This window comes from Apteryx mantelli, chromosome 8 (genome assembly GCF_036417845.1).
Source record: "Apteryx mantelli isolate bAptMan1 chromosome 8, bAptMan1.hap1, whole genome shotgun sequence".
In the NCBI taxonomy this organism is placed as follows: Eukaryota; Metazoa; Chordata; class Aves; order Apterygiformes; family Apterygidae; genus Apteryx; species Apteryx mantelli.
The window spans coordinates 11,360,297-11,931,332 of record NC_089985.1 but is presented as its reverse complement, the minus strand read 5'-3'; the positions used below and the strand labels follow the sequence as shown (position 1 = coordinate 11,931,332).

General features: G+C 50.3%; 9 protein-coding genes and 1 long non-coding RNA gene across 19 annotated transcripts in view; 3 read left to right on the top strand and 7 right to left on the bottom strand.

The window, feature by feature from the left end:
* Positions 1-25,646: 25,646 nt before the first annotated feature.
* On the bottom strand, positions 25,647-30,744 carry LOC106493978 (uncharacterized). Its single transcript, XR_010884828.1, has 5 exons — positions 30,536-30,744; positions 28,893-29,083; positions 28,481-28,749; positions 26,110-26,228; positions 25,647-25,760 (listed from the first exon to the last, which is right to left on the bottom strand). It is a non-coding gene; the product is annotated as an uncharacterized lncRNA (long non-coding RNA).
* Positions 26,510-28,082, top strand: ZNF648 (zinc finger protein 648). Its single transcript, XM_067300415.1, has one exon. The coding sequence runs from the start codon at positions 26,510-26,512 to the stop codon at positions 28,034-28,036; it is 1,527 nt and encodes a 508-aa protein (XP_067156516.1). The 3' UTR covers positions 28,037-28,082.
* Positions 30,745-33,156: 2,412 nt separating the features above from the next.
* On the bottom strand, positions 33,157-45,235 carry LOC106494101 (zinc finger protein 665-like). The gene is made up of 4 exons (XM_067300636.1): positions 45,079-45,235; positions 41,378-42,641; positions 40,150-40,153; positions 33,157-36,772 (listed from the first exon to the last, which is right to left on the bottom strand). Exons 2-4 carry the CDS (start codon positions 42,541-42,543, stop codon positions 35,588-35,590), a joined length of 2,355 nt encoding a protein of 784 aa, XP_067156737.1. The 5' UTR covers positions 42,544-42,641; positions 45,079-45,235; the 3' UTR covers positions 33,157-35,587.
* Positions 45,236-87,833: 42,598 nt separating this feature from the next.
* CACNA1E (calcium voltage-gated channel subunit alpha1 E) lies at positions 87,834-193,836 on the bottom strand. Its single transcript, XM_067300616.1, has 46 exons — positions 193,736-193,836; positions 193,098-193,237; positions 177,149-177,252; positions 175,015-175,167; positions 174,476-174,657; positions 157,259-157,362; positions 141,314-141,429; positions 140,039-140,092; positions 139,537-139,626; positions 138,986-139,195; positions 137,425-137,537; positions 137,020-137,132; positions 136,763-136,894; positions 136,342-136,414; positions 135,826-135,943; positions 135,388-135,455; positions 133,777-133,874; positions 130,228-130,284; positions 128,420-129,022; positions 127,108-127,391; positions 125,442-125,601; positions 124,755-124,884; positions 124,258-124,317; positions 123,763-123,869; positions 116,593-116,689; positions 115,238-115,398; positions 114,662-114,799; positions 113,870-114,071; positions 113,509-113,673; positions 112,533-112,643; positions 110,824-110,907; positions 110,580-110,705; positions 110,314-110,379; positions 107,662-107,753; positions 106,861-107,026; positions 106,021-106,148; positions 98,635-98,731; positions 96,694-96,799; positions 95,370-95,477; positions 94,746-94,846; positions 94,156-94,262; positions 93,308-93,416; positions 91,723-91,851; positions 89,819-89,999; positions 89,424-89,617; positions 87,834-88,952 (listed from the first exon to the last, which is right to left on the bottom strand). Exons 1-46 carry the CDS (start codon positions 193,826-193,828, stop codon positions 88,413-88,415), a joined length of 6,570 nt encoding a protein of 2,189 aa, XP_067156717.1. The 5' UTR covers positions 193,829-193,836; the 3' UTR covers positions 87,834-88,412.
* Positions 193,837-295,528: 101,692 nt separating this feature from the next.
* Positions 295,529-308,441, bottom strand: IER5 (immediate early response 5). 2 transcript variants are annotated; one of them, XM_067300426.1, is made up of 2 exons: positions 308,313-308,391; positions 295,529-297,817 (listed from the first exon to the last, which is right to left on the bottom strand). In XM_067300426.1, exon 2 carries the CDS (start codon positions 296,811-296,813, stop codon positions 296,085-296,087), a length of 729 nt encoding a protein of 242 aa, XP_067156527.1. In that variant the 5' UTR covers positions 296,814-297,817; positions 308,313-308,391; the 3' UTR covers positions 295,529-296,084. The 2 variants fall into 2 exon arrangements, 1 of the variants encoding a protein (XP_067156527.1); XR_010884782.1 differs by lacking the exon at positions 295,529-297,817 and adding an exon at positions 298,588-299,342 and having other exon boundaries at positions 308,313-308,441.
* Positions 308,442-309,166: 725 nt separating this feature from the next.
* On the top strand, positions 309,167-325,280 carry STX6 (syntaxin 6). Of its 5 annotated transcripts, none has more exons than XR_010884826.1 (9): positions 309,167-309,237; positions 310,820-310,989; positions 311,596-311,690; positions 313,632-313,694; positions 316,041-316,163; positions 317,491-317,597; positions 319,346-319,440; positions 321,542-322,614; positions 322,878-323,947. XR_010884826.1 is itself a non-coding variant. In XM_067300612.1 (8 exons), the coding sequence occupies exons 1-8, from the start codon at positions 309,203-309,205 to the stop codon at positions 324,113-324,115; spliced, it is 945 nt and encodes a 314-aa protein (XP_067156713.1). In that variant the 5' UTR covers positions 309,167-309,202; the 3' UTR covers positions 324,116-325,280. The 5 variants fall into 5 exon arrangements, 3 of the variants coding, with proteins under 3 accessions (XP_067156713.1, XP_067156716.1, XP_067156714.1); XR_010884827.1 differs by having other exon boundaries at positions 323,859-323,939; XM_067300612.1 differs by lacking the exon at positions 321,542-322,614 and having other exon boundaries at positions 323,859-325,280.
* A 2,262-nt stretch (positions 325,281-327,542) lies between these two features.
* Positions 327,543-333,103, bottom strand: KIAA1614 (KIAA1614 ortholog). 4 transcript variants are annotated; one of them, XM_067300424.1, is made up of 8 exons: positions 333,050-333,103; positions 332,111-332,578; positions 331,818-331,881; positions 330,845-330,988; positions 329,044-330,387; positions 328,639-328,908; positions 328,369-328,553; positions 327,543-328,218 (listed from the first exon to the last, which is right to left on the bottom strand). In XM_067300424.1, exons 2-8 carry the CDS (start codon positions 332,565-332,567, stop codon positions 328,025-328,027), a joined length of 2,658 nt encoding a protein of 885 aa, XP_067156525.1. In that variant the 5' UTR covers positions 332,568-332,578; positions 333,050-333,103; the 3' UTR covers positions 327,543-328,024. The 4 variants fall into 4 exon arrangements, with proteins under 4 accessions (XP_067156525.1, XP_067156523.1, XP_067156526.1 ...); XM_067300422.1 differs by lacking the exon at positions 333,050-333,103 and adding an exon at positions 332,938-333,030; XM_067300425.1 differs by lacking the exon at positions 333,050-333,103 and adding an exon at positions 332,938-333,030 and having other exon boundaries at positions 328,369-328,550; positions 328,688-328,908.
* A 3,054-nt stretch (positions 333,104-336,157) lies between these two features.
* On the bottom strand, positions 336,158-456,784 carry XPR1 (xenotropic and polytropic retrovirus receptor 1). The gene is made up of 15 exons (XM_067300611.1): positions 456,579-456,784; positions 449,515-449,566; positions 381,590-381,691; positions 375,140-375,363; positions 370,766-370,915; positions 370,368-370,451; positions 369,780-369,861; positions 365,355-365,542; positions 364,936-365,115; positions 360,483-360,648; positions 358,532-358,726; positions 346,349-346,515; positions 345,468-345,607; positions 344,398-344,619; positions 336,158-342,719 (listed from the first exon to the last, which is right to left on the bottom strand). Exons 1-15 carry the CDS (start codon positions 456,645-456,647, stop codon positions 342,659-342,661), a joined length of 2,082 nt encoding a protein of 693 aa, XP_067156712.1. The 5' UTR covers positions 456,648-456,784; the 3' UTR covers positions 336,158-342,658.
* Positions 456,785-472,495: 15,711 nt separating this feature from the next.
* Positions 472,496-563,057, top strand: ACBD6 (acyl-CoA binding domain containing 6). 2 transcript variants are annotated; one of them, XM_067300609.1, is made up of 8 exons: positions 472,496-472,690; positions 479,643-479,707; positions 480,349-480,445; positions 499,270-499,352; positions 509,455-509,560; positions 516,833-516,922; positions 558,328-558,358; positions 562,398-563,057. In XM_067300609.1, exons 1-8 carry the CDS (start codon positions 472,502-472,504, stop codon positions 562,550-562,552), a joined length of 816 nt encoding a protein of 271 aa, XP_067156710.1. In that variant the 5' UTR covers positions 472,496-472,501; the 3' UTR covers positions 562,553-563,057. The 2 variants fall into 2 exon arrangements, with proteins under 2 accessions (XP_067156710.1, XP_067156711.1); XM_067300610.1 differs by lacking the exons at positions 558,328-558,358; positions 562,398-563,057 and adding an exon at positions 552,889-553,173.
* Positions 563,058-566,816: 3,759 nt separating this feature from the next.
* Positions 566,817-571,036, bottom strand: part of LHX4 (LIM homeobox 4) — a 12,616-nt gene continuing 8,396 nt past the window's right edge. The window contains 8 exon segments of the mRNA XM_067300635.1: positions 566,817-566,963; positions 567,453-567,642; positions 567,644-567,681; positions 567,683-567,852; positions 567,974-568,049; positions 568,051-568,152; positions 569,100-569,254; positions 569,330-569,531. Of these exon segments, the coding sequence (XP_067156736.1) occupies positions 566,817-566,963; positions 567,453-567,642; positions 567,644-567,681; positions 567,683-567,852; positions 567,974-568,049; positions 568,051-568,152; positions 569,100-569,254; positions 569,330-569,531 (1,080 nt within the window).

Genomic DNA, 571,036 nt, shown 5'->3' with positions numbered 1-571,036 from the left:
AGATCCCCACAGGTGCAGAAACCTCTTGAATGGTGACTGTTCTTCTCCCTGCGACCTACTGCAGGCTTACAGGCCAAACTGCAAAAGCGATTCTGTCCCACCTTTCAGACAGCTCCTAGTGGAATATTGGAGATCTACTCTATTTCATAGCTGAGTTTTATTAGTAATGAAATGTTGCTGACTGATCAGTCTGGAGAATTAAACTGTGCCTGGAGTAGGTTCTCTGCAGTACAAGAACTCCAGAAGAAATCTCCCCTTTGGCCTTGCAGCACCGGCCATGATCACCTGCTCTGCAATCTGTCCTGGACATTACAGTTCCTCTGCCAGGCCCCAGCCTATTCAGTTGCATGAGTAACTTCCCCCAGAACATCCTACCAAATGCTCCACTGACATCCAAAACAGATGAAAGCTACCACAGTTCCCATCAGATGACCAGGAGATACCAAATAGTTTAGTGCGATTTGCCTTTAGCAAACCAGACCAACCTTTGTTGCATGTTCCAGCCACCTCCAGATCATTATTTCTTTCTTCAGAATCCATTCTAGAATTTGCAGGCAACAATGCTCCCCTAAAGGGAAAAATTTGGCTCTTCCAGCACTGTCCAACCATCCACAGCAAGGATGGGCATCGCCTGCGTAGGAGGAGACTTTCATGGGGGTGGTTATGAGATGAAAGGAAACTTTCCAGCTATGACATTTCTCTCTCTCTGAAAACAAACTGAGACAAACACATGATAAAGGTTAGCCGTGTTGGTTAAGATGATACCTGGATCCCACAGCAAGGATCCATGCACAGAAAACCCACACCACACTCCACCGGAAAGAGCGTAACATCGTTCACCATAACAGCCCACCTGGGTCAGGTGCTGCTCTGCTGCCAAACCCATCATCTCCAGAGCCCAGTCCCTCAAACCGTCCTCTCCATTACACTGATTATAATTACCTCCCAACCTAATTGCACCATTTCCTCAGGGAAAAGTAAGTTCAGAGATGCTGCTAATATAGAACGGTTAGAAATTTAGCAGTAGCCTGAGAAGCTACTGGTAATTAGAGAGATATTTTTATAACCTATAGAAATTGTCTTAACCAAGAGAGTGGATCTAAGCATGCAAAAAGAGTTGGCACGTAGCCAAACCGTGCTGCTCATACCCCTTGCAGATAATGAATGCCATTAGCACAATTCACTCGCAGGCACAGGAAAATCCAGGCGGCTGCCTTCCTCCTCTGGAAGGCCCATAGTTTAAAATGTGATGCAATTTCACTTGTGTCATGAGTTGGTTGGTTGGGCTGCTTATTCAGAGTTCAAATCTGGCTTTGCCTACAAGTTGTAGCACAGAAAAGCAGCGCATTCTTTAGTTACATCAAAAAATTCACCTTCAAGATTAAAAGACAGGCTATTTCCATCCTCCTCTCCATTTTGTAAACATGACATATGCTTCAAGAAGCTTTATCTCAGTCTTTTTTACCCTAAAATCATTGCCAGCTTTCCCTTGAAAACGATACTAGCTTATCGTAATTGAAGGATGTTGACGGGAGGATGAAAACAAGCCAGTAAGAAAACAGTTTTCACTTTCAAACGCTATGGCTTTGCTGTTTGGAAACTTTCATGTTCCCATTTCCAGCCAATTCACATTTTTGTTTCAATCTTTACGGCATCAGCCAGGCACTTCTATGCGGATTTGTTGTTAGTGTGTCGTGGAGAGCAATGCATACCTAAGGGGAGTAGTCAACGGCTGCTGGAAACGGGCCTGGCTGAACTCCCTTTTCCCCCCCAATCCAAATGTCCCCCAGCTCTGGAAAAGTTTGCCTCCAGCTCTGAACTCGGTTGGCCCCACTGCTATAAATAGATGGAACAAGACCTCCCGGGCCAAGCGCCCCGAGTGTTTAGAAAGCTTTGATCCTCTCCTGCTTTCGAGCTCAGGCCCTTCCTGCTAACGCCGCTGGCGAGGGCGGCCGCGCTCCCCGCAGGGCACCCCGCAGCGGCCCCGGGGCTGAAGCCTCCCCTCGGCTGCCACCGCCTCGCTCTCCTCGGGACAGGGCCTTGGAGCCCGGGCGGGACGGCCCGCGGAGACGACACGGGGCAGCCCGGCCCTCCCCGTCGCCCCCGGCCGCGGCGGTTGCTTTCTTTCCCCTCCTTTCTGCGGGCCGAGGGAGCTTTGCCCCCCTCCGCATGGGTGTTCCCGGCTCCTGTGCCTTGGCACCATGCGCGCTGGCCAGAGGCGGAAGTGGAAAGACACAAACATCAGGGGGGGAAAAAAAAAAAAAAAAAAAAAACAGAAAAAGGGCTGCTCTTGCAGTATTTCCAGCCTGTCAAGCCCAGAGTGGGAAACCTATGAGAAAGCCGGCGCTCGCAAAACCCCAGGCCAAGAAGTTTGGATAAGCAGCCCACGCGCTTGGCTTTCCCCTTGCCCTCGGTCCCGCGCGGGCAGAGGAGTGCAGCTCAGCACTGCCTCCCCCCGCACACGCATCCCCGGCCCTCGTACAGCTCCGCCGGAGACTTGTCTCCAGCCACCAACTTGTTCCCTCTGTTTCGGGACCCCGAAGGCCACCCTGGCCTGGCTTAGTGCCACAGTGGGCAACGCCTGCCCTTCGTAGCTCTGCATTTCCACTGGGTTTTCACGTGCACAGCTCACAGCCCCCCCAAATCCCTGCCAGCAAAACAGCTTCTTTCCATCTGGAAGGCTTTTCCCCTGCAAAAGTTCTTTCTTTTGGAAGGAGAAGTCAGCGATGCCATCTCACTCAGTGGCACGCAGCCAGGGTAGTGCATCTGCTGGGGGGCTCAGGATAACACGCGCCTGCAAAGCAGCATCTTCCTGCTTCTTTAGTGGCAATAACATTTCCAGGGAGGGTTGCTGCAGCCTAGCACTTGGCCAATGCTTTTTCCCAACCAAATGACTTCATGGTAGGGTTGCAGGAAACATGGAGCTACCATGGGCTCCAGAGCAAACCCTGCATGAAAAGAAACCCACAGAAGTGTTTTAAACTGCAGCAGCAAGCAGCGTTTGCTCTGCCTCCTCCTCACCTCACCCTGTGCAAAGTATGGTGGTGAAATCACAAGTCTGTGGAAATGCAGGGGAGCTGGCACTGGCTCATCCTGCTGCTGGGCTAGGGGGGACCGGCCCATAGCTACGTCCCTGGAGAGGGGGATTAGCTAATACTGCATTGGGAAAGAACCAAGGTCAGCACCTTTGCCCTCTGCCACTGACAGGCATCCAGCACCGGGGCAAGACAGGGTCGAAATTACTCCGTAAGGGAGGTTAAAAATAAAGAGCCCAGATTTCAGGGAGCAGCGAAAAACTGTGCAGGGAACCCATGGCTGAGGGAGGACGGACGTCCAGCTCCCTCCCTTGCCCTCTGCTTCCCATGGTGTAGCGCCCAGCTGCGACTGCATTGTGGGGCAGCGAGGACACGGGGCATGGCCCCCCCCATGCCAAGGGGACACCCCATAGAGCCAGCTTTTGCATGGGGCCTCGGGCTCCTCTGGACTGGGGTCACTCCTCGCCCATCCTCAGCTGAGACCACGGTGCGGGCATTGCAGCGGGCTGCAAATTGCTCGGTACACGGCTTACAGGCCCCGAAGGCACCGCTTGGCACCCGAACCTCATGAGCCGCTTGCTGGGGAGCTTTGGCCCTTTCTTCCTGCTCGCTCCTCCCCGCCGCCAAGACGCAGCCCTCGGTCCGGCCGCGAGCACAGCACCAACGCCCGGAAAAACCCCAGCTGGGCTAACCGCGGCCCCGGGGGATCCCATCGACGCTCTGCTCCCCAGGCTGGGGCACCCAAAACAGCGCGAATGCCGCCCCCCGGGGCCCCCCGCTGCCTCCCCCCCTCCCCGGGGAGCGCGCGGAGGACGGGCGCCCGGGGGGGGGGGGTTGGCAGCGTGGCACCTCGGAGGCGAGCGCTGCCTCGGGGCTTTGTTTTATGTTCTGTTTATCCTGCCGAGAGAAACAGAGGAGTTCAGTGTGCAGGAATCTCGCACCCTCACCCTGCTCCCCCGCCACACGAAAGCTGCTGAGCAAACAAGAGAAATCCAAGACGACTGCGCCCCGCTGCAAGCCCGCTGTGCTTCCGCACGGCTGGCCCCGCTGCCAGCTCTTACATAAGCAGCAGGCTCAGCTCGGCGCTGGGCTCACGGCTTTTCTTCTTCCTTTCTTGTAAAGCAAGCAGCTGCCCGAGCGGAGCCCGCAGCTGCTCTGCCCCTCTGCTCGCCGGGAGAGACCCCCTCTCCAGGCCCAGGCAGCTCCCGAGTGACTCCTGCCTCTCCGCAAGCCTGGTTTTTCTTTTTTTCCAAAGGGGATGCAAAGGTTGGGGAGCCCCATCCCTCAATATGCAATGCTGCCTCCCTTCCCGTGCCAGATGCAGCTAGTCAGGCTGGCCAGTGGTGCTTGGCATGGCAGGGCTTGGGCAGAGGGAGACACTGGAGCATGGCTGTCCCCAAGGCATCTGCAGTCCCCAGACAACACTGTGAGCCGCCACCACCACCCCTTGCCACAGGTCACTCCAGCCCACCCTCTGCCAAGACCCATCGCCGCAGCACATTACCTTCTTCTGCCAGAAAAAGGAGACGCTTCGGCCCAGGTTTGAGCTCAGTAAACCAGATCTTGCTTCTTCTCCCTGCCTCATACCCAGAGCATTACAGGACTGGTCACAAGAGGTTCAGCATCCATGGCAGGGACACGCACCCTTTCCACCAAGCACAGCCCGAAGCACCATGGCAAACTGCCCTGCTATTGCACCAGAGGAGACCAGCTTCAGTATCAGTGAGGAGGCATCTAAGTGGCTCAGAGTTAGGATGGGAGAAGTATTTAGCATCACTCACATTTCTTGAATGCTGGATTCAGGCACCTGAGCTGAGCAGGAGCATAGCCTCCTGCAAGTCCCTGCAGCCCAGCACAGGAGCCTCTTTGCAAGGGCACCTCAGTCCTGTCACCTTCCACTTTCAAACCCTGGGCCCAGGTGTGCTCAGGGCACCGCAGCACACACACATGGTTATCTGCTCTTCCCCTGTGCCCTCCATAGGGTGAGGAGCACCTTAGGCCCCTCTCTCCATCTCCCTGGGATCCATTTTAAGCATACACAAAGCAGTTTCCAAAAGAACACTGGTGGTACAGGTTAAGAGACTCATTCTCCCAGCTCTCTCTTGCATGACTCTTCAGCAGAAGAAGAATGAAAATCCCGAGGATACAGAAAAGCCCAGAAGAGAATATTAAATCTTATATGTACAGCCCCATCTCACCTTCAGGCAAGGCCTCACCTTACCCTCCAACAGAAGGTCATTCTCTGATTTTGGCAAGCTGCTGAAGAAGGACAAGCAAGAGTCATGTTCTCTCTGCCATTTCTTTTTACCCCTATCCCCTTTTTTTTTCCCCCTTTCTTTGCAAGCCTTCCACTGTGGGAAAAGGAAGAGAGCAGAGTTTCTTCCCTGAAGAGGTCTGCTCTCCATGCTGCTGGGAACCAGCTCCTAAACAGAGGACACTCTCAAGGGCCCCATGCTCTCCCCCAGGAACCCCGCTTGGCTTCATCAAGCTGTCGCCTTGCAGAGACAAGCAATAATTGCAATACTGTTCTCCAACAAAACCGCTGCAAGTATCTTAAGTGGTTAAATGAGGAAATATCTGTTTGGTAGAGCTAAACATCACCTCCTACTATTAATTCCAATTCTCCCAGGCTCTTCCACAGAGTGGGTCTTGCACTTGCCCAGCAACACAGGTCCCCAGACCACAGCATCAGCAGCTTCAGTAAAGACTGCTTAGAACTGCGATCCGTTACTCTTTGGCAGCACACTCTACCCTCCTCTACCCTACGAAAGGATTCTTACTTCTCTAAAGATTTTTACTCTATTTATTTCTGATTAAAAGCAATAAAAAAAAAAAGAGACCAAAATGCCAATTTCCTAGGTTTTATCATCTTTCAGGCCTTTGTGCTAATAGCATGGCAGCCCTGTTTACTTATACACTCCTGAGGAACTCTGAACCATACAGCATGCACAGCACAGGGACTGTATCAAAGTAATTCATACTTGGAGCTGTGGCAGGATCAGGCAAATCTTGGCTTAGCTATCTCTCCTTAGACTACATCTTGCAACCAGAAGGGCTGGAAACAATTTTGCTTTAATTGCTTTTTAAAATGCAGCCAGCAGATGGTTTGGTAACCCGAATTCATGACTCTTTCCACAGCTCTAGGCTGTTGGCCTGGAAACCAAACCCAAGCTTGACCTAGGTAGCAAGGGACACATCCTGCCTGGTTTACAAAGGTACAGTCCACAACATCCCAGGTAGGACTGCCTCGGCTCTCCAAGAGGAACACTGCATAGCTGCAGGCCTTCAGCTCCTTTTCCTTCATAGACTACCTGAAATCCTCACCCACCAATGCTAGCAGAAAGAAGTCTTCACTTCTGGTTCTTGGGTCCCAGTGCAAAAAACAGCAAAACGGCACTGGTGCAACCCAGGGCTGGCAGAGACATGAAAGCATGCTGGTCTCCCGTCCCAAGTGTTATTCTTGGTTGAAGGAGCTCTTGTCAAAATGGTGGTCACTGTTGAAACAAGCTGAAAACACAACAAGATCTTATTGCCCTGCACATACTCCACATGGGAAAGACAGAAATAAGGAACACCTTGCAAGGGCAGCACAGCATCAGGTATCAATGCCACCATGCTCAGAAACATCCAGGTAAACCTGGGGAGCCCATCAGCACAAAATATAGCTTGCACAGCTTCTCTGGAGAGTATATCATGGTCTCTCCAGAGCACAAGGGATGATTTGCCCTGTGGACACATCCCTTCATAGACTCGATGTCCTACAGCAAAGTTTTAACAAATCCTGGCTAACTCTTCTGACCTGTCTGGTTTATTCTTTAGGGGTATTCCCTACCCTACTACGAACACCTAGGTGTCCAGTGTCCCGCGGTAAGCAGCCACTGAGTTCTGCCCCAAAACTGGCCACATCACAGTGCAGATGAATTAATACTGCCCCAAGAACCTCACAAACATCTTACGAAGCAGGCTTGTTTTTCTGTTACAAAGCAATTTGAAATTCTTGGAAGGCAATCAGGAAAGTACAAAGTATTCCAGCTCAGGACAGCCTGGGACTCATTCCTTAGAGGCACAATGGTTGTTTACTCAATCCTTCATACATTAATATCTAAAAATTCATGAGTTCAATTGTAAACAAGAAGTCCTGGCTTTAGTGGGTTGTCTACTTAACAATAGTGGTTCCAGCCTGAATGCTGATTTTGTTGTTATCTTTCTTTTAATCTTGCTATCAGAGAGTCAAGATCTTGCAAAATTATGGGAAATATTTCAAGCCCATTTATTTCTGGTTTTGAAATGCATCCCTCTGAAACCCAAGGCCAAAGAAAGACTATTTCAAATCAACATTGAAGAGTACAGGCAGGGAGAAGAGCTGTTTGTGCCAGCACTGTCCTCTGGCTCAAGAACAAATGAGTAAAAAGCCGGCCACAGATACATTTGTGCTGGAAATTAACAGAAGATTCCTAACTACTGAGAAGGAAGGTCCCTGAGGCAGTCTCCTAAGGGGACCAAATGACACAAAATAGCCCAAACCCAACCTGTTTCCAAGAAAAAGCACAATTAGTTTATGAAAGCACTTGTACCATGGTGTTGCCTGTGGTGAGCAGAAGTCTCATCTGCATGCATCAGCCCAGGGACTCTGCAATCCCTCCAAGCCCAACAGCCAAGGACTCTTCCCAATAACATATCTGAAGAAACCCTCTGAAACAAACATCTGCCTCCCACCAGCAAGCCAGGCTCCCCAACCCAGAAGGAGCCCTGGAGGACAAAGGTAGAAAGTCCGAAGGATGGACACGGTCCAAAGTCCATCAGAGCTTACCTCCCCTCTCATCTGTGCTGGCTGGCACTGCCACAGGCCCTTCTTATCTCAGGTCCATGCTGCCTCTCGCTCCCCACCTGGCCCTGCTGAAGGACCTCTCTGCCTTTGGGTCTGACACTTGCCAGGAAGCATCTGGCTGAGCTGCAGGTTCTGGCTCAGGAGGTTCACCAGGCCATTCACAGCCAGGCTGGTGGCGTTTCCTGGCTTCTTCATAGTCCTGCATAAACATGCTGCTGTTCCAGGCATTATTTTGTCAGGGAACATGGATTTAGCTCAGCTTTCTCATCTCTCCTCCTGAGGAACAGCTAGTTGTTTAGGTAGCCCATTATCCGGCATGGGTGAGATAGATAAACTCTTGCTCGTGGTGTCAGCGCAGTTCACCTTGTCCTACGCAGACGCTTTCTTGCATCTGTGCAGAGCTCAGACACCTCCACACAAGCCCTTTTTTCTACTGCAGGTGCCACTCCAGGAACTGTCGGGAATGGATTATGCCCTCTCCATCCCTTACAGCAGAGGGGATGCAAGTCCACAGACTATACGGGAATATGAAGAATGTGGGTATATTTCATCAAGCCTATGTGATGCAGCAGGCACCCAGGCCTATGGGGTACCAGGCTGTGATGGCAGCTCCTCGTACACTACAAACACCAGGATACTCCAGTCCTGTGCAGGCTCTGCCTCATGAGGACTCAGCTCTTTCTGCTGGGGCTGGACTCACACAACAGACCAACAGTCACATTGCATGCTGCTCTGAGAAAGCCATGGCTGGAAACTTCCCGGCAACCACTGAGGAGCAGGGTTTTCTTAGGTAGGTTGTTCATTCTTGTAGATCTGGGCGGTCAAAGCGAAGAGTGAAGAAATAGCACTGGAAGGAAAATAGACATTGCTTGGAAGAAGAGCTGAAGCGAGTGAGGAGCAATGAGTCAGAGGATGTTCATGAGTGAGTAGGACCGTGTGTGAAACCCCAGCTCCTTCTTCTGGGGACAGAGATTCATGTCACGAAACAGCAGGCTGTATGCTAACCTTGTGGAACTTGTGCAAGAGGAGGAGAGTTTCCTTGAGCAGGAGGTTCAGGTATCTTATCTTTGCTGCTCTCAAAGGGCAACAGCAGAAATTGCCACGTGTTGGAAAGCCTCCATGCAGGTTATCTCCCACAGATATCAACAAGACTAGAAAGTTACCTTCACTCTCTTGATAAAGGTTTCAGTGAACAAATGAACTCCAAGGCCCAGATAGGCTCCTAGGGAGCGACCATTGCTACTAGCTAGAAAAATATTGGCTTACATTTGTGCGAAGCCTTTAGCTTGCTCAAGCCACGGGTACAGCCTGGAGACACACGAGCCTGCTCTTCCATTCAGGGTTCATCGCTGTCAGCTCTAACCTCCTGCCCTACCCTGCAGAAACCAGCCAGAAGACTGGGTTTATGAGGTGGTCATCCAAGTCCTGCTAAACCACTATTCAAGGCAAGAACTCTTGGATAAGCTCAGATTTCAACCAGAAGAGGAACTGGAGAGGAAATGCTCCACAACTCAATCATTCTCACTTCCCATCCTGTGAAAACCAGCAGGACATGCCATCCCAGAGTCCATGAGTCTTTGATCTTTACTGCTCCCTCTTTAACCAAAGAGACCTCCACTGAGGACAAGTCACTCTCCCAAAGCCTGGGGTGCTCCAGCAGTGCAGGAGGTAGCATCCATCTCCCTGCTCACTCTGGTCCCCTTTGGGACATTTGGCTGTATGCTTGTGCACAAATACTCTCCTTGAAAGAGCCTGTCTCCAAAGGCAGGGTCCTAGCCCACATCACCAAGGAGGGCACAGTCTGCACTTAACCTGGCTAGGGCCCCAGCACATAGTGTAATGCAAAGGCGTATCAATTTCCAAACATTTGCTCATGCTGGGTCAGCCTTCAATTGCATGGGAAGCAGCACCAAATCCACTCACGTCTTGGAGCATTTACAGAGCCTCCTACAGTACTGCAGGATCTGAGCCCAGGAGCAGCCACTAACAAACAAGGGGCCTGTATTGGACTCTAGTAGCAGTATGCTGATGCCACTCAGGCCGACAAACGTCTCACTCTGAGCAAAACAGTTAAATCCAGCAGACTGCCTCAGGCTGTGGTGAGAAAGGCTCCTTCCCCTCCCTGCATGGCCAGGAGCATGGTCCTGCGCACTGCTGGCAGGTTGGCAGTTCCTCCCCACCACCTGTGGGGACCACAGTGAAACACAAAGCCAAACTGCTTTTGCAGCGTCACCCTCCCAGACCCCAGGCTCTTGCCTGTCCTGTTGGTTGGCCAGTCTGCCCCGTAATGAGGCTTCGTGTTTCTCTTGGATGACCTCCTGTTGGACTGGTGCTTTCCACAGCGTGGCTCTTCTGCGCAGCCAGAGAGTGGATTTCCTGCCGTTTGATCCGAGTTTGCCATTCATTTCCCTGAGGGCTTCCTGACTGCCTTTATCAGCCCCAATCTTTCCATCACAGAGGCTGTCCTGCAGCCTGGGGCTCTTTGGCAAGGAGTTGGGGGAGAGGCCTGGTAGCCAGGGGGCAGTTGCTTACCATGTCCCTTCTGCCCTGGAGCTGGGCAACTGAAGGGCGGTGGGATGGAGGGAACCTTTCCTCCCTCCCAGGTGGATCAAGCATGGACATGCAGCGCCCTCTGCTGATTCAGTCACCGATGGAGACACGGAAAGGAGTGGGATGCAGGGCTTGGCGGCTTTGCAAGCCTCTGAACGGGCAGCCAAGCCTCTGGCTCCAGCCTCTGTGCTCTCTGCCAGTTCTTTGCAGGCAAGGCAGGGAAAAGACCTTCCTCTCTGCTAACAAGCTGCTATTAATCACAGCTCTTTGAGCAGCTGTTTGAAAAGCAGGGCTGGTGGAACAGGCCCAGCAGTCCCATCAGCCTACTCCACACCTGCAGGTGATGATTACCTGAAGAAACCAGGACATCTTCACACTCCTCCACAGTCCCCCAGCTCTCGGCGCCAAGCACACCCTGCCAGGCCTGAGCAATGCTCTCCTTCCCCATGTGGTATGGAGGATGGCAGCCCAGCAAGAAGGGCAAAGCAGCCTGACAGGGCAACTGGGAAGGCAGAGAGAGCATTAAGGGACAAAGAACCAGAACGGGAGATATGCTAATGCTCCCTCTCCCCCTTCCTGGAGGCGCCCTTTCCCAGGCAGATAAGGAATGGTCTTCACTTTATCCTGAAATAGCAGAGGGAAGCAGGCGTATGGGAAGGACAGGCTGGTGATCCAAACTGTCCCAGAGAGCAGAGGAGCCTTACCTGGAACAGCACAGACTGGATGTGAAACAGAGATGCTGTCCTTGTCAGGATATCAGAATTACTGCTCATGCTGCAGAAGCTGCTCACAAGCTGTCCTGGGAACACAAAGATTAACACGAATTAATCAAAGGCCCAGAAAGGTCCCTTGTGATGTTCTGCAGGCCAAGATGCAACTACTGCTTGCAGAACTGTATGTGAGGTTAGCTTTAGCCCAAGAGCATTAGCTGCAAGTCCATTCCTGGTGGACCAGCAGCTGCAAGGTGTGCTAAGCATGCAAGTGCCTCTGCATAGCTCTTCTAAACCAGCCAGGGGAACTGCAGAGTGAGGGCAGCTTTCTGTTTCAAAGCCTGATAGAAAGAGCATTCCCTCCTATAACAGGTGTCAGCAGAGCTCTGCTGAGCAGAGAGGGGGCTTGGCCCTGCAGGTGCTCACAGGCCAGGGTAGCTGAGGACACAAGAAAGCTCAGCACAGCCCCAAGCCACCTGGTTCCCCACCATCCTGGACCACTAGAGGCACCTGGAGCTGCTCCTGGAACAGCACCCAGCTGTGGTCCTAGCAGGACACCCACAGTCCAGAGCTGCTCATATTGGAAGAAAATACCTTGTTTTTCCTTTCTTCCATCCTGTCAAGCCCTCTCCAGTTCATCTGGGTGCAAAGAACCTAAAGGGATGTTTAAAGAACATGATACAGGCAGCAAAGTCCAGTTAACAAGATTCACTTTAAGAGATAAGGCCTATTGGCTTCCACAGACTCATAGAGGTTTATAATGTTGGCAGCAATGTGACTGGCAGCAGGTTTATGGGATGCAGGGAGCCTCCAGAGAGAAAGTTATCTCTTGAAACTGCAGTGAAATTGGCTCCTTTCCCTGACTGCAAAGACTGCACATTCCTTATCTCCACTGGAGGGAAAGGTTACCACTAAAATGCGATGCATTCAGTTTTTGGTTGATAATTTTTCCTCCGCATCATTAGCCATGGCTTCTCTAGCACTGGCATCCCCCCTCTCTAGGTACAGCCTTTGACCCCAGGCTGCTATGTATCACCTTACCATCCTCTTGGGCAGAGATTGCTTTTGTGCATTCGCACCATGCCCCAGCCTCCTTGGTGCTGCTCCAGCCAAGATAAACATCTTGGCTATGGGCTAAAGGGAAAAGCGAGACCTCTCCCACTGCCTGCCCTGTAATGCCGAAGGACACTTTCAGTGGGGAGGAGCACATGAAATCGCACATGGCATCAACTCAGAGCCTGGCTCAAAAACTCAGCACCTATCTCGGGACCTTTTCATTCATATTTCTCTGTCATGAGCGCTGTTTGCAAAGTTTCATGACTGTATCAGCCTGGGACACAGCACAGCAGTAAGTCAGGGTGTATTCACAGTCTCCCCAAGCAACAATCACTTACATGCTTGGGACTCTCACCCTCTGCCTCATTTTCTGCATGTCCCATATACAAAGACCCCTTTGATTCCCCACCCAAATTTCCCCTTTCAGAGGTGTCCCTTTCTCCCTGCCCATGCGAGAAAAGGGGAGTCCCAGCTGTGAAGTCTTGTCTGCTATGACATTTCATCCCTTGGTGCCAAGCAATGGTTTGGGGATAGGGCTGTTCTGCAGGTGCTGACCCAGCTCTGGGATGGCCCCGGGACTGCAAGAAGAGGCACTGATCTCGCAGCACCAGTTTGGGGGCTTCAGCCCCAGAAGCTCTCTCTGCTAGGACAACGCTGTGGGCTCCCTCCTCCCTCACATGGGGCCAGCACAGTGAAACGGTGCAAGTGCAATAAGGTCAGCAGCTTCTTAGTGCGCCCACACTCCAGACCTGAACTCACCTCCAACAAAATGACCAGGAATAAACCCACAGATCAGAGGTTCACACCTTTTTTGGTTACATCTTCCCTTCCCATTTGCCAGCAGGGGCTATGGAGCTCTTCCTACCTCCAAAATCCAGCCACCTCTGAAGTGGAGCCTGGCAGGTTTTTAACACATGACAGTAATGTCATGCTTCAGGTAAATGCATCGTGTGGGGGATGCAGCTCAGGGCTGTGACACAGAGACTCTAGACTTGTGCCCGTTTCCATGATCCACATACCCTTTCGTTAACCACCATGTCTGACCCCAGCATGCTGAGAGTGCACAGCCTGTATTGTTGTATTGTGCCTAATTAGGAGATACGAGGTTGGGATCACTGGCACCCTGTGCACCCACAGGGTCTTCTTGTTATCTCACACTCACTATAAAGCTGGCAGCAGAAATGCTGAATCAGGAGTGCTTGCCTGGAAGGAATAACGTGCTTTTAGCACGAGCCCATGCTGATTTTGCAGCACTCTCGCCTTGGGGAGCAGAGGACAGCCCAGGTAACTGGGTTCAGTGCCCTCTCCCCAGGCCAATGCAGAAGTGGAAGGAAACCCCAAGGAAGAGTTTCACTCCCAACTGGGACTACAGCCAGCAACTGCAGGTACCCGTAGAGGTGAAAAGGGGAGGCAGAGGCAACTCAGGGTATAGCTTCAGGCAATGCAAAGCCTCCCACAGATTATTTTTTAGCATCTTCTGGCCTCTCCCACAGGCCCATGCTGGGGGATGTCACCTGCAGTGGAGAATGGCAGCAATGACCCTGGAAGCTGCTGCTGCACCGGGCAGGGCTGATGCCAGCCCCATTTCTGTGCTGCAGATGTGGCCCTGGGCACAGGAGCGGAGAGTGAGTGAACCCTGCCAGGGAGCAGGCCAACAGCTCCCATTTCCCTGAGCTCAGCAGCCCAGCCTGATAAAAGATGCGGCAGAGCTGCTCCAAGAAAAGGGGAAGAAAACACTCAGCATTGGCTCCCCTCCCATCAGATAGAGGATGAGTGGCCGCACAAAGTCCCCGAGGCACAGCTCCCAGACAGCCCCGGGACACAGCCAGTCCATGCCACGCTGGCTGTGGGGAAGGGACCCGTTCTCCATCACCCCATGCTCTGCCGGGAAGAGGTGGCCATCCCCAGCACACGGAGGGGGAGGCCCGGCCCACCAAGCCCCCAGCCCCTTATACCCACCAATGCCTGTTGGCACCGCTGTGTCAGTCTGGGAGGAGGCATGGCACCCTGCAGCTCTTGTCTGGGCCAAGGTGGGCCTTCACTAGGTCCAGCTGTGGCAGCAGCTTCTCTCTGCTGCTGGAAAGGAAAACAGACCAGCTCCATGGTGTTTCCACTACCAGTTCACAGGCCCTTTCCCTGCCTCAGTTTCCCCACCTGTCAAAATCCACCTTGCAGGGCTGGCAAGAGGCTCCTGGGCTATTTACCTCCTGGGACTACTTAAACTATGATCAGACTGGTGCGGGCAGCCCTGGTCAGGCTGACAGCAGCCTCTGTGCCAGGCAGGGAGGGAGGAGAGCAGGTAGAAAGGGGGTGCCCTCGCCTGCCCCCCTTGCTCGCCTCTCCTGCCCGGGTGGCTGCACTGAGCAATGAGGAGAGCAAGCCGGGTGCCAAGGAGCACCTCTACCAGACACCCTGTGGCTTTGGGGCCTCTGCAGAAGAAGTTGGACCCACTGCAAAGAGGGGCCTGCACCCATGCCCCCAGCACAGAGCGCAGCAAGCACCCACTGCCCCCCAGACCTCCCCGCGGGGCCCAGCCGGCTGCTCCTGGCCGGGCGCTTGCTTGCCAGCAGGGCAACATTGCCATCTGCTGCCTGCTGCTTGGCAGGACACGCCAGCCGCGCTCTGCATCCAGCTCCGGCCGTGCCTACCCCTGGGTGCTGGGTGCTGTCCCCAGCAGCGCCCTCGGGTGCCCTCCAGCCCTGAGCACTGCCGGGACACGGGGCAGCACCCACACCACCACCTCCGTGCAAAGCCACGTTTTGCAGACATCTCAGATGTAACATGTCTGGTGTTTAGCCAGGAGAAGCTCTCCGGTCTCACCTGCGATACTTGGTAGAGCACACGGTGGGGCCCTGTTTGCTTTGCCAGCAGGCAGAAGGGGCTGTCATGGGATAAGGCTTGGCATTGCCAAGGAAGGCAGGGAGCAAAACTCCTCTCTGTCCTGAAGGAAGCAGAAAGGGAGGACAATCAGACACAGTCTACGCTAGTCACAGGCTGGAGCAAAGCCCATCCTGCGGGCCAACCATGCGTCCCAGCCCCAAACGCTCCTGCTTTACCCAGGGGAGCTCATCACGCGCAAGCCCCGGAGGCTCGCTCTTCCAAACGAGAAGCAGACACTTCACGGCGGAGTCAGGGGATCGTGCCTGTGTCTGAGGGGAAAGACAGAGGAGCCGAGCTGTGAAAGTCAGTCACTCCCTGGGATAAGAGGTGTGCCAGGGTCAAGGAAGCGCATCTCTGGCGTTGGCCTAGGTGGGTTCAGACTGTCGCAAGCGCCCAGGAACGGCCACGGCATGCCAGCCAGCGGCAATCCCTGTGCCTCGCTCTGGCCTGGCTGAAGTTATTCCTCTGGGTACCAACCCCTGTTGTGCATGCAGATCTACTTGTTTAGCAATGCCTCTCCTCCCATGTATTTATGTATTTTTTTTTAAAACAGGAATTCTCTTCAGGCTGTTTTAAACATAAAACATCTTTCAGAAAACCACAAGGCCAAAAATCTCACTTGGAGGATTCATCAACAGTCTGCCAGCACTTTTTAGGAGAAGGATAAATTACTATCTCATACTTCCTGGCATATTCAGAACTGGTAACTAAATTTTTGCACTTAAAATCAAAAAGTAACATCCTCAGTCAAGTGAATACGCTATCGCCATTCCTGATTTCCTGTGGTGTAATGTATCTGCAGGCAGCTTACATTCGACATAGCTGCATGACCAGCCAGGATGAAATGATCCTTACTGTAGAGCTTGTTTTATGAACAAACAACTTGCCAAATACTTAGCAATTGATCTGAACAAAAACCACCGCTTTTGGGTCAAATCACTGCTCCAAACTGCCCCAGAGCAAGACCCTGGCAGCGAGTGCTGCCCTCAGCTCTGCTCATGACTCACCAGCTGAACGTGAACAAACACCTCCAGCTCTCTCTGCCTTGGTTTAATCATCTGGAAACACAAAGATGTTATTTTTTAACTCACAACCTTACCGAAAGACACTCATTTATTTTAAACTTTAAAGCACCTACATATTGTCTCTACAGCTTAAGATAAAAGATGCCATAAAAGGGAAGAGAAAAATGGTAATTATCTGCAGTTCAGAAGTTTAACCTTTAGAAAGAAAGAACTGGGCTTCAAGCTGTACTTATTAAATGCCTTTAACCTTTTCTTTTCCAATAGGCTATGCAGTTTGTAAGTGAGCTTACCCACCTGAGATAGGAGGTTTCCACAAGTGGGCTTGGGTTTAAAGGCCACCCACGCAGACCAAGGTTGATGGCGCCCTGACCTTCAAGAACAGAAGCACAGAAGATGGCAAGGCAACAAGCTGCTGGAGAGAAGCACCCAAGGAGAAATGTGGATTCCCCTTCCCAGAGGCTTTACCTGATGGTGAGGATCATCCCTGAAGCCTGGTCAACAGGAGTCATCATGTGATGGGACCTTTGCAGGGATCTAGATGACTTCTTATATGAACATATAAATACAGCAGTGCTTCTGTAGGAAATAGCGTAGCAACATTATTCCCTAAACTAATTGGTGGAGAATGCTAGGGGGAGCAAGTACAAGCATTAATGCAAGAGGGGGAAGGTGTACAGCAGGCTTAATCTGCTCATTGTTTCAGGAGGTAGAATTCTAGGGATTGCTAGCCATTATGTGGAGAAGCAGTGCGGGCTGAGAATGGCTCTAATTCGAACGGACAGGATCTTCATTATCAGTTCCCACTTTAAGCCTGAAGAACAGTTCGATCTACTTAAGTGGGGACTGCCAAAATATGGAGTAGCTGGGAAGCAGTCAAGCCTAGCAGGTCCTGACAGGCTGAGGACTGCGTATGGAAATTTACTGATAGGATCCCAAACAATCAATTCCTGAGAAATACATTCAAAAAGACAAGTAATCCAGGATATGGGACCCAGTCCTTGGTCAGAGGGGCTTTCTTTGTAGGGCAGTTGCCGCAGCTGAAGTTAGAAACAAGAAAGGAACTGGAAAAGAGCAGGAGTGTCAATACCACAAGAATAATAAGGAAAAAAAATCTGATTCTAAGCTGTTTCTCCATCTCCAAACATGAGAAACTGTTCTTGTCAGTGGGGATGGACATGTCTTCTATTATCAAAAGTGAGCACAAAAAAGACCATGTCTGCCTCCCCCATCTTTAGGATTGTGGGAAGTTATTGCTAGGTATCAGTAATGTTCACACATCAAGGTGCCGAGAGTAACACTGTGTCACTGCCTGCAGTTTCTGAGCTCACATCACCACCAGATGCTAAAGGGTATAAAAAGCCACAACCAAAACCAGCACATGGTCACCAGCCTAAGAGCAGCCCAGGAGAACTTGCCACCAGTGTCCCTTATCCTACCCATCATCACAAGGTTTCCTGGACAGATCATCTGGCTACATGTCTCAGTGTCCGACTGCTGGATAGGCCACTTGGTCAAACACGCCTTGGTGCTGGCAAGTACCTGGGTATGAGCGAGTGTGAACGAGTGAAACCAATTTTGTTTGAAAGTGAAGTCACCTTCCCCTCCTACCAGGTCTGGCACTGAGATTTGCTGCACTGCCACAACATCATTTCCTATGTTTTCTCTTTCCAAACAGCAGAGCAGTCACACAAGTCATGATGCTGTTCAGAGAAGCAGGCATTTCTGGAGGGTCAGACCTGGAGACATGTGGAGGTGGGGGACTAAACTCCTCCAGAAAAGAGCTGGATTAAAACCCAGCCATCACAAACCCCGTCTCAGCCACACACCCCGTATTTACTAAATCCTCTGTTTAGTAAATCCCAGGGCTCCCGCACTTGGGGCAATATCAAATGCCACGGCAGCGGTATGGTCCTTCTGCTCCCTCTAAGCACACATCCCTCATGCTTTTCCTGAGGACAGGGTGCAGTTTGGAGGGACCATGCAAACACCACCAGCCATCTCCGCACAGCCCAGGTTGCCTAGGAGCCCCCTGACACACACATTTCTTATCTAGGGGAGCAGGCAGGCCCCAAGAGTCTGTAAGTCAGCCTTAAATAGCCGGGGGCAAATGCTGTAAAGGTCCCCCTGCTTGCTCTGGGCTGTTTGCACCCAAAGCCTGCCTGCACCTTCTGCCTTTCCACCTCCAAAGGGCAAGGGCAGCCCAGGACTGCTTGCAACTCCAAGGATGTAGGTCCAGACTTCACCTCTCCAGGAAAATGCACTGGATTTAGAAGATGCTGAGTCTTTCTGGGGTGCCTGGGACCTGTCCCACTGTCACCTCCTCAGGTCTCTGCAGGGTACATGCTGTTAGGAGGGTACTGATGCTCTTGAGAACCCCCTCAGCACCCAGACAGTGTAACACAAATAGGCAATGCATCCACATTTGAGGGACTCACCAAGAGCAGTGATTGTTGGGATTATTCCTGATGAGAGGAAGGAGGCACCATGTCCACCCTGCTCCAGCAGCCGGTTATCTGTCCTAGCTAAGGGCAAACATAGTTGGAGAAAGGTGCAATTGGTGCAGGCTGAAATTGGGGCTGGTAAGCAGCGTAAGGAAGGGGTGGATCTCGGATCACTCCAGGGATGACCAGGAAAAAGGCAGGACTCAATGAAGCAAAAAACCACTTGCCTGCGTGCTGTAAAATGAGGAATTCATCTCACACACATTTCCCTTTGGTTCCTGAGGTTCAGGAAGGCTTGGAGTGAGCAGCCAGCAGTGGCATGGCTTTTCCTCCACAGTGTTCAACCCAGCCAAGGTGAGGAGGAGGAATGGAGAACCCCAGCAGCACCAGTGGTCAGGTGGTGACAGAGTATCCTGGTCACCAGCAAGAGGGTGGATTGCCCTCCTGGACACAGGCTGGCTGGGACAGGGCTGGGGCCAGCTTCATGCCTGCAGGCACGGGTGAGCTGCTGCCGGTGCCATGGGGCCACAAGCCCAGGGACACCTCCTCCACAGCTGCCATGACAGCACTGCTCTGCAGGGACTGGGGCAAGGGCATTCAGTAGAGCAAACTTCAACATGTACCAGCACGTCCTTGCAGGCGAGGAGTCCCATGAGCGCTCATTTTGCAGCAAGCACTTCTGCCAGGCCTTGGCCCAGTTTCTCAGCTTGGCATGAGGGGCATGGGGCTGCCAGGTCCAGCAGGAGATGTCAAATTGGAGTCCTACCTGCTTGTGGTCCTCAGAGACCCCCCAGGCGCTGTGTGTCCTGGCTCAGCCTCTATGCAGGAGGTCTGCGCTTCTAGTGTCCCTCCTGCATCCCTTCACTGCCATCATCTTCACCGATACGCTTCACCTCATACCCTACATTGCAGCGAAGAATCACGCCGATTCATTCGGTAGATAGGCAAAGAGGTGTTTATCTGCTATTTGCAAAGCATGTCAGATTCTTCCTGCACGGGAAGCAGCAACATGAAGTCATCACTTGGTACTTATCCTGTCTTGACATTGATCCAAATTCTTCCTTGCCCTCACACAGGGCTGTTATGACTCCACTTTGTATCACAACCCCCTGAACTGGTGAATACTGGCAGGGGGCTGGGGGGAGGGTGGAAATCATCTGATGGCTGTGCTGATTCTGGCTGCGACCCATTTTGAGTTAATTTCAGAAGTTATTGTAGTAAAATCAGTTAGCTGTCAGGACTATTTGCAAGGACAGCATATTTAAAGTGAGTGTTGCTGACCAGCCATGCAAAATAAATTTTAGATACATCCCTAGACACATACCATGAGCTAGGTTCCCCCAGGGAGAGAACAGGAAAACACTGCAAGGCCACATGTCCCCTTCGTTACTCTGCAGGTCATGAGTCAGGGAAAGAAATCTGGTCCACGATTCTAAAAGATTATTTCGAGAAAGCTACGATTTACCAAGAAAAAGGAAGAGGCAAACAATTAAAAAAAAATAGAGATGTTGGACTAACAGAACAACAACAAAGAAAAGCTACTGAAGTTTCTCCCTTCCCTCCCATGCACACATGCCAGTGTCTCACTGGCAGCAAGAATTAGACTTTCAGAAAGTTGCAGCCATGGGCTGCTTATCCTATTTGCAGGCTAGTCTGGCTTGCTAGTCACTAGCCATCACTCCCTGCCACACGTGACCACACAGCCTGCATGCACACAGGTCTCTCCAGTGGCTGGAGAAGGGCTGGGACGCATGGCCCCACCACCCCACGGTCCCCACTCTTGCTGCTGGTGCCAAGACCCATGCTTGATCCTGTCTCTCTGGTCACTGGCACCGATGGCACAGGCCCTGCGATCCACGGTCCGACTCCAGCTACTGGCACTTTGCTCTCCATACATGCAGAGTAAAGAGCCCCCTGCTCCAGGAAAATAGCCAGAAATAGCATTTAATAAAAAGACAGGGCAGACTGCGCTGATGAGGCCCAGGGTATGGCCAGATAAGCAGCAGCTGTCCAGTCACCTGTTGGCTGTCCCTTTTATCCCCTTATTCCTCTATTTCCATGGGCATCCGTGTTCCTCACCAAAGCACCATTTGCTCTCCCAGCCATGCCCTCCCAGCCCAGTAGGGCTATCTGCAGGGATTAGGTTTTAAACAGATACCCTGACAGCTCAGCTCGTTGCTTGCTTCCCCCCCCCCCCCCCCCCAAGATAGTTGCAGTCCTCAGGACAGGCTCCCTTGCTGATATTTCACAGAACAGACATTAAATATTTTTTGCTGCAAGACCGCAAAAAAGAGTGATTTACAGTTCAGGGATTTTGTAACATCTTTTAAATCACCACTTCCTCACCCAGGGTGTCGGGCTTCACACTTTTTTTTAGTATATGGCATCTTACAAGGCTTTTTGCTCGGTTGCATCTTCAGCACAGATCACTGTTGCAGTTAGAAATTAACTCAGGAGAACTCACTACGTGAGAAGGAGGGGAGCTTGTTGTATTTTCCCCTGACAACATGCTTGCCTCCCCTCCAAGCAGCATGGGGTGCAGTCAGGGTCATCAAAATTACCTTTTTCTTTTACATTTCCCTTCTGTTTGGCTGCAGCTGCCCAGGGCAGGGACAGAGGAGGGCGTGGGGAAGGGATCCATGGGCAAATCTCACCCTTCCAGGAAGCTCCCAGAGAGCCAAAGCAAAGCTTCACAGTCTTCAGCACCTCTTTCAGCAATTGGGCTTACAAAGGGAGCCCTACCTCTGGCCCGGTTCCCTTTCTAGCTCCCAGATGGGCCTCAGCTGGCCCCAGTGATGCTCATCTGGATGCTGTAACGAGCTGAGCCTGTGTCCAGTCCCTGCAGCCTCTTCCAGCGACTTTCTCTTGCCCTCTGTTTTTTAAACTACCCCTTGCTTGTGGTCAGTGCCAGCACCTTAGTGCTTCGAGTCCTAATGCTGCTTCCCAGCCCACACTAAATCCCAGTCCCACCAGACCCCAAAACCTAAAACAAAACCCCAGCCCCTTTCAACTTCTCAGATTCGGTCTTCTAAAAAGTGCTAATTCTTCCTGGAGCGGGGCGGGGGACAGGATGGAGAGGACTTGGGTCCTCTGCCATCCCTGCCCGCTGGGCTGTGTGCCTGGTGCTGCCGGGGCACGCTGGCCAGGGCAGCTCCCAGCTCGGCACCCGCGCCCCTGCGCCAGCGCGGCCCAGGGAGACCTTCCCCAGGCCCCTGCCTCAGTGACACCTCGACCGGGGGGTGGTGAAGGAGACAGGCAGCTCCAGCCTTGCTCTCCTGCACGTTTTTTTTTGTGGGGGGAAAAAAGCCTTGCACATGATAAAAGGCTTTTCAGACCAAAAAAAAAAAAAAAAAAAAGCACCTATCTTTTGCCTTTCTGTCCCAATTCCTAGCAACCTTTAACACAAAGAATAATAATAAAGCTGTATTTTTTTCCTGGGGAAGGTTTTCTACTCTGCAGATCACCTAGGGAGCACCCGTGGAGCAAACTGACTCCTGTGGTGACACAGTAGTTAAGGGGGACTTCTAAAAGCCACCATCCCAGAGGCGTTTTATCAGGCCAGCTGGAACATTTGGAGAGCTTCCTTTCGATCCACTCACTCATTGCTTTCCAGGATTTGTTTGATATTAATTTGCTGCAGGTAACTGTGGAGAGATCAGCATGATGGCTGGAAAAATATTTCTGGTATTTGCTCGCTGAAAAAAAAAAAAAAAAAAGAAAATCCCAGAGAAGCGCAGCTGATAACATGGTGGAGTCATCTGCGCAGTGCTGGGAGCAAGAGCAGTCATGTCTCTCCATGCAGTGATACCACCAGTACTGCTATAATTTGTACAGAATACAGGATGCAGAAACCAAAGGCATTAGAGTAGGCTGAAAATTTTGGGGTGGACTGCGTGTTTGCCACCTCGGCTGGGGTCTGAGCTGAGCTGGGATGTTTGATGCTGGGTATTGTGGGCTGGTGCTATGAAAATGGTGGGCTAGTTCTTCACCCCGTGCAGGGCCCCATGTAGATTTTTTTAATAAGCTATTTATCTAGTCGATCACAGGGTAAAAAACACAGCTTAGTGCTGGGATTACCAGAGAGTCAAAGTGATCCCACATCCAACATCTGAATCCCCAGGACCTTTGTAACTCTCCTAGACCCCTTTACAAAACTCCTGGCTGTCAAAGGCTTACGCACGCCCGGACTGCAGGCTCCTCGGTGGCTAGATGCCAGGTCCTTGCGAGGGGTGCTCACAAGATGTACAGGCGTGCCCATGGGGTGGCTGGCTTCCCATCAACCGTCCTGCCCTTGCTGCAGGATCCGCTGTTTGGGAAGCCAGCTCATTTATATTGGATCTCTGCAATAAATAATGATTTAAGTCTCTAGGAGAGCAACCCAGTCCTGCTGAAACAGCCCGTGCACTGGGGCTTACCTACACCATCGCTCAGCAGCAGACCCCATAGTCCCCCTGGCATCGACTCCAGAGAGAAACACGTTTTTGTGTCTCTGGTTTCCTGTGCGTTCCTGAAACATTAATTCCTTTGAGTTACCGGATCTAGAGCATCTCTGAGACATGCGTTCTCATTTACCACCTGTAAGGTGTCCAAGAGAGGAAAATCACAGGAAATGAGCACACAGAGAGGAGGAAGCGTGATGGCAACTGCTTTGTCGTGCATCTGCGTGGTCAGCGGTATTTTGCTTCAAACCATCTTCACAGCAGTCAGTGAAGATGCTCCGAGCGCGGCGCGGGATAAGCCACCCTTCCCATGTGCTCCCTGTGTTCCTGAAAGCAGGCTCATCTTCCCCTGTTGGCAGGGATTATTTGCACTTGTTGCAAAGCCCTAATCAGCAGTGTGGGACTGGAGACTGCTCCGTACTGTTGTGCTGAAATACTGCCTGCTGTCAGGACTTTGGGGGTTTCTTTTCTTTTCCTCCTTGCCAAGACTGTCTTGTTTTTGCAGCTGGCTTTGGGATTCAAGAAAATGATCCATTAAGATCCTTTATATATCCAAAAAAAAAAATCAGCTGCAAACGGTATGGCAGCTGGGATACACAACACGGGCCTTGGGGCAGGTTGTGGCCTCACAACACAAGACAGGGACACAGGCTCAAGCTAGTCTCATCTTCCCACCACCCATCCCTTCCCTACTCCTCAGTTTGCTATCCTGGGCCAACACTGGGGCTCAGCATGCTCACAGGTCACGGGGTGGCCAGTAGCATCCCTAATCCAGTCTCCAAGTCCCATGCAACCCACTGTGTCTGTAAAGAAAAATACCAGTGAGCAGCAGGTGGGAGGATGGACTTGTCAAGGCCACTACGGGCTGGACAGAAACATGGACTGTTTATTTTCCAGATGCAAGGCAGCAAAGCAAGTCTGCTTCTGCTAATCCCAAATAAAACAACTATATCCAGAGAGTCCTCAGTGCTGAGATGGTCTACGAAGTGAGTCAGCTCAGAGCAAGAAGAGTTTTGGAAGTTGATTCTGATCCCAGAGAGGAGAGAGAAATCCCCGCTATGAGGGATGGAAAGTTAAGCAGTGACACAAGCAGTAAGAGAAGGAGGGAGGGAATATCGCTGCGGGAAAGCTCCCATGCTGAAGAGAGACAAAAACACACAGGTTGAACTTGAGGGGAGGAGAAACTGCTCACGCGATGGCCAAGAAACAACCGGATGGGGACAAAACATGTCTTGAAAGGGGAGAAAAGCAGTGATTTAGCGCAATGCGCCAGAGTCAAACTGAAGGTCACAGCGCGATGTCCTGGGAGGAACGGGGGGAAAAGCAGGCAGACAATGAGCACGATTAGCCCTGGGCACTCTCTCCCAGCAGAAGTGGAAATAGCACCTCAGAGGCAGGAGTGGACAAAAGCACGCTGGTAGGTGCTCCGGGAGGCACAAGCGCGCGTGGACAGAGGGGAGGGAGCCCTGGGCGCTCGGCACCCTCCGTCGCAAGGGGAGGAGGAGAGGCAAGCAGCTCAGGCAGTGAGGCAGGGCAGCCCTGCCGCATTTCCCAGGCTGCTCTCTGCGATGCGGGCAGCAAGGTTGGGGAGAGGAAAGAGGCCCCACCTCCGGCGGCTCCGCAGCTGTTCTGCTGGACACAAAAGGGTGAGACAGACACAGGCACGCTCGCATGGGCTGCTCCGCACCAGGCCCCTCGTCCCCCATGCAGGGGCCCGAGCGGCTGTTCCTGCCGGGGACGGCTGCCCACCAGCCCCGCTCACCCATGCTCGCCCAGCAAGGTAAGGCTCTGCCAGCTCAACCTGGGCGCAGTGGGGGACCAGTGGGGGAGGCAGGCCCCAAAGCGATGGGCAGTGCAGGTGGGAGACTCTAGGGAGAGCACAGCCCAGGGGCAGCTGGGGTCTGTCCCCTTCTGCAAGGGCGCCTCCAAAAGCCCCGGGTGTCACATTGCTGACCAAACCTAGATTATTGTCTCTGGAAGGCTGCTAGGGCTTTGGAGAACAGGTTCACCCTCGCGCTGTATGTGAGGAGCTTTAAGTTTTATGCAGGTCCTCCTCCATCCCTTTGCACCACGTAGCTGTGGACTGCGGCACACTGGACAGCCTGTATGCCACTGTCCATAGCCTTCTCCCTGAAGCAAATAAACAGCTAACAGCAGTCTTGGCATTTCCCAACCCTTGCAAGTGCTGGCTTTATTAGCAGGCTTGCTAAGGCTGAGCCGGCTGGCTTGAAATTATCTAGTAGTCTCTGAACAAGGGAGCTGGGGAATACTAGTAAATCAGCATCCAAAGAGGAATTGACTGCACCTCCTGTTAGTGAGAGTAATGTTGCTTTTCCCTTTCCCTGCTGGGGTTTGCAAATATTTTTGCCTTCCTCAGAACTGATTGCTCAAATTCCCTAACCTAACTCTCACCTCCTTGGCCTTGCAGCAGTGTGGGGGGCAGGATGCACTTTGCTCTCTGGACCCCTCATGCAGCATGACCTTCACAGACTATTTTACACAGTGTTCATGAGAGCAGGGCAGAGCCCACTGACCTGCCCATAAAATTGCAAAGAGCACTGGTGAAAATAAAACAGACGTTTTTTCCAGCACATCAGTCCATTTGACCAGTGCGCTGAGTCCTTGCTGACCCAACAGCGCCAGGCTTGCAGCATGGTGATGGGGACTGTGATGGGCCCAACCTCCATTCCTGGGCTCTGCACATCTCACAACATCAGGGCAGTGAGCAAACCCCCACTGAGTGCTGTCTGCATCAGGCTTGTGGTCAGGGTGTGATTTTTCTTCTCTTTAGATGTTCTGCAATAAACCAGGGGAGCAGAAATGTGATTGTGCTGCTGCTTCTGTGCCTAGGAGCAGGAGGCGGCTTGGCATGCCCACATCCACTGTGGGCAGCATGCAGGGCACCTGCTCTGCATGACCCAGCCTGGGGGGCCTAGCGGGCAGCCTTCCCACCTCCTTCGTCACAGCTCCAGATTCCTCACCCTCTCGCTACTTGTATTTCTCTAGAAACACTCCGAGTGGCCTGTGACCTTTATTAAGATCATACTATTTACACTACATTATTCTCCATTAACATCAGGGAGTTGATCCCCAGCTCTTTCCTCTGTTGGGCCTCCCAAAAACGGGAGAGGCTGCTACAACTTACCTGGCATTGTAACACATTCAGTCCTTAGCCATCAAGAGAAACAGCTGTTGGATTTGTAACCTGGCAGATCGTCAGGGCTTCTGTAATTAACCATGACTGCATTTTGCTTCCTGGTGGTTCTGTATTTAAGAAAGCAGAAAAATAGTTGTGAAAGTGCAGGAAAAAACATCCATGCTTTCAAACAGGCATTGTAGCCATTAGAAGAAGGAAAAGGCAGATGAGATCCAAGTGTAAATCCGTGTGACCAAAGACAAACGGGGTTACCCTGAAAAATACTTGCCTGCTTGCTTTCCACTCCTCACGTCTGTCCTCTCCTGTTCCAAAACCCAGGTCATTTGCATCAAGGGCCCCGGTGGCAGAAGGGCCTTAGAGAAGGCCGTGCCTGATGCAGATGTGGAGCATGGCAAGCCCAGCGTGCCCTGACCGGCCAGACCAGGAATACCCCTACGGCAGCTTGGAGGAGAGGACGGGGAGCCTGCACACACCGCGCGGGAGGGAGGCTGACAGCAACACTGATGAGGAGGAGGAAGCCGAGGAGCGCAACCACAGCGGTTTGGAGAACGGCTCGCCAAAGAACGGTGAGAGACTTGACCTGGTGCCCAGGGGCACCAGCCCGAGGGAGAACGTGCCCGGGGAGCTGCCACGCCGGGAAGGCGAGGTCTTCTATGAGACCTTCACCCTCATCAATGCCAACGGTGTGGCCAGGAAGCTGAACTTGCTGGTGAGCCTCCGTGCCCCGGGCGGTGAGCCCAGCTGTGGAGAGCCGCCATGCCCACGGCGCCTGCCCCGGGTGGCAAGCAGGGGCGCCAGGCCCTGTGCCCGGGGGCTGCCCGGCCCCGAACCCTTTGTGGACACCACGGTGACCTTGGAGAGTGACTTCGAGGAGGCGTCCGGAGACGGCCTCTCCGGCCACGCGGCCTTCTTGAGCATGGAGGCCAGCCAGCCCGCAGAGGGGCCCCCGGCACTCGGGGAAGCCCGAGGGGTGGCTGGCGTCACCCGGGGCAGGCCGGGGCCCGCGGCGGAAGAGCGGCCCTACAAGTGCCTGCAGTGCGGGCGGGCCTTCAAGAAATCCAGCAACCTGCTGAGCCACGTGGAGACGCACAGCGGGGCCAAGCCCTACGCCTGCGAGCTGTGCGGCAAGGCCTACTCGCACCAGGGCACGCTGCAGCAGCACCGCCGGCTGCACACGGGCGAGCGGCCCTACAAGTGCCCCTTCTGCGTCAAGGCCTACACCTGGTCCTCGGACTACCGCAAGCACATCCGGACCCACACGGGCGAGAAGCCCTACCGGTGCGCCGAGTGCGGGAAGGCCTTCGTGCGCTCCTCCGACCTCCGCAAGCACCAGCGCAACATGCACCGCAACGACAAGCCCTTCCCCTGCCCCGAGTGCGGGCGCACCTTCAACAAGCCCCTCTCCCTGCTCCGCCACCAGCGGAGCCACTTAGGGGCCACGCCGTTCCCCTGCCCCGACTGCGGGAAGGCCTTCGCCGTGGCCAGCCGCATGGTGGAGCACCAGCGGGTCCACACCGGCGAGCGGCCCTTCGCCTGCGCCGTCTGCGGCAAGGCCTTCGCCAAGTCCTCCAACCTCTTCGAGCACCAGACGCTGCACACGGGCGAGCGGCCCTACAAGTGCCCCAAGTGCGGCACGGCCTTCGCCCAGTCCTCCCGCCTCGCCCGCCACCGCCGCACCCACACCGGTGAGCGCCCCTTCGCCTGCGCCCGCTGCGGACGGGCCTTCGCCCGGGCAGCCACCCTCAAGCGGCACCAGCAGGTCCACGGCGGGGAGAGGGCGAAAACCCAGCTGGGGGGCTGGCAAGCGGCCACGCTCCCCAGCGGCATCTGCAGCGGGCAAGGAGGAGGCAGGAAAACATTTACACCCTCCGCTGTCTTCCCAGGAGAGCCCCTTTCCAGAGCAGAACTGCACTAAGTGTTTTTACAGCAATAAGCTGCTTTCTGAGATCAAGAACAGGGACTAGACAGCTGGTAAAAACGGCTTTTCCCAAGCACCTGATATCTGAGGCAATTAAAAAAAAATTAAACTCACATTTCTAACTTGCCACTTGAGAGAAATGTGCAATGGTGAAACAATTAAAAGTTAGTGCTGAGAACATGCTGTTCTTACCAGTTTGTTGCAAAGAACAAAAGGGCAAAAAGTATCTTGGGCCTTCTTTTTTCTTTTTTTGGTAATTAATCAATAGTTATTGCTGCCTCCCCAAATGTTGGAACCCAAAGGTCTTCCAAATGAGGGCAGAGATATTTAGTGGTCAGTGCCCAGCTTATCAAGCCTCACTGGTGACAAATAGCATTTTGCCACTGCTCAGTTATTCACACAAAGTGCTCAGAGCTTCCCGTTTTGGTTTACAAAACTTACCCGAAGGGTGTTTTCAGGGCTTGCCAGGAGTGGCCCCATGACGCAGCTGCAGTCCCATCCCATGCTGCCTCTCGCAGTTGGCATCCCTCGGCTCCCCCATCGCACTGATGGGCTACGGCAGCTGGAGCCAAGGCTCTTGCGGGCCGTGGAGGCAGTCGGCCGAGCGGGAACCAGTTCAGGAGCACCCCTGTGCTGCTGGGACTCATGTTAGTGTCTCTCATGCTGAGCGAAGCCGAGGATGCCCTGGGCTGGTGTTCAGCACCGTCCTTCTGGAAGGGAGCAGAGCATATTTTAGGATGAGCATCCCCTTTCCACACAGCATGAGCGGGTGAGGGACAAAGCCCAAAACAGTAGTGGGTTTATGTTGCTCCAGCCTCTGTATTGCTCTGCTTCAGCCTGACTCATCTCCTACCTGTAAGCTCTCCTAGGAAGGGTTTTGGGGCCAGCCTGGAAAAGTAAGGCAAGAGCGTGCTAAGCTGACTCCAGTCATTTCCACTGCTAGGGGTGGGTGTCATGTTTCACAGGTATGTGCACAGTCTACCAGCAAAATCTTTACAACACAAGACAGATAAGTTGCTTAAAACTCTTCCTCAAGGGAGTTTCCTGATGAGAGAAGCAAAAAAACCCAATTAGAGCCAACTGTGAATTAAAAAAGAAAAGGTCAAAAGACAGGAGAGTTCACAACACACTCAGCATCCCTCAGTCACTCAGTAAGGCTCTGCACTGGAAATTGCTAAAATCCCCCCAGGTTTGATTCCCCCTTTTGAGAGTATTGATAAAACAGATCAAGTCAGGTTTTTTCTTGCTCAGAGCTGGCTGTCTTCCAGAGCAGAGGTCTTGGACCTTCTCTCCTTAGTGGGTCAGACCTTTGCAATAATATTGCTGCCAACATTCTACCCCTCATCTTTGGGAGGATGTCCTGCATAGCTTGGATGTTGCTTGTGGATTTTTCATTCTGTCCTTCACAGTGGTGAAAACCTGCTGTAGACCTGAGCCCTGATCCCAGACTACCAGACTGTGCTGTTATTGAAAGCATGTAAACAGACCTGTAAATGATATATAAATGTGCTTGTATTGAATAGTATTGCAGCTGCCAAGGACTGACCAGGCTGGCAAGAGCCTAGCTTTATTTTTCACTCTTGCAATGTTTACTGTTTGTGATCATTACAAACTGGATGCTGTATAATACTATGTGAACGGAGAAGGAAATAATGTATTTAAAATTGGGGATATTGCTTTGTGTTCACATAAACTCCTCGATTCTGGAGCTATTTTAAAGCTGCTGTTATGTCTTAAGTGAATACACTGGAAATAAATACTCTACATCTGCTCGTGTGTGCCATGAGCCATCTAAAATTAACAATCTCTGGTGCTTTCAGTTCACATGCGCTGCTTTGTGTTTCTTGAGTAAATACAGGTATCTGTACAGATGCAGTATATTTTACTATTACTGTATGGGTGTGCATTTGCAAATGTCCAGAAGAGAAGCAGGACATGAGGTCCTGCAACTCAGAGATGTCTTTGTGTTCAGAGGCCAAAAACCTCATCCCAAGCCTACAAGTATTGCTAGAGTTGAGGTTTGGTATGCAGGATGCACAGGTCTGAGGGGAAGCTTTGCAATGAACCTGCAGGCAGTCTTGCCTCAACATGGGTTTCACTTGTGGGAACAGCACCATCACCACAGATAAACACGGTCCTCAGCCTTTGCCCACGTTCTGCACTGCTATCCTGCTTGCAAGCTGCTGAGTTGCAACCACAAGCTGACCTGCTGGTGAAGATGAGGCCTGCTGGCCATCTCTCTGCACTCAGGAAACACAGTCCCCCAACCCCCCAGCTCTCTGAGAGGGAAACATCCCCAAAGTGCACGGCAGGAGGGGAAAAACACCCCCAGTCTGCTGGGCTTGGCTCCATCAGCTAAGGCAGTGTGGTGTAAGTGCCCAGCTTTTCCCACAGTGCTCCAAAACAGCTGTGTTTTCTGAGAAGGTCAGCTCTCCTAGCGGATGTAACATTGTGCCAGGGAAAGTACTGCCATGGGGTTGCACTGAGCTATATTACCTGTATTTTTCTCAATGCAAAAGTCAAGGTCTTCCTTTTTTCAGGCTCCTGAGGCAAAGCATTCTGCACAGTCAGCAGACAGATTCCTACAAGCAGGCAAGTCCATCTTCATTTTAAAGAAGTAAGGTAGAAATATGAAATCTAGCTAACAATGAGTCCAATAGCTTTTAAAATGAAAGTACCAGGGCATAAATATTAGCAATCTTCCTAAGAGGTTCTGCAAGGAAGGCCAGTTAGATTACACTTTAAATTTTGGGGCAGGGGGATTGAATGTCATACCTTCCGATTCCCTTTTCCAATCAATGAAAACAGGTCATGCATCATCACAACACTTACCAAACAAAAGGCTTCAGACCAAGTTCTTTAGCTCTGTAGTAACTCCTGACAGTCCATGTTTTGTAACCCCTCTTTCCAAATCACTGTCAATCCACTGGGGAAATCAAGTGAACCCACTAAAAAGTCAATAAAGAATCCCTGCAGTGCTGCCAATACCAGCGGTATTTTCAGGATAACAACAACAGCCAAGATCTGAGGAAAAAGAGAATTGGCACAAGCTCTTTCAAACAGGAAAACGGGCTGGACTCCATCTCAGCAACCAGGTCAGTAAACCATGCTGACTCTTTTGGAATAAAGCTTATCATACTTAACAAAGAACATCTGTGCATTGAGGAAGATGTTTCTTTTAAAAAGGTGCCAGGTAATTATCAGGAATAGCTGCTAAATGGCAAGTTGATGACCAAATTACCTTGCTGTTACCTGTGCGTGGCTCTGAGCCCAGGAACCTATTTCTTAGTGTCCCTTGCAGCCAACAAGACCTGTGTTGTTAGCTTGTACAGAAACAGATCTGCACACAGCAAATTACTACACCTGCTTTCAGATTTAAAGACTCTAGATAACAATTAAGATACAAACCTTAATGAGAAAAGGAGCTGATAGCTGTGTTGTTTTCTTCGACTAGATAAACAAGAGGAAAGACATTATATCTGAATTGCACATGCACATTCACTTGAGCACACTCTCCCCCAGAAAAAAAACGTTCCCAAATGGTTAAGGGGCAGTTTGGAAGCATGATCACCCTACAGCAAATTTATAAGCGAGCTGCACTCTTGCAGAGACCTGTGCTTTTTGTTTCACAAGCTAGTTCCCATTCAGTGATTGTTCTTTTAAGGTGACTCTAACCTTACACAAGCCCACAAATTCTTAACTTCTCCAAGTATCTGACACAGCCGGAATCATCACATTAAAAAAAACATTTTCCTTTCTGCTTCCAATACGTTACCCTAGTGAAATGTTATTGATCTGCTGTTCTGTTGGTGAGATCTCAGCCCCTGTTTGTTTTCAGTCTGCAAGTGGGAAAACTATAGTGGGGGCTCCTTATGCCAACAGAAACTTTATTTTACAAGATCAGAGGTAGATCATCACATGATGAAGCCTCACTTTAAATAAAAGGTGCCTGCTCCAGAGATTTCAATCCCCTTTGCTGAGATTAGTTTAAAGCTGATGGATTGCTTTGTGCTCCCTGGTTATATCAAAGGCTCCTGCTTCAGACTCCTCCACACCATGAAAGGGCAAACACTGTAAAAGGAAAAAGATGGTATGCGTAGGAGCGGAAAGACTGTACAGAACTGGCCTTTCCTTTGTGCAAGGTGCTACACCCACCCACAGCCACAGCTGCTCCTGGTGCTTAGTACACTTCAACAGATGGCAAAGGTGTAAGGCCACTTTCGGATTTCACTCCAAAAGCATGGGAGTATTTACCATGCAACACATTTGTTAACAAAGTGAGAAAACAGTTTTGTAGCTGCCAAGGGCTGGCCGGTGACTCCAGGCAAGTGAGTGCCAGGACTCCCCAGTGCTGGAGCTATTTTAACTTACCAGTCTTGCGATAATTTTCCTATGATAGAATGAGCTGGGTAGAGAGGGGACAGGAGAATTAACAAAGGATACTTTTACATTCCACCGTTCATAAGCACTAGCTAAAGACCAAGAGCACTTGCATGATCAGGATCCCCTGCTGATCTCGGAGCTCCAGCCCTGAGCCTGCGTCCATGGTGCTTCCATGAATGCCCCGAAGATGAAGACTGGCGAATGAGTCCTCCTCACAGCACAATATTAGCAAAAGGAACTGCTTCTTCCATGGCTTTTATGCACAAGTGAGCTAAGAGATACTGTGGCTAGTCTGCACAAAGAAAAATGACTTCTGTTGAAACCACATGTGTCAAAACCTCTCTAAGAAAGCAAGGCTGCAGAGAAATTACATTTGCTCATTAGCTCTCTTCCCATTTTAGCCAGCTGTCATTGTGACTGGCTATGTCTGTTGTGGTCCACCAGCAACTCAGGCTGCCACTAGGACACACTCAGGGCCTGGGAGGGTTTTCCAAGCCTTCTCAATTTACATTAAAAACATAAGGGGTACTGCAGAAGGGACGATCTCTGGTTGCAAGGGATTTCATGTAGCTTGTGCAGGAGTTAGTGGAAGTTTCTTTGAACAGGGTTCAACAGCCTTTTCCCAGAAACCATCACACATTTTAATTACTCCCTTCACACATTCAAGCACTTTACATCCAAGTCAACCTTCCAGGCAAGTATCTTTTTAATAACCTTTTAGTTAAGCCTAGTAGTTTTCATTTCACCAACCATTTAATTTTCCCATTAAATAAGCCTTTGTTCAAAACACTTTCAACATTATGCTCTTACAGGTATGAATTCCACCAACTGCTAATCCCAAACAGCAGAATAACTAGATGTCCCCAATTAGTGCAACTGTCTAATCAGAACAGTCACACAACATAAAGGCGTGCATACCAGTGCAATTTAATTGAGTACTAAAACCCCCTACAGCAAGAACACTGAATACCCAAGGGAGAAGGGAAGGGGGCTGCTGGAAAGGGTATACTGTAGCTGACGACTTCAAAATGGGTTTAGAGGACGAGGGTGAGAACTGAGTGCATGGTAGCTTTTGGGGTAGCTTTGTCACTGTGCTATTCACCCTCTCTCCGGGTTGTTAAAGATTATGTTGAAAAGCACGGCCCCTGCAGAACACCACTGATGACCCCCCTCTGCAGATCATTTCTTTTTGGCCAGTAATTTTTCCATGTTTAGACCTTCCCTCTTAGAAAGACTAAGCATCCCTCAGTTAAGAGCCTTTGGTGAGGGACTCAGTCAAAAGCCTTTTGGAAATCTAAAATCGTACTGAAACTATGAGAATGGTCCCTCACAGTTGTAATAAATGCACATGACACGCAAGGGCCAGAGCCACTCAGGTAGAGGTACCAGTGTTGCAACAGCACATCATTTCAGAGACAACATAACATTTCCCTAAGAACCGGCATACAGATCAGTTCCCTAATCCAGACACTCTGTTGTGGAATGAAATTAAAATGATGCATTAGTGAGGCTGGGAGAGCTGGCCTCCCATCCATGACAAGCTAACCTACTGCTGAGGACAGTCATTCAGCTTGATTTGAGCCAAGGTCCTCACACCAAATACTACAGTGACCACACTTGTAAAACGCTTGCTCCGCTGTTGCACAGATGGAGGGTGCTGAGCAGACAGCACCCCACAAACAGCAACACCACTGATCCAAGTTCTGAGACACGGCGCTTGGATTTCATCGCTGCACGGGAATCCAGGGGAATGCAACAGTTATTTTTTACTCTATTAAATACGCAAACACAATCAGTACTTTACATTAAATAGCCCAGTACTAAATGTAAAGGTACATTACCCCAAAGTTTAACATTCAGTGTGCTGCAGAACTTTATGCTGAAAATGCACAACTCATTAGAAAGAAATTAGTGAAATTATGGTAGCTGGCAGTGGGAAGAAACAAAGTTTTCTGACACTGAAAGGAAACTAAAGCTGTGATGTAAGGACGAACTGGTTGATTCTACCACAGTGATTAATTGTAGACTATTTTAAGTGTCATAATTAAGTTTCAAATGTAAAAACCCCAGTGCCATAACTGAGGCAACATATTCCCCTTCGGAAGCTACAGTCTTTGGGTATTTGGCAACATCTGCCCAAATCTGGAGAGCTAGATTCTAAGAGAATTTTTCTTCACTAACCGTTTGAGTCCAAATTAAAGCAGAGTCCAGCAGACACTTTGGGTAGTACACAGACACCTGTGTACACATCACAGAACACCTGAATCAAACACAGTCCTCCTATGAGACGTTTCCTTACCTCTGAGAAAATCAAAAAAATCTTTTTTAAATCAAAAAGATTCCTATGCAATGATTAGCAAAAGGTGACTTAAATTTGGTCTTTTTCCCGCTCTTTGTATTTTATGTTTTCAAAAATTTGCTACTGTAATACTCAGCTGGACAGAGTAAGAGCACAAAGTTCCATTAGAAACACAAATCTGTTCAAATCCCCCACCTGAACAACATGCACCATCATAGCCAAAATAAAGCTCTCTTTCCATCATTAACAGTCATTCAACTAATCACATGAAGGTGTGTAAGGGATGAGTACACCCTTAGATAAAAAATTTATGAAATACAGTTGATAATGGTTCCATTTATTATGGAACTTTTTTTTTTTTTTTTAAATAACCAACAGGATACTTCCCCTTCAAATAAAAATACCTAATAAAAAGAAAAAACTCAACAGAACGCACAGACAGAAGGGGGCATCTCTGGACTGTTCTGTCTTAGCAAAGACCTGCAACAACAGATATCCAAATTCAGTGCTGAAGAACAATCTTGCTCCAGAGAGCAGGGACAGTGTGTTCGGTGACCAAGACTGCAGAGGAAAGCTCCATGGCCCACACATGCTTGCAGAAAGCTCAACCTGATGCACCTCCAATTCAGCTAATAAACACAGCAGTAATGAAGTTATTTCTTCATACAACGCCAGTTTAAAGCCAGGCAGCAACTTCTGTCAGTACAAGTTGCAGAGCTCCCTACGATGTAGTGTTCCCCACCGTCAGGAAGTGGGATCCAGAGTGGCTGTTGCGCATGCGATGGAGTGCTCTCTTCAGCCCAGTTGGACAGGCCTCATTCAGGTAAGAAGCAACCAAGGCGACCACAGTCACAATGAACAAAGTATTAAGATTTGTCCAATTTGTGTGTACGCTCATGCCTCCGTAGGGTTCCAGACTCAGTGAAGGAATGACCACAGTAAGCACAAGAGTAGGGCTTCTCTCCAGTGTGGATCCGCTGATGGCGCTGGAGCGATGCCAGCCGGGTGAACGTCCCTCCACACTCCTCGCAATAGAAGGGACGCTCCCCAGAGTGAGTCTGCTGGTGTCTTTTCAGCCTGAGCAGCTGGACAAATGCCATGCCACATTCTTGACATTTATAAGGCTTGTCCTGTCGGTGGATCACCTTGTGTTTGGAAAGCAGGTTAGGCTTATCGAAACCCTTGCCACATGTCGGACAGGCGTAAGGTTTATAGTCTTCTTCCTCAGCTTTTCGGTTTTCTGCACAAGGCTGATCAGTGTACTCAACACTGTGTTGGTTACGGTGCACTATTGACCAGGGGTTCCTAGCCATGCCATTTCCTAAGATCACCATGGAACGCTCTATCTTGTGTACGTTGCGTAGGTGCCTCCAGACATCAGCCGTGCGGATGAAACCCTTGTCACATTCTGGACACTTATGTGGCCTGTCACTAGAATGAATGAGCTTGTGCATTCGCAAATTTGCAGCACGGAAGAACTCTTTGCCACAGACAGGACATCGGTATGAGTTTTCCACGAGATGGATTTGCTTGTGTTCCTGCAGCTCATTCATACCCTGGAAAGAGGCACCACACTTCTTGCACCGATAAGGCAAAGGTTCCCCAGAGATGGGCTCCAACTCCTCCTCACCAAAAACATCAGTAAGAACAGTGTTTTCATCATCATTACAGAGCCTTCTCTGTGGTTTCTTGGAGCACTTAGAGGAACTGTGTTCTAAATCCTCATCTTCACACTGCAAGTCAAAGTTGGTACTGGAGGTGACAAATATCCCAGCTGTAGTCTCACCTCGTTTTTGGTAGTAGGTCTCATAGGTCTCTTCATCTTCACACTGCAACTCTACAGGAAGCTCCTGTTTACCTGAAGGTCCAGCAGGGTTACAACGAGGAGTGGATCTCTGTGAGTAATTCATGTCTACCTCCTTCTGGAGGCTAGATTTGTGGCCCACCCATTTATTGGTCTGTCTGGAATAATTTGAATGCTTCTCACCTGTGTCACACGTGTTACTCTCAGAGTCCCAGTCCGCCTTCACATCCATCTTCTGACGTGTATGCTGTGTTTATCTGTGTATACCAAGATCTTCAGGTCTTTCATGGTAAGTACATCTCATTCTCAGATCTGTTCAGTCCTCCCTAGAAAGCAACAAAAAAATTTATCATGTGATTCTCTGATATTAACACAAAATAAACATATATCATCACAGTAAAGACTGTGTTATGATTAAAAGAATGGAACAGATTATTAGTTATGCAGTGGGAGAAACAGAATCATCATCTATCATATATGTAGAACATATACATTCAGCATATAGAATACACACAGAATACATTTTAATAAAGTTAAATCCTCTATTATAATCCAGTCTTTGTTAAGAATGTAAATTGTTAAACAATTTCCATTTAAATTCACCTAAAGACTAGAAATCTTAAGAACTTTGGGGTCAAAACACTTTAGGCTAAGTCCTACGCTTATCTCCCTAGCTGCCTCACAGCAGGTCTTCTTCCCAATGATTCACTTCTAATCCTTTTTTTTAAATTGCTATATATAAACTAAGGGTAGCAGTCACAAGGTGTTTTTCTTGCAGAAGCTGGTTAGGTAATGCAATGACACCCAGTGACTGTGTTAACCAAACAGCCAAACCCAGAGCAATCAAAGGCTCTGTACGGAAGGGGGGGTCTGATTCTCATGTGTGGCTCACTGGGAACGGGGGCACTGTGAATGCCTTTAGCCTCTCATCCCAACCGCATTATCATAAAGTTTGCAGGGATCATTCAGGTTCCCATGCAACCATCAGCTGGCACCATACAGTGAAGAGAGACGTGCTGGAGCCATATGTAAGCAAAGGCATAAAAGGGCAGTCTAGGAAGCTCGCTAGTCAACCTTTCAGACTTCAAAGCACAGCTAATAATCTGCCACAGCTGACCCACCAGAATAGCTTCAAATTCTCTGGGTAAATTCCCTTTGCAAACTGGCTTTGCTAGCAGAAAATACGAGCAGCAGTAATTGCTCAGGAAAACCTCTCTGAGTCACAAACTTTCTTGTGAGGAGCATGCTTTCGCTTATGCATACCAAAGAGTGGGTCTGAAAGAGGTTCCCGAGATTTGTCCCAGCAGCCTCTGTTGACAGCAGATCCACATGGAGCTTTCAGTCACCCAGTTTTAAACCTGAATTTGGCTTGAATAGCTAGTCTAACCTTAGAAAGTGCATTTTACTCATCCTGCACGGTTAACTCGGCTGCTCTTCCGACCTCCACCATCTCCTTCACACCCACTTTTTTTATATTCCCTTTACTCATACTCTTTCTCCATTTCCTCTTGGCTGCTTTTGTCTGGGTTAAGACTTCTCTGAATACAAGCATATATATACGTATATATAATGTGTGTGTGTGTATAAATATGTAGGTATGCATATATTTCTGCATTTACATGTGTATGTAAATATAAAGATTGCCTATTTATTTTCAGTAGGTTTAACCAGTAACAAGGGCATTACAGCAATGCACTTTAAGTGAAAGGTCTTATTCACATCTCAGAAAGGCCAGTTTCATTCAAGATACAAACTGAGCTTTCTTCTACTGTGATACTGAAAACAAGTCTGAATTAATTTTCTTCATTAGTCACTGTCTGGAAAACAATGGGTCAAGTCATCCATCAGCTTCAACTATTAGTTAATTTAGTAGCACCTGCATGAAAATAGGAACTATTTTTCCCCTCCAGTATGGGGCTGAGTATCGCCAGGAGAACGCCTTCAGCTTCCTGGTAAAGTAATGGGTTGCTTTGCTATTTCTGTTGCTGAAGATAAACTTTTCACGGACGGCTTGGCTTAACAAAACTCCCTGAGAAAGGCCATTCTTACCAGCCCAACGCAAGAGGACTTGTAAGCGGGAGCGCATTTAAATGATGATGCAAGCTTAAAGAAACCGCGATTTTTCAGGTGCAGACAGACAGACAGACAGACGGGTAAGGCAAACCCCCGGCCCAAGAGCCCGCCCGCCCCGCGGCCCCCGCACGCCATCTCACCCGTCGCGCCGCCGCGGAGCCAGGCGCCCGGCGGGGAGGCTGCCGCAGCGCCGGGGCAGCCGCCGCCGCCGCCGCCCCGCGGGGGACGGGACGCGCCGCGCCGCCGCCGCTCGGGCCGGGGCCGGGGCCAGGGCTGGGCCGCCCCCTGCGCCGGCGCGCCCGGCCCGGCCCCGGCCTCCGGCGCGGCGCAGCCGCAGCGCGCCGAGGCCGCAGCGCCGCCGGCAGCGGGGCGGCGCCGCTGTCGCCGCCGCTCTCCGCTCCGCTTTGCCCTGCGCCCCTCCTCAGCCCGGCCCCGCGCTGCGCGCCGCCGGGCTGCTGCAAAGCCAGGCGGGCCTGGGCTGCCGACCTCGAGAGAGGAGGAGGAGGAGGAGGAACCCGAGCAACGCAGGGCAGCGAGGCCGACAGCTGCACGGAAACGTCCAGATGTACCAAGCTGTTGCTTAAAATGAGCTGGTGCCCTCCCCGCTCACACTCCCCCTGCAAGGCTCTTCCCAAACCTCGGTGCTCCCGGGGCTAGAAGCCTTCCTCCAAACTCCAGTGTACAGTAATTCACTGATCCCCCCCCCCCCCCCCGGCAGTAACTGTTCTTCCCATGGACGTTTAGGCAGACACTGGATTCCCTCTGAAGCTGTGCTTGGTCAAAAGACATAGGCTCAGCTCTTGTCAGGCTGCCTTTCCACACCCCTGACTTGTTTGCTTCACTTCCACTTGGAATGATATTTTCTTCAACTTGAGTGTCCACAACTGCACTCAGCATTTCTAGTAGAGTCCCACCAGGACCTTTCACCAATGGCACTATTTCTTCATTCCTACCGGAAATCCTTTGCCCGATACATTCTAGGATCCCCTTTGCCCTTTTCAAGGCCACAGCACAACAGCAGTCCATAGGCATTCTCAGGCTCCTTTCCTCCATCATTTACAGCTGATAAGCCACTGGTTTGGAGCACAAATTTCTATCTTTTCTATGTCACTGCTTCTGGAGGACCTCTCACTCGTCTTCTATGGTTCTCCAGTCCTGCCTTCTGTTCACTCTCCATCTTAGCACATTTCATTCCCACATATCCATTTTTACAGTAGCATCACTAACATAATCATTCAACAGGAGGGGTCCAAAGTCCAATCCTCTGGGAACTCTGTCAAGAGCCTCCCAACAGCTTCTGTTGCACAACAGTTAGTGGTCCCAGTCCCCTTTATGCTCTGCACTTGCCTCTAGTCCTTGCACTGACCAATGTTGTACTTGCTGCAGTTATAATTATTCTCCAGGATTACTGTGTAACTTGAAGAGCAGAGATTGCTCCCACTTTTAACACCACATTTATTTTGCACATTGGACAGCTATGTTGTTGCTATATTCTGCTAACAAAATTCTCAAGGGTTTTGAAAATGAGCATCTACCAGTAACAGCAAATACAGAACTGAGATTAAAAATGAATGGAAGAGTGTACATTATAGCATTTAAATATGGTATATGAGAAGGCTCAAAGTTACGCTTTTATGTGATCTAACAGATCTTTCTAAAAATAAACACGAAACCAGGAACTACTCTTCTGGGAGCTGAGAGTAGGGAAAAGAAACATAACTACTCCTTGTCCCTAACTGAAAAGCAAATTACTTTTGAAAGCACAGTAAGTGGCAGTTGACTTTCTTCCAATTAGCCAGTTAAAAAATAAATTGGTAACATCTCTTTAAAAATAGGCCTTGAATCCAATCAGAAATCCACATACATGTTGCTTAGTATGATGAATTTTGCAGAGAAAGAACCATAATTCCAACTCTCACAAACTGGAAAAAAACTCAGAAGATTTTCATCATTTTTATTATCATTTTTTTCCTGAATTTAAAATTCTTAGACATCTCTTACAGTAATGCAGTAGATGGCCAGGCTAAAGGCTTTCTTCTGCCTCGACTCAAGATGCACAGAACCACATACTCCTTCCACATACATTACTGGAAGCCAAGCACGCAACCCTCTCTTCATTCATCAATATTCATAAGGAAAACTCTAGTAATATATAAGCACATGAGGGACCAACACCTCCACAGGCAAGCACATTTGCATGGGGTGCAGATGACAAATGGCCATTTTTAAAAAATCCAAATTATGGATTATTACAACTAATACAGTAAAAGAAGACAGCATGTATGGATGGAAGGGATGGATGAATTGTTCTGATCACGTGGGCTGGGCAGCCTATCGGGACAGTTCTGCAAAACCAGCATCAGAGGGTGGTGATAACCCAGACAGTAATATCATAACTTAGAGATCACATGTGCACAAGAGCTCTAATTCAACATGTGAGCCTTACATGCTTAGATGCCCCAGATGAGTCCAACTAGTCCTGATAATACCCAACAACTGTGCATCTCTTGACTTCAACCTGATACAATGGCAGTGGAAGCATTTCCTCTTGCAGCTGCCAGGGAATGGTGTACCACCAGCAAACACTGGTCTTCCCTGTAAGGATCAGAGTTCCTTAGAATCATGTCATCTAGCCAGAGTTATACTGGCTGTCTTGCAGACAGTGACTGGGGATAGGCCCTTTTGCACCTCTATTTATGAGCAGAATTTTTCAAAGCAGAGTGTACAAATTAGGTCAAAAGGAAACAACATAGCCACCAGCGCGCAGAGTTCTGGAAACTACGGAGTTTTCATTTTGTGTGTGCGCTCATGTCTCCTCAAGGAACCTGACTCAGTGAAATCCTGAGCACAGTAAGCACAAGAGTAGGGCTTCTCTCCAGTGTGGATCCGCTGATGGCGCTGGAGCGATGCCAGCCGGGTGAACGTCCCTCCACACTCCTCGCAATAGAAGGGACGCTCCCCAGAGTGAGTTTTCTGGTGTCTTTTCAACCTGAGCAGTTGCACAAAGGACTTCCCGCATTCGTGACATTTATAAGGCTTGTCTTGCCGGTGGATCACCTTATGTTTGGAAAGCAGGTTGGGCTTATGGAAACCTTTGCCACATGTTGAACAGATGTATGGTTTACACTCTTCCTCTCCAGGCATCTGGTCACCAGAACAGTGCTGATAAACATCTCCCACACCATTCTGGTTCCTGTGTACTGGAGACCACAGGTTCCTAGCCATACCATTTCCTAAAATCTTTGAACGCTCTATCTTGTGTACATTGCGTAAGTGCCTCCAGACATCAGCTGTGCGGATGAAACCCTTATCACATTCTGGACATTTGTATGGCCTGTCACTGGAATGAATGAGCATGTGCATTCGCAAGTTTGCGGCACGGAAGAACTCTTTGCCACAGATAGGGCACTGACATGAGTTTTCCACAAGATGAATTTGCTTGTGTTCTTGCAACTCACTCACATCCTGGAAAGAGGCATCACATTCCTTGCTCCTGTAAGTCAAAGTACTTCCAGAGATGGGCTCCAAGTCCTCCTCCTCCTCCTCAAAAGAATCAATAAGAATGATGCTTTCATCATCCTCGCTTATCCCTCCTTGAGGTTCCTCCGAGTGTTCAGAGGAACTGCGCTCTAAATCCTCATCTTCACACTGCAGGTCAAAGTTGGTACTGGAGGTGACAAAAACCCCAGGGGTGGTTGAGTTACGTTTCTGGTAGTAAGTTTCAAAGGTCTCCTCTTCTTCACACTGCAGTTCTACAAGGATTTCTTGTCGTACAGAAGGACCAGCAGGGATGCACCCAGGACTAGAAGGTGGTGAGTAATCTTCCTCCACCTCCAGCTGGAGGCTGGCTTTGCGGCCCACCCTCTCAGAGGTTTGCCTGGAATTACCTGAGTGTTCCTCACCTGTGTGACAAGTGTCATTAACAGAAACCAAGTCCACCTCCATCCTATGGTATCATATACTGCTTACTTGTTAGTATTTGTGGAGACAGGGAGTACAAATTCCTGTGACCTTTCATGATTAGCTTCTTTCATCGCAGCTTCCTTAGAAAAGAAACAAGAATTTCATTAACTGCCAGGCAAAGGTAGTGTTTGAGATGTTACTTTAATTGAAAAGACTTAAGTAGTAATACATAATGCAAAACACTCCAAATAGTAATTCATGGGTTAGATTGAGAATCTAGACCAACTCTATTCAGTACACCATGTTTTCTGTTGTTGGTCTGAAGACACAGAAAAGGGTTTCTGTGTCAGGGGAGTAAGACCAACATGCACACACCCCAACACTCAACCCCACAAGTTTTCAACACACTCATATGATCCACGAGTGTGGTCCCAAAACTAGCCTCTTGCTCTCAGTAATGAAAAGTGGGCTACCCTACTAATATTTCCTTCTTAACCCTAAAATAAAAGAAAATAAAAAACACAATTCAGAGAGGTCTTATCTCACACACACTGGTCTTCCAGACTCATATACTTGGCTCTATCATGTTCTGCCATGTTAATACTTCCTCCTAATACTGAGGTACTTAAAATGTAGTCTGCCTTCTATTTCATTCTTATATATGTTGTATTTATGAGTACCTGATCTCATTAAATTCTAACCCTTTTCCATCCAGCACACAAAACAAGCTGTAATTCTCAAGGGAAAAGAGGCAGAAAGGTAAGTGAAACACATATCTCTTTACAACATATGGTACCCATTAAAACTACATTATTGATGCCGTGCACCCATCCCACATTTATATTTCCAATACACATATACTTATAATTTTGCAAGAAAACCATAGAGGACCAAGCCACAGAAAGATTTAATGACTTGCTAAATCTCAGAAAGAAAGTCTGCATGAAACAAGACTTGATCCCAAATCCTTCTCCTTTACACTACCTCATTTTTACACATTTTATATGTGAAGGATCTGTCAGGACAGATGAGTAGCTGTAATGTGCTATTTGTCAGTTAGATCTGCTTTGAATTTATCTTTTTTTTTTGGGGGGGGGGGGAGGTGTTTGTTTGTTTTAAGGATTAGACTCTACACTGTCATGTTTCTGCTCAAGTTCCCTAAAAGAGACTATCTTGCTTGCTGTCACAATGGGGACTTATGTATTTATGAAAGCTTTTAGATCACATTCAATCAAACTTGCATTTTCATTGGCCATATAGGTTTTTCCCCCAAGTCTTGGCTACTTTCTGTTAGGACTGCTATAAACACTTCAAACATCTGAGAGCTCCAGATTCTTTGCCGGAGGGGGGGAGGGGAGAGGTTCTCTTTTAAGTAGGAGCTGAGTCAAGGCAGACTAATTGATATTTGACTGATATGAACCTTTAGCTCCCCAGGGAAAGATAGGCTCCCTTTAATGCACAGAGCTTAGCTGCAAGACTAGCAATAGCAATTTACTCTTAAGAGAAGCTGAATTTTGCAAGAACATCATCAAGGTATCCAAAACCAGGTGCTCTCCTACCAAAGCTGATTATATACCACATGCTGCATGCTACAGCCACAGTAAGGGAGAGAGCAGTCAACCCTACAGCAATACGCAGCTGAGAGCGCAATGCAAGAGGGTTCAGGCTCTCATGATACCCTCTCTCCTGTCACCAGGAGCAAGGAGCCCCTATCTCTAGCCAGCTCCAGCCTGGTGTCATAACACGCTCTCCCATGAAGCTCTCCAGGAACTTCTAGGTCTCTGGACCCCAGACAACTGGCATCTCCAAAACGAGACATTCAAGAGAGGAACATGGTGAGAAAACAAGTCCTAACCGCAGCCAAAGTCAGATACAGTCACAAAATCTAGAGACAAGCCATAAAGAACATGGGACAATCAACTAGGGGAAAGCTGGTAAGGACCACAAAAGGCATGTTAGTCAATGGCCATTCTGGTACACTCTCGTTTCTCAAACTTACATTTTCCTTTGCAGATACTGATCTGGATGGTCACCAACTCTCTATGTGAAACCCTCATCTGATTTTGCCAATATCCCCAGCCCATCTCTGCCCACCCCACTGAAGTGCTGGATGCAAGAGCGTAACAGGGTCGGCAGAGCAACCAGCCCAGCTCCCCAACCCTTACGGCATGGGGAAGGGGTGCCTGCGCAAGAGCACCCGCACCCTACAGCTTCCCATGGCCAGGGGCTGCACTTTCAGGGGGACGTTTCTCTTATCCATATGCCCCATGAGCCTTAGGCATATTTAACCTTGAAAACCCGTACAAAACGCATACACAAAGAGAGCTAAATGAGAAACCTGCGCCGACTGAACAGTTATCGCAATACCCTTGACCCATACTTATTTATTTTCACTGCAGCTGCCGGATGAATTGGCTGACTCAAATAACCACTTGATAACCTAGTCAAACAACCACTCAGCCAAAAGGATTTTTCTGAAGCGCCCGACTAAGCGCAAGCGGGATGTTTTGGATGGTGTCCCAAGGAACCATCCACTCTTTGCAAGGGTATTTTTCTTTAACGCTCAGCCGCACTCACAGCAGACGCGATGAAACCGGAGGAGCAGACCTCACTTGACACCGCGCCTCCCTCCAGCCGCGCCGGGACCAAAGTTTCCGCGCCCTCTCCCGGCGCTGCTGCCCGCGCCCGCCTCTCCCCGCCGCGCCGCACCGCCCAGGCCGCGGGCGGCCGCTGGCCCTGCCGGGGCCGCAGCCCCCGCCGGCTCTCAGGGCGCTCCGCGGCCGGCGGCGGCCATGTTGTGCCGGGACCACCTGCAGGAAGGAGGAAAACAAACCGCGCCGCCGGCGGCCCCGCCCCGCCCCGCCCCCGCCGGCCGCGCCGCCGACCGCCAACGGCCGGCCGCGGCGCCGCGCCACCGGCAGCGCCCGCCACCAACCGCCGCTGGCGGCGCCCGGCCCGGCCCCGCACCCGGCCGAGCGGCCCGGCCGGAGAGCGGCCCTCGGCCCCCGCGTGCCTCACACGGCCGGGGACCGGCCCCTGTCACACCTCCGGCGTGACTGACACGGCCAGGGACCGGCCCTCTCACACACACCCCGTGAGACTGACGCAGCCAGGGAACAGCCTCTGCCACACCTCCTGTGTGACTGACACAGCCGGGGACCAGCCCCCTCACGCCCCCCCGTGTGACTGACACACCTAGAGACCGCCCCCGTCACACCCCCAGCGTGACTGACACGGCCAGGGACCAGCCCCCTGTCACACGCCTCAGTGTGACTGACACACCTAGAGACCGCCCCCATCACACCCCCAACGTGACTGACACAGCCAGGGACCGGCCCCCATCACACCCCCAGCGTGACTGACACAGCCAGGGACCAGCCCCCTGTCACACACCTCAGTGTGATTGACACAGCCAGGGACTGGCTCCTCTCACGCCCCCAGTGCAACTGACACAGCCAGGGACCAGCCTCTGTCACATCCCCTGTGTGACTGACACAGCCAGGGACTGGCCACCATCACATCCCCAGTGGAATGGGGACGCCTGGAGACTAGCTGCAATTACACACCCCCAGTGTGACTGACACAGCCAGGGACCAGCCCCCATCCCATCCCCAGTGGGATGACACAATCCCACGTGACTGACAGAGCCAGAGACCAGCACCCATCACACCCCTAGTGTGACCGACACAGCCAGAGACCAGCCCTATCACATCCCCAGAGTGACTGACACAGCCAGGGACCAGCCCCGTCACACACCCCCAGTGTGACTGACACAGCTAGAGACCCGCCCCTGTCACACCCCTAGTGTGACTGATACAGCCAGAGACCCACCCCATCACTCCCCTCTGTTTGACTGGCACAACCAGAGACCAGCCCCCATCACACCCCCTTTGTGACTGACACAGCCAGAGACCGGCCCCTGCTCCAACCCCCAATGTGACTGACACACTGAGATCAGCCCCCCCCACACCCTGCCTCCAGTGTGATTGACACACTCGGAAACTCGCCCTGCCACACCCCCAAGGAGACTGACACAGCCAAGGACCATCCCCATCCCACCCCCAATGGGACTGACACCCTGAGACCAGCCCTTGTCACTCCCCCAATAGGACCGGCACAGCCAGAGACCAGCCCTTGCTACAACCCTCCAGTGTGACTGACACACCTCCATCAACCCCAGTCCTACCCCCAATAAGACTGACAGTCCAAGACCAGCCCTCATCCCACTCTCAGTGACTGACACCTGAAGACTGACACCTTCCCACAGCTATAGCACGACTGACACCCAGGGCAACCACCCCTTAGCACCCCTCTGCGCAGGCCTGGAGAACCTGAAGGCAAAAGACACCTGCACACCCACCACTCCTTCCTCTTACCGGTACACCTGATGGGGACGAGCCGCTTCCCGCAGCCCTGCACGGCCACTGTGGCCTGTTGTCCCCCTCCTCCTGGCACAGCCAGTGCGCGGCCGACCCTGCCAGCCCAGGCCACGTCCCTGCCGCCTGGGCTGAGGAAGCCAGAGAGCAGCCTCGGCTCACGAGGGCCTCATTGGACGTCCAAAAACACAACAGGAGACAGCGCCACCGATCCACAGGAGGAGCAGGCTGTTCTGTAGGCCCTTAGTCATGGGTAACGCCCCCTCAATAACACCACAGTGCAGAAAAGTCCTTAAAATGAACAAAAACATTTGCCCTACTTCTATTTTGTGCTCAAGCCCACCAGCTCATTCCTGCTCTGAAACATGCACTCGTCAGATGGGAAGGGTATTTGCTGGAGCTCTTTTATTAAACATCTGACTTTGCTGTACACTGGTACAAAGCTGCATCAATGGAAAGCCACTTAAATGACCACTAATTCCTTAGCTGCTGGGTGCAAATCATCAGCATGCAAATGTAAGGGGGTTAGAGACACTGAGGCGTGGTGTGACAGCCCATTTCCCTACATCTCGTTTCCATTTCATGCTGAAAACCTAAGCCCAGCTTTTCAAGATTTTTTTTTTCAGGAGTCTTACATTGACTTAGTAATTCTAGGAACAATTTGTCTATAGTTCATGAACGAGAGTCATGGCATTTGGAAGATGAGCTATTAAACCCACTTTGGTGGACATCTGTTCCACCAGTTTGTCACTACAGTCTTCACCACTTCATTGCTGTTACATCTGGCAATGCAAAGTTTTTCACACAAAATTTGCATGGCTGTGCATTAACACACATATTTAACAACGCAGGCAGCAGGGTGTTTGGATACACCGTGGAGCTCCAGCACCAGTGCTGAGCTGCGGTGAATAATCCCCCAGCTGCACTGAGCTGGGCTCCCTGCAGAGCCCCCCCCGAGCCAGCGATCCCAGTGCCCACCTCCCTGGCCAGGGGGATGCAGACCAGCTTCACTCCGTCCCCGCAAGCGCAGTGGAAACCGCTCTGACCCTCAAGACAATGTCCCAAGCTGGGGTTCAGCAAGCCTGTTCAGCTCCTCCTGCTTGTACTCTGTGATTTATTCACAGACCACCTGAACTGCCCACAGATAACGGAGAATTGACGGCGCGAGAGAGTGTGAGCACATACTGTGTGTGTGTATATGAGCAATCCCCTAAATATATGGGCTACATGGGAGAAGCCTGCAGATCCAGGACTCTCTGCTAAATCAAGGCAGCGGTATGATGCCTGTGCTATGCAGATGAGCTGTCATATTGTCTCCCACACAAGAGCGTCTCCAAAGGAACCTACACCTACTACAAATATCCTGCAACATATGGACATTTATAGGTCAACCTGGAAAAAGTGAGAATAATGATTGTCCCAAAAAAGCAGGAACCCAAATAATTTTCAAATGTTATTTCGAAAAATGCAGGCATGGAACTGGTTGTATCAAACATACCTGAGAGCCATTAGAAAATGTCAGTTTGCCTTTAAAATGCATTAGAAGAAAAAATGCCTAGCGGTTACTTGTGCAGTAAGAGAAGGCAGTAGGTAAATAAGATTCACTAATAAAATCAGTGCTGGAATGACTTAGCAAACATACTCTAACCCTCTGTTTTTACAGAGGCAGAGTCTGGGGCCTAATCCTAACAGCCAAAAACATCATCAGGCCGAAACTCTGACAGAAGATCTGCATCTTCACTGTGGGAGCCACCGTGGTGTATAATAGAGGAACTCCTCCGGTAACAATTTCAGAGCAAAACCAGAATGTTTGTTACCCTTCTCTAGATTGAGCTGAAAAAAAAATAACTTCTGCTGCCAACTCTATGAAAACAACACATGTGTCTTGACAGCATAGCATCAGATGATTTAAAAATTAAGACCGAACAACAACACGATATTTTAGGTGCTGGGGTGGGATTGGGTGGCAGACCCTAAAGTCATTTACATATCCAGACTCTCAGTGATCACCTCCGGCACATACCTGCCACATCTGTCGGTTGTATACACTGTCCTCAGGAGAATTTCCAAAACTTCTGTCTCTGAAAAGAGCCAAATCCTCTGTTGACTGACACTTCAGCTGGAAAGCTGAGATTTCTATAATTAGCATCATAGGAAATTTGGGGAGAGAGTTGGTTTTTTTTTTTTATTTTGGTAAATTTGGATGTTGCACGTTAAAAATAAATTTTATTTACACATCAGAACATCAGTCTGTAATTGCAGAGCTGGGGAAGGAGAGCATGTCAGCAGAAAAAACATTAGATTTGCAGGGATGTGACTGAAGCAATTGCACAGAAGGGGGCAAATGGAGATAAGACAGGCAGTCTTCTGCCTGCATCCAGCTGTCGGTAAATTCAGACAGAAAAGATTTTTTAAAGGGGTTGGGGTGGGGGAAGGAAAACTACAGAAATGCCAGCCTTCCCTTATCTCGTATCTGTGTGAACTCTCATTAGATGAATTTTTGCACCACAGCGAGGCTGATCAACGGAGGCGGTTCCTTACCACCAGAACGACCCCCTTTCACATCTCTGGTGGGAGCTGCACACCCAGTACAGTCTGCAGGACTATACTGGGAACGGTGTTGGCAAGGAGCACATCTTTGTAAGGCGGGTCCCAATGCCTGAAACACTTTGGTCACTGCTGGGGTGACCAGGGTTTCCATCTCTGCACATTTGTGTGAACACCCTTTCATTTCTCTCCCTTTGGGCTTTCCTTGTGGTAATCCCCAAGAAGAGTAAAGACATAAAAACCCCTTGCCAGTAGGCAGCTATCGAGTCCAGACTAGCCATTTTTTAGCTGTTTCAGTCTGTCGTCTCCCACAGAAGAGAGGCTTGCAGCGAAGACAGTCGCACGGGGCCGGGCACCTCAGGAAGTGCCACAGAGGCATGCGGGGTGTGGGAGAAGCCGGGCTCACCGTGGGGCCTTGGCTGAGCGGCAGAAACACCGAGGGGCTCCCCAGTGACCTGCTGCCGTCCGCAGAGCCACGGGGCACCGCATGGCCCCGCGCGCCCGCCCGCCCCACAGAGCACAAAGCTGCTTCTTTCCCTCTGCAGCGCTGGTGCCATCCAGACCTTGCGCTGGAGAGGTTACTCACATCTGCCTTGGGGCGCTGCGCTCTGCTATTTTATAAGTTGTTTCCCCCAGGGTTTTGTTAAAGGTTTCCTTCGCAAAGACCCTTCATCTTAGCACTCTGTCTTCAGCTGTGCAAACCCTCCACAAATGCCCTTCTTTGACAGGGAGCCGCGGCTCTATTGTCCCACTGGTGCAAGGCAGCCACGGCAGTGCTGGCAAGGTTCATGCCGGCATCATAGCTTTTCAGGCTGGAGTGCCCAGCAAAATCCCTTCGCATTCCCCACAGCATGCTTCTGACTGGAAAAGAAAGACACCCATATATATTTAACACACGAGCATGCCAGCAAAACCCCTCTAACCTATGAGGCACTAAGGGTCTGCTCTGATTTGCATTTGGCAGAACTCCCGCCTCGGAGATAACAAATGCAGTATCATCCGCTTACACCGGGGAGATGTCACAAAACGCTTACCTGCAATAGAGGCGTCTATTCTCCATATGGTAGGAAAACAAGCCTAACATTTAAAACTGTCTGCAAATGATGTCTTGAATGAGTGCATAAGGGAACAGAAAATAACAAAAACTAGATGGATAACCACTGACAGATTATCTGGAGACACGGGCTAATGCAAAACGAACCAGAAGAGATAGCTTAAAAATAAATGATAGCTGACGCATTGCTCCAGTGCAGAGTGTAGTAACAGGCAATCTCATTCTTCACATCTGCTTATTTGCCTTTTTGAAACTCTGCAATTATTCAAATTTAAAAAATCACTTGCATGAATCCAGCTAACATTATTCATACCATTTTACACATATATGCTGTACAGATGCTGCTGTGACTTTGCATTGAAAGTAAACCTTACTTTATATAAAACAATGAACTTGCCAAGTAACATTTAAGTTATATATTATACATATTTTATGGATTTTTTTTCTTCCTAGAGAATTGAAACTTGGGCTAAAGAATCAGAAAAAGTAAAATGATAGAAAACAGCTGAAAAAAAAAGTTAAAATAGCTCTTCTTATTCAGCTGAAGCATCTATTGGTTATCTGGCCTAGATTTAATTAGAGAAAATCACAAGATTGTCTAGCTCAGCACAAAGCTTCTGACTTGAGCCAGTTTCACATTTGACAGGATAAAATACTGCTACTTATAAGAGGTAGCTATATAACACCTACTAAGTGTGCATGCTGATGAATTTTCAAAGGGGAAATGGCTTTACGAATCCAGCCCTATTTTGATGAAAACTATATTTGAGAGATTCATCATATGTGAGAAGTAAACAGTGAGCAGCCTTAAAATTAAAATGGCTGGTTGCCTTTAAGTACCCAGGATTTCCTAAGTTCTGGCTGTTGTACCCTTGTGGGTGACTTTTAAACCAAAGGATCATGGGCAACACAGAGCAGCTAACACAATCAAAGCCACTGCAATATGTAATAACTTCAAGCCTTTTACAAGTACATGGCAACCACATAAAAATTAATGACCCGATCGATTGCAACCAGCAAAGTGCAAGGCAAAACCAGGTTTGTTGATGTGTCTATTTGCCATTCTCTGCCTGTCCTCATGCTAAAAATGCTTCTGGTAATGGTTACTGTTAATTACTGTTTATCTTACAGCGGAGCAAAGAGGTTTCAGCTGAGGCAGGGGCCTCATTGTGTTAGGCAACTACAAAACCACCAAAAGCGTAGAAAATCCCTGCTCTGTAATCTAAAGAAGTCAGAACATGTAGAGTTCCCTCAGGCCCAAAGAGAGGTTTCTGATTTGGAAAAAAAAGTCTGAGTGCCCAAGGAACCATCAGGGAAGGTGAAAAAGTGAATCACTGCCTCCTTGTGCTTCATCTGTTACAGCCCACAGATTAAAACTACAGCTATGGTTGCCTGAATTTTAACCCACCAACAGGAACACACAGAAGCATCATATTTCCAAATACACCACCTCTTCTGAAGACACTCCTCCTGAGGAGGGCTTTGTGCGCAGTGTCATTATCTCTGACAGATTTGCTTTGGAAATTTCCTCCCGGGGCTCCTCCAAGTTGACAAGTGAATTCTTTGCATTGGAAATATTTGTTCAGAGGCTGTCAGGCTCATCAGTCACTTCCCCAGGAAGAAAGGGGTCCGGGTGGGATTTTGCTCTCCCTCCCCACAGCCCTGTAGAAACATTATTGAGGGGACACTCACCATGGAGATACACCTGGAGCCACTTGTCTCTCTGTGACACAGCTCATTTCTCCATCTGCATCCTTGGTCCTCACAGTCAAATAACACACCAAAGGCAAGACAGTAACTAGGACTGGCCTGAGCAGACCTCCATCTGCTAGGGACCCCCTTGATCTGGGAGCCACAAAAGATAAGATGGCCCTGCTGACTGCCATCCACTGGCACAAGGCAAATTATTTTAGACCTATGCAGCCAGAAGTAGAAAACATACATCCACCTCTGCATGGGAATGTTTAACACATACCTTTGGTGTGATAGTATTTCCCCGTAGACTATCCCTGAGTAGCATCATGGATGGACCAGGAGAGGATGACTGGATCTCAGAAAGCATCTAGACTGGTGGGTCACCAAAGGATGCTGATGGCTTCTGATCTACTTAGCAGAGAGCTGTTTCCTGCAATTCTGACTGCTGCTTCATCATTCATTGTTAACAAAGCACTTATGTGTCTTATCTCTGAACAGTGAGATTTCTTGTGTACACATAAATCAGCTTCTCTCTAGCAAGAAATCTCAGCTTTCACTTAGCCAGCTCTTTTGAAAGTGAAGGCTTTGCCACAAGAAGGAAAATACCTTCACATTTTCATTCTCAAACAGCTATGCTACATTCTTTTCCCTTTCAAGTATTATTCACTATATTTCATTCCATGTTCGCCAATTATTAAAATGATTTTGCTTAGACAGAGACAAGCAAAGCACAGTTTAGCTTTTTCATCTTATTTTTATCTTCAGTGTTTTTGTCACACAACTGTAGATTTGATTTGGTCTCTTCGAAAGAGAGTTAAGGACTCATTTGTCATAATTATTCCACTTTTAAGCTGGTGTTACTCTGCTACGCATCTGAAACTGGAGAAACCCAGTGGTGAACATGTCAAGTTTTGAAAGGTGCCACAGGAGAAAAATTCTTATTACTTCATTCTGCTAACAAAGGTATCGTGCTGGATTTTCAGCCTCACCATTACTGCTGCATCTATTGCTTCTGAAGACAAAAGAAGAAAATTGATTAATTAACAAAAGAAGCTGAGAGATAATCTTGTGATTAAGGCATTGGAGTGGGACCTGGGAGAACTGGGTTGATCTCCCAGTCCTGGACTGGTTGCTGTGTGGTCTTATTCGAATCACTGCATGGAGATAGACACAAAACACTGGTAGGTGCCAGTTCCCCACAGACTGCAAGCACTGTGGCCAGGTGCTGTTTCACTTTTTTTTTCATTATTACCAACCGGAGTCTCTCAGTTTTGCTGCAAGACAAATGGGAATAACCCCCAAACTCTAAATGCATTTCATGTTCTACAACTGGCCTTTTCTCAAGCTTGCCATTTCTCCAGAATCTCCTCTGATTGACGACATCACTCCTTGTAATTTTTTTAATTCCTTTCTTCTATTTCCTAGTGAATCTTTTTACCTTCTGTCTGTTGCAAATGTGAACAGTTTTAATTAGGTGCTGTTGAAATGTCTTTTGCAGTTTGGCATCCTGTGTGGTTTCGCTCCTCTCGTTCTCTTTGCAGTTCTGTTCCTTCCCACATTGCTTATGTTTTGTTGTTTGTGGAAGCTCTTCTTTATATGCATAATTTAATCATGCTGCACTCCAATTTCATCTCTAATAAGTATAAATAGGGAAAAGGGCATCTGAATCTCAGCACTCCAACTGCTCCCTAAATAGCCCTCCTTTCCTATAGCATGTCCCTCAAATGTTATAGGGTTTCTATCTGAATTCAAGGACAAAGCACCTCAGCCACTCAGTTCAATGGATTTGTCATGCTTTCAATAATTTTCTTAAATGCCTCTATTTCTTTTACTCCTTTATAGATTGTACTGAGCCTACACTTTTAACTGAGCAGGAAACTGTTCAACAAAGTCAACAAAAAATCACCCCCCCCCCCGAGTGGTGCCTTTGAAGCTGTTCCCTTGTCCTCTCCTTTTACTGTTCCAGGGTGGAACTACTGGATTTCATTTCTGCTCAAGTTATTGTTGTTGTTTCAGCAGTAAATCTGCATCCTGCACACAGACAGGCTATCGTCCTCTCATCACGCCATCCTCAAGGCTCTGGTCTGTGAGCACTGGCTATCACAAATCATTTTTCTGTTCTAGTCAGATCCCTGTTGATCTAGTTACGTCTGGCTTATCTAGGGAAGCCAGTAATTTCAGTGAGGCTGCATTATGCATTTGCTTCTGGGTTTTGTAAGAGAAGACAGAGTTCCACTTGCATACTTGCTGATCCCCAACCAACAAGTATCAAAGGAAACACCCTAGAAAATAAGGCTGAAGTGAACTGGCGAGGTCAGGCAGTTCACCTCTCTAACACTCAGGCATGGTCAACTACACCTAAATCCACTCTTGACAGAGATTTTTAGGAACAGGCTGTGCAAACATGAACCTTTTTGAAGCAGCATCTGTAACCTCTCAAATAATCTATTCCAGCATTTACCCTCTACCTGTCACGATTAGGTTTTCTTCTCCTCCTCTGTCATGTCCAAACTGCATCTGCCTTGTGATGATTTAAGCCTACTACTTCTTCTAGCCAGAGAGAATGTGACTTTTACAAATGTGAAGCCTGTTATCAGATTTCCCGCCCCCCCCCCCCGACCCCTTACATTGTCTTCCCTTAATTGCTAAGCTAGGACAGTCCCCTGTAGTGAAGTGGCAGAGGGCAGGTAATGTGCCCTCTGAACAGCATAGATTTGGGCTGTCAAACTCCCCCAAAGGTATTTGAGAAGCAAGGATTAGCACACTGCAGGCTGCGAGAAATGGCATGGATGTTTGGAGAAGAAAAGATGACTTTTATGAGAAGTGGATAAATTAGTAGTGACACTTTAAAATTCATTTCTGTAAGGTTTGGCATAAGCTACTTAGACAATCACCTCCTATCATATTATCAGGGACAACTGCCTTGCTGTGATGAAATCATTTAGTCATGCGTGGAAAAACAGAGGATTAGACAGAAGAAGACCCGGTGTGTGATGAATGGGATTTACAAGCGAGCACACAGCACTGAACAGTCCTTGTCCTACCTCCATCCATGGGTGGGTGATGAATACGACGCTGATCCCTGGGGTGTTTTGTCCCGGTGTTGATTCTGATCAAAAGGCGAATGATACTGCCAGCTTCTCCTTTGTGCTTTGGGGTACCAACAAAACCCTTTGAAGATGTTCTGGGGTGGGATACTTGGCTTTATCCTGTCCTTTGGGAAAACACAGACTCGACTCTTCTCCCATTCCTTCTTCATGGGAAAACATTAGCAGGCTGTTCACAACTAACCGAATGCATTGATTCCATCTCCACATTTAGCAATTCTGTTTTAAATCTTTCAAGCACAGGTGAAGAAACAATTTTTTATTCTTGTATAGTCAAATAAGCTGAATCAGGATGCAGAAAATTAGTATCCTGTAGCTATTTTCCTAGCCTTTACTTCAATGAACTCCCTATTCATCAAGTGTTCCTGATTTAATCCTGAGGGGATACTTGTTGAATTCAATACGATTCTGCTTTTAACAAGCTATTGGAAAAGTAGCTGCAATGCACTATAAGCTTAGTGATCTGTTCTTGGCCCACTACAAAAAACTACACCATTAACAAGTAAACTTTCAGTTAGAGCAGACGCAAATAGTGCCCTAAAATCAATTTCTTCAGCTGCATTTTTTTTTAAGCTCCTTTTGGCCACGTTGGAGGATTCAAAGCCTTGCTCTGATCTGTGGCTTGAGTTCTGCTTCCCAAATTCTGCACATGATCTTTTCATTTCTGGTCTCAGCCACAGACAAGTGAGGACAAAACAGCAGGAACTGCTCTAGGAATGAGATATCTCAGGCAGAAGCAAAACACTTCAAGGAACCCTTCTCAGCACAGCTTCCTGCCCAAGTTCTCAGAGCAAGCATTGAAGAGACTTCTGAAAACTACATAAATGTTGTTTATCTAACACTCGCTTTGACACATTATAGGTTTGCTCATGCGTAATTGAAGCGAGAGAAGCCCTGAGTAAGTTAGAGCTCTGACTAGCACTATGACATTTTCCTTCTACTAGGGAAAACCTCAAAGACGTTCATGCCTGATAAGGTCTGACTGTATCCATGGCTCATGTTTATGAAGGAAATAAGTAAAAACATCTATAGCTACTGGAGAAGAAAAGAAAGTCTTTTTCTGTGTGGAGTGGAAACCCCAGCTTCAAAATTAAGGCAGCTAAAATCACTAGTTAGTTTTCAAAATCCTGGCCAAACAGCTGCTGTTTGACGTTAGTGTGTGCAAAGTTACCGTACAAAAAGGAGGAAGGAGAGATGTGTTTGGAAGCACAGCGGTAGCAGTATGCAGAAGAAAACATGTGGCTCCTTCTGGCCTGGACCGTGTCATTTAGTACACATCTGGATGGGGGATTTGAAGGAATCGCATCAGACATGCTCTCTGGCACTTGAAAAAACACCAGGACTAAAACAGGGCAGTAGCCTTAATGCTAACAGTGGGTTTTGCTGAACTACACCACCTTTTAGTCATTTCACACACCTCCAGTCGGTAGAGGAAAGCTCAAGAGAAGGTCAGTGTAGTATGGACAAGCCTTACAGCCTTCTGGTCCTGGGTCAAAGCCAGGGCTCCTCCAGGCTGTTTGGTGGATCTGACCAGCACCATCACATCTTCAGGACTGGGTTCATCTGTGGCAGCATTTGTGCAAAGTGTAGACTCCAGTCTGATGGAGGTCATGAAATATTGTGCCATAAGGAAATCCAAGGCAAGGGTGGAAAGGAGAAGGATGCTAGCAGTGTTAATATAATGGCCAGAAAATCCTTATAGGTGAAGGTGACATGGTTAGATAAATTCAGGGTGGTACTGCAGATGAAGTGTGTGCCATGAAGCTAATGAAAGTGCAGCCGGCGTTTAAGAGAGCCTTTCTGCCAAGTCAGCAATCAGTTCATTTTCTGCTGGCCAAGATAATGATGGGGCAGCTGAAAATAAGATGCCAGCGAGCAAGAAATGCTTTGAGAAATGATGATAGATGATTTCAGGAGAGCCTTAAAATAATGCTAAGATACTAGAGCGGGAAGGGATTTAGATTAAGCCATAAAACTGACCTGTTGGATCAAGCCCATTCTCCATCATTGCAGCACATCCTACAGTCACTGAGATGTTCAGCCACAATGAGATAAATGTGATAAGAGCTTAATTAGAGTGAAAGATGGGGGAAAATAACACATGAAACCTTTTAAATGAATGGACAGCAGACCCCAGCAAACAGGACCTCTAAACCTATGTAGGAGAGATAGTGGGCCCTGCTGACCTGGCAGTGGAAGAAAAGCAGAGGAAAGGCAGGGAGGGCAGAGCTCTAGGTACGCTATAAATACACTACCTTGTGTCAGGCTTTTGCTGCTGCTTGCCCCAGGATATTGCATACATCCACCATCAGCTCCAAGACCGGGGCTCGTCTTGGCAATGGGAACGGCGTGACATGACACTCCAGCCAACTGGGCTGCCTGCTTCTCCCTTCCCTTAAAAGTTATCCCCATCCTGCCAACTAGAAACCAGACACTGCAAACTCCTTAGCTTATTTGCCTTCATCAATATTTTAATAGATATTGGTTTTTACTGTAAGAGACATCACTTCTTGTTAATTTGAGTGCTGGAATGGCACTGGCAGGCAGAATACCTTGGCTCCAAACAAACCCTGAGGGAAAAAGGGAAATATATTCCTAAGAACAACAATTGGAAAGAATCTAATTCAATAATAGATTTTATTTGGTATCATTCTGGCACCAGCAGTCTTCTGCCTGTTATTTTTAGGTTCTGATGACGCTAACAGGGTTTTTTGTGGGGTTTTTGTTGTTGCTGTTATGAAAAAATCCCAAGGACAAATTTTCCATAGTTTAATTACAGTGAATGAAAACAGTATTATTTCTACAATTTAAAAGTTTACACCTCTGGATCCTCTGCAAAATATGCAGAGTTTTGCTTGAGTCCAGAGAGGAGGACAAGGACCTCTTAGTTGGTATCTGGGGAAGGATGGAGGGATGAGACAAGGACAGGAAGCAAACACACCTTTTCCTAACAGGATACTAACAGGGTTTTAGATGAAGCATATTACACAGCCCAGGAGGCAGAATGTAGGTTTATAAATACAAAACAAACATCAAAATCACCTAGTTTCATGTGACAGTTTCATTCTTCGGGCTTTTCTTTTCAAGGGATTAGCCACAGCAGTATTTATTTGGCAATATTAGTTCCAGTAGTTATAAAAACTAGACACCAAATATTACAAATGCCTGGTCCACTATTGTTTGTGATTTCCACCAGGTCTGGAAATTCTTGATCTGTAAATGTGTGTGGTTTGAAGAGCCTTTTCCTGCAACTCCCTTTGTTTTGTGCATCAGGAAGACTCACTTTTTGCATGCTAAGTGACTTGAGCGCAGGGCACTGACTGACTGTAAAGTTAGATTAATTCAGGAGTGGCTGCCGAGGAAAGACAGGGCGAAGGTGAGCGTACCAACATCAGCTGGGTGCTGTGGTAGGGAAGAGGCATGCCTGTTGCACCTTTCCCAGCCCCCTTACCGTTATTGCCTGAAGAGCTCCCAGCTCCAAATTCAGGAGCTGTTGCTGCCTCCTGCAATTGGACACAGCTGATTGACCACGACAGGGCCATGACACTCTGGCAGTGTATTGCCTGACGCACAAGCCCCTTCACTGGGGTGCAAAGGGACGCTAACCTAGCTGTGAGTACACATGCAGCAAAGTTGAGGGTCGTAGTCCAGCTGAGGTATCTCTGTCCTTTTTCCAATAGCTGTACATTTCTTATTCTTGGATGGAAATGCCGTTCCTTGTGTTTCATTATTTCCCACTGTGGTTTTGGGGAAGGAACCAGCACAAACCTGTTAAATTGTTATCAGACTTGCTGGTAAACATGAAAGGGAGCATCTACCAACAGCGGGAAGGCCCTTTAATGCCAAAAGGCATGAGGCAAGGAGCAAATGGCAGGGGGAGGTTCACTGAACATCTCCATCTTCCCAGAAAAGGAAAGCAAGAGGGAAGCAAAGACCATCCCAATTCACTTGGGAGCTGGATGTCCCTTTTCAACAATGACTACTTCCAGACCAAGAACGAATATTTTTGTTCCAGGGGAGGCCAAAATGCTAATGAAGCCACAGCTATTCCAAGGAAAACAGCCAAGACTTTAATTTGGTACCTCAGGGTCACAGGGAGATGGGAAGTGAGGGGACCTCTATTCCTCACCGTGACCAAGTCACATTTCCTTTGTGCTCTCATTCAGTGCCTGGAGAAGCAAGGCACAGCTCCACCACAGTCTTGGCAAGGGAATGAGCCTTCTTGTGTTGCTCAAACTGCTCCATAAAACAGCCGGTATTACAGCAGCTCCAAAGGCCCAGCACCTGCAGGTGTCCATGGTGGTACTGATAGGGGATTACACCACGGAGAGCTGAACACAGCTCACAGTAGGCTGTGGCCTCTGCCACCCTTTTTACTGCCCGATGACGGGAGACGGTCTTGGTGGAAGAGACGGGCCATCCCTCCAATGAAGGATCCCGCCCACGCACTAGCCAGGAACAATATTACCCTCAAACAATTGCTTTGGAAAAACGAGTATATGACATCAAGCAAAATCTTTTGTAATAGCAAGAGTGTGAAGCCAAAGCCTGGCTGGTAGGTGTTTTTAAGTGCACATCCTTTTTTAAAGAGTACAGCCCCCTGCCTTCCCATCCCCACCCCAAATAATTTCCTTGTGGTCCCTCTAAACCTGATTTTCCCATTCACCCTCCAGGGCTTCTTAGTTTTCTGTAAGTTCTGAGAGTCCTGCACTCCTGGAGACGACTGATATGGGGGAAGCCAGAAAAGGTTACTCATTTGGCTTTCTCTGGACTACACGCAAGACTGCATACGCTTGGCATTAGCCACATTGTGATCAGAGCTGTGTCACTGAGAAGCCACACTAACACTGCCTTAACACCAGACCAGCTCTGAAAACAGAATATTTTCCACAGAAACACTGTCCCCTGGCAGCTATGCTTCCATCTCTGAGCATTTTGGAAGTCGTATTTCACAATACAAGGCGAGGGAGACCTTCAGTAGCAGGGAAGAGGTCTGCTTAGGAGCATCTGCTATCCGAAATTGCTGGGTTCCTGCCCACACCTCCTCCTGGTTGCTGTGTGCCCCCTGCCCAGCCTTTGGCTGTGGCCATCATCCCTCTGCAAAAGCCCTTGGATACGACAAAGATGACTCCACACCAAGCCCTTACAAAGGAGAGAATTTGTACTTACAGACAGTAAGGTCCATAGCCCCTTGTCACATTGACTCCTGGGCCTGGGGCGTTTTCTGTTCTCACTTGAGCGCTTGGGTTGAAGAGACACTGGCTATAAAAGTGCTTGGTTATGAGGAATAAGATGCAAGTTATAAATTCATATTTTCTAGAGTTTGTTTAGCTTACATTTCACTTTTCTGAGTTATACAAGATGCCTTATTTTTCAAAGGTTAAAAAGAGCTAACTGGTAAAGTCTCCTGGGTTTTTTTTTCTTTTTCTTTTTTTTAGTTTTTACAATTACAAAAGGTATTTGCAAAACTTTTTTTTTTTCTGGATAGCTTCTGGCCGCTTTCAAGCTGAAATTTGGCAGTCAGCATGCATTTCTTATTGAATTACATACACAGATTCTGTACTTTAAAACTTGCAGTGAGTACAGACCCAAGAGATTTTTTTTTTTGTTGTTCAAATCTGCATTAAAATCACACATGACTTTTTTTCCTTTTTGAAAGCAAAAGCTACAAGTGAAAACCCTAGGAAGTATATTCACAACATTCAAGTTGCCACACATTGCTGGGGCAGCTCCTGTGGAAAGGGCTTTATCAACAACAAAGTCCTGGAAGGTGATGAATTTTACAGTGGGATGATTTTATATTGGGGAACTGAATTGCCTCAGATGCAAAACAGAAGTAAGGATACAAGGTTTTGGTCGCCTCTTGGGCACTTGTCCAAAGACAGTCCACGTCAGCTCTGCCTGGCGGCTTTGCTGTTTACCAGCTGACTGGGGTTTGATGACTGGTCTTCATAGGCAAAGGGTTTGGGAGAGGCACTCTTCACTAGCACTGCCAGAGGGGACCCCTTCTCTGATCTGCTTGGAGGAGAGCTGCCTGGGGGCTAACACATTCATCACCTTTTTCCCAGCAGGAGTTACATCAGAGAAGAGGGAAATGTGCACATCTAATTTTAACTTTGAAGTGGGGGAAATAAGGTGGCAGGTTTTTCCCTGGAGCGCCTGCTGCTCCCCCCCTCCCAATATCTTCGCAGACTTTTTTAAACCTACTCCCATCAGTAGCTGGTTTGAATATGCACAGGCTTTTTAGTGTTTGCTCGGACCAGTGCCTTTGGGTAGCTTTTTGAAAAATATGAGAAATTAGCATTTGAAAAGGTATTCCCACACACTCTTTGAGCAGGAAATGTGGCTTCCTTCTCCACCCACTTTAGCACTAAGCAGCACTGAGATATATTATGAAGGCTTTCATGGCCATTGTGGTTAAAACCATCACCCAGGCTAAGATAATCTCTCAAACGTGTCTTTGCTGAGCAGAGCAATTGGACAGGGAGCACCTAGACAGCTACATATTGTCTCTCAGTTATTGCAAAGGGTCTTCTGTAGGCCTCTGGTTGGAAGAGGGTGAAATGGAGGACAAAGTCAAGAAAGCTAGATCCAGAAACACTCACCTTTCAGCCAGTGCCAGCCCTGCCAGGTCTTGTCACTGGACACTGCAAAGCCATAAGCACTTGGGAAGGCTGGAGAACATTTTTTAGTTCCTAGCAACCTTTCCTTCTTAAGTGCATTTTTGGGTTAAGACTCATAACCAAGTTATGGCAGCTTTCAACTTCCTCCTGGCACCTGTATAGGCAAGTCTCATCTGCTCCAGGCAGGGCAGCTTATTTTCAACCACCGTCCCTTAGGACAGGGTCACATGAACATGCCTAGCATGGGTCTATGACCCAGGTTAGTCCCCCTATTCAGCCTGTACGTCCCATGCCGACAAACCAACTTGCACGGAGCTAACCTAGGATAGTAGGGGGAAGGGACTAACAAGGCATAGTAGGAGTGACATGCCTTGAGACACAAGTTCAGAAAAAGGTCATTAGAAAGTCTTATGGGCAAAAGGCTAGCAAATGTTTGCCGCACCAAACGTGAAAATGAAACTTAAACTGTGAGAGTGCAAAAACTAGGAGCCAAATCCCTCCTGAAGGGCACATTTCATTGCAGCAGTAACCAGGTAGCTGAGAGCAGCACCTTTATAGAAAACGAAGAAAAAACAGACCCAATTTGCCATCCAGGCCTCAGTGTTTTCTTGCCCATTTTTGCATGTGCACCAATCTGCCAAGCCAGATGTACAAATGCTTTGTGTGGGCAAACAGGCACTTGTATGGGCAAACATTGCCTTGACGCGTGCATTCTTGTGGGCATGAAATCAGGCGGTGCACAAAGGCAGCGAGGAGAAATGGGGCTGGCTGAAGACCGACCCCTCTGCCTGGGCACAAAAACCCTTCCTCTATTCCCTGCCACAGACGCTAGCCAAAAGGGCTAGACCTGATTAGCCAAGCGCCACAGGGCCATGCTTTGAAAGGTGGGCAGTATTACAGGCGGTCCTTCTGACCAGTTTCCCCAGTGGGCTGAGCCATCCCAACTCACTCCATGACAGCATTACCATGGGTTTAACAGACTCCCACGGCTCCCACAAGAGCTGGGCTTCACTCAATCACATCCATGCAGGTTGGCAAAGAAAAAGGAGTTAATGTATGAATTCCTGTTCTCCCCACTCTAAAAAAGGATGCCCAAGGTAGCAGGAAAGTGAGATACGCAAACCACCTAATATCACATGCACAATGGTTTATCTTCTACTGTCTATGAATAACTTGTACAAGCCATTAAAAACAGGTGTGAAGCAATGCATTTGTTACGCTTTCACAAGCTAATTGGGAGCATTACAAAAAACGACTAGGTAATTAACCAGCATTTCAACCTCAGTAATCATTTATTGTAATTCTAACAGAGCTACAAAGACTCTATAATATTGACTCCTTTTGGAAGAAAGTGCCATTAATGTTATGTCTGGATCCTTGTTCTTATCACAAATATCATTCTCCCAGAAACAAAAATGAGACACAAGCACTTTCCATGCTCAATGCCCTTGAAGTGACTTGGATCTGGAGATCTCCAAACATCAGCCTTGACAACTCCAGCTGAGCAGCCCCTGGGCTTTGCCTTTTGGTGGAGCATTCAGGGAAACATGCTCGAAAGGGAATTCATTTGAAGGAAGCCCATAGCTTCAGAGCAGCTACACATGGCTTGTTTGATCTGAACACAAAGAATTACTCAGAAAAAAAGTGGGGAGAGAGAGGGACCTCTTACAGTACTCCCTTCCATCCTCCACAGGCCAAGGAGCCCCTGGCCAGCATGATGGGCTGGGGACAGCTCTGGATGAGGAGAGGTCCCCATCCCCTGATCAGAGTGGGAAGATCTTCCCAGACCAAGAGGGACAGGTGCCAGTGTGGGCTCCTCTTTGCATCAAAGGCAATTTACAGCCACTTTAAGGCCCTGTTCACTCTGTCTGGGCAGAAAAGAGAATAACAGCTTAAAGTGTCCTAAAAACCCCAACATCCAAGTATTAACCAATTGCAAGTTCCTCTGGATTTCAGAGCCACCCCAGACACCAGCCCTTGGCCAATGTGCCCCCTGAAGGGCCCAGAGATGCTGAATATCAAGGGTGATTTGCAGCTGTAGGCACTGATAAATACAGCTCCTTCCCCCTGCAGCTCTGAGCACACTTTGATGTGCTGCTCTGTGTGATACAAGAAGATGCCAATCTGGCACCGAATTCCTCCTTTTAAACATTCCTCTCTCAGCTCCTTAAACAACCCTCTCCCTCCCAAAAATAAACAAACAAGTTAAAAACCCCATGAGCCTGGGAACGGGCTGCAAGCCGGAAGCTCTTTGCGATGACAGAGAACCTTCATCCCACGACGACGGGGGCTTGTGCATCCTCTTGCCCGGCGGCAGTTTCTGGCTCCTTCACATCACCACCTGCAGCTCCTGCTATCCCAGCACTGGAGCTGGTGCTGTGGGCACACCACACGAGCTGCTTTCCCGGGACACGTGGCACCTGAGGCCGTGTTGCCTCCGCCACGAGGCACACATGGGCCCTGTCGCTATCTCTCCGTGGGTGCTGCTGGTACACAGAGATGGGACTAGTCCCCGTGCTTGCGTTGGTGACCTTCTCAGCAGCCAGGGTGCTACAGGGACAGCGGCTGGCTGGAGAAACAGTAAAGCTATGTTACTAATTCTGGGCAAGAATGTTTTTTTTCTCCCCATTTAACACCACAATGTTCCCCACATATTGCTGGGACAGAGTCAAGGGCTGCGAGAGCCAGGCAGTGAGTCCTCCCCAAAATCAGGGGAGCCGAGGAAATGCCTGGTTGAAAGCAGCCGCCGTCTCCCACCAGCAAGGGCAGGCCTGAGGGAGGCTATGGCAGCTCCTGCCTTGGCCAAGGGCCGCAGCAGGGAGGAGCTGGAAGCTGAAACGTCTCTCCTCTCCTGCCTAAGTCTCAGCTACCCTTTACAGGTCTCTGCCCTCCCCCTTTCTCAAGGGCAGCAGAGCAAAGCAAAAAAACAGAAGCTTTATTGCAAATAGTACCTGTTTCCATAGAGATTTACTTCGAAAATGCAAGAGACAAAGATGGAGGTTAACGAGGAAAGCACAAGGGTTTGTCCCTGTGCTTAAAAGGAGATGCTGTGTCAGCCTGACTCATTCAACAGCTGCAAGCATGGCTGAGCACGGATGCGTAGCAAGACCCCCACCCCATCCTCTCTGGCCCCTGAGAGAGCATCCTTGCATCCTTCCCTGTCACGGTGCGTCTGCCGGCAGGTCCTGGCACCCACGTCCAGGGATGTCCCAGCCAGCCATCTCCAGACTGCAGGGGTAAACAAGAGGAGCTCAGGTATGAAACAGCAAGAGCAGAAAAGGTATCACTGGGTCTTCCCGAGGGAGGGAATGAAAGCAAAAGGGTAGGAGGCAGCTGCCTTTCCACCACCCCACGAGGGGTGCAGGGCAGAGTGAGGCCTGCCAGTCTGGCACACGCAGCATCCCACCCCACCGCTGCTGCATTGCCCTGTGACACATCAACTGCTGAGAGAAACCTTCTTCCACCCTTATCCAGGCAACATCGCCAGCTGAGCAATACTCATCCGGTGATTCACTGAGCCACGCTTGCTATTCTGCGTGGGACGGGACTGCACAGCGCCGGTGTTGGCGGTTGTCTCTGCTGAGCTGTCCCTTCATGGAGCGTCTGCTGATGAAAGCTTGTGGATGTCTTCTCACATGCTTGGTACAAACCAGGCCAAATTCAGCCCTGTTGCAACTCTACTAGAGCCAACCGAGTTAATCAGCACAACGAATGCGGTCTCTTCTGTTTAATGAGGGAGATTAGACAAGTTTCCTTGACCCCACAGAATCCAGGATTTTCTTGTTCCTCCTGGCAAATCATGATGCCTCAGGAGGAGATAAAAGCATGGATGCAATTAGATTCACCCCTATTTGCCTTTAAGCAGCTCTCTGAGGAAACAGAGGCTCCCTAGAAAGTTGTTACAAACTCTTGATTGTTTCCACAGCTTTCCAAATTAAGAAAAGGGTTGCAAGGTGGGCAGACAGGGCAGGTGACCCCTTCTGAGCTGGCACACAGATATTTGCATCCCATGCATTAGAGGAATCACGAGGAAAGAACTGGAAAGGGGCAGGCTTGCAGGATCCTACACCAGTTCCCACCACCAGTATACGATATTGGCTCAAACTGCTAAGAAGTGGCTATTCCCCTCATAAGGTAGAGTGGTGGAGAGATACGCTGGTCCCACACATTCAATAAGGTACATAAAGCATGCAAGAAAGACAAAATAGATCAAGAGACTTTGTTAGACTGCAAGATGCCATCTTGAGGAGAGACAAGCAAATCCTTAGAGCACTGCCAGGGCTCTGGCTGCTGGGTCAGGCTTGGGAAGGCTGGTGTCAAGCTAGCAAGGCTGTGAGGGGTTGGCTGGGCCATAACACTTTACATGCATGGGAGATTGGATTTCGGAGACACCAGCCTGGGACAAGGGAGAGGGGCATTTTTACAAGCACGGGGTCATAACTACACTGCTTTTCATCTCCACACCTATCTTTCTTAAGATCAGAGCACAGATAGCTCCCCTGTGCATTCACTGAAAGTTTGGAGGCCCATGAGATGATGTAAAGGCCTTGAAGAGTCCCTGCTACTCTGATGGAGAACTAAAGGCCTGGTGTCATGATCATACTCAGCTGCTCAGCTGTAAAAGCATGAGTGGAGTCACACGCAAGCACACACACATTGGGCTGATCCATGAAAGAAGGTGTAACATTGCCTTGCAATGGTAAATCCCTACGGAGAAGCAGCCATTTTTACTAAACAAGGATATATGAATAGTAAATATGAATGTCTTGGTTTAAAGAAACCCACAGATTTACAACAGCAAAAATACAGCAACCTTAAGAGGGGGAAAGACCGTCTGAGGGCTAACGAACCTTCTCCTTGAAGAACAGCAATGACTCAGCTCCATCAGCCAAGAAAAGCAACTACACAAAAAAACCCGAGCATTTTGTCCACACAGGAAAGCCTCAGCATGGAGGGTGCAGGAGGCGGCCGTGACTCATCTCCAGCCTCTGCAAGGAACATGAGAAAGAGAAGCCAAGTGGACAGCTGTGTCTTCCAGCCATAGAGCAGAGGGTCAGCCTTCACTGCCACAACAACAGCCCTCTCCCAGCCATCCTGGAGCCATCCCTGGAGCCCTCTGCACTCCTTGGATCACCAATCCCAGCAGACAGAGAGGCCCCAGGTTAAGCCAAACCACTGCTAGCACAACCCTCTGCCAAGCATGTTCCCAGCCACACACCACCCACGGAGCTGGGGAAAACAGTGGTGTATCAGCTTTCCCCATCACGGCTGGGCAATTAAAATGCAAACAAGATTATTTGGTATTATCTTAGCTGGGCATAAAGCACATTGAGAAATCATCTGGCTTTTACAGTCCTGCAAAGCAGGACCTGCGTGCCACTAGCAGGGACTATTGACTGCCTCTGCATAGCTTCTGTTTAGAAAGAAAGAAAGAAAGTCATCCCCCTTAGCTCCATCTGCAACATCAGTGTCCAAATAGACATGTAATGACAGATACCCACAGAGTGATTAAGCATCACTGGGGAACAGGTAAGGACAAGCCACTCTGCACATCCCCGCAGTCTTTGGGGGCACTTGGTCCCCCCCAAGAGCGCCTGACATTCCTGAGGCATAAGAGCCATGGGGCTGTGTTGCAGCAGTTCTCCCCATATGGAGTCCTGGCACTTAAACAGACATGTGAGGACAGCTGGAAATGCTGAAGAAACACTACTGAAGAGCCATTAGGGATCCCACAGGAGAGGCTGATGTCAGACAGCCATGGCCTTGGCTGCTGCATGGAGAGTTTAGTAAACGCTGGAAGCCCCTTCTGCAGAGATGCAAGCTGCATCTCAGCCTATGGCAAAGACAGCAGATCCTTGTGCCGCTCCGAGAAGCCACTGTTTGATATGCTCATGTGGCCAGCCACAGCCCTGCTCCAGCAGCTCAGGTGTCCTCTTTTTCAGCTGAGAGACACGTGTGCTGCAAAGCCACTGCAAGGTGGAGATGAAAGACATCTGCTTCCCCTGTCAGTCCCTCGCAGCCCTGGTGCGAAGCACAGCTGCAGAGCAGAGCTCTACAGCTGCATCCCTGCTCTCGCTGCTTTCCTAGCAAGGACCTGCCTCTTTGACTCCCTAAACAACATATATGTGCCCTCTCTGCCTCTGGTCTCTTCATATCTTTGATGCCTGGAGAACCTGCAGAGCATGGCTTGGTGAGCAAGCGCTCAGCAGGTCTCGCAGGGAGACAAAAACCACCTGAGAGGCCTCGAGGAGCAGTTAGGAAGCTGGGCCGGAGCAGGCAGTGTGGGATAGCTAGCGCATGCCCAGGTCCCGGGGCGGTGCGCGAGGCAGAGCAGAAGGCTGGCCATGGCAACCGGCAGATGTCAGCGATGCTCTGCTGAACTGGAGCAGCCCCTAAAGTGGGGTGCTGGCCTCTCCCCAGCATTGCTGCTGCCCGCCTCTGGCTTTAGACTTTGGGCATAGCCTTATCCCCCCACTGAACCCTGCTGGCTGCTGAGCCCTTGCTGATGCTGGCTGGGATCAGAGCAGCCAGGACACAACTGAGCGGTCCTTGCTCGGTCCCAGCATGGCTTTTTGGCCCCAGCTACGCGGCATCTCCCTGCCTGCCACCTCTGCCAAAAGGAGCCAGGAGCTCCTGTTCCCCTGGGCGAAGGGAACAAGGGCTCAATCCTGCACCCACATGGCCCCAGTGGGTGCCAACGCCAGCTTGCACCCAGTGACTGACCATGAGCAGAGATGAGAGGGGAAATGCCAGAGCCAGTGGCAACAAGTTTCTAGGCCAGGTGAGACTTGGCTGCTCTAGCAAAGTGGGGATGTCTGGGGGTGTCCAGTACAGGAGGTGGAGATTATGCCATGCGTCTCCAAGGGCTGGTCTCCATGCACCAGGAATTTCTCTGTGATACTTCCTTGGCACCCTGATTCCCTGTGGCGAGCCAGAGGCCAGGATCTGCTCTGAAATTTGGGCTGGAATGTGCCACATGCAATCGTCCTGAGATGCTGACCTCCATGACAGCCCGGATTTGATGAAATCATGCAGTGTGGGCGGTTTGATTATCTGTGGAAGGATTTTTAGACTTCATCAAAATCTCTGCAGACATCCTCTCCCCAGGGAGCATCGCACTAGTGAACACAAGGCACAAGCAGCCAACCACACATGCAAACAACTCCAGTCTGCGGGATGCCAGCTATGTGCCAAACGCTGTCAGGAAAACTAAATCTGCAACAGGCAAGCAACACAGTGAACCACCACCTGTACGATGAGCGAGCAAGCTGCCCATGGGCATCTGCCATCTCCACTGAAGGCGCAGTCTTCCCTCTCCACTGCCAAGACCTCACATCACCGGGTAACTCATGCTCAGAGTCTGGATGTCCAGGACTCAATATCTATCTCTAGCAAAGCCTCCTTGTTCCAACTTCGGTGCAGCTATAAAAGCCCCCATAAAATAGGATTTGTCTCTCCCACCCCGAGCTGACATGTTTCAGGGAGCAAGGACTGTCTCCTCCTGCATGCCCAGATGGTACCACCCCCCAGGAGCCCATCTCTGCTGAGAGGCAGGCTGTTACTGTAATGCATGGCAGTGGCAAGCCGATGGCTTGGTTGACATTATCAGAGGAGCAGTGAGGGAGCTTTCGGTGCAAAAGTTACAGCACCTTGCAGACACCTGTCAGGACAGCCATGGGAGCCCTACACATGGGCCTTGTGGGTGCTATGAAGGAGCATGAAGGGGTCGCAGCTCCCTCCTTTTATTTTCTCCACGAGCAGCTCATCCTCTCTCCCCTGTGGATTCTGTATTTATTAGGACAGAGTCTGCACAGGTCACCTCTAGCCCTACTGCCCTCTCCTCCCCATTCTGCATCCGACCTCCCTGTGTCCATCACACATCCGATCACACAGTGACGTTAACTCTGCATTGCAGCCTCTTCAACAAGCAGCACCGAAGAAGTCAAGCCAAGCTGAGCTTTAGAGAAATGGACTGAAACCAGTTAAAAAAATTCCACCCGCTGGTGTATCCCACTGCTTCCTGAGCCCCTGCTTGAACCCAGCACTGCTGTGTTAACCCCAGGACAGCTACCAGGCCTGCCAACTGCCCAGATTGCCCCAGCAGGTCAGCAATGCAAAAACGTGAGGCCATTTAGTGCATCCACTGCTGGGTGCTCCACAGGACCCAGGTTTCTGCCAGAGCCCTAGAAATGCAAATTAAAACATGGCAATTCAAGGGAGATTTTGCTATTCCCAGGCTCTAAATGGGACCACATTTCACATCTGTCCACAGTACCCACATACTGCAGTGTAAGGCACAAAGCGCGGTGATAAGCACAGGATAAAATTCAAGATACATCTTGAAGTAACACCCTCTCCATTTTTACCACTTGTTGCTCACTTGTTCCCTCGACCCTGCTGTGGACCGTCCCACTTCTCCTGCTGCCAGGAATGAGGCCAGATGATGGAAACTGCCAGGGAACAAGAACCAACCCTGTTCAGAAGTAAATCCAGTTCTGAAGGGTGCCAACGGGGCTGCTGGAGCAAACAGTGAGGAAAAGGGGAAAGAGGCTGGCTGAGGAAAAGGGACTCCGGGGACTGAGCTGAGCTGGGGGAGGAAACCCAGGCTGGCCTGCTCGGCCCCGCAGCACAGCCTGGACGGGTGCCCGGCACCAGCACCCAGCTGAGCGATGGCCCATCACAGCGGGGGGAGTGGAGCAAGCCCACGCTGAAGCATACCAGACAGCTCAGCGGGGTCCCAAAAGCACAAAGGGTTGGGGGCAAAGCAACCGCCTCCCTTCCAGAGGGTCTCCGCCAACACACGCGCACTGGCGAGAGCTCCCTGCTCCGGCCCCTCTGCTGTGGCCTCTGCCCCCTGGCATTTCTCGAGGTGATGCAGAGGCAGAGCATCCAGCAAACGTTTTAGGTAACAGCCTCAGTGGCTCAGAGGCAGCACCACCCCAGGAGCCCGGCCCAGGTGCCGAGGCTGGTTTCTAGGCCAGGCCAAGGCAGCCCAGCCAGCAGGACTGCAAATTTTGCAGTCAGGCTCTTGCTGAGGTTCAGGCAAGAAGGAGACAGAGGCCTTGCTATTCCTCCGCAGCTGTGGGAAATACCTGCGAAACTCAGGGGCAATCAAAGCACCGTCACCAGCAGAGAAGAGGGAGGTTGTGCTGCAATGGGACCTGCCAAGGGGTTGCGCCAGTGGGACCAGCTGCAGAGAACAGGTGGATCACAGCACTGCTTTGGACAACCCTGGGAGCAGCCCATGCTGACCCTTCGTCCCCCCTCCTCCTCCTCCTCCGTCCTTGCTCCGGCCAGGCCCCCTCCCCGTGACAGTGTGCCTCGGCCGGGCACGGGGGCTGCCGCGGGTCAGCTCTGCCCACGCGGAGGCCTCCCGCTCAGCCGCGCAGAGCCAGCCGCAACCCACAGATCTCTGCCGCGGTTTCCATGGAGCTGCCAGGGAAGGACAGCAGGAACCCGGCTCTCCTGGCACGCGAGAGGGACCAGATGAGAGCAGCAGAGCTAATCCCCTTCGGCAGGCGGCCGGGGCTGCAAATAGCGGCTCTTTCTGCCCCCATCCCCAGGCAGCAGCTGGCGACCACTTTGGGGTAACACCTCACAGGCTGCAAATGGCATTCGCAGCCCCCCAGAGCCTCCGGGCTGGCAGCTTCTCCCCTAAACCTGAGGGTACGGTTCCTCCTCACCAAATCCAATGTGCTCAGTGTTGGACACCCATGGGGCACTTTCAAGTGCTCTTCCGAAAGCTGTAGCACTGCAAAGCACAGTCAGACAGGGAACTGCAAATTCAAGCAGGAGGAAGGACAAGGGCTGGGCTCTGAGCTGTGTCCAGGACCAGGCAACCCTTGACCCTCCCAGCCCACATGCTCTGCAGAAAAATCACCACCATCCTCTCTGCCCAGCCGCCCACCCACCCTCCCGTGGCTGCATGGCAGGGATGCTACCCCAACATCGCTCCATCTCCTCCGCTGCCCTACCAGCTCCTTTGGTGAAAGGACTTGCTCTCATATTTCTGCCACACGCACAGAAGCCCTGGCTTTGCTTGGGTTTCTGGAGGTTACTCTGATCTGTAGAGGAAGACATAGAGAGAAACTCAAATTTATGGAAAAACACAAACACTAAAAGTACATCTCCCCCTCCCCCCCCCCTCCGTCTAAGCCCCTGATTTATATTCAAACTATTTTGACAGGCATTTGTCAGGAACAGAGGATACAGTGTTCCCTCTTCTGCAACATGGCAGTTCCTTATGGCAGTTCTAGTAAAATCAGCCTCTTGTTCTACTCACAGCTGTGAAACTTTCCACCACCCTGGGAGGTCTGTCTAGCCCTCCCGACCTCTGACTTCCCAGCTAAAACAGTTCTCGCTGTTGGAAAAAGCACCGTCCCCCTCCCCAGCGTGCATCAGATGAGAACCTGGTTCGAGGGGCTCCTCTGTCCTCGCTTGTTTGCAGCAGCAGCAGCAGCAGCCGCAGCAGCCGCAGCAGCCGCAGCAGCAGCCGCAGCAGCCGCCGCCTCACCTGCTTGCAGCACGTGCTGCAGCACTGCATGGGGAGGGGGCTATTCAAGGCTATCACAGCTATTCTAAGAGGAGGCTGATAAAACACACCCGGTGACAGCAGCACCTTTTCCCTGCAGGGTGCAGAGCCCTGGTCCTGGGAATGGGCATTTGAGCTCGGAGACGGTACCAAGGCCCCTGCGGAGCGTCTCACGCGCAGCCCTCAGGCCCGCTAGGCACCAGCAGCTCTGCTTCGAAGCTGCACACCCTGCAGACGGCACGAGCCTCGCAGCCGGATTCGGTTTGCAAAGTCTCCTTCTCCTCTGCGTGGTCCTACTTGCTTTGGCTGAATATTTTAAAGGAGTCCGTCTAGCCACCAGGGTGGCGATGTGGTGGAGATAGAAATCCAAAGGGCAGCAACAGCTTTACAAGCAGAGGAGATAAATAAACATAGAACAACTCCACGCCAACATTAACTGACGTGCAGCAACCAGAGTTAGCTGCTAAGGGCCAGCGATCCCCCTGACCCCTCTGATCCTCTCCTCCTAAGCGTCCCCCTCTTATTCAGCTGCGAAGAAAGAGCTTGGGGAAAGAAAAGAAAAAAATAAAGTTGGCAGAAAAAGAGAGAAAAGGTTGGCAAATACCCAGTAGCTCGGAGATCAGAGATTCCCTTCAGCTCAGCAGAGAGGAAAGGCAGCGCGGAAGCTCCTGCTGAGAGGCAGCTCTTCGACAGCACGGAGGCTCCCGGCCTCGGTGCCTGGCACGGACCCGCTGACAGGGATGAAGGGCTCGGAGCTGCCTCGGTACGAAGAGGGCAGGCTCCGAGAAAGCCTGGCTCTGCAGGCACCCTGGCACTTCGCAGCACTCTCGATGGAGACGGGTGACACAGCTCCGTGTTGCTCTCCCAGGACTGCATCTGTGCAATAGCAAAAGCACGTTTTATTATTAAAGCTAGGAGCGGGTACTGCTCCAGCATACTCACTCCCCGGAGTAAACCTCCCTCTAAGGACACGGGAGGCAGGGCTGGATGGCTAAATCCTCAGCTTTGCCTCCCTTGCCAAGGGCACTGCCTTAAAGGCAAGCAGCTTACCCAGCCTACAGGACGTTGCTGTCATTGCTGTCCCCAGGCTCCCTCAGCCAGCTGGGATGGGAGCACTTGCCCTCTAGGACCCAGACGAGGCATCACTAGCCCTTTCACCCCTGCAGCCAAGCCCCAGCTGGAGTGAAAAGCCACCACCCTGGACCAGGGTTTTCCAACCCTGCTGGTAGAGACCACCAGGTCCTTCCAGTATTCGTGTCCTCATATCACCCAGAGAGGAAGGACCATGGAGCTGACAAAGCTTTCTGGTGCCCTCGAGGGTGGGAATTTGGAGGAGATCCATCCACTTGATCCATCACCTTGCGACCGCCCCGCTGTGCTCCCTGCATCTCTAATGCTGCACGGCCATTGCCTTCCTGCTGCCAACAGAGACCTGAGCCAATGAGCAAGGCAGCTTCTTGCAGCAGGGTGAAGCATGGGCCAGGCACCACCGTTATCCGAGCACTTCCCTCCTAAAGGTCCTGCAGGTCTGAAGCTGAGCTGAGAAAAAAGACAATTTGCAGATGTTAGCCAGAGAGGAATTATTTTAGAACAAAAAAAAAACAAACAGATTTGCTTAACAATTCTTTAAACAGCCACTCAGGACAGTGAACAGCAGTTCAGCACAGTCAGTAGCAGGGGACAGTGTGCTCCTTGCCGAGCCCCAAAAGCTCTGCTTTCCCTTTCATTTTCCTGTGGGATATTAAGCAAAGGGACAGACTAAATACCTGGCTCAGGCAGGCAAGCGGTCAGGGACTGTATTTCCTGACTTTGATACTCATGCACGGCTGGGGAACATGAGGACAACGTGCTATGGCCATGCTCGAGTGGCAGCAGCGCGAGCTCAGTGCCCCACCAGCCCCGAAGCTTGTGGCCAGTGCCAGGCACCACTGAACATGGGGTATCAGAGCCTGTCCGTCACCAACAGCTTCTTCCTCCCCAGGCTCCCTACCATCGCTTAGCCTGCACGTAGCAACTGGCAGCAATTCCCCCCACAGGAATGAGTTCCCATCAGTCAGCTGCTCCGTAGGAAGAGCCTGTAAGTTTGTCTGAGGTTACTTATGCCTGGGTGAAAGAGGGACCGACAACCTACTTCCCATGTGGTACAGTGTCCCACATTGATACTCATTGTGGAGCACTGACCGAATAACATGAGGAGTGAGGCGACACTGGAAAAAACAGACCCTCAGAGTCCCTCCAGCCTGTTGCTTCAGCCTCCCGTGTGTACACCTGGCTTTGATTATTTCCTGGAGGTTTGTCCTGGCTTTGTACTCCTTCCTCCAGGCAATGGAGCACAGGCCGAAAGAGGCTTGCTCTGGGGCAAGCTGCGCGCAGGCAGGGGGCTCGCGGGCTGCGGCGGGCTGCGAACAGCAGCTCCCCGGCCGCCGCGCTCAGTTTTGCAGCACAGTGCGGATGGCGAGGCAGCGCCGTGCCGCCTAGCGCAGCGCTTTGCCAGCAGCTGAGCTCCTGCGGCAGAGTGCAGGAGCCGGTGAATCAGCGCACTGGGGCGGGGAGCAGGGCTGTAATGCCGCCGCACAGCACGTTTCGGGAGCTCCGACCAGCTCCCCTGGGCTGGCGCAGGGGCTGCGCAGGTCTGGATGCAGGCAGACCTTGTCCATCACCGTTTCCTCTGGCAGGCTCTCTTACAGTCACTCAGGGAGACCACGGGAGGGAGACAAGAAGGGAGTCTGGCAAAAGATGCCTGTTGTGGCCAGCCATTAGCTGCTGCTATCAGAGCATCTCTCTAAAGCTCTTCCTAGGGATGGGATTGCTAAATACTGTAGTAAACAGAGCAATGAAGACAAAGGGAAAATTAGCAAAGGAAACCAGACAGGCTGGATTCCTCTTGTCATGTAACTGATGGGCTGCATGTGACAGGCAGTGTACACCCAGGTCAGAGGAGAACAAGGGCTCGTCCCTCTGCTCCCCACAACCCACTGGTCTCTTCAGGGAGGGGGGAGGCTCTTCTTTGCCAGCCCTCCTGGGGTGTGATGGCAGCTGCCCTTTTGGAGGAAGGCTGATCTCACTCAGAAGCCTCCCATATGGGTATATTTAAATGCATTCACTCACCAGAACCTGAGTATCAGCCAGCATGAGAAACTGCTTGTGTCAAGCATCAAATCGGTGCTGCTAGCGCAGGCTGAAAAGCCACTCAAGGAGAGTTAATGTGGAGAAAAAGATGGATAAAACAAGAAGAGAATGGCAGCACATGTGACTGATAAGCCCATCTGCCTATTTCACTGTCACGCGTAGGTCTTTATCCCCGCTAGCACTGCCGAAGCGTCACACCCGCGGAAGAACAAGGTGGTCCTCGCCAGTCTGGCGTTATCGTTCTCAAGTTTTCTGAACACACCGTGAAAGACGAGGCCCACAAGGCGCGTGCCTTCCTCTGCCCACGCGGATGCTCTCAGCTCGGGGCAGCCATGCACAGGCACCTGCGAGCCCTGAGCAGGCTGGGACCAGAAACCATCTGGGACACAGCTCACTACTCCCTCCCGGCACCCCGTGGGCGTCTGCCAGGCGAGCGCGGGGCAGAGGAGCTCCTGCGGCTCCATCCAACCCCCCCGGCCAGGCGTTCCTCGCCATCCCCTGTCACAAGTGTGAGGAAGAGGACACCCCATACCCAGGCCTGGGGAGAGATTGTCACTTGTGCGCTGAGCCAATGTGTGTCACAACAGCTCTGTGTCACATTTTAGGCTATTCAGGTCCACCCGAGGACCACGGGAAGGTGCTCCTGGCTCCTGTAGGTGGATCTGCTGCAGTCCATCTGGTCAGGACAGCTATCAAAATCATCGGCAAGTTGTGAACTGGTCGCTGCAACCACTTCTTACACGCTTGCAGTGTGGGGGGGGTCAGCTGGTGTTTGCACTGGGGAAGGAGCCCTCCGAGCCTGGTTTTGCAATCTGATCTCCACAGCTTGCGCTAGCTCCTCACTTTGAACAGCAGGGGAATGGAAACAGGCATCTTTTCTTACTGGAATCAATCCACATAGCTACAGGTGAGATAGTCCACAGGGTGCAGAAGAAACACCTCACGCCTCTTCCCTACTGCTACATCTCTTTACACCAAAGCTCTTCTCACATCCACCAGGTCTGCCTGAGGAAACTCAGTGGACAACCAGCAGCAAACCTCTACCACCTTGAAGTGCTGGCATCACCATCCTGTCCCCCATTCCTTATCCTGCCCACAGCTGGAAGTGCACACCTGGCTTTTTATCCGAGTTCGCTGAGCTTTGCCTTCTGCTCACTGGATAGCATCTTGCCTTTGCCTGTCTGGCTAGAGAGCCATGGCCTTGCAGCCAGCCAGCCTGCCTGCCCCTGATCCTGGGACAGCCGCCCTGGGGACACAGAGACCAGCATGGGGACAGCTCTGCCCAAGTAAGAGCCAGCCCTGCCTCCCCACCTGCACAGCTGCTCTCCTGGCAGAGTCCAAAAATAGAGGGCTTTGGTCTCCAGGGCTGCAGAGAGGGCACATTTCACTAAAAATATCTTCTCTCCATCCCTTTAGAACAGGGTGCCTTCAAAGGACTGTCTCCTGGCAGGGACCTGCAGAAGAGCAGCCCTGCAAAGAAGAACCCTGCGGAGAAACAGCAGCCTCTCTTCCCCCACTTTCTTTGAAAAGCCTATTCTTAGCTCTGACTTGTCTTTCCCCTTGTCTTTCTGCAGGGCACGTGCGTGGCTTTGCACCCAGGCTCTCCACTGCTACCTTCTGCTGGCCACTGTCTCCTCTGGTTTGGGGTACCACAAGGTCTCCCCCCCACATTTCTCTCTTTCACTGCCCAGCTACCAGACTTAGAAGGGCATCTTCCATCCATAAGTGTCTGTACAGCCCTGGGGGCAGCTCATCCCCACAGTTCACTCACACAGTGCTGCTGATGGCATTTGTCCTTGCAGAGGGTGGTATCTCCACAAGCTGGGATGTGCATGGCATCAGCGCCTCTGAACAAGTTGGGATCGTGGGGCCTCACACCCAGCCACAGCAATGCCCTGGTCCCAGGAGCAGTGTCAAGAGCCAGGGCTGTCGATAGCAGCTTGGCTGCGACCTGAGGTTTTTTTCCTTGAGAGGATGCAAGGATTCACAGCTTGCCTGGGCCTAGCCTGTCCCATCGTACCCCTCAGTCTCACACTCAGCTGAGTGACTACTCACTCCTTACCTGGGCTTTCAGTATTCCTGGAGCTCTTCTCTGTGCTGAGGTAGGCAGGAGAGCAGCTAGCTTTTTAGTGGAAAATCTTAGGGTTTCAGCCAGCATCATGCAGAAATGCCTTCTACCTGCACCCGTCTGCTCTCACTTCCGCTGCAAAAAGCAGCTGTATCTATTCCTGCTGCGAGGTGTAAGACAAGGCTTTGCCAAGGGGCAGGGGGGAAGATTTGCTAATTCACAGCTCCTTTACATAGCTCACACTGATTTCTTAATGCGCTCCTAGCTGCTAAAGGAGGTGAGACTTGCTGACGCATCGTAATATCACATGCTGAAGGAATAGGAACCCGAGCTGGGACAGGTCTTCAGAAAATTATGCCTGTGTAAATGAAGCCCACACTTTGACCAGTCTTAATCTGGTGAGAAAAACCCTAAAAAAGCTTGGTTGTACTTTTTTTTCTTCTTATTTTAGCCCTAAAATCAATTAGGAATGAAATGATAAGGCCATCTGCAAGCCCATGTCAACATTTCAGAGGCCAGGTGAACCACATGCAAGCTAATCATCTCAGGTTCCTTCAGAGTCAACAGAGGGCAAACAGCAGCTGTTTTTATCTAAAAGCAGGAGCTGATTTGTCAGCCATTTCCTAAAGCAGCTGTCTGCAGCACAGGCCAACCCCTCGCTTCCTAAAAGTGCCCGTTTCTCCCCAGAATGAATGACGTCAGTAGAGGTGTTTCAGGCTGGTGAGGTGAACTCACACACGATAGGGGCTTTGGCCAGCAATTTTGGGCTGGAAACCTTATGCTGCCACCTAACCCAAAGGCTGGTACCTGTTAGTGTGCAATTGCTCCCCAAGAAGAAAACACAGGAGAGGGCTAAAGCCCTTCTTGTGCTATTTGCGGAGTTTAGCATAGAACTAAACTGCACCAGCAGGCATCACCCTTGGACTTATTTCCTCCCTCTGCTCCTCCCCTTTTGGAAAGAGGAACACAGCCTTCATGATGCTCATGATGCAGATCTGCGAAAATCGATCTGTAAATCACATCATCTACGGCAGATTGCTCCATAAACTGACTGACTGGGTCCCAGGGGGAGGGAGCTTGGGAGGGAGCGCTCACACGGATAGTCTTGCTTAGGCCCAGCTTTAGCAAATAATGGTGCATCCTTAACCCTTCTCCCTTTCCTTCCCCTCTCCCTAGAGCCCGAAGCCACAAATTGCCCCTGCTGGGTTCCCACCTGCTGACCCAGCCATCCCTACACCAACATGGCCTGTTATGAGAGGAGACCTGGCACCCAGAGGGCTTGAAAGCCCCAGTTTGGCTGGCTCTGGGCTGGTTGGTAAGCTAGGGGAAAGATAGAGGGTCCTCTCCACCGCACATCCTGAGAGGAGGATGCTAGCTGGGGAAGGCGAGCAATTAATGCATTTTGCATGAATTTACAAGGCAGATTTGTGTTGGTTTTTGGGTCATCTCCACAGAAATAGCAAAGGCAAAAGCACAGTGGGCTCTTCCCTGTTCTGTGATATTTAACCGGGAGACAGGGAGGCGGGTGCCAAGACAAGACGAGCCCACGGGAGAGGCAGGGGTGAGACCAGCTCTGCCCTTCCTTTCTCTCCCTGCCGCCTCTAGGAGCTATAAACCCAAAGGTGACACTATCAGCTCCAGTAGAGTTCCTGGAAGACAGTTTTACCCGGCCTGAACTTCAATGTGCTGAGAGAGGCCAATTTCCTGGCAGCCCACAGTATTTCGCCAGTTCATGTGATGCAAATGCAGCCGGCTCTGGGGCAGAAGGCAGCTGCGCAGAGCTGCATCGCAGAACAAGCGGTGGCAGGAAAGCAACTGCCAAGAGAAACAAATAGAAGAAAAGAACAAAAAATAAAGGCGCTGAACCAGGCCAGGCCGTGCGAGTCCTTTGGGGAGGACAACCCTTGCGAGCATGTCACGCTGCCCTGGAGGAGCCACCTCGGCACTCTCGGCCCCAGAGAGGAGCAGCGATTGTGCACGCGCTCGCCCGTGGGAGGGACGCTCGCCCCCGCCGCCTGGCCCGGGAACCGGTGGTGCTGCGAGCCCGCAAGCCAGCAAAGCCACACAGCTCCTGCCGTGAATAAGCAGCAGCCCTACTTGAAAGCCCACACGCATCCTTGGCACTGGGAGACCGCGTCTGTACATACGATCGGGGGAATAAAAGGGAAGGGGGGAACGAGAACCACCCACGGCTTCTCCCCTCCCAGCCACTTGGAAAAAACTCTCGTCTGCTTGGGAACTGCCACAAAGCCTTGCTGATGAGCCAGAGAGATGGCCCAGGCAGCCTGGGATGCTCGCAGCCGCCTCTCTCCTGATGGCACGTGGCAAAGAGCCTCTGCCTTGCAGCTGCAGAGCCCTGTGCCTCCCCCGCGGCAGTGCTGGCTGCACTGCTTGACCCCCCCCCCCAACCCCGATTTAAGCCCCCTCTGCAAGGTATGCGCTGCTCAGATGTGTCCCCATAGAGAACAGCCCCCTGCCTACTCACCCCTCTACGTATAGATTTGAACGCCTTGCTGGGATAGGAAAAAAAAGAGAACAAAAGGTTTCATTTTTTTACAGTTTCCATCCCAATCCCCCTCTCTGCCCCTCTCCCCTCCTTGGGTGCTTGGTTTTAACTCCAGCATCCTCACATCCAACTCGCCCTTGTTTTCCTGGAGGCTTCAGAGGGCAATGCCTTTTTTGGCTTAAAGGCATGAGACCATTGAATCAATATTGAACTGCCCTCCCGCAGGTGATCTCCAGCTGTTCGACTGACAAGGCGTTGGAGCGCCCCGGAAACAGAGCCCCGTGTCTCCCTCACATCCCCGTTTCCCTCCCCAGCCTCCAAGTCTGGCTGGTGCCTCTGGCACCGGGGTCGCATAACCAGTGGTCACCGGCATCCTGCCTTAAAAGTCATTTGGGAGCCCAAGGGAGAAGAGCCAGCTCTCTGTGGAGTTACAGGGGCACCCGCCTCCCCAGGCCTTCGTTTGTCCGGCTTTGCAGAGGAGGAAACACGGGGGGGGAAAGGACTGCTCCTGTCTGCCCAGTACCTGCAGGCAGCGACGGGCTCTGCACAGCACCACCGTGCTGCTGGCACCGCGGGCAGAGGTGGCTCCCGCGTCCCGGGGCCCGGAGGCAGCCCCAGCCAGGGCTCGGGGCATGCACTGCAGAGCAGGACGGTCCCTGGTCCTCGTCCCGGGGCTGAGACAGGCCCCGGAGCACTCGCAGCCCCCCTCCGGCTCAACTGCTGCGGGGGCTCCTGACCGCGTGCGGGGGGCATGTCCCGGCCAGGCCTTCAGTGCCACAGCGGTGGCCACCTTTAATGCCATCAAAAAAAACCCCACACAGATCACTGCAAGGAGATGAGGGGAAAAAAAAAAATCCCACATTTTGGCAAATCAGGAATGGTGCCCCACCCATTTTGTCTTCCAAAGGCATTTTTGCAATGGGGTAACCAGGAATCTGGGGGAATAATTGGAGAAGGGCGGTCGGGCCGGGCTGCGTTCCCAAGGCTTTGCTCCCCGGGCGGCGCCGGCCGTGCGGCAGCAAGCTGGGGCAGCCCCCGGTGCGGCCGGGCGAGATGCCTCCTGCCACCCCGCTTAGGGGCACCGTGCGCCCTCGGAAAACTCCAGTGGAGAGGCCTTCTCCTGCTCCACCGCCGAGCGGGAGAGGAGGGCGTCGGGAAAGGGGAGAGGAACGTTGCGTGGGCTGTGTTTCGGCTCTTCTGGGGCCTCTCCTCTCCTCTCCCGCAGCTGTGCAGCCCTCTAAATCGGGAAGAGCCCCCAGCCCTTCCCCTTTCTGGCAGGAGCTGTTTCTGGGGTACTTCAGTTCCCGATTCGTACCCTGTCTCCCGGAGCTATTATAAGCAGGTACAATCTGCATTGCCATTGTTATTCAGATGATGTACAGATAATTTTAACCTTTCTCTTCCATTTGTCAAGGGTTTTTTTTAGCCTCCGCGCCTGGCAGGCAGAGCGCTAGCTCTCAAACAAGAGAGGCTCCCCGTTTCGCAGCTCGGGTTCCCTTGCTGGCGCGAGGCGTCGGTGGGGATATCGTCCCCACGGGCCTGGCCGTGCTGGAGGACGCGGGGGAAGGCAGGAGAGGCTCTTCAGCACCCTGTAGGTGCTGCCCAGCCGGAGAGGGCCTGGCTTCCCTCCGGCCCGACTCCCGCTGCGCCCATCGCAGGGCACGTGGCCTCCGAAGCTTGGCCAGCTCCTCGGCTAGGTCCTTGCAGACCCCTCGGGGCTCCGCTCGCCTCCGCGACAGGCAAAGCAGGGCTGAACATCTCCCACAAACAAACGTGTCTTCTAGCGCTTTATGACCAGATTGGGGGGGGGGGGGGGAAAAACCCTGCTAGCGACTTAGAAGTCATAAAAGAATATTTCGGATTGGTCTGCGGCAGCCGTCGGGCGGGAGAGACACCAAGCAGCGCGGGGCAGCAGCCGAGCGGGAGAAACGCGGCGAGGGCGGCCCGCGGCGCCTGCTGCTACCGACAAGGCTGAGCAATCCCTGCCCTTTTCCGAACCCTTTTCCTATGCCCTTCCCATATTTGCAAACATTTAGCATATCCCCCTTAGGCTTTCGTTCTCTTCCCTCTTAGCGTAAGCTCAATCCAAAGTGGATCAGATGAGCAGAGCAATTTCCTCGATCCTTTCCTGGGCTCTTTTTGGCACAGCTGCCTCCCCCCACTTCACTGGTAAAAAGGAGTCCCTTCAAAAAGCCATAAAACACATTTATCACCCACACTCAGCCTGCAAACTGCTGCAGGCTGCTGACTTGCAGCCACCGCCTGCCTGAAAACTCTTTGCTTTTTAAATAGCTCTGCAAAAGGGAAAAGACCTGACTTCAGCATCTTTGCACGACAACTTACCTGCAAGCTTCAGGCCCAGGCACAGCTTCCAAATATTCTCGGCATCCACATCTTCTGGGTGCAGAAGTGGAGGGATGGCCCAGCCCAAGCTGTTCAAATCCCTCAAATCACCCGGCTCCCAGCACATTTTCTGCACCTTTGGTTAACAGATTGGTGGTTGTTTGCATTTCTCCAGCAGTGCAACACCATCGTGATGTTCTCAGCTTCCCGTTTGCTGCGTGCTGCTATTCTCAGCTCCTCGCGCTCCTGCTCCAGTGCCCAGCCACCCTCTCTGTGCCCCGCAACACGCACGGCATTAGCAAAACCCCTCCGCGAGGCAAAGCGGGCCGCACGCGTTCCCCTGCAAAACCTTGCACGGCTGCCCCAAAAGCCGTGTCTGCCACGGGCTCCGCAGGCATCGCACCCGTCCTGGGCGGTCCCCTCCCCTCGGAGGCACTGGTACCTCCAGGCCCTGTTCCCGGGGGCCACAGGGTGGGGAGAGCCAATGAGACAGCGCCCGCGGCCGTTCTTTACAACAAGGTTTTATTTTTCTTTCCTTTTGACAAAAAACATTGAAGTTGTACATCGCCGTCAGTCAGTTTGTTTCCCCGGTTGGGTCGGAACGAGCATGTTATGTTACAATAATCTCCACCGGCCGGCGGGCAGCGTGGAGCCCGCGTCCAGGGCCGGCGTCCGACGCACCACCGGGCTGAGCCAAAGGCAGAGCATCTCCTCCCTGCTCGGCTCCGGGTGCCCGGGAGCGTCGCCAGAGCCACCAGGCTCCTCACCCCAGGAGCTGGCCTGGCTTTCCAGGGCTCCGGTGCAGCGGAAACGGCACGAGAGCGGCGGCTCTTCGGCTCCCAACCTCCCTCCAGCCTCCTGCCTGCCTGGCCACCAGCTTGAGTCCAGTCCCCAGCATCAAACTGGGAACCAGTTGCACAGGACTGGCGAATTTGTGCCAGGGCAGCGATTTGTCGCAGAGCACCGGGCCCCTAAGCAGAGGTTGAAACACGTCCCCGTTTCCTCCTCCCACCGCGGCCAACCGCAGCCAACCACCTCTGCAAAATCCCTGCTTACGCCTTCCCAAGCCCCATGTCCAGCAGAGCTATCTCCCGGCATGGGTACATGTCATCACCCGCCACGCCGGAGCAGCCGGAAAATCAGCACCCAGGGCCCCCAGGGTGCCAGGGAGCTGAAGTCCCCTCGGGGTGGACGTGCCTTCTCCATCAGCAGCAGCCTGACCGCAGGCGGAGGTCTTAGCAGCAGGATCCCCTTGGTGTCTCCGAGGCGAAGGAAAGGTCTCTAGGGCCAAAAAACCTCTTAGGCCATGGAAGAGATATTGTACAGCAGCAAAATGAGTCCAGAGACTTAAAAAGAGAGATGCAGGCTGCAACAGCGCCTCGGAGCCAGGTTTTCTCCCCTCTTTTCCTCGGTCCTCCTGGGGGCTGTTTTTGGTTTTACAGGCTTGCTTTGGAGGTGCCACCGTGTCCCCAGGGGTCGCTGGCCTGCCCTCCCGCCTCCAGGCGTGGGAGCAGGACCACCAGGGACTGCACGGTAGACAGAATCAGGCCATTTTCACGGGACCAGGAAAAAAAGGGGTCCCAACCCCAGGGTTTTGTTTTGCTTCATATACACAGTGTCCATATGTTAGTAAAACACGGCTCTTACAGGAAGAAAAGCTCAGGTCCAGCTCAGCCTCCACGCTATCGCGTTTGACTCACGGCCCTCAGCTGGTTTTCAGGGAGATGCAAGCAAGGAGGGCGCTCCGCGGCGAGCAGCCTGCCGGGGAGCAGCTCCGGAGCGCGGGCAGCTGCCTTTCCGCCAGCGCTGCCGACACAAGGCCCAGGCAGCTCGCGCCCCGGGCAGCGCCCGGCCCCTTGCCCCAACGGCGCTCCACCAAGTCACCCGGCACGCGTGGGGCTGCGGCGCTGCAGCCACGCAGAGATCTTCCAGCACGGGCGCAGGTGCCAACGCTTTGCTAGCTCCCTCGTACCCAACACCAACCCCCAAACTTGGCCAGGCTTCGAATCTGCTCCAGCGATGGGACCCCCCGCCCCCACCTCAGCTTCACCCGAAGAGCCAGCACATCGCTGCCCACTGCCGTGAGCCAGTCCCTCCCAGTACATCCCAATGCACCGGGAACCCAGCCCTGCACCACCGCTGCGCCCAACCAGGCCCACAAAAAGCCCGGAAACCTGCTAAGTAATCCCATATCCCTTCCGATCCCCCGTACAGGCAGACAGTGACCTCAGTGCTGAAAGAAGCCAGCTTTCTTTTACAAGATTTGCTAAGAAATACTGCAAAGCATCACTGCACGCTACTTGCTGGCCCTGTTCTGGGTCAGAGGAAAGCAAATGCCCAAAGCTTTAAATCCACACGAAATCCCAGCCCACCCCCCCGCCGCCTTCTCCCTGCCTTTGAGAGCCTGCCTCCCACCCAGCAAGCACAGACACAAAAAGCCGCCTCCTCGCCTACCCTCAGGTTGTTACTCAGAGCACGGCTCGTTATCAGGCACCTTTCTGCATTTAGAAGTAGACGATGCAGCCTTTTTTTTTTTTTTTTTTTTTTTAGCACGTACGGCATCTCCTCCCCCAGCTGCAACGCCGCTCCCCGCTCCGTCTCAGGGCCTCCACGCGGTCCCACGCTGCCCCTTGGGCCTGTCTGCACCAGACTCGCCCCAAGCACCCGCGGGAGCCTGGCTCCAAGCAGCCTGGGGTTGAAAGCATAGACCACATCCCGAAGGCTGGAAGGGGACGGGCACTGTCCGTGCCACCAGCCAGCACCAGGGATCTTCCCCACAGCTGCATGGAGCATGACTTGCCCTGAAACACGGGATGGGGAGCACAGAGGCTGGGTGAGGAGAGGGTTTCCCAGGGACTTTTGTATCATTTGGCAGATAAAAGTGTCTGTCCAGAAAGAAAGTGAAGGGCTCGTGTGGGGGTTGCAGCAATGCGGGTCCATCAGCCAGCAGGAGAGCAGAGGCACCACCAGCCAGGAGGGACATTTTCAAGACAGCAAGAGGTTTTGGCCCATATGAAAAGCCTGTTTTTTGGCTGAGAAGAGGACAATTTGGCAATTAGAAAAAAGACGTTTGGTTCATGACTAAACCCAAGAACTGGGCAGCTTTTAGAGATGGCAGGATTCGTTTCTCGCAAAGCAGAGCTGCTTTTGAGGAGCTCCGTAAGTGACTGGGGGGCAGCGGCTGAGCTGCACATGCAGGATCAGGGCAGGAGAAACTGGTTATCGGGGGGCCGGATGGACTAAAGCATTGCTTGGCCAGAGCTCCATTCGGCTCGCCAGAGGGCTTGGAGACAGCCAGGAGGAAAGGGACCACGATAACCCTTAGCAGAGCAAAGCAGCCGGAGGGAGAAGGGCAGGCACAAGGGCTGCATTGCCCTCCTCCACCTGGCTCAGCCGGCTCACGGTGCAAGCAGGCTGAAGGCCATCTCCCACCTCTGCATGTGGACACGCACAGTCCAACTACACTGACCAAACCCACCACCGCCCCGACCTCCAGCTCCCAGAGCGAGTCCTTCCCCAAGGCACCAAAGAGCCCAACGCTCTCCAGCTCCACAGGACCACCCTCAGGCTCACAACGTGCAAAACTCACTGCACGCCCAGCAGAAACATAGCTGATCTCTACGGTGAGAGGCCAACAGCCACAAGTCCACTAACGTCTCCCCATCCTGGCAGGCGAAGTACCGCACCCACAGCCGAGTGTGTGTGCAGAGGGGAGGATTAGAGCTGACAGCGTGTAATTACCAGATTAATTAATGACTGGAGCTGGAAGCTGGCCCCGCACTGCATTTTCAATATTTGCACATCGTTCAGTGTTACTAGCCAGCTTAGCCTCAGCTCTTACAGCGCTGCGCTCTGCAAGCGGGCACAGCTGCCTCTGCCCCGAGCCGGCGCCCCGAGTCCCTGCCGGCAGCACGCTGGCCCCGGGGTGCCTCGCAGCCCATCCTGCCCCAGCGCAGGGGGATGCCGTGCTCCTCACGCCGGCGTGCCCGTGGGGCACGGATTCACCCGGGGGCAGGGAGCCGGGTGCTCCTTGGCCCGCGCGGAAGAGGCGTACCCACAGCACAGGGCACAGACCATCCACAGCAACCCCAACCACCTTGGAGGCTCGAGCTGAGCCGCTGGCGCGTCTGCCCCCCCGAAGCGGGGCACAGCAGGACAGCCCCTCTCCCGGCAGCCCCTGCAGCAGCCCCTCCATCCCCGTAGCCACCGGAGCGCCTGCTCTCTGCCCGCGGACTGCGCTCCCCTCCGAAAGCCACCGCCGGCTCTCAAACACCCACCAGCCCGCAGAGGGCCCTGCGCTGGGACCAAAGGTTTGCAGATGGCAGCAAAACCCTCAGCCCCTTGCCCACCCCCGCAGGGGCACCAGCCCAAGGGAGAGGGCAGCAAAGGCTGCAGGGGAAACTGAGGCAGGGGAGCTGCCAAAGCTGGGCTCCGCTGCCAGCAAGCAGGGATCTTACCGCAACATCATGTGCGCACAAAACCTCACCGGAAGCTGTGCTCTTCTGTCCGTAGTGCCCGGCCTGACTCGGACAGGACCGGGGTGCTGGGAGGGCGCGCAGACCTTTCTGCCATCTGCCTGCCCCAGCGGGCACCTCCGTGCAGCAGCCGAGCGCTGCCGACGTGCGAGGTGCAGACAGAGCCGACGCAAAGCCCTGTCGGAGCTGGCGGACACCTCCTGCGCTGGCTGCCGTTTTGCCGTCGCAGCACAGCGGGGAGAGAGGGGCTTGCGCTAAGCGAGCCATACCCACGAGGGACTGGGAAACAGCCCTGCCCTCGTCCCTTGGGCTCCCCACTCGCTGCCCGGCGGCACGGCACGGCCAGGAGAAGACGGGCCTGAAGGCAACACAGTGACGTCCTCGCACCTTGCTCCAGCCAGCTCTAACCCTGCAAACACAATTACTGCTGCTGCAAACATCTGAGATGGGGGCAAGAGGGCAAGGGGAAATTTCTACCTCTCTTTCGTATTGACTGATTTCCAGCAATCCCCCAGAGAGCACGAGAGACTCGGTCCTGCCCCCACCAAATGGGGTACAGGCAGTAAAAACTCCCACAGGCCACTGTAACCCCTGGCCGGGGGCTTCCCAGGGCAAAGGCAGCCCTGGGCGGCTTCATGTGTTGGATGACTAAAACAGTTCCATGTATGTGTATATCTTTATATATACAGCATATAAATATATATACACACACATACTGTATATATACACACACACACACCTAGAGTTCTCAGTATATAAATAAACACACGTTGGTGCGAGATGGGATACATTCAGCAGCACCGAGCCCCCCTCCCTGCTCCCATCTCTCCTCCCTGCATCCCATGCCCCAGTACAAACCAGTCGGTTTCGGTTTTTCCCCTCCTGGCAGGCAGAGCTGCTCCTACCCGCTCACTGAACCTCGACCTGTTGGCCCTCCGCAGCCCACCTTAACAGCTCACCCCTTTTCCAGGCCAGCGTGAGACCCTCTGGGAAGGAAACTCAGAGCCGCAGGCAGCACGAACCCGAGTGACAGAGCAAAGGATGCCCCCGATAGCCCCTCGCGAAGACTCCCGAGGAGCAGAAAGCCATCATTACAACCATTCCTGGGGGTCCTGCGTCGGCCTGCACAGGGTGCCCCGAGGGGCAGCGAGCGAGGAGAGGGGCTGCGGCCATGGGGCTGTCGCTCACCCCGCCAGCACGTGCGCCCGGCTGGGCCGCCGGCCGCTCCGCCTTCAATCAAATGCTTCTCTGTGCAGAAAAAAAAAGTGATAGTAATAAATGAAAGTCGACAGATTTTAATTTTTTTTTTTTGCACAAAGACTTTTTTTTTTCCGTTCCGTTTGGTTTGTTTTTTTCGTTTCCCCTGCATTTGATTTTGGTTCTGTTTCATTCCCAGGCGTGGCGAAGAGCATGCATTGGAGAGGGCAGGGCGGAGGGGGCTAAGGAGAGGGCAGCTTCTAGCACTTATCGTCTTCCTCGGTGTCGCTGAGCACGTCGATGCTGGCCCCGCACATCATGCCCTGCCCTGCCCCTCGCCTCCTCCGCCGGTAGTGCCCGTTGGGCATCTGCCAGCTGTGCCGCAGCGGCGGCGCCGAGCCGATGGTGTTGGAGCGGCCGAGGCTGGTGGCGACGGCCGCCTCGAAGGTGAGCGTCTCCTCCTCCCCGCAGTCCGAGGCGTGCGAGTCGTCGTGCAGGGCCAGGTAGGGCTCCGAGATGTAGCGCTGCGGGGTGGATTGCCGGCTCTGCTTCCCCTGGGGGGAGCTGGAAGACTCGGTCAGGCAGGCAGCGTTGGGCTCCAGGGCCTTGGAGAGCAGCGGGGACCCCCCCTCGCTCTCCTCGGGGGGCGGCGAGGCGTCTCCAGCGTGCCGCAGCATGGAGGCATAGGAGAGGAGGGGACGTGGCTTGGGGGGCACCGGCGGGAGCTGGCGGCGGCCTCGCCGGGGGGTGCTGGTGTCCGAGATGGAGGGGATGGAGCTTTCGCTCAAGGAGCCCGTTCCCTGCAACGGCACCGAGACAGAGGCCACAAACTCAATGTAGGAAGAGTTGCTAACTGCTCTTTAGCTGCTGGTCGCTCTACAGGCAGCTTTCTAAGGACAGATCATCTTCGTGGGCTTGAAGCACGCTCAAGCACTTGCATGTCCGGGTTTTTGTAGCTGTGATGCCTTGACCTTGGCTCAGAGCAGGCACCGCAGTGGTGGGACCAGCCTGAAGCTGCAGAATCCGCTAGAGACCTGCTCATCTCCTGAAATGCACTGCGGGCTGCCTCAAGCAGCCCTAGCCCTTGCAAGGCACCAGCGCTACGCTCAGCCCCACAGGGGACATGGACGGGGAATGCCGTAGCAAGGAGAGGCAGTGGAAGCTCCCAGGGTTTGGGTTTATCTCCCTGGCTTTGGCAGGGAGCTTTTTCTAAGCCTCCTTTTGCACTCAGACAGGGGTTTGTCACCCAGACAGGCTCCCACAGTACCTACCTGCCTGTTGGGTGTCTGCGACCTGCCCTCGCTGGGTGACCGGGACTCACGCCGCCTCTCTGGAGATTCGTCGTGCGCCTGGGGACTCCTCTCCTCCGAGTTGCAGCGGGAGATGTCCGGGGACAGCAAGTGCTTGCGCTCTTTGGATCGCCCCCGCTCCCTGCCGCCTGAGCGATGGCCATCAGACCTGTGGCCTGCAGAAAACCGAGTCAGGCCCTGTACCCCCCTGCCCAGAAACAGGGGCGAGGGGGAGACAAGGCTTTGCTCCTTCTCTGCACTGGCGTGGGACCGCCAGCAGAGCACCACAGGCCCATGCAATGTGTGGCCTCCAGGCAGCTTGGAGCCGGGTGCCAAAACAGCCTCTCGCCTGACTGCCCCGTCCTTGCCCCACTCACCCGAGTCGGCGTTGAGGCGTCGGGCGGAGAGCTGGAGCGAGGAGTGATAGCTGCGCCGGCGGGACTTGTAGGTGTTCTCGCTGCTCCGCTCCATGGAGAACTCGTCCAGCCAGGAGCTGTTGGTGCGCTTGTCGCGGATGGTGGAAAACGATCGCCGCATGGAACTAGTGTCCGTGACCACCTGCAAGCAGGCCCCGGGGCCGGCCGGGGCAGGGGCATTAGCGACAGGGCAAGGGGGCTCGGAGGAGCTGCTCTGCAGGAGAGTGGTCAAGCAGTTACCAATTCACCCGTGATCGCTGTCACACCGGCCACTGGGTTAGCTCTTTAGTACGACGGGGAGATTTGGGGGGCATGGGGGCCTGGCACAGCCCCCCCCAAAGAATCTCAGCACAAACGAGTGGCAGGAGACTGTGACAGGAGGAAAGGAGGCGCCATGATGTGTTTTAGCTTTTGTGCTTACAGGTTTCCCTGCCCCAGTCGGCTGCTAACTGTGCTCTGAAAGCAAAGTGAACAACCTCACCTCAAGCCAAGGCGCTGAGTCTTAGAGCAAGACCAGCAGCAGACCCACCAGGCAGGGAGACAGTGGGGATATAAGACCATTGCCCCCAGAGCTATCTCAGCACCACCGCCTACTTTGAAAACTGGGGACTGAGCAGTGCAAACAGAGATGTCCAAGAAGAAATCATTAAGAGAGGGGGGAGAGGGCCTTGGGTCTTCAAGAAAGTGACTTCAGGCGCTGGGTGTTTATTTTCCCAGTCACTACCACTTTTTCAGACTCCTCCCTGGCCCTCCTCTATGCCTGAGCTGCCTTCATCCCCCCTTGCTCTATGACCCCTTTCCCTTGCCTTTCCCCTGTATGCATTCCCTCTTTCCTTGCTCTTGCTGTTGTTTTATTGTCCCATCAATCCTTCCCTCTCCTTTTTTTATCTCCTCCATTCTTCTCCCTCCTACCTTCTCCCCTTCCCTAACCTCCCTTGTGTCCTCAGATGTTTTGCGCACAACATCACCTCCTTATATATTTTATTTTGTTTTATTTTAGCAACTTTTTCCCTCTCCAACCTTGGGATCATTCTCTCCTTCCTGTCTCTCCCTTCCTGCCTCCTCATGCTATACCCCTTCTGCTCTCATCCCCTTTTTCTGATAATCACCCCCATTGCTGAATGGTCAAAGTAGTCCAAACAGAAAACCTTCCCTTCCTCTTCATATTCCTCCAAAGTGCCACTACAGACAGGCAATGTAATGTTGTATGAGCACAGATGCAAGAGCCTGGTGCTTGTACCACCACCGTTATGAGAAAAGAGACCCTGAGACCTCACAGCGAAAGGCTGCAAAACTGAACCCCATGAAAGCTTTTGTGTCTTGGTCAGAGCTGAATACAGACAGAACGACAGAGAAACCAGGCAGACAAACAAGGAGGTGAAATGTAGCCTGGGTTCGCCTGGACAGACTGTCCAGGGGCACAGGCAGAGATGTGTGTGTTGGGACAATGCGAAAGGAAATAAAAGGCTTCATCATCTGGGAGATCATCTTAGAGCTGCAGGGACTCTTCAAACCTGTGTCTGCAGCACGGACTGATGAACCCAGCCAGCGCCCAGGGCTGTAGGAAAGGAGGGGTGTCCCACAGTGTGGGGACCACACAGCAACATCCCGGCAGGGCCCTGCTCCACCATGGACCTTCTGCGTGAGCCTTCCCTTAGCTGCTCTCTGCTGCTGTCCCCACCGTAGAGGGGAACAGCAGCTCTCTCCTCCTTGTGAAGCAACCCGAAGATGGAGAGATGCTCTGATAGCAGGTCAGTGGGGATCCAGGGGGCTTGGAGGACATTCTCAGCGCAGGGAGAAGCACCAGTGTTACCTGGTAGGCTTTGCTTGGACTCGGCATCCATGGGGGTTTTCCTTGGTTTTACCTGGGGATCCACAGTGAGACGAGGCATGGAGGAGGCCCTCCCAGATACAGCGTGGTCCTGAGTGTCCACGGGAAGGTAGTTGCCACGGTTAGAGGGCTGCACTCTTTGAAACTCCCTAACCTCTGGCTCCTGGAAACAAAGACACAGCCAAACTCTTGGGATTCGGTTGGAGCAGGACAGCACACTTCTGCCGGTGTCTGTAGGGGACAGCCCAGGTCTCTCACAGCTTGGCAACCAGGGGCAGATTTTAAGTTGGCCAAAAAGTAACTCTAAGAAATATTATTAGTCATGTTGTAACTGAAAAGTAATTTCCATTTCACAGTCCACTGCAGGCAAGCCCAGAAATTGAGTTTGAGGCTCTTGCCCACCTGATGTTCAATTCATCTTACACTGTATTCTTTCAACAATGATACTGAAAACCCTGCCTGGATTTTGGTAACCCCCCGAAGGCCTAGACTCTAACTCCTTCTCTTTTTTCAGGATAGGATCACATGGGATTTTATCTGAACCTGCTTTAAAGGCTTTCTGGCCACATCCCAATTAAAAGAAAGAATTCCAATTGCGGCATCTCTGTGTTTTGGTTAATTCCCAATTTGAAGGACTCTCTTGATCTGGTACAGGAAGCAATGCCAAAGAACTATAGAAATTAGCAGGGCGTGACATCAGAAATGTGCAACTTTGCTGGAAGGCGACACTATGAGGGGGGATCTCAGCGTCACTCCTCCCGGCCAGCGTGCACTATGCCAGTGGGCTGCAGTCACCGTCTTGGCCAGAGGGCGGGCGAGCGGTTGGGGCAGATGGGGTGTGGAGACAGCATGTGTGTGTGGTACACAACTCACAGAGAGTACTACAGACTCCGGGGGACACAGATCGGGCCGGAGATGTACAGTGATACAATACTGCAGTCCAACAAGTGTCGGGGTGGTGCATGAATGCACACACACAGACATGGAAATATATATATATAGAGATATGTATATATATACACACACACACGCACAGAGACACTACTGCTGCCGACCAGCAGGTGTGTGGGGCCGGAGGGCTGTGTTCCCGTTGGTGACACAGTTTCACAGCTCAGTTTGGATCAGGGACATCAGCACTGACAACAAAATGAACATGAATCCGAAAACATCAGATACCATCACTCAGCATGGGATAACCCACTGAAATGAGCACTCAGTGAAAAAAAGAGCAGCCTGTGAAGAGAAGGATATTTTACTGCAGGACATCAAACCGCGGTCACAGGTCTCAAGAGGTTGCAAAAGCACTTGCTACTGTTTGGTGCCAGTGGCACAGAGCCAAGGCCGACCCAGGGCTTGCTGCATTCCCGTTGCTCAGGCAGAGGTGACGGGCAGGAGCCACAGGTGGGGAAACCAGTGAATGTTCATCCCCTGTTTGGATCTGTGCGTGACCCAAAGGCTGTCATTGCCCCTGCTGTGCTCACTGCGCCTCACCCTGTCCATGCCACAGCCATAGGAAGCAGCATTTCACCTCAGTGGTGATAGACCTAGACCTCCCCCTGCCCGCCAGCATCCTTGTGGGCACCACAGGAAAGCACTCGTGAGGCGGTGTGTGACTTTACCAGGGACTGGTGCTCCTGGAACTGCCCATGCGTCGAATCCATGCATGCCAGCTGGAAAATCTCCTGCGGCGAGAGTGGGCTCAGCGAGGGAAACCCACTACGGCTGCTCCTGCAAAGAGAGTCCAGCTTCAGGGAGACCACGAGCCCGGTGCTGCGATCACTGGGTAACGCTTCTCCTGCGACTCCCCTTGCCAACCCCCCCGCACTGTCGAGGTCAAGAGCCCCAGGACAAATATCACGCTCCTTGGAGAGCTGAACGGAGCTGAGTGGTGGTGTCCAGCCAGGAGAGGGCACCAGCCCCCCAGAGCCCACGGCAAAAGAGGCCCAATCACCTGTGCAGCCAAGGTGACATCCCAAGGTGACTGCCAGCAGCTCGTGCTGGCTCCCCTGCCCACCCTGCACCACTGTGGGACCTCCTGCTGAGCTGCTCCAAAGCTGTCTGTGGTTCAAGAGCTACAGTTTGGCCATCCCAGCTTGTTAAGGAGGACCCTATTTACTTAGTGCAGTAGCTCATGTGAAAAGTGTCCACCTCACGGGAGGATGGGAGGAAGAAAAGTCTTGGTGTTGTCCTGTCAGCCAGCATTCAAATGGGAAGGACAGGGGAATTCAGAGACAGACCCAGAACCACGTGCCATGTGCTTTGCACACTCATCTCAACCAAGGAGACACTCCTGGGCAAACAAGAGCTTTGTGCTGGGAGATTTCTGCCCAAGGACTGGATTTTCTCTGCTCTAGGTAGCTCTACTACCCCTCACACATCTCCAATGCCAGCTCCATAAAACAAAATGAAAGCTGCAGGTACAGAAAAGCTACAGGAATACCTGTCCTATTCTCAAGACAGTACTCACAGGCCCGAGAGGGTGTCCTGCTGGAGATAAGGCAGAGCCTTAGCATTTGAGATGATTTCTTGCGGCAAAGAGGAAGGCTCCATGCGCTGGAACATTGGAGCATTTTTCTGTATTGAAGAAAGGAAGAACCTGAGCCTGTATAAAATGTAGAAGAACGTCCAGTGCATCACCAAATAAGCCCCCTTTGCTTGGAAAGGTGACTGTGTTCTTGTTCTCTGTTGGTGACTGAGGATATTCTGCACACATCTGTAGTCACCTATATGCCCCAACCTGTACTGACATCCTTGTCCCTCAAAGTAGCTACCCAAGCCCACTCAGCCAGCAGCCCTGTGCTTTGCACTGTTCCCCAGGAGTCTGGGAGAACCTGATGGGAGGTGACACCACATTAAAGTGCCTGAGACCTTGGCATGGTCCAGAGCTGGAGGGCATCACCTTTCCAGTTGTCTCCAGCACAGCACCAGCCAGCTAGGTGCTGAGCATCCTTTTAGCAGGGATGTGGTATGAAGCAGCAAACTCCCCGCAGCACCGTCCCTGTGAGGATGCTTTGAACTCACCCATTCTGCCCATCTTGTGCTGCTGTTGAACCTCACCTGTTCCTCCAGCTGCTGCCTCTGCTTTTTCGCTTTGCTCTGCTTGTAGTAATCCATGATCATCATGGCTGCATATATTTTGCCAACAGTCAGGTCAGAGGCTGAGTGCATAAAAGGGGAAGAAGGAGGGATACTTGTGTTTTAAGAGAAACAGCAGGTCTGAAGGCATATAGTGCTGACTCAGGAAGAGACCTGATGCCAGACATCTTGGTGACCCTCAAGCTTTGCTCTCTGCTCTGAGGGAGAGAGAGCTAAACACTCAGACACTCTGGAGGGAGCTGAAATGGATGAAGACGGCTTTAAAGCATCATAATAAAGCACCAAAATGCATATCCTTGTTACATCATCAAATGTAATGGAGCAAGCGCTTCTCAGCCTCCTGCTTCTATATGCTCCAGAGATGACTTATAGGAGACTGGATTTGGCAAGAGGGGAGCACCGCATTTTTCAAGAGGGTTAACAAGCAGCCAGGCAGAGCAGGGCAGAACTAAGCTTGTATTAGCATAATCCTTTCCCCTCTTCTCCCCCAGCTGGGGATTGGTCTGCTCCCTACCCGGTTTGGGAAGATGCTGATTCAGGTATGACAGGAACTTGACAGTGATGACATGCCATGGGAAGACTCACTTTTTGGCATGGGTACCAACAGGTCAAGCACTTTCTGGGACAGATGAGGCCAAATGGTCAGGATCTCCTTTTGAAGCTCAGAGTCCAGCTGCTGCCAGTCGGCACCACCTGGAACAGCAAGGGACAAAAAGCCCACGTACATTAACACCCAGCACCAGAGCCCAGCTAAACATATTCCTTTCCAATCCTGAAGCTAAGCTCGCTTGCATCAACAAGCTGCAACCAATTCTTCGGGCTGGGAGGGCCATCTCGCATCAGTGAGCCCAGTCTCCCGCTCTTGCAGGCACACTTTCCTATCATCCCTTCCATATGTGCCTCCATCTCCAGTCCCCTGCCCTCCCACTCAAAGCTGCCATCTTCAAGCTCTCCTTGGGTCCGTCTCTGCAGCTCCAAACCCACTCCAGCCCACACACACCTGCTGCTGCCCCACTTTCTTTTTTCTGGTAAGTGGATCATGTGCTGGTGAAAGAGCAGCTCTGCTTGGTTGAAATCCTTAAATTCTCATAGATACTGTGTAGGGAGGAGAACGCAGCTCTCTGGCCAGCAGTGAAGGGATTCACCGAGCTGTGGGAAATCCAGGCTCAAAGGGAGAGACCCAAGCCCAGAGCAAGGGAACTTGGCTAAGCTAAGAGACCCAGGTTCAAATCCCTGCTTTATCTAGATAGGGCTTGAACTTGGTTTTTTGTTTGTTTGTTTGTTTTAAAGATGCAGGGAGGTCTCTGAGCACTGGGATTTTGATGATCTTGCCCTAGATTGGATTTTCTTCCAACAGTTGAGCTTTTACCAGGGGAGACTTTTTGAAAATTGGATGTTTCCACAGAAAGCTTTTGTTTTGATGAATCAGTTTTGCCAGCAACAACAAACCAGGTCTTCTTGCTCTGAACATTTTATCTTCCTTGCAAGATGAATTTCTGTTCCTCAGCCAGAGGAGGCCAAACATACGTGATCTTTCCCCTCCTTGGTTTACTTCTGTAGATCTGCAGGAAGGGAAATTCTCCATCTCCCCTTTTTCACATTTTATGCAGTGGATGTTAAGTTCTGTTTCTGCTTTCCAGGCATAGTAGCTTCTAATAGAAAGCTGGTCAGCTCTTCCACAGAGAAATGGATTTTGACTTGTGACAGCAGATGGCAGAAATTCACCTTTCTGGGTCAATCACTTCCAACCACACTCCTGGTTCTGGGCAGCCAGACCCAATTTGACTGTGCATATCCTCAGCCTGTCCGAAGGGACCAAAGTACGACAGAATGAGCTGGCTCCCTTTAGCCAACGCTGGCAACTCTGAAATCCTCCTGCTCTGTCCCCTCTCTATGCCACCAACATTACCTTTGGCGATTTTGATGTCCAGGGCTGTGCGTATCAGCGCCATCAGGGTGGAGGTGAAGTGGACTGTCATGTCCTCAGCCACTGGCATGTTCATCAGCACCAGTCTCTGCGCAAGAGAGAGAAGAAAACAGCGGACGGAAAACAATATCGAAAAACACATCGACCAGGCTGGAGGAAAAGAAATTAAACATCAAAAAAAAAAAAAAAAGGAAAAAAATTAAAAAATAAAAAGCAACAAAGAGTGTCAAAACAGCACAGCCAAAAAAGAAGGGCAAGGATCACCCCGCCCTCCCCTCCCCTCCGGCTCCTTCCACCCCAGGACACCGGCTCACTGCCTTCCAGGGCTCCTCCTGCAGCCCCCCAGGAACGGCCCCTGAGCCCCTCTCCCCGAGAAAGCACCTGGCATAGGGCTGTCATGGAAACTCACAGCACTTTTGGAAAGACGCTCCTGATCCATCAGGGATGCAGGCATCGGACAGGCTCAAGACGGGGAGATGAGGCTCAGTTTACCGTTCCCAGGTGGTTTGGCTTTCTGGCTCTCAACCCTTCCCATCTGGGGCAGGGGAGAGGAGGGTCCCTAACCTTCAGGGACTTCAGATCAGCTTGATTCCTCTAGCATGCTACATCCTGGCGCCCCCTTTTTGCGTCTTTCAGAGATGAAGTTTGCCAGCACATGCACAAGGTCCAAATTATCCGAGGGTGGGGAAGGGAAAGGGGGGTAGGAGAAGTGCAGATGGAAAAAGAGAAGGGCAACCAAGGCAGGTTAGACACGCCATGCTCCTTCCCCACCCTGGGCAGGTGGGGTGCAAACTGAAGTGACCAGATCCACTTTCCAGAGAGTATATTTTGCTTTGTGATTACCTTGGATCATCCCTTCCCCACCCATTCCTTCTCTCCTGGCTTCTCATGTCCTTTCCCTGCCTTCAACCCTGCATGTATGAGTGTGTCACCGAACATGTGAGAGCCGGAGAGGATGGCAGTGCATTTGCAAGTGTGCAGAAACCACCCCTCAGCTAGCACCTTTGCCCACACTGCTAAAAGGTCCATGGGCTGCGAAGGCTGGCAGCCCACTGCCAGGAAAGGCTTCAGTTTGCTCCAGAACTGGGCTGCGACCCTGGAAGCACATTGCTCCACATCTCTGGGTCTTTTCCTAGTGGCTGCTGCCCTCGGCAGAAGTGTGGGCCAGTGGCAAACCACACACAGCTCCCACCCAATGTCCTTTAGGGCTTCCTGCTGCTCCTGATCTGCAGCTACACAGCCAAAAGAAAGCTCTGCAAGCACATGCTCCACGAGTGAGCTGCAGGCACCTCCTGCAAAGGAGCAAAGGGGTAAAACCCAGAGCCTCCTTTGGAAGGCACCTCGTTTTGCCTTGGCGTCCACCTTGGGATCCCTGGGATAGCCTGTGGCAGTGTGCCACTCCAAAACTGGCTCCTCACATACTGCAGAGCTGTTCCTACAGAATATGCCCTCAGTAGCCCACCTCTTTCCCATCTCCATGAGCTTTAGCCAAGTTTCTGCACTGGCTGGGACAAGCATGGTTCCAGGATGAGTGACCCCAAAGCCAATTGGGCCAGTAAGCTCATGAGAGATGTCGCAGCCTCCTGAAAGTGCTATGGGGTAACTCATCACCTTATCTTCTCCAGCCCTTCCACTTTCACTTCCCCACTCTCTCTTTTGCTGATCCCATCCCTCCTCTTCCACAGTGGTCATCTACCCCAGAGCTCCCAGGGCTTGCGAGTGACAACAGGAGTGTCACACGCACAGACAGCAAGTGTGGCCAAGACTCTTCTGTACACACCATGCTATTCCCAGGAGTGAGCTAAAAACTTGTGGAGAGCCCCCCAATCCCCCCATCCGCCCCCCAAACCCCACCTCCCGCAACTCCCTTGAGCCCCGGCTCCTGCTCAGCTCTAGCCCACATAGAAGGAAGGGTTCATCTACCTTATAGGCCACCTTGGAAGGACATCTCTTGCCGAGGCCTAGCGGTGGTGACATAAGAGTCAGCATTTCATACATCTCAGTGTAATGGATTCGGCCACTGCTCATGAAGGGGGAAGGGGAGGGAGGGAGATGCAGAGAGAGAGGAGGCATTCCCAGAGAGCAGAAAAACATACAAACAAAATAGTACAGGAAACAGGAGAGAAAAAACAAACGGACAAACAGGAAAAGAACAGGAAACCCGTTAATCAAGGCAAATCATACATGAGAGACTGTCCTGATGTGGATTTATAGCACTACTCACACAGACCCAGGAATGCTGGCATAAAACAACTCACCCCTCTCCTCTCTGCTGCTGGCCTCAAGCGCCTGTCTCGCTAGCAGTCTGGGAATTCTGGTCTTGTCTCAGCCCCTTTCCTAAAGCCCTCCAGAAGCCCCCAACTTGTCCCACAGGTTCCAGGGCTGTGTGCGAGTGGTATAAATCAGATACACGGCACTCGAGCCATGGGTTATTTGAGATACGGTGGTTTGTACCACAGCGACTCAAAGTGTTCTGTGGCCTCTGTAGCGTCTTCCCTCCCGGGGGCCTGGGTATTGCTTTACGTCGCCACCTAACCCATAGCCGGAAGGCTGTGTATCCCCATCTCATAATGTCTATGCAATTGGGAGGCAGCATCTTGCATAGAAGGCAGTGGGCCAGGGTCACTTGTCAAAGGAAGATGCCCAGTTGCTTCCGTCTGGCTCTGCGGATGGACCACTTTCCCACCATGCACCAGTGCAAAAGGCATGCTGAATTGGCTGAAAAAACAAAACCAGGAGGAAAAGTTGTACATGCCATGCTCCCGCCCTGGCTCTCTCCCACATGCGGCTGCAAGTTCCACCAGGATGGAGTTTAAAGAGTCTCAGCAGAGGCAGCTGTTTGGGCCTTCCAACATTGGGGTTCGTTTGGGTTTCCCAAGTGAGACAGCTAGGACGGACCCCCACCTCGTGCTCCTCTTCTTTGTAAGAACCTGCCTAGGATTGCTGCAGTGAAGAACACTACCAAAAACAGGCCACTCGATGATGCCCTGAGCTCTTCACCAGGCTGAAATATTTGGACTGTGACTCCCTCTCTCCGCACATCCTGGAAACTGTTCAAATATATCTCCCAGGGATCCTGGGCTTGGCCACCTCTTCTTCCCCTCGTACCAGGCTTCCAATCTGCACTGCAACATTCAGGATGGTTAATGAACAAGGGCAATCTTGCAACAGCAAAGGCATCAACCATTACAGATGGGCTGGGGAAGTGGCTGCTGGAGAGGAACCTGTCTCAGCTGAAGCTGCCTGGGAGAGAGGGAATTGCCAAAAAATAAAGCACTCTCTGCAGGATCCTGACCTCTTCCCTAGCCATTTGCTGAGAGCAGTGTGGAAAGGGGAGAAGAAGATACTTTCTCTTCTCAGGGGTACCAACTAGTTTGAAAGAGCTCCCTGACCAAAGAGGCCCCCACCAAGATTAGTCCTGAAGTTTCCGGTGTGAAATAGAGATGTTGATGAATAGTCAGCAGCCACTGTGCAACAGGAGCTGTTTGGGGTGCAGGCACAGAACAGATTGGGCAAGCTTCATTCCCTTTGCAACCCGACAGAACTAAATGAGTTGAAAAGAGGACTGATAACAACACTGGTGACTATCAGGCAGGATGATCAGGAGAAAATATCCAGAGCGGCAGGTCCACCACTCCATAAACACATCTGTGTTCATTTCTGCAAGTCACGATTCTTGCAGTGCCTGGCAGGATTCGGCTGTGGGCTCCTTTCTTACATCATTTTGGAAATTATGGCTCTTCCTGCTGCTAGGAAGGTGAAGCTGTACACTGTAGAGCATGAGACAGGCTCACCAAACTGAAAGGTGAGCGAGTGCCTTGGGTTTCCATTTTGGGTTCTGGTCCATAGTGGCAAGATGTGACCATCATGTGGATTTTTTCTTCTTCAGATGCTTTTCAGAAATTGTTCCAGGCCTACAGTAGGTATCTCTGAAAATCTCTTATGTCCTTGAAATGCCCCCTGCTCAGGGAGGCAGAAGACCAAAGTACAGAAGGGATTGATGGCTGAAAGTGTATGGCCTCCTTCACATGACAGTAGAAGCTAGTCTCAGTCTGTCTCTGTTTCCCCCTTGAGTTCATTCATCTTCACTGCTCTGTCCATCCCACAAAGGCACAAGAGATCCTGCAGAGTTCTCTCTTATCAGTAAGCATTACAGGTACCTTTCTGAGCACGTCTCCTCATGATAGACATAAGTCATACTTTTGTCAGCTCTAGTGAGGGCAAAAATCTCCTTCAGGGTGTGCTGATGTTTCTTAGCGCATCCTGAGACTGGGGAAGGACTGGGGAAAATATACCAAGAAAAAACAAAGCTCCAGAATATTCATGCTGTGACTTCTTCCGAATCAGAGTCCTTATGCATGGGAAGCATGGGACTTACAGACAAATCTGTCCTGCTGCAGACTTGACTGCTGCCACAGTGAACAGCATTTGCCTAGTATCTCTCCCTTCAGATCCAGAGAAGTCTATGCCAAGTAGGTCACTGCACCAGATGATACGGTTTAGGAGAGCAGCCTTTGCCAGTGAAGCCCTGATGGCAACTGAAAGACTAGAAATTCCTCTTGAAGGAGTATTCTCTCTGCAGGGATCTGAGCAAGTGCCCTCAATAAAACCCCTTGTCCTTTACCAGGGATGCAACAGATATGAGTGGAAAGACTGCAAGGACCCTTTCCTTGAATGAAAGAGTGATTTGAGATTCTTGCAAGAATTCCCACCTTTATGTAAAGGCCTCTTCATAAAAGAGATGATGGAGCATCCAGGCCTTGTCTCGCTTCCTCTGGTTTGCTTCTGTTGTTAGCCTGCCCCACAAGATTTCAAATATGCATAGGGTAAATTTTTAATCCTCAAATATGCTGGAAAGCAAAAAGAGCTCCCATGATGTGAGGGAGGAGATGAAGCTGGCAGGGACAGGGGGAACCTTCTGGTTCCTCTCATGACTTTTCTTCTGTGTTTCTTGCAGTGACACACGGACATGAGCACAGGTTCTTAGGCAGACCTTAGCTCTCTTGCTCATGGAAATGCACTGGGAGGATACTGGTGAGAAGCGCCAGAGCATATTTGCCCCAAAAGGAGTCAACTGCAAAGTGAGGCAGATTCTTGCCCTGCGAATTGGTGTACTCTTATGAAGCCACAGGAAGGCAGGGGCCAGCTTCTCTCCCAGAGCAGACTTTGGGATTCATCCTCAAGATCAGCTGTGGAGGGTGACAGACCCACTTCAGTGATGCTGTCCTGAAGAAGCACTTCTGATGCAGCAAGGAAGATCTGGTGGCTACATCACACCATGAAGAGGAACCATCTTCCCTTCCAGAACAACAATCTGCAGATTAGGAATGCCTGAGTTTCCCTCCTATATCTTCTTAGAGGCTGGGAGAGAATAAGAGTGAAGGAAGAGCTCAGTGGTCTTGTGCCATGGACAGCGACATGGCCACTGTGACACTTTGGAGAAGGTGGCAGGTGCAGGATTTTGCTCAGCCGTCACTCCAAAATAGAATTTAAAAGAATGTGCAAGCTAAATATACATAAGGAGGCCAAACTGCTGCCTCAGACTCATGTCTAGAAGCCAAAAATTTGGCCCAAGAAGAGGAATAGAAGTGGCTGAGCTCTGGAGAGTTGGGACAAGTTTGAATGGCTGCTGGAATCTGTAGCGAGAGGCACAGCCCAGGCATTGCAGATGAAGATGGCCAGCACAGAGCCAGTGAGCCTGCTGGCTCAGCTCTTTGAAGTCCCATGCTCCATCTCTTCACAGCGGGTCTGGCAAACCAAGTGCAAGATTAGGAAGAGTCTTGTTCCCCAGAGAAATGACTGTGTAGCATCCCAGTGCCATACTTAGAGGGGGTGCTGTCCCACTGTCTGGCATGGCACAGAGTCCCTTGGATCTCCTACAGGGAAAGGGGTCACCTTGGCCTCTTCTTCCTCCCCCCACTTCACTCTCCAAATCAATGACAAAGCGCCCAACATCCTCCTGCCTTTACTTTTCCCTTCCTTTCTAGGAGTAAACCAAATCTGCGCCCCATTCACCAGCCGGGGAAAAAACCTGCTCCCACTGAGGCCACTTTTAGAAGCAAAAAGGGAACAGAGCCATCGGGCCCGGCAGCCCCACAACTCCATTCCAGGCAGTGCTCGCTCCCTGCCAGGCACAGGGGCGCTGGGCAGCGCAAGGGCTTCCCGCACCGACAGAGCCAGGTAGGGGGCTGGCAGGGGACAAAATTTGTCGAAACCCACCCCGGGAGGCTCCAGGCCCCCCTGGACCCCATTCACGCCTCCCCTGCGGGGACAGCTGCTGGCTCTGGGAAGGCGTGGACCTCTTTAAACTCGAAGGAAAGCAACATAAGGGTTCCCTCGGGAGGCGCAGTGGTGGTGGAGCAGGGGGGGAGGGAGGGGTGGATGGTGCGTCCCGTGGCCAGGTTGTGGCGGAGGACTGGGAGGCAAACCTTGCACGCCACCCTGTAGGGGCAGTTCTCTCCTAGGCCCAGAGGAGGCGAGATCACCCGTACTAATTTGTACATATCCTTATACGAGATCCTGCCGCTGCAAAGGAAGCACAGGTGGGTTAATAGGACACTGAGAGGGTGGAGGAGAGGATGGAGAGCTTAACTGGGGGGCAGGGACTGTCTCTGGGCCAAGACCCCCAGGGGTCCAGGTCTCTTCTCCTTCTGGCTCTGTCAGACCCAGAGAGGAAAAAGTGTGAGCTTAAGCATCAGCTACTGCCTCTCCATTACAAATCAGTTCATACCTCCTCATACGGACCCACACTGGAGTGGACAGTGCCCCTGGAGAAACATGGCTTTGGTGGTGAACACTGCCCCCATCTCCCTTCCTCCTAGTACCCCTGGCCACCTGCAGCTAGTGGGAGAGGGCTGGGATTTTAGACAGAGTGAGGTTGCAACTTATTCTAGAAACAATGAGCCCTTTCGATGGAGTTGTGTCCCATCACACCACAAGAGAGCCTGGCCTTGCACGGCCAACTCTCTGGTCCTCAAAAGGTCTCAAGGAGGTTGGTAGCTGAGTCAATTGTATCTCCAAAATCTGGGGAACCTGAGACAGGGAGAGATAATGTGACCAGCTGGTGACTGGTGGGTCTGGCACTAGCACCTAGGTCTCTTGAGGTCCGGTCCTGTGCTCTGACCACCAGACCATGCTCTGCCAAGGGTACACATTATTAGAAGCAATCCCTCCCATACACACACCCCTTCTCACCCACAGAAGCACATATTCCCAGACCCGATTGCAGTAATCATGGAATACAGCCCATATCCCTCCTTTATCAGCAGAAATAGTTAAATAGTTGAGGCCGAGAGCAGACCTATAGTGCAGATGCTGTCAGATGCTGAGCTCCCAACACCAGCTCCAGATCAGAGTCCTTCAGAAAGTGGGACTGTATTGGGTGGAAGTACTGAGGTGCAGAGTACTGCAGGCCTCCTGGGCATCCTTAGACAAGCTTGGAGGGAAACCGCACGAGGAAGCAAAGCACAGCATTACCATTCTGCCTGGCATCTTTGCCTCTGGTTTCTCCTCGCCCTTCTCCCATCCCCGCTCCATTGCTGGCCAGAGATAACCCAACCATCTGGTGAAAAACAATCATTGAGCATTCCCAGTGTCAGACTCCACACAGTCTCCTTGCGACATCTTTCATGTGACGTTCTTCGTTTTGGTGTCAGGATGCAGAACTGCTGCCCCATTCAGGTAGCAGGACCCATTCAGATCTACTCACCCATTCCTCGGCCAGCGGTGGGGGCTAGGGCTGCCCCCACAGCCCCAAAGACACTGGCTTCTGTGCATGTTCCCTAACTGACTACACATCATGACAAAAGAGCACAGTTCTCTCCGACAAATCAGAGGAGGCCATGGCATCGAGTCATACTCTCAGTGACTGTCCTGGAGACCCAGGCACCAATGTGGGGGACAAGAGAATGAAATCTTCGGAGTGAAGAAGTCCTTCCCAAAAGTCACATGTGAGAAACCCCACATTCAGCAGCTGGATGCCTTATGGCTCTCACTTCTCACATCTGCTCTCCCTACTCTAGTGTTGATGGATATCTGCTTACATATGCTGAACTCTTCCTCTTTTACAAGGCATACTCACCTGCTAATAAGCAGAACAGCCTGCCTAGCAGGGCCTTTCATGGACAGCAAGACTACTGGTGGACTGCAACACTGGATGGAATACAGCCAGCACTAAACTGAACTGGGTTGTACAGAAATGGTGAAAGAAACTACACCAGGAACTGACGGTATTGGCATAAAGAAAAATCTTAGCTTGAGTTGGTCTCTCAAGATGCAGGAAATTAGCAGTGGAGGCAAAGGGTCTCCAAAGGAAGAGCATGCGGCTGCCAAGGGTTCCAGAGTTAAGATCACCTGCGCTCTCTGGCATGGTGATGGGTGGGACATGGCTGTCCCTAGGCTGGAGGAGGAAGGGGCCACACGAGTCACCCTCATGGTGCTGGAACTGAGTGGAGGGCAAACCTGCTCCCAAAAGTGCTGAGGGCTTCATAACTGCCCTAGGGATGCTCCAGACCACTCCGGGAGGAGCAGCTGAGAGCAGCTCCTCTGCAGCCATGTTGGGAGTGGAGCCAAAGCCCTGCAAGCCAGGGTACATACAGCTGCTGTGAGCCCAGCCCATTGCCAGGAACACACTGCTGTCTGCAAATGGGAGCCCTATTCACTAAGGCCCTCATCAGTGAAGGAATGAGTGCAGGAAACAAAGTCCCCCCCATCTCTAGAGGGGTGACTGGGCCGGCCAGAATAACAACAAACCAGTCCTCCAGCCTACGCAGTTCCCAAAACACATAAAACATGCTCCAAACAAGGCCCTACATGGATGACCATCTCCCCACAGCTAGGAATAAGCCATGCTCACCCCTGCTCTGACAGGGAGCTACAAGGGCTCAGGGATCAGATGATGGAGAGCTGCTGTGTGCCTGCCTCAGGGCAGAGGCTGGCAGATGAAGACAGGGAAGGAAGCTGAGAGGGTTCTGCCCTCCACCGGGCTGTATGGTGGGATGGCAGGGCAGTCCACACGGCTGGAGAGGAGAGGGAGCACAGGAACCTCCAGCTCTCAGGATAAACACCATGGCAAACCATTAACATCTCTGGAGTCTCACCCACTGCTTGGCACTCAAGATGCCTCTGCCACCAGGCATTGTAGGAACCAGCTGCTATCCTTGTAATGACCATGAGCAAAAGCAGCTCCGATTCCCTTCCCTGACTGTCCCAGGTACCACAGTCAAATGGTTTCCAATAACAGAACACAGAAATACATATTTAAAACCAATTTTGAGAGGTTACTTGGGAGAGAAGGAGCTGACTACATACCACGCTGCTCTGTCATACTCTGCCCAGATCCGGACAAACTCATCTAGATGGTGAGGTCCCAGGATGGAGGAATCCCGAGTCAGGTATTCAAAATTGTCCATGATGACTGCCACAAACAGATTGAGCATCTAGGTGAAAGGGAAAAAGGCAGAGAGGAAGGCAGAGGGGAGAGAGGGAGTGGAGAATGAAAGAGAGAGCAAGAGAAAGAAGGGTAATTGTAGGAAGACAGAATTAAATACGGAATCGACATAGAAAGAGCCTAGGTTTTCAGGGAGCTCCCCCATTCATACAGCTCCTACTAGACCCATGGGAGAAACTATGCCAAGCTCCCACCGAGTCCCACATCACATCAGTAGGCATCTCTCAGTAGAAGGCGCCCAGCTCTGCAGCCTCACTGCTCGTTGGGATGGCACTGCTCACCAAGTGTGGAGAGGTTAGCGCCAGGGGATGTCACAGCAAAGGTGGAGGGACCCCTTCGGAGGAACAGCATGAGCTTGGCTGAGACGGTTGGAGCCGCTCTCCTCCCACGGCTGTAGCAGGGCTGCAGGGCATCGCAGGTGCTACAAGCTAACACCAAAGTGGCTTCCCCAGACACTGAGCATTTACTGAGACCTGTCAAACCCACTCAACGAGTTGCTGAGCTCCACGCTGCTGCTCTTGGGGTCTCTGTGGGCCAAGTCCCTGCCAGACTGGGTCACCAGAGGAGCTACCCTGAACATCCCAGCCCCAGGAAAGATGCAGCCAAGGCATTCATGACAACCCTAGGGCTGGGGCATGGGTTAGAAGATCTGATGAGAGGGGGTCCTGCAAATTGATTGCTCGCAGAAAGAGAGAACTCACCAGGAAAGAGCAAAAGAAGATGAAGGAGACGAAGTAAACGTAGGCCAGGTCAGTGCCACAGCGCTCGTTCTCGTTCTGTCCAGATGTTGCCGTGGTGTCTGGCTCACAGCCTTTGCCCTCCAGGCAGGACAGCATGATCTCCTGCCATGCCTCTCCCGTGGCACTCCTGCACCGAGCACAGCCCCGCTCAGCAGCACGCAGCAGCACAGGAGCAAGCCAGGGGAAGGATGCCCCCAGGAAAAGCCAGCTGCCTTAGAAGAGGCCATGCAACCCCCTAGCTGACCTAGGTACATCTCCAGCATGCAGTGGAACGGGGCACTGGGTCGGCAGAGACTGAATTGGACCCACACACATGGAGCCATGCCAGGGTGGTGCCGAGCCCCTTTGGAGGGGCAGGATTTCCAGCACAAGGAGAGCACCCCAGTTGCACAGGTGGACTGGTACCAGCCTCCTCCGCCCCATCCCGCACGGGTCCACGCAGCAGAGCTGCCATGCCATGCACGTCTCTTGTTCTCTGCCCTGACATTGCCTTGCAACTCCACCCCAGCTACTCGGTCTGTTTTGCACAGAGAGATGGTCATCTAGTTTTTTTCAAATGGTTTCCTCAGCTCCTGCGGCTGCGTGTTGCTCAGATACTTTTTAGCGACTCCAAAACCTGATTCCGCTGATCTCCACTGAACAGCCTGCAGGAGCACGGGGCTCAGAGAGAGGTGGGCAGCCTGCCTAGCTTTGGTCCTAGCATGCCTGGCCCCACAGATGGTGCCAAAAGAGTCTTCTGTGGGTCAAACACTGTTTGCTTACCTGAAAAGGAGCATCAGGGAGCCCAAGAAACTGCGGAAGTTGTTGTGACGGTTAATGTGGCTTTCCTCATCGAGTTTGATATTACCAAAAACCTATCGAGGGAGAAAAAGGGATGAAAAACATAAATCTGGCACAAGAGCTGCTGAGCCAGGACATATACTGGCCCCCTCTGCCAGAGCACCAACAGGGATAGGAAATGGTTACGTCCCCCTGCACCAGACCAAGCCGACAGCCTCCTGCAGCGCCCCGGGCAGCGGGCAAAGTGGTGCTTTCACCTGGCGGAGCCCATTCGTCAGGCGACAGCTCTGCTCCCGGCGAAGCAGCTGCACGTTCACCTTCGCCCACGGGTACCCGTGTGCATGCTGTGCTGCAGGGACCGCTCCCAGCGGGCGTACCATCCTCAGCGCAGTGGGCCCCAAAAGTGACCGAGAGCTCACTCGCTCTCTCCAGTGACCCCCAGCAAACCCCCTCCCTGTAAAGGCCCACCGGTGCAAACCTAGAGCGCCAGCGAGGGGAACTGGCGCTAAGCGGCAATCAGGGAAGAGAGACTCTTCTTTCCTCAACAGAGATTTCTGGTACGTGGTAAAGGCTGTGAGAGGCCAAGCTGCCATGGAAACAGGAGCACAGAGGACCTGGGATCAACCAAGTCCAGCCACTGCACGTTTCACCAGGCTCCACGCACATTCGCCTCCTGCATTAACAGGAGGCATCCAAACACCGCACAGCAGTCAGGAGGTCCCCTGGTTTCTTGGAGCCACAGGGACAAGCAACATGGTCACTCAGTGCTGGCTTTCAGTCCTGGAGCATTGGTGGGGTGGATGGAAACCCCCAGGCATGTGCCAGTGTGGTTGGGCACAGCAGCACAGACAGGGGTGACAGGTCTGGTCTGGAGTCGGGGTGACTCCCGCAAATGCTTGGAGGCAAAGCTTGCAAATGACTGAAAAACTTGTCAGATCCATCCAGATCCTCTTCAGCAGGACGGGATAGACCCACCAAGCTCAAATGGCATAGCCTGTTCTCTGCTTCAGGAGCCCTTTTCCTCCACTTTATAACAGCCCCATGCTGGCTCACTGGTGCAGACCCAGAGAGGAGCCCAGCAGAGACCATCACGGCGGATTGCACGAGAGACAGACTGACCACTAACCCACCAAGGACAGCCAGACAACTGTGTGCCCAGGCCCTACCCAGGAGGTCCTCGGGGCCAAAAGAGGCAATGAAGCCCCAAACTTGGAGAATATCGTAATAATGACCCACAGCCACAGCCATGGAAGGACATAACAAATGTTCGTAAAGTGCCTTAAATAGGAAAAATGAGCTGTTATTACTGTTAAATATTTATTCTACTTTCCGTGAATCTAAAAATATACTAACTACAGAGTATTTTTTTCCTGTACAGGTTTTTTGGAATGTGTAATTGTAGAATATTTTCTGCCTCCAGCTATTTTGCTCAAATAACACCCACAGACTTTACTGCTTGGGGATTTGTTCACAATGGTGTTAAAAAAAATAAATCAAATACTATCACACCGCAGAGAGGGGGGCTGAGTCAGATGGCAGTTGTTTAGAGCAGAGAACACCTGGAGCCGGTGCCGAGATGTGTAGGACAGAGTGGCCAAAAACAGCCACTCGATTTTCAGGGAGGGAGAGAGGGGGTGGAAGAGACTAAACACCAGCATTGCCAACCAACAGAGGGAAGCCAGATTCTCTCTGTGTCTGAGCAGGTGGCAACTATGATATCCACTGCCTCCCCAAAATCTACTTCCCCCACCCAGCCCTTCCCAACTGTGAGCATCAGGCAATCACATTAGTTATTGTGATGGCTCACCCATCAAGCAACTCAAAATCCTGAGTATTAATAGTCAAAGATGCTTTGTCAGATACTCAGCGTGGGTCTTAGTCATCACACTACAAAGCCAACCCTGCGAGGCATTTCAGCACATGTTTAAGTGCTTTAACTCACATGCTTATTTTTTACTGGACTGAAGTCTAAAGCTCACGTTTTCCAGTGCTTTGAGGACCACTACCCCCCTGGTAAGGTCATTGCAGGTCCCTAAGCTCAAGATCCCAAGCAGGTTGTCAACAGTGTGGCTATCAAATAAACCCTTCATAGAGGGACAGGCAGATACTAGGTTGTAGGGAACAACACGATTAACCATCCGTTCAGATGGAGAACACAGAAGGCTGCTCACCAGGTCTCTCAGACATAAAATCAATCTCTGGAGGCTGGTAGGGACAGGGAGTTGGAGATAACATATAATTTCTAACACTGAAATGGGTTGTGATTTGAAAGCATCTGTCCACATAGGCTTCCCAGCTGAGTCCACAAGGACACGTCTCCCAGAGTCCAAATCACCCTGAGGATTGCCTCTCTGCACACCTATCCTTTTGGTGACGTGGGGAAGGCCAGTTGGGGGACTTGACCAAACAAGCAGGCGGCAACCCCACGAGAGTATTCACTTCTGCTGCTCAGGAACAAACTGTCCCACCCTCAGACAGGGTGGGTGTTCCACCAGATGTTCCACCTGGATACTGTGACCTAGTAAAGCAATGACAGGCAGGCACCAGGCTGGCTCTTGCTCAGTGTAATGCAGAGGACAAGTTCGTTCAGCCTGTCCACTCCAGAGAGATGCAGTCCTAGCTGTCTATACTCACCTGCATCCCAATGATCGCATAGATGAAAAAAAGCATCGCAATCAAGAGGCAGACATACGGGAGGGCCTGCAAGAGAAACACGTGAGTCATCTCATTTAGCACAGTCCAACTTCAGAGGAGTGCAGAGAGCACAGTGAGAAGGTAAACTGCGGCAACCCACTCCTCCTGCAAGTCAACAGGTCAGAAGGGCCTTGGGAACAGCCTGCGTTTGGGAGCTTCGCCCCAAGCCTGCAGCTCAAGAGGAGACCAGGGCATGTGGGGTTTACCTTGAAGGACTGTACAAAAGTCCAGAGCAGGATCCGGATAGTGTAACCCTGGCGGAGCAGCTTGATGAGCCGAGCAGCCCGGAACAGCTTCAGAAAGCTCATGTTGAAGCTGCTGGTGTTCACCAGCTGGGAAGAGATTAGAGCGTCAGAAGAAGGCAGAAACCCCCACCCCTTATCGGTATGCCCTGCCACCCCCAGCCCTGGTGCAGAGGCAGACACAGCACATGATCCCGCATGTTTTCACCTTGGTGTCTGTCAGGATGATCTCTGTAATGCTACCGATGACAGTGATGAAGTCAAAGATGTTCCAGGTGTCCCGGAAATAATTCTGCAAGAGAGAGGACAGAAGGAAGATGGATTTGAATACGGTGACAGCAGGTCTGAACGGCGCTGGGACATGGGCCAAGTCTGCTCACAGGCAATGATGACAGCGGCAAGACCTGGCCACCCATTTGTATGCGGCCAGAGTCTGGAGCACTGTCCTGTCTCTGCGACAGTGACACACCAGAACGTGTTTACAGGGAGCAGCTCTTCCTAGGAGATGACTCAGGCGTCGAACAGGCCACTGGTGAAAGGGAGTGCCAAAGCAGCGCAGCCTTCTCTCACCTGCTCCGTAGGACCCTGAGGGGCAGGATCTCCGGGCTCAGTGCTGCTTATCCGAAAGCGAGAGGGGGACGGGGTTAAGTGCTCGGTAAATCAGGCCGGAGCCAAGGACAGCACGCAGGTCCCCGATTCCTGTCCCCCTGTTTGATCGGCAGGCTCTGCAGCCTCCTACACAGACCCACGCTTCGCTGCAGCAGCAGGTCCCTGCTACGCTCTGCCTCACGAGCCCACAAGCTGCTCCAACCCTCCATCTGCTGGCACCGCGTTCTGGCCTCATGCTCCCGGGAGGCACTTGCAGATCACTTCTCAAGCACCAGAGGTGAACAGACCCATCCAGAACCAGGAAACCCAGCTTTTTAGAGGTCACAGTCAACCCTAGTCAGGCTGCAAAGGTGCTGAGGCCCACAGCTCGTCACACTGACCATTACAGCCGTGTGGCTGCTTTGTCCTCTTCCTTCTGGGTATGTGGATCCATCTCAGCCCTTGCTGTGCGAAAGGGGCTCTTTGCGCAGCACCTGGTGGGTGCAAGACAGGACTTGACCACAACTGGGGCTGTTGGGAGCAGTGAAGGGGGCTAGAAACCCTCCTGCTATTGGATCTCATCTACTGGGTCAGAAACAGAAAAGAAACTAAAAAAGAGCAAATCCAACAGTTGCTCATAAGCTACAAACGCTGGCTAAAGAAAAGGAAGTCTGCGGCTGCAAATCTTAAACAAGCAGCTGGGGATTTGAGGAATGGGAATTAAACAGGAAGGCCTCACCACTGGTCAAATCTGGTTCAACTGATCTAGCCCAAAGACAGCAACAGACTGGCATCTCATGGCCTTAGTCCAGCTCCTGGAGACAAGCGGTCACACAACTGCCACCGCCAACACAACAGGCAGCAGCAGTCATTTAGCAGAATGACTGCACACCATACGGTCCAGACAAAGTACCACAGAAATGAGGCAAAAAGCAACGGTGTGGTTTCCCCCAGCATGACATTCACATGCAGTAATGGAAATCTGCTTAAAGTCACAGCAGTGCTGAACTTCGACTGTGGCAGGGACCCCGATACCACAGATTACACTGATCTCTTTAGGACAGTGACTCCACAACCCGTGGCAGCTCTCTCTAGTGGTCTGACAACCTAGAAAGGTTTGTGCTGACCAAGAAATCCAGCAGTGGGAAGTTTAATGAGAACCAAAGGAGTGATTCCAACACCCAGCCTAAAAGCAGCCCTCAGTCTGACACCCAAAATAAATAGCAGCTACCTCTCATTACTAACACTTCCTTCCATGAACCAAGGAGTTGAACTGTGCTGCCAAGGCCCAAATTAACTGCAAACTTGTCAAGAACTGGAGTCACTTACCAGGAAGCCAAAAGCAATGATCTTGAGGACACACTCCAAGGAGAACACCATGGTGAACGCGATGTTCAGGTACTTCAGGGCCAGCTCATAGGTATATGGAGCAGAATAGTACTGACAGAAAGAGAGAGACATTACTAGCTAGCATGGGGCCTGCCATCATGTCGGTTGCTGACTTTCCTGGGGAGAAATCTTCAGTGGCCCATGCTTCTTGCCCTTGGTGCCTTGAGACTGTCTCCTCCTTCCCCTTTCTACCCCTCTCACAGGACTGTTGCCATTGCTTCTAATAAGGAATCACAGAATAAGTCCTGATCTTTCTGCAATAGTTAAGAGGTCTGAAACATCCTCTGGTTTGGGGAGGGTCTCACCTCCAGTTAGGGGAGAGTGTCATCTCCATTTCTGAGGTATGTGGTGTTTCGAGTGACTATGCCAAGGGAATACGTGCTGGGACAAGTGTTAGCAGGCAGTAAGCACTCTTGAGTGATCTTGTCACTATTCCCCACAGGCAGCAGAGATAGCCCTTTATAGGAAATAGGAGTTTTCTTGCATCCTCTCAGTACAAGTTTTGAGGAGAGAGATGCAGTTGGAGGGTGGATTAGAGCAAGTTTCCATGTGGGGGAGGTACAAAAATCCCAAACCCAGACTTGGGAGAGAAGAACTGTGTTCAGACAAGCAAATTACTTTGCCAAATACTTCATCTGGATGTGAAAACTTGCAGGGACCTTTCTCAGACCTCTTGAAAAGCTGCCCTGGTGCAATATTGGATTGATTACCATTCACAGCCACTGAGCACTGTATGCTAAAGACACCACTGCAGGAGCTCAGCTTGTGAACCCCATCAAGCAACAACAAGATGATGCTCAAACTCTGTCTCAAAGCATCTCCTAGAAACAAGCAAAATACCCTCTGATGCTGCCCTGCCTAATCCTCCTTCCCTCCCACCATCCTAACCAAGGCAGGCTCACCCTGACCAGCTTACCTTCATCATCAGAACCACAGTGTTCAATGCTATCATGGCCATGATGGTGTACTCAAAGGATGGGGAGACCACAAAGTGCCAGACCCGGTACTGGAAGGTATGCCGGTTCTGTGGCATGTAGCGCGTGAGGGGCTTGGCACTGATGGCAAAGTCAATGCAGGCTCTCTGGAATAAAATAATGTGCATCAGACCCCAAACGATGGCAACACGGGGGACAGTGGCTGCCACGCTCCCTCCTCCATGGGCTGGACAGGCAGGTCGCTCATGGGTTTCTCACACAACTGGCCAGCTCCAGGCTCTCAAACTGTCTGCTACAACAGCAAACACAAAAACATCCTCTTTTCCCCTCCCCAGACTGTACCTCGTTCTTCTCCAGACTGCACTCCTCCATCATTTTGTCTCCTTGCTCTTGGAACGTGATGATGATGAGAGCCACAAAAATGTTGACGAAGAAGAAAGGGAAGACCACAAAATAGACAACATAAAAAATGGACATCTCCATGCGGTTACTGCGGCTGGGCCCGCGGTCCTCCTCCGTCACATCCACCGAATGTTGCAGCACCCTGTGGGCAGACAGGCGAAGAGAAGCAACCAGAGATATGTCCACCATGACTGCCACCACGCGGCACTCTTCACAGGACAAGCATCACCCACACTTTACAGCCACCTCAATCTGCCCACACTTGTAACAATGACAAGATAAACTTCAGTCTTAATCCACTTTGCAAGTATGACCCTTCAGAGTGGCTATAGGCTCATTTTATGGTGCTCTGGCTACGACCCTGACGGAAAATGGATTTTCCAGTGCTCTGCACACAGAGACAAAGATTGCCTAAGCTCTCTTTAGAGTGGAGAGAGGGCTAGTCCTATAGTTATCTCTAAAACAGACCTGAAATATACTTCAGGGCCACACAGGAGAAAGGATTATCTTTCATTCACTTCCTAAGGAAGGAGCTAATTGCAGCCCTGGTCCCAGCCTCATAAGGGGGCTAATGCTCTTTTGTCCTGAAATTATTTCTCATCCTTCCTCTCCTTTCCTGCTCAGCAGTTTCTCTCTCAGCTCTGCATGGATGCAGCCAGTTATTAACCCTACCACATGAACGGGGCTGTGCCCAGCTCTATTCAAGGAAAGAAGACAGAGCAAGATACTCACTGGGGCCAGCCTTCACCAGTGGAGACTGTGAACAGAGTAAGCAAAGCCCAGATTATATTGTCATAGTGAAATTCATGGCGTTTCCATTCCCGGCACTTCACTTCCATCTTGTTCTTCTCGTGGTCCACATAGTTCCCTCTGTAAGGTTGGGAGAGAATAATAATCTTGCTTACATTGTCAGTCTGTGAGATGGTGGTTTTAAACCATGGGGCAGTGTGCGTGTGCGGTGGGGTGGGATGCCTCTCCTCCTGCAGGGCTGGAGAGAGAAATGTGGGGAGGCTGGATAACAAAACTGAGGGAAACAGAGAAAAGGAGACCAAAGGAGACAGAAGGCAGGAAAGCCAACAGGAGCAGAATATAAGGCTCCCTGTCCTGCGCCCCGCAGAAAATGCACAGCTGCTGACACAGATAGCAGCGGGGACAGGGCTCAGCCCTTGCTGTCTGCCCCAAGAAACTACAGCCAGGAGCGAGTCACAACCGAGGACTTAACTGGGAACCCCAAGATGACATTACACCCAGCACCCTGCCTTTGCCAGAGGTGTCAGCAGCATCAGACCTACTGAACAGGGCACCTACATGCAGTCTTTCTCCGTGTCCTTAGAGCTGTCAGTACAGTAGAAAAATTTCCCCTTGAAGAGCTGGACAGCAATGACAGCAAAGATGAACATGAAGAGCTTGTAGACAATAAGGATATTGAAGACGTTCTTCAGCGAAGTCACAACGCAGTCAAAGACAGCCTGCAGGAGAGGGCATAGCTCACCTTGGGGAACCAACAGACTCAGCAAAGGGCAGGACCAAAACCTTCCTCAAAACTGCCATGTGAAGAGACATTTCCCACTCCTGGTAGGAAAAGGAGGCAAGAGCCAGGCCTTGTCCCAGGCTATTTTGCAGATGAGTAATGTTCAGAGAACCCCCCCATGCACACACGCGTGCGTGCACACACACACACACACACTTAGCAGCTCCTTAGGGAAACAGCAATAATGCATATTTATATCCTCCAAAGGTCTCTGCAAACAGGGCAGCAGACAGGAGACTGTGATGCAATTAGCAGCACTCAAGACCAATTAGTAAATACTTCTTTGTTTAGCGTCACCTCGAATAACAAGGCAGACTGAATACCTCTGCTTGCAACTCCCCAGGCCTCAGAGGCTGCTTTTTCAGCCCTAGTTCTCAAAGCATTTTAGGAAAGAGAGGAATATCATCATGCCTGCTTTATGGCAAAGACAGACATGCCCAGAAATGAACTGACTTGGGCTGAAGTCCATCCACTGATTGGGAGGAAAAGTTAGGATGAAAAGCCACTTCTCCAGGGTGCCACCCTAGGCCTCATTCATCAGCTCATAAGCCCTTGTGAGGAAAATTCAGAGCTTCCTGGGTCTCTTACTCCCTGCTGGCTCTATATTCTTGATGGCTACAGTAGGGCAATCCATAATCCTACCCGCGTTGCACATATAATTCTACTTCTCAGATAGGAGATTCCCCTCTGGTGTAACATGATGACAGCACAGCACCAAAAAAAAAGAGGTTTGGCTCTGGTAGGAAAGATAATGGTCTTCAGAAAGAGATCTGAGCTCTCCCAAAGCTGGGGCAGCCTATCATCAGCAGAGCATCTGGGCTTTGCTGCCTTGTTTTTACTCCATCTCCAATTTCCCTGACAGAGGAACTAATTCTGATCTGTTGCAGATATCCAATTTGAGGGCAAGCTTGCTTTAAATGGCTCATTGGATAGCCAGATGTGAGACGGTTTGAAAGGCATTGTGTTTGAAAACAGGGCTCATAAACACTTCAAGTGCTTTGAGAATTGCTTGTCTGTCGCTCATGAGCACATCAGCCCGTATGGTGCATGCATGGGGCCTGAGGGCATCATTCTGCTACCAACCAATTAATGCTGGAAGAGACTGAAATAGGCACAAAACGGGAAGCATTACCTTAAGTTTGGGCAGTCGCTTGATGGTTTTCAGAGGCCTCAAGACTCGCAGCACACGGAGAGACTTGATGGTCTTGATATCCCGGCCTTTGTTGGTCCTACCATGTTGGAGAGAGGCGCATGCACCCAAAAATGAAACGGAGAGACAATAACCTTCCAGACACCAGGCTCGACTCTGGGGTTTTGCAACAGCACACAGCTTCCTTCCCAGTACACACACACAGACGGACATGGGAGGGCCACACTCAGCAACGGGGGGGCAGCAACCACAAACGCGTTGCTAACAACGCTCAGCCCACCTAAATGAGTCTTCTTAACACACACTGACAACTATCATAGCTGAAAAGTAAAGCAATCCTCTCCGCGTTGGGATTAGCACCTTTTCCCTTCGCTGGGGATCAGCTACCTTCGCAAACCCCCTTATTGTGAGAAGCAGTGTGATAACCAGGTTAAGGCAGGCAATGTAACGCTCTCTCAGAGTAAGGCCGTCTGCTTGAAAGGCGTTGTGTGACACCACACTCCTCTCTGTCCCCAAGCCACACAGCTTGCCAGAACCAATAGGTTTGCTTCCCTAGTGCAGGCGTGTGCCATTTGTAAATGGGGTTTTGCAAACAACATTGCAAATTGTTTTCTTCTGTTGCTAGTGGCCAGAAGAAATTTGCAATAAAATAAGGAAGATGCATGTTCTCAATGGGGGTCTACTTACAGGTTGCTCGGAAGGGTTGTCCATCACTGTTTAATCTGAGCATTCATGCTCCTTACATTCACCTAGGTCAGCGTTTGCTCTGTGCTTGGTTTGTTTGCACAAACAACAAACTTCTGCTCACTTTGTCTTACAGCTGCCTGCTGAACTGTAGAAGGGTCTCCTGCTGGAGGCAAGGGCTGATAGAAGGACGGCAAGGGAAAGGAGCATTGCTGAAGTGGGGCTGTTGCCCCCTTCTCCCATTAGCGCTGCCCAACACGGCCTGGTCTTTCATCTCACGCACATGCAATGGCTCAGTCCTCTCTTACCCATTCGGATCAGGACAGCGCTTGCCTCTACTCCAAGCCAGCTGAGGGAGGCAGAGTTTAGTAGCAGGGCTATTTAGAAAAGAAGTATAAGACCCCTCATAATCCTCACTTCTTGAATGTGATGATTAATCCCAACCACAACGTCAGTTTTTTTCTTGTCTTTTAGCTAAAGCCCAGGGGCTGCCTGTGGAAACATGATCTCAGGGTGGTCAAAATCATCATTTGCACTGATGGAGCAGAGAGGTCCTGGCAAATGCAGTATGGTTTGTATCCACTGGGCATCTTCAAAAAATGTCAAGGAAATGACTTACAGCAACAGACACTCCAGGCAGCACAGCTCCTTTACAAGGGTTAACGAACAACAGGCTCACCCATTAAGAGATGTGACCAAAACCACTAATCCTGACTCCTTCACAGGAGCGCAGCCCCACAAATGCACAGGAAACAACTCTACAAACGGCCCCACAGCCCCAGTTCTCACCTCCCTTGCCTCCTGCTTCTGCTCAGTAACATAGCCTGGGTAACTGTCTGACCCGGGTCCCTGGGTGAGGATTTCAGGCCAACGTTCACCTTGCATAAACCTGCCGCTAAGGGCAACCGAACTGCGAGGATTTACATCTGCTGAGTATAAGACCTCTTCAGACCTAGTAGCAGGAGTGTCAGGAAACCTGCTGGCACGGATGTGCTTGAGATTCAACAAGGATACAGATAAAGGACTGGATTACACTCAGAGGAAAGCCTGGCCTTGCTATATCTAGGGGAGAGGATCGGTGCTCCCCAGAGCCCTGAGCTTGGCACAAAACACTTTCCTCGCCCTTGGGAGGATGTCAGGACCAAAGTCTCTGCGGTGTTTCAGCACAGGCAAACTCAGACACCGCCAGGATCTCATCGAGCAGAGCTGAGGAAGACCATCCTGCCTTCAACTCTCTAGAGGCACCGTTTTCCCCATCATCTGCTCCCCTGGGTGTGCTCCCCACCCCGTACACACACAGGGTACTTCACGGACACTGTGATCAGCAGTTACAGCATCCTGGGGGAGCGCAGGATAGTGCTCTCCTCTGAAGGAAAGGAATTACATTGCTTTCAAAGAAGATCTTGTCCACTTTTTCATTTGGGGACTAGAAATTAAATGTGTTGATTCATCCAGGGTCTGCAATTCATAATCTTCCTCCTGTCCACAGTGTAGCATCCTTGAGCAGCAGAATGAGTCTCAAGATGCTTGTTTGGCCAACTCAGCTAAGGACACATACCCCTATTAGTGCTTTCTGAGCAGAACAACAAAAACAACCAGGACTTCTTCCTGCACCGAGGGGTGCATTCCCTGATCTCCAGGGACTCACAAATGTTGCATGCTCTGCTCTCTAATTCAGAATAAAGTTCCCTTCCTTTCTGCTCAAGGTAGTTGCCCTTCAGAGACCATCAGTTGGGGTCTGGTGTGGAGCAGACCACCTTTAACACATCCCAGGGCGATGCACAGGATGCAGACTAGCACACTCCGACCTCCGCAAACACAGGTGGAAAGGGGGGGGGGGGAAACTCAGCTAAGACACAGCACAGTCACCAGACAGATGCACGGCCACACAAACCAACTCCCCCAGCAGCCCGCACTCCCCCAGAGCCAGCACCCTGAGAAGAAGCAAACAGCATAGTTACCCCAAAGCATTCCTGTCGGCGATCCGGTCAGGCAGCCACAAACCAGCAAAACCAAAAACACAGAGAGAGAGAAAAAAAGAAGAGGGAAAGAAGATAAGAAAACTGACAGGAGAGAGGAGTCACCAGGACAGGACCTATCTCCAGGGATATCTCCTCATCTCTGGCATAAGTCGGGAGCCCCCGGCCCTGCTTCCTGGAGGACTTGGGAGAGAAGGATGTACAGAAACCTGTTTCAAGAGGAACCTGCGGACAGAGGGACAGCGGGTGACACTGTGGGCATGAGCACAGCCCTCCACTGCCCAGAGTTACAGGGGAGACCTTGAGGCTTGCTGCAACCAGCCAGAGGAAGGTACCTGAGAGGGAACCTACCTGCAAGGCCACAATTCCCATTCAAACACTGCTTAGCTTTGGGAAGTCACCTGCCCTGCGAAATCCACTGAAAACCCAGGAACAGCCGAACTCCCCTGACCTGCAGTGCTGGTTGGACTGGATCTCCTGCCAAGCAGCAAACCAACAGGACTCAGATGAGACAAGCAGCAAGGGAAATCCAGGAGGTCCCTAAACGTGACCAAAGCTCCATTGCAACTTGAGCTGAGTCTCTGCCATGTATATGCTGAGTGCTCAGCACTACAGGGAAGTGGGTCAAAGTCCTACAAAGCAATACGCTTCTTAAAAATCATCTATATTAAAATAACCCCAGGCTCTACTCATTGACTACATGTTGATGAAACAGGTGAAGATACACTTAACAAGCAATAGGTAGCTCTGTAGCACTTCCCTGATGGAATAAAAGGCCTTGGTCCTGCTCAGTCTCAGACCAGGTCTATTAGCTTTTTTTCTGATACGTAGGGTGCTCTCTTGCTTCCAGACAAAACTGAAAGGTTTGTGGCAGTGGGTTCAAGGAAACGCTGCTTGGCAAAGAGAAAGAGGTAGGTCTGCTGGGTACCTCTGGATGGAGAGACTCCCACCCTGGCTGATCAGATCATGCTAAGGAGGGATATGCACTGACCACCCCACTCTGCAGAAATGGGACATGGTCAACCCTTCGTGCTACTGGAAATCCACAGAAACAGGTATTACCACCTCTTGGCAGCTCTGTAAAGCTGCAAGAGAGTGCTGCTTCTTTGTGTAATGCCTCATCAGAGGGTGCCATGGGAGGCAAAAGCTAGCAGCATCTTTAGTTATGGTTCTGGTTATTTCAGCTAATTTAATTTGAACTCTTTGGAGATTTACGGTTTTATATTGGGCTTTTTATTTAGGCTGCATTTGGACTGACGTATTAGCTTTCCACGCTGAGAGCTACGGACGATTGGAGAGAAGCGTTGGCCTCTCAGTCATGACGTACAGACTCCGAAGGGACAGCGGGCAAGCCACAAGGTCATTGGGAGACAGGGCTTTACAGATGGAAACTTTCTCATTTTTTATTTTAGCCACAAGCTGACAGAGGCTATTTCTGCGCCGCCCCTGGGGCTCCCAAGGACTGCTGACCTGCTTAGGGCAATACTGTGCCATCACACAGCAGGCCAAACCATGGGGGCTGGCAGGCTGTAAACCCAACGTGTGGCCCAGTATTCACTATTGGTGGATGACATGGGCAGCCACTGGATCGCCTCAGAGATCTTCTGCTGACCAAGGCTTTAGAGGAGCACCGCAGGAAAATCTAAATGCAGAGGGGAGCAGAAAATTCAAATGCCACAACATGTCCCAGCCTTCCTTCTTCTTGGAAGTGCAGGATCCCTTTCACAAGTCCCTCTTCACGTCCAGCTAGCAATGTATTCCCTCCTGCTGCTCTGCAGGCTGGTTTTTGGGCACCGCTCAAGGGAGGCTGATGAACACTGCCACTGTCAGAGGTCCCTCTTCAGCCCAGTGCTCTTAGTCACCCTGAGGAAACATCCCCTGAAGCCCCTGCCTTGCAGAGAGCAGGTCAGAGCACTGGTTAGATGGGCATATAAGCCGGAAAGGCCAAGGCAGCGTGCCATCGCTTTGCCCACCCAGCAAAGTGGAGCCAAGGTGTGTGATGCCTGGGAAGCAGCAGTGGAGAGGAGGACACATTCACTCCTGCCCCTCTGCCCGCCTGTATCAAAGAGCTCATCAAGGGAGAAGAAAAAGAACAAAACATCAGCCGCAAGGGTTTTCCTCTTGAAACCGCAATGGAGGAAGGGCGGCAGTTTCGGACATTTATAGATGGGGAACATTCTGCATCTCCGCGGGAGCCGGGGGCGGCAGCTCGCAGCCGAGCACCGCGTTGCTCCCGGGCTGTGCTGGTGACGGGCTGCCAACAGGAGAGACAGGTGTTCTTATAAATGCTTTATAATGTAAAAGCCCATCGGAAACTGCTGTGGTTTCTTTGTTCCCCTCACCCCCGAAGTTATGAGATCATCTCCTCCAACAGGAGCCACAGTCGGACACGGGGGGCAAAGGGAAAATTTCGCAGGTTCACATTATAAAGAGCCCTCGTCCACGACACAAGCAATTAGATATCTACCCAACTATAGCCACAACAGAGGGCAGGCAACATGTATGTTTGCTGCAAACATACATGAAGACACAAGGGCCTTCTCTGTGTGAGGGGTTGCCAGTGCTGCAGTCGACTGAGAATTCAGCTGCCCCATGCCAAGAGGGCCCTTGTCTTTCCTTGCGAGGGGAGTGGTGTGGAAGAGGCGGGCAGGTTGGCTGGGGCAATGCCATGACGCTGGACATGCCAGGGCTGCTGCCCACGCGGCAGTGTCGGAGCGACACCAGCCCATTCCTCCTCGGGACACCTGCGGAGCTGGAGAGGGCAAGGCGGGCTCCTCGCACCACTCAGTGCTAGCGCCCAGGGACCCCACCATCTCCAGAGACCACCCCAGGAATCAGGTGCTGTTTTCATCCTTTTGGGGTGGGAACAGGGGGCCAGCAAGTGCCAATTATAGCAGTTAGGGGTGGTGTGGACACCCATCCGCTGGGGACCAGGCTGAGTCATTGACCTGCGCTTCTTCAGCCGCCAAGAGCTCCCCACCAAAAAGCCCTGATGAAAGACACATTGGAAGCCAAAGCCTCCGCTATTCTTCTGCAAACCCTTGAACCACCCAGCGGGTCTCCAGGTGCTGATACCTCCAGAGCTGCCCAGGATGGCAGAGCCCGAGTGGAGCTGCCTCGGCCGAGGGGACACCCGTGCAGCCTCGGAGGGCTCAGCCTCTCGAAGTGGTGGCGAGACCACAGTCTCAGCAGCCTCTACACATCTCTGGGTGGCTCCCAGGGGCCCAGGGCAACATCCCTGAGCACGGGGGTCTGCGATGAGTCCTCCCCCTGCGGTCCAGCCCATCCCAGAGCTGAGCAAGCTGAATTCTCCTGCGCTCCTTGCAAGGGAGAGTGTTGACCAAACACACCAGTGAGCCAGTGGGAAAGGGGCCGGGGGGGAGAGGAAGGGGAAAGGCAAAGCGCATGATTGAGCCGGGGAGGGTGCAAGGGAGCGGGAGCGGGGGGAAGGAGCTGCCATCCGGGAGTGAAATGGGAGGGATGGATTATGGGCTGTAATCCATCGAGCGCCCTTGGGGCTTGGGACCCCAGCGACCCCGAGACCCTCACACAGTACCTGAGCTGTGGACAAAGACAGGGCTTCAGTCTCTGCAGCTGCCAGGCCCTCCCCTTTCACCAGCACTAATGCCACCATCGCGAGTGTCCAAGGCACAAAGAGAGAACAACAACACGACAAACCCACGGCACAGGGGAATACGAGCCTCTCGTCTCCCCTCCTCAGGTGCCGTCGACGCACCGCAGCTCTGGGAACCATGGGGACTGCTCTTGTCATGCCACAGACCTCCGGCTGATACCAGTGCCCTGCCACACGGCAAAGCCCGGAGGTGATGCAGAGCGTGCATCGCTGTGGTGCAAAGTGCCTGGCTCTCAGTGGGAAGCTGCAGACAACACAAGGCCGACGGGCTCTTTGGACGAGGCAAATGCTGCCAGCCATCTGCCAGGCCCTGCAGGGCTCCAGGGAAGCACTTCCCTGGGAGCAGAGGGGATGCCACTGGCTGGAGGCACCATCTCCACGGTGAGCGCATGTTTGGAGGGCAGCTCCACCTTGCAGGCAGCTGCTTTTGCTGTCTGTGTGATCCAGGATGCATAACAGCTGCATAACTCCAGCCTGACCACCCTTTAGTCTTTTCCTCTCTCTTAACAGCCCTTTCTGCTCTCTTCAAAGTCCACTTTCACCACCAGTCTCTTCCTAGCATCTACAGGGCTTTCTTCTCCTTACCCTCTGCCTCCTTGCTCGCCAGCTAGACATTTGACAAACAGGGAGAAACAAATCTCTGTGGCTATACTTGTTTCGGGGTGCCAGCGACACAACCGGGCTTTGCAGGCAGCCCCGAGGTGCCGTGAGGAGGAGCTGTTTCAGGAGCAGAGCACAGGGGAGCAGGGAAAGCCAGAGAAAATCAGAATTCTTGTAGTCATAGTGCACAGACACATCGTCCTCCCACCCCGGCCAAGGAAAGGTCAAGAGCTGAAAGGGAAGACAGCCACTTACGCCAAGGCAAAAGCCACCAGTGCTCCCACCACCACAATGAAATCCAGAATATTCCAGAGGTCTCGGAAGTAGGAGCCATCCTGCAGGATCAAGCCCTGATCGATCATCTAGAGGAAAGCGGTGAGAAAAAGAGGCAGGAAATCAGCAGCTCAGCAGAGCCAAGTGAAAGCGGCCGCAGGTAGGGCATGCTGAGGAACCGGGGACATCGCTGGAGAACAGCAAACCCATCCTTGGGCCCAGCCACACTAGCACATATATAAACGAGCATCGCATTTCCTGGACTAATGCAGGAACCCTGAAGCTAGAGACCTACAGAAGCAGTACTGGGCACTCTCCGCTCCCATTGCTGAGAACCGCACCTACAAGTTTCTATCATCCACATTTTGGGACCAGAACTTAAAGACTGAGCTATTTCCCACGCGAGACACCCCACTCACAGCAAGCATGCTGCCAGACTTGTCACCACCTTACAGCCAGCCTGCAAGGGCCTCTCACCTTGATGACCATCTCGAAGGTGAAGACACCAGTGAAAACGTAGTCAAAATACCTCAGGACCTGCAGAGAGAGGGCGCAGGTGGGATGTCGGTCCAGAGCAGCTGCAGCCGCCCAGCAGACGGGCCCACCCAGATGTTGTTTCCACCTCACATGCCAGCACTTGCCCAGCCCAAGCACAAATGGAGGGCCTGTTTGCTTGTCCTGAGGCCCAACCTGTCACCTAAGTAGGCAGGGCAACCATGAACCTAGTCTATGTAGGTGGAAGATAAATATTTCCTGTGCATGGTGCAAGCTGCTCTGAAACCTCGCCGTGAGCCTGAATCATGCTCTGTCATACCAGTCCCTGCATGCATCGGTATCTCCCCACTTTAAGCTACTTTACTGTCACTCCAGTGCCCTGGTTCTGCTCTCCAGGCTCTAAACCCTACATGTGGGAGGCCGAGAGTGATTTCTGAGGGCCAGGTGGGGTGGGGGAAGCAAGGGAGATTTGCAATCACTTTGTTGCGGTCGGAGTTGGTCAGTACGGGATCCTCTGCTGCCAGGGCGATGCTGCTGGCCGCGATCACCAGGAGGATGCACATCTCGAAGTAGCGCAGGTTCACGATGTAGTGGCAGGCCCTCCGCACCCTGCCGGGAGACAGAGCACACCCGGCCGGTCAGCCAGCAGCCTGCGTCACGGCCCGCACGCAAAACCCACCTCGCGCCGCCAGCCGCCAGAGCAGAAAGATGGGCAGCAACGATCGAGGAGCAAAGAGAGGAAGCCCCAGGCTGGCTTGGGCTTGCCCACCCCTTTGCTTTGCCATCCTATCCCCAGACACCCTGCACCCAGCTGGAGCAAGGCGATGATAAGTCAGTGTACTTATTCTTCCAGCCTCCTGGAGCTGGCCAAGTGCTAAGAGGGGGTGCTCAAAAAAATGCAGAAATGTGCAACAAGCATTGAATAAAAATCACAGCTTGCAATTAACAACAGAGAGAGGACAACGAGCATGGCTAGAACAGCAGGAGAGCTCTCTCGGGGTTTGGGGAAGGACACTGGTGTTAATCAGGTTGTCTGGGAGTGTTTTATCTCCCTTCCCAAAGGGATCTCCTTTTTTCAAAGGTGATGTGTAGAGGCTTTGCCCCACCCAGCCCTCCCCAGCCCCAGGGCTGGGGTCCTCTGGTACCAAGGCCAAAAAATGTCTCACGGGTTCGTCGTGCTGAAGATGAACATGGAACTGTGAGGCACCATTGCTTTGCCCGTCTCACTTTTCTCCTTCTTCCGTTTCTTCTTCTCCATCTCCTCCTCATCCTCTTTGGTCTCTGCCTCCTTTAAGGGGCTGGCTTCTCCGTCTGTCTTGTTGCTAACTGCAAAAAAAAAAACAAAAACAAAAACCAAGAGCCTTTGCCTGGCCTTGCATTGCACAGGGCATGCGCACAGGCAACGGGAACGTGGTGCCAGGCACCATCAACAGCTGCTCTGCCGCGGGCACAGACGGCAGCCTGCCCTGCCTCCAATCATACCCCGCCGTGCTCCCCCAAGGGCCCCCGAAAGAAAGTCTTGCAGCTACGACAGCTCCGGGCTCCTCAGCATTGCTACGGCTGCTGCAATGCGAATGCAACAAAAATGAATTATGCACCTCCCGAGCAGCCTGCGAATGTCACTTCCACGCAGGGGGAGGGCGCGCACATGCAATCCGTGAGCTTTCTGCTTTACATCCCCACATCTAAGTTGTGCTGTTACAGAGAGAAAGATCAGAAGGAAGGAAAAGACACAGGCTGCCAGGATGAGACAGACTAAAGGGGTTTTAACAAGGCCAGCTTTTGCAGTGCTGTTTAATTAATAACAGTTTAAAGCGGCTCACCTTGACAGCAAGGATGCCTTTAGAGGGTTTGAGTGGCAGCAAGCTGGGCGGAGGCTGCTGATGTGTTAGGAAAAACAGGGGATTCAAATGTTTTGCCCAGGCATTGGCAAGGGGAAGTGGGGGGGAGGGATGGAAGGAAGGTGGAGGGATGCATTAAACGAAGAAGGAGACAGGAAGGAGGTGAGAAAGGGAGAAGGCAGAAGTGCTCTAGGGGAAGGGGAGAGGAGGTGAGAAAACAGCAGAGACAGTAGGAGGAAGAAACAAAAAGACGGGGATATAAGGCCCAGCACGAGGGCGAGAGAGGGCGGCTGCAGCAGCTTGCCGTGCCCTGCTGCAGCAGCCAGGCCTGGCTTTCCAGCACAGCATCCCCTCGGACAGGCTTCCCGGGGAGGCTCAAAGCAAAGCCATGACCACCTCTGGCTCAGAAAACTCCCGTTCAAGGACGTACCCTGCAGTGGAGCTGCTATCGCAAGGCATGGCAAGACCAGAAGAGAGGCCACGGTACACACCGTGCACCTCAGCTTACTCCAAGCCCAAGTGAGCTGAATCAAACTGGAGGTCACTGTCTCCACCAACGCCAGCACCGACGTACTGGAAACAAGCTAGCAATGCCCTGGGCCAACAAGGGCTGGCTCAGACACGTGAAGAAGGAAGGATCAGAGCCAGAAGACCCGAGTGGAACTACACTAGCCTTTGACCTGCGGTTTCCCGTTGGTGCCTCAGCTCTAGCTGGCTGCAAGCTGTCCCCTCTTGCGTGAGCCCAGCCATGCTCGTGGCACGTCAGCATGGCATTCAGGCTCAGCTGGGAGACTAAGGGCACCGCTTGTCTCAGCGGGGAGCAAGGAGCAACACGAAGAAGGCTGTCCCACATCATGCTACAGGTATGGATGGGAAATGAGCCACACGAATGACTTTCCAACCCCCCAGGGAACCGTTAGGGCACCCCAGCCCCACAGGCCAGGAGAGGAGCTGAGATGAGTGGGCTCAGGAAAGAGAGACAGGTCCTCACTCTGTACCACAGTGGAGTCTTGGACATCGATCATGATGGTGGTGCTCTCCGTGGCCTTCTCGGTGTTGGTGGTGATGGAGGAGAGGTCAGGCTCGCTCCTGCTCACGGCGCGACTTGCCTCCAGCTGCACGCTGCCCAGCAGGGCTTGTTCGCTGGTGTCCAGGCTGCTGCAGTCCTGCTCGGTGAGGCTGTCATTCTTCCCCTGCCCCAGCTCGGGCACAGTTTGCCGGGGGCTTCCCTCTTTGGTGGTCCCAACCAGCTCAGCGGCAGGGACCCCATTTGTCCTGCAGGAGGGAGGCGAGGAAAGGGAGGGAGAAAAAGAGAGGGAAGAAGATAAGGGGACAGCAACAGGAAGGAGCAGTGGGAGAAAATGGGGTGAGAGAAGAGATGAAGTTAGGAGAAGAAAGATAAAAAGCACAGGGAGCGATCAACTCCTTTGGACTTGTTCTTGCAGCACATCAGTCAAACACCAAGTCACTGCCCAAAAACCAGCTCCCACCCTGAGAAGCATGGCAGAGTCCCTCTCCAAGGTTTCCTGTGCTTTTCTTTCTGCCTCAGTCAGTTTTTCTCCAGTCTCTCATGTGGCAGACTGGGACAAGCTCACCTACAAGTAGCCACAAGACTACAAGATCCCTTCCTCTGGCTACAAACACCAAGGGCAGAAATAACAGCATCACCCCATGATCCGGCAGCTCATCACTTCCCTGAGGCCTCTCAACTCCTCCAAGACACAACACACGTGTGTCCCTCAAAACCCTCTCCTGGCTGAGAAGCTTGGAGGAGATGGGTTGCAACCCAGGAGCAGAGGTCAAGGGAGGTCCCTCCTGCTTTGATGCTCTCCAGCGGCCAAGGACATGCAACGTGCTCCCAAGCTGCGGAAGCCTTGAAAGCAGTAACCTCCAGAGCACGAAGAGGGAGGCGTCATGCCCATTTCGCTCACGCGGGGTCAGACGGGGATACATGCTGGACAGCCTGCGGGGAGGAGGGAGTCACTAAGGCCCCAACTTGGGAAACGAGGGAATTCAAAGAAATGGCTTCGACCCCGACTCTCGTTGCATGACGCAGGAGACCAGCAGAGATGGGGACACGGGCTGAAGGGACCCCGGGACAGGCTGGGGGTGGGGGCAGGAATGTGCTAAAAAGGAAAAATAGCTCCACAAAAGTAGATGTAGAAGAAAGAGAGAAAGAACAAAAGAGAAAGAAGAGGAAGTGCTGAGAGGCAGATCTCTCCCCCAAGACCGATTCCACGCAACCCCTCCACCTCCCGCTCCGCCACTCAGGGGACAGGGTGTCTGCAGGAAGCAGTCGGTACCTCGCAGTCTCCTGGCTCGCCTCCGGCTCCCCCTCCATCAGGTCCTCCGCTGCGGCAGTGGCCCCGTGCCGGTCCCCATCCTGCGTCCCCTCCGCGGGGCCGGCTTCCTCCAGACCCGTTTCCTGGCTGGCCGAGCAGCTCTCCAGGGCCCCGGCGGGCTCCTTCCCCTCGGTCCTCACTTTCCGGTGCCGGCTACGCCGCTGGCTCTGTCTCAGCCGGGCTCTGTCCTCGATCCCCCCTCCGCCCCCGTCCTGCTCGCCCGGCTCGCAGTTCCCGTGGCACGACTTCTGGTGCCACGGCTCCTTGTCCCGCTTGGCGCGGGGCGACGGGCTCCTCCTGTCCTCCCCGGGGTTGGCCCCCGGGGCCGGCTGCTCAGGCCCTTCGGCTGGCGGCCGCTCGCCCTTGCTGCCCTGCTCCTCCTCGCACTTCTCCAGCGCGACGCCTTCCCCGGGCTTCTTCCTGCGGAAGATGCTGGCGTGCGGGTTGATGAGCGGCGGCTCGTCCTTGTTGATGCCCTCCTGGCTGGACATCTGCATGTGCCGCCGGAGCTGGCTGGTGCGCTGCTCCCACACCGACATGTGGTGCCGCCGGCGCCGCTCCCGTCTGCAACGGCGACAGCAAGGGGGTTGGCGTCCCGGCCGCCAGCACGCGGCCCCCCGGCCCGGCCCGGCCCCCCCCGCGCCCCAGAGACGAGACAGACCCACGGGCTGGAGACATCAGGGATGCGCTCGAGCCCCCGGACACGCAGAAGACAGACGTGACCACGCCACGGACGTGCAACAGCTCAGCTACGGGGGGGATGGCCGCCAGCGCCAGCACCGTCCCCACCCTGGCCATGCTGAGGCTGGGCTACACTCGCTGCACCAAGGCCCGGCTTCGCCTCCAGCTCAGGGTGCGGAGAGAAGACCAGGGTGAGGACGGTGCCGAGGCGTCTGGCCCCAAACCCAGGGGAGGGCGCAGGGCCAAAACAGATTTATTGTGTGGGGAGGAATGAAACGCAGTCACTGGGGCTACGGGCTCGGCTTCTGCTTGGTTACCAGCCCTTCGGCATCCCTCCTGTGCCGGAAGTTGGGCAGGAACTGTACTTCCGCCCCTTGGGAAGATCTCAAGGTGAAGGAGGACACCCTTTCCGAAGATCCACGGCAGCGCCTCCAGCCCACGAGGAGCAGGACGGGGGCCCGGCCTGCCCCATCCTAGGCGGGCGGTGGCGGCCTTCCTCGCCCCTCGCTGGCACGCGTCGACGTGCCCCAGGGCCCCGGCGGAGCAGAGGCCCGGCATCGCCCTCCTGGGGCCGGCCGGCCGGGGCAGGGGCAGGGGTGGCAGCGCAGGCCGGCTTTGGGCCGCCTCCCCGGGAAGCCCGTGCTCAGAGGGAGGGCCGAGCTGCGCGTTTTAAGACCTTAAAGGAAACCTTTAAGCGTCGCAAACGCAAGCGCCCTGGAGAAGACAGACATATCCTTCCCCGACACACCTAGGGACACAGAAACACGCGGACAGGCGCACGCGTGCGCACACGCACACCCTGCTCACGCGTTCACAGGGAGCTCCGCACAGCTGCACGCGCCGGCGGCACAAGCACCCGCGCGGGCGCCCAGAGGCTGGGCACGCACACAGTCACAAACGCACACGCACGCACCAACAGGGGCACAAGGGAGGGCGCTGAACACGGGCACGCACGCCAAAACACCCACGCGTGCAAGGGCGCGCAGACGGGAGCGCCGCGGGCGCCGGCACCCGCTCCGCGCAGACACGCACGCGCACACAGGAAGCGCACGAGCCACACACAACACGCAACCCCGTGGCCCACATACAGGTGGCTGCTGCGTGGCTCCCACATCGACATGTGGTGTCTCCTTCGCCTGTCTCTTCTGGGGAGGAAAAACAAACCAGTTCAAGGCCCCTCACCCTCCGTCCCCGGACGGCCAGGCGTGGGCGCAGCGGCACAGGGCCGGAGGCCGCGCGCTCGGACGCCGCCCTCCCGTCGCACCCGCGCCCCGGGGCGGCAGCGCCTGCCCGTGGGCAGCCCGGGGCTCCTGGCGCGTGAGCCGCTGGCTGCTGGGATGCCAGAGCACGCGAGCCGGCAGCAACCCCCCTGCACGCACGCCCGCCCGCACGGCCGATCCGATCCGTGCAGGGACGCCTGCGCTCGCGCACACACGCACCCTGCACCCGTCGCCGCATTTGCGCACCCCACCGGGGCACGCTGCCGCTCCCGCCCAGGGGGATGCACACGCCGACGCCGGCGCCAGGGCTGCGGATCCTTTTTGCTGAGCGTCGCTGCCATGCAAGGGAGACGCGGCAAAGGAAGCTGCCCCGCCAGCTTTACTTGGGCTTGCCGGGTGAGCAACCGCAGGGCAGAGACAGCAGCGCAGGCTCCAGCCACGCACAAGCCCTGGCTACCTCCCCGGGTAGTTAACAGCTCTTCTAAATTGCTCTGATTGCAGAAAGAGCTGTTTGATTCACTCCTCGTGAGCCACACGCTAATTTTACAGAGGAAGCAATGTGTCAGGCCAGCCAAGAGCTGCTCAGAGCCATCACCACAGGGTGATGCAGCAGCGTCTGCTCTCCTGAGACAGCAGAGAACGGAGAGGAACACGAATCTCCCCAGGAAAGCAAGGTGCAAGCACAGGGCTGAGATCTTGGCAGAGCCTGTTTCATCCGAGTAGCCCTGACACGGAGAGATGCCTAACGTGGCCGTCAGTGTCATTTACCCCAGCCTTCAGGCAGCTCATGAGATTCAAGACTTTATCCTCAGTCCCAGCTCACAGAAGATTCAGATATGTGCAGCTCCAAGTAAACAGCCACAAAGTATATGCAAATGCACATGCAGGGATTTACGTCTTTTGCTGACCCATATGTAAACAGCATATGTGTGCAAGACATGCAAGCAAATATGCTCCACACACGTGAACAAGAGCGTGTGTGCACACAGAGCTCGCGCCTGCAGGACAGCGCATAGCTAGCTGCTTTCATGCAACTGCAACGCCACCCTTAGCAGCCGGGTCAGTCATGCTGGCTATTGCCTCCATACGGCCACGTTACAGCTACACGCGCAGGAACAGCCCAGCGCCACGCTCGAGGCACGGCAGTTAGCGACTGAGATTGCACCTGCACGCCCCTGTCCGTGCAGACATGATTCACGAGCAGGCACCCTCCGCCTGGCACACGCCGCTATTCCTACAGCGAGTGGCCAAGCCTTCAGTGGCGTCCACGCGCCACAATAGGCATCAACACATTACTGCGTCCACATGCGTCCATCTGGACACCCACTCATCAAACAGCCCAAGCCATCTGCACCAACGGCGCCCATGTACAAATACAATACTCCAATCTGCACCACAGCCACCCACGCCAACCTGGCCACGTGGGAGCACTCGCACTGAACGCAACCAGGCCTCTCCGCACACGGAAACCCATCTACCAAACCTGCCTGCCTCGGGTACCCACATACAAACAAAACCATCTGTGTCTGCACACACCCAACCATGGAGACCAAATCTGCTTCGTGATTGGAGTTTCCAACAGCCCTTCAGTACCTCCTCTGCTCTTGCTTCCACCCGCTGTGATTCCCCACCATCCCTGCCCTGGCTGCTAACGAGTGGTGGTAGCACCGAAGGGACATGAGAACTGGAGGTGAAAAATGTCACCCTCGCAGCACTGCACACCCTTCTCTGCCCTGGAAATTACTGAGCCTGATGAAGGGGAGGAACTGGAAAACAGATCTGCAGATATCAATACCTCCCATTTCAATGCCACTAGAACAAAAAAAATTAAGGCTAAAAAATCCATTTTCTTAACTAGCTGTATTGACAAGGGCTATAAAACTCTAGCAAGGATGTACAGCGTGGTCAAATCCTTTATGTGCCCTAATATATTCCATCTTCCCCCTCTTCTCTCATATGTGTCTATTCTCAAGCCTTTACTGCAACCTAAACCCCTTTATTCCCTCCCTTTATCCAACACGTTCACAATGGCAGCCAGAGCCAGCCACAACACACAGACTCCAAGATTTCAAACCTCCCCCCAGCATCTTCCCATCAGCCTGTGAGGAAGAGCCAGTGGCCAGGCACAGATTTATGTGTTGTTATGAAAATCGCTTCACCCCCCGCGACCAGGGCTGTGTCTGTGGCTGCTTGGAGACTAGGCAGGTCTTAGAGATCTCTCTGGCCCATGCTGCCATTCAAAACGCCAGGCACGCCTGCAAGTTCCTGGCCTTGGACCATCGCAGCCCACTGCTGCAGAGCCAAGGAGTTTGGGGAGCTCGGGCAGTTCCTAGCAGACGAGAGGAACTTCAACGCTTTTTCTGATCCTGCTGATCAGAGCTCATCTGAAGACACCAGTTTCTCTCGGCAAATTTGCAAGAGATTCTGCAGTGTACAAACTTGGCTTGGTTTCAAAGCATAATGAAACCCAAAATTCCCTGGGAAGGGATTCTATATTAAAAAAAAAAAAAAAAAAGTCCTTTCAGCCGTACTGAAATGTACTGTTTTGGAAAAACAAATCAAAACGCCTCGTTCCAATGTTGACTTTGAAAGTTTTATGTGATTTAGACCATATGACACTGCAAAATAAAGGAAAAAAAAGCATCTAGAAAGGAAAAAACAAAACTTTCTTCTGCTGAAATGCAGAGATAGGCTTTTTAACACTGTGTCGGGGATTTTATGTGATTTTGTTTTTTTCTTCCCCAAATCAAATTTCTGTAAAATCAAATGTGGTTTTGCAAACCCGCTCCATTTCTCATAACTGCATTTGCTATCAAAGAAGGCGCCTGGGGGAGATTTCCAACACTGCTGCTCCCAAGACTCCTTTCTTTCCCCCACATCCCTGGCTGCTCTCCTGCACCTCTGCCCCAAAAAAATGCTAGATGGGAGCAAATGTCACCAGTGTTTCTTCTTCATCCTCAAGAAATGACCAATTTTCCCTTCTCCGGCCTCCTTCCCTATCCCTAGCAGCAGCCCTGAGTATCTGAGCTTTATATTTGGAGCAGAAAACCTCTTTTAGCAGACTTCTTCCATACACCAGCATTGAGGCTCCTGCTTGAGGCAGCAATTGGCAGCCCCAAGTCCTTCCTGGTGGCCTGGTCTCGCTCACTGCTCTGACACCTCTCTGAAAGGCACTGCTGTCTGGGGGGAGCCCACTCACGTAGATACCCATCCATCCTTAGAAAAACACCCTGAGAGGGAGTCAGCCCTTGCAGGACCTCCTTTCTCACCCAGGGACCAGGCAGCCCTGCAGCCAGCTGAGGCTGGCCCAGCTTTAGGGGCTCGGATTGCATCTCTGTCCTTAGGGCAGCAAAACTAACTTGCCCACACTGGGCTCAGGGGGCACTGGGGTAGCGGTGATGGCGGAGGGTCACTCACTCGATAGCAGGCATGTTTGGGGCAGACATTGGGCTGACTTCTTTGGCTTTCTGAAGGGCGTGCTTCTGGTTAAAGGCCTCCTCTTCCTCCTGCTCATCCTATGGAGAAAACAGAGGAGTCGCTTAGTGGGACGTTGGCATTTCAAGGAAACATGCACCCCTCAGAGGCAGCAAGGGGCGTGTGGGGTTACCTTTGACACCAACAGAAGACCCCAGTCTAGACTCAGGGGAGAAGGGGGGAGCAGGCACCAGTATTTCCAGAAGACAGCTTTTATTCTCCTCATGCTACAGGAGCACAACTTCCTCACTACAACAAATCTTTATGAAGGCGTTGACGCTACTTAAATAAGTGAACCCAGCCTACTCCAGGCAAGAACTGGGCTGTGTAAGCTGGAACCACCCCAGACGGTATAGATCAGCACAGCCCTCTCCTTCATAGACACAGGGGCGAGACAGGCATCACCCTGATGGAGTGGGATGCAAAGGCTCCATGAATGACCCCAGCAGACACCATATTACTTTAATGAGCACAGCTGTGTCATTGGGTGAAAAAAATTCATTAGGTGCTATTAGTGCTCATTCAGCCTTTTCAAAAACTCAGTGTTCTCTTAATTGATGCTTCAGAGCCACCAGGCGAGGTACGGCACATGAGGGACAGGGAAACCTCGCAATCAGCATGCCCCAGGGCTCTCCTACCCTTCTCATCCGATCGGCAGCCAGCAGCCCTTGGAAGCACCGCCTGCACTAGCCACAGGAGGCAAAGCGCTCCCCCATGTGCAGCCCCAAAGACAAATTAGCACCACAAACTCTTCCACTCCATTTCCTCTGCTGCTAACGGGTCAGATTTACACCAGCGTAGAGGCCTCTTGGGGAGCCCAGAGGACGTGCATAATAGGCACGGGCTCTGCAAAAAATGGGCAGTGTGGGATCTCTGAGCCTATTCAAAGAGCAGCAACGATGCTTGCAGCTTTCGCCTACTCACCATTATCCAAATGGTGGCCCAATATTTCAGCATTCCCCAAATATTTCCCAGCATGGCCTTAAAAGCAACCAAATCCAATAACCTTTTCAAGCACCATCCTAAATTGCATCCTAAATCATGTCCACTGCCCCACAGGCAGATGGGGAATAACTATTGACACCACTGAAAAGCGCTTCACACTTTGCATCTCCAGAGTGCTTGACAAATAGTCATCCCTGCATCAGACTCCAGCAGATAGATGAGAGTTATCTCAATCTGGCCTGAGGCAAGTGAAGCCGGCAAGTTTAAATGGAGAAACAGTTTAGCCACACTTGATGTGAAGTGTGGGTGTTCCTGGAGAGACATGAGACAAGCAGGTTTAAGTACTTTCCTGAATCAAGGTCTAACTGGCTTTGAGCAACAATACAGGCTTGTGTTTCAGGAGAGCTCCCTGTGTACCCTCCTGGAGGAAGAGTCCTCACTTCCAGTTTGACCTGACCCCTTTCAAGGCAGTCTGAGCTTAGGAAGAAAATGGCCTTAGCTCTAAAGTGACCATGGTCACAAGTGCTGCTCTTGGTGCCTTTCCTGCTCGCCCCATCCTTCGCAATCTTCACACCAGCAAGAGAACAAAACTGAGCAACTAGGACGTACCTTGGTGAGCTCCTGAGCATTGGCCAGGTTGTCCACAGCAATGGCCAAGAAAACGTTCAGCAGAGTATCTGTGAGCAGCTAAGGACGCACAAGCCATATGCTAAGGGCACAGTGTCCACAAACACCCAGGGAGAAGGAGCCCAAACCCAGCTCTGGAGGCTCCTGACCAGCTCGGTGAGGAGCGGCTGAAGGAACAAACTCCTCACCCATCCCATACACATAGTCCTCGGTGCGTGGGGGGCACAGGCACTTCCTGACAGCCTCCTTCTGTACATTTGGAAGGTCTGGGGCTGCCCCACATGTGATAGGACTCCCTTAGTTAGGAGAGAGCTACATCTCTGAGGAGAAATAAGGAGTGGGTGGGCAGGGTGAATGCCCTCAGAGAGGGAGACGAGATGGAGTTGTCTCTTACTAACAGCACAACAGCCAGGTGGATACAGTTTCCAAACAAGGTGAGGACGATGAAATAGATGGAGGACCACATGCCTGAGCGAACGCCTCCCTGGGAGCGGATGCCATTGTACATCACCTCATTCCAGTCCTCACCCGTCAGGATCTGCACAAAAACAAGCCAGCAGCTCTATCACCAGTGCTTTCTTGTGACCTAGACAGCCCACTGGATCCATCCCACTCATGTGCACAGGGCAGAGACCCCACACAGAGAATAACCCAGCTCTACAGCTGCAGTACTTGAAGGAGAAGAGATCAGACTCTCTGATGAGGATTTAGGTCTCCTCAGAAGAGTTTTGAAACTCTTCCACCTTGCATAATGGAGAAGAGAGCCATATCTTTTGTTATATGGGAGGAGATATAGGAAGTGAGTTATATTGTAAGAAGGGAGCTCCCTTGCTTTAAAAAGCCCCATCCAGACGGAGTCAGGATATGACATCTGGGGGGAGCAAGCAGATGGTTCCAACCCATTTGCTTGGTGTTCCTGTGCCACTCAGCTCCTACCTGGAACACTGTCATGATGGCTGCAGGGAAAGTGTCAAAGTTGGCTGAAGGTGTCCCATCAATGAAATTAAACCTGGAAGTGGAACCAAAAGGATGCAAGTAAGCTGGAGTAAAGAAGTCATCAAGCTAGAGACTGCCATCCTCTCAGCTCTCTTGTGCTTAGGATGACTTTTCCCCACTTTAAGGAAGGTCTCCTGAGAATTTGGTGCCAGAACTCAAAATGCATCCTGTCCAGAAGGGCCCATGCAGCCCAGAGGGACTCCCCTGCACTGGAGCAAGGGCTCTTATATGGGAGAGGTACTACTGCTAGCAACATGCTGAGGTGCAGGCTGCAATCTTCCTAGGCACCCAAGAAGGCATCATCATTTGGCTTTGAAAACACCCAGCGAGGCTCCTTTTCCCCAGAACTGCAACAACCTACCTGCCTCCAAACAGCTGCATTCCCAACAGGGCAAAGACTACAATGAAGAGGAAGAGGAGGAAGAGCAGACTGATAATAGATTTCATGGAGCTCATCAGTGAGACCACCAAATTCCTCAGGGATGCCCAATATCTGGAAAACACAGGCATTGCTGGAGCACGAACAGTGAGGCTGCCATGAGAGCAGGACTGATCGGATCTGGGCCATAAGCCAAGCTCCAAGCGGGAAGGTGACAGGCACGGATATTTGGTACATACTTGGTTATTTTAAATATTCGCAGGAGCCGGAGGGCTCGTAGGACACTGATCCCAAAAGAAGTCCCTGGTCTGAAGATAGCCCAAACCACTTCGAAGATGCTTCCCACTGTAACCTGAGAAGCAGACATGGCCATGAGAATCAGCGCATGTGCACTTTGAAGATGAGCACAGACAGCTCAGGACAGGCTGTCACAGGAAATCTGTTTCCCATGCCTGAGGATGAGGCACTCAGCAACCTTGCCCCAAAACCTGGGGTCTCAGCCTGGCAAGAGCAGGCTGTCCCAGGAGAAAGGGCTCCCCTGGGCTCTAAGAGGGCTGTCCCGCTCCTCTCCCCCTTGGGTGCCTTATGCTCTCAGCAGCCTGTCAAACATCCCCCTGACCTGCAGCATTTTTGGGGCTGCTTACCCCACAGTCGAAACAGTTGAACGAAGAATGGAAGTAAAGGCGTGGCCCCATCCCATACATCTTTAAGGACATCTCCAGGAGGAAGAGACCGAGGAACAGGAACTCTGCATAGTCTGAAACAGAGAAAACCCAGACGCATGATCCTCAGGGGTGCAGAGCTGTGCAGAGTGCTCCATTTGCACCCATCAGTAGCCCACATCGCACACCAAGAGGTGAGACAAGTTGAGGAGTAGGCTGCTTCTCCCAGTTTGCTCAGGCCAGGGTATGAGCTGGAGGAAGCCTGTCTGTGAGGAGCTAATTTGCGAATAACAGAGCACCGACCTCATGAGTTAATGTTTCAGGGCGGGTGCACTGTTGTCCCAGGGGCTTCTGAGAAGACCAGAGATGGCTGGCATGGAACAGAGCAGCTGTTCAACAGTATACAACAGTGGTTGGGGCATCAGCAAAGACGTTAACCACACTACACTGTAGGGGAATATTAGCAATCTGGATGTAAATCATTGCACAGCTGGAATTTGGCCAGTGTAACTGAGCCAAACAGCCAAGAGCCAGTGAAAAGCTCCTCAAGCTATTTCATGAACATTAGCAGGCAAGAATCTGGCTTTTCACCTTCTCCAAAAGATGCTTCTCACCATGACCAGCTGCCATACCACACTGTGTCATGCTGGGATCGCGGCAGGCCTGAGTGTGCAAATGCAGATTTGGGCAGGCCTGGTGCTTGACGGGAACATTTTCAAGGTGAAGTAATAACACGGCTGAGAAACCAACACTCTCCCTACTGCAGCAGCTCAGGAGTAATGCATGACTGCCACGGGGTTGGACTGTGCTGCTCTGCAATTAGCACCACACTAGAATGAACATGGATATACTGCCTCCAAGACCTGACCTTGTATCTTGGCCCACAGAGGGCTAGGGGAACATTTCAGTAACCAGCATCAGCCTCGGGGATCTCCATATCATGCTCTACCAGCTGCTACTACACCAAAATTTTAACCAGGAGGTTTTCCCACGACCATTGCCCAGACCCCACTGGCAACTTGCACCTTTCCAGCTTGGCCCCCACAATTGTTTGTGAGCGTTTAGAGATGGATTTTTCAGCAAACTTTTCGTAATCACTGTTGCAATTTTAAGATAAATCCAACTGAGACTCAGTCTGCTCCTCTTTCTCAACAAACATGACATCTGAAGGGCATGGGGCCTGTAAAACTCCTCCATGTTTGCCCACTGGGCTGAGAGAGACATCAACAGCCACAGGGCCAAGGGCAATAGCAGGTGGCTGTACACAGCCCTTCATTACCAACAATGAACGTAATTCAGGTTATTCCCCTGATCCCCACCCTAGCTTCAAACCAGCACAACTCTGGTGGGATTCATTCCCATGCCTCCCAGGGCAAGAAGCCAGCCAGCCCAAGAGCATGCTGCAGCCTCCAGGTGCTGGAGCTCCCGCACAGTCACGCAGCTTGCCGGAGACAAAAGGTTGGCCCCAGGCCCAGGACGCTTTGCCTTCCCTTTTGCGCCCATGCAATGCTCTAACACACCTACACAAAGACCTGGGACTCACAGAGGAAGTGGGTGAGCCAGGCTGGCTGGTTGTGGTGGACGATGGCCACGCAAGCAGTGTTGAGAGCCACCAGGCTCAAGACAATCCAGTAGAAGACCTGGGATTTCACCATGTGGCGGACGGAGATGCGCAGGAGTCGCTCTTTGTGCCGGAAATAGGAGGCGCCATTCAATTTGGCACCTTTGATGCTGGAGCGACTCAAGGGGTTACCTGAGGGGAAACAGGGGGGATGCCAAGGTGAGTGAACTTGTCAAGTGCTTCCAACTGCTTCATGACAAGGAAAGAGGATGGATGGCTCACAGAGCCTGCTCTTATGGGACAGGACTTAACCAGACAGTTCCTAAATGGCACAAGGTGCAGTGGACGGTTTGCCCCCATTCGCTACCGCACTAGCAGAGACAGAGGATCTGTGACAACCTCCACATGCTGGATGCAACCCTCACAACTTGACATGGTGTGCTGGTGTAGCAGAGGCTTTGGGGAAGGAAGCTTCAAATTGCACTGACCCAAGTTTGGATGAAGAGGTCTTCTCTGAGCCAGCCTCCGCTCACCCACTGAGGCGATATCAACACAGTGCTCGTCACTGGAGTCACGATTCATGGCATCTGTCCGGTTCCTTTTGATGGTTGCTCGCCTGAGCACTGGAAAGGAAAGAGGAGTGGGAATAGGAGCTGTGGCTGCCGAGCTCTGCCAGCAATCTGCTCATCAGACTGGGACCTGCAAGTCAGTACATGGCTAGCTCAGGTCTGGTAACAGGATGGAGCCATGACCTGCTTCCCAGCTAGTCCTGTGGGCAGGACCAGACATCCCCTGGGCTCCATGCTCTCCATGGGCTTGTGCTATCCCCAGTCCCACTAGGCTGCTCTCAATCCACCTCCCTGCAGCCCTCTCTGGGGCCACAGACCCGCTAGCCAGGAGGAACCCTGAGGCCATTCCCAGACCTCCCTCCTCACGTCATAGCTGGTTCCTGGCCTCTAGAGATTTCAATCTCCAGCTGCAGGCAAGCACAAGGACCAACCAGCAGATACTTAGGCAGGGCATTACTCATCTTACCTTCTAAGGCTGAAGTCCCAGCGTTTTTGTTCTCTTCAGCCAGCATGACTTCCTCTACACAAAACACACAGTTTAGCATCAGCATCAGGAGACAAGACACTGTCAATTGAGGGATGTCGTTAAAGTGCCAAATTTTACTGCCTTGTACCTAAGCATTTTGCCCAGCCCAAAAGTAGGCTGCAGACCCTTGTCAAGTACTGGGTAAGCATCCAAAATCAAATTGTCGGGGGTGGCAAGGGTTACAGCACGTTACATTGGGAAAAAAATAATTCTAATCAACCGTTCTTCCTCCGCCATAACCTCACCAAATAGTTTGAATATTGTGGAGAGAAAAGCCAGTTTCTGAGTTATGCCTTTGGAGGAGAGTCCTTCGCATATCCCCCTAACGTCTCTGAAGGACTCCTCACCCTCTCCTAACTCCTCAAAGAGGCACAAAGTCTTTCTCCCCACACATTTGCAAGCTAACTTTAATTATGGATTCACAGTTTCTAAAAGCTGGTAGATTTGTCTCTCTGTTGTAGATCTCACAAAAGCTGGGTCATAGGGCTAGCCAGTCTAGGCAGAAAAGGATCTAACTAATGCACACCAAGCCAGATCTGCACGTAGATAGTGCTACACTCATTTTAAGACACTAAGATGAGAGCCTGCAAATTGTCAGCTTTCTGGAAAAGAAAAAAGTGCTGAACTTGGAACAGCCTGAAAGTGTGGTTGGGACAAGCAAGACAGTCTTGGATGCACTGACTCATCAAAACTATTCCACCCTGCAGGGATCAACCTGAACTAAACTTCCAAATCCAAACTGCCCTGAGCAGCGGAAACATCTGAATCCAAGACCAAAGCCGAGATCTGTGGCTCAGGCCTTGTTTCAAGTTAACAGTACTTTAAGTCTGTATTTTAGATGGAGGTGTAAGTCTTCCCCTGCCAGAGCGGGATGACTGAACTGACCCCCACAACCTAGCAGAAACCTTAGGGTAGCTCTTTCAGTAAGAAGCAAGGAGGCAAGCTGCATGCTCATGACAGGTTGGAGGCCAGCACTTGCACGTGGAGCTTGCCCCATCAGAAGTCAGCAGAAAGCCAAAAAACGCCTCTACCGCCACCTGTGTTCTTCCAGGTGGGGGCAGAAGCCCTGACCTGAGCACCAAAATGCCACAGGGACAGATTTAACTGGAAAACCACTGATACCACACGAGGGCAGAGGCAGACAGGGCTCTGGGCCCCGCCACTTTTCCAGCACCCAGCAGCAGTGGCCCCGGCCAGCAGTCGTCCAGCCTTTACCTGCTTTGTCTATCCAGGCACGATAGCCGTTCAGCTCCCGCTCGATCTGCTGCTGGCGCCGCAGCTTCATGAAGGCTCGGCGATTCTCCACTCTCTCTCGCTCTTTGGCGAACTCCCTGGAAAAGGGCGGAGAGGGGATTTGGGGAGTGCGGCTGAGGAGCGGTGAGGTGCACAGGGGCCCGGTGTGCGGCGTGGGAGGACAACGGGCTCTGCCAGCCAGGAGTCCTGGGCGAGAGGCAGTAACCGAGGGCGAGAGCAAGCCCCAAGAGCAGGGGAGGGAAGACGGGTGAGACAAATGGTCACCTCCAGGCAAAGCGCAGCTAGAGAACAGATGGATGAGATGAATGAACGAATGAACAGAGGGGCAAAGAGAGGTGGGAGGGGGCTTCTTTGGGGGAGAAAAGATGCTGATGCACGTGAGCTAATACACCACTGCTCTGCCGTTCAGCCCGACATGACCCTAGCTAGAAGCTGCTGCTGTTCAAGGAGGACGTTCCCATAACCCCACGCAACTCCAGCACCATCTTGGTTTCTCTGTACCACTGCTTTAGGGCACAAAGGCAGGATTTCTTCTTCTGCAGCCCTGCTTGGGGGCCCAAGCAGGAGGGGCAGAGGTGAACAGAGGGGAGCACAAGATGAGGAGGAGCATGGCTTGGCCCTCAGGCTTTCCTCTCCTCTCTTTTCCCTTCCCTGGGGCCCTTCCCATACAGCAAGACCTCAGGTGCCCCAAACATATCAGAAGAGACAGTGTCCAAATGGAGGAATTTACACTCAAGAGAGACAGGACAAACACAGAGGGAGAGAAGTGATGCAAAGCCCTTCTTGTAAAGGGGAGGATAAGGTGCATGGGGAAAAACGAAGGCAATGCCCCCGTCCAAGGCTCACACGGTCCATTTGCTTCTCTGACAACAGCTACCAAATGTTTGCCCAGCTTAAAACCCCACCATGGGCTGGTAACCCAGCATTTACCCTGGATAGCTTTCTGATCTCCAGTAAGGCACCATGCCTGGAGGCTTGATGCCCCTTCCAAAATCTGGCTCCCCATTAAACCTACGAGAGTAAGTTTAATAGTCATGCAACAGTCACACAGCTTTTTGCTTCTGACTGCCTTGGCCACACCATGAGGCTGTGGGTTTCACGGCTGTGCATTATTGAGTTATTGTGCAGTTGTGGTTTGCTGTCTTTGCAGTTCATCAGGCCTTTTTCTCTTCTCACGTTGCAAGACAAGGAAGTCGGAAACTCTTAGTGATCCTTTGCAAGGTCATTCACTAGGGTCCACAGTTTTGGGCTCAGATTTATGATCTTCCTTTCCTTCTCCCTCTTTGGAGGGTTTTCCTGGAGCTTCAAACATCCCTGTTGTCCTTTTTTGCACCTCGTTGTGTCCCACACCTCCTGTCAAGGAGCAATGACCAGTCCCACGCCAGCTTCCAGCTGAGATCCCACCACCAACTTACACACAGACCTTCCAGCATTTTCCCCAATTACTCACCACATATCTCCTTCCACAACCTGACATTTTGCATACTGCTGCAGAGGAATAATTAACGCACAGGGATCCCGGGAAGAATGGCTGGAAAAATCTGCTAGCCAGGGTGGGTCAGGGTGATCACAGCTCAGCAGTCCTGACTCCTGATCCAGCGTCCACCCTTGCAGGTTTGCTGGACAGAGACCCACCAGGAGAGGGCTGAAAGCCTGGGAGATGGGGAGGTGACAGCAATTGAACTTGCTGAGGCTCAGGTGCTTCCAAGGCAGTAGGACAGGCTGTGGGTCTGGTACGTGGTTTGCAAATCCCAAATGCATGATTCAGGCAGGAACCAGTCCCCTCTTCCCTTACCCACCCTCGCTCCCATCCTACGTTCATGCTGCATCCCAAGCCCGAGCCGAGCCACCGGTCCCTGTAAAGGGAGGGCCGCATTGCCATGGGAACTCCCCAGACCCGGCCAGAACCCAGTGGGCGCAGTGCTCAGCCACCCAGAGCAAGGTCACGCGCCTGCACAGACTGAGCACCGAGTAACACCAGCCAGGACTAACACTGTGCCCGCTGCACATGCAGATCCACGCGGCCTCACGCACATGATGCACGGATGTACTAACATCTCCGTGCTGACACACACTCCTAGGTATATATGACGTGAGATTTCACCTATATCCCAGCCAAAGCCGTGTGAAGATGCCAATATGCAGCTAAGACTATGTACACATTCACACATTTGGTTAAAATACAAGACCCTGCTGACAAGCGTGGTCTGCTTTCTCATATGCACACATCCGTGGCCATGCGCAGAAGGCCCGTTCAGGCTACTCCACCAACAGTGGAGATTTTCACCCCCCCCATCTGAAGAAACACACAAAACCCTAAGCATTTATGCAAAGGCCATCATGAACAAACAGAAAAGGAAATATTTAGCAGGAAATACAGGGGTAAAAATGTAGGCAACCTCACACACACATGCTGTCCTCACACCAATGCTGCGTGTTGTACACAAGACAACACATTTGGACTTGCATCTAGAAGGTCCCGCACCCAGCGTTCACACACACCAAGTACCTGGAACATCTCAACCCATGTGTTATACCTCTATTGGCAGCCACATTCACGCACAGTGATGGTGTCCCACACCAGACATCCCCTCAGCACATCCCTTCTTTCTTGCAAATATATTATTTGAATGGAATTTGCTGGCTGCAGCTCCCCATCCAACACAAATGCCTAGAGATCCCAGCAGCAACAGCCACACTCCAGTCCATCAACGCACTTGGAAGTGGATGGGTGAAGGCCCCATCCTGGCCCCTGCTCGCACCCTGAGCTCCCCACACATGTGGGGCCAGCCTCCGTTCCAGTCACAAACTTCCAGCAGGACCAAAGCCCAAGTTGCACAGAGGAAAAAAGCCAATGAAAAATTGAGTTCATGGCCTGAGCCCCCTCCTGGTCCCACAGAGCTCTAATTACGCTCTGAAAGAAGCGTGATTATGAAGAACAAATGGCACTGTGCTTTTTACAAGACGAATGTCTCCCTCCCCGGAGACTAGCAGCATTCTCCATCCTCAAAATATTCAAAGCAACCGAAAGAATTGGTCTGTCTGCTGTGAAGAGAGTTCAAGTGCATTACCCCAGCTGAGCTATTACATCCTTAATGCTGTGTGGGCTTGTGCATGTGTGTTTGTGTGCGCATGTGTGTCTGTTTGTGTGAAAAGCCCTAAATGTTCCCTGCATCTCTTGTTTAAGATCCCCAGACAATTCAAGCATTTTCAATTCCACCCTAGGGAGGTTAAGTTTCCTGCCGTTCTGGCATTAAGCATCAAATGACTCTCCCCCTCTATCTCTGGATTTCAGACCGAAATGAGACTTTTTCTCTTCCTAGGGCAGGGGAGGGGGAGAGAACAAAAGGAAAGGAAGAGAAAAACAACCTAAATGGAAGGAAGAAGGGCAGGAGGAAAGCAAAATGACAGGGAAGAAGAAAGAATCCCCTATAACCAATGGGCAAATACACTTCCCATTTTGAGCACCTCATGTGAAAAAAACATCCTTGCGCTACACGGAGAGAAGGCAGGACAACTGCAGCTGTGCCTTCATCCCTCAAATCCCTCACCAGCCTCTGTTCATTAGCAAATTTGGGGCATCAAGAAATGACAAGGTGCCATTTACAGCCAGAGTCTACAGACAAGTTGCCTTTCTCCCCCTGGATTTGCTCAGCTGGTGAAAGCCATCTCCTCCTGCGCTTGGAAAGTTAGTCCCACGCAGGCATGACCTCACGCTGGAAAGTTTCTTAGCAGAAAATTTGCACCAGCAGATATATTCTGCAAACAGGGGTGACTGGAAACCTTCCCACTAAGGAAGCAGTGAGTTCTGGACCCACTCACCTGCAGGTAAAGAGCCCAGAGGGCAGGAGCACAGGTCTCTACAAGTCATCTGGGACTAGGCAGCTCTCCTCCATTTACAGTTCCCTGAGTGTCACCCTCCACAGCTCAGGAGACACCCCTTGCAGGCCAGATCCTCAGCTGGGATATGTCAGCATGGTTCCAGTGAAGCCAGTACAACCACGCTGATTTACACCAGCTGGGAATGTGGCCTCTCTCTCTCGCCTCCTGCTTGCCTGTCCTTCCTGCTTTCCAGACCGCTTGGTAGCTCCTGCTGTGCTGAGGCTGGTGCCTTTGCCTCCTTTCACAGCATGGGCTGCTCAGCGAGTGAAGCTGTCGTGATGCGTCCAGAATGAAACCCTGCCAGAAGGACCAGCTAAGCCTAAAAACATCCTTTCTATAGGAAAGGATGGGAACATCTTTTTCAGTGATCTCCTTACGAAGCCCCAAGTTTGCTGGGCACAGTTCACTTAGGAAAGTGCCCGGCCCATTGCCACTGAGGGAACTGCCAGAAGCAGCTGGGCTGTTAGGGGGAGGGACATTTCCCACTACCCAGCCATTTGCTCAAGGAGCTCTAATTTGCAAGCAGCAGGTGCTCAACACATTGAGGGACGAGGTCCATTTAGCTGCTGCAGCATCTCCAAGGGTGACACTTTCCAGACTCCCAGTGCCTAATAGAGTCTAATTGCTTTTGTCCATTAGAAGGAGGAAGGGGGGGCAGAGATGGAGGAAAAAAAAAAGTTAAACTCAACTTAATGAATTATTACATTTCAGAGAGACACGTTACTGAGTAGGGCAGCAGCGGGGGCTGGTGACATCTGAAAGTGGGTAGGCGATGCTGACAGATCAAGGATTGCTCAGAGCCAATTTACAGCAGCGGGTAGAGATAATACTGTATGTGAGTGAGAACAGGGCCAGCAACGCTGACTGACAGCCATTTGGGAATGCTCCAAATCAGAAGGAGGGTGGCATCGCCGAGAGAGCAAGGCGCCTAACTCCCATTGAAGGATTCTGCTCCCTGGTGTATTTAGGTTACATTGCTGGGGACGTCCCATTTTTGCCTTGCAAAGAGCCCCGGCTGGATGGGCCTGGCCAAGGACAGCAGGGCACTGCTCCTCTGATCAGGGCTGATGTTCTGCGGCTTTGGGCATCCAAACTCTATAAAGCCAGGCTGCAAAGCACTTGGTTACAGCCAGAGCTGTGCCGCCTGCTGGGATCCCCGCAAGGAGGCTTAAAGAACCCCCAGCAGAAAGCACAGTCCCCACCTGCAACATCTCTCCTGCCCACCTGGGTCTCCTGGTCAGACAGATTCATTTCTAGCACGGAAGAGATCCATTACAGGAGCCTCAGCACTCAGTAGAGCACAGCCAGACTTAGCCGGGCCTTTGGCATGGAAACATCCACCCATGACAGCCGCGCTCCACCTGTGCCAAGCCTGGGCCACATTTGACCCCTCTGTGTCAGTGCAGCCCCTTCCTGCTGGGCCTTGTAAAGCCACAGGCACACACGAGCAACGGAGGAGAGCATTAAAGGTTGTGATGGCAAGCAGGAGAGCTTGGTGAGCTGGAGCCGGGGAGAAGCCAGCCATCTGTCCTCCTACACGCAAGGGCACCATTCAAACAACATGCCCAGCCCATCTGGGCAGCGGGAGTATGAATGATTTGTTCCTCCTCTCACTGCAAATCCTCCTGGCTCCTCGCTGCTCTCCTGTCCAACCTTGACATTCCTCTCTCACCGCATGAGTGTATCTGCTACCACCAGGCAGACCTCAGGGGACACCACCATGCTCTGACTTCTTCTTCCCAGAGCCCCATGCACTCTCGCTCACACCAGGGCAGCAACGCTTTCCCTTGATCAGTGTACTCCACTCAAAGGACTGTAGGGTCCAGGTCAAGCTTTAACGGGAGAACCCACCACATGAAAGCATCCTATCTGAAAATGGGCTTTCTTTTTGAAAAAAATAACCAAGAGAACAAAAATATCACGGATGCTGCAACCCACTTGTATCCTTTCAGGAGCTTCTTTGAGTCCAGAGTGGGTATACAGTTGCTGGGGGGTGACAACAGCATTGCTGCTTCTGTTCTTTGAAACAAAAAGCCATCCATCTTCAAACACCTTAATCCACTGCTTTTTGCCACCATTAAACATGCTTGCCACAAACCAGTTACCAAACAGGTCTCAGAACGATAAGAGTAGGCAGCAGAAAGGATAGGGTAGGTAGAGGAGAAATATTGGATTATGTGCCAAAGATGAGGCAGCAGTACCACACTGCTGTGAAAAAGCCAATTATAATGGGATGTATAACAAGAAATACCATCTGTAAGACATCAGGTAATGCTTCTGCTCTCCTCAGCACTAGCAAGGGCTCAGCTCATGGATCATATTCAGTTCTGAGCACCACAATTTGAGGAAAAACACCTTCCTTCTAAGAGGGTGTCAGAAAAGGTTATGGGACAGAACTGACAACAGAAGGTTTGGAAAACATGGATCAAACAGTAGCAAATCAGTGGGATCAGATGGTATTTACCCAAGAGGTGTAATGGAACTAAAAGAAGAGTGTTGAACTAGCTTTGCAGTGTGTAACCTGGTGCTTAAACAGAAATTGGCAAACAGACAGTAGAAATGATGTAGGGAATTGCAGACCAGAAAGTCTGACTACTGCACTGCAATGACAATAAAGACTAGAACAGGGAGTCCAAAAGGTACAGAAAGCTTCTGTAGAGGGAAGCTGTGCTTCACAAATCCACTTTGAACGAACCAACAGTTATGTGAACAAGAGCAATCACTTGATTTAAGTTCACCTGAATTTCCCAAAAAGGTTTGAGAAGATTTCTTAAGCAGAACGGTCGTGAGAAAGTCTTCTGATGAAGTAATAACTGGTGAAAAGAAAGAAAAAAAGAAAAAAGGAAACATCCTACTTCTCATATTCCCTTCTAGCAGCAGCTGTTGGCCTTTGGTTGTTCCTGTGCTCTTAAACAAGAGTCGTGTGCTCACCTTATTGTGAGAAAGCTGTAGCAAGAAACAGAGTATAAAGCTGACTATGCTGAAGAAAGAGAGCACATTTATGGAGTGCCAGCAGACATATGAGTTGGGGAATGAAAAGCTGACAAGCTGTTGGTGACATAGAATGATAAATGGGGAAAAACTATGAGATACTGAGCCTGAGATTACCCATTACATCACTGTCCCATTTAAAAAGGGGCAGGTACTGATGGTACCTTTGAGAAAGCTTGTGATTTAAATCAGATTTTCTTATAGATACTACCTGAAGTCTCTCACTTTTACTAGGTCCTAAAGCCCTAAAGGGGCTTGTATTAGACAGGATTAATATGAAGCTTTATGAACAATTCAAAAGACCTTGTCATGCTAGTTTGCACTGACACCCCACGCTAATAGGAGAAGACTTTGCTGTGAACAAAAATAGAGGCAGAAAGGAAAGGGAATGACAACATGAAAACACAGAGAAAAGGCAGCCCAAACGGGAAATCATCTCCACAGATGGGGAGAAGACAAGAGGGGACTCCAGATGAGGAACCAGCACTGAAGTCAGGACTCTTAGCATGAAAGAGCTCCTTTTATAAGCCAGTCCCTTGAGGAGATAAAGGCCATTCTGGCTCCACATGGGGCCCAAGGCAGTGGGTCATGGCCACCCTCACCTGGCAGAGTTATGGGACATCACACTCTTTCCGAGGAACGACACTGGTACAGGTGCTGATGACAACGGGCAATAGGAGGAGAGATCAAACAATCTGAAGATCCCTTGGGTCCAGCCTTGGACAGCTTTGAAGATGAAGCTCAGAGATTCAGATAATTGGTATTTGATGGAGAGCCAGAGCAGCAATAGAGACACCAAAATGACATGTTCATGTTGAACCACTCAGGCCAGTGGGCAAATGGCCACACATTCAGAGCCAGCTGGAGTTTTCCAAGCCTCATGTTTCTTTTTGAGGTACAGTATATTGCAGTCATCAGGTCAAGAAGTCAAAAATCCCTAGATTCTCATAGCTAAATCAGAATAAAGCAGATGAGTTGCTAATCTCCCAAATATTTGGAAGTGGCAGGGAGTCAGTTCGGCCTCTGCTGTTTTACTGGTGCTCAAATCAGTGAGAAACATATGAGAACTTTGCATCTGCTGATGGGGAACGCAGTCCACTGAACAGGCAAAGACTTTTAATACCTCCCCTCTTCTCTCCAGTAGTCTCTATTTCTTGTCTAAAACTAGCTTCAGTCAACAGGCTCTCATTCATCCAACAGCAGGTTCATCCATTGCTTGGGAATATGGTTGGGCTCAGCTGCATATTGCTGCAAAGCTTGTCCCTCACTGATGGATCCAGGCAGAGATGCAGGTGTCCAGCCCAGCCTCTGCATTTTGGGGCAGGATCAGCTGCAGGCAGCTTGTTGTCTCTCTGAGCACTTCAAGCATGCTCTCCAAGAATAAGAAGCACTTTGTGATCAAAGGGAGGAAAGCACGCATGGATGCTTGCTTTGTGTTCAATTCAACCCTGCTGCCTCTGGCACTGCTACCTTTTAGAAACAGGTAGGTTTCCCAGGACACATGGGCTCTGAACAACCAAGGGTTTGAAGAGCTTACTGTTTTGAAGTAGAGAAAAATAAATGACAAACAGGATAAATATCACCTGGGAAAGGGAGCCACCGACATTCCAGCTGCGGAGTTCCAGTTTCAACATTTTTCAGAAGGTAACAATGCTGCGACTTGCACCTCTGGCCCCACTGTGCCACTATGTCCGCTGGTCGTGGTGTTGCGTTGGAGGCAGCATAGCACAGTCGATCTGTGCTGTCCAAAAGCTACGGAAAGGTGACAGAGGGTCTTGCAACGGCAGCAGTAAGAACTGGAGATGGAAGCTCTGAATTTTATTTTGTGCCTTTCAGGTCAGTGCTGGTATAAGCAGTGCAGCTTTACTGCTTCAAGAGCCCCGGGCTTTGTTCACAATCACTCCCACTGTCTCATGCAATGCTGGGAAAATGTCACTCCTCCCTTTCCCTCCCATGTTCTATACAAATGGAGAATAATTTTAGTCCCCCTTTGCAATAGTGATCTGCAGATGAAAGGTGTGGGGCCAGTCTGCAGGTGAGTTACTGAACGAAAAACTGATGATTTCCAACATTTCAGCACGTTAACTTCCCAGGAACTTTCAAGCACTCTAATTGAATCCTTCAATAGACAAATACAATGAATTCAGAACTAATCGTCAAGTGTGAAATCCACAATGCAACCGCTAGATATGTCACTGTCACTGCAAAACAAACAAACAGCCGCCCACAATTTACAAAGAACTGGTAACATTATGTGATCCATTTTGGGGATCCTGTTTAATTCACCCAACAGAAGAGTCAAACACCCCCTTGTAAGATGGAGTAGGCCACTTAAGAATTGGACATTTTCAAAGCCATCAGTCAAGTCAAAGAGTTATGGCCACGGCCACATGACTGATAGAGCTAACCAGAACGACACAAATTATGAAGATCAGGAACAAACAACTCCAAAAGCAATCTGTAGGCAAGAACTATCTGCTGAATGCTTTTGTGAAGAGGATCGAAAACATGCCTTTCACCCACAGTCTGCAGACTATAGGAGGTCCACAGAACAGATTTGCAAGGAGACGTGAATAACGGCAAAACTGAAGCAGCTGAGACCTGCTGGAAAGTAATTTGCACAGAGGAATCAAAGGGGAAAGCCATTGAATCATCTCTGTCATAGGTTTTTTATCCTGTCCAGTTGTCCATAAGAGGAATCGTTATTTCCCATATCAGTGGGGGATACGGCACACCAAACACACATCTCCCATCAAGCAGATTGTCTGTAAAGGGCTTGGAGGCCCTCAGCAGAGAGGTGGTAGAGTAGTGAAAGGCAGAGAGGCCCTATTGAATATGGATGCCCACCTGGCTGCTGCATAAAGCTGAATATCTCAAAGGCTCCTTTGGAAGGTGTTCAAATACTATGTCAATGACGCAAGAGCTTCCCCAGCACAGAACAAGCATGCCCATTTCTTGCTACACACAACTCAAGAGAAGGGGTCAGCTTCACAGGTCACCCAAATCACCGTGCAATCCCATGATGCTGCCAGGGGACCTAGCTGGGGGCATTGGGACAGCGTCGATTCTCCCCCTTCTGCAGCTCCCCTTCAAAAGGGGGTTAAACTGCTCCAACTACCACCTTCACCAAGCACAGAGCAGACACAGCCATCATAAGCCTCAGAGCCACTCATAGATACTATATCCATTAAAGAAAACACAATGCTTCCAAGATTTACTACACCCAATACAATATTTCTTGGGTTATTTTTGTCAGCATTGTGCTATCACTCAATTTCCTCACAAGCCTTCCTGTATTGTGGCGACATGTCTCCCCACTTTCCCCTCCACAAACTGCCTACCTCCAAGACATTAATCCTCTTCCCACCGTTCAGTTGCAAACCACCTGATCCAGCTCAAACACAGGGCCCAGGTCTTGCATAGAGCTAGAAGAAACCCCTGCCTCCATTGAAAACATACACTTGTTCCTTTAACGCCTTTATTATTAATTGCTAAAACTTAATCTTATTCATCATTTGTTATGCCTCAAAAGTGGATAGGAAAAAAATTCAAATTAAGTGAAGTGAAAAGATTTCAGAGATGGTACAGAAGGCTCCTGAAGGAGCTGAAGAATACTCTCCGGAGACTACGAATGCTGCGCTAACCCAACCTGAAAGAAAGAAGATCTTAAGACAAAGAAATCTTGCCAAATTGATACTTTAATTATAACATTAGTCGTTTCTTTCAAAGGCTTAGTGCATGAGCTGGGGGTGGGGGGCAGAAAAGACTTAAAGGGAGAAAAGACTTAACATCACCAGGATGAGTAGAAGCAATTAGGAGGATTTAAATTACTCTCTTGTTTGGTACAAGGCAGATGGATTTCACTTTTCTTGCCATCATGCTCAACTTCTTGCTCTACCATCAGCTTCAAGAGGACTTCTCTTCAGCACTACATCAGATCCAAAGACCTGGCCTTTTAAGTTGGTCAGCCCTGCGGGCAGCATCACCTTCCACTCTGGAAACACACAGCTACTGATCTAGACTGTGAATATTGGTGATTATAGCAGCTTTTCATCCTTAAAAGGGGCAGAAACTACAATACTGTATAGAGGGGAAAGGAGTCTGCCAGGGCAACCCTCAACAGGAAGACAGACGCTGCAATACACAGAGGAGGGCTTTACTGCAAACCTGATTTTCTTTGCAGAGGTTGGAGAAGGGAAGATGGAAGAGAATCAAAACACAGCCTGTCTACTCTCAGAAACTCTGCATCAGTCCCGAACATTATATCTTTAAGTACAGCTTATTTTTTCTCTCTTCTCTTTAATCTGTTTTAGGACAAGCTAGACATAAGCCATCTTCTTACCAGGATGGACAAAGCAAACAGCACCTCTGCAGTGTTTGGCTTGAATGGGGCCAGCCATGAGTTACGGTCCTCACCCAGTCAAGGTGCTGGAGAGAGCATTACTGCTGCTTCTTCACCATGCAGGCCACAAGCCAAGGGGGAATGGGCAGCACGATGCTCAGCCAGATCTATGCTGCTAGGGAACACTGCTGCTTTGGAGATGTAGGACGAACAAACAGATCCAAATTGTTTCGCATGAGAAAAAGCTGCACAAGAGAAAAAATCCTGCTGCACAAAGAAGGGAGAGCAGACCTTTACAAATTTCCAGCATGGGGGACATACAACTTTTGCATTCCTCTGATTCAGAGCCCATAGCCTGACCTAACTCAGGGCACTGCCCGCAAAGGATCAACAGCAGCAGGGTGGAAGGATGTCCCATCCACACCTCTTATCCCTCCAGCAGCAAAGAGAAGGCTGTGGCATAAGATTATCTCTCTGCACAACAGCAGTTCACCCTGGGAAGAGGTGCTCAGCCGTAGGTGTATCCTGCCCTCACTGCAGGAGGATGCTGGATTACACTAACCTTAGGACACACAACAGTAGCAAGCAACACCCGATGAGAGTGCTACAATCCTTCCTAACTCCCAAATCCACAGAGTGCTACATGGCAGAAAACATGCCGTTCTAGCTGATGCTACATCCTCGCTTGCTTTGACCAACTCTCTTTTGCCAAGGTTACTTCAGCAGCTTTTGTAGCTTTAAAAGCTGAGCAGTCACATCTCCTTGAGCTTTATACCTGCAAAATGTTCTCCAAGTGGAACAGGGCCAATTTTTTTCTTCCTGTTTTCAATTAGAATTAATTGATCTGTAATTGCACCCATAGAGGGGAAGAGTTAATAGACACAGTAATAAATGCCAAATCCCCAGAAGAACTGGCTCTCCAGGCCCCTGCCTGGAGCGACTCCATCTCCTCTTAATTGCGTTACAATACAATTCCAATGCATGTGTGTGTTAGTATTTAGAGAGAAAACCGAGGAGCCTTGGTATGATGGAATTCATTTCTCTTTCTCTCCCACATACTTTGTGCTTAGGAGCAGATGGATTCAGGCTGTTTACATCACGGAGGTCATGCCACAGTTTAGCAGTTGGGGAACTGACTGTTGAGAGAGATGCGCATCGCAACCAGAAGATTGCTAAATCTGGGCTCTGGCAAACTTCTGATGGTGGCAAATTAAACATGCAAATGTCCTTGTCACAGCCTCTTTGCATGCAGGACTTACCTCAGATGTTTGATTGTTTCCCTAATGAAAACAGCTGCCAGGATAAAGTAAGGGCAGAGAAGCAGCTCTGCAGCAACTTGTATGTGTGAGCTTACAGAAGAAGGACGGAGATCCCAAATGGATCTCATTCTTAGTCAGTGCAGATGGTGCAATTTGCAAGCAGCATGTCCAGGTTTACATTCTTCATTGCGGATGAGCTGTGTCTGTGTCATACAGATGACCTTTGGGTTAGGCCAATGTATAGTAAAACCTCTGTAAACCTGTCAGCTGAAGTTTCAGTAAGCGATGCTGTGCTGGAGGGCACAGGACATGGTCTCCTTAGCCAGCAGTGAAAGAGAGACTTCTATCCCTAGAGGTACCACCATGTTCTGCATCTTCTTCAGACATCCTCCCCTCTTCCCATAAAATAGCAGGACGGACTGACACCTGAGCAAGAAGGCTACCAGGAGTTGGTGCTCACCACAATGCTCTGGGTTAAAAGAGCCACCACGTCTTAGGCTGGCCAGGCATGACTTTCTTGTGCATGGGAGGGGAGTCTAGAGAGCAGTTGACAAGGTTGCTCATACCAAATTATGGTTTCATACACAGAGACCAGGCCAGTAGCTGCTTCGGAGTGGTTACAAGCATCTTAAGAGTACTGTGTTACTGTTTTAGTAACACCATGTCAGACTCCATCAGCCATGGGGACAGCAGCCAAACCCCCAACGCTTTTGGGATCTCTGCTTCTGCCACTGCTGGGGAGGAGAGCTGATGAAGCTCCTCTCCTGCGGGCCTGAGTCTGCTCCCTTCCAGGCAGTGACAGTCCTCTGCCTTGCTGTTGTTCAGGCTAAGACTCACCACGTTGTCAAAGGAACCTTCCCCCAAGTAGTGCCGTAATCCGAAGGAAACGTTTCCTCTACATGAAAGCGTTTCCATGGAGCTCATCACCAAAGTGACCTTCGCCTCCAAGCTCATTTAAGCTGAGAGGAGTGAAAAGGGAGTACAGACGATCCAGCCAGTTCCCTGGGTTGCTCATCTAACTAAGAGACACGGGAATGGAAAGGTCATGCTTTGGCTCCTGGAAGAGAGCCAAGTACTTTCTTCTAGCACAAAAGGAACGCGAGAAGTGTTAAAAACAATAAAAGCTAAACAAGCAAAGCAAGGAAAAAAGTCATTCTTACTGAGACCTAATCTTCATGCATTTTCATTCAAGGACCCGTGCTGTTTGTGTGCAGAAGCACCTTCTGCCTCCTCGCCTCACTCTCTTCCACCGGCACGCGCCACGGCTCCGCCAGCCACACCATCAAGAGGATGCCCAGCTTTCCCCCTGCAGCCGGGGTCTCTGAGGGTGGCACATCGACGGACACAGGTACAGACGATCCCGCTGAAGCTTTGCGATCGCGGCCAGGTAGGAGGCCCGTGTGGTCGGCCGCTCTAGTGCTGCCCATCCAGCCACCCCAGGGCAGCGGGGTGCACAGTGGACTTGCACCCAGGGTCGCAGAGTGCAGCTCGCCTCCTCCGCTCACCTCGCTCAGCCCTCTGGGGAGCTGAGCAGTCGTGCTTTTCCCTAGGTATCTGGCACGCCACTAGAGCATCTCCACTGCCAATTAGGCCACCCACCCACTTGCATCCTTCCCCAATACAAACCCTATTAGCAATAAACAAACAGTCGAAATGCCAGCCGGTGCCTGCGAAGAGCCCTAGACAACTGCATCCAACTGAGCAAGAGCAGGGAAGAGCTGCCTCGCGCAGACCCAGGATGGGCAAGCACCAAGTCCAAGGCATCTGCTGATCAGGGCAAGGGCTGGGCAGCCCATGGTCCTCCTGCCGGTGCATTGCTCAGTTCGGCCCATACCCGGCTGATTTGCAGGCCAGCGTGGTCTTATCTTGCTGTGCTTCACATCCCCAGGTTATTCTCAGTATCACACAGGCACCAAAAGCCTCACAGTGTGTCCACAGACACATTATCTTGGCAGCCTTCAACACCGCAGTAAAGGGTTATTCCAGCTGCCTAGCCCCATGCTTCCTAACTTTCCTTCTTTGGATGTTTGCAGGAAAGGTCCAGTGTGATGCTGACGGCCAGCTGGACTTTGCTCAAATCCCCAAGTTGGACACAGCCTAAGAAACGCAAAAGCCGCCCAACACCGCTCAGACATCTTCATAATCCATAATACCTTCCTCCCTGCAAGACAGCCTGAAACCCTTACTGCAGCCTGTCCCCCAAAGCCCCTGGATTTAGTCAGATGTCAGAATGAGACCTGGGGAAATTCAGTCACCAAGAGACCCTGAAGCCCTGCTGCCGCTCCGGAGCCGCTCCTGAAACCACCAGCACCACACCAGGACTCCCGGGGCATTTAGGAGGGTGACAGAGGCCAGTGTCCACATTGATCCCTGCATCCTGAAATATTCACAAGCATTTCCCCAGCTAGCCAAAACGGTGTTACACCAGCATTTTTGTGCTGGTTTCCCTGAGGGGCAATTAGGAAAAAAATCACCTGGCTTAGCAAGCCAGCCTTCGGCTACAGCCCGCGGCCCCACCGCTCGCCCTCCGCGAGGGAGCAGGAGGGGCCACCCGCACGGAGGAGGGCTTGTCCCCTCCATGCTCTCCCCTTGCGCTAAGCCCCTGCCAGCGGTTCAGGATGTGCTGATGCAACTGCAGTTCATCGTCATGGAGACGAGAAGCCTTTTTCTCTCCAAACTCAGTCTAATGGCTTGGATTAAAATCTCATCTTTGCTCTGGGAAGAGCAGAACAGGGACAGCTGTGCTGTCTCCACGTTCCCCATGTCTCCATGTGCATCCCAGGCATGCTGGAATCTCCCCGCTCAGAGCAGCACATCCACCCCGACGCCGGGCACAGCCACAGAGGTGTGCGTCTCACATCCCTCCCCAACATCCACCGTCAGCCAAACGCACCCCTTTTTATACGCGCCCCAACTCAAACGCATTTCCGTAACACTCCCCCCATCTCTCTCCCCTCCACCAGGTCACAAACAGCCAGAAGGTTTACACTGACAATTTCCCGCCGGTGACCAAAAACATGAACTTTCCAGCAAGGTGGGTAAGCAAAAAGCATCTTCAACAAGGGGGATAAAATAAGGGACCCTTCTTACGCTAGCCTCGCTCAGAGGCGCAGAGACAACAGCCGCCTGGACGGCGTGCAGGGAGGGGGGACACTCCAGCTGCAGCCCTAGCACCCCTTCCCATTTCCACATTTAATCACACCAGCTCCTGCCGCTTCCCAAGCTCCCCAAGGAGCTGCACTGACCAGAGCAGGGCAAAGGAGGCTCCTGCAGTGGGGCAGGTGGCCACGGAGGGAGGAGACAGGGCCCTCGCTGCTCCCCAAAGACCCGCGGGGCCCGAGGGGGACGGCTGCTTTGCCGTCCTGCGGGCCAAGCCGCAGGGCGCAGAGGCACCCAACGGGCACAGCGAGGAAAGGAAAGTCTGTGGCTTACCCTGACAGCACCCCCAGGACGAGGTTGAGGACAAAGAAGGATCCAATGATGATGAGGGGGATGAAGTACAGCCAGTTCCAGGTGGCTCCTAAGGCATCATTGGTCTGGAAGGGAAAAGAAAATTAAGAGCGTGCATTACATTCAGCACTGGCACGGCCGTGGGGAACCAGGGTTGATGTGCCTCAAGCCAGCACGAGGCTCACAGGTGCAGAAAGGATGCTCCTTCCCCCTTCACACCGGCTATTTATTATTGCTTTTACGCAGGGGATGGAGGCTCGGCCCCCCTCGCTCCCCCAGGACGGGATAGGGAGCAGGCTCCGCTTTGCACAGACAGCGCAGAGCGCAGCCCTCAGCAGGCTTCCTGCGGAGCGGCGGCACCCTCCGTACCCCCCCACGGCGCCCGGCAGCACCCTCCCTGCCCCGCTGCTCGGGCAGAGGCCCCCGCGCCCCGGCCCGGCCAGCGCCTCTCAAGCACCCGCATGGGTGGCCGGGTGAGGACACAGGGTGCCTCGTCCCCACGGCCAGGGAGCGCAGCACCTGGGCTCCCTCCCAGCACACCCCAGGCAGCTCGACGCAGAGCTCCTCCGCGCATCCCGCCGAGATGGGAAAAAGCGGGCCCGCAGCATCCGCGTCTGCCGAGCAGGGAACAGGTTCAGAGAGAAAGGTTTACACGCTGCCTCGCGGCCAGGGAAGCCGGCGTCCGAGCAAGAGGTTGCCAACGCGCAGGGGAAGGGGCTGCCTTCGGCATCCCCCCTCCCGCACCTCCGGGTGGGTATTTCGCTAATAGCTCCTTGACGCCCTCCCGCCCCGGGGACGTTGCCTGGCCCTGGCCAAGGCTGCGAGGAGCTGGGAGCCAGCGCGGCGAGAGTGCTAACCGCAGGGCAAAGCCTGGCAGCTCAAAAGGCTCCTGGCGAGCCCTGCTCGATAGCTCCGGCCAATTACTCATGGAGGCTTTTAATAAAGCGGTGCCCCTCCGCACCCCCCAGCCGCTTCGCAGGCCCCGTCCGTCCTCCCGCGGCAGGCGGCGCGCGCACGCTGCCGGGCCGGGCGGCGATGCGGCAGAACGTGACTGTCTGGGGGAGGCGGCATCAATCTTGTTGCAATGAAAGACTCTTTCTCTCTTTTTCTCCCCCCCCTCGCGTGCTAATTAAGCCCTCATCTTCGTCTGAGTCACTGGCACCACGTCTCCCTGTTGGCCAGCGCGGGAGCCAACTCGAGGCGTTGCAAGAGGAGAAGCGCATCTCCGAGGAGGGTTGAGGTCTCCCTCGGATGACCGAGGCGTCAGCAGAAATCCCAGCTGGGTGCCTCTCTCCATGTCCTGACGGTCCATGGCCACGGCAGCCCGCGGGACCCAGCGCCTCTCGAGATGGGGTGGCCAGGGCAGAGACGCCAGGCGCTGCGTGCCGGCCCTCTCCGCTGGGCACCGCCGGCTGGTGCCCTCCCTTCGCCCGGGCACCGCAGGCTGCCCTCGCTCGCCCCGGCTCACCTGCAGGCTCTTGCTGCAGAGCGCGGCCGCGAGGTGGGGACCGGGACAGGCGGCAGCGGTGGCACACCGGTGCCGGGAAGGCACTCGCGCTTCCCAGCCTTCTCACCCGTGCCGCGGCAGCAACGCTTCCCCTGCGAGAACCTGCCCGGCCGGGGGTGGCACCACCCCCTCCGTCAGCAAACATTCATACACAGCAATTAGCGCATTAGTCCTCGGAGGGAGGCCGAGGGGGCCGGGGGGAGGCGGCAGAGCGGGGATTCGAACCCGCGTCTCGCCAGGCCTCCCCGGAGACGGCAGCGCTAGCAGCGGAGGCTGCTGTGCCGTCGACCCCTGGGCTCGGCGCTACCCAGGGCTCCTCGGCTTCCCACCACCCCGACGCGGCAGCCTGAAGCGAGTCCGGAGAGACGGGAACAATGCGCGGGAACACCAACAGCAGGGCCGATGCTCGTCACCGCCCTCCGGAGGCGCTGGGCACCGCACGAACCCTGGCTGGGGCCACTGCACTCTTCTCCAACAGCACCATTTTTGGTGGCAACAGTCTTCAAGGTGCTTCTGACTCCCCAGCCAGTGCTGAGCGTTTCCAGCAGCGGGTGGTCCAAAGGGAGCAGAGCGCAGCGTGTCAGCTCTTGCTCCGAGCCCGCTCCGGGTAAGTCACGCCGTGCTTGCATTTTCCCCGCACGTTTGTCCACGGGGAGCTCTCTCCCCACCCGGGTTAACGCCACGCAAAGGGGCTCTGGTCTGAGACAGTGCCTCAAGCAAAGCAGTCACAGTTATCAGCCCCCCATCCCAGAGAGGAGCAAAGGGGGCAAGGACCCCCTGCACGGCCCTCTGCTCCACCGCACAAGCGGCGAGCCTCTCCCCGAGCGCAGGGCGGCCCTCTGGCCAGGCGAGAGCCCGTGCCCCCCTTGGACCCAGTGCAAGCCGGGCTCCAGACCCCACCAAGACACAGTCAGGTACCTGCCACCCGCTCTGGGACCCCTCTCCTGCAAAGCCGGCCCCATCCAAAAGCCACAAGCTTCCCCCAAGGTCCTGGGCAACGGGGACGCAAGATAGATGAGTTCCTTCCCAACAGGTGAGCAAGACAACTTTCCCCAGCGCTTGGACCACCTCCCCCGCTTTTTTGGCCTTCTCCCCTCCAGCCGTGAGGTATCTCAGCTGGAGACAGGGTGGAAAAAGGGGAAGAGATGTAGGAGGGGCAGGAGCAATGGTGAGACATAGAGGAAAGAACTGGGAAGCGGGAGCTGGGAAGCCGGTTGCACTTGCGCAGGAAATACATTTGAATAAAGAGCACGGAGCTAATCCCTGGGTGGAAGGGAGGAGAAATAACAAAGCCAGAGAAAGAAGAGAGAGAAGGAGAAGGTGGTCTGCTGAGGCAGACAGCCCGTGCTGCTCCCAGACAGGCTGGGAGAATTGCCATCGCTGGAAAGAGCCATCAAATCACATCGCGAGCGTTCTCGCTGCGAACACGCCGTTCGCAAGACGCTGGGAACAAAATCCAGGCGCTGCTGGAAAAAGGGAGTGAGCATGTGTACGGGAGCAGTCAAATCACTCTAACGAGATTTAAAGAGAGCTTCTGAAGAAATTAGCACCCTGCAATTTCTTTCTCTCGGCCCACCAGCCAAAAGAGAGGTGACCACTTAGCGGTGGATTACAAGCAGTTTCCCTGGGGTTATCGGCTAATGACACCAGCAGCAGCTCCCAGACTGCCTCTTCCCGGCTGCACTCACCACCACACTTTACAGGCACGGCCAAAGCTTGCACCACCCAGAGCCCGCAGTTGGGGAAACTGAGGCAGGGGCTCAGCTAGGGCGGCTGATCCTGCGCCCAGATCTGGACACCGCGCACACGAAACTGGGGAACAGCCCTGGCCATCGCCCCTGCTCCGAGCAGCCATATGGGTCCCCCAGGTGACACCAGCTTTGCTGGCATCCCCCAACCACAGGATGAAGGTTCCCACAGCATGTCCCAGGGCTCCCTACAAAGCCGCGCGCTGGAGTTGCCCAACAAGGTGGCCCGGCCGCAGCCAGATAGCCGGGAGCTGCTCAGCCGTGACAACCACCCAGCTTTGCCCTTTTATTCCCCAGCGAGCCGGAGACCTGCTCCAGCCCCTTTGCAGCGCCCCTGCGGCATGCAGGCCACCATGGGGGGTCATGCACTCGGCTAAGCAGGCTGGGGAGGGTCCCCACCGGGGAAACGAGGGGCTATTTGGGGGCTCTGGGAAATGCAAGGGCTGAGGGCCACGGTGTTTCACAGGCCCTGCATTTTCAGCAGCTGCTCTAGCCCTGCGCAGACTGTGAACACAAAGGATCCAGCACAACAGGACATCAGCATGCAGAACAGCATATGTGCGTGTGTGTGCATATATGTATATTTATATGTATTTATATATGCACATGTATATGTATGTATTCCCATCTTTCCACACTCAAAGCTAAAGCACATCTCCTATTAATCACAACACGTTGACATGTGCTACATTCCCTAGCTGAAGTCCAACGGATTTGCCTTTGGGGGAGGATGTGTTCTGCCAGGGTCTTGCAGAGCTGTTGAGTCCAGACCACTGCCATCTCACATCATGCAATCTCCCCCAGACTCTGTGAGCCCTACCTTAAAAATCCACTATTCCCAGTGGAAGGCTTATCCTCAAGCAGACACTCTAATGGTTGCTCTAATTTTCATCCTAAATTTATTTGTGGCCAGTTTATACCCATTTGTTCTTTTGCCAGCATCAGTCTTTGGCTTAAATAGCCCTTCTCCTTCCTGTTTCCCATCCTTATATATTTATAGATAGCAATCATGGCCATTCCCAGCCTTTACTTTGCTAGCCGAAGTATGCCAGGTTCCTCTAGTTTTTTCTTGCATGACAGGTTCTTCCTCCCTAATTCATCTAGCAGCCCTTCCCTGTTCCAGCCCAGGCCCAGTTCATCTTCCCTGGACATAGGAGACCAAAGCGAGTGACCCAGATGGGGTCTCACTACCCCAGTACAGCACCACTAGGCTGCCTTGTGCCACCTGCACATCTCTGCTCCTGCGCCTGCAGCCCACTGCATGGTACTGAGGGCATACAGTCACCTTGTGGCCACTAGCTTATTCCCATCCTTCTCCACACTGGTACTTTCCAATCAGAAGGACTTGGGATCCTAGAAGATTTCTTTGTTATTCTTCCCTAAGTCCATGGCTTTGCATTTTTAACTGCAAGCCATGCCTCTTCCTCCCGGCTGTGATTCCTCCACCCGGGGTGATAACTCCGTGCCCCAGCTCAGGAAAACTGGCCAACATTGTAAGCTTAGAGAAGCAATGTCTGCGACCACCCCTGAGGAGCTCCACTGGCCGCCAGCAGCCACTGCCGCCACTCAGCACCATCCAGCGCCATCTCCATGCTGCTCACTTCCTTGCCAGCCTCACAGCTCCTCTTCCACTTCCCATCTTCTCTTGTTCATTAACAGTTTCCCATACCAAATGCTTTACTACAGAGAGGAGCTCTGTGCTTTTCCTGTGCTTAGAAACCAGTTTTCCGATGCCAGGTTAGCCTGGCATGACCTACCTTTGGCAAACCCATGATTCATTTTCCTCTTTTGCCTTCAAAATCTGTTCTGAAATGGCATACGATTGAGGTCAGGCTTACAGTCCTATTCTTGCCTGGCTTGCTTTTTTCCTACTCCCCCCGCTTTTAAATATAGGCATTACATTCGTTATTCTTCAGTCAGATGGTGCCTCCCCCAACTTGATGGAGTTGTTAAAAATACTTGTTACCAGACCTGCCATTTCATGTGCCAGCTCTCTCCGAAGGCTGGGGTGGAGCTAAGCCGATCGCCAGTGGATGGGCACGATGGTCTTGGCACTTTACTGCCAGCTCGGCTGTGGTCATGTCCACTCCCTCCTTCCCACTATCCAGCCTTCCCCTGCCTCCATCTTTGTACATACCAAAAGCCAAGGTAAAGCATCCATCCAGTGCTGGCTCCATACCCAAATCTCCCTACCCTTCACTTCACCTTGCCCTGCTCTTATTTGAAGGGGTGAGGAGCCGTTGGCTACTCCTTGAGCACCCTTTGCAAGGTCCATGCCAGCTTGACTTCTGACAGCTCCCACATCACCTCTCTACTTCTTCAGAGCTGAGACGTAGTTCTCGTTACTGAGCAGCCCCCTTTTCCATCCCTTGTTGGCAACATTTATTCTTAATATCCCTCCTTAGGCAGTTATTCATTGCCTCGGTCCATAGCGCCTTCCCGCAGGCTCTTTCCCCTTGCTTAAGACAGCAGTAGGTTGCCATGCAGAGAGGTCAAGGTAGACAGAGACCACAGCTAATTTAATCCCTAAACTAAATGAATGCTATAACTCCTTTAATGAAAAAATTCCTCATTCGTGTTCCTGGACTCCTTGCAATGCTTGGCTCCGTGTGCTAGAGACCAGGCCCCTTTGCTAATCCAAGCCCTTTGGGAAATTCAGGACCCGCCTGACAGGCTGATCTTAGTTTACTCTTCCCTTCAATTTAAGGCAATTACCTTCCTGTTATGCACCGCACAAGTCTAAAACGCCGCTACCCATGCTCTTCCATGGCCACCGGAACAAAAGATATGTTGCCTATTGCATGCAGAAATAGCTGAGCTCCCAGTACAAGCAACCTGAGCTTGTTGGTGAAGATGAGGGAGTTACAGTTTCCCCGAGGGACAAAGCACCCAGTGGTATTTCTCCTGCTCAGCCCACCGTAGAGATCCCAAGCCATACCCAGCGGGAGCCGAATCACTGCACAGCACTGACCTACGCACAGCAACACGGCTTGTGCCCGCTGCCCTCACACATGGCATGCCCGGGGGCTGAGCACTGCGGGCAAAGGCTGATGGCCTAAAAACGACGCAATTCACCTCCCTCCTTGTGCCATGCTGCGGAGACCCGCAAAGGAGCGGGAGCAGGACCTCACACGGTAACAGAGCCGGGAGGGCACATGCCGCCGCAGGTCTCCAGCCGGTGAAAGAGCTCCTTCCAGCTCGCGGCAAGCACATGCTTCTCAATAGTGCGCTCGGAGGAGGAAATTGCCGGTGCCAGGGAGAGTCGGTGGCCGCGGGGACCCGGAGCGCGTCTATTCTTTCTGCAGCTCTTGTGTTTTCCAAGGGCGGGAAACGCACAGAGAGCTGCAAAAGAAGGTCTCACTCGGGGGGCTAGAAATCTAAAGAAGTCTAAATATATACGTAAGTGGAATGCAAAGCACAAGCTTGCAGCCCACACGTATCCTCCCTCGGGCTGCACTTGCATGGGAAACTTTAGGATTTCTTTGCCATAGGGAAGGGGGGGGAAAACTCACAAACTCAGTCTCCTACCTAAAAATAAACATAAAGCATGTTCTGCCTTTGCAGCATGCCTTTAAGTACCACCCATTTCCTGGTGGCTCGGTGAGAGGAATTAGGATCCTGCCGACCAAGGCAGCATGCGCCTGACTTGTCCTGAGAGCAACAAGATTTAGGAAGCTGCTGGCCTTCATTCACACATCTATTCTCTCACTTGGTGATTCTCCAGTGTCTAGTAATAGGGCTGAGCTCCCACTTCAGGTTTTACCTGGAGGGTAGGTGCAGGGGAGGGACTTTTCTCCCCTTTACCCAGCTGCCTGTAGGAACTGTATCCTGGAGATCACCACAGCCAGCTTGGTTTGAGTTTGGTCAACAGGCCCCAAAATTGCAGAGGAAAGATGAGAAGGAAGAAGGATGGATAGACGGACAATCACCTAGACTGTGCACTTACAAAAGTCTTCCCTACTGGGAAGACCAGGCGCAAAGAAAGATGGTCCCTGCTGCAAAGCATTAAGGCCAAACTGCTCCGAGCAGAGACAACAGATCCCTCTGCCCCCTCCGAGCTCCGGCAAACGCCTCCCTGCACATGCTAATGTCCTGCATTCAATTGAGCCCCCTGTCAAAATTCATCTGCATTAGGATAGAGCCCCTGTGATTTCTGTTTGAATCCAGACCAAACAGCACATAATTAGATTGGTGTAATATACAATCATTACTGTAACCAACTGTCCGTGACTTGCTCGGGGAATAGATAGCATTGCACTAAGAGGGAAAAATCCAAACACACACTTAACCTGCCGTTGCGGGCATCCGCCAATCGCGGGGAAGGAGAAAACAGCCTCCTCTCCTGGGACGAGGGCTGCGGGGAGGACCCCGATCCTGCTTTAATTGCTGTCCTTCTGCTACATCCCTGTGCATCTCCCATGCTGTGGCAGCACCACCCCATAGGGACCCACCACCAGAGCTGGGCTCGTGTCGCCCAGGGCTGCAGACACTGCCATGCCGCTCTGCACGTCTTGGGCAGTATTTGGGCTGCAGACGGGCTTTACCAGGCTGAGACATGGTGTGCAGACCTCCGCAACTGCCACAGCAGGGCAGGAGAGGTCTGTTTGCCCTTCCCTTCTGTGAATCCTAACAAGAAGGTTTGGGGACGAAGAGGACGGTTGTTATCTCAGGAGGCTTTCCTCTGGCCCCGCACACTGTGATTTTCCTCTCCAATGCTGGCCCGAGGCTTTCTACCCGGCTTAGGGGGAGACCAGACCTGATGGGACAGTGGATGCAAAATCCATCAGTGCTTCCAGGATTTGCAGCCAGACCCCCAACTTGGCAACTCCTGCTGCTCCTACCTCAGCAGCAACACGCACCATGCTCCAGCCCAGGGCAGAGCCATCGCTCACTGCGCTGCCTCCGACCGCTTCTCCCTGCAGGGCACGGCTGCAGCCGGGTTACAAACATGCACACGGACCAGCAGCAACAGCATCAAAATCTCACTATACCAGGAAAAAAAACCCCACCACCCTACAGCAGATTCCCCGGCCTAGCTGGCCCCTCAACACCCGCTGCTGCTCTCCCCAGCACAGTAACAGATCTCTTTCTTCCCTTTAATAGCTGTAATTTGATCTCCTGCATGCAGGGCCATGCTTCGCTCCCCGCCAGCGGTGCCTGGTATCCATCAGCGACCCCGGGACTGTACAAGAGCTGAATGAAAATGCTTTTCTTTCCCAAATTAGGTTAATGAGGAAATGGGTACATTTCCTTCGCAGGAGGAGGGCTGGCCCTCGGCGGGCCTGATCCTGCTGGGCAGGCCGCGGGCCACAGCGCGGGACGGCGGCGCCTCGAAGCCAGGGTACGCTTTGCTGCTGGCCGGAGTCGACGGGAGACTGGGCTCGAATCCGAGGCCGCCGGGGACCTGCCCAAAGCACGCTCAGCAAGTACCTGATGCTCTCAGGGAGAGTCCCCGAACGCCGGCCACAGGCATCCACCGCCAACGTCCCCTCCGGACACCATGGCCACAGCCCGCTCGTCGGGCAGAGGGTGGTTGGTGGCGTGCAAAGCCCTGGTGGCACTGCAAACAGGCAGCGAGAAGCCAGGAATCTCCAAAAAGGGATGCTCAAAGCTCAGGGAGGCCCCGAGTGTGTGGGCATCTGTGTGTAGGTAAGACGAGGGAAGGAGGAGACAGGGAAAAAAACAATATATTTCATTTTTCTATTTTCCATATGAAACGTTTCCACTTTTGACTCAAAAAAATGCATTGCTAAAAGCATTATGAAAATTAAGTGTTTCAAAACTGTTCAAAATGGGTGCGGAAACTGATTTTCATTTTGCTGCACTCGGATCCCTGGAGCACGCAGGAGCACGGATGCGAGCAGCCCTTTCCCCATGCACGCGCGCGCCCACACTTTCGGGGGCCAGCCAGCAGGCTGCAAACCCCACAGCGCTCCTCCAGCCGGATTCCTCCCGGGCTGTCGCCCGCCCAGCCAGAATACCCCCCCCCGGGACGCTCACGCCCGCTTAGCCGCCTCCCAGGAGGGGCGAAGTTTTCATTAGGTAATGTTTGTAAAGTCCCGCGGAGTGCTCAGCCTTCGCTAAAGCCGGCGCTTGGCCACGGCGGTGCCCGCGTTTCCACCGCAGGTGCTTACCTGGACGCGGGGGTTCGGACAAGCCACCGCCGCTGCTCCTCTCGCAGGACCCAACGCCCGCGTGCAGCAGGGGTTAGGAAGCATCGCGGAGTAAATTAAGCGCGTGTGGATGGGCCTTCGCTGCTGGCGGTAAGAGGGGGAGGAAAGGCAGCTCTGCCCCCGGTCCCCGCACGCGCACCTCTCCCAGAAAGCGGCCCCACGCTTTCCACTCGCCTCGCTGCTCGGCGGGCAGCGGCCGGGTGAATCGGGTGCCCTCGTTACACCCGGCTACTCGGGCAAGGAGCTGCCGTTCCTGGCCGGCGGCGCGGACGCTCGTCCGGCCAAGCCCGCCGCCGCGCGCAGGCGCCCTCATCACGGGCAGCGCAGGCGCCCGCGGCCCAGCGGAGAGAGGCTGGCGCGCGCGAGGCCGGCGGCCCAGGCTCGAGCGGCTCAAGAGAAGAGGCTGCGACGGGAGCTGCTGCAGCGCTGGGGGCGCGCAGCCGGAGCGCCGAGACCCCGGGCGGACAGGACCGACGCGGGGCGAAAGGGCTGTTTGCTACAGGCCAGGAAAGTTTTAAACCTCCGGGTTTGGAACTTCCCGAAGTCCTTGCAAACTTGAGTTGCATTTAAACCCAGCCCCAGCCCTCGCTCGGGACCTTCCCGGTGACGGGCTGTTCCCGCTGCGGTTCCCAGAGGGAGGCACGGGCTCCATCCTGGGGTGCAGCAATGCCGGGGGGATTTTTGCCTGCCCTCCCGCCCTCCAGCACACGCCGCTTCGCTCGCGTGGCCCCGGCGCTGCTGGAGCGGCTGGGATCCGCCAGAAATAGCTGCGGAGGTAATAAGATCTGTGCTTGCTAGCAAGCTGCTAAGAGCGCTGGGTGTTGATTAAATTTTCATACCACCCTGACAGGATTTTTTTTTTTGTTTTGTTTTAATTTAAAACACACAAGAAGGGACTTCTTTTCCCTGGGCAAGCGTTCCAGCTCGAGAGCCTGGCAACGTCCCAGGGCACGGAGGATTAAAAAGCAAAGCAGTCCCCCGCTTCCACGCGTCTCTCCCAACTCCTTCAGTCACCTGCCTCCCTCGCTCCTCCTTCCCTCTCCAAAGACACCCCTGTATTTTCTGCGTTAGGAGCGGCTGTGCTAGCCAAGCACATCTCATCTCCTTGCTGGGAATCACAGCTACCCGCTGCTCCCTCCTCTTTGCGCTGCCAGTTCCCAGCCTTCAGCCTCTGCACTGCCTCGAGGAGCAGCAGAGCGGCCTCGGATACCCCCGAGCCGCCCCAGCCCTGCTGTACCGAGCATCTCCAGAGCTTTGTCCGTTAGCGTGCGCGTGCACGCCCAAAGGAGCGACCATAGCAGAGGAGCTGCGACAGTGTTGTCTGAGAAACAGCTACGAGCAAGCGGGAAGGGACACAACGGAGTCAAGAGAAAGCAAGGGAGCAAGGAGCAGCAATGATCCAAAGCATCCCACCTTCCAGCTCCCGAAAGCACTGGCTCTGCGGGAGAATGTAGCCAAGTGGAAGCTGTGCCAGATGCTCTGCTCCAGCTCTGAGCACACCCGGGCAGAAGCAAACTCCTCTCTGCCATTGCCGCCCGGCCTCAGCTTGGTCGGGTCATTTAGTTTCTCTGCTCTTAGCTTGCCCCACATTAAACCAGGAGCAGCATTGCCCTCTCTCAGAGCAGGAGGAAAAACGCACTCAGACCCGTGAGATGCTCGGGTCCTGCTTAGAAACGTGGCAGGGAGAGATGTCACTCGATGGAGGTGCTTCAGGGACAGCAGCTGAGTGCTGAGCATCTCAGGCAGTGACTGTGAAACCCCAGGGATTTATGCCAATAAGCGATCGGCAGCCTTGTACATACACACACACGAAAAAAAACTGCTCTGCCTTTAAAACAGATTTCTCCTCCGAGTCCCTCCAAGGCCACCAGACTATTGCAACTTGAGAAGGAGCAGGGAGTGGGAGAGCCGAGCCTTGCGCGCATCTCTCATCTTTGTGCTCCGGCGTGACCAGTGATTTAACACACCTCCTCCTTCCGCTGCCCCAGTCACAGCTGCCTAAACACACCCACTTTTAAAAGAGCGGATTTAAAAAACATTTTAAAGTCAGGCTCCAACAAAAGATCTCACGTTTAGTGCTTTATGCTTAAAACCACCCAAGTCACTCGAAAATCCTATCCTCTGCTCAGTAGCATGAAACCCAGACTTGCGCCTAGACGTATCTTGGTAAAAGGGTGGATTCGGTGGCTCTGTGCTCCTTTTGTACCCCGCACTTATCGCAGATCCCACGCGGATGCCTTGTCTTTGACGGGAGCTCTCCCGCCCGGGGCAGAGCTGCTTCCCCAGCCCTGACGTCATTAGCGGGGAATCGCATCTCGCCTCGCTGAGCCCGCACCGCGCCGTGCCGGTCGTCCCCGCGGCCGACGGCGGAGGTGTGAGCCGGCGGCTCCCGGGCCGCAGGGAGGGCTCCCCGGCCGCCTGCCCAGCTGGAGCCAGGTGCCGGCGCGCGTGCAAGGTAGCCTCCGCGCCGCAGCCTGCCTCTGCCTGCGCGCGCCGGGAGCACGTGGCCGTTGAGTCATACTTACTGCAAGTCCCCAGCCCCGCAGCAGCTCGATTCCCTGCTTTTTGCAGGCACGCGGCAGAGTTTCTGCCGCGAGACTCCCCGTACGTGGCTCGCGCTTCACATCCGGCAGGTCTGTTCGCAATTGCCTGGCCCGCTGCAAGCTGCGGGGCAGCTCAGCCCTGGCAGGGACCGCCGCAGCCGCTGCTCCGCACAGAAGCTCCCAGCGTTTGGTCCTGGCATTTCCAAGTGCTCAGTGCCGAGAGGGACTGTGTTTTGAAACCCCCGTACCTCACTGCCCTCCAGCTTCCCAGGCCCATTCCTCACGCCATGAGAGTGCTTTTGCGTTTATAGCAAGCGACCGTGGCCTGCTACCTCCCTTTACGCTTTGGCATGCATTTTTAATTATCAGCACGCACGCTTTTCCAGTGCTGCTTTAATGCTTGTGTGCTTAAGAGGCAAACGTTTTTACACATCGCTGCTAATATCCATCACAAAGTCAGCTCCTTGCCCCGGCCTGGCCGCACCTTGGTTATCACCGCTGCGCAAACAGCCCTGGCTCTCATTAGCCTGTCTGCGGATTGCTTTAGCTCACGTGGCTTTACCGGGTCTACAACGCTACGATCAATAGTTTACCTGGCAGCTAGACCCGTGCAAAGAAACGGGCTCTCCGCAGACCGCGGGTGCTGGCGGTCTCTGCCAACGGCGCGTCTGCGCGGCGCCCGAGCCTCTCCGGCGTGGGGCCCCCTCGGCGCCCAGCCCTGCTCCCTTCCCCACTCAGGCAGCACCGGAGGCTCCAGCCGCTGCGAAAGGCAGCTTTGTCCACACAGCGACGTTTTTATTTGTCGTGGGCTAACCTTAAACTAATGCCCGACTCCAAGGCACCGGGGGAACAAGAGACCGACGGTTCCCTAAAAACCGGGATGCTCCTTGCTACCTGCAAGCGCAGCAGCTGCACGCTTCCAAACCGGGAGGCGAACAAACAGCCTCTGGGAATGAACGCAGCCCTCGCAGCCGGGACCTCGCGATCTCAACCTCCCCTGTCTTTCTGTGGGGCTCGCGGACCCCGGCTGAGCGCCCGCAGCCGACGGCGTCGCCCGTCACCGCGCCGCCGGGGTGCGCGGCTCCTCGACGGCCCCAGGGCAGCCGCCCCGACTGCAGCTCTGCTGTTTAATTAAGAAACTGGAACCTGGACGCTGTCCCGCACCGGCAAGCCCACGTAAGCAGAGAAGTAGGGCAGCAATCCTCTTTGCCAGCGTTATTTCTCCCTGTGGTCTCTACAGAAATCAGGTTTAGTCTAAATCCAGCCCAGGAAAGAGGTATCTGCTCCAACAGGAGGGGAAAAAAGCAAGTATTTCCTAGCCTTCGTCTTGCACTGCGGCAGGCGGGCAGAGACAGCTAGAGGAACCATGAACCTCAGATTCCCTCTAAAAGGAATTAAAGTTTCTCAGGTTCCTCGGGATGGGAGCTGGAAAAGACATGACATGCCTCGGCTTGAGGGCTTCATTTTATTATTATTTTTTTTAATCATATGGCAATTTCTACGTAGCAAGACAGCATTTCATGCGGGCAAGACTAGTGAAAACAATGGGAAAGCAAAGCACATCCGTAAAACAACACACGTGGAAAATACCACGGGGCTGATTATCCTCTCATGATGCTCCCTACAAATTCCGAGAGCTGCATTTCTAGACCTGGTAAATAGGGGAAAAACGGATCTGAAAATCACGATACAGCTACACAGGGGAATACTATAGTAAGCAGTTTATTTGAGAGATGGCTGAAACATTTTTCCTGCGCTCTGCCTCTCTTCTGCAAGGCCCGCATTGCCAGCCTGAAAGGAGCCGGTCTCTGCTCCTTGTACCCCGGCGAGACAGCAGAGCCCCCAGCTAGCCCCCAAAACGGGCAGGCAGCGGGCGCACACGCGCCCCACGCAAGGACGGTCCTCCAGCCGGCGGGACGGCTCAGCACGCCGCCGTCGCAGCCCGCTGCGGGGAACGGGAGAAGGGCCAGGTCCCGAACCGCTGGCTCTGCCGGCGCCGGGAGCCTGAGCTCGGCGCACCGTGCACGCACGGCTCCCTCTCTTCCTTGGCACACGTCTGGGCATCACGGCTGCGAGCGCGCTTGGCCGGACAGGCCTGCTGGCCCCGAGACCACACCAGCAGCCAAGGAGATCCAGGAAACCCGTGCCTGCCGCCGGCCTCAGCACGCCACATCATTCAGGTTGCTTTCCGATGTGGCAACCCCTGCGCGCACCACCACATCCACCACCACCGGCCTGAACCATCTCCTTCGCCCCGGCAGGCTCTGGCCACCCCCAGCTCCCCGACACCACTTTACCACTCTCTCTCCTTCCCCATCTTTTCTGCAAAAGAGAAGCCACCAGCACAGCGTCTAGTCCCCTGCCAGCCCTAGAAGTCCCCGGAGGAGCCAGACTCATCAGGAGCACATCCGCGCCCAGGGAAGGGAGGGGAGGCACCACCAGACAGCCTGAGCAAGAAGTGTCTAAGGGACAGTGCAGGGAAAAGTGGGAGACGGAGAGGGATGAACAGCAAAGTGAATCAGCAGCATTTTACTACCAAGGCCCAAATCCTCATTCAATTAAAAGCAAAGAAATGTCCCTAATACTCTCCATTATAGGTAAGTAATAGCTGCTACTTTGCAGAGAGGGACGGGAAAGGGAGGTACCTTACAGTCCCAGCCATTGGGGACACCATGACAGAGAGCATTTGGCCAGTGCTGCAATAGATGCTGGGAAAATCGTTTGGATATCCAGGTGGTCAACTGATTTAATAGCTACAGGGTGAAACAGGGAAAAAAAAACCTGCTGAGGCCTGCTAAGTCCTGCAGAATAGTGGTTTTTGTAGCATTTCAGGTCTGGCTAGATCTTGGGAGGTGCTGGAAACCTCAATGGTTTAGCTGTCCAGCCTGATTTTTAACCTGATGCAGTCCGAGAGAGCAAGGTAATATTTGGGTTTTCTCCAGCTAAAGGTCCAGGCCTTGGGAGACCCAGCCATGCCCTGCTGCAGCTGGGAGACCAGGAGCAGTTGCAGCCTGCAAGCACACACATCCACCGCCCCCTGAGCAGCCTCCAACAGCCTCCAGGCTGGAAAGTCTTCAGCTCCCAGCTCCGTGCCGTTGCATAGCGGCACGTCACCCAGCGCACGTGCCGCAAGGAGAGCGGGAGGTAGCATTAAATCCCACGCAGGAGACCCCAAACCCAGCACGTCGCAGGCGCTTGCAGCTCACCGCCACCTCTCCCACCAGCACTAAGCCCTTGCCAGGCTGGCTGTCCCAGCTGTGGGGACGGTGCCAGTGCCAGGAGAGCTTGGAAGGGATCGTGGCACGGGTAAGAAAGGATCAGCTCCAGCCTTCTCAGCAAGAACATCCTAAATGGCAAGAGGTCGGACTTTCCCAAGAGCCACCAGTGCAAACCCACGAGACTAGCAAGATCCTAAATTGCCCGTCGGTGTAGCTCACTGGCCCCCTCGCACACCGCAGGGTGGACTCCCTTGTCGAGAGCCCGGTGCATGCAGCCAGGGGAAGGCTGGATGCGCTGCCTTCGTTAGGCCAGCGAGGATAATCACAGGGCAGGGAGCCAGGGGCGCACGGTCCTGGGAACGGCGGACGCAGCACCCCTAATTGCTGCGGATGCCGAAGAAGAGCAGCCGGCAAAAAGCGGAGGAGGCGACACCGGGGAGCGGGGCGGCGCGCGGAGCCGGCTGCGGACGCGCCCCATCCCAGCGCTGAGCGAGCGATGGGTTTGGGGGCAGGAAGGCGCAGAGCTGGGCTGCGTGGGAGGGCCGAGCGCAGCCCAGCGCCACCTTAGCTCCTCTCAGGTGTTCGTGGGGAGGAAGGGCTAAGAGCTGACTGGGAGCCAGGGCCATGCAGCGCTTCCCATACCAGTGCTGGGCATTTACAGGCCACGATTCAGCAATAGGAACAGGCACCAGCTGCCCGGACACTTCAAAAGCAGGGGAAACATGCAGCAGGCAGATCTGCAGGGAAAATCACCTTTCATGGTATATTCAATTATGCCTGGGCAATACACACTGTAGTTAAGTCTCTAATCTCATTGATACACCAGAAGCGGCCAAGAAATGTTCTTTTTTGGTCTTAACTCCCAAGTGGTTCAATTCTGCCTAATTCCCCTGCCGAAGCAGCGAGCTCCAGACGCCGACCGTCTGCTTTAGGATGAGAAAGGACAAATTCTCACGGCGCGGTTAACCCATTGCCATGAACGCTCCCCTTTTTAGCCTGATCTAGGTTTCTGCGGTCCTTTCCCTCCCTGCACGCTAGGCTGTCTGTCCCCTCCAGAAGGACCCTGGGATCTACAGAGAGGAACTGGGCCCCAAGGCTGGAAGGGCAGCACCTTCGGTCTGGAGGCCTAGAGTTAAAATCAGCCTTTCTGCTCACAACAGACAAAGTAAATACCCAAGAATGTTTCCCCACCACAAACCATCCAATTTGCCTCCCGCAGAGCAATGCCACTCTGCAAGTCTCTGGGCATTATGGGAACCAGGGTATAAAAACATTCCCGGTGCAGTGACGCCGAAATTGATGCTGAAATTAGGCTGGGAACAGGACTGGTGTGGTTGTTTCTAGCCCATAAACTAAAACCTACTTATATGGCCAATCACCCACAAAGATATTGCACCGTGTGATAGCCTGTATCTTTTTCCTGGTTCCAGCTTGCTCCCGAAGTGGCTCCCAGCTCGGCCCGCGGGCTCTGGCATTAGAAACGTCATGCAACAGCTCCCTCGCGAGCAAACCACAGAGACACAGCATAGCTGCTCCCCCGCCTCATCAGTGCAGACCGGCATTTGCAGCGTGAACCCCAAAGGCCCCAGATCCCAGCAGGACACCAAAAAGCCTGTCCCTGCCCAGGCGCGGACACCGCGCGCCCCGCTCTGCCCGCAGAGGTGGTCGGGGCTGAGCTCCGAGGCTGGCACATGCCGCTGCCATCGCAGACCTGCAGCCAGGACAGTCGGTGACATGGGCACAGGCACGCGGGCACATCTGCTCTCTGCAACAGGTTGCAAAACCAGCCTAGAGAGGGGGCCAAGCCCTTTGCCCAGGGAACCCAAGGAGACGTGTAACACATGCCTCTGCGCTCCCCTGACATCTCCTGCCCAAATGGGAAGGACTGGCTCCATCTCCACCACTAAGGAAACTCAGGATTTCAAAGGTCTTCAGGACCTGGAAATACTGTCTCCAGCTCCCCACCCTGCTGTCCAGCTGCTCAGAGAGACCCGAAGCCGCGTTACTCACATTGTACAGGACTGTGGTCCACCCTTCCATGGTAATGCACTGGAAGACGGTCAACACAGCAAAGAGGATGTTGTCGAACTGCGTGATCCCGTCATTGGGACCGATCCACTCCCGGCACTCGTAACCTGGGGGGCAACCCTGCACCCCGCACGGATGAGGGGGGTCCAGCTCCTCTAGTTCACCTGCGAGCAGACAGCAGAGAGTCAAAGGACACAGAGGTAAGGGAGAAGCAGAGGACAGGAGAGGGGAAAAGCCCAAATGCAGACGGGCTTGAGACAGAGCAGGGGGCCTCCATGGGGACTAGCCCTGGCTGCACACCAATGCCCCCGTAAAGGAAGGGAAGAAATTGCTACATCCTTAACACAACTGAGTGATGCCCAGTGTGCACGAAGCAAAATGCAGGCTCTTCTCAGCCCTGGGCTTCCCAGGATCGCAGCTGCACTGGTGTTTGAATTGTCAGGGCAACGCACAGATACAGCTCACCCTGGCTGTTCTCCACCTGCGGGGTGCAGAGCAGGGAGCGGGGACCGTGTCCTCACCTGAATTGTTTGTGTAGCAGGCCCGGTGCAGCTTCCCACTGTAAAACTCCAGGCCGATGATGGCAAACATCAGAATAGCGAAAAAGAGCAGCAAGCCGATCTGGAGAAGAGGCACCATGGCCTTCATGATGGATTTCAGCACGATCTGTAGACCTGGAAGGGAAAAGAGACAGCACAGCTCAGCAAGGTGCTGCAGCCCCCCTGCTTGGGGCATGTCTATCCCACATGTGGCAAGAAAGACAGTAACCATGGAGGAAGAGGAAGGGCAGTCAGATAAATATGACAGGCCCAAGCACAGACTGGAGGATGTCTGTTTGGACAGCTGAGGACCATGGAGGAAAACGCTGTCTTGAGAGAAGCAGAAGGGCCAGGGTGCAGAGCCTGGCTCCAGGGAGGGCTGTTTTTGGGATCTGCCTCTGACTCACTGAGAGACACTAATCAAGTCCTCCCTCCTGTATTCTGCTTTCCCTCTGTGCTTTGCCTCTTTTGAATAAAAGCTCTTCAAGGCAGGAGCCATCATTTGCAATGCATTATACAGAACTCAGCACCATGGCACCCTGATTCCCACGGGATCGCCGAGGTGCTCCCATGGTGCGCTAACCACCACGTCCTCCCAGCCTGCTGCCTGACCACCTGGGACTGACCGTCTAGGTGGCACCTCCAAGGGACACAGAGAGAGCCATAATCCCTCTGCCGTCCCCCAGCAGCAGTAAGCAAAGGCACATGCTTAGCAAGGAGACCCACACCGACCCAGCAACCTGCTTCTTAGGGCAGGTTTTTTCTTCCAAAGAACCTTAACTCTGACTAATGCTTCTAACACAGAGCACTTTCCAACGGGAGGCACACCAAACTGGGCCTGATAAGCGCCTCCTGAGCAGCAACTGGTGAAAGGGGCCAGGCTGAGACAACTCTGGCTAGCAAGGAAAGGGACACCTTTCCCTCAGGATTTCTCTGTTGCTTGCTTTCAGGACTGTACTGTGCACTCTGAGCACTAGAAGCAAGGACTGCACAGCCCCACTGAAGAGCTGGCAGGTGGTCAGTGACTTGCTGCCACCAGCTGTCTGGAGAGGGAAGGTTTCATATGCCACAACCCAGCCCTAGTAGCCACTGAAATTAAGGGATGTTTTCCTCCTAGAGGAGCTTTTGCTGGGGCTGCCTTCCAGCTTTCCTGCTGGTCCTGCTTGCTGGGGACGAGCTGCTGTTGCCAGCAGCACAAAGCCACCAAGCTCTCAGCATCCCTTAGCTGCACCCTGCCCAGGACACTGGGTTAAACCCCTCACAGCACCCACGTGCAGGGGAATTTCCTAGGGTCTATAAGGCAGGTTTGCTTGCCTACTTCTGCAGTAGGTCACAATTAGTTTCCTAGAACCATTTAGGAGTCTTCTGGAATAAATCTCACAACATTTCCAGAACCTAATAAAGCTGGTGCTGCCCTTGATCTCTCCTACTTACAATTATGGCCCTCTCTGCAGGGCTGCAGCTTGGTACAGGGCTCCATGAAGATCGTGAGAAAGCTTTGAGCATCCAGCAGAGCATTTTTTACATGGCAACAGCAAGTGGCTGGACTCAGCGACCCGCATGACCCATGTTCCTCTCTCTCCTCCTTTCTGCCTCCAAGTTATGGATCCAGCATACTGCATGTTCAGTGCCCAAGGAGGGAAGGAAGGGAGGATCAGAGATACCAGCAGCCTAGTTTCTTTATTTATCCCCATTCCTGCAGATGAAATCTTGCAAAAACTAGATCTCCCCTGAATAAACTTCAGTCCCTAAAGGATCCACCCACTGCCTTCTGGCCAGGGAGCCGAACCAGTCTGCAGGTCCTGCCGATCTGCAGATCCCTACCTTGTTCTAGCAGAGAGCGCTAAGCCTCAAACTGGCTGGTAAGGAGGAAATGCCACCCAGGGACACCAAATGTTTCCACACTGTGTAGTTACCTCTTTTAGTTTACTGAAGGGACTGCTGGGAAGATCACGTGTAAGATCTGCCCTGATCCATTTGTGATCAGGGTTTACTCTCTCCCACTTCCCTGATTTTCATTCTCTGTCCAAGGTGGCACAAGGACTATTCTAAATCTGAAGGGTGTTGGAAAGAGATGCGAACACCCTGGGAGGAGGACCAAGAGCATCCAACTTACTGGGAATGCCTGAGACGAGCTTCAGAGGTCTGAGCACGCGCACGGCCCGCAGGGTCCGCAGGTCCACGTGTGTGTTGAAGTGCGTCCCAGCAGTGGCGAGGATGCTGCAGCCAGACACGGAGAAAGCAGAGTTACTGCATGCAGAGCCCTCGACCACCCCACAGCCCCGTGAGTGTGAGGCACCCCAGCTGGGTGCCTGGCAGCTGGAGCCAGTGAGTCTGCCCTCCCTGAGTCCACAGCCATCTTCTCCCAGCTGAATGTAGCAGCCCCAGGCGAGCAGACGTGAGAAAAGTCACACCGAGCGTGCCACTGCCAAGAGTCACATTCCCAAGCCAGGCTGGGGGAGCCACAAGGAAGAACGTGCCCTGCTTGGTGCAGAGCCTGGGATTCACCTGCCAGCAGGTGCAGAGAGGACAACTTTATGCTGACTTGATGCCTCCCAAAGCCCATAACCACCAAGAGCCGTTGAATGCAGACACAAAAGCTTAAAAGCCAAGCTGTTTGGCCAGCCAAAGTTACCAGTGAACACTCAGCCCTGTAGTCCCCCACCTATAACCCATGCGTCAGGTGTCAGGACGGACAGCTTGGGGGAGAGCCCCATGCCGCAGCACTAAACTTCAACCCATGCCACCTCAATGCGCTCTGGGACCTGAACACCATCGACATGTCATTCTTCACAAACGCGACTTGTCTTGTGGGATTGGTTTGACCTCCCTTCTGGACAGGAGCAACCTGGACCAGAGATGGCACTCCAGAGATGTGGGTCATCCCTCTGATAACCACTGGTGCTCCTAAAGCCCAAGGGAACCTGCTCCTTCAAGTTGCCAGCCTTACCGCCCAAGAGAACACCACCACAAAGGGTTCAACTACTGCAGGCAGAAACACAACACGCGGGGTGAGAGTTTGCAAGGAAATTATATTTCCCTCTGCCCCAGGCAGCAAACAGGGCACGTACTCCCAGCCTCACGCTGAGGTAGTCAGGGCAACCACATTTAAGTTGTTCAGGACAGGTAGCATGGGAGAAGGTCCAAATGGCCACAACCGTGCCTACAGATAAGATGAGATCCCAGGCATCTGTGCCTGAGGGGTGCCAAAGGGACATTAGCAGAAGTGTCCAACTGGCAGGCCACTGGCTCATGCAACGAGCCCTGTGATGACAACTCATAGCACCGCTCAGTGCCTATCTGCTGCTTTGTGACTTCTACAACACATGGAGCTTCTTTAGAGCCCCACCTCCGGGATTTTTGAGAATAAGCCAAGAATCTCATATGCATTAAAAAATATATAGTAATAAAAGTTTGATGACCTTGGAAGGCAACCAACAGGCAAAAGAAGGACTCCAGAGGTTTTCTTTTAAAACACAAAGATTTTTAAGCCAATCTCTGGAAAACAAATTGGGGGAGAGGGGAGCCAGTACACACTGAGTCCTGCAGAGGAGATACTAGAGGCCACAGCACACACAAGGGGGACACTGCCTCTGGATGTTGGGAGCAGCATGGCTCAGATGCTGGGCAGAGCTGCGGCAGCATGGCCGGGCAGTGCAGATCCTCCTCCTCCTCCGTGTGCTCAGCTTGCCTGGACTTTGCTTGCTCTTCCTCCAAAGCTCCTGGCTCCACCAAACGCCCCCCCTTCCTGCCACTCACCCCTCAGGAACTGCACCTGGCTGCCCAGCCAGGGGGGCCTTTCAGGGGGATGAACTGGAGGAGTGGGGCCACGTGCTCCCAAGCAGCCCTGAATCAACCTGCTGCAACCGCTCACCCCTTTCTGGCTGCAGCAAGCTCCCGAAAACAACTTAGGAGAGCTGGTGACAGCTCTGTCCCCAGGGTGCTGCACTGCCAGGAGGAAGGAGAGAAGCAGAAGGGTTGCAATGAGGGAAGAAAGCAAGGGAGCAGGAGGAGGAAGAGCAGACGGGGAGGAGAGCGGGACAGGGGGAGGCAGCAACCTCAGGGCTGTTTGCGGCAATCCAAAAACTGAAGGAAATTGGGTCATTGTTCCACTAATTCATCTAATTACAGACCAGAACAGCTCTCAGGCAGCTCTCAGGCGTGCTGAGCAATTAGCACTCTTTCTCTCCTCCTCTCCCCGAGGTACAGCAGGTAGGAACCTGCCCCTTCAGAAACACGAGTTCGGTTTCCTAGGATACCCCGACAGCAGAAACTATCTCCCATCAGCAAACCAGGTTGTTACAACTCATTTTCATATTCCCCCTCTTTCCGCCTCCCCCAGTTTACAGCGCTGTTTGTGAAAGGGGGCAGACAAAAAGCACCCAGCGCGGTGCAGCGGGATGTGGAGAGGACGGTACCCACCACCCTCCTGCCACTGCTGCGCTGCTGGGCAGCCCCAGTGGCACCGGAGCCGGGAGCGGGTCCGGAGCCAGCTGCGGTGCTCACTCTGCAAAGCTAAAGCTGGCTGAAGGGCCAAGGGCGGCGAGAGGTGTCCTAGGAGCGTTATTTAACTTTGGAAAAAAAAGCAAGGTGCGTCGTGTGGAAGGGGCTGCTCCCCCGCGCAGCTCTGCAGCCAGGGAGATCAGTGGGGGAGAGGACTCCTGCCTGCGCCGCGTCCCCCCCTCCAACGCATTCCCGCCGCCCCGGGGATGCCCCAGGCCACCGCTGCCCCCAGCACCGCCATACAGTCCCTGCTTTCCCGCTGTCACCTACGTCCAACGCTCTGCACAATCCCCGCGCGGGACCCAGGGCTTCACCTCTCCTCCCTTCTCAAAACACCCTGGAAAAGGCCGGGGCAGCATCCAGGGACCAGGCACACTCAAAGGGGCAAAGAAAGGATGAAGGCAGTCCGTAAAGGATAAGTGATAAAGTTGGGGAGTCCAGGGTGCAGCCACGAGTTTGAGGGAGGCCAGGAGCAAGGGGTGCGGTGGACAAAGACTTGACAATGGAAATGTGGAACGAGGGAGGAAAAAACAGGAGTGGAAAAGGGGGACAAGACCTGCCATGGAGCAAGGACAGGAACAGAGCAGGGCTCAGAAATGCAGGCGGTCAAGGGACTGCAAGGTGAGCAGAGAGGGGAGGGGACAGAGGGGCGGAGGGACATGCTCCAGGGCCAGCGAGATACCACGGCAATATCTCCTCCCTCCATCCCCAGCTTCTCCCACTTCTCAGCCCCCCACCAGGTCGCCTCATCCTGCCACCCCTGCAGGCTCTGGGCACTGCTGGGGCTACTCAGGGCCCTCTCGAGAGGATTTCTAATAGGACAATCCCCACAACACCTTGCAAACAAACAGAGAGGGGGTCAAGACAGCCGAGACCACCTGGCAGAGGGACACCACACAGCACCAGGGAGGTAGCAAACCCTCCTACAGCTTCTCATGAGAATTTCAACCTGTTTTTAACATGAACGACCACACTGGCAGAGGGACGCACAGAGATCTGGCTCTGGCAGCACCAGGGCCACCTAGGACATATCATCCTCCAGATCTTCCCATCATGCTGGGCGCCCTTCGCCAGTTTGAGAAGGACGGGATGTGGCAAAGGAAACCTCTTAGGCAAGGGCTGATACCACCCAAACTCCCTCCCATATGAGGCTGCTTATCCTGTGGCGTGAGCACACGGGGCACGCGGTCTTTCACCCTTTATGCCACTCTTCCTTCCCCCCCCTTCAGCAGGGTCCTTCTGCTGGCACTTCAGCCCATGAACAGCCTCAAACCACCACGCTGATTGGAGAGCAGAGAAGGACTTAATTAAGTCAGGAGCACCTAGGGGCTCAGGAGAGCTGCTTTGTTAAATTGGTTGTAAGATCAAAATCAATAAGTATGATAAAGCACGACCACTCGGCAGCACGTGGGAGAGAGAAGAGCACAGACACTTTCATCTCTTTCATGCCTTGTGCCAGCGAGAGCCATGATAACCCAGCGCTCCCCAAAACACTGGCATAGAGGACACCCTGCTCCCAGTCACGCCAGCGCCACGTGGGAGGCCCCCAGCCCCCGTTCAGCTTTCATTCCTCACATCCCCACCTTCTGGTGTCCAACCAGCTTCCCAAAGGGAAGCAGAAAACACACTTTGCACTTTCTGAGCCACCTTTAACTCAGACTGAGCGTTGCAAAGTGTCTCCAGGAGAACGACCGTCCTTGGTTGGATACCAGCTTGGGCGCTTCTCCCACAGGATCCATGATTCAACACCAGGATGGTGAAAAGCAAAGGCAGAAAGCTCCTGGAGGGAGATCGGGATCGACAGTTTGGTCCTCCGGGACCCGGGCCATGCAGGGGGAGCAGGTCGGAGGGGGAGCTATCACATCCATCCCAGCCTCCCTCGCGAGGGCCGGTCCAGCCGGCTTCTGCTGGCCCACGTGCAGAGCCACCAGGGCTGGTACCGGCCTCCAGACTGACGCACCCCGGTTGGACACGGCAGAGAGGAGCAGAGCCAAAGAGCAGAGTGCCTGGGCTACAGAGTCCTACGTTAACCCAGATTTGTTTGAAGGGCTTGCGAGCCTTCGCGCTGAGCCTCCAGGCAAGGTTCACGCAATTTCAGGGCAATGCTTCACGGCGCTCTAAATTAGCTGCTAAGAATGGGACTCCTCTGTGGCAAGGTGACATGCTCCCTGTCCTCGCTCGGGGACAGGGGACATCATGAGCTGCCTCAGAAGGGGGTGCGGACAGATCGCCAAAGCGGGAATGGTTGCACTGCAGACATTTCTCCCGACCATCAGAAGGATGACCAGCTGCTACGAGGAAGGTGACCGCACACCCTTTTATAGCCACAGTCTCCGTTTCCTAAGAGAAACGATGTGCTGGGCACAGCATGGCAGCACCGGGAAGGCAACAGCTCTGCCGAAGGAAGGTGCAAACTCGTCAACCCCAGAGCCCTGAAGGCCCAAGAGCCTCAGAGCAGGGGCTGAACTGCCCCAAACTAGTATAGACAAATTGAGGTGGCTGGGGAAAAAACAAGCAAGCTTTCAGGCACGCAAGCCTGGCTTCTGCCCGCTTTTTCCAGCCCCTTCGGTTGCTCTAATAAAAGATATCGCCTCTCCAGCCTTCGCTTGTACGCACAGACACCACCACCACAACACTACTGCTAATAATAAGTTGAATGCTCAAAACAAACCCTCCTGCTCTGGACTTCAGCATTTCACCCAACACCTATTAACTGCGTATTAACCCTATAATTGTGACTCTTTTGCACAGTGCGACCCATATTGCACAGTGCGACCCATTTCTGATCTTCTGAAAAGAAGCTAATTTGTTTAACGCTTCACTCTTTGTTTCCTGCAAGTCAAATTGCTCAGGGAAAGACCTGATTCTGAAATCACACGGGAAAGATCTTCTCTAGATTGTTTTCTAGCCCTTCTTTTTCCCTTAAAATTAAATGTTTGCCATGTGGGGGTGAGGCATTTTTAAAAGCTTAGTCAACTATAACAAATAAACCAAAGTGGAATTGGAAACAAGCATTAGAATCAGAAATGTGAAAAGCAGTTTGAGGCAATGGAGAAAGCACACCAGGACTAAACTCCATTTCAAACGTTAACTCCTTTGTGTCGGGATGCAAGTCTGCGGTTAGGTAAGAACATCTCCTCTTCACTAATCCTGTACTCACGTTTGCGAATATTTTTACACATTAAGGTTTCTTATTGCTCCTCGTGAAGCACTGGTTAGAGTTGGGATTCAGGGTCCGACAGCCCTTCCTTCTGACACCAGACAGCAACTCCTGTACCCGTAGAACAATTTAAATCCTATCGAACACTTACAATATCCACGTCTGATGTACTAATAATTATTCTCTATTTTTAGGCAAAGACCCAAACTAAAATTACATCTCACTATCCAAGTTATCTAAAAAAGCTGGCGGATTGGGCTATAAAAATCCCAATGATCTCATGCTTTTCATCATATGTACTGGAGGAAAAAAAAGAGTGAAGGCGTTTTTATAGGTCACACAGGCAAAGGGGTTAGTTCTACTTCTTGAGAGGAAAGGCGGAAGAGATTTCAGGTGGAGAGGAGCAGAGAGGATCTATTGGAAGAATGCAAATGAGAGAGGAGACAGGACGGGAAATGTATGCTAATCCACAAAGTATAATTGAATAGTGAGCAATCACCAGCAGACAAAAACATGCTTTGGAAAAATCTGATGCTTTGTGTTTGCAGCCAGGATGATTATTTTATTTTATTTATTTACAGCGAGTGGTGAGCTCCCACGGCACCTGCACGCTTTTGGGGCCGGATCCTGACTGTGCCGGGAGCGAGGCGAAGCCCTGGGGCTCTGCTCCAGCCGGCAGCCAGGAAAGCGCTCCCTTTCGCCTTCAGCTCGAGACCTGCACCTGTGGATTTCTCTCTCCAGTGTTCATGGGGGAAAGAAAAAACCATGTCTAAACTGGCCAGTGAACAACCCTCTGCTCGCAGGGCAGCATCGGTAGAGGGAAAGCAGGCCATAAGGAGCGATGTGCACCGAACAAACTAAGAGTGATCCCCCCGGCCCTGTCCCACGCAGAGCCGTTTTAGCAGCACAGAGCATCCTGAGCCCTTCCCTTCAGAGACCTTTGCTTTTCGGGGTGCGGAGACGCGCACGCCAGCAAGCTGTCCCAGCGAAAGGCAGCTCAGTGCTCTGGGAGGAGAGCAGATCGGCCGAGACAGACTAATCTCAGCTCTAAATCTGGGGCGGGGGGGGGGGGGGGACGCTGGCTGGATGACGAGCAAATTAATATTTATAATTAAGTGGAAAGGCCCCTCAAGGCCTGCACTGCCACCTGACTCTGCGAGGGAGACTACTTCATAATTAATAGACTGGTCAAACAACTCACAAAGTAAGTTACCTGATGAACGTACCCCATTCTTCCCCCTTTTCTGCTGGTGAATCACACCCCCCCTCTGCAGACACCTTCACGACCGGCAATATTTGCCTGGACAAACGCATCGCAGCCCGCTGGGCCTTCGCGCAGCTTTGCCCCGCGGGCATCCCGCCGGGCTCGCCGCCGGCACCCGCTGTCGCTCCGGCAGCCCTGCCCCAGCCCCGCAGCAGAGCTGCGCCCCCGGGCGCGCTGCAGACAAACACCCCGCTCACCCCGGGCTCACAAGCAACGCAGAAGCCGGTGAATAAACACGGTCGAAGCAAACACCCGCTCCGTGGGCAGAAAGACACGTGCAAGTTTTACCATTAAATGAGAGGGGACCGTGACAAGACCTGCAGGATGTCTCTACTTTTGGTTCAGCAGGCTCCAGCACGGACCAGAGCTCAGAGAATCGCAGGATACGGGAGGGACGGGGCATCCTGGGTCTCGGGTGCAAGCCCCACTCAAAGCATTCAGGGTCTCGGCCGCGCCGAGGATGCCCCAGGGCAGTGGGACGGTTCTGCTTTGAAGGAGAACGCTGGAGGACAGGGACACAAAGCAGGCCCGAGTCCTGCCCTCGGCACAGTTTAGAGCAACCTCAAAGCTGTCGTCATTTTTTCTTGTGCTTTCTAGGTTTCGGGGCCGTGACACAAGTGAATTGCAGTGCCCACATGCTACGCAGCGAGGTAACACCGAGCTTGGGGACCTGCCCTCAGACACCCTGCCAGCAGGGCTGAACCCCCCCAAGCCACAGCACATCCATCCTCCACCCTTGGGACACCCTGCCAGGCCCATCGGGTCCATTTCCTCCTATCCCACAGCAGCGCAAAGAACATGGATATTCTCATTTCCTTATGTGCTTTTCCCTTCTTTGCAGAAGAGTTGAACTAGAGTGGCACAAAAACGCCCTGGAATTGGAGCGGGGGGATTGGGTTTGCTACCTGCATCACGGAAGGGCTGCGCAGGAGGTGGGGGCTTTGCTCCAAGGGCCCTCAGGGCTCCCGGGCGCCCCACGAGCATCCCTAAGAGTCGAGTGTCTCCACACCGGGAGCTTTGGGATCCTCTTCCCAAAGTGCTGCAAATCTGCTGATCCCACCGTTCTCCATAGCTTCGAAAGTGCCGAACAGGGTACCGCCAGTTCCCTGCGAGGCTGCGAGCAAGCGCGTTAGCTCCCGACTCTCCTCCCGACCTGCCGTTTCACACCTCCGAGCAGGGCTTTTCACTTGCTGCTTCCTCTCCCGGCTGTTAGGAGGCAGCGAAACACCACGGCCGTCGAGGCTCTGGCTTGGTTTCTGCATGGTCGAAGGCCCCCACGGGCTCCACTCCCCCATGCCCGACCCTTGCTTTCAGAGGTAGGGAGCTGCAAAGAGCGGTTTGGGATACGCTGGCAGAGCGGCACGGACTCCCAGGGTCCTGTACACGGGCCGCACGGATGCAGGAGCACGCGAACGACAGACCCTGCCCTTGACCTTCGAGCTGGGAGAGCAGACGAGCCCCCAGAGCTCCCTCCATCCAGGGAAGGCCCCAGGTAACGGAGCTGCAAGCTCCGGCAGCGCCCCGCGAGCCAGCCGCCCCTCCGCGCCTCCCCCTCATCCTCCGCACGGCCGCCGGGCTCCCGCTGCCGTCGCACCCCTGCGACGCCGCTCGCCCAGCCCAAGGAGGGGTTTGGCAGGGGGGAGACGCTTTCGAAATTGCATTTGCGCAAAAGGGACCTTGTGGAAACGTAAAGTAATTGCCAGGGAGGCCGGAGGCAGCCCCATCACCGGCAGGCGCGGACGGCCGGAGGCACCGGCTCCCGCCGCGAGGATGCGGTTCAGAAGAGCCCCTTTCCCCCTCCCTCGAGCCGCCTTCGTGCCGCAGCCCCTCTCCAGAAGCGAGGGGGCATCAGGGCACGGAAACGGCTCGCGGGGACCCCGCGGCTTGGCCCTAGGCCTGCGCCCCTCGCTCAGGACCTTGCGCCCAGCAACGCGGACCGGGCCTTCCCCAGCGGGCTCCAGGCAAGCGGCCGCAGGATTCAGGGCGATTTTCGGGGAGAGGCTCTGGAGGAAGCATGGGGCGGAGGGGGGGCCCGCCAAGGAGCGGCGATGAGCCCGGCGCCGAGCGGCTGCGTGGGAGAGCCTGACTCACTCCTCGGCACGGCGGCATCTGGAAAGCGCCGAAAGAGGAGCTGGGAAGGACGGGGCGAAGCGCGTGAGCGGCACGCGGGCCGCATCCTGCGCCGGGCGCAGCGGCGGGTCTTCCCCTCGCCGCAGCGCGGCTCCCTCTGCGTGCGCCACTGAGCGTCCGTCCTGAAATATCAGGAACCCGAGGAGTCCAGCTCCCACTGGATTTAAAAATAAGAAGCTTTCTACAAAAGGGCGCTGCCGGCATCCACGTAGGAGTCGATCCCCACAGCGATGAGCACGACTCACGGCGCTGAGGACACGCAAGCATCCCGGGCATCAGGGACAGCCCGGCCGCGTTAACATGCTGCTCCATCCACCCAAACTAGACTGGGGGGCAGCACAGGCTAAAGGATTACACAGGCACCAGGGGCCGCCGAGCAAATGCACGGAAAAGAAACACAACGCTCCTTCGGACCGCATCAGCACTGCACCTCCCCGGGCCCTGCCCTTTGGACGAGGTGCCGATGTCGGGCACATCCTGTTGCCACGGCATATGGCACATGAATCATTCACAAAGCTCGGGAATTAATTATTCATCCAAACGAAAGACCAAACACTTTACTAATTGTCCTGGAAGGAAAGAGCCAGGAAGGGGGGAGGGAGATGGGGAAGACATCATGTCGGAAGACTGGCTCCGTTCATGAAAGAAAAAGGGAAGAAAGGAAGAGGGGAAAAAAATCACGTCTGGTGCGATCAAATTACTGTCTTCAGGCTCCAGGGTGTGTCTTTGCCGGACTACCTTGCAGGACAATCCTCCTCACCTTGCAACGACATGGGCTCTACCATAATGAACCTGTCGGGTGCTGCCATTTGCGTTCTGATTTAATGCTTGTTCTCCAGCCCTTTTAGCCACATCCTCAAACTTTCTTGCCAGGAGATGCCCTTGGCCACATCAAGCCATTCATAATTTGCTGCATAAATACTTGAGGTTCAAAATACCCTTCTCTGCCCCTCTGGTTCCTCCCTGCTCACCCTGGGCAGTGGACAAATATGTCCACTGCCACTGGCAGGTGTGATGGAGACCTACTGCTGGCCAGGATGGTTTGCCAGTCAGGGATGAGTGCAGCCCACGGTGGTGGGATCACACCAGGAAAACCCTGCTGTCCCTCCACTGGGTCCCACGTGCCCTGCCCCAAAGGGGCGCAGAGCACGTGGCCCAGGCTGACGTGCCAAGAAAAAGCCAGCACTTGGGGACATGGTGTCAGCCCAAGGAGGGATTGGCTCTGCATCAATTTGGATGAACAAGAGACCAGAGAGGCAGACTCCTAATGCTTGTTTAGCCATGGAGAAAAGGGTAGAAAAGCATGCCCCTGGACACACGTGTGCACACACGCACCCATAAGCACCGCACGCAGATAGCGGGTCTTGCACCTTTGACAGGAAGGGGAGCGACTCCCAGCGCTGCCTTCCCCACTCCCCTCGCCTGCCGGGCAGCTCCGCAAACACATGAAACTTTAATGGGCTCATTTCTCAGCAGCGCACAGGCTGAACACAGAGAGCAGGAGACAAGGCTCAGATACTTCCTTCCCACCCGAGACAAGCAAGAAAGCCAGGCTAGCCGGTCGCACAGTGCAGGAGGCTGGAGCTGTGCAGAGCACAGGTATAATCCCCAGAGGAATGCCTGAGCTGGTTTCACACATCTCCTAACCCCTGGATTGACCCATCTGTCCTCCTTGGCCTCATTTGCTAGATCTCTGACCATTGCTGTAACTGCTTTCAGGAAGGGCAACATCCTTAAATCTGGCCAGGGCGAACAGGGACTGCACCTTGCTTAGGTGTTCAGAGAGCTGCAGATTTCCCTGGAAGGAAGAGGCTGGGCCAGACCAGCTCAGCACTTTGCAGTTTGGAACAGTCCCCAGACAGTTGGAAAACACTGCTTTCAGTTAGGAAAATGCAGTTGTCAGCTCTGGGGAAAGAGCCTGTTCCCAGTCCCTGGTGCACGCATGCGCATATCTATACGCGCGCTCTCACACATGCATGGATCCTCGGGCACACAGCTGGCAGCAAGTCTCCCCCCACCCAGCACGGCACACACAAGCAAGCACCAGGTACCCAAACCATGAGGGGATGCAGAGTATGCATATCCCTGCACAGAGCTACTTTCAGCACAGCCCTAGAGCTCCCCTTCGATCTCTGGACCTCTGAGACCAAAAGACCTTCCAAGCCGTGCAGAACTTGGGTTGCGAGAGGTCCACTAAATACCACAGGCCAGAGACTCCTCTCCCCCCTCGCCCTGCCCTCTGCAATGAGGAAGCCTAGGGGAGCTGCAAAAAGGGCACCGCATGCTTTCCAGGGTGCTCTTCCCAAAGCTCATGCCCATTTCCAAGCAGCACCATCGACGGCAAGCAATGAACCGACTTGTCTTCCTCTTTCCCGTGCTCACGCTGTGGCTCTGCAGCAAGGGAAGAACCAGCCTCCTGGAAAGCGGTCGCTCCTGAGTCACCCCAGCCACGGCAGAAAGCCGGGGCACTGAGCAGGATTTCACCGGGACGGTGGAGGGAGAGGTCATACCAATGCTTGCTGCCTGCCTTTGCAGGGGGAGGACCTTGGTTTCCAGGCCAGCCGTCAGGGATCGGAAAAGCAGGGCTTTTCTCCTGCAGGCACAGGTTGGAGCCCATCCAATCGGCTCCAAGTTTGCTAACGGCAGGGCAGGCGCTCAAAGACAACCTGCGAGGCAGGAGGCTCTCGGCCGCAACGCATGGCCTCCCGCCAGGCACCACCGGCGATCATCCATCCCCTCGGCCCCCCTCCCCTTGACCACGTTCCACCCGCCAAAATACCTTAATGAAAACCACAGAGCCCAAGGGGTTCGCAAAAGGCTCTCAGGTGTAGCGGTTGTTATTAAAGCCTCTGAAAAGCCCTGACGCTAGCGCTTCTTTTTATTGACCCCAGTGTATTCAGCCTGGTTTTACACGGTCAGTAACTCGGCGCTGCTTCCCGCTGCTCCCGCGCTAGTGCCGCCAGCGAGGCAGTGGGTGCAGAGGATGGGGAGACCTCGGTGGCTTGCTCTCACCCAGCCCCACCTCCGCACGCTCTCCCAGGCAAATCTGTTCCCTGCATTTGACGGGGGTAAATGTCAAGAGATTGGGTCTGGCACGGCCATCTAAAAAGCAGAAGCTTTTCCTAACCTCTGCAATACAAATGGAAGAGCAGGAAGGCAAAACACATGCTGGAAAACACAGAGAAACCCACCGAGTAACAGCAGGCAAAAGAAAAAAACCCTTTTGTAACAGCACTGGCAGGAAGCAGCTAGCCTGGTCCTCGCACAACTTCACAAGGGTCTTTTGATTTTGGTCTTTTTTTTTTTTTTCCCATTTTTAAAAGGCCCCCCCCCCAATCTCTCATGTAACGTGTTATTGTATTACTGCTGTAATTGCTATTAAAAAAGCCAGCACAGCGCTATAATACTCAGGCATTCGAGTGTGTGCAGCACACACCCACCTGGATATTTTCAGAGGGAGTTTAACCCCTCTTTTTCTCCATTGCCTTCCGATACGGTGCAGGCCGAGGAGGGAGGTTTTGGGGCTGGCGTTCTCTCCAGGCCGGTGAAACAGGCCTGTCACGGTCAGAGCAGGAGGAGCCCGGCCACGGCGGCTTCGCGCGCTGGCAGCAGAGCGTACCCGAGCCCCAGGGGAAACACGCGTTTTCCCGCTCTCACGGTTCTTCCTCAGAACGAGCGAAGGTATTTTATTCACATTTTCCGAGAAAAATATTTTTAGCTGGGGGAGAATAGGCTGTTTTTTCAGGCAGCGACAATGATTTGGAAACCACAGGTTATAAACAGAGCTGGTTTACCTCTGTAACTATTAGTACCCAGCAGAAGCTTTAACGTTAGGGAGTTTTCAGTGGGCGTTGATTTCCACCAAGGTGAAAAATCTGGATTTATTGACATAAGAAGCAAACACCAATTGAATCAAAGTCTGTGTCATCCCTTCCCGCACAGGATCCCAGGCAAAGGCTCACATTGGCACCCCCCCCCCCCTTAGGGGAATTTATGCCGAGGAGACCGTGTCCAGGAAATCCTGCTGCTCACGGAAACCCCAAGTCGGCATCCAAGCCGCTGAGCACACATCGACCATCTCCACTACTCTAGAGCAGGTCCCTGATGCTCGCGACATCCTACCACAGCAAGCTCCTTGCAGCCACCAGCTCTAAGCCCTGATGAGATCCCAAAGACCATTAATTCTCCCAGGCTTAAAGGCTTCTGTCCAGACACATATATTAATCAAGAGCAAAGTTTTAGTCTGCAAATACAGTCGCAAGACCCAGACCTGTCAAGGGCCAGCCACACATACGTCACCCGCAGAGAGGACAGGCTTTGCCACCTGACTTATGCAACCAACCCAGCCTGAACTGCAAAGTGCAAATCTCTTCCACAGGCTGTTTGCAAGCGATTCGCCATCCAGCGATATTTGCTGAAGAAATTTGCCAATAATTTAGAGGCTTGAACGCATGCTAGAGTTTCCTAGTAGGGAGATGCAACCGTTACACTGAAGAACAGCTTTTTCACAAGCTCTCCACCACTGCATGGCAAAACCGAGCTGAATGTGGTGCCGAGCGCCACAAAGAGTCCATGACCTGGTCCAGCTGAGCCCCCAGTTACCTCATCGTTCTTAGCCCAGACCCCTAAAAGCAGCCTAGGACAAAAAAACCCACACAGGTTGTCTGCTCCATCCATCAAACAACAGAACTAGCCTGGAGAGCGTGGTCTCTCCTGCCAGCGGTGCCAGCCTGCCACGCTCCAGCGCATGACGGGTGGGAAGCCACCGGCTAGCCTGGTATGTCTTGGAAAGGCATTTGTCCTGCTGAAGCAAAAATCGGGACACAAGGAAGGAGACAGCAGCTAAACTGACCCCCAGAGGACACACGCCGCCACCTCCGCGCCCAGCCGCTGGGGGAGACCGGGGTGCCGCTCCGCGCGCCGGCTCGCGTGGCGCTAACAGCCCTTCACGGACACCCGATTCCCTGGCAGCGGGCCCAGCGCGCGGAGCAGCGCCGAGGAGCTGGCGAGGGAGTAACTGCCGAGCGCTGACTCGGCACCGGATCGGTACGGCCGGCTCGCCCGGACCCGCGGGGAGGGCAGGGAGAGGCCTGCGGCGAGTCTCCCCTTCCAGCCCCGTGCTTCCCCTTGGCCCAGGCCCCCAAGGATGCCTGCGCCGGGAGACGGCGGATGGCGTTTCTCCGCAGCCTGGCCCCTTGCAGGCTTCCCGCAGAGCCAGCCCAGAGCTGCTGTTAATGCCCCGGCCCCGGGGAGGGCCTTTGCCACCCACAGCGCGGTGCTGGGCCAACCGTGCCCCGAAGCGTCCCCGAAGCAGCCGCGCCATCGGACCAAGGTGACCCTCCTCAGCTGACAAGGCTGCTGCGAGGAGCAGCGTGTCTCACAGTGTCCCCAGAGACGTGACCCAGGGAAGACCTGCCCCCGGCCTGGTCCGCCCCCTTCCCCACAGCCACACCAGGACACCTTCACCCACCACGGAGGCTCTGCCGGGCTGCTCTCCTCGCTGCGCCAGGCCTCTGCCTCAAAACGCCTACCCCAAGAGCCCCAGCCCTTGCAGAAGCAGAAGAGCCAGCAGCCACCCTAGGCGAAGGCTGGACCTCCACTGCCAGTCCACCCGCAGACAGACGTCAGCCTGTTTGCTGCCCACTGAGAAGTGACACCCTGCAGCTGGCAGACCAAGACACCCCACCCGCACAGGCAAAGGTGGCCCCGCTCCCCAGCGGGGCCGTGAAGCCCACATCAGACCAAGGGAGCCACGCGTTCCTGGCCACGTTCTCTCAGCCATTCTCACAAGCAGAAGCCCTCCCCACCGCTAAAAAGAAATGACCCTCGCCACATCCTCGGCAGCACCAGGCTCAGCATCAACCTTCCTCTGCCAAACACCCAAACAGGCACCATCTCCCACCCGGTGCCACCACGCAGGGGAAGGATTCAAACCAGGAGACAGGACTGTGTGGCAAGCTGTAGTTCTGACTCAGGAGAGACCCGGCAGAGCTCGCCTGGCTCCCGCACCTCAGTTTCCCAGTCTGCCCTGAAGTTGGCTAGTCTTCATTAAGCAAAGCTCATGAAGTGCTCGGAGATTCACAGATGACAAGCACCATCTGTTTGCACACATCGAATCAGCTGCCCTGAACATGGTATTTCCATCAGCACACAAAAAGCAATGACTGTAATCTGGGTGCTCCTTCCCCAGGGCTCCTCAGTGGCTGTGGACACCCACCTGCCCTTCCACACAACAGCAAGGGGCTCTTGCCCATGGTGGGTCACCCTGGAGTACTTCTCCTCAAGCCAATTACCAGTGTTCACTAGCACAATCCAGCAAATTTACCCACTCATTTGTTTTTATGTCGGCAGCACACCTCATCACACCCTAGACAGGACTCAAATCTGGGTCACATCCCTGGCAGGAGACAGAGGCAACACCTGCAAAACTTTGTGTGCTGCCACCTCAAATATCGCTCTTGCGCGCTGGGATGCTGAGCAAGCATCACCTGGGAACACGTCCCCACCAAGACCTCATTTCCCAGTTCCTGGCACAAGGCTAGGAAAGCACCTGGGGAGGTGACAGGAGCAGAGCTTTTCCCCATCCCCTTGTGGTGTTCGGCCAATACGTGCCTCAGACTAACTTACTCACCAGGCCATGCTCTCTCATCTGCCTCCCTCTGTCTCCATCCCACTCATCTCCCCCCATCTCTGATGGGCGAGGGACACCAGGCCACCAGCTCAGGAAAGCTGGACGTGATGTCTTCAGACCAGTCCTCCTTGACTGATGCAGAAATGTGTCCCACTGCAGGCTGCCTGCTCTGCCGGCAGGGCAAGCAGCCAGGAGCAAAGCCAACCCACGACTCTCCAGTGTGGGGAACCATCCTCCCTCCCCTCACTGCGACACAGAAACAACACCGACAATCACAAAATGGGGCCTTGCCCCACGTCCTGGAGCTCGTGTCCTCACAGGGACGAGCCCTGTGCCCGACTGTCCAACGCCCCAGTGCCCTGCGCCACCAGACTCACCCGCTGAGGACCACGATGAAGTCCATGACGTTCCAGCCATTGCGCAGGTACGAGCCCTTGTGGAAAACGAATCCAAGAGCAACAATCTTAATCCCAGCTTCGAAGCAAAAAATCCCGATGAAGTACGGCTCTGTCTTCTCCTACCGAAAGGGAACCAGCAACACGGTGAGCAGGGGGAACGGGGCCAGGGCAAATACCACACCTGCCATTTTGCGTGGGGTGGCTTTGCCTCATGTCACACCCAACTTGTGTCCACCCCACCTCACACCAGCCCTGTCCTCCCCTTTCTGAGCTTTCCCCAGCCCTTTCTCAGCCAGCCTCAACCTTGGAAACAAAAAGGCAGGGCTTTATCCACACTCAGGATGTCCAGTCCCCTTCCCTGCCCCACTTTCACAGATGAGGAGTGACAGCAAGCCCCAGGCACCCCACAAGGCTGGAGGGGGAAAGTGCCAGAGCACGCCTCCTGCACCTCCTGCCCTACCCAAGCCTACCTGGGATCAACAGAAATCAGCCCGTTAGGAAGGGGTCACTCCCCTCAGCTAGTCCTGGGCTCACCCCCAAGCACCCTGACACTGGGACATGCCATGCAGCCCGCAGCCCCTCCAGGGGCAGAGAGGAGAAGACAGAAGGGTACTCACTAATCTCCGCGACATGGGCGTCTTGTCGTCCTCCGGAAGGTGTTGCTCGAGGGCCAGCACGATGCAGTTGGCAATGATGGTTGCCAGGATCATGTACTCAAAGGGAGTGGAGGGGAGTTAAGGAATAGACAAGAGGTGGAGCACATCTCCAATCCGCCAGCTGCCTCCCTTCCCCACCCCTTGTTTTGTCTGTTCGTTAGCCACAGCTGCTTCCCTGCACAAGGGCACGCACACAGCTCCCATCTCCTGGGCAGGGGTGGGAAGCAGACCCTCACACTGGTTGGAAACAAGAGAGATCCAAGAGCACCAAAACCATCAGGGCCTTCCTCTCCGGAAATCGGTTGAGCTTCATCACCTCCTTTCCAAGGTGAGGCCAGGGCTGGTTCCGGCCCACAGGAGGCCATGGGGAGGAGATATTTAATCCATTGCCCTGGCTGGACTTTGAATAGAGATCGCGGGCTTAGGACTGAGAGCCAGTGCTTGCAATGGGAGCCTGGAAGATGGATACAAGTACAAGGGTGGACGATGGGACTTTGACCAGGCTGAGCTTTGCCTGGAGAAGGCAAAGGTTTGGTGTTGCCAGCTTGCACAAAAACCCTTGCAATGCCAGGGAGGCTCCCCGGTGAGTTGTCAGCTGGCTAAACGCCAAGGCCAGCTAGCACTGGGCACCTGGAGAAAACCTCTGCTCTCCAAATGTCCTCAAAGACTCAGACATCCCTCATCACACTTCCAAGCCCAGTCCTACCAGCTGGGCACAATGCACCTCCTCCAGCCATCTCCTCAGCAATCAGGCCAGGCTAACATCAGACCCAGGGCAAATTTCCACTGACCGGCTGTCTGTGTAAAATCCTCTTAGGCTCCCCCTGGGCTGAGGGAAGAGTGACATTCCTTACCCTCTGCTGTGGTTGGCAGCGGCACTTTAGAAAGCACCAGGAAGGGGTAGAAAACCCCAGGGTGCCACGGGGGTGATGGATGTCACTGTGGTGAGCAGAGGGAAGGTCTCCTCTAAGAATTAGGAATCTCCTGCTCCAATGCTGCCTTTTCCAGCTCACCCGCAGGATCTGGGACGGTTTGGCTCTCTGCCCTGCTGGTGGCAGTGCTGCCTGCCTGGACTAAACCTATTGCTACCATCCCACTGTCAGCTCCGCAAGCCTCTCCGCTTGCCCAGGCTCCCACGAAGGTCTTGGCAACAGACAATGAACACTTTAGCACTTCCCTCTCTGCAGTGTTTTGGGGAATAAAGATGAAGGCAGTCAAGGTCGTCCCCCCCCCCCAGCCCAGCCTGGGCTCACTGGTTGAACACACAGCCCCACAGGGCCCTGGCCAGGCATGTCGACTGTCCTTCGGCAGGGAGCTCTGCGGGTGGCCAGGTGAGCCCAGGCGCTGTGCCAGGTGCTGCCGCCCTCCTCCTCCATCAGGGCTCCTGACAGCCTCCTGGTGTGCCAGGCAGAGCATTTGCAACTCAAGACATTGATGGCATCTGGTCCTGAATCTCAATTAAAGCAGGGTGGAGATGTTCAGTTTGGCCATGCTTCAAAGAGACCTCAATGGGGTAGCAGGGCCTAAATGAACAGGGTTTTGTTGGACACTTAGGGGCATCCCAAATCCTACAGGCTCTGTCTAGAGCTTACAGACCCTTCCCTGGAGCAAACCAACACCAGGACAAGTTACAATGGATATTAGCACCCTAGGAACAGAGGGAAGGGGAAAGCACCCCAAAGCCAGCTCCCTCGTGCCTTTTGATTCCTAGCGGCTGCAGAGGAAAAGTTGGACATGCAGAACTCCCTGCTCTCATCTGGCCTGCTTCCAAATGGCAAAAACAAAGCATTTACAAGTTAAAAGACACCTACATCTTTTTGGGTTCCCATCTATCTTTACCATGTCTTTGCAATAAAAGCCCTGTTGTCCTCAGTAAAGACAAGGCGAGAGTCATCGCCAGGCAGTACCCTTTCCCTTCCACTCCCTCCCTGCCAGAAAATCACAAATACATTACTACCATCACTGGCATTAGCAGCAGCCATGGGAGGGGACTGGAGCCTTCCCAAGCATCATTCCCTTAGCAAGGCAATGGGATCCCGCCAGAGACGGATTCGACTGTAAAGAAATCACGCCAGCTCCAAGCTTTTACTGCTTCAAGCTGGTCTCTGCATCACGCCACAAGCCATCACGGAAAGCAGTATAGTGGCTAAGGACCCACTGCGGCTGAGCTAACAGGCTGCTCTTCCCTACCAGACTGGGCTTCCTCAGATCCTGTGGTCTCAGCCCTGGACACGCCGGTTTGCACTGCTCAGGCCGGGAGGTGTTGAACACTCAGGCCTGGGGCATCACCCCCGGGAATAGGGACGATCTTCTCTCTTACTACTTCACCTTCTGGCATCTGCCAGCCAGGCAAAGCTGCTGACCAAAGCTAGATGCATTAAAACCGGTGGCCCCAAGCCCACGAGACGAGACATCCCAGCGCTGGCTGCGAGCACGGGAAACTGGAAACCGCAAAGCAGGGTGACGGCGGAGGCCAGCCCTGGCAGCTCAGCGCTGCCGTCTGCAGCAGGCAAGGTAGGAGCAGAGACGGGCTTCAAACTAGGTCTCTGGAGAGTGGGCCAGGAGGTGAAGCCAAAGCAAGCCTACAGGAGCTAGGATTTATTTAGCCTGGTAGGGAGAGGAGCCAGAGAGGATTCAGCCAAGGCATTTAAAAGGCCACTCAGTGAAATTAACGGTTGATAAATTAAAAACAAATCAAAAGGAAAGACCTTTGCAGCGCACAGGTCCCTCATGGAGCTCGCTGCTGCTGCGGGTTCAGGCCTCGGTACCGGCCGGTTGCAGGGGCTAAAAACGCAAAGCCGCGCGCTGCAGGCTGGCGGCACGGAGCGGGCAGATCTGCCTGTCAGCGCCCATGCTCACGGCCAACAGCTCTGGCGCGACGACGGGGACAGCAATGAAACATCCTGTCCGAGGCAGGGTGAAGCACCAGGCCAAATAACGAGCTCTGCTGTGCTCAAGAGGCCGGAGGAGTCCAGTTCACAGATGTTTTCTTCCAAGGCTCCATACAAATGGGGTTTTTATTTCACGGCTCCTGTGAAAGCCACACACTTTCTCCGCTTCCCACCAACAGCCACAAACTTCAGCTAATATGCAGAGTATAACATTTGGCCACAAGCCACCGGCCTATTTGGGGTCTTTTGTTTCATTTTCCTGAAAGTCTGCAAGCAATTAGCACAGGCTTAAAAGAAAACAGTGCTTTAGCCGGGCGGCTGCTGGGAGGAAGGCAGGTCCCCAGGCGCTAGGCACATTTGCCTAGATGAGAAGGGTGGGAACAGCGCGTGGCGAGGCTGGCTGTCAGCCCCTTCGCGTTTCACCCTGCTGAGCACCCCTCGCTCCCCGCCACTCCAGCCCTCCCCTACGCGCCAGGCGTTTACTACCTCCTCCTCCTCCCTCCTGCAGTCTCCAAAACACAACTATCCCACGGTGGGAACATCCAGGTGGGAAAATCCAAACTCCCCAAACACAGGACAGACCTAGCCCGTGGCATTAACGTGGGAGTCCTGCGTGGTAGTGGGCTGGGGGTCTCAAAACCATGTATAATGGCTCGACTCATCCCTAGGCTTCCTTCTTGGCTCAAACAGCTGGATCAAACATCTGGCTCCAGGTGCAGCACGAGGCCAAAGCTCATCTGTTACAGCCACACTGCCCCACCGCCTGGCTACGTCCCCGCTGCACCTCCTGCGAGCGTGTGCCACCCAGGCCGGCAGCGGGGATGGCGTCCGTGGGCCCTGCCATCACCGAGGGCTCAGTGTCTGCTCCCACCTACATGACCCCAGCATGGTCCTGAGGCCAACAGGCACCGCACTGCCCCAAAAGGGCCAGGCTGTGTGTTCCTGCTGCCATCGAATCACAGGGAAACAGGGGCAAAAGGGACCGTGAGGAGGGGTCTGCCCCATCCCCCTGTATCACTCCCACCCCACAGCAGCATCTCTGACCTTCTCCAGGAGGGTCTGACCAGGGCTTTGCGACTCTGCCCACCAAGCAGGGTTTGCACCGCTGGCCTCAAACTGCTTCGCAGCAGTTTAACAGGGATAAGGAGAACACTCATTTCCAAGGCACTCAGACATCATTCCCTGCCCCAGCTTTTTCTCCTGAGACCAAAGCACCCCAGTTCTTTCCGTCTGCGGCCCTAGGACGCTTCTGGCAACCCCAGGGCCCTCTGCTCAGCCCCTCCATGTGACCATGTCGAGTCCCCAAGCAAACTCCCACACAAGGAGGCAACACGGAGCCGGGCAGCATCCCACAAGCCCGCCACCTCACATCCCGGCACAGTTCCCTTCCCAGGGCAGCTAGACACCACTGAAGACTTGGCTTGCAATGCCCGGGAACGCCCTGCTCCACAGTGGGCTCCACGACACCCGCTGTCGTATGGATGCCCACATCCCCAGGGCAGACAGCTCCCAGCGCCCACAAGGTCACCTGGGTCAAAAGTGACTTTCCAAATCCCACTGGCCCAGTTTTCCAAGGACCTGAGCCTGGATCATTATATGTCTGAAGCTATGTGAGGGCTCCAAGCCATCAGCACCACAAAAACAAGGACCCCCGTTTTCTCTATAACTCCAGATGTCCCAGGTCCCAATTTTGACAGTCCAAGCATAAAGAAATCCCTTCAAGGGAGAGCTGAACTGGGTAAAACTAGCTAAACACAGGGGGAAATCCTATCTGCAGGGAAGTCGCACACTCCACCTCTCTGCCAAGTCAGCAAGCATCCTCCCAACTCAGACCTCGAGACCACTGGAAGATGCTCCATTACTTTGTTTCCTCTCTCATTAGGTGTCTAATTACATGAACTTCCAGCCACCCAAAATGCAGAGTAGCATTTGCATCCCTCTGAGTCCGGTAATGAAAGCCTGTCTCTCTCTAGCCTTCTCCTCCTCCTTCGTCTAGCTTCTCATGTAGGATCATTAGGGAGCCGATAAAAATAGGTTTTCTTATTGATTTATCTCCTTTATCCAATGCTCTCTCCCCTGAACAGTTGACTTGTTTCCTTAGCAACTCAGCTAATCCCAGCAATAGAGCGCACCTGCAGGATCCTCGTTTCCTTCCCAGTGCACTCAAGGAGGGGAAGGTACCCCGGCCCATCGTCCCCTGCCCTCCGAGCCAGCCCAGGGCAGGACATTGCTAGCTAACCCCACGTGTCGCGCTCCACCATGGGTCTTGCAAGAGCCCAAAGTGAGCACCGCAGCAATCAGCCCATCTCCCCTCCTGCCACCGCTTTCAACAGCAGTGCAAAAGCAGCAGGCGTCGTGTCATGCAACAGTGACGGCCAAGAACGCCAAACTCGCTGCATCCTACCCCAAGAGGAGCAGCAAGCCGAAGAGATGTGGCTTTGGGGGAGATGTCCATGCACTGATGGATCCCTGCTTCTAGCTGCAAGATCTTAATCTGACCCCCTTCTTCACCTCCCTCTACCAGTCCCTTCCTCCCTCCTCACAGGGAAAAGGCTTTGGAGCTAAAAACAGATCCACCCAGAACATATTGCTAATGCAGAGAGTGTGCCCAGCTCCAAGCCCTGAAGATGGATTTATGATGCTAATGGTACATTGATGCAACCTCCCCAAGTGGCTGGATGTGAAATAAATCACTTCCTGGATCTGGATGAGGGCTGGGAGCTGTAGAGAGCCTCCTCCACCTCACCTCCCCACCTGAAGCTTTCTGCCCAGAAAGCCAGAGGACTGCTTCAGCATGTGCGCCTCCTCCCCACTTTTTAAACAGCGGGCAGGTGTGGAAGGAGCAGCAGAGACAGAGAAGGAGGCCACATGGGCATCTTCAAAGGGGTCCAACCTCTTGGAAAGTGTACCTTAAAGTGCCAGCGAGAACAGCAGGAATGATTCAACTCCTAGCCCTGTCTGCACCAGCCAGCCCTCAAAAGCTCAACACCTCCTTAGGTCTCTATTTTCCTTGAACCCTCGCTTTTACTCCAGGAGATGCTTCACTAAAAGACTTTAGCTACTCACCAGATGTGATCAAGAGGGAAGTTCCTACATCTGCTCCTACATCTGCTGACTTCATCTTTCAGGCCCCAAACCCACCACAGCTGCCTGCCCAGCACAGAGCTTCCACACTCCTCCATCCAGGGCATGAGCATGAACAAAGACCATCTCTGCTACAACCCCTTCCCCAAGGACACCCCTACCCCATCCCCTCGGCTCCATACCCCATCAGGAAACCAGCCTCCTCCTCTACAAGGCTGTTTTGCAAGAAAAATCCAAAATGCCAAGTAGAGCAAAGAAGGTGAGCGGCCCTAATTCATCTCAGAGTTTCCCCAGACTCTCTGTCATCTGCCCTGCCTGTCCCCAGGGCTCTTCCCCCGGCAGATAAAGCTGTTCAGCATCCCGCAAACTGGAATTCACGCAACCCCTCTCCTAAAACAGCCATGGAGCTGCGGCCCCGCTAGCTGGCTACCTGGCTTGGTGGTGGGAAGACAACTGGCTTCATTTCCAGAATTAGCGCTGCCAAGCCCTCGCCATCCCACACACGCCAATTGTCTTTGGGGAACCAAGCCGGCAAATAGCACGCCATTATCCCCAGCGCTGACAGTGCTCAGCGGACCCCCTACCCAAATGCATTATCCAGGCGTACGCTTCGAGCAAATCAGCCTCCACGCGCAGCAGCGGGATAGATTCGTATACCCAGATGACAGGCCTGATCCCACTCATCTGCGCCACGGAAGGAACCGCGAAGGTGCCCAGTTCAGACGCTTGCTCGAGGGGCGCCTGAGGGTGTAAGGTCCCCATCTCCCTGCAGAGACCCCTCTCTGAAGAGCACTCGCTGCAGGTGTAAATCCAGGAGCCTGGATGCTGCTTTCAGCCAGGCAGCAAGCCGCAGCACCCCGAAAATACCCGGAGGGCTGCAGGGAAACACAACGGCCGCTGCTAGGGGGGCAGCTCTGCCCACCGCATACCTGCCCCGCGTCAACAGTGCCGGGGGTTCCTCCTTCTCCCCCACCTAGCCCTGCACTGAAAACTGGAAATCAAACCTCTCTCCTCTCATCCTTTTTGTCCTTTTTTTAATTATTTTTTTTAAACAAAAAAGAACTGCATCATGTGATTTTCCTGCCTTAACATCAGTTTTTTAACTTTGGTTGCCACAGCAACAGGATGCAACTTGGTGTCACCATGGCAACAGCTGCCTCTGTTTAAATTCACCATCTGACAGGCAGCCTCTCCCTCTTCGGCTGTCAAAAAGATGGACCTGCCATTACACCTACTCGCCCCTCCCCAAAAAACATTTTAAAATCTGATGAATGAAGGGCACAGAAAGCAGCCTTGAAGGAAGAAAAAGGCGAGGAGTGATTTCCTTGGGTAGCGCAAGGAGGAAGCTGCCCAAGGGCAGCACGATATGGTGCGGCTCTTCCCACAGGCAAGTGAGACCTCCAGAAATCTTGACTGGGCAAAAGCAAAGGGGCCAGAGAGGCTTCCCCAGGCACAGCACGATGCTCCGCTGCGGGCCTTCCCCCTGCTGGCGCAGCCAGCCCGGCGCTGGGGACACAGCCTGGCGCACGGAGCTAGGGCAGGGCACATCGCTGCCACCGTCCTTGGCGGCGGTGCCAAAGCAGCGTCAGAGATGTGTGGGGTGTGATTCACCGCGGGGGTTGCCACTCGCACCCAGAGAGCTGGCACGTGGGGTGTACGAGGTGCAGAAGCACAAATCACTCCCAGGACACGGCAGGGATGAGTCACCCTTCCCTCAGGATCGCGGTGGGTGCTGCTGTGACACAGCCACAACCACATACCCACCTAAGAAAAACTCTGGGTGCTGAGAGGTCACGTTAGAAAGAGCAGCGCAAGCACAGAGAAAAGCTTCGGGGCAGCCAGCGACAACTCAGACAGACAACTCTACCCTGGGGCAAGAGGAGTGTTCAGTGGTCACTGCCTGCAGCTCGGCCACCTTCCCTTGGGCAAACACCACCTCCTGACACCTCCAGGCCACGCAGGCTCCCCTCCACAGCCACGCTTGTCCCGGCCAGGCCACGCATTGCAGTTAGACCTCTTCCCGGCTTCTGCTTGCTCTTAGAACAAATGCAAATGTGTCCTCTGTATGCGCATGGCCATGAAGAAGTGGAAGCCATCACAAGCAAAACAATTCAGACACACGTGGCTGCGCTTCCCACCAAGTGAATGCATGAATCCCACCCTGGCCACAAAGAATGGATGTGAGGCTGAAACACCCTCCAGCTTTGCCAGGACATTCTGCCTTGCCTGGATATCCCGAACTGGTGGAAGAGGAACTGGAGATAAGCAGGCACTGCTCCCATATACGTGGCACTTTGCAGACACCCCTGCTGCTCTCAGCCGGGCCAGCTTTCAACTTACTACTCAAAGCAGCTGAGATAGGACAAAATCCTCGCTGTAGAGAAGGGAAAGGTTCCCAGAAGGCTGATGGATATCCATTCTCCCTTCCAAACTAGGTGGACAGGTATGAGTGGCACGTATGTGTCTGCAACAGAAGGCTGTCCTTGGGGACAAAGCCAGAACCACACAAGGTCATCTAGCCTTCCTGGAGCAGGAGAGGGATCTTATCCAGGTCAAATGTGATTAAGCAGATGAAGAACTAAGCAGATCTAGATGAGCTGCAGCCCATCTCATGTGCTAACTGAATTGTAGCTTTCCAGGCAGCCAAACAAATGAAATCAGGGCTGGAAGCCTGGCCATCAGCTGCTGATCCCTCAGCAGAGTAAGAGCAGGCAGGAACAAGGCTTTGTTTCGGAGAAGAGAAGGAGAAGAGAAGGAGAAGAGAAGGAGAAGAGAAGGAGAAGAGAAGGAGAAGAGAAGGAGAAGAGAAGGAGAAGAGAAGGAGAAGAGAAGGAGAAGAGAAGGAGAAGAGAAGGAGAAGAGAAGGAGAAGAGAAGGAGAAGAGAAGGAGAAGAGAAGGAGAAGAGAAGGAGAGAAGAGCTGCCGTTCCTACAGCCAAAATAACAGCTGTCTCCTGCCTCATATTTTGAGCATGAACAGTAAAAAGAGCAGCTCCACCAAAGGTAACAAAGCAGGTTTTCCAGTGTGAAATTCTGCAAAGACTAGATCTCTACAGGAAGATGAATTCCAATCCCATCTTCTCGTATTTCTCCTCCCTCCCCTACATACATCATCCCTATTTACACTGAGAAGCCAAACTGCAGAGGCTGCTCGTTATAATTATACATTTACCCAGCAGATATACAGGCCTGAATCACCAGTTATTTTTAGCCCTATTACCTAGTCAACTGGAGCTGGATGAAGAAGAGCCTCCACTCCTCCCCTAGTTCCATCCCAGCTCCCAGCTATGTTGGCTTCCCTCAGTGTCATGCCTACTCCAACCAGCAGCACTGACATCGGCAGGCCTCCCTTCTAAGGCCAGCGACTCTTGTTGACTGTGGCCGAGATCCAAAACTCACCTCCACAAACCACTCTCATCACAGCCCAGAAACAATGCTAGGCTTCACACTGTGGGCTCTGGTCCAGACGGCTGAGATGCTCACAAAATTCCCTGGCCCTGCCGAAAGGCACTCACAGCTTGTGCCAGGCTACAATTACAAGGAACAGAACAACTTGCCTGGCCAACTTTACCAGTAACAGCCTACAATGACAGCGCTCCCTCTTTAGGGGACCTTGCTATGAGGCTAGTATTGCCTGAAGTTACGCCGCTTTGAGCTCATCAGTCTCTGAAGCAACAGAATAACTAGCCTGGCATTTCAGACATCTTGTAGCGCAAGATGAGGTTGCACTGAGGTCTCCTCCACCAGAAGACTCGCCCAGCCTTACACAAAGAAAGATTACTCTGCCTTTCCCCGGCAGAAATGATCGGCTTCTAAAGGTCTTTCAATTCCTTTTTTCAACACTTCATCCAATCAGTACAGACTCATCACCAAATAGCCTTGTCCATATGCAAGACCTTGAGAGCTCAAGGTGAAGGGCTGCTGTACAGAAGAGCTACTCAAAAGCTCCAGGGCAGATGAGTTTCTTGGAAAGAGAAGGCACTCACGCGTGGGAGTGGACACAGAGCCTCAGCTCCTGTTCCTGGAGCAGACCCGGGTATAACATTTGCACAGGAATATGTCACTTCTTTTGGAAAGAATGAGCCAATCTTTCTCATGCATTGCAAATTACAGGAAAGAATAATGCTGTGGGATTTTTACAGCGTGGTAGCGAAGCACTAGTCTCTAGGAGACAGAGGCTGTTTTAGATGATATATCATGCAGTACTACACCAGCACGGGACCCTGGCCCACACTGGAAAAGCTGGGCCATCAGCAACACACCAACTAGTTATTGTTTTAAATAAAAGCTGAACAGCGAGGGCCCACCCACACCTCACTGAAAAAGCACATGAATAATTTGGCATATTCTGGAAAACAAGACATGCTGGTCTTGCGAATGCCCTGCAGTGCTCTGAGCAGAGCTGCCTGTGCGTTTCTGAGGCTAGCTACCCACGTTGCTGCACTGACACTCCTGCAGGCTGCACACCAAGCAGGAGCACAAGCGCTGTCGGGGGGGGGGGAAGATTTAAGCATGCCACGAGGGATTTAGCAAACCAGCTCCCCCCAAACTGTTCCCTCCCCCAGGCACACAGTCAGCTCCCTGAGGGTCCTCTGTGGTGCCCTAGGCAAGACCAGCCCCTGCTTAGCAAAGGCTTGACCCCGATGTGCCAGAGCTACAGGGGGGCCTCAGCATCGGCAGGATGACATTCCCGATGATGTTTAACACCAGAAATGACCAATCCCATGAGCCCCTACCTGTTGCACCAGACAAGTGCATTTCTGCTTTGAACGGGGGCAAGTTCTCCTGTGCCCAGCGCAGGAGCCAACAAGTTCACCAACAAGTTGCAGGGAGAGAAAACAACAGCAAGAGCTGCATGTAATCACCACTGCAGAACACCGTTTGGAAACGGCCCTAAAGCCAAAGCATGGCCACACTGAAGTTTTCAGGCTTGTGTCTTTACAGGGCCAAAGCCCAGGAGGGTCTTGGGGGCCAGCCTGAACCCAGGCTGACGGGAGGACATGAGCTGCCAGCAGCGAGTAGCATGCTGCAGTGCTGGGCACCAAGACCTGGATGCAGTGACAGCTCTGCTGCCTGGGGGCACCTGCAGGGTAGGGGGGAAAAGAATTGGAGTTTGGGGGAGTGGTTTGAAAGGATGGAGGAGTGGGGTGGGGAGAAATCTGGTGATCTGGTCTTTCCACCCAGCCCTAGGCGGGGGTTCCCCCTTTACGACTCTGTAGGATAAAACATGGTCCCTTGAGTTAGACCCCCCCAAAGGGCTACGGGGGAAAGTCAGATTTTCAACATCTTTCCCTCTGCCATATAGAGTGGGAAGCTGGTCCCCAAGGCTGCTGGCGGAGGGGACAGAGGCTGGAGGTGAGGATGGCTGTGCCCCTGCCAGGAGTGATCAGGAGCCGGCAGGGCAAAGGGGACACACAGGCACCTGCAGGAGGGGAGGAAAGCCACCGTAGCAGCGTCCAGAGACTTGCAGGCTCCCAAGGGCTCCGTCGCCATCAGGGTGGTGGGCTCTACAGAGGGGGAGAGTGGCGGGGGGAACTCCAGCAAGACATCGAGACACCAAGAAAAGGCCACAGCCCCCAGCCACATGGACATGGGGTCAGAGAAGGGTACCCTAAAGCATACAGGACCAGCCCAGGATCAGAGACCTGCTCAGCATCTCCCTCCTTCCCTGGCCACCGGGGAGGGGGCTTCCAAATCCAAGTCTCAGGAGGAGCTCGGGTCCCCCAGGTGGGCTCCCTGCAGGGGCAGCGGGCTCAGCTCCCCGCCACGCTCCGAGCAGGGGAAGGAAGGAGGAGAGCAAGCACCAGAGAGAGGCGAGGGGCAGGGGAGGAGGAGAGCATCCCTGGAGGGGATGGGATGCCAGGGCACCCTTCTCCGCACGCTGGAAGGAGAACAGAAGGCAGGCGCTTACCTGCCAGCTAGTGCCACACGCGCACGTCCAGGAAGGCCACCGAGGCAAATCCGGGTGCGGGGAGCAAGGGGGGATAGCGAGGGGCGCAGAAAGGATATGGCCAGTCGATGAGCTTCTTGGCGTATTTCCTGACTATGTTCTCTTCCCCAAAGAGGAACAACGATCTGTTGACAGTGAAGCAGTTCTGCCGGACAGGGATGGGGTTGTACAGAGCCATAGTCCGGGCTCTCTGCGCTTTGGTTTGCTTGAAGGCTCCCGGGGTGCCTCCCGCAGGGGCAGGAGGTCCTTGCCGGCTCCTGTTCTGGTCGGAGCCTCCATCTCCGGAGCCCAGCCTGCCAGCCACCGCCTCCCCAAAGCGAGCCATCCTGGAAGAAAACACACAGGTGAGCCGAAGCAGCAGCACCGAGGCGGCGAGGGAGACGAGGGAGGGGGGCTACGGGGCGCAGTCCCAACCACAGCCCCCTCCTCCTCTCCCGCTGATGCTCAGCTCCGTCTCTCCTCCATCCCTCCGGGGGAGTGCGGGCGCCCAGGCGGAGCGCGCAGCAGAGGTGGCAGCGCACCGCACCGGCTCAGCGTCTCCGGCGTGGCACGCGCCGCCTGCCCGCCCGGCGAGCGGGCGCCGGGAGAGGGCAGGGAGCCGTCCCGGCAGGTCCCAGCGCGCTGAGCGAGGCCACGCCGGCTCAGTCCCTAAGCAGCCCGGGCACCTTCCACCGCGAAGCAAGGGGTTAAAATCAGCCACATCCTTCCCACCGCTCTGCCTGGAAGCCCAAACCAGCCTCCTTTTAACCCCCCCGAGCAAGGCGAGCCCAAGGATCGTCTGCCGGCAAAGCTCAGGCAGGGAAAGGGCTGCGATCCAAGTCCTTCCATCTGCCCCTTGCAAAGGAAAAGGCAATTTGGTACAGCACCCAGCGGAGCCGAGGGGCGGCCGGGGGAACAGGTTGCAGCGCGGTCCAGCCTAGTTGGAGCGAAGTGTCCAACTTCCTCCTCGCGCCTCCATCTTCGGCAGCCCGCGGGAGGGCGGCCCGCGCGCTCCCGGGCCAGCGGCGCCGAGGCACGCACCTGCCGCGGCGGGCACGCTCAGCGCCCGGCCGCCAGCGCGGGCGCGCAGGCAGCGCCGGCTTCCCGCAGGAGCCGCCCGCGGAACTAGAGGCTGCCGCGCCTCTGCAGCTCGGGCAGCGCTCGCTTTAACGAAGCCGGCCGCAACACACGCGCGCACACACGCGCACGCACACACACACACACACACACAGAGAGAGGCGCGCGCGCACGCTCGGCGAGCACGGGAGCGGCTGCAAGGGAAAGTCAAAGGCAAGGGGAGGGTCCGAAGGGAACAAAGGCAGTGGGGGAGCCCCCGCAAGCAGCCCCTTCCCCGGCTCTCGAGGGCTGTCCAGCCGACCGGCGCTCCTAGGTGAGTGGCTACCGCTGGAAAGCGGGGCGGGGAGGCAAAGCGGGGGCACTGCCTCCCCCCCCCCGGCTTGCAGGGAAGGGGAGATGCTCGCCCCCACGCCGGGCCTTTCTCCGGCCACATGCACGGTCCCCTCCCCGCCTCCGCGCTCTGGGGAACTTCGGGGCTCCCTGCCGGAGCCGCCCTGATGCCGGGCGCTGCCTGGGGAGAGCCCTCCTGCTCGCTTGCATACAGATAAGCCTCCTTCAGCCCCGGCTTGCTACTTTCTTTTTGATGCCTGATTTTGGCCAGAAGGAAAAACAGCTCATCGGAGGCAACAGGCCGGGCTGGATTTGTCCCCACCGCGGCCCTGAACCCCTGACAAAGGCCAGGACACGCTGCCACGGCCACCAGCCCCAGGGACAGGCTCCCCCGAGCCACCCCTCTGCAAAGCTGGGGCAGAGGACCGTGACTTTGCTAGCGCTGCGCCCTTCCCTCCGGGTGCACGCGGGTGCTGAGGTGGCTCAGGGACACGCTAGGGTCCCCCAGGCTGTGCCGAGCCCCCAGCGCTCGGTGCCTTTCCCTGCGCCCTTTGGGAGAACCTGTCCCCTCCCGGACACGCGCAGGGGACGGAGGGACATGCCGGAGGGCTCGCAGCTCCCAAGGGAGGTAGCCTAGGTCCCCAGTACCCAAAAGGCAGGGGCTGGCCCCCTCTCGGCACACCCATGCGCCCCCCAGGCTGCGCCCGCAGGAGCTCCCGGCCCATCCGTTCGACCCAGCCTCTGGTGAGCTCTCCAGGCCCTATGGCCCTTGCTGCTTGCCCTTTCCACAGGGCAGCACCACCTGCAGCTCCAGCTGGCCGCAAAAGACCCCCCACGGGCCCTGCGGTGTCAGGCCGCAGGCGATGAAGGGCAACGCTCTTCCCTGGCCCACCCTGACAGCAGCAACCTGTCTGCAAGCACAGCACAGCCCAGCCCCAGGCCCCACAGCTGCTGGGCAGTGGCCTCCAACACTTGACGTTACTCAAAAAACCAAGCCCTTAACCATGTAAACAGTAACTCATTTGGGCAACGGCTGTTCCCCCCACGCAGTCTGACAGCACCCAGCAGCCTTCCCCACTCCCTGGCAAGCCCTGGCTTGCTTCTTGGACATTGCTTGGAGCCCTCAGACCAGCTGGGTGAGGAGCACAAAGGATCAGGCTCCTTCCAGTGGGACAACAGAGGAATATTTGTAAAAAGGTTGCGGGATGATTCTCTCCAAGCTCAGCCAGACACCAAGAGCCCACCAGCTCCAAGACACCCAGCTGCAGGGTCTCTCATCGCCTTTGCTGCTCTGAAAAGCCTCAAAGCAGATAAGGGTATAACTGGGGGTTTCAGTAAACCCCACCAGCTAGGCCACCACGGTGCTGCAGCGAGTTGCGGAGCAGATCCCCGCATGGCAGAGGTCAGGGAGACCCAGGGACTTTGGTCTCAAAAACACCAAACTTTGAACTTCAATCTGGTCTACGAGGTTTCTCAGCGAGCACAGCCCTGAGCTCCAAGCACCCACACAGCAGACAGACTGCCACCGAGGTGGGCAGCGACAGGCTCGGGATGGGGCCCGCAGCGTGCTCCACCCTCGGCACGAGCAGAGACGTTTTGGGTTTTCTTCCTGCTAACGATGGGCGGTGGAGAGGACATGCTGGCCACCGACTAATTACAGCGCCATCGAGTCATTCCAGGCAGGATGCTGCCCTAAACGAATCAATTACAAGTTGCGGGGCCTTCCCTTTGCCTCCTCTTCCCCACCAGCCCCACATTCCTACCTTTCCCACCCGTTAAGCCTCCGTTAATTAAGCCTGGAGCCTGGCGTGTCACCAGGTAAAAATCCTCAGCCCAGCAAAGCTCCCAGCTCAGCTCAGCCCCGGCTCTGGAAATTGCTGCAGCCCTCCAAGCCTTTTCCAAGTCGCACCAGGGCTGCACCGTTCACCCGAACCTACAGCCAAGTATCTCCCCAGGCATCGCTGCCTGGGCTCTGGCCATCGTCCTCCCCACCCTGCTACGGCCCTGCCCGGCTCAGGGGCACCACAGCAGGCTCCTGCCGCGGGAGAGGCGCGAGGGGTCGAGGCCGGGCAAGGAGGACGCGGCATTTCTCCTCCCTCCTCGAAACAAGGACGCGTGTCTTACCTGGACGCCTTCGCTTCTGGGGCAGCGGGGTTTGCTCTCTTCTCTGGTTTGTATTCGCTGCTGCAAGCACAGCACAGGCTGACCCGGCTGCGAGCCTCTCCCCTGCTCAGCCAGTGTTAAAGGATGGGATATTTATGAGAGAAGATTGAAAGCAAAAAAGTCCCAGCTATGCCAAGAGATGCAGGCTCTGTTTCCCAGGATGTTTATTGCCATTCTCATCCTGACCCTCACCCCAGCACGCCGGGATCCGTGAGTCAGGGAGAAGCGTGCCTGATGCGTACATGATTCAACATGGCAAAGAAATTCAGAGCCAGCTATGTTTTCTTGTGAACAAAGGAAATCCAAGACGATGGGACAGTTGGGACAGGAAGGTGCTTGGGTGGATCTGCCTTTTACAGGGGAGGGCTAATTCCCCTCCTTGTGCCGGGCTGGAGCAGCGCAGTACGGGAACACAGGTCCGCTCCTTGCTTTCTCTCCCCAGCCAGGCCAATACCCCGTTCAGCGAGGCCAGTCCCACACCACTGGTGGCAATGGAAACGGGCTACCGCTTCTCGGAGCGGGGCCTGGAGCCAGAGTTGTCACCAGCGGCTGCAATGCCGGGGCGCTTCACGCACCACTGCAGCCTTTCTAGCAACGCAGCCAGAGAAACCGGAGTCGGGGAGATGTGATTTGCTCCAAGCCTCACCAGGCTGCAAAGCCACGTGCATCCCACCACATTAAACCCTCCGCACTCTCCACCGCCCCAGGGCTTTCCAGCATCCTCACAGTTGCACAAGGCAAGAGGTGGTCCTTGCCACCTCTCCATAAATCCAGACAGGCTGGCATGCCTCTGAAAACGTTTCTCACCGTGCCAGGATTGCCATCTAGCGGTTATTTGCGTTTCACTGCAGTCCAAACGGCTGTATGCAATCAGTGCAATGCACGAATATCTCCCCTCCACATGGGCCCCACATCAGTGCATGTAGCTAGGGCCAAAAGCATGCAGTGCTTCCCTGCTGCTGCAAACAAGCAATCCTCAGTCACAGAAATTCGCTTTCCCCAGCTGGAATCAGGGTATTTTAATCCAACCCCCCTGCCTGCCCTTCCCATAGGCTTCAAGGTGTTTTGAATGAGGCTTGATGGACCAGAGTCACACAAAGCCACCATGTATCTACAGCAATCCTTTGTGCATCTACTGCAATCCTTTGCCTGCCTTTCCCTTGCACGCAGGAAGCCCATCACACAAGGCAGCCACCCTGGTGCTGCACCCAGCTCACAGGGACCCTAAACCACCCAAACCCTCCCACCTGCTTGCTAGGTACAAGCTCAGGGGGGACCAAAGGGAAGAGCGAGCCTGAGAAGCTCCCCAAAGGATTGGCAATATCATTAAGCACATCCTCTGCCCAGCCCCAGTTTGCTCAGCAGGTTTAAGCTGAAGGCTGCCTCATCTCAGAGTCTCATGCAGGGGAGAGATTGCTAATACAGCCCAGACAGACACGCTTTGCAGCCCAGAGGGCCTGGGGAACAGGGGCAGGCTCTGCTTTGGTGATTGATGATATTCCCAGCCTCTCTGATGGGCTGCACTCATTAGAAAGTGGCTTTTGGCATCCTGCCTTTTTTTTTTTTTTTTTTTTAATAATGCTTTAGCCATACTGAAAAAAATAGGATCAAATGAGAACAGTCTACAGTGCTCCAGCCATATTTCAAGTGGGGACTGGGTAACTCTGACTCAGAAGCATGTTTATAACTATACAGAAATAGAAGTTTTTTCCAGGAACAAATTTATTACCTGCAGGATTAGGAAAAAGAACGTGTTTCCCACTTGCAAAGGGGAAGCCGAGCCTGCCAGGCAGACTGCCTCCGCAGCGGGGAGGCCCAGGGCCCCTGGTGCAGCATGGCTCGCGGGAGGCCAGGAAAGCTGGGATGCTGGTGGAGCAGGTCCGAGCAGCCCAAGGATGGTATCTCCAGAGGAGGGTACCGCTCTCGGCGGCGGGGACCGGACCCTCCTCCCCCTGGCACTGCCCTGGGCGGTTTTGCCAGCATGGTCGCAGCCAAGCGGAGGCAGCGGCTTCTTCTGCACCCAAAGCTGACGCACAGCTATTGGGACAAGCCTGCAGAAGGGACAAGCCAAAGCAGCCTTTTCTGGCCAGATCCTCAGCTGAAGCGAACCCAAAAGCACTCCTGGACCGTGGGCGCAGGGCTCTGCTCCCCGTCTCTGCTCTGACGAGGCACGACACTCCCCACCGCAGAAAACGTGCCAACGCCATCTCCTCCCTGGAGGATTAACGCTCGCCCAATCCAGCCCAGGCCAGGTATTTCCTTTCCGCTGTCGGCTCACTAGCGCTCTTTTTTTGGTAACGGTACTTCCCACACCCCGCTCACCCCCAGGACCGCCTGCCTCGTTAGGAGACTTGCCTTTCTCAGTGCTAACGACTGAGACGCAGCAGCGTCTTGGATAAGTTCCTGGACACGTCACCCAGGCAAGCCTGAGGAGCTGCCTTCTCCGGGCCAGCAGCATGGTGCACGCACGGAGAAATCAGGCAGCTGAAAGACTGGAGAAAGCCAGGAAATTTCACACCACACTATAAATTATGCATCCAAATTTAAGTAAGTGCCACTACTCCACCAAACTCCTTTAGGTCATTCACATTAAACAGCCGTGCCAGGTGTCACAAAGCAGCAGCAGGAGAAAAGCTTTAAACTGCTTTAAGTTAAAAGTATAATTTGCTGCATAATGGCATAAAACACACCAATAGTCATGAACACTGCTGCTTTTAATCAGAAACCCAGGAGCCCAACATCTGATCTCAACATCTTCAAAATCAATGGGCTAAAAATCCTGTAAAGACATCTTTCCCAGGGTGGAAGAATAACCCTTGGAAAGCAGGTTTCGATTGCCTGCTCTTCCCCCCCAAGCTCTTGCAAGCAGGACAGGGGATGAGGAAGGGGCAGCACCTCTGCAGCCCTTGCCCGCAGCAGCCTGCCCCCAGCGCTGCTGTTTGGGGTGGACAGCACAGCCTTCATATCTAAAAGATGCACTCTGCAAGCGTTTGGTTGAGAGAATCAGAATTTTTTTTTAATGTTTGCCAGTTCTCAGCTGTCAAGCAAGATTCTTGCATGGCAACACAAGCGTGACGCAAAAAGGTTGGTCTCCGCTGGTCTCACGTGATGACCCTGAACCCAGGCTGTTCCCCAGCACCCCGCAGACACGCCAGTCCCCAGCACTTACAGAGGTGACATGTCAGAGCTGACTGTGCTTTTCAGCTATGTTTTTTCAGGCCGCTCCAGGAGAGCCCGCAGGCAAACCTGTGTGCCTCCATCTCTTCCTCCACCCCCCCGCCACGGCACTTGCTTGCACACAGGCTTCCCGGTGGCTGATCTGTTGTGACAGCCATCCTCACGAGCAAAGGAGAGACATGCTAAGGTGTCTCCACAAGTCAGGCAAAACATCAGAACAGGGATCAGGCGCTATATATAACCTGCTTTTTGTGCTCACCCCTACATGCTCTTCAGTGCAGTGCACTGGCTTGGAAGGGATATATATATATATATATATTTTTTTTTTTAACTCCTCCCAGACCTCTTGAAGACACCAACAGGGTCCAAATACAGCACAAAGCCCCGAAGTAGGGTGGTCCCCCACACTGCGTTGCTGTGCGACTGGAGCATCTCATCCATCAGAGCCTCCAATAAAACAGGTGGATGCTGCATCTTCAATCAAAGGGTGATTCAGCAACCAAATGATCATGAGCTGAAAGAATGGGAAGAGGTTTATGGGGCAGCCAAAAAACCTACAGTTCTAGACATTTATGGGAACACGGTTGGGCCACGCTTCCCACCCAGAAATGGTCAAGGGAGTCGCTTTTAGTGTTTAGCCTCACTCTGCTACAAGCAACCTCTGTTTCCAGCATCAGGCTGTGCTCACCAACCTCCCCGCAGACTTTTCAGTCCTTTGGGCTCTCCTGAAAGCCCAAACCAAACCCAACAGCACTAGAAGTGAGCGGGGCCTTACTTATGCTGAGCACGAAGCCAGCTCGAGCAGGGCCTGTACGGGATTTTAATAGAAGCTTCTCTCATGTTATGCTCTTACCCTTCCAGCATATAAAATATAGATAGCAGGGGGAAATAGGAAATTCAAAGCTCTGCTCATCTCGGGGCCGAGGGGGCTGTTTATAGCTTTCCTGCTCAGCACGCCGCCCCGTAGCTGTATCCGCTGCCGCACAAGGTTTGCTGACAGCTCAGGCAATACTGCGTCTGCCCTGACCCATCGCAGCCAGGGACCGGGGCAGCAAAGGGGGCATCACTTCACACCGCTCATGCCTGCGCTGCGGGATGCCCGTCACGCATTCGGAGAAAGGAGAGCGCCCTCCTCGCGTGCCGGCCCCGGTACGCTGGCGGGGAGCATGCAGGAGGCCCCCAAATTGCCACCGCTTTGCATTCTGCTGGGACCATCCGCTGCCCGGCTCCTCGGCAGCGCCCTCCCCTCTCCATCTGGGTCACCCTCGGTCCCGGGAATCGCTGCCAGCCTGGGGCGCGCGGGCAGCTCCCGAGCTCGCCGCTCTCGCCCCGTCCTGCCTGCAGCGACCCACGCGAGGAGGAAAGCTCCCTGCCCCTTCCCAACAAAACCCTCCACGCCAAACGCCGACTGTCGCTCCTCGGGCTGCTTCTCTCGCCTTAGGCTAGGAGGCTTCGCAGCTCAGCTGAAGAGGCCCAGAATAATCACCCATTAATAAAGTGCCTGGAGTGCCCTGCTGCTTTATTTAGCCTGGCAAGGCAGTCGCTAATTGGCATTCGCAGCCACATCCCCGCTGCTCCCGGTGGCGCACAGCAGTCCCACCTCCCGGAGAAAGCTCTCCCCGCCAGCCCCTGCGTCTCCGCTGCGTTAGGGAAGTCCCATCCCTGTGTCCCGTCCTCCGAGGCGCTGCTTGACGGGCCTGCGAAGGGCCGGGGCCACCACCTCCTGCCCGCAGCCCCACGCGGGCAGGCAGCCTGCGCCTGCAGCCGCCACGCCAGCGTCCCTTGCGCCCCACCTGCTCTCAGCTGGGTCCGGTGCTGGGCATCACACTTCCAGAAAGACAGGCCGACTAGAGAGGGTCCAAAGGCAAAAATTAGGGAGATTGGATATCTCAAAGCCACCTGCCACTGAAAGGAGCAGGGTTGGGCAGCCTAGAGAGAGGCAGCCAAGGAAAATTAATTTGCAACAGGGAGAGATGCCTGGTCCCACTGAGGAAGGTGCCCCAGGTGTGTGGGGCCACCCAGCACCACATGTGAGTGGGGACAAGGAAACGGCTCAGAGCAGACAGCTCCACGGCCAGCCTTAGATGCTCAGTGGGAGAAAGTCTATTTCTAGACCAAAGGGCTGGACAGGGATTGAAAAATGCACCGTTTCAGCCTCTGTGCTACCCAGAACAGGAAACCCCATACTTTCTCCATCAACATCCTCATGCCCCACTTTGCCAAGCAATGTTATCTTCTGCCAAAGCCAGCAAGAGATTTTCTTCTTCTCAGATCTCCTCTTTCTCCTCCCAAAAGGCAGGCGAGCTTTTGGCTCCCCATGCCCGAGAATCGCACCGCAGTCTCTTTGATCCTCCATCTGCCTCACACAGAAACACAGCAACCGAGATACCAGCAAGTGGGAAGACTGAGGTGTCTCCTGCCTTTGGGCTGTAAATAACCTCAGCAATAAAACAAAAGCACACATTTAGACCAGAAAACCACAAATCCCATCCTCAATGTAATGAAACCAAACTCACAGGCTTAGCTTTCCCAGAAGCAACCGTGCTTGTCTGCTAGCAAACAGGGCGGCTACAGTAAAAATTACATTGTCAGGACAAAAGCCAGGAAGAGATGGAGCTGTTGAAGTTTTCCTGCAAGTCTGAACTTCCATTGAGCAGCTGATGCTCAGAGAGCCACAGTGGCACCACGCCTGGACTTCCGCCAGGGAGGAGATGCTGCTTGTATGCTCCAAACCTGCGAAAGGGAAGAGGCCAAAGAGCAAAACCTCCCCTTGCAAGCTACTCAGTGATGGGAGGTGTGAAAAATGTCCCTCTTTCAGTTCCAACAGACAGTCATCAGCTAGAGATCCTTTGCAAAGGCAAACACCCGCACAAATCCCTGGGTGAGCATGGCTGAGCACGTCTTGTCATTTTTTGTGCAATTCTTCAATGGGAAGAAGTTCACTGAAAATTTGCTACGCTTATTTCCACTTGAGCAAACACGCAGAGAAGACAGTTACAGCATGTTAGCCCCTGTTTTACCAGCTCATGAGCTGCAGTGGAAAAAAGGTCACCTCCGTGGAACTCCAACTAGGGAAAAAAAATGGACTTGAGATTTGTATAAGAGCTCGTAAAGCCGATGCGTGTTTTACTACCGCAACATCCATCACCGTGGTATGCTCCAAGCTACCAGGAAAGCTGTTTCCTGTCAAGCAAACCCTCCTGCAGCTGGTTAGCTTCAGCCGTGAAAGATCAGCCTTGTAACGCCGTCTCTCTCAAGTATTTTTTTCAGCAAGACGATGCCAGCCATGCTGATCTCCTCCTGCACTGTAATCCCACGCGGCTGAGGGCAAGCACTGACATGTTCCCCCCCCCCCCCTTAAAGAGCGAGGAGCCTTGCTGGGGTGTGTAATCAGCTCAAAACTAACAGAGCAATGGAGGCTGTGTGGTTTCGGTGACCTGCACGCCCGCAACGCTGCACTGAAAGGCTCGGAGAAGACGACGCATGAGCTTTCTGATCAAGTGGGCCCAGAGGTAAGTAAAGACAAGCAGCGCATCTCTTCTCTCTCCTTTCCCAAGGAAGGCTCCCTTGATGTTTCAAAGGCTGCTTTTGGAAAAACAGAGTGCCACATTTGAAGGCTGCTTTGGTACAACTTCAGGGATCTAACTTCTCAGACTGACTTTTCCAGCTATCAGGCAGAGCAAGTGGTCAGTCAGGCATTAATGTTTGTCATGCACAAATGCAGCAAACTCCTTTCCAACCAGAAAGGGCTGACAGACAAGTACAGAAGAAAAGGTCTCAGTCTTTCAGAAGGAGTTGAATTGAGATCATTTTCCACACATACATAAACTAGAAATTTCATCATCTATTGTGTTTGGTTCTACACTTATGTAGAATTGCAATTTCCACGATAAAAAAATAAGCCTGCAAGGGAGAAGTTTCTCTCAGGACAGATTGTGCACTAATCCTCACAGCTGTTTTTTTCCAAATTTTTCAAAAATTTTTCCCAAGTTTTACTAATAACTAATTTGAAATTAAGAAAATCAAATAAATGCAATTTTAGGAGCATTCAGCAAAATCATTTTAAAATGAAAAGCATTGCACTTACTGAAAAATAAGTTACAGTCTTGTTGGACTAGATGACCTCCTAAGGTCCCTTCCACCCTGAATTATCCTATGACCTTATAATTTCTTAAGTATAAGTAGGTTTTTTGGATTTTTTTTTTTTTTTGGTACTACACCTTAGAAATCGAGTATTAAATAGCCTGAACCATATGCACTTCAGAGGCCAGAAAGGAATTACCTGGGGCTAGCTAGAGCCTGCCTGGGACAGGTGAACAGATTAGATTATTCCAGGGGAGGGAAAGGGAGAAGGTGCGAATAAGGGCATTAAATACCAGAAGTTTCTTTGCATGCATGTGTACCAGGAGCTCTCTTCCAGACCCTGTCCCTTCAGGCCAAGGGAGAAGCTTTCACTGAAGGCTGATCCATGGGAAGCATAGAGAAAACAGCCAGAATAAGCAGCCCACATGCCTCAGCACAGGACATGGCTTCAGAACAGACCCAAGATGTGCTAACGAAGCTTTCTGACACCACTACCAGCAGCTGAGATGCCAGTAAGGGAAGCAATAACGAGGCGTGCCAGGAAACGGTGACAAAAAGCTAAGCAGCAGTTCCTGAGCTGAGGCATCCACTGGGAGCTGACTTGCCGTCCACATTCAGCAACCAGTTACTAATGAGCCGAGCTCCCTGAAAGGCCTCAGCAGCGCAGGAAGGCAGGGGGTGACTAACTGCCCATGCAGCTGGCGGATCTCTGAGCACTCCAGGGTCAATGCCCACCTCCTGGAGATCCCTGTTCCTCACAGCCCTTGTGAGGTTTACAGAGTCACTTGAATTAACTTGGAAAGAAAATTCCTCCAGGGTGTGCCAGAAACCCAGACTGAGGCAATTCAGGAGATGATACTGCTATTTCCATGCTATTCTCAGGACAAATGGAACTAAAGTTGATTCGGCTCAGAAAACAGAACCTCCTCCCTGTGCATCAAAACCTCGATCTTCATTGAAAGGAGCAAGGGGAAGGAAAGAAAGAACATGGAGGTTCAGGATAGTTACCTCACAGAAATACATCACTCAACCGTTGTCCAATGTCAAAGGCCAGGTTACCATAGTCAAAACTGTATTTCATTGCCTCCAACGCAAGCAACAAATTTAGCACATCCATGGCCCTTTCCACCACCTGCATTGCTACTCTTGCTGGGTGAAACATGAGCAGGGAGAGTCATCCCAACCAAGACACCCCCCACCAGGCTCTGAGAGGTTAAACGCTTTGCCCTGGGGCGCACAGGACTTGCATGCAAGACATGTATACATCTCCCCGAAGGATGCTCTGAGGTACCCAAGCCCCAGCTTTGCCTGTTACGGACATCTCAGGACCTTCATCTGCAGAGCCCCTGGTAGCTCCTGCCAGCTGCTGGTGTTGGCCCAATCTTTTCGCTCAGCACCTGAAGGTTTTACTGGGCAGCCCAGCTGAGATGTCAGAGCAGCAGAGATGCCTGAGCAGGAGCACGCAGTGGAGGAGGACATGGCTAAGCTACCTCAGACAATGACAGACACTGTAGAGGTGCTAGAAGAGAGTCCTCTGCTTCCCAGGGCAGTCTCGGAAAGTGGAATCAGGAGGGAGGGTGACAGGCACTGACAGAGAGGACAGAGCATAACATGCTGGAGAACCGGAGAGAGCACAGAGAAGGCACCAGCAAGTGAGCACAGACAAAGAGCAGAAGATGACAATGCAAGTCATTTAGTTCCCAGGTGGGCTGGGGTCTATCATGCTAATGTCACAGCTGTATTTCCTCTAGGAACATCATACAGTGGTGAAAAAATTCATATATGAAAGAAAGAGGAGACAAAGCCCTGGGACTTCAACTACGGAGAGCCCATAGCTTACAGAGCAAAGCTCTGTAATTGAGAGGAGCCACGGCTTGCTCCCCAGAGTTGTTTGCTGTCTTTCTCACTTTACTGCAGCAAGGGGGACTGGCCACAGCAGGCCTGGACCAAGCTCCAACCCACCCAGCAAGGTATGAGGCCTCACAGAGCCAGCCCCAAGTCTCCTGCTCAGCATCACCAGGCTGAAACAAACTCTGCACTCCAGAAAGGCCCCAAGACAACAGCTGCAGCCTCTCCAACTCAGACACAACACCTCCAAGAGACCACCTCCACCCTCTCGGTTGCTGAGGGTCTACTTCTGTCCAGGAGCGAGGCCACAGGAAAGTCTCAGGCACATGGGAGAAGAGACCTGCATAATCCCAGGAGCTGGGGCTTTAAACCCCGGGAAACAACTCAAAATCCAGTTATGATCAATTCCGAGTTAATCAAAGGACAAGGCATCAGTGCGCAGTGGTCAGCTCTCACCCCTCCCCGCCAGTCTCAGGAAATGACTGAGCACAGACAGGGCTGGCTAGGTGACAGACGTACACAAAGAGCTGCACTCACTGACTTCTTGCAACTACCAAGACATCAAAAGAATTAAAGAACTATACCAGGAATCCGGTGGATCACGGTCAGGCTGAAGTTTGCCAGTGTGCAGCTCTGAGCCAGAGAGGAGTGACAAGAGAGAAAAGAAAATATACCATATATTGTAAAATACATATATAGAAAAACTCAACAGGTAAGCTAGTAAAAGTCCCACAGCCTCAAGCCTGCATGCAGCAGGCCAGAGACACTAAAGGACCATTTTAATGTAGGCCAGGTCATACCCCTCTAGCTGTATATTAATATGAACCAAAAGAGGGGTTCTAAAATTTGGGGATTTTCCAACACTCCCCCTCCAAGAGCTCACAACTTAGGGAAGGTGATGAGAAGCCAAGGCAGAGCATGCACAGACGTGAAGGCAGTTTCTTGTGTCCTTTAGCGAGACAAGAGCTCTGCAGCCATCGTACTGAGCAGCTACAAAAAGAGAGTCCTGCAAGGAGGCCCCTCACTGCCTCCCCCTTCCAGCAGTTGGATGTCCAGGTCCGACTCCTCGGAGGCAGCTGATGCCCGTCTGTTCCTGCACCAGCACTGCTGTCACATAAATAGCTCTTCTCGGAGGCACAGCGTCCATCCCCCCAGGGAACTCGGAGAGGTGTCCCCTCTCAAAACAGAGAGGGAATCTCTCCTAGTCACCTCCTCCCCAGCCCCTCGGTCCCATCCCCGCGCTGCCTCTCCTGCAGGACAGCACAAGCACCACGCAGCCTCCTGCTGAACCACATGTGGGAACCAATCCAGACGAGAACGAGCTGCTGAGAGGAGGAGGAAGCAGGGCTGCTTCTTGCAGCAAGGAGGCAGTGTCCACCAGCTCTGCCACCTCCCAGAGCTGTGCCAGAAAGCCACCAGCATCTGTGACACCGACTCAGGAGCGATGTTTTACAGGAACCATCCTGGGACTTGTCCACTTCCTAGCAGCAACAGGCCAAAGAAGGGCCAGAGCGATGAACACCAGACCAGCCTGGGTCAGGCTGCAGCAAAACCAGGCCCAGCCAGGGAGCGGTTCACGGGCAATGCACAAAGGAGCAAGGTGTAGGCATGATGTCCACGTGTGCTCACGCCCTCTCCCAAATGCTGCGATGCACTGACCTGGGGAACACGCTGCAGGAAGCGGTCCTAGACTTGCCTTGGGGGCACAGCTAATGACTTGCCAGGTCTAGCGCCATGATTTACACAACAGACCCCCAGACACGAGTTCGCCAAGCAGCAATTCTTGTTACTGACCAAGGTCAAAATGGTGCCTGTTTCCAAGAAAATGATAGAAGAATTAGAAACTGGGATGAAGCTGGCAGCCCAGTGCGCACCAAGAGGCCTTTTTGTCTCATTCATCTCCAAGGGGGGGCAAAAACAATCAGCTTCATTTGTAGCCTGGGATGCAGAGCGTGCACGTAACCAGGCAGAGACTACCAAGTCATAAAGAGCCACCGAGATCTGTTAGCTACATGCTGTGTGTTTTCACAATTTCTTCTGTTCTCTTACTTTTTCCAGTATAAGTGCATGAAACCAGATGATACAGTAACATTAAGCTTCCATCCTAACAGACTCCAGGTGGTCTATATTCCAGGTACAGATCTGGAGCGAGCAGCAGAAAGCTCTCCTGTCCAGCTTCTCCATGGACCACAGACACAAACATGCCACTGAGATCTCATCGCAGATTATATCACACAATCTAGCAAGTTTCAATTAACTTTAAGATGCTACAGGCATTGCAGTACCTATTGCAGGTGCAGCCAGAACAAGCCAGTTGCCATTCCCCAGCATGCTGCTCTGCTTACATATGACTTTTGCAGCTTTGGGGAAATCCAACATCACTTTAAGGCAATATGCTGGCGATTTCATTAAGCCTTGGAAGGCACAGGTAGTGGAGTGCACCGTGAATACCAGACGAGAGAGGATATGGCTCCAATAACTTTTGCTGCATGAGCCAAGGAGAACGCAGTCCAAAGACTGCAACAGCAGTCTGCTGTATTAATTAGATCACTTATAACAGCCCTATCCATTAGGACTACTGTACTGCAACGTGAGCAGCATACACTTTCCACTGGAGTCTGAAATCTGTCATTCCTCACCGCCGAGCATCAGACGCTCCCAGGACCAAAGTACAGCACCTACCTCCGCACTACCACCACCACACGGTGCCCTCCAGCACCGAGACCCAGCTGCCTCCCCTCCGGTCTCCTCTGCTCCTGCACTCCCTGCCTGTCTTCTGGGAGTCAGGCTCTTTGCCATGTCCCCACTGCAGCTATCATTCCAAAACAAGGACCTTTTTGAGCCCAAATTACACATGCTAAACCCAACAAATATACATGTATAACATGGCTTTAAGTCATGCAAGGCTGGTTTGTCCACCAGAAACTGCTTGAGGCTTTTTTCAGGCCAGGGACATTTTTAAGGTGGGTCTGCCTTTCTTGTTAGATAAAAAGCAGCAGGAACTCTGTTTGGAAAAAACATAAGAGATTTCCCATTTACATATTTTGACAAAGGAAAGAGCTTGTCCTTTAGGCTCTCTCTCAGCCAGGCGTAGTCCCAACGACACTGCCAGGCATACGGGGCAAAGACACCAATTCCCCCACGACCACATCACCCCAAGCCCCTGCTAAGCCACAGCACATACCCCTGTGCACCTCCATCCCTGATCCCATTGAGTGAGCAGCAGGATGGTGGTTAGGGCTTCGGGCTGGGACTCCGGAAAACCTGGTTTAGCTCCTGCCTTGGGCTCAGGCTCCATTATGTGCCTAAATGGGAACAAGGTGGAGCGATACACATGCCCTTCACTGAGTTCAGCCTCCCACAGAGCCACTGTCCTGCTTGTATTCAAGTAGCAGACAGTCTATGGGCTTTCTCAGGGCGGGGGGGGCTTTCTACTCTGCCTCAGTTTCCCCATAAAAATTGGGGACAAGAGCATTTCCCCCCTCCCATTCTTAGTTCCTCTTAAGGGGAAAAAGACACCTTTCACTGTTTTCCACTGCCAAAAGGCAAAAGAGCTGAAGACTTGGTACAGATCAGGCTTGCCAATGCTAACACGCTAGTAAGAAAAAGGCTTCTCTTCCCTTATCTTCTCTCATTGCAACCCAAAACAGAAGAGCAGCTCTACATAAACATCTGGCAACAGGCCAGAAATGCTGCATCCGCAAAGACGAAGGTACTTCAGGAGAGAAGTTGTGCAAAGGAAAAGCACACACGGTGTTTGCTCTCCGTGCTCACCCCACTGCAGGCAACCGAACCAGAGGCTGCAGACAGGAGTCACACCGGGCCTCCAACAGCTCCTGAGTCACTCCTGGAGCCCTGACAAAGGCGACACGTTCGCAGCCCAGCCATCAGCAGTGTCAAAAACGGATGTCAGCTTCAACTCGTGCAAGACAGGTATTGCTTGTAGCAGATGTTTAACCAAAAGCTCCCTAGAACTGCATTGCCCCTACGAACAAGGTGCAGACCTCTCAGAACCGCCCTGAACACGCTGGTTTAACTCATCATTTTGGCAAAGCAGTAGGCGGAGGGAAAAAAAAAAGTCATTCTGGGAGCGCAAGGCTTGAATTTTGCAGCCTCTCTGAAGGTCCCGCTCGCTTGCCAGGAGACAGACAGCAGAGCACCAGCTGGACAACATCACCAAACCGCCCTGCCAGGCTGTCCCAACTGCAAAGGAGAAGGCATCGTGGGCAAGCTGGTCATCCTGCTTGCACCCACATCACATGAGGTCTGCCACAGACGGCTGAGCAATCTGCTCTGCTTCGAGCCGTGAAAACCCATTTTCCAGGCTCTAGGTGATCTGTCTAACATTGCTTTTTTGCAGATTCAAGGTACAGAAAAAGCCCTGGTGACCCTTAAACATCACTGCCCACCCCAGCAGAAGACAGACAATTGTTTTTCCAATTTTCTGATCATACCCTCTCCTGCACAGGTATCCAGTGCTTCATTCCAAGTCAGAGAACCTTCTCTCCTCATTTTGTAGTGTCCCAGAAGGACACCTGGTATCCTTCTACCCCAACCACTTGTTGATTCCCCCCTCCTGAAAGCCCACCAGCACTGCAGCCATGCAGGAAGACACAGCTGCAGGAAAGCACAGCCCCACACTGATAACTGAGCTCCACGCTCAGCAGCTCTCACCAGGAGATTTAGAGCCAGACCTTTCAGACGAAAACCCCCAGGGCAATTCATTGCATGCCCGCCTATGAGATGGGCCCTTTCGAAAATTAAATCACAGGGAAATCACATTATTACAAATAAAATTATAGATAAGGAAATTAATTTGATTCTTCTCCCTCACATGCTATCCATCTAGTTCCAGAGCGAGTCCGCAGCCACAAGGTTACTGGCTCAGCACAGCATAAAGGCCGTCGGCAAAGTTTCTGGGTGAGCACCACTGTTTTACAGCCCTGGTGTTAAAGCAGGAGCCCCTGGTATGCATTTTTTGCTGGCTGCATGCTCAGCCCCTCCAGCACACAGGGCTGCACGGGTCCCAGAGCCCGGCATCCGACACCGAGGGTTCCTGCAAAGCTCCAGCATCCCCATGCAGTCAGGCAGCTGCTGCAACATGGCTACGGAGCTGTGGATGGAGGGATCTGCAAGGAAAGATCCTCTTGGCCAGACCCTGAAGAGCAACGAGCCTGGGCTGGTAAAGGGAGAACGGCCCGAGACAGCATTGGGAAGAGGCTCATCCCGTATCTCCCATCACGCTGCCTCCGCTTCCCGGAACGCAGGGGAGCAGCAGAAGAGGGGAGATCTCTGACACAAATAAAAACACATTTCTCCACCAGAAAGGCTGCCAGACTGGAGGAAAGGAGACGAACACCAGGACATTCCTGCCTGGATCCAAGGCCACAGGGAGAACTGCCCAGACCTCCCACTTGCTCCCAGCCAAGGCAGACATGCAGGACCTCCTGGTTCACACGTAATTCCCCAAGCACGCCCATAAAACTGCTTTAAAAGCACCCTGAAGTGACAAAATCCAGCATCTGAGAGTTCAGAAATACAAAGATGGCTAAAAGTCCACCTGTCGGTATCAGCACGATACAGACCTTTCAGCCTCTTTCCCTGACCTCGTCCCGAAGCCCCCATCCCCTCCTCAGCATGCGTTCCCACCACCAGCACCACGGTACTCAGACCCTGCCAGCCTGGGGAAACACCCAATTCACAGGCACACATCAGGATGGCAGAGGCCGGGCACAGGCTTCTGCATATTTCCATCGCATTAAACGAAGGCGGAAATATTAGACTTTGTGCTCGAGTTATCGCTAGATGGAGAAGCCGACAGCGGTGAAAGGGGCATATCCTGCACAGCGCGAGCAGGAAGGACTCCGGATTCACATCCCTGCAATGAAATAGAGCCGTAGTCATCAAGGCAGCTAATTAGCGAGCAGCCGTTATAGGAACTCGCTACACCAACCGGCAATTAACGAGGCCAGCCCTCCGCTTCCTGCCTGTCCATGATTTATTCATCTGGCATCCCTAGTGGGTCGCAAAAGATAACAAGGCACTAAGCACTTGCAAAGCCCATATGCCAATTTATTTCCCCTGCACAGGGTTTCGTGAGTCACTCTCCCAGCGCTTCCCCAGGTTCAAACACAAGCTTGAAGTGGAGAAGGGCTGGAGAAGACCTGCCAAAGAAAAACACAGCTGGCCAGCAGCAGCACAAGTTTTATTGGGGGCAAAGCCTCCCGCTGGGGCTTTATCATGCAAAGCCCCTCAAAACAATCCTAAGCGCTCCAAATTAGCAGTGTACTGACCTGGATCTCTCTGATGCAGCAAGCCATGTCTAAGAGGGGCTCGCAGCTCCTTCATCACCCAGGTATTTTACAAGTGATGCACAGGGATTATTCCCAATAAAGTGCCTAATGCAGCAAGCTGTTCTAGACTGACAATACTGAAACAGTGTATTCTGCAGCAGCTTATCCCAGGCAATTTTGCTGAGGAGACACAGAGGGAGAAAAAAGTCTCAGTAATTTAAATGCAAGATTGAAGCATGTAGCTGCAGCTTCGTGTGTGGTGAGCGCTGGGCAAGGGAGAATAACCCACGACTTGGAGCTGGGGTTTCCCTGCAACACCAAGGCAAGCTATGGAAAGAAGTTAGTTACAAGAAAATAATAAATAAAATGAGTGGGCTCTAGCTCTGCCACACACTTGTGTTCTTTTCTCCTAGGTTCATTAAAGCCTCCAGCTTGCTCTGATTTAGGAGATGACCACCTCCTTAGGATTAAATACAAATCCCCTCACAGCAAGGCTCAAGCCATGATAAAAGCAGAGGCAAAGATGCCAAATGCATCCAAAAGCCCAGCTGCAAGCAAAGCAAAGTCCCTCCTAGCTGAACATCAGCGAGCAGAGGTGAACAGTGCTCTGTGGTGGCCCTTGTCTCCTGCAAGGGAGAGCCGCTCACCAGGCAGCAGCAGCAGGTGGGGACAGGATGGAGACGCCCCAGCTCAACATCTGCAGCACCCAACACGGCTCTGTCCCAACGCACACCAGCAGCTCCTCACATGTAAAGGCAAGACAAAACCACCCTGGTCTCTTCTACAAGGAGCTGGAAACAGAGGAGACCCTTTCTTGTCCATAATCCCACAAGTGACACTATTAATCGCAGTTTCAACACCAAGGTGCAATCTCTGCCTCCATAGGTATGATCCACCAGCTGCTGTCGGGGTTACAGTCCACCGCTGCCCACAAGAGCTGACGTGCATCAGCTTTTACAACAGTCCACCACTCACAAACAGGATCAGCTAGAAACTATTAGCCAGAAGTTAGTCTCCCCTTTCCTACACCATTGCTTTCTAATTCCTAGCTCAGGCAGCTGCCACTTAAGTTGTTCAATTGTGTCTCAAGTCTTCAGTGCCAGACCTTGGAGATGAAAAACTTTGTAATTTTCTTTCTCAAAGCTATCCACATCACTAACAACCCTCTTGTTGGGGATTTAGGGATCTCCCCCCCTCGTCTGCAGAGGCCTTTTTGCACCGTTCCCATCAGATGCTGTCCTCCAGCTCCAAGCTGAGACACCTGACTGCTCTGGCTGAGGAACACTCGCCTCCTGTACGCAGCACAAAGTTATCTCCCTCTGTCTCTCACACGCGCTCCGCAAACTTGCCCCCCTCAGGAAAACAGCATAATCCAGATGGCCGAGGAGCCCCGGCACCGCGGGAGCCTGCCCAGGCGCGCCGAGCCCCAGGGCAAGGGCAGGAAGAGCGCTGGCCGGCGGCAGCGGGAGCGGAGGGAGCCTGGCGGGCAGAGCTGCAGGAGGCAGGGCAGGCCAGCCCCGGCTGAGGGGATCGCGCTTACGGCATGTTTTGAGAGAGCAAAGAAAAAAGGACCTGGAAGAGGTTGGGGAAAGAGTGGCAACAAGGAGAAAGAAAAAAAAATCCCATCCCCCTTGCTGCAGAAGGTTCCCTGCCTTCCCACATCAGCCATGGCAGCAGGGGGGGAAACCAGCCCGGCTCAGGCACAGCAGGAGACTTAACGCAGCTGGTGCTGGCTGCTCCGTGGCACGACGCCTATCGCCGCAAGCCGAGCCGGCTGCCCCACGCACCCCCCAGCTCCGCGAGCCCGCAAGGCCACCGTCACAGCGCAGGACCCGGAGCAGGGACTGCTCCCGCCGGCTGCCCACCTGGGCTGGGGGCTCTCCGGTACTTACTCCCACTCCTTCCTCCGCGCCTGCGGCGTGCTCTGCATCTTGTGAGCCTCGTGCGCCTTGATGATGTCCCTCTGCTCGATCAGGCCGCCGCGCCGGCGCTTGATAACGTCCGGGCTCACGGGGACGTACGGGCCGAGGCCCAGGTCAAAGGCGCTGCCGGCCTCGGCATCCCGGGAGCGCGGCTCGTAGAGGGCGTCGAAGCTGGCCGCGCGCGACACCAGCGCGTCCGCCAGGCTCTCGGGCTCCAGCAGGTTGCAGGACTGGGTGGTTTGCATGAGGCCGAGCCGGTGCTTGCGCCACGTCTCCTCCTCGGGCAGGGCCAGGACGTAGCGCGGGGAGCCGGCGTGCAGCTCAGCCGCCCTGCCCGGCGCCAGGGCGCTGGCCTCGGGGAGCGTGTGAGCGCTGAGGGAGCACGTGCCGAATCCGAGCATCTCTGGCGCTGCTGCAGCTCATCACTCTAGGGGAGCACAAGACAGACAGGCGAGGCTCAGGGTTTTACTCGGGAATCACGCGCCCCTGCCCTTTTCCTCCGCTCCCTCCCGGGGCCTGCTCACGCCAACCAAAAGTCCCTTTGCCTGGTGGGGGGGGGAACGAGGAAGAGGAAGGACAGCAGAAAGGCAGAGGAGTGCACTCGGCCACGCTGGGAGTACAAGCCCATAACCCAGCCTACCCCCAGCACGGCTTTCGCCTGCCAGCCCTGCAGCAAGGCCAGCTGTAACAGCTTCGGTTGCACTTTCTCCCAAAGGCAGGACGCTGAAATCCACCCTCGCTTGCGTGCTGGTTGGAGGTAGCAGCTGGTGCAGCCCGAGAAGGCGGCAGAGCAAGAAGCCGAGGGATGCAAGCGCTGTGCGTGCCGGCAGATGGTGCAGTGCCCTCGCACGGTGCCCAGCTGGTGCTGCCACCCAGGCAGGATGTGCCAGCACCCATGGCGGCCACGTGCAGGGCTGGCCAAGGCCCCACGGGCCGCGCGGGCACCTGCTGCAGTGACATGCGGGGCTGCCCAAGGCCCCACGCACTGTGCCAGCACCCGCATGGGCACCCACCACCAGCCACCACCACGCACGGGCCAAGCAGGAGCATCTCCAGGCTTCGCAGTCCCCCATACAGCATCCCGATTGCTCCCTGCTCAGCAGCCCCTGCGAAATGGGGCCTTGACAGCAAACAGGCAAGGGTGTTTGTGAAGGGGGCAAGCAGGGCTTTTTAAAGACACCCTGTGCCTGAAGGGGCTGGACGTGCTCACAGGAGCCACCCCTCAGTCCCCTCTGTGCTTTTAGAGGAGGCAGAGCTGAGCAGGAACCAGCCCGACAGCCATGGCACACAGACCATGATGGTGAGCTTCCCCAAGGCATTGCTTTCTGCCCAAGAGGTGTCTGTTCCCACCGAAAACCAGCCGTCCCCCCAGAGCCTCGCACAACCCCAAACAGAAGAGCTGGGATAACAAAGTGGGTTCAGATAGTGCATAGCCAGCTGGTGAGATGAAGCCACTGCTCGGTGCCATCTCTCCACCTGACCCAAGGACTGTGGCCAAGAGCTGTGAAGCAGCCCAGGAAGCAGCCTGGCACTGGAAGCAAAAACCACTGCAAAAAGGGGGTGCTATTTCTACAGCTCCACCAGGATGCTCCACAGCACAGGCTGGAAACATCTGTGCGATTTGAGCACCAGCCTGTCTGCAAAGCAGGCAAAACAAGACCTGGCAGTGTCCCACGCTCCATCTCACACCAGGTGACAACACAGGAGTGTCCCTTGCCAGAGGATCTGCGCCATCCTCTGGCCCCACATTCAAGCGGTGGCCGTCAGACAGGCTAGCAGAGGCAGACAGCCACCTCTCGGCTGCAGCAGACACTTAGGAGACTGTTTATGACAGTCATCCCCTCCTCAACACAAAACCGGCACACTGGGTGTCGGCAGGACCAAAATATCAGCGCAGTTTTGATTTGGGAGCCATACAACAGAGAAAAGGCACAGGAGGATTGCCAGAGATGCTGCTCCTCGGCTAATCAAAATAGCACAGCAAGATGCTGTTGTCTGACAACGTTCCCCATAAAGTCTCATCATGGTGAGATGCTATATTCTTGCTTGGGAGAAAGAGGAAATTCTTCATTCGGGATGCCATTGCTACAGGAGATGCTCAGCTCCTGCAGGCCATGAGAAATGAGACAACCCCGGGCATCACATACGCGCTTGCACGAGACTAGAGAAAGGAAAGAGGGGCCGAGGGAAGAGCAAGACAACACGTTCTCACCATGGCTCTTAACAGCTATACCACCAGAGAAGAGCCTCGGGGGGGAACAGCAGCTGAAAGAGTTAAAGGAGGAATTAAACCCCCAAACCTGGCATTAACACAGCAAGTTAAGCACATCCAGTCATCTTACCACCTTTTCAGTGCGTTGTCTGGAGACGTGCAGAGATGCACCTGAACACCTTGCTCGCAGCGAAGCAGGCAGGAGCACGCAGGAAGCCAAGAGCAGGGACAGAGACCATCGCCAGAGCACCCAGCAGCGAGGGGGGGGGAGGAAACGGCTGGGCAAAGGGGGGCACCAGGGCGTGCTCCTCCCATCATCCAAAATGATTTTGCTTCATATGTTAGACAACAGATGCACGAGAAATGAAACCGAGGGAGCCTCGTGCGCAAGCATGACAGCAGGCTCCACGCCAGAGGGAGAGGGGGAACGTCATTAGAGCAAACGAAACCTCCCCCTCCCCATCGTCCTAACGGGATGGGGCTCATCTGTGACAGTACACCACAAATATAAAGTATCTGAACTTCCCAGACAGCCCCCCAAATTCAACCTGCCTGGCCCAAAGGATACTCTCCCTTTGGCAAGCTTTCCAGAGGGGGGAGAAAAAAAAGCAACCACATCCAGAGCCTCAGCAAACCAGTTAGCACACTGATGAGAAGAGTTTGGCTGCTCCTAGTGCAAGCTATAAACAGAGATTCTTCACTGCATTACTTTGCTTACCCATTTTTTTTTTAAAAGACATTTTTTCAATTCAGTGCTGGGTACCTTTGCAGTTTTTCATTTTCCCACCATAGCTTTTTCTTTCTACGTTGCTTTGCTCATTTTCTCCCTCTCCCTGCTCAAGTCAAGCTCCTCGTCCAGCTGCTCTGGTTTATTATAGCTGTTGTGCAGCCCTTTCCAGAGCATTCACTCGGGCAGGGGGGAAACAAGAATAAGAGGCTCCCGTGCACACGCCCGAGTGCTCCAGGTTTCCGCAACAAAGCGCCTGCAGCCGAGCAGCGGGAGGAGAAGCAGGGCACCGCGCCGGCAGCAACCAACGTACAGGCAAGGGAAGAATTGCCTCCAGGCTCCCCCTTAAAGCTGCGAGCACCAAAACCAACTTTCACAGCAGAAACCAGCAGCACATTGGCTGCTGGCCCCCAATGAAAAAGGATGCAAAAGAGCAGACTGCAACAATTAATCCTTGCACAAAATAACCCTGCCAGCAAAGGGAACAACGTCCCCCCTAGGGTGCCGGAGAACGCTTTGTAGTTCGATTTTTGTGGCACGGTTAACTAAGACCAAAGGAGGAGACGTCCCTACGGCCAGTTCAACGTCTCTGTGGACACGGGTTTTCCTTACGCCTCCCTAAGCGTCTCCCATCAGGCTCGAGTAGCTCGAGGAACACGTTTCACAAAGCTGCATAGTGGCTACTCCCAGGCTCGGAGTGAAAGGATCAAGCAGAACTATCAAATTAAGTGCTGAGAAAGTTTGAGGAAATAAATAGAAGTAATTAGCTCTGCCTTCGCCTAGCAAACAGGGCTCACGCTGCCAGTAGAACAAGCCGCATTCCCTTCAAAGAAGTGACAAGCAGAGACGGGAGGATGCCAGAACATTTTGTTAAGGAAAACTGATGAGGCTACGTGCTAACGAGGGTGCTTGCAGGATGCCACACAACGCATGAAAGCATCTGACACAAGTGCATCTGCAGGAAGGTAGCCTGCCTTCTAGCCTTTGCTTCCCCCCTTGCACTGAACACAAACAGACTTTCTTTTTATGTATAAAATCTGAGTTAGCGGGAAAAACACATTTGTCCGTGCAACTCGGCTTCTGCTGTTTAAATGCAAGCCTTTCCTCCCACAAAAGGAAACCTGTGTCAAGCCAACATGTGGCCAATTTTGAAAACACAGAGCTATTTTATGATCTGCCGGTGGAACCTACAACTTTATATCCACTAGAAACCAGCCAAAGCAGATGGGGAAGGAAACATTTTCTTACCTGTTGCATACATAAACCACTGGAGCAGCAGCCACAGTGGGAACCAGGATTGCACCGTGGTTTGACTGCATTGGGCTTTGCTTAACAACATACAATTCAGGTGTATACCCATGCTTCCAAATCCTTGCGACCGCAAAACAGCTTTTGTGTGTTGATAAACCTGGTTTTGTTGCACAACTCCCTATCAATAGTCAGGCAGAAGATGGTTTTGCAGCTCAGTGTTTTTCAGTTCACACAATTATGCTCCTCAGATGGGTTTGCAGGTTCAGTTAAAATCAGACACGATCACCTAGAAACCAGAGAGACACTAGCTGCCTCTAACATCTGACAAAAGCATATCCCTGCCTCTAACGCGGCAGAGATGGCTGGTTTGTCGTCACTGCAGGACAGGGCCAGCTCACTGAGAGAGGCACAGGGGAAAAAAATTAATGACAGTTAATAATAAAAATGCAACAGAAAACCGCATGGGTAGAGAAATTAGCAGCACTCCTTGGGGGAACCATGTGTCAGGCTACCATAATCAGTCCCCTGCGCGATCTGGGGTGGGGGAGAAAAATTAACTGACTTTCTCAAGGACAAACTGCCTAAATGCTCTTGTCCTCCACAAATAAGAGGCATTTGTGCAGACTGGCAGCACGCTAAGTCACGCAAACCCAAATTCTCGGCACGCTTCAGGGTTTGGAGGAAGCAAGACCGCATTTTCCCACCACGTGCCCGTCTCCAGCCTCGCTAATGGCAGCTTCCCAGCACCTTCGCAGCACCCGCACGGTACGAGGCCGCACGGTGACCGACAGGCAGTTTTCCACCCGGTGACTCCATTCGGGTACGTGTCACCCCCTGGCAGCAGGACCTGGGCACGCACGTGAGCACAGGGCCTGCAGCCCAGCAGCACCGGGACGGGGCCAGAGCATGGCCCAGATCAACGCAGAGCCCGGGGCGGCCCCCACTGCCGCCTGCTCACCCAGCTGCACCACCAGCAGTAGGAAAGCTACGGCATGAAAGGACATTACTGCATAGCAACAGCTCACTTACTTGCTTTAATACACAAAAGTCAAAGAACTGCCGCTTTTGTGACACATAAGAGGGTTTCATTACCAGACAATGAAGTTTCTGGAGGCTCTTAACTCACAAATTTTGGTCCAAAAGTAACAGGAGCCAAGAAATTTACTGCTTGCCCCTGAAACAGAGCAGCTGTGTAGATAAAACCACAGCCACAGGCTTCCAGGAGCACCAAAACTGAACTAGAAGACGACCATATATTCAAGTGCTAAAGCACTGGCCCTTGTGCTCGACTTGCCAGGTGGGGTGCAATGCTCACAGCATGCCCTGGCCCCACAGCACCACGCTCGGGGGCACAATCCATAGGATATTTGAGGACATGGAGCACCCAGCTGTGACAACACCCAGCCAGAGCTCACAACAGCCTTGGAAAGCCCCGTTTAATAGAGACCTTGCTAGAGGCAGCTGCAGATCACGCTCAGCAAGCCACCCATCCCACCTCTGCGCCGGGATTACCATGGCGTAAGAGGGACAACAGAGCGAACATCTATTGTTTCCCCAGCCCTGCCAGGTATGGCCCGTGCATCAACACGGGCTGAAATCAGATGCAATCCATGTTAACCCCCACCCTGTGAACCACTGAGAACAGCCTTTCCAAGATCAAACATCCTGTAAACATTCAGCTACTTAAAGCGGAAAGATCAGCCGGAGGAAGCCCCTCTGCAGAGCGAAGACACTGCACAGCTAAGGGGCTAAACTGATTTTGCTCAGCAAACGAGCTCTGGCCTTCCATAATAAAGTGAACATGCCGAGATTCACCAGGAGAAGGGATTCGCTGGAGACAGGCACACCAGCTGCCTTTTGGAGAGCAGAACAGCAGTTTGGAAAGCTCTCCGCACCTTGGTGGTGGGGAACAAGTGACAGAAGACAAGCCTGGGTCCTTCTGCAGCATCCTTGAAAGACAACCATGCCCTGCCAGGTAACTCAGCCCAGTTATTTGAGGCATGAACCCAAATTGCACGCCAAGGTCAAGGGAGCTGCCCCTCCAGAGAACACAGCCTCTGCAGATGGGAGACCGTAGACTTTCACGACACACTTGATTATTTTTAGTGCCCGATTAAATAATAAAAAGCTACAGTGATAAATAAGCTCCCAGCAGCATTGCTGACTTAGTAAAAGGAAATTCCTTTTGGGGTGTTTCCTCTGTGTATGTTTGAGTTACAATGGCAGCAATCAAGTCTTTAGCCAAGTAACTATGTATTACCTTAATAACTATGCTGAGCACTTAAAGAGCTCAGCAAGCTCTTTGCAACCATTATCTGAATAATCTTTGCCAAACCCTGAGAGTTAAAGCAGCAAATGCTTAATGCTGCACAGGCCAGGCCAGGGCTGATCTTCCCCACTTGACATCACTAGTCTGCCGCATCTGGCAGAGTGAGACGATGACATCCAGGTGGCCCCAGGGTTAGGTTCCCACAACACTGACCTTGAGCACCTCCCACAGGCCACAGAGAAGCAGGGAAAGGGACGCCTCTTCCCATGCTGCTAGAGAAGGTGAAAGGCCTGAGCTTGGGACAGACTCAGACTTTGGGAGCACTGTACGAAATAAGCACAAAGCCTGCCAGATTAGGTTAGATCGAAGCCCGAAGCCCAGCATCCTTCCTCCGAGACTTTCAGGGTGACTTTTACAGCTGCTGACAAGGGGCATCTGGTCTCGCTCACAACAAGGAGTCAAAGAGCAAAGGCAAGAGGCAACTCTGCCTTGACACCACCACTGCTATAAATGCCCATCCCACTTGTCTCCTGAAGAAGCAGGAAGGAGAGAACAGGGACCAAAAGCCTCAGGAAGAGCATCTAGGATGTGTCCTCCAAGAGCTCTCCCAGCATCTCCGGACATCCTGAGCCACACAGGGTTTCTCTGCTTTACCAGTCTCTCTGTGAACTCGCATGCTTGGACAGCTCAGCCCCTCTCCCCATCCTTCCTGAAGGACTTTGAACCCAAGTCCATCGCATACTCACTCTCCCCCCTCCTGGCCCCAATTTCCCTGCCTCCCCCTGGCTGCAGAGGCCACTTGGTTTTGGGGACAACCAAACAGCACCTGCCTCTGCCAAGCAGTGCTTACCCAGAGCTGCAGATTTAGTCCCTGGTCAAGGAGGGAGGAGAGAAAAGGGAAGGAGAAAGCCCACTTAGCGAGGCAAAGCAACACAAAGCCTCAGAGGAAGAGATTCAGTGCCAGGCCCCAAACAGCAACAGATGGGCTCCGAAAGCAAGTGATTCATCCTCACAGCTCTCCTCCCCACTTGTGGGCTTGTTGTTACCCTGCTTCTCCTGCCACGTGCGCTTCCCCTTGCAACAGCGAGGCAGCAGCAGCGGGCAAGCACAACTCAGGCTGGCTTAAAATCCAAGCTCACCCTTCCCGAGCCCCTCCACCCTGTTCCCAACTCTGCACCACGGCTCAGTCCGTGCAGGGCAGGGGTGCCAGCATCATGCCCGGGTGGCTGTCGGAGTTAAGCTGGTTGATTCCAGGAGAAGTTTGCTGGGACCCAGACTGTCGATACACTGAAGCATCCCCAGGACGCGGTCCAGCAAGGCACCCTACGGAGGTGTCAGCAGGGTAAAACCTCTGCACTACTCCAGGTGTGCTGTGCTTAGATCATTCCATTGCTGTAAGCAGGTCTATGCCAGGAGCTTCGGCAGCAAGAGCCAGGGTTGCATCCCGTGCTCGTGAGCAGAGCGTGTTACCAACAACAAAGAGACTTAAGCAGGGGAAGCTAACAGGCAAAGGCTCCCCGGCCCTGTTCTTACACTGAGGAAAAGGTGCAAATGCCAGAACCACAAGGGTTGGGTCAAACGCCCTGTTATACGAGAGTTGGAGGAAAGGCAGCACTGCGCATGCAACTGTGTCAGGGCAGCAGCAGGCAGAATCAAAGGGTCCACTTCACTTGTTTCTCAGGGTGCCTATTAATTTTTCGCCATACGTTCACACATAAACTACTTTCTGGCCTGCACAAGACAGTGCTGAGAGGCTACCACAAAGGGTCCTGGTACAATTGCAAACAGATCAGCTGGAGGAAAGAGCAGCTCCGAATACCCTGGGTCTGCTTCAGGCCAGGAGAAGCTCCGGCACTAGACATCAGACCACTTTTGTCTGGGAGATGGCCTTAGTCCTGCCACGCCAGGGTTTTTGAGTCTCACACGTGATGTTCCCACAGCAGCAAGCCAGCAGAGAGCTCTCTCCACAGCCACCCACTCCCCCAGGCTGAGCACCACTCCTGTTCCTCAAGAAACGCTGCACTGAGCCTGGTCCCCTGGATAGGGCCGCCAGGCTGCTGCTTAGATCCATCCCAACTAGGGGCATCTCACAGGGAAACCACCCCATTGCAAGAAGAGCCCGTGGTGGGTAGGAGGGTATGAACAGCAGCAGGGAGATAGCTCTGCCCATGCCCAGCTGGGGCACAGGGAGGCCACAGGGCAGCAGAGCCAGGCAGGAGCCTCCTTCCAAGGGATCCTCTGGCCTGTCTTGGAAACAGGCAGATTAAACAGCCATAATGCTCCGTTGGGGTCACTGTCAGCAAATGCTGCTGAAATCACCCCTTGCCCAGGTCACAGTAAGGCCCTTACTTGGTCATTGATGCATCTACCCCATCCTTAACATGTGAGCAGCTGCCTTCCCTCCTGCAGCGCTCCTGCCTGTCCTTCCCAGGGAGCCGAGGCGCTGCCGTGCACAGCCGGAGAAACACACTCCCTGCAACACACAGTCCCACAGAGCGCCACTTTCAAGGGAATCAGCTTTAAGAATATCAAAACATGAAATTATCTCATCTTTCCTTTAAGAGCAACTGTTAAACCACCCCGCTATTATTTATATAAATGTATGTCAAGGAAATCAGCCCTCCGTCTCCAGCACGGAGATGCAGGAGAGCCGGAGACTGCGGGGGGGGGGGGGGGGAGCCAGGACCCCATCTCAAGAGCAGAAAGGTTGGCTGCAGGGAGCTCAGCCTCCAGCAGCCCAGCATGCCTTCAGGTCAGGGCTGCGAGCAGGCTGGAGGCTGCTGGAGGAGGCAGCAAGACAGGGCTTCAGCTGGCCTGACCCAGAGGATCGAGCACCTGGGAAGCCTGCCCTGCAAAGCACCAGCTTCCCCAATTTCTTTGTTGCAACATAATCTTTAGAGACCATCTCAGCTCTTCTCCTCTTCCTGCTGCTCCCGACAGTCCCTCAGGGGCAACAGACAGGCAGATGCTTCTGTGTTTCAAGGCAAGGTAGAGCTGCAGGTACACCCCATTGCACTAGCATCACACCTGCACAGCTGTGACCCACCGCCATGCCAGCCCCGTGCAAACTCTGATCCCCTTCAGGTACCCCAATTTCACCCAAACGGCAGAGGAAACATGCACTGGTAGACCTGAGAGAGCAAGTACCTAACCCAGCATTGCTGTTCTGCTAACCGCCCAGGACTGAGCTCATCGCCAGGAATAATGTAAGGGGCAGAGGAAAGCAAGCAGTGATTTTATGTGACAGCAACACCCAGAAACCAGTGGTGCTCGGAGCTATACATACATGTAATCAGAGAGAGCATGCCCCCAGGAGTTTGCTTCCCAAAGGAGGACAGCCAGGACATCGAAAGATAATTTCCCAGCTGTAATCACAAGGCCATCCTCCAGGAATACACCACGGCTGCTGCACAAGAGCACAGGCTGCAACCCTCTCAGGAGCCAGGAAATTGTGCTGCCCTCCTCCGTTCGGTTCCCATCAGAAAGGGGTTTTCCTTGGAAAGGCATGACGACCCTCACTGGGCTGTCTGTCACTTGCACAACGCAGGGCAGACTGCTGACACTACAGTAACATGCATGTATACAGACAGCCCCGAACGTACAGGCCTCGAAACCTGCCCTTCTCCCAGCCGTGGGCACCAGGAGAGCAGCCTCTCCGCATCACAGCCTGTGCTCCTCTGGATATCCAGCAAGCCAAGAACCAGCTCCTGTCCAGTGGGACAGCAGAAGTGGTTCGGCTGAGCCTGGTAACTCTGCCTGAAATACCTCATTTCAAACCAGACAGGTGACTCCAAATGACGATGGGGTTGAGCATCGGTCCTCACCATCCTCATCCCAACAGCAAGTGCAAAAATTGCCAGAGGGCTGGAGAGGAGCAGAAGACAACAGCCTGGGCCAGGATGTTGCAGCAGAAGTTGCTGTGCAATAGAAAAAGAAAGCGCAGGCGAATCTCAAACACTGTTAGCAGAATCCAGCGCAGCCAGGCATTGCTATTCGCTTCCCTAAAGCACCTGAAACACGAGGGCACGCAACAAGGGCGCTGAGAACAGAGTGCTGATTTAGTGCAGGAGATAAACTTGCACTAACCTGATACCACTGATACAAAAAGTATTTAAAGTAAAGGGGGGGGGGGGAATGAGGAGCCATAGAGCATCCAGGCTTCCCAAGCATCCCCGCAGGAGAAGTTTGCTCCCCCCATGCCACAGCCACATTTACATGCAGCCCCAACACAGACTATGAGAGCTGGGAACTGCTCGGTCTGAACTCCTCAGAGGACAAGTCATGGGTCCAAACAGCACCTGAAACATCCCGGGCATTGCCAACACATGACCCTTCACACTGGCTCCACACTACGTGTCTGTAGAAGTCTCTGGCTTAGCTAGGAAGTGCCCGATGGACACATGCAGAGCCCTGCAATAGCATCGACAGGAGGGCAGCGTCCCACAGACTGACACAGCCATCTCCTGGGGCTAGCTTTCTGAGTCTCCTACTTGCATTTCATCTCCAGTGGGATCTGTGGCAGCTCTTTTTTGGACTGCCTTCCTTCCTTCCAAGCCATTTACTGTGCTGCTAATAAAATTAACAATAACAACAAAACCCTTGTTTAACCTGGCAAACCCATTGAGAATAAGTTCTCACTTCCAATAGTGCCTTCACCAAAGGTGACTCACAAACCACAGTATGTGTCATTACTTAATAGGCCTGCAAAGGCAATTATAAGATCATGCAAACATCAAGTTCACAGCACAAGGAGTCAGAGCACCCTCGAGAGGTTAAAACAATGGGATGCTTTAAAGGTGAGCGACGGGAGGCTTTATTCTTTCTTGACTTATTATTCTTATGTACAAAGGCTTGCTGAAAAGGTCATATTGTATGTGCCAAAAAGAACAAACTAGGGTTTTTTTCCTCCATTAAAAACATCAGCTCTTCCTTTCTCCCTCTTGGCTGGGACACTCCGGAGAGGCCTGGGGTCCCGACACCAGAACAGCAGCCTGATCACAGCTCTGCGTTTGAGCCTTCACCCACCTCTCCGAGCAAGAAGGCGCAACTAACACGCTTCCCTCACCAGAAAGAGGGGAACAGACCCTGGTCTTGAATAGAGGGGGGATTTTCTTGCTTATCCAGCCAGGTACTGGAGCTGACTGCTTCCGAGTCTTGGGAAGAGCGTACATAGCCTAGGTAAACAGTCCGTGCCTGCCTTTAGAGGGGGGGCAATGCTTATTTTGGACAGAGAAGAAGCAAGATGCTTGAACAAATTGCACAGTGAAGAAGGGAAGGGGACAGAGCAAGTCTGTCCTGGCCTGTGGGATACTTGGAGAAGAAAGTGCACTAAGTGCTGACATGCTGCACTGAGAGGGCCCTACGAAGCAGCTCCAGCCTGCAAGCGCAAGGTCCAGGACAAGACAGAGCCCCGGGCACAATCAGCATCACAAGATCATGCCAAATCACTACGGAAACAAAGCGAGACCTTTCTGATTTAATCTTGAGGGAAGGAGAATGACGTTTTTCTTTTATTCCTTCACCCAGATCCTCTATAACATTTTCCTGTTTACTTTGCATGCTGCAAAGTGATTATATTTGCATTTTACCTTATCCTGACTTGAGAGATTTCAAGACAAATGGATAATAAAAGTAGTACTTCTTGCCTATCAACATAACAAATGCACAGACCAGGCCTTGAGGACTCTTCAGCAAGCAACCAACGTCCCCAAGGTCTTCGAAGGGTAAGGTGCTCGGTGGCAAAGGCCTGGACTAGCCTCATGGAGCTGCCCTGCCCTTCCTACCGCATCTCCTAACCTTCCCCTGCCGCGCTCATCTCCTCTCAGGAGCCAGGAACTCTTTTCAGCTGTCACACACATGCAGCTCATCCGCCAAGCCCAGTTTCTCCCTGATCCCTCTGCCTCCTGCAGTACGAAAGATGGCAAGAAAAATAAATATTTATGAGGCGCTAAGAACAACATTTCAGCAACCCCCCCCCTTTATTGGCAAGGACTAATAAACCAGCTCTACCAGTGCCTAATCTCCACTTCCCGCCCACTACGCCTGGCACGCACAACCAAGGAATCCCGGGGGACCCAGGAGAGCAGGGGGCCTCTCTGCTCATTAGGGGACACGGGCAAATTGCTCAGGAAAATCTGGCTATTTCGTGACAGTTCCTAAAGACAGGAGCATTTCTGAACCCCGCGGGAAGCAGCAGGAGAAGCGAGCCAGGCACAAACCCAGCCACTTCATTAAGGTGCCAAATGAGATGTTAGCGCTTCTGGAAATCATCTGGCTGTGGGCAAGAGGACAACCACCGAGCACTGCAAGCTGTCACGCCCGTGCTAAGCCACTGGCTCAGCCTTCACACCCTGCCTTTGCACAGGCTCATTTCCCCCATCCAAGCGGTCTGGGCAAACCTCTGGGGGCTGAGCACGACCACGGGCTCGCCAAGGGGCCAGATTGCCCACAGGAGGCTGGAAGCACCACGCCACGAGCCTGGTGCAGCGGCGTTTCCCGCTGGGCAGACCACGATGCTGCAACAGCAGAAGCCGGCACAAAGCTGCTCATTTTTCTCAGCTGGAAATGAAGGTCTGACCCCAGCACGCTGGGAACGCAAGAGGCAGCAGGGGATGTTCTCAGGCCCTGCTCTTTTGGATGCGTCCTGTTTGCCCTCAGCCACGTTTGGTGGTCTCCTCTCCTTGCAGCAGCCCTTCATCTCCGAGGAGCCTCTGCTCCCGCTTCTGCTTTCCCTGGTGCTAATTCCCCACCAAAACCCAGCAGCAACAGCGTTCACCAACCCCTTCCTGCCCGGTCTCCGTTCACAGTGCCAGCTCCAGCACTTGGGTTTGGGAGTAAAGCCACCACGCTACTGTCAGAATCCCTCTCCTGTCTGAAGTGTTTTTCCTTTCACTGAAAACTCATTTAGCCCCGTCAGCCAGCGAGCTCTGCTTTCGCTTCCTTTATTGGTCTGCTACAATCGCTGACATCAAGCTGTTAATACTGCTGTTGCCTCTGTTCTTCTCCTGGGTTTCTTGCAGCATTATTTCTTAGCTGCTTTTTCATCCCTCTCAAGCAGGTTACTCAGAATAATTCACACCAATGTAACCTTCCTGCCAGACAGCTGTTTTGTGGGACATTTACACCTGTGCAGTGTCTAGGTGCACACCCCAAGCACAGGGAAAGGGGAATCCTGGAGGAAGCCCTGTTTCTTAATAGACTTTAACAGCATACTTGCTCTGCCCTGAACCCATCCCATGGTCTGTCCAGCCCGTGTTCCCTCCGCAGTAGCAGCTGAGCCACCAGACAGGCCACAGAGACCAGACAACAAGCTAAAAGGGGCTTCGCTCTCACCCACTGCGACCGTTTCATTTGTCATCCACATTTTCCTACTGAGCTGAAGCCTGATGGCTGAATTAGCTCATAACTCTATCATGAAATTGGCCCTTTTACAGCATCGCGCGTGTGTGTATTTAGCGTTTGGACTTTACCGTATTTGCAAACATGTGCAATCACGTTGCAATTGCACGTCGTGAAGTGCGTAAGCAACTGCTAATCATTGGCCCTACGATCAATCCCTCTCCATCGCCAGGAAGCCAAACACGGAGCTTCCTCGGGCAGGATGCGGCTCTTTTTACACTAGCAAACTGCCATCTGTAATTTTCAGAAATCTTGAGGATGTCTGAGTACTGGCAGCGCGAGACTGGCAGCGTATGTCACCCAGCCTGCATCTCCCCGATAAAGCCAGCCAGGGTTTTTTCCCCCCCTGTGCTTTCTGCGCCAGTCGCCCCGTGCTGCAGCGTGAGCAGGGGCTCGGCGCTGCCGCCTGCCGCCTCCTCCTGCGCGCTCCCGTTGGACACCAGCCCCTCAGCCAGGGACAGGGCTTGCTGTCATAGCCTCAGCAACTCGGAAACGGGCAATGCTATTTCTGCCAGCATCCCTCCCCCTCTCTCCTCCCTAAATAGTTTATAACCATTGATTTTTACCATGCCAATCATGCACCGCCTCCCAGCAGGCTTCAGCAGGACCAGCGAGTTCGAGCGAGACGTTTCAGCACTGCTTGTTTGCCATGGGGGCTCCTCGCACTGCGAGAGGAGCAATTAAACAAATCTTCTCTTTGAGTCCCTTGGTGCCTTGATTAATCCTGCCCTCTGCACCTTGATTTGGTGCTAGACAAGCACTCCCGTCCCCCTTCGGTGCTGGTTTAACAGCTTTCAGGCTAGCCTGTTCCTCCAGAGCCCCCCGGCCGGGGGAGACTCCCCAGACAGCTTCCCAGCCCTACGGGAATCAAAACTCCTTCTGCAAAAGGCCAGACTTGCTAAATTGCACCGTGGTGACGAGCAGGCATGCTCTCCTGCTGGGAGATACCAGCAGGAGCGTCCCCAGACACCTCACTGAGCCATCTCCACCAGAGATGTCCGACAGGGCAAGAAAGCACCACGTGCTCCTCTGTCCCAGGTCTGTTCCAGCCACAAAATCCCTTCCTCCAGCCCACGCGCGGACCAAGGAAAATATGAAACAAAGGCAGAAAGCGACATCCCCGCGCATTGGCTTTGCTCCCAGTGCCGCAGGTAAGGGAGTGGCTCCAAGCACATCACCTCTTGCCTGCCTCTCCCTGACCCCAAGCATCCCTGTGTCCTTCACCCTCACTGCCCACAGCCTCTGCCAGAAGAGCACATCCTGCACAGGGAAGGGGGAGGACACCCATCACTGCTCTGCAGGGCCAAGATGCATTTTTGCCACATACGCCTTGGCTACAAGAGCAGATGTGAAGCTCAGCTGATGGCTCCATCAAGAGCCAATGACCCTTTGTATCCAGGCACTCCTCAGCTTGCAGAATTCTGCAAGACAGGGGCATCCAAGAAGTTATCTTTTGTGGACCCCAGCTCTCCACCTCCTTCCCATGCTCTCCTCTCTCCTGAATGGGAGACACTGAAGCACATCCCTCCCAGGAGGGCTCCACACTAACATCTGCCTTTCCAAGGCTAGGGCTGAATGCAACTCCCCTGGAACATTTGGGTTTAAAATCAGTTCATCTTCTGGGTTTAGACTAGTTTGTTTTCCATTTTTAAACCACGTGCATGCATGTGCATGTAGCAGACAACAAAATCACTTGTGAGGGTTCCCGCTTTCCCTTGCAAGCTTTCCCCCAACGTCTGTTGGTCTGTCTGCTGCTATATTAAAACCTCATCATTCGACGCACTAGCACAGAATCACCACCTGGGAACACGATGTTTTTCTTCCCCTCCAGCAGCCTCATTTAGCAGCAGATTCCTCCTGGCTGCACAGGGATGCGTCCCTCCCTTCAGATGCACAGCTCCACTAATATTCCTCCATTTCGGAGCAGAGCAGTGGTACCCGTCGGGAGGTGCACGGACTAAGGGCAACCTCACACTGCCTGATACTGCATGCACAACTAAAGGGCATCTGGGACACAACGGCATCCTTTCCAGGCAGAGGCTGCCATTTGGAAACAGCTCCTGGAAACAGCTAAACTAGCCAGGACTTTCCAGCCTGCAGACAAAAAAAAACACAGCCGTCCTGCTGCCCACGGGACTACAGCATCCTGCTACAGCAAACACCGCATGTGTCACCAGTGCCCGGGGAGGGATGAGGTGGAGGCAGCTGCACCTGGCCAAGTGGCACGCACAACCTCCTGCTGCCAGCAACGGGCTGGACTGTCCCTCCCGACAAGGCCGGCATGCCGCGGGCCCCTGATTTGTTACGGTCCACGTGGCTCTTCACTGAGCTGCCATCTGTGCATTAAAACCCACGGCCCGCAGGCCTGGCCGGGCTGCTCTGGGGACTGCCACTCGCTCTGCCAGCTCACCTCGCCAAAGCGCATCTGCGGCCGTCCACCTCACCCAGCACGTCCCCCCGGTGCCGTCCCCTCCCGCCAGCACCGCACGGCTGCTTGCGTGGCAAACACGGCACAAATGCAGCCCAGAGGGAAATGGGGCAGGGATTTGGGAGCAGGTTGCAACAGGCCTGTGCCGAGCTCCGTGCGGGCAGCATGGCTGGTTATTGGGTGCTCTACAAACTGCTGTTACTGGCAGGGCCAAGGGGGTCTCAGAGGTCCCCGGCTGGAAATTGGAGCTGTTTAAAGCCTGTAAACACCCAGATGGGCACAGCTGGGCTCAGACGGTGCCCAAAACCTTGCAATCTCCAGCTGCTGGGCTGCCTTGTGAAGCCCCAGCACCACGCAGCAGCCCAGCTCGGGCACCCTTGGGCCATGCATGGGCAACCCCTATGGCCCTGCTGCTGCTGTTCCAGATAGGCAGCACCAAGGTCGAGGCAGCTGCTGAAGCAGGGAGCAGCTCTCCAGCAACACCAAGGCTTCCCCAAAAGCAGGGACCACCGCAAGGACAAAGTTTCTAACCCTCTCCAGCTGCACAGCCAGCCCCAAGAGCTGTTTGCGGAGCACCAGGTCCGCCTTGTAGGCCTCCAGCACTGCCACCCCCACCACAAACCTCCTCTGATCGTTAACCTGCATCGGCTTTTAGGCAAATGCAACAAGTCTGACCTCATCCCAATCCTCATTCTTGCCCAAAACCTATCGCTTAGTGAAATAACTCTAGAGTCCTGACAGAGAGGAAGGCAGCTGTGTCCTGCCCTTCCCCATGCCCCTCCAGTTCTCAGAGGGTTCCTCCTCAAGGAAGCCATGGTGGAACAGGCTGAGAGATAACAGACACACAAACCTGCCCCTTCCCTTCTCACCAGCACCCCTTGAGTCAGGGCACCAAACACCTTCAAGCCAAACTGCTTCTGGATACGGGTTGTCCCCTTCATTCACAACATACAACCCTGTGCAGACACCCCACAAAGGAGCTGCCTACCAGACTGGTCATGCACAGCCTTGGGATGTCTCCCCAAGAGTCTCCAGCATCTGACCTTGCGCACAGAGACATCTCCTTCCTTGTAATATGACCAGCTCGCTGGGGAAACGAGCCTGCAGCACTTCCAGGATTCACCCTTTCTGTGACTCCTGAAACATCCCACATTACCCAAAACCGGCTGCAGTCACAGCTGCCCAGAGAAGCCTTTCAAACCGCAATGCTGTTCCTCCCTGATCTACCCATCCATGCTTGTGGCCAAGTATTTTTCGCCACAGTCATTTTCATTTTGACTGGAAAGCCTATCCCCAGAAGTTTAACCGTGAAGCTTAACACCAGCAGAACAAAAAGACTGTCTACCCAACCGCGAAGAAATTTCCAAGCAGTCAGCAGCTTTGCAGTGTGGGGGAGTGATGTAGCTGAAGAAATGCTGTGGATCACTCAGCCACAGAGTGTTTTCCAGACATAAGGTTCAACACAGCCTCAGCCATCTAAGTCACCATTCTGGAGAAACTTATTTGAGGTAAGAGTAGACCACAATATTTTTAGGCTCATTCTAGCCACCTCAGATCTCTATCCAGAGTGTTAAATCACCTGTAACATCTTCTGCTGTGGGTCCAAGAGCAAGCCATCCATGTGGAGGCAGGTATTTTCCCTACTGCCACGTCCTAGCCACAGCTCCGCGATTCAAGCGAGGCGCCGTGCCACACGCGCTGCGCAAACTCACATCACCAATGCAAAGACTCAGAGCAAAAGCAGGTCGCACAGGAATGCTTCCTGCATCATTACGGCAAATGCCTCCGAGTTAGCTTAACGGAGTCGAGCCAGCGTGTTTGGGACAAGCTTCTTCCACCTGTGGATTTTTGATCACATTTGAAATCAAAGTGAACAATTCAGTAGAGGACTGTAGCACTAATCACATGCCTTAGTGCGCTCCATTCCAGATGAGCCTCCAAACATCTGGAACGGGGGAAGTCAGGGCAGACTGCTCCGCAGCGGAGTGGTAAAGGCAAGGACACCACTGTATTGCCCAGTCCCCCGATTACCCAAGGTTTTGACCAAGGATGATGGACACCAAGTGGCGAGATCTCAAAAAGTTGTCCAAGAGACTTGGCTGCTTCTCTGCTGCCCACAGAAGCCAAGAGGAGTTTCACCACAGGAATGAGCAGAGGCCAATACAGAGTTTCTAAAAGATCCTAGTGCACAGAGAGACACGGACCGCAGTATATACAGCCTGCTTGAAACTGCTAACGGATCTCTTATTCCAAGCTTGCTACTTCCATATGCCAGGGAAAAAAGTCCAAAACCAGAGCAAAGATAACAAATTTCTAAAGCTACTATAGCAAGGAAAAGACATAGTAGAAAATTCCTCATGTCATCTTCCAGAAACTCCCTGCTCTGCGAGTGCCAAATTATTAAGTCAAAAGGAAAAAGAAAAAAACCCCTTCAATAACAGATTGCTATTGTGTTGCCTTTCAAAAGAACAACACTAACCGCGTTTCCTTGCTGCTGCTTTCATATTTAATATTCATTATAACAGCTTGTTATTTAAGAACTCAGGAGTAAAACCCACACCGTCGCTCTTCGGTCCGGAGAGGGGCGCGAGAGCGAGGGGGAACACGGACGGTCCCCGCGCTGCACACCGGCAGACAAGCCGCCCCAAGATACTGGCCGCACGCCCCTGCTGCAGGAAGGGCTACGTGACACCAGGCTGTTACACCCACTGTGCAGCCACCTAAAGGGACTTTTGCAGGGATGACCGTAGGACAAGGGCTCACCCCGATGCTAACAGGACCTTTCCTTTTTCCACCCGTGCTCCTGTTGCTGTCTTCAAGAAGAGAGCGAGGATAAACTCTCCTCCCCGTTTCCACCTGTCCTGCTACCCTGTTTTTGCCATGCCTTACCCTGAGGCAGCGCGTCCCACCTCCGCCGCGCCCCCGTTCCCACGCCACGCGCCCAGGGGACAAGGACCAGGCGCCAGACGGGGCGCTCCAAGGTAGCGCAGGGACGTCTCCCTTTGGAATCCAAAGCGCTTAATAATAATCCTTGTTAAAAATAGGGCCTCTCCTCCCGGTGACTCTCCCGCAGGCGTCATCGCCTCGGCGCGCTTCCCATCGTGACTAACGCCAGCGGCGTGTGACTAACGCCCCGCGAGGGAGACGGCCCCCCGCAGCGCCGGCGGGCGGCCGAGTGGCAGCCTTTAGCCTGGCTCTGGCTTCCCCCCTTGTCCCCAGCAGGGTTTCTCTGCCCACCTCCGCATCTCGCCCCACGCCCAGGCCAGGAGGGAGGTGAGGAGGTGCCCACCTCCCCCCCAGCTCCTCCAAAGCCGCAGGCGCAGGTGACCAGGGCAGAACCTCAGCTCTCGGTCGACAGAAAAAGATTGTCCGGGTCTCAACCCTACGCCCCCAGCCAAGGCGACGCAAGTCTGCTTCGCGCTAGACGAGCAGGGGAGCCTAACAAAACCCCCGGAGCAATCCCAGTCCTTAAGGCTTTGAGGAAAATGCTCATGAAGATGCAGATTTGCTGGAAAGAGTCCAAAACACAACAACAAGAATGAGCAGTCTAGAAAACTCAAGTTTGGAGGAAAAATAGGAAGAAGTGCAATACTTTGGCATCAAGAAGAGGAAACAGAGGCGATAACGTGGCTGTTTTCAACTATGCCAAGGACTGCTAAAAGGCAGAGTAAACTGTTCTCCAGCCAAAACTGGACAGGACGAGAAGTCCCTTCCAGACCTATGTCCTCTCACTCTTTGATCCCAGAGTTCCAAAAAGCAGAGACAGACCTGAAATGTGAATACAAGAAGTGCCAACATTTTTAACCTAATTTTTTTAGAGCCCAAATCATTATTTTTAAATGTTTCTATATTGCAAAGTGATGTTTCCATCTCCTTGACTGGAGAAAAGGTGGCATGCTTAGAAATTTATTTTTCTTTTCTTTTAAATGAAAGGTCAGTTCTTCCCTAATCACTTGGCTCTTGGATCTGAAGCTTTGCAAATAAATGCAAATACAGAGAGGTCTGCAAAAAGCCTTTGAGCTGGCAAGGCCTTCCCGGCAGCATGAGCAGGCAGAGAGGTGAGGGGAAGGACAGGGCAGAGATGGACCATAGCAGACTAGAGCTTGCAGTGTTCAAACTTGAATCCACAAAACCAGAGACAAAAAAAATCAGAAGGGGGCCAAAATCCAGGCGAAGACATTCATCTCATGCAACCAGCACGCAGGGAGACCTTTTCAAGCCACCCATATCCTCCAGCCCTTTGGAAACACATTAAACACTCCTGGAGACAGCTTTTATAAATTGTGCTGGGAACCCAGAATGGCCTGAGGGAGGTTATTTGTCTTCTCCTCCCAACGAGGCACACTAATAGCCGCTGGCAGGCCGGGTGATTTAATGGCAGCAGTGCAGTACGTGCAAGAAGGCGCCAGCATCGAGCGTGCAGGCAGCCCGAGCGGACCACTTCTCCGCAGGCAGGACGCATCTGTGCGTTGCATCTTCCAGGCTGAGCCTCCACCGTCTCGCCCCTATGGCTGACCACGCAGCTCCTTCCCTTTCCACAGGCCACAAAATGACAGGCAGACACTTGGCACTGGTCTAATCAAAGTGGTGAGAAGAGCGAAACCTCCGCATTAGTTCAACTGGTGCCTGGAAAACCTCCCTGCCCTTCTGCTGTGAATCCAAGAAAGGGCACCGTGCTGCGGGGAGCTGATGCACTCCAAGCGTCATCCTTCAGGATTCAGGGGTTTTTGAGCACTTTGGTGCTGTCTGAGCTTTGCAAGTGTGCCTGCAAGCAGGTTGAGTGCCCAGCTCTCCTGCAGTTCAGCACTTTCAAAAGTCGCCCTCAACACTTGTTTTCTTCACACACTCAAATATCACTATACAGATTTGGCCTCAGTCTGCATTTCTGAGCCAAGCATCCTCTCCATCCCAATGTGCCAGTGCTATTTGGACCACCACAGTGATGCTATTTCTTCTGGGCAGATCTAAGTATTTCCCAATGAAATCTCATAAAGCAACATTAATATTGATGTACCACAAGAGCATAAGATGGGGTGATCACAGTTTCTGTGGCAGGGTATTCATGATTTCTAATAAGAACAAGAATTCAATATTACCTAGAACTGAGGACTGTCAAACCTCAGTACTTACCCTGTAGCTTCAGGAGACACATTTTACTTATTTACCCAGTCTGGTCTCCTCTAATATAAAAAAGCCTCTGAATTATTAAAGGAACTGATGAATAACAGAGCCAGATGGAAACACTGGAAGTCATATCTGTCAGTCTCGACTTTTTTGAACTATTCAAATCCCCCCTTTGACACTGCACGCTTCCTGCTGCACAGACTTTTTTCTTAATCACAGCATAAGCCTTTTGTTAATAAAATACATATTTGATCCAATAGGGCAGCTTAAAGCTTTCCTCTTGCCACCTCACCCCAGCTTTCCAGCACTGGTACTGTGGGTGAAATACTCTGAAGATGACGGGATTAGAGTATTACACATGCATGCACGCACACACACTTTTGCTTCTCCCTCGCTTCAAGCAAAGGAACAAGGAGCAGTTTCCCCGAGTCGTCCCCGTCGCAGCACCAAGCTCAGGCAGGAGGAACGCAGCAGCAGCGAGGACCAAATCCCCTCCTCGCTCCGTTGCAGAAGTGACAAGGCTCAGCAGCCCTGGAAATTGCCCCCACGCCTCCCGCTGCGGGCCGGCCCCCCCGGGCATGGAGCATCCCGGCTGCACCGCGCGCCCCTCGGTCACGGCTGCCTTGCATACCGAGCTGTACGCTTTCAGAAGTGGCTAGTGATGCCTTCAGGGCGCTTGGGTCAAAGCAACGCTCTCCTCCCTCTCCTGCACCTCTGGGAGAAGTGATTTGCTTTAGGAGATCCAAAACGCAGGAGCCACCAATCTAATCGCCTAACGCCCCTTCTGAAGGCCTGGGCCGAGCAGCACGCCTTTCTTTAGCAGCAGGCCGCCAGCCCCACAGAAGCAGCATGCGAGCTCGCCCCCAGGAGCTGCTCCGCAGCCGCTCTCAGCTGCTCAGGTTTCACGCCAGCCAAGTCTGCATCTTCAGCTCGCTTCCTGGGGGTTATTCGAACGTTACAGAAGATGGCAGCAGGAGAAGAGAGATCGCATATGAGAGATTTCCAAAATTAAAAATGAACAAAATGGCCTTTGGGGAAGAGTCCTAGATAATTAAAACATTAATTCAGATTGCAGCTTTTGCTTGGAGCAAGCAAGCTCGAGTCACCCAGCAATCCTCACAGTCGATGGCGGCGGCGAGCCTGAGCGAGGCTCCAGGGTCTGAGCTGCAGTCCCCTCCCCGAGGGCACGCACAGGAGCAGAGCCCGCTCCTCCGCTGTCACCCGAACAGCACAGCACCTCCAGGAGCGCCGTCAAGCTCGCGCTGCAACAGCCTGGCCTGCAAACCCTTCCCCTGCCCCTCCTGGAAGAGATGCATTAAAACTAGGACCAGCGGGGCTGCAAGCAGCATGCCCCGTGCCCCAAGGTCTGCTCACATTAGCCTCACTGCAGGTGACACGCGTTTCCTGCAAAGGTCTGCAGGCAACCGTGCTGCCAGCAAGCGAAGGGAAAAGCAGAGAAGGAAAGCAGGCCTGGGACACTTCTAAACACCCTTACCTGTACTAGAGAAGCAAGGTTGAGATCTTCTGCTCCTGTCTTCCCCCAGCCCGAGCAGCCAAGACTAATGTTTACCCCACCACCAGTCATAATCAAAGCGTTTCCCAATGGGGCCAGTGCTTTCCGGGGGCAAGGAGAGCAGAAGAAAGGGAGTTTAAAGAAGGGCCACCCTGGGACAGAGCATGACACGCTGATCTGGAGGAGACACACACACGCCAGGAGCCAAGCTTGAGGCTGCCCTCCTCAGAAGGGGAGGGCAGCAAAAACGAGATCAAGCTCTCATGGAGCAGGAAGAAAATCAACTGGCTGAAATAACAAGCAGGAAACAGGTAACAGCCTCAAAGTTAAAAGCTCCCTCCCCCCAGCAACACTAACACCCTTCTGCATGAGCAAAACAGATAAAGTGACTAAAACAAAGTCATGACAGCCACAAATAAGTCAAGTGAGACATGCAAATGACTAAGTTTTGGCAATTTGCTGTAAGCAATCACTGGGAGAGAAACCATGGAGAGCCAGCTCCAGCATCCCTGCGTACCCAGCTCCATATCCACCTGCAGCCAGACAGGCTGACTTTCCAAGAAGCACGAGCATCTCTCCAAATACAGCACGGTCCTGCCAGCAGGACTGCAAAGCCACCTGCTCCTGCTCAGCAAGAAGCGGGGAGCACAGAGACTAAGGGCAGCAGGCCACTTGCATTAGCACTACCTTCCATCAGTGCAGCTTGCAAGGGCTTCAGAGCATGGAAACTCATCACAGGGGTAGCATGCACACCACAGCCCCTGTGGCCGCAGGTGCCACAGGGCCAACGCTGCTCAGCCGCCTCCATAGGGCATCTTGCACTTGGTGTGCATCAAAACAGCTCTGGGCTGGTTCATCTCTGGCCTCCCTGCAGCTGTGGTCAGGCACTGAGCTCCCCTGCTTTAATTCCTCCCTCTGCAACATGGGATCAAGTTTCTACACAAAAAAACAGGGACTAAGGCCAATATTTGTGCATTGCCGTAATTCACTAGCACAACAAAATCCTACAGCAGCATGAGAAAATTTTCCCTCACGGACCTTTAATAATGTCTGCAATTGCTCACAGACCTGGTATAAGGGAGAGCCTTGCAGAGGGTGGAAGAGTACTACTGCACAAAGAAAAGTGTCCATTTGAAAAGTCTCCAGAAAAAAAAGTGCCAAGAGAAAAGAAAAAAGTCATTTATAGCTAGTGGAAACTAGCTACTCCAACAGAGCAGACATTCAGCTTCATTTTGATTCTGCTTTTTCATGTCACATCCACCAAAAGAAATACAACAATAGAGATAAATAAAAAGCATTCAAACCAAAAGCCTCCAGGCTTCAACTTCCCAACCCAACATGCAATGCAACATATCAATGTTTTCAAAACTTCTGCCCTCTCCTCACCCACCTCGCTTTTTTCTCTTGAATTTTTTCCAGCTTTGCTCCACAGAAGCATTTCAGCTGCAACAGAACTGCTTTCTTCAAGGCTGGGGCAGTTCACCCCACCTCGCCACCAAACCAAGGACTCTCCTGCAGGCTGAACCCGAGCCACCTGAGCAACTCACCCCTGAGCCCCATGGCCGTTCAGGTGCTGCCCACACTCCAGGGCAGGAAATTCCTCTCCCAGAACAGCCAGCACCAGCTCCAGGCAGTGTCCGCTCCCCTCCCCAGCAGCAGGTCAGGAGCCACATGGTGGAAGAAGAGGTGCCTGCAGTAAACCCTTCGAGGGTCACGCGGATACAGCCGACACACGAGAGGGGCCCGAGACTGGGCCATTGCAATGCACTGCGTTGGCCCATGGTGCTCCCGTGGGCTGCCGCACAGTGAGGAGCAGGTTTGCTTCTGTCCTTGCACAGTTTCATCCTGACACACAAGAAGGCATTTGAAGGCATCCCTCATGCCCCATGGCACTGCACTCCTATTGCAAAGTACTCCAGGATGCAGCAGCACTTTTGATGTCAGCCTATCCTCCAGAGCAGGCTTTTGGGGCACACTCAGTCCAGCCTAGCTCCCAGTGCAGCAAGCGGAGTTTTCCAGGCCCCATGCTCTGGGCCCCTTCCAGGTGCCTCCTTGGCTGTTTGCAAGCCAGGCGGTGCAGGCAAGGAGAGGGGCCTGGAGGGGACAGGGCAGCACTGCCAGCCCAGGCAGAGAGCCAGGGATCTAGAGCGGGAGCAGCCTCCAGGAGAGCTCGGAGAGCACCAACCACTGGACACAGGAGGCAGCGATACTACTAGACAAGCAAGAACCAGGAGAAAGGAAAGGCAGAAGTCTGTAAAGCCTTTCAAGACGCGCAGAGCCACGTGAGCACACTCTCGCCAGAGGATGCTGGCAAAAGCAGCAACTGTCATGAACCAGCGTGTAGCGAGAGCTCACCCCAGGCCCCTGTTCCTCCTCCCAGGAATCTGGAACCCTGGAAAAACCTGCCCAGGATTTGCATTTTTCAAATCTTGGCTCTAAAAATAAACACCGGTGCAAGTGACACATTTTGAGCAGAGCCAGCAAGTGGCAGCCCACAGACCCAGACTCGCTTAGCATCAGTGGAGATGTATTTTGTAAACAGGTTTGTTTTTTTAAAAGGTTGCTTAGTAAGCCACTGAACATCAAACAGCAAGAGCATATGTCTGATGTGGCAGAAATAGAGGGGGAACCGATGAGCAAAAAATTCCTGCAGATGAGAACAGGGTGGGAGAAACTATGGGGAGGCCCCATTTGCCCAGAGCATCCCTCATGCCCCAACTCAGACTTCCAGCCGGAGTTTCTCACCCTGTACCTCCAGTCCGTTCCCATTGCAACTCCTTTGGTGGAAACATGTTCTCAAGGCTGGTGATGGGATGGAGCAAGCAGGGGTCACCACACCTGTACAGCCCGGCACAGGTGGGGAAGGAGCCGGGTGGACATATGACCCCAATCCTGCTCCCTTTCCACCGCTGCCCTGGGATGCACCGCAGCTGCCGCACGGGGCAGAGGGCCCAGGCTCCTCTCCTCCCCCAGGCAAAGCGCAGGAGGCCTCCTCACCGGGCTCCCACCTCCAGCAGCACCCGCGGACGCCCCTTCGTCGGCAGGGCGGCTGCACCAAGGCGCTGCTCACGCCTCCCTCCACCGATGCTTCTCCTTGTTGTACAGGCAAACAGCCGTGCGGCCAGAGGAGCGCGATCCCCTGGCAGCTCCCCGCATGCACCGCTGTCTCCAGCGGCTGCTTCCACCATCGTTTATACAGAAACCAGCGGAGCAGCACCAGGCAAAGCATCCTGCTGCCAGGAGGTGCCGGGGGGACGTGAGCACCGTTTCCTACCTTCCGCCCCGCACCACCAGCTAACCAGGGTGCGATGCTTCCCAGCCTGCGGGGCCGGGGCTAACGCAGCCCGCCTGCCCCTGCGAGCGCTCCTCCGCCGGGTGGCATGATTGGCAGAGCACGGAGCAGAAGGAAGAGTCACCCAAACTGTTGCTCAGTTAATCACAGTAATTAGCTGCAGTCTTGAGCAACTCCCATTAGTTACAGCCTGATTTTCTCAGACACAGTCAGCACACAACATTTCAATTAGGTCTAAGCAGACAGCAAGCTCTGAAGTATCCGCGCTGGCCCACTACAGGGCTCATGCAGGGCAGGAACATGTGGAAGAGGCGCTCCTTTCCTTAAAGGACCCAGCTTAATTAATTTCAACTGGGTCTTATTCAGCAGCTCTGCTTGCAAAGCCTCAGCTAGCGTGCGCCGGGTTTGCAGAGCAGACGCTGTAGGGTTTGAGGGGAGACGCTTGCATTTTTCACACCCAGCACAGAGATTGGAGCCATGCCCTAACCGCGAAACGGAGCCGGGGTTTCTCTCTGGAGCCGTGCCGGCGAGCTCGCCCCGTCGCACGAAGCCCCGCTCCGCTCGCAGCGAGACACGCGCCGCTTGCCCCCTCGCCGGGCAGCCGGCCCAGCTGCTCCGCGTTCCCGGGCACAGCCGGCGCTGTGACTGGCACAGCCCGTTCTTCCCACCAGCACCCGGCTCCGGAGGGAGCAGAGGCAGCCTCCGCGCAGCCCTTTTTTGGGAGCAGGCTAACTCTGCCTGCAGAGAGGCACGTTTTCCAGCGCTCTCTGCTACCCGTGCCTGTCAGGCTGCAGCGGAGGGAGCCCTCCGCTCTCCGAGAGCGACCTAGGGATTCACGGAAACCTGCTCGGTGGTTGTACGCAGTGCCTCGAAGTCGGGTCAAACTGCCCAGCACAGACCAGCTTCCTAAAAGCGCTCACGCTGGCCCCAGCCGGAGGGCTTGAAGGGCACAGACCCCTCCGCCACCCTAGGGCGCTGCCACCCCAGCACCACCCTGGACAACGAGGGGTTAAAGCCCCCCTTTTGCATGCAGCTCTGAAAGAGGACAGAGGCCAAGACAAACATTTTGCTGATCCAGAAAGAAAAAAAAACTACTTAAAGATATTAGCCACAGCGTAATTGGCCTTCCCCAGGGATTCACCTGCCTCATCATTGCCCAGACCTGCCTACGCTCCAGTGCTTTAAGGAACCCTTTCTGGCTGGTTTTATACTTATTTATAGGCACCAGCCCTTAGAGAATCACAGGAAGATGTGAAGCTCAACCCCTTCAATGGGGAGTTTGACACCTTTGAGCTTCCCGCCGCCTCGCTAAGCAAGGGGAGAGGGAAGCAGCACTGCAGGCAGCAGAAATCAGGCTCCAGCCATCACCCTGGCTCCTCAGCATTTTTAGTGCTTGCCCACGCAGTCGTAGGGGTGCTTTATGCAAAGACCCTCAGTGTGCTTTCAGTGGGATCACCCATTCCCCGCTTATTAAAGAAAATATCAAAGTACTCAGGTACCAAAGAAATACCAGAAGAGCAAGAGAGCAAAGCAATGCTGCGGAGCACAGGCATTTACAGACCACGCTGGCTAGCAGGACTCCTCGCCTCTGCTCCCACGAGGGAAACTGATATTTAAGCATTGGTGCCATCTTGTTTAAACAACTGCTTGGGAAATCCGACATTCAATTTAAACTGCAAGGGGTGTTTTCCGAGGCAGGCACAGGTAACCCTGCATGCAAGCTGCTAAAGACAACACCGCTCTGTGCTCAAAGGAAGAAAACATCCCTTCGAGTCGATAACTGGCACGTGACCTGAACAGAGAGGAAAGACATTCCCCTGGGCCTCGGCCAGGGCAACATCGCGCTTTTTTTTTTTTAAGGAGCACTTGCGCCGCTGAGCCTGGGGGACCCAGTGCCTCATTTTGCAGGCGGCTAACGTTGCAGGGGAACCGCCGAATAACTCATGTTGGCAGGGACCTCCGGAGGCCTCTGGTCCAACTCTTTGCTCAAAGCAGAGCCAGCGAGCTCAAGATGATGCCAGGTATCAGAAAAGGAGAAATCCCCAAGCCAGGTAACGGCTTCTGAGAAGCCTTTGCCCCTGCTCTCGCGCCTCCCGAACGCTGTGCTCATTCCTCCGCCTGACAGCGCGCTCAGCAGCCTCTCCCCGGGGCACAAGGCCTCGCAGCTGTGACTAATGGTATGTTTTGACATCTCTGAAATACTCCAGCACTTCGTTTCAGCCACAGGGAGCAGGAAGGAAGGAGGGGACATGCTGGTGGGGAGCCGGCACCAGGAGGGAGGGGCAGGAAGAGCTTTTGCAAAAGCAACAGGCACCAAAAAGAAAAGCAGCAGAGACAACACAGGAGATGGACAAGGGGTGGGTCGGGACCTGAAAGACACCTGGGAAGCCTGATCCACTCTTCTCTGCTGTCCTTGGGGAGTCCAGCACCTTGCACCTCTAGGGAGCTCCACCACCACCCCCCAAAATCAGGGCAGAGCCCCCAGGATGCTCCACTCATTTCTAGCAAGCCTGTGCTCAGTGGTGAGAGGCACCTGCCTGCCCTGATCCCCTGCCCAGCCTGGCAGGGGAAGGCAGCGCCCAGAGCAGAAGGAAGAGTCACCCAAACTGTTGCTCAGTTAATCACATGCCCAGAGCTCCATCTTCTCCAGCCTCTCCCACCAGCCCAGGAAGGCAGGAGAGGGAGGTCCCCGGGGAAGTTAATTAACAAACATCTTCCTTGTGCTGAAACAGCTGTCTCCGGTCCCGGGGTGGGCTGCATCTCTACACAGCCTGAGCCGCTAGCAGGGAAGCAAAGAGCCTCCTGGCCACCAGCAGAGCTGCTGGCCACGGCCATCTGTCACCCAGCAGCACGAGGGAGGAGAGCAGCCGAGCATGGGGTACTTGGCTTTTGTTTTCCTGGCAGCTCCTGCTGCCGTTAGCCCCTCGCACCGGCTTTCAGGTGATCCTACCACACCTCAGGGAGCCAGGGAAGAGGACGAGCACAGTGGCTGAACAATGCTCCAGATCTCCATGCTTCGTCCCCAGAGGGACAGATTTTGCAGCCAGACTGGAACAACACTGGTAGCTCCTGAGACCTGACCCAAAATGCCCCCTGCCCATGCAATGCGCAGGGGAGATGGCTCATCCCCTGCCCAGTGCTCTTCCAGGCTCACCCCTGCAGCTTCCAAGGAGAGGCCCCTTGGCACCAAGCAAGAGCAGCCATGCTGTGGCTGTGCCACCCTCATGCCCACCCATTCATGTTTGGATGTGGGCAGCCTTGGTGGCATCCACAGCCTGGCTCAACCACTGGGTGCAGAAAAGTCAGCAGAAGCTCCAGCTGCTGCTGCCAGGGTGCCACACTCCGAAGTTTCCTGGGGTCACTGTGAGCCAGGAGCCCAGCAGCACTGATAGTGGTGATGGGGAGAGGGAAGGGGGGTGATTGTTTTCTCTTTTCAGCTGTCACTAAAGTCATCAGTGTGGCTGTGAGTGATTCACACCAGTGTATGAAAAGCCTGTGACTCATGGTACTGGATGCAGTAGGTGGGTGCATTGACTCAACCGCTCCGGGGAGGGGGCCCGGGGGGCTGCAGACTCACAGATCCACAGCGGGGGGTTGTTCACAGGGGGTCAAAGCCAGCACCAGCCCGGAGACTTCCCTGGGGAGCGGCGGTTACCACGAAGCACGTTCGCTCCCCTGTGAACAGGCCGCACTCAGCCTGCAACCTGGGAGAGGTTTACCTTGTCCTGTGCAACAGCAGAGAAGGAAGCCCAGAGCTGCTCAAGGGATGAACGCGCATCCCAGACTACTGCGAACAAACTTTATGGGCACTGTAGGATCTCTGAGGAGTGAGGAAAGTCAGCCAGGCTCGGAGGGTCCCAAAGCAGTGAACAGGGGGGCTCAGCTCCCTGGACAGCCTCCACTCCCTGAAGCCAGAGACAGGCAGCAAGGGAAACCAAGTCCTCCTGCCACACCAGTGGTGAGAACCCTGTCCCACAAGCTTTGCAGCGACCTCCTGCACCATGCCATCAGGACAGCCACGTTGGTGAGACCCTCACACTAGCAAATGACTGGAGGGACCTCCCACAGCTAGTTTGGGCAAGGGAACCCAGGTGTCAAGTGCCCAGGTGCCCCAACCACTGCTTTGTACCAGCAGCACTATGCAAACACCCCAGGGAGCAGGAGCAGAAGGGAACCTCCTCGAAAGACACTCCCGTTTGAATGGTGCTCGGTCTCCAATTACTCAACCAGTGGCTGCATGCCCAGGGCTCCGGAGCAGCGATGCCCCAGCCTTGCCAAAGATGCCATCAGCAGCCATCAGGTCTGCAAACGCGTGTTTCATCTCGCTGGCAGTGCCTTCTGAAGCACTGTGCCTCCTCTGCCAAACAGCCTCAGCACAGTGGATCCGGACCAGCCTGGAGAGTGTCACCACATCCTACAGCATCCTGAGCCAAGACCTCCCCATCTGCAGCACGGACCAAGGCTGGCCTCACGTCAGCACCTAAAGCAGGATGAGCTCACCTACCCAAGAGGATGTGGCACATGTGTAAAAAAGCAGAGTGAGCCAAGAGCACCTAAACACACCCTCCCTGCAAGAAGCAAAAGCAGCCAGGAGAGCTGCAGGAGCAAGACAAACAACACTGTGCCCCGATTTTGGGGTCTGCTCATTCACTGCTGCCATCATCACCCCTGGGGTGGCTCTGGTGGAAGACCCAAACCCCTGAGCAGCACATGGACTCACAGAAAAAAGCACAGACCAGGTGCAGAGGAGACAGCACAAGACAGGCAGAAGCCCAGAGCTGCCAAGCAAGGAAACCTGAGGGGAAGAGTGCAGACTGCACACTCCCAGCAGAGATCTGGATCTCCTCGGGGAAACCTAGTGCATTTGAGAGGCCACAGGGGTGGCAGAGGAGGAAAGGAGCTGGACCAAGCACATGGACAATCCACCATTGGACAGCAGATCTGCTCCAATTTCTGAGGAAGGGCTCCCTAATGGAAACAAGGGTCTCTAGAGTCCAAGGCAGGAGAAGAGACTTGCACCGTCAGGGTTAGACACCCTGACCCAGCTTAGCCCACTCCACGGCCCCCAAGCCCTTGGGTATGAAGCAGGCAGCCCCTGTCCCACCCAGACCCACCCCAAGCCCCTCTCTGAAGGCAGCCAGCCAGGGCCCACAGGGAGACTGTTCTCCCCATGGCTCAGCAAACACAGCCCCACAGCATGAGCAAGCCCAAGTTCGGCATCAGCAAAGCAGGAGCCAGGACAGCTGGGGGAGACCATCACAACCGAGCTTTAAGAGAAGTGAAGGTGTGATAGCTCCAGCATGGCTGCGCTCCCCGATCCCCACACACCTGCTGCTCCCACCGGGGTCCCCAGCAGGGCCATCTGCTCCTCCAACCTTCCCACCACATCCGCACCCCAACCATCCCCCGAGGAGCCAGCGATCCACCTTAAAATAACTGAATAGGCTCCACACGCTCATAGGCTACCTTAATAAAAACTTTGTCAAACCAGAGCTTTTCCCAAAGCACGGCCAAACCCCAGCGATGCAGACAAATCCTCTCTTAAAAAAAAAAAAGAATATATGCAAGGAGTCCCTCTTAAAACTCGAGTCCCCCAACAAAAAGCGCAGCCCGATTCCCCGTGCGCGGAGGGGGCGAGCGCGTCCCCGGCGCAGCCCCGCGCCGCGAGGAGCCCCGGCCCCGCGGACGGCGTGGGAAGATACCGCACCTTTCTCTCCTCCCTGCCGCCGGCTCCTTTCCCGGGAGGTCTCCAAACCGCAGCTTGCCCGGAGCGGCGGCACGGGAAGAGCCCGGAGCATCCCCGCCGGCGAAGATAAAGCAGAAGCCTTGGGAGAAGGGAGGGGAGGAAATGTCCACGGAGACTAAATCGCTGGTGGAGAGAAAAAGGAAGGAGGCAGCCCCAGCTGACGGCGGCCGGGGGGTGGATTCTGTCTCCTGGAAGTATCGTGGAAAAGGAGGGGTGGGAGCGAAAGAGGCAGCCGTTCCCCAACAGGTAGCGGCGCCAGCCTGGCTGCCGGCAGGGCTGGACAACGCCAAAAAGCACCCCGAGCCCCGTCTACTTTTAGAAAGCGAGGGAGCGCGCAGCGCATCCACCATCTCCCCAAACAGCGAGCAAAAGCCAGAGCTTACCTTGGAATAAAGGCATGGCTCCCGCGCTTTAGAGCTGGGCGAGGTCGTGATATCATTCCCGAGACATTATTTGCAATATAAAGAGAGCAACAGAGGAAAAAAAGAGACAGGGGGAGGGAGGGAAGAAGGGAAGGGGGGAGGGAGGGAGACAAGAGAAAGAGCAGAGAAAGGAAGGAATGCAAGAGGAAAGGAGGAGGAGGAGGGGGGGAAAAACGAAATTAAAAAAGGGAGAAAATAGAGACAGTTAAAATCTGTCTCCTGCCCACACAGTGGAAAAGAAACCTCTGACAATCGGAGGAAGAACTCGCGCATATACCAGAGGGGGCAGCCGGGGAGCAACAAAGGAGGAAGGAGTCAAGCTCCACCGAAACGGGGGAAGCGCCGTCCGGGCACACGCGCACGGCGAGGGGACGGGCGCCGGGGCGGCCCGGGCTCCGCGACCGCCTCAGCCCCCAGGCTGGAGCAGCCCCAAAAGCCCCACGCCCACGACGTTTCACCAGGTTTCATGTGAGCAGACCCGTCAGACACCTGTGTCTTCCCCCACCCGTCTTCAGGTGGGAGCAGGCACCAGCTGAGCACCAAGCACCCGGGGACCTGCGTGTCACCCTGCTCTCCCCAGCCTGGGGCTGTTGCTTTCCACACGTGCCTTGCTTTGAGCTCCCAGGGGAGCAGAGACCTCAGCACAGCTCCGGGAATTAAAACAAACAAACAAAAAAAGCAAGTTTTCCAGCCACGAGGTATTTGTGCAAAGACCACCCTGTGCAAAGGGAGCACGCTCCTGCCCCTTTCCCACCCGCAGGTCAGGTCATCTTCAGCAACAGGCTCCGCGCTGACTGACACCCACAAGCAGCCTCGAGGGGGAGGGGGACACGGAGGGACACGGCCCTCCCGGCCAGCCAGACATTGACCCCACAGCCCCCAACGGCCACACTTCAAGGCCTCTTCTTAAATGACCCAGTCTACAGAAAGAAGTCGCCAGGGAGGGTTGAAGCAACCGCATAGCCAGGCTGCCAGACCAGACAGGCTCCAGCCCGTGGCCCCACAGCAGGATCTGGGGCACCTGCCACCACCAAGCTCCTCGTTGGCCCACAGTCCCCACCAGCGCCTCCCCGCCTGGGCACTGTCTCTTTAAAGCCTTCCTCCCTAAACCTGAATGAAGCCAAAGGAAGGAAATCCTGGAGATGACTGCTTCGTTTAAACATCTCCTCCTTCAGCATTCGGGCTCATTCAGGCACTGGCGTGCTCCCCTCTGCCAGCACCGAGCGCCCACAAACGCCCGTCCCCACAGCGATATCCCAACCTCAGCCCAAGCAGTGACACCTCGGCACAGGCAGAAGGGAAAATGCTTCCCATGCATATGCACCATGCAGATCAGCAACCCCCTTCCTCAGTGGCCCCCGCTTCGTTGCTACAAGCAGGCACTGGTACGGATGCAGAGACACCTGCCAGCAGGTCACCCTCCGGCCCCAGCACCCCTCCATGCACAGCCCTGCACACACCGTGCCCCGGTCCTGCCCGGCACAGCTGCCCACAACTCCCGTGGCCCCATCACAGCAGCAGCCTGCATGCACAGAGGCATCTCCCTCCCATCAGGGACAGCCTCGGGGCCCTTCTTTATACCTATTATATATATATAAAAAATAGGTGTATATATATATAATGTATATACGAGTGCTGCTGGTTGGGGCCTGGCAATGCTTTGCATTAGGATGTCTCCATGGTTACCCGCTGGTGGTGGGAGCGGGGGTAATTGAACTCTCAGGGCTCACTGTGCAACGCGTGTCTCGCACTCCCTCCCTTTCCCTGTGCCAATCCCCACAGATCAGCTCTGTTTTGCCTTTCCAAGTAAAAGCCGAGGCAGCGCGAGCCGTAGCTTTTTGCTAGTTCAGCGGGAGGAGGAGGAGAAACGAGGCTCTCCCCAAGAACTCATTACATGTATAATTCTGCCAGCTGCACGGATGATTAGACACAAATGCAGATTAGCTTCCCCATCCCGAAAGAAAAGACAATCCTGATCCGTGCGGAGACGAAACCAAGCTTCTCCTCCCACCACCCCGCGCAGCTACGGCTAGACAGCGATGAAATATGGTGAGATGCAGTCAAGAGCGGCGCTGACATCCGAGCTGCTTCCGTCTCCAGGGAGCGAGCGGCAGAGGCAGCGGCGCCCACCCGCCGGCGCCTCTCCACGCACGTCTGCCGCGCTCCTCCCCACGCTCCCACCAGGCCGGAGCCCGCATCCATCGCGGAAACCTCCTGCACTCGCCTCCCTCGGCAGTGCAAACAGCAAGTGAAGTGCCGAGTGCCCTGGGCAGCCCCCGAGGCGCCGTCTGGAAAGACCTGTGCAAAACTGTGAAGTGACACATCCCAGCTAGGCACGAGCGAGCATCTTAAATTCATGAGCATCCGACTTTGCTCCACCAAATTCAGCTTCCTGGGAGCACCCATCCCCCAACACCCCAGCCGGCTGCCCCAAATCCAGCCCTGCACCATTTTGCAGCCGCTTCCTGGGCTTGATCTATTTTCAGTGCCCACTTGCTGATCCTATGGAGAGCTGCTGTACAGGAATAAGTGACCTAAAGGACCCAGAGCTTTTTTAATAGCGCTTTTCTTCCTTGCAAGCACAAAAGCCTAACTAGCTTTCCTCCTCCTCCCTGCACGTACGGCCACAACCACTTCAGATGTGGACTAATTGGAGAAAGTTCAGAGGGCAGCAACGAGAGCTGCGCAGGGCAGCAACACGCAGCCTGCAGAAAGAGAGTGAAAGAACCGAGTTTGTTTAGTGGGGAAATTAAGAGGCGGAAGACAGACATGATAGCAGCCTTCAATTATGTAAAAGGTTGCTACAAAGGTATATGAATAAATTGTGCTCAATCCCCACTGGGAACAGGATGAGGAGTGGCAGGCTGTAAATTGTAGATTAGACACTAGAAAAAAAACACAACTCTTAATAGCAAGATTATCTTGCCTGTCCTGAGAAAAACCAGACGAGCTCTGGCCCTTTGCTTAGCAGTCCCTGCCATGCTGGCGGTCCCACGCAGGTAGTGAGGACCTCTTCTCAGCAGAGCTGAGGCCAGCACACTTTCTCCTTTCAGGAGAACATCACCTGTTCTCTAACTTTGCTTAGAGGAACTGATTTTTGTGGTATAACTCTGCACTGCCTCTGGGTCATCTTTAGAAAACTAAAGTTTAAAGGTATTTTCCGTGTCAGATGTTCATTTTTTAAGTGTCTCAAGTTTCACGCTCAGAGTTGCTTTCCAGTTGATCTGTTTATCGTTCTGCTAAATAGGCACATAGGTATTTTAATAGAAAGACAAGAGGATGCTAGGCACAAGCCAGCTAAAACCTTTCTTAAAAAATGAACAAGCCATGGAAAGCCTCAAATCCAGCAGAGGACTGCTGCTGAAGGTGCAAATACACCGGCTGGTGGATTGTCTTCTGATACCATCAGGGGCTGAAAGGAGAACCCAGCTGGGAAGCCACGCAATCCCCGCATGCAAGCGCGCTGCTCAAGAAAGGATCTGCACCTTCCATAGGGAGCAGGAATCTGGCAGGGATTTCTACACCATTTCCACAGCTGGCAACCTCCCAGACACCTGGGAAATCACCTCTGGAGAAGGAATAACGCCTTTCAGTAATGACCAAATGCTACCGCAGTGCTGCACAAGTGTCTTTGCTAAGGTTTGTTTCCAAGGGCCTGCATTTGCAAGAAAACACGTGCAAAAAATATGTGTTTAACAACAGGAGAGTCTATGAAATTTAAAACATTTTTCATTAGACTTACTCTGTCACAACAATATGATTGCTACTGCTAGGACTGACAGGGAAAAGATTAGCCTTAATTTTAGCCTTTTTTTAACTTAAAGTGAGACTAAACTTTTTCAGAGTAGGAAAAGCAAGCAGTCTTCACTGGAAAACTTTTTGGTAATGGAAACTTTTCAAACTGTGCTACAAAAAGAAGCTTTTTAAGTCAACTCTAAACATCAAAAATCTTTTCCCACTCCTGAAACCCCAGCTGAAAACCCAACTTGAGCACCTTCCATCAGCTCAGATTCACCCTTCCTGGCTTTAAAGTCACTGCATCAATGCATAAATGGGTATTTCACCTGCCTGCTCGGTTACTGTTACGGAGTCTGGACAGCTGAGGCCCAGCTTTTGAGGACCTCTGGGCCCCTTTATTTTTAATCTGCTGTGGTCGACTGAAGCAGTCCCAGGACACAGCTCCCCGTTTAGGTTAGCACAAGGCAAGCGAGCTGATCCTCCGGCTCTCGCTCCCTCTCTGCAGCCCAGCTCTGCCGCTGCCTTTGCTCCGCGCTAGCGTCAGCACAGCCGAACTGCTGAATCGGAGCGGTGGACTGACTCGACTGAACTAACCCAACCGCAGCAAGATGACACAAATTTGTCTTCTGAGGGGGGAAAAATCACCCGCCAGATATTCCAGCCCATGAGAAAAACAGCAGATGCCCCTAGAACGTTGTTCAATTTTTGTCAATTAGCTTAACGACCAGAGTGTAGTCCAAATATGTTACTTGGAAAGCTGAATTTGCCAAGGACATGCCTTGCCTCATACTTCACCTTCGACTGGTTTTTTTTTTTACATTCTAGTTACAAAACAAGCGTTGCTCTCAATTTCCGAGCTCCCATCTATAGCTGAAACATGTATTTTCCTGGCACTGGTTTCGCTTCAGTACCCAAGGCATAACTACGCATTTGCGTTTAAAATGTATCTGCCATCTGGAAGCTAGAGACCCATACCCTTGCTTTGCTCTTCAACTATATGGAGTCCTGGATTTAAGCACATGGCATATTTTATCTAATTTTTTTTTTCTGCTTGCATCTGAGCTGTTTGACTAAAATCTGAGCCATTTCTCAGGGTCTGTCTCATAGCCCAGTCAACACGGAGGGAGATGGTGCCAAAAAACATTTCTTTCTAATCTGATTGTTTGTTTTCCTCCCTTTCCAGTTTAGGATTTTTGAAAGGAAGCCATGCAAAACCAACTGCTCATTGTTTATTGCAAAGCCTGTGGCTGCATTTCACTAATTCTACTTGCAAAGACCCAAGGATCAGGAGGAACATAGCTTAGCTCCGCGCAATAGCCTGGTGTTTGCAAAGCCACTCAGTAGCCACACACACATATGTGCAAAAGTCAACCCAGATAGCTGCCTTATGGTGTCCTCATTGCTTGCACCCACCTTGGTTGAGGTCAGGGTGGGCTCCTGGTAGCCAGGAAGGTCATCAACCCAGAAAACAGGTTTCACACTGCCCTTCGCAATGGAGAGGCACATGAGGTGACAACATGATCAAGCAGACACTTAAGAGCAAGGGCACAGAGAAGATGCTTCAGAGCAGAGTCACAGTCCTCCAGCAAGCCCCATGGGACATGGCAGCACCAAGACAAGCTCCCCAGCACCAAAGGGCTCCCAGGCCTCATCCAGAGCAATTGGCCTCTTCCCAGAACCACACATCTCAGGGACACATCAGCCCCTCGGAAAGCCATGGATGTGCCCTTTATCCCTCCCTCCCATCCCCACTTCCCTACCCCTCCCTTCTCACCTTTCTCCCTCGCCCTGGCATTTCCACTCCCTCCTACCCACCATCCTCAAGACAGCCACACCATCTCCCCAGCACCATCAAGGCCTCTGCCACCCACATTAGCCACCAGGCTCCCACTGAAACAGCCTGGGGACACCATCCCCTGGCAAGCAGCAGGGCAGGCACCCCTGCCCTAAAACAAATTAGAGGTGTGGTGCTTTTCTTTTGCCCTCTTTGACCTTTCAGCAGATCCATTTCCTTGCGATAAAAAGCCCCTCTAAGATTACCAGGCAAATGCCAGGTTTTGTTGTTGATGGTGGTTTTTTTTTCTTCTTTCTTTTTTTAAAGCCATGCTCCCATTTCAGATCACAGTGCTCTGAGCACACATACAATAAGAATTCTCCACTTGTTCTTCAGCTCTCAAGTCTTAAAATGGTCACTTCAGCCTCCTGACACGACCTTCTTGCAGTTTCTTTTGGCCTGTCCTCATAAGAGCCCAGAACACCTTTAAACTCAACCACGTGTTCAGGAATGCAACACTGCTTTACTAGAGGTGGAGGGTGAGGCCATGCTGGAGCCAGGGAAGAATAAACTCAAAGCCAGAGGCTCATGCTTGCTGCAAAGCATCTGCCAGGTTCCCTCCATTTCACCTGAGGCTGCCAGCTTCAGCACTTCGCTGATGCTCTTCCAGCTACTAGTGCACTAATCCGGGAGCAGTGAACAGCCTCCCAGCACCCCCAGGTGGGAGCATGGGTGTCTGATCCCAACAGGCACAGGCTGCAGTTTGCTGAGCTCTAGTCAATGCCATCCTTGGCCTGTGGATCCTCCTCCCCTCCCTGAGCCTGTCTCATCTCTTGCTGAAGGCGTCCCTTGCCCTTAGATACAATGGCCCCACATGCTTCTGCAGTGCCTTGCACCATGGGGTCTCCCAAGTTACCATCTCTGCTGAAAAGCATGCCATCCTCCTCCTCACGCTTGTGCAGGACAGGCCTCATCCTCAGACTGCAACAAGCATTTGAGAGCCAGAGGTCAAGTCAGCTCCCCACAGCCACCCAAATATCCTGAGCCCCTCACTGCGCAGCACTTTTCCCACCAAGCCTTTAAACATGCTTTTGAACTCTAAGTCACCTTCTCTGCACCCTCCTGACTGCAGGCAAGGACCTGGGCACCTTGCTCCAAGAGAACAAGTAGTCCTTCAACACCAGCCAACTGCTCCTCTCCACCTCCAGGGCTCAGCAACGGGGACCTGCCAGGGTGTCACCCCCGGAGCAGGCACTCAGCTGATTTTCCAAAACAGCCCCTCTCCTTTTTAGGGCCAGTGCTTCCCCATCCCGAGGTCCTTGGTCCTGGATGTTTTCATCTGACTGCACAGAAATAGAGCCAGGTAATCAAGCACCTGCCATCAGCATTTCGGTCTGCCCTCCTTGGTGCACACTGCTGCGGTCAGCTGCAGACTCCCCGCAACCATTTTGTCGTCTTTCACATCACTAAAAATATTAGCTAGCACGACCTAGGGCTGAGTAGCAGATCCCTCTAGAAACACACTGCCTTTTGATGACTTTCCACTTACAGCAACACCATGAAGCCGATCAGACAAGCTTTATCCACTTTAATAAGTTTATTTTATATCATTCCTATTCAAGCTGAACAGTTCCTAAATGATTCCTTTTATGAGCGTTATCTTTTGCGATGTTAGAAGCCACACCAAATTAGTTCAATGACCTATTTTCTATTAAGCCCCTGTTGACTGAATGAATTACATTTTCCATCAGTTTCTAGTTGAGCCTTCTCTCAACCACGCAACTTTTTTTTCTTCATCCAAGCTTGATGTTGTTCTGAAAGGTCGACATGCCCCAGTCACCCAAGTTACCTTGTGCAAACTGCCAGAAAGCAAGCATTGCGTTCCTCAAAGTCTCCAAAATTCACACTATGTTAAAAACAGCCATTATCATCTAAGTCCTCTGCAGGTCCTTCTGAAATTCTTGATTGCTTATCTGTACTTGCCCTTGTAAAACATTTTGCTTCAGCAGATTTTTTTTTTTAAATCATCTTCGCTTGCAGTGAACAGCAAGTTTGTCATAATCTGGTATGAAATTTTACCTAAAAAACAGTTTGTAGGATAATTTTGCAGAGTAGCAAAAGGTGAATGTGGCCTTTCAAAGTCCACGGCAGCAGCCAGCCCATAGCAAAAGGAGTATTTTTCAGAGCCAAAGCAGGAGGACCCTGTAGGTTGAACTATCAGCCTTGATTTTCCCCAGTTTTCTCCAGCCCTGACCTGGGCAGAACAGCCTGATCCTCTACCAAACATCAGGGCAAGAGCACCACATGAAGCTCAAAAGCCAGGACACCCCCACCCCAAATTTTTCCAGTCAAACATCTGAAGAAGCTCAGCAGGTGCAGGAAATTTCACAGGCTGTGCCTAATTCACCTATTTGTGATGCCCTTGGGCTTGGCAAACCAAGCCTAATCCACCTGCTTTGATCAGGAGAGATTTAGCATGCATCCTTTGATGTCCAGAAACAGAGCGTGAATCTCATTTCCCAGTCCTCTGAGCAAGGGATTTGCATAGACACTCACTCACCTGGGAGCCCTGGCGCCCATCAGTATCAACACCTGTAGATTTAAACAGAGCTGCAAAATGACTTCAAAAGGTGCCCTGCTCCACACAGCAGCAGTGGCCAACTGCACACCCTTCACCTGCGGGTCCTTAAATAACCCCCGCACTGCCAGACTGCCCCAGCAGTTACCCGAGGACAGCGGGAAACCTAGCAGAGTTACACTGGGATGAGGAGGAGGAATCAGATGATTTATGACAGTGAAAGGCCTAAAAACAGATTACACAAAGGCAAGTGAGGAGAGGTGCAAAAACTTGCCAAGCGCTTGTTCAGCTGGAGCTCAGGGGTCTGGAGGAAGCTGCTGTGGACCATCCTCCTGGCTCGGCTTTCTGCAGCACGGGACAGACTTGCCACAATTTCCTATCCATCAGAGCCAGAGAAGCCTGCTTTCCTGGCTCACTAGATCTTCCCAGCACCTGCCAAGGGCTGAGAAGGGATGCCCCAGACGTGTCCTGTGCTTTGGGGACTTTAAGCCACCCACCTCATGTCCCCAGGGGCAGACACTGCTGTGCCCTGCAGAGGTACAAACCGTCCCTGCACTGGCAGCTGCAAGCGTCTCCCATCCAGAGGGATGGGCTCCTCTTTCTCCCCTCCTCTCCTGCCGGGTTTCCCAGACATCACCCTCCAAGGAAAGCCACAGGCAGGCGGGAGCGCTCCCAGGGAGACCCTGGCAGCCAGCCCTGACGCAGGGACCACCGCTCACCCCCAGCACCGAGGCTCGCTGCACCAGGCGGTAGGCACCCCAGGCTGGCAGACCCCAAGCGCTGCTCAGGCTTTGAGGCACCGCTCCAAAACATGATAAATAGCAGTATTAATGAAACACAATGTCTAAATGGATCCAGATGGGATCCCTCCTGCCAGCAGGCAGGGAGGGCTTCTCACTGCGGGGTGGCATACAGGGACATATGAGCAGCAGGGAGATTTCTTATAACCCTGAACAGCTTTTTTTGTCATCTCTGCTCTTTGTGCAGCTCATCTTGCTTCCAGTCGCTGAGCAGGCTCCCTCCTATGCCCAGCTACCCTTTTCTCACCCTAACACATCCCCAGAGGAACAGTCAGAGCCTTTGCTCCAAAGTGGGCATGCACTCTCATACCGCCTCTTTGAAAAATTGCACCTTGGAGTCTCCAGCACGTTCCCACTCCTACCCAAAATATAGGGACACCCAAATTTCAGCCCCAAGTACCCCACCACCACAGGGGAACCAAACGCAGGGTCCCTAAACACAGCAAACCCCACATGCCACCTCTGTGCCAGGCACAAAGCACTGCCGGGGGGTCCCCAGGGACAGTCAGACTGGAAGGGGACGGCACATTTGCTGCTGGGTGCACGGGCACAGGGAAGGGAGCCATCAGCAAGAGGCAGCTGCAGCAGCCCGTGCAGGCTGCGCTCCCGGAGCTGCCTGCAACGCAATAGCGGTCGTTCCCAGTGCATCGGTCTAATCCCCAAGCTGCTCGCATTAAGCCAGCACATATCCTAAACCACAGCTATTATACATCGCTCTTATCCCTCTGCTCGCTGGAACTGCTTACAAAGGGTGTTAAAGCATTACAGAAGTGGCTGTCAGCTACCGCATTTATGGAAGCTGGGATATCTGAGCCTGCTCTTATCAGGTTTAATACAGTCCTTGCGGTGTGTCAGTAGAAATGACATTTCGAGGGAGCTGGTGAGGAATTCTGTAACCAGACCATTCAGTTAAATCCAGGGCGAGCTGGTAACCACTGCGGGGAAAAGCAAGCATCGGCCCCTGGCTGTAATGGTACACATGAAAAGCAGCAGCTTTTCTAACCTAGCGGCCAGTAAGCAAAGGCAGGCCCTGAGGCCAGGCCCTTGCCGACAGGCACTGGGCATTTCCACGTGGCCGGCTGGTCACTGGGGAATGCTGCCGGGCAGCCCCCAGCTGGTGGGATTGCTCCTCAGCAGGGTGGGAAAGCCTCCCCCAGCTCCAGGATACTCCCAACTCCAGTTAGGTGCTACAGGAGCACAGAAGAGCTGCTTCCAACCACGGACAGACCTCACAGGCCTGGGAGATGGAGAACCCCAGGCACCAGCGCCCAAGTTCTCCTCCCCAAGCGGAGATAATTCAGTACATGCTGCTCTGGGACAAGTCTGGTGTGATGAAGACCAGATTTAAAGCCCCATGCACAACTCAGTTTGCCTAGGAGATATTCACAGTCCCAAGACCACATGAAAAATGAAGATATTTATAAAAAGAGCAGGGGAAAGCAGATACAATCAGGCCACAAATGCCTACAGGTATCAGCAGTGAGTACAGCCCATTATCCAGCTGATGGAGAATGCTAACTATTTTTAAAGCTAAAATTCAGCAGACCCCTGGATTGAGCAATGAAACAACTGGAAAAGAAATTGCTCTTAAGAGCTCAGCCCAGCTGGGGCTCTCTTCTCTCGCTTTCCTCTTTCTGCCTTTCCCAGCCATGTGAGCTGCAAGACCTGAACCAGCCTGAGGGCCATCTCATCCAGCCAGGGCAGGACCAGCCTCCAGAAAGCTTGGCCATTTGTCCCTCGGGTCCACCTTAGGGGAGATGCAAAGGGCTGTCCCACACCACCTCTTTGGAAAGCAGCACTCTGACAGTGCCGAGGGCACATGGAGGAGGGAGAAGCCGGGGAGCCGGTAGCCAAAGAAACAGCAGAGAACACCCATCAGGTTCACAGAGCTGTTGCAAAGAAGGGAAAGTTGACAGCTTTGCTTCAGGGAAGACAGCAAGAAGCTTCAGCATTTTAATCTCTGGATTTCAGAAAATCCAGCCCGTTTGCTCTGCTGTCTGTTCCTCCCCCCGCACCTTCCCTTGCATCTCACATTTGGGCAGTTTCAGCTGATGGCAGCAAGAAGCTGAGGAAACTGTTGCTGGGAAACTGTTCAAAAACCCTGGCTAGACGAGGCACCTAAAACACAGGGCTGATGGTACCTAGGCAGTACAGGCTGGCACAAGCAGCACCACTTGGTGATCACAGTCTCTGTACTAAATCATCCATTTCATAATCGATCACAGGCCAAGACACTTGCAAATTAGATTGTTCTTTAGGATGGACCATGCAGTGCTGACACTAACCAGAGCAGCACATCTGCTAAGCAAACACGATATCACGGTCCAACATAACCCATTAAACGTTTTGCTGCATCCACAGGGAGGTGACTTCCACTCAGACCGTACCCTGCTGCTGGGCTGCTTTTTGCCTGCCCCTGAACCCAGACCTTTTTTTTTCCCCCCTCCTCCTGGATCACAGGATCCAGGGCTCACCACCGAGCACTACCCTTGGGGACGGTGGGGTTTGTCACCACCAGAAGTTACTCTCAGCAACACCATTCTTTGTCATCCAACAGACCAGAACAAGCCTGTTGCCTTGCAAGTGACCTTGTTTCTCCCGCCTGCTCCCAGGAGCACGTTACAGCCCGCAACAAGTTCTGCATCACCAAGTCACCACGCATCGCACAGCAAAGTTGGGGTTGGAAGGCACCCCTGGAGATGGCCTGGTCCAGCCCCATGCTCAGGCAGGGTCAGCTAGAGCAGGCTGCCCGCACACCTGCCCTAGCCCTCGGGGGGACTTTGCTGGCTGGCCCCAGCCTTGCAGAGAGGGATGTGCAGCAGCTCAGCCTAAGCGCAGAAGGGGCATGTAGGAGGCAGCAACAAGCTCCTTTAAAAGGAAACGATCTTTTTTTTGTTTTCTACATATAACAAACATTCTCTTCTTGTACTACAGCGATGAATAACCTATACTGTGCTTGTTTTGTGCAACGCTGATCTCAAACTTCCATTATATGCACACACACACTCCCACACCCCATAACGCTGCCTGCCGATCCGCCAGCGCAGAGGCGCCGGAGCCGTCCCTGGCTAGCGCAGCCCCACGGCCCCAGCCCAGCTGGTTTCTGCCCCACATCACCGCACAGCCTAGATCCACGCTCCTGCCTTGGAAGGACGCTGCCACTGAGCAGAGCTGGCAAGAAGCAAAAGGCATTTTTCCACAGGCACCGAGCAAGCTAGTCCAGCGCAGGCACCAGACACCTTATCTGGGACACAACCGTCCTCCCATCGCCAAGAAAGGTACCAGCTAGCTGGCTTTGGGGGGACAATATCGGATAGGGCAAGCAGAGCTCTGAAACACAAGCCCTGGGCACCAGGGCAGCGGGCAGCCCAGATGTTTGTCACAGACCAAACAGATGCAACAGGGCATCGGGACTCATCCCAACCCATAACAGCAGGATGTCAAGGGACAGAGGGCAGCTTACCCCAGCATGGGACACATCCCCCGGCACAGGGAATTACCTCCCCTCACCTCTTTACTCCCCGTTTCTTTGGAGAAAGGAGGGAAAACGCAGTGCAGCCCCCTGCTCTGCCAGGGGAGCGACCTCCCCTCCCGCGTGCCTCAGTTTCCCTGCAGATGAGGGCGATAACCGCCTCTGCCCTCCCGCCCTGCCAGTCGGCCTCCTGTCTCAGGCCAAACAGCGGCAGCACACATGGGGCAATGATCTCAGCTGGGGCCTCTAAACACTGTAATGCAGCACAAATAAAAAGTGATAAGAACAACTGGAGGGTGAATTAAACATATGAATCACTTCCTCGCCTGGCTTTTCCTGCTCCCGTTGTTTGTTATCCCCTTAGAAAAAGCCCAAGAAGAACATTCATTTCCTTTTTCTCTCTGCTTTGCAAGGAACTCTGAGGGGGGTATTTTTCTCTCCTCATTTTCAACCGCCAGCAACAAAGCTGTGCTGATGCTCCCGAGAGCGGCTGAACACTTGGGCATTCACAAAATCAGCCCTCGAGATTTAAAAAAGCAAACCCATCTAAACGGCCGGGGAGCCAGAGCCATTCAGACACGCAGGGCCTCGGTCGCTGGGCAAGCAAACCCCTCGGGGGGCTTCAGCAAGGGGCAGAGCTGCACTGGCTCCACCAAGGCAGGCAGGGCACAGCACCAGCCCAGGCCTCATCCTGCCGCGGTCTGCAGCACGCATGTCTCTCTCTATATATGTATACACACACATCTCTGTTATAGTCTCTCTACGGCTGCTCTAAACACAGCCCTTTCTACCCCGTGTGCTTAAACATTGGGTGCATGGGCGCCCTGAGACCTCGTGGCACATCACAGCTCTCCCTGCCTGCCACAGCCCATCCTGGAAAAGGCCGGGTACCGCTGGCCACCCCAGCCACCATCAACCCCGGCCGGCCCGTTGCTCAGGGGAAGCATCTGCTTTGGAGTCCAAAAGGCCATTTCCCCCCTGCTGACTCAAACCCAGCCTGGGACAGATGCATCTCCAACACAGGACAGCTTCTCACGAGCCCCGCAGTGGCTCATTCGCACAGGAGGACAGGGCTCTCCTGCCATCTCCCCTGCATCAGGAACAGGCCTCCCTCCTGCCAGGCCAGCCTGTAATCCCAACCAGGGGGGAGGATTAGCTTGGCCAGCTCCCAGGGGTCTCATCCCACCCTGCTGCACACCGCAACATCCTCCTCCCCAGCCCTCCACCCCTCCCACCCCTCCTCCATCACCTTCACTGCCATATCGACTGCTCAAGTGTAGCACTAATTACTCCCTGCTGGGAGGAGCTGCCGGAGAAACGAGCCAAGCAGGACACCCCGAAGCAGCAAAAAGCCTGACAAACACACAGCAAAAGGACATCTTGCTACAACAGAGAGGCAAAGGGGTGTAACCAGCCTCATCACCACCCCGAATCCCTTTAAAAGCCTTTGCCCACAGACTAGGTACAGGGCATGTGGGAAATGCTTTGACACCAGCTTTTTCCCCAGCTTTGGGCCTCCTGGATTGATCCTCCCTGCCCTCATGCCGAGGGAAAGGGGCCCGAGAGCAAGGCAGACCACAGCCAGCTCGCAAACCTCCCTGGCAGACACCAGGCAGCAGCCCCAAGCCAGGCTCAGGTGGCAACATGAAGCATCAAGATTAAAACCCGCTTTTGAGATATTAGAAGCCCAAGACAACTCAGAGGGTGTGGGGAGGCTGGAGCCCAGGAGATCCATCCTCATTTCAACAGCAGGCAATCCCTGCCCTAGGCACCCCAGCACAGCATCTGCCCTCCACATCTCCGTTACCTGCCCACAGCTCTTCCTCTTTGGCACAAACCCAGGAGGGCAGGAAGCATCTGTGATGGCACACGAAGCTGCATTTCCCTGCCAGAGCATCACCTGGGGGAGAAGCAAGAGCCACAAGTCCCAAGACAAACCTCCCTCCAACACTTAATCACACTGCTGGGAGCAGATGCAGCTCTGGACTACATTTGCTCAGATCCAGCACTTCAGGACACTTCAATGCATCTAGAAGCTCAAGGATTTCAACTTCAGGAACACTCTGAAATATAATTCAATTTCCATACTGCATAAATAAATCACCTTTTCTTTGCCATCTGAGACAGGGACAAGTGTTGAAACGCTGCAATTTTCCATGGAAAAAAACTCGCCGTGTTTTGTCAGCTCAAGGAAGACTAAATTTGCAACCTGAATTTTCATCCACCTCCCTTAAACCCCTGCTGGCCTGCAGCTCCTCCCATGTTCATGAGGCAGTCTGCAGGCTTCTCAGCTCAGGTGCAAAGCAAAATAATTTTCATCCTGCTCCATAAACAATTACCTCAAAAATCCAGCTTCCAAATAACAAGGGGGGGGTGTCACACCACAGCACCAGAAGAGCACACCAAAGCAAACCCCACTTCCATCTTTAAGAAAGGTCCAAGTAACCACAGAACAACACCTCATTACAGTGACAGAGAAACACCAATTTGATTATTAAAAGTAGGATTTTAAAAGTCCTTAAAGGAACACACGACAGGCATGCACCAGCAGGCCTTCTGCACTGGAATCACGTTTCTCCAAGCTATAGGTAGTTGACAGTAGCAGTTTCAAAAAGAGAAGAAACTGATTTATCCAAATTTTTCAAATGCTTTGGCCCAGGAGTCCCTCTCAAGAAGTTAAGGAAACCAAGTCAGCAGCCTCATGAACCATAAACTGAATTCATTCATCAGAAACCAATTAAGGTATCCAGTAGCAAGCAGGAATAAGTGATGGATAATTAGCACAGCCAAGATTCACCACCAGAGACCAGACCATGCATCTGAGGAGACAAGAGCCTGGAGTGGGAACAGGTCCTACAGCAGGATTGTGCTCCCACTGGAACTGGTACTTGAAAAAGCCTCTGCCTTGGGCAGGACCATGCTCATTCCAGCTCCGAAGGGGGCAGGGCAGGATCAGACCAGGGCATCAGGCCCACAGATGAGTGCAAAGCTTCCAGACACAGTGAGACTGAAGAGAGTCAGCCTTTCGGGGTTAGAGCAGGTACACAGGAGAGAGCAACACAGGGGTGAGACAGGAAGCCAGTAGAGTGGTTCTCCTATTTCCATTGCAAAAAGCAAACAAAAAAATAATGGCATTGAATTCATACCGAAGCACAATGGATTTAGGACAAATAAAGGACAGAGCACTTTTGTTTTTTAGATACAATATCCAATTAACCTGCGGGACTCATCCCCACAAGGGTAATTGAGAGTAAGGACTCAAGGGAACTGCAAACACGATGATGATAACATGCACAACGAAGAGCATCCACGCTGGCTGGGGAGAGGGGAAGAAACATCCCAGAGGGATGGGATGCAGGTTTTCCCTGCATCTCTGCACTGAAGCATCTCCCTGAAACAGCCTGCCCAGGAATTCAAGCATCCTTGCCACAGGCCTGGGCTGCGTGCTGTTTTGCACAAACAGGGAGAGCGCGGAGGAGATTGGGCACTGAAGAGGTGCTAAATTGCTCTGTCTAGTTGCATGAGTCACCCTGAACCTGGAAGAGCAAGGTCAGGAGCAGACATCCACAGATCCCATCTCCTCTCTGAGATTATTCCAGGTACATTATGCCTGGATCAAAGGGACAAACCCAGGGCAGCAGTGTCACAAGAGGACAAGTCTTGAGTAGGGCCCCTCCAAGCTGAGGGAAGGTCCATAACTTCATATATTTTACATATAAAACTTGCAGTGTATCACAGCCTAGAACAAGGAAAGACCAAGTCTTGCTCTTTATTTCCACCAGCTCTGTGAGCACAGGGGAGCCTTCCATCATATCCACATGCATTTTGAGGCCATTTCTATTACCCCATGGGTGCAGAGGGGCCTTATTATACCTGCAAACCCAATATCTTCATCCTAAAGCAGCCACTGCCTCCCAGGTCAGCATCTGCTCTCCCTTCAGTCCTCAACCCAGGCTCAGCATCCTGTGTTCCCGCTTCACCCATGGGCTCTGCTTCTGCAACTTCCCCCACCTCCAGGGACCATGCCCAGCACATGCTGCCTCTGTCCAGAGCTTTACAGGGCTGGGATGTTGCCTTGGCTAGCACTTAGACAGGATCCGACATCTGCATGCGTCAAAAATGACTGAAGAAAGTGCCCAAAACTGCTCTCTCAGAGCAATCGGATTTTGCTCCAGCAGCCTTCTCCTGCTCACTTACACCTGCAGAGCACAGAGGGAGGGAAATTGCTACATGCCTGTGTTTGCAGAGCCAGGATAAGGAGATGGATTTTGCCTTTCCTGGCTAAAAGCTGTGCTGCTGGCTTATGTATCTGACCATATAGTACAGTGCTGGCAATCTCAGGGGACAGGTAAGAGGAGCTGAAGACCTGCTCCCCCTCTTGCACAACAAGGAGACCTATCGCACAGGCTTCCTTCCCTCAAACCCACATCTGGGACCCAGCAGAGCCGTTCAGCCCCTCTCGGCCATCCAAGCTTGGGCAAACACTGCACTTGATTTCCAGTGGAATCTTCAAGCAAAACCAAAATCAGCCATTACTCAGCACCTCCGAGGACCTCCCAGAGGAGCCTGCTCCAGCTCAGACCCTGATCCCTCCCTGAGGGCTGCCAGGGACCAGGAAGGCAGATATCCCTAGAGATTTCTGCAGGGAGTCCCCAAGTTTGCCATGCAAGGAAGCATGTGCAGTCCCCAGCAGCAGGGAACTGACTGCTCAACTTCTCCACAAATGGAGAAAGCGGAGAAAGGCTAGAGGAAAAAACATCCCATGTCTGCAAACAAGCAGCAGGAAAGACCTGGCTCTCTCCCAGCCTGGCACCAAAGCAGGGCACAGACTGCTGGGGAGGATGGGGTAACAACCCATTGCCTCCCAGAGCCCACCTCTGCCTGCATCCAGCCGCCAGTGCTTCAGAGAAAGGCATAAAACTCCTCTAGTGCACTTAATTGCAGGCTACTTCATCACCTTGAGCTTACACCTAGCTAATAACAATGAGAAGCTGCTTCTTACTTGCCCAACCAGCAAAACATTCCCCAGCATCCTCACTCCAAGCCCTCAGCCCCACCAGGGGAGACGCCTGCCTCCTCCGACAGCCCCACCAGCTCTCAGAGGCCAGATCTCACCACAGAGCACAGATACAAGCTCCTGTCAAGGGTAAATCAAGCGCTAGTAACACAGATGGAAAGCATGAGGTCCAACATCCTTACAGGCACACAAGAGCAGCTGGCTTGCACAGACCAGAGCTTCCAACCAACGCCCCATCTCCAGTCACAGCCAGCAGCAAGCATGTAGAGAAGCAGATAAGAAAGCAGTGAGCTTGTAATGATGCTTCCCCCAAAATGCCCTCCCAGGCTCAGGGCAGGGAGGGTTGTTATTTAATAGCCCTCCATGTTTTTTTTCTTCCTGGAATGTTTTGGCCACTTGGAGCTCAGGTGCATTTTCAGCATCCACACCATGCTGCAGGAAGTAGTCCCACTGCGTAAAGACACTTTCCACAGAGCTTGTGCTTCCTGGACCTGCCGCTCGCTACTTCCACCTGAAGCCCCCGAGGTCTCGCTTCAGAGACCAGGAACAACCAGCTCCTACGCACTCTGCACCACTCATTTTACAGCCAGCCTTGGTCACTCCACAGCCCTCCCGTCCCCCCACCCCAGAAAGCTCCCAGCAGCTGCACTGCCACCCACGGGAGCATCCAACAGCACAACACAGGCAGCAAGGCCCACAGAAAGGAGCTGGTGAGAAAACCTGTCCCTTGCCTCCTTCCGTGTGCTTGCCAACACGAGCATCTCTGTAATCCCCCCCTCCGAGGGGGGAGCTGAGCTCAGCAGCTCCTTGCAGACAGCACAGCAGCTAACGATGCTAATGACCATCTCCCAGCTGCCCAGCAGCCTTGAGTCCCTGACCCAGCTGCCACAGGCTGTTCCTTGAGACACCGAGTCCCTCGGGGCGAGAAGCACCCCAGGGAGCCCCCGAGCAGGACAAAAGCAGCAAGGAGCCAGAAGTGACAGCCGGCTGGAACAAGCTGTTTTATGGCTTGTGTAAAACGATGAGGAAAAATCATTAATTTCAAGCAAACCATGAGGGGGTTTTATTATTTAGGAGATGGCAGAGGGTAATTTATTGATCAAAGCAGGAGATGTTGCTGAACAATTAAAATTAATGCTTTGTCTCAGCGCTCAAAGGGACACCTGGCAAGGGGTGGGAAGGGTGCCAGGGACCAGGCAGGGGAGGAGAGCAGAGAGACCCCGGAGCAAGGAGACAAGAAGCAAACCTAAACAACCACCAGCCTCTCAGACTAGAGACAGACGGGGTACGCTTATCCCCGGACTGAAGGAACCTGGTTGACCGCTACGGGACATCCCATACAACCGCAGGCAGGAGAGCAATGCTCAGGCACAGCAGGAGTAAAGCAGGACATCATGGGGCAAAAGCATTCAGCCCACAGGGTCCTCCTGGTCTGAAGTCTTCACAGACTGGGTACAGCATCTCACACTGATTTTACACACCAGCCACAAGTGTCTGGGTGCAGACCACTTATTTAATAAAAAAAGCAAGAAAAGATGCTAAGCTGATAGCAAATCAATAGCTCTAAATGCTGGCAGAGCAGAGGCTGCCTCAGAGCCGAGTGGTGCAACCCCCCCCATGAAGCCCCCCGCTCTGACCCCATCCTCCAGCCAGGCAGAAGAGGCCAGAGACACTGCCAAGGGCACAGCTGGTGAGGAAACCCACCAAGCAGCACTGAGACCTACCAACTCACTGCATACGTCCTACACAGCACAAACCCACTGTGAGCTTCCCAGCCCAGCACACCCAGCCTTCCCAGGAGCCCGGAGGGGAAAGGGTCCCCAAGACCCCCATGCGACCCTCCCCTCTCCCTGGCTAGGAGCAGCTCAGACATCAGTTTTGGGCCAGGCAATGGGAGATGAGGTGGAGCAGAGGCTGAGGACTCCTTGCCTCCCGCGCAACCAAGCACACACCAGGACACAGCACCGCAGAGAAAGAGCCTCAAGGAAAGTCGAGTTCAGCAGTTGCAAGGAGATAATTCGGATGCAAAAACCCATGCAAAGGACTGAAATTCCTTTATAACTGACAGGACTGGGGACCAGCACGGCCTGCCTGGGCCAAGGGCTGCCGCGTGGCTCCCAGGGCTGCCCCCCTCTCCCAGGGCTGCCCGGAGCCGAGCCCAGCAGAGCCCTCCAGCCCCGCTGTGCCCAGCGGCAACGCTCGCCGCAGGCAGGAGCCCCATCTGCCGGCTTGGCCATGAAGGAAACATCCCAGAGCTGCTCGCCCAGCTCCAGAGGGCGAGGAGACATCTCCAGACACGCTGCTGGGGGTACGGGGGTGCTCCTGCACGGGATGAGCCCTGCCACGAGCAAGCCCACTGCCTCGCCGAGCCGCACCAGCCCTGTCCCCCCCATTCAGCTGAACCCTTGCACGCCAGCGCTGCACAGGGCAGATCCCGCTGAATTCGGGCAGCAGCTTTCAGCCCACACTGCGCAGCCCTCAGGGGTCATGGGCTCCTTCGAGGGCTTGCAAAAGCCAAGGAAAGGCAGGCCAAGGGCATACAGGCAAGCAGTGCTGGAGCCAGAAAAACTCTCCGGGCCACCTGTCTTACCCAAAAACTCACCTGCAGAAATCCCCTTTTCTTGTTACTACTCTATTACAGAGAAAGCCTGTGCACTCCTTTGCTTCTCGCACATGTGCAGGCTCCCTGTTTGAGTAAGCTAGTACCAAAACCACCCAGCCTTCACCCAGATGCTCGAGTCACACTTTCCCAATGCCCACTATGGGGTGTAAATCAACCCCCAGAGCCACCTGCAGAAACTGGTGAACAAGCCCCTGCCAATGCCCCAGTCAAAGCCATTGCGTGTGAAATATCAGCTGAGGAGGTGGGCTGGAGAAACCAAAAAGCTGATGTCAACTGAGCAAACACACTAAATATTTACACAGTCTGCAATCAGCCCCCAGGCGAGGAGGTGGGGACCATACAATTTAAATGCAACCAGCACAACAATTTTTGTGTAACTAGAAGTGCAAGAAAATTACTTAACCACATACCCAACATGGCAAATTAAAACTGATTCAGGACAAAAGGAGTTGAGTGCCTGGGCAGCACAGAGAAAAAGCATAGCTCCTGCGGCACTGATGGGTTTTACTATGCATAAAGCACAGATGCCCCCAAAGCACAAGGGCATCGGTCGCCCACTCCTGTAACAGAGCCAGCGTTGGGGTGGAAAAGCACACTGCTAATGCCAGCAACACCAGAGAGGCTCCCAGGTAGAAAACACCTTCTTCAGTTGAGACTACCGGAGAACAAGGTGGGGACTGTGGCAGGGGGATGCGTTTGAATAAGGCAGGCTGTAATTATTCAGCCTGGAATTAATCCAGGACTTAGGGGTTCATAATGGAGTGATATTTGCAAGGTGACCATTAACTAGTGCCTCAAAATAAGTGTAAATAATCCCTTAGAGCCAGTTGTTCATTGTTCAAGGCATTTAAATGCTATATATAGCAGTATGAAGGACACCGCTTCACAATAAGCAGTACACGCTGCACGGGGAGCAGGACAACGGCTCCAGCAGCACAGCGCGCGGGAAAGGCCGAGGGGCTCAGCACCGAGCAGCCGCAGCTCCTGCCAAAACCGTGGGCAGCTCTCCCCTGCGCCTCCACAGGCGCGGCTGCCAGCCCCAAAACCACCCCATGCACCAACCACGGGGCACAACCCCCTCCGCACACAGGCCAGATCACAGCCGCCCCCGCTGGGGAGCACCAGTCTCCTGAGCACCTGCCTGCAGCACAGCTGCGCAGGGGCTATAACATAGCACAGCGCAGGAGGGGCCTGGCAGGCTCTTCTCTGGTTGTGCCAGCACACCGTCCTCAGTCTCCTGCAGCCCAAGCAGCCCTTGCAGAAGGGAGACCGAACGGCAGCGACACCGCTCTGCATTCACAGCGAGGGATCCCGGGACAGGGGACCTGTTCCCAGTCCCTGCCACACTAGCAGGCCAAGACAGCCAACGCAGGAGGGAAGGGAAGGGAGGGCAGGGAAGGGCTTGCTCACCACCTCTTCTAAGCAGATATTAGCTGTTTGCAGCAGACTATTGCTCATTCCCAAGCACAGCCTGTAACAGCAGCAGCATGCAGGCAAACACCTCCCAGACTCACTTCATCTCCCCCCACAAGGGAGCCCAGGGCAGCCAGAGTCGGAGCTGCCTCCCCACATGCCCCCAGCAAGGGGCTTGACCCACTGCAGGGGTGCAAAAGCTGGCTCTGCCCCAGGAGAGCATGTGGGCAAGCTGGCTCAGGACCAGAGCACCCCACGCTTTGCAGGACAGACCAAACCTTACCTGAACACCTCATCCTCAGCAGCAAGCAGGGCAGGAGCTCCCACTGCAGCACCCAGAGCTCCTGCAGCACAGCCCAAACCAGGGCTGAGGCTCCCGGCTGAGCTTAAATAGAGCCCGGCCCATGTTGGGGAGGCCCCAGGTGAGGCTGGTCAGGGTCATTAAGGCAATTAGTGTGCTGAGGGCCCTGGCATCCAGCTGGCCCATCTGCAGGCAAGCAGTTTAAGGGGCCAGACCAGCTGTGTGTGTGCTGGGGTGGGGAAAAACAGCCTCCTTGGGAGGAGGTGACCCGGCTTAGGTGAGTGAGTAGTGACTCTAAGTGATAGGCTCTCCATTCGAAAGCGTTTCGTATCATTTCCACCTCTGGTTTTGATGTTCTCCAGCCCTGACCCCTATCTGTGGGGGCTTGGAAGAATGCTAAGGAACATGGAGCAGCTACTTATGTATTCATGGAGCTGGGAAGAAGGGGAGGTTATAAAATGTCTGCACTAGGGATTTATTGACCAAGTGGTTGAGCTGGAAAACTGACATGAAATCACTTTATTAAAAGCAAGGATACTGTATAATCATGGTGCAAACCAGCTGTGGGCAGGCTGGGCCGAGCGTCGCCGCTGGAGGCAGGAGGGGAAGAGCCCCCTTTGCACAGCTACGAGATGTTTCTAACAGCACCGCCTGTGTCAGCCCCCTCAGGCTCCCCGTCACCTCCACGCGGTCGGGGCGCCAAAAGAGGATGCGAGGGCTGCTTTGGAGCTCGCGTGCTCGCTCCTTCGACTCGAACAGGGGAGAGCCACAGGTGCCACAGGCTGGCGTATTCTGAGGTGTCCTCAAAAGTGGTGGCCCATAAAGAGAGCTACAGGTGCATTAGCATTGCAACTTCTAATAGAGCCAAGGGAGCCCTGATTCCCCCAGAAATTATACTTTTTGGCAACACAGTCTCCCATCCCAGGTTCCTCAGAGTTGGGGGAAGTCACCACAAGGGTCCGACATGCAGCAGGGCTGGAGCAAGAGCAGATTCAGCAGCTCCCTGGAGAAGCCTGAGACACTTACCACAAGCCATGTAATAAATTGTTAAGAGATTAAAGATAGAAATGCAAAGTCCACACGTAAATGGGCACTCCGGGCATGTGAAGGCACTTTCAGGCCTGTGGCACGTGCTTTCAGCCCGTGCGTGGGGCCATGGGACAGTCCTGTGAATAACTGTCTGCAGGACACCAAGGGATGATTTCATGCCTCCGAGGACGGCTCGGGCCTCCCGGGGAAGAAGCAGCACGTCACTGCAGACAGCTTTTTCGCCGGCAAGCTACTGCAGCCCTCCACGAGAGGGCTTTGCTGTACAAGGAAACGAAATAAGAGGAGGTCCATTTCCCACCGGTTTCCAGTTAGGTCGGTAACTCACTCCTTTCCCCGCGTCCTCTCATCCAAAGCTTAGCAGGCAGCGGAAGGACAGGATCACCGAGGATTACACCCAACAGCTCTGGCAGTGCTGCCACGTTAGTGCCAGCGCTGTACATGGTTGCCTTTTTTCCTCCTTGAGGCCTCTCATTCCTGGGGGAGCTCTGCCCATTTCCGGGCTTGCTGGGACAGATAACACCCCCCCGGGCTGCTGGTGCCCCCCAAGGGTGCCTGCAGGCCTGGCAAGAGCCTGCCGCTGCAAGGGACCCTCCCGGCTCCTCCTGGCAGGGGTCGGGATGAAGATGGGCACCAGGCAGGTCTGCGATAAACGTCGCACCAAATACGAAATCGGGGCGAGCAGCTGCAATCCGGGGTGCTCAGCAGCGCCCGAAGGTGATGGGGTTTTGCAGTGGCCCTTGAAGCTCATTTGGGGGTGGGTGAGGAGATGGTCACAGATGTTAACCTGAACTTGGTCACGGGGGTTAACAGCTCTGTCTACGGCCTGGTAATGTAACTAGGGCTTTATTTCCCTCTGTCTTTCGTCTGGGTTGTAGGGCGATTTTGGGGTTCCTGGTGAGCAACAGGGCGTTCAAGCACTCTGTGCCGGGGTTAAATCAGTGCAAGTCCATCAGCGCCGCTTTGGGAGCTGGTAATACGGGAGCAGACACCCTTGGCACAGCGTGCCGCGGCTGGAGGCTGTCTGGCAACGGGCAGGGTGGCAGGGAGACGGCCAAATCCGCCACCTTTCCAGGGAGCCTCTCCCCCGACACTGCTCCTCCAGCGGGACAGAGCCGATGCAAAAACATCAGCCCAGCCCAACCGAAAATGATCCCTCCCTCTTCCCATCCTGCTATCCCAAGCGCCGCAGCTGACCGGCGTGCTCACGCGTGGCATTGCCTCCCCAGCTCCGCAGGGAGGAGGAACTGGAAGAGGCTGTGGCTGGCGTACCAGCCCGACGTGCAGCGCGAGCCCTACCAAGCCGCTGCCTCCCCGGGGAGCCCCGCTGAGCTTTCCGGAAGGGAGCTTGCATCAAACCTGGCTCCGAAGCACGGACACAGCCTTCAATGCTAGCACATCCCAGCTCCGGAGCACTTGCAAAACGAGCTAGCAGCTACGTCCCGAGAGCTGCATCCTTCTTGCATCACGAGCCGTGCTCGTGTCCCTGCCCCGCAGACAAGAGCGGGTGCCGGGCTCCCGCCGATGTCCCAGGAACCTGCAGGGCAGAGGAGGAGCAGGAGGGAGGAGGATGGATCTTCTGCGCCTGGCTTGACTGAACGAATTTACCCCAATTTCCTTGCATAGTCTTGCTGGCCCTTAGAAGGAGACATGAATCATCGTGCTAGGTGGTTGTAGGGACAAGCCCCAGGCCGGCAGCTGCAGTAAATGATAGCAGCAGATGGCACCTTACCCAGCCAGCCCAGAGTGTGTCCTCTTACCATCCTGTATAGAAAAAGGAGACCTTGTCTAAAGGGATGCATCGATGCGGCTGGCTTTGGGCAGCTCTGCCTTAACCGGAGACCCCTCCGGAGCAGGTCCCTTAATCCCAATCCCTTCCCCAAAGCACCGGGGTTTGGGTCGGGGCAGCCCTCTAATCTCACTGGGTTTTGAGTCCGAGCAGGTCAAAGCCCGGCCCGTCTCCAGGCGTCATCCCTTCCCAGGCAAGGATCAGCAGGGGCAGCCGGCTCGCTCACGGGAAGGGTAGCGCGCGGCCCCTCGAGGTCGCTTCCAGCCTTAGGTGTCTGTGATATAGCGAGAAGTGACACGCGGCCGGCGAGCCGTAGGAGGAAGCGGTGGCTTCCTTCGCAGGGCCGCGCTAACGGCGCTCCTCTCCAGCCCCGCGGCCGTCCCCGCGGCCACACGCCAAAAACGAGGCCCCTTGGCTGCTGACGCTAGAGCGGAGACCTGGGCTGGGAGCTGCATCCTCCGGACGGACAGCGGGAGACGGGGCGAAGCGGCAGCCCCCGGGGCCAGCCGGCAGGTCCTTCTGCTGTCTCCGTTGCTCCGAGGCGGCGAGGGGAGCCGCAGGGTCCGTGACGGGCGCGGGGAGCGGGATTCACGGCACCCTGCAGCGACCCTCTCCGGAGCGGCTCACCTCGCCTCGCCTCGCTGCTGGGCGAGCCCGAGCGCAGCCGGGAGAACGCAGGCAGCAAACCTGCCGAGGAAGGGCCAGCGCCCCGTCCGCTGCCGGAGCGGCCCGGGAGATGGCGGCAACGTGTGCGGCCCGGTGCCGGAGGCGCGCATGCCGGGACGCGTCGCAGCCCTGCGAGCGGGGAGCCGTGACCTCCCCGCAGCTGGGCGAGCAGATGTTCTCCGCAGCCCGGCGGGCGCCAGGAGCTGCATCAAGCGCAGCGGAGCGTCTCTCCCTCGCCGGCTTCCCGCCGCCCACGCCGAGCTCCCCACCGGCCTCCGGGGAAGCGAGGGCTCCGGGCTTTGGGAAGCCCTCCACCGCCTGACGGGCCTCCTGGGAGCACCTGGGTGAAGGAGGGCAGGGCAGAGACGACCCTTGCACGTCTCCTCGCAGGCACGTGGACCGCAGCTTTCCTCTTTATTCCCCAAAGCAGCCAGGCAGCCCTAAAGGGAAGGCAAATTTTGCCCCCCCCCCCCCCGAGAGGCAACAGCTGCCCCCGGCGCTGCTGCAGCCTTCTGGGAATCACCGTCTCGAATGCAACCCACGCACGATGCCCCGGCTCAGGTCCCCCGAGGAGCCGAGCCGCCCTGCCATCCGCCGTGGCCCGGCGGCGACGGAGCGGGGGGGCAGAGAGGGGCCCGCACCGCTCCGGCGCCGGCCAGCTTGTCTCCTGCTGCCGTGCCCCCGACGGACGCGTCTGCCCCACGTGGTGGCCTGGCTTTCCACTCGCCCCAAGGGCGGCTCGAGCTCAAACCGTGGCATCGCCCGCAGACAGCGCTCCCAGAGCAGGGCTCTGGGCCGGGAGAAGTCAAGAGGCTGCCTTAAAAACAACAACACATTTCCCTTCTCTTTTTTTTTTCCCCCATCATCTTTCTGGCCTTTGAAGGTGGCATTTTTCTAGCTCATGTCCGTCACCAGGCATGCTTGCCCCACGCCGGGTTTTCAACGCGAGCGGAGACCGACAGGAGCATGCTCCGTCCAGGGGTGCGATGAGCTGCGGTGCAGCACGGGGAAACCTGGGAGAGGATTCGACCTTGCTGCTGCGGCGGGGTTGGGAGCAGAGCCCGGATCCGCCGCCCCCAGGCTCCGCGCTCCGTTCGCCTGACTGCGCGCGTTTCCTCGCGCCGAGCGGTACGGATGCTCCCCTCTCCCCGGAGACGGACGCCAGGAGGTGAAGGGCAACCCCCTTCTCATCGCTCACTTGTGCTATTTATTTCTAACAGCTTTCCCAGCCCTCGTCACTTCTGCCCAGAGCTGACACCCGGCAGGAAAGCACCTCCCGGCATTCCCCCAGCACTAATCCTGCGCTAATCTGCCCGGTGCCACCACCCTCGGCATCAAGGGCAGCCAGTCACTCAGCACCTGGCTGTCACCCAGGGAAGTCACGTCACCACGGCTCAAACCAAATACAAAAGCTCTCCGTCCCCCCCCAGGGAGAGAGCCCGGGGCAACCCCAGCGAGCAAAGGGTAGCGGAAGGGGAGGACGGGGCCGAGGAGGGCACGGCCCCCGTCGCATCATCACAACCCACAAACTGGCTTTGGAGCCCAAAATACCTGACACAGCTCCCCGGCTTCTCACCAGAAGAATCCTAGCAGGGACAAGGCGTGGAAGAATTTGCCCTGCAACATCGCTTGGGCTCCTCAGCGCCGCCCCTCGCAGCTGGACCCCGCGCGCCGAGCTGGCCGGGCGCGAGCCGGTTCGTCGGCTCCGGCGCCGCATCCCGTCCGTGTGCCCCCAGCCAGGCGCCTGCGGGGCCGAGCGGCAGGGCGCAGAAACCGCCCCGTGGGAAGCGAGCGGGGAAGCCGGGTGCCAGGAGTCATCAGCAGGGCGGGAGACGTTTAACACGATGAGAAATGCAGCCTCCGCCTCGCCGGGGCAACGCGCGAGTGCCGGAAGGTGAGGGAAGGAGGCCGGGGAGGCGAAGCGCCAGAGCCGCGGGCAGAGAGCAGCGGGGGAGGTCCCGGCGGCGGCGAGCAAGAAAAAAGACGAAAAGAAGGGATCAGAAAACGATGGCACGAACATCCAGCGGGGCTTTTTACCCAAGTCCCTGCGGACGGTGTTTACATCCCGCTGACATTTGCTTTCCATTAATATAAAAGCTACAGGGCAGGGCCATTCGCCGCCCACGGAGATTAAGCAAGTGGCGCAGGATATTTGTCGACCTTCACAATCGGCGGCGCTCGCAGCAGCGCCGAGCGCCGGAGCTGCCGGACTCGTCCCCTTAGGGAAGTGGGACACGGCCCGGCCAGCCCCACGCAGAGGAAACCACAACTTTAAAAGTCCAGCGAGCGTTTTGCAACCCATCCGAGCCAGGAACCATCCAGCCTGCATGTGGGACATCAGCCACCTGATGCTGCGACTTGGTCCCAGCGAAGGGACCCTTGCACGGAGCCGGGGAGACGCTTGGGGCTGAGCCGGCAGCTTGGATACGGCCCCTCTCGGGCGGCGATTCCTCCTCCTCCTCCTCTCCAAGATCAGCAGGTGCAGCCGCAAGCCCAGCGGCAAGGAGGCAGCTGATGGCAGAGCTGCAAAGGGAGAGGGACGACGAACCGATGGCCACGAGGTTTTCCGCCCGCTGACCTTGGAGCGGGGGGATTTGGGGGAGAGAGAGAGCCCGCGCACCCTTCCGGCAGCCCAGCCAGCCGTCAGAAGTCACCAGGGACGGAAAAACCCCGGTGCCCCTTGCAATGGGGCTGGATGCGGCAATGCTGCACGAGCGAGAAGGGGCTGGAAGCGGTGGGAAAGACGAGGACGAGAGAAGGAAGGCTGCCGCGCGGGGCAGGCCGTGCAGAAGCATCCCTAGTCCCTCCTCACCGGGCCGAAAGCAGCCCTAGGGGGTGCAGTCAGGCCAAGGGGGCTTTTTTGGCGCGCGAGCAGGCCCTCTCCCGCAGGTGCCCTTCCCCGGGCGCACGGCTCCAGCGCCAGCCCGGGAAAGAAAGGCAGGTCCCGCTCCTCCTCCCCTCTTCTTCCCTCCCACCTTCCCCCGGGAGCTGCGCCTTCCACAGGATGCAGCTCCTCCCGGCCTCTCCGCCGTGCCAAGGGCGCCCGCGCTCAGATATTACCTCCCGGAGCAAACAGCACCGGGATGCAGGCGCTGGGGGGGTGCCGAGCCATCGTGTGGGGCTCTGCCCCGGGGAGGCCACCGCAGCCGCCCGCTCGCGCTGTGCCCCGGCGCCCGTCCTGCCACCGAACGCCGCCCTGGGCCGCTGCCACGCACGCACGCACGCACGCACGCATGCATGTGCACAAAAACGCTCCCGCCTTGGAAAACAGCAGCCCCATCGCCATGGGGTCACAACGGCAGCCGCGCTCCCGGCCGGCTCGCTGCCCCGGCTCCCGGGAGCCAGAGACCTCTTCGTTCCCCCGCCAGCTTCACCGGGGAGCTTCAGCCCATCTCCTCCTCCTCCTCCCTCCAAATTCTCCGGAAAACCTCTGCTTAGATCGCTGGCTTCCCAGCGCCCCGGACTGCAAAGTGGATGACACGCTGCTTTGAAATAAAGACACCAAGATCAGCGGAGCTGTACGAGCAGATGAAATCTGGAGAGAAACAAAGAAAAAAATCCAGGAGAAACACAACATCTTAGCGCTTTAAAGTGAGACGCCCGTGAGCATAGCGAATTCTTCCCCCGGCCCCTCTGATGGGCACTAAGGAGGCAGAGCAGCTGGGAGGCTGCTTGCCAAAGGCCACTAAGCCAGCAGCGGATAGCAGGATTTCACCCGATGCAAAGCGCATCTTCTGTGGAGCAGTTGCGGATCTAACAGGTACCCGGAATCACAGCAGGGATTTAGGCGAGTGGAAACCCCGAAGCGCGTTATCGCTCCTGGGCTGTTGGACAGCCCTGACCTCCCGCAGGCCGGGAGACGCAGCCCTTCGACGCGACCCTGCCCGCGGCTGCAGCATCGCCGCGCGGCCGCACCGGCTCCGGCGAGGCAGCAGCAGCAGCGGCTCCCCGGCTTCAGCATCCCGCTGCCGTCAAACGGTGCCTCGGCAGTACGGGGGCCTTGGGACGCGGGCCCTCGATCCGACCGCAAGTCGGACAGACTCCGGCTCCCAAAGCACTGGTGAAGATTTGGTCCGCCGGGATCCTGCGGTCTGCTTGGGAAGGGGCAGCGGGAAACCCAGCGCGAGGAGCCCTCCGGCCCGGGGGCGAGGAGAGGACGCGCCAGCCGGGCTTTCCGCAAAGGCAAAGGGGGAACCGTTGCGGAAACGGCAGGCGACAGCCCCGGCGGCAGCCGAGGTCTCCCGCCGGCACGGCACCGGCCCCAGAGCCCCCTCTCCGGCCACGCTCCCTCCTTCCTGCCCTCGCGCACCTCCGCTTTCCTGCCTTTCCCAGCACGCCCTCCAGATTTCCGAGCGAGCCGCGTCCTTCCTGCCCTGCCCCGGCGCCCCGGCCGCCCGGCATGCCCCATCCGCCCGCGCGGCCGCCTGCTTCTCCCTTTCTCTCTCTGTTCTCCTTTCTTCCCCTCGCGCAAGCTCTCCGAGGCGCTGCGCCCCCCGCTCCCTCCCTCCCTCCCTCCCTCCTTGCCGCTGCCTTCCCCGGCTCGCCCAGCCCTCTGCCCGGCTCCCGGCGGCTTCCCCCTCCCGGGTCTCGGCACCGGCTGGGGACCGCCCGAGGGCCGAGGGGGAAGGGGGTGCGGATCTGGGGCTTGGGGCTGCGGCGAGCAATTCAGAGCCAGGTCTTTTCCTCCTGCCCTGCTCAGTGCCTGCAAAAGCGGCAGGAAAACATTTCCCTGGGAATTGCTTTTGTTCCTTCCTCTGCGTCTGCGTGCATGAAGCTCTGCTCCACGCTGGACGTGCCTCAACCTGTCCTTAGGCTCAGATTAATCCCCTGCAACACCAGGGACGACAGCTGAGGTCAGATGCTGTCAGCAGAGGCGAGGAGGAGGAGGAGGAGGAGGAGGAGGAGGAGGAAACCTTTTCCCTAGGAAACCACCCACGTCCTCAGCCAGAGCGCCGAACAGCAGGCAGTCGCGCCTGCTTCGCTCGAGCCTCGTTACCGCCGCTGGCAGGAGCCCACGCTGCGCCCCGGCGCCGCGCGGAGCCCCCCGAGCTGCTGCTCCAGGCCACCTGCGGCTCGGGGGGACGCTCCTCGCGCCACCGCGCCGCCAGGCGAGGTTCCTTCCAGCTCGAACCCCTCCGCTTGCAGTCGGATTTGAGGTGGAGAGGGTGGTCTCAAAGCAAGCGGCTCCTACGAGCGCCGCGCGAGCGAGCGAGCGAGCGCTGGGGAAGGAGGAAGCCCCGCAGGTTGGGCCGGGCCACCGGAGGCAGGTGCCGTCCCGGCGTCCCCAGAGGCCCCCACCCAGGGCTCAGCACCCTGCTGCCCGCCGGGCCCCTCTGCACAGCAGAGAGGACAAGCGATGACCCAGGCCGCCAGCAGCCAGGGAAATCGGGATGGAGGGAGGGTGCATCCATCCTGAACCCAGCCCCGCGGCGCGCAAAGTGCTCGGCACCGCGCTGGAGCGACGGGTTTGGCGACAGGGACCGGCGCGGGAGAGCTCAGCTCCAAGAAGCGGTCCTCTACGGCCGCTACCCAGGCAATTCACCTTCCTCTCCTCCTGTTTTCCCCTCCACCTTGCGCGACTGCTCGGGAAATACATGACGACTTACCATTTGCTTCAGCCTGCAGCTCCAAGCCCTTCCCTCCCCCTCTCCCCAGGCGCCATCCCCAATAAATCACTCCGTTGGGAGAAAGGGCCGGAGAAAACCAGAGGCACAGAACCTCGAACAGAGCCTTTTTTCCCCTGCTCTCCCAAGCAGCTCTGCATTTCATTACCGCGCGGCCAGGCCAGCCCTCAGCCAGCTGGGGAGAAGGAGGGGAGGGGAGGGGGGGCCCCGCAGGGTTCGCACGTCGGGAGCAGAAATTACTGCCAGAAGACAAGGAGAAGGGAGTTGTTTGTGTTTATCAGCGTATCCTGGCACTTGCCTGGCCCTAACCCTGCCTGCGGGAGCCGCTCCGGCCTGGAAGAGCTCTGCTGACGGTGCCAAGGTTTCTTTAACAGCAGTTCCCCTCCGACCAGCTCCTGGCGCTTTCTAGACAGCTTCTCCCGCCGCGGCTGCCTGCGAGCAAAGGCCTCCCGGCGCTCAGCCCGCACCAGGCTCCCAGAGGCGCTTGGACGCTCCTCGGACGAAGCTCCTGGGTCTGGCGGGAGCCGTGCCAGCAGGCGAAGCCCTGCTCCGCGCCGGCCAGCTCCCTCCTTCCCTCTCCCCCTCCGCGGCTCTTCCCGGCCCCGGCGCCCTGCCCAGCCGGCGAGCCGGCCCCGGAGCAGCCGGAGACCTCTTCGTTCCCCGCCAGCTCCCCGCACCCAGCAGGCCGGGGCCTGGGGGGGGGCTCCCTCCGCCCGCCCTACATACGTGTTCCCATGGCATCGCTGGCGAGCACAGTACATTAGAGACAGATGCAAGCCCCGCGGCGAGGGCCGGGCACGGGACCGGAGCCGCGTCTCCGAGCAGCCTTTGGAGCGATAATCTAAGCAAGAAGCTGTTTCTGAAGGATGCAGCCCCCTTCCCTACCAGGCACGGCTTCTCCACCCCTCCCTCCCCCAAAAGTCTGCCCAGGGATTTAGCCCTTGGCGGAGCATCCACCCTCCCCGCAGGGCTGCACCAGTGGCCCCCAGTTTGCCCACTCTCCAGGCTGGGAGAGGCCCCAGCAGCAAGGCAGCCCCAGGCGCTCGCCTCCCTCCCTGCCTCCCTCTCTCCCTCCCAGCAGCTCCCTGGATTCCTGAGCGGTGACACAGCCCCGCCAGGATGCTGCAGCAGCGAGCGCCCAGGGCCTTCCCCCTCCTGCCCTGCCCCAGCGGGGGAGAAAGGGGACGTGTAAGCAGGGTCACGCCAGGCCAGCGTGCTCACGGAGAGCACCAGGAGGGAGCGAGAGCATCCAGAGCAAAACCCAGAGCCCATCCCCGAGCCCCGCGCCCTCTCCCTCCGTCGCCTCCCGGCCCAGCCGGTTTTGTCCGGCATCTCATATGGGATCGTGGGCTGGCAGCTGTCCCGTGGCATACGTACATTCATCCCTTTGCAGGCTGAGATGATTCACACCATTAGCACTCCCTTATTGGCAAGAGTGTTTTTAAATAATTTCCTCCCTCCAGAAGGTATCCCTGATTAGAGCCACGGTCATACTCCACGAGCTGCAACCAGTGACCACTCGTCACCAATTACAGTAGGCAGGAGCAAAGTGAAAGCGTGCTGCTCTCCGTCCTGCCCGGCTACAGCCGCCGGGGCAGCCCAACCTCTCGCTGTATTAAAGAGAAGGGGTTTTGACAGCACCTCTTTCAGACTCTCAGGAGACCCCAGTCTGAGCTCAAAACAGCTCAGCCCAGCTGATATCCCTCTGCCCCAATCCCGGCTAAGGAGAGCTGAGCAGCCAGCGCGTTCACGTCGTGCATCAAGCCCTGCAGAGATAAAGCCCCGGACCACCTGCCTCCTGCCATATGCAGCTCCAGGAGCTTGCATCTCTTCAGTCACAAGAAATAACCATCACGGGGGAAGAGGGAGCCGAAAATGCACCGCGCACAGCGACACAGAACAGCATTGCTCCCAGCAGGATAGGCCAGAGGTGCTGGCCCAGGGAAAGCGCTTTGAACAGCTCAGCGCTGCCTGCTTGGCTCCGGTTTCACCTGGCCCGAGACACGCACAGAGGAATGCAAGCGCTGCAAGGCTGCAGCAAGCCTGGCGAGCGCTTCTAAAAGTCTCCGCTGTTCGTTGCTATTATAGGAAGGCAAGAGTCCTGCCATCTTACCATTAAGTCATATCCTTCTAGACTTTGCAAGGTAGTTTCCATAGGAGTCACCCTCTCTTCCAAGTGAGGGAAGTTTTTATTTTTATCTGGCTTGTCTATGCACTTCTCTTTCTTCCGTCAGCATTTGCATGTGTGGCACATCAGGGCTGTGAGCCTCTCCTCAAACTTATTCCGCCTTCCTTTCTCATTCGTCCCGACCCGTCGCTCTCACCTCTGCGCAACCTAAATGCGGCACCATGAACAGAAGGAAAAGTCCAGGGATTGAAGCAGCGAGATGGAATAGATGAATTAAGGAAAATAGATCCTGTTTATGTAAAGTGGTTATAGGAACAAGAAAAGACACTGGAAAAAAACAAAAAAAGGGCAGAAAAGTTGATTCCAAATGTAATACAGCATGGTGATTACAAGTCTTTTTCAATTCGAGATTCATTTTCCAATGTAGGTCTAGCCCCCATCTATGACAAATTAAAACTTGCTGGCAGCTGTCTCGTCTGTCGTAATTATTTTTTCCAGATCCCTCGAGCAGCAGTCTGCGGTGCCCTGGGGATACGCAGATCCCAGGGAGCAAAACCCGTGGCAAACGGCCCGTTGCAGGGCTCTCCAGGCTCCTGGGGGCAGCCTGCTGTCGGGGCCCTCGCAGGACCCTGACGCTGCTTACGGCAGCCGCTCCGAAGCAGAGGTGCCACCACGCAAAGGTTCAAGGAACGGTCTTGGGACGCTCGTACTCCGCCGAACAGACCCCGAGAGGAGAAACAGCAGAGCATTCCGGTTGTCACCGAGGAGCGGTTTGCTAAGCCTTTCTGCAAGTTATGCAAAAAATCTCTGGGAAACCCTCGAACAAGCGGGGCCTACCACCGAGCCGGGCAGCCAGGCCTCAGCCGGGCTCCCGCCCTTCCTCGGGGCCGGCGCGGCAGAGCGCAGGGCTCCGCGGTCCCGCAGGTCCCCAGAGCGGCCTCCCGCTCCTCGCCACGCTCCGCTGTTCAGCGTCGTCTCCCAAGCACGGTCATTAAACACAGCTGCCAAGAAAAATCTAAAGCATCGTCTGAGCTCGGACTCCAGCGCAGTCTTGTTTCTGGGCGCCGACTTGTGCGTACAAACCTAAAGCTAGCCTGTTTTCCCCCGACAGACGGATACTGTTTCTCCCCCCTTCCTTACAGCAGGGCACAGCTTTCTTTGCCCCATGGCCTGGGCACGGCACACGCCTTACAAGGTACACAGCCACATCCATGGAAACGGATGCAGGAGGAAAGATGGCTCTGGCAGCTGATTGACTTGGACTGGCTCTTTCAAGGACACGACGCTGCATCAGCTGCTAAGCAAGAACTCGCCTCCTCTCAGAGGCTCCGTGGAGGGGTCACGCCAGCCACAACAGGGTCGTATTAGCATCTCAGGATAGCTTTTGCCATGAGTATTTCAGATTTCAGTCAAGCTATTACACAACTCCTCTTTAGAGGATAGAATAGATATGGCTGCTGCCAGTCGATGCGCGCCAAAGGGGACTTAGGCCTTGTCTACGCATTGGGTACCCGCTCACCAACTGGATCAGGCACTCTTCCAGCAGTTGTTTCCCCAGAAAACAAGTCCTTCAGATATATGAAGCTGCTTCTGATCAACTCCATGTGTTGACAGTCAAGAATAAGAATGCTCTGATCCCATTCCAGCATTCAGGAGCTGACCACAAACCCAGAGCAAAACCATCCTTAATGCTCCAAGGAAGCTCCCACCTGTTTCCTTGGAGATGTTGGCAATCAAGGAGCAGGGCTGAAACCTACCCCCCCAAGGGTTGGGAAGAAAACTTGGGAAGGAACACAAGACCTTTCCCACTCCCAGCCCAGCTTCTAATTTGCTAGAGCAGTCTGTGCCCCTTCAAGCAAGGCTTTCCTTCTCAAAAGGAAGCAGGAAAAGCACAGCTGTAGGGAAAGACCTACACAGCTCTGTCTCTGGGAGGAACCTACACCACTCTCTTCCCACCTTTCTCTTTCCTCTTATCACAAAAGTCCCAAGTTGAGTCCTTCTCCCCAGCTGATAGCCATATCTAGCACAGGACTATAGGCTTTTTGTGGAGATCACTTTAATAAGTGAAGCAGGAATCGGCCCTTCCTGTCTCCTCCCAAAGAGTATGAAGTGGAAAGAAATGTCTCATCATAACCAGCTTATTTGGAGCACAGTGTTTTCTACCAGGCTAAAACCATGTGTCACCAGTAAGTACCAAGATAATTAAACTGATTAAGAGGATAGGACTTTCACTTTTACATCAGAACAGGGAGCTACTAACTTGTACACATACTAGGAGAGCCCTCTCCAGAAGACACCTAAACCCAGAAAGCTTCTCTCCCCAATCACAAGTCCTCCACTTTTTGCTTTCCTAGTGCCTCAGGAGGATTAAGCCTGATGCTTCCAGCTTTCACAGAAACAGGATGTGGGGAAAAAAACAAAAAAACCCACAGCCTGCAATCCCCAAGCCTCCTCTGAAGGGAAAGCTTTGACTCCTGACTAGCAAGCCTTTATACAAGTGCAGCATGATACCTATTGAGCCACATCAGAGAAAGCCAAGAGCAGAACACCCTGTTCTTAATTGCTCAACTTCCACACTATTCCCCAGCTCTCCCATCTAAGAGATGGGCCCCTGAAGTTCAGCAGGATATTCCAGGCCGCGTTTTAGAGGGCATAAAGACATTTTCCTTTATTCGCAAGAGATTTAATCCTCAGTTGAAGAGTTCATTAATTAGGAGCAGAGAAGCCTCTAGTGAATCTCCCAGCAAGAAGCAGAAAAATTCCCCCACAATTCAGTCTAATTACAATGCCTTGAGGCACTCTACATTCACTGTGAAGTGGAGGCCAAACTTTTCTCCCCACCCACAGAAGCAGGAACTTTAACCCAGTTAGTCCTGCTGAAAGAAAAAAAAAAGCCTAGATATTCACCATTTTAGGTATTCCACAAGTCAGTAAAAGCAAACAGGAGGTACTGAAAAATATTTTTGGCAGAGCAGTATTTGGCCACTCCGCACAGCCTATGTCCAGGAAGTATCAGCTCACACGCCCCCCCCCCCAGGACCTTTGAGCAAGTGAAGTCAGACGGCTGGCCCTTGACCTGGCAGTGCACGAGAGGCAGCTACGCAGACCCGAGCTGCGACGGCAGTGCAGCTGCTCTTTTGGTATTTAGCAACCGCTTTCAACCCAAACAGAGCGATTTTGCACATTAGGTACTTTCTGAGCAAGACTTCAAATGCTACCACAGCCGCATCCCCCACCCCAGAGCCCTAGTCGCAGCCTGGATCCGTGAGCATGTGTTACGGAGCCAGCAGGACTGCTCAGCACTTCCCACCGAGTCCCACGTCTCCGAAGTCAGCGACCCAGAGCAGCGGCGCACAGGGAAGAGGCTGCAGCCAGGGGAGCCACCAGGTCACCTGGAAGATCCTGGGAGGGCCTCCAGCTGCCCTCACAGAAGCTTCCTTTCTTCCCAGCTCCCACAAGAGCCGGGCTCCAACCCGCCCCAAGCCTCTGGCTACGCAGGGTGGATCCAGCCACAGACACGCAGCAACCACACCCTCGCCGCGGCCTGCCCAGCTCGCGGCTCCCCCCCCCCCCCCGGCCAAGCGGGTGCGCAAACACGGACTACGCTTATACAGGTGAAAATATTTAATACGTGTTGTACACGTAGAGTTACACTTTATACAAAACAAGATACATCACTGCGGGAGAATACTGTACAAAATCCCCGCGAGAGCCCCAAGCCTTTATACAACAAAGGCCGGGGGTCACCAAGCCTAACAAACAGGCTCAAGGACTTTCCATCGGAGCGTCTGTAAACTTCGTTCCTCTCAATGAACACTTTTAAAAAGCACCATGTAAGAGTCCTGACCTAAACCTTTCCAAAATAGAGACTTTATTTAATAAACTTAATACTTCCCAGGCTTAAAACACGAGCCGGCGGGAGCGCTCCCGGCGCCGCCGGCAGGGCAGGGCGGAGGCCCGGCCTGGAAGGGGAATTCCGGGAGGGAAGGGGAGGGCAGGGAAGGGCCGGGCGCCCCGGGGGAAGTGCTGCTGCCCCGCGGCCCTTCCCGTGCGGCGCCGCTCCGCGCCGCGCCGCCGCGGCCGGGTGTCACCTCTGCGTCCGTCTGTCCGCCGGGCCCGCTGCCCGCGGCGGGGCGAGTCTCTGCCAGCCGCGGCCGGCGCGTCAGAAGGCCACGATGGCCGTGCTCCAGGGGTTGAGGGTCCGCAGCACCGGCTCGTCGCAGCAGATCTGCCCCGGCTCGGCCGCCGCCGCCTCGGCGGGCGCCGCCGCCTCCCCGCCGTCGCGGGGCGCCCGCCGCCGCCGCGGGGGCTCCTTGCCGAGCAGTCCCGAGAAGCTGGAGCCGAAGATGCTGATGAGGCTGGCCACGTTGCCCGTCTCCATGTCCTCCTGCTCGCCCGGCGGCGGGGGCGGCGGCGCCTCCGCCTCGCGGCGGGGCTTCTTCACCGGGGAGCCCGCCTGGCCCCGCTCGCCGGCGCCGCGCTTCCGGGAGCAGCAGGGCAGCGGCGGCGCCGCGCCCCCGCCGCCCGCCTCGCAGCAGCAGCCGCCGCAGCAGCAGCGCCGCGCCCGGGGGCTCTCGCAGTCCGCGCCGGGCCGCCGCGGGCCGCCCCTAGGCGCCTCGTCCCGCGGCAGCGGCGGCGGCGGCTCGCCGGGCGCCCACGCGGCGGCGGCAGCGCAGGGCGGCGGCGGCGGCTCCTCCGGCGGCGCGCGGGGGGCGGCGGGCGGCTCGGGCGGGCAGCAGGGCTCGCTCAGGTAGACCTGCCGGGCGCTGCGCAGCACCAGCGACACCAGGAGGTTCTTGTGCAGCTTGAGGCCGCCGCGCTGGCCCCGCGCGCTGTAGATCTTGCCCAGCGAGATGCTGACGATGCGGTGCGCCTCCAGCTTGAACTCCATAGGGACGCGCGGGCGGGCGGACGGACCGGGGAGAGCCGAGCTGCGCCGCTGCCGCTTCTGCCGGGCCGGAACGTGTCGTGTCGCGCCGCTGCCCACGTTCTGGCTCCGCTCGCCGCTCCCTCGCGCCGCCGACTGAGGCGAGCCCACGCACCCGGCCGCCTTATATACCGCCCCCGCCCCGGCCAATCAGGGCGCCCCGCTGGCCGCTCCAACCGCCGGCGGGCCCCCGCGCGCCCGCGCGAGCCAATGGCGAGGCAGGGGAGCGGGTTCGAACGCTCGCCCCGCGGAGAGGGCCCTTAAAGCGGCAACGCCACGACACGGCGGCGGTGGGGCCCCCCGCGCCGGCAGCGGCCAGCGGGCAGCCAAGTGACAGACCCCTAGCTTGGGGCCAAGTTTGGATCTCATAGGACCAAATTTCATCAGGAAGCACGAGGAAAATCTGAAAGTCTTTTGATGCCTTGCCCGATCCGTAGCCACAAGCCCAGCTGTGCGGGCGCTGTCCGAGCGCAGGCGGCGATGCCCGTCCGTGCGGCTGCACCCCGAGCTGCTCCAGCCCCACCGCTGCACAGGCTGACGCTTGCTACTGCGAGACCCCGGTGTCAGCTGACTGCAACTTTGCCCAGCTTTAGTCAATTGGGGCTAAACGCTTCCATGGCCATCACAGGTTCCATGGCTGAGTTTGTCCTATTTTTATTTGGGATGGACATTTATTTTGGTTTGATTGGATTGGGAGGCAGCAGTGGGAATTTTGGCCAGAACAATTGAAGCATTTCTAAAAAGAGCAAGAACCACCCATGGTTTTGTGCAGGTTACAAATGATTACTACAGTTTCACCACCGGTCTCTAACATCTTGTAGTTTTAGAGAAGGACTTAGGTTGGATGGAGGGAGGAACTGCACCTTCCGGTATTTCAAGGGAAACATGCCCCAGCTTTGACCAGAAACACATCATTTCCAGCTCCTTGGTGGAGATTTCTGAGGTTTGGTGGTGAAGCTCTCAGAAAGCTGAGGATAAAAGAGGAAGATCAAAAACTGGGGGCAGGAAGGTATAGAAAGGGAGGCTGGGGGAGCACGGCAGGACGCCGGCATCTCCAGCGGAGACGCGGGGACCGTGGCAGCCTGGTGCGCTTCCCTGGGGAACCAAAGCCTTCTGGCTGCTCTGCCGTAGCAGTGGGCCACGAAAGCCCCGGGGGCCGCAGAGACCAGCCACCACCCCAGGGGTTCAAAGCTTCATGCAGCTCCCCCTCTCTCGCCACCGCGTGCCCCTTTTCTCCACAGAACCACGGCCTTGCGCAGGGACCAGGGCGGACGAGCTCGGAGGGGTGTTTCAGGGCTCGGAGCGGGGGTCCTCCCTTTTTTACTGAGAAGCAATCACCGCCTTCAATGAAGGTGGCAGAAACATGGGGGGGACAAAATTGAGGAAGTTAATGCCCTGCCCTGGAGTATCGGTTTCTCTCTCTGCTTCTTCGGCAGAGTTCCTGCCTGACGCTCGATGAGTTGCCTCAGTCTCTTTTTTTCATAGGGATTCACTCGTAGACCCCCCAAAATGAGAATCACAGTTAGCAGTGAGAAGCAAGACGGGAGCTGCGGAAGCGCCGGCTTTTGCCATCAAGGCAAAGGTTAGCGTAGGGGGGCTCTGAAGGAGTAAAGCGCTATTTAATAGCGAGGCCCTGCTATGTATTTCCATCAGGTCCCAAATCCCCCAAATTAGCAGCCAGCTGATAACCCCGGGGGCTGCACTGTTGTAAAACAGGGACAGTGCTGTCACCGAACACCCCCAGGCTGGGGTGAAAGCCAAATCACACACGTCTGCAAAGCGACCTTATCGCGGGAGGCTGCTGCAGCCCTGCCGTCCCCGCTCCGCTCCGCTCCTCTCCTGCTGGAGCAGCCTGCCCCTCCTGCCACTGCCCTACCAGGGCGGCTTGTTTGGGGGGCTGAATTTGGTACCGAAGCGATCGCTTGCAGCCGGCTCGGCTTCCTCAACTAGCTGCGCAGCTGCACTGGCGTTGGCAAGGGACGAGGCAGGCGTGGAAGCGGGGCCCAGGCTGTTCCCAGCCCGGTACAACAAGGTGCGGCAGACTGGCTTGGGAACATGCCGCCTAAGACAGGAATAAGAAGCAATGCCCAAATGTCATGTGATCGTGTCGTTAAAGCTGTATCTCGGGAGGAACAAGCACAAGAGGGGCGGGCTGCAGATTTCTTGAGCAACCTTTACGTTGGCATGTCCCAGCGTTTGAGCGTTTCACATCGCAAGCGTCTGCGCGCCGCTCGGCGAGGATCGCCTGGTTGGGTTTTTAATGCAACGCGGCGCGTAACTCGCTGGCCCCTTATCGCCGGCTGGAGACGACAGGCTGCGAGCACGGCGTGCTGCGCGTTCCTCTCGAAGGTGTTTTTTAGAGATACACCGTCTCCTTTGTCTCACCAGACGCTCTGCTCTTCTCTCCGTCTGGCCCAGCTCGCACCTGCTGGCTGTTAGAAATCCTGCTTTCTCAGCGCTACCTGCCACGCTCCTGGGGTTTCCGAAACGAGCCTTTGTTTCGTGCAGTCAAGGGGAGACAGAAAGGAATCAGCTCTTTTCTTTCTGAAACACTTCGAACTTGTCCCCGAATCCCTCGGCACTTTTCCCCACCCTCCCCTGGCACCCTATCCGGCACATGAAGGCTATAAATGCAGTCATCTGGGGGTGGAAACAGGAACATCTGTGAGCTGAAATGCAGAGGACAAGGAGAGCTTTTACAGAGGACTAGAACAGAAAATGGATGTTATCGTTTTGCCAAAAGAGAGAGGGATTCTCCTATTTAGGCAGACCCAGGAATTTCTTCACCACCCCGGCATCGCCCATGCCAGCTCCCCACTGCTCCTCAGCGAATGCATCTCGCCTCCCCCTTTCTCCTAACTGTGCCCCGGCCTCCTCAGCACACAGGGTTTTAGCCTCGCTGTGCCAGTGACTCTCAGATGGCCTTTCCTGAGCTGATGCCTTCCTGGCAAGAGCCGCCACCGTGCTCTGGCTTCCTGGAAGGACAACGGCGCGGCTGGTAACAGCAGTAGCAAAAACCAGGTGAAGATTCAACCGCAAATACATTCAGACATAGTTGACGCGGCAGGAGCCTTCCCCAGAAAAACCCCAAACTCAGAGCAAATGCATGTTTTTCTCTAGCTCAAATGTAGCTGAAAAACCCCAAATGCCACACTCTGGACATTTCCTTTTGAACCCAACGGCGTGGTCTCCCAAAACAAAGCAGCCTGTGGTTTGACACCTAAAAAATTCCACCTCCTCTCGCACCAACCTGCCAGGATCCCTCTTCTCAGATTACTAGACCGGAGCACTCGGAGCGTGCTGAACTGCACAACTGGCAACGGCCTAAAAAGCCATGCCCGACTTTCCCCCTCTCTGTGACAGCGCCCAGCCTTTCCCGGGTTGCAGAGGAAACCACGGCTGCAGAGCCGCGAGCCGGGGCTCTGCCGCCCACACAGCGCCGTGGGAGGCAGGAGGAATGCGAGCGACAGCGGTGGGGACCGACCGACCGACCGCACTGCCGTCCTCGAGTTTCCAGACCGGCAGAACCTGATCCTACGCCTCGGAGGGCCAGCAACTCCCTGGCCTAAGCCCTCGGGTCAGTCTAACCAGCTCAGTTAGGTCTGGGTTCAGATGTTTGGGACTTCAGCCACTCCTCTTCACCGCCAGCCGTCATGTCTGTCTGCCGCCAGCTGCTCCGTCCATGATGTGATGCTAGGTTATGCTCTTAGGAGATGATATCTCCCCTCTCTGTGACAGCAGATGAGTCACTTTGGGGCCCTGGAGCTTGCTTGCAGGACCTGGGCCTCTGGTGTCATCAGCAGAGATGACTCCAGTTAGAAGAATAAGGTCAGACTTCCTATTTCTCATTTGAGTATCTTCCTGCCGATTTCCTGATGCCACGTGCGCAGCTCAAAAGCTGATGTGGAGCAGTGGTGCAAAGCAGCTCTGTGAGCCGAAAAAGCTAAACCCGGGTGGACAAGGCACTGCCCAGGATCTTCGCTGAGTCAAGGTGACTGCATCCAGAGCTGACTGACTTGTTCTGCCACCCACCCCCTCATCAGAATGATATGAGCCAACATTTCTCTCTGGTGGCCACAGCCTACATCTCGGCCACCTAGTCTGCTTCAAACCGTGGGCTGGCAGCCAAGGGAGGGCTCCTGCGCATCTTTTCTGCCCTGGTCAGCAATAAATGCGATGCTCTTTATGTACAAAGTGCTTCCTAGGTGCCCCCAGCGCTCAGAAAGGGGGCTCTGAGAGCCGCGCGGGGAAAGCGCAAGGGCACGCGCCCCCTGAGCGGGAGGAGCAGGTAACCCGTACCCCGTAGCACCGCTTCCCCCCGCAAGCTCTGAGCTCGCCCAGTTTCGGGCAGGACCCACGGCACGCGTGATCTACGGGACTGGAAGGGCGCAAGAGGCGCCGCCCCGACCCCCGCCCCGAGCGCCTCGCGCTCTTCGCGGGGAGAAATGGGGGGGGGGGGGGGTTGCTCTGCCGGGGGGCGGCGCGAGGGAGGCGCGGGGGAGGCGAGCGCGCGCAGCGAGCCCTTTTAAGACGGGCAATATTTTGGTGGCAGCTCGCTCCTTTCTTTCCCGGGCTGATGTAATGCGCGAGCAAGTTCGAGGCAGAGTCACATGGCAGCCGCTGAGGTCAGAGGCCCGGGCGGCTTTGTTGTCTGGCTGCTCGCCTGCCTCCGCGCTCGCGCCCCGGCGCTCCGGGACGCTGGCGGCTTTGGCCGCCGCCGCGGGGTGCCTCGCCGAGCCGCCCCGGCTGCCGGGGCGCCGGTGCGTTCCCGCGCCGCGGAGGCGTCGCGTCGGCGGGCCCGCCCGGGCTCCGACGCGCCGGTCGGTTCCTCGCGCCTGCCTGCGGAAGGGGCATCGGCCCCTCGGGAGCCAGGTCACCGGGGGATAGGAAAAGGAGGCGGAGGAAAGGGTGTGACGAGGCGCTCTAATCTCTGCCTGTGATCTAAGGAGGCTGGAAGGGGCTCCGCAAACAATTAACAATCCTCCGGCTCGGCTGCCGCTTCCCGAAATAGCTCTCCGGCAGGGGAGGGAGAGCGGGCGCGCACAAAGCGGCCTCTCTGCGCGCCCGCTGCAGCGGGGAGCGCGGCCGCGGCAGCCCGGGGCGCTGAGCAGCGGGGAGCCCTCGGCCCCACCTGGAAAGAAAAACAACGCGAGATGAAAGCGGCTCGGGGCAGGAAACAGCTTGTCGCGCAAATAAGGATCGCAGAGGGCTGCGCACACCACCGCTCTTTTATAGTCATTGAAACGTGCCTCCGGCGCCCAGCGAAGGAGGCCGGAGCCGGGAAGCTCGGCGGGGAGGCCCCGGGAAGCACGGGCCGAGCGTGGCGCGGGTTGCTGCCGCTGGGCGCCAGCACGCAGGCTGCCCGACGGCCGCTCCGCCTGCGTTGGCTACTGCACTTTAAGAAGTCGCTGGGGAAGCAGGCGGAGAGGTAACTGAGCCGGCAGAAACACGAGAGCCAACGTCTGCGTTACGACAGAGCCTCGGGGCCCTTGGCCGGAGCATCCCGCTCCCGTTCCCTACGTCCCCCGGCTCGCACCGCCGCGAGGCGTCGCGCAGCCACGCCGTGGAAATGCGGAAACGCGGCTCCGGAGCGAATCGTCTCCGCCAGCCGGCGCGCAGCGTGGCCTCCCCAACCCGCCGCAGCGGCGGAGCTGAGGATGTGGTTACCCAGATCCTGTTTTGACAGCAGCGCCGGGGTGAATAGCTCCCTCCCACCAGCCGGTCGTTCCCATCTCCTGCCCCACTGCTTGCCACCAAATGTGCAGCCCAGGCCCGAGGGGGAAGCGAGCTGCAGCAGAGATGGAAAATCCTTCAGCCAGGATTGCCAGTGAAATTTGGGTGTCTTCACGGCGCAGGCTCAAGCCAGAGCTGTTCATCACTTCTTCTGTCTGTCCCAGCTCCGTTTCGGTGCATCCTCGCCTTTCGATTTGATACAGACCAGGATTCGTGAGCTAGACTCTTCCCAGGAAGAAGGTGGGGAAGATACACACCTCCCTCACCAGAAGTTGGGCTGGGGCAAAATCCTTCCCGTGGATAGCTTGTTCAAGTAAAAATGTAGTTTCAGGACAACTGAACCTCTGAGCAGATCCAGGCTGCATCCCCCACGGACTGATGACAAAAGTTTACAAGGCCCGAGAGTAACATTTCAAAACGCAGATTCCTGCGTAGCCACAGCCTGGGCTCCGGGTTCGTTTCTAGACGAGAACAACAGACATCTGGAAATGAGCCACTGATGACAGAGCCACAAGGGCTGGAGGAGGAGGTCTGTTTGGGGTCGATTTTTCTTTTCTTTTTTTTCTTCAGAAAAATCAATGATTCCCATTGACGCAGTCTCAACCTGCTGCAGTCAGATGTCGATAACCAATCTCTCAGGATTCCCAGCTGTTCCGGTTTCTCTGTATTTGCAGATAAGGTCAGAAGAGCTCAGAATCATCCCAAAACACAGCAAAGAGCACTAACCACTAAATAGTGCTGAATGATAACAAAACACAACACACAAGCGAAATACAAACAAATCGATACAAACCTAAACCCGAAGGGAGGAAGTAGCTCCCTCAGCTTTTCGGCGTGCTAATATACCTGCCCGTGAAACCACAGCAGAGTGTGATATTACAGCACAGTAGCATACTAGAAAGCAAAGGGCTTTTTTAAGAGTTAAAGACCCCCTTCCAGTCTACTGAAAAAATAGTGTAGATGCTCCAGACTACTGTCTCCTCCCTCCCAGGCACCTTTCTTCATCAGTGACCTGGGATTCCCCCTTTCGTCTCTGCACCAATGATTTCAGATGTGGCCTCCCTCGCCCTGAGCCGGTGGCTTGGGACTTCCCGCCCCTCCTCTGGCGACCCGTGACCCAGACCCCCTGCCCTTCACAAAATCCTGCTGCTCCTCCGGCAACCTCTCCAAACACAAAGGGGAAAAAAATCCCTCTCCCAGCTATCAGCTTCTTCAGGCAGCAGTTTCCCTTGGAAAAATCTGGCCCCACGTCTTTCAATGTTTTATGGAATTTGCTTTGGTTTCCTGGGGAAAAAATGCATTTATTTGTCCGGGGTTTCCTATCAGGCAACCCTTCTATTGTAGTCCACCTTCCTGTATTTTTTTTTCCTCTCTGATATGCTTGCAGTGGCTTCTGTGCCATGTCCAGAGAAGCCCAGAGGACCGTGGTCTGTGCGCTCTCTCTACCCCAGTTATGCAGACGGAGGTTGCCTCGTGTCCAGTAACAAAAATCACGCCAGCACTGGGACGCTGGTTACAGCCTGGCGGACGGGCCCTCAGCTGCCCTGCGCAGCGTTTGCTTCCAGCTCACTGAAAGCCATGCAACAACGTGCTTTTTGCTGGAGCACTTTGCTCCGCAGCTGCGGCCTTGAGAGATGCGCTTACCCTTTACTGAACAGGAGGCAGCCTCAGCGGCAATCACCCACGGCCCACAGCAGGGTTAAAAATCACCCGTTAATTGCCTGAACTCCACGCAGAGTCAGCTGAAGTCACAATTCAGGGAACTGTGGGGTAGACCGTGTGCCCAGAGGAGTCACAGTCTAATTATTTTTTTCTCTCCCCGTATCTCAATGTCACCTTCCTTTTAGCTGGCAGGCAAACGACTGCTGTAGCCCTGTGTACGTCCCAGCGCGTAGATGTGCCCTCTGTTCCACTGCTTCCTACTTCAGCGTGATAGGAAGGCTGTATAACGACACTCTCAAGTCACGGACGTGTTATCCCCGGAAGAGACTGCCTGCGCCAGCTGTCTGCTAACAAAAGGGGGGACCGAGGTGCTTGGGACTTGCCAGCACAGTGCTTATTCAAAGCCCAAAGACGGCCAGAAGGGAGCCTTTCGCCTCCTGCGCAGCCACCTGGGAAGAGCAGCTAGGGCAGAGCAGATCATGCCTGCGCCAAACCTCTCTTCCCACACTAAAGGGAGACTGCAAAATCAAACGCCTGTGCCTGCTAGCAGGGTTTGATCCCCCTGCTCCTTTTGATCCGCGGCCCTTTCCCACTGCAGGCACCTGCCTTTGGCCACTTTGTCCCTTCCCTCTGCCCAGCTGACCTGGTTTGCGAGGCCGACTAAATGACTGCGTGCCCTCGGACAGAGCCTAGAGCCCTGGTGAGACGCCTCCGGACAGTCTTCCTCGGACAGCGGGATGATGAGCAAGGAATGGCTATGGAGTAAGGTTGCCTGGGAAAAGGCCCTTCTAATTTCCACCCAGGGACAGATTCACTGGGCGTTCACATGGGTGCCACGGACGTCCTGCTTAATATGATCCACTGCAGTGCCACAGCTTCCACTATCTAAATCGCAGCTGGAATTAGCCCGACCTCCCTTCCTATCATTGATTTAAAAAAATAACGATAACCATGGCAATCTGGCACCTCACTACTTATGTAATTATTTTCTTTGTGAATCCGAGTAAGCTCTCAGCATCATTGGCATCTCGTGGCAGTGAGTTCCAGGGTTCGCTGCGCAGAAGGTAACACCTTCTTTGCTCAATTTCATTTCCCATTTTCATCTTAATTAAATGACCAATTGTTCATGCACTATGAAGAGGAAAATTAATTTTCTCCAAAACAACCTGTATTCTGAACAGTCATCCTGCATCCTCAATGTATTATCACCTTGCATTTGCTCATTTATTCCATTCTTATTTGCATTTGGAACATTTTTTGTCTGGCTGCCTCTTAGGGATTGCAGCGTCTATACAGGCAGGCCTTTCACTATGGCTACCCCAACTGAGCGTAAGGCTACAGCATGAAATCAGCTTTCATTAGACAACAGAGAACCCACAAGGAAGAGCAACATGAGGAAAGCCACAACCATGGGAAAAGCTTCAGTCGGGGTTCACTCCTTCCCAGATACCAGAACATCCAGCTGCAGGCCGCAAGCCCAAGGAAATCCGCTCCATCAGCTCTGCCACACACCGAGCTAGTTGTAACTTAGCTGCTTCCTCGCACACCTTGCTGACGTGGTAGCCTTTGCCTCCGTGGCCTTCACCTGCTCCACTTTGGCTATATTTTGTGCCCTAAGAAGGCAGAGGCTTGAATTACTGACATTTCTGAGCTGCCTCGTTAACTTGTGCACAGCTCGGTACCTTCCAGGTTTCGTCTCTAGCTGGCCAAGCGTGTGGGAACTGGAAGCATCCAGCATTTAAGCCTTCCTCTTGGCAAGGAACAGTCACCCCTTGAGACCTTTTTGTTTCAATACCTCAGAGCCACTGATATCAACATGTAACACGACTGCACAGTAGAGGCCTCGTGCCGTCTGCCCCCTTTGCGTTTCGGAGGCAAGTCACCATAAAACCTCACACTGAGATGTCTAAAAGAGAAAAGCTAGTTATGAACGCAGAGGGGCCACGACTGGATAGGATTTGGTGCAGACTCTTGCAGCCTACCACAGCACTGAATATTTAACCACAGACTAGTGTTTCGTGTCAAGTTATCACTGGCCTAATCGTCCTGTTACAACCACCATTAAAAATCTTCAACAACTTTGACTAAAAATGCAAACAAGGAGGAAAGGCACGCAGAAGCATCTGAACCTCATTTACCATATTTCCTTTATTGCTTCTTCCTTTCATTTTAAAGCCTTGTCTATGGGGAAAAAAATCCCCTATACTTTTGCAAATCCAAATCCAAACAAAGCCAGCTTTTCCCGAGAGGAAAAGACATCTCTTCCATGTCAAATGCATATCCTTAACACCAAACTACTAGCTAATATGGGATCAGACACACACACACCCCTGTGCATGTACACACTTGCCACAAATATTTTCCTGATGAAAGTTTCAGTGAACCCAGCTCATTTCTGCAGACGGTCTCGATTCTGACGAGTTGGCACTTTTCAGCCCAGAAGTGTTTAATCAGATCTTTCCTGACCCGTTCTGCAGCTGTGCTGTGTGCCAGTCACAGAGCGCTCCTCGCCCGTGGAGAAAGAGGTTAGCTGAGCACAGTGAAACCTTCCAAAACGCTCCCTAATGCTTCGAAGCAAAGAATCAGAACTTCCCACAAATAGAGCAAAAATGCTTCCATCCTAAAAAAATACAGCAGCATTCTGACTTTCTTTTGTGTGAATTTATGCCATCATGTAAATTGACTCAATTCCCAGCATCAAAAAAAGGCTGCCTTTTTTAATTTCTGTGAAGTTTGCAACTTCCCTACATTTCAAAAGTGCCTCCTTATTTTCAGCCCTCAACAGCACCATGAAGCTTTACACTTTTTCACAGAGGTGTAAGAGCCATTTTCTCTCCCTAAAGTGACGTGAATAAAAGGTTCCTATGATTTATTAAAGGACTTCTGAAACTCCCAGCCAGCAGCTCTCGGAGGCTATCTGAGCTTAGCTCTTTCATCCAGAGCGCGGCGAAGATTCGATGGGTTACTTGCAAGGTGAGCGAGCTGAACCGCACGGCCGCAGCGCACTGAAAGCAAAGCGCTGCAAAGTGCCCCTGCTAGACTTCTACAAGCGCTGGAGCAAATCTGACCAAGACAACCTTTGGTGTGATGCTCAGAACACACCACCTCGATGAGCACACGAGCAGGCAACCAAGTAATTAACACAACCAGGTCCAAGCACGAAGAGCGACTCCCTGGGAGACGCTGAGAACGCAGCAACAAGGCTACGACACGCTTCGAGCCGCCGACTGGCTGCTTCAGGAAGGTCTCAGCGCGGAGGGTGCGTATTCACACACGGGAGCCGCGTCTCTGCCACGAACGGCTCCAGAACAGAATCCAGAATGGCTCAGCAGCTCCGGGCCAGTCCAAGCTCTTCTTTCCCTGCTTGGAAAAGTGCTGATTTTCCTCCTCCATCCAAAAGTTATGGTCAGCTCAAGCCTTCTGGCATTTCCAGAGAAAGACAAGAAGTCCAAAGCTACTAGAGCAGGCAGCGAGGGCTGCGGTGCAGCGTGAGGGATAGCGGCAATGGGGGTTATTTTGCAGGTAACATGAAGGCTCCAGTGAAGGAGGGGATATAAACAAGTACTGCAAAAGAGGAGCTGTGGCAGCTGGGCCTGGGGAAGGTGGAGAGGAGAGGTGGGAGCCCCGAAGTGTGAAGCGCAGGTAGGAATCACAGCAGGACTGTGGGGCTCAGAGGAGAAGGTCTTGGGGAGGGCAGGTGTAACCGAGGCAGTGTCTCCTTGGCACTCTGCTTTCTGCTCCCTTCTGTTAGTCCTCTGTGTCCCAAGGCAACTCCAGCTCTGCACAGGGCCCACGCTCAGCTCAGCACACTTCGTGGGAACCCCCTGAAACCTGCCCGCGTGGGAAACAAGCCTTCCAGGTGAAGCAAGGGATGGCCAGCAAACACAGCCCTAATGCTCCTGCGGGTTGCACCACACCTGACAAGCGGTGGTTTTCCAAGCGTGGGGCTGGCCAAAGTAGCAGGTGGCTTTCTCACTCTGCAAACTACAGAAACCAGTTTTACACGTGTTGCAGCCTTCCCACCCCACACTCATGAGCAAATCTGCCGCGATTGCAAAAGCGTCTCACCCTGTTCCCATGCTGAGAAGGCACCTATCCACAGATAGGTTTGGTACCTATTCCCTCAGCTGACAGGCACCGTCTTTGCTGTCGGTGCTGGACTGCAATCCCCGGAGGAGAGCAGAGGCAGGGGCACACGCTGGCTAACACGGCAGAGACGGGGGGATTACTCCCGGCCAGGCCTCCTCCGAATCCAGCCGTGCGCCCGTCCCCGGACACACCGCACCCGCGGACGCGCGGGGCCAGCGCAGGCGGGGCGCTGCCCCGGAGGGACGCGGGGACGCGGCCCAGGGCTGCCGGGGCCCGTCCCCTCCGGCAGCACTCGGGAGCCGGGGGCTCCCCGTTCCCGCAGACGGGGACTGTCCTTCCCTCAGCCCTGCCGAGGGGGTGGGAGGCTACCGGGGACACTGGGGGGGGGGGGGCAGGAGCTGCCCCACGCGGGGGCCGGGGAGGGAAAGCAGCCGAGAGCGGCAGGCTCGGCCTCTCCCCTCCGGAGCGACGGGCAAGGCGGCGGCGCCCGGCAGGCAGCGGGGGCAGCGCCAGCACAACCCGCTCGCTGCCTCCCTCCCCGCCTCCTCCTCCCCCCCCCCCGGCAGAGCGCAGCCGGGCTCCCTGCCGGCGGCCAGACCGCCGCCGCCCCCCGGCTTCGCCGCCGCCGCCGCAGGGCAGCCGGGCCGGACCGGCAGAGGGGCAGAGCGAGGCGCCGCCAGCCAACCGCCGCCGCCGCCATGGCGGGGGGAGGGAGGGGGCGGGGCCACACGTCACGCCCCCCCCCTCCCGCACGGGCGCTGGGCGCAGGCGCGCGGCCCGTGACGGCACGCGGGGCGGGGCGGGGCGGGGGCGCGCGGGGCGGCCGGGCTCAGTCGGCGGCGGCGGCGGCGAGCGGGGCGGGCGCCGCCATGTCCATGGAGGACCCCTTCTTCGTGGTGAAGGGGTGAGCGCCGCGCCGGGGCGGCGGCGGCTGCGGCAGGGAGGGAGGCCGCGGGGCTGGGGAGGCCTCGCGGGGGCGGGCACGGAGGCGCCCGGGCACGGAGGCAGGGCGCGGCGGTGCCCGGCTGCAGGTGCGGCTGCTGGCGGGCGCCGTGAGGCCCGGCTGGGCCGCGGCCGCCCGGAGCCAGGCGGCGGCGGCGGGGGCGGCCTGGGAAGCGGCGCACCTGGCGCGGCAGGACGCGCGGCCGCCGAGCGAGGGGAGCAGGCCCGGGCCGGCGGCGCGGCGCGGCAGGCACAGGGGGAGGCGCGGGGCAGGGAGACCCGTAGCTCCCGGCGTCGGTTTTTCCTCCCGGGTCAGCGTGGAGGCGGCTGGCGTTTCAGCCCGGCCGTGCTTCGTTCAGCCTGCTCTCCTTTCATTCATCGCTCCTCCCCGCTGCGAGCACCCTCCTCCGCTTTACACCAGCGCTTGTAGGTGCTTCCTCGAGTACGTTCCGGTTAAGAAAACAAACCAAAACTCTTGCTAGCAAGTAACGGAGGAAACTACCCACGCGAGATCCTTAGTCCTGGCTGCTGCCTTTAGGGAGCTAGAGGCAACAGCCTCCGAGCCATAAACGTGCGAGAAGAGGAGGAACGCGCGTCAGGGTGGAGAAAGGCTTCAGTGTAATGGTGCGATGTGAAGAGAGCTGGAGCCTCACGGCCCTCCGAGGGCTGCAGGGCCGGGACGTGGTTCACCCGTTTAGGCTTTTCCGACCGATAAACTGCTTTAATTCACTGGGGACCAGTGCACCTTGCACGATGCTGCGTGCGAGCTCTTTGACTGGCGGCCGCCCTTCAAGAGCCAGCAAAGCCTAGCTGGTGTTGGTCTGTCCGTCTGCCTCGTCCTGACTCGCCATTAGTCCAAGCGAATGGTCCGTGGTGTTTGTACGTACGGATAATCACACTTACCGACGGTTACCTGCCCTCTTGCCCCAAACCGTGAATAGGGTGCTCAGTGCTGTCAGCAAAGCCCGCACGCCCATGCTGTGGATACACGCTTCTCTAAAGAGCTGAGAGCAGCAGAAGAGAGTTCTGTTCGCTAAGCCCGTATAGAGGAGCCGTGTATTTTTTTAATGCTAAATTAAAATAAACAGTGCTGCACTGGACAGTCTGCGTGACTATATTGTGAGGACAGTTCTTGTAATTCTCTTTGCCCTTGGGGTATCTTGCCTAGGTAGTCAACAGTCTTTAGAGGAAAGATGTTGAGAGAAATGCAGAATAATAATTGCCAAAGAAGAGTCTTGTTCAGACAGTTGCACTGCCCTGTCTCGCTTTTTGTGACACTTGACAGAAGCCTCCCCTAAAGAAACGGGTCTCTCGGTTAATTGTGGTAGCTGAACTCTGAATTGTTGCTCAGCAAAAGGAGACAGGGTTGTGCACAAGTATGGTGAATCCTTATTTTACGAAATAAACTAAAAGCGTTTGAAGGAAAGATGTTTGCGGGAAGGCTGCACTTCCCTGCTCTGCTGGACTTGGGAACGTCCCAGTATGACTGCTGCAAAAAAACCGATAGTAATCCCTTCACTTCTCTTTAATTATCTTGACTGCAGGGAGGTGCAGAAAGCAGTGAATACTGCACAGGGGCTCTTCCAGAGGTGGACGGAGCTCTTGCAAGATCCCTCTATAGCCACAAGAGAAGAAATCGACTGGACCACTAATGAGCTCAGGAACAATTTGCGAAGCATTGAGTGGGACTTGGAAGATCTGGATGAAACAATTAATATCCTTTTTGTACTGCTGGTGCAGTCTTTGCAGTTAGAGACATGCAGTTCCCACCTTGTAATAAGCAGTCAAGTGCTAGTGCTCGCCAGTAGTTACTTTTTGCAGAAACCATGACTATTTGGGATTGAATTTTCAGTTTACCCCAGGTTTTTTCAAATTGCAAATGAGAGATGAAGATGACAAAACGTGTTCTGCAAACGAATTTCCCTCTGTGTTTTTGTTTTCCTTTTGAAAAGGTGTGTTTAAGAAGCTTTGTTGCAAAAACACTGTTCTGTTGAATGAACTTGGATTTCTGTGTAGTCAGTCCTACTCTAGGCTGGCTTCTAGAAATATTCCTTTTCCCTTGTGTTCAGCTGAGCACTCCTGCAAGTGCTGCACAGCATCAGACAACCTAAAACCACACCAGTGTGAGGTTTCCCTCTCGTGTGTTCTGCACAGTATGTGGCTGCCATGCTTTTTTCCTTTAGTTAATTGAATTTTGGGAAAAAGCACAGGTAAATGGAGGAGCTGTGCCACGTGATAGATTCCTTCGTGGTGGTCAGGGTTTCTGTATCTGTGTGTGTACTGCACCCTGAAAACAGTGATTCCTTGACTGGTTGTCTACGCATTGTTGAGGCAAACCCTCGGAAATTCAACCTCGATGCAACGGAGTTGGGTATACGGAAAGCCTTCATCACAAGCACGCGGCAGGTGGTCAGGGTAAGGAACGTGGGCTTCAGGTAGGAACAGGGCAAGAGGATTGGGGTGGAGGAGCTGCTTCAGTGGGAAAGCAGAAAGCTTGTGGCCATTTCAGTGGTGAACTGCAAACTGTTTTCCTCTGCAGCAGAGGATAAAGCTGTTGCCTTCTCCCTCTTGGGCTTCTTCCTCTTCCCCATATGCTTCCTCCATGGACTTCCCAGACAGGCTAGGGGCAGCGAGGATGCAGAGACCTCATTGCATCCCCTAACTGGCCCTTTCAGCTGCTTCTTTAAGTCTTCAAATATCTCTTGTAATGATGGGCCTGGAAATGCATGAAAACTGGAAATGAAGACTAAAGAGCCCTCTGTTATGCAGCGGAAACTGGAGTCTCCCTTCAGAGTTAAAGGAAATAGTAACTGTTTTTACCCGTATCATTAGTTTTCAAAACAGAAAGTCCCCTTTGAACACTCACTAGCGTTATTTACATGGTGACTTCAACTTCCTACTGCTACAAAACAGTCAAAACAGCCACTAGTTTTTATTTTTAACTGGGGGAAGTTTTTTTTAGTTCAGACTCGTGCTCTTAATTACCAGTCCTTCCAACAGAGGTGGGCCTGGCAAAGCTCTGCCTGCTGGGCAGCAGTTTCACAAAGTCCAGAGCTGCAGGCAGGGTTAAAGTGAAAAGACATGCAGTATTGACTGCAAAGGGAGTAACATTTGCTCACGTTGCTTTTAGGAAGGATTCAGAAACTAGACAGGGATTTCAATGACTTGATGGTAATAAATGGGGAAAAAAACATCTTCCCAAAAGCCTGATAACAAACTGCTAGTTAGGAAGTTTTCTCTGTATTAATATAGCACTCTCTGGCAATATGGCTTAGTTTCTGCTGTCCCTCATGACTTGGATGTTTCTGCTTCATAAAATGCATTGCTCTGGCTAGAAGCAAGTTTGTTATCCTACCTGTAATGCTGCGGTCTGGATACAGTTCTTAAGGCTTGCTGCTTGGGAACAGATCCTGAAGCCATGACGGCCCCAGGTAGCAGGCACGTGCTCGCTGACTTGCCCTCTGTGTAGTCTACTTCCCAGATGAGCAAGATCAGTCAAGCCTGCTCTATGGTCCTCTTTTTCAGGCTGCAAACTGCTGGCTAATGGATTTTGGAGCAGTGCCTCCTGCTGTTAAATGAGATTTTTTAGTGGCATTATCCAGGTGGCTTCCGGTTTCCACAGGGGGAATTTGTGATGCGTAGCAGCACGTGTGTTAGCTGGTGAAAAGTATCCGAGTTGGGTTCTGGTGCTCTTAGAAGATCTGTTGCACACCTCTGAGCAGTAAAACATACCTGCGTCTTCTGGTGACATCAGTAGATGAGATGGATCAAGCCTTGCTAGATCATACTGACTATTTGATAATCTATCCTGTAAAAACTGGGCTACTTCATAAAGTGTTTGGGAGCCTTTTATGACTAACCAGCTCCTACAGTATCTCGAGAACAAACCTTAATTCATAATGGAGAAATCTAGGCATAGAGAGGTTTGCCATAGGACAACAAATCTACCTTGGCCTATGTTGTGTTAAACCAGAGGCAACTGGGAATAAAGTGCAGGTTACAGGCTTCCAACACCTTCAAGCCAAGAACATAACTCTTCTTTACAGTCTGTTAATGAGAAGATTAGTTTAATCCTGTACAAATCAAAGTATTTCTGGCTTTGGAGAAGCAAAACTAGTAATAAATAAGGAATATTTTCAATATAACCCATTGCAAATGATTCTAGTATGAGTAAAACTATGAACTGTGATGGAGCTTTCTTCAACATCCTTCCAGGCTCTTCAAAACTGCATATGTTTTTAAGGAAAATCCCCCCACATGAAATCTCACTGGGTATAGACCGCATTGTAGCAAACTGAAACCGTCTGTCACCTCAAATCTAATGCTCACGTACTACTTCTTTCCTTGAACAAACAGGAAATGAAGGATCAGATGTCAAACTCTTCCATGCAAGCACTGGCTGAAAGAAAAAACAGGCAGGTGAGACTCAGAAACAGGCAAGTTAAATGAATGCAGTAGCTTTTTTAATACTTTAAAGTATGAGGAGGATTTATCAGCTTTAGCAGCTGTTGTCTTAAGGTATGCGTTACATGAAACTTTCATTTTCACTTACCCCCGGGGCCCCACATCCTAAAGTAGAGTGTATAGTGTTGAACAGAAGTGTTTAAAAGCTGTGATTACAATATATATCCTGTTTTGTAGCTCATCTCCTAAAAACATTTTTGCTGGCAAGGGGCTTACATGTTGTAACAAAGCTGAGTGTTTGAACTGCGTCTGTTTTGCTGACCTGTCATTCCAGAGCCCACGAGAGAGCTGGCTCTTGCAGGCACATTGCTGTCGCTCTCTTCCAAACCTGTCTCAAAGTAATCAGTTACCACTCACCATCTGTCTCTGTCGTCAGAACTGACTGTGTACAACTGTCAGTGTTGCATCACCCTTCAGGAAAGGGAATCTCCCTCCTTCGCAGGAGGAGCAAAGTCAGAATCCAAGGCAGTAAATGTAATCCTGTGCTCTACTGTGCTTGGGAGCCAGGATGCTATGTATCCTTACAAATAGCTACATCTCGTGATAGTTAACCTCATAAGAAGATGGAAGAAGTTCAAGGAGTCTCAGGTTGTCCGCACTCGTAATCTAAGTACTAGATGCAGCTTGTCCTCCCCTCCAGCTGACGGGGAAATTGTAAGGAGATCTCCAAGTCAGCTTCCAAAGCTGCCTCTTGTAAAAGTCGGTGTGCACTTAATACAACGGACTTATCTGAACTGAGTCAATCTTATCACTTGTGGCGAAAATGACAAACTCTGGAACAAGCTGTTGAGGAGAACAGAGCTAATTCTTGAGCTTGTTACGGGCTTAATTAACATGTTTGGAAAACACTTGAAGAAGCAAAGTCTTTTATACCCCCTGCTCAGGCAAGCCTGTAGACGTCTCTGCATTTTGCTGCTTTCCTTTCTTTGACGCTCCTGCTAGCTGTAGAAGGCCATATGGCCCAGTTCATGCAGTGACATCTGTTCAAGAAAACTGATTCCTCTTGGTATCTTCCTCCCCTTTCTCCAGTACCTCACCTTCCCTTCAGACTGCGAAGACTGAGCTGTACTGAGCTGCAGGGGGTTCTCCAGAGTGCCTCTGTGTTTGAGAGGCTGGCTTTTGGCTGGTGGTGACTTGACCCTCCCAGCGCTAAGCTAAGGTTGGGAAGCGCAGGCTACTGAAGCTGCAGCAAAGCTAGTGCACAGTGTTAAATAAGTGACAGTAGTGCTTGCCCCAGACTGGAGAGAATCAGGAACTTGCCCAGTATCTCGGGGGCGGACAAGAACAGATGTCCGTCTGGCTTCCTGCTTGCTCCCTCACTGCTTTCTCTGCCCTCCCTGACCTTTATAAACCAGATGAACCGTAGAACCCGTCTCGTGTTTAACCTATCTTAGTCGCCTGGTCCTTGTCTGGCTGCTCTTCACAAAGACGCCATTGTCCCGCCTCCTCGGCTGCCCACGGCCAAAAGCTGCAAGATGTTCTCATCTCGCCCTCCTACGCCTCTCTTAAAGAGTTGGCCTTGCCTCTTGCACTGGTGAGCAAAGCTCCCTCACCTGTTAGTAATGCTGCATGGTGCAGCTCCTCGCCTTGTGGCCGCAGTGGATTCTCCAGCATCTGTCGCTCATGTTACCGGTTCCAGGGACCGGATTTACTCGGCTGTAAAGCCTGCTTCTCCATTGGCTTTGCACATGCTTTTCCATTCAGGTTGCAGAGCAGGAAGCAAATGTGATCTTGTTTGTTGTTACTGTTGTAAATGGTGTGCAGGAGGAACAGGTAACTTGAATCAAAGAACCTGAGCCCTGCATACAATGCTGCATTGTTTATATGTCGCACAGTTTTACTCTGTCAACTATTGTGCTCCACTGGTTAAGTACTTTATCCACACCGTCTTAAGCCCCAGTCATTCTTAGCACAGTGTTCAGTTCAGGCTGTGCATCTGTTAACACTAAATATGTGGATGCTTCCCAGCTTACATGTCCTCCTTGCACACAGTACCACACCTTGAGCAGACTTTGGACTAGTGCAGACATCCTGCTTATGCTCTCTCCCTGTCTGTCAGTCGTACTCCAGCTCTCCTGTTGCTTCAGTGGTGTATCTGCAGCAATCAGGCTGCAAAGTTTTCCAAGGTTGGCACTGCATCGTTTTAGTTTGACAGCGTTCTGGCTGAGTAGCAATCGAGTGGGGAGGAAAAGGGTGCTGCTGTACGTGTTTATACAGGAGTTTCCACTTTCCCACTACACCCTGTAGACGGGCTGTGAGCAGACACAGAGGTCTTGCTAAGGGCTTTCTGCATCTGTTTAGGCACTCCTGGGAGAAAGCGGGAGTCAGAGTTGGAGCTCTGGACCTGACAAATACAGCCGTCTGGATCGGGAGCTGCAATTAGCAAATTCACACTTCATTGAGGAGCAACAAGCTCAACAACAGGTAAGGCAGCTCCTGTACAATGTCGACTGAATGGCCTTGATTGCCAAACGTGCGCCAGGGAGATGGTGTGCAGGATGCAAGAGCAAAAAAAAAATCCAGTCCTTGGCTGGTCTGAAGCCAGGAGCCTGATAACCCGCTGCTTAGCTGCAGTATATACCGGTGCTTGTGTTCTCTGTTCAGTGTGGCTTTGGATGCATCTTGGTGCAGAGTTTTTAACCCTTCAGACTTGTGTGTTCTGCTCTGTACAGAAGACAACAAGATGATCTGAAAACTGGAGCCTGCTAAATTTGAATATTGCAAGGATTGCTGAAATCCTTGGAAGAGTAGAAACGTTGGGAAAAGGAGAGTGCCCATTTCTTTTATGCAGCTTTCCCTGGTTAAAAAGTGAGCTGACGTTTGCTGCTGTTTATGTGCGTCTTCACCAAAATAGACTAAGCAGGAGCACGTGCCTACTTCCTTTTTCTGCTTTGACCACAAGATTCGCTAGATCTGCATCAGGGCTTTGCTAGAATCCCTGGTGCCATGGTTCACTGGAGCTGGTGGAATTTGTTTGGAGAAGTGCCGGGGCAGTGCACAGGTCCGCATGCAGCAGCCCACCCAAACGCAGGCCCTTAAATAGGCCACTTCTCAGAGGCAGCAAACTCTGCAAAGGCTCCTGACTCATCACGCTGCTCTGGCTTTCAAATGAGTTTTACCTAGTGACTCTAGGAAGATAAATAGATTCAAAAGTAGGTAACTAGGGTAAACCTAATCCTTAGCATGACTGTGCCCTGAAAATGACTTAAAACATCAGCAGACCTATTCCTTTGGCACATTCAGAGCCAGGCTTGTTATTTTTAGCCATAGAAGTTGTAACAGCCTTTTACTCGCATTAACTCTTCATTAACTCTGCAGTGTGCTCTGGGTTGTGTTCCCTCGGGCACAGCAGCAGCGTGGCTCCCAGGTGCCTGCTGTCGTACCTGCGGAAGGCAGTGAGGTTTGTGGAGGTTTTGCTAGCCAGGGGCTCTAGCTTTGAAGAGTCTTCTTAGTGGTGGGTGCACAGGGAAAGGACGCGGTGTGGCTGAGTCGAGGCTGGATTTGCAGGAACAGTAGGAGGGACTCTGCAGCTGGCTGTGGTGCAGGGATGCCTGGGAGGCTTTCATGCTGCTGTCAGTTCTCGAGCATTTCTTAGAAATGCAGTCCTGGTTCCTGGAGACTTAGACCTGTTCCCAGGCTCTGCAGCTGAAACTGGTGGAGTTAGCAAGCATCCATCCAAGCAGCTGGCTTTGACCCAGTTGCAGAAGGCAGCAGAACTGTAATTGCCCATTTCGCTTCTCTTTGGCCCCAGCTGATTGTCGAGCAGCAAGATGAGCAGTTGGAGCTGGTCTCTGGCAGCATCGGGGTGCTGAAGAACATGTCGCAGCGCATTGGCGGGGAGCTGGAGGAGCAGGCAGTGTAAGTGCTGAGACCCAACACCGAAAACGCTGGGGGTGCGGGGCTGGCTGCAGCACGTCTGGGGCGGGGGGAGGTCCCTCGCTGACACACCTTTACAGCTGTCAGGGCCTTGAATTTCCTCATCCCTTAGGCAGTCACTCCTAGCTGCCCCCTGCAGCGCCCTACACTGCCTTTGATTTCAGGCAGTGGAAAGCATTTGTTATTCAGGCCTTCAAGGATCCAGCTGTAGTTGTCTTCCTTTGAAAGCCTGCACCTGGGGCAGGTTTAGCTGCCAGTTTTACCTTTCATCTCTCATAGTCTTTTTAAACACTCCCCTTAAGGCACGCAGTTCTGCTCCTTTGACTTCAGGCAGCCAGCAGTACTGAACAGATGAGGGAGGGCAGTCATGGGTAAGCAGGATACTAGGCGCTTTCCCACTCCACAGGTTTTTGTGCTACCCCGGGTAACTGTTTGGGGTTGCACGACTCAGTAGCTCAGAGCCCTGTGCCTTGCTGGGTTTGAAACATGCAGCACAGAGCTGCTATTCATAGTTAAAGCTAAAAATAATGCTCACCCACGCAAAGGGTTAAAGGGTAGCTCACACAGTAGTTTGCATCCAGCCATTTACATATAAATTAGACTTCTTTCCCAGTGCATGTCCTTTGCAAAAAAGTGCACAAAGTTTCCAGCTACGCAGGCTTGCAACTTAGGCGTGAACTTAAATGGTTCATACCTAAAATCTCCTTGTTTGGCTGGTAATAGTCTGGAGGGCTCTACCCCTTGTGAAGTGATGTTTCCTTTGATGGATAGGAGGAACTTTAAATGCACCATTTATGAAGTCCTGCAGCATATCTGTGCTCTCACTGAAGCAGGTCAGTGTGGTATGTCTGTTCCAGATCTTCACATATGCTGTCAGTGCTTCCTAGAGAGTAGCAGATAGTTAAGGCGATAGGTTTTTTTTTTACAACTCTTTTCTACCCCAATGAAGGTTTAACAAAAAGGGAGGACAGAAAAGATGGGACCGTGGAAGAAATCTGAGCCCCCTAGAACTCCACGTGAAGGAAGCTGTCCTTTTAAGCATGTGCAAACTTTAAAATCCTGCCTGTTGAAGATGGGTACCTTGATTAGGGATGTACTCATTTGTCTTGACATAGATTCTTGCCACTGACAAAACACTGCTTCAAAAGGCTTTCAGATCCATTACAGTTGCTGCGTGAAGGAAGTAATGGGGTAACTTCCATACAGAGCTTAAAAGGCACAGTAAAAGCAATTGCAAATCTCATTCCTGCTTGATACATGACTGACACAAGATTTCTGCTTCAGCTGCAAGCCTTGAACAACAAGGCAGATTTAAAGTCCAAACATTGCCTAAATCTAACCGTTCTCTGCTATTCATGGATTATAAATATGACTTTCATCTTAGAAGGAGGAAAAACCCTGCTCCTCACCTTGCAGAGATCAGTGGAGCTTACCTGCAAAGTGCCTGTGTGCATTCAGGGGGATCAGTCCAGTGGGAGTCCCAATTGAGTTCACTTTCCACCAAAGCAGAGCTGCTGCTTGAGCAGGTTCTTTTTTTTCTTTTTTTTTCTTTTTTTTTTTCCTTTTTTTCTTTTCCCTTGGGTGCTTTCAAGAGAGCAAGCTGTGTTGTTTTTCTTTGCTACGGTCTGATATGCTGATCGCTGGTGTTTTGATCAGTGCATGTCAGCACACAGAGAAATCCTGAAGGGAGGTGTCGCTTGTTAATTAGTACTGCACTTCTCTGTCCCCAGGATGCTGGACGACTTCTCTCATGAATTAGACAGCACTCAGTCACGGCTTGATAACGTCATGAAGAAGCTTGCAAAAGTGTCTCACATGACTAGCGGTAGGTCCTGGGAAGGGGGGTCTGACCCTGGAAAGGGAGAGACAAGCCAGTGGATTTTAGGGCTGTGATGCGTTGCCCTCTTACCCACTGACGGTCTGCCCAGACCTAAGAAAAAGAGAGGGAGCAGCTTCTTGCCAGTGCCTGAGAGGTTAAAGATGGGGGAAGTACTCCAAACCTTGCAGCTGCTCGTGCCGAGACCCTGCTCTGTAGCCTGTCCTCAGCTTTTGTTTTATTTACCAGATGCCTTTCTGTTTGTGCTGCTACTGCTATGGTGGGAAAAATACCTCTCACAGATGATGTATAGGGACGCTCTGCAGCCTTCCGCTGTGCTGCAGTTTCCTAGGCTGCCTGCCTAGCAAAGGCTTTCAGGGTGACACAAAACAGTTGCAGCTATGTGTGGCTTCCCCTACTCAGACTCTCAGCTGCAGCAAGCCCCTTCCTAACGCCCAGCTCCCCGCACAAGGCATTGCTGGCACGTGGCGGGAGCAGCCTGGGGGACTGCAGGCATGCTGTCGGCCGGAAGCCTCTTAGCTGACAGGGGACAGAGGTGATTTCAAATGGGGGGGGAGGTTGAGCCCACAAGAAAAGCCCTTATAAGGCTGTGCCTGAACTCGGTGGGTCTCGCAGCTGGCTGGGTGCCACGGTAGTGCAAACAGGAAATACAGCGTGCCTGCCGGGAAGTCCCTCGTCACTCGTTCTCGTTACGAAGCACTTACTGCGTGCTGTGTGATAGCCTCCTCTGTTATCCCCTCTCCCGTGGATACGTGTGTGGTTTGTGGAAGCAGGAGCAAGTCAGGAAGGAGAAGAGTGTTCTCGCTCTGCAGGATTAGGCTGGCCAGGAAATTTACAGGGTTATTGAAATAGGGCCCTGTACAGACAGACTGTTCAGAGCGCTGACGGTCTCCTTCGGGTTACTGGTGCTCTTGTGGCAGCATGGCTGCTGGCAAACATTGCCTCTCTTGACTTTGCACCAGGAAAAATGCTTTGATCATTGCAAAGTGCTTCTGATAGTCGTGAAAGACCATCACTAGCATCACAAATGACAGGGCTGATTCAGGGATGTCCAGGAGGGCTCTAGCCAGTGCTAGCTGCAGTGACCCTGCTGTGTTCGAATGGGGGGGGGAGGACAGCAGCCCTGCACCCCCGTTGCACTGCCATCTAACGGGCTTTCTCTCTGGCTTCGCAGATGTGGCCGCAGGCCGACAGCAGCTGTGAAGCCTTGCATTGCCCCCTCAAAGCTTGCTGCAAACAGAGCTTATCTAGGTAGAGGTCTGCACTGCACAAGTGACTCCTGTGGTTGCCTTTCTAGTTCATATTGCACGAGAGCTGTTGTCCAGGGGCCGTGGGGTTCCCAGTGCCGGGAAGTCAGAACCAAGCGTTAATTCAGATGGAGGTCTTCCACTGCGAGAGTGAAATGACAGACGTCTTAGAGCGATAGTGCAGGCTGACTTATTCTTGCTACGTAGCATGCACTAATACATCCTCTCTAAAGAGCGGAATTGGTCTGGCGATGCAGTGAGCTCCCTGAGAAAGCTCTAAGACGTGATGCAACACTGAGCATCTGCAGAACATTCCTATGGCCTGAGAGGTGTACCGAGACATCTGGGAAGGAGAAACCTCATTCCTGGGACTCTCTGATGGAGAGCCGGGACAAGCTGTTCCCAGGCAGAGCTATTTTAGAAACCTTTCTTTGGACCCCTTTCTCTAGCAAACAGGTTACACAACAAACTAGCAGCAAAACACAACAGCTCTCTGCTTGTTCTTCCCAATAGCTTTTGAACTAGCTTATCAAATCTGCTTGAATTTGGCTAAGGAGAAACCTCAAAATTCACACAGCTGTCAAGAAAACAGCCAAAATCCTGCAGGAAAAACAGTGTGGCCTCGCTAAGCTTTGGGCTGCAGTGGGAACTTGGCCCTTTCCAACAGCGGGGAGCCTGCAGAGGGACATGCTGTTTGTCCTGCTGGTTGTGGAGCTATGCCTTTGCCTTTTTATGGCTTTCCTTTAGCTGAAATTGGGATTCTAGCAGTACACAGTGAAGAAAAACTCTCCCCCCCCCTTCCATTTTAAAATAGGAAAACTGACACTTCCTTTTTCTTCCAGATCGACGGCAGTGGTGTGCAATTATCATCCTCTTTGTTATCTTGCTGGTGGTGCTCATCCTGTTTTTTGTCCTGTGATGGACTGAACTTCCTTGGACACCCCCCTTCCCGTCCCCCCGCCCCCTTAAAATGGGGAAATGAAACTGTTACTGTTTCCGTCCGCCCTCAGAGATCCCTGTGGAGAAAACCTGCACCCAGCTCTTACTGTTCTCCTCTGAGGACTCAATGCCTGTGGCTTGGCTCCGCCGTCATCTGACTGTCTCGTCGCCTGGCCCTGGGGAGGGGGGACAGAGGATTCACGTGGTTTGTGGCTCCTCTGTGCCAGGGCCGTGCCGCTCTGCGTGGCGGGCTGCCTTCTCTCCCGGTGCGGCAAGGAGGGCGCTAGATCTGGACCTAGGCAGCTAGAAAGGACTTTACCACTGTGTTTCCACCTCTTGCAGGCGTGAGCCGGTTGCAGCTCGGAAGCGGTCCCAAGCCACCCGTGGTCAGATGCAGGAACAGAGCAGCAATTCCTTAGGGGGGGGAAGGGAGGGGGGATTATTTCACTGAGCATTAGGAACTGCGTCGCCAGGCGGCTGCGTGGCACTTGTACCCTTGCGGGTGGCCACTAGGGAGGCAGCGTGGCCCCGGAGCACCGGCTCTCCCGGCTGCTGTTTCCATTTCTACTTGGGCCACCTCCGCTCCGCAGCCGGGCCCGAGGCCCCCCGCCGAGGCGAGTGTTTTGGCAGCAATGCGTGCGCACCACGCTTCTGAGCGCGCCACGCCGCGGCAGGCGCTTGCCCACCAAAAGCATTAGTCAGAAGAGCGTTGGCTCTCAACTGCTGACAAAAACCCCAATGTGAGCGTGTACCTGCGCATCCGGGGCGACGGAGGGGAGCGCTGGCCTGGCCGCCGGCTTCCTGCACACTGGATTGCCCTCCTCTCGGTGGCGGGGATCTGACTCTGCGCCGCGCTGCTGAATTCGCTCTAAAATACTACCGTGAATCTGGAGCAAAGCGTAAACATCCAGCACTCCTGGGAAGAAACTTAGATGCTGCATGTAGGCAAACCGTAGGGGATACTGTCCTGCCGCAGGTGAGGCAGTTGTCGTGAGAAACTCCAGAGCTTTAAACTTGTGTTAATGCACTGCAAGCTGAAAGCTGGCAAACAAACATTAGCCTGAGGGTGAATTTCGTAAAGCTTTCAAAAGCCTCCTTCGTTATACAAGCCTCTAAAGCTCATTGACTGATGCTTTCCTTGCCCTTGTATAACTGAATAACTGCTTCTGTTTAACAGCTGCTTCCCTTTGGCGAGTGATTTGTCAGTTCTAAAATAAGTTGTTTTTTTGTTTTTTTTAGGAAAAGAACGTTAAAGATTTTTTTTGATGACCGTTAGAGCCACATTCTGTGGATGCAAGATGTGCGTTATCAGAGGAATAGGGCTTAATTATGTATTTTAACTGCATATGAACATGTAAATAGAATGTCTTAACTTTTCCCAACTAATATTTTTTGGAAACTTCCTTTGTAAGAAACCAAAAGGCATGAAATTCAAAGCTAGGTCACTTTTCTGTATTCCGGCCCAGTCCTTTTGTTACCTCTGACTTGTCCCAGAAGTGTCGGTTAGGCCTAGTTTTCTTGCTCTTACAGCGAATTAGGAGTTATAGCCAATTAGTTGAAACCAAAATGTGGTCTAGAAAGCTCACCCTGGCAGTATTACTAGGGAGAAACACAAGTAGGGGTTTTGTGCTGCAATAATTGATTGCAGAAACATGGGGTGACTCTTGATTTTAAAAAAAAAAAAACTACTAAAGTCTGTTTCCTTATTTAAGTTTCTTTAGGGAAAAAAACAGAGTCAGGACAAGCTGACTTGTGCTGCCCATCTGTGTCTCAGATGGGGCTGGGGGAGGAAGTTAATCAGTGCTGACACTAAGACTTCCACAAAAACCGCAAACCACCCCTGAAAATCATCTGCCCTGGGAGTGAAATTCACCATCTAGGTGACTCCGGTCACCCTGGACTTTTAGCCCATGCTTAACATTCCTCTACACACTGGTGTTTGTGGCTCAGTTTAAGCTACCGCATGATTTACTGTTCAAGCGGTGACGCACTGAAAGTAGGCAGCATTGTGCCTTTCACCGCGAGGCTTGGGAAGAAACCGTATCACGCTGCCCCGAACTGTCGGGGTGGAAGCTGTTGTAATTAATGCACACGTGTCCTTAACACTAACATGCAAAAATTATTTTGGCAATTGCTCTTAATTATTGCACAGTGTCTTGTTTCTCTTGGTTATGTTGTATTAAATACATGCTGTCTCCTTTCCAATAATTGCTATTACAGTATCTGTACACCTCTTTGGGTTTAATACCTCTCCAAGACTAGATTTGCAGCGAGCACAAGTCCAGAAGGTGCCAGTCTGCGGTTATCCTCTCCGGGGACCTGGGCACGATGCAGTCCTGCTCCGGTCTGTCCCGCCTCGCTGTTGTGGAGAGGATTCGGGCCGGGGAGGATCTGGGTGTGAGCATCGCAAACTGCTCACGCTCGTCTTCTGGGGACAAAGCACCCGGCCGCGCGCTTGGGATTGCCGCCTTCTCTGAAATGACCAACCGGCGACTCGTACAGTCGGGCACCCGGAGCCTACGTTTCGCAGACTAGAGGCGACGTGCAGGGGAAGGAAAACGCAACCTCTGCTTTAGCTTGCCCCTACTCTGGTTTTAGGCAGGCTGAGCGCACGTGGCCCCAACAGACTGGGGCATAGGGCTCTTCCTTTATTTATATACCTCCGTTCCTCACATTATTTTAAGCGTGGTCATGTGTTCTCCAAGAATTACTTCTGATGGTTCTTGCAGAACTGCTCCTTTGCTTAGGAAGCTGTTAGTCTAACGTATTACCAGAAGGCGGCTAGAACTCCTGGGCTTACGTGTCCGTCTAGATGTCATTGCTAGCTACCAAATTGTCTTTGATCGTCTTTCCTTGTACGTTTGCTTTTTTTTTATTGTTGTTGGTGGTGCCCCTTCGTTTAATGCTAAATAAAGGCATTACTGCAGGCCAGCGTGTCACGGCAGAAGAAGTAACCTGTTGTTCTCGTAGTGATCCTTGCTGAAGGGACGAGCAGGGTGGTTTCGGGGGCTGCTGCTGGACCTCGGCAGATAGAGCCTCGCTTCGGCAGCTGCTCGCTCAGCCCTCTCCCGCGGGCTGGGCGCCTGCCTTCCTCTCTGGTACCCAGGCCGTGGTGCCAACTAGGCAATCGCTCCGCCAAACTACGGCGAGGCAGGCCAGGCTCTAGCGACGTCCAGGCGTCTTTCCTGGTGGTGGCCAGCTCCTGGGCGCCGCGCCGGCATGCAGAGGACCTGGTGAGAGGCAGCCAGGGCGAGGTGGTCCTGGTGGCTCTCGCTGGGCATCACCCACCTGGTTTTTAAGGCATAAATCACAGCCAAGCCGCTGCTCGAGCAGATGAAGATTTCCCATTATTTTCCTGTCCTCCGGTCGGTGGCAGGCAGCCAGCGCCTGGCGGGCAGGAGGCTGCTCTGCTTCTGGCTTGCGCTGGCAAGCCTCGTGACCCCTCCTCTCCGCACAAGGGTTTCGGAGCCAGCCCCAACAGCAGCAGCGAGGTGGCACGCGAGCGGCAGCCGAATCCCCGGCGCTCGAGGGGGCTGGGGCACGCTGCAGGGGCGCGCAGCGGGGGCTGCCTGCGGGCCACCTGCTCGCCGGAGCTCGCTTTGTGCCCCTGCCGCGCTGGAAATGAGACGGGGCAGGCGAGCTCGCCTAGGAGAGGCTCCTAGCCTGTCATTCGATCCGGACGCATCGGCTCCATCAAAGCGCCCGCGGCGCGGAGCCCCGCCACAGCCGCCCCGAGGGTGCGGCGGCGCCTTGGCTCGCCTCCGGCCCGCGGCGCCACGAAGGCAGCTGCTGCCCAGATGTGCCGGCGAGGCGCCGCCGCTGCTCGTCCTGCCAGGCTGCCGCGCAGCACGCGGAGGCCAGCTCTGCGCCTCGGCGCGGCACGTGAGCCCCCAGGCTCTGCAACCCCGCTCGTCGCGGCTTCGGCAGCCTGGAGGGGCCCGGCGGAGCCGAGGCAGGAAGCGCGGCTGCAGGAGGGAGCCGGGGGCTCGCCTCGCCTCGCGGTGCCGCCTCTGCGGGCTCGTGGGCGTCCCGTCGCTGCTACGAGCAACGTTTGGGCACTGGGTGCAATGGAGATGCAAAGCTGCCCGGGGGCAGCCAGGAGCCGGGGGAGCTGCTGCAGCTGGGAGACAGCTAGAGACCATCTGAGGAGCATTTTAAAATAAGCTTACTTCAAAGCAAGCCTGAAGTGCAGTCAGTGCAGAAGTAGATGGTGCAGCCGTGCTGCAGTTTGCAAGTCCACTGGGGCGAGCAGCTGGCAGATGAGGAGGTCTGATGGACATCCTGGAACAAGAACCCAAAAACCCCAGAGGCAGAAATGCAAATCCCTCTGTAATTAGGGGTAGGTACTTGCCTCAGCACCCCTCCGCTCGGCCCTGCCTGAGGAGGAGGTGGGCTCACCCCTGCCTGGGAGGGATGGTGGTCCTGAACGAGGACCGCTTGGGCGAAAGGAGCTGGGGCTCAGCTGAGTCCCCTGTTCTGCACTGGCTTCCCACAGGAACAAGCCTGCAAAAATACAGCTTTTTGTGTGGTTTCACTGAAGTTTCCACCCAAAAACCTTCTCCTGCAAGTGCTGGTAATCACCCTACTTTCCCAGGCCTGGTTGCACTGCCCAGGGTAGCACTGAGGGAGCCCAAACGCGCAGACAGGCCCAGGCCAGGCACTGGTAACTGATGTACAGTCGGGTGCTGCAGACAGGGTCCGATCCTGCCTAGCTGCTGTCTGGTTAGCAAATGACCACAGCCTATTTACTGAGCAGGAAAAGCCTCCCTGGGAGCCTCCATCCCTGCAACAAGCCGGAGGATGTGGAAGGGACGGGGCCACCCTGCGCCGGGAGGAACAGCCCCGTGGCCACGCTCGCCCCGGCTCTGCCTTGCAGCAGCATCCCACCAAGCTGGCACCGCCGGCACAGGGCTCCCCTGCCTCCGAGGAGGAAACCTGATTCCTGGTGCGGAGGGGAAGGCGGCGGAGACAGATGTGCACGGGGGACACGGCCTGGCCGGCCAGGACACGCAGGGGAAGCGCAGCGCGTCAGCCAGTCCCGGAGGATGCACCGAGCACAACAGGACATCCTTACCCGCGCCGGAGGTGGAAAAGGGCCTTGCAAGAAGCGTTTCCTTCAGCAGGGAGCCACCATGCTGTGACTCCGCAGCATCGCCCTTAAAATCCTGCCTGCAGCCCTGGCAGCCTGGCCGGGCTCCTGGCAAAGCCAGGCTGGAAAGGCTCCTGGCGCCGGCTTGGCAGTGAGGCCGAAGGGTGATGTTTTGGGGCTGAGCGGAATGATTTCCGTCCTAGCCCCACGGTCCGTCCGCCTGGGAAGGGGGAGCCCCTGCTGCCCCCAGCCCCTGCTTTGCCTCTCACGCAACCCAAGCGCCCCGGGGCGGACGGCGCTTTCCCTTTCAGCCCTCGGCCGAACCAGAGGGACGGTTTGGGCTGTGAACAGCCCTGGGCGCCTTCACCCCCTCTCTGCAGCGCCCCCGAGCCGCCGGGGCGTCTCCAGCGTTACCGCATCATCGCGGGAAAACCCTGCTGCTAATAAAGGGGGGGGGGGAGAAAAAACCCTATTTTCTCCCCCTTGTTTGGCACAACGTGGAGAAAAGCCAGCAAGCAAATGAAGAGCGCCCGAGCCGACGTGCAACCGCCGAACCCTCGCGGGACGCGTGCGGAGCCCCAGCGCCCCCAGCTCCCACCCCGGGCCACGGCGCCGGCCGCCCCAGCGGGAAGGAGGGTCCTTTCGCTCGCCCAGGCGCCGGCTCGCCCTCGCCGCGGGATGCCGGCGGCCACCACACCGTGCTCTCGCCTCCGCGCGCGCAAGGCCCCCGCGCAGCCAGGCAGGGCGCTCGGTCCGAGCCGGGACCCCCTCAAAACAGCCGCCCCAGCCCTTCGCCCCTCGCTGGCGCCCGAGAGCCGCGGGCAAGGAGACTTCTGTCACCGCGTTGTTGGTTTTTCTTTCTTTTTTGGTCAGTTTGAAATAATTTAAGCGAAACCCGACAACCCACGGGCAGAGGTTTCCAACGCTGTCGAGGAGCCCTTGGGGACCCCGAGGCGGCTCCTGGGGATGCTGGACACGGTCTGTGGCGGATCCTGCATCAGGTTTCCCCCCGTCCATGCTGCGGAGTGAAATATTGCACAGGAAGAGCCCAGCTCCTCGCGTTTCGGGGCAGCGCGGACGCAGGGCGCCTTTGCCCTCGGCACACGCAGGAGCCTGCTCGTGCCGTCCGTGCTGCGTCCCGGCCCCAGCCGGATGCGCTCGGAGCAGGGCGGCGAGGCTCCCGGATTCGGCCGGACCGGTGGAGCCGGCCCGCAGCACGGCCCCGGTGCCTGAGACGGCTCCGGCGGCGGCTCCAGCGCCTCCTCCTGCCGAGCGCGCCGGGGCGGCCGCCTCGCCGCTACCGCCGGGCCGGCCGCTGCCTCAGCACGCGGAGGCGCAGGGTGTCGGCGCGGAGCAGCAGCTCGCGGATGCGGGCCAGCCCCAGGCCGGACACCGCGGCGCCGTCGACCTGCAGGATCTCGTCGCCCACGCCGAGGAGCCCCGCGTACAGCTTGGCCGTGCCGGCGTCCGCCATCTCCTGCACGTAGACGCCTGCCAGCGACGCGGGGCGAGACGAGGCGAGGTGAGCGCCCGAAACGGCCCCCGGCAGCGCGCGCGCCTCCCCGAGCCCTGCTGCCCCGAAACCAGGCAAGGGGCGCCCACCCCGGCGGGACGGAGGGGACGCGCGGACCCCGGCGGTACCTGTGTCGGGCCGGCCGTGGCCGGAGGCGACGCGAAAGCCGAAGGCGCCGTCGGGGGGCCGCCGCAGCTCCAGCTGGCTGGTGCCGTCGGGGAAGACCTCCAGCACGCGCCCCACGGTGCGGAGCAGGTCGGGGGCGCCGATGTCCTCCGCGCTGAGCGAGCGCCGGGGCGCCGGGCCCCCTCTGCTGCCGGCGGAGGCACCGAGCTGCCGCGGGGCCGCGCGGGGAACGGCGCCGTCCCTGCCCGCCCTCCCCGCCGTGCCCAGCCTACCTGCGCCCCGGCTCGGCCACCAGGTAGGCGCTGGCGCGGGGCGCCTTGCCCAGGAGGGCGTGCAGGTTTTGCACGGAGGCGGCTCTCCGGGGCGGGCAGAGGGGGCCGGGCGCCGCGGGGCCGGGCGCCGCCGGGAGCTGCTCCATGCTGTAGCAGCGGAAGCGGCCCAGGCGCTGCTTGGTGCTCCGGCCCAGGCTGCACAGCAGCTTCCTCAGCCCCGCCGCCGAGGGGCTGCCCCCCTTGCGGCCGGCGGCGGGCTCCGGCGAGCCGCTGCGGACAGAGGCCCTGCTCAGCGCCGCGGGCACGAGGGATGGCGACGCGCCGCGGCGGGCAAAACCTCAGCCGCCCCGTGCCAAGAAAGCCGCCGGCAGCCCGAGGGACGCGCGGCCCGGCGCACCCACTCACCTGCGTGCCGCGCTCCCTTTGGGCCCTCGCTTCTCCTCCACGGGGTGCACCACCGCCTCCGCCGGGGCCGGGCGGACAGGGACGCCGGCGGCATCGGGCTGCGGCGACACAGCTGCTGCGACAGCGATGGGGTCAGTCCCCGCCGCGCTGGGCCCCCCCGGGGCGCTGGGGCCGGCAGCATCTCCGCTCCCCGCGGGGACGCCCGCAGCTCCGCTCGGTCCCCGGCCCCGCATGCTGCTGCAGCTGCTGGTGGCCGAGGCGCGCAGGGGGCTGCCAGGGGGCCGCTGGGAGCTGCAGGGGCCCGGGCGCTCTGCCGGCCCCAGCGCCACGGGGGCAGCGGGCTCGGGGCACCCGCTGGCTCGGCTCGGCGCCCGGGGGCTGCCCGTCCCCGCAGCTTTCCCGCACGGCACCGGGGAGCAGCCCTTGCTGGCGGCGGGGGGAGCAGGGACGTGGGCGGCCGGCTGCGAGGAGGGGGCTCTCCGCGGCCCCGCGCCCTCGTCCCCCGCCTCTCGGCCGCCGGCTTTCCCGGGCGGCACAGCGCATGGGGAAAACGCCTCCAGCCCGTCGGCCAGGGGCTCGGTCCCCGCGGACCCCTTCGGCCCCCGGGGCTCCCGCGAGCCCGAGTCCCTTCGCCCGCTGGCGTCAGCGCCACGCCGCTCCTGCTCCGGCGGCTCCCTGCCCGGGGTGGCCGCGGAGGCGCTGTGCCAGCGGGGCCGGGGGTGCCCGCGGCCGCCCCGGGGTCCCCCCTCCTCGCTGTCCGTCCGGCAGCCGTCGGAGGTGTCGGTGCTCTCCAGGGCCGAGTCCGCGTCATCGAGGGAGGTCGCGTCCCCGATGTAGGTCTCCCTGATCTTCTCGGTGCGGATGCGCTGCCGGGAGGGGAGGATCCACAGGGGAGACCCCCGGGGGCCTAGAGTCCTGGCTTTCGGCTCCGGCGGGGGGGCGTCCGCCTCCTCGCGCCCGCCCGCGCCGTTCCCTGCGGTCCGAGGGTCCCCGCTCCGGCCGGCCGCGGGGGCGCCGAGGTAGGAGCCGCAGGCTGTGCACTTGCCCCCGGCGTCCCCCCCCGCCGCCGGCCCCTGGTCGGGCTCGGAGAGCAGCGGGCCCCGGCCCAGGGAGCAGAGGAGCGAGCCCAGCGCCCGGCGCTGCCGCAGCTGCAGCCGCTCCCGGTAGCGGGCCTCGGCGTCGCGGGCCGACTCGTCCTCGAAGCGCACGCGGGACGGCGAGGGCCCGCGCGCCCGCCGCGGCCCCCAGCTGGACTCCCCGCTCGACGAGTCGCTCAGGCTCCCGCTGGCCGGCGCCGCTCCGGCCCTCTGCTTCGCCTCCGGGGCCGGCGTCCCGCTGGGCTCCCTACAGCGAGGACAGACGGACGGACAAGCTGTGGGGCTGGTGGGCAGGGCTGCATCCACTGGGAAAACCCCTCTGCAGCCAGCAGGGGAGGGGAAAATCCCAGGGCAGGGCCGGGCGGGTTGCACGTGAAAGGGCAGGAGAGGAAATTCAACCCAGCTGCTCTTCAGCTCGGGGCAAAAAGGCCGCGACGATGCTTCACCGCAGCCCGTATCTAACGGCGTTGCAGACTGCAGAAATACTTCCCAGCCCTCGCTTTGCGGCCCGACCCGGATCGCCTCTCCTTCGAGCCGCGGCGTGCAGTTAGCTGGTCTGCAGAGACCGCATTGCACGCGGTCCCCGTGTGCCGTGGGGCGGCTACCCCCGCCGGGGGACGCGGCGCACGGCCCCGGGGAAATCCAGCTCTCCAGGAGGCGCCCGGGGCCGGCGGGAGCGGGGCGGCCGCGGCGCGCGGGCTCACCTGCGCCCCGGGGGGCCGGCGGGGAGGATGTCGTGGCTGGCGCGCAGCGGGTTCGTCCGCGCCTTCATGCGGGCGCGCTGCAGCAGCTGCTTGGCCTGCTCATGCCGCGGGCTCAGCGTGAGCTCCGGCCCGGCAGCAAGGGCCCTGCAGCCCGGCGAGCGGGATTAGGAAAAAACAACAGGGATTAGAAGTGGTTTAACGGTGACGACGGCGCTGCTCGGCCCGGAAGAAGCTCCCGGCCTCCAATCCCCGCGGCCGGACCCGCGCACAGCCCCGGGAGCCAGGACGAGGGGCGGACGGGTGCAAATGCTCACGGGCTGCCTTGCCGACGCATGCGTGCACGGGGAAACCGAGTCACGCGCCGCCTCCGACCCCCGCGGGCACCTCGCCGCCCCCAAGGCGGTGGGAGCGGGTTTGCTCAGGAGGAAGCGTGCCCTGCTCGCTGCTCGCCGCTCCCTTCCTCCCTCCGGCGCCCGGCCGTGGGGACCCGCGAGGACGCGCACCCCGCGCCGGCGCTGCCGTCCCCGTTGGCTGCCGCCCTAATCCCCCGACTAAAGCGATCGGCTCAGGCAGGCGCTCGGGGAAGCCTGGCGTTAACCCCTGCGCGCCGGGGAACGCGGCGCCGCTGGGGAAACCCTCCGCAAGCCCCCGGTTTCGGACGCCCGGCTCCGGCATCCTCCTGTGCTGCCCGCTCGCGGCCCTGCTTGCCCGCCAGCCACCCTATTCCTTATTTTGAGTCCCTATTGCGGAGGTTTATCGTTAGTCCAATGGGATCATTGCTGCCTCCATCCTCTTCAGCCCCTGGAGCCCGTCTCTGTCCACGTCCCTGCACCCTCCCGCCTGCCGGCCCTGGAGTGGGGCGCCCGCGGGGAGCCACACGCAGTCCCGTCGCCACCACATGGGATTCACCTGGAATTAAGAAATAATGAGAAGGGAGGAAAAGCAAAGGATCATCTGGCCTCAGCCAACCTACCTGCAGCCTTCGGCGTCCGGCAAGGAGACGCCCGAGTCCCAGTCGGCATCGCTTGCCAGCGGCTCTGCAACGCGGGAGACGGGTCAGCACCCCACGGAGGTCCCGCACCACCCCGGCATGCCACCCCGGCACACTGCCCCGCTGCCGCGGCCAAGCACGTCGCCAAACTAAAAATGCACCAGCCGGCCCATCCGCCACATGTGAGAGCGCCAGGGAAAGGCACCCCTTGCTCCCGGGGTGCCCGCGTTCATCGGGAACTTCCCCGGCACCTTCCCGCCGCGCCGAGCACCCACCGTGAGCGGGGACGTCCCGCGGGGGCCCGGCGGCCGCCCGGCCCGGTGCCGGCCCCAGCACCTCCTGCAGCAGCCGCCGGTTCCTCTCCACGCGCTGCGCCAGCGAGAGCCCGCCGGTGCCGCCGCCGGCGCCCGGCATCCTCCAGGGCCCCCCGGGCGCGTCGGTGCCGGCTCCCGCGCCGCCGTCCAGCAGCCCGTCCGTCAGGTAGGTGCGGAGCTGGGCCCGCGGCTCGGCGGCAGCGGCGGCGGCGTCCGTCCCCGGCTTGGCCCGGCGGGGCCGCGGCTTCCTGGGCGAGGGGCGCTCGGGGGCGGGCGCGGGGCCCCCCGGCCGCCCGGCGCCCCGCTTCTCCTTGAGGGCCTTCACCTTGCCCTCCAGCACGGCGTGCGGCCCGCCGGCCTCGGGGCCCTCCGCCGGCGCGGGGGGCCGGGGCGTCGCGCCGGGCGAGCCCCCCTCCATGCCGGGGCGCCCTGCGGGGAGAAGACGTGCCGGAGGGTGGGATCCACTTCCCGCAGGGGGAGGGAAGGAGGGAGGGAGGGATGCAAGCAAGTGGGAACGTGGCACCCCGCCAGCGGGGAGAAACCGGCCGGAGAAGCCCAAACCCACGGCTGCCTTGTCCCCGCTGCCGCCCCGCAGCGCCCGGCCCCCCGGAGCATCCCGGCTCTCCCGGGTGGCTCCGGCAGGGGATGGAGGTGTCACCCGCCCCACGGCCCTGGGACGCCCCGTCTCCCAGCGGGATCCCCACGGCCCTCGGGGCCGAGCCGGCAGCCGGCGGCAGTGCAGCCGCCCTGGCCAGGCCGCGCGGGCGGCAGGCGAGGGGCTTCCTTACCCCGCTGCCCTCCCTGGGGGCCGGAGCAGAGCATCCCAAACGGGCCGGGAAGAGGGAGAGGAAGGCGGAAGAGGGGAAGGAAGCAGGCAAAAAAAAAAAAAAAGGCACAAACCAGCAAATCGCGGCCCCTTCAGCCGCGCCAGGGCTCCGGCGCTTGGCTGGGCTCCCTCGCAGCCCTCCCTCCCTCCTTCCCTCCTCCTCCTCGGCGGCTCCTGCAATCCAGCTGCAGGGCGAAGCGCGCCTGCGACGCCGAATACCCGGGCACCCGACCAAAACCAGCACAAATCATGCAAAACGCAAACCCGCTCCCCCTCGCCCCCTCCCCGCCAGCTCCGGGGCGGCCGGAGGAGGGTCACCGGGGCCCCGGAGGCGGCAGGGGGCCGGGGGCCGCGCGCCCCGGCGTAACCCTACACCCCGAGCGAGCGTGGCGCGGGCAGCAGCCCTCGGCGCCTTGGCCGGCCGTCAGGAATGTCCTTTGTTTGGGCCGCGATTCGGGAGGCGAGCGGGGCCGGGAGGGAGGGAGGGAGGGGTGCGGGAGCCATCCGCCCGCCCGGCTCCTCCGAGCAACGCCGGGACTCGGGGGCCCAAACAGCACGGCCCTCCCCAAAATCCCCATGCCCTGCGGGATGCCGCTGCGAGGCCAGGCTGGAAGCAGGCTGGAACGGAGCTGCACGGAGCCACGCCGGAGCTGAGCCTTTTGCGCTCTTGTGCGTTATCCACCCCCGAAGCAGCTGTGGGGCACGTCCCGGCCTGGCCCCGCGCACACGCGCCCCCCAGCTCCGGCGGGGCGGCGGGCGGCCCGGTCCGGCTTACCTGGGCGCTCTCGGGCTGCAGAGCGGCCGCCGCGCCGGGGCTGGGGCGGGAGGCGATGATGCGCTGCAGCAGACACGGGTGCCGCGGCCTCACCCTGCCGGAGCCACGGGCAGCTGCGGCCCCGCCGCCGGTTTAAGCTGCAGCTTTTGATATTCGTGATTGGTTTCATAATCCCGACGAAAAGGAAATCACCAGGATTATGAAATTGTTCTAATCCCCCCGGCTCCGGCTGCGCCTGGCCCCGCCAGCACGAGCAGTAAGAAATCACCCGCATCTTCTTAAAACCTCCTCCCGCACCTGAGCGGCCCCGGAGGTTGGTGCGGCCACCGGCCCCGGCCCGCGGGCTGCCCGCAGAAGGGGCATTTCCATTTCCAGTGCTGGCCCGGCCTCCCAAATCCCATCACGGCTGCAGAAGCACCCGTGGTTTCATTCCCGTGGGCTCTTCCCGCATGGGCACAAAGCTGGATTGAGAGTCGACCGACGGGAGCCTGCGAGCATTGACCCTCGCTCCCAGCACAACTCACCGCGGCTCCCTCGGGGCCAGCGCTCCCGGGTGCCATCGGAGCGGGCATGGGAATCCTGCCCTGGGGTGCACAGTGGGACAGCGACGTCCGCGGGCCAGCGCGGGCTGAGCCCTCCCATCCCGTCCTCTCCCGTCCCACCCCAGCACGGCACGGCACTCGCTGTGGAGCCGCAGCAGGTCAGGAGACGCAGTGCAGCAGGGCTCTCGTACGGCAGGAAAACGGCGGCTTTCCGCAGGCTGGGACGAGTGCCTTGCTGTAGCGTCACCTAAGGGATGTTTTAGGCCCACAAGGTCTGCCTGGGGCGGGCAAGGGCGAGGAGAAGCAAGGATTTAAATGCCCAAGTCGGGGGCAAGTCTCCCAGTGAGGGGCCAAAGCAAGGACATCCCGGGTGCCGCACAACCAGGGCAGCGCGGGGAGAGCGCTGGGTGCGGAGGCGAAACGCCCCGGCAAGCCGCTGACGGACACGAGCGGGAACAGGCCAGGATTAATTTCAAGGCACTGGCTCTTTTCTGGAGGAAGATTGATTGCAAGAGACGATGAAGGGATTTAACAGAACAAAATGAAAACACAGGCCCCAAACAACGCAGGGCTGGGCTGCCGGCCCCCCCTCGCCCCTAGCGGGTGAAGACAACCCCTCGAACCAGAGCTGGTCGAGACGGGCCGCCAAAGGCTCCCCCCCCAAGGACCGAGACCTTTTTGGAGGTACAGAGCAGTCTGTGCCCGAGATCTCCCCCTGCATCGCCCCCTCTGACTGCCGATCGCCCGCCCGGCCTTAACCCGGCCAGCCAGGAGAAACCCTCCTACGGCCTCTTGCTTCCGTTCCAGACAGCTCCCCCAAAGCCTCGTACCATGAAACGGGCCGTTTGCGCCCCTTCGTGAGTACAACGGCTGAGAATAGCTCCCTGCACCCAAACAGAAATCCTTCTTCTGTTTTGAACTTTTCAGGCTTATTCGGGCACAAGCCCGGTTCGGCTGTAGCCAGGGCCTTCGCTGCCGGTGCTGGCGTAGCTGCTACCGCCTCTTCCCTTTCCCCTCCCAGCCTTTAAAGGCGCGTTAAAAGCAAACGCCTTGCTGGTGAGCACAAAACTGCGGGCACGTGCGCGTGTCCCCGCAGCGGCAGAAGCGCTCCGATTCACAGCGCTCTGAGCCAAGAGCCCCGAGGGATGACGACGCGGAGGTGGGGTGGCATCACTGCCAGGTCCAGGGAGCCTTCCACGAACGCCAGCACGGGCGCCAGCACCGGCCCTTCTCTTTCCTCCCTCCTCCACGAGCAGCAGCACCGGCACGGCCAGCACAGACACGGCACGGAGGGCAGCCGGGCCGCCGCATCCCCCGGAGCCAGACCACAGCCCGGCACCGCGCAGCCCGTCTCAGTGGCGGTGCTGGAAACGGCCACGAGCAGGGACAGGAGACAGTTCCCGAGGTCTGGAGTACTGACCAGCGCGAACCAACCAGCTCCCGACAGCCGAGCGACGCCAGAAAGCGCTCCCGAATTGTACAGCCACAGAGCTCCTGGGCTGCTGGGGGCCGCTGCAATCAGAAGTACGCGTTTGTGGCAGTTCCCAGCCTTTTCTGCTACTTTCCAGGTGGGACCAGCCAGTGGCTGCCCCTTTACCCCCCACAAGCCACAGGAGTTTTGAACACCCACTTACAGCAGGTTTGGGCCATGCTTCGAGGCTTCACCACCTTCAAGATCTGCTCTTTAAAAGAGTCAGAAATGACGTGCGCCTCCTGCCCCAACTCAGCCCTGCCACAGTTGGGTGCATGCACGCAGCCTCTTGAATAAACCAGCCAGCAGTGTCTGAGCTCAAAAATTAAGCTGGCATGACTCTAGAGGGAGGGGAAAAAAAGACACGCAGACTGGTGACAAAAGAGCCATCAGATCATTGGAAAACAAAGAGCTTGTAATAATGAAAAAAGGACAGATTTAGTAACCAATCACTTTTTCCTTTTAAAAACACAATCACAGTAACTTTGCTTTATACAACCACCTAGAAACTATGAAACAGTATCACATTGTGCATTTTTTTTTAACCTACTTATCAAGAAGGGTATTCCACACTTCAAAAATTATATCCATTTGGGAAGGAAAGAGGAGACAGCTAATAGCGCAGTCACAGATACATCATGAGTCCAAGCAAGCGGCAATTCTTTGTCCTCACCTTTTCCACTTAGCCAAAAAGAAGAGTGGAGAAGGGGATAGCAAAAGAGAAAAAAGGAGGAAAGAAAGAAAGCACCCACAGAGGACTAATCACATTCCATAATTACTTTTGACATCTACAGTTCAGGGCTTCATAGGATAATCATTTAGACCAACACAGCGGGGAGAGGGGGAGAGGAAGATGGCAGTGGGACAAGGGGGAAATTTCAGAAGAGGCAAATGCATTTCCACCCCAGGCCCCTTCCAAACACTGTTCATTTGATAGGAGGATCTACAGGATAGTAAGATGGTCACAAATGCTAACAGGCTCCCAAATTCACCGTCTGGAGCAAAGAGTTCACAACTTGGTTGCAAGAGCTTGAGGGGACTTCACGCCACAGTGTGTCTGGTGGGCGCCTCTCGCCTCCACCTCACCAGGACCGCGCAAGGCGCACCCAGGCCAGCGCAGCCTCCGATTCCCATGGGCAACAGGCCTGGGGCACCGCTACCCAAATTTTGCCAGTACCCAAGGCCCTTTCCTCTTCTCCCCTTCCCCCAAACCGGCACTTCTCTTGCAGCTCCAGTGATTTTCCCATGACATTGCAGCAGAGACTGAGGCCCCCAGGGTACGATGACACGCTAGTTTAAGCCCACAGTGGTGGCAGCTCATACCTTTGTCCCAAAGTGCAGTATTTGGGTCAGGTGGATGGCATCATGTAAGGGAGGCAAAGTTTCATTAAATAACCACTGAGACCAACTATGACTGGTGAGAGTTACTGTAATGACCTTCCCTAGGAGCCCCAGCCCCTTCCAAGGAGACTAAACAATCCAATAGCCTTCTGGAATAAAAATAAAAATTAAAAATGTCTAAGGCAGAAGATTTTCTTCCCCCTGTGAGTGCAAATCAGAACCGTGGAAAAGAGAAGGGAGGACACGGGGCTGGGATGCAGCACTTGAGCTCAGCTTCTCAAGCAAAACTGGTTTTGTGCTTCCAACACCGGAGCCAAGCCACCAACCTGCCCTCCAGGCAGGCACAGCAAGCCACCAAACCCCAGAGGCATTTCTAAACATGATGGCTAATGTCAGGGCCACAAACCACCCGCTCTGCAAAGGCCTGGGGCGCACACTAGTGCCAAAGCAAGAAGTACCCAGCAGCACCCTTACAGGATAAGGCCAAATTTACTCAGGTGTTCAAAACACAAAGTTGGAACACTTTGCCACCTCCACTGCTTCTCAGAAGATCTGCAGTAAAATCCCAGTGACTTATCTCCTGACCTGAACCAGGACTGCACTTTCCCTCCTCACCTCTTCCCTGCATGCGCGCACACAGCCACGGCGGCCGAGTCCCGGTGGCAAATGCTGCTGCCCGGCCATGCCACGAAGCCCGGTGCGTTCTTCTCCCCTTCAGCGGGGAGGTCCAGCCGGAGGAGGGCTCCTCCAAGGGACTTGCAGGAGGAGCTTCAAGCCTGGCAGGCAGGAGCGAAGGAAAGGGGTGGGAGACCCAGTTCTTTTTGGCCCTTGGGAAGCAGCAGCGATAGTCAGAATAAGCAGTCCAAGAGAAAACAACCAGGGAAGTACGAGCAGCTTCCATTTCCTAGAGAAAGCATCAAACTCGCTGCTCCACAAGATTTTTTTTTTCCCCCCATGGTTTTGTGCTGAAAGCCGCTGCCTGTCTTCTCCACACACCATCTGTGTCATTATCTTCAGAAAAACGGCAAGGGCAAAGACGCTGACAAAACAAGAACGGCCGGGAGAAGGGCAGGGGGAGGCGTAAGACAGGCAACACTTGACTTTTTGGGAACACACCTGGATTTGAGAGGTAGGAGCTTATTTGATACACACAGACTACAGCCATGAATGCCTCAAATACATTTCTAAGATGTAGTAGGAAATCAGCGGTTCAGGCTGACAGAAGGAGCCCAACATAGGTTGACCCAATTTCTACCCTTGCTTGCCAAATCCGGTTCTGTAAAGCCAAAACCTGCCCTATGACTAAGGTGTCATTCTCCCCTCCAGCCCTTGCGCTTCGTTGCTCCTTTCAGAAGAATTCATCCACAGACCAAGGCATCCCCTTCTGCAAGGCAGGGGGTAGACATGTTTTTTGATGACTATTTGCTGGTGATGCAGTCCCAAAGCCACAGAAAGCGGGGGGAGCTGGAGGCAACGTAGGGAACTCCAGCTAGCAGATAAACTCTGGATGCTGCAAATCATAATCTGCAACCCCCAAATCCTAACCTCCCGCCCCCTGAAAATCCTTGGGAGACCAGGAAGGATGGAAAGCACTGGGGAACAAGCATGGAGAAATGAGTTCATCTAAGGATGCTGGCCATCTTCAGCAGTCACTGGTCATATCGTGGCATCTCCTCCCTTTAGATGGGACCATCCATAAGGCCTTTGACCAGACAAGAGGGGCCTCCGCTCCCCTCAGAGCTGAGCACAAACCGCAACCCCCGACAAGCCTCAGTCCTACCAAGTCACAGCGAGTGGGAGAACTCAACGGCCGAGAGGACGTGCTGCTTTGCCAGCCAGATCACACAATTGTCTCAGCTTCTACTTTCAGAAGTAAAGACCGGTTTTCTAGCAATGTCCCAACATCTACAGCACTGGAAAAAGCAGCCCAGCTCCTTTTTGCTCTGCTCCCCCCTCCCCTTCCGGATTGTCACCCTGTTTTTCTCCCTCCAGCAGTGTTTTCAAATACCCATTTCAGTTCCATTTGCAAAGCCCACTCATGAAATTAAGCTGTCCTAGGACTACCATCTTCTCTCACTCTTGTTTTGCAGACCGCTCACAAGGAGCGAAGGGCCAATTTTCTATCGCCATCTGCTCTGCTTTATTATATCTCCTTTCATTGGCCAGATGTTATCACACACTCAGAGCCAACCTGTTTTTAGTGCTAACTCTTGGGAGGAATCTGCACTCCTTATTTCTCAGAAATCTCTGGTAGGTAGGGAATACACACATGCAGCGCCAGGGAAATGGGTTTCTTTTAAAGCCATGCTTCCAGGAATTCAGGCTACTTTCCTCAGAGAGAGCATCTTCACTGCCAAGAGGGACAATGTTTTATTTTAGGAGATAACATTTGCTAGCTGTAGCACATCTCCTCCCCTTTTTCTTATTTTTTTCTGGCAGCAAAGACAGAAAAAAGAGGGAAGGGAAAGAGCAGAGCAGGGAAGAGGAAAGGTCAAAGCAGCAGATGGACAGATGGAATTCTTGCTTTCCAGAAGGATTTGTTAAACTAGAGAATAAGAATTTAATTATTTGCAACTTGATCCTCCCTTTCAGGTTAGGGATCAAACCGTAAGATCCTGCACTACCACTCACCAACGTGAGAAGCAGGACACCTAAACTTGCCCAGCTCTCCCCAGCTGAGCTCAGGAAGGCAGAGAATTCCTAGTGGGTTTGTGTCACTAAAACTGCTCTCTGTACCAAGCTCCAAAGTAGTTTTTTCATTCCCTCTGACAGGAAGAATTACCAGTAAGCTCCGTTTCTTTTTATAATGCACCACTTGCTTAAGCAACAACAGTTGGGTTTTTTTGGATTGCTCCCCTTGGTGTGGCTACCCTCCTCTTAAAATACCCATAGGTACGTATGGCTTCACTATTCTCCAACAGGTCTTGTTTGCTGGAAATACCCTATCAGTTAGCTTCCGCGTCAGAGCGCGCTCCGTTCTCCGCACACCTATGAAAGGTTTGAACACTGCAACCGTTGCTGCAATGCCAGTGGAAAAAAACGAAATATTTTAAGGGGCTTTATATCCCAGACTCCGCTTCCATATGAACAGGAACCTCCGTTTAGCATGAACAATAGACCTCGGGGAGCTCAATCTGGGAAGCCAGACTCCCGGGCACCGAAAGGACGAAGAGCCGAACTCCCCGCCAGCCTCCATTGTTCAGACTGCCTCCCATCGGAGCGGCCCGAGGCCGAAACGGCAGCGAGCCGCACAGGAGGAGCGACGCGACACGACACGCACATCATCTACTCCACCGTAATGACACAATCAATCACAGTCAGCAGATCAATGACAGAGCAGAGGCATTTCCTGGCAGGTCCATCAGAGCTTCTTGGTAAGTTTAGAGCATGTCACAGAAGTGTAGGTAGTTACAATTTTGCAATGTTGCCCTTGTTCTGTCAAGGGGCACTGGTTCACTACCACTTAAGTTATTTTAATCCTTTTAAAACTAAATGAATAGAACTAAGTTTCCTTCTTCAGTTCCTCTGGGCAAGAGGCACAGCAGGCAAACTGAGAAAATGCAATGCACCAGTCATGTGAGAAACCATGCTATTAGCTAATGAAAAAAACAACTGAACAGCAGCCGAGCAGGGACTTCTACCATCCCTTTGTCGAAACTAGACACAAGTCCATGGACAGACATCAACACAGGGATCCTACTTTAAGAGTTTCAACTCTCACTTGCAGTCCTAACAGTAGCTACGTGTGGCTGGCGACAGCTGCCAAAGAGCTGGGACACAAGGAGAGGTGGTTAATAAGGAAGGAGAGCTGCAGTCCCGGGGACCATGCCCATACCAACATGACAAACTTCAGCAGTCTGGGCTGTGAAATTCAGCTCTGGGCTGGACACAGGTCCCAAGGGAAGTGAGGAGCTTCCCTCAGGCACCGACACCAGGCTGTGCAAGAGCAGGGCAGGCACGTCACACGATGCGAATGAGCCCTGGGACCCTGTGCGCACACAGCCTGCAGCGGTGCAGCACAGCCGCCCCAGGCATGTTTCTTCATCTAAGGGACAAGAGACCAGTATCAAGCTATCATCACTGTTCCTACATAACCTGCTCAGCAATACAGATGCCCTTTACCTGAGTCTGCTCAGTAGGATCACGCTTTCTAAAGTGGGGTGATAAGACTGGGCAAAGGGCATAAATGGCAACCAAGCCAAGGGAAAGCATGCTGGGACAACGCCTGACAGAAATCATTTTGCCAAAGTTGGGCAAAACAGATATCATGAGGGGACCTTCCTTTTATTTCAACTTCAATTTCCCTGTCAGGTGGGTACAACACAGTCCTTTCCTTGCTCCACAGCAGCTCCCCGAAGCACAACCACCCCTGACCCAAAGCCTGCTAAATTCCCCACCCTGCCCACAGGAAAGATCTTGTCCTCACCTCACCCCACTTCGCTTTTGCTGTACGGAGCTGCAGGAGAATGCCAGAAAAGCTCCCTGCTGGGCACGCGATGGATCGTGCCCTTGCTTTATCCAGTGGATATTAAGGCTTCGAAAAACAGCTTTTGATCTGGACAATGAAGTTCTCAATCCTAAGTTTGCCTAGCTGTTTGTGCTATTGGTAGGACCTAGCTCTCTTTTAAAAAGGTTTTAGGATCATTTGCACTACTATTACACAGCTGCATGGAAAGTTGGGGATGAACTGGCACATGAGATATGCCCAGGCGTCTGAAGCAGCAGCAGCAACTAAAAATTAGAAAGAGAAACTTTGGTTTAAAATAAAATTGAAAAGAAAGTAAGAGATAAAAGGTAAACGGGTGCAAGTTGTCTCACGAGAGGGGTATTTGCAGGGCATAACCCCATAACCCTAGAGATCTAGATCTACATTCCCGGCTTTGTTTTACCGTTACAACCTTCATTGCACAGGACTCAAAATCACTCTCATATGGTTGTTAAGTTTCATAAATAATGTGAAAACTATATGCAACAGATACATCATATTTCCAAAAAATTATAAGAAAAGTTACATCAAATTAAAAAGTAGCTTCATGAATGAAGATACTGCTCTAAGTGCACTTTCCCTGCAAGTGCAGCCAGTGCCTCAGCGCTGGATATGAAGGAAAAAAACAAAAAAACAAAAAAACAAAAAAATCAGATTTAAAAACCTAAGTCCGGTTTCAACCAGTCAAAACCGGGCCAAGCAGAAACCGAGTATGGTCTCGGCACTGTCCCATTAGGGAGTCCCTATGATGCTTCTTCATCCAGATAGGTTTGTATGTCCTTGTTGAGACTGTAAACAATCCTTCTTTCCTGAACTGTCCTCTTGATTGGCAAAATGAAGTAAAATATTTTATTTTTTAAAATAGAAAATCAAAATTAACCCAGAAGAAAAGAAACAAAACACAGTGAGCTTGTTGGAGTCCATAGGATCCGGTCTGGAAGAGCTCGGAAAACATGTTCAGTGTTTTCTCCTGTTTTCAGCTGGAACTGTACCAGAGATTGGGTTACTTGGGGAAGAGGGGAATAGAACGAGAAAATAAGGGATGCGGAATAAGAGACTGTGGCCGTTTCATGTGTTTGCTTCATCGTCTGTGTCCTCTATCAATACCTTAGTGTCACGAGCCTTGGACCTGTAAAAAAAGAAAACAAAGAGCACTCACTCGGAGAAGAAAACCCCATTACTACACGCAGATAACAAAACCGCATTGCACTTGCAAATCTTTCGTACACAGACAGGGAATAAGCAGGCTACTGGAATCGTTTCGCACTCCCCTGTTCTCACTGGGAATAGAAGAGCCGTACAGACATGCACCAGCCGTCCCTTCGCATCTCTCTCCCTGTCACCCTCCCGGCACCACGCAGGCTGCTTTCTGCGCACACACAATGCCCTCTGCCGGGCTGTGCCGACAAGGGACAGGGGAAACGTTCCGGTGCTGCCGGCTGCATCCATCCACTTGCTGGCGCAGGAGTCCATAAAACCCTCACAGCAGACACTGCAAATCAAAGCGAATGTCCCTGTTCAATCTGTCACTGTGCTATGCAAAGGTGCGGCAGCTTATTTAATAACGTGCTCAACACGTCTCGATTCATTGTATGTCTCGGGGATAAATGGAGCCTTAAATCTTTTTATTTAAATCAGCCTCCATGGTTGACCACAGCTCGGCTAGGGCTGATGGAGCAAAATAGCGTGGCATCATGCCTCGGAAACCACACCAGGTTCCTTATTCCAGTAGCAACATGAGGAACAGACAACACAGGTTTTGGCTTCTGTTTGGTATGGATCCTGGCTAGGTGGACTGCACCCTTTTGCAGAACTCAGGCTGTCCCACTCCTTTCTCTCCCCTCTACCATCCCACCTTTGGGGCATGGAAAGAAACTGGAGAGAGAGGACATGAGATGTCTTAGGGAATTCTACATGGCCTTTGTCCACATCCCCTCTGCAGAAAGTTATTTAGTTTCTAACAGCCACACAAAGAATTACACATTTACTCTGAGCCAACACGGATAAGACAAGCAGGGCCCAAGGCTGCGGCTCCGACCAGAGCACATCCTTTGTGTGACAGCTACTGCCTCCTTTTCCTCCCACTTGCTCCTCCCAGGCAGTGATGAAACAGGGAGATGTGCTGCAGTGATTGCACAACGCTCTTTACATGCTGTGCTTCTTTAACCCAGGGGAGCCCAAGTTTGCCTCTTCACCAAGGGGCAGGGCTCAGGAGCAGTGCTGCAGGAGAAAAAGTGGTGCTTGGACACTGGAGCACCCTGTGGCACTTAGAGCAATGAAGATATAGAAGTCAACAGGTTCAGGGGCTGGGATGCAATATGGGGAAAAGTTTAGGGTGCAAGAATTTGGGGTGGGGTGGGAGTGGAAAGAATATCTACATGGGTTTAGACTTGGGAGAGGAAAGGGTCTGAGATCTGAGTTATGAAATCTTAACCAAATGATATTTGAGATCTTGGGGCAGTCTGAAGTCTGGGAGTGGCTGGCTGAAGAGAACCTTTCTTCCAGGTGTGGATACATCACCTCTGGTAACTGCTACAAGCTGTTTTTGCAAGAAAGGTCCTCCCCTGGGGAACTCCCTTTCTCAATGGTTATGGAAGACCCAAAGGTGATGTAAAAGATGCATGAACCCTGCAGCAGAGGCATATTTACTTACTAATTGGACCTGTCCTTCCTTTGAAGGACTATTTCAGCTGAGGTCTTAGCATGGCTATCCAGTACTTCAAAGCCTTATATGGCCACCTTACATTAACAACAGGCAGCCTAACACGTGATTTGGTTTGCTGCACTAGAGGACAGGCAAAACATACTGTGAAGCAAGACGAGGTCTGCGCAAGGACACGCTTTGGCTGCGCTTCCACTGTTTGTTTTTCTGGCGGTTTCGGACACCATCTTCCTGGTCCATCATCTGCTCCAAGAGTGTCTGATCATCAGCGTTGAGCGGTGCCACAGAGATGTCCCGCACGGCACGGAACTCACCACAGTTGTTTAGGTGCTCGTTCTCCAGCCGGAAGAAGTTCCACACAAATCGTCTAGATAGGGGGAAAAAAAAAAAAAAGTGAAATTCATCAGTTCACTTCCACTTTTACAGGCATCGTCCATGTTTGGCAGAGCACTGGTACAGTCACCCAGATACCACTGACTTTCTCACTGATCACAGACTGCCTCTGGGGAACACACAGCCAGGATGGAAAGAAACAGCAAGTGACTAACAGCAGCACCTGCTACAACATCTTCCCATCAGAGGCAGACCAAATTCTCTGGAAAACAGCAGATGTGGCAGGCTTATTCATTGTCCTAACAGTGATCATCACCCTTGTCTGGATAGCACGGAGGTAGCCAAGCATTACAAGTGAAAGGAAAAGTATACGGCAACCTTCACCACATATATGAGTGAGGTTCAGCTTGAAGTCGTTATTCAACTCAAGATGCTGGGGGAGGCTCCAGCTAGAGTACAAATGCACAAAGTGCACTGAAACCTTACAGGACCAAAAGCAATGATGCAGAATCCAAATTAGTATTTAGAAAAGCAGCAGGGAGTTGAGAAAAATTGTAAATGCAGCATCAAGTGAAATTTCAACTGCTTCTACCAATAAGGTAATTTTAAGGAGAAATTTAGTAATAACAAAACTCAAGATTAGGTCTAGGTTTATAGAAAACAAGAAGCACAGCATAAAGGACCCAGCCCCACATTCCTGCGAGGCACTGTAGAGTCTTCATCAGTCAGCACACTGTTTGGATTAAATGTTTCTGTAAGACCTAGTCTTTCAAGGACCTGTAGCTTCTGTGTCCAAGAAACAAAGCACTTCCCACTGTGCTGATGTTATACAGGTAATAAAAATGTAAAATAGAAATGAACTGTTCAGCCAAGCAGCCTTACCGGAAAACCTCAAGTGGGGCAAAGACAGTGGAAATTATGTCCCCAGCATACGGAAAGATTTGCATGGAAGTGAGGGAGATCTGGATTGTCCAGGCAAAGCGCAGGATCACGTCCTCTACAATGGCACAATAGTAGTATGCCTGAAGAACAAGACAGACAAACAGCACAGGTCAACTTACAGGTTCTACATAGAAGACAGATTGGCTCAGGCCTTCAAGAGGCGGCAGGCTGGTACACTTAAACTTTTAAGTTAATTTCTGAACACTTGAAAGCTAGGAAGTTAAATCCCAGATTAGCTGCACAGTCAGGGTCTGCAGGCTCTGTGCAAGGAAGATGCAATAACAGTTCTTCCTTTCCCTATACTTTCCATTCCTGGAGAAAAGATTCTAATAAGCCCCAAATTCATTGCAAACCTTCAGCATTTCCCACACACTCACATACCTATGAACTTGGAAGAAACATGATAGTACGTTCTACTGTTTAGAACCAGTTTCATGGGTCATCTGCTGCCACCTTGGAAAGCACCACTGACACCACAGGCAGTTCAGCTAACAGAACCCACCAGTGGTCTATGCAAAAGCTTTGTACAGATGGGGTAAGATCTGTTATAAAAATCGATTTATGCTTGTGTAGCTTCTCATTGTAGACACAGCTATCCTGTTACAGAAGCAGCAGACAAATACAGAATTTGCTTCTCAATCAATAGAAACATGAACAGTAGGAAATAATCTCTTTGAAGTAAATGAACCCTACTGCTAAGAAAATCCTAACGCATAGCATTCAGGAAGCACTAGTGACCAACTGCAACATGCTCTCAACTCATTAAATGCTGTTAAAACATTTAAGACTTTCTCTAAAATAAAAGCAGGCTGCATACGCACTTTCTGTGGGTAGACAATCTCTTCTCGAAGAAAGGTATTTTCACCAGCATTTTTGTCAAAGAGACCCCAATCCATCTTCAGATCCCAAATAAGGGTATAGCAGGAGCTGATGAAATAGAAGATAATCCACAGGTAGAAGAACACTTGGGTATCACTGTGTTTCTTAGCTGGAAAAGAGAAAAACAGCATACTTCTGTTCAGCTTAAAGCAGGTTGCTTCTTAAAACGGCTAAAAATTGGCTGACTTGATTGGTGGAAGTCAATGCTCCTTTTATCCAAGTTCCTGGAAAATGGCTAGCTGATCTGAAAAACTGAAAGCCTTATCAGGAATCATCTTTAGATTGTAATTTAAATTCCATTTTTAAACTCTGTTCAATGTTCCGCACTTGGAATTGAAATTTGCTTCAACATCTTTCCTGTCTTGAAACTTGTGGTAGACCTGTCATTCTAACTCTGAACAGCAGGTGGAAGCTGGGGGCCATATTTCACAAAGGACACAGGCTGGTACAAAGGAAAAAAGCAATGAGGCAATGCTCAGTTTATAGGGTTTCTTAAAGGATATTTGAGTTTGTATCCACATAAACAACTGTAAATCAGTGCATTAAAGGCCTGAAAGAGGATGGACAACACAGAAACTTTCATTAGCCATTTCAGAGGTGGTGATGGTAAGGGAGAAAAAGCAAAAAGAAGGCTATACGTTAACATCTGTGTATATATACTGAAGAAGGCTCAGTAAGGAGTTTTAAACTCCCATTCAGAGCACTTTTTTTTTTAAAAGCAGGTCTACAGGATCAAGTCTGCTCATTAGTGGATATGTTTCTGTAACTACAAGTAGGTTCTCAGTTCCACCTAAAAAGGTTACACTACTCCCTTAATTTGGCTAAATTTCCTTACATCAGCCACCTGGGAAAAAACAATCAGCTCTGCTATTCTGTTTTGTTTTTTTTTAATTAGTAACTATATCTGGCTCACAAAGTTCATAAAAATAAAACATGTTATAATGCTTTGTGAGGCTGAGACATTTTGCATTTCACTGCTATCAGGTATCTTTCCTTCTCTTTGTGCAGCAATTGAAATTGCTCATTCACTGATTCTTTGTAACAAAGCCAATAAAAATGTTTCTCGTACAAAAGATGACACACTAACATAAGTGACAGAAGAGTTTTCCATATACGTGGCTTTAAAACAACAGAATCCTTCAAGCTGATCACAGAGGGAGTAACAGTGCAATTTGTTCTTTCCTTCCCTTTCAGTTTTTAACAATTACAGTATAAATGTAATGTGGCAATCTGATAAAATTAATGGAGGTGAAAATGAGAGGCATGGTGTGAGAGTAAATTCTTCCCATTATGCCTCTCAGGCTTCCTGGATATGATGTGCAGGATATAGGTCAAATACACACACTCATTCTCTTTTCAAAACACACCCCCTAAAGCAAACCTATTAAAATCATTTATGCAGCAAAACCTATCTGCAGTGAAGCTTCAAATTAACAGAGGAAAAGGACAAGAGATTTTCTTTAGCTTTCAGGTTCAACTAGCTTTCCTGCTTTTGTGCAAGGTTAGAAGTATTTGAGTAGTGTCCCTCATCTTCCTGCAATTAAGCTTTAGCAAGGGACAGGTCTAACCATCTAACCTCATCACTCAACACCGTCACTTCAGACGGCACCATGACGTCACCTTGAAGCACGCACAAAAGTCCTTCAGAACACAGGCTTCGAAGCCCAGGTATGTTAATGCTGCTGCTATAAACCACCTTACCTACCTTTTTCAAAGTGCAATTGCCCACAAAACAGGACACAGGTGAGGTTTTTGAAGCTTAGCAACCAGGGCTCTGCTGTAAGATTTCATTTTGTCCCAGCCATTTCTCCAAAGTCTCCCCTGCATTACTTCATGAGGGAGAAAAGGTTGATGCTGACGCTCAGTGACTTAGAGTCACTAAGCCCATGCTTTCCAACATTATTTTTAGCTCATTAGACCTCCATGTTTGCCAACTAGAGGATCCTAAAGGACAATTCAGAGAGATAATTAAGGAATTAAGTGCTTTAAAAGCATCTAAATGCTCCAGACTACCCTCTGAGGTCACGTTCTTCATATAGGTAGCTTAGGCTTTTAAGTTAGGTCATGTTGGATTTTATTTTTCTAAGGACAGTACTCAAGCAGATGGAGTCCTACTCCACCTCTTCAGGGAGCAGAAATGGGGATGGCAGTGCAGACAGTATCATCCAGTGCCATGCACTTGGCCACGTCCATGGCCTGAGCCAGGCGCTGCAGTGGTTCGACAGGGGGCTCCTTTGGAGTCCTTCACTCGAGGAAGGGGGCAGTCTGGCCCCACGGGTTCATCTCTCAAGCTATGTAAGGGGCAGCCAGTGAAACTGGAGCTGATAAAACTGCACCCTACACTGGCAATTACATAGCAAAGTGATTTTAAATGTTAATGCTGCTTAAAGCTACATTACCTTAAAGGTTATTGTGTGCAATTACTGAAAGGAGGAGTATGAGGAAGAGAAAGACCCAAGTATGGACTCTTGCTGCATTAGCAATCACCTCCAAAGGATGTGCTTGTTCCCAGTCTGTTATCCTGGCTTCTGCTCCCTCTCCCTCACCCTGTCTTCACAACAGTTTCTTCGTTGGCACCTAGGATCACGCTGCCTGCCCCTTGCTCCTGCTTCCTTTCTCACCCATGAGCTGTATAATGCCTTCGGCTCCTGAAAAACTCCATCACAAAACCAATTCACTCCCTGGTAAAATGCTCTAATCAGAACAAGACTATTGTCTTCAGCTTTGGCATTTGAGTCCCTTCTTTAATCACTTGCCCTCTTTTTCTTCCTGCCTGCAATTCTGCTCGATACCTTTCTTCCTTCTGCCTCATTGGTATTCAGCTGGTGTACAGAAATATGTTACTGCTCTAGGCAAGCAATTATATCTCAATCTCCACTGGCTGGTCCTAGTGGCCCTCTTCAGTGCTGCTCAGGAGGCTGGAAAATCAAGGCATTGATATTCTGCCCAGAGGTTCCATCTACTACTCATCTGCCAGTTTTTCCAGGAATAATACATTGCTGTGTATGTTTATGATGATGTCAGGGTCTGTTTAAACAGGAACTGTTTCACCCTGTGGTCCTTCTTTGTTTAACAATGTGCTAGAAACCACCAAAAACATGATCAGAGAGGGATGGACACAGGAATAGAGAAGTGCATTGGACACCTGGTAGAACTTAGCCTTCCACAGAGGAAAAAGAGCCAGTCTTTAATGTCCCATGGACCTCACTAATCCTTTTGCAACGTAATTACCAGTTCACCCAGTAAGAGGTACAGGAAGAACCTTTGGATTCAATGTTGGAAAGGGCACCACCATGCAACAACTTCTCAAGCTACACAGTTGTTCAAAACAGCAGGCACAAGAGTGAAAACACTGTCAGCACAAAATCTCTACATCTGAAGTTGCAGCTGCAGCTTCACTCCCCCACTACCAACGGGTAGATTTAAATGCATGTTCATATTAGCATGTCTGCAACTTGGAGGTGTTCAGTCATGTCAGAGGCTTTTCAAGTTCCTAGTGCTCCGCTGCAGTGTGTGCTGTCTCTGCTTGCTGCAAAGACTATGGACAGCAGCATACCACAGGGACTATGTTTGCAACCTTCACCACAGAGTTTCCATTAGCATCCTCAGTTTTCCCAGTAGATACTTTGCACAAATACACCTACAAATTGCCCCAGAAGGTCAACTAGATAAATAATGGAAGGCTTCAACCTTTGAACTGAAGCAGTGAATGGCCACAGACCAGAAAAACAGCCAAAGGTACTTCTAGCAGCTGAATTAACTGTCTGCAAAAACTGCTGATAGACAAATATCTTTGATTCCAAAAACAGCCACAGGGGACACAATATCTCACAGAGAATAATACCTTGCTGAAATTATAGGCCCTTCTAAAACACAGGCAAGAAAAAGGTCGCTTTCCATCAAAGATAGACAGCAAATGCTATACTGGATGCAGTTAATATTGACTTTACCTCCAAAGAATACTATCTGTTTACCCTGCTGAATTATTCCGGGGAATGTAAACACTATATAGTATTCAACACAGGAAAAATCAATGTTATGTATTATTGAAGATGTGGATAAGAGCACAATGGCCCTTGATAAGCACTCCTAGTGTGTCAGCCTCTGCAGCTGGCTGTAGTTTTTGCTGATGGGGAGAGCTGTGATAAAAGCTGTAAGAAGTCTGAGGTTATCAGAAAACACAGCAAGGTAAGCCCTGCTACATGATACAAGACTGACTGAGCTGGAGCGGTTCTGCCTCCAGCAGGAATTAAAACCCTCTTCGTCAAGGGATACCAAATTCGGTCTCTTTTGATGATGAGCCTTTCGATCACAGTTTTAAGCAGAACCAAAACAAAAAGATAGGTACTTACAGCAGACTAGCTAAGAGATAGTGGAAAACAGAGTACACTTTCTGCTGCCCAGTTAGCCTGTGAATGATGTCTTCCCATTAACTCTATCCCATAATGCAACGGAAGGAGCGTGACAGCCAGAAGTGACATATCTACATAAGAACTGCCATCAGAATGGCATTCTCAAAGCACTTTTGTCTAACGCTATGGCTTGAAATGCAGTATTACAGATCCCTCAGTAATTAGATGCATTAATGAAGAAACAGCAGTAGTGTTTCCTTTCCTGTCCAACTAGCAGGCATCCCCATTTTATACTGATCATTGGTAAAGACATGACATGACAGTGGACTTAATGCAGTTAAAAAGCCAAATAACGTAGAGGAGCACACGAAGGACTTGCCACTGTTCACTGACAGGCTTTGTCAAATAGCAGCCGCTTCCATACGAACAACATTCCTGTTGGATTCTGCAAACCTCTGCTATAGCCTCAAGGCACAATTTAAAGCAAAGTAGCAAGATATAGCAGAGCGAGGAACTGTCAGGAGACAATCTCTCATTTCCTCTTCTGTTTAGATTCTACACTTGTAAAACGGGCAGATCCCCGAATTCTGTTTTGACTGAAAAATACTGTACAGGCTTGCATTGCTTTGTAGGACAAGATAACTACATTTAATTTCAAGACGTCACAGCAGTCTTGTAGCTTATGTCTCACAATCAGGAGAAATGTAATTTAATTGCAAACCGGAGGACTTATATCAGTAATGACAGATTTGATCTGATTCTTCTTCTGGTGCCTTGCCTAGCGTTTTTAAGAAGTGTTATCTGGGTTATCTATAACTGCTACCATGAGAAGGATGGGCTTTCTTATCTGCCCACTTGCCAGCAGTCTCACTAGTAAGGATGTTTGGATTCACAACCAGAAATAGTGTGGTAATCGAGGCCTTCACTGGGCAATTAGACATTGTGATACAATATCATCTGGTACTTCTAAGTGCTTTGAGATCCCCCAATAGATTCCCACAAAATAGAAAAGCAACAGAAATATCCAAATAAAATAAACATACATTGGATTACTGCATCTCCTAGACGTGCTGCGGCACCAGAGAACTCCAAGTCTGCATGCCTTTGAAAGGAAAACTGCTTATTTGTGATGCAGTTGGTTGCTTTTCTTAAAATTCTCCATTAAAAAAAAAAAAGAGAGAGAGAGACAAAAAACAGACTTCTCCCTCTTAAGTGCCCGTGAAATGAGATATCAGTAGGCCATCCTTTCTACTTACACCTTAATCATTAGTGTTCTCGCTTCTCCAGTCACCATTAACTCCAGACTGTATTAAGGGATATAAACAGCACTGTTGGTCCACTTTTGAGATTCCAGCTATTCAAATTCGTTTCTCCTATAGCAGCAAGCTTCAGAAGCAAAAGCACGAATCACTCGGCTGGCAGGGTGCCGAGGTCACCTCTCCCACGCCGCGAGGCTGCCGGCACTGGGAAGTATCCCGCTTGACATTTGCAGGCCTACAAAACAGGGGGAAAGCTCCCTGCGGGATTGCACGCCTCATCTGTGCTGACATTCAGGGTGCAGTGGCCGTTCCCAAAAATCCCTCTGCCTGGGAAGGCCTCCCACGTCCCCCGCGGAGTGCGCGCCAGCCCTCTCCCCTTCCTGCTCGTTCGTCGCCGGCAGCTGGCGAGCAGGCTCCCGCCGGGCGCCAGCGAAGCCCTGCCAGGGTGCTGCGCACCCTTCCCGGCTCATCCCCAAAGCAACAGCTTCGGGAGCGGCATCACGGCCATCGGACGAGCTAGCGAGGCAGGCTCGCTTCCGGCGCCAGCGTCGGAGCCGGCGCGCGGGCGGAGGCCAGCAGGGAGATGTTTGCCCGTGGCAATGCCTCAACTTCTTCACTAATGACGCCGCCGCTGCGCTGGCGGAAGGGATCAGAAGGACTGGCTAACGAACAGCACTCATTACTGACGGCCTCCTGGGCACGGGGTGACAGCGTTTCGGGGAAAATTCATCCCAGCTCACAGGAATGTGACAGACATTGCACATTTTGTCTCCAAATTACCGTCCTGATGGAGTTGCGAGTATGCTAGGCTACTGCAAGCCACATGAAAACAGCAAGTATTAAGAAAAAAAGACAGTTAATCCCATCCCAAAGTTTGTTTTTTTTACTTCAAGAGGTGAGCCGAAGCTCTCTAAAAGGCCCTTGTAACACCTAAATCAAACGATCTGTCTCGCTGCAGTGCTGACAGCTCTTCCAGTGCTGAGAGAGGGAGATGGGAGACCCTGTACCAATACACAAGGAGTAAACTAGGGAACAGGATCTCTCAAATGCTACTAATATCACTCTTTTATGAAAAAAAAATAATAATAATAAAGGGGGTTTTTGTTGTTTTTTTTTTTTAAAAAAAGAACCGTACTTGAACTCCAGATGTCCATTTATTTTGCCTTGCCAATTCTCCCTGCTCACTAGATATGAAACTACTTTTCTCATTTAAGGTGTTATTAGCTACTGCATCAATGTCTGATTTCGCTAAAAATCATTTTATACAGCTCTCCCAGTTCTCACATCACCTTGTTCTTGTCTCCCGCTGTAACTGCTTAGGATCACAGCAAATTATTGTTCCACCTACCAGCAAATTCACTCTACAGGGGTTGCATCCAGCCATTCCCAGCATGTTAGCAACAAGGGATAAATGACATAACCCACCCAAGTCAGCCCGGTATACTCAACAGTACTTTATCTGGCAGAGAAGAGCGCAGCTAGGAGGCAGTCAGATGTTCTCCTGCAGATCTCAATACAATAGCTGGATGTCACCATCCTCTCCCCCTTCCTGCCACCCGTTATCATCCTCCACCTGGAAGCCACCATCCCTCTCCAGCGGAGCTGCTCTGTGACGGTCCGTGGGAGAACCCGCGGAGCCAGTTTCGGCAGCGAGGGGAAGCACACCGACAGAAGCGGCACTCTTTAGAGACACACTATTTAGTTAACTGCTGTATTTTTAATTACTGCCAATTTCCTGCACTGTTTAATGAGAAAGTGTGTGGCAGCACTACCGCCTTAGACAGACCTAGGGCTCTCCACTGGGTTTCCAAGCCGGTGACAGCCAGTATTCAGCGCATCAGGAAAGGGCACGGGAGTGGTACGGAAGGAGAGACACTTGCTCATATCTCCAAGCCATGTAGATTAACTCTGGTAGAACTCAGAAGTTAAACAGCTGGACACCACCCAGACCACAATGATTTCATTGAATAAGGTGCATAAATGAAAATGAAAATTTAGCATAAACCACTACGTCTTTCATCCTTTCCTTCAGTTAAAGGATAAAAGCCCATATAGACAATTTTAACCTAGTACTTGTGCTTAAGCTAAGTAACATGTTCCTGAAAAAATCAAGGGAGACACAGAAGTGCTCATATTGAAGCAGCAGATCACATGAAACACAAAAACAGCAGAAGACTACCAATGACTCAAGAAGCTTAGTTATTCAAGCACAGAAACCAGATCTATATTCTATGTGAGCCAGACATATTTCAGATGACACCATGGGAGCAAAAAGGCATGAAGGTAAGACAGAAATAACAGCAGAAAAATAAGCAAAAGGCATCTCATTTTGCAGAGAACAAAGTTACAGCACGAATCACGCACAACACTTAAGAAACGACCAGCACTCTCAAAGAAGTACAGCAAACTTTTTTCCCGACTGCATACCTCTAGTTGCACTGTTTCTCAATGTGTTACAATAAGAGCTGAATACCTAAGGTTAAATATAACCATTGAATCGTACAAAGACTGAAACGTATCCAAGGGATGAACCAAACCCAGGTTGGCTCTTCTAGCCCTGCCGGCATATCCCGTTAATGTCAATGCACTTTATACAAGAGGGAATTCCTGTGGAATGGTGCTCTAAACAGGACTGCAGCACAAACAGCTATACAGCAACACTGTCGATGCATTTGCCAAGAAAACTGCATCTGCTTCTGGTAGACTAAAAACACCCCAATAAAATAATCAGGTGTCAAATTCTGCTCTTCTGGTAAATTTTCTACTGCGGACTAGGACTTAATCATTTGTTTCCTCAGTACCACTTAAGTTGTCCGTAAATAAGCCAATGCGACATGCAGGTGGCAGCCCTAGGCAAGAGTACTCAGCACCCTCGGGGAAGCTAATGACAGCGCTAAACTACTCAGCGCAAAGCAAGAGTAGGAAAGACCTGGGGGCACACGCTTGCGCTAAGACGTGCTGCGAGCAGGCAGGGGCCCGCGGCGCGCCCTCCCGTTGCTAGGTAGCTCCGAGTCATAGATATGCCTCATTTGCCTCTGTAAACATATCCTGTAGGACTACATTTACAGAACACAGCCTTTGCTTCCCGTTCCTTTGGGCGATATAAAAATGCTTAAAATTCTTCCTCTGGGATCTTAGCAACAGTCGCCCTTTGGATACTGCTGTCTTCCCCCAAATGCGGTTGTGTTTCTGTGCTAGTGGTGTAGCATACAGCTTGAGTTAGCGCTTGTCCATGCAACCGTGGTCTGCTGGACTCTTATTTTATGCGGTGGCTACTACCACTTAAGCTTCGCTAAGTCAAGAGACGATGGCTTGGAGTTAACTCTAAAACAAATGCAGTTCCAGGACACCGAGAGCGCCTGTTCGGAGGAGAAAACCTAACAGACTTTGATATTTTAAGGGTCTAACGTCAAAACTGCAATAAGCACAGAGAAAACTGCATTTTTGCATCTAAATCAAAAGGAAGACAAGTAGGGCAATGGCCTCCCTAAGAGAAGCAGCAACCAGAATTATGCACTGCCCAAGCAATAGGAATTATTAAACAGTGATACACTGGGGAAATGGAGATACTAGTCAAGAGCCTGCAGTATAATGTAGTACCTAGGGGAATCCTTAACTACAGCACATTTCGAAGAGGGTAGTACTGTATATGAATCGAAACAGCATATTTGCATTATACATAATAAGGTGACATTTGTACATTTATTTAGTGCAAGTTGTTTTCCAAGAAGTACATGAAAATATAGCACAAGCATGCTGTAAGTGCACTCTGTACAAATTAACAGCTTTCAACACCGACAAACCCTCCCAATCACAGTCCATCTTCACACAGTTGGCAGACACAGGCTCAAACCTAAAAAGCCACTACAAACTATTCAACGTACTAAATCAGTGGGGAAAGACAACCCTCTTCCGAGGGCTGCGATGTCCCCCAGAACTCACGAGTTGAGAGCAGGCCCTGGTGAACATTACCTGACCTCCCAAGAAAAGGCCACAAATTACCCTTTTGTCCTGGCAGCTGAAAGCTGTCATTCCAGAGTTGTAACTCACAGACTTGCATGCAGAGGAATGAAAGACTGATTAAATAAAATGCTAGTTACCAGTTTGTTACTTACTGCAATTTGGAACAGGTCTAAGTAGCAAGGATCTCCACCAGTTTAACACTCATTTTCGGCAGGGCTTTCATTCTTAGTGGCAAACAACTAGTCCCCAGCAGAAGTTTTGGACATATCCCAGGTCAGTGTTTGTCTCTGCTACGCTTACCCAGACATGGAGAAAGTGTGGGGAAGCAGTGCATCTACTTCCAGCACTAACATCATAACAACTTGATAATAGACCATCTTATTCCAAATCCAAAGAGAGCTGGAAGACTATGCAAAGCACATAAATAATGTTGGAGTTCTAACAGATATGGCATATTACAAAATGCATTCATGCCAGGATGGGAAGAGGCTTGCAGAGCTGTCAAGACATGGCGAGGTCTTTAGGAAGCCCTCTGAAAATCTCTACAAATCTGCGTACAGTGACATTTACAGTATCTGTACAAATGCACAATTTATGAAGGCCACAAAGCTTCCAATTATTATTTTTTTTAATGATACCAACAACTATGTGCTATTGACTCCCACTGACAAAGCTGGACAGATAAAAGCTGGGACTCAAGTTTCTCAGCAATTGGAGCAAGCCCTGTGGCTGGTTCATAAACACCTCATTACAACCCACACAGTGCCAGATCTGAAGAGCAGGCAACAGTTATGTACAGCAGCAATGAGAACAAGAGTCGGCAATACTGGCACAGATGCAGACTTCAAGGGGACTAGGAAGAGGTCAAATTCTTAATCAGGACATTTTGACAAATGCTCATCTCCATCTTCATCTCAAACCTATCTGCAACCTTTCCACAACAGGCTGTTTCAGAATGCCCTCAAGGGAGTGAGAAACCTTAATCAACCTCCTAAAAGCAGGCACTGTACATAAAAATCATATAAGCACTGACTATAACCAAGCAATCTGCATTTGTCTCATCTTGCAGTTTAGCAGCTGTGACTAACTGGACTGCAGGGCTGGAGCCAAAGAGCTGCAGAACGTCACTGAACAAACAACTGAAAATGGGAACAAGTTCTACGGATACAACAGCAGGAGGCAGGTGCGCAGAAGGGGCAGGCGCTGGGCCGTGACCACATCTGCCACCGCCTGTTCCCCCACCAAGTTTGTGTGTGTATCTGGATGCAGAGCACCTGACTTCCAGCCTTCAGGCAGCTTGCACCACTGCGCTTATGTGCTATTTATGTGCTATTAAAATGCAACGCTTGACAAACATCATCTGTATGACTTCAGGCCCGGCTACTTCAAAACTGCCACTTCTTGGCCACAGGAAGGTTTCTAATAATCCTCAAAAAAAAAGTACATTAACTAGATGCATGCCTTGGACACTACACCCTGCCTTGCCACAATCATATTTCAGGATAAGTAATTGCTTGCGAGCATGTGCAGCTGCTGATTCCTGGAGATATAGAAGGCACATATTTTCAACGAAAAGAATACTGCTTTTAGGACTTCAGAACAATAAAAGGCAGGGCGACTGCCTGAAGTGCAGAAACTAAAAGCTTTTTCCTTCAGAACAAGAGCAGAATCAAGTAATTGTCGTTTCCAGGGAGATGGGGAACTTGAGGGATCAGAGCTCAATCTGCAGTTAAATGGGTTGGAAACAACTCCCTACCAGCTGCAGAAAAAACATGGATAAAAATACATAGGAAAATCCAGAGAGGGCTGTTTCCCAGCACTGTGCGCATCTCCCTCTGTTCAGAAATGATGGACCACCTTTATTCAGATGATCCAGAGTAGCTTTTCACAAATGCCAAGGGAGAAGTATTTCCTACATTCTCCCTTTCCTTACACATCTCCCACTCTAGCGCCATTCACAGCAAAAACCTGACAGGAATTTCAGTTCTCCCCTTTTGAGAAGGAAACCTGAAAATTCTTCCTGACATTCCCGAAGTGCAGTTATAAGCACACTGCGTAAGCCAAAAATATCTAAAGGAAAATCTTGAAATACTTCTCACAAGCTAGGCAGGCCTTTGGTTTTCCACTAAAATGTTTCACAGATACCAGCAGACAAAAGTTCATGTTTGAATGGGAAACCAAGTTTTGAGCTTCTCTCCTGTGTAAGAAGCAAGCCCCATGACTTAGCCTGAGAAGTTCTATTAAAAAGAGAAACCGGTGAGATACACTGGCTTCATTGAAGTTGCATGTGGACAGATGTGCACAAATGAATGCAGCCCACTCACCACACAGTCTCATCAGTTCCAACAGAAAACTGACTCAAAGCTGAAGTATAATGATTTAAAAACAAAGAACAAACACTGCTTTCTCATATTGCTCTCACTCTTTCTAACTTGGTAAGAAGATGACTGACGTGATCCATCAGCAGTCCCATTCTTTCAGACAGTGCCCTAAAAAACAAGTCTGGGGAGCGTGGTCTGACAGGGAAGGGATTTTCCAGAATAACCAATACCTTTGTGAGTGCTGTAGAGGGCTGCAAACGTCACCATGAAGAAGGTGGTGGAATATTTTCCAGCATTAACCAGATGAGGAAAGGCCCGTTTGGTATCGCGGTAACGACGCAGGCACTGGATGAATCGCAACCAAGCGGGGATGCACTGGACAACTGCTCTCACTCCGTAGGAGTAGCTGTTACAAATCTGATTATCTGGAAGAAAAAGAAGTTTCAGGCGACACGGAGGCAGTAAGTTTAAGAATGTCTATCGTCTTCCTTCCAGTATGAGCAATCTCATCATTTTACTTAAGAGTGCAATTCCCAGCATCTTGTACTCACACACATACATGTGGTATGCACACATGCACTCACAGCAGCGAGAAGCTCATCACCAGGCGACTCGGTGAAGGGGAAGTATTCTGAACCCCTCTACTCCACCCCTTTACTCCTAGGTATGTAGGTGGCATGACATCAATAACACATCCAGACAGATCATCATCTAACTCTTTCACTGTTGCCAGTGCAATTAACACACAAGAAGATTAGAAATAATCTATTTTTAATTTGCTTTGTGCTTTTGGCAGTACTGTGAATAATCAAATTAAGGATGGAATTACAAAAGGCCCTCTATACTGAAGCTTTGTGCATAAATGGGAAAGCATTCCCAAACTCCACAGGAGAGCTCAAAAAGGGAACTTTGTCTAAGATGTCCTTGACCTGATTTTAATTTTTCTTGCATATTGTAATGAAAAAAAGAAAAAAAAAACAGATTTCAGAATGCTCTTTTAAGAAAGAGAGGACATAGCCCTGACTTGAACAACTGGGGTCATGGGAAACTAGACAAACACAACATTACGTCACAGACACATGACACTGGAAAGCCCCTATTTTATTAGGAAGTGACCAGGAAAATCCAGACTTCGCCTGGAAGCCCCAAACATGCCATGTTCTTACTGTGTCTTGTTCAGCACGCCTCATATAAACAACCCACTGATAAACAAACACTTGTTTGTCATTCAGCCTCGTGGAGACAGATTCATAAGCCAATATATACTCCAGGGCACCGCGTTATCCTTCCAATGTTTGGACTGGAAGAGGACAAGCAGTAATTCACCCAGTTGCTGCATAACATTTTTTTAAATAAATAAATGTTCAGCTAATTCCAACACTGGCTCTAAGAGAAGATAGAGATCAGACAGATTGGAGGAACAAAGTGATTGATGCCGAGAGAGTTTGCTTCAATAGGCAAGCATCATAAACCCATCGGACAACACGATTTGCCAGCAGGCGCTGCCCAGAATGGAAAGAACACTGCCTGATGCAGTGAGAGACAGCACTATTTTGCCACTGGGAAGACCCGAGTCAAAATTCACATGCCATCTCTGGCTTTTCTAGCCAGAAGCAGAGAGGCAGAGCACACACAACCCTTGTGCCTCAGCATCAGCTCTAATCGAGTAAGGGGTAGCACTAACAAGCTCTGAGGAAGCTCCTCCATCCCCTCTTGCTTAAGGGCACTGTGACAGACCCTGTAAGAAGCAGATTACAGCACGGATAAAATCGTGGTAAACAAGCTCAGGCAACTCCTTTTATCATTTCCATGCTAAGCAACAATAACAGGCTAAAAGCAAATACATGGTTAGACTACTATGAAATAAAACAGTGATGCCAGGAAAATTGTTTTCTCCTTCCAACCAAGGAGTGCTGTGGCTAAATTCCTTGATGAATATTCAAGTCATGCCAAATGACTGGATTAGGAAATGAGCACTGATGTGAAATTCTACTTCTCCGGATGGAAGTAAGAAAAGGGAGAATATCTCTAATGCTATGTTTACAAGAAATGTTAATTATTTTAGTTTCCTATATAATTGGTAGGCCTTTTCAAAAGGGACAGATGCCTATGAGACTGTCTTGCTCAGTGTTTTCTAGGTCATTTTAACAGCACTCATATGGATTGTCAGCATCACTCTACCTGTGTTTGCCAGAAGTCCAGCGTTGTTCTCCCACTGAAGCTCGAAGCTGTAGAAACAGATCATGTACTCCAGATCCATGAGGATCACAGCCAGGCTGTTGAGCTGATCAGCCAGCCAGAAATCCGCGAAGCCCACCTTGTGGAAGGGAGCCGTGAACACCCGAAACTGCCGGGGGAAAAGGAAGAGTTACGTGACACGCTAGCAAAGACGTTAACCGCAGAGGCAGATTGCGGCATTGAACAACTACAGAAATAACAGAAACACCTGAAGATTTGTTGCTGACCTTTTGCTTCTACTGCCAAAAGATAACTGTCTCCCCACTTTAGGTGCAAATAAAATTCCCTCTTTCAGACATCCAATTCTTCTCCTTGCACCAACTAGTCTCCCTTTCTTTGCTGGCTGAAAAGCCCAAACTCTTCCAACGACACCCTTGCCCAGAAACTCGCAGTCTCCACATCAGGCTTCTTTCTACCCAGCTCCGCTTCGCCGACTGCCCCTCACGCTGCTCAGCACTTTCTTTCAGGCATTTGTGTCATACCTATTGACATCTTCCACACTTACCTTGTGCCTCACATTAACGTCACTTAGATTACAGGCGCACAGCTTGACCATTAATCTGTTCATGGCTCACTTTACTTGACATCTCAGTTGTTCTTTGGTACAAGAAGTCGTAAGAGTGAATACCATTACTGATGGATCCCCCGAACCCTCTAGCATAGAAAGCATTAAAGAGCAAAGGAAATCCTATTAACTGCCAGTTAGACTCCCTCTCAATCCCAGCCCACTTTCCCTTTCAGGCTTAACAGCAGTTATGCTACTTTCAAACCAGACACTTTTCATGGTCCATTACCTTTGATTACAACTCTCTCTACCCAGATAGTTATAGTTACTAACGGCCAATTTCTCAAAGAGACAGCACCAGCATCATCCTGTAGTTCAGAGATTTATGAACCTTCACGTTAATGAAAGTGCAGGCCAGCATTGATCTTTTATGCTGCTCTTCTTATTAACCTAAAAGGCACACAGTTACAGAAACCGGGGAAAGGACTGCCACGTTCCCATCCAGCTTACAATGCCAGTTTAAGGCTCTGGTCCTCGATTCCAAAATCAAACAGGGGATCCAGACATAGTGACATTAAACAGCAGACATGGATCCTGAAACAGAGAGCACTGTGCTCCTGTAGGACAACACCTATTACAAAAACTCAAACAGTACCACGTACAAACATTAGGAACATCTGTTCTTAGTCAAAGTGTTCCAGTTATGGAACAGCTTCTGGAGAGATCAGAGAAGCCACAACAAAGCCTTCCTTTCCAAAAAGCTCCTTCCTCCATCTAGTCAACACTCCCTGATACTATCTTCTATCCATTTAATTCTAGACATATTTCTAAAACAAAAATCAACCGAAATATAAACAAATTGCAAAAACACAGCTTTACAGATAGATCTTCCTGAAAAAAGAGGAAGTCATTAATGAAATCCATCTTGTTATTTACTTTACAGAGACACACTTGGACACTGTCAGCAGATGACAGCATAGAAGTTTAAGAGTAGAAACTTTCCACCTAAAGGTTACAGTAGACAAGGAGTCAGCAGATACCAGTGCCTTAGCTGGGTTACGTACATATCGCAGTAAACTATCCTCAGGAAACTGAGCTGCCACCTGCACCCTCCTAACCCCACGAGTCACACTGTGGTTTCCGACTCTGCGCTGCTGCGCGCGGCCTCAGACACGTTCTGCTCGCCAGCTCCTCTGAGCTGCATCCACCGGGATGGAAGCTGGGCCTGGCACACTACGTAAGCCACAGGAGACTGGCATTTGCAGAGTCTTAATGCCACGGTGTGTTAACGTGCATCCCATTCAGAGGGGCATGAAAAAGCACAAAACGCACATTGGATACCCAGCTGGTTTGCCTGAACTCCACAAATGCTTATTTGGTTGGCAAAAGAAAAAAAACACAAAGAGAGGCAAAAAAGAAGGGGTAACCACACTGCAAGTTGTGACAAGAGGGTGCTGGCAGCGGAGGGCATCGTCCACTGGCAGGTACCACAAGCTAATCTATCTTCCAGGCTGAGAAGCGTCTGCAATATTCTTCAGTAAAGACAGGCTGCAAGAATGAAGTCATAAAATACCAAGAGCTAGAGTTGAATTTAAGTTTCAAGTAATTGGCTGCGATTACATTTAAACAGTTCCACGATCCACGTACAGACTTTCAGGTGCTGATTACTGCACTTTTACTAAGCGCTGGGACAGCAGATATTTGAGCCAGAGCTAAACACTTCCTAGATTTTCACCTCACACATGGATACATTCCCTGCACTTGTTTCACCATTTCAGCACCCTGCAGAAGGTATTGGTATGTACATGCTAGTTCATTCTTCACACCACGATCTGATTCCTTTGGCTGGCCATGCCCACCAGCTACACATTCAGGATGGTTCTCATTTGGCAGCAAAGGTGCAGAGTATGCTCAGCTCAGTTCATTTGTCAATAGAGAGGCATATGTAGGCAGGATGCCATACAGGCAAGAAAGGTGGGAATTAAACACCAGATGAAATAATTATTCTTCCTATGAGTGAAAGAGTTGAGAGCTAACCTGTAATCTCTCAGGGATTATTAAAACAGATTCCACCTATGACAACCAGAAAGCAGTTGCTGATGAACAAAAGTGGATGCAGTAGGCCTCGTAGCTCCATCAGGAAACACTACAGAACACTAAAGTATACTCCCAAACTGGTTTTAGGAAAATTGAAGTGCCAACACTCAGCTACGCCTGGTATGCCAGGCTTCATTTTGGCCAGCATGTAAGCTTAGGAAAATAAACATAGCAAGCATGGAAGGGAAAACGCTCACCAAAAGCAAAATTTGTGTGAGCAGTATGGTTTTAAGTAGTGGACTCTTTAAACCTCTTTCACCCAGGTAACTGCTGGTGACTGCGATAAGAAATAAAATATACCCAGCCAGCCAATTACACATAATAAAAATTAGAAAAGCCTAACAGCTACTCTTCATGTTGTTCATTTGGCCTCCTTCTGCCCCCCCCCCCACTCCCACATAACACACAGTCAAAAGCACTGTGTCATTTTCCACCATTAAGGTGATCCTGCATTTTGATGAAGCTTTTCTCCCCAGGAGACCTTGGGAGGAATTGGCCTCTGCATGTCTGAAGATAGGTCCATATCGCAGACTGCAGCGTAGCCTGAAGACAGCTGAGATAGAGCAGGTACTGGAAACTGCCTAGCCGTGGCTACAAAGAGCTCCGCGAAGACCGAGAACCTTAGCCTGTTAAGACATTAAGGAAAATGAGCACAGATAGTGCTCACACTATTAGACCGTTTCCAGTACTTCCCCTAACACCAAGGGACAGTGATAACACTAACGAGGCTAGGGACTAAAGGTAAGTCTAGGAGAAACGGCTCAATGCTGAAAGGGAAAAAGGACTGGAAAACTAAATAGTAGTAACACAGCAAATCAAACAACAGAGGTAAGTGCACAGAGGTTAAATAGCTGTGCGTATACCTGCACACACACGCTTGAAGTATGATTCTATTCTTCATCTTTGTAATGTTCCAGATAAAGTTAATTGTTTTAATTGGTATTAAATTATGATGCCATGAATAATGTCAGCCAGCCAAGCACTCTCCCCACCCCCCAAATGCCCTCAGAGCAGCTCCAGCAAGAATAAGGTATCACGGGAACCAATTTGATTAAAGCTAATTTAAAAGTGCACGCAGGGTGGGGATGAAAGTGTGAAACAGTCATTTTGGAAGAAACTGATGAGCCATCCAAAGAGTCTGAAAGCTATTCTTTGGAGTTCCCACCTACAACTGGAACACTGAACTAGCATGCATATTTACATTCACTTTATCAGATTTCTCTTACCACAGAAATGGGAGCTGGGGCTAAATAAATGTTTCTGCTTAAGACCAAAAAGGATTTGCAGAAAAAACTATAAGCATAATTTTATAAGTAGTAACCTTTGCAAGGGTTCCCTCTCCATGAGTGAACCCTCTCAATGTTGGCACTCTCCCAGTTTGGGCTGGGCAACACCAAAGCAGCTTTCCTTAGAGCACTGTAACTCTAACCAAACTGTTTTAATACGTTAAGGGACAAACAAGCAAAGATATATTAATGTTTCTATATATGCAAAAGTATGCATACAGCTGTACACATGAAGATTAACAAGTAACTGCCTGCAATCTGAAGATAATGACAGACTGGTACAGACAAGCAGAAGTTGCTTTTGTAACCCCATAATCAACAGACATTTGCAGTCCATATCTTATCATGTCTAATCTATGAATACATGTGTACAATGGTATGGCATCCTCTAGTCTGAAAATTAGTGAGTCTTGTATACTCAAACTGTTACAGCCCAGTTACATCTGTTTTTCTTTCTCTCTCTCACTTTTTTTTTTCTTGTTTTTTCCAGATCAGGTTTGAGACTTACCAATAGTTTGAGCAGCCAAAAACGGGACTTGTAGTATAAGGTTTTGGTAGGGTTGATGAGAAAAAGCAACATGAAGCCGTACAGGATGAGTGGATTCACCTGCATAGGGATGTAGGTGAATTTACCATATATACATGCCAGCAGGCTCAGGCACCACAAAACCCCAAGGAATCCAGCAATCTACAGAAAGACAGAAGAAACAGAGTTAGATACCTTGCGACTAAACAACTCCAAATCTTACAATGAATTCTCATTATAACAAAAGGGAGAGCAGTATTCAATCCTGTAATCAAATCAGACTTCAGTAACATCCTCCTCTGGATGCGGTAATTGAGTTACAATTCCTTGCCAGGAAATGGTACAGGATTTATCCTCCTGATACTCACAGCTCCACCACTCCTGCAGTCCGTTCTGCTTACCTCAAAGAGATGTTGATGGGACAAGTTGCTGCGGGGATTGAGTTCAAAGATGAGGACATGATTCACTCCAGCCTGTCTCCAGCCGTACGTGTTGATGCCCAGGAGAAAGAGGAATTCTATCAGGAGAAAGCCACCTCGATAGATTCTCACCAGTGGCCACACATTTGGTCCATCTATAAAAACCACACCTGACCAAAAACAAACAAACAAACAAAAAAAACCACCTTTACGATAGCACAAGCCATGTCACAAATCTAACTGCACTTCTTTATGCTGGTTCTCAGACACTCAGCTATACCCCTGAAAACTGAGTACACTTGTAACTCACCTGCATATTCGAGCAATTGGAAGACAGTTTACCTAATCTATCAGAGGCTTGGCTTGCTACAATTTTGAGGTTGTCACTTGACCTCAGGTCAACCAAGAGAAACAGTATCTTAGTCACTCTTAAAAGTGGCTTAAGCTAGATTGGCAAGGCTATGGAAAAGGGGTGAGTCATCTTGCCTCCTAGTCTTTTTTTTTTTAATCCTGTTATATCAGATACTTCAAATTTCTTTTAACCTAAATTTACTGGTGCTACAGAGCTCCTTAAAATGATTTGGGAGTATTTGGCGGAAATTTCTGTCTCTAGCTTGTGTAGTCAGATCATTAGCAGCATCATAGGTCCCTTGGCTCACACTACAGGCATAAGGGATAGTACCAGCAGAAATATGACTGCATTCACTTAAAATTCTGGTTTAACAGAGAAGAAATCTCAGCAGATGGAGATACAAGTATCTCAGCTCCCCCCAAAAACCAAGAAGTATAATTTACAGCATTTAAAACAATGCTAAGATGCGCCTAATCACTAAATTCAATACAACTGTAATGTTGGACATATTCGTAACCAGCAATGTAATTTCCAGCCGCACCCAGACAGAAAATCCAACACAAGGCAGCAATACTGGAAAGTCTGTTGCTTCCTTTGTTCAGTCTTCAAGGTTTTGGAAAGAGATTCACTTAACTTCAAACAACGAGCAGCCTTAGAAAGCAGCAGCTTTGTCTAGCATGAGGCACTTTGCAAAATACCGTCCTCCTGATTGCCTGATACGGGTTTTATTAGTAAAGGACAAATAAAATTGTTTTAGTCATCAATTTCGGTTTCACTGAGCATTTCTCACCCACGTCTTTCCAAAGGGAGAAAGAAACAAGCAATTTAACAGAATTGATAATGAGAATTTATTCTCACACACCCTCCTGCCTAAACTACAGCCCAACTTTTTCTGAACTTTCCTTCAGAGAAAAAATATCCATAAAAAGTTTCATGTGTTCAGCATTTGTACTTTATACCATATGAAACTATGGAGGAAAATAATGAAAGGAGCAATGACTCAAGAACTGTTGAGATAAATTTATAGCCTCAAGCAAATATTGCATTTAGGCAAAATAGAGTCAAGTTTTGGATAGACATGAGAGATTCCCTGACGAAGGGGAAAGAAGTGTCTCCTCAGAATGGAACTGAAAAAGCATGCATTTCACATTTTAATCTGAAATGCCTACAGACAAAGCCACAGAAGTTGCTTCCAAATAGGACAGAGAAGCCCCAAAAATATTGAATCAGAAAAGTGTAAAAATTACAAGATAGCGAGTATAACAGATATGCTCTAGTATTCAAGTCAGAACACCTAGACAAAGGTTTTTCCTATGTGAACATCGTTTAATATGGCAATATATAGCATATACCTTCCATAGCTAATGCCCTCTCATCTTATTTCTGTACCCTCTGGGTGATACAGAACCATGATTCCCGTATCAAGCAACAGCTGATTCTGGAGAAAAAAAACATATACTGAACAACATCTGATGGGTTGAGCTACTGAAATATAAACACTAAGAGCATTTCTCTATATTCTCTCTTCTGAATGATAAAGTACCTACCTAGATTAGCTATCACAGTATAAAGGCTATATTTGATTCCTTTTTCACTCGTGTTTCCCAATATAGTGGTTTTCTTCACTATAGCTGAAGAGTCTGACTGAAGAAGCTCAAGAACCCAAAAGCTGGAGGAAGGCTGTACGCCCAGTGAAGGTGTATAGTAAACAGTAGAAAAATTGGGAAAAGGGTTCTGCTTTATACTACACGCCACCTCAAACCTATAAGTCTTTTTAATGTTGTAATTCTGGCCTTTGGTTAGCACGCTTCCCCTCCTGAGAAGCTGTGCTGCTACCAGGCAAGACCACCACTCCAATACAACCCAGCATCCAATTCGGAGATCCGTACTCAAGGCCTGAGGCAAAAAGATTTTCCATTAATATATTGTTTCCACTTAAATCCAACACTGTAAATCAAGTCATTTCCTCGAGTCAGCAGGTACATGATATTTGATTAACTTATCCCTCCAGTAAGCGACCCCAAAAGGCTCCAGCAGACAAGAGCTCCACTCTAAACAAGGTGTTCGGAGAGGAAGATTTCCCTGGTGACGAGCCCAACAACATCACCATCTGATTCTCTTCTACACAGACTCTCACGTTGCCTCAAATGTGTTTTAATAGCTCTCTGTACACTCATTTCATAACATTTGAACATGATTACTCACGTAATTAAGGCCAAGTGTTTTCTTCTCCTGACCAAGAATACCCCATGATTTTGAGTGCCTGATGACAAAATCGGGAACAACACTTCCCCTGTTCATTCATTAACGTCACGGAGCGATAATACATTCAGAAATGGGAACGCCATTGTGCAGACATGTTCTGCTGGCTCAAAGCTAGTTCTGTTACCATGCTCGCTTCCCAGATGAGAGACAGAGCACTGTCTAACCAGCCTTGAGATTTTGCATGACGTCTTACAGAGTTTTGATTAATCAATCTTACCCCTACTTCCATGAACTTTCAACCTCAGTTACACATTAAATTTGACTCACAGTAAAGCTGACATAGAAACTAGTGAGGCCTCAAAAGAAATGTTCTTCAGGGCAACACTCTCCTGGGGTCTACTTGTAGAAGTTGCAGCCTTTCATGGACCCCAAGTTACTGTGAACTCATCTCTATAAATGGTGCTGTTCTGTTTTTGAAGTCGGGGAATACAGATGTGTTTTGCCAATGGAAGTTACATTCTAATGCTGTATTACAAATTCTACATGTACAGCACTAAAATCCTATCTGCACCAATCAAATCATAAAAACAATTTGACATAGAGGTATAGAGGTTAGCAGAGTAATACCCAATTAAAAACAAAAACTTTAGAGTATAGTTCTTACCCAATATTTGAATAACTTACAGATAAAAGAGTACGCCTCCTGAGATAAACATACCTCTTATTCACACCAGTTTAATAATATGTGCTTTAGAGGCATAATCATGTTTATGAATTCATTCTCACAGCTGTGTCACTTTTTCATTCTTAATGCTGAGAGATAAAACAAACACAGCCAGCTTCTATCATATCTGCATCTCATACAGAGATCAAACATGTAAGTTACAGAAAAAAAGAAGAAATAACGAATAAAGAACAACCTATTCACATTAAATAGACCTTTCAGGCAGAGGGTCAACTTTCTGCCTCTACCACAGAAAGACTAGAAGGGAACTTCTTTCAAACAGGTTCTAAAACAGAGAAATTCTCTCCCATGGGATGACTGGATCCAGTTACAGAAATACCCGATTCAAAATTCTTTTAAACCAAACACAGGCTTTCCCTAATGCAAGAAGTTATATGCTGATCTCTTAGCCTTTTCCTTTGCGCTGTTTAAGCAAATTACACCACTCTACTGAAATCACACACACAATTAGTAAAGCTGCTTGCGACATTCTGGATCTAGAGTACTAATGTGATATTTACACAAATGGGAGTTTCCAGTAACTCAGAAGGTGCAAACCAGAGTAAAACCAAAGCTTAAGATAGGCAATAATTTACTGTAGTTTTTAAATGATCTTGCCACAAGTCTGCCAACAAGACAAACCCAATTAACTCAGTTAATAGGCATCAAGCCTTCCTGCCCTAGAAATTGCTACATGAAAACTTCCTGAATGCCATAGCGCTCACACAGCTACGCGACTGCTCTCATTCTTTGTACAGAGTCAGAAACATGCGAAATTTAAGTTCTATGAGCACCTCTCTCAACAGAGGTAGGGTTGTGTGCCCACAGAAAGAAAACAGAAGTTCATCTTGGATGTTATACTTCCAGGATATCCCCGCCATGAGTAAGGAGGGAACCAGGAGCACAGACCACAGTACAGTCAAAGATCAGTATCTGGGTATATAATGTGAGAGCTACCACCCATTATCGAGCAGAACTAATAATTTACCCCAGTGTGATCCGACTCAGCCTGATCTAACCCAGAACATCCTGGCCAGTCCAGCTCAGCTCCAGGCCATTACTAAGTGATAACAACAGACCCGTACCAGGCTGCGGGAGTCAGCTGGGTCCAGCTGAGCAAACCTACCTGAAAGTATGACAGTGATGTTCAGTACAATGAATATTCCGCAGAACAATCCAACCCTGAATGTAGTCCAGGCTGGTGCAGGCTGCAAAAAAGCAATGGTGGAATTAAGGGGAGATAAATACTTTATCAAAATCAGATTTATTTGCAAAATAAACTTAAAATCAGGGATACAACATTCTGACCTGATTGCTTTCTCCCCTTCTCCGGAAGTGAGGTTTCTTTAAAATGACAGATGCTGCCTAGTGTTCTTGGCTACCCTGACGCTGTGTTAGAACAGAGCTCAGGCATTTCAACATCTTTTGAAAAGTCTTCCGGGCCACACCAACAGTAAACATATGTTATTATTAGCATGAATTCTCCTTTACTATTCATCTCATCCCTTCATTAATTTGGCTTCATGCATTAGGGCTAGTAAGCTACTTCTATATCTTCCAAAGCTAAAGTAGATTATGCGACCATGCCCTCTCTCAAAATTTGTGGAACATGCTCACATTCACGTATTTTCCAGTTCTCCATTCAGATGTTGAATCTACGTTGGCCCCTTGATAAACTGGAGAAGCAGCTTAGCTATATAACTTGATCTCTCACCTGAGCGGCTCCCAAGGGTGGAACACGCAAACGTTTCATAGCCTTCTGCCTATCTCCATCTTCTAACTCATTGGTCACCACTGCCTAAGGAGATTAAAAAAATACACATCACAGAAGTTCATTGTAATGATATGCTCCCACACATTGCCTGCATTGAGTTATTACACAATACAAGCTAATGCTGCATTAACTCTTTAGAGTAAAAAGCAACCAGTTGATGACAACACATAAATTTAAGTAAGCAATGCCGGAAGTCAGTGGCACTTTAAAATCAATTAACAGTTGCCTTGGTGGTGGATACAAGATGGTCATAGGGCAAAAGACTGTAAGAATAGAACATGAAAAATAAATTGTTTACTAGCTAAAAGAGAAGACAGCACACAGACTAGCATCTTTACCTCTGTTTCAGAGATAAGCTGATTGATTTTCTTGCAAGTGTAGAATGGTGCCACTTCCACCTGGGCCACCCGCCAGTCCGCTCCTCGTGAGGTCTCCAGGATCTTGTCATGCTTCTTTAAGATCTTGCGGAAGCCAGTGAAGTTCAGGTTCTACAGACAAAGGAAAAACAAAGTTACTTGGTTTTAACTCCAATCAATTAAGAAGAAAGTTAAAAGGTTATATTCCAGAAGAATCAAAATTGTTATACCTATTACTATATCTATTGTCAGGAGGGTTTTGTGTGTTATTACTTTTTTAGAAGTAGTATAAATCTATTACAAATCACAGAAAAAGTGTGTGGAACAAGGGCATAGAAGAGAGAGAACCCATTTGCAGGGAACTAATTAAACCTAATATTCCCAGAAAAGCCAAATCATTGCCTCTTTCCTCTATAATCCAGAAAGTGACAACACTCCTGATGAAACATCACTGAAGATAAACAACCTTTGGACATAGTTAAAATTTGTACGTTCAATGTTATTTCAAGACATGCTTCTTCTGTATAGTTACACCTTACTGCAGACATCCCAGGTACTACAATTTGGCAGCTGGTCTCTAGATCACCGGTGGTTGCAACAAGTTCTTAACAAAATCACAGAGCTGCAGAAAGACTGTTTTGGCCTAACTCCCACACTCATTACCGAGGGACAGCACCTATTAACCTTTTCGTTGTGTTCTCCCTTCTGAAAAGAACAGGCTACTGATTTCTAGTTTCTTTAAATTTTATCTTGGTTTAAAATCAAGTTCTCAAAATTTTAAACACTGCAAATCAAATCCGGCCAAGCACATTCCCAGAACAGCAGCCTGCTCCTCAGACGACGTTACACGAGGATGGCAAAACAAGCCTGGGCCTGCAGACCAGGGAGATGCAACTCTAGTCTCGCAAGATAAGCACACGATCCTGTGTTAGGAGCACAAATAATGGTTGATTCCCAAGTTACCTCTGAGCCCTGACCCAACAGTTTATACACAGTAACAAAGACATCAAAAGCTCGCTGCACTGCATCAGGCAGGCAATTGCTGTGATAAGACACACTTGAAATACTCCATTTCACTATACAGAAAATACCACTCAAAAAACTTAACATTTCATTCAACCAACAGCAGGGGCACAGGCAGGCCAGGGCAAGATTCACTTCTTGTTTTCAAAAAAGCTTAAAAAAACAGCTTGGAAAGAAAAACACAGAAAAGAGCAGAATCCAATTCCTCGGGGAGAGGCACAAACTACTCACTGAAATTATTTCCAATCTAATTACACTTAGAGTGATTTAATACCAGGCCCCCGTCATATACATGGGGAAAGGAGGACAGTGACATGGAAGCAGGAAGCCAACGCATTAATGATCTGCATTATTGCAGACAAGAGACTTAGTTACTTTCTATTGGAAAAGCCAGCATTCCACCCCCGGGAGAGCAGGCCATTCTTTCATAAATTTGAAACAAAAAAGATACAACAAAACGATATTTTTGGTCAGAGGATTTTCTGTAGCCTGACCTGGCATCACTTTATTTGCCGTCAGTGCAATCACAGTAACTCGGGGTGCCTCAGGAGGTACCGGTGTGGTGCTGTGCCAGGCACCCTACAACCTCCACCATGGCATTTCCTCCTCTGGCTGCAAAAACGCTGCAGCCCCAAACTGTATGAAAACACTGCTGGTTACAATGGTGATTTTAACAAAGAACATTCATTTTCATAAGAAATTATGAACGGGAATGGTCAAATATCACTTACATAGTCAGAGGTTTTGTATTTCTTGCTATTCCAAACACTTATTTGACAAGAAGTTTTCTCCAAGCCTGACTTCCATTTCTGCTGATACTAATTGAATCTATTGAAAGGAATCGACTAACGGTATGTTTTGCCATTAAAACTGAAAAAATCCTGTACAACTTACACAATAATATCATGCAAGATCAAGTAGGATGAAATGACAGACTCAAAACCTTTGTTCGTACATAAGTGTATTAGTCAGGAAATGCAAAAGCAAGGCAATTGCACAGCAGTTTAATAAGACTGAATCAGCCTCCAGTGTCTTCCTCATGAGTATATAATATCACTTAATTTCAAGATTTGTATGTTCTAAAACAGTCTTTCAAATAAATTATAATTAGATTTATATATGTATGCATGTGCATGCACATATGTGTGCGTGTATGTAGAATTATATATTCCTGTTATCAAAGAATTAATTTAAATTAAGTTAAATCACTGGTAAGTTGAGAAAAATAACAGCTGTCCTGGAGCTAAGTTAGAGTTTCACTTCTCATGACATTTCCTATTTAATTTTAGAAGAAGTATTCATCTATTACCCATGTAGCACTACATAGCTAGTATTGACCCACAGGCATCTACGTGTTTGTGTACCTTAAGAAACAGTGCATTCAACTTTTGCTCTTGCTTCAGCGCTAACAGCCTGAGAAGTTTGTGTCAGGTGGCTTTTCCCGTCTCGGTAACCCAGCTCAAGACTCTGCCATTCCGCTGGAGTCATGGTTCCTTGCATATAATGCCACTGGTGACCTCCTACATGGAGACTTCAGCTATGTCTTCTTCCCACCAGGTTATTGTTTTGCCTCTCCAAAACTGCAAGGGCTTTAATAGTCCTAGTTCTTTGTTTCTAAGCCCAAATATGAACGAGTAGTAGTTCTTTTTTTTTTCTCCATGTTTTAGTACATGTATCCCTCATCTTCAACTTCAAGATCAATATGAACCAACTTTTCTCATTCTTTTTGAAGGCAAGTGCTCTTGAAAACAGTGAAAAGTCTCAGTTCCAAATAGATTTTATATTATTTACTATATATGAAATGGTCCTGGACTCATGGCTGCAAAAGTCCAAACAATGAGTGTGCAAAATGCCTTTCTTCACTCATGTGGAGTAGCAAAGGATTTTCCAGAGGAATGGCCTCTGTCACACCCTATTTAAATTCTTCATCAAGCGTCAGAAGTGATGCTTCATAACCAAGAGTAAGAGCTTTCTTTTTTAAAAAAAGTGAAGAAACTGCAGTAGTTAATACTGCTTCACTCCATTCCAGAAAAGCTGAGGATACTCTGTCTTCTCCAGGATCTTGAACTAGACACTCTCTCTAATAGTTAAAGGGCTTTACTGAAAAACCCATGGACCAGCATCCCAAATAGTTTCTGCAACTATAAAATCTGGGTTCAGGGCTCACAAAGAGCCGTCTGCTGTCTGTCCAACCAAGTAGCCATAGTGTTTCCAAGAGGTGCTCTGAATACATCCCCCAGAGCTTCCCTTTAAGGTAGCCTGGAGCCTGTTTTAATACAAGTTGCACCAAGAATTTCCAGCCTAGAAACCAAATATTAAAGCAAAGAAATTCCAGTTGAGGCATCTAAGTTAGTGAGTAAATGCTGGCAGCCTAAGCACATGTGCTCAAGGGCATAATATCACTTAAGGAAAGTTGCAAATACTCAGAATTTTGGAAGAATTAAGCCTTGTCCATACTACAAAACAGTATTTAAGTATTTCTTACAGTGAATTTCTAGTGAAATTATCAAGTAGACAGACAATTCCAGTAAAGATCTAAATAAAGATGCAGTGATTTTATGTTAAAGAATTTAAGCTTCAAAACTTTTTTTTTGCCTGTTAAAAGACATTTAAAAACATTTCAGAGTATTTAACACCAAAAGAATTAGTCCAGTGATAAAAGATCCTGACAGTTTCAGATTTTTGTTTCAAGATTTTTGTAATAAAATTAGTCTCTGCAACATTTATTGTGCCTTTTCATTTTAGAAATACAACTAAAGATTTGTTTTTCGTATTTCCTTCAAGGCAAACGAGCCTGTACCCTACATAACTAAAAACATTTTTTTTAATGGATGTTTTAAAAAGAAATATTGATACAGCAAGGTCAGAGCCACTACCATGGTAACACCAGGAGGAAACAGCATGTTAATATTTCAAACTTCCACTGCAAATATTAGATAAAACGGCTTCTCCCCAAGCCTCGTGGCTCCAGCTCTGTACGGAACACCACACCACAGCACAGCGTGGCCTCCGAGCGCCAGCGGGGATTTCATGTTCTGACCATGCCTGGGGCAGGGGCATGGGGTCAGCCAGCCCCAAGAAGGGAGGAGAAGGAAGGTCCTTCTGCGGGTCAGTTTAGCCTTTCTGATTCAACAAAACACAGCGAAGCAGCATGTTGCTAGCTGCCTTGGGTCGCTCTCCGGGGATGTGCTCTTCCTTTAAAAAAGTTTAGGGGCCCCAAAGTGAAAAAGAAATTGGAATCTGTCTTGAATGAGGCAATTCAAGGATACACAAGCACAGAGATAACACACGCGCAAAACAGGGCATAGTAAAACCCCCTTCTCATGTGGGTACCTGATAGTTCTGCAGTAAGATGAGGCTGAGGTAGAACTCGCTGAAGGCCAGTTTCAGGTCTTTGATATTCCTATGCTGGACACGCTCTTCATGGGACAGGTGGAAGACCGGCTTTCTGCGCTGCCGCAGCGTGGAAATCCCACTGGCTTCTTTCTGTGCATCCAAAGTCGACTGTAATTCAGTCTGAAGAGTAGCGGACCTGCGCTGAGCTTCTGCAAGCTTTTCTGTTAGCAAGGAAAGGAAAAGGGCAGGTGAGCGTGCAGCAACTTGCTTATCAAGTCTGTAAAAAACACTATACTCTTCCCCCAAATAATGCACTGGCAGGTAAAAAGCACTGAACAGAATAACCTATTGCATGGCCTTTCCCCACTAATCATGAAATTCAACAACTCTAAAAATATTTCATTTATGCAGCTCCTTCTCATTAAAGATTTTAATGTACTCTCATGAACTCTCTCAAAAAAGCCTTCATGTCAGACAAGCCTCATTCACCATAGTCAGAAATGAAGTGTATAAGCGACCGTCCCTTTGGCGCAGGTTAAAGTAGCAGCAGAAATAGAACTCAGATCTCTCGACTTCCACCCCAGATTCAGTTTCTAAGCGATACTCATTCCAGGACCGTATAAACACCCATTACTGATGAAAGAAGCCCAGCCTGAGCAGCCGTTGCACGCAGAAACTGCGCCTCTGCCACCTGTAACTAGAAGCTATAAAACAGCCCTTCCGAGTGCCAAGGGGACACAGAGTCCGGTCTCCCGACACGCCGCCACTCTGGCAAAGCCGCAGCTGCAGGCAGCCAGGCAGATGCTATCTCGTCTAAATACCAAAATAGTGACCACACGTCTATTCTGTGTGCGAAGGAAAGCACGCTTCTCTCTCATTGCTCAGATAAAGCAAATTCACTAAAAGAAAAAGCATTAAAAATACCTGTTAGCCAATATTCTGAATCAACCCAGGAGCTGGCAAGTAAAGCACTTTCAGTACCTGCACGCCCAGTACTGGCTGAGAAGTGTTTGCTATCTTTTTGTAAGACAGTAAAGAAATCAAAGAAAAATGCACTTCAAACGCGACGCTGAATTTCGGAGCTCAGAAAGCAACGCAACCCTTTTGCCAAACAGCTTCTCCTTTGATCAGGACTCACAGCGCTACAGACTGCTGCATACAATTTGCAGTAATAATTTATCCCTCCTTACCTCAAATGAGGATCACACAGGTTAGAAGTATTGCCTTATACTTTTTATTGGTTAAAAGGATAGTCAACCCGTATTTAATATCATTTTAACATATTTTCTGAATAAATAGGTCATCGTCTTCACACCTAAGTATGAAAAAGGTATTCCTTTAGACACGCTCCTTTATGTTCTTTCAGAAAATAATCTTCTGTGCTAAATAATAATCTTTTTATGCTAAAAACAATATAACTGAACATATTCTCTTTCTTTTAGTTTGTACAACCAGTTCCTTCTGGGCTTTTTCCCCCCCCCGGCAAGAGTTTCAGCCCCAGCGTTGGTATCTCTGCTGATAAGCACCATTGCAGAACCCAGGAAACGGCGTTTGCCATGAAGACATCGAACAGATTTAGAGCCCGGGAGAGACTGTCGGGAGCTGGAGCCATCTGCACGGCGCTGGCAGAACACCACCCCACCCTGCCTCGGAAGCCAGGGAGCCGCAGGATCCGTCCCCAGCACAGAGCTCTGCCTAACTGTCAATTTAATTCTCTTCATTAGTATCTTATATAACAACTTAATGCTAATTCTCAACTACTTCGCCCCCCCCCCCCATACACACACACACACACACACAAGTAAGTCTCACTCTTATGGGAGTTACTCTGATCTTTTCTGAGTCAGTCTTGTTCAATTCTGATTAATTTTAACAGCAAAACTCCTCTGCTAATAATTTTACAGTGTTCTCCATAGGATGTTTTCCAGCAGCAGAATACCTTTCTGAACAAAAAAGGGGAGATCAGAATAGAAAAATCAGGTATGGAAGAGACTGAAACTTTCCATCACTTCATTGATCATAAGCCTAAATACAGAAGAGGTCTTAAAAACCCAGGAACGGACTACTTTTCTCCCATAACTTCTACACGTGCTAGGAATCCACCGACTAGAGGGAACGTAGCCCACAGCGACATGTCTGCTCACAGCCTCCAGCCACATAATATTTAACATACACAAGGCCAGACTGCAAAAAACCCTCTCTCCCCTTGGGGAACTCTCTCAGGAAGAAGTAATAAATAGCTATCTGTTGGAAGCAAAAGCCTTCATATAAATATAACCCATAAGTTCACACTCTATATTCAAAATGCTATATTAAACCATCTGGTGATATACTGAGATTTCTTTCGGATAAAATTATTAAATATGCCGGCAAGAGTTTAAATTTCCATCTCTCGATCCAAAGCACATGTTCTGTTGCCCCAGTGTCCAGAAAAACCTTTAAATCCATTAGTTTAATAACACAATATTTGAAGAAATAAATGCTTCAAAATAATTTTTAAATAGATGTTGCAGTTTTATTATCTGTTTGCAAACCTCCAATGTCCATAAAAAAGATCATCTGCCCATTTAAACGTTCCACCCAATCATAGAAAAATTTAGTTTGGAAGGAACCTCGACAAGTCTCTAATTCAACCTCCTACTCAAGGCAGGGCTAATAGTAAAGTTAAATCAGGTTCCTCAGGGCTTTGTCCATTCAGAGGTTGAAAATCTTCATGAATGGAGATTGCACAGCTTCTCCAGGCTCCTGTTCCAGTGCTTGGCCATTGCCATGGTGAAGATTTTCTTCTTATGTCCAACGGGGGTTTTCCTTTTTACGGCTTGTGACTGTTGAGTTGCCTCCTTTACCGTGCACTGCTGAGAAGAGTCAGGCTCTGTCTCCTACGCAACCTCCCGTCGGTCAGAGGGAGGCTGCAGCCCTCGTCAGATGAGGCTTTAAAGACAACTGGACCAGTCTGATGGCCCGCCACGTCTGGAAAACGGCAAGCCTGCCACCTTCCCAATCCTCCTGCCCTATCCCTTGCGCTGACTCCAGTTACCTAACCCACAAATCATCATCTCATCTTCTTAAGGTGCAATTTTCTCACCAAGATTTGTTGCAGAAGCCAAATAAGGCAAGAGGCGTGCTGTTATTCTTAAAAACGCCCACCAAATTGCCTAGGGAAGCTGCAAAGCACAGTATAAATCGATTTCTCAATTTGTAACATACTCCAAAATACGTGAAAGGACATTCACCACTATCGCTTCTTCAGCACTTTTAAAAGTGACTTTTAAAAAAATTTGCCACAAAAGAGTCAGGAAAAAAGAAATCCAGTAAGTGTTTAGAAGCTGGACCCATTCCAGCTGTGCTTGCTGCATATTGCATGCCCCGATGTCCACCAACACCATAGCTAAAGCGTAATCTCACCAGCAAACACTAAGGAGAAGTCCAAAACCAATAGAGGCCGACTCAACAAAAATGCTTGCAATAAAGAAGCAGCTTTGCCCCAAACCTGCTTCTAGATCCTGATCAAAAAGCATGGTCTAAAGCGTTATCACCTCATCTATGCGATTCCCAGCTGATTTTGTGCATTGTTTTCTGAGCGTAAAGAAAAGTTCCTAAGCAAGAATCCTGGAAAAACTATCGCATCAAGGAGCCACCAAAATATCCCCCGAGGCTGCAGTCCCATAACCACCTTAGTCCCCGGCGAAGTGACTGTTTGAACACCTGCTCGTTTAGAGTCCCGCTTGAGATCAAAACCATTGGGTTCAAGGGATACGGTGTGATCTAACAGCCCGCACCCTTCGCAGCCCCTCCTCTGCAGCTCCGCACAGCTCACGCCGGCTCTTTCTGGAGTTGGTTCCTTTTCCTACTTGCGTATGTCATGTTTTTGTTTACTGAGTTAAAGCCATGACTTCCTACAATTAATAAAAACAGCTCATTAATGAACCACAAAAACGTGACTAGTTAAGACTGCTAAACAACAGGCCAAGAACCACCTGATTCCACTAATTTCAAGTATAACAAACTTCCCTTCCACAAAATCCCAAGCACAAACCAAAACCAGCCACAGAAAGTTCTCACAAAGTCTTTGCACTCAAGCAGCCATTCCTCTGCTGGGACTTTCTGTACAATTTACTACTACCGTTTTCTTCCAGTTGAGTGTAGAATTTCTTGGCCTAAATTATCACCAACTGTTTATCAACTCAGATTTAGTTAATGGCAATTTTCCTTCCTTCGGAGACAGAATAATGGCCTGGGAAATAACGACTCCATCTGACAACACAGGACCATCGCTGAGCACACGGTGGGAGGCAAGGGCACTTTGCAACAGGCACCACGGCTCTGAGAGACCTGCAGGGTCCGGGAGGAGCTCGTGGTCGGGGAATAGCCCAGCCTCGGAGGAAAGGCTGTCCCCGCTGAGGGCATCCCCGACCACGCTCACCGAGGATCCCACAGTGCAGGGAAAGAAGGAGATGCAGAGACAAAGTGGAAGTTAACAGAAGGATTCGCTTTCCTTAAAAGTGGACAACATTTATTGTATCAAAGACAGGCACATGCCTACAGCAACTAGCACGTACCAGGTCATAACCCAAGCCAACACATGCCTGGAGATACAATAGGGTCTGACAAGACATGACATGACATGACATCCCTCTGACATGAACAAGGCAAGAAATGTTTCTTCAGCTGTTCCCGCTTGTAGCATAATGTTAATAACCCTAATAAGGGGTTTTCATATTACAGTCACATTGCTCTTCTGCAAATAAAAGACTTATTTTAATCTTATCACAAGAGATTTTCAAATTGCATGTATTCTCTCTTAAAACTTTTTGAAGTGACAGCAAGTAGAAAAAAAATCTATCCTATATTATTAATGCCATTTCAAAAAACGTTGGAACGCATGTGTATATGTGGGTGCACAAGTGCTAGCAGGTCTTCATTAGGGAAAATTATAATCTGCATTGTGCATACGAGTTGACAGACTTCTCTTCACGGAGGAGTCTAGCTTGGAGTACGCAGCATTTCTTATTAGAGCAGCTGCTAGAACTAGAAAAGTAAGACAAGTTTCGGAGCATATGAGCCTTTCCTCAGATCTGGAACAGAAACAGCAGATCTCAAAACAAAACAAAACTGAGAACAATTGCTTGGAGTTCAGGTAGGGACATGGGAATTATCTGTAGAAAAGCGCCCATGGAGTAAAGTGTAAAAAGCAGCAGACCTAACAAAATATATTGCTTCTACCTACAAGCCTACGCTTGCCTCTTTCCTTATACCATTACGGCTATAGCAAAACGCCACTGCTTCACAGATGCAAAAGGACTGGCATAACCACCGCAAGAGAGATTTACTTCCCTGCATGGAAGCTGCACGGAGGCAAGCAATACAGCTGTTGCCTCTAGTGTGCTTTTAGCTGTTCTCATGCTCACCACCCAGATTTTGCTAGCAATAAAATAAATAGCAATAAAATCATCGCCTGACGCTTATTAAAATATTTTGCACAATTCAACTTGTCTTTGTTACCAGATTAAAATCAGAAATAGAAGAGACTGTCATGAAGTGCTGCAAAAGCCTCTTCATAGCAAGAAGTTAATGAATCAACAAGTTAAGAAAAAGTATGGCAAAAGTCCACACATCATTGTATCCATATTTAAATGCTTTTCTCTTTGGAAACCCAGTTTAAACATTACCAAAAGAGGCTGAGAACTGGTTGAAACGTGATGGTGGGTGAAACTAGAGCACACTATTACAAAGCCTCTTCTAGAAATATTACAGGGAGAATTTTTGATTATTCCATTCTAAAGTTTCTTTTCAAAACACAGGGTGAGAAAGCAAACTTTCACGGGGAAAACGACAAACAACAGCACTTTGAAATACAAAGCCCAGAACCCCCTAAACCTTACCACCATTTTAATTCAAATTTACTAAACAGAATTATATATGTAGCTGATGACAGATTGCTACTGCCTCTTCTATTTCAGAAAGTTGCAAGTGTTTAAGTATATTTAAAGGGACTTAAAAACCTGTTGGACATCTCAAGATGGACAAGTCACCATACAGAGGCGAGTCCATGACAGCTATTCCTGCACAGACTCAGCAAATACTAGCTAGGTAGCTTAGCACTGATGCCTAAAACATGCACAGGAAACAGTCACCACGGATATGTGATGCTGAGAAACTGTGCCCGATGTATAAACTGCTACATAAATTTGAGAGCACCTTCCTAAAGTTCAGCAGATGCTACTTGTAAGCAAGGAAATCACCTGCCTTTTAGTCTGCCTTCATTCAGACATCATGGTTTAACTTCGCATCTGTGATTAAATCAGAGCGATCTCCCATATAAACCCTGCCTATAATTACCTGATGGCAGACCTGCATGAACACTGCAGCAACTCTCAAAGTTTGGAGACTTTAGGCTCTTTCTGTGTTGCTTTATTTTCTACAAAAATACACAAATAAGCACCTTACCTGAATAGAAAGTGTTGATTTTGGCAAGTTCTTTCTCACAGGTTTGGAAGAACTTCTCTTCAAACTTGGCAAAATACCTTTTCACTGCGTCCTCATCTGTGACTGTAAAACAAAAGGAAAAACAACATTGTAACAGCAGAATATGGGAACAATTTTCTAAATGGCTACCATGGAAATATTTCTGTAGAGTAAATCCAGCTTACTCATCACGCAAAGAAAGAAGAACAATAAAGCTAAAGGGCTCAGCAGGAACAGGTATTTGACCGAAAATGGACTCCTCCAAGAGGGAGAGAGAAAGCCACAGAAGTGGTGACTGCACCTTGGATGGGTGACCAAAGCACCCATGAGCTTTTCCAATCTGTCCTCTAAGTGCTACTGCAGATCTCACCCGCTTCATTTCCACTCCCTAACCCAGCTTCTTGGGTGCGTGGCTGCACCTGCAGTGCCCTCCTCGATGAAGACTCAGCTTTAACTGTACGAACTGGGCTAATCAAAGCTTGATCCAAGTAAAGAAGCATCTTCAAAGGCTGTCACAGGAAACAAACCGGCAACATTTTGTTTTACAAATATACTGCAAATCCCCAAACTAAATAACAACACTCTTGTCAATGACCTCTTTGCAGACTGTGCTCTGAAACAATTTTTCTTTTATTGTTTTGTTTTGTTTTGTTTGTAACTTAGAAAACTGCCTTTTTCCAAACACATCTCACCTATCATCATGAAGTCCCTCTAACCCACCCTAAAGCCCCACTCGAATGGAAAGGGAAGACTGTGCCCCATCCCCACCAGGCGCTCCAGGGGTGACCCTCCTCCTCCTCACCCCGGCTTCTCCTTCCTCCCACAGCACTTGTGCAACCATGCAGTGAGCCCAATGGGGAAAGATATTCCAACCAAAAGAAAAAAAAAAAGGCAGATTAAAGTAGCAGCATAACCAACCTCAACATGCTACCACTGCTCTATGCCAGTTTTCATTTTGCACATTCATCCACCCAGAAATTGTTCTCCCCTGCAGTCTCGGGCACTGGCAAGTCCTCCAACACAAACTTTATTGAGAGCCAAGCTCTTTAACGCTGACTGTTTTTTATGACAGGCCTTTGTTTTTCTCCAGGCCTGGCGAGGCTGGAAGCCAAGCTTCGGCGCTGGGACGCGCAGCCGTGTCCTCTGCAGCTGCGCAGTCCCGGCCCCCCAGAGCTACCCAGCGCTCCCCTTCCAGCCCAGCTCGTGCTGCAGTTAGTACACACGCTCGCAGCCTCGTCTCTTACCCTTTAGGAACAGAGCTGACCAAGAAAAGTATTTGCATCAAATTAGCAAACAACTAATTGTATTTAAAAGAAAAATGCCCAGCTTTTAACTGGAGATTTCATTTGACCTTCCCGGCACATTCACTGGCTTCAGCAGTCATTCCCCCTTATTACCGCCATGATCTTTCTACTCTTCACCTATCACTGTTTCTCTCTCCTCTTTTATACACCCTTTGGAATAGTCTTTCCTCAGCAAATGAGTCAGATTTTGCCCGATGCCTCAGCCTATTCCCCTTGTTTATGCTGCTTTGCTGCACAGCAGACTGCCACGCAAGGCTCGGAGATCCGCTTTGTAAGAGAGACCGTTCCGGCTGCCCAAAGAAACCGAGCCAAGACTTCACTTGCTCCTGGAGTCCTGTTTTGAGAAGCAACCAGCAGTGCTGAGCGAAACCCCCAAGGCAGTCCTTCAGACTGCAGCATGAAGAAAAGAGACAGGCTCTGATGAAGAAGCCCCTTCAAGACCTTGCTTAAACCTCTGTGTTTCGTACTGCCACAAACCCACGACAGAATAGCTCTTCCTCACCTCAGCCTCGGAGCTGAGAAATAGTCCGGCAGGACCAGAACAGTCTGCCTGGAAAGGGAATGGGAAGCGCTACACAGAATCCACATTCTTCCTTCTTGTAAAATAAAAATTTCATCTCACAATGAGGATTTAAAGGAAGAGACCTACATTATGCCAGTTAAACAAAAGGAATTACTGAACAAAGCCTAGTTTCTCATCCACTGGCCTGGGAGCACTTTAGCTCTTGGAAGAACTATGCACAATTCCACAATTAAAGTCTCTGTTATTGATGAAGAATATAGGGCACCATCCCCAAAAGTGCAGCATTTCACAGACAGAATGAATTTTCTAATAATTAAGAAATGAATTGAATAAGTAAAAAAAAAAGGGGCCATACTACAATTAAAAACTTTAACACTGTCAAACATCTGTCCCAAATGTTCCTAATGATGGAATAAACCAGACTCTTCATACTAGACTTTTCATAGTTACAGTTTTCTGAGTTCTCCTGCATTCTTACAGACTAAAAAAGGTTGTGTTTTTACAAAGAGGAAAAAATAAAAGGCTTACTATGGTGTCGATAAGGTCAACAAATAGATTTGGAACTACATGTTATTAAATAAGAAGATCAGAGCCTCCTGAAAAACATCACTAACGAGAAGATAAACGTTCCAGACTGTCAAACCCAAGAAAACCTTATTTTAGCATTAATTTCTAGGTAAAAATAACTTCAAATTAATCAAGAGAATCTTGCATATAAATTCTTAACATTTAGAATTTTCTGGGTTCTGTGTTTGTAGCACTGATGTTAAACGCCGTGAACCTACATACACTGTATTAATATTTTAAAGGGTTTACATTTAAGGAATAGATAACACAGTACTAGACTGTCGGGCCAATTTGGAAGAAGTCTGTTGTTGTTGTAGAGTTTGACAATGCTTATTTCAACCCCTAAAGAGTGAAACTTGCACAAGTGCTTAGTGTTGACAGCTCTACCAAGCAGGAGCTTGCAGAAGAGAATTCACAAAGGCCCCCAGGGCAGTTACACATCCAAAACTTCAACTCTCAAGGTCTGAGAAGAGTCACCATTAAAAGCCCTTTATTTATTGTTGATTATCCCAAGACATCCACAGCTACTCCCAGGGACGAGGACTCCCTTGGCTGTATGAACAGCCCCGAAACAACAGGACTCCAACTCCTCTCGGCTGGCCGGGACCATGCTGTGAGCCGCTGCTGGAGGCTTCCAGCCCAACGCAGCCTTTGCGGAGGTGAACATGCACGCGTGCCTCATCTGCGCCCATTCAGCCTAATGCCTTAACACAAATCGCTCTCTGCGGAGAGCCTAACACATCAGAAAGGCTGAAAATAACTCTGCTGTTGGGCTGGTAATTTCTCACAGCAGCCACGGCGGTTGCAACATCTTCCCCCAGGGCGCTACCAGCAAGGCCAAGCAGAACTTGCCTGCGAGAGCCCTGCTTCTCGACCTGACCGCCGCTAGCGTAGGCGAACAAAACACAAACAGGCGGGCGAAGCAATAGAAATTACTATGTGATACTTAATATGCAGAGATTTTAACTCCCTAACTGCCTGAAACAGTTCAAATAGCAGTAATCAAGGAGTATCAAAACAGGAGTTGACTTTTAAGGAAGGGCCTGAAGGACAAATTTGTCAGTCTGCAGAGTTTACACATTTCTAACGGAAGAATTTACCTACAGTTGCTTTCCGACATGAGGTAATCATTCTTCCCAGCCTTTAAAAATAAGTCATGCAGAAAGCAAAGCACACTGGCTTGCTGCTTTCCTGCTTCAGAACTACCAAGCCACTTCCATCTCGACGTGCTTCCAAGCTTCAGTAGGTTCACAAAGCAAAAGCAAAACCGAGGAAGTTCTTAAAGTTCAGTCACTGGAATTAGGCAAGAACAAAAGATCAGAAAGTGGCGTATACTTTTTGTCCATGAAGCCAAACATAAATATTTCTAATCAAAGTATCTTTTAAAGTAACAAAAAGCCCAGCAAAGAACTATAATGCTAATTATAACAAAACCAAAGCCAAAAAAATATCTTGTCTTCTACATTATGGTATGATTACTTTAGGAAATGATAAATAAGTGTGTAGAACTGTTTGACTATATCTGAAATTTAGAAGAGGAAAACAGGCCTTAAAAAAACAAGTAAACCGCTACTAGAAGACCTTCCAAAAACCTTGAGATTAGGAATTCAGGTCTGTATTTAGATCTCCAAACACGGCTGACTGAAATGAAAGCAAGGGTCTATATAAATTATTGAAAATCCTTGCCAAATGTCGAACACCTTCTTATAAAAGGTATTTTGCAGGCTACAACGGATGCCAGTTTAAAAATCAGAATTTTTCTGTGAAGAAAAGGTTTCCCTCTGGTTCAGTTCCCACTGCAGTTCAGTATTTAGCTGCAATAATAGATGAGTGCTGCCAAGGCTATTGCCTTTATTTTCTTATTATTTCTTTTTCCCCAAGGCTAGGACAGGACAACGTTTTCTGCCATGAGAAAACCACAGTGCCAGAAACTGCCCTTGGATTCAGAAGCTCCATGACAACAGAAGCTGCTTTTAAAAGGCATCCAGCTACTGCTGCCAAGGAGGGCCGGCGGTAACCTTCCTTTTGTTCCTTTTCTATAGCCTCAATACTTCATTTACCCCAATCCCCGCGCTGCTGCTGTGAACAAGGCTGCCAGGAAGACAGGCCGATCGATATTGCAGCTTCCCGACCGCATCGTCCTGTGCGATTGCCTGCTGCGAACCACAGCGACCCGAGCAGCCCGGAAGGCTCTTGCTCACGCTTGCAAAGCCAAGCAGTAAACCAGGAGCAATCCGGAGCTACTCCCCTATCTCCGCGCTTCCTGGTCAGCGCAGAGTTCGGATGCTAAGCACACCTGCAATAAAATGTGATGCTCAAAAATCCCAAGGGAATTAACGTACAAGTTACATTGCTATACTACCCCAAGCATTCTTTCCTCTGGATATCAGTGAACTGTTTATTTAGTTACTATTTTTTTTTGTTGTACTATATAAACAAGCGCTGCATATTCGCAACAGCTCTGCTTACTCGCTTCCATGCAAGATAAGAGACAGTAAAACTTTTTTTTATTAGAACGGTGCCCTCTAAAAGCAATAGTTACAAAAACACTTCAGTCTTTACCATACTGAATTTTAATGGCAGATTAAAAAAATAAAATAAAAAAGATTAGTTTGGTTATTGGATCAGCACAGGCATAATTCTCTGAAACCCCTTCTGCTTGCCACAAAATAGTTTTATCTGAGTAAGGTTGTTTCAACACTTCTGCGAAAGAGGAGCAAAGTTTTAGGATGACACTGCAGCCTACTCAATAAAAAAAACAAACGTCAGATGCAACACTGATATTAAACACATCAGAGTATACTGAACAGGTAGGTGATCATAAGTTTAATGTCACCACCATCTCAAATACCGTCAAACTTTTAAGGTTTTCCATACTTGGCCTCTTGCTATCTAGAAACCCCATACTCAGGGTTCAAACAGGACTGCAACGATGGAACTGCACTCTGAAAAATTAAAAACATTTCAATTGAAAAGACAGTTTTCTTGTTTCCAGGTCTATTGAGATAGTAATTGCTTACACTTCTAGGCTTAGTGGCACGTTTGCTTGAGTGTGCAGACAGCTTCAGATAAAGGCTCTGAAACGTGCAGGGTGATACAGTCACCTGACGACACAACAGCCAAAACTTAAAAGAAAAAAAAAGGCAGCTTTTATTACCACTTTCTAAATTTCTAAAACAGATGTTTACTTTAAAGAAAACATGCATCTGCCTCCAAAAAAAATCCCCCAATCAGCTTTATCTACCCACCCAACTATCACAATTTTCAAATACTCTTGGTTCTACAGCACCAAGATTGCACAAATTCCCAAAGACTCGACCTTTTATATAACACAACAAAAAATTTTTACAGATAAATTCAAATTCTTTATAATTCACAAATGCAAGAATGAAGATTACCTTTACAGCCCTAATGTGTCATCCTCATGTTTATGGGGGTATTTTTGCAAAGGAAAGATGCTTCTTCCAAAAGGCAACTTAATCTGAGCAATGTGGCATCTGATGAGACTGTCTCTCTGGGAATGGTCTATTCCTGTCCATTGCAGTTTCACTTTACCTATGATTTATTAACAAGCTTTTCTTTTGCCCTCCAGATAGCCACCATATTCAGACACACATCATTTAACAAGTCTAAATGGACAGTCTGAAGATTTTCTCCAACCATTTAAGTACATGTCAGGTCTCTCATTTGGTTTATTTTTCTCTATAATGTCAACATGCCGCCTAGGGAAAACAAGCAAGGGTTATTTTTCTTTATTCATTACTGAAAACAAAAAAAAAAGTTAGAACTATGGAAGAAAAGGTTGCTTCAAAGTCAGCGTTTTTCAAATTCTCTTACTTCAGGGGAAAAGGACCTTAATCTTTCAGCAGACATGCAGAAAGCCTGTCTAGTTGAATGCTAGCAGGCTGAAAGAGGATCTAAATGACTTCTTCCCATCCCAAGTAGGGTTTTGTTTGCTTGTTTTAAACAAAAAAGAAAAAAACCCACCAACTAGGTTGCCACAGCTTTGGAGCAGAGAAGACCCTGAGGCTCTGAAGGCTTCTGTCCCAGTTTCCAGACCAGCTGGCCCCAGCTTGGCCATTATAGCTGAACATTATTAGTTTTGCAGACTGCCAAGACCACTTCAGCTCTGGAGTGCCACCTCCGGTCTGTCCTCTGTGCTCGCACATCAGCACGAGGCTTCCACGTTCTTACAACACCTCACTTTCAGTATTATTAGGAATATTAATATTCCTAAATTACTAAACCAGGCCATGTGGTACCTCGGATTTGAAGAATAGCTGAGCAGAAACTTGTGACAGAGGGAGAAAAAGAGAAAAAAAAAAGAGAGAGAGAGAGAGAGAGAGAGAGAGAGAGAAGTAACACAAAGGCCTGATAATACTGCAAAAATTACCATAAAAACACTGTTAATAGAGTATCACAGAACTGAACTCCAGAAAACATTAGAGAATGATGGGGCGCAGAATAACTCCCTTCCCCCGTTAAGAACAACCTCTAAATTCTTACTGTCTTCAAGGAGGAAAAAAAAAGATTCATTATAGGCTTTTATAAAAACATTCCCAATGATCTCAGCTAGAAATACTGCCCCACACCTACAGGTCAAGAAGAGACAGTCAAAAGACCTACGACTCCAGATGAAGCTTCATAGTGACCATTACAGGTCGAAGATTGCCATGACAAAGAATGGAGACTATTAAGGTTAAGTTGCTCAATCTGTGCACACGAGAACCTGCCCAGACATACTGGTCACGTATGATCAGTTTAAACAAGTAACCAGCAATGCAAGGAGAGATGCTGCAGTTTTGTGGAATTACCAGGATCACACTGGGACAATCCCTGGTTATAAAACACACCTGTACATTCTTCGAAACACTAATCTGCTGTCTAGCACCACGACTTACATTTAAACAAGACAGCGACAATCATGGTTGCACAAAAATCTGTATTGCGGTTTACACATATTAAGCACTGCAGAGATGCTCCAGCCTTAGAGGGACAAAAGGTCTGAACTAGCCCACGCATCTCTGTCAGATATTAAATAAGACTAAATAAATAAATAAACACCACACAACACTTCCACGCATTCCTTCTGCAAAGAGAGGTGACTGTTCATCTTTAATCTGAGCAATGTGGCATCTGAGATGAGTCTTTTTCCCCCCTCCTCAATGAAGGTGCCACCAAACTCTACAAGATTTGCAGTATCTGCTCAACTTTTTAAGTTCCATTGAATGGAATTATACAGCCACATAACATAATTCAAAAAATCTTCCTTCTGGTAATTCACATGGATAGAAATGAAGGACACTGCCCCAAGTTTCCCAATTTGGTCCTTACACCAAGCAAACAAACATAAAACAAGTCACAAAAGCAGAAAACAGCAAGGAAGCCCCAGACCAGAGCTGTCAATTTTAAAATGAGACACTGGAGCTCAAACTGAAGCCGTTCCTTAAATTAACCTATCCCATATTTCCCTTCAGCCTGCTGAAACCCAAGGAATTCAACAAACCCTCTCCTGATATCAGCAAAAGTGCCCCAGGCCCCAACCTTTTAGCCAAGTGACATCTAAATAAACATATATAAGCTCCAGAAGGGGGAGGGGGAGATCATCCCAATCGTATAGCTGAATCCTTTGGGCCAGCTCCCAAAATCACCGTGGAGATCGGGAGGTGCAGCAAGGGGCAATTAAAGGAAACTCTAATACTTCAGAGCTTAATGCAGTAGAGGTCACTCACCTGAACACCCACAAATATTCCTTCCCTGTCCCATTTCCTGGAGACTTGCTAGAGAACCTGAATGAAGGTCCACGGCACGGAAACCAAAATAAGAATTTTTTCAAACTCTTTTTTTGATGTACAATCATATCTACGAAAAAAGACCTAGGTTCAGTCTTACTAACATCCTGTCAAGCAGAAACAAATGTTTCCGTCAGAAGATAAAGCTTCATAATAAATGGCTGCTTATGCTCTTATTGAGCCTCCACTTCGAATAGTTTTGTTTCCAGAGTTTTATTGAGCAATAACAATTACCTTCTCATTAAAACGCTGCACAAAAACTTTCAGAATATCTGATGTAACTAAAGACACAAGACAGGAATTAAAACAAAATTAAGCATTTACAGGCAGTCAAAGGAACTGTGATAAGTCCCATATTATTAGATATGGAAAAGTTTTTCCTTCCCCTAAAAAGGGGCCTATAGATGGAATAATAGGAGATTTAGGGGGAAGTTCAGCCTGCTCCTGATTTCCTCTCTCAGACACGCACTCGTGCCACTTCCCTTGTGCTGGCACTAGCACTTGCCCAGCCCTGCAGTGAACCAGCTCAGGAAGCCAAACCAGCACTTAAAGAACTACTTAGCCTTAGAAGGAGATCTAAAAAGTGTTAAAAAACTAATCGGTCAATAAAATAGTTTCTTGCATTTCAGTTCTCTGAAGCAGCTCATTGCAGGTAAGGAGGAGGTAGCGAGAGCAAGATCACCCCCTTTGGCAGCAGGCTGATTTAACTGCAATATCACATCACCCCCTGCAACTCCCATCTATCTTGTGATGGGAGATGACTAACAGGGACACGTTACCCCACAGCTCTGCTGACGAGCAGACGTTGGTAAAACCAGCATCAGTCACTCGAGCTCAAATCACATGCCCATACCCTTGGCATGAACATAGAAAATGTCTCAGTTACTGGTTAAACGCAATGAAAATTTTAACCTTTGGACTTTTTCTAAACAGTACCTAGGTCACATTCTGTATAACTGGTTAATCACAATAATATACAAACTAGAAAAAAATCTTTCCCCAGAAGAGGATTTAAAAGGTTATACAAGGTTCATACATGCATGCCATAATAAACTTAACACGTCACCCGCTCATCTGAAGAGTGAGACGAACACAGGGCAGAATCATTTCTCAAATGGAATTGAAGTCTTGTTACTTTACTTATCTCCCAAATATCAGTTTCTACAGTGTGCTTGTTCGTTATTTTTTTAATTGCTGGCAAAACCAGGTTGTGCATGAGCAAGTCCTATGTGAAAAGCGCTAATTTATGCTGAAATAGGCCCAGGACCTAATCACGTGTTCTCAGTGATGAAGCCATGAGTGCAAATACAGGCTGACAAGCAAATCACCTGGGGTGCACAACCAGCCAGCACAACCCCACCACACTTGCCCAAAATGAGTTGTGCAATTTAAGCAGTTCTGTTCTTCATCAGGCTTTGCCTACAGCTACCAGTAGGACATATACTCAGAGAGCTTTTGAAAGCGCCACCTTGCAGTGTTAGCACGTTTTATACTCACCAATCTCAGCTCCTCTTCAGTTACTCTGGTACAACTCGTTTGTTCAATCAAATGAGGACCTGCTGGAAAGGGTTATTTTTAACCTTCCTCAGTTAGTCGATCAACTCTGTCACACAGCTGCCCAAACAGCTGCACGGGTACAGCCGAGGGACCAGCACAGCAGCTGAACAAGCAGCCAGGCCAGCGTAAGACAGGATTGAGAGAACAGCAAGCAAGCTCCGACTCTGGTCGCAGTATTTAGAAGGCCTCAGCACGTTTCTGTTGAAGAACCGAGCTACTTGGAACTGTTCCACCCTGCTGAAGATAATTCAGTATGTACATTGGCAAACTAAAGTCAGCACAGTTTTGTACAGAGGAATCTTCTCCATACCATGCAGAAGGCACGTACCTCTCCTATCCCTATTTAAATAAACGTCACAGGAACCTGCATCTACAGGACTTCACACATATTCAAGAAATCCTCTATATGATGATTATTTCTACCAAGGAACTCCTCTGCTTTCTCCTTGTTCTCCTTCATCAGCGCACACGGAGGTGGTAATCTCAGAGCCATAGCTACCTCAAAACCTGGACAACACACTTTGCTCACTTACTGACATCTGTTCTCTTATCTCACAAAGCACCACTGGAATTGCCATTTCAAATAAGCGCTTAGCCCATTCAACAAAGCATCCTACTTTCGGTAGTTACACATATCAGGCAAAGCACTTCATTACCTGTTATAACTTTGCACAGTAAGGGAGCAGGTTCAAGAAGCAGCTTTGAATCCAAGACAGTGATTTGTTTCCATCATTACTGACAAAATTGCGAGACTGAAAATGGAGCACTGACCCCATGCAGAAGAAACTGTGTATATTAAACACACATCCCAAACAATATCAGCTGGATATGCCAAGCTAACAACTACTAGGAGGAAAAGAGAAAAAGACAATGTATTTCATGGTGTTTTAACTACTTGACAATTAGATATTTTACTGCCCAACTAGCAGAAATTACATTTGGACCAGCAGGGAGGGAAACGATTGCGCTACATTTGCGAAACAAAGATTTTCCATTATCCCAAACGCTTGCTTTCCTTCCCAGAGGTGTTGTACAAGTGTCGAGCTGCAGTATCCAGAGATGATCTAGAGCCTCCTGTAATTTCTGTCACTAGCAATACTGAAAGTCTTCAGGGAAATGTAGTAATTAACGATATTACAACTTTTTAAAAGCACAGGGAGTAACGGAGCGCTTTACGATCCTCGCGTTCTTGAGATGGGGCACTATCTAAAAGGGGGGACTACTGCCACTGCCTAGTGCCCAGGACACCCAGGAGACGGCTGGCTTGTTTGGTCTTGTTTGGGGGGAAAGGCAGAGAAAGAAATTATGGCTAATTAACTGAAAAACATTTTGCATAATTGGAGTCGATAACAGATCTTTACTTATCACTCTGGAAAACTGTTTTTATTCTTTTATCAGTTACACAACATACAAAAATCAGAAGTTGGACAAAGAAATAAAAACACTTAATACCAGGTAGCAAAAAGAGGTGACTAAAGGGACCCCCAAGTTAAAAAAAAAAAAAAAGGCAAAAAAAAAGCTTCTTTTTAAATTCTTTTCAGACACACATAAGAACACTTTAGTGAAGTTAGGGCGTGGGGGAGAATGAGAAAAAGAAGATTAACAAAAACTGTGTCTTGGGAAAGTCTTCAATTAATATTAAGAGCAACCAGAAAGACAAAACAAATGATGCAGAACCAACTATGGGCTCCCCATATGGATGAAAGCGAACGCACAAAGACAAGTCTACTTTAAACACATTATTGATGGCTTAATTTCCCCCCAGGGAGCAAACACTACTCAAATTCATTTTTCCTTTTTTTTATTTTACCAGCTATTAAGAGCAAACAGTTAGCACGAAGATAATAAGCAAGCAATTATCAGATGAAGAAAAATGTGTTTCCAAGGTATCTCAGAGAAATGACACGAGGCTCGAAAATGGCACTGCGCAAGGTTTTACCCGGGGACCTTTACAGTCGAATCATGTTCAGTTCTTTCCGACTTCCCAGGAAGGAGGAAACTTAAAAGCTTTTTAACCCTTATCAGTGTTTACACCAGTGTCTGCCTAACCGTTCTACACAATTTAAGATATATTTTTCTTTTTAAATGATACATGTCTAGTTCGAACAGCAGTAGATGAGCGCTAAGGCAGCTGCTTATGTACTCGAGATGGCAACAATTCTCTTTAAACTCTTGTAACGTCCTAGTGACGGAAGTTGTGAGGTCCTCACAAAATCAGGAAGCCTAGCCAGAGTCAGATTCCTTCGCTCTCAGGCACGTGCACAGCGGCACAGTTGCTCCCCACCCCTGCTACTCATTAAACAGCGAGTCTTGAAGCCTGCCTGGAGACACTGTGCTAGATCCAAGATAAGCAGAAGTTCTCCAGCGCAGGCCTCCACAAGTCCAGGGTTGTTTTGTTTTAAACACACGTTCAAGCAGCATCCCTTGCTCTCCCCCGTTTTCAGTCCTGCATCTACAGGGCTTGCTTAAATGCAATTCAAGTAAAAGCAGTACTTCTCAGATGCTGCTTTGCAATTGAAAGTTTTGCTATGATTTAAGTGCATGGAAGGAATAAGCTGTAGTTCAAACGTCCTTCCTTCAAGGTGATAGATGATGGTCTTTCAAAGGCATTGACTTGAGAGTTTATGCGATTCTTCAACAGAGCTACTGTGTTCAAGGGGTAATTTTAGTTTAAGATTAAAATGCGCCAGAGACCAGGCTTCCGCTTGTTTGTTGGTCTGTCTTCCAAGCTAGTCGCTTTCTTTAGGCGCAGCACAGCTCCCCAGACAAAATCCCAAGGGTTGGGTCTCTCCTCTTGGAGCATCCATGCCAGCCTGGAACTCGAATCCCTTTGAAAAGGAATTTTACACCCCAAATGAGAAGAAAGATTTAGAGGCATGTGATCCCACCACAGAATTCCCGAGGCTCAGTGCCTAGCACTGCTGGCACTTCATAAATAAAAAGGCAAAAGAAGCCATTCAGTTATTTCTATTGCTTACAGAACAAAACCTGGTGGGAAGGGAATACACAAGCCGCAGAAGTAACTGCCAGCAATAAAGGTACATTTTGCATCCAAACTCAAACTCTTAAACAAGTATGCTGGGGCGGGGGGGAAGCCCAGCTTCCTAAGTCACTTCTCTTATTTACCCTTCAAAGACTGCATCACAGAGCCATCACAGCCACTTTTATTTTCCACCTATTGCTGATAGTGGTAAAAAGCTTGAATTATAAGCCTCAGTGGCCATCCTGGCTGTGCAAATGAACAGAATGACAATGCTTTCAATAAACTTCAACAAATCACCCACGGATATTTTCCCAAACAAAGCTGCTTTACTTCCGAGCTGGCACACTTATCAGTGATACCAGGTAGAAACACACAAAAACATTTTACAACATTCAGAGCTGAGGTTACAAACCAGCTAAATAAGACAAGTTAAAGCACAGAAATTCAGGATTAGGACACCCGATCTCAGTTTTATTCTGTAGTACTCCACACAACAAAAAAATTAACAGAAGAACATTTTAGTACATTGCTGCTCCAGATCAAATGAACGAGTTTTTAAAGACAGGGGTGAGGGGAAGGTGTTAATGATACATTCCAAAAGTTAGAGACCCATTTCCCCCTCCATCCTACCTTTTCCAGCCTCTAAACACATTCCCTCGCACACAAGCACGTACTTTCTATGTTAAGGGTAAACCAAATGAAGCATGTTTTGCTGGGGGGGGGGGGGGGGGGAACTGTCAGCCCCTTGCCCGATTCTGCTGTAGACCACAGCTTTGCCAAGCAGCAGTTAACAAGGTACCTGCCCACTTCAACACTATTGTCAACTTGAAACATTTGTTGCTTGCAAAACTCGTTAAATTAGAGATTGATAGGATAGGTGATATCATCAGAAGAGAGTCAAACACACTCAAATCAGCAGGAGATGAAAGCAGGGAGGAACTCGGAACTTTTTCCGCCTTGTATTTGAAAGCTTCCACCGCGGTCCATGAAATCTGGATCCAACAATGCGTTTTCAAGGCAAACCCACTCACGAAGCTTCCCCTCTTAATAACAGCAAAAGCCAAAAACATTTTTCTCACTCCATTCACTGCGCTTTAGCCCTGTGACCATGTCCTCATCAAAAATTTTAACGCAACAGATGACCGTTGCTTCCAGCAACACTGCTCATGTAGCCGGCATGTTGCTAATCAACAGCCAGAGCAGATGGAATGCAAATCCCACAGCTACAGGAAACCAGGAGGCTGTCACCATCATTCTCTAAAAATGTAAACGAGCTATTATCGGTTAGGAGCTAAATTCAGAGAGAATTCTGGTGAAAGGCAACACTTGAAGGTGTTTACAGGGAAATCAATCTGCTCCATTACAAAAAAAATTTTAAAAAAATCATGTATTACAAGGTTATTCTGCACTGTTTTAATCTGTCAGCCATGTATCAGCACAAGTTGTTATTGCCCTGATTTACTGTGAGGATTTTAATTTAAATCTTAATCTTAATTTAATTTAAATCTTAATCCCTTACCTTAACTAAAGATATAGTGAGAATGGTCTTAGAAATAGTGTTATTCTCTTCTCACCAATAGCCAAGCTGTTTTTTTCTGACAGGTATTTCGTAGGATGGAATCAACCATCTTCAACAGGAGGAAAGAGTGTAGAAGGCCGTGAAACCAAAGTGGGAAGGTAGGGTGAACACAAAAAAGTCATCAAAAAGTCATACTCAACTGAAGAACTGTTTCACTACAGTCATGCTTGTACATACCAGCAATAAGCCAAAAAGAATTAATTGCAAGGGTTTCCAGAGTTTCTTTTAAGCGTATTTACACACAGAAGATAAGAAACATTGAAGCTGCTCCAGTTCATTCATTCATTCGATTCACCAACTGTTCTGAAACATGGATAAATATGTAAGTGGTTATTCTACTCTAATTAGTGACATTCAGTGAATCTAACAAGAGAGCCCAGACCTCCAGTGCACGCATTTCAGCTTGCACTGCCTCTCCCTGGGGAACTGAATAGCAATCAGGTATGTAATGCATAGATGGTTGCTTTTTTCTTCCTATTTAAGCCGGAAAACAAGGTGGGGGAGGAGGCTGAAAATGATTAAATCAGTAACCCCATAAAAATGGTGTAAACATGCTTAAAGATCTGCTTGAAGGGAGGGGGAAAAAAAACCCTTAGAAAATAGGGAGAAGAAAGAAAGGAAAAATGAAAGTTACTGCAATTGCAGAAAACATGAACAGATGATGCATTTCCTGCGTGATAGCTTAAATGAGTCCCAGGGCACACCTAAGTCTATCAAATACCAGATTTACATAAAATCATTAATTCATTACAGTCATGAAAGGAAAGAGAGATGGGTTAGGAGGGTCAGGATAGAATGAATGAAATTAAAATTTAAGCCAAAGATCCAAGCAAAATCTCCCTATCCATGCACTTCCAGCTTCTTGGAAGAAAGGAATCTCTCAAGCTGTGAAAGACTTTAAAGTCTGCCAACACCAAAACACTATGGTTTGAATACACAGCAAAGTGCACATACGATAGCGGTACCACTTGTCTACCCGCACCAACTCTGAGGCGATACAAGGGAAGCTGCTACTGCTGCTCTCGTTCCTGCTATGGACAAGACCTACTTGCTTCTGCTTTAGGTTACACCACCCTCAATTAGCCGCCTGGCCCGTACTCCTGCTAAACACGACCGAGAACTGCCAGATTCTCAGCCATCTCTTGACACACTGGAATAACCTTGGCTTTTCACAAAACTTCTCCTTGCACCCCTGGAATTATGGTACTTTCTAACCAAAACGTGATCCAAAAGATTAGAGATCCCCACGAACTCACACATGTATGCAAAGGTGTATATTAATTTTCAGGTTTCTTTGCTGTTTTAGCGCTTGATTCACACCCCTCCCCCTGCAATTGCAGTTCTGCAGCTATCAATCTGCTGTAAGAGGCAGCGTTATCACGGTAGTCCCTCAACACAGCATAACTGGTCTTACAGAAGGTTGCAGTCATTTAGGAAGCAGAACATAGAAGTATTTCCCTTTCTTTTGTCAAACGTGTATGAAATATGCCAAATAGCAGGTAACAAGCAGATGACAGAACAGACAAAGTTTAGCAGAAATTCAAGATGGAGTTGTCAAAAGGATGCCAACAACTCTTTGTCAAATAAATACAGCGATACCTATTGCAACAAAAGCTTTAACCTATCTTTGTTCTCCAGAGGTGAAAACTTCCACAATTACTACTACTGTTGTAATAAAAATCGCAAGTTCAGTTGAACAAAGGAGAACTGCATATAAGGCACAAGGTCCTTGTCCTTAAGGACCTTAAGGCAAGGTCTTTGGTCTTAGATTTAAACGCACCCAAGTATCTGTTGATGTGTTCATTTTAATCTCTCGGATGTAAAAAAGTCATCAGAAATTTAGAGAATATTTACAAGACCTACAGCTGACACAAAGGAAGTAGCTTATACTAAAGGCAAAGATAGCAAGTTTTCTGTAACATAGATTTAGAGAGCACATACAGTTATATTTTGGGGAAAGAATCCAACTTTGGAACCTACTGGCAACCATTTACAAGTTATCACATGCATTTAATATTGAACAAAGCAGCAGAAGTGAGTCTGAAAAAAACCTTCACAATAGAATTAAAGTCTTCATATAGACAAGCGGTCTAACTAACATTTCAGATTTGTGGCCAGAACTGCTACAATCACCATATCATCCAAATAAAGTTGATTTGGTGCTAAATATTCTAAGCAGTTATAAATCAAAGATTTTCACAAGACCCGTAGGTTTTACGACATGACTACACCAGAACACAAGGAGAACACAAAGTATCAAGGCAGGGAACACAAAAGAGACACCATAAAATGCAATTATGTTAAAAGAAACCATAATATTAATGGGAAAAAAGTATCTTTCAATTTCTAAGAGTGTAATTTAAGTTTTTAAGCTTTTTGTTTCCTTGTATTACATGGTTCACCTCCATCATTTGCATCAGTAGTAGAAGCCTACAGAGCCAGGCAAAGGAATATTTCCCCTAGCTCTCCATCAGAGCCATGTGGATACCCGTACTTACAGCAAGATAAACTGCACCTAACCTTCAAAGCCAAGTTCTCTGTTGCAGAGTTTGAGCAACCATAAAGCATGTAGCAGTGAAACACAGATCAGCTGACAGCATAAATTACAACAAACTGTTTTGAGGGACACGAGATCACCCACAAGGCACAAAATCTAAATACACACAGGTAGCCTGTATTTAAGAAGTCCCGGATCATTAAAATCGATATTACTTTTTAAGAACAACCCCGAAACAGAGCAGTCTAAGTGACTGCTGCTGAACTAAGGAATATATTTGTTTTTGTGTGTTTATTGAACAAGCACAAATCTAGGAAATCTGTGGCAAGTGACAATTTATAAGGAAGTATTTTTGCAGCTAATTTAAAATGAGAAAATTCATTATCTTTAAACTATGTAACTCCAGACACCATGAAATCAGAAGACACTATGTAAGGCCGACAGATTCAGAAAGATCTATCTGTGATCAGCTCAGCAGGTATATGCTAAAAGACATTTCTAAGAAGGTAAAGATCCATCTAATCCGCAGGGTTTGGAAGACTTAAAATGACTGGCCTAGCACGACTGCCCTGCAGCTCTCCAGAACTCCCCACGATGCTTCCTTTCCCCTTTGGTATGTCCAAAACCCATGACTGAGAACCTGATTTTCATTATGAAAGGTGAGGAACAAGCCTGTCAAAGTGATCAGAGACCCCTGGAAGGCCTTAGTGTTTTTCTCCAGTCTCTACAAAACAACTTTAACGTCTCCACAGCATTCATCGTTACGGAGATGCTGGTAAGCTGTCTCCAGCACCGCTAAAATATGGAAAAGATATGGGCAATTGTAGTGGGAAAAGTTTTCTCATCTGTTTTCCTTGCTGCTATCCGCAAAGCCCTGTGGGTAACCACAATGCTCATAATACTCAAATCAGTAGCATCTCACCACAGGTTAGGAAAATAATAAGCAGAGAAGAGGCAAGCACTGAAACTACTCAGCAACAGTAAAACCGAAGCCCACCATAGGCTTTACCTGGCAGTTAGCAACCTGCTTCTGGCAACAGATGAATTCATTCAGGTCTCTATTAGTGGAGAATCTCTCATTGCTGCTATCCATGGACAGAAAGTAATGGCAGAAGAGACACAAATGAGAACAGAGAAACCTGTTATACATCAGACTAAGCACTATATCCTTGTGATACGATACTCCAGTCTAAGAGGAACAACATACACACACAACCCCAAATATCTGCCATCACTGCTTATCACTAAACACTACAGTGCTGAGGAACAAAGCAAGTGTCTACTGCTGTGTTAAGCTGGGAGGGTGGAGAAAGACCTTCCTCAGCTGGTGGGAAGGGAAAAACATGGAGGTAGATCTTTACATGAATTTAAAGCAACAATTTCAAAGAAATTTCTTTCTAAAAAAATCAAAAGCCTTCCCACTTCCCAAGAGCAAGAACTAAGGCTCTTGTAAACTCTCCTGCTTTTTTTGCCTATGTAGAGTCATTAATGAATTCTGCACCTGCACTTTCACAATTGCTTTTAACATCTGTGCAGCCTGAGACCAAGATTGTATCAGTGAGTCCACTTCTGGCAACCGTCAAAAATGAAATGCCAAATCAGTCTGGTGACATCTTTGACCTATGACAACATTATAGGTTCTTGGAAGGAAATCCCTAATGAAACCAAAAAAGCTTACAGCTAAATGCTGTAAAACCTTGTCAGATTTGCTATCACCCAACAGAAGAACTGCATCAGCAAGATAAAAGTGACAGAAAACTCAGTCCCAGGATACGTGAAGGTATGAAAAAGGCTCCCATCCAACCAGGAGCAGCAGTGGCTTCAGGAGTACAATCCAAGTGGCAGCTGCAGGGTATGTACAGGCTAAGAGGAGACTGCAAACTGAGCACTTCTAGATCACACTCAATTCCACAATCAGCAGATAGATATAGAAGCAAAGAGCTTGCTTTTGGCAAAGAAAAACAATATTATAACTTGGAAGAAAAAAACAATTTCATAGTTTAACTTTCACCTACTTTTCTTATTTTATCTGTTTACTGTACAGTCCTTAGATACCCTTCCACTGGATCATGGCTGATTTATTTTCAAACTCAGGACACTCTGAAACATGGATTGTGAACGCCCAAGAGTTTCCAGTTAAAAACACTCTCCAACATGACTGTGTGGGTAGGGGACGTTTTACTATCACTTCGATCAAAACGGCATTCTAGAAGCTCCAGCATCTCCAAGAGGCGCTGTCCTCAACTCGCGCAAACATGGCTCGCACACATGCGACCCATGGAAGAATGGTATTTAAAGCACGCTAACATATCATTTCCCCCTCTTTCACCCTTCAAAACTATTCCACGCTGGCAAGTTCTGGCGGCTGCCAGTTTGGGAAGCCTGCTCGCGTTTTCAGTGAGCCATCACTGGGAAGGCTACGCGCCTCTTCCCCGAGCTAGCAGCAGCGCAACGCGCACGCCGTCTTCTCATGCTCCCTATTGTCTCTTCTCCCACACAGCTGGAATTCCTAAGGGATACCGACACATTTCAGTAGTACTTTAATAACAGCCTAATAATTGCTCCAGACAATAACTTGCATTGTATGGAGACCCGGGGTGCTGGGGGGAGTGGGAGGGGTTGCCTTGGTAACGCAATGGGGGGAAAAAGAAAACCGCACGAGGAAGGGACAGGGAGTTAAAGGACATGAACTGATCCGTTCACTCCCGGCTCAGAAAGCCATGGGAAACAGGGAAGCTGTCAAGAAAGGAAGGTTTCTATCTTCTGGTCAGAATGAGTAAGTATTACTAAAGAAACAAATTATTTGGAGATGACCTGGAAATTAAGGCTTAGGTAAAATAAAGAGGATACCAGCATGCACATTATATCGTCTTTGGAGGAAAAGGCGAGATGGGGAAACGCAGCAGCCTTTGGGGAGAGGCAAGGCTTACAGTGCCCCCATTCCTCACCCAGAAAATACTGGCTGTAGGGGTAGGTAGTTTGGGAGCTGAAACTTCACCAGAGAAACGCACGGCAGAGCCCAACACGGCCAGCAGTCAGGCACAACGGACTGTATTCCATGGTTTCTTCATTGCCAGTATTGAGGAGTGGGATTGCTGAGCTAAAATCAGCCTCGTATCCTTCCCCTCGCTTCCCAACCATCCCCACAGGACCAGCTCTGCAACAGCCTCAGACTAAGATACAGGCTCCTGACTACCGGATGTCATACATTTTCCAACCGTAGCAATTATTCTCTAGCGGCTTATATCCTCCTTGCTGTGCTTAGGCAGAAGGAATCAGACGGTTAACTCTTTCTTTTAGTCCTAGCAGTTATTGTATATTGTAAATGCATACGGCAGCTGAAAATGCATGTTCTCAACATGAAGGGTGCATGACCTAAATTTTATAACTTTTATCAGGAAGCATGTAACGGCTAGTAAAGATGCCATTATGATTTATGCAGTAAGGGCTAAAGGTGGCAGGCAGTAAATAATTCAGCTTGCTACCAAAACCTGTCCTGAATCAGAGTAAGACGTAAGCTTGTAGTCTAAACAGCTTTTTCAGTGCTGGAGAAAAGGTAATGAGGTCAGTAAACTCATTTCTCAACTGTTCCAAGCTTACGTTTTCTCTTTGCTCTATTTTGATCAAGTTGGCAGCTTTGTTTGAAAGACATCAAATGCAACATACAGCAACTCAAACCCAGCTTTTAAAACATGGCAAGGATTGCATCTGTATGTCTGCAAAAACACATGTACAGACTACGCATTCTTGTATTTGTCCTACAGAGCAGAAAATAACCTCTGCAAGTGCAAGCAACCTAGCTAATCCCTCCACGTTGTTTTTATCCTACAAGCCTGCAGAAAAACTGGCTGCTCCCCAGGAAAAAGCATTCAGAAAAAGGACTATGGTTATTATCAGCATAATGGCTTGCACGTCTGTGCTCCTCAAAATCCAAAAGTGATGGCAGTGGATACAGCAGACTGGCAGCCAACAGCTTGCTCTGCCCAAGCGGAGATCACATTAACGGATGTATTAAGGCCAACATGCCTAGCAAATTACAGAGGCACAGCTGTAGATAGGAGTCAGGCAGCAAAGATGCCACTGAAAATGCTCCTCTAGCATTTTCCCATTAGTTATCTCAAATTAAATGCATTTTCCAAAACACAACAAGAACAATGATAACTAATAACATTTCAGTCCCATGATACCATTTTATGTCCATCTGTTTCACAAAAACTATCAATGACTTGACATATTTACATGCACTGAACTGCTTATACAACACGTAACCTGTACCATAAACATCTACAAAGGAAAGCTATGAATTAAAGTAATTCTTTATCTGGCGATCACACCGAAGGCTGTTTGCAAGAATCAAGGCTAACAAAGGAAAAGCAGGAACAACGTATCTAAGCCCTGAGATGATGGTTGGTGCAAGATGAAGCAAAGAGCTTCTTTGCTGAAGACAAGGTCATCTGGAGGCTCTGAAAGCCGAACAACGGAGGACCACGAGCTAGACAGGAGTAGGAGGCATTCTCGCATACAAGAGAGAGAGGCAGTTATTCACCGTGGCTCACCCCGGGAATAAAAGCCGCCTCAGTCATGCACTAACAAGGAAGCTCAAAGAGGGATACAATAGGCAAGAAAAATCACTGCTCAACGAGAGGCAGGAGGCTCTCGGAAGGGCAAAGGATAAAGAGACCCTCTTCAAAGGAAAAAGGCACAGGCTGATAAGATGGACTCCTTCCAGCCTGCACTTTCTTCCCAGCAGCCAAGTAAAGGGGTTGGGCTTCTTCGTATTGCCTTTGGAAACATGATCAGAATATGGATATTTAAAAGCATGTTCTGGCACAGATCCCATTTCCTTGCCAGCAAGATTTTCGACCTCTAACACCGAGCAAAATCCTACTAATTGCAGAATTGTTCTTTCTTTAAAGAGTTATTTCTATAAAGACATCAGAGGAAGCCCATAACATTTGTTCATTCCGCAAAATATTTAATGAAAGAAATGTATAGGGATCAGAAAGAAAACAACATTCAGTAGTAACTAACTACAGAGAGCTCAGTTGATTTTGAATTTCACATTTCAGGCAGCCTGCAGAACGCTGAAAGAAAAGCTGTTAGCTTTCCCTGTGAACTGGAAACAGCACCGACAGAGGAGAAAAGGAAAAGGGGAAGGAGAAAGGGCTGGAAAGGTGAAAATCCCTTTTGACATCTTAATCGTGTTTTGCTTTGTATCACAGGATACCAGACGGCATCTCAGCAATGAAAGTGGCAGCCGCCTCTGCTATCAAGCGCATTTATCTGATGCATTCTCAAACCTGGGAAGGAAGCAGAGCACTGATAGTGCAATTTAGTTTGGCTATCTGAATTGATTAATCAAACCTACAGATACGACTAAAAAGACAAGTTTATCTACAGTAACTACCTTCAGATTTTTTTTTCTGCCAGACAACTGAGGAAAAAACCCCACAGCAGCACTGTTATCCATGTTTCAACATGAGTACCTAAGCCCGTCATCAGTATCTTTGATGTCTACAATCTGTTGAATTATAGACGCAAGAACGTGCCATAAAGAAAGGCATTTCTTCAATTAAATAGCTTTTATTTCCAAATAAGCCAAATAATCTTTTCACTATCCAAAAGATTTACATTTACTTTTTGGTATTCCAGGTAAGAAAATGTGTGCAGAGTAAAAGCTCACTTAGAAAAATTCCTAAAGATCTGACCTATATTTTTTTCAGCTGAAAGGACTCTGAGGAAGTTTAGATCAATGCTCAAAGGAAGAGAATAGAAGAGAAAAAGCACGACTATGAGAAACTACTGTGGATACTGAGAATATACAAACATCATGGTGAGGGGAAAAAAGATTAAAGAAAAGTAATATTATTTAATAGGTTCAAAACTAACCTGATATTAATAAGTACATTAAACACAATAGAAAAATAGGGCATTAAAATATAGGAGTAAAATGGGAAGATTAGCAGATTACTGTACTTTTGCAACAATAAGAATGAAGCATGCTACAAGAAAGACAGTTTAAAGCAAGACCAGGATCTTCAAGAAAATCTCCACCAGTTTCTTGAAAATTAAACAAAGAAGAAAACGGAGACATGGACAGAAGCGCTTGTTTAGGAAACAATTTATGATAAAGTTGGTCTTTTCCGTGCCAGAGGTATAGCTCCGAGTAAAATCAGGCAGGACTGGCATCCAATCAGTTCAGTTATGAAATCTAACGAGTTTTGCCATTTGTTCTTTAAAGAAGTATTTCTTCAGGTCATGTACTCGCAAATATAAGGTAATAAAACGTAGGTAAGAAGGGTGCGCAGAGCTGGCTGAGAAACACTGAGCTGGAAAACACACTGAGTAAATACTAGAGCTCCCACACCTTGTGTGCAAATAAACTTATATTATCAACTTCAAGGAAATAATTAACAGTACAACCAGTAAGGAGCTCTAGGTAGGCAATGTCTGAACTGGTTATTTCTGAAAATGCAACCATTACAAAGCAGCTGGTAAAACCACTAGTTTAACCTTCCTGCCTCTACACCCCAGGTCTTTGCCCCAGTCCTTCCCCCTTGCAGTCGCATCTGCCCTTCTGTTGTTTCAGCGCAACCACCTGCAGGGCTGGGCTGAGCTTGAATCAGGGAACTGACCCACCTTTAAAAAAAAAAAAAAAAAAAAAAAAAAAAAAAAAAAAAAAGCATATACTACCCCTGCACTCCTCCTTCCCCTTCTCCCTGCCATCCTTACAGAGAAAAACTCAAAAGCAGAACTACTGCCTTTTTTGCAGGTTCTTGCTTTGGGGCACAGCACCATTGCACAGACCCCTGGGGCAGACTGCAGCAATGGGAGTAACAGGACTCGGGAGGGAAATATTCCTGAAGCCAGCATTGCTGTTGCTTTTTACAGTGAAACCGTGGCTCAAGCTTCCAGCATTTACAGCAAGAATAGGCTCTCTGATGGCAAGCGTACCAGACTGGACAATACATCTTTAAGTGCTCAGATTTTCTTAAACTCACACGACAAGTGGCCCATGCACTGCCAGTGGGAGTCACCTTTGGCAGCTCTGCAGTTATCTAATAAATGCATAAGCATACCTAATCTATTAAGAGAAGATAAATAAAGAGAGATTTTGGCTGTTCAGTATCCCCCTTTACTTTTGAAGGTCATGTACACACTCAAAACACTATAAGTCTGAAAAAAGAGAGTCTCTAAACCTGCTGAATTTAAAGAAATACACCCTTTTCTCAGAGCAGACCCCTAATTTTAATTGTACAGGCCGAATTAAATGGCAGTACGCAATGATTTTGGATACAAGTTACCTGTCTGGCATATCAGAGAGTTCTCCTTGAGATGGACTTGTTTACAAACAAATCAAGTCTGACACAAGGTATACAATGTCTGCAAAGGAAAGCTGTTGAGGCTTGTAAGCTGGAACAAACAAGAACGTCTCCCCAGTCTTCTGCCAACTGGAACTATTCCTATGAATATTCCCGTTCACCTCAAAGCAAGACAGCAGCTCAGAGGAAGCCCTCTAGAACATCTGCATCTCTTACAAAAACGCCAAAGATATCCAAGCCAAGAGACAAAGACTAAGAGCACTAGGTTTGTTCCGTCTTAGGAGGAGGAGACGAATGGCAAGGTCTCATTGCTGTCTGCAACTACATAGTGGGAGGGTACAGAGAAGACAGAGCCAGACCCTTCTCAGAGGCACTCAGAGGAGTAAAAGGACAAGATGTAATGGACACAAGTTGCAACATGGAAAATCCCAACTAGGGAAAATGTTTTCACTACAAGGACGGTCGAATGCCAGAAGAGGGCCCAGAGGTGTGGTGGCACCTCTCTCCTTTGGGAGATACTCAAAACTCAGCCGGATAAGGCCCTGAGCAATCTGATCGAGTTGGACCTACTTTGGGGAAGGGGTTGGACCAAAATGCTTCTGAGGGCTCTTCACCTAAATTATACTACGAAACTGCAAGGAGCATCTTTCCTCACTGGAAACATCATAGGTAATACCTCCAAATGAAACTGAAAAATGTTCCTGGAGGCGGACAGACTACCCATTGGATTTTTGTTAAATTAAAGAAAGATAATAGACTCAGTGGTCTGTTAACACAGGCTTGGTACTCCAGCATTACTCTGCTGGACTGAGAAGACATTGTGCTTTTATGGTGAGGTTTGAAAAAAAGGGATGTGCCTCATGCTCTATGACTTTTCTCAATGTGATGAAATGGAAGAAAACATGGAAACAGCGGAAAGGAAAGCTTTATCACCTCTCTCTCCTCACCTAATATCCCTTCCAAAATAGCTTCTTTACAAACAGTAGTACCTGCAGGAAGAAGAGCTGCAAAACATCATTACAGACTGCTATTCTGCTGATCAAAAAAGAATTTGGAATACCACTGTAGTCATAAAAAGTACCTAATTATCACTTTCAAAGTTAAGTTGTACGTGCTTGACTTCAAAGTGTCTTTTCCAAACATGGGAAAACTACAGAAGAAGAAAAATTGGTTCATTTAGAATCAAAACTTGTAGCTCTAGAAATCCAAGCCAGAAGTTTTAAGTCATAATCACTTTAATCATTAAGAAAGTTTATCTATATTGTAAAGAAAAAAAAACAGCACAAGACTTGAAAAAAAGTAACAAACCCGTGCAGGGAAGCACAGTCTCTTGCAAGGGCAAGCGTTGCTACTCTTCACCTGCAGGCCAAACGGGCAGCTTTAGCCAACGCTGAAGCGGTGTTCCTGCCAGTACTCCTTCCACGCTGTCCCCGCACTCCTGACAAGGCTCAGGTCTCACAGCCCGTGGAGCTCCGGGCCAGAAGAGCTTTGCAGCGGCATTGAAATAGCACACATGATATTTGAGATAAGTGGCCAGGAAACTGGACAGGCCTCACCAGCATATTTGCAAAGCTATGCAGAAGATCACAGTCTAATTGTTTTAATTTATAGATAAAAATACATATTTTAAAGTAATTATCTAGATGAACGATCATGAAATGCATTATTAACCTAAGCCTACATTTGTAGTATCCATTCTTAAAACTGCCTATGCCAATCCTGGCTAAATCCACCTCTCAAAGCCTGAAATTATAGCCCTGCCTCTGCCCAGGGCTATACCACACTGTTCAAAGTTATCTAGATAATATAGCTGAATCCCTGGATTCACATAATCCACTACTGCAGAGAAAAGCTCTAATCCAGCTCAGTACATCACACCCAATTATCCGAAATGTCTATTTTTCTCTTACAAAACTAATTTGATTAGGAAAAATCTGTTTTATTAACTAAAATTCTAGATCAATTCCCATTGAGAGAAGAGTAAACACTGTCTTTCTTTTATATCGGTAGTATCCAATATTTAGGTGTTCCCTCTCTCTCTTTCTCTCGCTCTCAAAAAACACTCCAACTTCCTTCTAGGGTTGAGCGCAGCAAGGCAATTCATGTCCAGGTACGCTCTGGGACTAGGCAGAGAAGCCTCTGCTGCAGGATTGTAAAGCTCGGCTATGAAGCCAGTTCTCACCGGTGTTTAAATAGACACGAGACAGGCTGCACACTACCAGCCACCACTTATTTCACGGACAGTCTCTGCCAAGTCTAGTTTAGGGGCCATTCAACTACTGTTGAGGGGAATACAGATTTTTACAAGTTACAAAAAGTTAAAGGTGGAAGCCAGTGAAGGGAGGAAACAGTCTCAGATCTCACTTTCATTTTTGTGAAAAGCAAGTCTGAGTAGCAGCGTATTTGATGACGAACTAATCCTGTGGCCTATGGGAGGGAAGTGAAACCAAGAAGGCCTCAGAGCTTAAGAAAGCTGTAATCACTGCCATGCTTATTAGTCTCAAACCTGATTAGGCTTCTGCAAGTAGCTCGACAGTTGCCAACTCCAAAGTAATCCTTATGTCCTGCATTTTCTTTTGCTTTAGTTACCCCCCCCCCCCCCCCAATGATTAACTCTGTTCCACTTGAGTTAGCCTCAGGATTCACTCCCATCACACATGGGTACTACGGCACACAGCACTAATCCAAAGAGCTGGAGGCCTAACAAGCAGCAGCATGAGCACCAATCTGAACTGCTACCTGCTATATCACAGCCGAAGAGCAGACTGCCAGTTAAGTTTGTTAACACAGAAAACGGGCACTTCTACCGCCCAGACACCTTGTGACCTCCACTTGTTCCCAACAGCAGGGCAAGTGTCCCGCCGTTCTGCTCTCAAAACTAAGGCTGTTCTGCAGTTCATCTTTGGATCTTCAAATAATGAAGGGGTCTTCACTTCTGGCAAGAAAAACACCAGCGTTCCACTTTCATGGGGAGGAGGGAGTTGCAGAGAGGAGGAAAAAAAAAAAAAAAGCAGACGTTTGATGACTTCACCCATGGTGACAAAGACATCTCCAGAGATCACTGAAGGAGAAAAGACATTTGACCAAGCAGTAGTAAAACAGGAATTATGACATTAGGCAGTCTTCATAAATTTGTAAAGCAAAACGTTTACTCCGAACTGCGGTAAGAATGGACAAAAAGGCTGCAGAAACTGAATAAAAAACCCAGCTTTTTAATGTGCAACAGGAGCAACAGCGAAGGTCTGGACTGCAAGCAGAGCAAACTGCCAAGAATTCATGTGCCTTATGAAGGCTGTAATACCAAGAGTCCCTAAAACCAAAAAGGTACATGGGAAGGAGAAGGCTTAGCTAAAGCACTAAGTTTTAAAGCTACCACCTTATTATCAAGATGTCATGAGTTGGAACTATGTAAACGTTTGAGGCATACTGGAAACTATGGGTTTAATTAAATATATTATAGAGAATGCTTCTGATGCTTTCAGAGTACTTTATATAGTGCTCATGTTGTGGCAACACAGGAGGCGGTATGCACAGCAGACAGCACCCCATACAAACACAGAATGAGGTATTTATATACGTATTTGAACAGTAACATGACCCAGGTTAAGAATCAAAATAGATGAAAGAAGTAGAATTCATCTGGAACAAAGAGGAGGAAAGGCAAAAGAGGATCAAAATAAACCCTTAGATATGAGAAGCGAGGCAAGGACTAGGTCCTCCTAAGAACATAAAGGCCACCACCACCCCCTCACCTGCTATTGGTTTGGCCTTTAACACATTCACTTAAATTTGTGATAGTTTTATTAAGCATTGCTCTTCTTTCAACCTCCAAAGAAGGGCTGGAATGCAGGAAGTCCGCCCAATACTGAGAAGGCAGCAGGAGGCATGAGCGTGCATGCGTGGAGAGACCTCTCCTCCAGAATTCAATGTCATTTTGGAATGAATCATGGGGCAAGGGTCTTTTCCTGGCCAACCAGTCAGCTGCACTGCAAGAAATATTTGCACATTTGATGAAGCAAAGAATATAAGATTGGGGGACTTGAAAATTTAAGTCAGGCAAACAGGTCATCTACCTAGAGCAGTGCTAAAAGAAAGATCACCAGTTAAAATATCTGCTCTCACATTAAAAAGACAAAACCCAGATAGGTAGCAAGGCTATTCCAGCCTTAGCTCTATAGTGAGAACCAAGAAGTTCTTCTCAGTTCTGTGAGTTCTATACCGAGAGAGAGCACAAATACCTTGTCTCCCATTTTGCTTCAAAAACATATAATGTAAAAATGGGTCCAGCTATCGAGATAGAAAGGATTACATCCTGCATATCCACTAACTAGCATTAAAAACACACAAAACAGCAAACTAGCTAACAGAGCACCATGATGTTGTATGTGTGAACCGAGAACACACCAGTTTGGTTTGGGATATTTTTTTTTTTTTAATAACAGAAGAAAAAATAATCTAAAAAGTGTATTGGTCATGAGATGTTTCTACATGCTTAAATACACATAGTGTAGGAACTTTTATCAGCACCAGAAATGGGCAACAGCTTTAAGGCTTAATAACCTCAGAGGAAAAACTCGAATTAGCCCGAGATAAGATGTGCTTACTTGTGATGCTCAGAAGAGTAAACTATTTGACACACAACAACATCACTGTTTAGGTGATGTGCAATTTCATTCTATAGACTAAAATATCAAAGGTGTAATTCTTCTATCCTCTTTTCTAAGTAAGCATCCAGTCTACAAGGGGAGCATTTATCTGTTTTGATTAAAACTGTCATTAGGTCAATGCTACAAAGCCACCACATCAGTTTAGAACCTCAGTTGTCAAGCCACAACTTCCTGGTGAGTCTCCATTTCTTCAAAATCAATGTTATTGCTGAACTTCGGTCAAGAAACAGGAAATCAATCAGAAGACAACACTGCAAAGGACACTAAATGCTTTGTTTCAAGTTAGGTTTTTCCAAGAACTACACTACTTGCTGTAGCACACATTGTCTTTTGGTAAAACATACCTAACAGTCACAGTTTTAAGGTTCAGACCATCGTTTCCCACTGCCTCTGGACCAAATCTTTACATATTTTCTTTTGTATTAGATTTGTTTCCAGATAAGGAAATTAAACAAAATTACAACCAAGCAACAGCTTAAACAACATGATTCTTTTAGAAGCCTGTTGCAAAGCAGCAGACCGTAGTTCTCAGATTATTGCAATAAACAGGCCTTTATTTTCTCTTCACACTTCATGCAACCATAAATGACTAGGCTCATTCCTGTGTTTGTGATGTTTTATTTGGTTGACTGACTTTCTTTTTGAGTATACAAAGAAAAGTCTTTACTTAGACCACTCAACCTTCAGAAGCATGGCAAGCAACATTTAATTCATCTTTTGCGTAAAAGTATACAATTCAGGGGAAAAAAAGCAAGCAGAATCTTAATGGTAACTGGAAATATCACCAGTTTGATAACCGTGTTAGAAATGTAAAGGTAAACAAACATTGACGCTCACTATGTCACCTAAATAATGGTCTACCAAGAACTGTTAGAAAAGAAGGAAGAACAAATGCATCAGAGTGAGGAAGCACGAATCATTAGCAGTAACACAAGAGCTATCTTAATAAATAAATAAATAAATACATTAACATTTCAAAATCTCCCATGGGCTCAGCTAATTGGTACGATCAATTCTGGTTTGTTCACAAAAGCCTGGACAGCTAGCTAGAGGGGGGCAAGGAAAGAGCTACAGAATGGGAGATGCAACTTTAATGAGCTTTTAAAACAGTTAAGACAACATCCCGAGCTACAAGCAGGTGCATTACAGCCCCAGAGACCACCTTAAAGTACAGCTTCCCACCTGACAGACAGCTGCGAAGGGCTAGGCAGGAGACATGAGCACGCATTAATCTCCTCGTGCGAGCGCCTCTGAATTGTAACTACCTAATTCGCACACGTCAGCATCGAGCAGGATGTTCCCGGCAGTCAGCCACTGCCACCCCGACCGCAGGGAGCTTTTTAACAACTGGCTGAATAGACATAGCCCACATCATTAACACAGAGATCCATAACAGCTTTTAGGGACAAACTTGGGCATATTTTGAATACTTAAAGCCAAACATGCCATTTCAGCTATATTTTGCCCAACACGATAATAGAGTGCTTTTGCATTATCAGATAAATGTAATCAGACCAGGCAAAGACCATCACTAAGCCTCCACCCCAGGTAATGTCTCACCGTAAGACAACGCACAGACCGGCTGGCTAACTAAGCCTGTCCATTAGTGTACTTTTTGGATGGAAAGCAGCTGAGGAGCCAGCTGGGAGAACTATGTTACTTCAAGTGCTGGACGATGTCTCAGTCACCACATGCCACAATAAAATAATTGATCATTCTTCAGAAGCGAAGAACTTTTAATAGCATTTATTACACAGGTCCTAATATACTGGGATTTATTTTAGGATACAGGTGCTTTTGATTTCTAAACAGTATTTACAATGATCAGAAAATAACAAACACTTGGAAACATACTTTCAGTACAGATGACAGACACATAATCCTCTTAAGAAATAACTATTGTAAAGAATGGATAAGGGTTCATAAGTATCCAGCGTCCTTGTTCTTTTCTTCACACGTTATCTGGTTCAATCCCAAACCTCTCACTAAGCACTGCACAGGCACTGTTCACTGCTGCTTCTCACAGCTGACCATCGTCTTTATCCTAGCACTACATTTCCCATCTAGGCCAGCATTGTACCCATTTTCACTTGCTCGTGCAGAACAGGATTTTGAAGTACATTTGCAGAGGTGAAACAAATGGATTATAGTTAATACGGGGCATCCTGCTTGCCCGTGTTAGTTACCACTTCCGGGATTAATAAAATACTGCTCAGTAAAATACAGCCTTAACATACAAAGACATTTCAGCTCAAGTAGACAAAAACACCCCAAACCCCCAAACCCACCCCCACCCCACAATGACTGACAAATTCCACATCTCCATAAAGCAGGCAAGCTTCCTATGTCAAGTGACCTTTACCAGCGAGTTTGAACAGAATTTAATACTCCTTTAAAAGAAGAAATTTCTAGTTTATGATTTTAGAAGGCATCCTAAATGCAGACTGCAAACTATCCCAGAGCAGACTTCATCATGTCTGCAGACAAATCCTATGCCTTTATGTCACTCAGTTGTTTTTCCAGAAGACAGGGTAAAATTAATGTACCATTCTCAGAAGCAAGAAATGACACCTGCCCCCCGCCATACTTTAAATTAAAGCAAGCAGAGGGGACATAAAGGTCCCACCCTCTCCATTAATCATCTCCAGTAATTCCATAAGAGATCAGACTCCACATTTCTTTCCTCAGCAAATCCAAAGAAAACCTCATCTTACAAACTGTACTAACTCAGTTGCTCTTGAAATCTAGAGTGACCAAAATCCAGGATTTTAAAAAACAAAAAACATCCCAGGATGTTTTTTCCTTCCAATAAGAGAGCACATGCTGAAGTTCACAAGCAAATATTCTCACTATTGAGAACAGGTGTGCCTTTTAGCAGATGCCGTATTTTTCAAATATTGGTCAGTAAAAGGATTTTAAGAGTCAAGGACACTCAACAGCTGAGAGGCAAGAGGAGTGTTTGTTAAGAAAGGGAAGACCAAGAGAAGATTTGCAAGCCAGCAGATGGCAATTAATGCCCTTCTGAAATGGAAGCCCCAGAGCTCATCTCCAGGTGCTGAGACCAAGACTTACGGCTGGAAGAGCCATTTCCCTAGGCAACAAAGGCACTGCGAGGAAGGCCACTCCTCAGGGCACAAGGAGAGTAACCCGATGACAGGGAACACCAGAATCCCAAGATATAAGATGTAATCCAAGGATACACAGTATCCATTTGGCTGAGCTCATTCGCATGCTCTCTCACCCCACAATTTTTTTTTTATTTAATATAAGAAACAGATACAGTTAAACCCCTCTCTTCTGAGGTGTAAAAGAAAAACTGCACATAAATTAAAATGTGTAAAAAGTGGCATCCTCAGAGGTTTGCATTGCCAGGCCACTGTATTAACAAGCTAATTTTACAGTTTATTCCTGCTTCATACAATGATAGAGATACTAAAAGTAACCAAAATATTAGACTAAATCCTTGAAAAAAAATATTACTTCAAGCCATTATATGTTTTGACACGTCATGTTCTGTGGACTTGAGACACAAATAGCAAAATGCTGACTTCAAAGATAAAAAGCTCAAAGGATAGCCAAATCATGCTTTTCTATTGCAAAAGGGTAATTCCATTCAATAGTGCATCTAACCGAGAAATTCAGAGTGGATCTGTTTAAAGATCTATTACAAAGTCCTTTGACAGAAAATCTTTGACAAAGGACTTTTGTTCATAAAAGGTATGTCCACCTCACCAGCTGCATTGTAAGAACAGCCATAACAACTTAGGCCAAAGGGCTGGTTAGCTCCTTCAAGTTCATCCCCAACATCACGCAGAAATAGTTATCCAGTGAAGAACACAAAGAAAGCACAAATATGTAGGGAAGCTTTCTCTAAATACCCTCTCCAAAAGCAGCTATTTATGGATAAGGGGCTTGCTGACTTTGTGTTTAGCACTTAAATATTTGTCTTCTATGGAATCTGCTGAATTCCTTTTTGAAGTCACTTCTAACATCCTCTAGATCCTGCAACAAGGAGCTAACTATTCCTCCGCAAGGAACAACTTTTGTTGTGAATCTGGCACTCACTACTTTCATTTGATGCCCCATCGTTCTTGTTTTGGAAGAAAGAGTAAACTGTTCACCTTCTTTGTACCACGCAGACCTCTATCAGATCACTTATTCAAGACTGAATAGTCCTAACCAACACAATCACTCCTCATACAGAACCATTCTATGTCTTTATTCATCTTTATTGCCCTTCTCTGTACCTTTTGAAGCTTTGCTGCAAGTCTTTTGCAATAGGATAAGCAGTGGGGAAGAAGAGCGACACCAGAACTGCACACAACTGGTCTGATAAAAAGCTATCATCTTTCCCTACCAACCTTGCTTTCATGTGATAAAGTTTTCTTCCACCTCCAGCATGCCATGGGGCATCCTCCCTCGACCTCACATGATGGTCTGGTTAAGGCAAGCCAGATTTTCATCAGCCCTAAACCAAATCATCTTTCCTTATCTAAAAATGGCAGCATTATGGAAGTTATTTACTGAATTTATCAGTGGAGAAGGCCACAGAATATAGCACCTTCTTCCCACGCTCAGTTCTCTAATCCTTCCACTAGCTTGGTCTGCTTCAGGTGCAAAATAAAGGCTTGTGCATCAAGGCCAAGCCCGATCAGAACTGAGGTACATCCACCACTGTACATTTCCGCGTTTCACTATGACTATACATGCTTCCTAAGGCAACATATAAAGCCCAGGATGAAACAAAGAGCAACCTGACACAAAATAGTCAGCCAAAAAAGACTGGCTGTGGATAAACCAGAAGGGACTTATTTTACACCCATCTTCCTTATGTCCTGCCAGTTTCTAAGAGTCTTGTTCAGCCATTTGAGTACACGGTCCTTGATAAAGCATCAGCCAAAGCCATAAAAATAATGTATAAAAAAGCTTGTGTCTTTCCTCAAGCTTAATTTCCACAGTTGGGTAGCTATTATAACAACACTGTGTTCTTTCACAAGGATGCGAGAGACATCTCATAAAATTCAACTTAGTAAGATTAATAGTCAAAGAGATAAATCAACATGAAAAAAGCAGACACAACGCTGAAACCATTTTGAATCTTCACGTTTAGAAGATCAAAAAGAAACAGAAATACATTGATTTTTAATTATTCACATGCATTCCCCATACGCACATCTTGAACATTCAGCACAAATACAAAGTGGTTATGCATTACCAAAGCCATCAACCTCCCAAGTCCACCATTTATACAGCCATGCTGAGTTCCTCTCTTTTCTGAAACAGCTCTCAGTCTGACACATAGAAGAACAACAATCAGAGTTATATTAAAAAAAAAAAAAATTCAAGTAACTGATATAACACGTCTCTACTGAGCATGCCTTTTCATATGCCTCAAGTGTACCGAGCCTAGATCTTTCACTAAAATTTTGCTAGTATGTTCAGACAACAACAAGAACTTCAAGGAGACAACAAATAGAGCCAGGCTCTCACGCATGCTGGGAGGCAATGCAGTATTCTGCAATGTTAGTTTTAAAGGTCAAGGTGAAAAGTTTTACCATGACAGTCTGAGGGCTGGGGAAAAAACAAAAACAAACAAAAAAACCCAAACAAACAACAGCAAATGCTGAGTTAAATTAGTTTCTTCAGCTGAAAGAACGAACTTTTGCTAGAGTGTGGTTAGTGCAAATAAAGTATATTCCTTCAACAGATCAACTCTTCAAGTGTATACTAGCTATGCAGTCAGGTAACTCCTCTAGCCTCCAGTGAATTTTCCCCTACTCATTTCTTACTACCACTATTGCTCCAATCCCTCAGTTTCCAGGAAGATGAGAGCAGGTCAGGTAAAAGACAGGTCAAAAGTAGTAATCTGCAACTTCAACCCACACAAACTTCATCATCACATTCTACTAATGTGTAGAATCCTGCTACTGTTAAAAGATTCCCTACCTATTTTTTAAGGATTGATAACAAAGCTTTAGTCATTCACATTCCCTTGCAAAAAAATTAAAAAAATAAAGTGAGGAATCCAAGGTATTAATGCTATTCTTTACTCCCAGACAAGAAATCTGAACACTTAGCACACTTTCCAAGGGTAAAAGGCTTTTGCTCTGATGTCAACTCCAACAAGATCACTGTCCCAACAGATCACTTTCCTGTGAGCATTCAAGCGAACAGACAATCTATTAGAGAGATGTCATTTGTGGTTAGCTCAAGCTGGCTGCAAAGGACAACGCAATAAGCCAGTCACAACTCTGTCCAACACCCTTCACAAAATCATCCACAAAACCATGAACTGTTCTATTCGTTTATACTAGATGTCTTTTTTCCTCTTACAGATGTATCACATACCAGTAGACAACAAAGCAGAAGTTATTTCCCTCTTCCCCTCTTTCATATATTTTTGTTAGCTACAAAATCATATAGCATTTGAAGTCAGAGTTTAAAGTCTTGTTTTATAGCATTAATGCGTTTTGGTTGTAGGAACAGTTAAATATAGTCATGCTAATATACAATCATTAATGGAAGAAAAATGACACATTTGATGACTCCTCAGGGCCACAGGTCTGTCTGGCTTCCTACCACTGTAGTTGGAAGAAAAATTCAAGAAAACGCATTCAGACTTCAGTTGTTCCATTCTATACCAAAAACACTACAATTATGAAGGGCCCAAACTGACATTATTACATTATTAGCTGGGGTGGGGAGATTGCTGAGGGGGTTTTGTTTGTTTTTTTACGATCACATCCTACCACCACCGCTCTGCAAAATGTCAGCCAATTACCCACGAACATACACACAAAGCATGAGGAAACGCAAGTCCAAGGTCTCTCTTAGGCCCTTCATTCTCATGGTAGATACAGTGAGGCTGCAAAAGCAAGGTAAGACTGAGAACATTTTCTGACAGATTCAAGTTTCCATGTTCTTCATGTTTATCCTCAAATTGCTCGCATCCTCTCACAACATCAGAGTGCTTATAAACATATTTGTGCATATGTGAGCACACACACATAAGCATCAGAACATATGTGAGGTCATCCCTGCTACATATTCACCAACGAGGCCCAAGTTTGTCTAGGAGCATAACCAACAGAGCTATACATTCCTCCATTGCTCTCCAGTGAACAAATCCTGGGAAAGCATTTCCCGAGTCTTGAAGCTGACCTCTCCCTAGCACTCTCAGATTCTTTTTTTTTTTTTTTTTTTGCACCATAACTTGGAAAACTGCATCATACTGAAAGAATTAACAGTCCTGCTTGCTAGCAGTGGACAGACTGTTTTCTTAAGATGTTTCCTCTGATTCTTTTTCCAGTAAAACTTATTCAGCTTCTTGGGAATTCCCCTATACCCAAATCTCTGCAGTATTCTGCAGCTAATTCAAAAGACTGCGATCCAGAAATAAGGTTTGTTTTCTTCTGCATTCAAGGCATATTTTAGGTGTTGATTTCATATCTGCTTTTACAAAAGGTTTCAGTGACAGCTCTGGCTGCAGTGATGGGATATCCTGGCCATGGAAGTGTTTAGAATTACACATAACTCATTCTTCTGAGAACTTGACTTTTCCATGTCAAAAGGAAAGCTCATGTGACAGTTATAACTAACAGTTCCTTGTGTAAAGTTCAGGGTGTTTGAACAGAGCAAGCTCCCAAGGAAATCACCAGTAAGACATTTCAGGAAGAATATAGTCAAGACAGAATATTCTGATACTGAATAGCATCAGGGATATCTGTCACGTTTCTCAGAGCATTCTCTCCCCCACCACAGAAATCCTGTCCAGGTACAATGAAGACATGTTTGTCCAGGATCTCCAGCAGTCTCAGAGGAGTTGCTCCAGCAGGGCAGCCAACATGTACAATGCTTCTGAAAAGCACCGAGCCCACTGCTCTTTCACTATCCACGTGCTCTGATAATGTGCAACACCTCTGATATGTCCTGAACAGAGCAAACCCTGAAGCTCTGGACACAAGGGCAGCTGTGCATTTCTGGTTTGATTACATCAGCCAAAGCAAAAGTAGGAGAAGGAGAAAAGGAGCTTATCAAAACTAAAGGAAGTCTTACATTCTTCCTCTTACAATTTACTGAAAAATTTTTGCCGAGAAATATCTGATAAAGGTCACTTTTGGAGGTCACAGTCTAACATCATTTCTGGATGCCCCTTACCTGTCTTTCCCAATTTCCAGGTTTACAGAAGTGAATGAAAAACACTCACTTAACCTCAAGATATTAGTATTTCAGCCTTGACAAAATTAATTGAAGATCCTGAAAGTCACCTCCACCAACTACCCATCATCTCTGAACGTCAAGAAGCAGCAATCCACAAGAGGACCTACACCTGCTATTATGCTAGAGTAATACACACAAACTTTTGAAATGCTGCACTCTCAAGAGAGGTTCCCTGTGCCCACGTCCTTCAAACCTTCACAGAGCACAGCTTCGTGTAAGCCACAGACAATGAGATAACGTTATAAATAGTAGTAGCATGTCGTAGCTATTTGTCTCAGTAAATTCCACAGTAAGCAAGGCACGGTGACTCAAGGCTGAACAGCACTTGATTCAATAGTCATGGGAAAACAGTTTAAAACAAGAAGTGACATTGCTTCTCCATCCATACCTAAGAGCTGATCCCCTCTCATCTGTCCACAGAGGACAGCTGAAGGAGAATAAGAAAGCTGTGCACTGCTGCCAGGGCCTAATTTTATCCAAATCTCTTGGACTTTGTTTTGGTCTACCTCTCTATTCCTCCAGGCTTAGAGATTCCTTTTTGCTGCAATTACATTTTCTTGTTGCTGACCTGAAGATCCAAAAGCTTTAGGAAAACCACCACTGACATACAGGGTCAAGATGTGCTTCAAGGACACAGCCAATCCTAACTTACCATGAATAAAAAGACCTCGTATCTCCACATAGAGCTGTATAAATGACCACTGTAATGACATGCAAAAGAACCAAAGTTTTCACTGGAGCAACAATCCACCTCCACCCCATTAGCTTATCATTAAATATTTTCCATTTTAAAAGCCCCTTGCCTCACTTTTCTTCTAGCACAGTACCAAACACTGAAATCATTCAATCCCTAGATCACAGGATAAGCACGAACAAGTTAGAACAATAAGATACGGCATGACCATGACATCTCAAATATAAATTTCAAACTGCATTATAAGCACAAGCATTGTTAACTTATGATCCATTTCAGTGCTGAATACTATAATTTACCTTCATTTTGGTTATGGAGGTAAGCCAGTCAGCCACAACAGTATTATAAAATTATCTAGCTAGTAGAAGCCAATAACAGTAATAGCTGCGCCAGCATAGAGGGAGGAGTGCAAACAGTCTGCTTGGGGCTCTTCACAATTAGTGGATCATAAGAAGCATGCTTACACATGCTATACTCTCTACCACTTATACAGGAATATTATGCACATAGTTACTATACACAAGTGTAACTCAGGCCAATTATACTCTAGAGAAACAGTATCTGAGGAAGACCTGGCATACCAACCAAAGGCACCGAGATGATATAAGAAATACCTCACAACAATGATGCAAATGGATTTATTACTGAATCAACTGTTCAAAGGACATAGCATGCAGAAGTAAAGCAACGAACTGATCGGTAGCTGTGAGCAAAGAAACACTAAGGAACTGAAACTAAGACTGCAACCTTCATCCTTTACAAGCCCAGGAGGCAGCCTGTCTCTACTACAGCACTGTCCTCACAGTTAAGGACTCCTAAAGAGCTAAAGGATTCATCAACACCAAGGTCTTCAGACCAATAAAGAAGATAAACATGCAGGGAAGGTAAACTTCAAAAATGGCATTGGTTTGCTGAACTACATAGATCTGGGCTTAAGAGTATCACGGCTCATAACAGAATCTCACTAACAGCTTTCACAGACACCACAAACAGTCAAGTCTTGCCGATGAAAAGCCACATCTCACTGTCCATTCTCAAGACATTTTAGCCAATGTATTTGTTCCCACTTCCAGTACAGGTAAAAGTGTCAGAAAAATTCATTCAACTTCACAGCTCTGATATGGACAGTGATAATTGATATTCACAAAAAAAAAAAACGACAAAGCTCACTGTGATAAACTTCATAATGTGTGAAGCACAGAGATATTTTATTTCTGACAAAATTTACTATAATTAAAGTAAATAAACAGTACCAAATATAGAGAGGACTTACTCAGTTCTACCAATTAAGCAAAGCAAAATTACTAGGCGGGAGATTTTAGGTAGGCAAACTGGGCAGCTGAAGTTTTGAAACTGGCACAAGAGACAAGATATTACAGGGCCTGGGATGTTCAAAAGTTACGGATCCTGCCAGCTAGAGAAACAACTATGCAATAAATACACCAGCAGTGAGTTCTGCTCTCTGTTGACTCACTCAGACTGAAATTTTAGCAACTGCTTCTCAGAAATAAGTGCAGGGACTTTCTGGAGTTGCTCAGCTCGCACAACAGGGTTGTCCGTTAAAAGAAAGTTACCTTTTCCTTTGTCACTTTCCTTGGCCTACTTCCCAGTTAAAGAAAAGCCTCTAAAGTAATATTATAAAGGGAATATCAGGAAGGGATAGTTACGTACTGACCAACAAGCAGTTCATGGATAGAATACTACGCTTCCCACTGTTATTCATAATAACCCCTTCCCTAAATGCTCATAACAAAAAACAGCAGAGCGAGTGAACGTGTCTGCGCGCATCCGCACATGTGCATCTGCACACACGTACAGAAGGGCCCCATCTTCTAAGGGGTGACAATAACTCTGAGAGGGGGCGACTCTCTGGAAAATCCTTCCGAGTATTTTTCAGCATCATACTGAAGTTTTCAGTCTGTAAGAGCAAAAACTTCATTAAGCCAGAAGCAGCTACTCCGCATCAGCAGCTTTCTGACAGCATCTGCTCTCATGGCCTGGCCTCCCTTGGAGCCGGTATGAGGCATCGCTTTAGAAATGCTGTGTTCCAGCCTTGCAGACATCTCCACTCTTGGGGGAGGGGAAAAATGCACATTTTTGTAATATGCTGTATTACATCACTAATCATTTTACATTGCATTGTACTATGCACATAAACAAAATAATGCAACCGCAAGTTTTTTTTTTTTTCTCTACATGGATCTCTATCATAGTAAATCTCTTATTTTGTTGCCTTATGCCATGTTGAACTGCCTGCCTTATCAAACAACCACAGTCAGGATCATTACCTTGAATACACAAGTCTGAACAGTGGGAAAGTTTCCTCACCATAATCTGAAACAGATTCATAACTAGGCTCAAACACAGGTCTGGCTTACACAGGTTACTTCGAAAAGGAGGTATGTTGGAATTAACAGTCAACGCTTGAAATAGGAAAACTGTCTATGAGAAAGGTGGCAGATTTGATTAAACAAAGCCTCCGAATTTTCTCCTGGTTTTTAACTTTTCTAAGTGATTTATTCTTAAATCCTGACTACGAGAACTATTTTATGTCTAGATGTGGTATTTAAAGGAAACCACAACCTCATATCCAAATCTCTTTTCATCCTCCAAAGTCTTAACAGTCCCCTGGAGAGTGCACTATTGCCTCAGATTCCTCCATGTAGTTTTTCTTAAACAGCATGAGTGGCCAGTGTGAGGTTAGGCTCCAGTGACCCATCAGAGAAGTACACGAGAGGAGGAGACAAATCCAGGTAATGCTCACTCGTCTGTATCAGCTCTTTATTGAAAGAATTCCCCTTGCAAAACACAGGTACTTTTTCTTCTGTGAGAGCATCTGTAAGGTTGGAACCAGGGATTTAAGACTAGAGAAAACCCCAAAGAGGAAATAAACAAGCAAAACGCCACAAAATCTTCCAATCACACTAACAGGCTCCCAGAAAACGCCTCGCTTCTCTAGTTGAGGCACCTCTTCCTAATTACTACAGCAAAAAGCAACAGCTCGCTTCACAGAGTAATCCAAACTCAACTTTGTAAGGTTTAAAACTGTTTCAAGTCTAACACGGATGGCATTTTAAAAAGACTGGAAGTAGAAGGGCATAGTTAAGCTTGTAAAAATACACCACAGAAATAACTCTTACTTACAGATAAACAGGATCTTTTAGCAAAAATTCTATTTGTGCAGATTTCTCCAGATAAGGTATCCTTCTGGCAGTCAGACCTAATCACGTGATTATCACTAACACCTAATGCATCTTACATTACTGTTCATACTTCTTTAGAAAAATGTAAACAGTATAAGACGGCAATATATCAGTGCTAAGTGTTTCAGCAAGCCAGTTCCTTTCCACTTTCAGCTTTTTCAGCCGTTACAAATTATTGCACTGACTGATTTCTAAGTCAGGCATATTGCAACATACAAGCAGGCAGATTTGAAGATAACCAAATATGTGGATGCTGAAAGAACAAGTGTTTAAGAGTCTGAAAGAGCTGTTTTTTTGTCAGAAAGTGTGACTGTGTGACTCTGGTTACCTGTGTGTCTGCCTTCCAGCACTCTCTTCTCCTCTCACCCTCAAAAGCCTCTGATCCCATCAGCAGCTTGTGGAAATATGACAAAGCAGCAGACAGAGGGGAGAGAATGAAACTCCGCAGATGCCTGTTTCCATGAGACCCTTCAGAAGCGCCTTCCCAACAGAAGAGATGCCGGTCAGAGCTTGTACTGTCTCAGACACCAAAAATCACAACTGGAGACACACGGGAAACAAGCTCTCAGTTCCAGAGCTCATGAAACAGCTTGCTCCTGGAATAGGCACTCTTTCTGAAGATGTGTAACAAGCCATCAATATTTAGAAACTGGACAATAACAGCTATATAGCCAGTAGATTCAAATACATAAGACCGTTTTTGGACTGACATTGCATGAAAGGTCATCCATATCCTACAGAGTTAGCAACAATTAAATGTATCACATAATCAAGTATCTTCAGCCAAACCAGGTATTAGCTAGTTTTAACTAATAAAAGATTCAGGATGACTAGAGTTCAGAACAAAACATGTAAGACATCACATTCAAAAGCACAGGCAAGCAGACAGAATAGCTCACAACAAGACAGCATGGCTGAAAATCAAGAGGCAGGTTTCCATGGTGGCTTATGCTATCAGATAGCAGGGGTGGTGACCAAGCCAGCATACTAAAATTAAACACTAGGGCTTCGAAACAGCTTCCAGCTCCTCGTCTCCTAAGCTGAAGGCACCAGAGAGACGTGAAATGCTGAACCTCTGGCAAAAGAATCAAAAGCATTCCTCAAAGTCTGAATCAACAAGTGCCAAGTATTTAGAAAAATTCTTGTCTAGTCCTTTTTAGGTACACAGGGACTAGCTACTAACAAAGAATCTCAACAGGGGGAACTGGGAAAGGAGGTGAGACTCGGTGGATTTTCGGACTGTAACAGAGGCTCTCCCTCCTTGCTCCTTTCCCTCCACAACTAACATCAGTATGTCCTACCTGGAGTAGCAATTTTGTTAGCTCCAAGCAGGCTTGTTGGGGCTAAGGCACTCCTTGCACTTGAACAGCATTTGGCACGAGGGTTCTTGGGTTTCTAGAAGCTACTGAAGAAGTCGCTCTTACTGATCACCAAAGAAGAGAGCACAAGCATCAGAACTGCTCAGATGCTGTAAGCTAGAAAAGTCTAATTTTGAAATAATCCTCTTCTATGGAGGAACAGATACATTTCAAATTATCTCGTATCAACTGTCCAATCCAAGTGATCAACCCAGTAGAGGTTTCTTTTAAAGAGTAATTAGATTTTAGCATATATTCAATATTGCATAAGATACTAAAAGCCCATCATTACAAATGTTATAATAAAGAGGATACATTTTCATCATCTTGCAGCTAAGTTAACTGATCACAGTGATTAACTGGAGATGTCAGCAGCTTTCCTTAGCTAGAAGAAAAAGAGACACAGCTGACCACTCACAGACATGTAAAACAAATTACCAGCTATAAAAAAGAAATGAAGATTTGTTCAATGCTTTTTATTTTTCAATGAAGAGCAATCTGTTTTTATCTTACCATAAATTAAGCTAGTCCAGTTTACGGTGTCTCAAAAAAGACCAAACAATGAATGTTAAAGTTAGAAAATGGATCATATTTAATTATGATGCTGTGGCAGTATGAGTTTCAAAACAGAGAAAGACAAGTGATCTCATGAGATGTATATCTAAAATAAGATAAAAGCTCACCGAAGAATGCATTCCAACCTCTAAAAACTTCTAATTTCTATGTGTGAATCAAATTTAGGCTGCAAGATTTAAATACAGTTCCTTGTGCTTGAAACGACGGCAAGCACCAGTCACAAGCTCTTGGGCTACAAACAGCCGACGGACCAGCTTGCAAGGACCAAACATTCCTCTTTGGGCGTATGGTTGGCAACTCTGAACAGCCCAAATATCATCTTGGAAACAAATGCATTCTCTGACTATACAGCACATCACAGAGGTAATTAATCTCCAGCAGGACTATTCTGCTGATACTCAGAAAGCTTACTGGGGATGCGAGAAGAGCCACCAAGAAAAAAATCACAGAGCAGTCAAACTTCAGTGACATTTTCAGAATATATCGTACCCTCACATTTAGCCAGTTACTCAGAAATAAATAAGTTGTTCTACAGATAGACAAAAAATGACAGAGCCAGGTTCTTCATGGATACTTGCTGCCTCCCTCCACAGTGGGATAAACCAAACTCTTCTTCCAGAACTAGCCCAGGTTACCGTCAGCTTTCTCGCGTGTGCCCTATCGCCAGCAAACCAATTCGGGTCTCTCAACCACATCTTTCCACCGAAAAGATGTAGAACTTAGTAATACTAGTGACTTCTGCCCTTCTACTGAAGCCAGGTAATAGGCCCAGGAACAGAGCAAGAGTCAGAGTACAATCACACTTCCTCAAGGCGGCAGGCAGTACGCTACCGCTTTGTTTATGGGTTTAGCTCATTTGTAGTTAATCGGCTTCAATCTCATTTTAGAGAGACAGTAATACATATGGTCCAAGTTTAACAACAAACTGAATTCTTACTTTAAACTCATTTCTAAATTTAAATGCTGAAATTAAGACAAAAAAATGTGTGGAATTTTCTTTAATTGGTATTTTTTCATGCAACCTTTGAAATATAATTATAATCTAGCAATAAGAGTAGGTTACTAAAATTTCAGGCATCCCAGTGAAAAAAGAGTTTATTTCTGTTTTTTTTTTTTTAACTCAATTTCAGTGACCATACTTTGGGTTTCAATAAGCAAAAAGAGAAGCTGGTCCAATTGCTAGTACAAAATGAACAGTTTTACTTTTTTTTCCCACGGAGAATTCTCACATGTTCAAAATTTTTAGAAAATTACATCTCTAACAGAAGATTCCTATGTTCTGTTGCTAATATGAGCATGAATAAAGTCCTTCCAATTGTACTTGTGCAGAGCAGAGGAAAAATCCCGTATTTTTCTAGACTAACAAGACTCTACGTCATTCCTCAAACAATGTTTTCATAAAAGCCAATTAAACCTTTAACGCTGCCACCTACTTGACTTACCCCCCAAGTCACAACAAAAGTCAGCAAAGTTGTTTGAAAATGTACAACAGAAGCTTAGCACCACCCAGCTACTTCTTAATGCTTTTGCCAAAAATTGCCCGTGGCCCTAAGAGAAACCTGAATTGTTTCATGCACATTTGAAAACACCCTAAGTTAAAGGGCCTCACATCCTTTTCTCAACAGGAGAATATCTTATTATTAGTTTCAAATGTCTAACTCATTGCAAGTGCAATCATAAGAAAAGACAAGTCTTCTTCATTTGCTGGCCCACACCCAACAGTATCAAGCAAGTAAAGACCTGGGGAGAACAGTTTGCTGTGCATCAGACTCAATTTTATCAGGTTGTCCAAAAGCCACAGGTTTCAGAAACCAGTGGTTTGAGGAAAGGGATCTTTGGATATGGCCATGCTTCCATACTTAAAGTATTAAACAGGCTAAAAGCTCTGAACAAACACCTGTGATATATCTAGTGAAGAGTAAGTACACATACAGACTAAATTAATTTAATGCAATTCAGATCTGGTGGAAGCACACGTCATTCCACTACCAAGGACAGCACCTATTTACAAGTGGCAAAGAAATGCCTTGTGTGTTAATACTGTTGCAAGAATTTTCATATTATCATCACAACTGCAAGTGGGATAATTTTGGCAGAAAACCTAAGCACAGTTACAAGTGCAGCACCTTAATACACTTGAGGGCATGATAAACATGTAGTATCCTTCTCTGCAATTGAGTAGCATGTTCTGGGGCTCTCCCAGAACGTTATCCTCGTGAGAGTATTCTATACAGCAAGCATGCAGACTAAGAGCCGAGAAATATCTGCATAGAGAGAAAACGCGACTGAATAAGCCCAGGCACAATTGCAGGGGTCCAAACAACAGAACCATTAGGCCTGCTTAGAGTATACATCATCATCACAAGTACCAGGGCTTTCAAACACATTCAAGTGGTGTAAGAATGCCATCATCTTTGACAGCACAAAAACCAATTTCCACAATTCAGACACTTAAAATGAACCTAATTTTAAGCTGTTCTAGCCTACAAACAAAGATTAATGTAAGAAATGCAAAAGTAACCAATACTTGAGACTACACTACTTTCTACCCCTAAACCCCTCCCTTCCAAATCCCCAAATGCTAGGTCTGCAAGTGAATCCCCAAGTCTGGATTACAGAGATAAGAAACCTGGGCAAATGGATAACTCCACAAAATTAACTTGTCTGAAGATTTTAAAGCAAAAAAAGCAGCACCAAGGGAAGTATTTTTTTTTGCTTTGAATGCTGATAACTGATTTGGCTGCCAAAACAGATAACAGATGGCTTGCATTGGACAAATAATATTCAATATCCATTGAAGCTGGAGCTGTGTGAAGAAGTTTCAAAAAAGTTTTCTGAAAGTTAGAGACACAAAAAGCATCCAAAGGAACATCTGAGAGATTCCAACAGCATACAGTATTGTAGCACTTGGCTTCCCTCCACAGCAGTACCAGGTCTCACTGTCCTCACAGGTGTCCACCAACATGACACAAGCAGTTGCAGCACATACACTACAACGGGACTTCAAGGAGAGATTTACTGATTCCTGAAGTAACTCAGAGCTTTGCTGTGACTAAGAAGAATTTCACCAATACTGCACACTAAATAGCATCTGCTTAAAAACAAAAGGTCTTCCTGCAGTACAGGATTTTAAAAAGCTGTTTTATCTACAGGTGATATCCTTTCATATAAAACAGACAAAAGATAGGGGGTTTTATTATTACCTGAATTCTTAGTTCACATGGACTTCTGTATGAGAGGAGGTTAACCTCTTTGTCTTGACTGCTAGTAACAACAAAAACACCTTGAGACTAAGAATACATTGTAGCTGTAAATCTTTCTCCCCCAATTATCTTCTAAAATCAACCAAAGAACAAGATCAAGAACACCCTGTAGAATTAAACCAGAAACATCAATTTACAAGATGCAAGTAATCACTTCTGATACAATTGGAAACATGAAGATAATCACACATTTCTCTAAACATGGCTGCATAGAATTTTATCCATCATTGTGCAGTTAGAGATGAGCATAGCTTTCATCAGTGCTTTAGTCACTGCAGTCATCTTAACCTGCCATTTTATTCCTGAAGTTCAGGTATGGTTTACATGTTTAGATACAGCATATTTTTATTTCATTTAGGTAGTGATATAACTACAGCAAAACAAACAAACAAAACAAAGAGCGCTGTAAGATTTCTTTGTTTGTAACCTCACTAGTGTTTTGAATAGCTCTTGAAAGACTGCGTAAAGTTGTAAGTCTTGTTGAGCATTTATTTCCAATGGATTTGAATTGCTCAAATCAGTCATATGAAACCTGTGATTTATCTGCAACCTTGGCTTTGCTTGTGTAAACAGTACTAGACTTCTGTAAGACTGGAAAACAATTCATCCTTCCCACATCAAAGAGAATCATTTGTCCCCAGGCAAGAGACATGCACTAGCTGGTTTAAACCACTGTACTGCCTGTACACTTAACCTTATATATCTGTGTATCAGTTCAAAAAACCAAACCAAAACAAACCCAGTGATGTCTGAAACTGAACTATGACACCTATTTGCAATCCCTAGTTAATCATCTGCCTTTCGCATTCTTCAGTTCCTGAGCTCATAACTGCAGACACAATTTGTACATCACAGTAAATTAGCATACAAGAAGTCTGTAAGCTCAGAGAGTCCATTTTCCCCCCCATCTTCATCTTCAAAAGCTGGTGAACAGCATGACAAACAGTTTATCTAAAGTAGTTTAAAATGGGTTCTCTTATGGATCATCAACCTCACAAGGGGCCAGTCTGATCCACTGATTTTCTCCCTACCCATATGATGTCTTCTTCAATCCCATTCAGTAATATTTAATAGCGACATTCAATGATATTTAATAACGACACGCTTTACTCCACTTAAGTCATTCAACAACCTAAGAGCTAGAGAGCTAGCACAACTGTTTTAGCAAATAAAATATTTTAATTTGTGAGGGAGCCATTTTTACCAGTATCAGTACTAAGCTGTTCAAAGAACAGCAGAGTTTAACTATTAGCACAGGGTCACAGCACATTAATGGGTTTTACTGCGTGGTATATATATTGGTGTTCAGAGAGATTAATGATGAAAACTGCAGTAATTAATCTTCTTAATGAGCCTGACTGTTTCTCTAAAAAAAAGTTGCAGGGAAAATATTTCTTGTCTGCAATTGGAGAAAATGCACTGTATTCTACATACCTCTACTGTATTTTGCCTTTAAAAATATTTTTTGATGACTAAAAAGCAGGAACACTTTGTTTGCTCCAGAAACCCATGGTCTACAACAGCATTTTTTGTAAAGGCACCTGCATTTGTGAAAAAACATCACCAGGGACTTTTCTATTCCAGGATGGCAAGAGAAGAAAAGAGAAAGAAAAATAAGTAAAAAAGGTATAGGGGGGGTGAAGGAGGAAGCAGTGTTTATTTCTCAGAGCTTATTTGCCTATGAAGTGCTGATTTCATACTATTTCCAACCTAAAACAAGGGACCAGTTCTGATAGCTCCTGCAGGTACCATTCAACATTCCAAAAGATTAGTTCCAGCTAAAGTAACAGGAAGTTACTGCTAGGTTCTATTTTAGGTTTATTTTCAACTTACAGACATATCAATGACTTTACACACCCTGCTCACTCAGACTTAAAAATGAAAGCTTTAGACAGGTATTTTTCAAAAGACAAGCTCGATATTACAGAGAATTAATACTGTACAAACTCACTCCATTTTGGCAAATTTAAACAAGCTCCCTGGTTCCAGCGTGCCTTTATTTCAGCACTTGAGGACAAGGTGAAAGTCATTTCTTTTCACCAGAGTCTAACTGAGAATCACCAGTTTCACTTCACTGCTGTTTGGAAAAAGCCTAACTTCCATGATTACCATCATGACAAACTACAAGACACAACTTTTCCTATGAAGTTGGCTCCTCTGCTCTGGAGAGCGTGGCTTTCTTCAGATTAGAGATTCTCTTCCACCTTGAGGAAATTAAACTTCTGTTACATTTGGTTTCGGCTATTGGCATTTTAACCTTCCTTGAAAGAAAGTTGAAATGCAAAGATTCAGGTCTACTGCTCCTAAAAATATACTTTTACAAATTCTCTCCTCCTTTCACCATCACTTTAGTTTCCTTAAATTAAAAAATTAACAGATCTTAACTCAGCATTCTGGCATTAAAGGTTGCAACAGGCCAACACAAAACCTTATCTAGAAGTCCATCTCGGAGATTTCAGAAGCTGCCTGCAGTGTGAATTTCATATAAGCTCACATCAGTCAGAGGAAAAATATAGATCTGTTTGCTTGTATTTCCTTCACAGGAAAAAAAAAAAAGATGCAATGCTCTTTTTTTGTCTTTGTAGCTCTAAAAGTTTCTTAAAAGTTGTCTCTTGATTTTAACAAGAGCGAAGTGCAGTCAGAACATCAACACATCAACTCCTTCAACGTCAACCCCTGGGGGAAAGTCCTGCAGCAGGTCTTTCAGCACTTTAGATAAGTAGTCGCCAAATAAAGAAACCCATTTATACTAATCATGCATTATACCTGATCAATCATTACGTTTTGCTTTTTTGGCTAAAAATCTAAACACTCACAATAATCCTCAAGGCGGATTTAAGGGGAAACATTCATTTAGTCAGTGTATCCATATATTTGTCCGTTATACTCATTTGCCACAAAACATTCAGACATGCCTTAAGAGGTTACATAATTAGAACAGTTAAGGAACTATTTTAACATTGTAAGTCCTTAAGGGTCTTGGAACCTTAATTTCCTAGATTTCAGGAATTTCCAGCTAATTATGAAGAAATAGAAAAATCGAGATGATTAGAGTTTCTTCCACAGGATAAATTTCCTTACTACAAGAAGTCACTTCCAAAATACTCAAATTAAGCACAAGCAAGGAAAGCTCCAACATGTTTCAATACACAAATGGCAAGAACAGAGGGAGTTCAAAGAAAGTTGCAGACCAGAAAGATTTCTTCCATCCTCAAAATTATATCTAGATAAAGCTCTTAGTATAACACTGCTTATTAAAGCTAACAGCAGAGTCCAAATCAAACAAACACCCTCCCCAAAAGCAACACTTTAGGTACGTATAACAGAACCTTTAACAGGTTAACTGTAAAAAATTAAAATCCTACTATAAATATTATTCACCATGTGCTTTATAAAAAAAAATCTCAATCTTTTGCGTATCCCAAAGCTGTTATGTACAGAATGATATTCAAAAAAAAATTGTTATTTATTTACTTTATCTCTACCTCTACAAATAACTTCCGTTGATTCTACTTGGAAAGCAAGAGCCTTACCCCTTCCAATATAAAGGCAAAATGCTTTTCCAGGCACCCATCACTGCAAAACATTTGAAACGGCATTCAACCCATAAAGAAGCAGTAGATGTAAAGGCTAAAAGCCTCCCACCACTGGCAGCAGGCAACGCAAAGCATGAAGCGGCAGGAGGACAGAAGTCCTGCTTGCTACCTCTAAGAAGCAGATCATCATGTTTTGTGCTCACTTCCACTGCCAACCATTAGGAAAGCTTAAAAAGAAGTTTAGCATGATTAGCAAACTTCCACACCAAAAACAGTTACAATAGCTGGACTGTGGAATAAGGTGCAATCTAGTGGAAAGAGTTCTTTCCACAACTGAAATACAGTTATCCTGATGACTAGTATAAGATGCTCATGAAACAAAGTTTGTTCAATTGCAACACTGAAAGGATAATCTCAGAAAAAAACACAGTGAGGAAAGCTTGCAGGAGAGCGGTGCAAGTTCTTCCTAAGCAAAACAGCACCCCCAAATCAGTGCACACCTGAAAAACTATACAGCTTTTGCTAATATCACTGCCCGATCTTCATTATTTATCTTCTCAGATGTCAGAAGATACATTCATTCTTGGGCTTAAATAAGGAAAACAGAAAACAAGAAGAGCAGCTTAACTTAGGAAGTGCCACAGAAGATCATGAAGCAGAAAAAAATAAAAAATTAAAAAGTTCCAAGTCACTCAAAACCCACCAGCCAATCTTTTTACACTTTTCAACCATAACAAGATCGCATTCAAGTTTCAAGAGCCTTGGTCTACGCAGTCCACAGCTCCTCATGAAGAGGATACTCAAAACACACCACGAGACATGTACCCTTTTCAGTATCTTTCATGCAGCGGCAGTGAGCTGAGCTAAGAATCCAGACCACCTACTTAGAGCAGCTACTTTCCATACCTCGAGCCCTGCACTCTTTGATACTACACGGAGCTATACCAGACTGTTAAGAACACTTCAGTAAAACTCTGCAAAAAGATACAAGAAGCAATCCATCCAACAAATTGGCTGGATCGCTAACCTAAGAGGCCAAAGGGAAAACAGAAAATACCTGCAAAAACATACCTTCTGGGCTCTCTCATGCTACTCTGCAACAGAATTGCTGTTCCTGAATAAATCAGATCTTCTCATTCAGCTGAACAAGATTTAACCAGTACTATGAAACCAACCCAAATTATCCTGACTGCTGGTTCTTGTGTCTTCTGAAGCAAAAAACATTTCTTATTTCAAGATATGAGACTTTTGCTTAAGAGAGAAACAAATCACAATTCCGTTAAGGTAATCTGGCAGATCAATTTTAACAATCCTAAACAACACAATGTCATATAAAGACAGCATATTGGATACCAGAAAAAAAGCTTTTAGCTTAGCTACAGTACCTATTCTGTAACATATTCTCTCTATGAGAAGAAAGTCATGGTTCCAACAGTTCTAAAAGCTTTAATGAATTTGAGGAGTTAAACCCAGTTCAACATAATCAATTATGTTTCTTCCCCTTGTCAAGCACCCCTCCTTCTGCAGAAACCTACTCCTCACCCAAAAACCAAACCACAATTTTCTGTTTCTTTCTTCCTCCTCTGCTTCCTGACAGTTGCGTATAATCCGAGTTTAAGCCCTAACACTAAAGCTTTTTGGAATATAGAGATGTCTTGAGTTACTGGGCACTAAGTTAGCTATCCAAAAGTCAAGTATTGTACTCCATAAAAGACAGACAGAATAGTAAACTGCTGGACAAAAAGAATCAGACACCAGCTCCTATATCAGTCATAACATTCTTTGCCAGGCAATAAGGAGAAAGTTTGAATTAAAAAAAAAAAAGTGTGACATGAGAAGGCTACTAAAATATGCTTTTAAAAACGATCTGATATCACAAATGCTACCCCTACTCTGTGAATTTAACCAATTTGAAGGGAGCAGTAACTAGAAACAGATTGTAGTTGACAAGCTGATGTACTTCTAGTCTTGATCCAGCAGGAAAATCTTCAACTTCTAACTGGCTTCCTAACTTTAAATAAAAATAACAATGTAAAAGAAGAGAACAGAACCTCACTATACATGAAGAAGCAGCCACAGTTGGTAGCAGCTGGTTTAGCTCTTCAACTGACTGGGAATAGACAGTGACATGCAGTGTTTAAGTGGTTTGAATTCTTAAAATCATTAGCTGAAAGTTAGTGCTATTCTTTTTTTTCTTTTTTTTTTTTTTTTAAGTGATCTTAACAGATTACATAAACTTCAGGATTTCCTCGAATTTCAACTCACTGAGAACCTAGAAAAATTATTAACTGGTAAATAATTTTAAATTTATAAATTCATCGTTGACCAAACATAAATGGAAACAGTTAAGGTCAGAACACACTGTGAGAAATATTTGGTCTAAAAATTCTTCTTAAATGAAGAATATTATATAGACTAATAACAAATACGCAGATACAGGTAGAACATACCACTGTCCAGAGGAGATGTTCCCAGCAGAGCCCATTCAAATGTTTTGCTATTTTGAAAGAGGCATAAGCCCCAGCCAAAACACCTGAAATGCCATTACAGATACAGAACTTGTTTGTTGGTGTTGCAGGATATAGTGTGCAGGGATGCAACTGAATCCATATAATTATGCCTACTTGCACTAGAGATGAATTTGTACAACTGTCTTTGGACCACTTTTTTCTCTCTCACTTAAAGGTGTGTGGATGCATAACATACAGAGATGCTCCAGCCTTCTGGAGAGCATCACCAAACACGGCTACATCTTGTCCCACGTAAGCAGGATGGTCCAAGAATGAGAGCAGAATGACTGCTTCTAATTCTGGATAAATCAGTCATTGACTTTTCACACTTCAGATGAATAAAAAGCAGTATTACAGAGAAAGCAAAGGACTGTCTTTGAACATAGCTACCTAAATAAATGCCACTTAGATGAGAATATCTGGTAAGTTACAAAACCCAAAACATGTGGGAAGAAGAGAGGACAACTGGACTGCCTACCTATAGCACAACAGGGCGGGCGACTTTCATCTTTAACGTATTGTTAGTTTCACACATATCTCCATTTCTGGCATAAATACTGCTTAATAGGAAAGATAACCACCTCCACGCAGGTTTTACATTCAGACTATTAATACACATGTGCAAAACATGCCCCCCCTTAAAATACACACACACACAAACACATATGTGTTCTGAAAAGCAAAACCCCCAGAGGATGTCCTATGCTCCTTAGAGCTAGCTAACTTTCCATTAAACGTTACTGAGTTATTCGGGCTTTGAAATGGAAAAGTATTCCAACAGAAGGAACATCACCTCTGCTAAAACAAACAAACAAACAAACAAACAAACAGTTTACTCGGATCCTGCTGTTGACAGCCACGAGGCTGCCTGCTCCGTCAGGCTTGCTTCAGAACTGCCATTTATCCCCGTTTGCCAGTTTAGTTCTTCAGCAGCAGCATAATCCTCCCTCTTTGATCAGCAGCAAAACTGCTTGTTTAAAGAAAAAAACCACACACATATGGAATAGTCAAATTCTGAAGTCGTCATCCTCTAAAGCCTCCCTATCCAGACAGTGAATGCCAGAGAGCAAGTAACAGAGCTGGTTTCCTTAATTAGAGATCAAGAACATTTGTAAATAAATGTATGTACAGAACACTTTAGAACACAGGCCACTTTTTTATTAGAATCTAAACAGATTAGTTTTCCTCACGCATGCTCCTTACCGAAGGAAGCAGAAGTACACGCTTAATTTAAAACCACAGGCCAGACCTTGCGTCTGTTCAACGCGCTGTTGGGTAACCAGACGGCCGACCTGGCCTCCTCTCCACCAGCGCTTGCCAGCGGCAGCCAAGGTCCTCACGACTCAGCTATCGACTTTCCCCTCCACCCACAGCTAGCCCCACCTGGTGCGGGGTGCAAGCAAGGCGGAGGATAAAACCCAGCAAACTCCATTCGACAGCATCCCCCTTGCTTCGTTTCGATTTCAAATAGCTATTTGAGCCTGCATGTTTTCAGTTCAAACGGCCTCTTGTCACCCTACAAGGTGGGAAACCGAAGCTCTAGATAAATTGACTTTAAAGGGAGATCGGTGCAACGCTACACAAACGGGAGGGGTTGGTACTGGGTAACTCGGCAGCTACAAGCGCCCAGCAGCTGCCTTCCCCGCAGGCGCCACCCCAGACCGCCGTCCAGCGAGAAACCAGGCGCGCGACTGAGCGCTGAAGAACTCCCTCCAACCTAAGTCTTCAGAGGTTAAAAACAGAACAGCACAAACCAACCATGACCCAAAATCAAATCTGAATCCACAAAGAAGACTCAAACACCTGATATAGGAGAGCTGCTAATTCTGAACTTACCATTTATAAAGCAACGGCACCGAACACCTAGACGGCCAAGGCAACAACTGTATTGCTTCAAGCACTATCTCGTCTTTTGTAATTTCTGTAAGTGAACTAGAATTGCACTTACAATTAAAAAAGCAAGGAATGCGAAAATACCACTGTTTTCGAGCAGTCTAAAACACATCACCTTAGTCTACCCTGTTTTCAAACTCCAGTTCTCCAGGTCAATGGTTGGGAAAAAGTAAACAGAAGCACAACAAGAGACTTTACAACGGCAGTTTTCTCCATTCCCTTACATTTTGTACTTTAATAAGTACGTATTTCATGTATTCAGAACACCAGGATGGCACTTAAGAGACCAAAAATACAAACGTAAGAGCCAAATACTTTCATCTGAAAAAAACTACTTAATTGAAATATTTTCATCTCTTGAGGTTACAGTTATAAGCTACTCCTAAAGCACGAAAAAAGATGTATTTGACATCAGTCTGTATGCTGAGAGGGTTAGTTTTTACTTTCTCTATTTAAAAATCTTACACACAGCAGCAGAACCAGGGAAAGACTGTAAAGTCTGATGAATATTTGCAAATGAACCGAAGGCAGTTGTGATATTTGACACTATGGCTAGACTTTTTCCCCTCTCCCCCTTTTATTTTTTTTGAAAATTACAGTATTTCAAGGGGGATCACCCTTAACTGGTATAAAGAGATTTTACAGCAACATTACAGCACCAGAAACTGATCTCTAGACTACACTTTCATAAAAAGACTGTTTTCAAAGTTCAACATGATTTTCCTGAAATAACTGCAAAATATTCAGAGAAATGACTAAGTGTGAGTCTAAAGTGCAATTTCATATAAACTAGCTTCTTGCAAAATTAAGAATGAAACTCCCTGCAAAAATTTTAATTTTGCATTTCCAACACAATCAAATACAGGAGTTAAAAAAAAAAAAAAATCAAGCCCTTAGGGCACCAGAAAGTTAAGCCAAATTAGAAGTTAATATTTGGAAGGGTTTAGCATTATCATTTAGTATTCAAAAAAATTATGCAAAAACAAAGCCCACACCATCAACCATAACCTTGAGTTTCTTTTGCCACTTCCCCTCACTACAGCAGAGAATCACTCAGTTTGCTATTGCACACTGTGTTGGTCCAGCAAAGATAACAGAAAATTTGACAGACTGCATATTAGCAGTAACAGAAACTCTCCGCAGGATCAGCATTGGTGAAAGTCACTATGGGAATATTCACAAGGCAGGAAGAGAATATACTAGCCTCTTTCACTCACTCTGAAGGATAAAATAGTGCATACACAAGTGAAAATCTCAAATACAGACACTGATATAGTTATGCACAAAAAAAGCCCATAATGTCATAATTTCTCTTCCATATTTGATAAAGCTTCCAAGTGTCTTAGAAAAGAATTACCATACATGAGACCAGACATCATGAGCCACATGCCACAGTGGAATACCAACAAAAGGGGGAAAAAACAAAGGGATCAAAAATAAGAAGGTGATGGAATAGAAACACCTCTTCCCAAACATACCCCATTATCACCCTAATACCACAATAACCATGAAATCACTCCCAAAATTGTTGTGGAATGGCAAACCCCTCTGGCATATCCTGCTTGCCACACAAATAGGATTCAATAGAATTAACTAGCATGTATGAGACTGCCGAATTGCCATAATACAGGTCTGCTGCCTTTGGTTTCGCAATAGCAAGTTAACAGGTACAAAAATCAGGTGAAGAAGCCAAAGCCTTTAAGCACATATTATAAAGCATTATATGGACCACTGAAATACCAAACTAAAGGATTTAGCAATCCGGCCTTATTATATTAGCAGGGGTGGGGGGAACCTTCTCAGCTGTCAAGAGCTCCTACATCAGCAACTCCTGACAGATGGGCTGTACCAGCCTGAGTATCCGTATCCCCAGGGAAATGAATTCCATGTCTGATGACTAATTCATTACTCGGATTTGTTCTTAGGCAAGTCCAAGCACAGATCACACACCTTCCAAGGCTGAATTCCTTTTCAGCCAGCAAGAGAGCGGGTACACATCTGCTCCATCTAGAACACTGCATTAACATGCATACCCATCAATCTAGCTCAATCAGTTGAGAACAAAAGTCGGAACTGAATCTGTAGTAGCTGGCTGAAAGCAGAAGAAACTGAAAGGGAAACTGGTACAACTCAGTTCTAACTGAGCTGTGTTTGGATCTCTAAAACTGGAAAGACAGATTTGAAAGACCCATTAAAGCCCCTTTTGTGAGCTGAGTCACTCAGTGTCTTTGGAGCCTTTGAGACTCCAGCTCGAAGTCCAGCACCTACAGTAGCAAACTAATCTTCCACTCCAGGAAGCAACGGGTGCATCTAACGCCAGAGCCAACACCAGCTGTGGAAGAACACCAGTGCCCACACGTACACAGAAACATGAGCCAGAAACCAAAACCAGTCTGGCAAGCTCGGTTGGGCACCGCACCTCCTCCCAGAGGCTGGGGCTCAGCCACAATCCCAGCACACAGCAGATTGACTGGACACAGACAGATGAACCCATCCACCTTTTCCCTTAATTATCCCTCTTGATCCTTCACTTTCTGAGACATCACCATGAAGAAGACATCTGCTGAAAATAACAGTATTGAAGCTGTGGCAGGCTCCCCATTGCTGATTTATTGCTAAAACTGACACCTGATAAGGGGCATGTCTGCAGGGTCTGAAGGGCTCACCAGAACCAGCATGCATCTTACAGCCAGCATAATTACAGCAGCCACATCTGATCAGGTGTGGCAAATGCTAGAAACCTGGTATCCTGTCTCTAACAAGCCATCTCCAACATCTCTAATGCTCCTTCCTCTGATTGCTATGTTGCAAAAAGACGATTTCATTCAGGATCCACACTTCAACAACTTACCTTCTGAAGCACGAAATTCTAATAAGTCCCATCAGCACCCTATCAATTAAAAGTAAACTGTAAATGACTATATTGTGTGTTAAGAGGATCACCCAAAGCATCCAAAACTCCCAAATGCAACCGCTATACACACAGTTGTCATTTGTAAGCACTGACATCAACCCAGTTTAATCTTGGAAGAGCAAAAGGTATTCTGACAATTATTTTTTTCCTTCATCCTCTCTAGAAAGTCTTTTTGTCTTTAGGCAATTCTGTGAATTAAAAACTTTAAAAGGACACAAAACTTGCAAGAAATGTTTTCTTGTATCCGTGTTCAACTCAGGTCAGAGTAGAACCAAGCCTTGACTCAAGTTTCTAAGAAATGTGTTACCCTGTAACTGGGGGAAGGGGGAGGAAGGGGGGAACCTGAACTTTTGTCTCTGATTCCTGCAGAGTTCAAGGAGCATTTGGCATATACCAAGCAATGAAAGAGATTTTCAAGTAACAAGGAATGCCATATCAGGCTCTCAGATTATTTATTTCCTTGCTTTCTAATTGCTACTTCTGATTAGGGAAGACAAAAAGTCACACTGAAACACTAAAGTATAGTCAAATTCCATTAATCTATTTATAGAATTTGCTTTATAGGTACATCAGCCAATCTGGCTCATTATTACCCCATCTCACTGCATTGGCTGTGACTCATTGCTACAGCTGTGCTCATACGGGAGCTGCCTTTAAAAAGCGTCCTTGGGTTCACAGATCAACAAACACACCATAACTGCTGATGTCCTGACACACAGCATTAAAACGACAAAGATATTCACAATGAACTCATATAAACGACCAAGCAGCTAGAATGGGAAATGCTGCAAACAAGGAATTAAGGTTTAGTACCAATTTTCCCTCACAGCTGACACATAACAGGACTGAGGACTAGACATGCTACTCGGTACTGGACTGCTCCATTTCAGCAAAAGCAAGAATCCCCAGCTGGAAGGTTCAAAATAGTTGTTGTCTTGGATAGTTGCATGGGGACAGGGCATCAGCAAAAACAGTGTCAGAACAGCAGTCTCGGCCACACCATAAATACACTAGGAACATTTATAAAACTATGCTAAGCAATTACAGGATAAATAAGATTATAAACATAGTCTGGAAGCCAAATTTAGCTGATTTTGCTACTTAGGACTTGCATTTCAGAATCCAAAGAATTCTCAAACAGCCCAAAATTACATGACACCTGCAAAACAAATTGCATTTATACTGGTATGTTATGGCGTGCAATTTCCCTCTCCCAATCTCAGTGACTACTTCTTGTTAAGTCAAATAGCTCGTCAGCTTCTCATCAGGAACCAGAAATTGGTTTTCAGTCTCCTAGGAGATAAACTAGGCTTCCCTCTTTCCAGAGGATTGAGAAGCTGAGCACACAGCGTCCCTAAGAGCCACTGCTCACAAACACACGCAGTGGGCTCTGCTCACCAGCTTCAGAGGGCTCCAGCAGCCAGGCCCAGCCACTTCACCAGTCACTTTGTTATATAAAGTATGACAATAACTACTTTAAAAAGTGGATTCATGCATTTTCACACAGTTGTTTTCACATGATTTTTAACTAAATGTATACAACTCCGGACCATAGTGTTGCTGCCTTACAATTAACTAGCTTTAGATATTCTTGTGAGACCACATGAGTAAAATATCCTTTACATTTTTATGGAGTTTTTCTTGAAGCTGCATTCCTTGTCACATGGGAACAGAGCCACGGGATTTGACTTTCACATTTAGGCTGTACTAATTCAGGGGAAAAGGGATACCACACAATGGAAGTAGCATAAACCAACTTTAAATATATTTATAAACTAAATGGCCTTACAACAATCGGATTAAAAAATATATATTTTTTAAATCTCAACTTTATGAAGTGTGGCTTTGTAAAACTAAGATACTGTAATTTTGCAGCTTTACACTATAATAAAAATTAAAGATTATATATTTACAAAAAACACATTTACATTGCTAAAGGATTCATTATCTACTTTTAATAATAAAGGGTCAAACTGCAAGGCTATAGATATACCGTAAATAAAACAGGTGAAATAAGTCTTATGACATCTAAAGGATAAATCTCTCTAAAAACTAGCCTTCATTTTTACTTCAGCTATCAGAAAAATCAAACGTAACCAGCAGTGGCTTGACTTTTATTCAGCACGTGTCCTTATTAATTTTAAAAATATTTAATCAAAAGGACAGACCTTCTCATGTTCCAAGAACGTTATTGTGATAGCTACCGCATGGTGTGGCCTTTAAGTAGATTAATGTAACAAAACTAAAGGGACAGCTCTAGCAGGACAGTGTCAGGGGACAGTCTTCGCTCCTCTGCTGCATTATGCGGAGATGTCAGGTCTCTGTGGGGTATTGGCAGGTTGGCCATTTTTCCGAGACATCTTACAAAGCAATTCCCATCTAGAAGAATGGAATTTCTTTCCAGGGATAGTCTGCTCTGCTCATTCCCTGCCCATGGCATGCATTTTTAAAGACAGAGAAACCAATCAAATTTAATTCATACTGCATTATTCACCAAGTAGCTACAGTCTCATCCAAAACCTTAATTGTCTAATAATTCAAACCACCTATTCCAAACACAGCTCGAAAGAAATGACTGGAAACCCAGAGGCTGCCTCCTACAAGCACACTAAATCTTGCTGCTGAGGTGTCTGTTGCAGTCTTTTTTGAAACCATGCAATAAATACTAGCCCCTTTTGTATACATGTGCATTATTTCTTTATGTCTACAGCCAAAATGCTATTTGATGTTTTGTTATTGTCTCGGGGGTGTTTCGTTGAAGGCATGGCTGGCTGTCAATCATCAAGCTTTGTGAATCCTTTTTCTCTACTTTCCAACCCTCGAGTTTTGACCACTAACACAAAACCTGGAACATACCAGTTAAATTACAAATGCCACTAATTTCTCTAACCACTGACAAGGAAACATAGTGGGCTTTTAAAGTTACTGGAAAGCAAAGCAGGAAGGAAAGGAAGCACAGCTGAACAGTTCTGATGTTGCTGTTACCCCGCACCATTAATGAATACTCCACGGCCCTTCTGCAGCTGGGCTGATAAGCAGTTCGCAGACTCGCAGAAGAAACCTGCCTGTAGGAGCAGCCTTTCATATGGGCCAGCCTAGCTTACCAGATCTGACATTCACTAGTACCTACTGAGCTACATACGATTCTTTGATTATCCCAGGTTTCATAACTCTTAGTACCCAGTACCGAAGGATGCTTAAATAAAGAAAAAAGTGTACAGGAAAAAAAAAATTACACAGCAATTAACTGCCCCTCCCTAGCCTCAGAAGCAGCCTTGAGCCTATACTATTTGGTATACTTAAGACTCAATAGTCAGCAATATTCCAGTTCCTCACCCAACACAAACGTCTCAAAGATTTTTGAGAATAGAAGTTACCCAGAATATGTCATAAGACACAGGAAAAGAGAGAGATTGGCTCAGCAACACCACAAGCTTCTCAACTTGTGCCCGTATATGAGCGGCGTATCAGGCCAGGAGCTGGCCCCAGAGCAAGCGGAAAGGGAGAGGAGGCTCCATGTTTCCCCCAATCGCAGTCACAAGCTTCCTTCAGAAAAAACAGGAGCTGACATCATCCACCTGCTAAACCACTTCCCACCTTCATTTCCCACCAGCTCCCACCCCAGGCCAGGCAGCACCAGAAACGTCCCCTTCTGCATTAGGGATACTCTCCCACGGACTTTCTGGAGCAAGTGGTTTCCAACAGCTGAAAGGATTCAGTTAGGTGCCATAATGTGAAAGAGTTTGCAGCCCACAGAAACCAGCACCTGCAACCAAGACAGAAACCCAAGTGCACCAGTCCCTAGGGGCGACAGCAAAAGCTGTTCCCTGCTGCCAAGACAGTTTTGAACATACTTCCAACGCCACAACCTGGGAACTTGTGGTCTATGCTACAGCAGTAAAAATCAAAACCTATATTGGCAAGTTGTCTGCACTACCCACAAGTTACTCTCATTCATTCCAGTACCTTACCTGCTCTTTATTCCACACCTGCTTACCTTGATAAGCTGTCACTGAGGTTATTTATGCAAAGAAATAAATTTCTGATAAAGGTTAAGTAGAATTCAAGCACTTGTTCCTCCATCACTCTGAGGAAGTCACTATACTGATGACATAGCTGGGTCTACACTCCTCAGCGAACAGAAAAATGTCTGCATCCGTATGAAGCAAGCACTGTCATCAGTCTCAATGCTGAATTGCTGTGAATATATGATTACTGTTGACAGCAAGATTATTTTTACATCAGAACAAGGCACACTGTAATAATAATAATGTTCATACATAGGCATCTGCGCTCCAAATACTTTGGTGGTCAGCCAGCTGTTTTCTCATGCTTCTCTGCACCACACTCCAACCATATACGCTGTTTACCTTTCAAGCTTTATTGCCCTAGGATAAGGGAAACCAGACATCACCTCCTTCTCTAAATGCAGTTTCTCCTCCTATCCGCTATTTGCACGCTCCAGAAACCATCATTTTCAACAGCCCCAGCTACTTACTTTTCTAGTTAGCCTAATACCTTGCATCAGGTATCCAACTGAAAAGAGGAGCGTCATGGGATTCTGAGTTTACACTCTAGTTATAAACATGGAGGCCTCCAGATCAAATTACACCCTGCACAGAATCCAGGACCATCAAAGGCTGTAGGATACCATCCTTCAGTCATATGCATCCTTCAAAAGGACACTGATCCCCAAGTCCTTTACATGTGCACATCAATGTAGCGAAAGAGAGACAAGGCATTAAAATATTTGCCTACTTCATGGTAGTTGACATGAAGCACTTCTACTGAAGACTCACTTAGACCTAGATATTCTCATATAAACAAAACCTTGGCCTGCTACAACGTAAATTTATCTAATTTGAAATAAACATTTATTTTGAAATAAAAAGGATATATATCTTTATACAGGATATATATCTGTAGATATATATATATACACACACAAACCTTGAAAATTGTCATAGTCTCCTAACTTAGGATGTGGAAAATCACATTTTCTTTTTTTTCCATTCTTATTCATTGAGAGTATTTATCGCCCTAAAGAACATTATTTATTTAGTAACAGACAAAGGCAAACTATTTAAAGATGTTTAGCTGTCAGATAATATTGTTAGTGTATTATAAATGAAAGCAGAAACAATGTTATAACCACACAGAATGTGCCGCCAGTGCTGGCACTCAGTATGTCCCACGCTCACACCTCTTGCTTTTCTAATTTAGAGCAAATAAGTAAATGAACATACAAATTACAAGTACCAACAGAGGATCTCTGCTAGTACTAGAGCTTTTCCCCTACAAATCAAGTCTTATTTTAACATCATCCATTAATTTTGTTTATGACTTTGAGCTAGCTTAAAGCATTCCTACCCCATTCAGACATCTCAGTTTCATAAAGCCCTTTAACAAGCACTGATCCTTGTTCAAAAGGTACGACTGGAATTCAGGATTGGGGTTAAGTGGAATAAGTAATCTCCATAATGAGAAGATACAACAGAAGGTTCTTGTACCATCTGATATTACAACATCATTTGTTTACATAAGTTTTAGAAGGAGGTTAAATTTCAATATCTGAAAGACAAATATTCTAGGAAATAATATTTAGAGCGGACCTTGTCCATTCAGGCAGATAATCAGAATGAATAATTTACAGCCACACTTTCATCTTCACTGCAGCTGAGAAGAGCTGAATTCTAAGGAGCTTGGGGAGATGCCAACACATCTGCTCACCAAGTGGAATAATCTGGGGGACTCCAAGCAACAGTGGTCCAGTAACCTGCTTTACTTAGTGACCAGTCTGCCAGGAAGCAATGGGAGAAACGCTCACTGTGAGGTCCGTATTTCATGCTTCTGTTATAAAGCACATTCTGCCTCAGAGAAATCAAGCACTACATCAGCTTTTCACCTCTAAATTGTCACAGCTTCTTACTAACGTTAGCTCAGAATAGAGGCTGCATGCCTGCTCCCACTGACCTGGCACATTGTCATGCAGGCCTTCTTGCCATGTCATGAGGACTCAGAAGCAGAGAGTAATAACATGGCAGCATCAATTTGTCCGGATCAGACTGTTAATGTAAACTAGCACAGCACATACCATAAACAAAGCAAACGCATCAAAGAATTCTACAGAAATTCAAACAAGGCTCATCATACTACTGGGAATCAACCTCCATTTGATAATTCAATCTCATGCACATCACTGGAAGAAGTAACAGGCCTAAACAATGATTTTGTACAGATGTTGCTCAGGTGGAAGGATGGTGCAGTTTTCATCAACGGAAAGCTTCATAAAAAGACGATGAGAATCTAAAGGAATAACGCAGGCATAAAGAAAACTGTCACCACGAAGCATGAAGACAAGGGGAAAAAAAAGATATTTTTGAACAGATTAAATAAAGCTATGCATTTAGCTAGCAGCTCTGCCACAGAAGACATGCAGACCGTCTGGTACCGCTCTCATGGAGCACAGGGAGCCATAGAGCCTTGCGCCAGGACTGTACTGCTCCTGCAGCAGGCAGGAGACAACTGTGGAATAAACTATGTTGTAAAGACAGCTGCAAAAATTCTCTTCCTGCCATACAGCTTTGACCAGTTTTGCTTATTCACACCTGTTTTTGGAGTTTTTGTTTAACATCACAGAGTTTGTTTAACATCACAGTTTGCATTTGTAACTTGAAAATGGGGAAGAGCAAATGTACATAGATGTGATTTAATTTAGCACAGTGAGAAGTGTTATCATATAACTAGATAACCAGCAGAGTAAAAACTGTACCAACTAGATTCAAGATCCCCTCCCCAGCAAGGCTTTGTCCACTAAAAAAAAGCAGCAGAACTATCAGTAATAGAGCTTAAGAACCATTCTGGAGTTCACTTTGCTTATCCATACCCCAGACACAAGGAGGCTAGTCCTACATACAACCCTACTGAAAGCTACCCAGGTTGCATTGCTTACCTATTACTTAAAGATGCAGTTAGGCGCTTCAAAATATGGACACGTGCCTGGGTTGGACAGCTTTCTCTTTTAAACAGTTTCCAAAATGCTTCCAGCAGACAACTAAGCAACGTGAAGCATTTCTGCATGTGTCCAGGTTTTACCAACTGATAGAGAGAAGCCTGCAGCAATCTAAGGAAGTCATTCACAAACTCTGAATTACACATTCAGCAGAACCAAATAAAGACTAGGTGCAGCCTAATTTTTGCAAACAAACTCACTCTTCCTCACAGTTCAAGTAATAAATCAGAAAGCATTAACTGAAGATTAGCATTACAGTACATATAATCTATATCAAAACCAACTGTGCACGTCTGCAGTGTCTGGGATCAACAAGATCATTTAGAATATGGATTTTAGTTAAAACAGTCTAAAATGAGATTATATGAGGCTCATACTGGGAAGACAGGTTTCAATAACACACTCCTGTAGTTTCTATGCTAAGCTCAAAATAACAGAAAAGTACCCATCACATATTAAACTGAAAATATGCAGGGCAACAACCAGCCCCTGATAATAGTTGCTACATCTTCCCCAAAGTTCAAGGAACTTGCTCCATCAGCTGTGATAGGGACTAGAGCAGTGTTTTGGACACAGTCTGTATGTGGTCACACACTAACCCTGGCCTAAGGCCTCTAAGAACAAGGCTTATGCAGCCCAGATATGGGTAAATGAAGATTTTTACAAATGTATACTCATCCCTTTAAGTGGTTTCCTAAATGTAGGATTTGGCTTCACATTTCCAGTTATTACAAATGCCTCAACTACATTGAAGAATCTTAGACACATGAGATACCATGAAGCTGAGAACTGGTGATCACAGTTTCAAGTAAAGGCAAAGGCAGAAGGGCTTAGGGGAAAAGGAAGTAAGCAACAGGGACAGAGAAATATCTTGATTCCTTTCCAGCCAGTACAAACCCCTTCTAAAGCTGCAGCTCACGGAAAGATATTTGCCTTCCCTCTGTTATCTCAGCGCTCCTACAGTCAATAAGAGAAGAATCCACTGGCTCAAATATATCTGCCCTTGTGGATAGCTCAATGACACCAGTGCAAATAGCCCAGTCCCATCCTGGGCAACCCACAAGTTTCAGAGGAGGGGAAGCCAGAAAAGAAAGAGCAGAACAGATTCTAAGCAGAGAGAAAAAGGGTGGGGAAGAACACACTGAAAAGAGAAATAAAAAAACCCCACCATACACACATTCCTCTACTGGTAACCACAGTAAGATCTTCTCAACTAACCACACTTAACTAACAAAAGTTGAGGGAAGCAGTGTAGCTGCTCTCTGCTTCAAAGCAGTTTGGGCAAGACAGAGTTAAATGAGTGGCTCAAAGTTGTTCGGACCATTTTGTCTTCTGTACAGACAGAGGAAGAGACCTGATCTCAAAAAAAAAAAAAAAAAAAAAAAACCTTTCATAAATATAACTATGCCAGGTCATTACTTCCCTTTTTGTTGAGCAGGTTGTGAAAGCATCAAAGGAGATAGAAGCACAAGTTAAAATTCTTTAAACATTTAAAAGAACAACAGAAATAAGCCATTTTATTCTTCACCTTCTTTGCCAAATATGTTTACACACAAACTTTACAGCACGCACAAAGACAGAACATCAATATACCATAATGAGCACCAAAAAAAGAAACAAAAATGCTGAATTATAACACTTGGAATTTTATGGTTAGCTTCATGTAGTATCATCTGATCCTTAATAAAAGCTTTAAGTTTTAGGAACAAAAACATAAAAGACTTTCACCCCTCTCCATTTTAAGATGCGCGCTAAGTCCCACACTGTTTGGAAAACAGTAACACCTAAACAAAGAAAATGCCTTTAGGGATGGAGTTTCAGGCTTAACCTGGAGTATACCAAGTATTCTGCATTCACATGGTATCATGTAGGACACATTACGGGCATCAGGAACTCAAATTTTATGCCAGTGGCTCACCAGTATTGCCTGAGATTATGACACAGAAAAGTGAACACACTCATTTCTTACCTTGTTTGATACACATGCAGTCATTAAGTCAAACAACAAACTCGTATGGATGAAGGACAGTTGTGAGAATTACTTTAAAAGAAAGGCTATGATCAACCCTTTCTGCTAGTACGGAGGAGGTGGCTTCCATTTACCTCACCTTGTCTGATTATGGAAGCTCAACAGCTCTAAACCCACCTAGTCCTCAGACAGAAAGCCACCTTGAAATTCTGGGTATCACAAGCAAAATCCAGTAAGTCACGTTCAAACACTGGACTACACATTTTTATTAGCAAAGATACCATTCACTTCCCTGTCAATGAACAGATAGAAAAAGGAAAAGAAGCCTTATGAATCATCCATCTTCTATAAAACTAATGCTGGATTTTCAACAAAAATAGTAAATTGTCTTTAAAAGTAAATAGAGCCAATTTGATCTACACAGATCTTCTCTGTCTCCCAAGCAGCACAAAATCAATTTTCTACATCAGAGGACTTAGTGTTCTATGTTTATGGGTGTTTTTAAGCAATTTTGTCCCCAGTTAAGAAAAATAAGAGAGGACTTTCTTCTTTTGCCAGTGTATTGCTTGCAAGTTTTTTTTTCCTGTTTTCCAAAAATAACTCATATATTTTCAATGAAGTTAGGACCATTGCCACCTGGCTGTAGAAATCTAGTTCTAGAACCTGCACTTTAGAGAAAAGGGTTATTGTTTTAACAAAATTAGCAGGCTGAACCAAGTAAGCAGCCAAGTGTCAAGTTAAAGCTAGGAATTATACCTGTCTGAGCATTGCTTAAAAGAAGAACTTTTCAGCTTAGGTTGTGCATTTGAGAAGTATAACTAGAACTGCCCCATCTCTCTCACACACACACACACACACACACATTTAGTCTATTAACAATTACAGTCAGTGTTTCAACATTCTAATCAAAGAGCAGATAAGTATAGTTACATCCATCAAATTAATATTCCACATTATTTTAACTATACCACACCTCATTTCCTGAACTTAATCAACACAGAGCAAGGCAAAGCAAGCAGTTAATGAGAAGGTATGCTTAACACCATTTCAGAAAGCAGTATTCATGTTAGCCAACTGACCACACTAAAAGCAGCAGTTATTCTTTTGCACTCGCATGTGTGCGATCTCTCTCACTCGCGCTCTCTCTCTCTATATATATACACACATTAAAAAGTGAAGCCCAGAACTGCAGTTAAAGAAGTTTGTGAAATAAACATTGCACTGCGACCAAACTGCAAATAAGAAAGATGAGGAGAAAAAGAAAGTTTGAAATCCACATGAAGGGCAAATAAGTAGGGACTGAAGCAACATAAAGGCAAAAACTATTCAATACCTCAAAGACAACAAAAGGAAGAAGAAAGACAAAGAATGTAAAGGGCTATATTGAGAAATGTTGTGCAGATCATAATTTAATTAAACAAACTATTCAAAATGCAGTCAGCCTAAAAAAGTGCAGTTCTTAAAATAATAATAATAATAAAGAACTCCGTGGCAGCAAATGCATGCAAACAAGAAAATACACTCATGTGAACATATAAGATGCAAAACAGCATTCAGGGAGGGCACAGAATGAAAGGAAAAAAATCTTACAGTTCAAATCACAAGGACAGATCAGGAACCAATATCTCCCCAGCACAACTACCTCCTGAAGTAGCTAGTTGCCACAGGAAAACAAAGGTCTGCTCTCATGTGATGAAGAAAGCACTTCCACCAGTGAATGTTCTTATAAGTGAGAAGAACCCAGCTGTTAAAGTCCCAAACCATACAAAGACATGTATTGTTCTAATGACAGAGGACAAAATGTTCTAACAATCAAAAATAGCACACAGGCTGTGAAAGGCCAAGCTTTTGCCCGTCAATGTATTAAGTTTACCAATTTAGGAGGACTGTGGACAGAAAAGTAGCTGTATTATGTGCCCAGCATCCAACGCCAAGAAAAAACAGGATGCTAGGTTACAACTTGCTTACCTTCTATAGAAGGGGCCTGGTCCTGAGCTGCATACAGCATCTCTTTGAAAGCCTGTAAGGAGAAGAAGGGAACAAGTGATCTAGTCAGTATTAAAAGAAAAAAAGTTTTTTACATCCTTTGATAAGCCTGCTTGAAAATGAGTAGCAATTAAAGTCCTTTTACCCCTCCGGACTGACACACATAGCATTGACATCACATTCTGTAGCTATTACACATATTTCTGATAACAGAAGACACAGAAGTTCATGTTAACTGACTGCTTTGTCTAAAGCCTGTTACCTTACAGATCTACAAAATTTATTCCAGCAATATTTTTAAGCATCCACCTTGGGAGAAATGTTTCCCATTTGGTAGGATGTTAAAGGCTTTACCGGAAAAAAAAAAAGTGACTATTTCAGAGCTGTGGCATGACATAGAAAGGAGTTTGTCATGGCAAATGGAGGAAAAGCAGTCTCGGAGATTTCTTATCACTGTTATGTGGTAGTACAGAAAAACACACATGTTCTAAAAGCTGAAGACAACATGACAAACAAGATCAGGGGACCTAGAGTGACTGCCTTCTCTTGAGGTACAAACTGAAGGACAACATTAACACAGACCAGAATTACTAACCAGATCTTCAAGTCCTAGAGGCCCTGGGAATTGGCACTCCAGAGACCAAAAGAACAAACTGCTCATTTGCTTTGGTGTAATCCTTTCAGTTACCGCAAACACAAACTGGAATCACCAGTGGGGCACAACTGCCCAGAAGCAACAAAAAAGAAACCTAATCAAATGCGACTCCTTTTTAGGACACCTCCTCTCAGACAGTTAAAGATGCTGGTATTATGTCAGCTATAAATTAAACATACACTGTATCCCACATCACAGCGCAAGTAAAAAAAAAAAAAAATAAAGTTAATTCTGATCAATGGCTAAAGAACTTGAACAACAATTTTGGAAAGAGAAGCAATAAGGAAAGGCCAATTACCTACAGCAAGAGTTATTTATTTAAACGCACCACATCACTTGATAAGGACGGACCTCTTGGCACCCACATAATGAACATGAGTGTGCTTTACACACCACTGCTCTGAGAACCGGATTTTATTTCCCAACTTTTGAACTCACAGAAATCTAAACCACAGAAGTCATTTAGCCACCTTTCTGGTCTTTGAAGTTTCCCGTCTCTTCTGCCTATTACCCAACCTATTCTAGACTTCTGTAATCCTACATCTCTGCATTCACTAGGTTGCCCCCACCCCAAACTCTCTCTCAAGTCAAAACATCACAGCCTAATTAGCAGATACCCTCAAGGAAAGAAAACACAAGCTCAGCAATTAGAAACTCAACACTGTTGAAACATGGTGGTTATGATCTTGTTAAGTAAATATAAGGTCTAAAGGACATGTCTATTTAGCACGGGATATCATAGATGGCAAGCTAAACAGGCAGTTCAGACCTCTCTCAAAGGTCCGATTCCTGAGTCCACGGAGGTCTCAACGAAGGTCACTTGCATAGCTATTTTCCTAACTAAGCCACTGCTGAATGATTAGTATTCCAGTGACGCAGTTCTCTCCTACCCTCCATTTTTGTTTTAAATTCCTCCTGAACACTGGCCATTTCAATCCTTTTCCTCGCATGACTCACTAGTTAGCAGCACATGATCTGTTTCCATATATCAAGTGGTCAAAAACCCTCCTCCTTTTTCACCCCACTCGTCATCCTCACCTACCTGTAGCTTTTTCCATGAACCACAACAACCACACAACATAGGAGAAACAAACTTGAAGAGACAGCAAATTGGAAGCCATAGCAATACGAAAACCATTTCTTCCTTTAACCTACCAAGAGTTAAACTAGCAGTGTTTCCTGTCTCCAGGTTTACAACTCGATTAAAAAAAGACCACAACACTGCAGGTCCTGCATTAAACAACTTTGAAAGCTGAAGGTGTCAGCTGTCGTGCAGACATCTCCCTCACGCAGACTGTGATATATTACAATCTGGCAGCTGCATGACAGCAGATATTGTTACTGCTCACCTGACCTATATAAGTAAAGCAATAACCTGAAAGTGAAAGGCTTAGGGCTTCTTAACACCTAAAGTATTTAGTCCCCTAGATGACGGAATTTTAGAAGTGATCCTTTCTAAAAGTTATCCATCACTGTCACCTTCTAATGTTCAGGAATTACTCTTTCTGCCCTCAGAACCTAGACAGGAAAGGGTTTTTTTTCCCCACTTTAAATTGTGTTACTGATAGCACCTAGCACCTGCAGCAAGCTTCCATAAACGCACATCAGACAACAAAAAAGCAAAAAGAAAACACACTCAGAAATGCAACTGTCAGGCCACAGCAATGGACAAATCCAAGGGCAAAAAACTTAAAATGCTAGAACAAAGCAGTTGTTTAAACTGACTAGCTTTCAAACTGCTCATGCTCTTTTAAGCTTGTCCGCTAACACCCAGAAGGACAAATAGTGAAATAGCACAACAGATTTGTGTCAGGAGGTGGCAAGCTTGGGTGTGAACTGCCTATCATGAAGCACAGTTTGAAGAGCAGAATTGGCCACGTCCCAACAGCTGAAAGGCTGTTTCTGGAAATGAGACTTCAAAGACAAGCAGATTATACAAACTACCAGTTTCATCTTCCCAACCTACTTCTTGCTGTAAGGTCTGGTCTCATAAAGAAATGATTTTTAAAACTTAGCAACCTGTTTCTCTTATTCGAAAGGCAGAGGTGCTTAAAACCTGAAGTCTCTTTAAAACGGAATGGAAGTCATGTGCTTGTACATTTTACTCATCCTTCCCATGAAGTTTGTACCTGTACTGTCTGTTCTGATTCCCCTCCTTCCCCAGGCCTTGCAATTTCAAAAGAATTCAGCACTTGATAATCTTAAAAAAAATAAATAAATAATCACTTAAAATTTTTCTTTAGAACTTTTCACAAAATTTGGTCAATAATTCTCAGCCTTCTTGGCTATAACAGAGTATACAGCAATGAGACAAATACAAGGAAATACGTGTGCAAAAAGACTACAGGCTGATGAGATTTTATGAGATGACTAAAGAGACTTCTGCATCCAGATAAACAAAATCAGACCAGATTAACCAAAACAAAAGTGCCATCTGGCAACTGTAAAATTCAGCCGAGTTTCCATCAGACTGATATGCACACATACACTTACACTTAGAAGTCTACACAGACAGAGCTAAGCTCTCCTCTTTCTCCTACAAGTACTCCAGAGACGTGCATAGCAGCAAAGGAAACTTGCATTATGATTTGGATAAACAGAGGACTAGCAATCCAACACTGTTACCGCACCTAAAAATGCATATTAAATGCAGTGCAGTATGTTTTCAGAAAAAAGCATTAGTTGAAATTCATCTAAGAGTTACCTCAATTTGTTCAATACTGACTGCTTTAAAAAGAGAAGTCTGTTGTCTGATAAAAAAAATGAGATTTTGTTTCTTTAGATTTTTGTTTTCTTTTAAAACACCGAAAGGACTGAAGAGTAAGTGAATTGTTTCAAAACTTAAGGTTTTAAGACAAAAAGTCAGTCATGGCTTTTGTAAAACTCCATCCTCATGTGGATTCAGCCATGGCAAACTGTTTGTGAAATGCTGAATGAAACAGCACAGTATACATCTTCCCCCTCACCCTCCATGACAAGCCAAACGCTCTTCCTCAAAACGCAAACATACTGCAATGCTTCTGCTGAAAGAAAGAAAATAAGAACCTAACCTGTAACTATCAAAGCATATCTTCATTTCTCCTGTTTAAAGAAAAGGAATGAACTCATACCGGTCTAAAGCCCTTCCACTGACCAAGTATCTGCTCTAACTCTGGGCAACTTTCATACTTATTAAAAGCAGTTATAATACCTAACCAGATTATTGTTTCAGAGAAAGATCATGTTAACAGTAAGAACTTTGAGAACTGTAGTATCACTTTCAGATGCTCTTTAACAATTTACATTTTTAGGTATTCAACACCAAACAGTCTCATTCTTCTTTCTTCCTGACCTAATCAGCAACAGATTACATCCTCTTTCCAGTTTTGCTAGTAATTTATGCAAGACGAAGTTCCTTACAGCTACACTAGCTGTGCATCTGTTCAAAAGAGAGACATCACCCAGTTAGGACCTCAGAAGTTATCCTAGGTCTTAAAAGACTTGGGGGTTGTTTGACTGCATGAAAGAATCACCTGTTCTCCAACAGAAATAACTACAGATATCACAGTAGAAAGATAAGATGACTACATGTGAGCTTTATGACACAGTATGACTTAAAGAAAGCAATTGCTATTCCATTTTATAGTCCTTTCATTATCATCATGAATTTGACACGGTAAGTCCCTGAAAACAGGAACGATCTCTTCCGAGTTAAAAACCTACACTGCAAAATCTCATTCCGAAGCAGCACTTGTTTCACTCAAAAAGACAAAAAGTATAAACTGTAAGATGAAAAGAACAATATAATGCTATGAAATAGCAAATAATTTTTAAAAATTTTGTACATGGTATGTGCTGTAGGAAATATTTTGCACAAGTAATGAAAGCAGCATTTGACCTTATGTTTGCTAATCAACAACTCAGTATTTTTCTCGACAAAAGCAGAAGGTTGTATGCTTTTTTTCGTCTCAGGTCTAATCAACAAGTAAACCAAGTTAGCACCATGCTTTTATGCTCCACACCCACCCGACCACCAGCTACTGAATAATAAATGCCAGACTATTCTATTACTGGAATATGCATGAGCAGGCAGTTGACTCACATTCAGCCTGCTACGACAGGGGTAACAGAAGGATTCTTGAGACTTATTACTAAAAAGGAGGGTGAGGTTTTTATTTTAATTCCCTTTAAGTTCAGCTATCTATCCAAGGAGGAAATCATTTTTAAATCATGTCTAGAAAGAGTAACAACTATAAGAAAGATTCTACTGAAAACTTCTGTTTATGTTAGTTTGGAGAGGAAATGACACACAATAATACTGCCCTAGTTAAAACGTCTGAAAACTAAGAGGCACGTTAACCTCCTATAACAAGAACAGTAGCAGAGCTCTTCACACATTAATCAGAGGTGTCATAGTTCACTGGGTCTCCTCTACCTTCCCTCTATAGCTCTGGTCAGTACTGTAGGTCAGAAACTAAAATATACGGAGCTAAATCTTCTGCACTTCTACCATCTATTTCCTTTTCCATTCCCCTCCAAACCCACTTCCAAATCTTCATTTTGGAAAATATGTTTCCATTTCCAAGAACAGAAAACAAGTCTGAGAACTCTTCTATAGAGAGCAATCAGAGATATGATACAGAAATAATCTGGTACTTTATGTTACTAAGACAATGGATTTCCTCCTTCACAAATACTAAAGCATTATTTGGTCATCTAATTCTCTGAATTACTTAAGGAACTCACAATTTTGTTCTAAAATCAAATTGACTGCTATTTTTATCTAAGCATCCATTCATTTGCAGTCAGGTAGCAGAAAAGAAAACAAAGGACTGGTCAAAAGGGCAGATGTAAAATTTTCTTTTTAAGTTACTAACAAAGTGAGCTAAGATAAATATGATTTTCCTTGCAAGAGCAGACATCTTTTAATAAGGACATTAAAAATAAATTACTGTTACAGTCCTAAAGGGAAGACCCAGGCCTTCAAGTGGTAACAAATGTTGTATGGTTTTTGACTGGCTCAATCAGACAAGAAGTTTTGCTTATCATGGATGTACTATAATCAGCTTTCAATTGCCTACCTTTAACTATCACTTGTGGAAGAGATTGACATCACTGGCAGCAGTCCCTGCCACTGCTAACCCTAAAACGAAAAATGGCTTTACCACAAATAACAGCCACCCTGAGGTTCACCTAGTTAAACCAAAGTGTTACAACAAGCACCACTATGATAAATTTCAAATTAAGCAATCAGTGTGACCTTTAGAAAGCTGATATAATAAAATTTGAAAAGCTGTATTCTACAAATAATTCATGATTAATGCAGCAGAAACCTTGTGTAAACTGTGTTCATGAAAAGCCCTAAGTACAGTGGTTCACTCGAAATCAAGTACGAAACATTGAGATGCAAAGCCTCGCTAGCCTTTAAAAAAAAAAATAATAGGCAATCGATGCTAGATTTACTGTGCTGTTTTGAGGCACTGAGGTAAGCTGCTGGAATCGCTAAACTAGACTGTGGCCCTGCAGGGACACTGGCGACGTGTGCAGGAATGGAAGAGCCTGACTGGCTTGAGGGAGCTGCATTACCCGGCCAGTTCCCTCACCAGCTCCCGTCCTTGGGAACGGCGCAGGCGGGCACGGAGCTGCCTCTCACAGGCATCCCGCCCCGGCCTGCCCGCGCGCAGAACTGGCGGTGGTGCTGAAAAACGGCTGCTCACGGCAAGCTGCGAGCGGCACCCGCACCCCGCGAGCCGCGGCGGCCTCCCGGCAGGTCCACGCAGGATGCCCAATGGCGAGGACGCGCTGCGCAGCTCCGCGCTACAGCGCTGCGCTCCTGCTGCGCTACCGGAAAACAAGCGAGAGAGAAGCAACGACTCCTAGCCTCTCTCTTACACACAATATAAGATCATGGGTTTCTTTGAGAAATCTCCTAGAGGACTTTTTTTTTTTTTTAATATCTCGTCTATCTCCCAAGCTTCTGACCTTACTCCCGCACCAAGAGGTTACAGGCAAAAACTAAATTAATTAAAACCCCAGCGCTTGTCCCCTGAGTTGTCCCAAGCGCTTCGGGATGGCGAGAGCTCCAGTCCCTCCGCCCAGGGGGACGAACATATCGGTTTTGCAGCGTCCTCCTGCCGAGGCAACGAGCGGAAAACTGCAGGGTGCCGCGGGGAGCACGCAGGCAGCCCCGCACGCGGCTCCGCGCCGCGACACCGGCACCGGACTTCGCGTCGCTCCCGAGCCGCCCCGCCGCCCCCGCCGCCCGCCAACGGCCGCCCGCCAACGGCCGCGCCCCGCGCAGCGCCCGCCCCGGCGGCGGCGGCCAGCAGCGGGCACACAGCAACGCGCCGCTGCCCGGCAGCGCCCGCGCCCGCGGCGGGGTGGGCGGCCGAGGCCGCGGCGCGGCCCCTACCTCGTACTGGATGTACTGCTTCCGCCACTCGGGGGTGATGTGCGCGGCGAGGTGCTCGGCGAACTTCATCCTGCCGCCGCCGCCGGGCCGCCGGGGCCGCGCTCGCTCAGCGCCCGCGGAGCCGCCTCAGCGGCACCTCGCTGCGAAGGGGCCGCCGCCGCCGGTAGTGGGGAGGGGGGGCGGCCGCCGCCGCCGCACATGGGCCCCCTCCGCCCGCCCCGCCACTCCTCAGCCCGCCTCGGGGCTCCTCAGCGCCGCCCCGCCGCCCGCTGCGGCCCCGCTGCGGCCCCGCCCGCGCTCGCCGCCGCCGCCGCCTCTGCTGCCGCCGCCGCCGCCGCCATCTTCCTCGCCGCGCTTCCCCCCCCGCCGCCTCCTCTCCGTCAGCCGGCCGGCCAGCCAACCGGCCGCCGGCAAGACGTCATCGCCATAGCAACCGCCACCGCCGCCCACCTCCTCCGCCGCAGTGCCGGGCGGGCGGGCGGGGCTTACGGCACGTCAGCCGGAAGGCCACGCCCCCTGCGGGGGCGGTGCGGGGGCGGGACCCTCAGCGCGGGGGGCGGGGCCGGGCCTCCCTCAGCCCCGCCCCTGCCCTCGGGGGCGTCGCGGAGGGCTCCCGGGGGGGTTTCTGCCCCCCGAGGGGCTTCTCCGAGGGGCTTCTGCCCCCCGCGGGCCGCTCTGGCCCCTCCCTGCCTGCCCGGGTCCCTGGCTTGTCCCCATCCTCTTAAACCACCAGCACCGCTGCCGTGTTGCCCAAATCGACGCCCCCCACGCAAGCACCAGCCTGCCAAAAGGTCACAGGCTGCCCTGTCCTTGGGGTTATTTACCGCCTCATCCGCAGATGCTATCCACGGCGGATTTATGCCTCCTTCCGGATCGCGGATGGAAACGCGGAGTTACGTCAGGCCAGCCCCGTCAAACGCCACAGAGCCGTAGGCCGGAGCGCTCGGCTTAGTTGGGGTTATTCTCTTCATTCAGTTTTTGGCCAGGCCTCGCTCAAGCCAAACGCGTCCTCGTGCCAGAGGCGCTTGTGACTCCCGCGAGCACCTCCAGCGAGCGCCAGGCGGGGAACGGCCAGGCGGCTGGCGTCGTCAGCGCGGACGCCCCTGTCGCTAGGAAAATTGCCGTGACGTTGCTCACGCCCACAGAGAAGGAGCTTAAAGCAAGATTTCCGCGGCCCCCTCGGCAAAGGTTTTCATACGCCTCGGAGGAACAAGGGACAAGTCAAGCCTCCCGCGTCCACACGCTTTTCTTCAGCTGGGGAGTGGTTTTTGTTCTCCACGCTGCAGAAGCAGACACGCGTCCCCGCGCACCCCTGCGGGCGGTGATCAAGGTGCATTTTGCGTCGTCCCCGCAGGTCGCCCGGGGTTCGGGCTGTCCCTGGTGAGTCAGCCTTCCCGCCGAAGGCCGGCTGCAGAGAGGCCGAGGGGTCAGCAGCGGCTGGGAAGACCATCGGGGCGCTGAGGTTTATCCCCGGTGACCGTGGCGCCGGCTCACGCTGCATTTGCAGCGAATCTGCCCCCTCCCCGCGCCTCACCTGCCTTGCAGGGTGCTCCAGCACTTAATTAGCAGCTGTGAGGCTTGACGGAGCTTTGAGTGAAAGGCTCTTTAGAAGCACGCAAATTACGAAGGCACAGTCGAACACACCTCAATAATCTGTATTGTACAGTATTAAAAATCCATGCCCTGGAGCATTATTAAATCTTCCCCGAGGACACGCAGGCAAACGCTTCATCTTCTGCTTTCTTTGCGTATCGTGCAGGCAGGCGGCCGGTATTTTTCTCCCTGCCTTCGCTCCTCTTTGGCGCTGAGCTGAGGCTGGCCCGGGAGGAGGGCTCTGCGCTTCGCCTTCCTGCGCCCGGCCCCAGAGCAAGCGGCGGCAGCCCCAGGACGGCTCTGATTTGAATTCCGCGTGCGTCAGCTCCCCGCGGGTCGGGCTGCCGGCCCGGCCGGCATTTGGCAGGCCGGCGAGCCCCCGAGCTGGGCTGCAGCTGTTGAGCAGGAGATCCGATCGCCTCTGGCAGCCAGGCGAGAAGCAGGTCTGGCTGGAGACATCGTGCACCAGCGCCCGGCCGCCCACGTGACGCTCAGGGGGACACCGCGCCTCTCCGGGGTCCCGTGTCTGCCTCGCCATTCACAAAAAACCCGACGTTTAGCGTCGGTCGCCACGAATCTCGTAGGGGAGCAGCGTGGAGGTCCTGCTGCCGAGCCTGGAGGAGGGACGCGGTCCCGTCCCTCTCCCCCGCCTCCGGGCCCGTGGCTGGGGCACGCGGTGGGAAGCACCCGGGCTGCGTGGGGCCGCCTGCCACCACGTGCCCACGCTGCCGAGCAGCCCTCTGTGCCGGCACGGGACCAAATCCGCAGGGAGGCGAGGAGGGAGGGACGCTCGCTCTCCCCCCTTGGCAAAGCTCCTGGTGCACACCCAGAAATATCCTTTCAATGGTTATCTTCCCCAAGGGCCGCATCCTAAAGCGGTGCGGATAATCCTTGAGGGCCTTTTTTGCCTGAAGTGGGAAGGATGAGGTTCCCCTCGCCCCCCTCGCATCCGCTGGGGTCTGCCGGGACGGGAAGGGGGAGTGTGGCAGGGACAGCTGTGTGCGTTTGGAGGGGGAAGACGGGAGGGGAGAAGGGCTCAGAGGGCTGTTGGCCAGGGAGAAGAGTGAGAACGAGGAAGAAGATGAAGGGGAAGAGCAGAAGAAAACACAGGAAGGATAAGAAAGAATTTAGGGAGGCGGAAAATTAGGCCGACAGGCCACAAAAAGCTAGGGGGGAAGGAAAAGAAAGACAAGACAGTGCAAAGGAAAAGGGAAATTTCTCCAAAAGTTACGTGAAGCGCACAAAGCCTGTATCCTTGCACAAATCACCGCGCCTGACCACAGCGTAACGCAGATATCCGGAGGATCGGAAGGGACCGGCGCCGTGTTATGGCGCTTTGCCTGGGGCGTCTCTGGTGGCACCACCGTCGCAGCCTCTCTGCTCCCTCCTCCGCCGCGGGGAAGAAAAGGGGGGTCCCGTGCTCTCCCCGGAGGACGCAGCCACCCTTCTTCGCTGCCTCTCCGAGGAGAGGGGCGGAAGCGGGGGCAGGCCCTTAAAAGCCCATCTCACGGGGTTCATCACATCGTCATGGGTGCCCCGGGTCTCCTTCCTCCTCGTGACGGCAGCGTGGCTCCACGCCGGTGTCCGTTTGCTGTCCGTTAGCCCCAGGTGTCCCCGAACCAGCCCCTCACAGTTTCCCAGGCTCTCAGCAAAGCAGTTCCCTCACCGAGCTGCAAGGGCAAGACGTTCCCCCCCGCGTCTCTCCCACGGCTCCAAAGCCCGCTGCCAGAGGCTCCTACGGAGGGCCGCGTACTGGCAGCGGGGTACGTCGTCCCTTCCTGCCCGGACTTTTCGTCTGGGCCAGGTCGCGTGCCCCGAGCACGCACAGCAGCTTGCCGCAGCCCGGTGGCCCTGCTCCCGCGGCTCCTCGTCGGCGCCCTGCCAGCCGTCTCCCCTTGCCCAGGCCTCGCGGGCTCCTTAAAGAGACAAATGACCCTATTCCAGCTGAAAGCCCAGGGGCTCCTTGCGTTTCAGCTTTATTCCATGCCACGTTACACGGCTACGCAGAGCAAAACTCCCATCGACTCCAGCAAGCCCAGACCGTCGGTCCGCAGGGCTCATTTGCTGCAGTGATTTAGTGGGGAATTGTCAGCGGCCCAGGGACCTCTGATTTGCGAGCGCTCTTGTTTGCTCTGAGATTTACCCAGCAGCAAGAGCAGAAAATGCAGCAGCGACGTCCGAGCTCGCTGATACCATCTCTTAATTATGTTTGCAGAAAACCATTTAATGAATAGAGCTTTAGTGCCCTTCATCAGAAACTTCACACTCAGCAACCTCCCTGGTACTGACCTTAGGAGAGAGCCAACCGCTGTGCCACAGCTTGACTAACATTTAACAGGTCACCAGCTTTTAATGCATTGCCTTTGCAAGCTTGTACCAGATAAAATCACTTAGCGTCTGAATCCGCTCCCGCTATGATTAGCACTGCCTTCAGCGGGGGCAGACATGAGAGGTGGGCCTCTGCAGTTCTGACCCTTTGAGTCCAGTAGACCTTCCAGAGATAACATGCAACATGGGGGAAAAGAACAGATTCAGAAATCAATATTCTCTTCACTATTTGCTGGACGCACTGGATGAAACGTGTACCGCACCTTGGGATGCGTGGTACATGAACATCTTGTGATACTATAGCTTGCAAATTCAGCAACTGAAAATGGTTAATGATCTTCCCTTCCCTTTGTCCCTTGGATATTGTCTTACCCCAGTGTAAAGCAGGTACCAAATGCTATTTATTCCTATCACACTAATGTAGATGACAACAGTAGAGGCAGAACAGAGGCTGGAACCTTCTTACCAACATTTACAGTGTTCTGCAGCAATAGTTCAGTTTACTTCAATATCTGATCGGCCCAAATCCGCCTCCCGTATCAGATGTGCTCTGGGAGCGTGCTTGGCAGAGGAACGATGTTTTGGTGCTCTGCTGGGACTAGGGGGTTTCCGAGTCTTCTGAACGTTTCAACACTTGCAGCGCTGCACATCTAGCGACTAAGGGAAGGAAGCGAACACGAGGGGAGGAGGAGTGTGAAACAAAAGAGGAAGGGCCGCACTCTCGCGCCTCCGCTGTCCTCCACCCGGAGCCGGGGTCTGGGCGGCAGGAAACACTCCTACCGAGGATGGACGCAGACCCCAGGTCCCAATGCCTCGTGTCCGGAGCACGTTCGCCTCTGGGTCTAGAGCCTGCTGGCCCTCGCGGAGGGCAGGATGCTCCGCTCCGCACCCGGGAGAAGGGCGGACTGCCGCAGAGCCGGGTGTCGAAGGCGGACTAGGGCTCCCGTCACGCTGCTGGGCAAACCCAGCCTTCGCTGTGAACCGGAGCAGCTTCACTGCTGCTAAACTCTGCCTCCCACCTCCCGCTTCCCAGAGGCGTTAAGTCACGCCGCTGTGACTGCCAGGCATGAAGGGCCTTTACTTGGTCCAGGCTTCCACGTTCCTCTGATCCCGCTCTCTCTCTTTTCCAGGAAATGGTTTGCATTGTGATTCTCTCCCATGCTGTTTTAGCTAGGAGAAAATAAAAGAAACAACATTATTTGCATTTTTAAACTGAGCAAGAAGAAGTCGAGAGTGGGCTTTCTGCCAGTGCAGTCTGGCACTTGCTTTGTTGAGAGCATATAGAATAATTTATAAATAGCATGTTTAAAAAAATAATTATACTTTTAAAGATCCTGCATTGCTGGGGAGAAACAGTCTTCAAAAGAGGCTTTAGAGAAAGAGTCTTCCAGAGGGAGAGTTTTCCTTAATGGCATCTTTAAAATCAGCAAGAAGAAGGTTTTGCAAAGCAGGAGACAATGCAGAACACCCACAGATAACTATTCCTAGGCCCTTCTTCTTAGCAAGACAGCCCGCCTCCTCCCCAGGCGTCTGACCTTTAAGACACTTGGATATTTAGAGGGTTGGTTTGTCACCGCAGGGGACATTTTGAAGCATGATTCGCCCTGGCCCTGCGAGCGGGACGCGGGGAGCAGAGCCCGGGTGGGCCGTCGCTCACGCCTCCTCGCTTCGAAGCCGGCAGGGCAAAATCAGGGGGAGCCGGGAAGATGCCGCTGCAAACTCATCTTCCCCCCACCAAAACCTGAGCGGCTCAATGAAAAAAAAAAAGAAAAAAGAGGGTGGGAGGATGCGAGCACCAGCTCTTTTCTCCCACGGGAGTCGCAGCCACGTGCCCCGGCCTCAGCCTAACGAAAGGCACGGCAAAGCCGTCGTCTCCCAGCGTACAAGGTGCCGGCTCGCGCGGAGCGAGGCAGAAATGCCCCGGAGAGATGGCAGAGGGGTGGCTGACGGAAAACGGCTATTTGCTGCCTCCTCGGGAAGAGCTGGCCCTGCCAAGGCAATTATTTCCCGTTCCGAAGGAGGAGCAGGTGTTGTGCTGTGGCAGCTTGGGAAGGAGGGGAAATAAATAAAGAGGGAAATAAAAGCAGGTCAGTGGTGAGCTTGGCGCGGAATTACGAAGGGATTTAGTAAATCATACGGGGAGACACAGCCCTGCCTGCACAGATCAATAGAGAGGCAGCCCGGGGCTTCCCGCTGCACGCGCTCCGCAGGGCCGGATCAGGCACTACCGGCATTAGCTGGTGAGCCCCTAACGCTCCCATTAGGTGCTTTTACCAATACCGTTCTTGAGAAGCACGGTCGATATATTAGATTTCCTAGAGACAGCAGTGCAAAATGCACAAATCCTCCGGCAGCCTGAACTGGAGCCATTGATTTTCCATGTGTTCTCGCTCGCCACGGGCACGGCGGAGGCCGAGGGGGTGATTACGGACATCGCAGACCGGCGGGTTGCCGGTCCCCGGGGCGCGGGCAACGCGCGCAGTCCGGCCAGCAGCGGCACAGCCTCACTCGCCGGGAGCTGCCGCGACGTTCGCGCGCTCAGGCCAGCTGCCTGCAGCGGGTCTGTCGAGCCAAGAGAAGCAGCGGTTACCGGGCAATGGCAATGCGCTTCCCAGGTCTGCATCCGCTGGCAGGGATGTCGGTACGGATCTTGCCTCTGCCAAGGGCTATCCAAAGAGCCAGGAGCCACAGCCTCACGTGGCTCTCCCGAGCTGGGCAAGATGACGGTTTTGTCCCTGTTTCAGAGGGGGACCGTGTGTCGAGAGCCGGGGGGGGCCCGGTATGAGCGGACGAGCCCCCTGCCTCTGACTGCAGGTGCCTCCCTCTTCACGTGGCCTGAATCTGATCCGTCGGGATTAAGCTGGTTGCCGAGGTGGACTTTGGACTCGGCTCCCAACAGCTCACCCCGTGCTGGGGAAGCAGGAGAGCTGTAGCGGGGAAACCAGGGATGGCATCAAAAGCGCAGGGGCGCCCGGGCCCCAACCCGCCTGCGCGCGCCACCCGTGCTCTGCAGGGCCGAGGTGTCGCCCCCCCCCGCGCTCCCCAGGGCAGGATTTGACCCACGCTTTGCCCAGCCGGCGACGAAGTGCCCTGTCTAGAAAGTCCCCAGGTCAGGCAACGCAGCACCTCCGGCTGCACGCCCACGTGCAGAAGCGCGATTGGTATTAAACCCCCCAGGGATGCTCAAACACAGCCCCAAGGGCCAAAACAGCGGCACCTCCTCTTGCTCGGGAGGTGGCCCCGGCAGGCCGCGTTTCGGGAGAGCGTCGCTGCCTCGCCTCTTGACGCTGCGACCACGAAGAGGCTGACCTTTCCCCGGGGCCGACTCCTGGCAAGCGGCCGCGCAGCAAGCACGCTTCGTCTCCTCATTGCTCGCATGCTTCCCCTTGGGTTTCCTTGGATTGCACGGAGATCTCCTCCGGAAACCCAGCCAGGGAATAATTGCTGGTTGGAAGGAAAGGCAGCCGACAAAAATAGGGAAGCTGCACCCGCTTGCTAATCCCCCAGCAAACCCGCGGCCGCCGGGGTTTGCTTTCCCCTCCCTTCGGCTGCGCTCGAGCTGCTCCTCACCTCCCCAGGGCCAGCGAGCCGGCCAAGACGACCTCGGCGGTCGCTTGCAGCCCCCCTTCTGCAACATGCCAGGCGGCGTGCCGGCGTCTTCCCGGCCGTGCCGCCCCGGCCGGCTCCTGGCGGGACCCGCTGTGCGGGGACAAGTGCCCGTGCAAGGACTGCCCGTACAGGGCTGTGCTGCAGCTGGCTCGGCCAGGGACTCGCTGCGCTTTCTTGCCCCCGGGATCAGAGGGGGGGGGCCTGCCCTTGGCAAGGCCGTCCAAGCGTGCCTCCTCGCTGCCGTGAGTCCAGCTAGCTCCAAAATCGCCCTTGGAGGCGTTCTCCAGTGGGCGGCGAGGCGCCAGGCGGCCCTGGGACCGGTCCCCGCCACGTCCCCGAGCGCCTCCCCGTTGCCCTCCCGGGGTGCCGCGGGCAGCGGAGCGCAGCTCCCGGCGTCTTCCCGAGGTAACGTCACCTGGCGTCTTGCAGGTAGGTCGCTTCCCGCCTCGAGCCGAGATGCTGCACGTTTGACTGGTGCTTCCTGCGCGGCGAGGAGAGGCGGCCACGCCGGCGCGTGACGCCGTGCGCTGTGTCAGCATGGCCATTTGCATCCTACCTTTGCCCTCAACCAGCACATCTGTAACGGCACCAAAAAGTGAAGTGCCGACCAGGTTGAGATGTTGGCTAATACTTATGGGAGAAACCTGCCGAGCCGGCCGAGCTTTCCGGGAATTTTTGGAAGTCCTGCCACAGATCTCTGATAGGGTAAGGGACATGGAGGTTTGCAAGCTTCATGGTTTTTTCACAACCTCGAAACCGTAGCGCATTGTAAATGATGGCCAGAAGGCCACATGCTTCCTATTTGCAAGGGCCGCGTCAGGAAAACAACAGCCGCTCCTGCCAAGCCTCGCTCGGCCTTGCCGCTTCGGCGCCAAACGCTTGAGAAGAGGCGTCTGCCCCGCGCGGTTCCCTCAACGACACTTGGCCGCTCCTGGCTCCGGACCGCCGCAGCTGTCCCTGGGCATCGCAGCGGCTGCACGTTGCCCACAGCAAGCTCATTAGATGGTTTCCCCGGCACAGCGCTGTCTTTGCAGGCTCTTTCTCCTGAAGGCTCCTCGAAGGGATCGTGTGACTCCCGGTTACTCCCGTATGCAACCGGGCTGAGCGCGAACGGGCCGTAGGGGCTGTAGCACACAGCTCCGGTTCTGCAGCCGTGGTGGGAACAGGGAACTTGCGTCAGACTTAACTGAATCATCTAAAGCAAGCGGAGAGACACACCAAAAGTGCTCGTGCCCACCAGTGGGGAGAGCAAGAGGCAGCGTAGCAGCCGGACTTCCCAGCCCCGTTGTGGACTGATCCCAGCCAGAAGCGACTCTGCCGTGTTCATACCGTTGAGTTCACATCTGTTTTCACCCAGCTGCACAGAAAACAGCAGCTCTCTTCTCCAAGCGCAGCCCACAGGCTGCCTGGACACACAGCCCGGCTTTGTTCTCCCCAGCGAAATCAGCCCCAGAGCTGGAAATCGCGTGCACGCAGAAAAGACCCGGGATTTTCGGGGGCTCCGCTACCCCGACTGGTGCCAGCAGATGTTGCAAGGGTCCCTCTGCAGCCCGAGCCCCCCTCCGTCCTCTCGGCTGGCCTTCCCCACTGATTTTATGATCCGTCGGGCAGGAATTAGTGCACGACCCTTCCCTGGCGCACAGGGCCACCGAACGGCCGCGGCAGAGGCTCCGGCCCCGGCTCACCAGCGCAGCCCGCCCCGGCGCGAGGAGGCGACCGGCACCTGGGGGCCCCTTGCCCCAACCGCCCCAGCCCGCTGCCGTGCAGGCGCTGCAGGAAGCGCCGACCTGCAGCCCGAGCACCACGTGCTGCGTTTTATGGCAGAATCAGGCCATAAATCTCCCTCTCGGAAGGTGCAATCACTTCGGTGCAGATTTTCCCTTGCAGAACTTGTAGCACCACGTGACAAAAATCTGTAAGTAAAACTCAGACGCGAGCCATTTATAACGGCAGCGATGTGATTGCTGCTGCTGACAGCTGCAATTACAGTCACTTGCTTCAACCTCTCCTCGCCGGGAGAAGGCAAAGCCAGCGCCAGCCGCCGCAGTCCTGCATGGCAGCGGGAAGGGGTCCGGAGCGGTGTTCCCTGAACTTTGTCCCCTCTCTGGTGGCATTAGTCACCTAGAGGCAACGCTCAGGGAGCATTTGGGGGGGGATGCGGGACGGGCACGGGGACGCCGAGCCCGAGGGACGCGGCCAGCAGCTGCGGAGCTGCGGGGAGATCCGTAAGCTGGGTGCCTAAGGCCGTCGTGCCCGGCACAAATCCGGAGGGGCGCCGAGCCCGGCATAACGCCACCAGGGGCTGGACGGGCCTTGGTGTCTGTCTTATTTTGCTGTTTTCACTGAACAGCGCCTAGTTTTTTGTTTCAAAACAAACGGCGCTCTCGCACTTTTTGCACAAGCATGAAAAAGGAAGGGGAAGAGCATGGGCTGAATAAAGCAAAACAGAAATGAAGCTTTTTTTTTTAGTTTCAGGTCAAGCAAAACGCTTTAAGATCAAATGAAAATGAAATTTCTCCTTCAGCTTTTCACCTTAATTTGAAAAACAAAATACCATGCCAAACTTCTCTTGATTGACCGGAACCGAAAAGCTCTTACTCAGCGGTGAGATCTGCCGTTCCGCCGAAAGAGCCAGTATTTGCAGAGCTCCCGCTGCAACCTTTGAGCAGCTGGGCAGCTGCGATGTTGCAACCGCCCTGGTGCTTGTATTAGCTCAGGCTGCTGTCAGCACCGCCCGGGGCAGCAAGGCTTCGGGCACACGTGCAGAGCGGCGTTTGGCACCTGGGAGAGGCCTTTCTCCACCAGCATTTAGGAAGAGGTTCAATGATATGCCGGGGAGAGGGGAGATTTATGTACTTTTGGGTAGGGGGCTGCATTCCTTTTCCCCTCACGGCTACTGATTTGCATTCACTGCAGCAAGGGAGTTTATGGAAGGGGGGAATTGGTGTTTTGTTGATATCTAAAAAACCCGATATGATAGAAGTGCTAATTACACGCTTCTTCCCCAGATTCTCTGTTTCACACCTGGGGCTATAATGAATGCAGGTAAAACGCGCAGCCGAGCGATGCAGCAAACCCCTCGCGATCTCAGCTTTCCCGCCGTGCCGCGGGGATGGCGAGCACGAGGGAGCCGAAGCACGAGAGGCTCTTTGCCGCCACGCGGCGCTGCCGCTGGGACAGCCGTATCGCCTTCCGAAGCCCTCTGTGTGATGATTATAGCAGGCCTCAGCGCGGAGCCGGCTGCCCCAGCTCGTCCCTGCTCGCGGCACCATCCCGGGCCGCTTCTCCATCCTCCTGCCCGGGCTGGGAGCAGCCACCTCCCTCGGGTTAATGCAAGACGCACGTGGCCTGCAGCAAATTGCTTTCAGGAGCAGGTCTGAAAATGCAGCGGGCATCCAGCTGGGATGGACGTGGGGAAACACCATCCCTGCCGCCCCCCGGCAAGCACCTTCCCCCCCCCAAGCCTGCAGCCGCCGCAGGAGAAAGCGGCTTCGGAGCCCGCTCGGAGGCGGGGGCGCAGCAGGCCGGGTCCCACGGGACCTTTCCTCCGCAGACCTCTCCCGACCTCGCCTGCGCCAGGGCAGCGACCGCGGCCGTTTGTTTAGATTCCTCCCTGGCCGATGTTGAATTTTCAACCTGTTGTTTTCCCCAGCCTGTGACCCAATCGCAATTTCCTGGAAATCGCTGTCCTTCCCGGGGAAGAAAGCCGCGGGGCTGGGAGGCTGCGGGCAGGCACTTGCGGCCGCGGGAGCGCAGTGCTCGTCAGCCCCCGCGCACTTGCAAGCGCTTAGCTGCTCCGGCACTAACTGGCTTCCAAAATATTGTGCGGGCAATGGGGCATACGTTCGTTTGGCCATGCTAAGGAATACGTACGTAGGGTGAAAAATGAGAGTGGCTTTTTTCCTCTCTCGGCTCCAATCGTGCCTGTGTTACCCAAAGTGTAACATCGGAGCGCCTCCTTCCAGAAGCTCACTGCCCGGCCCAATTTCTCACAGCGGGAAGGTCGAGGACCTGGGACCAGGGGAAAAGCTCTCAAACGTGAGCCTCTTGCTCTGCTGAGAAGGGTCTCGGATGGGTGGCCGTCACCCATGCGTCTCCAGGCCCCCCGGGCTGCACCATCCGCAGCTACGGCTCCCACCCCGCAGGCTGGAGCTGGAAAGGATGCCTGGTTGCACGGGTTCCCAGGAAACCCTCAGTGCACCCGTTGCCTTTGGCTCGTCCCCCCCAGACGTGGTGGCTGCCCCTCGCAGGGTACGCCCCGCTGACCAGGGGGTGAAGGATCCACGGGCTGCCCTGCCCTGCCGCCGAGGAAGCTCGTGACACTCATTAACCAGAGACACAGGTCTGCAAGCCACGGAGGCAACGCGCGCCAGGTCAAGGACTGCTCGGTGGCTTGGCCCCAGGTGGCCGGCGCGGTTCGGAAGGGCCGGGGACCCCGGCGCAGCCGTGTCCCTGGCCGCTGCCATCCCCGTGCCCTTGGGAAGGGGCACAGCTCCCCAGCCCATAACCTATTTTTTCGTAGCCAGGTGTCTCCCGCAGTAAAATGAATGGCCTTGAGCAAAACAGCTCCTAATTACCTCTTTCTTCTTTTGTTGTGGAAAGAAAGTGTAATCACAGCTTAGCTCGCGGGGATCCCTCCCGATGCTCCTTCCAGGCTGCCCAGGGCGGGAAGCCAAGAGCGGCCTCCTGCCCTCGCAAGGGCGCAATGACGGGTTTCCAGGCTGACCAGTACGATGGACACGGTAATTACACGGGGATATTTTTTCCCTGCTCCTCTCCGCCGGTTGCAGCCTGTTATTGTGCCTCCGAGAGCCCAGCGCGGGACTGGGGCTGACCCGCACGCGCAGCTCGGCCCGAGCGGGACGGCGCCAGCCCGGCCTGCCTAATTCGGGGCTGAAAAGCCGCAGAAAGCCGCAGCAGGAGCCGCGGGCCCGCAGGGAGAAGCCGTGCCTAAGGCAGCAGCTGAAATGACCGGCCCAACGGGGACGCTGGGCCAAGGAGGGACACGTGCGGGGCAGCCTGGGGCGCTGGCAGAGCCGCGGAGGGGGCCGGGAGCCCCCCCCGGCGCGGGCAGGGCAGGCGCCCCTCCGAGTCTCCATCCTGCCCTTTCCCAGGCTGCCGGGAACCGGCAAGTAAATCAACGCGATCCCGCAGGGCGAGCGGAGCGTTTCGGAGCCTGGTATCCATCCATCTCCTTAGTTTTTTTCCACGCCGAGCTCCTAAAGGCTCCGCGGGCGGCTTGTATCAAACCTGCTCCCACGCCTGCCGAAGCGAGGGGGTGGAGGGAAGGACTGGGCCCGCCGTGCAGCCGCTCTCTTAAAAAACAGGGAAGGAAAACGAGAGGGGGATCTGGCGCGAGCTATAAGTGCTCCAGCAAGGGAGCCCGGCGAGGTAAAAGGCCCCTTTCACCATGGAGACGAGACAGAAGCCGCGCGGAGGCTGGGCGCCTCGGATAATTCGCTGCAAGCACTTCTGCAAGCTATTCGGAGAGGGTTTCATCCTGCCTCCCGGCCCCGGCTGCCGCCGCGTGCCGAGCGCTGGCGGCTCGGGCCCAGCCGGGGCTTCTCCGCTGCACGCGGGGCCGGCGGGACGCGACACGACGCGCAAAGCCGAGCTCCGCCGGGGCGGCGGGGTCCCGCGCCCAGCGCGCTGGGGTGCTGCAGGGAGCCCAGGGAGGGCCGTGCTGCACCGTGCGGAGCCGGGCTGGGAAGCGGCTCCGCGCGGCCCCGACGTCAGCTGGATGGAGCCGATTGATTTCTGGTGGAGCGCAGCGCACAGGAAGAGTTTGCTGTAAACATTGCGGTCTGTTTACGAGCTCGGGTGTTAATCATGCACTCGAGAGGAGCTATTATTTTTTATTTGCAAGCAGCAGAGCCAAGCTGATTCCGCCTTCCCCCCCTTCCCGGTTTGAGCAGGGGACTCGCTATCCTCCGAAGCAGCCGGGAGGCGGCTGCGATTTCAAGCCTGCTTGCCTGGGGCCATCAGGCTTCCCGGCAGGCAGCCTGGGCGCACAGGGCTGTAGAGGCAGGCCGGGTGCTCGCAGGCGAGCTCCCAGCCCCGGCCCAGGGCATGTCCATCCCCGCACCAGGCCAGCCCCATCCTCCTCCTCCTCGCCCAGCTGGGGACCCCGCACTCATCTCCAGCCCCTAGAGCAGCCCCAATGCGTAACACACAGGCTGAGCCGTGGCTTGCTGCAGGGTGGTTTTGGCCACCAGCAACAGCAGGGTGGATGCCAGCAGGGAGAGGGGGGGCCCATATTTATGCTCCCACCAGCCCCTGCACAGGGGGACAGTGCCAAGGGCCCTAGCAGAAGGGGACACAGGATACTTTGCAGCTGGGCACAGCAGCTTGGCCCCTTTTCCCTGGCCCAGCACTCACCTCCCACAGCTCTCCCTGCTCTCCAGGTGCTCTTCCTGCTCCAGCCTCCTTCATCCCTGCCTTAACCTGGCCAGGGGCTGCTGCAGGCAGCTTTAAAGCCCCATCATGCAATAAGTAGGTTATTTAGGGCAGCTGCACTAGCCCAGGCAGAGCAGCTAAGCAAAGACCATGCCCCTTCTCTTCCTGGCCCTGGGGATGGTGGCTGCTAGGGACACGGTCTGCAGAAAGCACAGTCCTCGCTGCAGCTTGCCCGCTCCCCAGCCCTGGCACGTGCATCCTGCCTTGGCCTCACGTCATCCTGCTTTTACAACAAAACAGCACAAACCACAGGTCTGTCAAGATGCAATGGGGCCCTCCAGTTTGCTATCTCAGCTGTGTTGTTTTAAGGTACCTTGGAGCTTTTTCCTCTCTAAAGGAAAATTCCTGCTCCTGGTGAAGCAGGGAAAGGGCTGTAAGGTGAGTAAGAGCCAGTCTATTTCTGGCTCTGATGTGAGGGTTTTTTCCACAGCTCCTGCATTTCCCTCTGAAAACCTCGGGATGGAAAGATGGGTGCGTGTGGCGCTCATGTGCGAATGAGTCCGAAGCGTCTGCGCTGCGTCAGGGAGGCCCCAAGAAGCCGTGCGGATGTCCCAAGTCACATGTGCGGTGGGTGTTTGCCCTTGTCCCTGGACATGCTGTGACAAACGGCCACGTTGCTCCTCTCCCACCTGGGGCAGTGAGAGGACATCTGCAGGGGACACCCGATGGGCAACAGCTGTGCCGGGGTAGCATCCGGCTGCGGCACCGGGGCTGCTCCAGGTGCTTCTGCGTGTAACTTGGAGCGAGACAGGGACCTCCAGCCACGGGTCTCCGGCTGGCAAGCTGCTGCGTGGGCTGCTGGCGGGCAGGCTGCTGCAGGACCGCAGGGCGCAGGGGCAGCTCGGCGGGGGCTCTCTGCCTCAGTTTGCCCCCCTGTAAAATGGGCAACGCTGCGCGCGCCCCTGCGGGGGGCTGCGGCGGGCTAGGGAGGAGCGGGGCGCCGAGGCCGGAGGAGGATGGGGCTGGGGCGCCTGGATGCGCTGGGCTCCCGGGTGGGCAGCGTTTCCTTGGATGACTCAGAGCTGCCATTTGCCGCGGCCGGGGGCGGAGAAGGGAGATGGACTCGACAGCTGTGCGGGGGGGGAGCTTTCCAGGCGAAGGAGATACTGGGCTAAATATAACCCGCTTCGGGCTCCGTTGGCCGGGACCCCCCGGCGCCGGGGGAGCAGGGACCTGCCAGCGGCCCCCGAGGGCGCCCGGGGCGGGGGGGGGGGGGTGTCCAAAGCGAGACGGTTCTGCAAACCCGAGGCTCAGGTGGCCCCGGGGAGGCCCCGGCGGCGGCAGCAGCCCGCCACGGGCGGCCTCGGGTGCCCTCAAGCGGCAGCGAGCTGCGGGGCGGAGCCGCTCTCGGCACCCGGCCGGGTTCGGGCGACCGCGGGGCGCTCTAGGGGGACCAGAGATCTCGGGGGGGGGGGGGGAGGATTCAGTTTTGGCCCCCCCCCCAAAAAAAAAAAAGACTTAAGAAATGTTTGCAGAGCAGCTGGCGGGAAATCAAATGGCTGTTTTCTCTCCCCAGTGACAACACAAGCTTCAGAAGCAGCGGGTAGATGTTTTAATTCCAGCTTTCTATGTGGAGTTAAAAAAAAAATGTTTTTTTTTTTTACTTTATACGTGCGCGGGTGCTGTGCTGAAAGTGAATCCTCTGCTTCTGAAGGATTTGTAAAAAGCTCGGTTCCCCCGAGCTGGCAAGTCCCGGGAAGGGAAGCTTCTCCCGGGGATCCCCCACGCCGGCTGCCTCGCGGGTCGGGCGCCTGCGAGCTCTCTAGGCTGGCTCGGCTGCGTGTTTGCTGCGGCGATGGAGCCCGGAACGTCCGGGCGCGGCGCGCGTTTCCCGCCGGCGCGGCGGCCGCGCGTACCGAGGCGAGGCAAGGCAAGGCCGGGCCGCTGCGCGCGGGGGGACGGCGCGGCGGGCGGACCGGGCGGGCGGCGCGGCCGCCATGGCGTCGCCCCCGCTGGCCGCGGCGGCGAGCGGCGGCGAGGCGAGCTCGGGGCCGGAGGCCGAGGGGCCGGCGGCGCCGGGCCGCGACCTGGCCGCCCTCTTCGAGCAGGCGGCCGCGCGGCTGCCGGCGCTGGTGCCGGCCGCCAGCAAGGAGCAGCTCCTCTACCTGTACGCCAGGTACAAGCAGGTGAGGGCCCAGCGCCGCGGGCCTCCCTCCGCTCCCCCGCGCCCCCCCGTCCTGCGTGGGAAGGGCAGGCAGTCGCGCGAGGGGCGAGGCGGCCCAGCTCGTGCGGATGAGGACGTGGAAAGCTCCCTTTAAAGCCCATAAGTTCAGGGCCGTTAGCGTTGCGTGTGGTAAAGCTGGAGGAAACCTAGCGAGGTGAAGAGCCCCCTATTCGTCGCGGTGTTCCCGAGTCTTTTCTGCTTTGCTTGGGCAGCTGCAGCACGAAGCTTCTCGCGGCTCCTGTGGGGCTGCTCTGCCGCTTGAAGCGGGGCACTTGTCTGCAGGCTTTAGCCCCTGACAAGCCAGCGCCGCGACAGCTCGCTGGCGGCTCGGTGGCCTCGCAGAGCTCGCTGAGCCTCTGGAGTACCTAACCTTACCGACACGGCTGGCTCGCTTCCACGTGCCGGCTTCGCTGTGCGGGCTGGGTGACGAGGAAACTGAGATCTTTGTGTTTTCACAAATAGTTCCCGCCAGCAGGTTAGAAAAGCCGAGTGAATGGTTTGTAGGGCAGAGCACCGATCTCCCCGTTCGGAGACATCAGCCCCGCGGTGGGGTCTGCGTTAACAGGCCAGGTGTGAGCGTTAAACCTCCTCGGTTTGGCCGAGGCCTCAGGTGTCTGTTCAGGTGTGTTTGTGGAGTCAGAGCCCTAGAGCGGATGGGAAATTAAACTCAGCTGTTGTACATATAATTTTGAATGTGAATCCTTTTCCCGTTCAGTTCCCATGAGTTGGCAAGTTCTGGGATGCATCCAATTGGAATATATGGTGTGACTTGGTTCTCTTATTTAGGCATAAATTTTAAACACTTGTTATCATAGAGGTGTTTCCCTGCTACCTGTGTGTCTGATCATAGACTAGATCAGCAAGCATTTTTAACTGACTGCTTTCTGTCGATTAAAGGAAGGACTGAAGGACTCTGAAATATCTTCTGTGGATAATCAACTAAGCTTAATTTTCCCCTTCTTTGTCAGATGGGTCCTTTGACATGATACAGTGGTTTACTGATAGGTAAATAGTTCAAGGCATTAAAACCAGCTTGAGTATGCTTGCCGCTGTTACCCTGTTAGAGCTTCTCTCCTGTCTTTTATAATAGTGGCGTTTTTTCTTGCTCCTGTGGCAGAATCTATGTAAACAAAACAAGCAAAAAAAAGCAGCAGCTAAGGTACAAAGGACTAACAAAGTCATGAGTATTGTTACAACTTGAAGGTTAAAGAATAAAAGTACAAATATGACTGTGTGTGTGGCAAGAGATGCTGCCTTGATTTGAATGTGATCCTATTCCCCCAGCTTGGATAAACAGTCAAAACTAAGTGTGTGCATCTTCCCCATGATTTTCCTTCCATATGGGATGCACTACAGATATTGTCTCACTACGGCCACTTACAAGCATTTTTATTTTTTTTAATCATTCTCCAGGCTGGTGGCTCTCAGACTGTGGTTTGTGGACCATTAATTGCATCGAGTGCAGGCTGGTCGGGTGATGCTCTGTCTTCAGATTTTTCTGCTGCTTAAACAGCTCTCCAGGATTCTTTTTGCCTTTAAGAAAAAGGGGGAAAAAGTAGCTGGGGAACTTTAAGAACTTTTCATCTCATCCCAGGCATGGTCTTAGAGAAAGGGATTTTTCTGTACTATAAACTTTTTTTTTATTGCATGTCATTATTGGACAAACATTTCTGTAGCCTCAGGAGTCATGATGCAAATAACCTCTATTTTTCATTTTCTTGCAAATGTTTTGGAGCTGCCCTGGGTGGAAAAGGGAAGGCATGGCTTGCATATCGGTTTGTTAGCCAGCAGACTACAGAGCATTTCCTGGTGCTGGCCCTGTAAGGACAACAGGGTGTTTAATGTTGTTTGGCTTAAAAATTACTAAAATCAGAAGCCATTTCACAACAAAGATCAGTTTGATACAAGTCCAGGAAAAGCCAGTCATTACCCCACACCAGCACAGGCTTCGACAGGTTTCCAGTTGACTGCTGCTGAGGGGATCAGTGTGCTTCTGTCTTCTCCTTCTGTCCCTGCCGTACCCGGCCAAGCTGCACGCAGAAGCAGGAGCTTTCCTGCGCCTTGGTTTTGGGGTGGGTTAGGATCTGTGCCGTCAGTTGTCCGGCACAGCCCAGAAAGGTGCAGCCCTTGTTTCACGGTGCCTGGGAGGGCAGCGCTTGCAGTGAAGGCGGGAGAAGTTTGCTAGCACAGCTACTGCAGGATTAGGCTCTGCTAGCTTCACATTTTGCAGCGTTCTATGCTTTAAATCAAAGCGATGGTACTTAATGCAAGTTTTCTCTATTTAATTATAGCAGCCATATCAGTATGCATAATAGGCTGCTAATATATTACTCTGGTGGACAGTAGTATTGCTAGCGTACAAAAGGTGCTGACTCAGATCTGTCCGCTGTCCTTGATTTGGCATCCTTGTCTTTGCTCAGTCTAGTGTTTTATGTCACTAAAGGCTTTGATTTAAGATACAGCGCCATCATAAAAGAGAAGACAGTAACAGCTGAGCTCTCTGTTAAAATACTGTGTATTATTTATTTCAAACTATTTGGGTATATAACCATTTTCCTGGAATTTTATTACCTTTTATTGGAGGCCATTTCAGGATTTTATTACTTTTCTCTCTGATTTTGTTTATGTGTCAGAGACTGGAAAATAAGGGAATTGCTTAGTTGTCATCTCCAGTGAGCTTTTTAGAAGATGTTGCTGAGTTTATGACTCTCTGCCCCAGAAGAGGAAGAAGAATAGACTAATGGTAGGGCTTGAGGCTGGGGCTGATTTTCTGATTCTCCTCCTCCTTCACGTGTGGCTTTGGACAAATCACTCGTCCCCTCTGCTCCTTGAGCCTTCAGAGGTAAGGTGAAGGTAGTAGCACTTCCCTGTCATGTTGGGGATGTGAAAGACTGGGACTCAAACTGTTGTAATAGACACCGATACAGTATCTGCCCTTCAAACGGGGGAGAGAATCCAGCGCCTCGCTGGCAGTGACCAGGCTGAGAAAGCTGCTGTGCTGGAAGGAGGTGCCCGTATTTAATTCAATGATGGGAGGTTCAGGCAAGCTGGAAATCCAGTGCTGTTATCAAAACAGGGCTTACGCTGTCTCTAGCAGGCGTAGGTTTAAGCAGATAATCCCATTTTAATGTGACGTGTCTTTCAAATATTCTAGAACGTTATGCCACAAATCTGTACTGAAAATAGATATTTCAGCTTGCAGTTTCCTGTTGCGTTGCGATGGAGCTGACCCTGTGTTAGCAGCGTTATGCCTCCCTCAAGTTACGTGGGGAAGTAGTCCCCCTTGGCCTTCAGGGTTAGGACACTTCGCGCCCTATGATTGATGTTTGCTTATTCTTCCTGTGCCCCACCTATAATTGGTAAAATACAGGGCTTTCCCACAGGGTGATGCAGGGTAGGGAGGCGTAGCTTTTGACAGGAGCAGAGGGAACTCCCCTCCTTGCTGAAGAAATTCGGTTTACTTGGCCTATGTGCACGTGCATAGTTAGAGCTGAGTCCTGTTGTCCCATAACATGAGCGAATCTGTTCTTAGTACTGTTGCTCCGTAGGGAGACCTCAAATGTGAATCACCTCAAGAGATTTTTGATCTGGTGAGAATATTTGGCTGGAAACCTTCCTGCTGTATAAACATATTAGTTGAAAAATTAACTAAGAACGCTTTCCCCACCACCACCATGGGAAGAAAATCGGTTGTGGCATGATGTGTAAGGGGCAAACTGGAGAATCTCAAGGGTTTTCACAGTATGGACCAGTAACTGAAATGGTATACGATGGCATTAACACATCTCTGAACGCCGGCCGTCTCTCCAAGCAGTCTGCTGAATGCTGTGACCTTCAGGCCCCAGGTGGATGCTTCATACCAGAGTTTCTAAGCTTCCCTTTTGGCCACAAATGGAGGCACTTGCAGACTCTTCCCATTCAAAGTTGCCTGGGTCATCTCTTGGCATGATTCATGACTGTGTAATGTCTTCAGGCGACTTTGCATGGAAAAGCGATACTAGGGAAGTATTTAATGTGTTCTAGCTGTCTTTTTTTAATGCAGCTGATGAACTGTAAATGAGGAGAGCTAGCATCGAGTGACCAGTCAGCCCCCTGGAGACCACCAGTAATTATTCTGTGGACGCAGGGTGAGAACCTCTGACTTGAGATAATGCTATGGTCTCTTGTCTTTCTGCTGGCTGTGGAGAAAACCAGCTTTTGAGGCCCTCCGTTGAAGTAGCGGGAGTGCTGAATCCTTCACAAAATGTTTTCTTTCCCAGTACTTGTCATGCCCTTGTACTGGCATATTTAGCTAAAAATCCCTTCCCTCGGCTGTCAGGCTCCAGTGTCCTCTGATGTTAGATTCCTATTAGTTTTTTGGTGCATTATGGAGTCTTACAGCAAGAAGGGGGAAGTCAAGACCTTTTTCTTCTTTCCAGCAAAACAACTGCAACTATTTTTAACATACCTTAAAATAGCAAACAGAGCACAAGTGCACTTTTCTTTCTCTTGATGGATCAAATTTAAGTACTGTTCCTTGATTCGCGTTACTATTGATGTTACTAACAGGGTTTCCCAACACTGGAACAGTCTTTGAATGCCAAATCTAAAGAGGGGAAACTGCTGTGGTGTTTTGATCACAATACTGAACAATTAATATTAAAAAATATGGTATTTTTTTATCTGACTTGTTGGCCAGTTTTTGCAGGCTACATGTTGAACTAAAGAATTGCCAGGCAGACTTGTTCCATATGGATAATGAATTTGCAGTTTTGTTTTCATATTTCTGGGTTGCAGTCCGTTCTATATCCGAGAGCTGGAGAAAACATTTGTAATACAAGGTGAATCATGACTGATTTATAGGACTTAACCGTTGCTAGTCCTTTCTCCCATTTTTTGCATGAAACTTTTTTTTTTTTAAGGCTACGATGTTCTTATCTGAATGGATTGCTTTCTAGGAGACGGTCAGCTGTACAGAAAACTAATTTCAGTTACAGTCACTCATATCCTCTGTAACACTTCAAATAAAAACACAGTGGAACTAATAAATATCTCTCAGCGTGGGCGTGCTCTCTTTAAAGCCTGATTAATGATTCCATCCTCCGCGTAAAATCCCTGCCCTGTTAAGGTGCAGAATTGTTCGTTGATTTAAGCACTTCACCTGCCTGAACGCTGGAGCGTGGATCATGATCTGTTGAACGCCGCCTGGTTTTGCTTGGCTAACCAAACGCGCGGCCGGCAGCCTTTCCCTGCCGCCAGACCAGAGCAGGTGGGTGCGCTGCTTCGCCTTTGCTTAAACCTCCCGTCCTTGCCGGGTCTTCTCCGCGCGGGGCTGTGCCTGCGCCGGGGAGGCTCGCTGGGACGGCGGCCTTCGAGGGCATTGCTCCCTCTGGAGCGGCGGCTCCATGCTGGGCTCCGGCGTGGGAGCCTGCGTTAGCCGGCAGCCTGCGTTTGAGGGAATGAGTTGTGGGCGATTAGAGGAACGTCATTCTACAAATGGCTCCTGCGATGTAGCGTTATCCCTGCAGGATACTTAAGCACTTTCCTTAGGAAAGTGGATATAAAAAGAACCCATGCACTGGGTAAATCCATTCTGTCTCACAATCGTATTTGTGTTTCAGTTAGATTTGTTTTACCAGCATTACCTGCGTGCAGAGGGCTTTATTTGCTAGGAGAAAGGGGCACTGATAACCTCCAGATCTGGCGAGTCCTGACCCATGGTCACTGCCTGTTCCGGACAGGGACAGAGGCACGTTCCTTTATCAGTTCTCCTGAGCTAACTTTCAAGAAAGTCACGCTGTAACCCAGATCTCGCCGTTATCGTTGTGCTGTTCTTGAGGCCCTCGTTGGCACTGGCCTCGCTGTCGCAGTGTGGTGGTGCCTTTGGAGCCCCAGGCGGCAGTTCGCCCTGTGAATCCTCCGTGTCCCCCTATGTGGCTGAGCTGACTACAGAGATGTAGCTGCTAGACTGAAATGAGAGAAATGGCTTTGTATTTGTCACACCAGTATGCCATCCTGTGGAGACCCGTCCAGTTCCCACTGGCACTAAGTCCATGTATAAGGACTCTTTTGCACAGATGGGTTTGGATACTTCTCAGTTTTGACCTTTCTGAGCTAGAACTGAGCCCCAGCAGTTGCGCGTAGGCGGTGTGTGCACTCCCTTCGTGTATCTCATCCTCTCTCCTTCAGCGGTGTTTACTTCCCATCTCAGGTTACAGGTATCCATTAATACTGGCTCGTTCCCTCGCTTCCTTGTATTGTTTCTCTCTCTTATTTCTCCCTTTCCACATTTTAATTTGTGGCCTGATTCTGACAGACTGTTTCATCTCAGGCATTTCTGCTCAGGCCTCGACTCGTTTCTCTCCTTTAGTGCTTCCTATGCAGCCAGATGCCTTGGAGCAAGTTCAGAAACTGTTTGGCATTCCTTGACTTTGCGCTTGTTCCCTTGCCTTCCACAGCACCTTGAAAATAATTAAGCAAAGTCTGTTTACTTGAGCTTTGTGCAGAAGCAGGTGAATTTCATCCTTCATGAATAATCATCTCTGCAGAAACGCTAATCAACCGATTTTTTCTGGAGCCTGGTGGAGGATGAGGCATTTGGCTGGTAATAAACATAACACTGAGTGAGAAATCACTCGCTGGTTATCCCTGTTGGGTAATGCATGCAAAAGAAATGAGCTGCATATCAAAATTGCTTCCCTTGCATCACACAAAGCAAACATTAGGATGCAGAGGTGCTAATAACAGAGAGAGAGAGCTAAAATGAGGGTAAAAAGGAGTTGAGAGTTTGGTGTTTCAGTTCTTTCCCTTCCCTCCAAAAACCTTCATCTGGCACAAGAATAAAATTATCCAGAAACCATTAGAGCCCAGTATTTCCTTATGGGAGTTCCATTCCCTCACGTTTGTTCTAACACAAAATAATTTCTTTTCTTTAGGTCAAATTTGGAACCTGTAACACTCCGAAGCCAAGCTTCTTCGATTTTGAGGGAAAGCAGAAATGGTAAGAGGAAATCCTTGTAATTCCTAGCAGTTTCTGGCTCAACTTTTTGTTGCATCTTGTCTCCTGTGTTAATAGAAGGCAAACCTGACTAGAGGATGTCAATTCTGAGAGTCTGCCACTGCAATGGTTTTGAAATCTTTAATACAGAAATGTTGTCACAAAAATGTAGTTCTTCCAGTGTGGTTAGAGGTACATTGGCGTCATCGGGGTGCAGGCCTGGGATGTGAGAGAGACAGGCAATCAGGTCAGGGTTTTCGACCTGAGTCACTTGCTGCTCTGACGGATGCAGACATGAAATATCAGACTCTTACATTTACCTTGTTCATCTGGAATTGTCTGCATACGATGAAAATTTTGTGAAAATAACTACAGCTTTATAGAACAACTTTGCTTTGTGAACACAAAATACATTCTGGCCTGAATTGAGATCCCCTGAAAGATTCTTTTGTAGCAGAGCATTGCGCTGATGGTAGCCGTTCATGGCTTGGCCGAGATGTCAACCCTTTCAAACTGAATGAAAGATGGCTTTACACCCCTGAAAGCATGTAGATGAATCTGATCACGGTGTGCCACTGATAACAGTATAAAAACACATTGTACTGTCTTTGAGTGACTTACTGGTATTTTGCTCTTTCTCCTAGGGAAGCCTGGAAAGCTCTGGGAGACTCCAGTCCTCATCAAGCTATGCAGGAGTACATTGCCACAGTGAAAAAACTGGACCCCAGTTGGACTCCTGAGGTAGAAAACCTGAAAATACTGTTCAAAAAACAACCAGTATTTGTCTCTTTGTAAAACTAACAAGGGTTCAGCTTCACACAGATTTTAATTGCCGTATGGGAAACTTCATTTTTAGCAGATTGAAGATGAAATTAATTTTTAAAATTCCCCTTTTATTATGATTGAGGCCTGAAGGACCATCTTTTTCGTTTGTAATTATCCACATTACAATGAGCGCATGCACAGGGTTGATTTGGCTATAGTGATCTAATTTATTTTGCTTTTATCGGTTCATGCTGTATTTGGCATGTAAAGATACTTCTTATCCTTTTCTCATCTTTCTCTTTTCAACTACTACTTAAATGTTGATCAATACAAAGTAATCTTCATAAAAGTAACGTGAACTGAATGATCAATTCTGAAAATCTTTCCTTTTTGTTTTGATGCGGCAAATTACCAAATCTGATTATGATTAGGTACTCCAACATAACAATTGCATTTGTAGGTCCTGTATGTGTTTGTTATAGGGAGATTGTACTGTCAGTTTAATTAATCTGTCTTTCATCTACCAAGTTTGTTACCATATTGGATGTTTAAGGTTATTTCCCTGTTTATATACCAATTTTATTTAATTTTTTAAGAGGATTGTTCTTTAGAAAAATATTTCCTTTAATTGGAAGTAGAATGGAGATACTGTACTAATAGCAAAATGTTGAACGCATGCTATTTTCTTTTTTGCGGTAGAAGATTGATTGTTCTGTTGGTCCTGCACCTTGGAAGCAAAATTTTGTGTGATCTCAAGCCTTTGAATCAAGAACTTGATTCTCAGTTGCCGTCTGATGCTGTTCCAGGGTCTTAGAGTACTTGTTATTTCTTCAGTGGCTCACGATATGTGGGGCTGATGCTGTTTTTGCAGCAAAGAGGTTTTGTTGGAGAAAACTGTTTTAATACCCTTGAGGAAAAATAGTTTTATATGCTGTACAGTGCAGTTAGCAAAAGCTAGGCACATGCAGTGTAAATTCTTGTCCAATTAAAATGCTCATATAATATGAAAATATTATCAGAAATAGAATGATTTAAAAAGCATCTAGGCAAGATCTTGAATGAGCAAAGTACCTAGCAGCATAAGCTGAAATATCTTGAATATTCACAAAACAATGATGAAAAATACTTTCCTGAACTTTTATGGGTAGAGCTTCTGTTTGTAAAAAGATGTTTTCCCGTGTGTGGTGACAAGTGTGCCTTTGGGTACTCTTTTCAGTTTCTTGCTTCAGAGAAGTATTTATTTTCACGGGTGTTACCCTCAGGTTACAAATCCATCATCTAGGAAAGTGGAATAATCTGTTAGTCTTTAAACTTTTTTCAGTGCAGCCGCATAGCTGGCAGAGGATGGTTTGCGGTGCGGCTCCTCCCTTTCCCTACTGCAAAGAATGATTGCGTGTGTGTGTGTTTCTTCCCGTCACTGTCCTCCTCGCAGACGCCTGTCCCCAGGGCTAGACAGAAAGCAGACCATGCGGGAAAAAGCTACTGCATCAGCTTCTTGGATGTGAATCTTATGCTTTTCCATGTATTGTTCCTTCCTCCCTTCTTACGTTTCTGATGCAAGCAGTATGGGTTTGCAGGAGGAGAGAATAAAGGCAGAGCTTGAGCAGAAGTTTCTGCGAAGGTGGCGGGGCTGAGGTGGTGTGAATGGTTTCACTCAAGTGGTTGCGTGTGTCTCGGGTTTGTTATTTCCTAGTACTGAAACCCCTCCAGTCGCTGATTTGAAGAAATGTGGGTTTCTTTTTTCAATTACTTTTTGTTGCAATATTTCAATCGGTGTGCAGTCTCAGCGCATGGAGTCAAAATGCCGAGGAAAATTTGTAGGGCATTATCTGGTTTACTGTCCATTCACCAGCACACAGGTGCCACATTTTGTATCCTGACTATTTTTCTTTTCCTCTGCTTTGCCTGTGGCTGAGCTAGAGATCTGTTGAAGAGGTCCGAGAGCTTTACATTGAAGGAATTTGATCATCTCCAGAAAGGCCTAACAGAGAAAGTGACAATAGCAGCAAATGTAAGTTAAAAGTTAGCGTTAAAGTACAGGTGACATTGCTTTCTTTCAAAGAAATCACCCATCCTTTCTACTATATTTCCTTTTAATTTCACTTTTATGCAACCAAAATCCTATCAGTTCTCTCATTCCCTGATCTGTCTCCTGCTGCACTACTTCAGTTTACCAAATCCTCCTTCCTGGAGCCACGAGAGGGAGCTCTGTTCTTTAAAATGATGGAGATACCTTGGTCAGGGGATGGCGATAGAATGATAGCTGTATTAGTCTTCAAATTTCGAATTGAATTTATAGATAAGACACGTGGGAACATTACAAGGTGCTTGGTCACTATCGTTGTCTCTTCTTTATATGTTCCTCTGCTGGGATACTTGGAATTTTTCTTATGGTTAGTAGATTACGAATGAAATAGTGTTTGGATAAAAGCAGTGCAGAGCACAAATTTGAAAAGTCTAGTTTTTGGATCATTATGGATCATAAATAATAGAGTAAGAAGTTGTTGAATTTCTCATTGTGCATGTTCATGAGTTTGGCTATTGGAAACCTTCCCGATACTACCTTTGTATTTTCTCTTCAGCATTTCATCTTATCCCTTAAAGTTGTTCTTGTATATTGTCTTAAATTTTCCTCAGTCTCCTGTATCATATATTTGCAAAGGGTTTTTAATGTCTTTATCCCTTAATGCTAAGTATGCAAAACTTAAAGCTTGGAAACGCCTTATCTCCTCTGTTCCTCCACCCCCTGAAACCTAGTAGATTTGCTGCTGTTCTGCAGACTTCAGATTGTCAGTATTTTTGTTAATAAGTGGCATGGAACTAAATGCAATATTTCTTATGCAGTCCCCTTAGATCCAGTTCTTCATTCTTCTTCTTTCCCTTTTCTTGATTCTTCACTGATTCAGTCTTTCATGTTCACTTTGCAGTTTCTGTATTAGTACACTTTCACCATCAGACTGTAATTGCTGTAATTTAGCAGTCTCGCTTTGCTTGTTCCAGCTGAAAAACAAAGTGGATGTGTTCTGATATAGTGTAGTAGGAGCATCTCGACATGAATGCTCAGAAGCAGCTGAGAACACCTGTAACAGCCAAAATCTGATCTGCTTCCTCCTGCTCCTGCCTGGAAGCTGGAGCACCTGAACTTTCTTGGGAGACAGCTGAATGGGAGAGGCAATGGCCGTGGCTCTTCTCTGCTCTCTGGTGCTTGAATGCTGCTTTTGACAACGGTGGCACGTCTGTGGCCGTTTCCAAAGTGTTTAGTTTTACTTCATCCCTAGCCACTAGCAGGCCGTCTGATATGGTCATGCCTACTTTTTTCTTTCAGGACTGTCTGAGACCTGGAAAGAAATGATCACATTGCATTTATTTTCAGCAATTCTGTTTGCTGGGATATCTTTAAAACAGCAGATAACCTGAAGAATATTGAAGTGACATGAGTTACCGCAATTGCCTGCTTTTGTGGATCATTTGCATTCGGGCCTTCCTATGTTAGTATGGTCTTCCTATGTCTTGTGTTGTTTTGGTCCTTTTCCCCACAACAGTTGCGAGCAGGAGCATCAGGACTGAACTCTTCCATGCCTGTCTCCATTCTCCTCTTGATGCCATGTTCCTTGTCATCTTCTACCTTTTAGCACCTTTTGTTTCTTGTTCCTTTCTTGTGAGTCATTCCTTTTAGTCTCAAGTTCCAGGCAGTGGGAAGGTAATTGCTTGGACCAGCTCAGCTGTATTTACATATTTCAGAGACATCACCTGTCCTTCAAGTCTACTCACTCTTTCCCCAGAACAGAGAATAATTTATGAAGCAATTCTTTTGTATTCTCTGTTCTTAAATAGAAGGGTTTCATGCCATCAGCAGACTGCTTTGGGTCCTTTAGAGAGTGTGTGTGTGTGTGTGTGTCCTGGCTGCTTCTCGGCTTGTACCTGCCATCTTCCTGCTTTACTGGCAGCAAATGGTGCTTCAAACATGTTGCTTTCTGTGGCTTTTGCTGATGTGCTTCTGAATTTGGCAATGATACTCGTCTGTTCTCCCTGCCAGCCCCCTATAGATTTTTGCCTACGTACGTTCTTCTCTGACACCTCTCTCTCACCCTGGTTCTGCAATACCTATTGTTACGTTGTTTTACAGTGTCGGCGCTGGTTTTTGGTGAGTTAGTCACGAACTGAAATCCACATTTTTCAAACCTCAAACTGACATGGGAATTTGCTGTATCCGCAGGCACTGACTGTTCAGAGGCAGGAACAGGGGAGGACCTCTTTGTCTCAGCAGCGTTGTACGAATCTCTCTTCAACTGAGCTTATTTCACGGGGTGCGTGGGCAGAGGTGTGTACATGATACTGCAGGGAGGCAGTTAGCTGTTACTGATTGTTTCTTATAGCAAGATGATTATATGGCACAGTTTAAACAGTAAAAATAAATAATAAAAAAGCATCCAGATTTGCTCATCAGTTTTAGCCTTCCATTTGCTGATTACGGTTTTGGCATCTCTTGATGCTAAATATTTCCTCTTGCTATTTCTTACATTGCACATTTACCAGTTCCAGCCACAACAACTTGTCACCCCGCTAACTTCGGTGGCATCCTTCCCCCAACCCTTGCAGAGGCCTTCTTTCTATCCACTTTGACTGCTGAAATTCTCAGGAGGACTTGATGGTTTTCTACCTGTATAATAAAAAAAAGGTCACTTTAACTTATGCTCGGCTAGCTTGTGAATAGGCTTCCACAATAATGCGCAAAGTAAGATTTCTACTGTGTAACAAGGAAGTTCTGTCTTGGGAATCTGAACAGCACAGACGCATTTCTAAGGGAAAGCAGAAAGAGCTTGAGTTCAAGGAAACTAGACGTTCACCAAACCTCTTTCCTAAGCTCTTAGAGGTTCGAAACGCCAGTGCTAACACTTACAGTGAAGAGACGTGCTTGTGTTTTTCAGTTGCTGCCCTGTGCCTTGTCTGGGTGGAGGAAGCTTTCTGTGCTCTGTGACCAAGTAGTCAAGAGGAGGAAAATACCACTACTGCTGCGTTAGTGCGTGAGCAGAGTCCCGGTATTTAGAGCGGCCAGGAGAGGCTCACTGGCGAGTAGGCAGCCTGTCTCGTAAAAACTAAAACGAACTTGCGAATGAACAAAATGGCCAAAGCGGCGTCGCTGCAGGCTCAGCGCAGCCCAGTATAAAGGAGAGCCTGCAGGAATAAAGCAGATTTCTTTGGCCGGTGGTCAGCGAGTGTTTCTGCAGGAGGTGCTGCAGGGGGCAATATTTGCTAAGGCGGGTGCTCAGCTGTGTAAGCACAGGGCTGGCCTCAGTCCCGGCTTCTTTCTGTTGCTGGTCAAATAACCTTTCTCTGTCACATTTTAAATGCAACAGGCAAGTTTGGAGAAACTAAAAGGTGTGAAAAGGAATTTGCATTTCAAGGATACAGTGAAAGGCAGGAGAACCAATTTCTAGATTTGCCCAGTGGTTTGTGTGTATGTTTTTGTAGGTTGCATCAGGTATTATTGAAATACTTAAACATTTGACTTAAATTGATGAGCATCTTATATTTAAGTTGTACCTCCAAGCCAACTTAGAATTTCTGTAGTAAATCAAATGCAAGCTCTGAATCCAAATATGTCAAATTAGGCATTTTGAAATCCAAACCTGAATTTTTCTTAAACTTGGCCTTGGTGCTCAAATTTTGCCTGTTCATATCTGGCTGGAGCAACAAGCTTTGCTCTTTTGCAGTTTGCAGGTTTTATATTAGATCAACTTCTAAGAATTACATTAGCAGATGGATAAATCACCCTGCAGTTTCAGGCCTAAATCTGCAGATTTCTTGGTTAGTTCTCCAGGCAGACAGAATTTCTTCTGGAAATTAAGTAAAAGAATTGCATTGGGAAAAACTGTGGTCCGTAAACAAAATGAGAGCACCCGTCCTGTTTTCCTGTTTTGTCTGTCAGGCAAACAGATGTCTCCCTTGATAATCTGTCCGAGCAGCCACTGTTTGTGGTTGGGAAGGAGAAGCAGAGCGGTGTGGGCAGGATTACGAGGGGGATGGGAAGAGCCGGCAGGAAAAGATCTGCTTGGGTCTCCTTTACCTGTCACGGTCAGCAGTGTATTCACATACCTAGCATGCACTTAATTTGGATAAAGGTCTCAATTTATGGCTCGGTACGCTTTGAGGCCAAAACCTTTGAAAATAGTGAATTTATTTCTTTTTAATATAAAAGTGATTTAATTGTAATGTGTAAAGTGTGGACTAGTAGAATTACGGCTGCGCTCCTTAAAGCTTGCTGCCTTGTGCCTTGCTGATGCAGCCCCATCGGGGAGAGGAGCCGCGTCCAGCGCTGTCGTTGTCTTGCTTCTTTGCCCTTTGCATTTCTTTTATATATGTCTTTGTGTGTCAATTCACTTTCAGTAAATTGGGGGGAGGGGTTACCCAAATGTTAACAATTATTCTTAATAAAATTTGTATCAACATGTTGAAAAACAAAATGAGCTTTCCTGTATATTTTGAAAGCTCTAATGACCACATTGGAAGAAGCAGATCACTGAAGTAATTTGTAACCTCTAACTCAAATTCTTCCTCCATTAAAAAAAGAAAAAAGTATTTTTAATTCTTTTAACAGAAGAAAACATTAGAAATTATTTAAAAAAATAAAAACAAACAGCCTGCTACAGTCTCCCCCCAGGCTCCTGGCTTTGGGGCATTTGAGAGACTGCAGCATCCTTCAGTTTTAGGTGGGCTTGCAAACTGTGGAGTTGCTTTTTTATCCAGCTTGGGTTATGTGTTAGTTTAGTACACGTGCTGAGAGGGCGAGATCTTAACACACGGAGCGATTTGTCTGCCCTGCTGTTCTTGCCAGCCGGGCGGGGGACTGTCTCTAGCGCACAAGCGCGTGGAGTTAGCGGTAGGGGCAGCTTCCTCTGGGAGAGAGCAATCCGTGCTGTGCTTGGCTGGCGAAAGCTCACGGTTCATACATACCTACCTTGTACGTGCAAGACTGCAGGCAAAGATGACCTGTTTTGTTTTATCCAAATTGGAAATACAGCAGTTTATTAACTGTGCAAGTTAAACCTTGATGTTTGGCTTTTGGAGAATACCTTCAGAGCCAACTTCTTTATTCACTAGCAAACAGATGTTTTGTTTTTCCTCTTGCATGAGACAGTACAATACCACATTATGAACACTAACTAAATTTCCCAGTGCTTTTGCAGTGCGGGTAAATGATGTTGCATCCCTTGCCTCTCTGCACCTTCTCACGAGCAATGCATTTTAATGCTTCATTATTTTATTTTTGCATTGCTCACTTTAGATCCTACTTGTAAACAAAACTGCGCATAGGTCATTTGCTACTTCTCTGTCCCTGTCTTTGCACATGTAACTACGTTTATCAGTTTTATATTGCGCAAGAGAGCTCCAGTCTGGCGTACGAAGTTGGGAGCAGTGTGCTGCCCACCAGCTCTGCTGTACAGGCTGCTGCGTTTTGTGGCAAGTCAAATTCCGTTTCCTGTTCGCACTGGCCGCTTTGGAAAGCAGCGTGTGTTAATGGGCAGTGAAAGTCCTCACTCCCTGCTGCGAAGATAATGTTACCATCCATTGAATTTTTTTTTCCCTTAAGGAGGGAGGGGACTAATAAAATGGTCCATGTAATTTCTGTTTGTACCAGTGTCAGTGGAGGCAGAAGCTGGTGGTGGTTTGCCATGAACCTGCTGTCTGAGATGTCCTGCAGGTGCTTTGTTCTAGCAGGTAGCTGCCGTTGCAAGCACTGGCTGCTTGTGGGGCTGTCGGTGGTGGTGGTGGTCTGGGATTTTGCCTGTGGACAAGCTGACAAATGATAATTTTTTTCTCTTCTGCAGCTGCATTTTATTGTAGCACACAAAAACAAAATGCCAGATCTGGAGTGAGAATTCCAGTTTCTTGGAATTCTTTTTCTATCTTGAACATCTTGTGTGTAAGTGAAAAAGATGAACACACCTCTTACAGTAAAAATATTAATAGCTGGAATATGTGTCAGTCTCCCACCCCTTGGGAACGTGTTGGTTTATTCTCTTTGATTTTACATCTCCACGGAAATTTATGGTCTTAGCACCTTTTATTTATGACATTGCAGTCCTCATTCAAGCAACTGATTGAAATACAACAGTGCCAAACTGTAAGTGTGTATTTTACAAAGCTTGAAGTTAGAAAGCAAACCAAAAATGCAAACAGTTACATGGTTGAAAGCTTCACTAGAATCCTGCTCTTGTACAGTTGCCCATGTTTCTAGACCCCTAAACTTCTTCAAAGTGAAAAATTATAATAATAAGGATTTATGCTGCCTTTTACTCTCTCAGCTGCCTCAAATATAGGATCTTACTAGCTCTGCAAGGGCTAATTTTTGCTTGTAACAGTGTTTGCCTCAATCTTTCCAGCTCAGATACAGCAGTGCTGATGTACTACATTATTAGTGTGCTGCGGGCAGCGTCATATGTTCTCTTGCAGTCGCTCAGTAATGTAGCCGTAGTTGTTTTCTGTGATTACCAGGAAGAAATTGGAGGGCTCTTCATTTTTTCCCACCGCTTGGAGCCAGTGCAGTAGTTTTGGTTAAATGTTTAAGCCAAGATGAAATATTTTTCTCTTTGAATATGTCAGTGAATTTATATGCATCATGTTGTTTTGACTAATTCAGAAAAATATCTTGTACTGTCTGAAATGTATTCAGAAAAATAATAACTAGGGCCGTAGCTGTGCCTTGCTGATGCAGTGTGTGCTGCAGCAGCACAGTGATATGCACGGCATCCAGACAGCATGATTCCTGGCTTACTGCTGGATTAAGACATTGCATGTTAGCCTGATGTACCAGAGGGAACTGAAAAAAATTCGATAAAAACTTAAATTCACACTGCTGGCATCTGATGGTGACAAGATGTAATAGAATGAGGCAAGGTGTTTTATTGTGCAACTTCCCGTGCAGCAGACACCTAGCTGCTTCCCCTCCGTTAGCGGATGTCCAGAATCCAGGATGTCGGAGAAGACTGCCAGATTGGGCTTAAGGCACTGCCAATCCTCTGCTGAGGGTTGCTGCTGCTACAGCTGAACTGGAAGAAAATGGATAGGTGCTCAATTCCAGGGAAAGCCCAAGAGCTTGCCTAAAACTGAGATTCCGGAATTGAATCTGTGGCTGAGGCACAAACAGGTATTGCCCTCTGCCGTTCCTGCCTTGGGAGGTGGTAGCTCCTGGCAAGGCAAGGAAGGGTTTTAATTGCTATATATGGTGGTTTCATTGCAGGCTTTATCGGCAATATTGATTCTCTAAATGGGCATAATGAAAATGTTGAAAAAGCCTTCTTTTTATGAAGCGGCTATGGGAGGCTGAAAGCAGAAAAGAGCAGCGTGATGTGGTATGAAAAGTAACTCAAACAGTCAAAACTTTCCTATTGGATTCCTTTCCGTGCCAGAATGCCACCAGCTGAAATGAGCCGGTAAATGAAGCTTTAGGGGGATGTTACAAAATTAGGGACTGGGGAGGTTGCTCTGTGGGCTAAATAAGAGGAACTGAATCAAGTAGGACGCTGTCACAAGGATTAAAGAGGGAGGGGAGCTGAGCAGGCAGTGAGATGTAGGTAGGAGCCTTGGGCAAAGATAGAAAGCAGAGAAGCCTGAATGTCAGTCTGAATGTAACGGGGTGTTTGGAAGGGGAGAAAAACCAAATAGGAAGCTGCAAGGCTCAGCAGGGGAGCTGGGGAGGAGCACGAGGGCAAGAGGACCTTTTCTGGACAATCTTAACTTCCTGCTGGCCAGGTTGCTTCTAAAACAGCGATGAGCCTCCTGGACATCAGTGGACTCAGCCTCTTCCCAGGATGCCCAGAATCCCAGAGGAGCTGGATTTCCCGTGCCCCTGAGTCCCGCTGCCTTCGCAGGGAAGCGAGGTGGTGGCTTTGAGGGTGGTAGGGAGTGGGCAGTCTCCCCACTTGCGGCATCGAGCGGACACAGGAGAAGCGATCTGGATTCCCCTGGTGCTGGAGCACGTGGCAGCCTCTTGTCAAACTTGCTCCTGTTTTGGCCAGCAACCCACCAGGCTCTGCTGGCAGCTTGGCTGTTTTAAATGGGGAAGGGTGCAACCTCTAATTAAAAAATCCTATTTTTCAAAGTAATTGAAGCTGTTGCAGAATTTTCAACTTGCTGTGTCAGAAGCTGTTAAAAATTCAGAGACATGGATGGAAATTATGGGGGTATCTTACTGTGGAGTACATAATGCCTTGATTTTTGGGCATGGTGTCGTAGACATGCAGTGTTGGTGGTATCCAGGCAGGGGAAGGGTCCATGTACCCTGCTGCTTCACATCACTTTGTAAAGGCTTGTTTTAAAGAGAGAATGCATTGATTAAAAACAGCAAATGTTTTTAGTTAGGAGAAAATAACAGTGATTGTTCTGTGTATAGCATAAACTACAGAATAATCAAGTTGTTGCTTTAGTGAACATACAGCTTTTCAGGTTAGAAAAAGGTTAAGTGGTTATGTTTAGTTTGTTCTTTACACAAAGTATCAAGGAGATATTGAGTGTAATTTCAGGAGATTAAGATTTTGTTTAGGTGTTAGCTAACACATTGGTTAATGTTTTGTAAATGCTATTTTTCTCTTAAGGTGGAAGAAGAGTTATTCTTTAAAAGAGAGTGTAGTATCCAGGACTTAGTACTTGGGCTTACAGTAGGAAAAGATGGCACCCTTTAAATGTCTCTGGAGCCTCCCATAAGTATGTTGAACTGAGTTAACCAGCTCAAAGGCAGGTGAAGTCTCAGGTACAGCATGAGTGCACAGACGCCAAGGGCTATTCGGCAGGCAGCTGCTTCCGAATCCCGCCGCTGTGCGTGATTTCACAGCGCTCTTCCCTTTGAGCCTGCAAAGGGCTACGCCTGTAACCGCAGAAACCTTCTGTTCCCCCTGAGGTGCTCTGATCCTTCCCTTACCCTCTTCTGCACGCACAGAGACCAGGGAAGAGCTCTTCGTTCTGTTATTTTTTTGTCTGCATAGCCCATAAATCTAGCCTCTGCCTTCATGACCCAGCTCTGTTGGAGGAAACAAATTTCAGTGGCACTGGTCAAGCAGTCTTGGAGCTGTTCCTTTGGTGAATGCAGGAATTGGCTCCGTCACTGCTGTGACGCTGTCTGGTCCAGTATCTCTCCAGCAAATGAAGGATGAATACTTCAACAGGCAGGTTGGGGGAGAGTTAGGGGGGCTGGTGCCCTACCACTGTTTTATTTCTCAAAAGTTAGGCCTGCCTTAAGCTTTCAAGCTTCAGAGCATGTATTTCAACCCAAGCTGTTGTTTAGCCTTACAGTGTTTCCATCCAAATGTCTGTGTAAATCTAGTAAACCTATATATAAATGAGTATCTTGTATTAAACTGACAAAACTCAGCAATTATAGCGTGGCCTGTATTTGTATGCAAAGCTTGGTCCACTATGCCTGGGTCTTTGCGGATTTTTATATGGACAATTTGGCAGAAGTGATTGACAGCTTCCAAGACTGCCAGTGTAATGCTCCGCGTTACCCGTGTGAAAGTTCCTGGTTTCTGCAGAGTGCCTCACCGTGGAAGGGTGCAAGTACGCTGTGCTCTGCTGACTTCAGGCATGTGCAGGCTACTGCAGAAGTCCATGAGAAGTGAGGAAAGGTGAGTCTAATGTCAGTCTTATATTTGCCATGCACATCTGCATTTCCATTTAAAAAAAATTTTATAGCGATGTTGAAAACCACTGCATTAGGTTTTTTGGTTGTGCATTTTTTTCTGTTCCATGCGTTTGTTAAAATGTATACAGAGAATCATACAAAATCAGAGCTCCTAGCGAGTGTAGAACTCAATGTTGTTAAGCACTTTACACTTATTTCCCTTCCCCTGACTGTCTTTACTACTAATTTCCAACTGTGATAATGAGTTAATTAAAAACTATACTATGAAGAGCTAAATGAGTAATCTTTAAGGCCCTATTTTAGATTACAGCTATTTTTAACTATGCAGCGCAATGACATTATAGTATATTTGTTTTTATCTTTGGAATATAATCTGGAAAATACTTCCTCTGGCCTAGATCACATTTATAAGAGGAAACTCTGCGATGAGATTTAAAAGCACCAGAAAACTTTTTTTTTAACGTAGCCCATAATGGGATCTCAACTAAACTGTCTCTGCAATATAAAGAGAGTCGTATTGTCCTGGGGAACATCCTGCCATTTTTTTATAGGACAGTTTGCTCAAATTGTACAGATCCTCAGTGGTCTCTTGAAAACGTTCCAGGTGCTGAGTCATGTGCCTGCGCTCCCGAAGCTGCTGCGGGCAGCCAAGAAGTATTGTTGAGAGAGGAATATTAAAATAGCCTGTTTATGACAGGCATTAATACCCCCGCTGCTGAGGGTACCATAGCCTTTCGTGAAAGGTGGCTCTGCAGGAGCGTCTAATGGGGAGGCTGCCCTCGGCGCGGGCGTATTTTTATCTTGTTTGGATGTGCCTGGCCTCCGCTAGCCTGTGAGGAGCGGCGAGAAATGCTGAGCTGTTCATACTTTTTAGTGGAGAAGGGAGGATTTTATGAATCCTGTTCAAGTCTTTAATGCGGTGGCTGGTTTTATGGAGAGTAAAAATTCTTTTTGCCTTCAGCAGCGTCGCCTCTTAAGGGTTAATATTTGCCTTCCCTCCCTCCGGCTGCGCGTGGTGTGAAGTTCAGCCTAGCTGGGAAGTAAGGATGCGGGTGGCAAACACCTTTGGCAGCGCGCATTGTTTGTCCTCGTTTCATGCCTCGGTAGCCACCATGTCAAAGGAGCGTCCTGCACGGCTGCAGGGCCGGCAGCCCCCGTGCCCATCTGGGGAGAGAGGGACCCCTCCTCCCCTCCCGAGGACCCTCGTCTTCAGACCACCTGCGTTTGGGGTGGAGCTCGCCCTCCTCCCGTTGACTCTCCTGGCACTGGCCTTAACTAGCAAAGGAAGGCGGCAGCAATTATGGCACACACAATTAATGGGCTTCTAATCTCCAGCCTTGCATGTAATTGCTGCTGTCAAATACAATTAGCGTCTGCCCAAGTTCCCTTCCCGGGGGGGACAGCCGGGCCGTGACACAGAGAGCGAAAGAAAGGGGGAGAGCGACTGAAACTTTAGGAGAGTTTACATGTTCTCGTTGCCTCCCTAATCATCCTCACTCCTCAAATTGTGTCCAGAAATGTCAATCCAGGGTATTAAGGGGAAGCTGTAGCAAGCAGAGCAGGCCTTGAGGTCTGCTGTTGGGTTAACTCTGCAAAGTGCCTTCTGTAAAATTTGTCACCTGAGACTATGCTAGCTTAATTACAATTCAATCAGCACACTTCAACGATTTACTCTTGACTTCATGTCAGCCTGCAGGGCTTAGGATGCTGCCTGCCCTGGTGTGACAGCTGAGCCTGGAACTGCCGAGCATCTCCCAGGTGTCACCTGGGGAGCTTTGCCATAGGCCAGCTCTTCTCCTGCCACTGCCAGACAACCCTCCATGAATTCCCAGCGCTGGGAATGCCTCCAGGCTGCCTGGTTCCCCGTTGGGGACCCCACTGTTGCCCACCAAAGCCTCGCAGTCGCCTTGCGAGGCCAGGTCAGGTTGCAGTCGTTCCTGTGGTCGCTGCTGAACGCTGACAGGTTCCTTGCGAGCAGGAGGTTTCCCTGTTCTCCCGTGGTGCTTGTACCACGGCAGCAGCGTGCGGTACCTTTCGGTGAAGCTGGTACACAGCAAATTAAAGTTTGTCTCCCGGCCCGAACGCTGAATCCTGCCAGGGGCTCGTGTTCGTAAGTCAAAAGTGTCTCTCGTGCAGATGCAACTTCTCACTCATTCTTCCTGATGACGTTAGGAGGTGAATTATGGGGCATATGTAGAATAAATGCTGATTTAAATCTCCATGCTATGTATTCTCTGCTACAAAAAATGCTTCAGAAAAACTTTGGGAGCAGTATTTCTTGCATCTCTCCCATAAAGCCAGGTACTGCTGCTGTTCTGACTTAAGTTTCATCAGGCTCAGAGAAAGAAGAGCAAACAATATAATGAATATCCTCTGAACTTGACCTAAAATAGTTTTTTCCATGCACTGCAGAGTCTTGGATTTGTGGGCCTCATACGTAGCTCTCATTTAATTCTTCTCACCTCTTTTGCTTCCAAGCTGTGTGATGATACAGAGCTAAGTCTTGACTGTTTCAAGCCTTTAGCCAGTGTAATTTTGAAGACAAATGTTTCGATGTTAAGAACCTTTTACTAGTGACTTTTTTTTTTACTTAAATAGTGTAGAGAAGAGCCTGAGTGTAGAGAAGAGCCTGAGAGAGATGTGTAACCTCATAGGTGAGGGAATCAGAGTGGCATGATAGATGGGCTGTGTAACGCAGCCGCGCGACTTGTCAAATAGTGTGTTGTGTGTCTGTATACGCAGAACTAACCAAGCAGAGTTCTCAGTTTGCTCTGAATAAAATTGGGATGTCCAACAAACACAATGCATTCCCAAGATCTAGCTCTTTTGCTAAATCAAATTAGGATTTTAAGAAAAGCTTTTTTTTAAAGCTGAAAACTTCAAAAAGCTGAAACTTGTGCTGTTCTTGCTGTTCTGCAGCATCTTTGTAGGACCCTTCTGTGCCATGCCTTCTGTCGGATTCAGAAGGAGTCCCTTGCCCTGTGTCTACAGTAGTTGTGCGCAATTAGGTCCAGTTCAATCCCAGAGCTAATTGCCAATAGCAAATTGCCTCGCAACTCTACAGAGTTCTGGCAGGTGAGTTGAAATGAGTCATCGCAAGGCCCCATGGAACTGCCGTCTTGTTAAGTCTGTGCTAGCCTGTCTCACGTCTATCAAAACCTTACTTAGGCTCCAAGATGAAAAATAATAAATCTGTGGCCTGTCTTCAGGTGTATAGCAAGAGGTTAAACCATCAAACCAAACCTCTGATGGAAAACTACTTCTCTTCCTTTGTCAAACGGTAGTTCTTGTCCTGCTCTCCAAAAGTGCAAGAAGGGAGATGGATCATACTGCAGTCACTGGAGACTTTTAAGACCAAAATAGAAGATGAACTCAAACCCTAGGCCCTTGCAAAGTAAATGTTTGTCTCTGTAATTCTGTTTTTCTTTTCCATAATGCTTAGTATGGTAAAACTATCTTCTTTCTCCTTTATTTTTCAATCTTGGTTAGACTTTAATGTTGTTAAAGCTTGTAAGTGAGTTTGAGCTACTGTCTCATTGAAGAGAAGATGGAGCTGATATTGTCAGTGAGGCATTGGACAGGGTTTTTTAATGTGTCTGTCATTATATGTTAACCTCTGAACTGGAACACGACGTCTCTTTTATGGCTGACAACAATTTAAAGGTATACATCTTGACATCATGCATAAAGGAAGAAAGGGGAGTGGAAAAAAATGAATTAATGATGTTAGCAAATATTAGTCCCTGTATTTCCATTTTGTTCAGAAAGTGGTTGTCAGGCTTGAGGCTGTCTGGAGCAGCATTGTCAGTGACAGGTAGTCAAGATCCGATTGTACCTTGACTCAAGCTGGTCTTTTATTGACAAATACAGTGTATTGAGGCAGCAATGAGGATGCTCTGCTGTCCGCTTCAAGAGAAGTACAGCTTTTCTCCTGGAATCCTTGGTGACATTTGAGAATGATAGTTTCTGGGTTTAGTGGAGTTCCCCGTGCCCATATGTGAATACATCAGGGGTCAGGGGAGTTGAAAATGTCTCTTGATGAGTATGTATGCTGCATACAGAAACATGTATTTGCTTGTGACTTATGCTAGCTTTGGTCAACCAGATCCACCTACTGAAGTTGACTGTCAAGAGTAATAGTGACTTTAATCTCCACCTTAATTTTAAAAAAGCAACAAAGAATCAATGTGCAGGAATTAGAGGTAAACATGGGAAATTTCAGTGCCTCTCAAGGCATCTCTTATGTTTCTTTATCACCTTTTCGTGGATCTCGTATGGGCTGCTGCTGCTTTGGCACTCAAGTGCAGTCCTCCACGGCTTCTTCCTGTCTTATTACAAACTCCCATTCGTTGCCATAGTTTTGAACTGGCAGTCTGAGGGTGACCTCACGCTCCTCATACTTTTTGCCTTTTCTACTGCATATACCTCTTGCTAGTCCTGACTCCAGATGCTGTTGCCGTTTTGTGTCTGGGATTCAGATCCCAAATTATGGGAGCCTGAGATCGTTATTTCTTATATATCATTAGTTACATGCATACCTGCAGTGCTTTTGGATAGCGCTGCCAGCGGCGAATGAAATAGAGCTGATTTAATTGAGAGCTGCATAGTTAATTATTAGTGCCTTTTTTCAAAAGAGGAGTGAAAAGAATTGCAGTCTCAGGTTTTTAATTTCATTGTGGTTTTCAATGTAATGTGATTTTAAACTCACTGGTTATCATCCATATGTATATATATATGGCATTTGCTGTTTTTTTGCAGGATAAAAGCACTTTTTCACTGTAAAAATGTCAAGAGATTTGAGAGGGAGTGCATCTGCATGTTACAGATCCCTTCAGCCAGCATGAGTGAGGGATGAAAGCATTGGTTCCTGCTAGTGCCGTAGCTGTGATGGGATTTAGAAAGAGCTGCTGCTTTTGTTCCACCTTTTGCCTTGTCCGGTTTGCTTGCAAAGTGGTGCTCGGACATTTGTGTGCAAGTGCCTGGAAGATGGAGGGGTAGATATTGGAGGTGGACAGATGAGCTCGTGGTATAGGCACCTGTCAAGGGGGGATAGGAACAAACCAGTTTGCATCCGACTCGGGGCTGAGTGTGCGGTACCTTCGGGAGGGAGTGTTCCTTGAAGCCTGCATGGATCCGTCTTGGGAATTCCTGTGAGGACAAAAGTTGGATCCCCGATGGTGTTTTTAATGACTTTACAGAGAAAAGTCACACTTTAAATCCTGAGAGGGTATCTGAGATTTTTCGGGTGCATTTTTCATAAACTTGTTCTACATATACAGGACTACGAAGGAACAAGCTTAGCTCAAGACTCATAAATTGAATATTGAGTTACTTATTTCTGTGTAAAAGAGATGCGATAAAAGCTGCTTGGACAAAGTAACCTATATATAGGTTAAGGCCCGGAGAGATTCTTGCCCAAGCATTTTTGGGAAGGGCTTTATCATTAATTTTCTCGATGACCTTATGTGTACTTGATCAACATAATTAATCCTTGGAAATGCATTAGTTGTGCAAAGAAGGCAACCTTAACCCAAGAAACCTTTTTTTACAATTTTTGCTTCAAGAAAGATGAAATGTATTTTCTCAAGTGTTGTTTTTGACTTTGAAAAAAACATAACATCCAAAAATTGGCATGAGGAAGAAATAAAAGAATATAGATTAAAAAAGAAAACCTTCTTGCAGTTTCTGAGGCTGGTTGAACAGCTACTGTCCCTCAACTTCAAAGATAGCCTCGTTGTGAATATAGCTTCATTTTATAGGAATAGCTCTTGCATGTAATAGCAGATGATCTGAAATTAATTTTCTTCATAAGTGGTGTGGAAATAATTGATGGACAGTAAGGTTCCCTGCTAAATAATTTTTTAAGAGGGGCATTGCACTGTAAAGACTCGAAAGCCCTTTCCCTTCGGGGGGAACTTTGTGTCACCTTTTACTCTAGATTAGAGCAAGACTACTTGCCGTAGAATAGTTTGCAAAGCCAATTTCCTTTTCATTTTTTTCTTTTAAATAAGTATGTTTGTGATATCTGCAGACCCAAGTGTTGTTTGGGCTAGTACAGGAGAGCTGAAAGGCAGAATTGGGTAGTTCAAACTGAGCGGGATGTAAAAGCAAATGTATTATGAGGGGGGGAAAAAAGTAAATTGGTTTAAAACAAAAGCAGCTTAGGGTGTAGGAAGAAAGAAGAATGTAAGCGTGCTTTATTTTTAAAAAACCAACATCTTTCTAGGTAGAATTCTGATTCTACCTAACAACATGTTTTGGGCTAATTGGCAATGCGTCGCATCTACTAAGGGAGGACTAGAGCATGGGCTGGCTTTTCCTTTGCTCCTCGGGTTTTATTCAGCTCGAGCGTGACAACGTCTTGTCGCTGGAAGCCACAGAACTGTCCGCTGGCAACGGCGCGTTGCACTTGACGGGCTGTTTGTGTGAGACAGGGAACTGCAAAGCAGTTTGAATCGCTTACCTGAAGACAGAGCTGAGATTCCCTAGAACAACTAGTTTTTGGTGTCCAGCACCCCAGAAGAGGGTCAGGTTTCAACAGCAGGTGCTGACCCCCTTCTGAAAGTCTGGCACCAATTTAAAGCGCGTGCCTTGAACTGAAGGTCCCAACGGCTGGCTGTTTGTGAAAAGGTAGGGCCTGGGCTCCGCATCGATCTGTCATTATTCTGATTGTTCATTTCTATTATGGTGGGAATCGCTCCGAATCCTAGACTTCCTGGGAGTAAATCATTTGGAAATGCTACCCATTATAAAATTTAATTTTAAATCTATATTAAATAGATTTATAAAGGCAAGCTTTGCAGTCTAGCAACATAGCATTATGCTCCCTCGGAGCGGCGCGGCGTTTGGGTCCTAAGGGGCCCCGGCCGAGCACGCCGGGGAGGCGACGCAGCCGCTCCGCTCACCCCGCGCGGGAGGGAGAGGCAGGCCGCCGTGGGAGCTGCCTTCGGAGGTGCGTTCATCCCATTTGCCGAGAGACGCGTCCAGCCTTCTCTGGGTGGGCAGAGGGCAACGGGATGCATCCTCCTGTGCCGATGAGGTCTCCAGAGGGTGCTCTCATCCCTGGGGTGCTGGGGCTGGGGAGGGCGTGGGGGGTGGCGAAGGGGTGACCCGGTCTGGAGTGAGAGCCAGGATGCTGGACTGATCTTTCTTTTTCTTTCAGACACCAGAGAAGAGAGGAAAAGAATGCAAAACCGCCTTTGGAGGCCCAGTTGTCAGCTCATTGTATCAAGAAGAAACAATCAGGTGATTATCTGCTCTGGACTTCGGTTAAAAAACGGTGTTTTTCTAATGGAATTCTGTTAAGCATTTTTTTTAACATCATGCAAGTGTGGTGGCAACTACAACAGGATAATAAATGACCGGAAAGAACTTTTCAGGTCCATAATCATTTAAATCAATAACTGCCTGTATCATTGCCAGGTACTAACCTTTCCCTAGTGCGAGATGTGGGGGAAGGGCAAGGCTTCCCATTTTTCAGTTATATGGCTAAAAAAAGGTAATATTGGCTTTTTTATAGAAAGCTCTTCAGACACTACCTTTCTCAAATAGTTATTTCTTTACCAATACATTCATTAAGGATTGTTCAGTGAAGGTTTTAATATTGGACAATGTTTGCCTTCAGGGAGAGTTTGCACCTTATATCAAATTAATTTTTTTCTAGCTTCTGCCACTGGCATAGCAGAAATGCACTTACTGATCTAGAATGGCTGCTATTTAAAAACTGCCAAGGTGCAAGCAGTAAGTGGCATTAGCTACTGAATGAGGACAGCTGTTCAGTTTGGGGGGGGGGTTCAGTTCCATAGTAAATGCAAGACTATTAAGCATGGGTATGATCTTAACTCCAATATATAAATGATTGCCTGGAGAATCTTTAGGAATACAGCATCATATTTTTAATTAAAATGAAGAGTCAGAGAAGACTAAATTTTTCAGCAGTGTTTGCTGTCATGTTGCAGTCACCCAATTATGTGTGTGTTATCCTATTTGTTTTATGTCTTGCATCATTTTAGTCTCAGTAAATTAAAATATAAACACTGATTTCTTTTCACACACGCATATATATTCCCAAGCTTGCTAGGAATTCTCCCAAAGTGTTAAAACTCTAGCACAGCATTTCTGTGACTTGTAGTCACAAACTAATGAAAAATAAATCACGAGCAGGTGGTTCCAAGCTCTTTGCAAGGAGCTCAGGTAAAAATTGCTATGACTGTGTTCTGAATAAGCAAATGCGGCAGCAATTTTGCACTCAGCAGTAGTGTGGGCACTTCCTTAGGCATTGCAATCCGTTTTATAGCGAGATGGAAGGCTTGGCCAGGACTGGCCCTCTCTGCTTTGCACAGAGAGCCAACGCATCTTTAACTGATGCCTGGACCTTGACCAAAGGTGGGCAGGTATGACCTTGGTTTCACATTCTGCTTGAGAAATGGCACTTTCAGTACCCACAAGCTCCTTTTTTTCTTCTTCCTTGGACTGTCAGTGTAGGTCTTGGCTGACATCCTTGAGCTCATAACGTGACCTTGTGGCTAAAATCCTGTTTGAGCTGTTTATTCAAGAGTTGAATGTATCAGTGCTGCCCGCTGTTGGATGCTGAGCCCAAGACATTTATTTCTACATCTTCCTGGAGGAGAGGCTGTCTCAAGTACCACCTGTGCCCCTTCCTGGTCACAAAATACAGCACAGTGTACAGGAAAACAGGGCTCGGCCTGGTTGCCTTAACTAGTCTAAATCTTCTTTTTGCTTTTGTTTTTATTTTCATGAGAACATGACACACGCAGGACTTGCAAATAACTGCAGCTTTAAATACTTTTTCCCCAGGTGTACCATGAGGAATATTTTGTGTGCCACACGTGTAGCAGTACGCTGATAGTTCTGTTCTAGTATAGCATGGCCTTAGTCCTTACAAAACAAGGCTGTAGACAGATGTACTCTCTGACATAGCCAGGATAGTTTGATTGCTGCCAGTTAAATAAAGTCTCCTAACGCTGCTGAAGCAGGATAGAAACACGCATGTGACCTGTTAACACAGCTCGCCTAGCAGACATCAGCATCTTCAACTGCAAGATATGACGTGAGCGTGTGTCATCACAGTATCTTGCCTGCGTGCAAGCTGTACAACTTCAACTTTCTCAGTGTAGTTTGCCATATAACCATATAATATGGCTTATATGTCTACTGCTTATTCTCTTACTAGAGCAAGGAATAAATCTGTGCAAGTACAGTACATCCTTAATGGTGGTGATTATATGATTAAAAGCATAGCCCTAAGTGACAAAATTGCACTGTTACGAAAACTGCAAGTAAGTTAGCCTAAGAAGGTTGGCACTGGGGCTCTAGATATTTAATTTGGCCTCCAAGTTTATCTAGAGCATGGAGTAAATTGGGCTGATGATAATACCAGCTTGCCTGAGAAGTGAAGTGACTTTCTGAGGCTGTTAGAAAGAAGAGGGGTGGGGGAAGGTGTTTTCTATAGGGAAGAAAGAGAATTAAGATACTAATTTTCTGTGTTTTGGTTCTAGGGGTTCCCTCATCTACAGATAAGCTCTAGGCTTTTGTCATCAGATTCAAGTTTTCACTTGACCAGTCCTAAGCTGGAAATCATGTGTGGTATTATACAATTATAGGCTTTCAGGTGTTGCACCAAAAGCTGGGAACTTCTTTGTACCTTAGGGTTTCGTTGGCTGCTGCATGTACCTAGTATGGTGTTTGAATGCAAGTAATGAAGGTTAGCTGCTGGAGAGTTACAGCGTGCTCTAGAAAGCTGGGTTGGGGGCAGAAGGAGAAAGAAAACTTGATACCTTGAGTTAGCAAAAACTTCGCTACTTAGTAGGTACCAGAAAGTTCAGCATATGTCTGTGTACATGCAAGCTCATAGCCTAAGATCTGTGAAAAGGAACTTTGCAGACTGTTTTATTGACCCGGTTGTCAATGTTGGGTCTAATTCAGGCATTGAGACAAACTTGTCAAAATCAGGGTATAATTCAATCCACTTTAGTCTCTATTTCCCTGAGCTGTCGATGGGGTAAGTGTTTTCTAGTTAAGGGGTCATATTAAGAGAGAACGCCTGCATTCCTATTGTGGAATTAAGTGCTTGTTTCTTTAGGGTACAAATCTTTAAATGTTGGACAAAGTGGAGTTACCATACCCTGCCCTGAAGTCAGGTGGATGAGAAGTTGGAAGAACTGGAATGGTCCCAGGGCTCATTTTGCGTTGTCGCTAATTATCTCAAATGTTTCTGCTTTGAGGACAAGATAGAAAAATGTCTGGCTCATGTAAGTAAATTGCACCGATTCCAAATGAATTCAAGAGCATCTGTAGAAACAGGTTACGCTGATCTAATTAAATCAATTTAGAAACAAATTCAGTTAAATCAGTGCAATTTGTGTGTTCATAGATCAATCCTCAAATCAGGAGGAGGTCTCTTGAGCTAACAAGACATAGTAGTTATTTCCTTTGGGGTGCTGGGCACTGCTCATCAATTAGGAGTCGTTAATAAACCCTGGCAATAAAGAGCTGAAGTACCCCCAGTGACTAATGGGGAGCAGTTGCAAAATGTATTAGCATGGCCGTCTGCCTTTTGGTTCCTCTGCAAATCGCCTGTCTCACTTCGGGCGTTACACAAAAGTAATGCACGCGGTTCACTGATGATGGGACTTGGAGGTTCTGCTTGAAGGAGGGATTTAGAAATTGTCTGTGATTTCATACCGCTCAACCCAGCGTTGGTGGTTTATAGTGGTGGGTTTTGGTCTTTTTTTTTTTTTTTCCCCCACTGTTGCATAAAGCATTATGTCCATTTTCTGGTTTTATTACCCGAACAAAAGCAGAAGTAGTTGAGTTCTTCCATGGACAAATAATTATAATTACAGTTTCACAAACCTGGTAAATAAACAATGAAATGAGGTAGACTCATGTGTCACCAATATAAATCTAATCTAAGATACAAATTGAGGGAGATGCCAAAAATGCTGTAGAGGTGGAAATGCAACTTTAAAGTTATTTTTAAATATTTTTAAAGAGTTTTTTTTTTTAAAAAAAAAGCAGTTTACAAGTGTTTTTAGCAAATGAAAGCATTTACTTGGCAGATGGAGACCGTGGAAAAAAATGTTGCCAAATGTCCGCTTCCTTTTTCATTTAAAACAGGCAGCGTCCTGTGCTGCGCGGAGGCTTTCTCAACCTTGTTGCTTTCATGCAGGGTTTTTCGGGCGTCCGCATGCGGGTAACGCAAGGAGATCAGCCGGATGGCGCCGAGGCCTCCTTGGGCTAAGTTTAAGCTTTTTCAGGACTGCGGGACGTGTAAGAAAGACGCCCTTTTCTGGTAGAAACTTCTGCCCTTTCCTGCAATGCCTGGAAGGAAAGGAAGCGAGATGCATCTCCTCGGAGGTGCCGGTTAAGAGCTGGGGATAAGTTTAGGCACCGGACGTAGAGCCAGGACTAAACTGTTAGGAAATGGCAGGCGGCGCCCCGTACCGCCACGCGCGCCGGGAGCCCGTCGGGTGCCGTGCAGCCTCGGAACCGCATTAATGCCGCTAGCGCCGGCGGCCATCTGGCCCCTCTGCCGGGCCGGGGCTGCGCGCCCCGTGATTGATGGGCTCAGGAATTGATTAGTTGTTCTGCGAGACAAATGAACTGTTTTGGCAGAAAATACCAGAGGTCGCCGCGTGTGGTCAGGCACAAAAGCTGCTGAATTTTAAAGAGCTGCTTCCAGCATCCATTGTGAAGATGCCGCTTCGGAGCAGCGAGAGCTTTTGAAAGCAGCCCGGCGCTCTGCAGTGTGCTTGGGGTTTTGTTCTTTCCTTGCTCCCCGTCTTCAGGAATGCCAGGATTGGGAATGAGCACAAAACTGCAGAGTTTAGGTGTAAAAATGGGACCGAGCATCCTTGGCTGGTTGGGAATTAAGGGCTTGCGTTGGTGTTACGGGTGTGTTTATGTGGCTGCATCACAGGTGTCTGTCACTCACACAGATGTGGGGCTGTAAAATCCCTGTAGAAGAGCTTTTCCGCTTGTAGAGAGCCCAAGCAGCCTGCAGCACACTCAGCCTTGTTGCAAATGAGAGCAATTTCTCAGAAACAAAACACCTGCAAATCCAAGCGCTTGAGTTACTGAGGGGTTTTTTTCTTTTTTTTCTTTCTTTTTTTTTTTTAACTTGGTGTAATTTAGAAATGGATCCTCTTTGCGTGATGTTTAGAGACCCCGACTTCAAGATTATTGCCAAGTTTATCCTGGCTTTCTTGCCCCCTCCTGTTTTATTTCCTTGGAGCAGTGACCCTCGGGATCCTGCTTTGTTGTGCAAAGGGGCTGTTTGCTTTAGGCTTTCCTTCCCTTTGGGAGGCTCCGCATCGGTAAATGGCAGCTCCTCTTTGGGGTTTTCGCTGCCGCCTCCTCTCTCGTGATGCTGCTAATCTACCAAAGTGCGTGTGCATTTCTGTGATGGGTGGGGAATTGGATGACACATGTCTTACTATGTCCCAGCCGCTCTCCAAGGACAGCACACAAGTGTGCAGGCAAGTGGGCAACACTTCCCCTGGGAAAGCCTGCTGGTTCAAAATAAACTTGAGTTATGGATTTATTCAGCTTGTAAAACCTCAGCTGGCATAAATAATTGAGAAAGCAAAGGTTTGTCTGTGGTGCATACCTCTGGGACACGCTCCTGCCTCCCTCCCTCCCACCACCTTTTCTTATGAAAATGATCCCAGTTGCACTGATAGATAATAACAACACCAAGCAATTAAAAGCTATGGGTGGCTGGAGAGAGGAGAAAAGGTTCAGTTAATGAGCTTTTCCTCTTCCTGTGCCCAGGAGAGCCTCAGAAGTGACGAGGCGATTAAAGCGAAGAGATAATTATAGATTATGTGAAAATGGGTCCCTTGGGGGCCGAGGGCCTCGACATAGACAGTAACTGTTGCAAGTGCCTCTTGGCTCCCGCGGGCTGCTGCCTCTGCGCGTGGCTGAGCTCCGGCTCGCTGGCAGCGCCGTGCCAGGCGGGCGGGCGAAGCCACCTGTTTGCAGCACCCAAGGCTCTCGCCGCGCCAGGGCCGCTCCCCAGGCGGGTCCTCGCCAGGCCGCTCCGCATCAGCCCTGCGGCGGGGAGAAGATGCCCAAAGCTGCAGCAGCAGCAGGTCGCCGGCCTCTGCCCAGAGCTTCGTGCTAGAGGTAACCCGCGAGGAGGAGGAGGAGGGAAACAGTCAGCCGGGGAGGATGCTCTCGGTGAGGTCAGGAGGCCTGAGAAGACTTGAATGTTTGAATTTCAAGTCTCTTCTGTGCCTCTTCCTGACTGTCTCTGCGGCTGTTGGGAGAGCAAGTAGGTATATGATGTTACAGGTAGGATGGAAGTAAAGCCCTGGCAGCAGATGTTTGCTTGTGAGCTGTTTTAAAACCATTGGCTCAACACCTGTATAGTTTGGGTAGCTTCTGAAGAAGCCTTGTGAAGCCTTCCAAGATTGCAAAGGCTGCAGCCATGGCTTGGTTTAAGTTCTTCCCCATCCTTTATTTAAGGATTGAAAAAGCTCTGCATGCACTACCTATGGCAACAGATATGGTTCAGGTTGGTTGCGGATCAGGGCTGACACCGCTTCCGGTGGAGGCAGGAGAGCAGAAGAAAATCACTTTGCAGGTAGAACATGCGCAGGCAAAGGAGGAGAAGAGAAACCCTTTTGGCCAACCTTAAAAAAAAGAAATAGGTGTAAACACGTTCACCACTATTGCAGACTATTAAATGGCCACTGATTTGAAAAGTCTAGCTAAGTAAAAAGAGACGGTGCTTGTATGTCACAGTGTGCTGTAGAAATAAGACTACTTCTTGCGGTCTTCCTTTAGCTACACTTTTTAAAAAAAAAAAAAATCTGTATGTATTTCCATGTTGGAGTTTCATGGTCTTTCCCTCTGCAGATGTCTTGAATGCTGTGTTTTTCTTCAAATGGAGGTTTGTTTGTTTTTTTAATATAGAAATGGTAGATTCTGTTTTTCTCTTTTCTGTAGCATTATTTGAGCAACCTCATTGCGGTGTTACTTACTCCCATACTTCTGATGTGTTTCTGTCTGGGATTTTAGGCTCTGTTTCCACCAGCTTCAAGGCCTTGCTGCCAGCTCGGACCAGTTTCTTATGCAGAGTGCAAATACCCGCTAGGGACTGGCCTGGAAGCACTTCATGCACTTTGCTTTGTTGTAACTACTACTGTGGAGGGCTTTTTCTGCATGTATACGTAGACACATGAAATAAAGGGCAAAACCGAGCTCACTGTTGCAAGGCTTTTTCTAAGCTATGTTTATTTGTCCTGTGTAGTTTTGAATACGAAGTCGACCAATAGCAATAACGTCTTTTCTGCATTGCATTCACATCCTGCAAGTGGAGTGTTTTTTCCAGTATTGGTCCCTCAAAAATCCACGTGAAACTCCAGTCCTTTTCTGAGCTTTTTTTCTCTGTTTTCCTTCACTTTTTTTGGCATGTGAGTAGATCCAGTTCTTCTAAATGTCTGAGATGGAGCTTCCTGGCACTGCTCGTAGGTAAAAGTCTTTAACAAAGACTGGTTAGACTTCCCTTGCATCTATTTCGGAACGGGGTTATTTCTCTTTGTCAAATTTGTAGAATGGCTGGGGAGAGAATATGCATTAAGACACACACACCCCTCTTTTCTTAAGGCAGGGGGAGCTGTTTAAAGCTTGAAAAATAAATGCATGGTGGAAAGATGAAATTTCCCGAAACCTTATCTTCCTGTGGGGAAATTGCTTTGCTATCCTGGAATAAATCCACTGTGGAGACTGTGTTCTGAAATAAAGATGGTTTTCTGGAAGGGGAATATATAGAGCATTTAGAGAGGGAGTTATTCCAGAAAAGCTAAATTATATCCAAATAGCTGTGTCAATCAGTTTGCCCCTTACGGACGGTGATATCCTTGGGAAAAGATTGTCGAGGTTTTGTCTGGGAGCTGTGGTAGAAAGACTGCCTGGTTTTGCTACGTCACAGCTTGCGTGGGAGAGCCTGTAGCCTGCTCCCCGTGGGGGAGCCTGCAGGATCACTTGCCGTCTCGCTTCCATGTGCCACCTCCTCTGCTGGTACCTGTGGTGTGCAGAAATGCCCGTTCTCCAGCTGACTTGGTGGGTGTCATTGCCAGGGGCAGCGGGTACAGCCTGAACTCACGGTTATGGCACAGAAGATCATCCAGAAATAACTGTGACTGATCTTTTCACTTCTCTAGCAAGGAGAGACTAGACTCTGCTTTGATGTTACAGGAGAAAGAATGATGTGTACTAAAGGAAATGGGTGAGAGCGTGTGTGTTTGTATGAAGGAGAAAGCTGTCGGAAGCCGTATGCATGCCATAAAGGCATGCAGATAACGAACTCCCTCGTGGGTCTGACCTCCTCCAGCAAGCCCCCATTCTTATGGAGGATTTCCTTTGGGGCTCTCAGGTCTGAGTTCTGCTGAACAACTGAACCCTCATAAGTTCAGATGATTGAAAACTGGGAATGTCATGGGAAAGGCTAACTACTTCCTATTAGTAACTCTTGTGAAACTGTCAAATCCCATAACAAAGTCGACGGAGTCTTTTGAGCAACTGTTTTCATATGGAAACCAGAAAAGGAGAAAAGTATATAGTGTTTTTTATTTACTTTTAATGCAACTGTGACCTCTTTTCTTTACTGCTCACCAGGAATACAGTTGTATCAGTGTATCTGTACCTAAAGACATTATTATGAAGATGCCTCATGCTAGTATGATATAGCCCCCTTCAAAGAAGAATCAGCTGTGCTGGAATAAATAGTTTTCTACTGGCATACCAGCATGCAAGACAGGAGAGTTGTACTCAGCCATACTGCTATAGTTAATGTCCCATCTTAACTTGGGGATCTGTGAAGTCCTTGGTTCTTCCTGGCTTTTGGCCAAGGGCTTTACTTTTTTTTTTTTGCCAGCCTGCAGGCAACCCCTTTGCACACTCCTTTTTGGACTGCGGGGATTAAGACAAAGCTTGACTATGTTCCCAACTTGGAGCGGCAGGCTGGAATGTGGAGAAGGACCAGCATGTGCTTGTGCCAGGATGCCAACATGTGCTTGTTCAGGCCTGCTTGCAGGCAGGCAGATCAGCAAGTTGTGGAGTTGCTGGTGTTTGAATTAGACATAGCTTCTTCTACATCTAAGTGCACTACCATGGCTTCAGAAAACATGTTAAAACTTCTGTTCTTACCAGCCAACCAAACAGTCTAATTTAATGAAGTTAAGACCTCCTACAGATTCTTAAAACATTATGGAAGAGCTTTGTACGAGTAACTGGAGCCACAGAGCTTCATAGCAAGTCAAAAAGCAAATGTTAGGAAGCTTGAGGAAAGGAATAGAGAGCAGAATGAAGACATCATTATCCTACTGTATAAATCTGTGCGCTTGCATATTTAATATAGCATGCAGTTTAACCCATCTCGGAAAGGATGTAGTAAAACCAGGGAGACTGAAGAGGATGAAAGAGGGGTATCGGAGAAAGAGTGGAGTTTCTGTATGAGGAGACAGCGTGGGCTAAGAGGAGGGATTGATCTGAAGGAAAGATGGTGTGTGTAGTCATGTGAGAGGTCTGTGGAGAGTATGAAGTAGGTGAATAAAGAACAATTACTCAACAAAGAGTACCCAATAATATCAGCCATCTGTTTTAAAACCATTAAAAGAAAGTATTTACTCAATAGTCACCCCTTTGTGTACACAATACTAAGCTGTAGAGCTCATCCTTCTGAGAAGTGAAGAGTATAAATGCGTTAAGAAGCAGCAAGAGTGGAGAAAAGGACCTGAAAAAGGCTGATAAATGTGACTGGATGCAGCCTCTGGCTGTAGAAATCCTTAAGCCACTGAATTTTGGAAGCTGGCTTTGACCCAGGGACAGATTGCTTTGCGTAGATCCTGTTTCTCCTCTTTCCTCTAAGCCTCCATTAGTGGCCACTGTCAGAGATGTATGGCACTGGAGGAACTTTTGGTCTGGCCCAGAGTGGATGCTCTTATAAGTCTGTTTGTATAGCAGGGAGAAGAAAAGCTTTAGCCTTTTATCTTCTCTGGGATTGCAGTGATTTATACCAAGACAGAACTTGTTCCATGTTGGCTAACTTTGTAGACTCCTTGTGGCAGTTCACAGGAGCAAGCAGACTTTTGCCCTGGTATAATATAGTTTAAAAACAATCTTTGTTTTCTAGAAAGCAGGATCTTCTGTCTCTTCTCTTGGAAAAAACAGTATTCTGCATGTACAACACTAGAAGACTGTTTTACTCCAGCGATACTGTTGAAATGGGTGTGTCTGTAGCTAAGCTAGAGTGTATGATGTGTATGTGGCCTTTGTGTTACACGATAAGACAACATTTCTTTTGCTGTTTCCTGAATAGGGAGGAGGACAAGAACATTTTTGATTACTGCAGAGAAAACAACATTGACCATGTAACCAAAGCCATTCGATCAAACAATGTGGACGTGAATGTCGCCGATGAGGAGGTATGGAGAAAAAGATAAAATCCATCAATCTTAATTGTTTTGTGTGTTCACAACTCCAGGCCTTTTTGGAATTCCCAGTTTAGGATTGGTATAGTCAGGTACTACAGTGGCTGGACAAACACTTGGTCATTGAGACAAGTGTAATCTATCTTAAAGTAGCAATAGCTTTCCCCAGCTTTCTAGTAGTGTGGATGTACAAACTGTGATGCCGTGACATATCAGAAAATGTCCTATGTTATTTTAGCAACAGCAGCTGCAACTTGCAGTGTAAGATCTGCTCAGTAGCCCCTTTCCCCATCTTGTGCATTAAATGTGGTCAAATAGAAGTAAGAAGCGAGGTAAATGGCTTTTCTAGAAACAGCAGCCAGTTGATCAGTGAGCTCATTTTGCCGCTCCGTTCAAGGGTAAAGTAGTCAAGATTTCTTTTATGTCATCCCAAGCTATACAGGCTGGGCTAGACGTCATTTGGCTTCCTTATCGTCCGCTAGGCAGAGGGCTAGAGAGCGACTCTGGCTGTGCTTAGCTTCATGAAAATGGTGGCTTCATCCAATCTTTTTCAGCTTATCAGTCCGAGTCAAAGCACCATTTCCCCATGGGGAGCTATACGGACATTGAGCAAGGCTTTAAGAAAGACAGATGTCTAAAATTGTGAGTTGACTTGATCTTTTTTTGGTAAAAGTAAACATTTTAAGTGGGCAGTCACATTCTTGTTCATCCTTCAGGAAATGTAGTGGTATCAGTTTTGTCATGGTGGTTTCAGTGCTTACATACTGCCACCTAGCCCTGCTCTTGGTCCGTAGTAGCTACGGCTGCATTTGCCCGCTGCTTCCCAGCACATTGTGTTTTGGTGAACAGATGAAGTGCTTACACATTCATAGACTGAGACGCCACAAATTCAGTTGGGTTCTCTTGTAGCTCTAAGCAGATTTCTGCCCTCTGAGCCATGACAGCCCCGGCTGGGGCTCTGAATGCTGATGGCAGGGACTTTTATTATTAATCAGGAATTCATGTGAATTAATTTTCAGAGGAGAGGGAGGTTGTTCACAATCAGGGTTGGAATTTCACATCATAAATTCAATGAACTGAAACTGTCACGTGCAACAGTCACTGCAGCAGTGTTGTGGCTGAGTTCCATCCGTCCCTCTGCTGACAGAAGTAAATGTTCAGGACAGCCGCTCAGAACAGGGCTGAAGTCCTTTCATTGATAAAAGCTCATTTTTGTGGTTATGTGCTTGCATTAAGTGTATGGTAATATTATGTTGCAATTGCTTCCTTTCCATTGAAAAGATGCTCTTACATAGTTAGCAGGGTTCAGAAGTGTGTAACTTCCTTTGTGTTCAAATAACAAATGTGCATGTTTTCAGACAAGAACATTTTGGTTTTAAAAAGTCATAACATTTTCTGAAAGATGATCGAAATGTTTTTGTGTTCTCGCAACATAAATGCTAAGAGACAGATGTGAAAACTGTCAGGTTACATCCTCCTTGAGAATTGTTTATGAATCTTTGATGTAAGAGAAGAACTAATTTAGAAATAGCAGCTATTAGCATGCGACTATTGCAGGGCGTGGAATTGCTTCAGCACAGATAGGAAACCTCTGAAACCCTGCCTACCTGCGATAGGTCACTGGTGCAAAATTCACCCGTACACGAGACTCTTAGCAGCCTCAGTTACTGTGGCTTACCCCAGCAAATGCTCTAACAGAAAAGTAGGAATTTTTTTTGGCAAGTGCTGGTTTCCTTAGCTTGGTTCTTAGCTTGTATATATATATTATACATGTGTATGTGTATATGTATATATAGATTTTAACCAAAAAGAAAAATCTGAGAGAAAAAAATTTTTCACAGTATCTTAAGGAGCTGAAACCATTAACAATGTTGTTTGGTATCCAAACATGTTCTTCAAAATCAGGAGGGTAGCTTATTTTCCAATATCGTGCAGGCTGATTGAAGTTTTAGAACCTATTTTAGAAGAGATATAACCCAGACCAAGCCTTTGGTAGAATGAAGTGTATGAAAGCATAATCTTGTCATTTTTATTAACTATTTTAGTGTTACTGTATAAATACATCCTGCCATATCCAAAAGATGCATCTCCTGGCCCTCTGAACATAACTCACGCTGTCACTTTTTTGATTTAAATGCCAATAAATTTAAAATGGCTGTATGGATACATACAAAGAGTTAACTTATTACGGAACAAAATCTGCTGAAGCACTGAGTAGTCTCCTGCTAAAGTATTAAAGAAGCCAGGCACATCTTTTCCTTGTACGATAATGACTTGCCTGAGGTTGTAAGATGCTTAGATTGTATCTGCACTTGTTTGGACTGTATCTAATTGCATTCTCCCCTTTTTTTGCAAATCTGAGGTAAGTTAGCAAAAGGAGAAAAGAGATCCAAAATACAAATGTAAAACAGGGACAAGACTCCTTACTAGAAGCAAAAGGATTTCAGAAAGGGCAGGAGACCTCTCTAGGTTTTGGAGATGCATTTGGCAACTTTTGAAGAATAAACTATCTTCTCTCCTAGAAAAGAAGAGAGAAAAAAATCCCTCATACAGCACTCAAGCCAGTGTACCTGCTAACAGTTCAGATATAATAAATTTCAATTTAGAATTAAACAAAGAATCTAATGACAGTAATCATGTACAAGCTTCCATTTACTGTATCTAAATTGCCCAGAGTTCAACAGAACAGGTTGCAATCGCTTAGAAGTAGCACAGACTTTAAAAAAAAAAAAGAAAGAAAGAAAAAAAAAAAAGAAAAAACCCTTCCATGTGTCAGCAGGACTAATGAAATAAGAAATGAACTCTGGCTGTAGGACTTCAGGCACATTCTGATATTGTAGATTGCTGCCTTTTTGAGGACAATATTTCTTCAACCTTTAACAAACCAGAAATTGTTCGGAGGCAGAGGTGAGTTGCTTTTGTAACTTGTGCCAGGGGCTGTGGAGGCTGTAGATAGAGGGTTTTTTTCCAATTGTTGAAGAAATTGTCCTAAACAAGCACATTACCTGTATACAGGATTTACACCCTTGCTAAAAATATAATGAAAGACAGCTGAAACAGTTGGGGGACAGCTTGGTCCCTGGTGCTCATGCTTTAGAGACAGCAAATGCCAAACTGATGCCAACTTCTAAGGAAAGGTTAGAAGAAAAATGGGGTTGAAGAAGCATCATGCTTCTCTGTCTGCAAGCTTGTTCCCCAGACATTTTAAAGCTCTGAAAGCAAGTGACTTCCAAATCAAATCTCAAGTTTACCTGTGTAATTGCTACAACTGCTTTCCCATTCACCAATTTGCCTCTCATCGGTGGGGATGCAGCCATTAGATATGTCTCTTCGTAACTACCAGTAATAACATGCTCGCCACAAGTTAGAGAGGCTCTCCGGTTTACAGTGATTACAGCAGCAAACACTGTACCTGGAAGTATAGCTTAGTACTGTAGAGTATCCGTTCCGCTTGGCTTTGTTCTTCTCTTTCTCTGCATTGGCTAATTGATGGGAAAATTATTCCCATCCGTCTGTCTGCTGAGACTCGGTGTATTTGAGACAAATCCCCGTCCTGTGCTTTGTTTGCGAACACCCTGTGACTTGGAGCTGAGCAAAACTGATATGCTGTTGGCTTGAGAAGCTGCTGCAGAAGCCAGCCAAGCTGGCAGTGGTAACCCGAGCGAAGCACGGAAGATTTAAGAGGCAGGGTTAGTGCACTGGAGCTATTTTTATGCTTTTTTTTTATTAAATAATTTAGCGGCAGGGGAAAATGCATCCTCTCAAGTAACTTCTGCAACAACTGTTGAGATTGTCCACTCAGTTTAAGTTTGGTTTATCTCTGAGGGAAGGTGTGGGGGTTTTTTTTCTTTTCTTTTTTTCATAGGCAAGGTAAATAAGTAGCTTTTGTAGCTGGCTAAGTGTATTAGCTGGAACTCCTGAACCTTTTCTGGATATTATGCAAGTAATGCAGAATAATTTCTTGTTTTACAAACAACTTTCTTAGCAATGCTTATTGTTATGTAGTAACTAGATTGAGTTTCTTCTGCAGGTATTTTTATTTCCATATCAGGTGGTGTGCTCTTGCAGGGAAGGACTCCAAAGTCCTTTGCACCCTATGTTTAGGGGATAATACGCATGCTACTAGAATGCAGCCATTTCTGGGGTGGAACATGTCAGCTTTTTAATAGTGCACAATTACGATGCAGAATCATTTAAGGCACTAATTGGAAAATATTGTATCCATTTAGAATTGCAGAGAAAATATATAGGTAAGCAGAGTGTAATTACCCAAAGTGGAATTGGCCCAAGACTTGAAATCCATACTCCTGCAAAGAGCACAAGGAGACTTTTAATGACTACAGATGATCAGGCTTCAGTTTCTTGTCTTGTTTAAAAGGCAGCAGAACTTGCAGCAGAACCAGCCTTCCACTATATAGGAAGGGACCAGTCCTGTAGTGTTTCAATAATGCTGCATTTACAAAGCTGGCAGCCCTTTTCCTCCCAAACTATTGTTTTTTCTTTATTGGTCTTGGCCAAGCTCAACACTGATGAAATTACATTTTGCTCGTCTGGAGACATATGCAAACCAACATATTATAGCCACTAATTTATAACACTATTTTTGGTATTTAAAGGATAAAAATGGCTTTATTTTGCCCTGTAATTGCACAATAATTATTGTTTGGTTACAGTACTATTCCTATACAATACATCATTCCAGTTTATACATGTGAAGTATTTATCGCATTTAGGCATGTTGCAGATAAAGTGCTGCTTTTGCTTCTTTCTTCTGAAAAACATCTGTGGCACAAAGAAGTTTGTATTACTTGTCCAACTGAAATGCTAAATCGTAAGTAATTAGTACAGAGTTGAATTAAGAATGTTAAAAATGAATTCAAGAGCTTTCCATGTTTACCAATTGTTTTAAATTAGACTCTTTCCCCCTTTTAGACTTTGATTGTGGTGTTGAATGAACATTAATCATTAAATGGCCCATGGATGTCATCAGTGCTTCCATAGAAAGTCATTGTCAGAAAATTCATTCTAATTCAAGGTTAATTAGTGTAACATTAAAATTATGTGTTACAAAAATTAATTACTTGCTGGGTCAAAAAGTGTGTTAAAAAGCTTAATGCCTTGTGTCTGAGATTGCATTTCCTTACTCAAAATAATGTTCTACCTCTGCTGCCCTTCTGAAGAATATCTAACAGCAGATGTGTGAGCTTTGGTTGCAGGTGTCTTCTACCCATCCTGTGATTTGGCACTGTGGTTGGGAAATTTGGCTCGCAGTTCCCATTAGCAGATAAATCGGGTTGCTCACCTCGTTCCCTACTGCTGTGTCAAGAGATTTATAACCAGGCACGGGCTCATGTAACTCATTTCAGCTTTGAAGGTCTGTGAATATTTTGTATAACATACTGGAAAACACGAGTTGGTCTGACAGTGTCACAGGTAGGGGAATGATTTCCTACTCATCCGCAGGGCGATTTCCAAAGAATCTCCTGCAAGCGCACCATTTGCTATATGCTAAATCAGGAGAGACTCATACTAACAGGGAGTTTAATAAGCGTACACAGTAAACAGTGAAGCAAAACTTCTATCTTAAACTATTTGGGGCTTTCTGTTTGACTTGCCAGTGTATAAAATCTTCTATGTGTCACAGGAGAGTTTTGGACCTACTTATTAAAAGGCTCTGTTACTGCTTTGGATGCATTTCGTGTCTGATTATCAGAGGATAAGCGCTCCAGCCTCGGTGCAAGGTTGTTAAAGTATATGAAACTGTATCATAACTCTACTTTGACCTATTACGAAAACAAGCATTACCTTTCACAGGTGTGCATATTCTGGTAGGCTGGTATCAGAGTGCTTTCGATGAACTCAACTGAAAACCTTGATTTCAGTTCACTGGGCTCTGTGGTTCTGCAGCCCTTTCCAAGGCCAGCTGCAGTCTGACTTTGGACCCTTCAGGCTTTGGAGCACCTGAGTTCAGACCCTTAGGAAATGGCTGCTTTTTGGGCAGGGACCTGTTCCTAGCTGTGGTAGATGGCAGAGGAGAGCAGCTCCAAGTGTGGATGTGTCAGCATCCACAGGTGTAATTTTCATCTGTTCCAGTCCTTTTCCTCCTCTGCTATGTATAAATATTTTGTTCTTGATCACTAAAGGGCAATTTTGCAGGTCAGGAGATGAATTGACATTGCACAGCAAAACAAGTGAATGCTTCAAGAGCTTTGAATTGCTGGGTGCTCTCTTCAAATAGCTTGGAGGAGTGTAAGGAGGTGACAGCGGTGTCGTGTTGGAGTCTGCTCATACTTCTACCCCTCCAGCCCAGCCGTTCCTTTTAATAGAGGATATGTCTCGAGGGAAGAGATTGAAGGGGAGCTAAAGGCTATCTTGAAGTTCTTTTTGCTTTAGCATCATCTTTTGCCCTGTCTTATCTTAATCCTTGCTAAAAGTGGCATAAAGCAGGGATTTGAGTTTAATATGGGGGAAGAAAATTCCACATGACAACCTCACCCTGCCCACAGCAGGCTGTTAAGCTCTACCTCAATCAGAGGAGTGCTTAGTATCCAGAACTTGGGGATGTCCTTGACAAACATGAAGATCTGAACTTTCATTACATCCCCTCATAGGGGTGGCAGAAGCACGTAGAAAGACCTCAGGTGCAGAGATTTGTTGAAAGGAGATGCAAAGAAAAGTACAGTGGTTTGGGAGGAGCTTGAAGTATGGATGTAGCAACCCACATTGCGGAGCTGAGCAGGGAACAGTTGTGGGTGATACCTGCTCAGTCACCCAGTTTTAATCTTCTGCTGCAGGAGAGGCAGGGTCCATTGGCTGAGGGTTTCATATCTGTCAGAGGGATGAGCTTTTTGGCACTTGGGGTCCTGTCGCCTTAGGCGGCTTTGAAAAGCTTATCGTTACTGTGCAAGTCTTTGCTCCCGAAACAGTCAGAGGCATCAAAATCCCAAATCTATATAAGAAAGCAAATCATGTTATGGCTACTGCTTTTCACACCTTGCTGATTTTTTTCCTCTAAATTATTGCTAACTTGTGGTTTTGGTGCTAAAGGAATGCAGAATCAAGCCATGCCTCACTTCTAGTATTTCTAGCATTACTCTCTTAAGTCCAAATCGGGAGCAATGGTATGTTGCATACTAATCTCAGCAAATTTTTTTTAAAAACAGTCAGTGTTTATTTTATTAATGGTCCTCAGGGCTCTATAGCAAGACTGATTCTTTCTACACTGCTTTTGGCTGACCTGGTTAATTTTCTTTTGGATGTTTGTAGGGCAGGGCACTGCTCCACTGGGCTTGTGACAGAGGACACAAGGAGCTCGTTTCAGTACTGTTGCAACATGCTGCTGATGTTAACAGCCAGGTAAGAAAGGAATGAAAAGCTGAACTTGAATGATGTTTTGTATTACCTCCTGACTAAATGTTTCACATGAAACTGAATTGTTCCAAGACTTCATAGCAAATTCTTCCAGAGCATTTATCACAGAAAAGAGCATCTAAAGAGATAGCCTGCGAAAAATAGCAGAATTCAATTGCATGAAATGCATGTGCATGTGAGGGGCTTTTTTCAGTTCCCAGTGAAATTCTCCTTTCAGTAAAGTTTTTGACTACCTGGCCATCACTTCCTATATGACTTGTGGTACTGTTGACAAGAGATGTTTCTTAAGTGCTGGGTGTTTGGTACATAAAGTACCAAACTTACAGAAAGTGTGTTCTTTTGGTCTGTTTTTCGTAACTCTACAGTCTTAGCAGACCTTTTGTGGACTCATAGAAGGAGAATTCCACAGCAGCAACTTCACTTTGAACAGAAAAGCATCCTAGAAACACCTGTTTGACAGCAGCCCACAGGATCAGGCTGTGCGTCAGGGCGCAGCATGGTGGGCATGTGACAGTTCCAGCTGGAGCTCAGTGCCTGACTGGGGGCAGATTAAGTCAAAGAGCTGAAGCAGTTTTTGTCCCCGCATACCTACCTTGCTCTCTTGGAGGTCACCATTTCTAGGATAAAGATGACTGCACTGAACATAAAGCAGCTTTTCAGCCACTGCAGTTTGCAGCCCACGTGTCTTGGGTAAACTGGTGGCGATTTTCAGGTACCTTAATACACCAGGCTGTGAATTGCACTGTTGTACAAATGGTTCATTCCACCATCCAACTGGAGTCTGCCTGTGTTCATGAGCCAACACTCCTAGTTTGGGCAGCTTGTTGTAGGTAAGGGCTGATCTGTGTAAATGCAATCATGTTCTGAAATAATTGTTCAACGTATTTCTGTCATGTTATGATTGACTGCTCTTTACCCCAGTGGCTTTTGTTGGCTTTGTTCTCCTGCCCAGTTTGGAGGTGGATACGCCTATTTTGACAAATTTGCTAGCTTGTACCAACAGTCTCTTTTAACAGCCCAGTGACAAGCGCTTCAGGAACTGATACCAGATAGACCGAAGCACAGTTGCGACCTGCAGAGTTCTCAGTAGATCTCTAATGTTCATAGGATAGAAAAAGCCGTGTTTGTACTTACACACACGTGAAATCTTTGTCAGATGGTCTTTCTTGCCTTTGCTTGGGCAGAATTGCAGGTGGGATGTACATTAGGAGCCATGGCTCCATTGTAGCTGGTGAGATACTTAGCTTCATGCTCAGGCCTCCGAGGTTTCCGTTATACAGAGGACTGTTGTCCTCACCTCGAAGGAAGGCAGTGGAGGCAGTACAAGTAGCGGAGGTGCGTGGCTGCCTCTGCAGGCCCCGCTGTCAGAATAGGCAGACACCTTTCACGCAGAGCTCCGTGAGTGACATGCCAGATGAATTTCTAAACAGCTTGGGCTTGAAATCAGGGAGCGGTAGGATCAAACACCTTCCTGTCCCCTTCACTCTGGCAGCGCAGGAGATGTTTCTGTTTGCAATGCTGTACCGTAGCAGCAGTCTGAAAATTTGCTGCTTTTTGACATTTGTCGCATTTTTCCCATGGTATGTTCTGACTCTTAGAAGACAAGGAAGGAAGAATTATCTTTTTTTCCCCTGAACATTAGTTTTCTATTAAATCCTTTTCTGTTTTTTTTTCTTTATGATGTATTGCACGTTTTCTAACCAGATTATTTTTGGCCAGTAACAAAAGGTTAATAATAGCCATAAAAAGAAAATCAATCTTTGATTTTTTTCCACCAAGGTAATAAAGGAGAATTTTCTTATAAAGGTCTTGGTTTGCACATAGGTATGTTCCCAGAGAAGGCAGACACTTTTTTATTCTCAGCCATATATAAATTCCAATAACATTTCAAGACTTAGTGACCTAATGTTTATTTTTATTATTATTTTTTTAATATTGACTTTTACCCTGAAAGATTTCACATCCAAAGTAGGAGCAGAAGGAATTTTTTTAAAAAGCTACCAAAAGAAAAAGGGAGAGGGAAAACTTCTGGCTTCCTAACAGACCATAAACACTGCAATATCTGCTATTATACATTACCAAATGCACTGTCAGTTAATGTGTGGGCTATAAAGAAGGGTGGGTTAAGTGTAAGGGAGTCTCTGGTGACTTGAATCAGTGGTGCTATTGTTTCAGAAAGATGTGCTCTCCGTGCAAGTTCCCTCTCCAGGCTGCATGCAGCACTCTGCCAAAGCCCAGCATGCAAACAGGCTCCGCGATTTCCACCCACCGCTCAGGTCTTCAGATGTTTCCCTGTCTCATTCAATTTTGCTGCAGTTCCTAAATGCAGGCAGCACAGGAAGTAAAGGATAAATTAGGGATTATGAGGGTTAAGAGCAGATAGTAAAGGAGAGAAATGGTATAGACCAAAATTAAAAAAAAAAAAAAGCCTGTGTTTTAGTATCCTTCTAAAAAGTTAGTCAAAAAGCCCAAATGATTTATGCTCTCTTCCATTACCTTCCTAATAAGTGCTCTTCCATCTTGGCTCTCTTAGTGTGCTAAAGGATTTAGCTGTCCTAAGCAGAAGGTGACTGGTGGCACTCTGCTGGGTGACCTGGAGCAAGTCATACAAGTTCACCGTGCCTGTGAATGTGCCTTATTCACCTTTCACTGCCCTATTTTAGTTCAGCTCGAATAGTGCTTATCCGTAGAAGCGCTTTCAGTCTCCGGATCAAGGGGCTGTGTGAGGGGCAAGAGTTACTGCTCTTCATTGTGCTACGTGGACAGCTTCGGAGCAGGAGGAGAGGTGGCCTGCTTCCACTCGTTCCTGCAGCGTGCTCAAAATGGCTCTAATTCTGGGAATAACCTCTGCGCCTGGGCTGCAGTGGTTGAGTGCCTGTGCTTTTTGTTTTAAACAGGGGTGCCGTAGCTTCAAAACGGTGGTTCACTAATGTCACTGAAAAACTGCAGCCATTAAATTCTGATTGTTCATAATTAGCTCTAATAGCACATTTGAAAAGAGGTGGTAAGTGATTGCCATGGGCAAAGGGATGCAGAAAGGCAACAGGCTTCTCCGCTTTGTTGAACAGGGGCATTTATGTAATTGAATCACCTAAATCTTCAGAGCCAGAGGCCATTTCAAAGTGGGTGGTGGTCTGGTATTTTGGAGCTCTGCTGGAAGTATCCAAAACTTGGGAATCAGCCTAAAAACAGCCTCCTTCCACTGGAGCACTGCATGTTTTAATTGTAGGCTTCTAATTGAGTGACAAAGTGAAAGGAAGTACTGTATTTATAACATCAGTAGTTATGAAGGAGCTCAGACAACATGATTACCATATCCCTTTCTAACTTTAAAATATGTGAAGATACGAATAAGTTTTTCTTGCAGAAGGACGAGCAACAAAAGAAAACTTTCTTTTGCCCCTAGTGAAATGCCAGTTGCTACAGGGACGGTTTTTCCTTGCAACGTTTTCTCTGGCCTTAGAAAGGAGGTGTTCAGGGGCTGGGGAGGCACTGAGTGCAAGACCTGCAGCACTGGATCCCAGCTTTGCAGTGCCTTGCAGTGCCGTGGCATCTTCTGTGGTCCTGGTGCCAGAAGCAGCTGGCTGGCATGATCAGAGACCTTGTGCGTCACCTTGTTTGCGTGTCTAGTGGTGCAATGCCAGCATGGAGGAGAAGGCGCAGCTGGATGAGGTACTGCTCAGCCAGCATTCAGAGGAGCTCTCCTCAGTGGCAGAGAGTGTAGCTTTAGTCTCATGTTGTGCTCCTTTCCCATCATGGGCCAGTGAACTCCTCCGTTTTTTTTCCTCCTCCATCATCCATCGTGCTGCGTTCACCTCTGACTCTGTGCAGTGCCATTTAACATATCAAATGGGAAGACAGGTGAGATGTCTACAAACACGTTTCGGAGCCCTGCAGTCTGGCAGTGATGCTAAGTGGAAAGGTAGCAGTTCCTACTAGGTGGAAGTGCGCTCCTGGGAAAGCACAAGCATCTCTTAACTCTGTTCACCTCCTCTTAAAGAGCAAGGGAAATAAGCATGTTTGGAAAAGGAGGATTCTGTGCTCTGATTTGTCATCTTCTGCAGGGTTTAAAGAGCACAGAAATATTACTAGTGTTATTTTAAGAAAAATGAAGGGCCTCATGGCCTAATAACTGTCTAGTGAGAGAGAAAGAGAATGACAAATGGCTGCTTATGTCTGTAAAACCAAAACAGTAGACTGTAGACTTGTTTCTCCTGGGCTTGCTGTGGCTATACTTTGTTCCACTTGGGGGTACTTTTTACTCCAGAATAACTTGTGCATTCAAGGTATTCACTTGGGAATGCATGGGGAACTATCCTGGAATATTTGTCACAGATAAGCTTTTCAAGCATATCTGTCCTTGTGAACAAGTTCTAAAATGAACATTATTAGTTGTAGCTAGAATTGTATCACTTGACACACAGGATAATTAAGAGTTCTGTATATGTGGTGAAGGAGCTAAGGTAAAATTGTTTCTAAATATTCTTTTATGATTTATAAACTACATAATTGTGTAGCTGTATTAATCAGCTTATCAATGTTACGGTAGTCATTTGCCTATGCTAAAAATTGTGCTAGAATTATAGACTGCTTCAAGGATGAAAAGTTATAACTGGGACCTTCAATTTTTGTTTTATTTGTTGACATTTCACTTTAGAAGGAGAGGTGCAGATCACTGCACGGAGAATTTAAACCTGTTGTCAGCAAGCTCTCCCTGGTCACCTATGGACGCTGTGTGGTATGAGAAGGAAACTTGAGAACCAAAGCTGAAAAGCGTCAGGTTAGGAAGTATGTTGCTAGTATGGACTGATTGCATTTTATTCATTCACATACACCTGCAGTTTCCGTGAAAGGCATCCAGTGTGTATGCTGTCTGCAGTGAGAGTTGGTAGCTCTTTGTTGCCAACGCTGATTTTTCAGCAGCGGTTTTGAAGACAAATGAATTCGCGCTTAGGGCAATTGTTTTTGTCCTAGACGTCTGTCTCGTTAGAGGTTCAACAGTAAGATGGGAGATGTCTTGGAAATGCTGCAGCTTCTTGGTAGTCTGTGCCACAGAGAACCAGAACTGAATGCAACCGGGCTCTCTTGCAGGGCCTTTCAGAGAAGGGCGAATGTGCTGGGGCACATTGAATGGAAGGAAGAGGCCTGTAGGCCTTGTTCCCTCGTCTGCCCTCCACATTAGAGCTACCCTGAGTGGCACACTCTTGGTCAGAAGAGAGAATTGTGTTGCAGCTGTGTCTTGTACTAATTCTCATGAGGCAGCACAGTTGTCTGGTCACACGTGTTAGCATGTACTTTTGAGGGAGTTACAGCTGGATTTTTTTTTTTTTTCCTTTAAAAGGCATCTTGAGTAGCAAGAGGAGTGTGGTTGCCTCTCCAGCTTCTCCTTCCTCACAGGCCCCTGCTGTGTTTCTCTAGCAGACGGCCACTTTCCTCTTTATTTGCATGCTAACACACTTGTGAGTCAGAGGGCTTCTGGAGACCAGGACGTGGGGTAGCTCTCCCCTTGTAATACCTTCACTCACGTCCTCACTGAAAAAAAGTCTTTTCAAATGGAGACAATACAAACATAATAAATGGCAGGGAGGGTTCATCTCCCTCATGACTCAATCCTTCTCAAACAACATTATTATTGACTGGCCTATTGGTTGCCAAAAAGGAAAATCAATTGTACTAGAAGTAGTTGCTGGGCCACAGATCGTGGTGGTAACCCAGCAGCGACAGGTTGATTTTTATCAACTGTCTGAAGACTAATTTCCACCATTAGCTAGAAATGAAGTAGAAATTATGGATATGTCGAAGACTGCAAAGAGTGGTGGTCTGTTGTTTTTGTTTTGTTTGTATGGCTTTTTTTATTTTCCTGCCTGACTCTAAAAGGATTGTGTGTAGGATAAAAAGAAGGGAGGACAAAAATTCAGGCCTGTTTGCCTGCCTGTCAGTCCCTCCGTTTTTTTTCTTTTCAGTGTTGTTCATTTGGATTTCACAGCATGAATGTGAACTGCTTCAGTCTTTGTGTGGGCCACGTGATAGAGGCATTCTGTAGACATTTAAAAACAAAGCTGGCCTCAGCAAACGTCCATTCCTTCCCTACCTCCTGCACAGTGCACTTCATGCCCCTGTTTTTCCATATCCGTAGGGAGATGGTTGAGGGAAGTGACAGGGGCATCTTGACTGTTCTGACCAAGGACCAAAGGCTGCAGGCTGTGTCTACACAGTTTTCCCCCTCCCCACTGAGTGAGTGTGTGCGTGAGTGCATGCACAGCCTACCACCTTTGCAAGTTTACCAGTACAAACATGCTTGCAGGTAAGATGCCAGCTGTCAAAGTACTGTGCTGTTACAACCATTTTCTAGACCTGCTCAAGATTAAAAAGGAAATCATATCAGAGCCTTGTACTCTTGCTGTTAATGTCCCTAGTATAAATTTTCCCCTAAATATACCACAAACCTGGCTTATAAAGCTAGGAGAGACCCTCTCCTGGATCTGATGATTGCTGCAGAGGTTTGGCTTAGTTATGTTTGCAGCAAGCAAAGGATGTTGCAGGTACTGCTGAATCAACCATTGCTGTAGTAGGAAAGTACAGTGGCAAATAGATGAAGAAACTAAGCAGAGAGATAAGGCAAAGCAATGGTTAGGTATTCCAGGGCTGCTGATAAGAACAATGTGTACCTACAGATTTATTAACTCCAACAGTTTTCTTCTTTCCTTATCCCCCTCCCAGCACTCCCAGTCCCCTCTGTTTTTCTGTAGTCAGCTTTGCTAAGCAGCTCTCCAAAGACTGCAGGCTTATACCCCTTCAGTCTTCACACTGTTGCCAATGGGTGTGAAATCTATTAGGCAAAAGAAAGGAAAGATCTGCTTAGTGACAGAGGGTAGCTTTCTACATTAAAGCATTGACTTGGTGCCAGTCCCACAGTTATTGGAAGTGGCACAGCTCCATGTCTCTCCTGCAGGTCTCTCTGTGGAATGGAGATTGGCAGCAGGTTGAATATTAAATGGTCACCACTCAGCAGATGCTGATTTTACCTACTGAGAGGAAAGTCTTTCAGCAGAAGCATTTGCAAAATATTTGCAGCTCTAAATACCTTCTGGGTGATGAAGAGATTTATCTATGTTTTGTCCGCCAGCTTCTGAAGACACCCCAAGCCTCATCAACATAAACCAGAGATTGTACAAATGACAGGGTGTTTCCTGCTGCTCATGCGTGCTGAATTTTGTTGCATTGTCCCTTTGCATCTTCTGGCTTGATGTGTACAGTCTTTGTTTCCTCTGGTCCCTGTAGTCATGTGAATCACTGCCTCATTGCTGGTGCAGCAAAGCGGTTGGCACCCTTGCTCAGGCAGCACGTGTGCAGCGTAAGGCATTGCCTGCAAAGCAGGCTCACCAGCTAAGAAACTGCATGCTTCTGTGTTGCTCCAATGGTAACTTCAGTATCCACACAGTCCTTTCAGCCTCTACACACAAAACTAGTATTTGAAAAAAGAAAAACAAAATTCAAGAGCAGTTCCTGAAAAATTAGCAGTGTTCTCCATCACTTTACCCTCATATAATCTAAGTTGAATTTTATCTGCTTTCAGGGTAACCAAAACGCAGGGATGAAAGCAAGGGAAACCGGGATAGCAGCACATGTTTCATGAGGACTGCTGTGAGATTGTGGCTTGTAGGCAGTGCCTCGTGAGGGCTCTGCTGTGCAGGAGGAGACACTTTGCCAGCACAGGAGGAACGCTGTGCTGCAGTAGGCATGCAGTTTTTTTTAATCTCCTGAAGGATCAGGGAGCGTGACCACTGTCCACATCGGGAGGCACTGTGCCCGTTTCTGTGCCTCGCCAGCACTGCTGTCTTGTGGCAAAAGGGTTGCAATCTCTGCCAATGCCCTCCGAAGATGGAGGCCCTGGCAGGGAGCTTTTGTGCAGGTGGACCCAATCCTCCCTGATCCTTGTGCGGAGGAGGAGCAGGCAGCTCATTCCCTACTGTCTTTATATGTCCTTGCAGATGCACAAAACAGGCTTAACTTGACTTGAATGCCTCCCTGTGAGGACATGGGATGGTCCCATGCCCCTTTGTCCCTTGGTTTGAGGGTCACCTTTGAAATAAGCTGTGTTAAGTCACCTGTAATTTGTAAAGTCATTGTTGGAAATGCTTTAATCCCTCATTAAGGTGTTCGGTTAGCTCACACACAGAGGGATACAACTGGCAGCTGAGCTGTTTTTTCAGGTGACCCGACCATCACAGAAGTGGTCTTTAGCCTTGCTTCCTTTCCCATGTCCTAGGTGTCACCTCTCAGTGCCAGAGGACCCACCTTAGCCAAGCAACCCAACTGTTCTGTGCTCAGGGGAGACAGCCCCTAAAACTCTTTTTTTTTTTTTGGGGGGGGGGGGGGGGGCATTCAGCCACTTGAAAAAAACTTTCCCTGTTTTGAAAGAGTTAAATTCTGCCCTTCACTTTTTCCCTAAGGATGTGGGGAAAGTCTGATTTTACTTCCCAAATGGAATTTTGGTGTTCATCTGTTGTTGATCATCTCTTTCAGCTTCTTTAAAGAAAGAAAAATCTAAGTGTATCACTGGGTTTTCTTGAATTTGCAGTCTTTAGTACAAATTCCTTTTTTTTTTAAATAAGATTCATTTTGTTCTAACACTTTAAAAGTTGGGAAAATACCTTCTTATGCTTATTTTGTTTAGATTTTTAAATTTCTGCTTCTAACTGCTTCTTGGCTCCATGGATTAGAAGTGAAACACTCAAAATGGCAAAATGGCAAAATGGCAAAACTAACACTCAAAATGGCAAAACTAATTTAAGGAGGTTTCCATCTCTCAGCTTGTTCATGTTTCTGTATCCTGAGAATGGTTGTCAGTCTAGAAGTCTTTCTAGCTCAGTAGCATGCCTCCAGCAGCAAGGAATAGTGAATGCTTAGGGGACAGAATAGGGTAAGCTTACAGTGATATTTTCTTGTATTTCCCAGAGGTCTGTGGCTTGGAGGCTTCCTGAACCAATGGTGTTATCTTTTGCTCGTGCATTTTTCTTTGATATATTTCTCTTATCCCTGCTTGGTTTTCCAACATTTTATGCCCATGTGAGTTCTGCAGTTTAACTGTTTTGGCAAGTCCAAAGCAAATGCACGGTTGTTTCTTGTGATACCACGTAGTTCTCTTGTAATGAGAAACAAGGAATAATTGTTCCCCGGGTTACCTTCTCTGTGCTGCTTTTGACTTCATAGGCCTCCCTCATACTCCCCTTTGTCACTTCTTTTTCAGACTGAGAAGTTTAATCTGTTTTTCAGTTCCTCATCTGGAAGCTGTTCTCTCACTTTGCTTCTCTTTGTCACCTTTCTTTGAATCTTTTCTAGTTCTTCCATATTTGCTTTGAGGTGAAAGGAGCAGCATGTCACATATTGCACCTACAGCCTGGACACCATGAGTTTTAATGGAGCAATATAATGATGTTTTCTGGTTTGCTCTTTCTTTTCTAATGCCTCCTTTTTGTTTGCCTTCTATTATCTACCATTGAATACTGAGCTGGTGTTATAATAGAACTGTCTATTATAACTCAAGGTCTGTTTCCAAAGCGGTAATAGCTAGTTCAGTGCCCACCGCTGTGTGTTTAGGCTAGGAATTGTTTCTCCACATGTGCATTACTTGACGTTTATCAGCACTGATTTTCATCTGCTGTTTTGCACCCTGTCATTCTGTGTGAGATCCTTTTGCAGCATTTTGCAGTCAGCTTTTGGTTTTGCTGCTTTGGAAGATGTACCAGACTAGGATGCTCCAGTCTCAGCCTGCTTCCGTAGTTCATGTATGTGTGGGTCGGACAACCCAAGCCCTAGCACGGGTCCTGCTGAGACTCCAGTGATCACCAGCAATTGGGCAAAGTGATCATTTATTCCTATTCAGTCTTCCTTACCTTTTGTAATTGGTTATTTATCAGTGCAAGAACCTTCCCTCTTGTTCTGTGGTGGGATCACGTAAGAGCCTTTGGTGAGAAGACGTATCAACAGTCTTTTGGCAATCCATGTGAACTGGTGAGGGGTAGTGGAGGTCTAAGCCAGGCTTGCCTGCATAGGGGAACAAGGCTGGTGCTCTTCTCCCTCTGCCTCTCAGGAAGCGACTGCTTGACTGCTCCCTTTTAGAACAAAACAAGTAAACCCTATCCTGGAGTAACTTCCAAATTTATTTAACAGACAGAATGGTTGTCACAGCTTAGACATCCTGTGTTGAAATGGGACTTTGTCCTCTTACAGCAAGGCTCAGCTTGGTTGAAATAAATCACCCTGTCCTGAGGAGGGCTTCTTAGAAAGCGAATGCCTGAAGTTACAGGAAGGTGGAAGGTGTGTTGAAGTTCTGTGCCAGGTTTGTTCTTGGGTTAGGATTTGGCTATCTGCAAGCTGGGTACCAGCTTTTGAAAAAATCAGTGAACTTCCATCTTCTAAATCCGTTTCTTCTGTTCCAGTCAATTAAACATTAAAATGAGTGTGATAAATAAGTGTACATTTATGGGTCAATAGCTCTGTAATGTGTCTGTGACATGACTGGCTGAGACAATCCATTTCAGTACCCTCCTGTGTAACCCAACATCTTCAAGTACTTAATTGCTTTGATACAGAAAGAGAAGTGATAAGGATAATGTAGCTATCGGGCCTCGACTCACTAGTTCAAAAACTTCCCCTCTGCAATCAAATCTCTGGTATTTAAGCCATTTTAGCATCGTTCCAAAGGCATTATTGTAATGTCAGAAAATATCCTGAATAATATATGTGTTTTCTCCAGTGTTAGTGTTACTTCCTTGAAGATGATCAGTTCTGTCCACCAGCCAATTAACTACCTCTACAAAGAGTCCTTAGTGCCTGCTTTGTAGCAATGGATGGGGTTGCCCTGTCCCCCCTCCCTTCCTTTTCCCCTCCCCCTATTATATATATATTTTCTCAGCACTATTAGATTATTAAATGCTTAATGACTATTCCATTCCTGCTAACTATACTTTTGATGAGCTGCAGTAATAAAACTTTGGAACAGCATGGTGTGTGTCTGGTTCCTTTATAGGAAGGGCACATTTGGGGAGCTGAAGTAATGGGGGATAAAACTCAATTAATGAATAGAAATAAAAAGAAGTAAATGAGGTAATCAAACTCAGAGAAATTAGTATTGGCAGGTCCTGAATGATGCTCTTGGATGAACAATCTTTCAAAATCCTTCCTTGTATGCTGCTGCTGTCTCTTTATTTATTATTAAAATAACATGATCCATGAGGCGCTCGGGGTGACTCCCAGCCTAGCTAATTCTAATTAATCCAGTCAGGGAGAGCAGCAGGGTAAGTGGAGCAGTCTATCGGATTGAAATTCATAACTTAATTGAGGTCAAAGTCCCGGGTTGGGAGAACAAAAGTCTTTCGCTAGGACCAGGCAGATCAATAGCAATAAATATCTGGCTTGAATACAAGTGGCTTATAGTGACGGATTATCTGACACTGGCCAGAGGTCCTGGTCTTGTTAAGGGCAAAGTCCTGTGGCATGTACAGTATACGATGACTTTTGTCAGTGTTCCCTCCAAAACCCTGAGGAACTCATAAAGGGCTCATGGGAGCTGCAGAAGGCGGCAGCCCATAAAGAGCTCCGCGGGAGTCATTCTGAAACGGCACAGATTTGGATCCCGTTTCTCAAGATTTGGTTCTCTCTTAAGCAGCACAAGGGCATGTGTCACATTAGTGCTGATGGAGGTTAGAAGAATTTGCTAAGACTTACAGGAACTTGGAGCTAAATCACAGCTTGTCCAGAGAAAGACCTTTAGGATTAGGGGAACTGAGCAATAGATTGATGGGCTTCATGCCAAGTCTGTATTTATAGTATGTTTACATAAAAGGAGAGAGGAAAGTTGGAAGAGTGAAATATAAATAATCATTAAGGTAGATCTGTAGTATTAGAGAAAGCAACAAAAGCGAGATATGGTTTCACCTGTTCTTCAGAATAGCAATCAGTGTCTCTGTGACCTCCAAAATGCTCCCTCTGTTTGTGCGGGTAATGTAATATGTATATTGTGCCTATACTGTAATATGAATAATACATTTTTTTCCTCTACATAGAGACACACCTGCGATGCTGACCTGATATTTTAAATTTTTTTGTTTATATGCGTGGAACTGTTTGCTAGTGATGGCTGGCTCCCGCAGTCCTTATCCAAGCACAGCTCTCCAGTAAGACTTTGAGGGTTGAGTACAACGCTGAGCCCATTAACCTCTAAGCCAGGGGAAGAAGCCTGAGACCTGTGATGTTGTACACACAGCCTTACCCTAGCAGTTGCTAGCGAAATATTGGTCAGTGTTAACAACCCAAGAAGCTTCTCTGAACTTTTAAATAAGTAGGTACTTCAACTGATGTTTGATATTAAAGTGCAATCTCCACCCCGTCCATTTGGTATAATGCAATGTGTATGCAGATCCAACTGTCCTGCAGGCTGCTGTCCTCTCTGTACAGGACAAATACTGCTGTGGTCAGCATTTGACACATCTCTGATGGATGTTGTTCTGCCAATGTACTTCAACGCAGCTTGGAAGTGAGATGGAAATTGCATTTTGGATACAGCCAGTGACTTAGTTTGACGTACCTGCGCCTCCCATTACCAGATAATACTAAAGCATGTGTTAAAGGGTGGCCTGCCAAAAATGTTCAAAAGATCTCTTCACCTTGAATCTTAAGGTTTAAATGTGTAGGTCAAACATCTTGTCCAGTCAACTTTCAGGTTTTAGCTTAATGAGCAATTGTTATTTATACTTATATAAGTGGTTGTTCTACCCTCACACCCTTTTGAAACTGTCTCCAGAAAATGCATCCGGTTTTCTACCTCAAGACATTTGCTTTGTATGCTCATATGGACAGAATATAGTAAGTAAGGTAGCTGATCAATAACTATATTAATACTCATCGTTCAGTTTGTTCCTCGCTGTCTCATTCATGGTACAACCTCCAACCTCCTCCTCCTTAGGTCAGTGGCTTTGCTCTCCAGATTTCTACTCTGTTGATTATGTGCTCCTGCCTCATTCTGTCATCCAGCTTGGACAGGATCAAAGCAGAGTTCCCGAGGTAATTAAAAACTTGCAACTGCACGTGACAGGGACCAGAAACAAAATTGCATTGGCAACTGTCATTTACCCTGTCATCTTGAGGTTTTTTGGGTTTTTTTTTTTTGGGGGGGGGGTTGTTTTTGAGTGATTTTATGTTGCACCATTCATGTTCATGGTAGTTATAAGACCCTTAGAAAATTGATCAAATGAAATTAAACAGATATTGCAGTCTAGATGAAATGAAGCAGGCATGAAACTGTTAGGGAAAGAAAGGTTTCTTTATCTTCTACAAATAAAAATGAAAAGTGATTAAGTGGATCTTTTCTGGCTATTAGCAATAACAGCCCTAGCCAGCTAACTTCTGTCACTCTTGAAAATTAATTTACAGGGTACAGTCTTGAATTTAGTATGCTTAAAATAAATACCCCTAAAATTGTTGTCATCTTCTCTGGTGCATGATGTTAGAGCTGTGGTAGGACAACAATTACTTGTCCTAGAGATAAAAAGTGGCTATTCTAAATGAGGTGTTCTAACACAACGGTTTGCAAGGTTTTTAACTGGTAAATTTTTTTTCTACAATACTTCCTTCCTCTATTCTATGTCCAGCAGTATTTTTGTTAGGAAGGGAAAAGGAATGGGGAATGGTGTTAAAGGTTATTTTTATCCAAGATTGTTTCAGTTTTGCATATGTCTGGGGAAGAGAGGGAGAAAGCACCAGCTCTATATCTGTTTTTCCTTCCCTGGCTTGATGATCAGATGAGAAATGTCTCCCTTTTAGCGTGCCCCTCAAAGCAAGATAATGATTAATGAACAAAATGGAAAACCATAAAGAATGAATTTTGGCTGGTTGACTTTCTTCAAAACAGAAGGAAGACGAGTAGTATTTCAGAAAGCAATAGGCTGGAATAGGTTAGAGAGAGCCTGTTACGTGCTTGGACTTGGCCAGAGGCAGGGTTACCTGTGTGCAGGAAATTTCACAGTACTTTTTTTTTCTTTTTTTTTTCTTTAAGCTCAGATTTTAATCATGATCAGACTGTAGATGAAATCTGAGTCAGCAGCCAGATCTGCAAAAGCTGCCTGGTTACCTACTGCTAGAAAGTTTTAGCTATTTATGCCCAGAATTTTTTGTCCTGAGAAAGTCTTGTGTGTAGGTTTGACCCAGAACTGGGGACCTTCAGCACACCATGCCCTCTGGGCTGGGCAGACAAGGAATTCAGGCAGCCTGTTTCTAGTTAACCCTGAAGAGACACCTCTGATTTTAATGAAAAGCTATTGTAAGGTTATATTTGATTGGGGAGTGGCACTTTTTACGGATTAGTTACTATAAATATTTCACCGTATCAGTCTCAATCAATCACCATACAGATTTGCAAACGTGAAGCAATTGGTCCAGCTGGCATAGGTATAGCAGTGGGCTTATTTATGTCACTGATGGAATAAATGTTGATCTTCATCTGCTGCTGCACCTTAAAAACAGGAAAAAACAGCAAGTTAGAACTGTAAAATAATTTAGATTCAAAGCAACTTTTGGAGGTGTCTGGTCCACCCCTTACTCAACACAGGACCAACTTTGGTCAGGTTGCCTAAGGCCTTGCCCAGGTGATTTTTGAGTATCTTCAAGGATAGGGATCCCACAACCTCTCTGTGTCCCTGTTCCAGTGGTTTACTGCCCTCTCTGTGGGGGAAAAAACGTTTCCTGTTATCTAATCAGAATCTCACTTTGTTGTGATTTGTGTCCATTGCCTCTTGTCCTTTCGCTTTGCACTTTTGAGAAGAGTCTGACTCCATCTTCTCTGTCCCCTCATGTTAGGTAGCTGGAGACAGAATTAACAAAGCCTGTTTTTCTGTAGTTTGGGTCTTTTATCCAGCCCTCACATCACAGCAACCCCACTTCTCCAGGATGTCTTTTATGATTTCCAGAGAGAATTGGGGCGAGTGTATTCTCGGGTTAGTCTCGAGTTTTACACCTGCTGGTTGGCCACCCTTGTGCTGCCAAACAGAAACAAGGGCAGGCCACAACCTTATGCCCTCTCAGAGGGGGCACTGCTTTGGGTAAGTGGTATGAAACTGAGCATTGCGCTTCAAATTCCAGCGGTCAAACTCGGGGGAGATTTAGGAAGTTACACCTCGGCAATTGCAAGTGATTGATTTTTCCTAGCGCGGTGACTGAGTGCTTGTCTGCTGGATGGCAGGAAGCGATCACACACACCCGCTCCCTCCAGGCCTAATTGCAAAGTAAAACAGGTTGATTTAAACCATGAAGGCAGTTTAGATCTGGATGTTTCATGTCGGTAGAAAGAATTAGATCTACGGTGTCTTCCACTCGTTATTTTTACTTCTCAGATGGAAAAGTTAGACACGGATGTGGTCGCTTTCCACAAATCGGCTGATAAAAAATAACTTGCTAAGCCATAGGAGCCCTGTTGCCTGGGATAAGTGGTCTTTACGCTATGGTTTATAAATTGTATGTCAGTAAGAGTCTAAAACTGAAGATGTCAACTAGAGTGTACCATGGGAAGCATTAATTTAGGTCTGTTTTAAATCATCTTTTTTTCTTTTAATTTTTGCTAGCTTAAGTGTTCCTCTCATGGACCTGTAAATTAAAAGAAACAACTCTCAGAATTCACCTAAGAATAACTACAAAATCATGGTTGTTTTTTTGGTTTGGGAAGAGGAAAGCCCAACTTGAGTAAGCAAATAAAAAACTTTGGATTTTTTAAAACATTTACTGAAAGCCCAAATGTTGGCTACTCTGCCCAGTTCTCTCCCTGGTTATATGTGAGCAGTTAAAGTGACTGCAGTGTTTTTTATGCACCAAGCGAGGCAGACCTGTAAGTTGGCATATAAATAATGACAGGCTCAATTTTGCCCTGAGCTCTTCTAGCTTATTTTGACTGCTGTAGCTAGTAGAAATCATGCCAATCGGGTATCAAGCAAGAGCAGAGACCATCCCTATCCCAAAGACTTCATCTTGGCATCAGATGCAGCACAACAGGTAGAACTAATGGAAAGGCTGAGTGAATGAAAGTAAGAGAAAACAAAGATCAGCAGAAAACTGGAATTCTCGGCTTGTCTCTTCCCTAAGCAATGCCAGACAGCAGTGACACGGGGATCGCGGCAGAGGTAGGCTCACTGCGGATTTAAAAAATGGTAAGGTGTCAGTGCTGAGGACTTCTGATGAAGAATACATACATGAATTCCCCCATTTAAATTGACTGGAGTTTTGTTTGGATGTATCTCAGGGCTGGATGTGTCCCTTTTTGTGATCAGTTAAAAAAACCCCCTGCAAGTGTTGCTTTTAATCAAGTCCATTGGGAGATAAATTCAGTGATGGGGAAGAAATGGGAGACTTTTCATAGAGGAAAAGAGAAAATTGATTCATTTGCATAGGAATGTATCACAGCTGTACCCAGAGCAGAAAATGTTTCCTCTTGGGACAGGGTGGTTTAAAAATAGTCATCTGGCTGCAAAATTATTTCTGGTTTAAGCAGATAGAGGCACTAATGGTGGCACTATGTTTCTGGAAGGATGATGCTTTCAACCTTGTGCCCAGCTACTGTTTCAGCGGCTGGGCAAAACATAGGTGTCAGAGAAGGGAAGAGAGTGAGAAGTTAGAAATTCCTGAAAGCACCTGGTATTGTACTGGTCTCCACGATGTCATCTTTCACTTAAATGTAGGAGTTTGTTGTTTCGAAACAGAGAATGTCTTAGCAATACTTCTTAACTGGGGAATTGTCCACCTAGATTTGCCAACTGCTACCATCTTGTCTGACATGACCACGTGTTGGTTCCTGTGGTAACATCTTCTGCATCATCAAAATAGTATATGAACATTCAGCTGAGGGCTTTCTGATTCCTTTGTGCTTTTCAATCATCATTACGCCTTTGTAGCACTGAAGTTTGTAGCTGGTGCTACGTTTCAGTGAGTCAGCTGTGCACATCTTGTGAATCTGGAGTTGTAGCTAGTGGCTGATGGTTCTGACTGATGAGACAATACATAGAAGATTATATTGTGGGTGTCTGATGCTTTTAGCAGCACTCTTTGTTTCCCAAATACAAGCAGATTAGTGGTTCTTTAAACATGTTTGCTTTCAATGCACTAGGCAAGAAAGATTGCTGTAGTCCTGGAGAAGCAAACGAGAGTTAGAAAAAAGGAGATTTTTGCTTTGCTTTGACTAAATAAATCCTCTTGAAAATGTGAGTTCTAGTTATTGTTGCTGCTCAGTAGGTCATTAGTTTTAATGCTTTGTTTTTATGTCACCAAATTTATGTCCTACTCTAAACTTGAGGGTTAATATTCCAGATGCAGTATCAGGACATAACCATAATCTTGTAGTATCTCAGCTGTGCTCTGCTATTGCCCATTATGTGCCATTCTATCAAAACCCTTTTTGCTTCTCCTCTTTCTAAAATACTCAACCAGTTTTCACCTCTATTTCTCCTAAGCATCCTTCATAATCACCACTTGGGCAGCTAAGCTACAAGTCTACAAAATGTTTAAGTGGCTAGCAGCTAATCAGGTCCCCTGCTGGCAAAGTCTGTTGAAGTGAGGTGCCGAGGTATTTCCAGGAATGAAGCCTTTGTTTTTCCTTTTCCTAACATCCTAATTACCTGTTATCCATAGCTTCAATAGCTGAGATTTCTGCACCCGCTTGCTGGGCATTCCTCCATTCCGCTGCAGCTGATAGCACATGGTTGTAAGCAGCCAGGGGTATTGCCCTCCCTTGTACACACTCCATAATAGCGTCCAGGAAAAGAGAGTAATGCAGTAAATGTTTTATCTTTAGCACTGGGGGGCTCATTTTGTTGCAAAAAAAAATCCAAAGCAGTGTTTCAGAGTAAGATTCAGAAGGTTTCAAGGAGGCACCAGTTAAACGTGCCCGCTTTGTGGTAGCCAACAAGTGGATCTTTCAGATGCCTGAGCGTTCCCTGGGGGCTCACATTATTAATATCTGCCTTATGACAACGTGGCTGTGCTGATGCCAGTTTTTTTCCCCAGACAGCATGATTAATTTTTCTTTCCTTTCTTAATATCTCTGAGCCAGATGCTTCTAATGTCCTCATGGGGGGTGCATTACTGTTCTTAAGCGCTCCTTCCCCCCTCCCTCCCTGCCCCCCATCCAACTAATTCATATAATGGTTCCAGAGATGTGTTTTGCGGAGTCACAGAAAGCAAAATTTTGAAAGCATCATAAGATGATGGGCTTGACGTGTGCAAATCTGGCCTTGTGACGTTCCTGGTAGGTTTGAAAGCTCAGTGCCAGATAGCGTGTCAATCACATTTTCCATTTAAGAGTGTGCTTATTTGCCTAGCACTTTACAAATTATATAGATGTAGAACTGCTGAAATGCAACTATTTCTGGTGAGGGGAGTGACAGGGAGGTGTTGAGCTGACATTTTGGAGCAAGCAAAGGGAGTTTTGGCTAAGGAAAAGGAGGCACACTTGTATTCTTAGTGGAAAGTGCCACAGAGTCCTCAAGCACTGATTTATTTTAAAGACTTTGAAACACTGCAGTACTAAAAAAGATCTTTATTCTGGAAACAGAATATGACTTCTCCTTTGGAGCTTTTGTTCAAAAATGCAACTGCACAGGCTTGGGGTTTACTGGCTTGGAGATCAGAAGACCTTAACAAGCTCTACAGCAAATGGTTTGTTCCCAGGGAGTTCATACTGTTGCCTTAGCTGTCCATCAGTTTCCTCCAGATAACAGGATTCATGGGAATTCTGTATCTATCCTCAACCATTTTCAGTCATTACTGCGTTCACCTGGATTTCAGGGTATTTCTCCTGCAGGAAGCAGTACCCCAAAAAACAGAAGCAGAGTAGTTAATGGTCAATAGATTGAGATGTGGTTGCTTATTTTAATGTATTTTAGTAGTTTGGGTGGGGGGCAGGGGGCCATTCTGGGTTTAAAGGTGAAAATCTTAATTTGAGAAGCCTAGAAAATAGAGCCTTCCTAATTTCTTATGAATCAGACTAAAATCTCTTTGCAGCTATTATGTTCATCTGCATTTTTTCAATATAATATTGAGAGAAGGTGTAATATTAAGCACTGAATTTGCCTGTGCAAAGCTGTAGTTGAGGAAAACCAGTCACCTTACCACCTTACCATCACTTTTTTTTTTGGTGTGTGAGAAGGGTAAAATATTAAGAGTGCAGGAGGGTTTTTACAGAATGCCTTTCCATAACAGATAGCCAGTCATTTAGCTGAGTATTAAGCAACAGCAGACAGCAGGCAGCCCTTTAGCCCACAGCGGAGTGGGAATTAAGTTAAAATTAACCTGTGTTTGGAAAACAACTAGCACCACTTTATTTGTCCATTTAACTGAATTATATGACGCTATGTAAGTATTCTGACCCACAGACGTAAATTGCTCCACCCTACCCATTTCTCTCCTTAATTCTTTCATGCTAATGGAGCTGATGGGGGATGTTGACTGCAGTGTTGAAAAAAAAAAAAAAAAAAAAAGAGGGTTGGAAATAAAGGGACCATTCCAGCCTTGTGCAAACCTTTCCCTTCAGTGAAATGTTTGAGCGTCACAGCTGCACTAACTGTGCTGTGATCTTTGTTGCCATTAAGCTGATTATATCTGCTCAAGGACTCATCCAACTAATCCTGCAACTGGTTGCTTTATATTTAAACACTTTTTCTTTTTTTTTTTTTTTTTAAGAAGTAAAAGACAGTTTGGCTTCAGTGGACTCTCAAAATGGGTCAGACTGTTGCAGGGACCCACTTTCTAATGTTTGGTTGGTTAATATGGGAAAATAGGACCCATTAATGGGCTCCATATATTAATGGATGCACTCTGTTTGGGAGAGGTCTATACACGCATTGGGACTCCACAGCGTCTGGCATAATTTTGGATGGACAGGCTGGTTTTGGCTCCTCAGTGAAGGTGATACGTCGTCACTGTACCTTCGAGACTGTGCAGCATTTTTTATTTCATTTGTGTGGGCATACCATATAGGCACCAGTTTTGCATCTATATATGACTCTAATGAGAGAGGTTCTGATGTGTTGGATTGATTTAATTGATTTAATAATCAATTTAAATCTAGTTTTCAGTTATTTTTCTAAGGAAAGGTTGATTCACATTGGTTAGTAACCATTAAAATATGATGATTTGCAACTAAATGCAGCCTTTACAGTAAATTTATTTCTTTTTGCTAACTGGATATGCAGTATCTGTGCACATTTGCTTAATTGATTATATAGTTTAACCTAGTTTATTCACATTCTTAGTTTTTACATTTGAATTAGGTGCTAAAACAGCAAATGAAACATTTCTTATTCACTAGATTTAGTCATTTTGTTTTCACTAGTGCCAGAGTGCATTTGGATGGAAATTAGAATTTAATCACAAGAAATCATCGCAAGAGATTTTTCAAGTACTTCTTACAAATAAATGAAAATCTCACCATAAACATGATGGGTTTGTTCCTGGAAGGGGCAGAATAGATAGAATTTTCTTTGTATTTATAAATAACACATTTATTAAAGGAGATGTTGTCTGACACAATCTGATAGGTAACTTTCCTCCCCAAATTTTATTGACAAAATAAAGGATTCAGACATTAGGAGCAAATCAGAGGAGCAACCAAAGAAACTTCAGGACCAAGCAGGAGCTGTAATTCTGTGGTTGAGCATTCAGTGTTTTATAAACTTCTATCCTCCACTTTTCTCATGCTGTCTGTTGTCCACTCTGAGACATGCAGCTTGAATTTGGCTGGCTAAGACGCTTCCCAGGGGCTAGGTGAACTGAGAGTGGAAAGAGCATGCTATGCATTAAGTGATTTAAAGTGTAAGAAAGAATGCTTAATCCATTGGTATTGTTTTTCTGCAGGGTTGTGCAGTATTCCTTAAACTTCATATCTTTTAAAAGCTGTTTCTTCAGATCTGCGTGTTGTTATCACTCAGGTATTTTTAACTTCTTGGGATGCTTCCACCCTATGGAGATGGCTGTCATATGCAGAAACAAATGGTCGTTGTTTCTGAGTCCTCAGGATCCAAAAGCTAGGAGATCCCTTGTCTCACTTTATTTTTTTATCCATAAGTAGTCAAAAGTTGGTCTAATAACTCAAGAAAATTGTTGCAAGGGTTTATTGAGTGACTTACCTGTTCAGTAGTTTGACTTTTTTTAGAACATAGACACCAGATGCTTGCTGGAAAACATACATTGTTTTTCATTTAAATGTAATGATTTTATAAAATTGTATTTTGTTTGGGCCATCACTTCGGTTGTCCTAATTTCAAATAGACTATTGAAATATATTTTTCTTCAGCAGAAAAAAAGCACTGAATTTTATCCCTCCTACGCTGTGATTGTAACATTACTTTGGTTACTTGGGAGCTTCTAAAAAAGAATTGTTTCATGATTCCCAATAGAACTTTTTTTTATAAGCTCTAAGCTTCCATTTAAACCTGTGGAACAAAAATGTTAAAATTCCTTGTGGATTTTGTCCTTAAAACCATAATGTTTAATTGAGCAAAACTTGTAAAGCTGTCTGCGAGTGGTCCTCAGTAAAAGTGGAACAAGACCGAAGATAGACAGTTAGAGGATATGTGAAAACATGTTAGCCCAGTTGCGGTGAGTATAGTTAGCAGCCAGGAAAGTCTTAAGGTCGCAGCTTGTGTTTTCCAAGTTTTGGCTATTCGTAATTTTTGCTCCCCAGATTACTAAATGAGGAAGAGAGTCTCACTAAAGGTGGACTTAGGTGAAGACAGTGTTATGGAAAATCAGGCTCGCCAGCCTCCATAACAGGGTCCGACCCTAGGTTCCTTCTGAGGCAGAAGTTCGAAGTCAGATTGGAGAGAAATAAAATTTAATGACACACGTGCGGTAATTACAGCTCGAGCTGGGTGCCTCCGAAGAGGGACCCCGAACAAAGAAATCCCTGGGCAATTATACCCTTACAATCTAACTTCCCCACCCCTTAAGCGATAGCTTGGACCAACAGTAATAGTTAGGTCTGGGGTCTTCCCCTTCTTCCTTGGGCCCCTTCATTGTCTCCAGGCAGGCTGCTGCTTATCTTCAAGGTTGGCTGCTCCTGCCGTCCGTGCAACTTCTTTATCCCTCCAGCTTGAACCGGCTCTGGGGCCCCCTTATCCAAGTAAAAGTTCACAGCCTGAGGCCTAAGGCTTCAGCAAATTTAGCTACTAATGCTAAGCAAGTTATGCTAAGCAATTAATTCTAGACAGCTTCGGTCCGATATTCTCTAACAACAGATCTTACTAGAAGAGGGAGGTTCTAGTGTGGAAAAGTACAGCACGTCCTAATGGTCACAGCGTAGCATTAGCAGCTCCACATCCAAAAATGATTCTAGCTGCAGGCTGGATTCCTCCTTTGACCTTGAGTAAATCAGCCTGTTTTGGTTTTTTTTGTCTCGGTTTCTGTAACTGTAATGTGGGAATCTTATGTGCATATATCCCTGGGTCTTGCCTAGGTAAATAAATCAATATTTGTAAAGGAAGCCTTGATAAATGCTAACTGTATTAATACACGTACTTGAACCTTGCACAGGACTTTGGGACGGCACCTGCATTATCAGCCGTGCAAGTGGAAGGGGGATGCTCAGAGGCTTGAGGCCAGAGGTGGACAGCAATGAGAGAGGCTGGTCTGGGTTGTTTTCTTCCTCCCAAGGGACTGCCCGTAGCACATATCTGCAAGAAGGTCTTGAATACAACTTTTCCACTTAACATGCTCCCCCATCACCCGCTGTCAGCAATGAGATTAAATTCTGTGCGACTGCAGAGGACGTTGCATGATTAAAATCCTCTTTTAGAAATTAATATGTACCATCACTCTATAGTACTGTGCCTCTTTTCAGAGAAGGGTATTGTCTCCTGAGCACTCAAGGTGTGAAAGCCACCATGTGAAGCTATCTATCTTTGAATTTTATGCTGTTGCACAGTTGCTCTGATGACAGCTACAACTGCATAAAATCATAGGGGTTTTGAGACTTCTCCCTTCACAGGGTCACAGTGAAGTTTGGGCTAAGTTTTGTAGAGGGAGCAATAGAATAATAAAAGGAGTGTTTTGTCCTGCTACAGTGGAAAAGGTTTCCTGAAGGGGAAATGTGGGGGAGCCCCGCATTCACCCATTGCCCTCAGGAATTCCCTCCCATAACTGGGTATTCTGCACTAAAAGCACCCTGTCCCCAGCTGTCGCATGGCTCTTCCTTACCCTTACAGTCTGTATCATCCCAGAGAAATACAGTAATCAGTATGTTTGCATATCCAAATTCAGCCTTTAATCCAGTCAGTACAATAGTCACTACCTGCTTTGAAAATTAGGAAGTTTGGAAATTTGAAAATTAGGCCTTCCGCTGGCATCAGCAAGCTGAGTGCAGCCTGCAGAGGTACTTTACTTGCATAGGCTTCATGTGCTCTCAGGACCTTCCTTCGTGTTAAGGGAAGGTTGCTGCAGTCTGCACAAAGTGAAGCTTCTGGGTTGTCTTTACACTCAGCTTTGGGTATTGTGAGTCTTTGTGGTGTGACTGGGAGGTGCAAGTAGTGAGAGTTACCCTGGATGGACTGACAGTTTTCTGGAGGAGCTTTTCTGGAAACAAATGATACTTGAATATCCATGTTTAGCAGTGACTCCAGTAAGACTTCACGGCTGTGTATCGCTTTGACAAATGGGACTTCAGCGGACTGTGTAAGTGTCTTGGCTGGCTCGGTCAAGAAGTCTCCCGTTGCAGCTGAGTGTCTTTTTTATGGCCATCACCATTCATGTTTTAGAACTGGGCTTTGTGAAGGCCGAAGTGAGGTCCTCAGTTCAGTGCTGCTGCAGCTCCTTCACTTGACAAGAGTGTTTCAGGTCACTGTTAGCGCATAGAAATCACAGAGGAAGATATCGGTCTATTGCTCTTTGTAGTTCTTTTACAATATGTGAAACAAACTTGGAAACTGTTCATTAAAAATTAAAAAAAGGAAAGGAGAATGCTTCTCATTCTTTAAAAGCAGAAATTCAGCTTTTTACCTGTTCATTTTTTTTCTAGTAGATGTTTAGGAGTTCATGAAAACATGTATTTCAGAGAGAAGAAATCTGACTTAGGGGAATGACTTTTTAATTGAGAGTGTGTAAAACCGTGGCTTTATTTGTTGTTAACGTTCTTAACTCAAAATACCAGGCGAACAAGGGGAACAAAAATGCTCTTGTTAGAGCACCCTCCACTCACCACGTTCAGTGGGTGGTAGACAGCACTTTCACTCTTTTTGCAAAGGCTTCCAAGGAAGATCTTCCATGGAATTAGGTTTTACCAAATTAGACTTCCCTGGTTTCTTCTAATCTCAAAAAAAAAAAAAAAAAAAAAAAGAGAACAAGAAGAAAAAAATGCCAAGATTGTGAATCCTTTTCTTCACTTCAGTGGAGGTGAGCTTTTTAATTATTGGCCTTTTTCTGGCCTGTGTTTTCTCTCCCTCCTTCCTACTGTACTTGATTCTTCTTTTCCATAACTGGTATAGCAGACCCCCAAAGGGCTCCAGGGCCTGGATTTGTTCAGATCTGCTGCTGTAGCATATTGCTGTACTTCCAGACAGCCTAATCATGTCCCGCAAATTCCTAATTTGCTGGTCCTCCTTGGTTTCTTTTTTTCCCCCGCTACAAGAGGGCCCTAGCTTATCACTAGTGGTTGTGCAGGAGTAGTAACAATGAAATTTAAAAGGAGTTTATGGTTCTTCCATTCTTTTAGTCCTGTTGTGTTCTGAAAATATTAATTCAATGTATTTTAGAGAAATATCTGTCTTCAGAGGTATGCACAGTGGCTGATTCAGGTACGTGGGCTAAGGGGTCCGGATTAAAAAAGGTTACACAGGTTGGCAGGGCGGGGACAGGTCCGTTGCGTCAGATCCCGGGTTGGAGATGCACCTCGGCTGTTGGGTTGGGGGCCCCTGTATCACCGTTCCTGCCACTGCGCTGAGAGCTGAACACCAGCGTGCCGAGCGCACCGGCGTGTGCCTGGGCTGCAGCTTGAGCCGGGGAATGAGTCCTGTTTCTAAGGCTGAGTCTGAAACGCCTGCTGAAAGGAAATCTTGGAGACTTATGCAAAAGCATGTGTTCTGGGGCTGCCTGAGAAATTCAGGGCATCCCATTATCCTCATTTATGTGCTTTCAGTCATTCCTCTGGGGCACTTGCCATGTCCCATCGAGGACCTTACACTCCTGCCTATGCTCCTCTGAACCACACACAAACAAGGTGTCCTGAAATAGATTATATGAATATCCACTTCCCCATTTGTGTCTGATACAATCTTTGGAATTAGATTCAATTCAGGCCTTTTATATGGGGACGTTTAAGGCATCTGTATGTTTTTGGACTGTATTTTTTCCTGTACAGACAATGAAGGCGTCCTCAGGAGCTGCACACTCTACTGCAGTTTTGCTGAACATGAGCTGTTCTTATCTCCTAATTTGGTCCCTGTTGCTGAAACCTTTCCTCCTGCTCTCCTGACTGGCTATAATAGCTGCTAGCTTCAGTCAGACTCAGTCATGCTTCTGTTTAATTCCCCCCCTGCAGCTTTAGGGACAGGGATGAGTGCCCCAGCTGCAAGGCACATAGCACGTTTGGAAAAGGTACCCTGGCACGTACAGCTCCAGAAGCTCTAGGCAAATGTGCTTCAAATGGCACTTTGTGATTGCAGCACACACCGTATCTCAAGCTTGTGTGTCTTGGGAACATCCTGCAAATTGTGCGTTTAAGCCACTGTGGGTGTTAATGGCATTTTACAGATGGGGAAACTGAGGCACGGAATGGTTGGGACTCTGCCACCGCTTCAGCAGCCCTAACAACGGGCTGCAGATCTCCTTCCCCCCACCGGGTTGTGCTTTTAGCTCCCACCCTTCTTCCCTACCGATGCAATGAAACTTTGAGCCTGGGTGCCTTTGCCGTAGAGACTGGATTGTGCTGCAGGGCTGGATTTGTGCCGACTGCTTTGTGAGTGGCTGTTCCGGACACATTTCTCTTGAGGCCTTCCCCTGTCTGCTTGCAGCCTCGTGGCTTCCAAGAGCTCGGTCCCGTTTTTCCTTTAGCACAACGGAGAATCTGGGGAAATTTGTAAGAATATCAACTCAAAGCAGATGTGCAGTCCCCAAATTGAATCTGATCCTGGCTGTTAGCAGAAAGGTTGATTTGGGTCAAAATTAATGCAAACACTTGTGTAGCCCATTTAACATTTAGTTTATGGACCTGTTAAGAAAGCAGGATAATCCCTTTAGATTACCCATGTAATTCCTAGTGAATATTTATTTTAAAGTGACTCCTGTGCCCTTAGTCATTAGCGAAGGTTAGTAATGCATCTCCCAGCTGCCAGACTCAATGCAACAGCATTTGTCAATGGGAGGGTTTCTCCTGCTTTTGTTGTGTGTTTTGGTTTGTTTCTTTTAACTTATTTTTTAAGCATTTCCCCAACTCCTGCCAGCTTAATCCCGTGAGCTCACCTCTAACAGCAGGCAGGCATCCGAGCTGCCTTTGCCCCGCTGGCTTCCACTCGAGGGTGGCTGAGGAGGAGGGCGCCTAATGTAATCCTGGGCTTTTCTTGCACCGCCTCCCCAGGGTGTTGGTTACCCAGCCTGCGTGGGCTGCCGGGGGGAGGACGGAGTGCGCCGCGGGTTCAAGGACACGCTCCCGCTTTAATGTGCGCAGACATGCTCCCGCTCGCTCCCTGATTGGCAAGGTTAACTCTGAGAGGCTGCAGCTTTTTAAACTGATTTGATTAGAACTGCTACTTTATCCCATTCCCTCCCACCCGCACCCCCCACCCCCCGCGGCCCACCACCTCCTGATCCTTTTAACACAGCCCTTGGTCCAAATAACCATGCGTTTGGATTTTTTTCCCCCTTTTTCCAATTTTCTTGCTGAATTTTGACATTTGGTAAAATAGATTATGGAGCCCTAAAGGGAAGATTAGGAGGCAGTGTCTTAGTCTCAGGGTGTGTTTTACCGAGACCAGTTGAGAGGCTGTGATTTTCCTCCTTTTCCCCCTTTTCCCCAATCTCCCTAGCCCAGCTCCATTCCCAGCTCTCTGTGCACGTGTGGGTTTGGGGACAGGAGGGTGAGGGCTCAGGTACCCCATGTTGGATGCTCGTTCCTCTCCAACTCTTCCTTGCCCAGCAAAACTGGAGGCAGGGGAGGAGTATAAAGCCAGCGGCTTGAAATAACTGCTGCTGGTAGTCCCTCATTCCTGTCTAGCACGGAGATGCTTTGGGTCCCTGCTCTGATGCTTTGGTTGGGTTCCTTCATCACCCTTGTTAGGACATAGCATGGAGAGCTGTATTTATCCCTCCCAAACTGCCTGGACACCTTGCAGTGCACGTGGAGGGAGATAACAGGCAGGCCTGGACTTGCAGGCTCAAAAGTGCTACTGGGAGATGTCCTGCTGTGTCACACCTGGAGGAGGAGATCTGCAAATAGCTCTTCAGGACAGCAGTGTCTCAGCACCCCAGTTACTGTGGTACTTTATTGTATGTGCTGTTTCCGGGGGGGGAAAGCAGGGACACCGTGGATAGAGAACTCCGTTATCCCGTCGTTGAAGATGTGTGGCTGAGGTCTATTTCTAGCTACTTGTTTAGCTTTATGCACTGATAGGAGCAAAATAGTGCCATGGTTTAATAGCAAAAATCGCCGGCTAGGATTGCTCGGGGAGGACTGATCGCCTGTAGTTCACCGCTTGCAGGCTGGACTCGAAGTGACCGGGAGGAGCCACTTTGGCATTAATGCCATCCCAAGAGTAACAGTTAGAGACTAGCCCAGCCTTTAATGAGCAGGTGACTCCATTTCTGTCTTCAGTACGCATCTCATGAGGAGGACGTTGAAGGTGTCGGTCTGTCAGACAGGACAGCCGAGCAGTGCAGTGCCCAGGCTTCTGGGCCGCTCACCTCAGTAGCCTGCCTCGGGCTCGCATTTTACTTGTTGCACGTGGAAGCACTATGGACAGCCCTCGCTTGGGCTGCAGTTGCTGGTTCTGCAGCCGCGTGTGGTTCAGCAGTGCTGTCAGCAAATTTTCTGGAAAGACTTAGGGCTCCAGTTGTTCAGGGCGCAGCGCAGGTAGCACTGAGTAACCGGTGCAAGCCTTTGGGCTTCCAGGCTGCAATCCTGAGGCTCCACCTCCAATATTAAGCCTATGTTTGTCATATTAAATACGCCAGTAGAATTTGGAGCCTCGTGCCTACATAAGTGCCTCTTGCCAAATCTCTTTAGTCCTCAAATAAATAAAGCTTATAACTTAAAGGCTCTCACAAAACCAGAAAGCCCAAACTCACAGACCAAAATTGCAGGAAAGAGCTCAGCACTGCTGAATTTTTGGAAATCCCAGAATGATCCAGGGGAAGATTAATCTCACCTCTGTATTACTTGCATATTTGCTTCATCAGAACTATCTCGGCTGTTGCGGGAGAGCTGAGCAGCTCCGTGCTCCAGCACACACGACCAACCCTGCAGAATCACCCTGGTGAAACAACCCAGGGTAAAGACAGTCCCCAACACACAATATATTAGACCTTGACATACAGCATTGCTTAAGAGTTCTCAGGGAAAATTAAAACCCTTTTGACTGGATTTTGCAATGCGGGGAAAATTTTAGTGACATTTAAAAGGTTTCTCTTGTGTTCCTCTAATGGGATAAATAAAAAAAGGCTTGTTTTAGGCCAGCAAATGGGGGGACAATCCAATTTCCCTGATTCCATCAAGACACTCTTAAAGCATTAGCTTGTGCAGTTTTAAAAAAAAAAAAAAGCCAACATGCTGACCCCTCTGCCTGATGGCTTTGAAAAGTGTCCTGATGTAGAGGTATTTACCCTACACAACATGCTCATCAAGGCACTCCAGGAGCACTCCTAAATATACTCCTTCCTTATTAAACTATTTAGGAGGACAGCAGCGCTGTGCTGTCTCCCAAGTAGTAAAAACCTGAATGAGGGAAGCGCCCCGGGAGGAAGCACTAGTTCATTATATACTGCAGCAGTCCACACTGTTCTGCAGGGCTGTGCTTTGAGGCTAATGCATTAGGATGCGCTCTTTAAATTTCGTGCTTTTGCCCTCAGAAAAAAAAAAAAGACCTTAACTAGCAACATTTCAGATGAAAGAACAAAACCTGAGACTGTGCTTAACTTTATGTTTTTAGGCATTGTTTTGGTTCAAAATAAATAAAGATCCTCGGTGGAACATTACGTTTGCAGTTTGTTTCTGTCAGTCAGAAAGATTAATGTATCAACACTTGCTTCAGAGGGAGCCCTGGGGACTGATAATGGGCGAGACGAAGCCTTTCACCTCCAGGTCAGTGGTTCAACGCAGCCCGAAGGCTGCAGCCCGTCCCCATCTGCTGCTCTTGAGGAGCCCACGCTATGCGACGGGGGCTGGCCCACCGGGGGCAGGTGTCTGGATCACAGCGGGCTCCCTCGGTGGCCGCAGGAGTAGAAAATGTGCCCAAACGCGCCGCCCGTCCCGGTGTTAGGCTTGGCCTGAGCAGAACTGGGGGAACGTGGCCTCCTGCTGCCTGCTGTGCTCGTCCGACGGATGAATGGAGAACCTGTTCTTCCTACCATATGTGGAATATCTCATTGGAAAAGCAGGACATCCCTGAGCATAAATCTGCCTATTATAAAGTTGCCCGCAGTTTTCCCTCGCTACCTCCTGAGCCCATTGAATTTTGTTAGAAACACCTCTATTATACAGCACAACAAGGGAGCGAGTGCTGTCTCTAGACTCTGAAAGAGCCTTTTAAAGTGAAGATCAATTTTGCATCTCACTAAATAAGTGATGACAAACCAGACTTCATATGTTTAGTTCAGCTACATTTTAATAGCACTGTGGTTCCACTGAGAAATTCCAGTTACTGAGACAGTTTGATGTCCTCGGGCAGTTTTTTTCCAGATGTTTTTCCTCTCTTTCTTCTCTGGTATTGGGACTTTATTAATAGCCGCTTGGAAACCTAACTGCCCGTGAACAGGCAGTACCAATAAACCTTTCTGCTCCCACCTCTTTCTCCTTCTTCCCTCGGGAAGAGTTCCCAACGATCACAGACTGAGAGGGGAATTTTCAGAGTCTAACATGAAGTTGTACTCGGTGGTGGGTGATAAAATGAAAGATCAGCTTCATGCACAGATGGCCCTATAAAATAAGAAATGGTAGTTTAGCTACTAGTACTGTCCACAGGGGCTGCTAAAAGGCTGTTAGATGTCACAAAAACAGCAGCCCTTTGAGGTGATGAGAGGAGAGCTTCTTACCTCAACATGTGCAGTCAGACTCTCCCTGGCAATGTTCCACTTCAGGTAGGATCTAGGTCCTGATGCCTTCATCCTCGGTCGGACAGCTGGGAATGTGCAAATGCCCTCCTCTGATTCCAGATTAGCCACAAAAAGGAGTCGCCTCGCTTAAGAAACAGGCATGCTTTGAGATGCCTGAACAAGGTCCTTGATACTATGTTTGTTCTAAAAGGAGCGAAAAAGGTTACTTTCCATCTGAGGGCTGTGGACCACTGTAATTCAGCTCTCCCATAGGCCCTGTCTTCCCCAAAGCTTGTCTTAGTAAAATCCAGATCTCATTTAATGAGTTTTTACAGCACAAAACCAGAGGATAGTTCAGACCTTCCAGACATGGAGAGTTTTGATTTTGCACACCAAGCGGAGGAAGGTTCATGAGACCAAAACGTAGTCTCCAAAATTCTTTATGCTCATGAACTTAAAAAGAAACTAAGAGATCTCTAGGACATTAGCAGTGCTTCTAGTCCTTTTGGAGCACGTTACCATGTGCTTTCTCCTCACAGCTTTTCGTGCTAACTGCAGATGCTAAAATTTGTCATGGCTGTTGTGCGGTTTGTGGCATAGGGTAGCTTAAGGAATGCATGTTCTGCAGGTCTCTTGGGACTGTGCAGGCATCGCGGAAGTGACTGCAGTTTGGGGGACTGGGACAAAGTGCCAAAAATGCTCCCTTCCGGTTCTCCAGCTGTTTTTGCAAGGCTCTTGCACACTTGCGGCATTTCCGCTAATCCTGCCTTTGCCCAGGTCAGCTCAGATCACAGAATCTGCATTCACAGCAAACTTCTGCATTTCCACATGGCACTGCTTTAGCCCGTAGTGGTGGTTCCTGTGCTTTCTTTTTTATTTCTTTATCTCTAATGGCCACTCAGTCATCTTTAAAATGACACTTTAACCTAAGAGGGCATACTGAAATGCAGAGTGGTGATTCTGATTCCATTATAGTTGACAATTAAAAGTGCAGCCTCCCCTTCGCCTTCCAGGGTTGTGGGTTCAATCCTTTGGAGAAAAAGAGGTTATTTACAAAGTCCTGAATCCCTTCAAAGTCTTTTAAATATAAGCCAGCATTTGCTTTGAAGTCAGGAAGGGCTTGAGCGAACTGAACAGCGGCAGCAACGCTCTCAGCTCCTGCTGTCTCCCTTCCACCCTGCTAAATTTAGCAGCCTAGTCAAGCTTCCTTCTTTCGCTTTAATCGGGTAGAGTAAGTGGCACGTTGACCTGCTGGTTGGCACTGGATCCGATCCCGCTCGCTGCGTTTGCAGCCCCTCGCCGGTGGCTGAGGGAGCCGTATGCAAGGAGCAGCACTGCCCGATGGGCCGGCACCGCCACGCTCCCGCTTAATCTCGGTGCTCCCGTCCACACGTGCTGCCCTGATATCCGACAGCCGGTCCCAGGTGGGCAGTGTGCCAGCAGTGACTTTACAGGCTTTGTGGCAGAGATTATTTAAAGGAGATTAACCCTTCTAAACCCCTTAGATTTTAATTATTTCTGTATGTATTTATAAAACCTGCAGTCTGCTAGTTCCAGGGCACAACTGCCCCAGTCCCCATCCTTAACCTGGATTCATGAATATACAGTGCAGCCATATTACAGGGCAGGGGCTGGGCTGGACTGGACAGGGGTCATTGGATTTATTTATTTATTGCCATTCTGGCATAATTCACATCTGGGATGAAAATGAAACATTATGGTTTCAAATTATAAAAGGAGCTAATAATTGGAATGACTTTAAAATAATAGTACTAACACTACATTAATTGAATTGTTTGATTTGATGCAGTATCTCTCACTAATTGTTTTGGTTAAGGCAGCTCTCTCATTAATGCATGCTGTTGCCTCCCTACTTGCCTGTATTTTGAACTGGAGCATCTTGCTTCTCTCTGAAGAGGTGACGGTAAACATAACACTCTCTTTAGATTTGATGTATTGGCAACCAGAAGAGGAAAGGCCTGTGTTTTTCGTTCAATCTCACAGCAAGTCTTTTATATGCATATTAATGTTGTGAAGTGATGAGGTCTGGAAAACTTCCATTGCCAGCAGATACTGTTCAAAGGAAAAAGAAAGGGTGTGCACCACCGTCCTTTCATTCTTTCTCTTCTATTTGTCATGTTAGTTAGTGTCTGGCTTATTAATTTTTTAGAGGTAAGGAGTAATGGAGGGAATGTTTCCACTCTGTATGTGAGCTGTAAAATCCAAATGAAACTGGAAATATCTTACTGATGTTTCACAGAGCAACGTGGTGATACGTATCATCCCTTGGAGAGGTAGAAAAAGCATTTAAGAATTGGTAAGCCATTCCCATCGAGACTACTGGATCAAAGAAATTCTAGAGGCCACCTCTTAAAATGGGTTACAGTCTTGGCACGAGTGCTGTAGCTGCATTTCTGTATGTTTTAGGATCCCTGCTGAAAATTAAAACATTGAAATGAGTAGATACACATTGCCTGATTTGTAAATGCAAACATAAAAGGTGGCTATTAAAAAGAAACAAAAACCAGCATTATAGACCCTGCTGATTTGAGAAAAAATAGGTCTTTTGGAATACATTTCTTAAAATCAGATGGTTTTTATTTATTCTTGTCCCTTGAGCAAGAAATAAATACAGAGAGTGCTGAGGAGTCCATAAATAAATTTTGTTCTTGGAAAATCTCTTTAATATGCACATGGTCCTACTTCTGTAGTAGTGAACATTTGACCAATAGCAATTAATTTCTTATCACAGCCTTTCTATGAGGTAAGAAAACATTAGTATCTCCATTAGGAGGTGGTGAACAGAAGCTCTCAGAGAGCAAATGATATGCCCAGCTTTTCTCCGCTGCCCCGACGCTTGCCAAGAGCAATCGGAGGAAGCGAGAATTACAGTGACGCCTCTCCCCCAACAGTTTGATGTTCCTCACCAGGCAGATGCTGTCATCCTAATCGAATTATATACTCTGAAAATGTTCAGTATCTGTATATTTCAGAATAAATATTGTTCAGCTAATGAACTTTCAACCACTAACTGTGAAACACATAGTATTTCCTTTAACAGCAGGTGGTAAAATAGAAAAAAAAATAAAGGTCCCTGTATAAATCTCTTCTGTGGCTTCTGCCTAGAAAGGAAGAAAAAAAGGCTTCTTACAAATCAGCCTTACGGAAGATAAGATATGATCCCGTGGCATGTAGATGATGAAGCAAACTGTCCCCGAGGTTAATATCTTTTGTCATTCAGATGGGCAGGATCTTGGGCTGAAGCCGCCAGACCCTGTGCCGCTGGGGAGAGGAAGGGTTAAGTTTCGGGGCTGTAGAAGCAGATTGTGTTTTCCTTCTATGATGTGGGCTGACAAGACATCAGTATTCTATTCATCTGTTGGGAATTAGGCTGTTAATCCAATCAATGACTCTTGAGCGAGCTGCAGCCTGCTCCCCACTGGGGAACAATCGGATCAGCCGGGAGATTGTTTAAGAGCACAACGCTGTCCCCGTGTCAGGTGGAATTTCCAAGCATTCCCTAGTGAATTGGGGATGGGAAAGCTGTCTCAGCCCATTTATCCTGCCCCTTAAATAACCAGGTATCTGCCTTAGCCATGCTAAAGTGATAAAGCAGTCCGAGAGCAAAGGAGGAAGCTGCTAACTTTTACACGGCGAGGGGGCAGGGAGGCACCTTGAGAATTGATATTTCAGCGTCTTCTCCGGATTCGTGTTTGATTTCAAAGGAAAGGGAGCAGCTTTCGGCTGTCCTGTCTGCAGCCCGTGACTGTGCTGACATAGTTTTGTTGAAGCTTGGCTCGGCTGCAGCCTTGTGATACTTGTTACAGCTCTGGGTACCAGCTCTTTTCAAACGCATTTTGGATCCCTGTTCTTTGAATGGGCTGCGGAAGCACAGCTCTTCCGGGCAGCTTTTATATTGCACTGATATGCGTGTTTGACAGCTAGAAAGATGCCTGATGCTGGAAGTAACAGACAGTAGAAAATGTTCTTTGGAACAATGTATAAATATGTAAATACAAATGCACACTTATGTTCGGAGCGCTGAGCGCAATTTGGGGTGAGAATGCACAAAAAGAAAACATCCCTGAAAGTTTCCGAGCTGCTGTATGAGCTACTGTATACATTCAGAAATCAGTTCATTCTGCAATTAAACGTAGCCGTTTCTGCGGTGGAATATCGAGACTCTTTAGCTGTGCCAGAAGCACTGCAGGATGATGATAGTAGATGTAATAAATCCCATTGAAATTGCACTTGGAAATTTTAGGGACACTACCAGTTAGAAATTAGGGCGATGAGGGATTAGCCTAGCCCTGACACTCTGGACTCAGCAGGCCAGCAGAGTTTGGCTGCATTAGCGGATGCAGGCTTTGTGAAGAAGTGCGTGATCATATTCTCTCTGAGCTTTCTTGTATCTAGTTTTAACAGCAGCTTTGGAAGTGGAAGAATCCTTCAAATTGGAGCACCTGAATGAACCCAGAATAAGCACTCAAGCAAAGAATATGAATAGGGAGCTCCCCAGGTAGGAAAAACCCCAGCGCAGAGGTTTGACTTTAAAGGGTTTCAGCAGCCCTGTTCCCTTGATCATAATTTTGAATCAAACAAAAGCTAATGCAATTTTCTTTGCCTTTCAGTAGCAGATTGTGCTGTAAGGGTCCATGCCATTAGAAATGTAATAATTGCTTCCCAATGCAGGTCTCATTTATCTGCAAGGCACTTAGAAGATAGGTCCAGTGATACCCAGTGAGAGAAAGGCCCAAGAGGTGGTGATACAGATCTGCCTAGCACCTTCCATCCCTAAGGCTTCCTGCCCAGCACAGTGAAGGAAATAATGCTGCCTTCGAAAGACCTGAACGGGAGGAACGGGGTCGAGGAGAGAGTTCTTGGAGAGGAACAGCTCAGTACCAGCAAAGAGAGGCGTCCCTGCCAAGCCTCCCCAGATGCAACGTAGGTGGAAGATCTAACTGGGGAACCAAACTTATGGCACATCCAAGCCCTGCACTTGGTAACCTGCGCTATTTGTAATCCCCAGATAATAACTGTTGGTGAGCTGTGCATGGATTGAGAGCTGTGGGTTTGATTCTGCTGGAGGTGGCTCTGTGTCCTTTGTCTCATGGTTCAGGTCCTCACAAATGCCCAAGCTGCCTTCGAGCTGGCCAAGAGGACGCATGTCCTGGTGTCTCACAACCACCTAACCCTCACATGAACAACTCACTATATTATGAGCACTTCACAAATGTGAAAGAAGAAGAAAAAGAGCACTTCACAAACACCAGCTAACTAATTATACCAGTTTAAGACACTGAGTCTAAAACAGCAGGTGAAGCTGAACAGTCACAAGTATATTTTGCTTTAGCTAAATCAAAAGCTGAAAAATGGAGAGAAAATGTGAAGTTTTGCATCATTTTCTTAGGGTCAGAGCCATTTGGGAGTCTAGATGCTCTTGCATAAAGCTGTTCGGTGGTGTTGGTTCTAAAATTGTGCTGTCGTTGGTAGTGCTTTAAGAATCAAGGGGCCATTAAAAGCAGAAGTATACGTGCAGGTGGGTGCACGCTGGTAAAACAGGGATTTTAAAAGAACAGTATCAAATCTCAAACTAAGCTATTGCTTTTATATGCCAGCATTTGCACGCATAATGATTCGCTCATCTATCTGCTTTGATTGAACAAGTGTTCGTCCTGCAGGTATTAATGGCAAGTGTCCAAACCCAGACTGCTGCGTGCAAAAGAAGCATGAAAACAACGGCTGTGTTGGGGCCATCCGAAGAGTTGTCCAGTGGTGTTCAGACTGGTCGTGCCAGTCCACGTTGCCTGGTTTTACCTATTGGCGGGCATTAGCATGTAAATTCTGCTATGCTTTTAGCTGTAGTCTCACCATCAGTCATCTTGGGGATAAAATTTCAGAGAGGGAAAAAGAAGATGATGAGGTTAAAGTAAATTGTTGGGAAGTTGAAGCCTAAAGTGGAAATAAATGAGAAATAAAACCATTTCTAAAAGTAGAGGGAAGTATTTTCTTGCTATTTTTCATCTCCTTGGCTTGAGTGAGTCTGTGTCGTGTGGCTGCAGAGATTTATATTCACAGCTCCTGAGCACCAGTGCTTGTTCAAATTCCGTATTATTCCAGCCCTTTTTATTCACTCACCTGCTAAAGACATAGCGTAAATATTTATCTTCACTCCGGCCCATCCATGCTGCCCAGGCCCCAGCGCTGTTAAACACTGTTATCACCTCATCGGTCTTATCTCATGCAATCCCTGCCAACATTTGGAATCCATAAACTGGAACAAGCGCGCACCTTCTGGCTTCCCCCAAATGAGCAGAAAAAGAGGTGATGTGGGGGAAATAATACAGTGAAAAAGAGAGTGCCAGTGCCATCATTCAAAAGGGAAAGGTTAGTATATATGTTTATCATGTAACCACTATGTTATATGAGTGCTTATCACCCCCATGGCATCTGCACTTGGAGATGTGATTGAGGGACTTGTGAACAAACTCGGGATTGGTAACCACAGAGACGAGGCCTCTGAGGCCTCCCTCAGCCCGTCCAGGATCTTCCTTTTAGGTTAAGCAGGGCACGAAAATTCCCAAGGAGTGAACATGGGGTGGAAACACCGATATAATCCTATCACTTATGAGACCAAATTGATGCGCAGAAGCCACAGTACCACTTAACGGATAAGACAGTTGGTCCATCTGCGCCCGGTCCATCTTCTGTCATTTCTCTTGCTTAAATTTCTCAGGAGCACAACACGATCTTGTTATCCAATAAGTTACCCACTGGTAGGTGGATTTTCATTGAGTGGCATCTGTTGCGGACCATGGACATAGAAGGTCCCGGTAATTTTGTAGCATCTTTGTTTTGATGATTTTGGTGGACTTGGACACTTGTTTTTGTTTTTGAAGTATTTGTATTGCTCAGTGCTGTTACAGGGTGTAATGCAACAGCTCCCAAAGAGGACATTGTTAGAAAATTACAAATATTTTTGTTCCTACGGGCTCATTGTGTATCCGCATATCAGAAAGATATGTTGCTGTCCCAGTTATTTACAAGTTAGTACACCCTTACTGACATTGTGGCCACATACACAAAAATCAGTGGCATTTGCAGTTGAAGCTCAAGATTTGCTGTACAGGAGTCTGTCATTTGTGTCCAGGACGCACATTGGTGTCCCCATGTTTTACCAGCCTCATGACTGGCACCTTTTGTAGCTTTGCTCTCCTCAAGGGCAGCCTCCAGCTGCCTCCGGGGCGAGATCCGGAGCACCGCTTCCCGCGGGACACTCATCACCTTTCACAGCCCGCGGACTCGCTCTCCTGGGCTGACAGCAAGGGCAGGAGCGCGCTTGGCGACGGAGCGCGTCTGGATTCAGTGAGTCTTGCCTTTGCTTTCCAGGTAGCGGCTGTGGAGCTCAATGGGTACTGTGGGCTTTGAGAAAAGGCTGTAGTATTTGCTTCTGGAGAGGGAATCCCCAGATTTTATTTATCAATGCTGCAGCTAATTTTAATATTTTAAGGCGACTCGTGACTGCATTGTGTTTTTGTGGGCGACGTGGTATCCTTTTCAGCCTTGTGCTGTTACACTGTTCCGGCTAACACGCAGTGTGGGATGGGCAGGTCTCGGAGGCGTCCCGGCACGGGGTGCAGCTCGGCGCGGCGGCAGTGCCGGCAAGCGCCCTCGCCGCGCCTGCACCGCTCAGCAGCGCCAGCGCCCCTGCTCACACCGTCCCCGGGTGCTCCCGCCCCACTCCAGAACCATGCTGCTTTCAGGAAAAGCTACTATTAGAAAAACAACATGTCTCTAACGTCTTTTAACATGCCTTAACACCCGGAAATGACGGGTACCAGCACCAGGATTGCCTGACTTCCCATAGGCACAGTTTGGAAATACCTGATTAAAGTGTTCAGGTTTTTATGTTACAGATCTATCAAACAATTGGTTTCAGTGTGTATCGACAGACCATGGGTTTTGTTGCAGTTGCAGCTCTGTATGAATTTCATTTCAGTAATCTGAAAGCTAAATTGGAGAGAGAAGAAATAAACGATCATGACAAACATCCCCCTCTGACTTGGTTGCTTTGTATGAAATAAAGCAACAAAAACCCTGATGGGCTTCAGTGGAGAAAAATTAACTGCTCCCAGCTGCAAACCAAATAAATAAAGTGGTTCCTTTGATCCCTGCGTTTTTGCATCCCTTTCGGCTGCAGACGAGGTGCTCGGGATGCCCATCTCCTGGCCGAGACGTGGTGGTCCCGTGCCCGTGGTGCGGGCCTGGGGGGTGATGTTTCCCCATGCCTCAGCCGGGGCGCAGAGCGGAGCCTTGCTACACTGCGGGGAGGTCCTCCTCCCAGCCAGTTCTCCAGCGGGCTTTTATACTTGCCCATACAGTAGTTGACTCCTATGCCTGGGAAATGTTCTTTGCATCAAAACCATCTAGAAATCATTTTAAGAACACTTCTGCGCTTCTTGTTTCATTGTAAAGCAACAAACATTTCCAGAGCCAAGGAGGTGATATTCGTATCACGTAATTTCCGCAGTGAGAGCTATGGTACTTGCATTCGTGGCCCATCTTTGATTAGTTTTCAGGTGCGAACATTTTGTGTTGCATTGCCGTATCTGGAGCCAAGCTCTGTGTCTCAGCAGCGCAGAGCGGCTGGACACGTAGGGCTCCCATTAGCCATGGTACTCCAAAAAGCCAAATCAAAGAGGGATTGAGCTCAGCAGCCTCAGGAGGGCATTTCAAGGCCCTTAGTGAGTGACCACACTAGAGCTTTTTCCATTTACCTGGATTAAAATTTGTCACAGAGAAAATAAAAGCAAATAGCATAGCATCTGAAAAGTATAACAAAGAGCATTTGGCCAGCAGTCAGGCTCAAAGGGAAAAAAAGCCACGGGCTAAATAAAGTGTAAAAAAATGTTTGCGTAACATTGGATTAATCGTTCTTTTAAAAAAAACAGCATTGGAATTAAAGAGATGCATTTTGTATGCTGGGACTCGCGCTCTGTTCTTAGACTAATAAATGCCAGCAAGTACATCTCGGTGAAATAAAAAGACTCATTAGCCCCCAGCCTGATTGTAGGTCTGCTGAAGCAGCAGTGTTTTACGCAGACCTTTGGAAGAGGAACAAATGCCTGTAGTATTTCTGGATCAGTTCTCTGTATTCAGTAAGGAGTTTTGAGGCTAGGCTTTCCGATGGAAGGGGAATTCTGTCAGGCTGCCCAAGTCCTATTGTGAGTCTCCAATTCAATTCACCTCCCTATTTTGTTGGCTAAAATTTTGAAAGCGGTAGCGCAGAGTGGAACTCGCTCCCCATCCCCCAGCACGCACACAACCTGCATATTTTAAAGGCTGCCTTTGCAATAATTCATCTGTGCTGCTCCCGCCTCCTCTTCTCCAGCCCTGCTCCCTGTTTTGCTGAAGTCAGTGCAGTCCCTGTCACTCCTCCGGCAGGCATGTGCTTAAGCACCACTCTGTGCCTCTGAATCACATCAGTTACCTTATTAGTGCGGAATAATCAATGAGTGTTGTCCTTGATTCCTTCAGTTGTTTTGTTTGTGGTATCGTCTCGAGATGATACCCATTTGCCTCCCCTCCCCAGAAGTTTGCATTCACTGCAGCATCTCAGGAGAAGGTGAAGGCCAGTGCTGGAATCGGGGCAGCAGGTACCATTTGGGCTGAAATAGTCTCCTAGAACTAGGCACTTGCATGCATCGCTGCGAGTACCACGAATGGTACGTAAGCTACTGCACAGCGGCACGTTGGAAGAAAAATCTGACCTGCCACCTTTTGTCCAGAAGAGAAGGGAAACAGATGTTTCGGCAGCAAATGCCTTTTACATCTGGCTTGTCTCTGGCGCTGCTCCTTTTGTCGCTATTGCTCCTGTAGTGCAATGCGGTTGTCCTGTTAGTGCAGCGTCCCAGTGCAAAGCGTGGGATCTTTCATCCAAAATACAGTCACTCCTAGTTTCTCGGCTGAGTGTGGTTAATATCAGACAGAATAACGAGCCTGGAAACCAGAACTCCCCAAACAGCAATGTGTATGATTTCCACCTGTTTCCCTGTTCTTATTCCCTTCTGCCAGCTCCAGAATCCATGGCAGGTTGTAGAATTTGCATCTTAATCCCAGTGATGATGCTAATGAAAAACTGAGTTTCCATAAACAGCTGCAAATAAATTAAAGGAGTAGGGAACTGAATTAGAGGCTAATCATGGCGTGGTGGTGAAAGGAAAGGGGCCAGTATTTCTTTCTGTTATTTCACCTGTTCTTGTGGTGGGATGAGGCTGCTCACTGAGAAATGCCTGGTTTGCCCCATTAGGACATGCCATGCAAGCCTCAACCATTCACCAGCAAAGCACTCACTTCTGCCGGCAGCGCCGGTTGCTTGTTGGTTCTGAGACCGGGACATGCTTCCCAAACATGCGGCTTGTGAAAGAACAGGGTAGGACGGAAACCATTGCAACTGATGTAACGATATACAGGTTAGCTGGAGGAGGGAATTTTGTGCTGACATCTTCAAACAGTGATGTTTGCTTCTACCCCTGTGCTGCAGGTGTTTCAAAGAACGTCACCTAGTTTGAGCTTGGATCTGGCTTCGTACGGACCCCTTCTGAAGAGCAGGGACCTAAGTCTTACTCAGTAAAACAAAAAGCTTTTCTTTTCCCCGTGTGCTCCCTTGCTCCAGAGAGCACAGTGTGCTGAGATGTACCAGTGTCCAGGTGCTTTACCTTCCTCTTGAATAGCTGGCAGAGGCTGTGCTTGCAAAGGAGCTCTCACCAGGCATTTTCAGAGGTGCACCAAAGCATCGGGATTAGTGAGGGTCCCAAAGTAAGGCTGCAGGATTGAAATCTTTCATTTTTATGATCTGGAAGTGATAACGCTATGAACTGAATTATACTCGTGTCATGACGTGATCCACGTATTTTTATGCGTGGATAGATATTGATTATCCATCAATAGGGATGGATGATAGGTGATGATTCAACGCCTGGCTGCTGGGTGTCCTGGGCTATTTATCTAGTCAATTAAAATATTGCCATGATTCACCTTATTTACTTAAAACTGGAATTTCCTTGTATCCCCATGACCTTGCCTATACCTCTAAAATCAAGTCTGTCTCTGTTTTTCAGGACGGGGAAGGCCAGACTGCACTCCATTATGGTAAGCTGCCTTTCAGCTTGGTTGTTGCCTCTTAACAGGATGGATTTCCAGCTTGAGTAAATGATCCGGTGTGCAGAAAGCAAATTTCAGCAGAAATGTTAGCAAGGGAGCTGGATTTGATTAACCAGCTGGCTACCTCCACCACCAACCCTAGCGTGGCATAGCCACGTTGAGATGAAGATCTGTGCTGGCGCTAGCAAGTTACATCGATCGGCGAAGGGGAAGGAGAGGAGCGATAGGGCCTTAACTTCCAAACGTCCCAGTTACAAACTGGGCTGACCCCAGCTGATACAGCGGCAGACTCTCTGCTGCCGAAGCAAGCAGAGTATTTTGTATGAGGTGAAGTTACAGTTTGTGTCGCTCCTACAATTACATGCTAATTAGATGTGTGGTTTTATAGCAATCTTTTTAATTGAAAGATTGTTCTATCTCCAAATGAGAAAAGTAGAGAGACTAAAATGACACATGCAGTGCTGATGTGCAGGGAATATAAAAAAGAATATTGATTTAATCTATATCATATTTTCTTCCAAAATTAAGACAGTTATCATTTTATACTTTCTCTCAATGCCTGCCTTAGTATGTAACTAAGAACATACTTGTCACTCTTGAAGTGTTTGTGCCTATTCCTCTCTCCACGGTCTTGCCACAAAGATATTAGCAGGATGGCAAAACTACTTTGTAGACTACCACTTCAAGATACAACATTTGGATCTGGATCTAAACTACCAAATTCCAGGGTCCCTGAACAAGAATGTAGTTACAGTAATGTATGATTTTTCTCCATGTGATCTTTCCCGTAGGATACTTTGCTTCTGTTTTCCCAATTCTTATCATTCTGACTAAAGTAGAAAATCTGCTGCTGAGTGCTGCAGACAGCATCCGAGGAACAACGGTGCTTGGGAACCATGTTGTACTCTGTCTCTGCCCAACTCATTCCAAATTTGGGGCTTTCCTTTTTTGGGGGAGATACCTTCCCCTGCTCCCTAACTCTAGCACTGACATCCATCTACCAAGGCGTACATAGTAGTTTATGCTACGCTGCACAGAAGCCTAGCACGTGTATAATTTATCCAAGAGGACCTGCTTAAAGCAAGTCAAATACTCTAAAACAGAGGGTGGATGCATTACCTTAATGTGAATTATTTCCTTTACAGGTGGATCCCCTTGGCTGGTGGTGGGAGCTAGTTGTTTAACACAAACAAAAAATATAACTGCTTCAATTAAGAGGATGTCAGAAATGGTTTCTCTGATCCACCACGCCAGCTAAGATGTTTAAATAATGGGAGTTTTCCACCTTTTTTTCCCCAAAATGTTTTGAATGTAAAAAGAAAAAGATTTTTCTTCCCCTTGAGTATTACCCCAGCTCCCCTCCCTGTAAGCAGTCTATGTGGAAGCCTCTTTGGGTCCCTAACGCATGGGCCTGATCTGTCTGTGGGTGTCCTGCTGTCCCTGGTGACCATCGCTGAACCCAGTCTGCCAAAGATTTCCTTCCTCATTTCCTTACTTAGCAGATTTGGTAATAAATCACCCAAATACTGCAAAGAGCTTGTTAACTTAGTGAATTGTTTTGATTCAAGTGGTTATATTGGCCTGGAACTGGAATTCACTGAAAATCCCCCAGTATGATCTCTGTAAGCGCTTCATAACCAAGTCATTAATTGCAGCAGGGAGACGCAAGAGCTCACGTGAAAAATGTCGCTTGAGGTGCGGAGCAGAATATTGCCTTTACAAGGCCTTCCCTGTTGTTAGAGATTTTCAGGAAAGGGTTAAATCCCATAAGTGAGGACAGTAAGACAGTGACTGCTTTTAGGGTTTATCCATCCCTTTTTATGAGCGAGTTTGGCCTGACAGCTGTCCTTGTGGTGACAGCTCTCCTGATTACAGCCGGTGTCAAACTGCATCCTGCGACGGGTTATAAATTCTGTCTCGTTGCGATTGGCGCTGACCCTGGCTTTAATCGGAGGTTAAGTGGAGGCCAATACTGCAGCCTGGCCTTCCCAGCCGGCCTTCCCGTTACGATATCCGGAGGCGCCCTTTGCCTCGGAGGCCCGCGGGGCGACCGGCTGCCTCCTGGGCACTGGTTCCCTGCGGCGGTTAGCGCCGCCCCGTTGATTGGTATGAGCCCGCTCTCCCGGCTAAATGGCCTGTTAGTCTTCAGCTCCTCTCCATCCATCCATCCACCCGCCCACGGGGAATACTAAAATCATTGCCTCCGCGTCTCCCAGAGGAAATCAAGGCTTCTCCTCGTGCTCGCGGCCACGTGGCCGCGGGCTGGGCCGGCGCTGTATCCTCATGGGCACTCTGTCTTCTTGTAAAGCACCATCTGTTCGGCTCTTTCTGCGCTGGAGCAGGGCAGTGGGAGGGGACGCCGGAGTGAAAATAAATAAATAAAAAAAGAAAAAAAGAAAGAAAGAAATTCATCATCCGAACCCTGAGGATTAATGGAGTCGGAAGGCGAACTGCGCTGAATGAAAATTCATCTTCACCCGTGCCAGTGTCAGGGCTGCCGCTCTGGCCCTTGACAAATAGAGGTTCCCGGGGCGCCATAAATCCCGCAGCTGCGCTCCTCCCCGCGGACCCTGCCTGCGCCGGAGAGACGGGCCGCTGCCCGCTCGCCGTCCCGCCGCCGCCGCCTCCGGCCCCGCGCGGCCTCATCCTGGCGGCAGCGTGCTTGCTGGCACAGCGTGACCGCTCTCGTTTCGGCCTTGGCAGGTCAGCGGCAGGCAGCACGGGCGTAGCAAGGAGCCGCGGTCCTTCGGGGTCCTCCGCAGCCGCCCGGAGACCCGCGCCCCCAGCCCTCACCCCACATCCCTGCTGCCACCCGCTTCGTCATCAATCCCTTCGCTTCCGTTTTTTTTTTTTTTAATCCGTTTCAATATAAGCTCCAATCTCATGTTGAATTTATTTTAATTAAACTTTGCTGCTTGTCCCTTTGGGTCAGTAGAAAACTGCAGAGTAATGTGAAAGATACTCTAATTACTACATTTAATGGCAAAGAAGAGTTAGTCGGTTACGTTGTTAAAGTGCCTGAAATATAATTAAAACCGACACATAGCAATCAGACAGGAAGCTGCCGTCTTGAAAGTCTCGTAAGGCAGATCAGGACCGAGACATTTTTAGGCTTCGCTAGGAATCTGGGTTACAGAGGTGGCTTAAGGGAAAACCCAGGGCCTGGGGCTTTTGTTGTTACTAGGCAAGCCTAGCTCCTCAGCGTTGAACAAGTTTCCTTTCTTTTTAGGAAACACCTGAGGCTAGGTGCGGAGAAGGAGTTGAAAATTGTCAGGCTGTTAAGTCCTCAGGACAGAGAAGAGCTCAGGTCAGACTTGATTTTATCTCGGTGGAGTAATTCGAGTTTGAAAAAATAGTTGTTAGTGGAGGGATTAGTTAGAAATAAAGGCGATGTGCCATTATAATGTGTCCACGGACACCCATGTACTCGCGTGGGTGTCCACCTTGCTACCCATCTTCAAATAGCTCCAGAAAACGCCTTTTGGGAGCGCCCTGAGAGAAGCCCGGCTGCCAAAACCTCTTGCCTGGCCCGGTGCCGCCGCCCGCGGGACTGTCCCGCTTTGGCCAGCCTCGGCCTTGTCGTTACACGAGTAGCACGGAAGAATTTTCTCGGGACCTGGAGCTCTTCATTTCTTTTGCTCTTCCCTCCCCCTAGGAGCTACATTTGTCTTTGCTCCTGGAGCTCTTTAGCGCTGCGAAGCTGGGTGCTCCCCAGGCCCGGCTCTCTGCTGCTTGTTGCTCCAAGTGTAGATGGAGGACTTGGGACAAAGGGAAGTTTCAAGGCTGTATTCTCCCTTTCCCTTCGCAGTACTAAATCCAAGCGCAAGTAATAAATTGAGTACTAAACACTGCCCCCAGAAACGATCTGTTCTGCGTGGCCAGATGCTGAAATGACATTTCCAGCCTCTGGAACGGAAATGCGGAAGTGGCCGGCGCCAGCGCTCATCCAGAAACGCCCCGCGCTGCTCCGTCACATCAGCCCCTTCCCCGCTGACCCCCAAACTAACCCTGCCCTCTCTCCCGCCAGCTGCCGCCTGCGAGTTTTTCGATATCGTGGAGCTGCTGCTGAAGTCTGGCGCTGACCCCACGCTCCGGGACCAAGACGGCTGCCTGCCCGAGGAGGTGACAGACTGTAAAGCCATCACGTCTGCGCTGCAGCAGCACACGGCCGGCAAGACCTAGCCCCACAGCTGGGCACCTCCGCGCGGCGCACGCAGGGTTGGGAGGACGGACGCGATCTGCAATAACACCCCTTCTTTTCCCCCACTGCCCTCTGAAATACCCTGGGGTTTGAAGGGGAGGTTTTAGAGCACAGGGCCTAATGTTCGGGTGGGCTGGGCGTATCTGGGCTTTTGAGCGTCAAGGCTGTCTTACCGAGCACATGTGCTGTGCAGGATAGGATCAGGATTTTGCATGCTCTGAAACGTATCAGTATTCTGGGTGGAGGGAGGGAGGGAGGGCAGAGAGGGCCTGGAGAAGCCCCCAAATGTTGTTTTAATACATTAAACCCAGCTACTGCATTGGATGTCTCACCGGAGTAGCCTGTGCTGACCGAACGGGACCTCTGCGGGGAGAGCTGCCTAGGTCAAGTGAGATGCTCAGCTCTTCAGCTGGGTTTGAGTTTTGGTTTATTTTTTTTCCTCTGGGCCCAAACAAAATATTATGAATAAAAAAAGCACAGCGCTGAGATGGCGTCCCTGCGTGTTTAATCTTGCAGGGAGTGACTCGGTTCCTTGGAGCTGTCAGGAGGGGACGCAGCGCAGAGCTGCCAGAGCACTTTGAAATATTCTTTCAAGCTTTCGTCTCAAGCTCATGCTCAAGCTTTCAAGGTGGGAAGAAAAGGGGTACAAAATGCAGCAGAGGCAGGCAGGGCATCCACACTATCTGTTTGGCAAAGTCATATGTCTGTCTGTCTGTCCCTGTGTCCCTTTCACATAACACACATGGTGGCATGATAAGTTTTTTGTGGCTGGCCAACCTCCCCAAGATGAGGGGCCTTTTGCCACTTCATGCAAGTGCTTCGCTGATGAAATGTAGTAGCATAAAGCAACCCGCCTCAATCGGCATTTCCAGTTCCTCCTCGTCGTGTGTCAGTCCCTGGTGTGGACTCGTCCAGGGCTGGGCTTTTGTAAGAGCTGAACAGAGACCGAGACCTGTGCTCTCCTATCTCATGTGAGAGCCTGTCTTTGAAACCTTGTGGACCCCTCCACTTGCCAGTAGTCACTGTTAGTCCATAAAATCGGGAACGATGTACCTAGTGGAGCTTCACCAGGTGCCAGGGTGAGCTGGGCTGGACAACTGGCCAGGATCCCATCTGGGGCTGGCTGTGCCGTCGGGTTAGGAAGTGGTCCGGAGCACAGGGGAGCCGCAGGGGAACATGCTTGTGCTTCAGGCTAACTCCTGGCCGGGAGGGAGACCCATGTGTTGTCCCTGCAGCACTTCGGATCAACCTGTGCTGCACCCCTAGGCTGCGGGTTTCACTGCAGGGCATTGCTGTGCCGTTTGCTCTTCCCCAGACAAGGAGATTTACAGTGTGGAGGGAACTTCTTAGAGAAGCTCCATCACTAACAGGAAGCTATTTGCCATCAAGTCCTTTCTGCAATGCATCCAGGCTCAGTAAAATAAATGGGAATGTTCCCTCCACTCAGGACTGGCTGGAAATGAGGCATATGTGGTTTTTGGCCCCTCATGGCTGCTGCAGGCTGTTGCCAGCTTTTGTTAACGCTGACAAAGTTTGCTGAACTGGCTTGAACTCCACCAGTAGCCACTTAGAAGCCAAAGCGCTACCACTGCTATTTGCGTGCGTGATACACGGGACGGGTTTGGTGGTGGTGACGAAACGGCTTGGGCAAGTTCACCAGCTACACATTTCCCCTATTGACCGTGTCAACTTGCCTTCATTAACCCACTATCTGAGAGGTCTCAAGTGCCTGGGAACTGCTGTGGTGGTCTCCATGCTTGTGAAAACCCCTGCTTGGGTGCCCAGCTTTGTGCCCTGCTTTATTCGTGCAGTGGACACTGGTCTCTTTCTTTGCCACTGGAGCTCTTGCTGAGACGCATCGTAACGCTCCTGTGCCTGGTACTGGGCGTAAGGGAGCGCTCAGGCCTGTTGCTGTGGTCGGGGACCTCAGAAGCGTGCATTGCTGCTCCCAAAATTCGGCCTTTATCTAACAAAAGGGTGCCATTCGCCTCCAGGGCCATCGCCAGGGTTTTCCGAAGTCAGTAGGAAGCTTGAGCTTTAAGAAGTCTGCTCCACCTGTACCTCTCAGAGAAAACTGCCTTCCTAGCTGTTGTGGCTGGCAAAAATAAAATACTTCTTCTCTCACCACTGTCTAGTTGTTTCCGCTCAGCACGTGCTCACCCGCTCTGCAGAGACGGCCCCGGGGCGTTACGAGGGTGCTTCTGTCGTCCAGCGCCGACAGAGGCTGGCAAAACGGATTCGCAGCAGCAAACGGCGAGGCTAATGTAGAAGAGCATCCCCTAAATAGCTGGGTCTGGAGACCTGCTGCAAGAAAGCTGCTGATAAACATTAACACTCTTCCCGGCACATAGGAAACACCAGAGTTCAATATTTAGGGTCATTTCCAATCACTGCAAGGAGATGTTTAGTCAGTGGAAAAGCTGCAACAGCCTCTCTGACTTCTGGGTCTGGGAGAAGCCAGTGGCACAGCAGCAAATCCACCCAGGAGCGTGCGTGGGAGGGGGAAAAAGAGCTCAGGAAAGGGAGAAATAAAAGCTTCCCGCCCCGGGCTGCGGGAGCCGAGCCCGGCCGCTCGGCTGAGCCCTCGCGCAAGGGAATGCAGCGGCTCCTGCTCCCCTTGGCGCTGCCACGAGTGCTTACGGGGTGGCGATGGCTGGTCTTATCACAGCAAATTCAGGGCGCATTTATCCCCTCCCCGGCTTTGGGAGCGGGCTGGGGTGCTGGCGAGGTTACACCGCGAGAGGTCACCGCTGTGGGTTGCCTTAACACGCAGCCACCACCTTGTCCTCGCCGGGGATTTGTTTTGTCCGTCACGGCGGAGGGTAGCCCTGTTTGCACGTCAACATTGCAGAGGCAACTTTGGCTTGATGGACATTTGGGGTCATAAAAAGCTCTCTTAAAACAGCGATGAGAAGCGGCAGCAGCAAGGCCCGTGCTTTCAGGGAGTACATTTGGGGGCTCAGCGCTTAGCCCTGGATATGTTTATAGCACTTTAGATCTGTTTGCGAGTTTGGAGCCTTTCCAAAAAAAGAAGGGAAAAATGAGAAAGACATATATTATTGTTTATAAGCTGCTTTATTCAGCCAAACCTTTCCCCAGCAGCCTTGCGGATTGCTGTTTAAATCCCTCGGTGCCTTTAACTACCGATACAGAAAGTGGTTAATGTGCATTCGGACTAAGCTTGGCATCTACTCCAGGAAATCACTTTAATTGAGAAGCATTAAATGTTAAAATGATTAAAATATATAAAGCCAACACACCGATGCCTGTGGCGGGGCTCGGCTCTGCCGGCATCGCTCTTCCCTCGCTCGGACCCGCAAAGCGCCGGCCCACCGGCGGCCGGGAGCTCGGCCGGCTGCGCGGGGCTGGCTTGGAAAAGCGGTGCGGCGCGAGGGGCGGCGCGGCCTCCGGGGCGGCCCGACGCCCTGCCGATGGGCAGTGGGGAGCAGACGCTAAAGACCATCCCGCGCTTGGCGCGCGTGGCTTTCCCGCGGGAGCTGCGGCGGGCGACCGACCGATGCATCCCGGGCCGCTGCGCAGGAGGCAGGACGCAGCGCAACGCACCAGCCCGATGGGGGGTGGGGGGGGGGCTCCCCAAACACACGGCAAGAAATAAGGCTGTAGTCTTTGACTTTTTTTTATTATTATTATTATTTTTGTCGTTTGTGGTTTTTCCCAGGAAACAAGACTCTCACTTTTTGGAACTGTACAAAATTTACACCGCGAGGGGAGGGAGGGGGGCAACGTCTGGCAGGTCGAAGGGGGGCAGAGAGCGCGAGAGCGAGCGAGAGCGGCCGCCCGGGGCGGGGGAGGGCCCAGCCTGCGGCGGGGACAGGACACGTCCCGCGCCAGCGCCGTGGGGCCACCGCGGCTCCCGCGGGGCGGCCAGGCTGGCAGAACCGGGAATGCCCTGAGCACAGGGCCCAGCCGCTGCTGTGCTTCCCTTTTTATTTTAGTTTGTCCTCCCAATTCTTTTTCTCCCCCCCCCCCACCGTTGCTTTCAGAAAGCCCCCGGCAGCGATACAGCCCGGCTCGCTTCCGCCTAATCGCGCTCGCCCCCGGCCCTCCCGCGGCAGCAGTTCCCACGCGCTGGCGGAACGGGAGCATCGGCCGAGGCAGCGCCGGGGGCTGCAGTGCCGCGAGCCTTCGGTGGGACCTTAGCCGTCAGCCCAAATGGCCCCAGCTTGGCCGTGCGCATGTGTGTGAATTTTTAACCCTGGCAGCGAGGGGAGGGGGCTATTTTAGCTATTCGTCCTCCAGGGCCTCCAGCAAAGGGGCTCCGTCCCTGCCCTCGTGGCCTGGGTCCCTCGGCAGCCCGCACCGCTTCCCGTCCCGTTTCCTTCCCACGGCCCCGCAGCGGCCGGGATGGGGCACGGCTCGGGCGTCTTCTGCCTTTTTAACGCAGAACCGCAGCAACACACCGCAAGCGCCAACCCGAGCCGCAAATCGGCGAAGTCCAGCCGAAATCAGTTCAGCTCAGTTCCTGCCGGTGCCGCCTCTCCACCGCCAGGAGGGGCCGGGCGATAATCCGGCGCGAACAGCTCTCCGGCCTCTCCGGCACGAAAATAAACCCTTCTACAATATATACTTCTCTTTGCAGCCAGGCTCGCGGCAGCTTCGCGTCGCGGCTCAACTCCGTATCCAAAAATAACTCTTGAAAATAGAGGCGTGCTCTGGGGCCGGCGGGGGCCTCGCCGCGGCGGCCGGTTGTCCGTCCGTCCCCGCGGTTCTCGCGCTCGTGCCTGGGGCCGCCGGCTTTTCCCACGGCGCCGGGACGGGGGGGGGGGGGCCGCCGGGGCGAGACGGCGGCGGGAAGCGAGCGGGACGCCCGCCGCCCCGGTTGTGCTTGCGCCCGCCGCCCCCCGCGGCCCGCCGGCGGGCGCCTAGAAAGGGGGGGTGATCCATGTCGTCGAGCCAGGAGGCCGGGCTGGCGGGGAAGTCCGGGTAGCCCACGCTGCTGCCCGTGGAGATGTCGGAGGTGGGGCCGGGCGCCAGGGCCCGCAGCGCCGCGCCGCCCCCCGGCCCGCCGGCGGCCGCCAGCCCCAGGCCGCCGTCCATGGCGTACTCGAGCAAGGGGCGGCGGCACCGGCAGCGACGCGATGGACGAGGGCGGACTGCGGCAGGCCGTAGGGGCTGCCGTCCCGCAGGTCCTGGTAGGGCGCTCCCGGCCCCTCCATGGAGAAGCCGCCGTTGAGCAGCTGCCCGCCGGGCACGTCGCCGCCGCTGCCGCCGCCGCCGTACACCCTGTTGGCGTGGCCGAGCTCGGAGAGGATCTGCTCGTCTGCCCGCGAGAGGAGGGAAGGCGCGCGGTGAGCGGCGCCCGGGCGCGGGGGCTCCCGGCCACCTCCGCCCCCCGCCATCGCGCCCCGGCCCCGGCCCCGGCCCCGGCCGCCCCCGCTCACCGCGGAAGCTGAGCTCGCTGTCGCTGACGCCGCAGTCCTCGGCCGAGCTCTCCTTCTCCAGCTTGCCCGCCGCCGCCGCCGCGGCTCCGCTTGACGCTCTTGTAGAACTGCCCCCAGCGGTGCCGCCCCGCGTCCTTCTTCAGCCGCTTCTCCTTGGCGCGGCGGTTCTGGAACCAAACCTGGGCCGCGGCGCCCCGCCGTCACCGCCCTGCCGCCGGGCGCTGGCACCAGCCCACTCCAGCCGCCCGGCACCCCCAACACCCCAGCATCCCTGGTACCCCCAACGCCCCAGCACCCCAACCGCCCAGTGCCCTGGCGCCCCAGCATCCCTGGTACCACCAACACCCCAGCACCCCAACCGCCCGGCACCCCGGTGCCCCGGCATCCCTGGTACCCCAACAGTCCAGCACACCAACACCTCAGCACCCCAAAACCCCAGCATCCCGGCACCCCGGCATCCCTGGTACCCCCAACACCCTGGCACCCCAACTGCCCAGTGCCCCAGCACCCTGGCACCCCCAATACCCCAGCATCTCTGGTACCCCAACACCCCAGCATCCCAACACCCCAACACCCTGGCACCCCAGCCACCCAGTGCCCTCCCACCCCCCGGCATCCCAGCACCCCAGGGACCCCAGCAATCCCCAGCACGTTGGCACCCCAATATCCCAGCACCCTGGCACACAACACCCTGGCACCCTGGAATCCCTGGCATCCCCAGCACCCCAGCACCTCTGTCACCCCCATATCCCAGCACCCTGACACCCCAGGACCCAAATACCCCATCACCCCATGGCCCTAGCATCCCTGGCACCCCAGCACCCCCATATCCCAACACCCTGGCAACCCTTCATCCCTGGCACCCCCAGCACCTTGGCACTGCAGCACCCCAGCACCTTGTTACCCCCATATCCCAGCACCCCAGCACACCCCAGCACCCCAGCGCGCCCCGGCCCCCCATGCCTGGCACACCGGGTCCGAGCCCTTCGCTATGGGTCAGACCCACTCCCGGTGTGCAGGACCCTCGCGACGGGGCGCCAAGCGGGGCCCGAAGGTGGGACCGGCTCTCGGCAGCCGGCGGAGAGGCCGTGGGGCGGCGCGGGGCCGGGCGTCCGCACGGCCTTACCTGCACCACGCGCATGTCGAGCCCCGTCTCGGAGGAGAGCTGCTCCCGCACGTGCCGGGCGGGCTTGGGCGAGTTCTTGTAGGCGTTCTTCAGCGTCTCCAGCTGCTTGGCCGTGATGGTGGTCCGGGGCCGCTTAGCGCCCGCCTCCGAGTCGTCTGCAAGAGAGAAAGCGGCTCGGACCGGCCTGGCCCCCGGGGCTGAGCGGGCTGAGCGGTGCCGGCGCTGCCTACCGTTCTGCTTGGCCGTCTCGTAGTCCTCCTTGCACACCAGCCGCCCGTCCTCCATCAGGTAGAACTCGTCGCCCGTGGCCAGCTGCCGGCTGCAGATGATGCAGGCGAAGCAGTGCAGGTGGTAGACGAAGTCCTGGGCCTTGCGCACCACCTGCGTGGGGGGGATGCCCTGCTGACAGGCCGTGCATTTTGTCCCGAACGCCTGCAAGGAGAAGCGGCGGCCGTGAGCGCCCCGCGGGACGGGCGCTGGGGCAGGGGAGCAATGCCGGCGGGGCCGATTACGCGCGACGCTTCCCGCGGCAGGGGCTTATCTTCCCCGGCGTGCCGGATGCATCCGGGCAAGGCTGGATTTTAATGGTTCCCTGCAACTAACGCTTCCAGGCAGCCTGATCCCCCCCCCCCCCCCCCCGCGAGGTCAGTGCGTATTATTTCATCCGCGTTAATACCAAATAAATTAATTGCCCTCCCCGCTAGCACGACGAGTCCCCGGTTAATGCAGAGCGCAGGGGCTCTGACGCCGTCACGCTGCCGGCCGGGTGCGCCTGACGCCGCGGCCGGGCGCTGGAAGCCCGCGCTGGGAGCCGGCTGCCCCGACGGCGTGGGGCTGCCCGCGAGCTGGAGGCAGCGGAGGGTCTCCTGTCTGATGCCCTGATACGCTGGGCAGGAAACAAAAGCTTTGGGTTTTGGGGCTGCCTTTTGGAAGGAAGTCCCCTGATGGTGCAAAATCACTGCCTGGGGAAAACGCAGGACGAATGCTGCCCACCAGACAGGCGCAATCCCCCCGGCCACCGGGATGTGCTGCGGGAGGTGACGGCAGCAGTGGCGCTGCGAGGCTGCACGGCCAAGCGCGGCACCGCAGGAAAAAGCAGAGCAGAGAAGGGACCCGAAGCCAAAGAAGGAAACCCAGTGCAAAACCCACATTAGCGCCATACGGCATTTGCAGCGTGGTGCCGCTAGGTCAGACGCTCCCTTTTCCCCGGCACGCCGGCCGCGTCTCCATGCCATTCCCGGTGGCCAGGCTCGGAGGCACGCGACCCCGGTGATCAACACGGGCGCCCCACGGAGCGGAGCAAATCGATGCCACGCGCTGCCGCCTCCGAAAGGCAGCCGCGAGCCTGCACACGGCCGAAAGAGCCGGCCCAGAAAGCGCCTGCCGCCTCCCCGGCACGTGCATGCTTTTCTTCACATGCTCCCGCAGTGTAAACGCTGTAAAACCCAGAATCGCCAGCGACCGCACAGATACCTCGGCTGCAGAGCTGCCCCCTGCCCTGCCTATCCAGGCTTCGAAAGCAGGTTTGTCCTAAATCCCCGCGCTCGCCGCAGGTTGCCTGCCCTTAAATCAATGAGCAGTTGAAATAAAGGTGAACTAAGTGACTGAGTGACTGCCATAAAGCTATTGATTGGCACAAAATAATCTAGCAGGGGCCTAATCTGAGAAAGTCGCTGATCTTTCAACTCTAATTAACATTGATTACCTGCACCTTTTGGGCAACTATTTAAATGACTTCGAGATTAATAGTCTGGAAAACATCACAGGCGAAACGCTCCTACCAAGCCCGCGGCCCCTGCCTGACCGTGCGGGAGCCCAGCTGAATTTCACCGGCAGTTTCCAGCTTTAATAACAGCACTTGCATTTATTTATTCGTATTGATAGCATGGCCTCAAAGGGCTTCACCAGCCCCGAAGCGCCGTGCTGGGCTCCCTGGG

What these genes read in the sequence shown, in the direction of transcription:
- ZNF648 (XM_067300415.1), top strand. Translation starts at nt 26,510, where the DNA reads ATGGCAAGCCCAGCGTGCCCTGACCGGCCAGACCAGGAATACCCCTAC.
- LOC106494101 (XM_067300636.1), bottom strand. Translation starts at nt 42,543, where the DNA reads ATGGAGGTGGACTTGGTTTCTGTTAATGACACTTGTCACACAGGTGAG.
- CACNA1E (XM_067300616.1), bottom strand. Translation starts at nt 193,828, where the DNA reads ATGATCCTGGCAACCATCATTGCCAACTGCATCGTGCTGGCCCTCGAG. An exon ending in TGGGACTTCAGCCTTAGAAG is followed by an intron (nt 139,627 to 140,038) that starts GTAAGATGAGTA and finishes TTTCCTTTCCAG; the next exon opens with TGCTCAGGCGAGCAACCATC. An exon ending in CTGGCTCACCCACTTCCTCT is followed by an intron (nt 137,538 to 138,985) that starts GTGAGTCCCAGG and finishes TCTCTGTTTCAG; the next exon opens with ACTATGCAGAGTTCCTGTTC.
- IER5 (XM_067300426.1), bottom strand. Translation starts at nt 296,813, where the DNA reads ATGGAGTTCAAGCTGGAGGCGCACCGCATCGTCAGCATCTCGCTGGGC.
- STX6 (XM_067300612.1), top strand. Translation starts at nt 309,203, where the DNA reads ATGTCCATGGAGGACCCCTTCTTCGTGGTGAAGGG. An exon ending in CCCTTCTTCGTGGTGAAGGG is followed by an intron (nt 309,238 to 310,819) that starts GTGAGCGCCGCG and finishes TCTTGACTGCAG; the next exon opens with GGAGGTGCAGAAAGCAGTGA. An exon ending in AGTGTCTCACATGACTAGCG is followed by an intron (nt 319,441 to 323,858) that starts GTAGGTCCTGGG and finishes TTGCTATTACAG; the next exon opens with TATCTGTACACCTCTTTGGG.
- KIAA1614 (XM_067300422.1), bottom strand. Translation starts at nt 332,971, where the DNA reads ATGCTCTGCTCCGGCCCCCAGGGAGGGCAGCGGG. An exon ending in CCCCCAGGGAGGGCAGCGGG is followed by an intron (nt 332,579 to 332,937) that starts GTAAGGAAGCCC and finishes TTCTCCCCGCAG; the next exon opens with GGCGCCCCGGCATGGAGGGG. An exon ending in GCGGGACGTCCCCGCTCACG is followed by an intron (nt 331,882 to 332,110) that starts GTGGGTGCTCGG and finishes CCCGCGTTGCAG; the next exon opens with AGCCGCTGGCAAGCGATGCC.
- XPR1 (XM_067300611.1), bottom strand. Translation starts at nt 456,647, where the DNA reads ATGAAGTTCGCCGAGCACCTCGCCGCGCACATCACCCCCGAGTGGCGG. An exon ending in AGCAGTACATCCAGTACGAG is followed by an intron (nt 449,567 to 456,578) that starts GTAGGGGCCGCG and finishes TTCTCCTTACAG; the next exon opens with GCTTTCAAAGAGATGCTGTA. An exon ending in TGGACTTCTGGCAAACACAG is followed by an intron (nt 358,727 to 360,482) that starts GTAGAGTGATGC and finishes TTTTTCTTCCAG; the next exon opens with ATAATCAGATTTGTAACAGC.
- ACBD6 (XM_067300609.1), top strand. Translation starts at nt 472,502, where the DNA reads ATGGCGTCGCCCCCGCTGGCCGCGGCGGCGAGCGGCGGCGAGGCGAGC. An exon ending in TTTGAGGGAAAGCAGAAATG is followed by an intron (nt 479,708 to 480,348) that starts GTAAGAGGAAAT and finishes TCTTTCTCCTAG; the next exon opens with GGAAGCCTGGAAAGCTCTGG. An exon ending in ACCCCAGTTGGACTCCTGAG is followed by an intron (nt 480,446 to 499,269) that starts GTAGAAAACCTG and finishes TTTTTCTTTCAG; the next exon opens with ACACCAGAGAAGAGAGGAAA.